Genomic DNA, 510,816 nt, shown 5'->3' on the forward strand with positions numbered 1-510,816 from the left:
TTCACACGCATGGGTGGAGCCTCTCCCGGCTGCTTCTGGGCACTGTTAAACCCTTCAATGTAGAAGAAGAAGAAGAAGAAGAAGAAGAAGAAGAAGAAGAAGAAGAAGAAGAAGAGTTTGGATTTGATATCCCGCCTTTCACTCCCTTTAAGGAGTCTCAAAGCGGCTAACATTCTCCTTTCCCTTCCTCCCCCACAACAAACACTCTGTGAGGTGAGTGGGGCTGAGAGACTTCAAAGAAGTGTGACTGGCCCAAGGTCACCCAGCAGCTGCAGGTGGAGGAGCGGAGATGCGAACCCAGTTCCCCAGATTAGGAGACTACTGCTCTTAACCACTACACCACACTGGCTCTATGTAGCAGAGGAAATAGAGAGAAATTTCTCTCTGTCCACCTCTCATACAATACTAAAACTTTACGTCACCCAGACTGAACCAACAGTGGATTCAGGACACAAACACATAATTAGCCAGTGGAACTCCCTGCCACAAGTTTAGGTGATGGCCGGAGGCTTCAGAAGGGGTGTGTATCAGCAGATGTCCCTGGGAAGAAGGGCTGATTGTTAAACCACTCTGGGAATTGTAGCACTGAGAGGGGACTGGGGGGGTGTCTCCTAACAAGCACCCTTAACGAACTACACTTCCCAGAATTCTTTGGGGGTAAGCTGCAACTGTTTAAAGCCGTATCGTAGTGGGAATGTGGCCTTTACGATCCAGAGTGACTGCGGTTTCCCAACCAAATACAGTGGTACCTCGGGTTACATACGCTTCAGGTTACAGACTCCGCTAACCCAGAAATAGTACCTCGGGTTAAGAATTTTGCTTCAGGATGAGAATAGAAATTGTGCTCCGGCTGCGCAGCAACAGCAGGAGGCCCCATTAGCTAAAGTGGTGCTTCAGGTTAAGAACAGTTTCAGGTTAAGAACGGACCTCCGAAACAAATTAAGTTCTTAACCCGAGGTACCACTGTAATGCAAACAAAAACACGTCTCTTCTAGGGGAGTTTGCAAGCAAATGACAAATTATACCACTTAATTCCACTCACCGCCCCCCCCGGAAAAAAATAGATTAAAGGAAAACAAAGCTATGTGTCACAAATAAAACAGAGCATTAAGAGTGAAACTAGTGTACAAAAATGTGCTACTGTGCACCTATGAAATTTATTGCAAAGAAAGGTAAATATGGAGAAATCTGCACTGAGGGCTTTAAAGAAACCCTTTCAAACTGATGCAGAAACATGTCAAATTTAAGATGGGTAAAAATGAGAAATGGAGAGAAACTGAAGTCAGTCAGTTTTTTCTATCTCCTGTCTCAATGGGTGTAGCGGGGGGGGGGGGGCGGGGGGAGCTGCTCCCTGCAAATCAGCACAAATCAATACAAATATTAGAGTCTGTGCCCCCCCCCCAAAAAAATTCCTGGCTACACCCATGCCTGTCTCCTCTTTGCTACTTTCTGCCCTTTCAAACACAGACTCTCTTGCAGCTTGGAAAGCAAACAGGGGTGGCTCCTCCTGAGGAAACCTTTGTGCAGCATGACAAGGATGGCCTAGTGCCAACCTCTCAGCCGCTGCCCTCCAAGGAAGGCTCCGCTCTGCTCAGGATCCTGTTTGCGGGGAGGGGGTGCCTCCGAGGATGTGCAAAGTGCTGCCTCTCGCCACTGTTCAACATCTACAACTGTCCTTCAGTGCAGACCACTGGACCCTCTGAGCATGTACCGAGTGTGACATTGAGCTGCTCCTGCGGGTGGAATCCAGGAAAAGCAAGTTGGAACTGCACCCCCCCTTTTTTAAAGTCTTAGCTATGACTAACTTCAGCCCTGTTTCAATTAGCATGGTGTGTGGCCTGATCCTGCTCATGTCAGCCCCACTGAGTTCAACAGAGCTGACTCCCCAAGAAGTCTTGATTGTCAGGTCTCTTGCTGGGTTGGGCTCATGGAAGTCTGGATATGTTGAGGTGAATTTTCTCCACAACACACTAGGAAGACAGAGTGGTGTAGTGGTTAGAGTGTCAGACTAAGGCCTGGGAGGCCTGGGTTCAAATCCCTTGAGGGCCAGTCACTGCCTCTTGGCCTAACCTACCTCACAGGGACGTTGTGGGGAATAAATGAGACAGGGAGAGAACTATTCACACTTCCCCACACCCCTTGAGCTTCTTGGAGGAAAGTTAGGATATAAATGTTGTAGTGTAGTAGTAACAACAATAATAACAAATAACATTTTCAACACACACACACACACACACACACACACAGGAGTGGACTCCTCTGACAGCAGATCAATCTTACCATTTCTCACTTCATCAGGAAACTATTTCCGCTGCAAGACCCACAAGATTTTTGAAGCGGAGCTCTTTATCCTCGTCTGTACTGGATTTGAAATTGTTTTTCTTTTCTTTTTTCTAAGTACAAAAGTGGATTTCCAATTGTTTTTAATAAATTGCCGTAATAGTTTTTAGTTGCGGGCGCTTCCACTGCGAAAATGCTTTTGAGATGCTTTAGGGGAGGCAATTAATCAATGGGAATCAAACTCAACTCTGTGCTTCCAGCTTTTCAGCGAAAGAGATCACCTCAAAAGTCAGCAGGGCTCACCCTCGTGGACACAATGATGCACGCTCATTTGGGCAAGCCGAGAAACTGAAGCCAAGTATTCAGATAAGTTGCTGCAGCCAGAAACTGGGAAGGCTCAGTGGCAAACCGGTATCCTTGCATGAAGAAGTTCCCAGGTGCAATCTCCCACTGGCACCTCCAGAAAAAGATAAATGTTTGACAATAGTTTATTAGGGTTCAAAAATGTACCTCATTAGCATCTGGGGTCTGTGAAATGGCAGGCGCCTTTAATGCAAGTGTGCTAGAGATGTGTCCATTTACCTTCTAGGGACTGTGGAAGCAAAGCTGGCTCTAGCATGAGCCCGAATGATGCAGGGCACTTCAGCAGCAGATTTGGGGAAGTGGGAGGGCGGCATTTCAAAGTCCTTTCTCACCTTCCTTCGTTCCTCCCTGACTGGCTACCCGGTGTAGGAGGCTCACTGTCAGGCAGAGCCCAGAAGGAAATGACTAGGCCTCTACTCCCTCCTCCTCGTCGCTGGGTCTGCTTAACAGGTTTCCGCCAGGGCAGCCTGCTTCAAAGACCTTAACGAACTTAGGGGGATCACAGGCGGATGCCAGTGCTGAGACTTGCAGCAGATTACATGTGCATGTGTGCGCAGACCTTTAAATTTGTGGGCTGTGCAGGTTTTCTTCAGGCTGCCCTGGTTGCAAGGATATTTAAGCTAGTAAGTCAGGTGTTTAATGTCTCTTGGCCATGGCGGTGCAATAGAGCAGGAATTCAAGGGATATTAAGGGAACTGAGACCAGGGACAATCAGAGCAAGAATCTCTTCTGGTTCTGCCTCTGCAGTGTTAATTTTCCCATCTAAAAACCAAACCTACATGTTGCACCTGTCATTGAGGTGCTACTGGAAAACATATCCCCAGGGCTGAGTTCTCTGGCTTCTCTGTCTCTTTGCTGCCAATTCTTATACACTGGATGGAGAGTTTCGTTTGGGAAGACGTTTGGGATCTTTGGAGAGCATGAAGTAGTATCTGACTGCCTCTGTTAAATTTATTGGCTGGCGTCATTTTAAAAATCTATTTCACTGGTTGTTTATTGATATTGTTTTGTTACACTTTCTATATATAAAATGTCTGTTTTCAAAACATAAGATATACAGTGGTACCTCGGGTTACAGATGCTTCAGGTTACATACGCTTCAGGTTACATACTCCGCTAACCCAGAAATAGTACCTTGGGTTAAGAACTTTGCTTCAGGATGAGAACAGAAATTGTGCTCCAGCTGCAGGGCGGCAGCAGGAGGCCCCATTAGCTAAAGTGGTGCTTCAGGTTAAGAACAGTTTCAGGTTAAGAACGGACCTCCGGAATGAATTAAATACTTAGCCCGAGGTACCACTGTAATTTCGCAGTTAGAGGCAAGCCACAAAGCGTAATATCATTGCACAGTTTAGCATACCACCGGCCAATTAATTTGAAACAGTTTTCATATTATGGGCCCTGCTTGGGTGAAACTGGAAAGGGGAAATAGCTTCAGTCAAAGGATGGAATGGGGTGGTCCTTCAGGCATCTTGGTGCCAGGTCTTGTAGGGCTTTGTGGGCATTCCCCAACCTGGTGCCCTCCAGGTGTTTTGGACTCCAACTCCCATCAGCCCCAGCCAGCACTCTGGAATGTTGGGCAGAACCACACCTCCCCGCTGCTTTTACACAGAAGCCTTTAAAAACAGGAGACTCCAGGGACTTGCAGCTGTGTTGTTAAAGATTGTGGAGACAAAAGGAAGGCTATAACATGCATGTTTTGCCTGCAGAAGGTCAAATCCAGGTATCTCATGTTCCAGGCAAGAGAATCTCAGGTGCCGGTGCTGACAAACAAAGGGGGAACGGCTGCCAACCAAGGCAAGCGATAGAGGACAGGTCAGAGCTCCAAGAGCTCATTGTTTATGTTACTTTCGATAGAGCAGCTTTTCCAAAAAAATGGTGCCTCAAGCTTGGATCTCAATAATTCAGACCCCGATGACTTCAAGACCAGAGTACTGCAAGGCACTCTGTGTGGGGCTTTCCCTTGCACTTGGCCCCAGAAACTGTAGCCAGTGCAGAACGCTGCAGCACAGTTGCTGACAGGAGTGGCTCTATGCTAGTGGGCAAATGGGTGGGTTCCCATCACGTCCCTTAACCATCTGGTAGTTAGAAAGACAAAAGACAGAGCTGAGGTGTGTGGGAGCTAGAAGCTAGAAGCAGCCTGCAGGCTGGGCAGCTGAGAGACAGAGCCATGCCTGATTTCTGCTGCAGCTAGGGGAAAAGCAAGACCCTCTGGGGGTGTGCATGCTGTGAGCGCCTCTGTCGTAGGCTCAGGTTGTATATACACAGTGGTACCTCTGGTTACGTACTTAATTCGTTCCGGAGGTCTGTTCTTAACCTGAAACTGTTCTTAACCTGAAGCACCACTTTAGCTAATGGGGCCGCTGCGCGATTTTTGTTCTCATCCTGAAGCAAAGTCCTTATCCCAAGGTACTATTTCTGGGTTAGCGGAGTCTGTAACCTGAAGCGTCTGTAACCCGAGGTACCACTGTACGTCTAAGTAAACCATACATCCTAGAGACACCACAGTCTCTGCTGTCCTTCATCCTGAGAAAACCGAACCTGGGAATCTCGCACAGCTCAGGAGATTGGGGTGGTGTGCAACATTATTCATGTAAGTATATATTATGTAGCATTAATAGCTCTCCAAGTAGCTTCTGAAAATGGCCAGTGAAATGGGAAATAGGGTTGCCAGGTCAGTAGCATCCTTGACCTTGAGATTTCAGGATCTAAACCTGAGACCTAGGGGTGGCCTTTGGTAATGTCACAGGGGAGGGCCCTGGAGATGGAGGTTAATTGGGAGAGGGAATGGGAGAAGGGAGGAGACCTCCCTAGAGATAATTTGCAGCCAGCTCCTACCATGTTGAAGCTTATAAGCAGCATGCAGTCTTAATATATTTTTTTCTTATTATTAAAGGCACTCTTGCCCACCCAGATATTCAAATCCTCTGTCCCCACCCCCGCCGACACCTGGAGGACGTCAGGCAAACTTGGAGACTTCAAGTCAGCCTTAGAGATCTCACAGCCCTAATGGGAAGCCAAGAACCATGTCCCACGAGGCCAGCTTGTGTAATTCTTACCTGCCTCTCTGAGGTCAAGTCCCCCCAGATCAGATTCCCACCTGGATTGCAGGACTCCTTGGCTGGCAGAGTTGTTCATCACATAATTAAACTGCAAAGTCCTTAAGGACGACTCGAAATCATCTCCAAATCAGCAGAAATCTTGTCCTGAGAAACCCCCCTTGAAAGGAGCAACCCTGGAAATCTAGTGGGAGGGGGAACACCCTCAAGGGCAGCCCTTGAGTAGAGTCCTTGAGTTCGCTTTCATTTCTCTTGCTTGTTTTCTGCTTCCAGAGCCATCCCAGAAGAGCGACCCGGCAGCGGCAGCAGCAACAGCAACAAACACCGGTGGTGGCTGAGGGGGTGAGGAATCCAGAAAAACGCTGCAGCAACAAAAGCTGCAGTGTTCACTCACAGAAAAGCCGACGGGGCCTTTTTCTGCCTACACCGCAGAATTCCCAGAGAACAAGGCCCCGGTGGCCAGAGGCTCTGAGGTTGGGCCAGCTTCCCTCTAAAAGCCTATGCCCATCCAAAATTTAGAATCGCTGCACTGAGAAAGCAGGTTTGAGCGCATCTGAAGCAGAAATTGGGATTACGGGCTGCAGAATTTGCCTTGATGAGTGTTTTTGCTTTAAAAGGAAACACAAGCAAATTTCTGGTCCTTATTGATTTCAATGTGGCAGTGTATAGCACGCCCTCTGACATTTCTCAGGTGAAAATAGGGCCACATTTGTAGCAGAGAGCCAAGATTGTAAAGCTCCCTGGGTGACCTCGGTGGCCAGTCACTGCCTCTCAGCCTAACCTACCTCACAGGGTTGTTGTAGGGATTAAATGAGGAGGGGAAGAAGAACCACATATGCCATTTTGAGCTACTTGTGGGTGGGAAATGGATGCAATCTACAACTTCAGCATAGGAGCCAACTGCTAGCCAACTCAAAATATTTGAGGGGACCAGCCCCCTCCCCCCGATGATGGGCATTGCCATTCAAATGGTGTGTGCGCACACCATGTCATGTGATTATGTGGGGTGGGGCTTACCTGCTCCCAATATTTTATTCAATTTGGCACCCCTGTACTGTACTGCAGTCCTCACTCAGAATATCACTGCCCAACCTCCCTTACACATTGATAAGGTGCTAGTCCTCCACGTTGATGGTGTCCTTTGTTACCCTGCAGTGAACTGCCTCCCACCTATTTCTGTGCTGCAGGAATGTTCATTTCAGTAAATGTGTGTGTGTGTGAGAAAAATATATAACTGGCCTGCGATCCATATTCAACAGTTCGGACCACGCTATTAACAGTCATAATAACCTCAGCTTGTGCATTTACACAACTCTCAGCAAAACGACAGCAAAAGCGTTTTGCCAACCTCAATAAATAAAAAGAAAACACTTTGACCATGCACAGTTTCACCTTTGAAAAAAGCTCAACTCATTGTTCTTTTTGCTCACCTTCTGCATTGGGGGCAGCCCCCAACTCCCAGCCTAACGCAACACACATAAGTCTTGTGAACATATTGAAGGGTGTGCAAAATGGCTGCAAAGGGGGACTGTGCTCTTTCAGAGCTCTTGACACTGCTTGGGTCTTATCTGCACCATCTAAAAATTGCCTCTTCCTTCATTTTTGGGTTATCAAACATTTTTGGGGTATGACATTTCCACTCTCCAGGAAATACATCTGTTTTCCAAGGAGCTAAAAATTCGCCTTTTTTGCCCAACTGCTGGAAAGCATGAAAATATTTTTCAAACCGATGAAAATGTGCTGTGCTGTGCAATGTGCACCTGCCCTTTTCGAGTATCTGGAGGGCTGCTCCATGGAAGAAAGAGCAAGCTTGTTTTCTGGATGGAAAAGAAGAGAATTGCGCCAGCAGTGAAATCTTGAGTGAATTGCTGCTCTGAGACCACAAGCCCACCACACTCTGCTTGCACCAGAAGCGGGCGGGCGTGCATGCGTTTGTGTGTGTGTGTGTGTGTGTGTGGCATCCCCAAGACTTCCTCACCCTCGCTGGAGTAACAGGAGAATGTTGAAGGATGTCTTCATCCTAATGTCTTGGCCTGTTGCACCCTCTTGTGCCTGTACAAAGTCTATGCAGTCCTCCAAATCTCCCCTTCCCCACCTTCACCAAACCCTTCCCCAGTCCTGCTGGAACAAAAGAACAAAACCTCGTCAGAAAGAGACCCCCGGGTTGTGACGGTGAAGAGGAGGGAATTGTGTGCGAAAGAAAACAAAAAACAGAACAACTGGGAAAGGGGCTCAAAAAAGGGGTGGCCCATCTGGGAGGCAGACTGTAGGTGGCGCCAGAGCTAAGACAGGTGCAGCCAATTAATTCTACTTTACCCCATCTTTGTGGTGTGTTATAAGAACAACACTGAAACTAAGGAGGAGCAGGCAGGCAATACCACACCCCACACCTCAAACTGGGCTGACACATGGTGGATGGAGCAAGCTTGTTTTCTCCTGCTCCAGAGGGAAAGACCCATGGATTCAAGTTACAAGAAAGGAGATTCCGACTAAGCATCAGGAAGAACTTTTGGATGGCAAGAACTGTTTGGCAGTAGAATAGACTCCTGAGAGGTGGTGGACTCTTCTCCCTTGGAGGTTTTTAAAGCAGAGGTTGGATGGCCATCTGTCATGTATGTTCTAGTTCAGCCTTTCTCAGCCTTCGGCCCTCCAGATATTTTGGCCTACAACTCCCATCATCCCTGACCACTGGTCCTGTGAGCTAGGGATCATGGGAGTTGTAGGCAAAAAAAAACCCAAACATCTGGGGACCCAAGGCTGAGAACCACTGAATTCTAGTTGAAAATCCTGCACTGCAGGGGGTTGGACTAGATGAGCTTCAGGGTCCCTTTCCAGCTCTACAAATCAATGTTTCCATGATTCTAAGGAGGTGGCTGAAGTTGGTGGGGCAGTGCCCTGTTTGCTCTAAAGGACCAGCCTCCACTCGACCGAAGACACACAACCAGTGGCGTAGCGTGGGTTGTCAGCACCTGGGGCAAGGCAAGTAATTTGCGCCCCCTAACCCATGGATTTGCCCTAGCCCCAGATGTTGCGCCCGGTGCGGCCGGCCCCCCCTGCACCCCCACGCTACGCCACCTCAAAAAGGTACAGTGCTACCTCAGGTTACATACGCTTCAGGTTACAGACTCCGCTAACCCAGAAATAGTACCTCGGGTTAAGAACTTTGCTTCAGGATGAGAACAGAAATCGTGCTCCGGCAGTGCAGCGGCAGAATGCCCCATTAGCTAAAGTGGTGCTTCAGGTTAAGAACAGTTTCAGGTTAAGAACGGACCTCCGGAACGAATTAAGTACGTAACCAGAGGTACCACTGTATATTGCAGATTCAGGAAAAAGAGACAACCAAAATGACCAAGGGCTCGGAGCAACCCTCTTAGGAGAAAGGGTTACAACATTTGGGACTCTTTGTTTAGCTTAGTTATTTTTAAAAACTCATTCATTGGTGCAGCAACCCATAGTGGACAAAAACACACCCAGCTCCCAGCTCCCTTCCAGCCCCTCATTGTGCAATCACACCCACCACAAAACCACATCCTCTTAATGAGGATGAAAAGAGATTTTTAAGGAAGGAGAAATACAAGACTGGAGCAAACTTGGTTTATTAAAAAAAAAAAAAAAGATATATATATAACACAAAAACAAATGCCACACAAATAGAATACTAATTGGAGACTTTTGAGCAAGAAATGTCAAAAAGGAGGGTGGGTCACTGCTACCTTGACAACCTACCTACCTTGATCCTGGGCGGTCAATCCTGCCCCTCCTGAGTCTTGATACTTTTCAGAACTAGCTTCCTTTAACATCCCTCATAAACCAGGCTATTCTCCCGTAAAGCAACATTTCTAAAGGGAATCCCTCCATCTTTTCCTCCTTTAAAATGCAGTAGAAAACTATTATCTCCCAAGGGTTAGGGAAAGAGCCATAAACTGAGCGGCAGAACACCTGCCCTGCATGCAGAAGGCCCCAGGTTCCATCCCTGAAGGCATCTCCTGGTGGGGCTGCGAGAGACTCCTGCCTGAAACCTTGGGAGAGCTGCTGCCGATCAGTGTAGACAATACTGAGCCAAAGGAACACAGGTCTGGCTCAATGTAAGGTAGCTCCTTCTGTTCTTATTTAAATCAATCCAATGAGGACTAGAATCTTGCATTTAGTTTTAGGAGGAAAGTTCTAGCTCACCCGGCAGAGCAAAAAGTCCCGGGTCCAATCCCTCACCTCTCCTGGCAGAGCTGGGAATGTCCCCTGTCTGAAACTCTGGAGACCCGTCTCTGCCAACCAGTGTGGACAATACTGAAATGGATGGACCAATGGCCTGACTCAGTATAAGGCAACTTCCTGTGCATAATCCTATTTTGTCATTTATGCCAAGAGCCAGCTACTCAACTGGGAAGGAAGCACCACCCAGTGGTCATGCACATGCACTGCAGGCAGAAGGGCTCTGGTTCAGCCCTTGGCATCGCCACTTAAGATATTGGTTTACTCGCAGGTAATGAGTAAAGCAGCTCCCTCTCTACCAGGAGAGCCAGTCAGTGGTCAGCGGTGGCTAGTTGGACCAAGAGGAAGCCCAGTTCCTAGGCTCCATCACTTTCCTCCCCCCACCTCCACACCAGGAGCATCTTATTGCATTGACCTCAACACTTCTAAGTCAGACATAGATGACCAAACAATGAGTCTAGTGGTTGAGCCTTGGCTTGAGTTAATCCTTGCCTAACTCAGCTACATCCAACACAGTTTTCTTCAACTATAGGACCCATCTCAAGATGATTGTCAACTGCCCCATTCACATCAGTTGGGTCACTGCTTGGGTCTGAGTTGACTGGCTCGGCTTTACCCAGCACAGATGTCAACTGGACCCAGAAGAAGGCCTGCCGGTTGTGATCTGAAGGCCACTCCAGGTAAGTCTTTGTGCTCAGCATCTTCCGTAACCTGCAGAATTTGTTGGGCAACGCCTGCAAGTCAATGGCTTCCTTCACCACCAGCACGACGTCCTCAAAGCTCAGGCCCACGGCCCGCTGGTGGGCAAAGTACAGCTCGTAATTGCACCAGTCGCTGTCAACAAAGCTGCGCGAGAGGACGAAGATGACCTTGCGGCTGTTCTCGATGTTGTCGATGATGTTGTCGATGATCCATCGCCCCGGCGTGAAGTCGCGCTCATGGATGCAGACGCGGTACGGCGGGCAGGAAGCCTCCAGCCTCTGCAGGAGCTCTCGCCTCACCCATTCGGCGTCAGAGCAGCTGTAGGAAATGAAGGCGTGGTAGGCAAACTGCCGCGACAGCTGGGAGCGTCCGGCTCGGTACTTGGAGCGGACGATCTGGAACGTGGCCTTGAGATACCACGGAACATCAAACCTCCAGCACAGAACCATGCAGGCGATCAGCACCGCAGCTGTGATGGAGACTGCAATGGCCACCACCACTGTGACGTCACACTCTGTCACCCTCGGGACGTAAGCCGCCACCGCAGTGTCCAACAAGAATTCAGGGTGGTAACAGGTCCATCCAGCCGGCCAGTCCTGCAGCCTGAGTTTCCCGTTCCTCAGTGTCTCTTGAACAAAGCCGTAGAGATCACAGATGCAGTGATAAGGGTTGTTGCCCGCCTTCAGTTGGGCAAGACGAGGCATGTTGACAAAGGAACCTTTGTTGATGACACCGAAAGAGTTGCCGTCCAACTCCAGGACCCTCAGGTTTGGGCATCTCCACTCTGTAGGGATGAATTTGATCTTGTTCCCACTCAGCAGCAGCTCCTGGAGGTCAACAGCGACCTCGAAGTAGCCCATATCTAGCCGTTCCAGCTGGGAATACGATAAGTCCAGAAAGCGCAAAGTAGTGGGGAGACACTGGAAGATTTCCGTGGTAACTGCGTTGTTAGGCAAGGCCAGCCAAACCAGACTGGGAGTCCACGTACAGGGGGACCGACCTGAGCCCCCAATGCGATTGTGGGTTAGATCTAGTTTGGCGAGTCGGGGCCAACTGAAGGTCAACTTGGCAAGAGTGCTCAGGTGGACTAGTAAGTTGTAGCTGAGGTCAAGCTGTTCCAGCTTGGGCAGAGTGCCCTGGTACTGGCAGGCCTCATTGTAGACGTAGCCATCTTGCAAGCGGTTGTTGGAGACGTTCAAAGCCACCACGTTTCTCATCTCCTTCCAGGCGTCACAAGGCACCATGTTGAAGTTGACGTTGATGATGGAGAGGTTCGTCACGCCCGCAAACCACGTAAAGGTCCAGTCGAAACGCAGAACGTCCGGGTTGCTGATGTCCGCCAGAACCAACCGGCGCAGGGTGAGGTTGGCCATGCCAACTTCCGGAGCCTTCCACTTGGACGACCGCGCAAAATCGATAGCTATGAAGGACAGGTCTTGCACGCGAGACCTCCGGACGTTCAGCAGGATCAGACGCAGCAAGTTCTCGTTGAATTTCCCCCGGCGGAAGACCAGCTCTGTGGCCTCCACCCCAGCCAAGTCGTGGAAGAGGTCCGTAGAGCCCGTGTAGTACGTGAACTCAAAGAGGTTGCGGAAATGGAGGTATCGCAGAGGCCTTCCCCTCAAGTCCTGCAGCAGCAGCGGCAAGACCTCTGTGTGTCCGTCCAGCGACATGTCGCACCACAAGTCGGTGGTGTTGAGTTTGGAAAAGGCCCCCTCTTGATACTCCTGCAAACTGGCTGCTGTTTTCAGAGCAAACTTTTTCAACGGAGTGTCTTTCAGAGGAAGGAAGTCCTGGCTTCCCACCGTGTGGACAGCAGGGCCCCCCATGGAAAGGGTTTCAAGGTTTTTCAAAGTGCTGAACACACCATCCAGCGTCGAACGCAGATAAAAGTTGTTCGACATTTCCAGCGCCTTCAGATTCCTCAGCGGTTTCAGCGCCTGAGACGGGATCTCCCTCAGCGAGTTGTTGAAGAGTCTGAGCTGCTCCAAGAGGACGTTGGAGGCAAAGGAATCGTCAGCGATAGACACGATGTTGTTGAAATCCAGATTCAGGCTTTTCAGCTGGGTCAAAGCGGAGAAATCCCTGCGGGTGACCTGCTGAATCTTGTTGTAAGATAGGTCCAATGACTCCAGAGTGCCTGGGAGATCCCCAGGGACTCGGAGCAGGTTCTGACCTCGGCAAGTGGCCGCCTTGTGGGAGATCTGGCAAAGAGATGTCTCGGGAGGTTTTGCAAGAGCCAGGATCGCCAAATGCAACGCCAGGACGGCGATGGACCGCAGTTCCATGCCACTTCACATCTTTACTGTCAACCTGAGTGGAGAAGGAAAACAAAAACCAAGAAAAATCAAAACTCTTCTCCTCTATATTACTAACACACTCTTTAATTCCCCCCCCCCCCCGAATTAAATTTAATTCCTGGAAGAACAGTCCCATGCTTTACTGGGTTTCAAACTGTGTCTTGGGAAAGCCAGAGAGCTCATCGGAAGCTGATCAGGAGTTCCTTGATGTTCAAATCAGACAAGGCCCTTCCTGTAAACTACCACCCTTCCATTTTGTGGAGAGCAGCTGGGGAGTCTAGTGATAAGATCGCCCATTAAATTAGTTGGTTTCTGTTCCCTCAAAGGAGAGGGGATTAAATGAACCAAATTTCCTTACTTTCCCCCCTTTTATCACCAATTTTAATATCCCCCCCTTTTAATATCACCAATTTTGCTGTGAAAGAAGGGGGACTCGTAAGTTTACCAGTAATGCCGTACACACAAAAGGAACTAAAACTAACTCCTTAGACATACAGAATAGAAGCCAAATTCCAGAAGCTTGAAATGTTAGACACTTACATTTGATTGCCTTTCTTGGAATGTCTAAAACTACAACTATCAGCCTCCATTTTTTGTTGTTTTCTGAACAGCTACTAAACTCTGTACAGTATTCCTTGTGTGGGTATGTTTTGTTACATGAAATTAAACATCAATTTTATTTTTATTTTTTTAAACTGAGTTCTTAAGGGCACTGCTTTCATCTTGTTTATTCTGTGAACTGACTCAGCCTCCAGGTAGAGACAAGAATGGGCCTTTGGTCTGCTCCAGCTAAGCAGTGTCCAATGGGATGGCACATGGTGGATAAAAGCAAATGCACCCTGGAGTGAAGGCTCCAAGCTGTGGTGCTAGCATGGAGCTTGCCAGGATCCTCAACTGCAAAGACAGAGGCACACAGACCAGCATATCTAACACCATTCCATGCATCAGTCTTGCTTTTTTAAACCCTTTTTTTAAAAGGCAGCATATACATTTATATTTATAATGATTTTATCAAAAACCCACCTTATTTTATTCCTTAAGCCCACAAAACATTTTAAAGAAGAATTGCAAAGTCTGCACCAAGAAGGTTGGGGGGGGGGGAGTGGTGTGTTTGTGACATCACAGTCACTGGCTAATCACCCCCTCTCCAAAGCTCCAACAGTTTGTTCTTGCAACAATTTCCTATGAAGGAGGACTGATTGTTAACTACTCTGGGAATTTTAGCTCTGGCTGGGGAATCGGTGGTGGTGGTGGGGAATTCCTAACTACTCTCATGACCATTAAGAAGCTACAGCTCCCAGGATCTTTTGGAGGAAGCCATGAGTTTTTAAAATGCTTTAAATATATGGTGTAAGTGTGGCTTTATTGAAAGCTAAGGCCATTTTAAAAAAGTCCTTCGCCTCAGGACAGATATGCCCTCCTTCTCTTTCTTGCTTTACTTTTGAGTCCTGTCACTCATTTTCTCTTTTGGAATACTTAAGGATCCTCTTTTCACTCAAGATGTGCATTCACTGTACAAGTTGACACCTGCTTGTATTGTAACTTGGCCGTCTGAATCAGCATCCAGACACACCGTCACTTTCATTTCATGTACTAAACCAACCTTTATTCCTTTTGCATGTGAACTTCTCGTGAGCATAAGAGTGAACACATATTCATTACAAAACGCACATTAACTCAAGCAAAAGGTCCTCTTTTACCTCCTGGATTTCTGCCCATTACACAGCCAGTAAAAGCAAGCACATCCAGGAGTCACTGCTGGTAAAAAGCAGTCATGGGTTAATGATATATCAGCCATTAGCCCGTGACTAGTTTGTGTAATGTGTGTGTAACGGGCAGAAATCCAGGGGAGCTCACTGCCTCAGAACCCCCTGCTGTTATTTATCAGATATACAGGGGCTAGTTTTAGATTAACTGGCTGGAGGCACCATTGTATCACACACAACTGAGCTTCGTAGAAGTTACTGAAACAGGGCCGTGCTCTCTTTGGCATATTTTTATTCCTGTTGCTCTCCCGTGTCTTCAGCATGACAGAAGACAGTACAGTGGTACCTCGGGTTACATACGCTTCAGGTTACAGACTCCGCTAACCCAGAAATAGTGCTTCAGGTTAAGAACTTTGCTTCAGGATGAGAACAGAAATTGTGCTCTGGCGGTGCGGCGGCAGTGGGAGGCCCCATTAGCTAAAGTGGTGCTTCAGGTTAAGAACAGTTTCAGGTTAAGAACAGACCTCCGGAACGAATTAAGTACTTAACCTGAGGTACCACAGTACATAGTTCCATTCAAGGAGCGACGGGGGGCTCTTGAACCCGGCACATCTCCACTCCAAAATATGTTGTTTGCAGATGACGCAGCCTTGACAGTGCACTCTGAGAAAGCTCTAGAGTCCCATCAACCATTTTGCCCAATCCTGCATGGAGTTCAGCCTCACTAGCTGCCTGACGAAGGCCAACATCCCCGGTCAGGACATCGCTGGCACTTCACACATCAGCCCTGGTGACCACACACTTGAGGTGGTAGACAATTTTGTCTACCTGGGCTCCTTTGTAACCAGCAACCTTTCCAACAACGCTGTGCTGGAAGTATATTGGGCATAGCAGCTACGGCAATGGCTCCCCTCTCCAAAAGGGTATGGGAGAAGGGGATGCTAATAATGGCCAATGCCAAGCTTACACACCGAGCATGCTGCTTTATGGAAGTGAGTTGTGGGCACCTGCCAGGAGCGACACACACCTCAGTGCCTTCCATATGCTCTGCATTGGGAAGAGTTTGGGCATCACACGGCAGGACAGATTCTCAAACAAAGCTGTCCTCTCCCAAGCACACATTCACCACATAACACCGGTTCTGAGAGATCTGCATTGGCTCCCAGTATGTTTCTGAGCACGATTCAAAGTGTTGGTGCTGATCTTTAAAGCCCTAAAAGGCCTCGGTCCAGTATATCTGAAGGAGCGTCTCCACCCCCATCGTTCAGCCTGGACACTGAGATCCAGTGCTGAGGGCCTTCTGCCGGTTCCCTCACTGCGATAAGCCAAGTTACAGGGAACCAGGCAGAGGACCTTCTCGGTAGTGGCGCCCGCCCTGTGGAACACCCTCCCATCAGATGTCAAAGAGAACAACAACTACCAGACTTTTAGAAGACATCTGAAGGCAGTCCTGTTCAGGGAAGTTTTTAATATGTAATGCTGTACTGCTTTTAACACTTGATTGGGAGCTGCCCAGAGTGGCTGGGGAAACTCAGCCAGATGGGTGGGGTATAAATAATAAATTATTATTATTATTATTATTATTATTATTATTATTATTCCCAGCATGTTTGCACTTCTGTCTCAGAGATGTCTATGCCGATCTTGGTCATGCACACAGAACAGAAGATGGCACGATCTCCAAGGAGGTGCTTTACAAGGAGCTGGGCTTCAGCTACCAGAACCGTTGCATTACAAAAGATGTCTGCAACTGCGACTGAAGGCTGGCAACATCAACCCAGCTGTGTAGGAATCCCTTGCAGACGGCAGCACCTGGAGACGGACATTCAGGTCTTGTAACCACAGCAGTGACTAGAGAAGGAACGACCGCTGGGAGGAGAGCAGAGAGAAGAAAATGCCATGGTGCATCTGCAGCAGCACAACCGGACGTCTTTATTTGCCCATTTGCAATAAAACATGCCTCATATCAGTCTCTGCAGTCACAGGAAGAGATGTAACTCTCCAACCATTTGACTTCACCCCAAAGCCATTATCTCCAGAGACAGAAGGGTGCCGGCAATAAATGAAATATCTCAATGCATAAAACTCTCCCCGTGAAAAGCAATGTCACTCTCCAGCATAGCTGTCAACGTTTTCCTTTTTTTAAGGGAAATTCCCTTATTCTGAATCGGATTCCTCACAAGAAAAGGGAAGTGTTGGCAGCTATGCTCTCCAGAGTGGCAGAGAGAAGTCCTGCCAGACATATTGCAATGCAAGCCAACCTAGACGGCATTTCAGTGGGTAAACTCCACAGCCTTGCAGTGTAGGCCAATAATCACAACTGCAGGTGGGAAAGGGCTAGGCAGGGGGAGAGAGAGAGGCTGGCTATTTGGAGAAGTGATTAGGAAAACTCTGCCTTGCACAGAGTCAGGCCACTGGTCCACCTTGCCAACTCGGACTGGCAGCAGCTTTGCAGGGCTTAAGGCAGAAGTCTCTCCTAGCCCTGCAGGGAGATGTCAGCAAGAATTGAACCCGAGGCCTTCTGCATGCAAGACAGGTGTTCTCCCCCCGAGCTGCAGCCCTTCACAGGATCGCTTAGCCCGAGACTTAGTCGCTCCCCCTCTCTGGAAGATGCCATAATAACATGGACTCCTGGAAAACCACAAATCCCAGCGCAAGGCAGCCTTCTAAAACCACGGATTAGCAATACATACAAAGCTTCCTTTTGAGTCAGGCGTTTGCGGGACGGACAAACACACAAACACTCACACCGCCACGCGGAAGAAGTGAGCAGATTCCTTTACCTCGACTGCCGCGTACGCAGATCCAAAGCACAAAACAGGCGGCAGCCTCCTAGTCCTCTGTGATCACCCCGCTCTGTCCGACCGCGCAGCCACATCGCGCGCTACAGCTGCGAAACGAGCACACGCCTTCCTTTAAACCCAGCAAAAAGGAGGGGCGTGGCTTCTTAAAGGAACAGCTCCCCATTGGCTTGTTATTCCGCCAGCCGGCGGTGGGAGGGGCTTTATCTGTTACCGCCCCCCAACCCGGCTCCTGCGAGGCATTTTGGGGGGGGGGGTGCAGGGTGCAGGGTGCTGATCTCTTCTTCAAAGACTGGCATGAACAAAATAAAAAAATTCCTTCCAGTAGCACCTTAAAGACCAACTAAGTCAGTTCTTGGTATGAGCTTTCGTGTGCATGCACACTTCTTCAGATACACTGAAACAGAAGTCACCAGACCCTTCTATACAGTGAGAAGGTGGGGAGGGGAATTACTCAGAAGGGTGGTGGGGTTGGGTGATTGGCAGATAGCTGTGATGAGCCTGTTGACGACTCTTAACGACTGCAATAGGTCTGCAATAAGACTGGCATATATATCAGCCAGGCAGGGGTGCCAACTTGACTAAAGTATTAGGGTGGGGGGGGGGGGTTGCAGATAAGCCCCGCCCCTCATAATTGATCACATGACGCGGTGCACAAACATTTTTTGAATGGGAATCCCCCTCAGCTGGGGGGGGGGCTTCTATGTATACAGTCCCCTCCCACTACTGTCACTCCTACATTTAAAGCAACCCCCCACCGCAAAAAAGAACACTGGGAACTGTAGTTTAAGTCTTCTGGGAATTGTAGCTCTGTGAGAGGTAGGTCTCAGTTTGCAGGATTCTTGCTGGAGGGAGGAATGTGTTTAAATGTGGGTCATGCAAATCGCTATTCTGAATTATGCCTTTTATAGGGTCGGGGGTCACTGGGGATGAGCTTATGGAACCAGACTCCAAACCTTGATTTTTTTTTTTCAAACGGGGCGTTGGGCCTTTTTCTGTCTGTTGCAAAACTTTGGTGAAGTCTGCCAAGGCTTAATCTAAGAGAGTTCTCCGTTCCCTACCTGCCAAGTAATAACAAAAAAATGAGGTGGTCTCTGTGGGCGTTATATTGCAACCAGAAGCAACCACAAGCCAGCTCCCTTTCCACTAACTGCCATCTTCTGCCTTGCTGCCTCCTGTTGCTGCACCTTTAACAACATCTTTAGTCTGTGGGTATTAGAAGATGGTTGTGTGTTTTTATTTGCATACCATAAAAAAGCTTCATTTCTGCGGATCAAGCTGCTGTTTCAAGGCAGGCCAGGCCGGTTTGGAGGGTTTGTTCGCTGTTTTCCTAGCCAGCTGGCACCCTCAGCTCCCGCATCTAGGAATGCAGAGAGGAGTGGCTGTTTCAGGTCTGGCGCGTCTCTTTTTAGATCTGAAGCCCTTAAGTTATACTCAAGGCAAAGGCTTGAAAGATCAAAAAACCCCATAAACACTGTTTAAGAATAAGGTTTCTCTTAGAAACAGGAGTCTCTTAGAACTTTCTCTGACAATAAATAGATCGTTTTTTGGTCTTTGAGACCATGCAAATATTTAAAACAGCGTTTGCATGTGCAGCAGTTGCAAGAATAGCACATTTCACGCCTGGGGTCATTAGGAAAGGAATGGAAAATACAACTGCCAAGTTGTTTAAACTAAAAATTTTTAAAAATTTTATTTTGAATTTTTTGTATGTGGGGTGGGGTGGGGTGGGGTGGATGTTTATTGGGCCTGGGAATTTGTTTGATTTTATGTTTTTGTAATTTTTATAATTTTTATTGTTTTTTGTTTGTATTGTTTTATTTGTGTTGTTGCTTTTTTGCTGTTGTTTTTTAAAGGGGTTATTTTGTTCTTAAGGGGAGGGGTCAGGGCTGCCGGGGAGTGGGCCCCAGCCCACAAAATGGCTGGGGCATGTTCCACAGGGGGGGATGCACTGGGACAACCGATCTCAGTGATCACGGGTAGGAGGAGGAGTTACGCTAAGACCAGACCATGTCATTACAGAGGAGGCAGGTTTAGTCGTTGTCTGAGGACTATCCCTGCCTCCGGGTCTGGTCCTGACCGGATGAATACTAGAATCAGCAAGGGATACCCACATGACCTGAAAGTGTTGCTGTGCAATGCCAGGTCAATGATTCATAAGACCACTGCCATCCATGACTTGATCATGGATGGAGGACTTGACCTGGCATGTGTGACAGAGACTTGGTTGGATGAAGCAGATGGGCCTGTCCTTGCCGCTGCTTGTCCACCAGGTTTCTCTTACGCACAGCAACCCAGGTCATGTGGGCGGGGAGGGGGGGTTGCAGTGATTTTTAGGAAGTCATTAGTTTGCACCAGGCGTCCTATTGGGAAGACCCAGTTTTCTGAGTGCATGTTCTGGAAGTTGGGCAATAGGGGCAGTACAGGATTCCTTTTGGTGTACCGACCTCCCCGCTGCACCAAGGATTCCCTGCCCGAGCTGCTTCAGGTCGTGGCGGATGTTCTCCTGGAGACACCTAGCTTGGTCGTCCTAGGGGATTTTAACATCCATGCCGACACGACCTTACAAGGGGCCGCTCGGGACTTCGTGGAAAGCATGGCCTCCATGGGGCTGTCCCTGAATAAGTCTGGCCCAACCCATAGCCGCGGACATGCCTTGGACCTGGTGTTTACCTCTACGGATGTTGGTGATCTGACACTAAGTAAAAGTGAAACGAAAGAAGTGCCATGGTCAGATCACTTCCTGGTGCAACTGGACTTCTCTGCGACCCATCCCCTCTGCAGGGAGGTGGGACCGATTCGGATGGTCCGCCCCCGCCACTTAATGGATCCAAATGGTTTCCAGAGAGTGGTAGGGGATGCTTTATCCCATGTTGATGGCCTTTCAGCCGATTCCCTGGTGGCCCGCTGGAATGCGGAGTTAACCAGGGCTATTGACTGTTTGGCTCCGAAGCGCCCTCTCCGATTGCATGGAGCCCGGAGAGCCCCGTGGTTTTCCACGGATCTGAGGGCAATGAAACAATCGTTGAGACGGCTAGAGCGCCGGTGGCGGATAACCCATTCTGAATCTGACCGGACACAGGTTAGAGCTCAACGTCGAGCCTACCAAGTGGCGATAGCGACGGCGAAGAAGACTTTCTTCACCGCCTCTATTGCATCTGCAGAAAACAGCAGCAGGAGACTCTTTCAGGTGGTTCACAATTTAGCGGAACCACCTGTAACATCGGGGCCCAGTACGGGCCACATGTTCTCCTGCAATGATTTTGCAAATTTTTTTGCAGATAAAATCGCTCAGATTCGGGAAGAAGTAGACTCCACCGTGGGAGCAGGGCTGGGGCGGGAGAGTGCTAGAGTCCTGTCTGGTCAAGTTGTGTGGGATCAATTCCAAGCTGTTACCTCCGAGGATGTGGACAGGCTGCTCGGACGAGTGAAGTCAACCACCTGTCTCCTGGATCCTTGCCCATCCTGGCTTATAAAAGCTAGCCGGGAAGGACTGGGCGATGGGCTTCGTGGGGTGGTGAATGCTTCCCTCCGTGAGGGAGCCTTCCCAGACCCGCTGAAAGAGGCGGTTATTAAACCGCTTCTTAAAAAACCATCTCTAGATGCGGCCACGATGGCCAATTATCGCCCAGTCTCAAACCTTCCATTCTTGGGCAAGGTGATTGAGCGAGTGGTTGCTGAACAACTCCAGGCACGCCTGGAAGAAGCGGACCATTTGGATCCCTTCCAGTCGGGATTCAGGCCTCATCATGGGACTGAAACTGCCTTGGTCGCACTGGTTGATGACCTCCGGCGGGCTAGGGACAAAGGTGAGAGCTGTTTCCTAGTTCTGCTGGATCTCTCAGCGGCGTTTGATACTATCGACCATGACATCCTTCTGGACCGTCTTGAGAGGCTGGGAGCTGGGGGCACTGTCATACAGTGGTTCCGCTCCTTCCTCCTGGGCCGTGTTCAGAAAGTGGTGGTGGGGGATGAGTGTTCAGACCCCTGGGCTCTCACTTGTGGGGTGCCTCAGGGTTCTGTCCTCTCCCCCATGCTTTTCAACATCTACATGCAGCCGCTGGGAGGGATCATCAGGAGGTTTGGGCTGGGTGTTCATCAGTATGCAGATGATACCCAGCTCTACCTCTCTTTCAAATCAGAACCAGTGAAGGCGGTGAAGGTCCTGTGTGAGTGCCTGGAGGCGGTTGGAGGATGGATGGCGGCTAACAGATTGAGGTTGAATCCTGATAAGACAGAAGTACTGTTTTTGGGGGACAGGAGGCGGGCAGGTGTGGAGGATTCCCTGGTCCTGAATGGGGTAACTGTGCCCCTGAAGGACCAGGTGCGCAGCCTGGGGGTCATTTTGGACTCACAGCTGTCCATGGAGGCACAGGTCAAATCTGTATCCAGGGCAGCTGTTTACCAGCTCCATCTGGTACGTAGGCTGAGACCCTATCTGCCTGCAGACTGTCTCGCCAGAGTGGTACATGCTCTGGTTATCTCCCGCTTGGACTACTGCAATGCGCTCTACGTGGGGCTACCTTTGAAGGTGACCCGGAAACTACAACTAATCCAGAATGCGGCAGCTAGACTGGTGACTGGGAGCGGCCGCCGAGACCATATAACACCGGTCTTGAAAGACCTACATTGGCTCCCAGTACGTTTCCGAGCACAATTCAAAGTGTTGGTGCTGACCTTTAAAGCCCTAAATGGCCTCGGTCCAGTATATCTGAAGGAGCGTCTCCTCCCCCATCGGTCTGCCCGGACACTGAGGTCCAGCTCCGAGGGCCTTCTGGCGGTTCCCTCATTGCGAGAAGCAAAGCTACAGGGAACCAGGCAGAGGGCCTTCTCGGTGGTGGCGCCCGCCCTGTGGAATGCCCTCCCATCGGATGTCAAGGCGATGGACAACTACCTGACATTCAGAAAACATCTGAAGGCAGCCCTGTTCAGGGAAGTTTTTAATATGTGATATTTTAGTGTATTTTTCATCTCTGTTGGAAGCCGCCCAGAGTGGCTGGGGAAACCCAGCCAGATGGGCGGGGTACAAATAATAAATTATTATTATTATTATTATTATTATTAAACAACATAAGTCGTGCAAGAGATCAGCTGCGAACCACCTAAGGGTGCTGTTATACACAATCAATGATGCAGCTGCATTTGGAACAATGTGGGCAGTTCTGGTTGCCTCACCTCAAAAAGGATATTGTAGAAATGGAAAGCGTTCCGAAAATGGGATTAAACGATGAAGGGGATGGAGCAATGCCTCTCCTATGAAGAAAGGGCGCAGCGCAGAAAAGGTGAGGGGGCAGGGTGGAAGTGTGCAAAATTATGCATGGGATCAAAACATGGTGTTATGTACTAAGCTTGGATCCTAGAATGCAACAACTGATTGGCAGGAAAAGACCAATCAGGCTCCAGGAGGAAGTTAATCAGCCAATCAGATGGGACTCACTGTGTAAATAATGTACAGTCATACCTCATGTTATGTCCGCTTCATGTTACGTTCTTTCAGGTTACGTCCCGTCGCGACCTGGAAGTACCGGAAAGGGTTACTTCCGGGTTTTGCTGCATGTGCAGATGTGCAAAATGACATCACACGCATGCGCAGAAGCAGCAGTTCTTTTCATGTTGCAAACGGACCTCCGGAACAGATCCTGTTCGCAACCAGAGGCACCACTGTATATAAAAGCCTGAGGTTTGGGGGCAATTCAATCACAGTTTTACAAGCTGCAATAAAGAGCATGAAATCACTACAGGACTCCGAGTATATTTCACATGGAGAGCAGGAAGAAGGTTCGCCGAAGAGCGTATGTTATATGCCAACTTTCACTCACGCCATAATCTACAGTGATAAACCATACAAAAAGTTCAGAGAAAAGTGTTCCCCCTCGCTCAGTGGAAAATTGTGGACGTCCAATGAAGCTGAATGTTGGCAGGTTCAGGACAAGGGGGAAAGGAAGAGCTTCTTCCTGCGGCACATGGTTAAACTGTGGAACTCACTTCTGCAGGAGGCAGTAATGGCCACAAACCTAGAGAGCTTTAAACATGGAATGGACACATTCATGGAGGAGATGGTGGCTATCAGTGGCTAATAGCCACCATGGCTGCCCTCTGCCTCTACTGTCGGAGGCAGCAATGCTTCTGAACACCAGTTGCTGGAAACCACAGGAAGGAAGAGGGTTCTTGTGCTCAACTCCTGATCATGGGTTTCCCATTGGGGTACCTGGTTGGCCACTGTGAGAACAGGATGCTGGACTCGATGGGCCACTGGCCTCATCCAGCAGGGCAATTGTTATGTTCTGATGGTGCCCTCCAGATGTTTTGAACTATAACTCCCAGTGGCTGCAGCTAGTCCCTTGAGGGAACCAGGCTGGCAGAGGCTGACTTAAAACACCACAGGAGATGGGGAGATATAAAACATCACGATGCTGAGGAATATTTTCCAACACAGACACCACTCATCTTCCATCCTCATTCCCAGGAGCCAAACCTGGGCTTCAAACCTGGCTTGGCTCCAGCAGGAACAGCGTTTTATTTTCATCACCCCAAGGTACTCAAAGAGCCAAGGAATCTACCTTGAGTGTCAGAACAAGGCCAAAATCCACATCTTTATTAGGCCCAGCCAAAATGTTGCATGAGAACAAGGAAGCTTTAGAATTCTTTTGCAAAGAGGCGGATGGAGACTTTTACCACGTGTGGTGGACTTGTGATAAAGTTAAGAACTTTTGGGAGTTACCCGTATTTTTCACTCTATAACACGCACCAGACCATAACACACACGTAGTTTTTAGAGGAGGAAAACAAGAAAAAAAAATTCTAAACGAAATAGTGGATATATGTTTTTTGTGGTTCATGCTGTGGCCACAGACATGTGATCTGACAGTGAGTTTGGAGTAGCCCAATGCAAAAATCCTGAGGATCCATGTGTATCCATGCTTTGTAACCACGGAGGAGGGAAGGAAGGGGAACCATGGATCCTCTGCTCACGACTGCAGCAGATCCCCCCTGCCACCCGCAGGCATTCGCTCCATAACACGCACAGACATTTCCCCTTACTTTCTAGGAGGAAACAAGTGAGTGTTATGGTGCAAAAAATAAGGTAATTTATAATGAACTCAAGAAAATATTTAAATATACCTTTCCCAAAACACCAGAAGCCTTTTTGTTGGGTTTGATGGGGAAGGAAATTAAGAAAGTGGACCAAAGACTCTTTATGTACGCCACAGCAGCGGCAAGAAACATGCTTGCCCAAACTGGAAATTGCAAGAAGTTCCTGCTATTGCGGAGTAGCAGACGAAAATGATGAGTTATGCGGAGTTAGCCAAACTGACGGAAGAATTCGGGATCAGGACAATCAGAGGTTTCAATAAAATTGGAATAAATTTATGGTGTATATAAAGGATAGCTGTAAAACTTTAAAAACACTGGCAAGGTTGAAATAGCTCTTACAATGTTATGACAGATATAAGGTTAAAAAATAGAATAAGCGATATAAGAAAAGAAGGGATACTCGCTGAAGGGACAGAGGGAAGTCGCAAGCTTGGCAGAGCTGAAAATATCTATGTGATGTATTGTATTGTAAAAGTATGTATAAGGAAAATAATAATAATAGAATTCTCCAGAACTCTTCACCAGGCCAGATGATGAGGGGAAAGGGCTCTTGTGCTCAGGTTCCCATTGCTTGCGTGTTTCCTTATGGGGGCATCAGGTTGCATGAGAACAGGTGGATGGAATATATGGGTCAAAGGCCTGATCCAGCAACCTCTTCTTATGCTGTTGTGAGTAGTATGTGACTGTTGAGGTGTGTTGACAGGCACCCAGTTTCTCCTGCCTAGGAAAAGACTCCTGCAAGAGTTCTGGTATTTGTTCCCTGGGATCTGAGGTTGTGTGAACAGGTCCAAGGGGCTCCTGTCTGCCAATCTTGAATTTAGTGGCTCTTGGTCAGCTGGCTAAGAACTAGAGATTTGGTCTGACTCCTAATCTGGTGACCCTGCAGCTTCTGACTGTGTGCCTTGATTGCTGCTGGAGTCTGGTGAGGGGTGTCATACCATCCCATAGGCACCCAACATCTCCTTGGGAACAAACCCCTGGTATGCACTGCTTTTTGTTCCTCACAAAGACTCTGCCTAGGCTGTTTCGTTTCCTGACAGAAGTCATTTGTGCCAAACGGGGCAGCTCGGATTGCCAAATTCTCAACTGGCTTCTCCAGCTGTGCCGCTAACAGCTGCACAATCTACAGGCATGAGCTAGCGGCATTGCTCATCTCAGTCCAGGGTGGTGCCCCACCCATTGATTTCTGCAGGTCAAAGTCCTATGAAAGGCAGAGGAGCAGGCGAAGCTGTTGCTTTGTGGGTCAGCTGGCGACCCTCCTGGAAGCCACTCCTTTGCTATCAGCATGCAACTGAGGCCCAAACATCTGTATGCTTGTAAATGAAGGAGTGACACTCGCTTGTATTGTGTGTCGAAGGGGTGGTACTCGGCGCAAAGTCCTGAGGCTAGGTTCTTGAGGAGTGGGTGACATTTAGGACAGCTCAGGAGACTAGTCCACATGGAGGAAATCTCTTCACTCGAGGCTAGCCTCCACACCAAGAGGAAAGAGTTGGCCTTTTCCTTCAAATTAACTTCACCAAAACTATTCCCTCAAATCTCTGCCCCCTCAAAAAATAATAATAATAATAAAATCAAATCCAAAGAAGAATTTAGCCCCCAGGGCAGGGAGGCGCTTTCCCAAAGCTTCTTAAGCAAGAGACACCTTCTGGCCTCAGGGTGCTTCCAATACCAGACATTTTTCTGGATCCTGAATTGCAGTCACTGATAAATGTACCGTGGGAGTGTACATTGATAAAGGTATTCAATGTGGAGCCAAGCTCCCTTGCAAGGCTGGCACAAGACATCTTTGCTACATGAGGAGAGAACAAACTGGCACCCTCCGTCCCTCATGCCATGCTCAGAAGCCTCCTGGACTGGCAGATGGGTCTAACTTCAACGCTGATGATGGGATAGCGTCCCCCACTCCCAAGTGCTAAGGGGCTCAGGACAGGCTGCCGCTCTGCACCCCACCGTTTTCCGCATCAACTGCCACCTGAGGTAGCCATTTCACCCTGGATAAAAGTAGAGCCAGTGTGGTGTAACTGTGTTGGACCAGGACCTAGAAGACCAGGGTTTGAATCCCGGTCAGCCATGAAGCTCACTGGGTGACTGGGGGGGGGCAGTCACTGTCCCTCAACCTAAACTACCTCACAGGATTGTTGTGGGGCGGTGGGGGCGTGGAGGAGAACTATGTATGTTACCTTGAGCTCCTTGGGGGAAACAGTGGTATACAAATGAAATAAGCAAGTAGTGCTGAGTTTAGTTTGGCTCCTGCGGATGGTTGAACCCCTGAAGACCCAAAGAAAGAATTGCTTTAATGACATTTTGGCTGGTCCCAATACAGTGGTACCTCAGGTTAAGAACTTAATTCGTTCTGGAGGTCCGTTCTTAACCTGGAACTGTTCTTAACCTGAGGTACCACTTTAGCTAATGGGGCCTCCTGCTGCTGCCGCGCCGCCGGAGCACGATTTCTGTTCTCATCCTGAAGCAAAGTTCTTAACTTGAGGTACTATTTCTGGGTTAGCGGCATCTGTAACCTGAAGCATCTGTAACCTGAAGCGTATGTAACCCGAGGTACCACTATTAATGTATTCCCATACATTTTGGGTGGTTATCCCTGTCATGCTTGTCTCTGTCTGTCTGTCTGTCTCTCTCTCTCTCTCTCTCACACACACACACACACACAGAGAGAGAGAGAGAGTTTGCTTATTGCTTGCTTGGATGGCGGATGGAGAGGGATAAATCTACTGAACAAAGTCATCTCTGTTGCCCCACCCACTTCCTGCCTTTGGCCACACCCACTCCTGACACACAGTCCCCACCCCGCCACTCCCCAGAAAGTTGTCCCTGAGGAAATGTGGTTCTGGGGCTGCAAAGAATTCCCCAACTCTGCTCTACTGTGCACCGACCACATGGGTTCATGTTATGGAATTTATTTATTTATTTGCAACCTCCCAAGGCTGTGAGGGCCACACATTCTTCCTTGGGTCAGCTGGCAACCCGACAATCAAGGTTTTTAATCAGCTCCTGAACAATGGAGGAAATCGATAAGAAAATTTCACAATGAGCAAGGAAGCAAGTGTGGGTTTCAGGAAGTCTAGGGAAACAAGCCAAGGGAAAACACCGAGAAGCCTGCCAACCACTGACTGCTGAAGCAGAAAAGCTCCAGAGGCAACCTGCTTTTGCAGCATTGCATTGTTATCTGGGAGGTTGAAATGATCCTACCAGAGGGAGACAAATCCTCATTTTTCCTCCCTGCCCCATTAGTGGTTAGAGTGCCACTCTCCTAGTACCTGGGAGAAGAGGGTTCATGACCCCACTTGGCCATCATGAAACTTTCAAACCAGGCAACCTTGAAAGCCAGTCCCTTGTCTCTCAGCATCACCTAACATGAGTCAACAGTGTGATGCACCCGCCACAGTGGGTGGCGCTGTGGTCTAAACCACTGAGCCTGTTGGGCTTGCTGATTGGAAGGTCGGTGGTTCGAATCCACAAAATGGGTTGAGCTCCTGTTTCTCTGTCTCAGCTCCTGCCAACCTAGCAGTTAAAAAGCATACCAGTGCAAATCAATAAATAGGTACCGCTGCGGCAGGAAGGTAAATGGTGTTTCCGTTCACTCTGGTTTCCGTCACGGTGTTTCCGTTGCGCCAGAAGCAGTTTAATCATGCTGGTCACATGACCCAGAAAGCTGTGGACAAATGCCGGCTCCCTCGGCCTGAAAGTGAGATGAGCACCACTCCCCATAGTTTCCTTTGACTGGACTTAATCATCCAGGGGTCCTTTACTTTTACTTTTTTTTTTTTAACCTTACAGCAGCAGCAAAAAAAAAAAGCTCATTCTAGGCTACATCAACAGAAGTATAGTGTCCAGGTCAAAAGAAGCAATAGTAATACTCTATTCTGCCTTGCTTAGACCACACCTGGAGTACTGTGTCCCCTTCTGGGCCCCTGAGTTTAAAAAGGATATTGACAAGCTGGAAGGTGGGCAGAGGAAGGTGGGCAAGATGATCAAGGGTCTGGAAACCAAGCCTTGTGAGGAACGGCCGAGGGAGCTGGATATGTTCAGCCTGGGAAATTGGAGATAACCAGTATCATCAAACCTCCTTGCAAATCTGATTCAAACAAATCAAGATGAACAAGATGAAAATCAAGATGATTGCCTGGAGGTGACTCTAGTCTTTATGGGATGTTTTTTTATTTTCTGGTCACAAGGTGGCAGCACCTCTCCTTAGTCTCTTCTCAGAACTTAGAAAGAAGGAAGTGCCTTATTGGGAAGGCAGAATATGGGCTTGTCCACACTGGGCTTGTCCAAATGTAGGTTTGCCATGGCCTCTTTCCCCATTAATGTAGGGGGGGGGTGTCACAGGGGAGCAAGGCAGTAGCTGCAGAGTGGTGCTACCTGGTCCAGCCAAGTCTGGAGGTGTATGTGAGACCTTAGAAAACTAATTAAAATCTGTGCAATGCTCTTTTGCTGTTCTAGCGGTATGATGATGAAAGCCAGATTTGTTCTGTTTAATCGTTCTGACATTTTCAAGTTTTCATAAATCCCCTTATGAACATTTCAAATAAAATAAAATCACAGTATCTTCTTTTCCAAATATGCAGAAGTATTCGTTAAACCACAATATTTATACATCAGTGCTGCATAGTAGCTCTCTTCCAGTATCCTCTCTCTCTCTCTCATTACTTGCTTATTTATCTTCTGGAAATTTGTTTCTTTTCCTTATCTTTAAAACTTCCATAAAAAATTATATGGAAATAACAATAACAACAAAAAACAACAGCACCATAAATATTGCAACTAAGTAAAAACAATCCATTTGGCTTCCTTGCGTTGCTTCTGCCCACTGCTGACGTCTTTTTAAAAATTCCTCTTTTGATGCCTTTTGCAATTTTCTCCCCAAAGCCCTGAATTGTTTCTTTCTCATAGACTGACATTTGTTCCACAGGGACTTGAAAGCTCATTCTCTGCTTGGTGTATACGTTAGGCCAGCCAAAGGCATTGTCAGCACCCAGGCATTCCTTCCAGGTGTTCTGCTCTCCCGCTGGGTGCTTATTGTAGGAAGGGTGCTGCTTATCCATACAAATTTTTTTCTTGCAGTCTCTGCACAATGGTCAGCGTGACGTACTGGTTAAGAGTGTCAGACTAGGAACTGGGAGACCAGTATTCAAATCCCTGCCTCACTCGACAGTGAAGCTCCCTGGGTGACCTTGGGCCAGTAGTTCACTCTCAGCCTAACCCGCCTCACAGGGTCGTTGTGCAGGTTAAATGATGGGGTGGGGGGGACCATGTACACCAGCCTGTGTTCCCCCCTCCATTTCAGCTAGAGTTTCTTTTTCCACGGACAATCTGCTTAAAAACAAAGACTCTGTCAAAAATAACCTGCGTGCAATATCTCAGTGACCTGTTTGCTATATTCAGGCTCCGCCGAACACAGAACGCACAGTGCAGAGCTGTTCCTGGCTGTCCCTGCCACTCAAGCAGCCGCCCCTCCTCTCCGCTATATAAAATGCCAGCAGGAGAGAAGGAGGGAGAGAGAAGCAGAGGCAGAGGAAGGAAAGCACTTTGCCAAGAGGCTCCTTTAGAACACCCTGCCAGCTGCGCCCTTTGTGCTCTCTGCTCGCCCTCTCCTCCAGGGGATTAAAACTCCAAATGTTGGTCAAGCTGAAGATGGCTTTCCAGCAGGCCGGGAAGATATCCGAAGGGAGCCTGCCCAAACTGGAAGCCAACATCCTCGTCATTGGAGCTGGGAAGGTGGGCAAGTCAGGTGAGTGACCCGCAAGTGCTGGCTTTGCATGCAAAGGGATTCCAGGTTCAATCCCTCTCCCATCTCCAAGCAGGGCTGGGAATGACCCCCCAGAGTCGCTGGGGGTTAGTCCCATCGGCTCTGATCACTGGGCCATGCTGGCTGGGGCTGATGGGAGTTGTAATCCAGAACATCTGGAGGGCATTGGAACGGAGGAAGGTGAGGAACCTTCAGCCCTCCAGATGTTGATGAGCTGCAATTCCCATCACCCCAGCAAGCATGGCCAGTGACCAGAGACATCTGGCAGGGGGCAGGCAAAGGCCCCCCACACAAGGTGAGGACAAGGCTGACCTAGCTAGAACAATGCTCTGGCTCCGTATAGGGCAGCTTCCACAGTTTTTCTTTCAGTTTTAAACAGGCCTCAAGCTAAGGAGTTGGCTTGGATCTGGTCGGCTAAATGGTCCACATGTTTGTAAGCACATTGGGGCAGGATTTTGGCTGCCTGATTGCTTATGCTGCAAAGTGCCATCTTTGCTGAGGATAAAGGAGCTGGTGTCGTGGAACTGTAGAGTTGGAAGAGACCCCAAGGGTCATCTAATCCAACCCCCTGCAGTGGAGGAATCACGGCTAAATAATCCCTGGCCGTCCAGCTTCTCTTTGAAGGAGAGTCCAGTACTTTCGGAGATACAGTGGTACCTTGGGTTAAGTACTTAATTCATTCTGGAGGTCCGTTCTTAACCTGAAACTGTTCTTAACCTGAAGCACCACTTTAGCTAATGGGGCCTCCCGCTGCCACTGCCCAATTTCTGTTCTTGTCCTGAAGCAAAGTTCTTAACCCGAGGTACTATTTCTGGGTTAGCGGAGTCTGTAACCTGAAGCGTCTGTAACCCAAGGTACCACTGTAGGGTGTTCCACCATCGAACAGCTCTTACCCTCAGAAAGCTTTTGCTAATGTTGAGTTGGGATGTCCTTCCTTGTCATTTGAATCCATTGGTTTGGGTCCCACCCTCTGGAGCAGCATAAAACCCCAAGCTTGCTCCATCTTCCATGGGGCAGCCCTTCAGGTATTGGAAGGTGCCTCTCTCATATTGCCTCTCACTCGTCTCTTAGTCATGTCACAACTATGCTGTGAGCTAGGATAGGAAACAGGGAATTGAATATCAAAGCAAGCCCCTTGGTTTCCAAGCAGGGGACAATAAGATCGACCTCCCTGCCAGGAGGAACAGCTTATTGAACACTGCAAGGGATGACTTTGTCACTGCTGTTTGTCAGCTTTTTCACCATCAATGTAAAGCCACTTTACAGGTACGATTTGAAAACATAGTCCCCGTTGCAATCTAAATGTAGTCTGCCGGGGAGAGAAGGGGGAAGGCGAGGGCTGTCTGCGGCTTTCGCACAGCTGTAGGGCTGACAGGTGTCCACAACCTCTGGAGAGCACTAGGTTGGTGAAGGCTTCTGTAGGAGTACTTTGGGCAGAGGCCAAGCCCTGTGGAAGGGACACCCTCAGAAAGTGGTGGGCTCTCCTTCAGTGGAGGTTTCTGAGCAGAGGTTGGTTGGCCAACTGCCAGAGGTTCTGCCGCTGTGACTCCTGCATGGCAGGGGGTTGGGCTAACTGGCCTTCGGGGGTCCCTTCCAACTTTACAATTTATAGGATTCTGCAACGTGGGTGAAATGCCTACATTCTGAGTCAAGTGGGGCGTGATCACTTCAGAAGCAGCTGGGTATCGTGTCAGGAGGACCGCAAGGACGGACCCATGGCTAAACCCACCTCTTAACTCACAACCTGTCTCCTGCGCCCATTCTCATTGCTTTCCCCCTTCACGGAGCTGCACAGTATTGGAAGTGGGGGGGGGAAGGTAATGTCAGAATGGGGCTCTGGGGAAATAGATGGCAAAGAAAGATCCCCCACATCTGTCTGTCTGTCTGTCTGCCTGTCTGCCTGCCTGCCTGCCTGCCTGCCTGTCTCTGTAATTGCGATGGATCTGGGATGAAGCCTCACCTGGGATGTGGTGATGTCACTTCTGTCACTTCTAGTCTGACCAAAATCAAATCATTCTTGTTATGAATTCCACTTCACCTTGGGCCAGTCCCTGCCTCTTAGCCTAACCTCCCTCACAGGGATGTTGTTGTGAGGGATTAAATGAGGAGGGGCAGAACCGTGTGAACCACCTCCAGCTCCTTGGAGGGAAAAGTGAACTATGAATGCAATAATGAAACCAACCAGTAAATAAAGACTTATTGTCTGTAGCAGCCGGATCAATGATGCCATCCTAATATTGCTGCTTCTCCCCACATTCCAGCTTTGACGGTTCGGTTTCTGACTCGGAGGTTTATTGGCGAATATGGAGATATTGGTAAGTGACCTTTGAGATCATCCTTCTCTGGTCCCATCCTGTCCCCCCCACCCCCCGATAATCAAATCTACGAATTATTTTTACGTTAAAATTATATACCACTTGGTTGTAATAAAAGCTCAAAGTGATCTGCAGAAATAATAAAGCTATTGATTCTTTTTGTAAAGCGCTCTGGGGTTGAATCGTTCCGGAGGTCGTTCATTGCGATCATCAAACAGTATATAAATCTTGAAAAATAAATAAATAGAATCCTTTTTGTCTTCCTTTTCCTCCCCTCCTGGTCACCCGCTCACTTACTTTCCTTCCTTCCTTCCTTCCTTCCTTCCTTCCTTCCTTCCTTCCTTCCTTCCTTCCTTCCCTCCCTCCCTCCCTCCCTCCCTTGACCTTGTGCTATTCACCATCTCCAACCTCACAGGGTTGTTGTGGGGATAAAATAGGAGTTGGGGGGGGGTCGAAAAACCCCTCTGAATGCTTCCTTGAACTTCTTGAAGGAAAAGTGTGATAGATGCATAATGATAAATAAATAACCCTTCCTCCACCCACCCACCCTATGCAAATATGGATTGTATGCAACTTTTCTAAGTAAAATTCCATTAAAATTAATGGACCTAAGTTAATTTTTAACGGGTCACCTCTGGATAGGGGAGGGGCTCCCGCACTGCAAGTCAGTGTGGTGTCGTAGTTAGAGTGTCAGGCTAGGACCTGAGAGAGACCAGGGGTCAAATCCCCACGTGGCCATGAACCTGACTCTCCACTTCACCTACCTCACAGGGTTGTTGTGAGTTTAAAATGGGGAGAAGCAGAACAATGCAAGCCAAATCATGTTCCTTGGAGCTATAAAACAAAGGACATAAATCTGCATCAATCTGGAGCAGCATTGTGGCAAGGGCTAAGGAATTAAACCACAGAGCCTAGGGCTTGCCGATCAGAAGGTCGGTGGTTCGAATCCCCGCGACGGGGTGAGCTCCCGTTGCTCTGTCCCAGCTCCTGCCCACCTAGCAGTTTGAAAGCACATCAAATTGCAAGTAGATAAATAGGTACCGCTCTGGCAGGAAGGTAAACGGCGTTTCCGTGCGCTGCTCTGGTTCACCAGAAGCGGTTTAGTCATGCTGGCCGCAACCCGTCATCCGCAACTGGACTTAACGGTCAGGGGTCCCTTTTACACGCCCTATACCAGGGGTCAGCAAACTTTTTCAGCAGGGGGCCGGTCCACTGTCCCTCAGACCTTGTGGGGGGCCGGACTATATTTTTTTGGGTAAATGAATGAATTCCTATGCCCCACAAATAACCCAGAGATGCATTTTACACAAAAGCACACATTCTACTCATGTAAAAACACGCAAAAGGTGATTGGGCCGGATCTGGCCCCTAGGCCTTAGTTTGCCTACCCATGCCCTATACAATCCATACAATCTGCCCTTGAAGGCATGGCTACAGAGTTAAGGCACACCCACCCTCAATTTATTATGGCCAACAGACCAGAAATAAGACCAGTTAATGTAGCCTGCGGCCTGCACTGTTATTAACACATTTTCTTCCCACCTCTCCTCCCTTCCAGAATCAATTTACACCCACAAAGTGATAATGGCTGGCCAGGAAGCCTGCTTCAGCATCTGGGACTCCGTCTGCCCCCAGGTAAGACATCACCACACACAATTCACCAAGGCAGTTTCCACAACAGGCAAATGCCTGGCTGAAGCTGGCCTGCCAGCGGTGATGCCGCGGTTAGGGTGCTGGACGAGGAGCTGGGAGACCAGGGTTCAAATCCCCCCCTCAGCCATGAAGCTCACGGGGTGTGACCTTGGGCCAATCACTTGCTGGCAGCCTGCCTCACAGGGTTGTTGTAGAGATAAAATGGGGAGGTGGAGAAGCATATTCGCTGCCTCGAGCTCCCTGGAGGAAAGCTGGGGTATATAAATGTAATAAATAAATAACAATATGTAAATTGATAGGTTCCGTAGGAGGATTATTACCGCTGAGAGATGGGCCTCTGAAATGATGTTGTGCCTTTAGTCAGAGATATACATGACGGGCAAGGAGGGAGAGAAAGCTCTTTTGTAGGCCTGAATAATTAATTTAATAATCGGATTTCTGAAAGTCGATTTCCTGAAGGAGCATTAGAGGCTGGTGCCAGGGTGGTGTAGCAGTTAAAGCATCAAACTAGGAACTGGGAGACCAGAGTTCAAATCCTCACTCAGTTATGAAGTTCACTAGGTGGCCTTGGCCCAACCAGCCTGAGGTACTTCACAGGGGAGAGGGGGAATGATGTATATCACCTTTGAATTCCTTGGAGGAATAATAATAATAATAATAATAATAATAATAATAATAATAATAGTTTATTATTTATACCCCGCCCATCTGGCTGGGTTTCCCCAGCCACTCTGGGTGGCTTCCAACTGAATATTAAAAACAATACAGCATCAGACATTAAAAACTTCCCTAAACAGGGCTGCCTTCAGATGTCTTTTAAAAGCAAGATAGTTGCTTATTGCCTTGACATTTGATGGGAGGCATTCCACAGGGCAGGTGCCACTACCAAGAAAACCCTGTAACCTTGCTTCTCACAGTGAGGGAGCTGCCAGAAGGCCCTTGGTGCTGGACCTCAGTTGAATGACAGGGGTGGAGACGCTCCTTCAGGTATACAGGACCGAGGCCATTTAGGGCTTTAACGGTCAGCATCAACACTTTGAATTGTGGTCAGAAATGTACTGGGAGCCAATGTAGGTCTTTTAGGACTGGTGTTATATGGTCTCGGCGGCCACTCCCAGTCCCCAGTCTAGCTGCCGCATTCTGGATTAATTGCATTTCCCAAGTCACCTTCAAAGCTAGCCCCACGTAGGAGTAAATAAAAGTGCCTCGCTAACTCCGGCCCTCGTTCAAATTTGTGCAGATGGCCAAGCTCCAGGGTTGCCTGAACGAGAAGCAGCTCCGCTGGGCCGACGGCTTCGTCATCGTCTACAGCATCAGCGACCGCGCCAGCTTCCATTTTGCCCGCCAGCAGCTCCAGAGGATCAAGCAGCTGAAGAAGAGAGGAGGCGCCGAAAAGGTCCCCGTTATCCTGGTGGGGAACAAGCGGGACTTGCAGCACCTGAGAACCGTCTCCAGCGAGGAAGGCCGCCTTCTGGCCCTCTCCACCGACGCAGGCTTCTTCGAGATCTCTGCCGCTGAGACCTACCATGGTGCCCTGGTGGTCTTCCACGAACTTCTGGACCTGGTACGGGACTCCAGGAGCGCCACCAAAAAGGCAGTGGGCATCCGGGGACTCGTACGCAGCATGTCAGCTGTCCTTGGGAGGAGAAGGACTGAATGAGCTTTGGTTGCAGGGAGCTGGGAGGAAAGAGAGGAACTAGGGAATTTTGGGAGAGGAGTCGCTCAGTTGGATGTGCATCCATCCCTAATGAACATCAGGCGAAATGACCACAGAAGGATGGTGCGGAAAGCTTGCACACCTTGGACCTAGAGTTATGGACAGCTATAAATGTTTACCACAGTCTCTGAGAGTAGCCGTCTCTCTGCAAGTACGAAACAAAGGTTCTTTAGATGTGGTTCCTGCTTTGCTAGGGGTTGGACTAGATAATCGCTTGGGGTCCCTTTGTGATTCTGTGATCTTGCGTCTTGGAAGCAGGAGCAATGCACCCCTCCCACACGGTGTTACCAGGGTCTGGTGCTGCAGATCAGGAACGGCGTTGTGAAAAAAAAGGATGAGGAAGGTGCTTTGGAGCATGTGCAGAGCACCATTTGCTTCATCGCTGAACAGCAGCAAAAGCAGACACCGTGTCTCCGGAGTTAGAGGGTGGGTCTTGCGAGTCAGAGGCTGTGGCTTTTGCTCAGGAGAGGCCGGCGTACATTAATCACTCTGCAGTGGCAGGGTTTGAAGGAGCAATTACGGCATTTGTGTGAAGGCAAACCTTTTTGGAGGCTCTGCAGGGGTTGGAGAAATGATTAGGCTGATTGGGTAGGAAATAGAGCTCAAATGGATCTCATGCCAGTTCAGTGCAAGAACTCTGCTGGATTGGACCGTGGGCGCTTGCCACCCACCCAAAGCACTTTCTCTTTGACTTAAGTGCTCAGAGGTAGCTGGAGGCTTTGCTATGTTGTTTTAAATGTTATCTGCAATGCATGCTGAAAGCCACTCAGAAGGCGCCTGTTCTCGGTTGCATGCTATATAATTCCCCTTTTAAAAAGAGGGATGGAGAAGAGCTAAATAGCAAGGAGGCAAATTTCCAGTACTCTGTAATGTGTGTGTGTGTGTGGGGATTTTCCCCCTTCTTTTTATCCCCGGAAAGAAGACTAAAATGTTTACCATTATGTCCTTGTTTATCGTATAAGTTTGGATAAACCACTGGCTTTAGGAAGAAGACATAAAAGTAGTCCTTACCACCAAATTTGCTATTATTATTATTATTATTATTATTATTATTATTATTATTATTAAAAATAGATGTTGAATATGAACCTCTTATGGTCACGATCCAAACAGCCACACTGCAAGTTCTTAGCCTTTACAGGATGCTTCTCAAACTACAGACACGCCATCCTGCAAACTACAGACACACCATCCTGCTTGGGCAAATGACTTTGGAACGGATGGACATTTCTAAAGCATGACGGTGAAACATCACAGGGATCTGCTGTTCAAAGCTGGCTGGGATTGGGAGGAGAGTCCAAAGTCCCATTGAGTGTACCTACCCAAAGTAGTTACAGTATTTGGATTCTGGTTGTGCTAAGTTGCAAGCCAGCCAATTATAAGGTTGCCAACCAGTGGCGTAGCGTGGGTTGTCAGCACCCGGGGCAAGGCAAGTAATTTGTGCCCCCTAACCCGTGGATTTGCGCCCCCTAACCCGTGGATTTGCGCCCCCTAACCCGTGGATTTGCGCCCCCTAACCCTAACCCCCAGATGTTGCACCCGGTGCGGCCGGGCCCCTTGCACCCACCACGCTACGCCACTGTTGCCAACCAGCCAATATTTTGCCAAGACAAATAACCTAACCAGATTCAATCCCTAACCAGCCCAGAAGACTGGTCTGTTTCAAATTCCGCCAAATGGCTCCTCCCATCAGTTGTTCCCCGACTGCGCCTCTGACTGGGCTCCACCTTCTCTTCTGACATAAACCTCCAGTCCCCACCCAATCACCCCACTTCTGGCCTCCTTGTGCTGAGGATGTGGCCTTGCCCAATGAGCCAGTATTTTTTAAGAGAGCGAGTATAGCTGCATTCTGCACATCAAGATTCTCCTGGGTAGCTAGCCTGATACAGCAAGCAAGGTTCTGATGTTCCATCTTGCCCTCCTTTCCTCATTGCTGTGCCCATCATTTATTTTTATTTTGAAACCACTGTGTGCACACCTGTACAGCTTAATGGAGAATATCAGCATGGCAGTGAAGTCTGGGGCTGATGAGAGTTGTAGTCTAGGACAGGGCAGGTTGGTGTAGGCCTGGGGTGCTTTTAGATGATTTGTTTATTGAGCATTCAACCTGATTTGTCTGCAGGGAGATTAGATGACCACTGCTATTTACTGGGCGGCCTATTTACTCTGATTTGTTTGTAGAGAGGTTAGATGACATTGCGTCAAAACTAGCATCATCCCAGACTTTCCAGTGCATTTCCTTATTCAGTCACCTTCCATTTTGCAAAAAATAATTCCCATCTTTTTGTGAAAGCAGGTTTGCTGCTCATGACCTCTCAGTGAACTACAACTGCCCAGTTTGCCATCATCCCACCCCAAAATAGCAGCAATCCAGAAGCAGGGTGGCTTACAGTGCCCTGGAAGAGGACTGAACAGGTGCTGTTTTGTTAGGCATTGAGGATACAGCACAACATTTTCTCGTGGTTTCCTTTTGTTTTCATTTATTCAAAATTTGTTTTGAGGGGATTCTTGTTTACATTCAAACCTATTTTGTTATTGAACTGTTCTGTTGGAATGAAACTCTTGCAGAAGAAACCTCTCACTCTGTCGTAATGTTTGGATGAGTAATAAAAAGTTTACTATTTATGATGACGGTGATGGACTGTGGTGAACTTTCTTAGTTTGTTCCCAAAAATCTCCAAGAAGCGAGAGACTCCACTCCAAAGGTTTCTGGTGCTTACTCAGGGCTCTGCTTGCTTGGAATGAAGGTCAGTCAAGATTGTGGTGTCTTTAGGATACATGGTTTTATTTACACATCTCTACAACCTGAGCATAGGACGGAGTGGCTCACAGTGTCAACACCCCAACATGTCTTGCTTCTCCTTCAGTCGCAGTTTTGGATCCAGCACGGAGCAAGCAGGTCTCTGTGTATCCAGCTTCCAGCCTGATTTTCTAGCTCACATTCACTGCACTGGCTGTGGTTCTCCTCCCTAGCAGCTAGGTGAGGGGGGTGGAGAAAAGGGCCACCCAGTAGCCTGGAGGGAATCATCACTTAGTTGCAGCTCTTGCAATCTCACTCATTCTATATCTATATCTATCTATCTATCTATCTATCTATCTATCTATCTATCTATCTATCATCTATCTATCTATCTATCTATCTATCTATCTATCTATCGTTTTCCATAAAAGTTAAATACAACAAACATAACATTTCCAAAAATTAAAAAAGTAGTTCTTTCAAACCTTCAGACCTTCCTTCCCTCCATGGGTTCCATTTCTATATTTTGTTCCTGCATCTTTTAATGTAATTTATCCATTATACAAAGGGACGCGTGTGGCACTGTGGGTTAAACCACAGAGCCTAGGACTTGCTGATCAGAAGGTCGGCGGTTCGAATCCCCACAACGGGGTGACCTCCTGTTGTTCGGTCCCAGCTCCTGCCAACCTACCAGTTCGAAAGCACGTCAAAGTGCAAGTAGATAAATAGGTACCGCTCTGGTGGAAAGGTAAATGGCGTTTCTGTGCGCTGCTCTGGTTCCCCAGAAGCAGCTTAGTCATGCTGGCCACATGACCCAGAAGCTGTACACCGGCTCCCTTGGCCAATAAAGCGAGATGAGCGTCTCAACCCCTGAGTTGGCTACGACTGGACCTAATGGTCCGGGGTCCCTTTACCTTTTTATCCATTATACAATCATGGTTTCCAAAGTTCATGTTACTTTACAAGTGTCCTTGTATCCCTGCCAAAGATTTCAGCTGTTTACAGTGGTCTCTCAAATATGTTAAAAAATTATTCCAGTCTTTTATACCTGGTCTTCCTGGTTTCTGACCTTACCCGTCAGTCTTGCCATTTCCTCATATTCCATCAGTTTGGTCTGTCACTCTTCTCTGGCCGATACTTTTTCTTCTTTCCATCTCTGGGCTAGGAGCATCCTTGCTGCTGTCGTTGCATACATAAATAGTCTTTTATTTTATTTTTTGGTAGTTCCACGCCTGTAATACCTAACAAAAAAGCCTCTGTGTTTTAAACAAAAGTTATATATCATTTCCCAAAAAGCTTTTACCTCCCCACATGTCCACCACATATGATAAAAGGTACCCTCTTTCCCTTTACATTTCCAGCAAACATTTGAGCTGGTCCTATACATTTTTGCAATTTTACTGGGTGCAATCTCACTCATTCTTTTGGGATGCTGATGAGAACATTTAAGCGACCAGCTAAGGTTGTCCTCTTACCTATTCCTTGTCTGACTTGTTCAGCAATCTTCTCTGTTAGATTCTAACCCTCCCTGGGTACAGGACTCCAAGAAATGGAAGGGGCTCAGGGCATCATCCAGACTGCCCCCTCCCCCCAAAAAACCCTACATCAATCCATACAGTCCTTGCCTGCAAGCTGCCTAAGTAATCAAGCACTGCACTGCAAATTAAAATTCCCTTTGAAACACATTTTCAGCACTATTATTCTCAAGCAGTTGGCAGAGGCAGGAAGCAAGGATGCTCTGTGAACTTTCCAAAGCACGCACACAAAGCTGCTAAGAGAGAACAGACGTCCAAGGGAGGGTGGTGCTGCTATTTGTGGATCTGAGTGGGCCTGGGTTCAAAAAACGCTGCCTGCTCTGGGGCAACGGCTCCTCCGGAGTCCACAAAGATCCAGAGAGCTTTCCCAGACACGCTTGGCAGAGGACCCAGTTTGCACAATCCGTTACTGGGGTAGCAGTAAGTCACAGGGGAGCTGGAACTCATTGAACTGGAGACTGGATCACCTTTTGTCAGATGTAGCTGGTGCCCTCTAGATGTTGCTGGACTACAAATCCCAGCAGCCCCAGGTGTACTTTTTAAAGAGCTGCTTTGGAACAGGTTTTTTACCAGGACAGCTTCTCTTGCCTCTGCACCACTGCAATGGAAAAAGCAGCAAGCTGTTAAAATCAAACAGGCCTTTGGAAACTAATGCTGATCACTGGGCTGGCTGCTGACATGGCAGGCTGCATTTTAATTGCTGGTTCGAAAAGTCTTTTGATGTACAGTATTTTAACTATTATTTTTAACTAGGGTTCTTTCTTTCTTCCTCTCTTTCTTTCTTTCTTTCTTTCTTTTGTAATGTTGTTTTCAAATGTTCAAAGCTGCCACAAATCCCTTCTTGGGGAAAAAGCAGGATATGAATAACCTATAATCCCCACCCCACCCCTGCAATTCTAAAAGATAGATAGCTAATTAATAATAATAATAATAATAATAATAATAATAATAATAATAATAATTTATTTATACCCCGCCCATCTGGCTGAGTTTCCCCAGCCACTCTGGGCGGCTCCCAATCGCGTGTTAAAAACAATACAGCATTAAATATTAAAAACTTCTCTAAACAGGGCTGCCTTCAGATGTCTTTAAAAAATAAGATAGCTGCTTATTTCCTTCACATCTGAAGGGAGGGCGTTCCACAGGGCAGGTGCTACTACCAAGAAGGCTCTCTGCCTGGTTCCCTGTAACCTCACTTCTCGCAATGAGGGAACCGCCAGAAGGCCCTCGGTGCTGGATCTCAGTGTCCAGGCTGAATGATGGGGCTGGAGACGCTCCCTCAGATATACTGGACCGAGGCCGTTTAGGGCTTTAAAGGTCAGCTTGTCACATTGCAGTGCTGTGGGAGAGAGAAAAGTTGCACTGGCTAGAATTCTTCCTCCTACACAATCCATAGTGTGTCCCTCCTTGGCTCCTGATCATCTCATGAGCAGGACTGTTATATACCAGTGGACAGAGTGATCAGGACCACAAGACATTCGAGCCCTGTTCGCACACACGTCAACGGCCTTGTTGGCTGCACATTTATTTATTGCATTTCATCCCCATGACATTTTCATCCCTCTTGCTGCAGAGGCAAGAGAGGTTGCCCCTGACAGAACTCTCTTTCATCAATAATCTCCTCCTCCATGAATTTGCCTAATCCTCTTTTAAAGCCATCCAAGTTGGTGGCTATCACTGCCTCCTGTCGTGTGGGAGGAAATGCCATAGTTTTAAATAAAAGTCCCAAAGGCTTTAACCATTCCTCCTAGGGGAATCACTCCCTCCTATTACTTTGGTTGCCCTTTTCTGAACCTTTTTCAACTCTACAATATCCTGTTTGAGGTGAGGAGACCAGAAATGTACACAGCAGCTTTCCAAATTTGCAGGGAAACCAAAATGCTTGTTTACAAAGCTATTGTACTACCAACCTTACTGTATGCTTGTGAAACATGGACCACTTATAAATGCCATCTCCAACTCCTCGAAAGATTCCATCAATGGTGTCTCTGAAAACTTTTACACAACGCTTGGGAAGACAGGCAAACTAATACCAGTGTACTGGAAGAAGCAAGGATCACCGGTGTTGAAGCAATGATTCTTCAACCTCAACTTTGTTGGACTGGTCATGTTGTGAGGATGCCTGATTATCGTCTTCCAAAGCAACTACTCTATTCCAAACTTAAAAATGGAAAGCATAATGCTGGTGGTCAACAAAAGAGGTTTAAAGACTGTCTCAAGGCAAATCTTTTAAAAATGTAGTATGTTGTTGTTTAGTCGTTTAGTCGTGTCCGACTCTTCGTGACCCCATGGACCAGAGCACACCAGGCACTCCTGTCTTCCACTGCCTCCCGCAGTTTGGTCAGACTCATGTTTGTAGCTTCAAGAACACTGTCCAACCATCTTGTCCTCTGTCGTCCCCTTCTCCTTGTGCCCTCCATCTTTCCCAACATCACGGTCTTTTCCAGGGAGTCTTCTCTTCTCATGAGGTGGCCAAAGTATTGGAGCCTCAGCTTCACGATCTGTCCTTCCAGTGAGCACTCAGGGCTGATTTCCTTAAGAATGGATATGTTTGATCTTCTTGCAGTCCATGGGACTCTCAAGAGTCTCCTCCAGCACCATAATTCAAAAGCATCAATTCTTCGGCGATCAGCCTTCTTGATGGTCCAGCTCTCACTTCCATACATCACTACTGGGAAAACCATGGCTTTAACTATACGGACCTTTGTTGGCAAGGTGATGTCCATGGACAAAGACAACAGGCATATAAAAATGTAGTATAAACACCAAAAATTGGGAAACACTTGCCTGCGAGCGCTCCAATTGGAGAACAGGCTTTTCCAAAGGTGTTGTGGGCTTTGAAGACACTCGAACTCAGGATGAAAGGGAGAAATGTGCTAAGAGGAAGGCCTGCTTGGCAAATCCACACCGTGATCAACTCCAGCCCAGAAACCAGTGTTCCCACTGTGGAAGGAGGTGTGGATCCAAAATTGGCCTCCACAGTCACTTACGGACTCATTGTTAAAACCGTGTTTATGGAAGACAATCTTACTTGGCTATGCGCGATCGCCAAAGAAGAAGAAGAAGCCGCACTGTAGATCTGTATAACGGCACTCTTAGTTGGTTTGCAGCTGATCTTTTGCACAGCTTATGTTGAAAACTCTCAGAGGAGCTGATTGCTGCATTTGGCACCAGGGAGTACTTTTTCTCCAGGTCACACGCTAGGAAGCTTGGGTGGGTTTCTGCAGTGTGAGTTGTTGCACAAGGATTTAAGAGCGGCTTGTTTTGCAGAAACCCGCTCTCTGCTTGTGGTCTACATTTCATAGAGAGCCAGGGTGGAGTAGCGGTTACCATTTGAGACTAGGACATGGGAGACCAGCGTTCAAATCCCCACTCAGCCATGAAGCCTACCTTGGGCCAGTCCCTTCCTCTCAGCTTAGATTACCTCCCAGGATTGTTGTGGGCATTCAATGACAAAGGGGAGAAATATGTGCACCAGTGGCGTGCGGTGAAATTTTTCGTAGGGGAACAGGACCAGAAGCACCAGCTTGTGAGAGCAATTGCGGGGGGACGATGACAATAACATCACCCCTCCCTCCCTAAGCTGGGCAGAAGCTTCCTGAGCTCTGGGGAGGAGGTACCGGGGGAACATTTAGGGGAGTAGCCTAGTCCCCCCCCTGTCCATTGACCGCATGCCACTGATGTGCACCGCCTCAAGGTCCCTGAGGATAAAAAGGTGAGATAAAAGTGCAACCCTAAGATCATAGGGGATGCAGGAGGCAGATGGATCATTGTACCTGCAGGGTATACATAAGGGGGGCTAGATTAAATGACATTTAAATCTCTTGCGATTATAAGTCACATCCTCGGCCACAGATGGTCTCCACAGACACAGTGTGAAGCTGCAAATTTGCTGGCAGCTGTCCCCAGTGACAAAATGAGTGTGATATGCTCCTGGCGGGTGATGGCGGAGGGGATGTGGAACAGCATGTGAAACTGCATGGCTGGAGTAAGGTTAAGGGGGGTGGGGGGAGCAACTGGAAGTGAGGAAATTTCCACCAGGGAAAGGAAAAGTACCCAGAAGATGGTGACACTAAAGGCCTGACAGCAGAAGACTCCCGTTATATTTTGGATGCTCACTGGAAATGCTGCTGTCATTGTCGTTGTTTTCAAAAGCTTTCCCCCTATTCACATCTGTGGCGATAGGATTAACAGCCCAAGAAATTTCATTATTATTATTTTATATGAAAAGAGTTCCATGTGCCATTTAGAATTGTAGAGTTGGAAGGGACCCCAAGGGTCATCCAGTCCAACCCTTCGATGAGCTAGCCCGCTGCAGCATGAATCTGACACCAAAAGGCTCTGACATAGGGCAGATTCATACCATACGTAGAAGCACATCCGACACATGCTTAACCCCCAAAGAACCTGGCAACTGTATTTTGTTAAAGGAGCCGACATCAGCCTCAGACTCTAGCGCCCCTGAAACTTATAACAATACCATTTTTGTATTATGTAACACAGGAAGTGAGCCAGAAGGGGAAAGGGTGGGCACTTCATACTTTCATAGGACCCTGTATGGCACTTACAGACCCTCCAAGTGTCCCCATTTTCCAGGGACAGTCCTGTAATTTACAGAAGCCGTCCTGGTTATAATGCATTACTAGAGTTAAAGCAGGGTGTTGTTTGTCCTTTACGTGCCACAACCATTCCCAAACGATCTCAAAACGTAGTAAAACCATCGATGTAGATGAGTCCCTGGTTTCTGATTTGATCCCAGAATGTCCCGCTTTTCCTTAGGACGTCCCTATTTTCATGGGAGAAATGTTGGAGGGTATGGAGTTATGCAACCCACCGAGCCAAGGAGATAAGTAACTTTACAACCTTTAGAAGACATCTGAAGGCAGATCTGCATAAGGAAGTTTTTAAAAAATGTTTAATCTTTTATTATGTTTTTATAAATGTTGGAAGCCACCCAGAGTAGCCGGTGCAACTCACTCAGATATGGGTAGGGTATAAGAAAGAAAGAAAGAAAGAAAGAAAGAAAGAAAGAAAGAAAGAAAGAAATTTGTTGTTGAACAGGACGTCCCTATTTTCATTGGAGAAACGTTGAAGCGTATCCGCTTAGCTTAGTTGGAGCTGAAACCATCTTGTGGATTCTAATTAGTTCTTTCCATAGATCCAAAAACTGTTGGTGGGTCAAATGTCAACTCCACCCTATTCAAAGTGGGGAATAGGGGGAGGGAATGGAGAAAGGGAAGTTCGGAGCTGGTGCTGCACAATGCACAAGGCCTCACAACCCTAAAAGAAGTAAAGGAAGAGTGTCCCTGTTATAGTGCAGAGTTCCTTGCCTTTAGCACTTAGCAACCTGTGCTGTCTCTTGTGCCTCCCATGGTTAGGCAACTGTGTTCTTTTCTAGGCACCTCTGGGCTGAGATTAGGGCATGCTTTGCCAAACTGGTTCGCTCCCATCAGCTTCAGCTGCCATGGCTGTTTTGGACTCTCATCACGCTCCAGGCAGCAGCTGTGTTGGACTCCAATTCCCATCAACCAGTCTGTTCCAGCTCTGACACCTTGCCCTTTTTTGAACCTTTTCCGTGATGGACAGGAATTATCTCACATCGTTGCAGACATCTCTCTCTCTCTCTCTCTTTTTCTCCTGCCCACACACAGGAGATTGCTGCCTGTTCCATGTGCACGGATGTCTAAGCAGAGCTTTCCCCCTCTTGCTTAAAGATACCCTCAAGAGGAAGGAAAAACAACCCTAATTGCCCTGTAATATAATATATAATATAATTGCCCTCTAATAACTGCAGATCAAAAGGAACCTCTTCGATGGCAGAACATGGAAAGGAAGTGTGCCTGCACACCACGCAAGGCCCTCGTTTAATTGCACGTGGATTTGCACGTGCGCATGCACGCGCTGGAGACAAGCAGGGCCAGGCCACGGTATTTTGTGGCCTGCCACAAAGGATGAGATAACACACATACACACTGGTTGTACAGAAGCTAAGGACTTTCCCCACACTTCTGCTAGTTCCGTGCCTAGAAAGTACAGTTCTGAGTACCATTCTCGCTGGGCAAGGATGGAGGCTTCGATCCGTCTCACCCACTCCCAACACTAACAATATTCTGTCCCTAAGAAAGGAACAGCCTTCTCAGACCCAAAGCTCCATGTGACGGGACACCTGGCAGGCGAGAGCGAGAGCTGTTCCGTTGCTCCTGCTTCCTTCTTATTGTGAGATTACTCAACGGCTAACTCAATACAAAGATCATGTTCCCTTCTTCCCTTCCAGCCCCGCCAGGCAAAAATGTTTCTTACCAGGCTTTGCGTGCCTTATTCTAACACAATTCTGTCACCTCGGGGGACCTCTCCGCAAAGGAAACTGTTCTCCCTGAGAGCAAGGGTGTCACTCTCCTGGGCGGTATGCGCCAGGCTAGCAGCAGCTCAGCGCAGCCGGGTGTTCTCTGGAGAGCATTGCTTGACTGCATAGCAGGGAAACAATTTCAACTTTTCCCTGAAGCAAGGCACTTGAGCCTGGAGTGCAATATTGATGCTTTACGAGCCTCATAGAATCATAGAACTGCAGAGCTGGAAGCAATGGCTGCGATTTGTGGAACTGGCACTGTACAAAATTGATATTTTAGCATACACTTTTTTATTTTTATTTTTATTTTTAGCCTACACTTTGGAACATGCCGACATTGATAGTTAGCTGATTTCTGATTTTAACTTTTTGAAATGGGTTTTCTCGTATTGCTTTGTGTGTAAATGTTATAAACCAGTCTTATATATATACATATATTTTGTGAACGGCTGTGTATCAATTTTTTTAAATAAATAAATAAAATAAAAGTGAATGCACAGGCATGAAAGGCAGGAACACAGAATGCTGGACCACGGTTTAGCACATGGGTCAGCAAACTATGGTCCACAGGCCGGATTAGGCTGAATTGCCTTCTGGATCCAGCCCAGAGATGGTCCGGGAATTGCCACGTGGATCGCCAGCACGTGGATCGCCAGCATGCATGTTCTTTTCCTCTCAGCGGCGCTGGCGGCGCCTCCTCCCTCCCTCCTCCTGTCTTCTCTCTGCCCTGTCTAGAGGAGGAAGGGGGCTGGGCTTTGTTGAGCTGCGGTTGGCTGAGCGCCCCTCTCAAGTGGCTGCCATTTAAAGCAACCCTTCTCTGGAGCAAGCCCTTTCACACACCTCTCATCGTCCTGCCGCCACCACCAGCCCCCGCCATTCGCAAGACGCAGGTGAGCCTGCCTGGTGCTCTTGCATCATCGTTATTATTTTTTCAAAATATAGTCCAGCCCCCCACAAGGTCTGAGGGACATTGGACCAGCCCCCTGCTGAAAAAAATTGCTGACCCCTAGTTTAACGTTACGTCAAACCCCAGTCCTTGGGCAACCTGGATCAGGTCTCTCTGTCTCGTGCTCTCTCAGCCTCTAAAGCCAGACTAAGGATGGGTGACCTGTTGCTGAGAATTGTTTGTGAGGAGTAGGGAACCACAAATGCACATTCCGGAGCACTGTATGCAAATGAAAGGGGAGGAAGGGATCAAGATGTGGTTGGCAGCAGCAGAAGGAGGAGATGTTCCTGGTTATTACAGATCCCCCAGGGAGCAAAGCAATGGGGCAGAAAGTTTCGCTTGGCTGGGTGCCTAGAAAAGAACAAAGGCCTTATCCTTGTCATCACCCAGTTTGCTCCAGGACGCTATGCTTGGGTCTGCGTGCCACTTGCATGACATACAAGAGAAGAGGAATTAAGGAAGGGGGCCAAACTCTCGCATTGCCCTTTGGTTTCAGTTGGCAGGAGGGTGCGATAGGTACAGAAGAACATGAGTGGAGCCTACAGGATGCTCCCTGGATCCCTTTTCGAAAACTGACATTACATTGGCTATTTTCCAGCTCTCATATATGGAGGCTGATCCGAGGGACACGTTACATAGTTTTGCTAGAAGATGGTCAATTTAGTATCTGAATTCTTGGAGGTCTGTCAAGTGGGTGCCATCCAGACTCAGCAATTGGTCAGCTTTTATTTTGCCTGTTATGCCTAGAACTTCACCTCTCTCCACCACTATCCGCCTTTGTTTCCCAGGCTCACATCCTGCAAAGACACAGGTATTTCTCCTATATCTTCCATCATGAAGACAGATACAAAAATTCATTCAGCTTCTCCATGATCTCTTTATTCTCCTTTACAACTTCTTCGACTCCCTTGGCATCCAAAAGCCCTAACGCCTCCCTAGACGGTTTCCTGCTAATATATATTAAAATAACTTCTTGTTGCTAGGATGATCTCTGTTTGAGACAACTGCAGTACAGACGGGATTTGAGAGCCTTGGCTATGCATGACCTCCCCTGTCGAAGGCAGTATGCCTCTGGTTAGCAGTTACTGGGAATCTCTTGTGCTCAGGTCCTGCTTGTGAGCTTCCCTTGGAGGCATCCGGCTGAACACCGGAGCATCTAGGATGTGGGTCTATGGCTTGATCCAGCAGCCAGGGGCTTCTTACATTCGCACTAAAGAGATGTGTGATTAAATATATTCGGGCCAGTTAAGACTTTGGCTTTCACCCAATCTGGTTTTGTAAGTTTGCACATTGCTACACATCAATAACGTTGGTTTTCCCCCAATGAGTATTCTGGACAATTCCCCCACCTGTAAAAATTAACAGCTCTATTTGGGGGGGGGGTTACTTGTGGTGTTACTATGCTATTACATTGCTATAATATTTATTTATAGCCTGCCCTTTTCCCAGATGGACTGAAGAGAAGTTTTCACTCTTGATCTAAAAAAGGGAGCCACTCCTCATGGAAGCCCAAGAGGTTTGCCATTTTCCTTCCTCTCCCCAAAACTGAGGGGCCGACTCTTGAATTTAAACATCATGGTACCTGGGCAGCGTCTATGGGTGGAGTCCAGAGTAGGCCCAAGGGGCTAGAATTCAGGAATGTTCACCTTAAAAAAATGATGTGGACAAGCTAGTGGGTGTTCAGAGGAAGTTGACCAAGATGATCAAGGGTCTGGAAAACAAGAATTATGAGAAATGGTTGAGGGAGTTGGGTGTGCTTAGCCTGGAGAAGAGGAGACTGAGAGCGGATATGACAGCCATCTTCAAATATCTGAAGGGCTGCCGCATGGAAGATGGAGCAAGATTGTTTTCTGCTTCTCTAGAGCATAGGACTTTGGATCGATGGATTCAAATGACAAGAAAGGAGATTCCAATAAAACATTAGGAAGACCTTTCTAACAGTAAGAGCTGTTCACCAGTGGAATGAATGGGCTGCCTCAGATGGTGGGGGACTCTCCTTCATTGAAGGAGTTTAAATAGAGGTTGGGCGGCCATCTGTCACAGATTTTTAAGGTGTATGATCCTTGAGGTGCCACCCAATTCTTAGAATTCTATGTAAACACACACACACACACACACACACAACCTTGTTCTTGCTTTTCTAGCAAATGATCTGAAACTTTACAAAACAAACACCCAGCCAGGCTAGTTTTCCCTTTCTTTGTCTTTTTTTAAATAGCCCCCCTGCCACGTTGTGTCATGGGTGACCACTGGAGCCAGCCCAAGGGAAAGGCAGGTCTGCATTCCCAGCAGCGGTGGTGGTGGTGGTGGAGAGTGGGTGGGCAAAGGCACCCAAGAGGTATGCTAAGCATTCCTTCTGATCTGGTCACGCAAGTGGGCACAGGTGGATTTGTAACAAGACAGTCCAGTCCTTCCGAATGCACATTCTCTGGGAGCCTGAGCTCCTGGCGGGTCTCAAGAAGCAACGTACTCCCAACATTGAAAAGAAAGTAAGGAAATTTCATCCCACTGGCTGAAACGTTTAGGTGGGTGTTTATTGTGGGATTGGGCACACGTGCAATATTTTTTGCTGCGCCCACATGATGTCATTGGCATCAATATGCCAGCTGCCCTGTTCCCTTTTAATCCAGATTTACCCGTTCTGGGGAAAATATGATAAGTACAAAAACACTTGTTTCCAACAACTCGTTTGCAATACCAGAACAACAGTTTTGCAGTACAGTCTTAAGCCCCAACAGCAACTCCTCCTTATGCCGTGCCCTGTTTTCTCGTTGCTATTGTTGGCGGCTGTTGCCATTGTGGCATGCTCTGTTTTGCCTCAGTGACAACACATCCGGGGCCAGCCCCTGCTCACAGAGCTGCGAGGATTAAATGTTTGGGCAAACGGGGCAGAGGACCATGTATACCACCTTGAGCTCCCTGAAGGAAAGGTTGGATGTTAATAAGAAGAAGAACTACTACTGCTGCTAAAATTATAATCCTACATGGTTCTTCCACTCTTCATTTTATCCTCACAACAACCCCGTGAGGTAGATTGGGGCTGAGAGGCAATGACTGAGCTATATGACTTGTGGGGATTTGAACCCGAGTCTCTCCCAGGTCTGGGACGCAGGTGGCGCTGTGGGTTAAAGCCTCAGCGCCTAGGGCTTGCCGATCGAAAGGTCGGCGGTTCGAATCCCTGCGGCGGGGTGCGCTCCCGCTGCTCGGTCCCAGCGCCTGCCAACCTAGCAGTTCGAAAGCACCTCCGGGTGCAAGTAGATAAATAGGGACCGCTTACCAGCGGGAAGGTAAACGGCGTTTCTGTGTGCGGCTCTGGCTCGCCAGAGCAGCGATGTCACGCTGGCCACGTGACCCGGAAGTGTCTCCGGACAGCGCTGGCCCCTGGCCTCTTAAGTGAGATGGGCGCACAACCCCAGAGTCTGTCAAGACTGGCCCGTACGGGCAGGGGTACCTTTACCTTTACCTTTACCTCTCCCAGGTCTAAATCCAGCCCTCTAACCACTACACCACACTGCTTCTGGTTATAGCCTTGCGTCTATGCACACCCTCTGCCTTCCCTATTATTTTTTGGTGAACTCCTAACCCTCAGCCAGGACCACAATGAGTGTTCTCTGCAAACTTCAAGGAGGCTCTGTTTACCCCCTGGGCTCCCATCTCCCCTGCTAGGGTTCCATTAAGTCACAAAGTCTACACCTGTCTGAGCAGATATTGTTAAAACCCTAATTAGAGGGGCAGGGGGAATGAAATGAAAAGTAAAGAACGCCAATTACAGATTTTCCTGTTAATCAGTCCCAAGACCTTCTGACCTTCCTGGTGGCAAGTGACACAGAGGAAAGAGCTTCCCTGCATTTCAAGGGTGGGACAGATAGTAATGGGATTAAGATCCTGCTGACACACTGCAGGGGGAAGAGACCAAAGTCGCAGCTATTTATGGTTGCAGGCAATCGAAGAGACATCAGGACCTCTAATTGGGGCTAATTGGGGCGGTGGGGGTGGGCGGGGGATGACCAGTGGTTATTCCATGGCCTGGATCTTGACTTTGAATGCTGCAAAGCTGCCCACACTTTCTGTGCTTCTGTTAGGATCTATTATTATTATATTATTATTATTGGTTTATTTATACCCCATTCTTTCCCCATACTGCAACTCAAGGCGGCTTACACAAATTCAAACAACAGAGACAAAATACAAAAAAACTAAACATATATAAAATATAGCTGTTATAAAGTCATTAAACTCTGATAGAATTTTTAAAATATATAAAAAACCAATAAGCTGAAAATACAGATAATAAAACCAGCCCTTTCCTGAAAAAACAGTCAATTCCCAAAGACCTGTTGGAAGAAACGTGTCTTTACCTGCAGGCAGAAGGGCAACAAGGAAGGAGCCAGTCTGGCTTCTCTAGGGCGGGAGTTCCAAAGTTTGGGAGCAGCCACTGAGAAGGCCCTATCCTGCATCCCCACCAAGCATACCTTTGAGGGTGGCGAGACAGAGAGATGGGCCTCCCATGAAGATCTTAGAGCCCGGGCAGTTTCATACAGGAGAAAACTGTCCTGAGCTGTATAAGCAGCACTTTGTGGACCGGTTGTCTGTAGAAGCAAATCCATGCTATACATGTAAAGCACATGACTTCCCCCAAAGAATCCTGGGGACTGTAGTTTGTTACGGGTGCTGGAAGTGGTAGTCCTTTGAGGGGCAAACCACAGCTCCCAGGATTCCTTGGGCAAAGTCCTGTGCTTTAAACACATTCATTGGCTAAGCTTTAACTGTATAGTGTGGATCTTCTAATGATAATCTAAAGCAACCTTCTGTGTCCCTGTGCCCACCTGGCTCAGTATTGCTCCCTCTGGCAAGGAGTCTCTCCTACCCTACCTGGAGGTGCCAGGGCGGGGTGTGTGGGACCTTCTGCATGCAAAGCAGGAGCCCTACCCCTGAGCTGCATCCCAACTCAGTATAAACGTCTTCCTATGCCTTGCATAAGTTAAACCACAGAGCCTAGGACTTGCCGATCAGAAGGTCGGCGGTTCGAATCCCCTGCTCCTGCCCACCTAGCAGTTTGAAAGCACGTCAAAGTGCAAGTAGATAAATGGGTACCACTCCGGCGGGAAGGTAAATGGCGTTTCCGTGCACTGCTCTGGTTCACCAGAAGCGGCTTAGTCATGCTGGACACATCACCCGGAAGCTGTACCCCGGCTCCCTCGGCCAGTAAAGCGAGATGAGTGCCACAACCCCAGAGTCGGTCACGACTGGACCTAATGGTCAGGGGTCCCTTTACCTTTACCTATGCCTTGCATGTCAAAGGTCTCAGGTTCAGTCTTCAGCATCTCTATGTAGGGCTGGAAGCTGTGAACAGGGTTAGCAACAGGGTTTTCTGTGAATGGATCCACACATAAGAAGACAAAATTTGCAGAAATGTTGTATACGCTTTATGTCACATGAAGATTTGTATCCTACTTTTGGAGGGGCAAGCCCCCAAAATAAATCTGTGTTGCTTCGAATGTGCTTTAGAAGTATAGCGTTCACAGCCTGTGTTGCTGTTATCAAATTCAGCAGAAGGAAGATGGGGGGCAAAACTATAGTTACGTAGTTTTTTAGGTGCCATTGGCTCAGGCACAGCCTATTGTTGGGCTCCATGCTTTTTGCCCCACTGATTTCAATGCTCTCCGGCCACCTCTGCCTGAAAGAGACCGTTGCCAGAAACCTGGGAGACCTGCTGCCAGTATAGCACAGGGGTCACCAATATGGCACCCGTGGGCATGCATATGCCAACAGAGCATAGCTGTCAACTTTCAGCTTTGAAAATAAGGGATCAGCAGCCTCAAAAATAAGGGATCAGCAGCCTCACCTGTCCTGGGGACAGCCTACGGGATATCTAACAATCCGGGATAGCAGCGGGAAGCAGTGGGAAACGGCACTGGAATAAGGGAATTTCCCGCAAAAAAAGGGAAGGTTGACAGCTGTGCAACAGAGGCATTCCATCTCTGCGCTGCCCCCATCATTTTAGCAGCAGCAGCAGCAAATAAAAGTTTGCAGCTTGCACTTGGTGTTGTTGGTTTTTTTTGGGGGGGGGGTGTGAATCTGTGGCAGTTTCTCCGCTTCACAAACATGCCCTGTGCCCTCAAATGGAGGGTCTAACTCAGTATGAGGCAGTTCCCCTATGTCCCTGGCTGCCTTTAAAAGGCAGAAATTTAGCAGGTGCACTTCCCTGCATCGCTGAAAACGTGCTTCCAGGTGACATTTCACCTGTCATGGAGCTATTAAGACATGAGGTTCCTGTCAGGAAAAAAGCCAGGCAAATCCTGAATAACTTGTGTTGTGGCAGCTGCTGCTGCTGCTTTTAAAGGTAAAGGTAAAGGTACCCCTGCCCGTACGGGCCAGTCTTGACAGACTCTGGGGTTGTGCGCCCATCTCACTCAAGAGGCCAGGGGCCAGCGCTGTCCAGAGACACTTCCGGGTCACGTGGCCAGCGTGGCATCGCTGCTCTGGCGAGCCAGAGCCGCACACGGAAACGCCGTTTACCTTCCCGCTGGTAAGCGGTCCCTATTTATCTACTTGCACCTGGAGGTGCTTTCGAACTGCTAGGTTGGCAGGCGCTGGGACCGAGCAGCGGGAGCGCACCCCGCCGCAGGGATTCGAACCGCCGACCTTTCGATCGGCAAGTCCTAGGCGCTGAGGCTTTAACCCACAGCGCCACCTGCGTCCCTTTGCTGCTGCTTTTACATGGGTCCTTTTTTATTATTCTACTTGGTCAGGGACAGGAAATAAGAGGAAAGTTTACACAACCACCAGAGGAAGACTTAGCAACCATAAGAAGGTGTTTGGTAGGCTGTGGGCCATGCTGGTATATGTATGTGCTGTGTTTCTCTGGATCCGGCCTAGCACAGCCTCATGACAACAAGGGCCACACTCTCCGTTGCCAAGCAACCACCACTTAAGGACAGCATCCCCACAAGCCCTTTGTGGCCTGGAGCCACTGTTGAAGATGAGACGAAGTATCTCACTGCTTGAAAGTTGTCCACCCTTCACCCTAAGGCCCCAGAGAGAGCTACAGCAATTTAAAACACAACATTAAAAATTGTTTAATTTTTTTTAAAGAATTTTAAAAAAATGCCTGAACCTATCCAAGTGCTCATTTGGGGCCTGTTTGCTGTGGCCTCTACCATCTGCCACTCTTCAGGTAGTAATCAAGGGGCGGGGGCTGGGTTTGTAGGGCCACAGACTTTGGCCCCTGGGCCCCAAAGCTGAGTCTCAGTTGCCCCACAAAGCCCCACTGAGCCTTGACATGGCAAGTCCTGCCTTAAGTGACAGGGATGCTGCTCAGGGAGTGCAGACACCCCTGGAGTCTCTCTCGCCACTTGGAGATTGGGGTGCACAAAACAGTATTACCTCTCATTCCTCTCCCTCCGTCTCCTTTAAAAACAAAATAAAATTCATTCTCAACGTTTGTGAGCCTTTGTGGGTATTATGCACCCCACCCTCTGCCTGAAATCCAGCATTAAACCTTGCAAGCTGCAAGATGAAGGGAAATTGCAGGGGTGCGTGTGTGCCGTGACTCAGGTGGACCCCAACTGGGGAAGAAAGAACAGCTCCTGCCTTCAGATGCAGGCCTAAACTGTGCACAATTCACCGGAGCAGAGTTTATGAAACTTAAAACGTTGCTGAATGACACAATCTGGGGGTGGGGCTCTGGAACACTTGACACGTTTGGGAACATTTGTTCTGACACTGCAGGTGTTCGGCAAAGCCTGTTTCAGAACAGAATATTGTTATTTAAAAATTGGAAGAGAAAGGCAATCAAAAGGGTTGTTTTTCCCTCTCTCCCCTCCCTTCCCACAAAAGCTCCTATGATTCCATTTAAGCGTTGGGGGTTGCGAAAGTACAACCAAGCACCGAAGGGTAGAAGAGGCGATTTGAAGGCAGAGCAAATTGAACAGAGGGAATTGTCTGGTTGGGAAGGGTCCAAAAGCAGAGGCCTCGTGGTCCTCAGCAGCTGTCCCCTCCCCTCCGGTCAATTTGTGCAGCCCTGAGTAAAAGCTTGAACCAAGTCTACAGATGTCACGTTGCGACACTGCATTCTGCTAGACCTCATGGAGGAGTTGCTCACACAATTCTCCTTCCACCAAGGGTTTGGTCTTCAGTCACATCCATTATTTTTAAGGGGACTTCTCAAGAGTAGGCATTACACTGGATACAATCTTAAATAAATAGTAACGGGTGGTATTCAACAAAGTAATGTACTGAAATGATCCATTGATTTTAATGGGTCTACTCTGTAAAATTAAGCAGAATAGCACCCCAAGAAACAAAATAAATGGTGGATTAAAGCATTGCTTTTCCTTTGCATTACAGAATGCAGTTAAAAGCTGCATCAAGTGGATTAGTAGTGCCACCTGGTGATCAGGCCAGTTTATGACAGGCTGACTTCTGCCATGAGCCAGAACTCCACAACTTCCCCTTCCTTTTACAAACACATTAGTTTTCCAACCTGCTTTCATGTGCAAAGTCACAGGTCAATTCTCCCAGCAGACAAGAATTGATGCTAACTTGTAAGGGTTTTTTTTAAGCTTCTATTTTTCTTTCTTTTGTAAAATCAAGCAAGATTCTAGTCCTCATGGTGCCAGAGAGCCATATGACAACAGGTAGCAGCTGGCAACAGCCCCCAGCGACAAGGAGTGGACCTTTGGGCTTTTACTCTTATCACAAACCGCCACTTCCCCTGCCATCCATGTGCAGCACCTTTGTCATCTCCAGAGCAGAGTTGGAAGAGAAGGGGAAATGAATCCATTTGGGCTGACATAGCAGCGCACCCCAAACTTCTGATTGCCGCAGCACCCTCTGCTACACCAGGCGATGTCTGAAGGGAAGGATGAGAGAAATCTGATTTGCTTTCTGTTTGAATGCAGGCATCCCCAAACTCAGCCCTCCAGGTGCTTTGAGACTACAACTCCCATCATCCCTAGCTAACAGGACCAGTGGTCAGGGGTGATGGGAACTGTAGTCCCAAAACATCTGGAGGGCTGAGTTTGGGGATGCCTGTTTTAATGCAAACCACTGGTTCAGAGTCCCATGAAAAACTCTTGGCAGGACTGGTCAGAGGATAAGGAGCAGAGAAAGCTTTGATACTATCAAAGTGGATACTATCAGACCTGGGGGTGGGGGGAGGTATTTAAGTGGGTGCTAAGAAACAAGGGTGGTGGTGGTGGGGTACTGGATCAACTTTACAGTTAGAACTACATAAATAGTTTTAACTGGATTTTGAATCAATGTGCAATTGATGGGTTACGGTCTTGCATCTTCCTTCATGGGTTGTGCAAACCACTATTGTGAATGTTTTCTAGGATGGGGGCACTAGGGATGAGTTTATGGAACCAAAGAAGCCATGGTTGGGGGGGGGGAATGGGAACCACTGCTGCAGAACAGGACACTGGACTACATGGGCCTTTGGCGTGATGCAGCAGTCAGGTGCTTTCTCATGCTTTTATAGAGACTCCCTTAAAAGAAAAAGGAGCATCCAGCTGCAGTGAGGGCCCAGAGGAATGGGCACCAGTGAAAGCAAAGGGAGCGATTCCCACGCCCCCAAAGGAACTGATTTGCAGGGGTGTTCCCTTGAGATCACTCGTTCAAGAAAAAGAACCCAGGCTACACAACAGATGCCAACCTTAATTTATTGGATCAAATGATCAACCCTGTTTATTTGATACACTAGTAAGAGGGAAAGGTAGAAGTGTAGTTGAGGACTGGGAGAAATGGTACATTTTTAATCCTGGGGTAGCCAATATGGTGCCCTTCTGATACTGCTGGAGGATCCCCCTCCCCAAACTCTGCTCTGGTGAAGGATGGAGGCTGCAAGCTCCGCAACATCTGGAGGGTATTGCACTGTATTAGCAGAGGAACAGGGTACACCACCTGCTCCAGGTTGGGAACACCTGTTTCAAAACCAGGAATGGGGTTATGAGCAGGGCAGATGGGTGGTGCTAAAGGTGGAGATTAAGAAGCAGTACTGAAAGGGGAAAGGAGACCTGGGCTGGAGATGGAAAAAGATGACAAAAAACAACGGATCAACACGGACCCCTTAGGATTCCCCAAAATGGCCTAAGCTCAGACCGAGTTGGCAATGCATTCTTTCAGACAGCAAAGAGGCATGTGTATGTATGTCATGTTCCTGACTACTTCCCCCATAAAAATAATTCTCTCCACTCAGAAATCAAGGGGGAAGAACCTTGCCTAGTGCCCACCCCAGACATGCTAACTTCTCTTGTATGTGGAAACATTTAGTCCACCCCCCAACACAGGGGAGCACCCACCCCACGACAGTCTGATGGGATGCCACCCAACCACAGGTTGGGCATCCCAATGAGAACGCAAAGCCCAAAGCTTTGTAGCTCTTAATAGATGGGTGGCAGGCAGAAATTCAATCTGTGCAGCTTCTCCCAGAAATGAGAGGCCACAGTGAAGAGAGAAGGGGAAGTAGCCCAGGTGGAATGTCTGTCTGTTGTGCAACTACTGAAGGCACAGAGCTCCTGTGAAGGGAAATGAGGTGGCAGCACAGGGTGTGAGGAGTAAGATGGCTATGTGCATACTCGGAGAAGATTCCTATGTTTTAAGAGCGGCAGAGAAGGAGATACCTAGCAGAGAAGTCTGCTGGGTAAGGCTTCCCCATCCCCCAAAGTTCTTTGACAGGAGTCTTCTCAGGGTCTGAATTGGCCAGCTCTCGCTGTAGAACAATGACGGCGAGAAACCTGACTTTATATAAAGTATCAGATCATAACCAGATCTGGAGCACATGCTATGCCCTGTGAGCTGCCTGGCAGAAAACCAGCATCCCTACTCAGAACCTAACCCTCCCCCAGGCAAACAGGAGCCATCCACCATTTAAAAATAGTAATACGAAAGAAAACTCTCTGTGGCTGACTACATTTAGCTTCAGGAGGTCACTCGATTTCAAAAGTTGTTTATGAGACAGAGGGGATGGGGGAGAGGCTTGCAAAATCAGGAAAAGGAATTAACAGCGCCAAATATCAAGGCATAGCATAGACCAGCCCATCCTAATTCTCATGCCGTGTGGATACTCCAACTTCCATCATGCTCAGTGTGGCCATGCTGGTTGCAGGCTGGTGGGAACTGGGGTCTTGGGCATCTGGAGGAGGACCAGGTTGAGGAAACGCAGACATTAAAACTCTGCTTGTTAATGGAGTGGTGGAGCCTAAAAAAATAGGAGCCACAGCTCGATAGGAATACCAGAAGCCCCTTTACTGGGCATGTGCTTACTCTTCAGTCCAAATATGGCCCCAGCTCCACAGCTGTTCTCCCTTGGCCTCCCCACAAAGAGGCAGAGAGGATGCAGAATGCCACAGGGCCTCGTTTCCCCAGACCTTCCTTCCTTGCCAAGGGGCACTGAGGCACCATGCCACGAGGCAGCCGGTCACTAGGTTTAAGCACAAGGACAGACCTTCACTTTTCACCACCTGCTCAAGAGTGGAAGAGGCTGGGTGTGGCGGGGCATAGAATAGCTCCAATCCCTTCCCCAGTGCTCCAATGTCAGAGCATTAAAGGATGCATTCCCACAGTTCACTGGGGGCTTAACTGTTGCAGAGCAGCCCAGGATGAATTAAAAAGAGCAGATGAGTGGGTGGGATTTGTGGGGAGAGTTATTGTGGAGTGGGAAGGGCAGAGGAGGGGCAAGCCAGCGGAAGGATAGATCTTGAGGACCATCTGCATAGGAAGGTTGTAGTACGGTGGCCCAGAGGAGTGAGGAAAGTTGGTCTCGAAGTTTCTGTCCCCCACTTAAAATTGAGTGCAAATTAGATGTCCCCCAAAGCGCCAACAGGCCCAAGTCCCCACGTACCAAGGAGCCCATGCTATGCAAATGGCCATCAGCTGCCTAAGGCTGTCAAAGTCGCAAACACCTTGTACTGGCCCCTGGAAGTGGAACACGTAGAAAGAGGAAGCCCTGTGACATGTGGCCTGCTCCACAGACACCAGCTAGCCGCCCTGCCCCCCTGCTCCCGCCCTTCAAGGCTTCAGCTTCAGCCACGGGAAGACAATGGTAAGGATGGAGATAACGGAAGACGTCAAGCCGCAGAGCCCCACGAACCCTGGGTTGGTCTTGTACAGGCCCAGCTTGTCCATGGGGATAAAAATATCGCAGGCATTTTTCGCCAGGTCCAGAAGCAGAGGGGGGTTGTCCCTCAGCACGTGACACAGGAGTCGGACCTGCAGCTTCAGCCTCAAGATCAGCTGCTGGAGCCGGTGGTCTTCCCCCACTCTGGGGCTGTCTCCACCACCACCACCTCGCTGGCACTTCCCGTTCGCCTCATGCTCCATCAGCAGCCGGATCTCATAGGCGTCCCTGCTCAGGTTCATGATCAGTGCAAAGAGGTAATACCTGCAAAAAAGGCAAAGGGGTGGGGAGCAAGAAAAGTCCTTAACTTCTATCAGCAGATATCAGCTGTGACAGCCGTCTTACACAGCTTTATTTGCAGTCAGCAGAATGCTGCAACATTTTATGCCCATCAATAGTGTAAATAAAAGCACACATTCATACAATTAAAAAAACCTCACCTGAAAGACCGCTGGCTCCATTTCTCCTGGTCCATGTGCGGGGCGAGACCTGATTTCCCTGCCCACAGGATATTGTCACAGGCGAAATACATGGCTCTGTTTAGATGGCTGACGGTGATGCAGAAGCGAAGGACCATGTCTGACAGGTGGATGGCCCGTTTGGCCGCCTCCAGGGCATCTGAAGAATTCCCCAGCCGGAACACTGGAAAGGAATTCCAAGTTAAAGTGCTTGTCCAACATTGGTCTCACTTCTGCAGCTCTTTAAAGGAGAAGCTCCAAACTGCAATCCGATTTGGTGTCAACTGGCTGTCTTAGACAGCATGCGTTTGCCTTAGGAGTGGCAGGAGATGGGGCCAGATAGACCAAGGGGATCTTCAAGAGGCCAGATTCTAGGACAGCTTTGCTAACTAGGATAACACAGCAGCTATGAGACAGGGGAGCTAGGAATCATTAGGTCCCTGGTTTGCATTTTACTGCTGATATGACCTCATTAGACTGGGTAGGCCATTCTCAGCACCAATAAACCCCTGTCATGTGGGGAGAGGATCCTTACAGCAACCTTGCAAGGTAGGCCCAATATAGGTCTACCTTATAGGACGGCTGTAAGGATCACAAGGTTGCATAATGCTGTACAAGTTACTATCCAACAAATAGGTTTTCCTATCCTACATGGCTGCACATAACCAACTGTGGCAAAAACCAAAATCACCATCTTCGTTTAGTTACCTGGGGGAAGGTTCCTACTTGCCAGAGTGGACCAGGCAACTGGCTACTTACAAGCCTGGACTAACAGAGCTCAAGCACAAACTTTCTGGGAAGCCTTGAGAAACCTGCTTTATCAGTCTTCGTTACCTATCTGTAAAATGGGAACAACCTTAAACAGTAAGGTGTGCTGAAAAGCAGTTCCTAAGGGAGCTGCTACATGGGGAGAAACTTGGGGCCTCTGAGGCTTACTGGAGGAAGTCTGGCTGAACTATGTGGGTGACTAGAGGCTGGGTGGGTGGCTCTTCAATATGATCTAGGAGGGCTGCTCTCCTGTATAGTGGTACCTCGGTTTTCAAGCGTCTCGGAAGTTGGATGTTTCGACTTTCGAACGCCAAAAACCCAGAAGAAACTGCTTTGGTTTTTGAACACTTTTTGGAAGCCAAACATGCCATGCAGCTTCCATATTGAGTTTTCCGGACGTAAATGCTTCCAGAAATGCATGCTTCGGTTTTTTAAAGTTTTGGAAATCAAACGGTCTTCCCGAATGGATGACGTGCGAAAACCGAGGTTCCACTGTACTTTGAAGCATTTTACAAATTCGTAAAAAGGGCGAAATGATGCAGAAACAATTTAGCATGAATAAATGAAGCCTGCCCTTTTTTAATACCCTATGTCAGTGGTGGCCAAACTTGGCCCTCCAGCTGTTTTTGGATGACAACTCCCATCATCCATAGCTAACAGGAACAGTGGCCAGGGATGATGGGAACTGTAGTCCCCAAACAGCTGGAGGGCCAAGTTTGGCCACCACTGCCCTAGGTCCACCAGATCCTGGAGTGGAACTGGCTGTGCTGAGAGCAGCTGACTGATTGCTGGAGGGGACACAGTTGTGGGAAGCCTGAGGAGGCAATGAGACCTTAGTGCCTGCATGTAAGCCCTAGAGTGAGGAACTGGGGCTAAGTCAGAAAGTCCTTCTTCACACAGAACATAGCTAAACTATGGAACTCACTCCCACAGGTGGCTACCAACTCAGATGGCTTTAAAAGAAGATCCAACAAAATCACTGAGAAGGCTGCCAGCTGTGATGGCTATGCTGCTCCTCTGCAGTTGGCAGCACCAAAGCTTCTGAATACCTGTTGCTAGAAGCCCCAGGAGGGGAGAAGGCTCTTGTGCTCGGATCCTGCTTGCAGGTTTCCCACAGGCAGCTGGTTGGCTGCTGTGAGAACAGGATGCTGGACTAGATGGGCCAATGACCTGATCCAGTAGGATCTTCTTAGGCTCTTAAGTCGGCAGGTTCAGGAGTACCCTCTTTTCTGTAAGGTTTTGGGGTGGTCTGTGGGTTTGCTTGGGTCCTGGGTGAGAGGCAGGAGGCTTGAATGGTGCTGAGTGTGGGGAGGTGTGTTAAAGGAGGGGCTAACATCAGTACTCAGTTACAGTACTAATATCCAAATACAGTGGTACCTCAGGTGACATGCGCTTCAGGTTACAGACTCTGCTAACCCAGAAATAGTACCTTGGGTTAAGAACTTTGCTTCAGGATGAGAACAGAAATCGTGCTCCGGCAGTGCGGCAGCAGCGGGAGGCCCCATTAGCTAAAATGGTGCTTCAGGTTAAGAACAGTTTCAGGTTAAGAACGGACCTCCAGAACAAATTAAGTTCTTAATCCGAGGTACCACTGTATATATTTGCATTGCATTTGCGTCGATGCTTTTACTGCATGTTTGTAAAATGTGTTTTTTTTCAAAAAATCTGCTCTGCACTGCATAGATGTATACTAAGTGCTACAGCAATTTCCTCAAATAAATAAAAATGAATCCCTCCCCAACCCTCTCAGGTCCCAGTCAACCCCTCTTGCACTCACACTTGCGCCCCAAGCTCATGTGAGCCTCCAGCTGCTTGATCCTAGCAATGAAATCGGGGCTGGCCCCATACTTCTGCAGTGAGTAGCCGAGCAGAGTGCAGGCATACTGGGCAGCCCTAGGAGGAAAGAAACAAACAGTGGAAAGAGGTTAGCCTGGTAGAGAAGATACTTGAGGCCCCAATGAAATAGCCCTACTGCAATCGCTGGCAAACGAGGCAAAAAGTATTTATTATTGCTTGTTAGCCACCCTGAGCCCGGCCTTGGCTGGGGAGGGTGGGGTATAAATAAATATTATTAATTATTATTATTATTATTATTATTATTATTAAAGCAAAAAGGAGGGGAGGTATATACTTGTGCTGCGTAAGTGGGTCCATGAATAATTAAATATATAGATATATACAGGAGGGTTTTCAAATTAGGATATGTCACATAAATATCAACATTCTCCAACTTGATGCCTTCCAGATGTTCTGAACTGCAGCTGCTCCCATTAGCCTCAGCCAGCGCAGTCTATGGTCAGGGATGAAGGAAGTTGTAACCCAAAATATCTGGAGGGCAGTGGATGGCAATGCAAGGCTTGCTTAAGACCCCCAATCACACACTGCCAGGCCAAACAGAGAGTGCAACCGACATATTCTCAAGCTCCGGCAAGCCTCCAGGAGGGAAGGGAAAAAGTCAACCACACCGAGTGCTTGTTATGTGCTTGAAGTTTGAACTTTGGAGGAGCTCTTGGCCAACCTAAGGGTATGCAGTAAGATGTGAGAGGAGTGAAGGAGTTATTGCATCACCATATATTCCTGCTGCTACTGAATCATGAACAGAAGCAAAAACACTCTGTGGACAGACCCTTTCTCTACAAGCAGAATCATTTTGCAAAGGGCATCTAAACAAATTAACTGTACAATCCTGAACTTTAAGAAAAGCCTCCTTTGCTCAGGAGTCTTCCCAGCTGGGAAAAAGCAAATGCACCCTGAGAAACATTAAGGTGCGTGACTTACAAATGAATTGTGGAACCACTAACCAAACAATTGCTATTGGCCAGTGAAAGAAAATTGAACAATCTGAGATTTTGAGTGCAGCTGTGATGGGGAGAGGGGATTGTGTCGGCCCAAAGCAAAAAGTAGCAGGAAAGAGAAGTACGTTTGTGGTTTTTTAATTTAAAGTTTATTTCCATCAAAAGAGGGTGTGCTTTCCCTGAGTTTGTAAACTTTTTAAACAAATAAAAAAATAGCTCTGCTAATGCCAATGAGATAAAGTTCATCATCTTTAGTCCAATAATGCAGAGGACAGGGTGTGGCCGAGAGTGTGTGGATTAAACCACCCCTGCAATGGAACCCATTTTGATGGGGGTGGTTAAGAGTAGCGTATTACACAACGCTGCAGTCCAGCATAGTTATCCTGGTTTTGGGCAGGGAGGGGTATGGAAATGCAGGGGGAAGCAACTGTAAAGCAGATTGCACTGCTGGTACAATTAATTATGGGCTGGGGGAGATGAAAGAACTGAGGGTGTCAGTGGTGAGTGGGAAGGAATTATTTGGCCACCACTGAGAAACAAGGGAGGAGCAAACCTGCAGTACAAGTCTTTCAGAGACAGACGTGCCAGGTCACATCACTGCTCAGTCAACAGATCTACTAAAAAGGCTACACGTGTTCTCCAATACCAATACCAATTATCTTTGTCGGGAGCATTTACTTTGCCCCCGCTCCTGGAAAAATCCCCCCTTATTTCTTTCTTTAAAAAAACAACACAATAAAAATCCATTTAAAAGGCATATAGTCAGAAAGTAGCCAGATGACAAATCAGGACCTACTGTCACACAATTTGGGAAGGATTTCTGACCTACAGCTGTTATAACAAGGAAAACAACAGAATGAACCACGTGCCCCAAACAATGCTAGTGAAATGAGGAAATTGCACAGGAAGGTGTGTGCGTGCAAAGGTAAACTGAAGCATATTAGTGTGTGGAAGGACTACTTGGAAGCAACAGCCTGGATTCTTCTAGCCCAGAGATGGAAAGGCGGCACAATTCCGGCCAAAGAAGAGCAGCAACTAAAATTGATGAACTATGCTGAAATGGCAAAACTTACAGGAAGAATTAGAAACTAGGAAGAGGCAGATTTTAATAAAGAATGGGAAAAGTTTATAACTTATTTGAAAAATTATTGTAAACAATTACATTCATTGGTAAGCTTGACAGAAAACATGTAGTAAAAATTTGAACTATGGATTGGCAAAGGATTTGTAAAATAGTGTTATGGAATAGATGCAGAGAGAAAATCATTATATGAGGATGCACAAAGGGGGAGGGGAGGGAAGTCAAAGGGGATTTTATGTTTTTATTGTGTTTATTTTTCTTTTGCTTATTGTATGTAAAATTGAAAATGCAATTGTATTTTCCTTTCATTTTTTAAAAAGGAAGTCTAATAATAATCAATAAGAAGGCAGCTTGCTGTAGTGGTTCGAGTATTGGATTAGGACCTGGGGGAGACCAGGGTTCAAATCCTCACTCAAATCCTCACTCTGGGTGATCTTGGGCCAGTCACTGCCTCTCAGCCAAACCTACTTTCCAGGCTTGCTGTGGGGATTAACTGAAGATTAACTGCGGAGGAGGAGAATCATGTTGCACCAACTTAAACTCCTTTGAGAAAAAAAAAGGTAGGATATAAATGTGACAAAGACATAAAAACAAAAAGTATTTTCTCTCTCTCTTTTACACCTGGTACCACAGGTTGGTGGCTCTACCAAGAAGTCTCAAACTCACCCCCCAAAAAATATGGCTTTTGACATTTGAGAGGTTATATAGTTTAAAGGCACACCTTATTGCTTTAAGATTGTGAGTTGTCTTAAATTGTTTTTAATATTGAGTTTTAGTTTGCTTACTCATATTTCTTATCCTATTGGCTACTGCATTCACATCCTTTTTCTCCAAGGAGTACTCAAGGGGGCACATAAAGTTCTCCTCCCGCTCCAAGCTACCCTCACAGCAACCTTGTGAGGCAGTTAGGCTGAGAGAGAAAGAAAGAGGGAGAGAAAGAGAGAGAGAGAGACTGGGCAAAAGTCGTGGCCGATGGGTGTGTGTGTGTGTGTGTGTGTGTGTTGAACTCTGATCTTTCCTGGGTCCTCGTCCGACACTTCTAATCACTACCCGACACCCTGGCCCACCTTGGGATGAAAGGAGGCTGGTTAAAGTACAAATAATGATAAATGATAAACCAAAAGAAACAACAAAATAACAATGACTAAAGAAATGTAAAATATTTAAGAATACAGTAACAATAACCTAGTGACAACACATTATTAATAATGTGGATCATAATAACGAACCACGATCATTACACGAATCCCCCGCTCCCCTTCCCCCAAACGAAAGGCGCCCCAAGAGATGGCACCGGGAGCGGGTTGGCTCTTGATACCCTTCGCGGTCCCCTGCCTCTCCCGCCTCGCCCTCCGCCGCACCTGAAGACCCGCTCCTTGGCTTGGCTCTGGGCGCTGAATCGCACCCAGGAATCCATCGCAGCAGCAGCAGCAGCAGCCTCTCCTCGGCGAAGGCAGGGCCCCCTCCTTCCCGGGCCTCCTCCACGCTCGCAGGCAGCCCTCGGCAGCTCTTTCCTCGGCCTGGCAGGGCCGCACCGCCCTCCGCCTCCCTCAGGGCCGACACCGCCCCCGCCCGCCCCCTCGGCCGCGGGCAAATGAAATCGCGGTCCCTTCCGGGGGCAGTACGGCAGCGCCCGAGGGACAAATTTAAACACGGATAATGGTCAAAGGCTTTGTTGTCGTTGCGGGGGTTTTTTTCTTTTAACTGGCTCGCTCTGAATCACTGCCGCTCCTCCGCCCGCCTGCCCCCCTCTTAAAGGCGATTGGGGGAAATCCCGACGCTTGCCATGGTTCGCACGGTTCTCATTGGCTGATCCTAAGAGGCTGGGTCGGCCTTCTCTTTAACCACCCAAGCTGGGCAGCCATTCGCCGGCCTCCCGGCTCCTCCCCCCCCCCGGGGTGTTCACGACGGCGATTGGAGGAAGCCCCTCCGAATACCCCCGCCTCCTAGCTTGGGGACTTTGCATTTCCATTGGCTGAGTCCTCAGCTCAGGCACCTCCCCCGCTCCGGCCGAGCTGTCATTCGTCAGCCCCTCCTGCTCCATCCTCCTCCTCCGCTCCTGAGGTGTTCGCGACGGCGGCGGAGCCGAAGCCCGCCTCCTGGCTCGTGGAGGGTGCTCCCATTGGCTGAGCCCTTAGCTCGGGCGCCTCCCCCGCTCGGGTGACGGACACTTTGGCATGAGGGGACGGGGGCCGAGCATTTCTTTCGCCCCTCAGTCGCTCGACGGGCCGCCGACGCCTTCGCGCTCGCCATGATGATGGAGTCGCTGCGCGTGCAGCGGCTGCAGCCGGGCGTTGGGGGCACGCTGCGCTCGCTGCGGCCTGGCGTGACGGCGGGAGCGTCCCTGGCGGTCGCCTCGGCTCCCCCGCCGCCGCTGCCGCCGCCCCCGCCGCCGCTCGGGCTGTCGCTCACCCTGGGGCCTCCCCCGCCGCCGCCGCCCCCGCTGCCGCCTCTCCCGCCGTCGCTCTTGCCGGGCGTGACAGCCGGATCCAGCCCCCCGGGAGCCGCGGCGACGGGTCCGCCCGCCGTGCTGAGGGAGGCCGTCGAGGCCGTCGTCAGGAGCTTCGCCAAGCACACGCAAGGCTACGGCCGCGGTGAGGATGAAGGGCTGCCTCGGCCACCGTTATCTGCTTTTCGCCTCTGGGCGTGTGCAGAGTGCCTGCCTCACCCATCCCGGCTCGCATAGCGGGACCAGTTGCCGTGTCATAAGCTTAGCCTAGCCTACCTGGCAGAGTTGTTTTGTTGTAAGGATAAAGGCGGCCGGGGAGGAGCCTTACAGAAGGCCCAGGGTTTCTAGGAGGAAAAGTGGGGTGGAACATGTAAGGAACGAGGTCGAATGTATCCCTGAGGGAAAATGGTCCCGTCTTCCCATTAGCCAGCTGTTTAAATAAGAGTGTAAGCATGTGGAGTGGTCCTGTCTCTTCTGATGGGCAGCTTTTTAGAAGCGAGGGCCGAAGCATGTGCAGAATTCAGTCGCCTTCTCTTAACCGCAGCCTCTCTTGCAGTGCTGTTGTCACATCAGTCAGAAAACTTCATTGCACTCATTTTGGTGCCTGCTATCTGACAACATCTGAAGGCAGCCCTTTAGGGAAGTTTTTAATGTATGAGGTTTTATTGTGTTTTTAATATTCTGTTGGGAGCTGCCCAGAGTGGCTGGGGAAACCCAGTCAGGCGAGGTATAAATAATAAACTATCATTATTATCATTAAAAATGATTTTGTTTATAGTCATTCTTTATTATTATTATAGATTAAATTTATATACTGCCCTTCATCCGTAGATCTTGGAGCGGTTCACAGCATAAAAAGTTTAGATAAGCCTATTTAGATATGTAGGAATGTTGATGTGTGTTTTAATCTGTTTTTAGCTTATTGTTTGTTATTTTTTAGCATTTTAAATAGCTGATAATTTGGTGTGTTTTTCTGTAAACTGCTTTGCAGGTTATTGCTTTCTTTTTAAACCAATCAAGCAGTGTATAAATTTTATGAAAGAAAAAATAAGTAAAGCAGAACAAGAGGAAAAGCGAGATAGAAATGTAAGAAATGAAGTCAAAATGCCTCTGAGCAAAAAATTGACTTGACTTTTTACTAGTCAGCTGTTTACATTTAAAAGGTGAGCTGAGTGTCTTTCTTTGGTGACAAGCAACTGACTACTGGAGGAAAAATGTCCTGTGGATTTCAGTAAGGGAGTGTTGTGGTCTGGTGAACTGGGGAGCCCCAGTGGTGTGGATTCTTGAGTTGGGGGATCTTGGAGAGGGAAGACAGTAGTTGGGGGGTGTTGGTACAGGTGTTGTGCACCTGCAGTTCTGGGCAGAGAGGCCCTCTTCTTCCCATCTCCAGCCCTTGATTGCTTGCTAAGATTGCTTGCTTCCCCGCTGAGAATTTTATTTGTTCATTGATTTAAGTACGGAAGTTAGCATTTTTGGCTTCTAACTATTTGAAGTAAAAATAAGCTATTTAGATCCTACACATCTGAAGCAACCATTGTTTCTTCTGTAGCCTGATGTGTTATGTGGCTTATGTTAAGTCCAATCATAGGGTAGATGTCTAGAATGTTTGTTTTCAGCTAATGTTAAATGAAGGGGTCTTTCCCCGCCCTGAGAAAGCTTCCCATCAATAATGTTCCCTCCCATCCTTTTTTTCAGTTTGGCTGTATTTTTTAGCAATGTTTTGTCTCTGTTTTTGGATGAAATGGGGCCCAGGTTCTTCTTGTCTGTTTTGGGAAATGTTTTCTAGCCTGCTACAATTTTTTTGTTCTAGGATAGTACAGAGGGCCCTAATTGTGAACATAATTCAGGGTAGCCTCAAAATGGGCCAACTTCAAGACCTGTTTGGTTGACTTATGAAATGCAGGAAAGAAGCAGTTAAAATGAGTTTTTGCAAACATCTATGTGGAAAAATGTTGTCCTCTGCTCCAAAAGGGGCGACTTCGTGGCCACTTGGGGTGTCAGATGTTGGCCTACAGCAGCAGCAGGCCCAGTAGACGCCGCCTTGCAGGTTCTAAGCAGCAAATGCTTGGCAGGCAATCTGTGACTTAAACACAACACTGCTTTCCTGGCTCTGAAAGGCTTTGAGGCCATGTGGAATCATTTACTCTTTCCTATTTAATATGCAAGTCAGATGTGCTGTCATACACAAGGTAGGGACTAGAGTATGTGATCCAAGGCCATAAACAGTGGATATAAATAACAGCCAGTGGTCTGACTGTAAACGTCTTCACTCTCAGGTAGGAAATGTAAATATGAACTGCTGCTTTTCCTACTTGTTGAGGTCTTTGAAATATAAGTTCTTTCAGTGAAATGCAATGAAAGGGGTTTTTGAACAATCACTCTGGGCAGCCCCAGTCAGCACAGTTGTAGTCCGAAAGTTCTGGAGGGCAAGGGTAATAGAGGGCTAGGTTTTTATGGATGTGCTGAGGTTTCCTGTTTAAGTACTATGTCCAGTTCTGGGCACCACAGTTCAAGAAGGACACTGAGAAACTGGAACGTGTCCAGAGGAGGGCAACCAAAATGGTCAAAGGCCTGGAAACGATGCCTTATGAGGAACGGCTAAGGAAGCTGGGCATGTTTAGCCTGGAGAAGAGGAGGTTAAGGGGTGATATGATAGCCATGTTCAAATATATAAAAGGATGTGACATAGAGGAGGGAGAAAGGTTGTTTTCTGCTGCTCCAGAGAAGAGGACACGGAGCAATGGATCCAAACTACAAGAAAGAAGATTCCACCTAAACATTAGGAAGAACTTCCTGACAGTAAGAGCTGTTCGACAGTGGAATTTGCTGCCAAGGAGTGTGGTGGAGTCTCCTTCTTTGGAGGTCTTTAAGCAGAGGCTTGACAACCATATGTCAGGAGTGCTCTGATGGTGTTTCCTGCTTGGCAGGGGGTTGGACTCGATGGCCCTTGTGGTCTCTTCCAACTCTATGATTCTAAGATTGGCATTGCTTTTGTTGCTGAACTGCAGTCCCCCACCTGTAAGATGTGGCATTTCTGTATTCTCAACAGGGCATCCAACGTACGTTAGGGTATGGCAAGTTCGTAAGATAACCCGAGCCCAAACCATTCAGGGCTTTAAAGGTTGTTAGGAGTTCAATGAACTAGACCTAGAAATACATTGCCATACAGAGCAAATGGTACAGCATTGGTGTTACAGCTTCCAACCAATGATTGCATTATGCACTGGTTGAATTTTCTGTTTTCTCTTCAAATGCATTTCCATGTAGAGTACTGGTGTCCCTAGTACAGTACATGGATAACTCAGTCTGCTCTTTCCAGAAAGCAAGAGCATTTGAAATACTGGAGGAAGTAAATTAGGTGTGTGTGTGTGAAAGAGGTCTCTATTTGTCCTCTCCTCTCCCTCTTCAGAGAGAATGTGAGAACGGATAGCAATCTGATTGGGCTTTATAAATGATATTAAGCCTAAAAGAGCATCTCTTTATGAGAGTAGTTTGGGAAGAAAATAGAGGGAGATGTGCAAATTCATAGTCACACTAGCTTTTTGTATTTATGGAGTGGGTTCTCATTTCAATTAACATAAACCCTGGTTTCTTTTTACTATGCAAATCTGTGTAGGCTTTGTGTTTTGTTTTGTTTTGACTTTCTTTTTTTCCCTTTTTTGCTGCTTAGTAAATTCCAGTCTTATTAAAAAACCAGCTAGTATTAATATGGTACATGGGTGCTGATTGAGAATAGCATTCTGTTAGACCCAAATATATGTGAACCCTGGCACTGAAATGTCTGATACTACTTCTGAACCAGCAGTTAAGGAGATTCGTGTAGCATACTTGCTTTGCTTAGCATATTGCCTCTACCTTTTCCTTTAGCTCACAAGCAATTGTTCTCTCTTCAGTCATTTCCCTATATTCTGAAGGACGACATACACAGTCTTCAGATTACCTGTGTAAACATAAGCATAGTCTTGTATAAATTAGCTTGTAGAAGTTGGGAAGACATCCTAGAGCAGCAGCTCATACTGTTTATATGTGCTCCAAGCCTGAGGTAGAACTGAAGTAACAGCTTTCTCCCGAGGACCAAAGACAAACTGTGTAAAACCAACTGTAAAAACTAGTGTGGACAGTGGCTCCTGTTGTAATCTTTAAGCACACTTCCATTCCAACATAAGTCAGCTTCATTTCCACAGTGCTTTGGACAGCATTGCTTTTCCATAGTCTTGTTGGAGCCAGTAAGCAGCCTCTGGAAAGCTGTTCTTCGTTAAGCTTTTTATCTCCTATGCGGTGTTTGCATACTTTGAGGAAAGGCTCAGCCAATTCTTCATGGAAACCTGGACATCTTAGACATCATTGCTTGCTTTTTCAAATGTTTCTAGCCAAAATAATTATTTTATTTTTCCTTGGGCTTTTCCATCTTCCTTTTAAAATCAGAACCTCTAGGCTGCATTTATTTAAAACACAAGTTAGTAGAGTGATCTAGAAGAAGTGCTACAGCCTACACACAGTTTTTGTCTTCTTTTAAGATGTCACATTAATGGGGTTCTTAAGAATGCTAGTGACCAAGAAAGCATTGACCCTTAGATATTGCAGAATGAATTCCATCTTCATAGTGGATTAATATATTTTGACAGATTGAAAAATATCTCTTCTGTAATTAATCTGTGTTGTGCAGTATTGCCACAAACTCTTTCGCTCTCTCAGTTAATATTCACTTTTAAACAATAAATATAAAACAATAGCACTGCTGTTTCTACATATTATATTAAAATGCAAAACAGGACTTTGTTTCTAAGCTCATGCATTTTTGCAATCTTAAATATGAAACTATTTTGTTGTATCTTTTCTAACCAAAATATTCATACTATTTGTGCTTAGGCTGCTAATGCTGGTTTCCATCTTCTAGGGAAGTACTAATTTTAGTCAAGGAGCGCGGCTGCTTAGCATAATTATCCACTGTCTGGCCTCATGCTTCTTTCACAAACATAACACTTTGCAGTACAAAGGGGACAGTGTGTAATGCGATCTTGTCTGGGCTGAGAATAGAACACCCATGCTCTGGCTACAAAATACCATTTTTGCTGCTTTCAAACATCGCAAACAGACACAAACTGGTTGGTTGCTTTTTTGACACATGATGAATTGATATTGTGTCATGAAGATTCTAGATAAATAATGTGGGGGTTTACTGGGATAAGAGGGCAAGCTAATGGCCAATTATGAGAGAACAAACACTTGCAGACAATTCTTAGAAGCATAGTGAGCAGTATTAGACTATTCACTCTGTTTCGCCATAGCCATTTCCACACTGAGCTAGAATGCTATTTGTTTCATTTGGTGTGTATTCAGCTAAGTCCTACTGGGTAGACCCATTGCAATTAATGAACCTAAGTTAGTCATATCTGTTGACTTCACTTGGTATACTCTGAGTAGGACTAGCACTGAATACCACCCATATACTCTAGAGGTATGCTTTTTCACTTAATTTCACACTGCATGCATGGGAGTGGGGGCATTACAGTGCAATATACATCCTTCTGTCCATGGGTGACTTATGCCATCTGTGGGCACCAGATTATCCAACTGTTGATTTCAAGCATCATAACATAAATCTAGAATGTTTATTTACCACAGAGGTATTTAGTTCAGCTGATGGGCTGCTTTTAACAGTTAAATTGACCCAGCCCTGAAATTTTCTCTCCCAGTTTTTGATGCATGAGTAAAGCTGCCCTTTGAAAATAACAGTTGGGCTTTGGTAAGTGACCTGGGTGTGTGTGCATATTTTATGTGTCACCCAGGGTAGAATCTGCTTTAGGGGAATTATTTCGATTGATTTTTTTTGAGCAAGCAAATAAAAGGCATACTAACGTAAAACTGCTAATATATTTGATTGTGCATTATGGGTTTGGTTGCTCTGTGATAGCTTGACAAACTACTACAGAAGAAGACTTTAGGTCTTCTTTGGAATGAAAGTGCATGTTTGACATTAGTAAAAATAAATTTTGCTTGCCCACATTTGAATTCCAGGCATTCAGTGGTTTCCCATACAGCATACTGCACAGATTGTCTATGGTTTCCCGTGAGTTCCTTTCATTAGTAACTGCTGTGTGTGTGTGTGTGTGTGTGTGTGTGTGTGTGCACATGTGTATAAAGGAAGCCCCAAATCTGAAAAATCTCCATTAATAGTCATTCCTCAGAATCTTGCTGAAACTATTTTAGCAGCCTATGTATCTATTATGACTCTTCTTCCTAGAGCTAATCAAGCTGTTGTTGCTGTTGTTGTTGTTTAGTCGTTTAGTCGTGACCCCATGGACTCTTCGTGACCCCATGGACCAAAGCATGCTAGGTACTTCTGTCTTCCACTGCCTCCCGCAGTTTGGTCAGACTCATGCTGGTAGCTTCAAGAACACTGTCCAACCATCTCATCCTCTGTCGTCCCCTTCTCCTTGTGCCCTCCATCTTTCCCAACATCAGGGTCTTTTCCAGGGAGTCTTCTCTTCTCATGAGGTGGCCAAAGTATTGGAGCCTCAGCTTCAGGATCTGTCCTTCCAGTGAGCACTCAGGGCTGATTTCCTTAAGAATGGAGAGGGGACTCTCAAGAGTCTCCTCCAGCACCATAATTCAAAAGCATCAATTCTTCGGCGATCAACCGTCTTTATGGTCCAGCTTTCACTTCCATACATCACTACTGGGAAAACCATAGCTTTTACTATACAGACCTTTGCTGGCAAGGTGATGTCTCTACCTTTTAAGATGCTGTCTAGGTTTGTCATTGCTTTTCTCCCAAGAAGCAGGCGTCTTTTAATTTCGTGGCTGCTGTCACCATCTGCAGTGATCATGGAGACCAAGAAAGTAAAATCTCTCACTGCCTCCATTTCTTCCCCTTCTATTTGCCAGGAGGTGATGGGACCAGTGGCCATGATCTTCGTTTTTTTGATGTTGAGTTTCAGACCATATTTTGCGCTCTCCTCTTTCACCCTCAATAAAAGGTTCTTTAATTCCTCCTCACTTTCTGCCATCAAGGTTGTGTCATCTGCATATCTGAGATTTTGATATTTCTTCCGGCAATCTTAATTCTGGCTAGGGATTCATCCAGTCTAGCCTTTCGCATGATGAATTCTGCATATAAGTTAAATAAGCAGGGAGGCAATATACAGCCATGTCATACTCCTTTCCCAATTTTGCTAATCAAGCTAATTCACATTAATACGAAAATTCTTTTTCTTTGCTGTAGATTTGCATGGAGAAGAGAGATGGTGGTGGTTCTGAAAAATCTAGATTTGATTCATCCCACTTAATCAATTTCTGTTGCTCCTTGCACTTCCACAAATCATGGTATCCATCTGGATTGCCTAGATAGGGTGGGCTGGAAGACACTGTTTTGCAATTGTTCCAGTCCTTCCTGGAGGGTAGAGCTTCAAAGATGCTATTAGAATTTGACTACTCAACTTCATCAGCATTGGCTAATGAGGTCTGCAGTGTTCTACCTCCATCCTCTGTTTTGCTTAGCATCTAAATGCAGCTACTGCACTTGGAGAAGTTGTCTGGAGATGTGGGATTGAGTGCCATCAATATGCTGATGACAAGCACCAGTTACATTAATTCTGGGGAGGCAATAGAAGTCCTGAATGAGCTTGATGAAAGACTGGATGTGGGTGAACAAACTGAGATTGAATTGAAATAAGGCAAAAGTATAATTATCTGAAAAGCTGATTTGGGGTTAGGCATCTAGCTTCTGTTAGAGCTGATAGCCCTCTGCTTGAAAAAACAGGTTTATGCGTGCTTGTGCTCTTGATCCTAGTATTGCTCCTTGGTACCCAGATGGTAGCTGTGGGCTTAAATGGTTTTGTATAGCTGAGTCCTGTGTACCAGCTGCATCTTTTGCTGAGCAAGGCAGATTTAGCTATTATAAAACATGTCCTAGTAACGTGAATCAACCTTAAATTCAAGAAAAGATAGGTCATAACATTTTATAAAAATATATAAAAATAAGTTGGATCATTGCAATGTGCTCTCCTTGGAGCTGCCCTTTGAAAAGAGTACATAAATTTTAACAGGTGCACAATGTGGCAGAGTTGTGACCAAAACATTTTTTAAGAAAGAGATCTAGAATATGGTTGTTGTACCAGATTCTTTGCCTTACAGTTTATTTCCAAGTGTAGTTCAAAGTGCTGCTCATTTCCTTTAAAGCCCTAAATGATTTAGGACTAGGGCACTTGAAGGTTGGATTCTGTCCACCTACATAGCTCTTCATTGGAGACCCAATTCAGTGTTCTGCCACCAAGTGAAACTTTTCTGTTGACAAGACCTTTATTTTTGTGGCTTTGTAACTCTCTGCCCAAAGAGGTGGGTGGTCCTAATAAAGGTATTTTCCTACTGTGGATTTCTGATATTTTTTCTATGGCCCAGTATGGCTTAATTCTTTTTTGTACATCTTAAAAATACTTGTATGATGTGCTATCCCCAAATCCTTAAATTTGCTGAGAAATACCACATATGAATCTTGAATCAGCTGCTTGCTTTCTCTTGTATGTCTGTTTCAAAATCTAGCACAGAAAAATATTATGAATTGTGCTAGGTGTGTCTTGGCAGGTCAGACTATTTAACCTGCCCACTCTCAAACTATTTTCAGTTGCATCAGAATAGCACACAAGGCATGATGCAGTAGTATCTTTGTTTTTAAATGTCAAGAGGGTGCCTATTTTTAGGGGGAAATGAGTTGCAATTTCATGCTCTAAACTTTTTTCCGCCTCAAAACAAGTCCTTTGAGGCATTTTTAATGTCAACCTGAGTATAGTATTGTATGCCTTAGAATAACTTTTACTCAGTAACTATCACCACAGGCTTTCCTTTCCCCCCTCTAGGTTTGGACATGTCCCAAGGATGCTGAACATCTAAGGCAACATTCTTCAGATTTGGCTGCTGACCCATGGTCATGGTTGAACCTGTCTTTGTATCTCTCTTGAGGGTGGGGGGATGATAAGCAGCAAATGAAGATTGTAGATTATATTCCTCTTGCTGCCTTCTGTGTAAATACTCTATTATGATATATGCCTCTTTCTCTATTTTCAGTCAACGTTGTGGAAGCTCTCCAGGAATTCTGGCAGATGAAGCAATCACGTGGTGCTGATCTGAAAAATGGTGCTCTGGTGGTTTATGAGATGGTCCCATCGAACAGTCCTCCTTATGTCTGTTATGTCACATTGCCTGGGGGGAGCTGTTTTGGCAGTTTTCAGGTTAGAATGTGTTAACTAGATGTTGTGATTACTTTTTGTTGTGGTGGTCTGGAACTCTGATCTGGTGGGGTCGATTAAAAGTTCCTTAGGCTGTGTACAGATGGCTTTAGTGGAACAAAGCCAGAAAATTTCCTTTCATACCACAACCATGGCACTAGCCCTGATCTAGTACAGGCAGCTAGAGAATTGTACAAATATATCCTGGCGATATGAGAGGTGCTCCGTGGTCTGTATGTGTGTATGATTCATCACGGGCACAATCTGGTAGGCGCAACAGTTAACGCAAAATGTGCATGTATCTCTTGCATTGGTGCTAATTATGTTTGGGAGGGCTTGATTGTCCCCAATAAAATGGTTCTGGATTTAATGGTGACTTACTGGGCAAAAATGGTGTCTCTTTTTAAGCTCACCTCACCTAGGAGGTTTTGCTTGATAGATGCCATCAATTCCTTTCATCAAAATGTGTGGCCTGTCTGTAAGGGAGTGTTTTCTCATACAATGGATAGCTCAAAACCAATTTTCCCATGTGCAGGCGTGTGTATGTAGAGGCATGTTTAAGTTTTTTGCCTCTAATTTCTAAACCAGTGTTACCTGTTCATACCAGCAGGCAGTCCTTGATGGGAGCATTGTTGTGGTGTGTGCATGTTTGATTTCTGTTCTGCAAATGTGACTTCAGCATGCAAAAATTGGAAATAGTGTTGTTTCACACACCACAATGATGAAAAATACTGCCAGTGCTCCTTCAGCAACAGCTGCTGGAAATAGGCATGCTGCATCCTTTCCTTTGGGCTCTTGGAAGCAAAATGGCTAGCTTGTTTTCGGGTGAGGTGCAAATGGAGGTAGGGGGTGTGGCTATAGATAGCATCCAGCAAAACAGCTCCATACACATAAAAACCCACACGGTTGGGTAACTTGTAATTTTATATTCCATTTACACTTAGCAGGCAGTTTGGGGAAATCCAAGTTTGGGGGAAAGTGTGGGCTGCCAGTTAGAAGAGCTGGTTGTTATATGAATGGATACTACAAGACTCACAAATTGAGACACAAGCAGCCACAAGCCTGCATTAAACATTTGTGTGGATTATCCCTTAAAGTCCATCCAATTGCTGTAGTAAATCATAAATCTCTTGATTGTCCACAACAAGTGTGTGAAGCATTATGGTGTAAGTGTCATTGTGCCATAAACTTCAATACATCTTCCTTCCTACCTCAATTTCGGTAGGTTACAGACTTAACACTTGGAAGTCCAGGGTGGCTGTTAACTTTTGGCTGAACCCGGGCTCTGTGTAGTGGGCTTAAAACAGGTATCCTAAACAAGCAATCCTGGTTTCTGAACTGCCTACCCACTTGGAGAACAGCAATGGGTGTTTAGAATAGGGTGTTCACAGCTTGGTTTGATCTAATTAATTTTGTTGACAGACCCAGCTGTGGTATTTCCTTCTCCAAATAATATGTGCTGACTTCAGCTGCTTGTGTAATTCTTGTATTGTAGATGACTGGAGTTTCTGGGTTTAAAGAGCCCGTTCCTAATGACTTCAGGATGTTGGAGAGCACCATGTCAGCATGCATAGCTGCAACCTAGTAATTTGGGGTAGAAATACTTACTTCATAGTATGTGAGATCTAACTGATCTTGGCTTTCATGATTCCTGTTCTTAAGCATGCCCTGTTCTTCTGTCTCCGCCCGCCCCCTAGTTTTGTCCTACCAAAGCTGAAGCCAGGAGGAGTGCAGCAAAAATTGCACTGATGAATTCAGTGTTCAATGAGCATCCGTCCCGGAGAATCACAGACGAGTTTATTGAGAAGAGTGTCTCGGAGGCTCTGGCATCTTTCAATGTGAGTGTTTTTCAAAGCCCTGCGACTATAATTGGTGGGGACAGAATTGCTGGGAAGCATCACGACTCCATGGGAAGGGAAATTCTTTGCATCTGGAAACCCTTATTGGCAAGGTTTCTAACAACTCTGGGAATGTCATCAAAATAAACTGTTAAACACCCACCGAGCCCATGCTCTCTTCTGTATTGAATGCAGAGCTTTCCCCGGTTGCATTTTTGTTAATTTGCCCTTGACACTTTCACTACAACCTGTGTGGAAGCTCTCTGGAGTACTAAACTGTTCTAATTCCAGAGCCATGCAAAAGCACACCAGAGTTTTCTGAGCTCTGATCAACATTCTTGTGAAATACTTTATAAAAAAAACGAAAACTGATAACTCTCTTCTTTGGTGGGGGTGGAATGTTTGATCTGGGTTCAAATCCTGACTCTGTCATGGGTTTATGGGACAGCCTTGAGCAAATTGCTCTCACCTCACCCTTTTCTCTATAGTGGGAATAAAGTTTTTCAGTGTTGAGGAAAAATAGAATAAAGATCCTAAAGCGCTATGCAGTTGTGAGATCATAGGTTTCATTACACTAGACATCTGTTTATCTGAAAATCAAGTTCATATATTTTTGTGTTTGATATCTTCTGCATTAATTACCTGCTTCCAGAAGGAGTGGCTTCAACTATCACCCAACCATTGCTTTTCTGCTGTAAATTACCAGCAGAATTGGAACTGCCTTTCTACACATTTGCTTTTTATATGTATACATTCTGCTATATATAGAAGTAGAGTGCCACAGAGTTCTGTCCCAGGCCTAGTGGTGTTTAACATCTTTATAAATAACCTGGGTAGAGGTTATGCTCATTAGATTTGCAGATGACACCAAACTGAGTGGTGCTGAAGGCATCTACACACCTGTAGAGATTGCACTACTCTACTGCTCTATGGGTTGTGGGGGGAGTCCTGACTTTCTGTAGTCTGAGAATAGAAAAACCACGGGGGGGGGGGGACAGGGTGACAATATTTGGATGATGCCCTGTAAAATGTATGGCAATTCCACTCTAAATGCCTAGTGTAACCACTCAATGCTTGATTAATAAGACAGCAAAATGTTTTAAATTTCATTGTATATCTACACTCTAAACTTTTTGTTGTGTACATATTTAGGTGCCAAATAATCTTAGGAACCATAATATGGTGAATAGTGGGGGTTTGGCTAAATTGCTAGCCATACTCTAGCTGAGCCACAGTTCTAGGGACTGGAAGTGTGAATGCCTATTAAACTAGATGAACTCTGGTTTAGTTATTTCTGTGTGTGTGTAACTGGAATGCCTGTTGTGTGGCATGAGGAAGCTTATTTGTGGACCATCAAATTGAGACGTAAGAGTCATTCTTAAATAGCTTGTGTATCTTTCTTCAGCTGTCCTGCAACCATAAGAAAATGGCTATGTTTATATGTTATGCTAAACCATGGGTTAGTGCTATGTGTGTGAGCTGGAATGAGCTTGAGCAAAGCCTTGAGCTTGTGAATTCACCCTTCCCTCTCTTTTTTGGGTATGGACAAGAGACAGAGTTTGCCAGTGTTTCAGTTTCTCTTAATCTCAGTATAGTCAGTTTGTTTATTTATATACCGCTTTCCCGACAAATACATTTTACTCAGAGCAGTCCACCAAGGCTGCCCTGTCTGAGAAAAATGGATGTCTATTAAACATCACACCCTTGCTTGTATCCAGATGCTGTGGAAATGCCTCTTTAGAGGTCTGTCTGCCCTAAGCTCCTTGAATGTTTGTCTTTCTTGCAGGGCAATAGAGAAGAAGCAGATAATCCAAGCACAGGCATTGGTGCTTTCCGCTTCATGTTGGAGTCAAACAAAGGAAAGTCCATGTTAGAGTTCCAGGTACTCTTTTTAATACGATTAATCATGCCTCCGGGGCTGGTCCTACCATTAGGCAAAGTGAGGAGGGAGGGAGCTGCAGCAAGTTGTTGGGGAAGAAGAAGAGTGTGTGCCATGTCAGCCGCCTTGTCCTAGCCTGTTGCCCTCTGGCGCTGTGGAAGACACATTCTCATTACCAGTATTAAAGTAAGATTTTTCTGCCAGCCTGATCAATCTATGTACATGGAATGAGAGGTGGCTCCGCCTTGTACTTTGCCACAGGCAGCAAAATGTGTGGGGCCAGCCCTTCATTCCAGCCTTGTGTGCTGTATGCATAATGGGACCAGTCAGGCTGCATTAAAAAAAAAAAGGCCTATTAAATGCAAAGTAGAAAGGGAACCCAAGTGGTTTAGTAATGCAGTATTTTTTTCCAGTTCAGACACACACTGCTGAGCAGCAGAGGGCTTAATTTGCTACAACTCAGGAAGATGAATATTTTAAAACTTAACACCTCTGCAGTTAGCTTTAAAATAGGTACTTAAGGGATTAAAGCATGTAATCGATTGGGGATTCACTTCACTTAGAATGAAGTGATAGCTTTTGAATTTCCTACCAACTCTAAATCCTCAATCTTGTGACAATTTAAGGAATTTATGCTTTGTATTTATTCTGCTTTTAGGAGGAGAGAAATTCGTCTAGTTCTTGTCACTCCCTCCCCCCCCCCCCCGGACCACTTCAAAATTGCTAAGAGTTGTGATGGAACACTTACCGTATTTTTCGCTCTATAACACACACCCAACCATAACACGCACATAGTTTTTAGAGGAGGAAAACAAGAAAAAAAAATTCTAAACGATACAGTGGATGTATGATTTTTGTGGTTCATGCTGTGGCCACAGACATGTGATCTGACGGTGAGTTTGGGGTAGCCCAATGCAAAAATCCTGAGGATCCATGTGGATCCATGCTTTGTAACCACGTTTTTGCACCACTGCAGCCCCAGGCAACAGTGGGTGCATGATTTTTTTGGTGCAAGCTGTAGCCATGGACATGCTATGTGATCTGATGGTGAATTTGGGGTGACCCAGCGCAAAAATCCTGAGGATCCATGTGGATCCGTGCTTTGTAACCACGTTTTAAGTGGGGAGGGAAGGAAAAGCACTCAAGGGACAAGGAACACGCATGGGGTGGGTGGAGAAGGATGCTGTTAATAATGCAGGAGAGGGGTGAGTATAAGAGGAGAAGGCGCCTCTCCTCTCCCGCTTTGGTCCTTTAAAGCAAGCAGGCTCTGCTTCTCTCCCTCCTCCCCAGCTCGCTGAAAAACTTTGCTGCGATTTAGCCAGCTGAGTGGGGAGAAGAGAGGGACAGAGAGCCTGCTTGCTTTAAAGGAGCCAACCGGACAGGAGCCACTTACACTCGTGTAAGCGGCTCCTCTCCTCTCCCGCTTTGCTCCTTTAAAGCAAGCAGACTCTCTGTCCCTCTCCTCCCCCCCACTCAGCGGCTCTTCTCCCACTTTGCTGTTTCAAAGCGAACCACGGAGGAGGGAAGGAAGGGGAACTATGGATCCTCTGCTCACGATTGCAGCAGATCCCCCGCCATCCGTAGGCATTCGCTCCATAACACACACAGACATTTCCCCTTACTTTCTAGGAGGAAAAAAAGTGAGTGTTATGGTGCAAAAAATACGGTAATTATTTTTCTGCCTGTTGTAGCAGTTGTAATGCACTGTGCTAGATGCTATATGATTTTTCATTTTCATTTTATTGCTTCTTTTATTTCTTATTGATGGTGTTTGAATTTTGTAGAATTCACATTGTAATACAATAAAACATAGTACAGTGGTGCCTCGCAAGACGAAATTAATCCGTTCCGTGAGGCTCTTCGTATAGCGGTTTTTTCGTCTTGCGAAGCAAGCCCATTGACAGTTTAGCGGATTAGCGCTATTAGCGGTTTAGTGGCTTTTAGCGATCAGCTGTTAAGCGGCTTATCAGAAGCAAGCCCATAGGGAAATTCGTTTTGCGAAGCACCTCCAAAACAGAAAACCCTTTCGTCTAGCGGGTTTTCCGTCTTGCGAGGCGTTCGTCTTGCGGGGCACCACTGTATAAGAAATAAAAGAAGCAATAAAATTAATAATTAATATGAATATTTAATGTGATGGATGTGCCGTCCCCCTTCTTCAACCAAAATCCACAGACATGCTGTGGACTACCTGAATCAAGCTCATTAGCCATTTGTGGCCCATGGACCACAGTTTGAGAACCCCACCTCTAGTTTATACTGTAGTGGGACTTGAAAGCTTAGTGTCTGTGAATGGCAGAGGTATCATGCAAGGTGCCTAAGCAATTAAACCTTAAAGTGCACTAATGGAATGTTAACGTTGCTTATTATGTGTCTAGGAAATTTCTGATGATCACACTGTGCTAGCAGCACACTGAATAGACAATAGAGAGACATTCTGTCAAGGGAAAATTGGGCCCCAGAGTTTCACTGCTAATGGGCTGGAAAGGAGCCAGATTTGTTTTTTCTTTTTCTTTTTGAAGGCAGGTGCCTCAGACTGTGACTGCAAATCAGCTTCCCTGGTGCTGATGTCTCCTCTAGTTATGATAACATTGCAGTAGGTTAGCAGAGCAAGGTTTATATTAGTGGCCCCGCTTATACAGAGTGACTCAGTTGGTTATGTATTACTCCTGCTCTTGCTGTATTTATGGACCTGCCTGCCTACGTGAGGGAGGTTTATGGGATAGTTTTTGGCCTGGGCTGCTGCTGGCCTTCATGCAGTGTTGTAGCTCTAGGATTCTTAGTGGTACATGCACACAGAAGACCCAAACCATGAGAATCTCTGCCGGACTTCACAGTCCTTCTGTGTAAGTGTCAGGGTATTTTCCCAAGGCAGCTGGAATGGTTCTTCTAGGCAACAGGCCTGCATTGTCTTGAACTCTATCATGCTGCATTTTTTGCTAGCCTCCTGGGACAGACAAAAGGCCTTTGTAAGAGCTGGGATTTTCACCCATGGCGCTGTGATCCCTCTGCCATATGACACTGTTTTGGAGAAAAACAGCTGGGCAACAGTTAAGCTGGCACTCAATCCCTCTCCCCACCCCAAAAACTTACAACAGATATGTGGAGGCTCTTGGCTTTTCTTTTATTAGGGGCAAATGCACTTGGTAGAATTCTGCCAATAATTTTGGGTGATACCAATTTTTTTAAAAAAGGTTTTTATTTATTTTCCATGGTACAGAAGATACATTCTGAGAAAACAATTGTTACAACAGTAAACAACAAACAACTTGTTCCGATATGATTATTACATAGCATGACAAAAGTCTGTAAAGTTTCTTTTTATTATTCTAAAAGATCATGCCACATTTCCCCATGAGCGTTGGGTGGATTCCTGCCACAGTCTGAAAAATTAATGTATTCAGTAACATTTGCCATATGTTATAAAAGGAATAGGGATTGTGTTTCCTGCTCTGACCTGACATGTTAGTTTCTTGCCCAACGCTATTGGCCATACGCTGGTGTACCAAGAATTGAAGTTAAGCCCAACATCTGGCTAAGTGGTCATAATTAGGGTAATCTTGGGCAGACAGGATAGTAAGCCCAAGTAGTGCTAGTGCATGATATATTTCAGTGGTTTTGTTATATATCAAGCTTACTTCTTTAAATATATTTTAATGATATCGCAAAGCCACCACATATGGAAATACGTATCTTTGACTGTGCACCCCCTCCAACAATTAGGGTTGACTTCCTAAGATATCTGGGATAGCCTCACAGGTGTATAGTGCCACTTATGCAGAAGTTTTAATGAGGATTCCGATTTTTGCATAAACCAATTTCAACGGTATCTTGGACTACAAAGCTGTCCACTTTTCATTTGCTATTTGTGCTTCTATGTCCATCTCCCACAGCGTTTTTGTGTACAAAAGATTGCTACATTTTAGATTTATTAAAGCGTTATAAATTGAGAAAGCTATACCCTTAGAGAATGGAGAGGGTTTTGGGGACACCAATTTTATGTATTTATACCCTACCCATCAAAATCTTTCCCAAGGTAGTTTACACAAAAGTCCTGTATAAAATAATTAAGGCATACAATAAAACACAATCCACAGTCTAAAAGCAGCATAAAGCTGATAAACATGGATTTATAATTCAGAGTTTCAAAGGCCTGGGAAAAGCAAAACATATTTCCCTGTTGACAAAACGACACCATAGCAGGCAGGCACCCTGTCAGCCTCCTCAGAGAGAACATTTCACAAATGGAGCACCACGACTCTGAAAGCCCTTTTCTCTAGTCACCACCCACCACATCTGTAATGATGGAAGCTTAAAGGAGGGCTTCCAAATATGATCTCATGCAGTTAAGTTCTTTTAGAGAGGGCAATCCTTCATTCTGACTCCTCCCTGTGAATGGACTGAAAGGAAAATCCCAACACTTTGGCTAGGGCCTGGAACGGACTGGGAACCTGCATGTATATGTCTCTTCTCACCAGCAAGAGACGTTTCCAGTGCCTGGTCACTGTTAGCAGCCTCACAGCTGTATTTTGAGTTTCCACACCGTTTTCAAAGGCAGCTGCATGTACAATGCTTTTTCAGTGGTCTAATGGACAAGGCTACCAGAACATGGTCAACTGAGGCTTGGCTATCTTGGTCTATAACAGGTAGCAGCTGGTGCACTAGAGCTCCATGCCACAGAAGCAGGCAACCAGCAACTCCAATAACAAGTGTGGTTCTATGAGCACTCCCAAATGGTGGTCCTGCTTTGTTAGACAGAGTGCTGCCTAAGTAGATTTAAGCACCACCTTCATAGATGGATGAGCTATCCACTGCCAACAACACCTCCATTTTGTCTGAATTGACCTTGTTTATTGGCCTTTATCCAGTACATTACAGACTCCATGCACTGGTCAGTGCTTCCAGAGTCTGATGAAAAAGAGAAACAGAGTTTGGTGTCATCCCCATGTTGACGATGCCTCACTCAACATTTTCATGTAGATGTTAAAGAGTGGGTGGGTGGGAGCAAGATGAAGCCTTGTGGGATGCCTTAGAGCTGAGCCATAGTAGGCGGTGGAGGTGTCTTTTTCTCTCTCAGAACATCTAGTTACACTTCCTCTGAGAAGCATTTCACCCATCAGTGGACATCTCTTTAATTTCCTTCTCTTTGCTTCATTAGTGTTGAAACAGTGCTTAAAATTGGGCTGCTTTCCTTTGGCAGGAGCTGATGACCGTCTTCCAGCTGCTGCATTGGAATGGCAGCCTCAAAGCCATGCGAGAGAGACAGTGCTCGCGACAGGTAAGCAGAGCCTGCAGATGGGATTCCACTGACAATCCTGTCTTCTGTGTGGGATTCAAGTGGCTGGCAGTGGATTCTCCCAATGCAGTATGGGAAGGTGAACCTAGGTGTTAACCCATGAATGTCTTTGTAGTAAGGGCTTTTATATGTCACCACTTGCCTTCAGCACAGGCTGGGTAAGCTTCCCTTTTCAACAGAGTTTATTTGAGTATACTCACCTGGGTCTTCATGGGGCTAGTGACTTTGGCTAGATCTACTTTCCAGGCAGGCACACCAGCAAGAGGTGATTGCCTAAGCTTTCTTGTTGCTCCAGCCCTCACTACTGCATCTTAGTCATGTCTATCTGTGCCAATCAATTTCTGTTTTCCCAGTTGTCTTTGAAGTCCCGCTTAAAGTATGCACCATCGTCTCAGTGGCAGATGGGCTGGCCGTAGTGGTTCCTCTGTGGTTGGTCCCTGCTCATTCCATTCCATTCCACTGCCCTGGTGTTTGGGAGACACTAGCTTAATCAGTCAAGTGCTCATCTGCTGATCTCTCTCTCTTTCCCTCCCGCTAGGAAGTGTTGGCTCACTACTCTCACCGTGCTCTCGATGACGATATAAGGAACCAGATGGCAATGGACTGGGTCAATCGGGAGCAAAATATCCCAGGGGCTCTTTCAAGGGAGCTGGCCTCAACAGAGCGGGAATTGGATGAAGCCCGGCTGGCTGGAAAAGAGCTGCGGTTCCACAAGGAGAAGAAAGACATTCTGATGTTGGCAGCTGGCCAGCTGGGGAACATGCACTCTTCCAACTGTTGAGAAACCCCAGAGAGCTGTTCTGTTTCCCCTTCCCTTCCCTACACTCTCACTTCACAACCAACTTCCTAATGGGGTGTGACCTAGAGCTTGTTACAAAATTGAAGGGGGCAAAATGTCCAACCAAATTCTTCTAATTGGCTTTCAAATTTTTCTTACGTTATCAGTCATGCAACATGCTGTTTGGATTTTGGATTTTTAAGTCTAATCTGGTTGTAGATTGTTGAGATTTGGCAAGTAAATAACCTATATCGCCAAGCAGATAGATACACCCACCCCCTTTTTTACTTACACACAAACACCATTTTTCAATATACTTCAGCCAGAGAGAAATATCTCAAAATCTGAAAGTTGAAACTTGGTCAGGTTGAGTTTGTTCATAATTGAGCTTCAGTTCTAACCTGAATCACATCACTTAAAGAGTGTGCACAGATGCCTCTTTTTGAAGAATAGGGGCCCATTTGCACATTTTTAAAACCTCTTTGCTAAAAAAAAAAAAATCTGTATAGATTTTATAATGTACTTGGATATTCTTAGTTATCTTTTTTCTCTTTGGGATAGAGAATTTTTTATTGATTCACTATAGAGCACATTTTTAAATGTAGCCTTTTTAGTGTTAAATATACTAATACTCATTTATTCCTCAATTCTATCCAGGTACTATACAGTATTAAGTGGGAATGTAGCATTGCCAAGAGGATACTAGTTTTGCCATGGATATAAGGCATAAACTGTATGTTAGGGAAATGTATTCCTGCAGTTTATGTAGTTTGATACACTCCTTTTCCCCTTGCCACCTGATAAGCACAGCACTTAAAACACTCCTCTTCACTGTTCTCAAACTACTATTAAGGTTTTTATTTAGTTGGTTAATGGCATCTTGTTCTAGCTGGTGTCTTGATTGCAAGGTTCCACAGAGTTTGAACAGTTCCCTATTGCTGCAAGGGACGGGGTGTAGCTCGTCATTGTGGCTGACTTTGTGCATCACTGTGTAAACTGTTGTTAATGGCTGGCTGTCATGTCACTCCACCCCTAGCACAAGTGGGAGCAACAAACCACAATCTCTGACATAGCGTTACATTCGAACCAGAGATACTGCGTTGCTTTTCTCTCTCATAAGTAAAATACAACCCATCTAGTTGCGCTTCACGAATGAATTGCGTCGCTTAAAGGAGCTTTCCAGGTTCTAGAGATTTGAGTTACTTTGGGACATTCCACACCAAATCTATGTGCTCTCACAACTCAGATTTTCTTCAAAAAAAAAATTATGTGTAGATACCTATGAGATAACCTCAAATTAATATTTTAAGATTTTTTGGTCCAAAATTGGGTGCAGGAGAATTTTTGACAATTTCGATTTTCGCATGATTTAGGCTAATGCACTTTCTGCGTCAGTTTAGAAAAATCTTCCTATTTTGAAAACAAAATAAAAAAATTCCTTCCAGTAGCACCTTAAAGACCAACTAAGTTAGTTCTTGGTATGAGCTTTCGTGTGCATGCACACTTCTTCAGATACCTGAAGAAGTATCTGAAGAAGTGTGCATGCACACGAAAGCTCATACCAAGAACTAACTTAGTTGGTCTTTAAGGTGCTACTGGAAGGAATTTTTTTATTTTGTTTTGACTATGGCAGACCAACACGGCTACCTATCTGTAACTTCCTATTTTGCTTATTTTTCAACTGATTTGGGTTATTTTGGTATCAAAATAAAGCTAATTGTGGCCTCTTTAAAAATAAGGTATAAAAATGGTATCAAGTGCCACAGAAAAGGGTCACCAACCATTCAAAGTGAATTTTTGTCATTTTATTTCTGGTAAGTTCAGTAAGCCATAGCGTGCAAACCACAACTAACATGTGTATCAATCTTGAGTCGTGAGAGCATGGTTGAGTATTAAAATCAAGTGATTTGGCGTGGAATGACCCCTTTATAATGAATCTTAATAAGGAGCTCCCAGCCTTTGGCATTTTAGTCTCTCTGTGCTTGCCTCTTGCAGGGAAGGAAGATAGATGAAGTGTTGTTTCTAAGGTGCTCAGCTGATTTAAAAGAAAAATCCCTGACTCATTTTCTTTCCCTACTAGCTTCAGCTTCTTGATGAATGCAGAATCATAGCTGCCAACGTTTTCCTTTTTTTAAGGGAAATTCCCTTATTCTGAATAGGATTCCTCACAAGAAAAGAGAAAAGTTGACAGCTACGTGCAGAATCCTTTGATTGGGTTGCAGATACCATAGGCTTATCTTGAGTCAAAGGGAGAAGCACTACTTTGTTGTTATGGTAGTGTTTGACCTTCATGTCAGAGCGCTGGATTCAGTTGGTGCCTCAGAAGGGTATACTTCCATGATTTGCTTCTGTGAACTGTGATGTGTGCAGTCCACAAATCATGCTATTTTGGTTCATTTCCAATCAAGCAGCCTCCTGCGTCTCGGGAAACTGCATCGGCAGAGTGCTCTGTGAGTTAGCCTGTCACACAATAGCTAGAGCTACTTGTTTGTAAGTGAAGAACTGTGATTGTGCAGCTGCAAGGAGAAATGCCTCTTTGTTCGAGCAACATTAGAAAGTTACAAAAATTTGTAGAATACAAACTTTATATATGTATGCACTTTTATATAAAAAAAGAGACTGAAACTAGGAGCAGGACTCTTAAATAGCAATACTGACTATGTATATAGAGAAAGTTGCTTGAAGCTTCAGAGACAGAAGTGCTCTGCAGATCACGTGTAATATGAGGGAAAGCTGATGTAGATGTAAGGGGGAATCATGTCAACCACCCAAAAGCCAAGATCACTCATCTGCACTGTGAGGAGAGCACTGCGTGTTCTGTGTCTGACTTTGTCACATCCGCCTGGTAAAGAACTGCCTTCCAAAGCACACCCTTAAGATTTGGGACTAAGACAGTATCATGAACTAGCAAAATGTGATGTTTAAGGATTAAAGGGGGGAAATAAAATAGGTTACAGAGAGGGACTAGGCCTCTCAAGAGTGCTGTGTTGTGAGACTTTTGAATAATCTTCCTGATTCACAGTGCAATCTGAGGAAGTCCTGTTGAGTTCAGTGGGGTTTGTTCCCCTTTAAGTGGGTACAGGATTGTAGTTCTAATTGAGCTTGCTTGAGATAATTTTGTTATCACCCAACACTTAAATATCTTATTAAGTTGATACAGTAACAGTACTACTTCCAAATTTCAGTGCATAATTTGAGGTGAAATTGGGGTTATAATCTACTTTATTAATTGTGAACACAGAACTAGGGGGTGACAGTTACTTCCAGGTTAATGCTAAATCCAGTGGAATCTTTTGTGTACATGGCATTGACTTTATTTTTAAAATTGCATGAGGAAAATAACAGTAGTGGTGATTCTGACTCAGAGCTTTATGTAGTTTACTTACGGGAGGTGGGGAGCTATCCAGAAGCACAACTGTAGGACTGTGTGATTGGGGAAGGGGAGTATTGAGCTAACATTAGTGCCGTTTTAAGTGTTTCCTACCCCAGATTTTCAGGGTCTGACTTGTCATCAGACCTGTTGCACCTTAACCCATGTGCAACAGCATTCCTGTAGCCTTGGGATTAATTGTCATGGTTACACTTTAAAAGCACTTCACTATTTACAGGGTAGAATAAGAGTTTAATCAGAACATCCTTGATGTTGCCTTTCTGGTCTTGACATGGGCATCGAAGATTGTTTGTAACTGGAGGGAAAGAGGAGAGGCAGAAGACAGCTAATGCAAGGCATTAGCTTACCCTTACGGTGAACAAAGATCTTGGATCCCATTGATTCTTTCTACTGAAAGGGAAAATAGCCTGGCTTCCTGTAATTCCATCCTGGAAGTCATTTTGTGTTATAATGTGTTTATAGTAATTCTTCTATCTCAGAAGATAAGCTTCCAGGGTATTGTCACCAGGAATGATGGAGCTAGATGACCTGTGCACTCGGACTATATTTTAACTAGAACATGCCCTTGAATTGATACTGCCTTGATCAATTTGCCTTGTTCAACACTCAAAGGGCAAAAGACAAAACAGTCTCAGTGCTGACAGCTGTATATAGCAACACATGGTTTGTGATAGTATTGTTGAGTCCTTTTATATGGTAATTAAAACTGACAGGCCCTTGCTTATAATTGTATCTTATAGGAGATTGGTACAAAGTGAAATTGCTGTCTGGGGCCCGAGAGCCACAAAATATTTGAACCAGCGTCAGCAGGTAAAACACCAGATTGCTCCCCCAAGGTTTTTTGTAACTTTCACATGCATACCATTCCTCACAACTGGTATTTGGGTCCTAAAATAATGGTAGTCCTGCAAAATGTGGGTGAGGAGAAAGGGGTGTGTCAGCTGTTAATGCACTTCTGTGTCCTTTGTGTGCTGCTTAGGAATGCAGTTGTATACAGGAATAAGAACTTGGTGCTTCAGGAAGTGTGGGTAGAACGCTCTGAATTGGGCACTAGAAGCTGAGGACAAGACACACACACAGAGGGATCCAAGTTAAGTCATGACTAACCTGGTTCTGTTGGTTTCAAGTAGACATACTAACTTAGTCTAGATACAACTCTTATGTGTACAGGATTATTTTCCACCTGGGAATCACCTTACTGAAGCTGAGGGCCTTTAGTCTCTTAGCCCAATGGTGTATAAGCAGGTGCATAGTCCTTCAGTGAGACTTTGCAGTCAGACCTCCAAACAGATACTTCATAACTGTGGGAGCTCAGACTACCACTCTGAGAAAGGGAGAATAGACAAAGGGCTGCAGAAGATCTGTGGAGATGGTAGTTGTTCCATAGGGAGCTCAAGAAGTGGCATTATTTTGGCCTCCACACTATGTCCATTTGTATACCTGAAATAATAAATCAGTCTTGTCCTTTATATATATATATTTTTATATACAGCTTTGTTTACACAATAGTATTAATGTTGAAATGCATTTATAAAGTTGGCTTATAAATAATCCTTTGACAGTTTGTATATGAATGTCTCACTTGCCTCACTTACTACTTTCTATTAGAAACAAACTATGTACAGGGTTTGAGTTTTTCCTTTCCAAACATGTGGCGCTTGAATTTTCCTTGCGGAGAGACCTGCCTACAGATGTTTGCCTCTGGGCAGGTCCCAGCTGTCATCTATAACCTGATTCCCCACATCCCCTCCTTTTGGTGCTGGTTTTCTGAATAAGCTGCCTTCCTCCTCATCCTCCTCTTTCTACTGTCCAGGTTTTCAATGCTGTTTTTTTCTAGTTCAGAGGTTACCGTACCTAAAATAGTTCTACATACTGTCTGCCTTTTCTTTTACTATAAGCGATAAAGTCCAGTACTTAATTTTGTAATGCCTAATTTTATACAATAAAATAGCATTTTTTTGAATCTCTGCTCCCCTTGGTTTTTCCCCAGTTAGAAATTCTGCCATTAGATGTGTCCCCAAAGCTTGTTCTGTCAACAGGTTAGAGCCTAATCTGTTAGTTCTCTCTTCCTTCCCCCACCTTCTTAATGATAAGCCTTTGCCATTTGGCTGCAAGAGCTTAAGAGCTCCAGACATCATCCTGTCTGCAAAATTAGTGCATGGATTCATAGTCTAGACTAGAGCATGGGTAGGCAAACTAAGGCCCGGGGGCTGGATCTGGCCCAATCACCTTCTAAATCCGGCCCGCAGACAGTCCGAAAATCAGTGTGTTTTTACATGAGTAGAATGTGTGCTTTTATTTAAAATGCATCTCGGGGTTATTTGTGGGGCATAGGAATTCATTCATTTTTTCCTCAAAATATAGTCCGGCCTCCCACAAGGTCTTGAGGGACAGTGGACCGGCCCCCTGCTGGAAAAGTTTGCTGCCCCCTGGTCTAGAGTGGCATTGACATTCAGGACTGGCTGCCCTTTGTCACTCTTCCTAAACGCATGGCCTTTTTTCTTGCAGCGAAAGAGGGAATGCTTTTGGGTGCCCTTCAGTTCTTTGAAACATGCTTCTCCTGGAGATGGAAAAGGGGGAAATTACCCCTTCCTCAGCACATTGCTCACTGCTTTTCCTTGAATTTTGAGCTGCATCAGAGGAGCACATGAAAGGTCTAGTTTTTTCACATTAGAAGTCTGTGCTTCCCCCCACCTCCAGGGGCTAAAAGTCATTTAACTCATCTTTCAATATCTTCCCCTTACAAATACTGGTAACATTTAAAGCTCATCTACCTCTCATCTTCCCTTGGTCAAGGTACTTTATAGCCAGCTGTGTAGTACTGTTAGGTCCTCATCCAAAAATGAAAAAGTGGCTTTCTACTCATGGCTGTGGGACTTGCTTATAAATCAAAAGATTGTCAAATTCCTTTGCATTATGTAAATTATTTGCTAGTTACGCTAATTTCTCTAACTCACCTGCACACTTCAGTGGAACATTATTATTTTATTGCGCTTATTTCCCAACTTACTTCTAAAGAGCTCTAGTTGGCATACACATAGTTCTTCCCATTTTATCCTCACAACAACCCTTTGGGGTAGGTTACTGGCCCAAGAGCACCCAGTGCACTTCGTCATCGGGTGTGGATTTGAACCCTGGACTCCCAGGATCTAGTCAGGCAATCTAACCACTGCACCACACTGTCTGGAGAGATAGCCACGGGTAGGGTCCTTCAGAGTCCCCTTCTCCGTGTTAGAAGATCCCGTTCAGTCTTAGTCACACCCCTCACTCTCATTTTACAAGCTGGAGCCCTCTGCCCGCCCTATTTATCTTTTGGCCCCTCTTCCCACGAGGCCTTGCAACTCTCCTTCCGCCGTCGCGCTCGTATAGCGCCGCAAAGACCTCCTCAAGATGGCGCCCGACGCATCCCCTTTCCCCCCCTTAGCCAACCCATGTGCGCCGGCGCCGAGCTCTCCCGGCGTGCACTGCGCTCCTTCCGTCGTCAGGAGGGCGGCGAGATTAGCTCCGTCGGCCGAGGAAGACGCTCGAGTGGCCAAGATGGCGGACGTACTGGACCTTCATGAGGCGGGCGGCGAGGACTTCGCCATGGACGAGGATGGCGACGGTAGGGAGAGGCGGGGGTGGGGTGGGGTGGGGTGGGGTGGCTGATGAACTCTGACTTTGCTCCTCCCCAGTATTATTAGTATTAACGGTTTATTTAATTCACTAGTCACAGCAGCCCTGTAAGGTAGGCCGGTGTGACCATTCCCTATATTAAGTAGAGGGTGGTGACGGTGGCGCTATCGTATAGATGAGAAAGATGGAACGATTTATATACCGCTTAATCAAAATAAACAGCACCTTAAGATGTTGAAGGCTTGAGGTACCCATTTTTAGGACCCCCCTGTATTTCCAATAACTTTTTTTAATACTGTGTTTTTGTTGCTGTAACCCGCTCTGGGACCTTGGGGTGAAGGGCGAGTGAATTAATAATAAAATACATGATTTGAGGTTCTAGAGACAGAGAGAAGAAAGAAAGCGCTTAGAACAGCCCCGCACTGTAGTCTACTATTATTACCCCTACTTTGCAAAAGGGTCTGTGGTGGACTGTTCCCCCGCCCCTCAAGGCTGCACTGTATTGTTAGGAGACCTTCTTCACAGCCCTGCATCCTTGTTTTGTAAAGGGGGAAAGCTGAGGACAAGGAATAAAAGTCTTACCTAAGGCCAGTTAGCGAGCTTTGTTTGCAGCAGTAGCCAATGTGCTGCCTTCAAGATGTTGTTGGACTGCAACTGCAACATCTGGAGGCCACACATGAACCTTTTAGGAAAGCTTTCCTTGCAGGGTGGCTTACAAGTAATAGACTAATTACAATATAGAAAACACAAGATTAAAAACTTGAGAACATACTTGCTACAATACAGTAGGTAACAGGTCCATGCTAAATATTAAAACAGTTATGCGATACTTTCCCAATACATTCCTCTACTTCCTTCCGTGGGTTGATTCTGGTGGTTTTTTCTTCCCCAACCCCATTTCATTAGTTGTTTCCCATCTCAGTGGTTTAAGGCAGCCTTTGCTGACCTGGTGCCCTTCAACTACAACTCTCAGCCAGGTGGGCGAAGGCTGCAGTAAGCTGCATCTCGCTCAAGGTTTCCTCCACTCCCAGGCAACATGTGTACATAATGCCTTGGATAGGGCTTGAGAGTGCATGCAGGTAGAGACATGCCACCCATTTAGATAGTCACTTTGACCCAGCCTGTTTGATCTCTCTGCAGAAAGCATCCACAAACTGAAGGAAAAAGCGAAGAAGAGGAAAGGCAGAGGGTTTGGGTCAGGTAAGGTGGCTGCCTCGTGTATGTTGCTTAGATGTGTGTGTTTATCTCAGAGGTTACGTTATTCGATTGTCTTCCCTTCCTTTGTCTGAAAAATATCAGTGGCAGTACAGTGGAACCTCATGTTACGTACCGTCCTCCTTACGAATGCTTCAGGTTACGAGCTCCGCTAACCCAGAAGTAGATGCTCCCGGCTGCGAATTTTGCCCCGGGATGCGAGCTGGAGTTGCGCGCTGGTGGCACGGCAGCAGTGGGAGTTGCCATTAGCGAAAGCGCGCCTCATGTTAAGAACGGTTTCAGGTTACAAACGGACCTCTGGAATGAATTAAGTTCGTAACCGGAGGTACCACTGTATTGCCAGTTGCTTTGATCTGCCGTTGGTTGCCACAGGGGGATCATTGGGCTGCCAGTTATAGCTGGTCTTGCTGGGTAGCCAGATTTTGTTCTTACCACTGCCCTTAGAGGAAAGGGCATGGTGTTGTTTCCAACCTCACACTGAGTTTTCTCCATAGCCCTGTAGAATTGCCCTCGAAGCAGAAAGGGTGTGCTCAACACTCATGCTTAGTTTCCAACTTGCCAGAGTGCAGGAATCACATTCATTGTTCCTGGACAGCTGCAACAGCCAGAAAAAGTGGACAGCCTTATGAGCAGGCTCTCAAGCTGTGGCTGTGAGGGGAGGTGGCTGCTTTCTGGGGGAGTTACTCTGTGGAGTGTTTGACCTCTGGGGGAAGCATTGGAAAGCACAGGGTTGTCATTTTGGGGGCACTCAGAGCCCCTTCCCTGAAGGAGCTTTATTGGGGAACATTGCAGGTGCTTCAGAGGGGATGTCTGTGCAGAGTTATACTTTCTAGTTATTGGGACTAAGGATGTGAGATCTGGGTTGTGGTATCCCTGAAGGTGAAGCCTGGGGAAAGCAGTCCCTGCTGCTGATGTGTAATTACATGCCATTAACCTAAAATAAGGGTGTGGCTGTGGGTGTGTTCCACAGCACCGTTAGTGCTTTCTAAATCATATTCTGGTTGCTTTGCTTTTTGTTTCTTTGTGTGTTGGTGCATACAATCAGAGGAGGGTTCCAGAGCCCGTGTCCGTGAGGATTACGACAGCGTGGAGCAAGATGGGGATGAGCCGGGTCCCCAGAGATGTGAGTACGTGTCCAGAGAGCATGTTCTCTCTCCCATGTCCCGCCCACCCTAATTGGCCAATGGTAACCTCTCTTTCCTTTGCATGGGGCAGCCCACGTTGAGATGTGTTCCTCCAAGCACAGCTCATGGCTCTTTTTTTGTCCTGCTCTTCGTTGTTACAGCGGTGGAAGGCTGGATTCTCTTTGTCACGGGTGTCCACGAGGAGGCCACTGAGGAGGACATTCATGACAAGTTTGCAGAGTTTGGGGAAATCAAGAACCTCCACCTGAATCTTGATCGGCGGACAGGTTACCTGAAGGTACAGGGGTGGCTGCTTTTGTGTTCTTTCTGGAGATAGTCAAGGAACACACCTTAGTAGTGCATTGCTATAACTACCAAAAGCCTCAGATCTGCTCCCTGTGGCAGCAGGCACAGATAGGTTCTAGAAGCTGGGGGAGTGGGGGCTATCTGCAGGTTTCACAAAAGAGCCATGGGACATGCACAAAAGGCATTGAAAGGAAAGCATAAGAAGAGGGCGTTGCTTTTGTCAATATGTTGTTGCATTTTGTCAGCCTTATTTCTTGCCAGTGTGCTTGTCAGTGTTGAATCCTGCTACAAATAAGGTGTCCTGGGATCAATCAGTTAGTCTGACCAGGGGAAGTTTGTTCAGACTGCAGCAGTGGAAGAGAAGGAAAGCAAGGACTCTCCATCAGTTCAACTGAGAGACCAGCAAATTTTGGCACCTAGTGCTCTTGAACTGTTTCCCATTCCATCCAGTTGTGAAAATAACTGTATGACTAAGAATGTGTGCCTGAGTTTGCCTTTTTCCTTCTCCTTCCTGCTCTCTTTTCCTTCTGTGTTATGTTCTTTAGATTTGGCTGAAGAACAGTCTAGAAACCCTTCCAATAAATGTTTGAGTGAATTATGTTTTTTCCCCTGAACGTCCTCGTATTTTACAGGGCTACACCCTGGTAGAATATGAAACGTACAAAGAAGCCCAGGCAGCCATGGAGGGACTGAATGGACAAGACCTTATGGGGCAGCCGATCAGCGTGGATTGGTGTTTTGTCAGGGGACCTCCGAAAGGGAAGCGAAGGTGAGAATTTCCCACTAAGAAGTGGGAGGAAATTGTACATTTTTTTTCTCACAGTAAGCTAAAAGGTGGTGCTTACAGCAAACTAATAATACTACAGCTCTTTTTCTGTTTTCTGTATATGTTAAAGCAGGAAAGCTAAGATGAATTTAATCAAAAGATCTGGCTGTTTTTGCAAAACAATTTGAGCATTATGGAAGACACACTTTACATACCCTTTTCTAATTGTCCATAGTTTTGTATGTGTTCTGTTTTTTGTCTTCACGATCGCTGAGACTCCCTGCCATTGTTCCCAATTTCAGAAAGGGAACTGAGTCTAGGCTGCACAGTGGACTGATTATGCACCACAAGCATGAACTGAACCCAGGGCTTAAGGCACTGACACTGATGGGGGGGGTGTTCTGTGTAATTGCATAAACAAGATTAAATTGCAAACATTTTTGGCTTTGGGGCTTGCCAGATTCTGGTCTTTTGCCAGCAGCAAGCTCTCTTCTTCAGCTACCACTTCCACACTGTGTTTAGAGTTGTCCTCCATTTGTGGCATGATAAATGGAGCGCAGTTCTCCAGCAGATACTTCATGAGCCTCATCCAGTCTTGTTAACTTTCTCAGCTTTTGCTTATGGAGAGAAACTCAGCATAATTTAATGGACCTCTTTGTCTCTTCTCTTTCCTCTCAGGGGTGGCCGTAGAAGGAGCAGGAGTCCTGACAGAAGGAGGCGCTAGAGGTGGGGAGGGAGGTTCTCCTTTTTGCAACGCTTGTGATGTTAAGTCCTGGCGAACCAGAAGGAAATGCCCCTCTGCACTAAGAGACCATATGCTTATGTCTTTTTCTCTCCCCTCCCCCCCCCCCGGTTAATTTCGTATTTACACAGTTTGACTATTTCTTAATTATTCTCAATCTGATGTCTCAGTTTACATGAGATTTCCTGTTATTGGTGTCCTTGGACATACATCCTCCTGTGTCTTGGTACAAGTCATTGTGCTTTTTTAGTCTTTGAGAAGGGACTGTCTGAAAGCAACGTTCAGAATAAAAAGATTATGGACTTTTTTATATAAAACAATCCTTGCGTTTAACCTTTTTTTCCTTTGCTTGGGGGATGTGTTCCAAGGTGGTGGGGCAGCTTCAGAGTGACTATAGTCTAGCACCTCCCCTTTGCTGGGCTGTTAGCCTCTTTTGTGGTTGGATTGTCAAGAGCATCCATAAAAATCCCCAAACTAGCCTTTTTTATCAGTCTGAAATGTTACTAGCCTGCTCACACTTGTCTACGTAAGTCCTTTGTGGCGCATCAAAGGCCCCAGGGGGGGAAAAAGCACTGGGGCTCCACATGTTTATGTCACGCAAGTTTGTGTAGATCTAGCAGGTTTTCATTTCTTTCCCGCTACTTTTCCGGTGCATTTTTTTAAAAAAGCTTTTGGTTACAGAGCCAGAGAGAATGGGCTGGAACCAAGGGGGTAAGACTTTAAGACCCCCATAATATTCTGCCTGCCCACCACACTTCATCCTGGCTGCCAGAAGTAGGACAATATTTGTTCAAAACAAGGCTGCGCACAATGTCCACAGCTGCCCTCATCTCATTTGTGCATTCATTTCTATTTTATTACATTTTTATCTAACCTTTCCTCTAAGGAGCACAAGGTGGCATGTTTATTTCTTCTGTTCCCCTTGTAGCCTCTCAACAACCTAGTAAGGTAGTTTAGGCTGATTGGCTGGGCCCAAGGCCACCTAGAGAACTTCATAATCGAGTGAGGATTTGAACCCTGGTCTCCCAGGGCCTAGTCTGATGCCCTAAGCACAACACCACAGTGGTCCTCTTGTCATCTCATTCAAGGCAGAAAATCTGTCAGGGAAAAGATTCATCAGCCTAATTTGTGGAGCATTTTCTTTTTCTTCTGGCAGTCTCTTGAGCCTGCTGGTCCACTGGGAGAAAACTCTGAAAGCAGCCATAAAGTAATGCCTTTTCATTGTTGTCAACCAAAAACTGAAGAAGTGAGTGATTTTCCACAGCCCTCAGATTTACCTTCAGGCTGGATACCAAGTGGGGAGAAGAAGCTATCGAAGAGAAGGACTAGGTATGAAGGGAAAACCCTTGATTCTAGAGTCGAAGAGTCATTGCTCCTGGGGCATAGATTTTCCAAGGGAGAATAGTCCTTGCTTCTCTTGCCTCTTACAGCCTTTGGTGCCGTGTAAGATCCCTGTCCGCCAATCATGGCTTTTAACAAAGACTTGAGCAACACCCCTTGTTTTTCATTTTTAGAACAACGGCACAATTCTTAGCTGGGGAGCGTTTTCATCACACGCATGCCTGCATCCTTTTCTCTCCCGTCACTCTGTGCCCCTGCCTTTTCTTTTGTGTTGAACTTGAAAGCTCATTCTCTTGTGATTTCAGTCCCTAACAAAGGTATTGGTCTCTTGTTACTGCTAGACTTAACAGTCAGCAGATGGTATTCAGGGGTGTATCCCCTCTGATACTGGAGGTGGTACACAGTCTTATCCCCCAAGAGCTGTGATTCCTGCATTGCAGAGGATTGAACTAGATGACTCTGGGATCCCTTTCTTATGGTTTTATGGATAAGCTGTTGATGAACAGCTGCTTCACTGAGGTGTCACAGGTAGCCTTTGGCCACTGGGTGGGGCTGTGGCTTTATTAGACCAAAACCATGTTCATTAGCAGGAAGGGATCTAGACATGTCTCCTGTTCCATGCTTGATTGAAGTGACAGCATCTCCTAAAAGACAGCTAGAATGAAGAAAGATCAGTCTGGTTCTAAATTGCTGGGAAGCAGATTTCAGGACACATGCAGCAGGTACTTCCAGATGGTGAGAGGTGTTCAACACGACCAATGAAGGAGAGCTTTCCACTTCCCAAGGCAGCTTGTGCCATTGTCAGTTGACCTGTTCCTGCAGCTGCCTGTGTCAGCAGGGCAAGAGCCAGCAGAGGACTTGGGTGAGTTGCAGGTGGCTGGAGCTAGGATCCTGAAGGAGGAAGGGATGCAATCCTTAGAGCAGATGGGGCTGCAGGGAGAGAGGTCAGGAAAGGCTAGGATGCTGCAGAGGATTCAAGAACCCATGGAGGTTCTGAGGCAGCACAGCAATGAGGAGGAGGAGGAGGAGAGTAAAGTTGAGAAGCAATAGTCTCAGCAAAGGGCAAAGCCTCCAGGCATTTTATTCCCAGGAGAAACTGGAGGCAGGGGTGGACTTCGGTAATATGGCAAAATTGCTGACAAAATTTGGTGCCTCCCCCTACATATTTCTTATTTTCATTCCCTCTGCCCTCTCACTTTCCATTCTGCAACCCCTCAGCTCACTATCCTAAATCTGACGTTTCTGGAGGTTAGCTATGCAGCTCAGTGTTAAGCTATGGGACTCCCACTGGTGTCAGGGATGGCCACCAACCTAGATGGCTCCGGAAGAGGTTTGGACAAATTCATGGAGGACAGGGCTACTTTAGCAGGGTAGGAGAGCTGGGAGGGGGGAATCACATCTGGCAACTATCTGGTTTCAGATAGTACATGGGCAAAAGCCCAAGAAACAAATTTTCATAGCCCTCTAGCGGTTGTGGTGGCTCATTTACCAGAAGTAATGCATTTTGTATTAACTCTGAAAGTGCATACTCGCTTCTGACCAAACTAAGCCTCCTACAGCACAGCATAAATCGGGAGGCAAGTTAAATGGGCATAAGATGTGATTGTACCATATTACTATTCCTGGGCAACTGCCTTTTTCCATAGCTGCAACACTAGAAGAGAAATAAAGGACAAGAGAGAGAATCCCTCATTGAGAAAATATTCTGTATTTGTTGGTCAGAGATTTGGAGTGTTGACTTGCCATGGAAGCTCCTCCTGAGCTCGAATCAGGCTGCAACCAGCCACCAAGACAATTTGCCACCTGTAGCAAAGGACAATATGTCGCCTACCTTCCTTGTGCAGAAGTTGACTGAGCTGGTTGGGACTGGCAGCTCCGTCCCCCAACACCTCTGCCTCTGAATAACTGGCACATGAGGCAGCTGCATCACTTTGTCGAACAGTAGTGCCGGCCTTCCACCCAACTCCCAGCAGTGAAAGCAAATCCCAGCAAGTGAGGTAATGGACCATGTTTTATCTATGTGTTCAAATGAAGCTCTCCGCCATCTTCTTCCTCTTCAACCCCAGCTTTTTGACCCTCGCCAGCGCCGATTCCGGCTTGTGCTTCTTGGGCTCCCTCAGCTGCCTGGCAGCTCCCCCACTGATGGTGGAAGCTCGGAAGGAGCCGGTGAGCACGGAAGCTCCCTCCATCTCCTTTTCCCTCCGAGGGCAGCAGCAGGCCTGCCCGCTCTCCGTCCGGAAGTGCATAGCGAAGAAGCCATAGATCAGGGGGTCAAGGCACGCGTTGAAGAGGCCAAAGAGGAAGAGAATGTGGCTGAGGGATGGGGGCACCTGCTCCCTGGTCAGCATCTCTGGGGAGAACCAGTACCACAGGCCGAGCAGGTAGTAAGGAGTCCAGCAGACGACGAAAGTCAGGACAATGACGGCAGACATCTTGAGGGTGCGCATGCGCACCCGAGGAATGTTGTTGTAGGAGCGGCGGAGGTGGAACTCCCTGGACTTTGGTGAAGCTGGAGGAGGAGTAAGACATTGGTGAGAGGCAAAAAGTAAAGGGTCTGGGAGAGGGGAGTTAGGGAGTTGGGGAACATCTTGGCTGTGAGTCCTGCAAGACCTGCTCCCTGCCTTGCTGGCCTCCTTCCACCTTGCTGGGAGAGCAGGTCCCTGCCTGCCTGACTCCAGCTACAAATGTTGAGGCTGCCAAAGAACCAGAAGCCATCTTAGATCAGGCATCCCCAACCTTCGGCCTTCCAGATGTTTTGGACTACAATTCCCATCATCCCTGACCACTGGTCCTGTTAGGGATCATGGGAGTTGTAGGCCGAAATATCTGGAGGGCCACAGGTTGGGGATGCCTGATCTTAGATGCCTCTGGGCTCTTGGGGTGGGGTATTGTTGAGGGTTTTTTTTTTTAAAAAAACACATTCATTTTGTTTTTCAAATTAAAATTTTACAGTCACATGTCCAACTTACAACATAAAAACAAGATTCCAAGGAATTTCTTGGACTTCCCTCCTCCCCTTTGTGGGTCCTATTGCTAGTCATTTCCTCCTGCATCTTTTATGATAATCCAAAATATATTACCTCTCCATTGTGTCCAAGATTCACCATTAAACTACAAGTGATATTCCAGTCCTACTAACAATTTTTAACTCTTTACAATGGTTTTTAAGGTAACTTACGAATTTCCCCCATTCCTTGTTAAAATTTTGCTCTTCCTGATTTCTGATTCTTCCAATCATTTTGGCCATTTTGGCATAATCCATCAATATGACCTGCCATTCTTCTCTGGTAGGGACTTTTTCTTCTCTCCATCTCTGGACCCAGAATTGTTGCGGGTTTTTGTTGGGGTCACAGTTGGAGATGCTTAATTGATACTAAAATTTGCACCTTTATTTTTAGAACTTATGGGGGGTGAGTTGTTTGATTTTCTTGTGTATGCTTTGATAGTTTTATTTCTTGCTTATGACTGCTTCTGTTCTATTTTTGTAACCGCCTTGAGCATTGTTTAAAGGCGGCATACAAATAAACAGGGAGGAGAGGGCTTATCAATGGCTACTCAGTCTGGCCCTTATGTTTCCCTCCCCTTATGGTTTTGATCTATGGGCTATTATTAAAATGAGGCTGCATTTTAACTTGTATTTTAACTTGTCGTCCCCCCATTATGTTTTAATTGTAATTTTACTGGTGTTAGCCACCCTGAGCCCGGCTCTGGCCGGGGAGGGCGGGGTATAAATAAAAATTAGTTATTATTATTATTAGCCTTGATGGCTGTGCTCTACCTCCACCAATTGCAGGAGGGGAGGGCGCTGTGGTGCTCGGGTCCTGCTTTCCAGTTCCCCCAGGTTTCTGGTTGGCCACTGTGGGAACAGGATGCTGGACTAGATGGGCAGCTGGCCTGACCCAGCACACTCTTCTTATGTTCTTATGAACATTTATTTATTTATTTATTGAATTTGTGTACCGCCCTATACCCAGAGGTCTCAGAACAAAATCAAAATAAACAAGCTACAAAATATATAATGAAAAGAAAAACAACCCAATAAAACCCCCACCAAAAAACCCCACATATTACAAGGGCACAGGATGTCAATCAAATCAACCAAAGGCCTAGTTAAAAAGGAACACTTTTGTCTGGTGCAGGCATGGCCAAACTTGGCCCTCCAGCTGTTTTGGGACTACAACTCCCATCATCCCTAGCTAACAGGACCAATGGTCAGGGATGATGGGAATTGTAGTCCCAAAACATCTGTAGGGCCAAGTTTGGCCATGCCTGGTGCTTAAAGGTGTATAATGAAGATGCCAGGCAAACTTCCCTGGGGAGAGCATTCCACAGATGGGGAGCCACTGCAGAGAAGGCCATCCTCCGGACCTCTCCGGAGCCACAGATCCTTAGACTTCAGCTCCCATCAACCCTGACCAAGGACAATGCTGAATGGGGCTGATGAGACAGCACCATCTTATTTATTAGACTTATTAGTCTTTTTTTTTAAAAAAAGCCAAAAGTAACGCTCCTTCACCCACCCCTTCTGGGGAGGTATATCAGGAGGATAATTGGCGCATTGCAGGTTAACCTCACCGCAAGCTTTCTTCATCTTTCTCGAGATCTCCACGAAGATGCGGGAGTAGCAAAGGACCATGATTAGCAGCGGCAGGAGAAAGAGGCAGGAGAAAGTGAACATATTGTAAAGGGTCTCCTGCCAGTGAGCCTGGAAGCTCCCTACGGTGGCGCATTGGATGAAGTAGGTGGGCTGAGACCGGCTGACAGTGTGGAAGACAAACACCTGGAGACGGGACCGTGGGGGAGAGAGAGAGAGAGATCCATCAGAGTGCTCAATCATCTAAAAAAATCCAGCAGGCATCTCAAGGTAGTGGCTGCATTCACACAGCAGTTAATTCCATTTCCCCAACTGTTAATTCCCAGATTATATTTGGCTTTCACACAACCGTAAAAGCCACATCTGGAAAATTAATGGGACATGTAGCAATGCTTAGCATCCATTTCCATTGGATTTGGTGGCAGGGGGAAAAATGCATTTACAGCCCCCCTTCATCCGGAAAATCGTGGGAGCAAGGTGACAGAATCTGGGGCAGGATACCAGCATGTGGATCTTTCATGCTGTTTTTGTGGGGGAAGAGAAGCAGGCATTGCGGAAAGCGTAGGAGACTAGCGACGTCCAGTGTCACACGTCTGAAGGCACCCTGAGTTTGGCTTTATGATAATTCTTTATTGTCCCATTATCTATGGGTTGTTTTTAGGTGCAAATAATTCATATATAATTCAATGTCAATTCCCTCTTGGAGAAAAGCTATATACTTCCTTTTTATTTTAAAATCCGGAGAAAATAGCACTGGACAACAACCAGCATTGCACCAGTGAGCATAAGATGAAACCTGCTGGATCAGGCCAAGGGCCCACCTAGTCCGCCATCTTGTCGTCACAGTGGCCAATGAGATCCCTGACCGCCAAGGTCTTCCTAACCTACCTCACAGGGTTGTTGTGGAGATTAAACGAGAAGCGGGAAGAACTGAATTTGCCACCTTGAGCTCCTTGGAGAAAAGGATGGGATATAAATGCATATAATGCATAAATATGTGCCAATAAAATAAATAGCACCTACCTGAGGTAATGCCAGAACCAAACTCAAGACCCAGGCTACAGACAACATGACCTTATTCTTCCTCTTGGCCTCACTGACACTGAGCGGGTGCAAGATGGCTGCCCTGCGGTCCAGGCTGATCACCACAGTAACGAAGGCCGAGGCGTACATGGCCACAAGTTTGAGGAACATGAGAAACCGGCATGCCAGGTCGCCGGCATACCACTGGACAGTGACGTTCCATGCTGCATCCAAAGGCATCACCACAAAGGTCACCAGGAGATCGGCAGCCGCCAAGTTCATGAGGAGAATCCGGAGGTGAGGCCTACGCTGGTACTTCTGGGTGACAGTCCAGAGCACAGCAATGTTGAAGCAGGCGGAAGAGAAGAAGAGGACCACCGTTATGGCAACGCGGACTTTGGCTGCAGTAGAGAAAGTGGGCAGTTGGAAGACCTCCTCTCCCAGAACACTGCCATTGGAGGTCCCCCCATTGGACAAGAGCTCCTCTAGACCGTTGGGTTTCCATTGACTTTGGTTGGATGTGGTGGGTAGCCCAGAACCCACCATCTTGCTGAGCTTCATCTGGGTGGTGGTGGTGTTCATTGGGCCAGTGTCAAGCTTTCCCGAGATGGAGATGGTGTAATGCCCCAAACAGATACACGGATCCTAGTTGAATGTGGGGTTCCCAATCGGGCTGGACCCCTACCAGTTCCCAGGGAAGCCCTTCTCTTCCAAGACTGGGGCAAATCTGGCAAGTATAGGGCATGGTTCCCTTGTTCAGACAGAGCTTGAGCTACCCAACTCTGCTCCAAATCGAATGGTGGCAAGGTGTCCTTTCTGTTGGGTCAGCTGACCAGCTACACCTTGCTGCCAGGTGAGACCTCTCTTTGGGAGGTCCAGAATCCCTTGTCTTTGATCTTTGTATTTCCAGTCCCAAATACTCTATTAAATAGAAGAGATTTGTCTACTTAATGTAGTTCTAATGTTGTGGCCACATCAGGAACACACATTTCAGTCAGTGGCCAAGATGGTGCCTTCTCAAGGATTTCTCTGTGGTTTATCTGGCCTCCAGGGGGACAGTTCACAGCCCACACATTTCTTTTCTCTTCAGGGCAGTTTTAGTGCCTCTTAAAGCACTGAAGAAGGAGAGCAAAGCCCAAGAACCTGCAGTGGGGACAGAATATAGATCGGCTTAGTATAATTGCCATTTCCACCACTACCACCCTGCTCCCTCCTTCCGGGGGTATTTTAACATGTTGCCTGAAAATCAGTATCTGGTGAATTTAACTTTTATGTTTGCTGGAATTTTGACTTAAAACTTTAGGTCCTAAGGGACACATTTTTATAATAATCATAATCATCTCTTGGGACAGTATCCAACAAATTGGGGATTTTTAAATTTTTATTTTTTTGTTTAGAGAAAAGGCAAGTAGGAGGTGGCATGCTGGAAGTGTATAAATTTATTTGTTTCATAAATTTCTTTACCAGCCTTCGCTGGAGGATCACAGGGAGGTGTGCAATAGCAAAACACAAAAATACATAACATAGTAACAAACAAAACCCTCCACTGTAGGGAATAAAAAATGATTCTCCTGGTGCCTAAAGTTATATAACAGGCGCCAGATGAGCCTCCCAGGGAAGAAGATTCCACAAGCAGGGAGCCACTGCAGAAAAGGCTCGTCTTTGTGTTACCACCGTCTGGACCTCATGTGGATGAGTCAAACGAAGAAGGGCCTCAGATGATGAATGCAGGGTCCGTGTTGGTTCATATGGGGAGAGGTGATCCCTGAGGTATTGCGCTCCTGAGCCATCTAAGGCTTTGTTAGGTTCCAAAGAGCACTTTGAATTGGGCCCGGAAACTAATTAGCAGCTAATGCAATGGGGCCAGGATCGGTGTAATATGCTCAAACGGCAGACATTAGGCTGCTCCTCTCCAGGTAAGGGTACAGCTGGGCCACCAGCCGAAGCTGATTGAAGGTGCTCCATACCACAGAGACCACCTGACCTCAAGCGACAACAAAGGATCTAGAAGTACCCTCAAGCTGTGAACCTGCTTGTAACCCCATCAAAAGCAGGCAACCTCTCATCCATCTGGTCTAGGGAACTGCCCAGTAACAGTGCCTCAGGCTTATCTGGACTGAGCTTCATCTTGTTGGCTCTCATCCAGTCCAGCACTTCCACTGCCTCACCTGCAGATGTAAAGGAAAAGCAGAGCTGTGTGCCATCACCATATTGCTGACAACATGCTTCAGAATTCCAAAAGACCCCACTCAGCAGTTTCAGGTAGATGTTAAACAGCACGGGGGATAAAATGGAACCCTAAGGAACCCCATATTGAAGGCTCCACTAGGCTGGAGAGCACTCGCCAAGCATTTCCCTCCGGAAATGGCCATCCAAGTAGGACCAGAATCACTGCAAAGCAGTGCCATGTTACCCCCAAATCAAACGCTTCAGGATACCATGCTCGACAGTATTGAAAGCTGCAGAGAGGTCGAGGAAAATTAACGGGGACATATTTCCCCATCTCTCTTCCGACAGAGGGCATCATACAAGGTGACCAAAGCAGTTCCTGTGCCAAAATGAGGCCTAATAAACCCTAACTGAAACAGATTTAGAAAATTGGTTTCCTCCCAGAGTGCCTGGACCTGCCATGGCATGGGATGGCAGAAGTGGACAGAGGAAAGTTTTGTGTCTCAGAACACTAGAACTTGTGGACATCCCATGAAGCTGAACGCTGGAAGATTTGTGACAGGCAACAGAACACACTTCTTCATATGCAATGTAATAGTTAAACTTTGGAACTTGCTGCTACAGGAAGCAGCGATTATTTTCTTATCAATTTTACTAATTTTTTTATTTATTAAATTTTACGTCCTGTCGGTCTGTCTAACTCAGCACTGCCTACTCTGACCGGCAGCATCTCACTTGGTTTTCAGTCGGGGAGATGGCATTGGGAATTGAACTCGGGACCCTGTGCATGCAAAGCCTGAGGGGGAAGAAAGCCTGATGCCCTGGAGATCTGTTGCAAGGTTTCCTGGAAGGGTGCTTCCTTCCTACATTCAATAATCAGATACCTCTTTGTGTCTTCCCCAGTTCCTAAACTACCCATCCTGTTGAAGGAAAAAATTAATAGACTCCCAATTAAAATGCAATGCCCATCCTTGAGGTTTTGTCGCAGACACTTCACGCTACCTGCCCACACTGGCGCTTATTTTTAGCTTAGCTGCTGTGGTTTCTAGCTAGCCAGCCGCTGATTTATTGAGTGCAGCCGGAGGAACAATGGAGAGAAGCCTGAGATAAGAGGAACAAGACAGGCCCTGAGCTATTTCCAGCAGCTCCCAGTGGGTATCCAAGCATGCAAAGGGGATACCTCTTTTCCTTCCCACCTGCCTCCTCCTTTGCCAGGGATGTTTCCTGATAAGAGTTCCAGTGGCTGCGAATCCTCATCAAATGCTGGGCTGAAATGAGCAGGTGTTACAGGAATTCTAAGGTCTTTTATATATATATAATGAATGTTCATAAATGTACAAGGCAAACACATAAGTATATAAACCACGTGTCTGAAATAGTACAGGAGAACAATCCTGAAGCCATTTTGACTCTTCCAAATTGACCTCAAATATTTATCTGCAAGGTGGGAGGAAATGGGAAAAGCTTTCCAATTGTCTTTGGACTGTAGGGGCTTACAACTCCCTGTAAATACAGTCTGGCAAGTATCTGCTAAACTGAGCACACTATGCGTAAGAGATTCAGGAACTAAGTATTTACCATCTGAAAGGAATGGCCATCAGATAAGGAATTATTTGGTATCCTGGCAGACAGGAGAGAAGCAACACACTCAAATTTCTGCTGGGGACCACCTTTTTCTGTGTCGTATGTATGATGTTTTGGGGGTTGGTCTTGAGCTACTGGATAGGCAATTTCAAAAGCCTATATAAGAGCTTGCACACCAATGTTTGGCGTTCCTCTCCTCCCTTCCTGCATGGGGAAGTTGGGGACCCTGTTGCAACAGTTTAATAAAGATCATGCTTATTAGCTGCTTTGCTTCTCAATATTCTCTGGCTGGCCTCTGTTATTTTCTCCTACTGATAGAAAACCTACATAAGGACTCTATACGGGCTCTTGGATATCCATAAGGGATAAAGGAGCAGTTTTTTCTTATAACAAAGGGAAGCGGGAAACCCTGCAAGAGGATAGACACACCCTCCCAAATGCAGACATAGCTATGTTGCTCTGCTCACTTCAACCTCAAAGGAAAAAAATATACTGAGAGATGGAACAGGTCCAGAAAAGGAAAACCAAAATTATCAAGGGGATAGAGAGAGACTCCTCAATGAAGAAAGATTGTGGTTGTCTGAGGCTTCTTAGTTTAGAGGAAAGGCAAGCAGCGATACATGGCATGGAGAAAGCGAAGAGAGATTTCCCCCCACTCTCATAACACTAGATGGTAAACATCCAATGCAGCCAAAAGGAAAGTCCTTCATGTGGGCACATCGTTAAACTACGGAACTCCCTCCCACAGGATCCAGTAGCGGTCACCAGCTTGGATGTCTTTAAAAGAGGATGGGGACAGATTCATGGAGGACAAGGCTATTGATGGCTACTAGCTATGATGGCTATGCTTTGCTGCCACGGTTGGAGGCAGTAACGCTTCTGAGGACTGGTTTCTGGAAACCACAGGGAGGGAGAGCTGTGCTCCAGTGCTCAGGTCCTGCTTGCAGCCTTGCCCCAGGGCTCTGGATGGCCCCTGCGAGAACAGGATGCTGGACTAGATGGGCCTCGTCCATCAGGGCTCTTGTGAATGCCTTGCAATCATTGTTTCTCATAAAGCTTGGTTTCCGGGCCCTTGATCATCCTGGTCACCCTCCAACTTGTCAATATCCTCCTTAAACTGTGGTGCCCACAGCTGGACTCAGGGTTCCAAGTGGGGTTTGACCAAGGCAGAACAGAGCGGCACTATGGCTTCCCTTGATCTGGATGCTGTTTTCTTGTTGATGCAGCCTAGAATGGCATTAGCTTGTTTTGCTGCTGCTGTTGTCGTATGTTAAGCTTGTGGTCTACTAAGACCTTTTAATATGTTCTGTCCAGCCAGGGGTCCCCCATCCTCTATTTGTGCATCTGGTTCTTCCTGCCTATGTGTAGAACCTTACGTTTGTCCCTTGCATCTCCAGGTAGGAAGGACCCCTGTCTGAGACTCTGGAAGCTGCTGCCAGTCAGTGTCAGGCATACTGAGGTGGATGGACCAAGAGTCTGACTCAGTCTAAGGCAGGTTTTATTGGAGGTGAAGTTTCCCTGGTGGCAGATGACAGAACCACAAGACTGATGTAAAATACTCAAACAAGAGTTTTATTATGGCTATACAAACACAAAGCATGTGGGTGTTCTCTTTCTGCAGGCAGTTGCAAACTGCAACTTATTCTCTCTTTATACACATCACCAGCTGTGCCTAATTAGCCTGGAAAACCTGGAAAAACTCATAGAAACCTGGAAAAACTCATAGAAAATGTCCTTAAAGTTATCTTCACCCTTTTCCTGTTTTGTGACAAATGATACCTAACAGGTTTCTATATTCCTGATAGCCCCAAAGGGGTGGTGCTGATATGAAAAGATAATAGCTTGAACTTTCCGACACAACTTTCAGGCTCTCATTGACTGCAGATTATCCATTCTCTGTACCCAAACCATCTGATTTTTTTTACTCCCCAACCTGCCCTTTTTTTGTTTAATAGCTAACCTGATGAGGAATGCAGCAGCAGCACTCAAACGCCTGAGCTTTACTTGGTCCCTTAGTTATATTTAGGGATGGTGGGGAATTGGGTTGGTTTCACGTTTTAGTGTGAGCCTACCTGATTTGCACTTTCCAGAACAATGTGCAAATCCAGAACTCAGCTACTTTTCAACGCTTCACATTTCCTGAATTCTGCAATGTGGGTTTTTCAGCCAAAAAATGTGGATATTATGGCAATGCATACTTATGGTGAAGAGCAGGTCATAAATATAATAGTGGTGGCAGTAATACTAGTGAAAATAGCATTATAATAATAGAAATTGCTTGCAAAAATGTTAAGAGAATTGTGCAACAAAAGCTGAGAGTAATTGAAATCCACAGATCTGGCCACCCTTAGTTCTGCTGTGCTCCTGCTCTTGATATGAATTGCAACAAGCATCCACCAATGTACATGGCACAGGGCTGTCTATTTTTTCACTCCCTCTAGGTAATGAAAAAGCTGAGTCAGCCCAAGCTCCCATGCCCACTAAAGGCCACCAGCCTTCAAAACTGTGGTGCCTCAGACCATCACCAAAGCATGTGCAAAGTGCAGAATGTATTTTCACCTAGAAACGGGACCTAAAGACGAAGTGCCTCTGAGCATGTGCAGAACACTTGTTCTCTATTCAGGGAACCAGCTTTGTGGAATCTTTTCATCACAACGTCAGGATTCATTGCGATCTGTGGAGCGGAAAATGGGCAGTTTTGAGCTGGGCAGGCAGTTGCACCCTCGATTCTCAGACCATAATCTGATATTTATGGGTGAAGAACTTGGAAGACCTTGGGCGTGGGGGACCCTTCAGTTAGGGATACTTTAACTGTGATTCCTGCATTACAGGGGGTTGGACTAGATGCTTCTTGGAGCCCCTTCCAGCTCTATGAGTCTCTGACCCAGGAATGCCAAAAAGCTGGCAGGCAAGGGGCATTCCTTTGTGACAACAACCAAAACTATGTGAGGGAACTCCTAGGTGGCCATAATAATCCCTTTCACCAGTGCATTGTACATCCGGTTGGAGCACTCACACTGAACTGGGAAAAAATGGGGGAGATGGGCCATGGGACCCCTAAACCCTCCCGGCAGTTGGGGTGCTCAAGAATTGCCCCAAGCCCCAGAAAAGCCATGCACACCATATGACCCATGCAGAGCCCTCCATGTGTGAGGTTTTTGAACCAAAAGCGATCCACACGTGACCCACCAACATCCCCCCTGCCCATCTTTGAGCCGTTTCCTTGGAAAGCCACCAGCGGGTCAGGTTATGCTCCCCCACCCCAATCTCTTTCCCTAGTGGGGTGCCCACAGCCACTGTCCCTGCCATCCCCATGGCTTTCCTCCAGATGGGACACTCGGCCTTACTCACCATCCTTTTGCTCTGCTCCTTCCGCAGTTCCATGGGCTGCTGTTGCTGCAGAGAAATGGGGAGGGGGGAGGAGAAGAGGGGGAGGGAACCCTTCCAAGAACAAGGCAGGGGGGCTGCTGAGTTCCTCTCTACCCCCTTAGTTCCTCTGATGCCAGAGGTTTGCTTTGGGGGCTGCGTCGTGCGCCCGATGCCATCGCGGGATAGCAAGTGGCCGTGGTGGATTTCCAATGTTACAGCCTTGGTGGAGGTCACTGCAGAAGCAGCGCTGCTTCCTTCAGTGTCCTCCTCTCTCTCCCTCTCCTCCCTCCTTCCCTCCCATCTCCACCTTTTCTATTTAAAGGTGCCACTTTCTTTTCTCTTCTCTGTCCCTCTCTAGCAATCCAGACACAGCGCAGATGGCCAGCAACCCAAGGGGTGGGGGCTTTTCTCCCAGCCTCCTCAGTCTGTTCCCACTGGGTACCAGATGCCAGCTGATCACTTTAGGACACAGTGCAGAGAAAACTCTCTGCTTTGCAAAGGGCCTCTTAGGCTTCTCCGGCACGTTGTTTAAAAGCAAGAATTTGTTGCAGACAATGGCCAGCTTCTAACTTTCTTCGGCATCCTGGGAACTGCTGAGCGACACCAGGGAAGCACAGCGGGCAAAGGTCGTGAGCTGTGGGTCAGGGCTGACGTGACAGCTCGCATCTCATGGCAAATTCATTAAAGGCCCGTCTTAGATGCTTAGATGCTGGAGCAGTTGGTTTATTTTCAACCCTGAACTTGCTGGTCTCACATGGCGCCCCCTTTGGGTAGCCATGAGTATTGCTTCCATTGTGAAGCACTCATTTCTATGTGCAATATGAAGGTGCCACAGCTGATCCTAAACCTTTCCTGCCTTGCGGGACATATTCAGGAGAAGGAAAGGCTAAGGAGTGAAGCCTACACAAATCCAGAGCAGAATCCCTAAGGATGGCGTCCTGTACTCCTCCTTCCGGCGACTCTTGGTGCCAAACGTATACAGTGGTACCTCAGGTTACATATGCTTCAGGTTACAGAAGCTTCAGGTTACAGACTCCGCTAACCCAGAAATAGTACCTCGGGTTAAGAACTTTGCTTCAGGATGAGAACAGGAATTGGGCAGCGGCAGCAGGAGGCCCCATTAGCTAAAGTGGTGCTTCAGGTTAAGAACAGTTTCAGGTTAAGAACGGACCTCCGGAATGAATTAAGTTCTTAACCGGAGGGACCACTGTATTGCTCTGCTTTCCTTTGGACCACATCAGCCAGGCTCAGACAGGGGTGGGGGTCTTGTCATCTGGGCAGGGGCGGCTTACCCATAGAGGCTAGTGGCGTGGGGTGCCAGGGCGCCAAGTTCTGGAGGGCGCCAGGGAAGAGGCGGAGGCTGGAAGTGGCACCTCCTGGCATCAGCCTGCCGCCCTCGCCTGCCTCCGCCATGCCGCGCCGAAGCAGCGCCATGCCTAGAGCCTCCGCCTGTCGTGGCCACCGTGGCACGAAGCGGCCAGCTGAGCCAGGGGGTGCCGCGTCCAGCCTCTGCCTCTTCCTCACTGGAGCCGCCCTCCAGCCGCTGCCCGCCTCCTCCAGCCCCGCCAGCAGCGCCGTCCTCCCTAAAAAAACTCTAGGAATGGGGGGGGGGGTTTGCTAGAGGGAGCTTTGCACCACAGCACTGGATATTCATAAGACGGCCCTGCATCTGGGTACCCCAAGACCTCCATGCACACTGCCTAGGCTTGTGCAGGGAGGTTAGGTAAAGGTAAAGGGACCCCTGACCATTAGGTCCAATTGTGGCTGATTCTGGGGTTGCGGCGCTCATCTCGCTTTACTGGCCGAGGGAGCCAGCGTACAGCTTCCGGGTCATGTGACCAGCATGACTAAGCCATTTCTGGCGAACCAGAGCAGCGCATGGAAATGCCGTTTACCTTCCCGTCACAGCGGTACCTACTTATCTACTCGCACTGGTGAGATTTCGAACTGCTAGGTTGGCAGGAGCTGGGACCGAGCAATGGGAGCTCACCCCATCACGGGGATTTGAACTGCCAACCTTCTGATCGGCAAGTCCTAAGCTCTGTGGTTTAACCCACAGTGCCACCCGTGTCCCGTGCAGGGAGGTTACTTTAGTGCTAACACACTGGCTTGACTTCACCCCAGAAGGCGCACTCCATTGTCTCTTGAGACCAACAGATGCCAGCAACAACAACAAGGATAGTTTGCCAGCTATGTGTGCATTTTATACGTCCTTAAATCACGGCACCATCAGGCCCTCGGGGATAAAAAACACACTTGCTTCTGTTGCCCTGGCACTTAGTCCACATTTGTTTGGCAATAACCAACCCCATTTTGTTGTAGAAAAGGTTAATAGGTATTTTGGAGAGTCGAAATGATGACATGAGCCTCTGTAACCATGCTATGCCTGGCTGGTTGCCCCTTGTTTATTTAATTGTTGTTAGTGTCACAGAGGGTCAGTCTAGATGGTTCCTAGGGGTCCCTTCCAAACCTGCAACCATAGGAGCCAACCCCTAGGGGCCAATGTCCCTTTGGGGGCCCCAATAAAATATTTGAAACCCCCCCTACAATCAGTTGATGAGCTTTGCCATTCCAATTGTGTGTGTACAGCATCTTATTATTGATTGTGTGGGGCAAAGCTAACCTGCCCCTGTCCCATATTTTATTAAAGTTGGCACCCTTGCCTGCAATCCTGTATCCAGTGAGGTTTGGGCGCTAGAAGAAGAGACAGACAAGTTCTTTTGTTAAGGCAATGGCCTTAAGTCAAGCAGTTAAGTATGTCCATTTGCAAGTCCAGCGAGGCTGCCATAGAGACGACTGGGTGAAACATTTGGATGCTTGGGCATCATAGGATGGAAAACAACAGAACAAGCGGAACTGAATTGAGTGTGTTTGGCTGATGTTAGAAGCAGTGGGGGGGCCCGAGGGCCAAATTTAGCCTCCCGGTGCTTTCTCTCTGGCCCCCAAGACTCTCTCCAGGCCACACGTGCCTAATCATTGAGCAACTGGTTGTTACAGAATACAAGAAACAGCAGCAGGAACATTTTGCCACCAGGGGGCACTGCTGTATTTCAGATACACCTGCACACACACACAGCTGGGCTGATCATTTCTCTCCCTGAGGACTAGTTTGTTTGTTTAATACAAATGCAGAACTTGATATGAGCTCTCTGAGCTGCTGATTTGGAATCTACTGTTCATGGCAAGACTGACTGTAACTAAGAATTGTTAGTAATAAGGTTATGGTAATAAGGTAATTGGCACTTGCTGAGAAGCTCACCGATAAACTTAGAACAGCACAAGTTATAAAACGAAAGGAATCCTTTGCAGCAGAGTGGCCTGTCTTCATTATAAAGTTGATTTATTATTTGAGTTATCCTTTCCAGACCTCTGGAATCTAGTTGTGCAAATCTACTATTCTGGTATGTGCCGGAGTCAGGAGGCCTCCTAGATTTTTCATCGAATACTGAATACTCTGTTGTTTTATTTTATATTAATATTCAAATTATCTACAGAGCAAATGCAGTTCCTTTCATACCTCCTTCCCTCCACTGAAAAAGAAAAACTCCACAGCACTCCAGGCAAAATTATGCTCTGAGATTCTTAATGTATCCGTGCGCCCAGCCCTGGGTACATGGGGCGTTGCTGGTGGAAAGCCACTGTACACACAGAGAAAGCAAGTTTGAAGTGATGGTACTAGGTGTCCATGGTTACAGCAAGATTCTTTTCCTGTGGCACTTTACTGATATGCCGAAAAACCATCTTGATATGGCCAAAGATACCATCCTATCAAGATTGCTGCAAGGGGAGGGGTTGACACTGTGTGCTGCTCCTCAGTGTAGACGTCTGCATTCAGTAATTCAGGAGATGCTGCAAATTCTTCTACTGCTTTCTTGATTGCATTTAAATCCCACCATTTTCTTCATGGAGCTCAGGTACATGGTACATGGTCCTCTCCCTCCTCATTCAACCCCTACAACCAGGGCCATCTTACCCATAGGAGCCAGGGGTGCAGAGCACCTGGGCGCTGGGCTCTCAGTGGTGCCAGACCAAGAATCCGGGCCCCGAGAGTTGAGTCCAGGGAAGAGCCCACCCATCGGTCGAAGCGCCGCAGTGGGCTCTTCTGCTGCGGGCAGCTCTGCACCACGAGCTCTGCCCTCCTGCGCGCCTGGGACTGAGCAACCTGGGGGGGGGGCGTGCCAGGAAGATCTTTGCACCCCAGCGCCGCATATGCTTAAGAAAACCCTGCCTACAACAACCCTGTGAGGCAGGTTAGGCTGAGAGGCAGTGACTAGCCTTCAAGGTCACCCAGCAAACTTATTGGCGGTGTGTGGATTTGAACCCTGGTCTCCCAGGTCCTAGTCCGACACCCTACCCACTACTCCACACTTGCTCTCCAGAAGAGAAATGAAAAGGGGGCAGCTACTAGCCGCAATGGCTGTGCTCTGCCTCCACAATACCAGCTTCTGGAAACCACAGGAGCAGAGGGTGCCCTTGTATTTGACTTGTGAGTGCCTCTGTGAGAAAAAGGTGCTATATTAGATGATCCATTGGCCTGACCCACCAGGCTCGTCTTATGGTCTAAAGCGGTACATTTCCCAATTCCAGAATTCATTCCAGAAATTCTTCTAGTTAGACCGGAATCCAGGAGGAGCAAAACACATCAAAGGAATGGAATGGGGAGGAGGAGAGAAATTCTATCACCCATATGCATTTTCGAAGCCTTATTTCCGAGATCTTTTTAAACTTAAGAAGTTGGAGTGGATGGAACCTGGGGTTTTCTGCATACCAACGGGGTGCTCCAACACTAATTAACCTACTCTAATTAAATGCACCAGCAGTGTTGATGCCTCCTTTATAATGCGCCTAAATCTCTTATCCTTATACCCTAAAACAGGAAAATGGGAAAGCTTAAAAAATAGATTCAGATATTTACTTTATGTACTTTCCTAAGTATATCACTTAAACAGAGGTATTTATTATGGACCTGCCCCATAACAAACTTGAATTTGACTTGCTGTAACAAAATGTTATTTTCCTTTTTATATAGTTTATACTATAATGTATCTTATTCTCTTCTATGTTAAAAAACAACAACAGCATTATTATTTTTTTAAATATGCTTGTAAGAAGCCAGAGGTTCAGTCTCCTGGCCCTGTGCTGGAAAACAGGAATCCACAGGAAATATTTGCCTTGCCTCAACCTTTTTTCAAAAGCCACTTCCCACCCAGAGACACTGTGTTTTAAAATATCACTTTTCAAATATATTCCTCCACATTGGGGGGGGGGGGAATCTCTGCCCATGCTCACAAGTCCTTTGCTCTTGAAACAAAACCTTTGCCTGTGCATCACTCTGCATGTGCTCAGAGGCAGGCATGCTCAGAAAAGTATCAAAGTGACTGTTTGGCAGGCTTAGGCGGAAAGCTGGTGCGCTTTCTCCTCATTTCCTCTGAGGCAGCAGAAGACAGGATCGTCCTTGCTCTCAACTTCCCTGCTTAGCAGTGCCAGCCTGTCTCTTGCTTAGCTCTCCACCCACGGCCATTTCTCCTTCTGTGCCGTCAGCTACCGACCAGCTTGGCTTCACAACACTCCTGTGCGCATTTCCCCTCCAAGGCGCCCTGCTTGTTCCGAACAGCTGTTTAAAATGTCACTGTCTGTCCTCCTGCCTTTATTGACACAGTCTACCTGAGCTTTGCAACCGTGATCTTCCGCTGCTCCCTGGCTTGCGGATCTGGACCAAGAGGAACCAGGTGGGGTTTTTTTTGCAGAATGGATCCAGATCAAGTGCGCAGTTTCACCCACTAAGAAAACTAGCCAGGGACATTAATACAGATTCATCCCCCTAGAGGCTTCTTAACTGGAGAAAAATGCCTTTGGGTCTTAATCCTAGAATGATCAGTGTCTCTCTGAGCATGTTCAGAGTGCTTTCTGCTCATTGGGTAAACTGCAACAATCCTGTGTGTGCTCTGGGAGGGGCTCTTGGGACAGAGGGATATTGCTGGCTGTTGACTTGAGAGTTCCAGCATCCATCATTTTATAACTAAGAAGTAGTGAAATTAATCTCCCAGGAATGCCAGAATGCAGAAACCAAGGAATCACAGCTAGGTGGGTAGGAGTCAGCCTCCCAATACTTTTGACCTGAAAAGGAGCTAAGAGGAAGGATGAAGCAACACTTTGTGTCTCTTCCATCTCTATTGACCCTTTGACCCTACATTGGAAGGATAATTAGGGTTTTACGTCTGTGACCTCACCCTTTAAGCGGGATGGCCAGGATATGTTCTTTGGAGGCGTGTATTTTGGACTTGCAGGTCTTGTTTTATTGCTCATTTAAAATGTTTCCTGTTACAGTGGTACCTCGGGTTACATACGCTTCAGGTTACATACGCTTCAGGTTACAGACTTCGCTAACCCAGAAATGTTGCTTCAGGTAAAGAAATTGTGCTCCGGCGGCACGGCAGCAGCGGGAGGCCCCATTAGCTAAAGTGGTGCTTCAGGTTAAGAACAGTTTCAGGTTAAGTACGGACCTCCAGAACGAATGAAGTACTTAACTCGAGGTACCACTGTACTTTTATTTTTCAAGACTGTTCAGTGGGAAAAAGTGACAAATAAATATGAATATAATATTGATATTAATATTAATATTAGAAAGAAAGAAATGATAAAAGTACAAGCTGGCTATCGAATATTTTTGACTATCCTAGCTCCTGAGTCGGTATTTTTACTCCTTGTTGTCTGAGATGCTAGAATGAGGGTGGCAGGAGGCGGTTTAAATATGTTATGAACTTGCAGAACTCTAGACAGCATATACCGAATTTGCTTGGGACTGACACTGAGGCTGCGCAAATCTAAAGCAAACATAAACCCTTAGACTCCAGCACTGTCTCTCCTCCAGGTGAAAACAGGCCCTATAAGAGAATATTGATTGACACGAAAAGCTCTGAGCTGCATTTAAGGCAAGAGGAGTGGAGCACATTGTTGGCTATTTACAAACACGGGCGCACAAATAAGCAAACAAACGCAGTAGTTCTTTTGTTCAGTATTATGTGTACATTATTTTATATCTATCTATCTCTATTGGTCCATACAGGACTTTATAGCACAGAAAAGCTTTAACGGTTGGCATTCACCACCCAACAAGTTGTGCGTTTGGCCACAGGGGGCAACATTGTGCTTGTACCACGATTGGAAGAGAAAGACGAGTGCAAAGGCAATTGAACGAAATTCAGGGGGGAAACCTGTGATTTGCTATTAAGGAAACAACGTCGGTTTAGAGCATGGAGGGCTGCCTATCAGACAGAGGGCATTATTGGGACTGGGAGAAGAAAGCATGTGGGCGACGGAGGGGAAGGGGTGGATTCACAGCAGGAAATATACCCTGGATACCGACGCCCTTCTCCAAAGCTCAGAATACTGAAATTCAAAAAAATTGGTGGCTGGGATTGACAGTAGGCAGGAAAGTGGGTGGTCCATCTTCCCTCACCAGCAGCACAGCTGTCGCTATTGGCTGAGCTTCTCTGCTGTCATGGAATGTTCATAAACATTCCAGCGCAGCAGGCCAGCCAGTGCTCTGCCCCAGTTACCAAGGTCGAAGTGGAAGAGGATTGTGGAAGCAGTGTTTGCAAAAAAAAACAAAACCCCAGTTTTTGCGAGGGAAGGTTAATGTGGGGCCCTGGCATGTCCTTCTCAAAGAGTCCCTCCAGCAAAATTAAGTGCTCACTGCTGTGAGAGAAGGAAGAGGTTATTCTGGCTGGCTGGTCTTGAGCTGGGACAGTCGTGGGAAGAAAGGAAGACAGGCAAGAAAAATGGGGAGGCTGGGATCCAATTGGAAGAGGAGTAGAGGGGGACGGACGGACATCCCCACCTGAACTGACTTTTACCGCTGGAAAAAAACACAGGGCGGTGGCACATGCCACCTGAACAACCAACAATTCAGCGACACAGGGTGTGCCGTACGACCGGGAGCAAAAGTGCAAGGAAGAGGGAACACTGCACAGGTGCTCCTTCAGGAGAGCTGAGAGTGTGCTTGGATTGGGCCTCAGGCCTTGAGGGGTGGGGGTCCCACCTTCCTGAAGCCCCCCTGTGCCTGCTGAGAGAGAGAGTGGGGGTGTCATTTCAGCACCCTCCCAGAACAGCGCTTAAGGATGGAAGGGGCTGAGTTCAAGTGTTACTCCGAAGTACTATTGCTTTGTCGACACTACTAAACCACAGGAAGGAACAAGAGAATACATTCGTTGTTGCCGGCAACCCTGGCGGCTTTGCCACGGCCTCCCTCCCTCGGTTATCAAAGTCGTTTTACAGACGTGGGTCGGTATCGGGAGCCCCATTTGGCAGGAAACTGAGGCACGTGGAAAGCTGGGAGAGGGGAGAGGCAGGAGAGCCTCTCACTCTCCTCGACTGCCCAAATGAGCGCAGCGTCAAGGCCTGCACTTGGTCTGCACCAGACATTTCAATCCATTTCAAACTGGACCGACAGCCATGGAATCAATGTTTCTTGCAGGGAGGTTGCTGGGCGCTCTCTTTTGGCCCAGAAGACATGCAAACTGAGTGCCAAGAGGCAAGAGGGTTGAACCACTGCACTGAAGGCTTGGGCCCTATACAGCTGGCCAGGCCTTGGGGAGCTTAGGTAACAGTACAGGGACCCCTGACCATTAGGTCCAGTTGCGACTGACTCTGGGGTTGTGGCGCTCATCTTGCTTTATTGGCCGAGGGAGCCGGCGTACAGCTTCCAGGTCATGTGGCCAGCATGACTAAGCCGCTTCTGACGAACCAGAGCAGCGCACAGAAACCTTCCCGCCAGAGTGGTACCTATTTATCTACTTGCACTTTGACATGCTTTCGAACTGCTAGGTTGGCAGGAGCAGGGACCGAGCAACGGGAGCTCACCCCATCATGGGGATTCGAACCGCCAACCTTCTGATCAGCAAGTCCTAGGTTCTGTGGTTTAACCCACAGCGCCACCCATGCTTAGATTGCATCAAAGATGTGTCTGGGTTCATGCAGGCTGATGCAGGCTGGGTTACAGCTGACAGGCTGCATGGGGGTGGGGGGGCAGCGGGAATCCCAGAATTACCCCTATTGGCCAGATAAATCCTGTTGCCATCCCTGAGCCCTGGCAAGGAATGGGAGAGGAAGAGGTGCCCAAAAAAGTGGTTAGCAACCAGGTACTCCCAACAGTAACATACCATTGTTCTGGGAGCTGATGGAGGAAATAGATACACCTCCTTGTAAGGAAGAACGAAGAGTGTCTCTGAGTTTAATTCAGGGGCAGGAGGAAGGAGATATCCTGTGTCTCAGGCATCAAATATTTTTGGGGAGTTTTGCCCTACTGCAGCCTTTGCCAACGTATTTTTTTTGGTCCCCATATGCTCTAGACTACAACTTCCAGGTTGAAACCAGATTGGCAAAGGCTGCCTTGGCATTTTTTGGGTGCTTCAGCATTCTGTGGGGCTGGGGGATGATGCCAGTTTAAAGGGGCTTGGGTTGGGTTTGGCATTTATCCCAGCTGAAGCAAACTAATTTGAACTTTTCAGGAAAGTCACGCCCCACCTCCAAAATAACCCAGGTGGGCTATGATCCATATGAAGAGAGCCTGGCAACCCATTGCTATAGCTCTCCCTTGCCCATGCCACCCACTCCAGGAGGTGACAAAGAGAACACGTGCCCTCTCGGTTTTCAGCTTTCCAGGTCTAAAAACCAGATGTGCGTAGATTCGCCTCCCTGAAATTGGGCATACAACTTCCCATAACCCACCCAACCAACATCAAGTGTCAACAAGAGAACTGAAATCTCCCCCCACCCAAAAGAAAAAGAAAAATATTCAAAAGAATATAGATGAAGGTGACCCAGGGAAGAGAATCTGGGGGCTTTAAGTCCTCTTTTCTACTGGGATGGGTCTCTGCTTGCTGAGGACGGGACCCTCAAAGCAGACATCGATCCACAAAACGTATGTTTTCCAAATGCGAATTCACCCTCTAGATTTCATTTCAGAGATGATGTTGGGGTTTTACCCCATGGAGTCACCATGTCAAGCATCAGACTCCACTGCTCTGCCTTTTTTGCAGTTCCCAGGTCTCGTCTGTAGGGCAGGAAGCGAAGGATGCCAGGAGTCTCCTGCAGGCCTGATGAAGATTTTGGTGGGTCAGTCAAGGAAGCCAACACCCGACTCAACCTTCCCACTCCAAAGAATTTCATCGCAAGCAGATGGGCAAAACTTCCTGGGTCACCTACTTGCCCTCAGCGACTTCACTCTAAAGGCCCCTCCCCTTTACTCTGGCCTCGCGGTGTCGGCTCCGACGTCATGCTTCATATGTCCAGTTTATAAAGATGGCGGGTACGACATGGAACACCAAAATGAGAGGAAGGAGGAAGACGCAGAAACCCAGCTACGAAGACAGGGTGGGCTCAGAGGCCGGCGAGGAAAGCAGGAAAACGGCATTGTGGAAGGCCCTCCGAGTCCCCATGAGGCAAAGACGAGAAGACTGTAGATTGCCCTGTTCCCATTCCGCCATGTCTTAACTGGCCACCGAGTCCCCTTGGGCGATCAGGCTCTGAAAACTGACCAGCTGCTTCATCTGCTCCGTCTGCATGGAGTGCCTCCGGAGTAGCCTCTTGCCTTTGGGAGAAGTGGGGGCCACCGGGATCAGGCCCTTGTGGGCCGGGGAGGAGGGCTTGCCATTGCCCCGGATGTCGCGGAGGGGAGGGTGGGGGTTGAGGTGGAGTGGGGGCAGGAAGCCCGGCCGGGTGTGGGCAATGTGGTCCAGCAGCAGCGTCCCAGAGCCCCTCCTCTCGAGGAGACCCGGGGCCCGGCGTCGTATCGTGATGGGGGAGACGGCGTTGGGGATGCTTTCCAAACTCTCACGGGACGAGCTGGCCGGCAGGGTCAACGGGGAGGCGTTGTACTTCCTCCTCTCCACAGAAACGCGGCCCGAATCTGGGGAGCCGGGGATGGACTCGGGGCAGAGGGAATCCAACTCGTAGTGGTCCAAGCAATTCAGCTTGGGGTGGACCAGAGCCCGGGAGCCAGGACTCGGGCCGCCGTCTTGGGTTTCAGGCGCTGTGTTGCGTCGGGCGAGAGTCTGGTGCAGGTGACTGAAATGGACTTTCTCTGCCCATGCGGCTTCCAGGCTGGGCAGCTCTTCCCCTGAGGCCTGGTGAGCGGTCATTTTGAGGCAGGACGACTCCTGGCCTTCCATGCTGTGTCTCCGGGATAATGGAGGCCTCTTGGAGAAGCTCAGGCCATTCATCTCAGCCGTCATCCTCTCTTCTGGGGTCCGGGCCTTTTCCTGGTGGGAGGCAGCTAGGACAGAGGGCGCCACCAGGCCCCACGGCTCCGAGTTCAACCTCTTCAGCTGCTTGGGCCGGCCTTTGGGCGGGAGGGCTGGGGCTTTCTCCTCAGCCTCCTTCCCCTTGCCATGCGGGAGAGGGGAGCAGCTGAGCCGGGTGGCCATGGTGAAGTTGAAAACGTCACGCTCCTCTTCCTTCTCACTGCCGCCAGGGGACTGGGAGGTCCTCACCTCGATGTCTGAGGGGGACATGCACAGAGCGGGCGAACGGCTGTCCTCCACGCCTGGCGACGGTGGCGAGTTCAGGTACTGCTTGGTTTTCTTGGTCCCTGAGGGGGACGTGTCTGTGGTGATGATGATGACCTCCTTCCCTTTGGCCTTGCAAGCATCCAGGAGCACCTGCAAGGTCCCCCGGTCCCCCTTGTTGATGGCGTACACCAAAGCCGACGCCCCAGAGTAATCCTTGGCGCTGGGCTCTGCCCCGTGTGCCAACAAAATGGAAGCCACCTCAGCCCCAGCCCCGTCGGCACAGGCGTGCATCAGGGCAGACTTCCCCATCTTGTCAGGGATGTTGGGGTCGGCCCCGTTCTCCAGGAGGTACCTCACCATGCGGGACTTGTTCTGAGGGTCCTCATAGGGGGCCACGCAGGCCGCAATGAGGGGGGTCTCCCCCTGGATGTTGCCCTCGTTGATGTAGGCCCCACCCTCTAGCAGAAGGCGGGTGAGGCGGAACTTGCCCTGCCAGACGGCCTTCAGCAGGGCACTCCCCTCGGGGTGGACCATGGCGGTGGCAGGCGGTTCCGCAGGCATTGGGCAGAGGCAAGGAGTTCACGAGATGGAGGAGGACATCTCAGGGCATGCCATGACCTGGAATGGGAGACAAAGCGAGGGAAACCAGAGCGTGAGGACTGCTCTATTGTGGAGCAATATTATGGGTTTCTGAAGGTCTGTCCAAAAGCATTCCCTCCAACATTTCTCTGATGAAATAAAGGGCTTCCTATTCAATAATAATAATACAGTGGTACCTCAGCTTTTGAGCATCTCGGAAACCGAACGTTTTGGTTTTCAAATGCCGATAACCCAGAAGTAAGTGTTTCCGAACGTGCCTCAGAATTCGAACGCCTTCCGCTGCGTGTTTTTCAATTTTCTCCACTGACTTTGCTGACTGCCCTTTGCGCCTCGGTTGTCAAATGTTTCGGAAGTCGAACGGTCTTCCGGAAGAGATTACGTTCAACAACTGAAGTACCACTGTAATAATATTTATACCCTGTCCATCTGACTGGGTTGCCCCAGCCACCAACATATATAAAAACATACTGAAACATTGCAAAATGTCCCTATACAGAGCTGCCTTCAGACATCTTCTAAAGGTTGCATCATTACTTATCTCCTTGGCTTGGGGTTCGCATGACTTCATACACTCCAACATTTCTCCGATGGAAATAGGAACGTCCTAAGGAAAAGCAGGTCATTCCGGGATCAAATCAGAAACCAGAACGGCTGCTGTAAATCCTGGACTGTCCCCTGAAAAATAGGGGCGCTTGGAGGGTCTGCAAAAGAAAGTAATCAGGGGAGGAGGAGGAGCAAAAATAGACCCAGGGAAAGGAAGAGGTGGGGCCTGGAAAAAAATACCAGCATTAGGGAAAAGTAGGGATAGGAAATGAGGAGTGGGGTTCAGGAACGGAAAGAGCGCAGGAGACAAGTTAGGCCTGAGCAGGGGGCCGTGTTCCTGACAATTAAGGACAGCTTTCCCAAGATGTGAATTTGCTGGATCAAAGCACAGCACTTTGCAAGCTCCTTCGACAACCTTGCTAGCATCCCCTCTGCTCCTTTTGCAAGCTTCTGTCAGTTGAAATTAAAAGAAGCTTTCTTGGGGTCTGAATTTGCTGGGTCAAACCTCAGCACTTTGCAAGCCTCTCTGCCCCTCTGACAACCTCACAAGAGACCACTCACTGCTCCTTTGCAAGTTTCTGTCAGGGGAACTCTGGCAATTCCATGCATGTTGAGGCATGTTAACCTTGCAAGGAGACAGCTTGAGGCCTTAAGGAGACAGCTTGAGGCTGGTTCAGCAGCCGATTCTTCTTTTGGATGCTTCCCAGCATCTCTGTGACTTTTCTAGAGGTGGCCAGCAGTAAGCCGAGTGGGGAAAGGACCTCCTGTCTCTTAGGCAGGCTGTGCCAATTTTGCTGCCCCCGCTGAGGCGCGGCCCCTGCCAGCGCTGGCAGGAGGAGCATTCACTCCACATGCTGTTAAAGACACAGACGGGCACAATTGGCCGGTCCTTCCGGGCGCAGCATCCAAAACAGCCTGCTGTGACTCAGAAACCCTTCCGCAGGAGCCAGAAGGGAAAAGGGTAATTAATTCTCATTCTTGAGATTTGCTGCCCATGCCTTTAAACGCTAGGAAACTCAGGGTGGCTTTAGCAAAGGTTAGTTGACTTTGCTGGAAGCGTCACTTGGGCAAGGTCTTTTTCCCCTTGCGCAAACCAGGTTATTTGTGTGAGCTGTATTAGGTTCTTCCTGAAGGCAACTTTTGCCCTCGTATCCATGCTTGACCCTCTAGTTTTCTGCCGGCTTTGTTGATTTATTGATTGAATAATGACTCTATACATCCCTCAATATGTCATGTTCTCTAAGCCAGCCTTTGTCAACATGGCCCCCTCCAGCTGTTTGGGACGAAACACAGCCATCACAGATAATATACCTTTCTGTGAATTTGTCCATCGCTCTTTCAGAGCCATCCCAGTTGGTGGCCATTGCTGCCTCCTGTGGGAGGGAGTTCCATAGTTTAACTCTGTGCCACATGAAGAACTTTATCCGTCCTGAACCTTCAACCTCTTCAGCTTCATGGAATGTCCACGAGTTCTGGTGTTACAAGAGGGGGAGAAAAACTTCTCACTAGCCACTTTCTCCCGGCCATGAATAATTTTAGAATCTCCTATCATGTCACCTTTTCTCTCAGCTAAACAAAGTCTCAAAAGCTGCAACTTTTCCACTTGGGGGAGTCACTTGGCAGAATTTTGGCTTTCCCCCCCATTTATCTTTTTAACCTGCAATTTCTTCTTGCACAGGGGAAACCAGGAGGAGGCCTCAGAAAGGCTGCAGTCCTCAGCAGCGTGGAACTGCCACCCCTCCACTTCCTGTGTCTCTTGGAAGGAGGGGAAAGTGGGGTAAGGCGGCCGGGTTGTTTGAGGCCAGCTCGCTAATTTAGAATCCTTTTGCGCTTGCTTTAAAAACAAAAGCCGCTTCAATGAGACTTTGCTTTGGAGCAAGTGGCTTCTGGATGGCTGAGCAAATCCACACTCTGGCTCATAAATCCCACTTCTGACTACCGGCCATGGCTAATTTAGTGTGGCAGGCAAATCGCCTCCTGCCCACAAATCATGGGAGGCCATGCACAGCGACACCAGTTAACCCCCAGAGTTAGTTAGGACTGATTGAATAGGAAGGCTTGAAATGAGCCCGGCCGATGAACTAGGAACTTAAGATACTGCATCGTTCAGTCTCAGGAGAACACCAGCCCTACCTGGGACGTGGGTGGCACTGTGGTCTAAACCACAGAGCCTAGGGCTTGCTGATCAGAAGGTCGGCAGTTCAAATCCCCGCAACGGGGTGAGCTCCCATTGTTCAGTCCCAGCTCCTGTCCACCTAGCAGTTCGAAAGCACGTCAAGTGCAAGTAGATAAATAGGTACTGCTCTGGTGGGAAGGTAAAATGGCGTTTCCGTGCGCTGCTCTGGTTTGCCAGAAACGGCTTAGTCATGCTGGCCACATCACCTGGAAGCTGTCTGCGGACAAACGCCGGCTCCCTCTGCCTTTAGAGCAAGATGAGCGTGCAACCCCAGAGTCGTCCGCAACTGGACCTAACAGTCAGGAAGGGGTCCCTTTACCTGGAGATGCCAGGGATCAAACATGAGACTTTTGGAATGCAAAGCAGGGGCTCCAGAGCTGAGCGATGGCCCTTTCCCTAAAAAATTAAAACAAAACAAAACACTCTCCTACGAGGAAAGGTTGCAGCGTTTGGGACTTTTTAGAAAAGGTGAGCGGGATGGTAGAAGTATATCCAGTTTTGCAAGGCATGGATAAAGTAGATAGGGCAAAGTTTTCCTCCCTCTCCCTTGTAGCACTAGGACTCCTGGCTATCCAGTGGAGCTGAACATGGGAAGATTCAGGACAGAGAAAATTCAGTGCAGAGTCAAACCACGGAACTCACTCCCGTGATGGAACTCGCTCACCTCCCCAGATGGCTTTAAAAGGGGGTCAGACAAATTCATGGAGACTATCCGTGGCTGTACTCTGTTTCCACAGAATCCAGAAGCCAGCTTGGCAATTGGCAGTGGGCTCAAACCACCAACCTTCTGGTTAACAGCTAGACGCACTGACCCCTTGTGCTACTGGAGGCCGCTATAATTAAATAGGAACATAAGAAGAGCCGGATGGATCAGGCCAAAGGGGGACCGTCTAGTCCTGTTTGCACAGCAGCTAACTAGAGGCCCCGAAGGGAAACCCCCAAATGGGAACCGAGCATAGGAGTCCCCCACAGATCCCCACATTGGTCACAACTGGACCTGTGCCAGTCGCAAAACGCGCCTGGCCAATTTCTTAATACTATTTGCAACTCCCTCCTTAGAGAGGCCAGACTGGCCGCTGGCTGGTGAAGACTATTTTATTCTGACAAGCCTTTGGAAACTGTCTGTACTCTTCTTCTTTTTTAAGGAAAGAACTTATAGCAGTGCTGTGCTGTTTTTACTATTTGCATTTTAATAGATTTGTTTTTATGTCATTTTCATCCTACCATATCTTAATTGCTTTTCAACTATTATACTTCATATGCTTTTAGATTTCTGGGTTTTTCCGGTGTTTGTGAGTCCTGGTTCTGGTGGAAAGGCAGGATATAAATAAAATAATTATAATTATCCCGCAGAGTGGGGATTAGTACCTCCACAGAGAGTTGCCAACTGTTCAAATGACCAGTGTTTCTCTGCACTTAACCGCAAGTACAGTGGTACCTCGGGTTAAGAACTTAATTTGTTCTGGAGGTCCATTCTTAACCTGAAACTGTTCTTAACCTGAGGTACCATTTTAACTAATGGGGCCTCCTGCTGCCGCCACGGCGTGATTTCTGTTCTCATCCTGAAGCAAAGTTCTTAACCCAAGGTACTATTTCTGGGTTAGCAGAGTCTGTAACCTGAAGCGTCTGTAACCTGAGGTGCCACTGTATATTCTGCAGTGATGAGTACGTGAGGACATTTGACACAAGCCGCAGTAGCAAGCTGGGTGGGTGGGGGGCTAAAAAGTTGGCAATAGCACATCCTGCAGGTTGAGGTCAGGGGACACACAAAATTCCTTTGTTCTCAGACACCCCAACCTTTTGCTTTCTTCTTTTAAGGTGTGACCCAGCAGCCCCACCCAGCCCTTGCCTCACTGCCTAGGAAGACCTTTGCTCACGAGATTGTTCACTAACTCCAGGTCACAGAATAATTTTAGGGAGCCACAAGGAGGGCACCTGGGCTTATTGGTGGGGAACTAACTGCTTGCTGACCCTGTAGCAGGACCTGGTTCAGGACAGTATTTTAAATAGAGAGGGAGGCCCAGCCGGTGCCCCAGAGTTGTGGTTCATGTGGTTCATTTCCTCTTTGCAGCCAGCAATGTGAGGGTTTCTGGAAAGCATTTGAATGTCATACACAAATGCAGCTAATTTACACTGGGAAATTTTTCTGTCACCCTGGAGGGTGATCTAATTTCGACCTGTTTGTTTTGCTTGCATTTAGCAATCAAATCTAAAAATGTCAACACGGCCAAGCTTGCCTGATAGCGTATCTGAGGCTAGCATACATTTGCTCACAGAAACATATAATCATAGAATTGGAAGGTCCCCGAAAGGGGTCATCTAGTCCAACCCCCTTGCGACGGCGTTGACAATGAACTTACGAAATGGAAAAGCTGTCTGCAGAAAAGAAAAGCAATCCTCGCTGTTTGCAGGACATACAACCCTTGGGCACCTTAAATAAGAATTTAATGATTATTTTGTTATTTCTATGCTGCTCACCTGACGGGGTTGCCCCAGCCACTCTGGGCGGCTTCCAGCAAAATATGAAAACACAATGAAACATCAAACATTAAAAACTTCCCTATATACAAGCCCCAAAGCTCAGCTCTTGGATTGCAACACAAAGCTCAGGTCAAGCTATTTAAGGTGACCGGGGACCACCTGCATTTCCCAGGAACTGACAGAATGACGAATGACTACCCTTGTCCTTGCAGATTCCCAGCTCTCTCTCCCCCTCCCCACACTCACCGCTCTCTATATCATTTCTCCAGTCCCTCTAGGGGCACTCGAATGAAATCTACAAGAGCCATATATCAAATATTAGCAAAATCCTTATGTCATGCTGGGGGTGTAATAAGGCATAGAGTTCCATCTTGGGTTTCCCAGCAAGATGCATAATTTATCCTCAACAAGCCTGGCTCCAAATTAATGACAAATCTGATACTAAAGCCCTTCGCCTTGTCTTCCTCCACCCAGATTCCCCTCCTGCCCGGAGACCTGGACATATTTATCAAAGCTGGGAGAAGCTCTCAAGAGAGCTCTCGGCTTGAATCGCAGACCCACTCAAAACAGCAAACATTTGATCCCCATTGCTGGGCAAACTGACTTTATTGAGAGAGAGATATTTCATTAATGCCAAGTGGGTGGGCGGGAGGCAGACTCATCTTTTGAAATTATTATTATTATTTTTAAAAGATTAAAAACTGAAATAACTAAAGAAATAATCTCTCTCTCTCTCTCTCTCTCTCACACACACACACACACACACACTTTATTTTTAGCATTGCATCCTTGATTCTTAGGAGGGGGTTAAATATAAAGAGCAAGGAGGTGGCATTTATTTTGCAGACTGATAATATCTACCACTTTGCCCAGGGTCCCTCAGCAAGACAGACCCTTCTGTGCAGAGACAGATGGAGAGGGGGTCCTGTTTCTGTTTAAAATTTCAGGCCTGGATGTTTGGGGATTTGAAGACAAAAGAGATTGCTCAAAATTAGTGTGAGTTGTGGGGGGGTTGCTTCCACTTTGGTTACATAACAGTCAGTAGGGGAGTGAGCCCAAAGCCAGCCTTAATGAGCGAATGGATTCGTTGTGGTTTTCAGAAGCAAGGCAGAAAGGGTGCCTTTGCATAGCCAAGATATCAGTAATATTTCCCCCACCCCAGTCTTCCTGAACAGGTGTTGTGGGGGTGATGTGAAACGAAAGGAGGCGGAAGGCATGACTGGATTGGAATACTTTTAATTTATTTTTTAAAACCCGCTAGAAATAGCCCCACTTCTGAACTGGGAAATCAGGAAAGGATGGAGGTAGCTCTGAAGCTTGCCCAGTCCACATGCAAAGTGAGGGTGCATTTTGCTCCAGGGTGTCACTGGCAAATTTAGAGTCTGTTAAACCTGCAGGGAAGAAGGTGGGAGAATCTGGCACTACTGGGGTCCCTCTTTTTCTTTCTGTGTCTTCGAGACCCCCACACTTTTAGTATTTGGAGATCGGGGGTGGGTGGGGGAAAGGAGGGAATCACCCCCCTGATTTTGGTAGGGATTTTCTTCAAGAAAACCAGGGACCTGGTTCCTTCAAATATCCAGCAGCCTGCTGGGTCTGAGGTCCCCCCCATCCTAAATTAAAGGAAGCCCCCCCCCCAAGATATTCTGATATTGTCACACTTTCGACCCCCATGGAAAAGCAACACGCTTTTGTCACACTTTCAACCCGGATGCAAAAATTACATGATTTTCTCACACTTTCAGCCCTGGCGCAAAATAACACAGGGCAGTTCCCCCCACCCCACCCTGACTCTCTTAATGCTCAGGAGCCCCCAAACTCCATGCCCACGCTCCTCCCCAACAGATCCCCACCTGGTTGAAGAAAGGTATTTAAAATTAAAATCCTATTTTATTTGGTAAAAAAACAAAAAACCGAGGATCAAAGTTTGCATCCCACAGCCCAGGGGAAACGCAGGCACCGCTGCACCCCTGCATGGAACCCAAACAGCTCTGCTGGAAAAGGTACCTGGCTGCATCCTCCGGTGGTCTTCTATGTGGTCCACCACCACCCTGGCGGGGGCTGGCGAGGCGAGGCTCCTCACCCGGGCTGCATGCTTCTGCTGCGCTCTCGGGAGGAGGAGGAAGAGAGAGGGGGAGCCACGGAGGAGGGGGGCTCTGGCGATCTCTCCCGTCTCCTCTGCACGCCGAACACGTGTCCTGCTGCTGCTGCTGCTGCTCTCTGGCGCTGTGTTATTTTGGTGCCTGGGAATGATGCTAACCCCCCTCTGCTGCTTCGGGGATGGAGCGAAAGGGCCAATCGTTAGCAAGCCATCTCCAAAGATCATCCAGTTCCTTTAAGATTTGGGGGGGGGGGCGCGGCGGAGGCGTCTATCTCTCCATCCATCTATCCTACCAGCCAACCATTCTGGGGTTCTTAAGGCTGGATGGCGGATTCTGCTATTTTTAGCCCCCTTACCTATCAAAAGCAAGGGAGAGGACCACCACCCCCCAATTAAAATATACACTGCACCACATTTTTGGGGTGGGGGGGGGGAGATCGTCTCTTAAAGGCTCGCTGCTAGCCAACACTTACAAATTTGGTTCTGTCTGCCAGGGTTAGTGTCCCCCCCACCCCACCCCTTACAGTAATTTTGGGGCGTTTTCTCCCCAAGATCTTTTTTGCACGTTGTTGGTGAGTCGCAGTACAGGTTTAGGCCAGGTGGCATTAATTCTGCAATAAAAGAGCAGGTCATTTCTTTCTTTGTAGTCTTGACTGTCGGGTCTTTCATGTTGGCACTGGGAAATTAATTATAATAATCACAGAGGCAGTGTGGTGTAGTGGTTAGAGTGTTGGACTGCTAGGGTCTGGGAGAGACCGGGGTTCGAATTGCCAGTCAGCCATGAAGCTTACTGGATGTGGGAGGGGGGGGGATGTCAGTTGCTGCCTCTCAGCCAAGCCTGCCTTTCAGGGTTGTTGTTATGAGGGTTAAATGAGGAGAAGGAGAACCACCCTGAGGTGGGATATAAATGCAAGAACATTTCAAAATGCAAAATAGAAAAATAAGGTCTCTTTTCCCACAAATCTGAAAGTACACTATATATTTTTTTAATGACTGCAACATGCCATGTATTTATTTCCTTCTGTCTCCCCCCCAAAACCTCTCTTTATTGACTTAGGGAAGATCTTTTTGTATTCTGAACAGAGGGTAAAGTTTATTCTGAATTTGTTAAGTAAGATACCTGATGGCAACAATCAAGTGAAAATCCCACGTAGGTTGTCTGATTCTGACAAATTCGTGACAGGCAAAGTTGTGAGATTTGCAGTGGCTGCCTGAAAGCCAAGAGGAAATTTTACTGGGGTCAATATGGTGAATGGCAAAAAATAATAATTAATTGGATGATTTTAATGCATTGGTTCTTTTAACCTTTTTAATTGTTTTTAAGTGTGTGTGTGTGCTTGTGATGTTTTAATGTAAATATATTTTTGGGTAAATGCCGTTCTTTAATATTGTATTGGATGGTTGAAATAACAATAAAACTGCACAGACTTGAGGCAAAGCCATACCCTACATTTAAAGTGCATCCAATGCACATTTAAAGCACACAATACCCCCCCCGAATCCTGGGAAATGTAGTTTCACCCTCACAGAGCTGGAGTTCCCAGCACCCTGAACGAACTACAGTTCCCGGTATTCTTTGGAGAAACTCATGAACTTTAAATGTGCATTGGACATGCTTTAAATGCATTGGTGTGGATCTGCCCTTGGATTGTAAGTCCATGGGGGTGGGGACAAACACAGAAGAACAAACTGTAAAACTACTGTAAGCTGTTTTGAATCCAAGGGATAAAACAAGATATAACCTATTTCATAAAGTAAAACTTAACTGGATTTGCTTAGATTCATCCTTCCTGTCCCCTCTGCTGCCTCCCAAAGTATCACACTTTACATTTATTATTGATTGGAAACATTTATAACCTTGCAAAAGCTCCTAGAGCACCTTACAATGAAAACAACACAGACTCTGTCCTAACCTCTAAAAAGCCACAACATAAAAGGAAAGTGGGGAGCGGAGGGAAAAGGAAAGCAAGCCAACCAACCCAGAAAGCCAAATGGTTGATGTTACAAGGCTGCAATTTCTTCAGGTCATGTATCTGTTCAAGGTCTAGGTATGAATAATTTTTGTTTTTACCTCTCTGGTGCTGTATTGTTTTCTTAAAAAAGAGAGAGTGAGAGAGAGAGCGATAGATATAGTCGTCTCTTTCCTTTTCACAACAACCCTGTGAGGACAGCACAGCTGAGAAAGAGTGGTCAGCCTACGGGCTTTTATGGCTGAGATTTGGGCCTGGACCCCTTCTCAGGCTGCCACCCGCTAAACCATTGTGCCTTTGCCAGAACCCTTGGGCAAAACATTCCCTTCCGCCTTCCTTAAGAATTAAAACACACAATATCCGAAGCACAATATTATATAATACTAAAAGCAAATAAAAATTGCAGCAATAAGGCGAGTCTTTATAAGTGCTACATTCCCCCGCATACCCAGCAGATATAATTTCCCTCCCACTGGCAAAGTCTGCTCTGATTATTGGGGGGGGGGGAGGAATCTTTCCCCTCTTTTCTTAAAACTTCTGAGCAGAGCAGGTGTGGCAGAGTCCCATCCTCCAGAGGAATGCAAACCCACAGCACCAAGCTCTGCTCAGATGCCAGCCTTTCTGTACCATACCCCTGTTTCTGCAGCATCAGAATGTCTATGCGTTGAGAGGGTCGATGACCCCTGAGGTCCCTTCCAACTTCCCAATGCTAGTGGCTCCCATCAGATGTCAAGGAAATAAACAAGTACAGTATCTGACTTTCAGAAGACATCTGAAGGCAGCCCTGTTCAGGGAAGTTTTTAATGTTTGAAGTTTTATTCTGTTTTTAGTGTTCTGTTGGTAGCTGTTGGTAGCTGCCCAGAGTGGCTGGGGAAACCTCTGCCAAATGGGTGGGGTATAAATTATTATTATTATTATTATTATTATTATTATTATTATTATTATTATTACTAGTACTACTACTACTGTTGTTGTTTAGTCGTTTAGTCGTGTCCAACTCTTCGTGACTCAATGGACCAGAGCACGCCAGGCACTCCTGTCTTCCACTGCCTCCCGCAGTTTGGTCAAACTCATGCTGGTAGCTTCGAGAACACTGTCCAGCCACCTCGTCCTCTGTCGTCCCCTTCTCCTTGTGCCCTCCATCTTTCCCAACACCAGGGTCTTTTCCAGGGAGTCTTCTCTTCTCATGAGGTGGCCAAAGTATTGGAGCCTCAGCTTCAGGATCTGGCCTTCCAGTGAGCACTCAGGGCTGATTTCCTTAAGAATGGACATGTTTGATCTTCTTGCAGTCCATGGGACTCTCAAGAGTCTACTACTACCACTATACAAATTCATGGAAGAGAGGGCTACTGATGGCTACTAGCCAGGATGGCTATGCTCTGCCTCCACCATCAGAAGCATCAATGCTTTTGAATACCAGTTTCTTGAAAACCCAGGAGGGGAGAGTTGCTCTTGTGTTTGAATCCTGCTTGCAGGTTTCCCATTGGGGCATCTGGTTGGCCACTGTGAGCACAGGATCCCGGACTATATGGGCTCCCTTTGGCCTGATTCAGCAGGCTCTCCTTATGTTTTAACGCTCTTATGACATACGCTAGGCAGGGGAAATGAGGACTTCTGGGTTTGCAGGTGGTGGAGGGGCGAGTCTGTTGACCTCTGAGCGAATAATCTGAACAGGAGGGCTCAGCCCCAGAATATAATGTCAATGTTAGCCCGGAAACCTGTGAAGTAGCGAAAATCATAACAGCACTTGCCATATTTTTGCAGTGTCAAATGATATTTCAGACACATTATCTCTGCAACACCTAAGTGGCTCTCCACTCTGGGATGAAATTACTCTCCCTCTATTACTGATGCAGAGCCAAGGGACAATTATCTAGCTGGTGAAACTGTAACTCATTGAAATCCATAGGGTCTACTCACAAGGTAGTAACTCTCTGCTTGCCATGAAGTTCATAAGAGGAAATGTGCAGCCCTCCCCACCGCAAATTCACTGCTTTATTGTCAGGATAAAAGCAGGCAAGCATACTTGGGTGCTTTTCAGCTAAGTCATGCTCAGAGTAAACACATGGAAATCAATGGCCCTAAGTTAGTCCTCACTGATATTTTCAGTGGGTCTGCTCTGAGCAGGACTAACAATGAAGGCAACCCTTACTGCCTATCTGTCTTTCTGGGGATTTCCTGGCTACTAAGCTGTAGAAGCTCTATGCAGGAAAAACACACCAAGAGTGCATCAGAGCATGTGCAAAGTGCATCACCCGGCACCACACACATGCTAGAATGAAGGGTCAGCACGGCCAGCAGTCAGGGACGATGGGAGAATCCAGCTACATCCGGAGGGCCACATGTCCCCCACCTCTGGTCCAGAAAAGACACCTGTGTACATTAGAAATGGATGCCGAAAAGAGATTGCACAAACTGACTCATAATTAAATGCATATTTTTAAAATGTAGATTGCTATTCCCTGCCCCCTTTTTTCTCTCCGTGTCCACTTCTGCTTCTTTCTCCCCCTCCATCTTCTCCTGCATCTCCCCCCACCCCACGCTCTGTTGCTATGGCAGCCACCGGCTGGGCAACACACAGGCAACCCAGGGTGATGGGCTGCTGAGATGCCTTAGCGGATGGAGAAAAGAAGAAGAAGGAGAGAATCTAATAGCAATATGTCTCTAGCTCCTGCTCTCTCCCCCCCCCCCATGGCATCAGCCCACGTGCTAGTGTGGCTCTGCTATTAATATGATGCGCAGATCAAGAAAATGGTTTATTTTTATGTCTGTGCAATTTTAAGGCCGCTCTCTGAGCAGGGGAGGGAGGAGGGGGATGAATCACCTTAGCAGCTCCAGGGAGAGATTTCAGGGTGGGGAGGGTGGGGAAAAAACTCAGGAAATCAGGAGGGGCTTGGGATCAGAAACGGGCGCTTGATCACGGGGATTGTGGCTAATCCTAAAATAGCTCCATGCCTCCCTTCACCTTAGCAGATCTGTGTGTGGCTATTTATTGAGGTAGGCATTTATTTTCTTACATATACAGCCCACAATTTGTCCATCAGAGAACCCAATTCACGGGGTCCCGGGTGGGCCACCCATCCAGGCACTGACCAGGCCCAGATCAGCTTAAGGCCTTACCTACCTTGAAACCATTATCTCTGGAACCAAAAACCAGTAGAGAGGGAAACGCACCTTTGCGCATGCTCAGAGGAACTTTACTTGATGGTGACGATGAGTTGGCATGTACAATGCACAGGCTTAAAGGTTCAAACCCTCACTCAGCAATGAAACAGACTGGATGGTTTTGAGCCAACCTACCTTACAGAGTTCTCATGAAGATGGAATCATAGACTTGTAGAGTTGGAAGGGACAAGGGTCATCTCGTCCAAACCCCTGCAATGCAGGAATCTTTTGCCCAACGTGGGGCTCGAACCCACAATCCTGAGATTAAAAGTATCGTGCTCCAACCGGCTGAACTATTCCAGAGGTGATGTTTAAAACCCTGAATGACACAGGCCCCAAATACCTGAAAGATGACCGCCTTCCAGACAGACACTCCCGGGTGCTGAGATCTGCAGAGGGGGCCCTCTTGGTTGTTCTTCCGCCCTCAGAAGTTTGGGGTGGCGGTGACCTGGGACAGGGCCCCATAATTGTCTAACTCCTTGCCCCATGTTGGTGCATTGAGCCCCTTAGCTACACAGCTTTTGGCTGAAGACACATCTCTTCACCTTGGCTTTTGACTCTTGAGGTGTATATTTTCAGAACATGCCTTATTTCATAATTTTAAGTTGTCTAAAACTGTTTTAAATATTGTGTAAAAGTGAACTTTAAAATTGTTGTTGTTTTTAATTGTTGTAACCTGCCCTAGGACCTCAGGATGAGGGGGGTGGTAATGAAGTGTGTGGTAACAACAACAACAACAACAACAACAACAACAACAACAACTGTATAGAATTGCACTGTTAAATATCTAAATGAATTTCAACAACAACAACAACTGTATAGAATTGCACTGTTAAATATATAAATGAATTTCAATTTTAATATATTTAAATGATATTTATATGTATGCACTTCGTTTAATAAATCATGTCCTATATCTGAATGAAAATGTGAAAGTGGGGGGAAATAATATGTAAAGGGTTTAATGGTGTGTAGGAGAGAAGCACTTTGGAATGCGGAGACAAATCACTTGATAAATGCCAAGAAACATTTTCCTTAAAAAGAAAAAAAAAATCTGCACCCACTCTTATCCCTGGTGTGTGCAACGAGAGGAACGGCTGACAAAACAGAGGTATCAGCCGATAAATTAACTGCTTGCTGTTGACAGGTCTACTCGGGAGTAAATCCCAATCGCTGGTTTCAAGGTAAATGCACGATGCAAGGCTTCAGTTCGGTTGACCATTTCGGGGGGGGGGGAGAGAGAAAATTGGTGCGGCCCGATCCCCTGCGCGTTTACTCGGAAGTAAGCGCCCCTGTGCTCAGTGGAGTACCCTAAGTTACATAGGCACGGGTTGCGGCCGGCACCTTTTTGAAGGACTTGTTCTGCGTAAGCCTGCAACCCTAGATCCGCTTACCTGGGAGTAAGCCCCCTATGTCTCTTACTCCTGAGTAAGGTTACAGAAGGTAGCTTCTTCACTTACTTCCAGCCAAAACACATGCTGCGTGATTTGATTGCATCTATACAGGGAGACCAGCCTCCACCCACTCCCCGATTGCAGGGGGTTAGACTAAATGACCATTTGGGTTCCTTCCGATTCTAAAAAAAAAAAAAAAAAATGATTCCAAGGGAACAAAAACCAGCTTGACACCCTCCCCATTCACAAGTTCTTAAGCCACGCCTCTTCCTCCTCCCTACCCTCCTCCCTATTGGCCGCGCGCCGAGGAGCTCCGCCCCTTTCGAACGTTGCGTATCCGGCTTCGAAGGACCCGGCAGCAGCTCTAGCCGCTGCCTCCCCCCACCCCGCCCCCACGTGGGCCTTGCAAAGGGGAAACTGAGGTAAAGGCGGGGAGGGGGGAGGTCTTGGATTGATGGACTAGCTGGTCCGGTCCATTCTTCAATGAGAGGCCTGGGAAGGAGCCCCGCCCATCTCCTGGTGGAGGAGAGGGACTAATGGGGTAATAAGGGAGAAAAGGGGAGCCCCCCAGGGGGCTGCTTCGCACCGAGTCAGACCACCCCCGGCCCTTCTAGCTCAATATTGTCCACACTGACTGGCAGTTGTAGCTCTCCGGGATCTCAGACACTTCCTGCCCTCCCACCGAGGAATCGAACTTGGGAAGTTCTGCATGCAAAGCAGCTTCGCCGCCGCTGAGCTACGGCTCATTTTTCCTTTTTGCAGTTGCAGCTATGGCTTGCTTCTGAAGGACAGCCTGCCATCCCGAAGGGCAAGTCGCCCAGCGTGGCGTGGGTGACATTGTGTGCATGTGTCCCACGGTGGGCTGGCTCGATCCAAATGCCACAGGTCCAGAGTGTAAACATCTAATGTGGAACTGGTTCGATTTTCGGATGCATCTTAAAGTCAGCTTAAATAGGAAAAGCTCCCTGCAAGGAGAAAAGTAGCAAGGAAGCCAAGCAAACCCCTTTGCCCCATCTGCTAGCTTTCCACTTGCAGGGTTTGCTTGTTTCCCACAGAGATCCAACACAAGTTGAAAGGTGGCACAGCAGAGAGAGATCTCCCACCTTTGTTGGTACGGTCAGCTTTACCACCTCAGGTTGAGAGGCCAGAGAAGCAAAAGTGAGGACTCCTGCACCCTTAAAGGTAAAGGGACCCCTGACCATTAGGTCCAGTCGTGACCGACTCTGGGCTTGTGGTGCTCATCTCGCTTTATTGGCCGAGGGAGCCAGCATACAGCTTCCGGTGAACCGCTTCTGGTGAACCAGAGCAGTGCACGGAAACGCCGTTTACCTTCCCACCTGAGTGGTACCTATTTATCTACTTGCACTTTGATGTGCTTTCGAACTGCTAGGTTGGCAGGAGCAGGGATCGAGCAACGGGACCTCACCCCGTTGTGGGGATTCGAACCGCGACCTTCTGATCAGCAAGTCCTAGGCTCTGTGGTTTAACCCACAGCGCCCCCCGCGTCCCCCTGCACCCTTACACAATTATTAAAGGTGCAAGTCACCTTTGCCCCATGACTCTGCTCCCTCCTTCGGCTGTGTGTATCTGGCCACATGCTGTCGTGCTACGTTACACGGCAATGCTGTAACCACAACTGCGCTTCATAACTGCCGTGCAGGCCAAACATCTGTCTAATCCAGCATAAATTAAATTCTCATATATCTCATAATAATGAGATAAATTTAGGACCATTTCTGCAACAAGTGCTCATTTCCCAAAAATTACGGTATGTCCTGTGCTTTCCCCCTCCTCTGGGGCCTGCTCCCTGGTATTTTATCTGTGTTGTCTTAACTGAGACTCGGTCTGGCAAAAAAGCAAGATATAAAAAGTAATTTATATCTCTCACCTTATATTGTGTGACAGATTTTGCCTCCTGACAATACCTCTCCTAAGACCATCAGTACCTTTTTCTGCCCAGAGGACCAATCATGGCTGGAAGAGGCGGCAGAGGGAGGGGCCGCGGTGGTCACATGACCTTCAACGTTGAAGCTGTGGGCATCGGAAAGGGGGAGGCTCTGCCCCCACCCACCCTCCAACCATCCCCACTGTTTCCTGTGAGTCTGGATTGCTTTTTCTTAATTTCTCTCCCCCCTTTATTATATTTATTTACATTCCATATCAAACGTGTATTACCAAAGCAATGTTGATTTAAAACATACGGTAAATAAAATAGGCTATATAAAACAATGAATGCTCTAAAGGAAACTGTAGTATTGAATATTATAGAAGATCAAATATTATGTTAAATAGAATATTTATAATCCTACCAGTAGAATATATTGTGCTTTAAATAAACGTAACCTGAATCCTGAAATACTGTTCATAGGGTAGCTGTGTGGTGTTATATCTATTTATACTGTAATCCATTTTACAATTTTTCTTAATTTGATCTTGCCAGGGGGTGGGGTGGGCAGAGTTGTCTAGAAAAATCAGACATATTAATTTATCCAATAAAATTTTCCATATTTATTTATTGCATTTATAAGGAGCTCAAGGTGGCATACATGGTTCTCTCCCCTTCCCATTTCATCTCCGCAACAACCCTGTGAGGCAGGTTACCTTATCATGTCTCTTTGCCTCTCCCTGTACAGCCCTTAGAATATAAACCTGTTCCACTGCAAACGGGAGAGGAGGTTGAATACATGTTGGCCCTGAAACAAGAACTGAGGGGTGCTATGAAGAACCTGCCGTACTTCATCAAGCCTTCTGCACCAAAGAAAGGTAAAAACAACAACACAACAACAACCGTAAAAACCCACCAGCCAAGAAGAATGCAGAATTCCTCCTCTGCTAGGAGGACAGTAAAACAGCTGACCCACCTCTTAAATATCAACGGGCAAAAATAGTTTGCCATCTTTTAATCGCTACCCGCACCCCATAGATTGGCTGACCTGTTTCAGAGTCACAGAACGTTCACCGATGGGAATTTTGGGTTTGTTTTTTTGAAGGAGGGGGAAGGGTCAGTCATGAATGTTGGAAGTCATAAGAACATAAATAGAGCGTGCTGGATCAGGCCAATGCCCCATCTAGTCCAGCATCCCAGTGGCCAACCAGATGCTCTAATGGGAAACCCAAACAGAAGAGCCCTCTCCCCTCCACTGGTTTCCACCAGCTGGCATTGGTCCTGGAGGCAGAACATTGTCATCATGGCTAATATTGGTAGCCTTCTCCTCCGTGAATTTGCCTAATCCTTCTTTTAAGGCCACCCAAGTTGTTGGTCTATTCCCAGAGCGGTTTTCACAATCGATGCCTCTTTCCCAGGGAACTCTGGGTATCCCATCTCTTGTCACCCTTAACAAACTACAGTTCCCATGATTCTTTGGGGAAAAGTCATGGCTGCTTCAAGTGGTACCATCATGCTTTGAATGTAAGGTGCTGATGTGACCTATATCATCTGGCCGCATCATTCCCAGACCTTGCTGTGAGGACTGGGCAGTGGCAGGCAAACAGGAGCAGATTCACTCCCATTTTTCAATCCCTCCTTTCAGTGTGGTGTTAAGAGCGGTAGTCTCGTAATCTGGGGAACCGGGTTCGCTTCCCTGCTCCTCCACATGCAGCTGCTGGGTGACCTTGGGCTAGTCACACTTCTTTGAAATCTCTCAGTCCCACTCACCTCACAGAGTGTTTGTTGTGGGGGAGGAAGGGAAAGGAGAATGTTAGCCGCTTTGAGACTCTTTAGGGTAGTGATAAAGCGGGATATCAAATCCAAACTCTTCTTCTTCTTCTTCTTCCTCTTCCTCTTCTTCTCCTCCTCCTCCTCCACCTCCCTGTTGCTTAGCTGTATCCCCTCTCAGTCTCCTCTTTTCCAGGCTGAGCATACCCTGATCCCTCGACTATTCCTCATAAGGCTTGGTCTCCAGACCTTTCGTCACCTTCATCACCCTCCTCTGCACATGTTACTATAGGCAGGTGCATCCCGGAGATATTGCAAAATCCCCCCAAGTCGAGTTTCTCTGGGTTGTAAAATCCTTTTCATCTGTGGTGTCATATACACCTTGTTAACCTGAGGCCACTTGGTGTCTTCAGTGTGTGCAAACCCAGTGACTCTAAACCCCAAATCTCTCTAAATTTCAGGATTCCTAGATCCCTATCGAGTGGCTGGTTTTCACTGGCCTAAAGCCAGCTTCAGGTTATGTTGACAAGAGGTCATTGGCCAAGCTGATATTAAATAGAGACCTGTGTTCAGCGGAGCACAGCAGAGATCTTCTGCTGTGATCCACCAGCCTGGGCGACCTTCCTGGTCGGAGGAGCAAAAGCCCAGAGGAGAGGATCATAAGATGCGATGGGCAGCTTTCAGGAACTGTTCATTCATTCTTTGACAAACATATTTTTTAATTCCAGGCTCTGGTTTCACTCGTAGAATCAAGGCTCTTTGAGCTCCACAGTGACCACTTGAGGAATTGGATACTGGGCACACACAAAATAAGGATCAAGAACTTTCTTCTTCTTTTGAAAGCACACTTCTGGGGTCTCTAAACAGCCCTGAGAATATGTGGGTAGCACCTGGTGGGAAATCTCAGTGGCTAGATTGGGAACAGTGTTTTCTGGAAACTGCACAAGCATTGCTGCTGTTCTTCCCAGGAGTGTTTGGTTGACCACAGTGAGAGCAGGAGGCTGGACTAGATGGGCCATTGGCCTGATCCAGTGGGCTCTTTTATGTTCTTTTGTTGTTCTGAGGATGCTGGAGACCATTAGAGCAGGCTTCCTAAACCTCGGCCCTCCAGATGTTTTGAGTCTACAATTCCCATCATCCCTGACCACTGGTCCTGCTAGCTAGGGATCATGGGAGTTGTAGGCCAAAAACATCTGGAGGGCCGAGGTTGAGGAAGCCTTCATTAGAACAAAACCTGTCTTGACTCATAAGAGTAAGGGGAGGAATAAGGTAGGGCCTGTTGCATATGGGGGCAGGTAGGAGGATGTTTTGGTGTGTAAAGAGGGCCTGCCCATGAAGAGAACCACAAGTTAGCCACACCGGGTTTAGTCAAGTCCCTACATCTGTGTGTGGGTTGGTAGAGACTGGCTTGTTTCTTGAAACCTGTCTGCATCCTGCATTTTCCAGATGTGGAACGCTATTCCGACAAGTATCAGATGTCCACTCCTGTTGACAATGCCATTGAGTGGAGTCCTGGTAAGTCGGGGAATATTTTATTTATTTGTATTCATTTGGATATTTGCACATCCCACACCAGCCTCAAGGACTCCTTTCCCTCCTTGCCTATCATGATATCATAAATATATTGGAAGATATTTATATATCATTTTCCATTTCAAGAAAACCCCAAAAACAAATGCAAGTACAAATTGATGAAAACATACCATGAAACAGTAAAAGCGACACAGAAACAGATGAGACGTAAGTTGCATGCAGGGTGGAACCGTTGAAATTAATCAACCTAAGTTAGTCATTATTTGTGAGGTGGTTTGGAGGGTACAATTGCATTCCATATGCATCATCCAATTGCAGCCCTTACAACAAACCTGCGATTTAGGCTGATGTTATTACCCCCATATTAACAGTGCACACTGAAGGGCCTAGGTAGGATCCTGTCTCCCCACCCCCACATTATTCCCCCAGCTCACCTTGCCAACAGGGATGAATGAGACCTGTGTAGAGTATAGGCAGATAGAGTTCCCTGCTTAGAGCACAAGGCAAAATTCCTACTTGGTTTTTTTTGGGGGGTGGATTTTTTTTTGGGGGGGGGAATAAATGGTGTTATTAGGAATTTTGAATGGCTCTGAAGTACAGAAGTGATAGATTTTATAAGAAAATCCAGCCTTCCACGTGTGCTCAAGTAGTTAAATTTTGCTTGGCTATTTATCTTTGCAGATTGGAAACAGCTACCCCAAGAATTAAAGATCCGGGTGCGGAAGATTAAAAAGCAGAGTAAGTACTTTTCCGCGTTCAAGCTAAAGTCAGAACAGCAGCAACAGAAACCCCCCTTTCCTGACTTTTACGCTTTCCCCCCCCACAATCGCCCAGGTGCAGGCCAGGTGCAGAGCAGGGATTTGACCCTTCATCTCTGTGCCTCAAATAGCAGCACTCTGCTCATCCAGCTCTTAAGTATCTGCATCCAGTAGGCCCCCACCACTGGTTTAGGAAGCAATGTACGCACACTATCAGCCACAATCCATATCTATCCTGTTGAGAAAAGCTGCCTTTTCATTTCCCGCAAGCAGGCCAGCTTTGATCTGATTTGAAGGTGTAAGCCTTATTTATTTCTTGCATTTATATATTCCTTTTTTTAAAAAAAGTTTTTATGTATACTTTTCAGGTTTATACATTTCATTAGTTTTACAATCAATTTAACATTTCAAAGTTTGACTTCCTTCCCCCTCTTTCTGCGGTTCCTAAAATTTATTTTTAAATATTTTTTGCATATCCAAATTCGTTTAATTTGCTCATTTTTATTATCTACTTTAAATATATACTCTTATGAAATTGCAGGTTGTTACAATAATCCTGTCAATGTTTTTATCTGTTTACAATTTATCTGTAAATAAATAAATCAAGATAAGAGTTTGTTATCTTGATTTCTTATTCTTCCGGTAAGTTTTGCCATTTCTGTATATTCTATAAGTTTTTGTATCCATTCTTCCTTTGCTGGGACTTCTGCTTCTTTCCACCTTTGGGCAAGTAGTATTCTTGCTGCTGTAGTTGCATACATAAATAAATTTCTATAGAATTTAGGTAGTTCTGTCCCTATAATTCCCCAAAGAAAAGCTTCTGGGCTTTTTTTAAACAAATGTTATTTTAAACATCCTTTTCAATTAATTGTATATCATTTCCCATTTATATATTCCACCTTTTTCTCCAAGGAGCTCAAGCTGGCATACATAGTTCTCATTCCCCCTGCCCCATTTTATCCTGACAACAACCCTGTGAGGTAGGTTAGGTTGAGAGTGAGTGACTGGCCTCTAACCACTGCACCACACAGCCTCTGTGAAAACAGCCATGCCCCCCACCCCACCCGCTGGTGTGTGGACAGACAGCGACTTGGCAACTTGGAAGCGCACACCCAACTGTGTACAGTGTGCAAATGCGATTTGAAACAGAGGGGGTGGAAACAGCCCCACCGCGTTTTAAGCCGGTAATGTGTGCACAGCCTAAAGCTCTGCCCACTGTACCATGCTGCCTCTGCCAGTTTACAAGGGTTCTTTCCTGTAACAACCCATTTAGCTTTTCCTGAATTGCCCAAGTCCCCATTTACGCAGCTTACTGTTCAGTTTTATGGGGAATTTAGTGACAGATTTCCGCTCAGAATTCCCACACCCTTTCACGATTTAACCTCAGCCAGGGAGATGAGTTCAGACAGGCAGAGTTTGTCACTCTTTCGAAGAGAGCTGAGGCCTCTGTAAATCCAAAGTGGGAAAGAATCTTGTAACTGGCAAGTTGGCCTGAGAGAACCTTCTGCTCTTGATGCTCAAACCTGGTGCAGAAATGATCACATTAAGAGGATGTCCTTCGTTGGTGGGTCTTCAAAATGGAGGGTGAGGGAGAAGATGGTGGTCTCTTGGGTACGATGGACCTAACCGTACTAGGATTTTATAAATCGCTGCTTTTCAAAGTTTTCTGCCCCTGCCACATTAACGTGCCAAAGAACCCCTGTGTGTTGCAGAGGATTCTGGGACATGCCATGGCTTTCGGTTAAGCAGATGAACCCAGAACCCTCATTCTTGCCCCTTGTGAGCTGAGAGGCCACATTCGCACCATATATTTTAAGCACTATGATACCACTTTAGATAGTTGTGGCTTCCCGCTGAGAATTCTGGGAGCTGTGGTTTGTTTAAAGGTGCTGAGGAGGCCACAAATTCCCCACAGAGCTACGATGCCCAGACTTCCCTGAGAAGAGGGGTTGATTGTTAAACCACTCTGGGAATTGTAACTTCTGGAGGGGAACAGCGAAAATGTTGAGATGTTTCCCATGGTTGATTGTGGGAGCCTTATTATTTAAAATATAAACTGAGGTGATATGTGTGTGTGTGTGTGTGTGTGTGTGTGTGTGTGTGTGTGTATTTATATATTTCTGGCTGTTTATATTATCTGTATGTGTGTATTGAGCTGTTGTATGTTTTGGAGGCCTTGACTCTTCGTTGCTCTTTGTGGCTCCTTGTTGTGAACCACTCTGGTATGTTTTATATTTAGGAACTGTTGACCACACAAGTAGTTAAGATAGCCATCTCCTTGAATTATGCCTGGGGAAAAATGGGCAGCCTTCAGGAGATGTCGGTGTGCTGATGTAAATGTATGCAAGGGCTGTAGGGCATCTTTTGTGTGCAGAAGGTAATGGGTTCAATCCCCAGTGGCATCTCCCAGTAAGACTGGGAATGTCCCAGGTGGACTAATGGTCTCGCTTTGGTACAGAAGCAGCTTCCAGCATTTATCCTGCTGTCCTCTCTCTGCAGTGTTAACTTGATGGTCTCTTTTTGGTACAGGAGCCACCGTCCTTACCCCCAGGCGCAAAACTCAGTTGCCAGTAGACAAAGAAGAAGCCATCAAGAAGCTGGAGGTAAGAACATAAGATGAGCCTGCTGGATGAGGCCTATGGCCCTCTGGTCCAGTATCCTGTTCTCACAGGGGCCTTCCAAATGCCTCTGAGAAGCCCGCAATCAGAACTCAAAGACAAGAGCACTTTTTGCCCTCCTGTAGTTTAAAGCAACTGGCTTTCAGAAACATTAAGGCCAGGGTGAAGAGGTGTGTCTTCCGCATCCTCCGAAAGCTGTACAGTGAAGGTGCCAGACAGACCTCCGCAGAGAGGGAGTTCCGCAGTTTAGGGGCCACCACAGAGAAGACCTCTGGGTTGTAACCACCATCCCTGAGCATCTGAGAGCAGAGGAGCTACCAAGAGGGCTGGTCTGTAGGGAAGAAGGCAGTCTTTCTGATATCTGGGGCCTGCATTGTTCAGGGCTTTAAAGACTACTGTGAGCACCTTGGATTAGACCCAGATATGAACTGGCAACCAGTGCAGCTGTTTTAGAACAGGGGGTAAATCAGAATTGTAGGGTGGGGAGGTCCTCCAGGGGTCATCTAGTCCAACCCCATACAATGCAGGAATCACAGCTGAAGAATCCCCAACAGGTGGCCATCCGACCTCTTGTTTATAAATCACCAATGAAGGAGAGCCCAACACTTTCCTACGTCATCTGTTCAACTGTCAAACAGCTGTAACTGTCAGGATTATATGTGAGATCTAAATGGAACCCCAGCCACTAATCTGACTGCTGTATTTTGGACCAAATGAAGTTTCATCTTGAATCAACCAGAGATGGTGAGATCCATTGCAAGTCAGGAGTGAGTTGTATATAATAGGATGGAGAACAGGAGGCTGAATCAAGACCTCCCCCCCTTCACCCATTTCATGTGATGGTTCCTTTGGGTCTCAGATCCTGTTCTCAGCGCTAGGAGTCTTCCCTTGAAATTGTGATATAACAAGCTTGTGTCTTAATACTTAACATTGTTTCCTTAATACTTAAATTGTTTCCTAGACTTTGGAAAAGAAAGAGGAGGAGGTGACATCTGAAGAAGAGGAGGAGAAAGAAGAGGGAGAAGAAGGGAAGGAAGAGGAGGAGGAGGAATACGACGAGGAAGAATTTGAGGAGGTATGGAGGACAAAAATCAGCGGAGCAAAAATCAGAAACACAGACCCGTCTTTGGCAAGAGGTGCAACCTGCCGTTTCTCCGAGTTGACGGGTTCAGGCTTCCTTCCCTGCACAACCCCCGCTTGCCAACGCCACCACTAGACCTCTTAGCTAAAAAAGTGTGTGTGGTGCCATCCCAGAAAGGTTTCTCTGCTCCCTAAAATTCAGAGAGGCATCCAACTGGGATCTATTTGGCAGGAGGATTTTGGATATCTGCACTTTTTAAAGCTGAGAAATCAGCGTTGACCAGCAAATTCAAGGCACGAGATACAGTGGTACCTCAGGTTAAGTACTTACCGTATTTTTCGCCCCATAGGACGCACTTTTTCCCCTCCAAAAATGAAGGGGAAATGTGTGTGCGTCCTATGGGGCGAATGCAGGCTTTCGCTGAAGCCTGGAGAGTGAGAGGCATCGGTGCGCACCGACACCTCTCGCTCTCCAGGCTTCAGGAAGCTATTCACAAGCCTTGCAAGCCGGCGGGAGTTCCCGCGGGCTCACAAGGCTTGCGGGCAGCAGCCTGCAGCCCCGGCGAGTGTCCGCAAGCCTTGCGCGCCCGGTGGGAGGTCCCACCGAGCGCGCGAGGCTTGGGGCAGCAGCCTGTCGCCTGAAGCACGGGGAGCGCTCCAGAGGGTGCCCTGTGCTTCGGGCAGGTGTGCACAAGGCTTGGGGCGGCAGCCGCGGCTGGGGGAGGAAATATTTTTTTAAAATTCATCCCCCCCCCCCCCCGAAAAATGAGGTGCGTCCTATGGGCCGGTGCGCCCTATAGGACGAAAAATACGGTAATTCGTTCCGGAGGTCCGTACTTAACCTGAAACTGTTCTTAAATTGAAGCACCACTTTAGCTAATGGGGCCTCTTTGCTGCTGCTGCGCCGCCAGAGTGTGATTTCTGTTCTCATCCTGAAGCAAAGTTCTTAACCTGAAGCACTATTTCTGGGTTAGCAGAGTCTTTAACCTGAAAGGTATGTAACCTGAAGCGTATGTAACCTGAGGTACCACTGTATTCACATTTTGTTTCCTTTAAAAAAAAAAAAGGATTGTGCTTCTACTCCTTAAGGATAAGCTAGAAAGTGTGTGGGCCATATCTGATGAAATCTCGGAAAGCCAGGTTGTCCAAAACATCTGGAGGGGCACCAGGTTCATAGAATCATAGAACTGTAGAGTTGGAAGGGGTCCACAAGGGACATCTAGTCCAACCCCCTGCAAGGCAGGAATCACAGCTAAAAATTCCTGTCAGGTGGCCATCCAACCTCTGTTTAAAAGTCTCCAATGAAGGAGAGTCCACCACCTTCCGAGGTGGTCCATTCCACGGACAAACAGCTCTTACCCTCAAAAAGGTTTTCCTAATGTTGAGAGGAAATCCCCTTTCTTGTCATTTGAACCTGTTGGTTTTAGCGAAAGCTTGTTCTAAACTCTCATCTCTGCTGCCCCCCTTTATTCTTCTTCAACAGGAGACGGATTACATCATGTCCTACTTCGACAACGGTGAAGATTTCGGGGGCGACAGCGACGACAACATAGATGAAGCCATATACTGAACGGGGCGGCCCACCCAGTTTGCAAACAGGGAGGTGCGTCTCACAAGCGCCCCAAACATCTCTCGCCCACTGAGGAGCCTTTTCTGCTGCCCCTTTGGGGTCCTTGGATGGACAAGCTGTGTCTCGCTTAGGATGGGCTCCTGCTTGGTTCCTGTGGGGCCCCTTCACAAGCGGAACCTGCCGGAACCTCTGCTCATTCGGCCTCTAGGTGGCATCGCTGATCCATTCTTCCCTGGGTGCTCTGTGTGTCTCTGTGTGGGCACTTGTTGACAAAACCAGCACAGGAACGTTGGATCTTTGGCTTCCTCCATTTTCCTCTGGGAAATGTGGGTTCCTTTGGGTTTAGTAGGAGAGCGTGTGAACTCCTGACACACCTGGCTTTCTTTCCTGAGCCTAGGAAGGAAATGGAATCCTTCCAGAAGACACTGAAAGGGACTTTTATCTGCGGTGTTAATTTACAGCAAAAACTATTCCTCTCGTTTGATCTTCTCTTTTGTAATGATGCCTTGTGTTTGTTTTTCCTCTTGTGTGGAAGGCAGTGCCAAATGGATGCCAAAGATACTGATTTTTTTCTTTGGGAAGTATTTTAACGAGACGGTTTTAAATTCCACTTTTCTACTTTTGACTTTGTGAAGCCCTGTTGAAGATGAAGGGGATGGATAGGAGGCAAAGGAGATAGCCAGCCTCTTCGAAGAGTTGCTCATGGAATGCATAGAAATTCCCATTTTGAGATGTACAAAACCCAATTTTTAACTTGTATTTTAATCAGCAACAAGGTTTCGGTGCTGTACTTTTGGCTGAGATCTGCCAGCTGCATCCACAACTTTCCCATCTCAGGCATAACTGTTGAAGATGGTGGGGCTATTCCCCCCCCCCCTGTGATATTTAACCCTTATCAGGATTTTTGCAAGCACAGCTGGGCTAAATACTTACCCCACTTTCCTGGAGCCATTTATCAGCTGCTAAAGAAGAAGGACTTTTTAAAGGTCTTATAGTTTTCAAGGGTGTCATCCTGTCTTTAAAATGCAATGTGGACAAAGGTTCCCCTCCCTCTTCCTTTTACAAGAGGCCCCCAAATTGAAGCCCCAACCACTGCAAGCAGGCCATGCACATTTCTGGGACAGACTGCCCTGCCACTTGGCCTCAACGTTGCTCTGTCTTCTGCTTCCTCCTAATAATTCTCCTGGGAACAGTGTTTGTGACCAATGGGAATCCTGACACACTGACAAGCAGAGCATCCCACCTGTTCCCTTTAGGAATCCTTCAGCTGGTTCAGAAGGTTCTTTCTTTGAACCAGCTACCTGATTTGCAGCAGTATTCTCAAGCAATCCCTAAAAGTCTCAGTGAAGCAGATGAGTGGATAAAGAGAAGACTTTGAGGTTAGGGACTTTCCTCTAAAATAGGATTACTGCAAGACAGAGCCCTTCCCTTTATTTTTGCCTGTTGGCAAGTTTTTAAAACGCCGCTCCTTTTTACAGTGTGCGTGGGTATATATATATATGTGTCTGCATAGAAATTATTTTATTGCAATAAAAGTTTCCACATTTCCCCCCGTGGCTCGTTCAGTTTCCTGAGGCTTCCCACTCACAACAAAGCCAAAAGGTTTGCCCATGTTTAGGCTGCATTTGCACAGCAGTGTATTCTGTATCCCCGATACTTTCCTTAATTCTTCATTTCTGCATTATGTTTGAGTTTTCACATGACATAAAAGCTGCTTTCAGAAACGTAGCGCCTGTTTAGTGCTTGTTTCCGTGTTGTTTACAAATGGATTTTTCCTGGAAGCAAAAAAATTAAAATTGAGCACCAGAGTTGAGCTATAGTCTGTTATATTTCTGGAACTGGCTTTTTTACTCTGTGTGAAAGCTCGGATATAATGTTAGGAAAACATCAAGGAAATTGAACAAATTGCTACATGAATTCATAGAAGAGAGGGCTATTGATGGCTACTAGCCACAATGGCTATGCGCTGCCTCCACAACTTGAGGCAGTGATGCTTCTGAATACCAGTTGCTGCAAACTGCAGGAGGGGAGATTTGCTCCTGGGCTCAAGTCCTGCTTGTGGGTTTCCCACGGGCACCTGGTTGGCCACTGTGAGAACAGGTTTTTTTAAAAAAGGCAAAGGACCCCTGGACAGTTAAGCCCAGTCAAAGGCGACTATGGGGTTGTGGTGCTCATCTCGCTTTCAGGCCGAGGGAGCCGGCGTTTGTCCACAGACAGCTTTCCAGTTCATGTGGCCAGCAGGACTAAACCGCTGCAGCAGTACCTATTTATCTACTTGCCCTGGTGTGCTTTCGAACTTCTAGGTTGGCAGGAGCTGGGACGGAGCAACGGGAGCTCACCCCGTTGCAGGGATTCGAACCGCCGACCTTCTGATTGGCAAGCCCAAGAGGCTCAGTGGTTTAGACCACAGCGCCACCTGCGTCCTTGTGAGACCAGGATGTTGGACTAGATGCGGTCATTGTCCTGATCCAGCAGGCTTGTCATAGGTTCTTAGGTTCATAATGCAGCCTTCGCTGCTCCGAATGAAACGGCCAGAAGCAAAATGTTGGTAGTGGTTTCTGGGAAGAGCAGATGAAAGGGCAAATTTGGCTGGGGGGGAAACATCACAGAAGACCAGGGGAGCAGCCGGGACTTTTAGCACTGACTAGTTGCAATCTAAAAATGCCTCCTTTTGATTTTTGTAAGTTGGAAAGAGGAAGTAGTATTTATTTTTATTATTATCATTAATTAATTAATTAATTAATTAATTAAATTTCTATACCGTTCTTCCAAGGATCACAGGGCGGTTTCCAATTTAAAAACATCAAAATACATGCCATTGTAACAAACAAAAACAACACCCCCCCGGAATATAGTGGAAGGAACAGGCAGTGGATTGTGCAAAAGAGGCGAGGAAGAAGAACAGGAAGAATGGGGCGAAAGGGCTGTGCACTCTGATTACATGGAAATCCAGAACAGCAAAATCCAGAAGATCTTCCAATCCCCTGCTCCATTAAACCAACCCCCAAATTTCTAGTGAAAGTGCGTTTGAAAGAGCAAAGGTTAGTGAAAGGGCAATGGGTGATGAAAGGATGGTTGCTGACCATGCTCAGAGATGGGGAGCTTCAGTCCTACTCAGACCTTTGGCTGCCTGACTCAAAGCAACTAAAGTTGTACCTCAGAAGTCAAGCGGAATCTGTTCCGGAAGTTCAACCTCCAAAGCATTTGGAAGCCAAGCTGCTGCAGCCAATCAGAAGCCGTGGAAGCTGCGTCGGACGTTCGGGTTCCAAAGAACGTTCACAGACAGGATCACTCACTTCCAGGTTTGCGTCATTCGGGAGCCAAAACGTTCAACTCGCAAGGCGTTCGGCTTCCAAGGTACGACTGTATTTGAAGCTTGGTGAATTCTGCAGAAAAAAGAAAAAATTACGGAGTATGGGTTGCAAAAGTATGAGAAATTGGCCAGAGTCCCTCAGTTTGTTTGATTATTGCAGACTGCAGGACAGCAATACCTCAAGGACCGCCTCTTCCCATATGAACTTACCTGGATACTGAGATCATCCTTTGAGGCCCATCTTTGTGTGCCTCCTCCATGAGATGTCCAGAGGGTATCAACACAGGAACAAGCCTTTTCTTCAATGGCTCCCCATTTTTGGAATGCTCTCCCCAGGGAGGTTTGGCTGGTGCCTTCATTATACACCTTTAGGCGCCAAGCGAAAACATTCCTCTTTAACCAGGCCTTTGGCTGATTGACATCTAATGCTCTTTTAAATGTGTTGTGGAAAGGGGGGGTTATTGGTTTGTTTCTGTTCTTATTTTTATTTTGTATTATATACTTTGTGTTTTTATATCATAATTTTATGCTGTGAACTGCCCTAAAATCTACGGGTAGGGGGCGGTATAGAAATTTTAATAATAATAATAATAATAATAATAATAATAATAATAATATATTGCATTTATATCCTACCTTTCCCCTCCAAGGAGCTCATTTAACCCCCACAACAACCCTCTGAGGTAGGTTAGGCAGAGGAAACAGTGACCGGCCCAAGGTCAACCAGTGAGCTTCATGGCAAAGTCAGGATCTGAACCCTGGTCTCCTAGGTCCCGGTCCAGCACTCTAACCACTACACCACACTGCTGAATTCTTGCTTTATTTTTCCCCCTGTAGAATTGCAGAGTACGGGATGCGAAAAATGTGAGAAATTGTGCAGAGTCCCTTGGTTGCCGAATTTGGCCCCAGCCCCACCACTCAATGCAAAATTTGGATTGCTTGGTGTAAAAGATGCCCCATGTTGTCTTTTGTGTTTTAAAGTGAAATTCACAATCTTTAAAGTGACAAGAAGTTGGGGACTGATCCAGGATTGACTGTCAATTTTGATCCAGCAGGGCTCTTCGTGTGCCCTGGACTTTATTCCGGCAGCTGGGAATGCACCAGACGCATGACGGACGAGGGGACAGAGTGATGGGGAAGGTCTAGGGTGAAAAGAAGGAGTTTGTAACTCTGTACAGTCAACAACTGCCATCCTTGGCATCTGGGCTCTGCTTCTGACAAAGGCCTCCGGACAACGCCAGCCCTACTTGGCTGACCCCTCTGCTGACGCACTTTGAGGATTTCATGTTCCTGTGCTCTAGGGGAGGTGGCCAGGGTAAATTTCTGACTGCACGCACTTAGGGGGCTGCTTCTTCCTGCTATTGTGTGTCAATAGCAAAGCAATACGCGCCACCATCGGTTTGAGTGAAAGGGCCAAACTTACAATGAAGTCAAACCGTTGCTCAGTGTGTTTCCTGCACTGACTGGCAGCATCTCTCCAGGGTTTCAACATTCCTACCTGGAGATGCAAAGCTCAACTGCTGATATACAACCCTTCCCCTAACAGGCAGATTTGTGTGTGTGCCCCAGTTCTGAAGGGGCCCAGAATGTGGCATTGGGGCAGAAACAAAATTTTAAAAAATCCTTCCAGTAGCACCTTAGAGACCAACTAAGTTAGTTATTGGCATGAGCTTTCGTGTGCATGCACACTTCTTCAGATACAATGGTTAGAGCGTGAGCCTAGGAATGAAAGAAACCCACGTCTAAACCCCTATTCACTGAGTGACCTTTCATGTGCATGCACACAAAAGCTCATACCAATAACTTAGTTGGTCTCTAAGGTGCTACTGGAAGGATTTTTTAAAATTTTGTTTCGACTACGGCAGACCAGCACGGCTACCTACCTGTAACCTAGAGCATTGGGGCAGGAAATTCTCATGACAATCTTCCATGTTTGATAGAAATCCAAGTTCCTAGCCCTTATGGTGGGCAACGCCTGCTGAAATCTCCAGAGTCGGAGAGATGGTTGAATGAAAATATTCTGCAGTTGAGGCACCTGCGCCTCATGCTGCTGTTCCCTCTCTCCAAAATTAGCAGCAAAGGAAAATAAATAAATTGTGCATTTGTTCATCAGAACAACCCTGTGAGGTGGGCCAGGCTGTGTGTGTGTGTGTGTGTGTGTGTGTGAGAGAGAGAGAGAGAGAGAGAGAGAGAGAGAGAGAGAGAGAGAGAGTCATCCAAGGTCACTCAGTGAACAGGGATTTAGACCTGGGTTTCTTTCATTCCTAGGCTCACGCTCTAACCATTGTACCACACTGTGTTTAGTTTTGCCTCCCCCTGCCTCCCACGATTTCTTCTCCCCAATGCTGCTGTTTGGTATTTCATGGAAACTGGAAAGGACATATTGCTGTTGGGGGCTCTGGGTGTCAGGCTGTGGCCAGATTCCTCTTTGGGGACATCACACAGCAGGAGGGATGTGAGCAGGATCGAGGTAGTTGTGTCACAATAAACTTGGTACATGAAATCATGGAACTGTAGAGTTGGAAGGGACCACGAGAGTCATCTAGTCCAACCCTCGGCAATGCAGGAATCTTTTGTGCAACGTGGGGCTTGAACCCACAACCCTGAGATTACGTGTCTCCTGCTCTGCCAACCTATTATAATTTATGGTGGGAATGTAAGTTGGTGCAAGATTTTGATGATTTAATTTTGGCAGAAATAGGTCTAAAGGAACTATTGTTTGCTGTCCAAAATTAAGGTTGCTGAATATTTTTTGATGGCACCAGTGTAGATGCATTGTCAAAAGAGCTGGTCATATATCTGACCGTGGCGACTCAAATAGTAATTGTGGCTCAGTGGAAAACAGCCCAGCATCTTACACTGAATGCTTGGTAACTCCGGAATATAGCTACAATGGAGAAAATTACACAAAATTTGAGATTTCGACTAGAACCTCCAGGCACTTTTGGTACGATTTGTCGTTCCTTTATTACATATGCAATGGAACCATCCTTTTCAAGGCAACTCTCATCACAAGTCTGGCAAATCTACAACTACAGTTGAAAATCAGATAATGCTGATATTTTTCGCTTGGACTTTTGTTATTTTAACCCATGTGCAACTGCACTCATTCTATTTGTCTATGTTATACTTTTGCTTTTCCTCTGTTAATTTTCATCTGTTGTTTTAACGGTCCTCTCTGGTTTATATACATTATAAAAGGAGGAGGGGAAAAAGAACCTTTACCAAAAAAGCGAGAAAAGCTTTCCTGCTGGGGTCAGATTCCTCCTTGGGGACATCGTAGGGCAGGGGGTTTGAGGGAAGGTCAAGGTGGGTGTGTCGAGGGCTGGGGAGCGACGTCACTGTTTCCAGTGGAATGGAATTTTCCTTTGGTGGCAGCTGAAGAAGAGCAAACACTTTCCAAGAATACCTGGAGGCCGGGCATTCCTGTCCACAGACCACTTACGCAGGGAGAGACGAGTTTATGCTCATGGTCAAATGCAAGCAGGACTTGATTTGGACAGAAGCTGCTACTTAATTCCTGTGCCAAGACTTGGCCGTGCCTCAAGGATGCAGTGATGACACAGAGTACCTCTGGGCATGCAAAGATTGCCTTTGCTGCGTATCACATCCCATCACCATTTTATTTCTGTAGCATGCAGAGTCATGTGTAAACTTGACCCTCAGCCTCCAAATCTTTCTCTCTCTCTGAATTTCAGACCCACGACAAAGAGTTTCAGGGACAGGCTTCATATATAGACCAGATTCAGGTCCAAAGTACAGTGGTACCTCAGGTTAATTTGTTCTGGAGCTGCATTCTTAACCTGAAACTGTTCTTAACCTGAGGTACCACTTTAGCTAATGGGGGCCTCCTGCTGCCGCCACACCGCTGCTGCGCAATTTTTGTTCTCATCCTGAAGCAAAGTTCCTAACCCGAGGTACTATTTCTGGGTTAACGGAGTCTGTAACCTGAAGCGTCTGTAACCTGAGGTACCATTGTAACGTACACACCATGAATTGTTTCTAAAATCAGGAGTGTGGGAACTCAGCCTTGCAGGCTGGGAACAATAAAGCAGCTCTGAAGAGCACTGCTGAATGAGCAAATTGCAGAATAGATGCAAATCCACCACTCCAAATAATGCAATAGCTTAGTTGACTGCGGCAGAAATCTGCTTTCATTTGGTGCAGTTTGACGGATTGGGAGCAGGGTTTTGCATGGAATCTGTTTTTTCTTTGCCACCATCACTTTCGCCTGCCTCTTGTCCCTGGAAGGGGGAGCAGCGTCTGGCAAACGGCCGTTGACAAACCAGAGAAGGGTTTGGATGAAACGCACCTGCTGCACGAAGGCTGGTTACGGATCCCGTCCCCACCCGCGTGATTCCCTCGCCCTTGTTTTCCTCTTCAGCCAAGCCTACGTGCAGAAAGTCCTGGCCAGCCCTGGGACACACCCCTGATAGGAACGAGGGGAGGGATCGAGAGCAGGAACACGATCCCAAGGCCCTTATCTGCACACCACACAAGGCCTGGCAGAGGCTCCAACTTGATCACAGATGTGCTTATCTCCCCACACCCAGCAGTTTCAAGTGCTGCGAAGGATTCCCTTCACAGCTCTGCGTCTCCTGTCTCCCCCAAACTGAGCTGAGCCTATTTTTCACAAGCAGTCCAGAGTTAAGCTTTGCAGACAATACTTAATCTGACACAAAACTGGTTTTCTTGTCCCCATTGTAGCCACCGCCCCCCCTTAAAGTATTTTAATCGAAGCATAGAATTGTTGTAATGGAAGTTACCCCAAAGATCACCTAAATTGCTACTAAATAATCCCTCAGAGATGACCACCCAACCTATGCTTAGAAACCCCCAGTGAAGGAGAGCCCACCATTTTCTAAGGCGGTCTGTTCCCCTGTCAAACAGCTCTTACCTTCAGAAAGTTCTTCCTAAGGTCTAGTTGGAATCTAGTTTTTTATCCTTTGAATCCATCCGTTTGGGTCCTACTCTGGAGCAGCAGAAAACAAGCTGGTTCCATCTTCCATTTGATGGTTCTTCAGCTACAGGTAACACTTTTACGTGCATTCAATATGTGTGTGGCCGTGTGCATTGCCACATCCCGCAAGTGGCCAGAAAATGGGGCAGGCAGAATGGGCTTGCAATGCTCCACCAATGCATGTTTTGCTCCACGCAAAACATTTGTCACCTGTATTCAAAGTTGGCTGTCGTATCCCCTCTCAGTCTTCTCTTCTCCAGGCTAAACACCCGCATTGCCCTCAACTGTTCCTCACAAGGCTTGGTTTCCAGACCCTTGATCATTTTGTCACCCTTCTCTGCACACCTTCCATCTTGTCAAGAACCTTCCTAAACTGTGGCGCCCAGAACTGGATACAGGACCCCTGGTGGCGTCTGACCAAGGCAGAACAGAGTGGTATTATGGTTTCCCTTGATCTGGATAATGTACTTCTGTTGATGCAGCCTAGAACTGCCTTAGCTATTCTGCTATCAATATCATTATTGATATACAGTCGTACCTTGGTTGTCGAACGCCTTGGTACTTGTACATTTCAGCTCCCAAACGATCGAAACCCAGAAGTGAGTGTTCCGGTTTTCGAACATTTTTTTGGAAGCCGAACATGTGACAGGACTTCCATGGCTTCTGATTGGCTGCAAGAGCTCACTGCAGCCAATCAGAAGCCTCTCTTTGGTTTCTGAACGTTTTGGAAGTTGAATGGACTTCCGGAATGGATTCTGTTCAGTTTCCAAGGTACTGTACAGCTGTATTAACAAAAGCACAGCGAGAAGAAAGAAAGCGGAAAAATCAAAGATAAAGTGTCACAGCCTGGAAGGACGAAAGTACAAAGATACAGCTTGGCTCCAAAGTGATAATCAGGCATTACCCTCCAACATTTCTCTGATGAAAATAGGGACATCCTAAGGAAAAGCAATGGGACGCAGGTGGCGCTGTGGGTTAAAGCCTCAGCGCCTAGGACTTGCCGATCGAAAGGTCGGCGGTTCGAATCCCTGCGGCGGGGTGCGCTCCCGCTGCTCGGTCCCAGCGCCTGCCAACCTAGCAGTTCGAAAGCACCTCCGGGTGCAAGTAGATAAATAGGGACCGCTTACCAGCGGGAAGGTAAACGGCGTTTCTGTGTGCGGCTCTGGCTCGCCAGAGCAGCGATGTCACGCTGGCCACGTGACCTGGAAGTGTCTCCGGACAGCGCTGGCCCCTGGCTTCTTAAGTGAGATGGGCGCACAACCCCAGAGTCTGTCAAGACTGGCCCTTAGGGGCAGGGGTACCTTTACCTTTAAGGAAAAGCAGGACATTCTGGAATAAAATCAGAAACCAGGACCGCTTCTGTAAATCCGGGACTGAACCCTGGAAAATAGGGACACTTGGATGGTCTGATAAAGTACTAACTCATACAAATATTCCCTTTACAAATAGTAAAGATTTAGGGGGGGGGGGAGTATTATCCACCTGTGAATGCCATCATTACTGATAATAGGTGTTCTATATAGTCTTAAATAAGCCTGTGTCCTGTAATGTTATATCTGCCTTTTCCAAGTGTGCTCAGAGGCTTAAGCCCTCAAATAGAATGTGTAAACTGTCTGGGAGTAAAACCATCCCCACTCTGCAGCATTTCCTGTTTTCGACTCAAATCCAAAATGGCAGGAAGTTTATCTAATGGACAGAGAGGGAAAGGGCCAGGGGGGAGTCACAAGCTAAGGCCTCGGCAAGATGCAGGAAACTTCAGATACCAAAATTTTCCCCTTAAATGGATGCTTCTAAAATTGTAACCATTCCAAATCTTTCAGCAGCATTGACTCATCCACACAGGCAATTATAGGGTTTTTGTTTGTTTGTTTCAGAGAGAGAGAGAGAGAGAGAGAATTGTTTAATACGTTTTAGAATAGAATAGAAACTTTATTCGCCTCAGCCAATGGCCATAGCAGCAAGAGAACATTACAATATACACAGAAGAAAGTGAAAATTAAATATAAATTAATACGTTTATATGCTACCTAACTATGATCATGGGACATGGGTGGTGCTGTGGGTTAAACCACAGAGCCTAGGACTTGCCGATCAGAAAGTCAGTGGTTCAAATCCCCGCGATGGGGTGAGCTCCCGTTGCTCGGTCCCAGCTCCTGCCAACCTAGCAGTTTGAAAGCACGCCGGTGCGAGTAGATAAATAGGTACCACTCTGGCGGGAAGGTAAACAGCATTTGCATGCGCTGCTCTGGTTCGCCAGTAGCGGCTTAGTCATGCTGGCCACATGACCTGGAAGCTGTACGCCAGCTCCCTCGGCCAATAAAGCGAGATGAGCGCCACAACCCCAGAGTCGGCCATGACTGGACCTAATGGTCAGGGGTACCTTTACCTTTACCTTACCTGTGACTAACAGTTGTTGGGAGGTGGCCTGCTTGTGGGCTTCCCACAGCAAGGAGAATAGCCTCCCAAGACCCAGGCATTGCTTTCACCTGGATGGTTTAGCTGGGATGGGGCAGGTGTGAAGATCATCCTTTTGTGGCTTCCTCACATCCTCTGTGCCATTCCAGGGATGCTGTCTGCCTTGTCAATTCCAGTGTGCATCGCCCTAATTCTAATTGCTGCCTCTGCCTTCTGTGCCCAGGAGTGACCCACGTGTGCCCAAGAGAATGTGAAGTTTGCTTGCCCAGGAGCAAATTCCTCAGGTTATCCTCTGATTCCAACAGGTAAAATTGTTGTGGTTCTCCCTCAGCAGGCTGTTGGCAGGATGTGGCCATTTCCACATGTCCTGCTGCCCTCTGGCATGTGTCAGATGCTGCCCTGAAGCATGGTGGGAAGGAAGTGTTCAGAAACTGACATGCTCATCTTTTACACATGGTGCAAGTCATGGTCTGGCAGGATCAGGCCCCAGAGGCTGGTTGTGAAAAGCACATCTGAAAAACCTGCTTTGAATGTTAGGGAGGCAACCCAGTCTTGGACATGTGTGAAGGAACAAGGACAGAGTTCAGGTGAGCTTACACCAGGGGTGCCCAAATTTTTTTCAAAGAGGGCCAGATTTGATGAAGTTGAACATGTGTGAGTTACTGAGCTTTTTTTTTAGGATTTTACCTCAGGACATATTAAATTGACCTGCGAGGGCCGGATTAGGCCCCTAAAACAGACTTTGGATATTCCTAGCTTACACAGAGTGCTTTTCTCTCAGCAACCTAACTCACCAACACACAGGGTTTTTGTGAGAATAAACTGAGGTGAGAGACTTTGATATGGAAATGATCTTAATAATTAAAGGAGGAGGGGGGCTCTGCTAGGGCAGCAGCTATCTTGATAAGAGAACACCATACACAGTATTGGGAATGGAAATTTCCTAAGTAACTTTTCTTAGGAAGGCTGAGTGGGAGAATATTAGGAACTGCCTTAGTGGTAGAGATGGGTGAAAGATTATTTCAGTTTCTCTGCCTGTCAAATCTTTCCACTCTTAACTCTGGTAACTTCCAAACTGGATTATTGCAACACACTCTATGTGGGGCTGCCCTTGAAGACGACTCAGAAACTTCAATCGGCTCAGAGCATCAGCCAGATTACTGGTAAGCGTTCTGTTTAGATCTCATATAACCCCTGTTTTTATGCCGACACATAAAGAGTAGCTCGACTGAAAGCTTGGAGTCAGAGGCAGCGGCGTTTGAAAAGATGATTTGTGTATGATGAATACAAGGAAGAATGGAGAGAAAGCAAGAAGCAAAGGGAAGAAGGGGTGAAATCGTAACAAAATTTCTATTAGGTCAGCACAGAAGCGTGCAAGCCGCTGAGCGTCACCAAACCCTTTGGTCCAGCATTGATTTCTGTGAGACCTGAAAGCTTACACTCTTCCCAAGTCAAAGCTAAACCAGCCCCATGAAAGCGGTTGTTCGACCTCTTGTGCATCTCTCCTCTGTAGAGCTACCTCTGCCACACTTTTTTTGGTCTGGGGCCTGTTCTGCTGCCACCCCAAATTCTGCAGAATAGTTTCCGGAGGCAGGAAGCGCAAAAAGGAACAGCTTGTTCCGGATGGAGCAGAGAACCTTGATTTAGCTCTCTCTAGAGGAAGTTGCGGTGTGGGGGGAGCCAAATGGGCTGACTTAAAGCATCAGCAGACTTGTGAAAACGCCAATGAACCCGCCCCTCCCCCCGCCCACCTCCAAAACCAAAGGCAGTGGACAGGGACGTCAGAAACCTCCGGTTTTAGCAGCCCAGTCAGAGCTGCAAAACCAGCTGTCAAGCGCCCAGGCAGGTGATGTGTTCTTGCCTCTTGAGCCTTGACTAGGTGTGCTTTGCAAACTGAGCCACCTCCTGTGATGCTCGCCCACATTTGAACTAAAGAAGAGCCTGCTGGATCAGACCAATGGCCCATCTATTCCAGCATCCTCTTTCCAGATGTCCCAGTGGGAAACTCATGAGCAGGAGTCGAACACAAGACTGGAAACCCTCCTGCGGTTTCCAGCAACTGGTGTTCAGAAGCATTACTGCCTCCAGCTGCAGAGGTAGAGCACAGCCATTGTGGCAAGTAGCCTTATCCTCACACAACAACCCTGTAAGTTAGGTTAGGCTAAGGATAGAGTTTTGAACCCTGGTCTCCCACGCCCTAGTCTGACACTCTAACCGCTACACCACTGCTGGCACCCGATGCGTTTCAGTTGCCACCATTTCGCTGTATGTTCTAGGAGGTCTACAGCAGATCTGTCCATGCTAGAGCTGGCATGGACTAGGTTTGGGAAGCTCTGGGTTCGAATCCCTGCTCAGCCATGCAGCTCACTGGCTGGTGTTGGACTCGTCACCCCTCGCTCAGCCTAGCCTACCTCGAAAGATTGTTGTGAGAATAAAATGAGGGGAGAGATGGGATATAAAATGTAATTCAGAATAATGAAGAAAGAAAACCTCTTCTAGTAACCATTAAGCTTGTTTTCAAAGGAAACTGTAGTGGTCAGTTTACTACGGATCAGTTTCTTTATCCAGACTAACCACACAAGGCTAACCTCATCTACTCAGAAGCCAGGCCCAATGAATTAAGTGGGGCTTACTCCCATGTAGGTGGAGTTATGATTGCAACCTAAGTAAATTGGGAAACAGAGCCATTAATTTTGATGGGAACCGGGGTTGGGATCCTGTCCACCATTACATGGCAACAAGACCCACTGAACCAAGCAGAAAACTCTGTAGGCTTGCTCTATAAGCTCACCGAATGGAAGTCTGGATCCAGCTCATTTGTGTTTTCCACACACTGGCCAAAGGCCTTTTATTACTTTCCCAGACTACATAGATCTAATCTTCCAGATCCCTTCATCCTGCATTCCTGATCATCCTGGGGCCTTCTAGTTTATGACACAGTGTTTGAGTTATATTCTTTTTGATAACTTTCCAGCTTTGATAACTTTGTCACTGCCCTGGAGCGTGACAAAGGGCATTATAAAATAATACACCTGTTCTAACTAATACTGCATCTGCTTTGGAGCTAGGCTCAGCCACAGAATCGTGGAATTGTAGAATTGGAAGGGACCCCAAGGATCATCTAGTCCAACCCCCTGCAAGGCAGGAATCTTTTTGCCCATCGTGGGGCTCAAACCCGCAACCCTGAGATTAAGCGTCTCCTGCTCTACCAACTGAGCTATCCTGCAGGCTCTAAGCTATCCTGCAGGTTGGCAGCCATCACTGCCCCTTAATGGTCCATTTAAAAGGGACCCCTTTCCTATCCCACCCCTCCCACCCCAGAGCTACACCACTGACTCCTGCAGCTATAAACAGGAGATATTTTCAGCCTACAATAGACACCCAGCGCCTTGAGTTCTTTGGAAAAGCTGGCCAGTGCAAATCTATGCAACTCTCTGTTTCCTTCCCATTTCATCTTCTGGGACCATTTATTTAGGTGTGTTTTTCCAGCAGCTATTGGCCCAGGTCCCCTTCGTTTGCCTGCTTGAAGCCAAAAGCCACAGGGATGTATGTTCCACATGCTCCAGAAGCTTCTTGAAAGGCACTGGAGCAAAGAGGCCAACGTTTTGCAAGCACATAGCCCAGATGCTATATGGTGCTGGGACGGTCATACGTGTTACCCAGACAGTAAGCAATTCAGATAGAGCAAAACAGCAACAACACAAAGCAATCCTGTTATAAGAATTCTAAGGTCTCAGATGTAGAATACTGTATTTTTTGCTCTATAAGACTCACTTTTTCCCTCCTAAAAAGTAAGGGGAAATGTGTGTGCGTCTTATGGAGCGAGTGCAGGCTGTGCTGCTATCCCAGAAGCCAGAACAGCAAGAGGGATCGCTGCTTTCACTGCGCAGCGATCCCTCTTGTTGTTCTGGCTTCTGAAATTCCGAATATTTTTTTTCTTGTTTTCCTCCTCCAAAAACTAGGTGCGTCTTATGGTCTGGTGCGTCTTATAGAGCGAAAAATATGGTAAATGTTCATAAATCTACAAGGCAAACACATACATAAGTATAGAAACCACGTGTCTGAAATAGTACAGGAAGAGCAACCCTAAAGCCATTTTGACTCTCCCAAATTGACCTCAAATATTTCTCTGCAAGGAGGAAGGAAATGGGAAAAGCTTTCCATTTGTCTTTGATTGTAGCAGCTTACACCTCCCTGCAAGTACAGTCTGGCAAGTTATCTGCTAAGCAAACTATCAATATGTGTAAGAGATTCAGGAACTGAAGTATTTATCATCTCAAAGGAATGGCCAGGCTACCCAGAAAATGCAGTCAAGTAAGGCATTATCAGGGACCCTGGCAGACAGGAAGGAAGCAACACTCTCAAATTTCTGCTGGAGACTGCCTCCTCCTGTGATGTTTTGGGAGGTGGTCTTGGGGTACAGGGTGGGCAATTTTAAAAGTATTTGCAGAGGCTTGCTGCACCATTGTTCGGGGCCTCTCCTACCTCCTTGCAAGGAGGGGAGGCAATTCTGCTGCAACAGGAAAAAATAAATAAAGATCTGCCTTGCTTTCCATGGATCTTGCCTCCATCCATTCATCTCTGACCTATCATGGACTTAGGGGACTCAGTCCGTAAGGGAGTTGGGCAGCAAAAGCCAAACCCCCTATATTTTCTATGACAATCCCAACCATGCTCAGATTGCAGCGTGCATTCTAGAAAGAGCATGCACGCACGGACCTGCCCTTCGAGGTGGGGCACAGAGGCAGCAATGTTTCCTGCACATCGTATTCCAGGAGCAGTTTATTCCTCTGAGGCTGCATTGTTTCCATAAGGTTACATAACTGTACCGTGCTCCCAGTACTTCTCAGAACTGCCCGGCTGTTTGCTTTCACTAGGCAAAATGCCAGGCTCTTCGTCCCATTGATGCACAATTACAGAGGGAGAGAGGGAGCATTTGCTATCCTGGGCCTAAAGACAGGCAGCCATCTGTAGGCTGTTCCCTACAAACCCTTTTATCAAGCTTCGCTCTGTACAGTTTTGCATTAAGTTAATACAGAGGATGAACATTCGTTCTGAGAGATAGATGATAGATAGATGATAGATAGATAGATAGATAGATAGATAGATAGATAGATAGATAGATATAGATGATAGATAGATAGATATAGATGATAGATAGATGATAGATCAGAATGAATGCTCGATCAACATGTTACACAACATGTTGCGCACGCGCACACGCGCGCACACTGTTCATAAAAGGTTAGCTCCCTTAACCCACTGTAACTAATGCTAAGAAAAATAATTGCAGATTCCAAGCCACCCACCACCACTTCTGGTCTGCCCCCACCCCCCAATCTGTTTCCCCTTCTTTTTATCTCCAGTTTTTATAATCTCCTTTGGGCATTCCCTTGTCCTCTTGCAACACGTTAACCGCCATGCGCAGCTGATGGTGCCAAACAGACAAAGAAGCTATAAAATATCAGGGTGAGCAATAGATTAAGCATGCAGCTTGATCAGGCCTGTCTGAGATAACAGAGCAAAATCCTGCATCAAGGTCACCCAAATTCTATGGCACGTAAAAGCAGCAGCCTGCGGCCTGTGTTTATATACCACTATTCATTTTAAAAAAGGAAGAAATAAATAACCACAGTGGTTGTTATGTAGTGAAGTTTCACCCTGGGCCAGCAGGGGGATACTGTATATAGTTTTCACTCAGGTCTGTAGATAGTTTTCACTCAGGTCCACGTCAGTTATTTTAGGTGGGAAACGCTGGGCTGTTGTTGCTACAATGTTGACAGCCGGCTGCCTATAAAAGCAGGCCGGCTGAGCTGTTTGCAGTCAGTTCTATTCCAGCTTACAAAATAAAGAGCTACTTGGAGAAATCGCTGTGTCGTCTGCTATGTCAACCCACAACGTAACAGTGGTATACAACAATCCTGTGTAAAACCATGCGATAAAAAGCATATAAAAATGCTGAAATCGGCTAACTTATTGTGGAAAGGTATATTGTTAATTGCCTGCAGAAGCCTGACAGAATAGGAAAGCTTGCAGGAGATGTCTAAAAGATGGCACAGAAGTAGGGTTGCCATATTAAAAAAAAAAATTCAGAAAGCACCCCCAGACATCAATTCTTCCTTTGAAATCCCAGTAATGTCCAGGAAAATCTGGACATATGGTAGCCCTACACAGAAGGTACCTGCTGAATCTCTACTGGCAGAATATTCTACAGGACTGGGCACATGACACTAAAGGATTATTATTATTATTATTATTATTATTATTCAAGTAATTTCAATTAAAACAAATAAAGTGATACAGAAAAAAAGAAGGAAAAGTGAGGGGGAGGGGAAAAAGAACAACAAACTAATATATAAGAGAAAATATGTTTACAAAAATACAAGATACTCCCATACATCCTTATATAAACTGATGTTGTGTCATTATCCTAATGTTTAAAGGGACCCCTGACCATTAGGTCCAGTCGTGACTAATTCTGGGGTTGCGGCACTCATCTCGCTTTATTGGTCCAGGGTAGGTGGGTGGGAAGGAAATAGGTTTGGTGAGCAAGGGCTCCAAACCCATTTTAATTGCGCAAGCTGAATCTGCTGCTATACAATTTAATGATACCCACAACATAATGACAGTTTGGAAGTGGCCTGAATCTCTCTCCTCAATTCCCCAATGAGTAGAAAGCCAGACCAGCTTTTAGAAAAGTCAAATCTCCTCTGGAGGAGACAGAAGCAGGCTTCATGGTTGGGGGCGGGGGGGGGGGGGGGCGTGCGGCCATCCAGGCGTCAGGAATCCCTGTATGATCTAGGCCCTCGCCTGATAAGAGTAAGAGGTGACATGATGGAAGTTTATAAAATTATGCATGGCATAGAGAAGGTGGATATAGCAAAGTTTTCCTCCCTCTCTCATAGTGCTAGAACTCGTGGGCATCCAGTGAAGCCAATAGTTGGAAGGATTCAAGATAGAAAAAAGAAAGTCTTTCACACAATACATAAACTACAGAACTCCCTCCCACAGGAGGCAGTGATAACTACCAACCTGGATGGCTTTAAAAGAGGATTGGATAAATTCATGGTAAGGTAAAATGTTAAGGACCCCTGGATGGTTAAGTCCAGTCAAAAGCGACTATGGGGTTGCGATGCTTGTTTTGCTTTCAGGCTGAGGGAGCCAACATTTGTCCACAGACAGCTTTCTGGGTCATGTGGCCAGCAGGACTAAACTGCTTCTGGCACAACTGGACACCATGACAAAAACCAGAGCACGTGGAAATGCCGTTTGCCTTCCCGCCACAGCAGTACCTATTTATCTACTTGCACTAGTGTGCTTTCGAGCTGCTAGGTTGGCAGGAGCTGGGACGGAGCAACAGGAGCTCACCCCGTCATGGGTATTCGAACCGCCGACCTTCCGACCAGCAAGCCCAAGAGGCTCAGCAATTTAGACCACAGCTATTGGTGGCTACTAGTCACGACGGCTATGCTCTGCCTCCACAGTCAGAGGCAGCAATGCTTATGAATGCTAGTTGCTGGAAGCTGCAGGAGGAGAAGGTTCTCTTCTATGCGAATCCTGCTTGCTGGTTTCTGTTGGCCTGACCCAGCAGGCTCTTCTGATGTTCTTAGAAGGCATAGGTGGTGTTGGGGGGGGTGCAGGGGGGACAAAAAACAAGGAGCTGGCCCCTCTACTTGCCCCCTCCCGATCACTGCACTCCTGTCACCATATACTGCTTTCTTTCCGATAGCTCACTATGTGACATGCAACTCGCCCACTTTGAAATAGACTTTGCCCCTTCTGTGCCCCACTCCACGAATTTCTGCCACCACCACTGAGTGCAGAAGAGCAAAACTGGACAGCATTGCCTCATGGTTGGAGGTGATAGTCCTCCCCCACACCAATCCCTCCTAGTCTTTTTCTCTTCTTATGGCAGCTGTTGGCCAGCTGAATACGGTGGCACCTCGGGTTACAGACGCTTCAGGTTACAGGCTCTGCTAACCCAGAAATAGTACCTCGGGTTAAAAACTTTACTTCAGGATGAGAACAGAAACTGTGGCGCGGCAGCAGCGGGAGGCTCCATTAGCTAAAGTGGTACCTCAGGTTAAGAACAGTTTCAGGTTAAGTACGGACCTCCAGAACGAATTAAGCTCTTAACCCGAGGTACCACTGTATGAAGATTAGCTATGCAGCATTTCCAAGAAAGGGGAAGCGATCCCAAACACTGCTAGCTCCTGTGTTTGGCTTTCTTCAGAAACCGAGCAAGTATTTTGTTCTCTCCTGATTACAAAACCTCTTGCGGTTTGAGACAGGGAACACCACAAACATGTGACTGAGCAACCAGTCGGTCGGTTCACGGTGAGAACAAACTCGAGAGACCAAAACGAGAAGGGAGGGAGAACAGCTTGTGGTGTGCTGAGAAAACAAGAACATCTTATTTTGATGCAGACAGCGCAACAGGCACCGACAAGCCTTTCGTGTCAGAGGTTGCTTGTGGGGGCAGACTCCAGAGGCTAAGGCATCTGTCATGGATGCTTCAGCTGAGATTCCTGCATTGCAGAGGGTTCGACTAGAGAACTGCCAGGGGTCCCTTCCAGTCCACAATTCTATGATTCTATGGTCCCAGTTTACAAAGGGCCATCTCTGTTTTCTGGCCACCTGTCCCTGACCTTATCTTCACCTATTATATAAGTCTTGTGAAAAAGTTTGCAGGAGTTGCTGTGACTCGACTTCTGTTTTTGGAGAGTATTGCTCCCTTCCCAGGAATTTCTGGGTGGCAGGCGGAGATATCTCAGTCTCTATTGCACATGCATGAAAGTGTTCACATGGGCATTAAGGGGACAGGGAGGCCACTGTGATTTTACATGCTTTTGGGGAGAACTTCTCCAAGTTCTATTTTAAAAAAAAAGTTTTTAAAGAAAACAATAAAGTATGGTTTAATTTAATCACATGTGTATATATTAAAGATAAAGAAACAAACTTTCCATCCCAATACGCTGTGATGTGAAATGCTTAAGATACTTTATCAATTTGTGGCTATTTACACTGATGCATTTTATAATATCTCCCCAACATTTTGATATTGATATTTTTGATACTTTTTGATAATTCTGTTTTCAAGATAATTTTAATGAATTTTGATGTTTTAAATGTTTTTAAATACTTTTCCATTGGACCAGGATTAAGGGGGGTGGAGACATCTTTGCCAATGGCCATCTAATCTAGCCTCCTGCCCTCGCAGTGCTAACCAGATGCCTTTTTAATAAGAAACCTACAAACTGGGCCTGAGCACAAGAGCCCTCTTCCCTCCTGTGGTTTCCACAGACTGGTATTCGGAAGCATTTCTCCCTCTGACTGTGGAGGGCAGAGCATGGCCATCCTGGCTAGTAGCCATCGATAGCCTCCCCAAATTTGTCCAATCCTCTTTAAGTTACAGGGAACCAGGCAGAGGGCCTTCTCAGTAGTGGCGCCCTTCCTGTGGAACACCCTCCCACCAGATGTCAAAGAGAACAACAACTACCAGACTTTTAGAAGACATCTGAAGGCAGCCCTGTTTAGGGAAGCTTTTAATGTTTGATGTATTACAGTATTTTAATATTTTTTGGAAGCTGCCCAGAGTGGCTGGGGAAGCCCAGCCAGATGGGCGGGGTATAAATAAATTATTATTTTTATTATTATTATTATTATTATTATTATTATTATTATTATTATTATAGCCATCTGAGTTGGCGACCATCGCCGCCTCCTGCAGCAGTGAGTTCCATTTTGTATGCAGTTTTCATAGCGTGTGCATTTACATGCAGACGTTCCTCCGGCGCATGTATTTTTGTATCCAATACATGGCTAAAGAACCACATTGCAAAGTTAATAGAGGTGCAAATTCGGAAAGATGATTGTGTTTCAGTTTTGCATATTGTTCCAGAAAGTGCAAAAGAGGTAAGTTCACCTGTATTGGAACTTAATCAGATGTCTCCCACATCCCTACCCTCCAGGTCCTAGAATCATAGAAGGGTAGAGTTGGGACCCCAGCGGGTCATCTAGTCCAACCTGCTGCAATGCTGAAATCACAGCTAAAGAATCCCTGACAGTTTGCCATCCAACCTCTGCTTAAAAAGCTCCAGTGAAGGAGAGTCTGCCATCCTGATGGACCATAACTTCTTTCATCCCTTGCCCTTGGCGATCTCAGCAGGTTTCCCAGCCCTGCATTAAGGAAAGGAAATAGTTTTCTTTTTATCATATGGCTTGTAGTGAGGTTAAAGCTTACTGGGAAATGATCTGTAATGAATTGAAAAGGGTGTTAAAAATAATGTTTGTAAAAAATAATAATACAAGAAGCTTTTCTTTTGGGAATTATAGGGACAGAACTACCTAAATTCTATAGAAATATATTTATGTATGCAACTACAGCGGCAAGAATGCTACTCGCCCCAGAATGGAAAGAAGCAGAAGTCCCAGCAAAGGAAGAATGGATACAAAAACTTATGGAATATGCAGAAATGGCAAAACTTACCAGAAGAATAAGAAATCAAGATAACAAACTCCTTTTTAAAAATAAAATAATGGAAATGGTTTATTGAATATTTACAGATAAATTGTAAACAGATAAGAACATTGGCAGGATTATTGTAATAACCTGCAGTTTCATAAGAGTATATATTTAAAGTCGATGAATAAATGAGAAAATTAAGTTAATTTGGATATGCAGAAGGCATTAAAAATAAATTCAAGGAGCCGCAGAAAGAGGGGGGAAGGAAGTCAAGTTTTGAAATGTTAAAATGACTGTAAAATTAGTGAAATGTATAAATCTGAAAAGCATAAATATTTATTTTTATTTTTTAAAGGAGAGGAAATAGTTCAGGCTGAAATCAGAAAAAAAGTAAAAAAAAGTCATCTGTTTACTGTTGCTCACGCGCTGCTCCATCTTTGACCTCTTGCCTGTGTTTTTGATGGGGCATGTAGGTTAATCGCTGTACTAATAATATGTGTGTTTCAAACAGTATTGACTCACTTCACAGCACATATGACAGGCTGCCAACTTTGCAATCCACCCTTTGCAGCTGGATGCTGAACAGTTCCTTGATGTGCAGACGCGTAAACAGGTGATCATGTTTCTCTCCATGCTGAGCAAAGCGCTTCAAGATGCTCAGATCCGTTAAGGCAGGCTCTGGGTTTTTCTTTTTTGGCAGCGGCGGGTGGGCGGAGTGCCACCTTTGTCAAACCCACAGGTTTCCATCCGCTCAGCCTACCTACTGGAATTTGCAAGGATGTTTCATGGGAATGAGATGCATTCCATTGCTACAGAACATCCCTGTGGCAATGGTTTTGCTATAACCTCAGGACGCAAGTCACAGGACTTATAGCTCACTTATAGGAGCACCGACAGGTTAATTTCATGCCTGAGGCAGTAGAATAAAAATAAAAATAATGAGGCAGTGAGTTCCAAGGGTGAAGGATAAGCCAGATTCTGCGCCCAGATATGTAGGCACAGATCATCCTCTAGAATAAAATAGCTGACTAGGGAAATGCTGAAATTGCCCTTTGGGGCGCCTCAGGGTCAATTTTTTATGGTAGCCCAAATCTCAGTTGTACGGGTGTATGTATATATCTCAATTTTAACTCATGAGCTATTGCTGCAATCTGCTCCGATTGTATATTTTATCTTTATGAACACTGTTTTTATTGTGTTATGTTATGTGAGCTGGTCTTTGACCATAATAAATTATCTATCTATAAGCCTGTAGATTATGCATACAGAAGAAGCCATATCTATTCCTTACTTTCCTCATTTCATAAGAAATTTACATGTCCAAACAGGTTGCGATAGAGACAAATGGGTGGGCCTTTTCCCATCTTACCTGGCTGAATGTCATGGCAAGGAGGGCTGTGTGGGGGGGAATTGTGTGCTATAATATTTTTTTTTTCGTGGTGCTGGAAGCTGGAGACACAGAGACATGTCTGCTCTGTGCTGGATTTTGGGCTCCTCTGGAAACCTAACAGAGAAGCAAGGATCTGTTGGGGTGCTAATGCTGTGAGCCCTCCCTTGCTATGCTCCGGTTGCAGATATGTGTAAATAAGTGACATATCCTAAAGATACCACAGACTCCATTGTCCTTCATTCCAAGGAAACAGAACCCCGGATAAGTACAGGTATCCCTGCAGTCTCTCATCACTCGCAGATTGGGATCAAGAGTAACAATGTATCTCCTGAGGTTTTAAAAAATGTAGTATTGTAATTGATTACATATAATTGACTTAACACTTTCTAACTGATCATATTTCATTTTGATCTGGGTATTGTATAATGTTTTTCTCAAGCGCTATGGCTGCCCTGCTGAATAAAACATACCTTTTATTCACCCAAAATCTGTTTGCCTTTCTTGCAATTTAGTTCTCCTTTATTTGCAAACAAAATAAAAAGGCCGACCTTGATGATCTCACCGGATGTTTATCTACATAGAGGCTGCAAGGCTAACAGGCACGTTATTTTAAAATTGCAGCTTAGCTATCGCTTTGGGTGGTGGTGCAAGGTGAGTCATGGCAGGATTCAGCCCAAAGAGGCATTCCAGTCACATCTGGAAGTGACAACTCAGCTGCACTGCAGCAGCAGGTTTTGAGCTGAAGGAGCATCCCCAACCTGGAGCCTTTCAGATGTTTTGGACCTCCACTCTCATGATCTCCCATTAGCACAACCTTGCTGGCCCAGCCAGTAGTGGCTGGGGCTGATGGGAGTTGGAATCCAAAAGGACTGCTTTGGCTAAGGCTGATGGGAGTTGTGGTCCACAACACCTGTGCTGGATGAGGCTGATGGAAGCTGTAGTCCAAAATGGCCGTGTTGGCCAGGGCTGATGGGAGTTGGAGTCCAAAACATCTGAAGACATAAAGTTGGATATAGCTGCAATAGTTTCCCCCACCATTGCTCCATAGCAATCGGTAGCATAGTGACTCCAACCCTGGAGCTTCCCCCATGATTGTTGCACCAAAGATGGAGGGGCTCAGCCATACACTGTTTCCTTAAGCACAACTCATTGTCCATCTTCTCCCTCTATCAATATTTATTTATTTATTTATAAATATTTATACCCCACTTTTCACCATCTGGGCATAGCTGTGAACTTTTCCCTTTTCTTGTGAGGAATCCTATTCGGAATACAGTGGTGCCCCGCAAGACGGAAAACTCGCTAGACGAAAGAGTTTTCCGTTTTGGAGGTGCTTCGCAAAACAAATTTCCTATGGGCTTGCTTCGCAAGACAAAAATGTCTTGCGAGTTCCTGCGGGGTTTTTTCCCTCCCCCCCCCTTTTTCTAAGCCGCTAAGCCGCTTATCCGCTAAGCCAATAAGCCGCTAAAAGCCACTAAAAGCTGCTAAACCGCTAATAGCGCTAATCCGTCAATGGGCTTGCTTCGCAAGACGAAAAAATCGCTAGACGAAGAGACTTGCGGAACAGATTCTTTTCGTCTTGAGAGGCACCACTGTAAGGGAATTTCCCTTTAAAAAAGGGAAACATTGACAGCTATGCATCTGGTTCTCAAATTTACTTTACAACAATAAAAATATAAAACATTCGAGACGTAAAACCTCGGAAACGGAGCAAATTCATGATGCAAAGGCCTCGGGAAATAAAATGGTTTTAAACCGGCTGTTTAAACTCCACAGCAATGAGTCCTGATTGATTTCTAGTAAAACCTCAGAGCTGGGCCCACCGCACTGAAGACTCCTTGTTGACACGAGTCATGCATTTAATGGTCCATGGGGAACCACTAACAGTGCTCCCATTTCAGCCCCCAGATGGCTGGATCAACTTGGGACATACAGGGTACAGGGGGGTCCTGAAAGTATGCCAGACCTAAATTATTTAGGAATTTCTACTCTCACACAAGATCCATGAACCTGGCCTGGTAGCAGTTGGGAAGCCAGTGCAGGTCCTATGTTGGTGAAGGTCTGTTCCCATCGCCAGTGTAGCCGCAGCATCCTGCACCAGTTGAAGCTTCTGAACTTCCCTCAAGGGAAGTATGTTGCAGTAGTCCAGCCTTGAGGTTAACCAATGCATATGTCACAGGGGCCAGTTTTTTCCTATCCTTGGAATGCCTTCCAATAAACCTTGCTGCAGGCCCATCCTGAGAGCCTCACCTGGAATCTGTGTGCAAACCCTGTTTAAGAAACTTGTTACACGATGAGCACTTAAGAGCAGAGAAAATAAAGCATGGCTCCAGTTTGAATCAGGTTATAAATTCGGACAGAGAACCATTTCAAGGCAGTAGTGCAGGGTCCCTTCATGACAGTCACTGCCCCGCCCCTGGTAGCCATGCTCCCTTCTAAGATTATACAACCTTCTAAGATTATACAATAATAATAATAATAAGGATGCGCTGATTATAATAATTAGACATGCCCTGATCATTATCAATGCAAATCTCCATGTGTTGCCTTTCAGCTAGATCTACTGTTTTCTTGCAAGCAAATGATTTGGAGTGCTCCAATTATCTTCCTTTGGAGTGACTTAAGTTATGTTTTCCTTCCAGTCTGTGGCAGAACTTGCACACCCTTCTCTTGAAACTGAAGTGCTTTGCATTTTCAGTGCTCTCTGTGTGGAACCCTCTAGGGCTGAATTATGCCCCTGTTCAACTACTGTTTCCTTATGTAGAAACTAGTTGTTTCTGGCTGTGCCTTTTTCCTAGCCAGTTTGTAGGGGCGATAGGGGTTCCCAAGAAGGAAATTCTGCATTCTGGTCAACTGTGGCTTCCTCTGCATGGCCACCCCATAGCTTTTTTTTTGCTGTTGTTGTTGCCCTGGGCAACATAACATTCTTCTCCCTCCTAGTTGCAGCTTAAATGAGTGCTGCTTCTATGAGTCTATGCCCTGGACAGCCCTTAGATCCTATTATCATCATCATTCCTAGCATACCACTTTAACTGTGGGTGTGTACACACGGCCAGTTCAAAATGTGTTAGATCTGAATTCGGATTGAAGTTGGTTTTGGGGAAACCTATCAAAATGCAGTATATCCTAACAGGATAAATTCGGAATATGCGTGGACTGTGACTAATGTAATGTGTACACCCTACTTCCCAAACCACTGCTGCAAGTGCATACACAGCCCTAATTTCCACCTCCGCTAATACAAATGTGGCCCTCCAGGCATCCCTATCTGGCCCCCAAACTCTCCCACTCCCCCCAGCTTTTCTTCACTACCCCACTTAAATTTTTGGACACACTCAAGTGTTACTCCCCCAGCCCAGCCCACCCAAACCTGTGCTATGCTACCTGTTTAAAATGCCTGCAAGTCCAGGAGGGCTGAAGGACACTTGGAATTTGGCTGGCAAAGTCCCCTACTCTTGAATAGCCTGCCATGAGGCACCCCTTGGCCTGGATGGTGGAGAAGAGGCAGTTGCTTGCGAGTTACCTCACAGGGTTGGTGCTGGAGATACAAGGCTGGAGATGCAAAGTCACTAGGCACAGTTGTCAAGCGACGTGAGTCAGGTTGGCAGCCCCTAGTAGGGTCATAACAGCGAGGTATCTCTGGGGATTCTATTAACAATAAAACCCAGATATTCTGTCTATTGGGAAGAAAGTGGAAACTTTACAGCAGTGGGGCTTAGACTGGGGGTTCCCTCCCAACACCTCGAAGCTTCAGGGAGTGCAACAATTTGGATTCGTTATCCCGCTGTTCTGTAGTCTTTGTACTCCTCACCTTTATCAACGGGAAAGTTTATGCCACAGCACATTGCAACGGGAGACAAGAGAGAGAAAGGCAGAGGGCGAGAGGGATTTTCTCTGCTTTCCCTATATCAGGTTCCCAAGGCAACAGCTCGGGGCTCTAAGTATAGCTGGATTTTAATTGGATTTGGTGCCCGCCCTCTTGGCTCCACGGCGCTTGCCATCGAGCCAACGACTGTTCCTGCTTGGCTGTGCCAACCAGCCGTTTGTGTGAGTAAATAATGATTATCTCTGAGCTATAAAAAAAAAGCTCCACCTGCATGACAAAGGCAAAGCAACAGAGGCTAAGGGGGAAAGTTGGCAGCCCAACTGTCAGGCAAGCCAGACCTGAGGATAAAATAGATCTGAATTAATTCAGCTGCTGGATGGGACCAGCGACCTGTGTAGTCAGACATCATGTTCTCACAGTGGCCAACCAGATGCCCCAATGGGAAACTCTCAAGTAGACGCCTGAGCGTGACAGCAGCTCTGCCCCCTTGTGATTCCCAGCAATTGAAAATACTTCTTTGTGCAATGCATAGTTAACCTGTGGAACTCTCTCCCACAGCGATAGCCACCACCTTGGGCACCTTTAAAGGAGGATTAGACAAATGCATGGAGGTGGTTATCAATGGCTACTAGCCACAATGGCTGTGTGAGCTATTCGTCAGAATACCAGTTGCTGGAAACCAAAGGAGGTGAGACTTGCTCTTGGGCTCAGATCCTGCTTGTGAGGTTCCCCCAGAGTCATCTGCTATGCCACTGGCCTGATCCAGGATCTGGACACAATTCAGATCTATTCTATCCTCAGCTCTGGTTTGATCCAGCAGGCTCTTCATATATAAGGTAAAGGGTAAAAGGACCCCTGACCATTAGGTCCAATCGTGACCGACTCTGGGGTTGCGGCGCTCATCTCGCTTTAGCATACAGCTTCCGGGTCATGTGGCCAGCATGACTAAGCCGCTTCTGGCGAACCAGAGCAGCGCACGGAAACGCCGTTTACCTTCCCACCAGAGTGGTACCTATTTATCTACTTGCACTTTGACGTGCTTTCAAACTGCTAGGTGGGCAGGAGCAGGGACCGGGCAACGAGAGCTCACCCCGTCACAGGGATTCGAACCACCAACCTTCTGATTGGCAAGTCCTAGGCTCTGTGGTTTAACCCACAGAGCCACCTGCATCCCTCTTCATATATATACTGTACTAATATTCTCCCTGAGCAGAGCATTCATGGGGCAGAGGCGAGTGCAAATTGCACTTCGCAGGTGTTAGCATCTCCTCTGCCCACCTGTGAAATATTGGACAGCGTGTCACATTTTGATGAGCTCGGTGGTGCTCATTTTAAGCCTTTTCTCTGGGGAATGATGACTGTCAGCGACAGCTGCTCCTATCTTTCCTCTTTTCTTTTATAATTAGACAGCCTCTCCGTTGCCCATCTCTTTAGGCTGGATCTTTTTAGATTTGCATTTTATTTTTTTTAATTGCTTCTTCGTTTCCAGTTTCTGCCTTTGATGGGGAGGGGGTTTCCTTTCAAAGCCAGAGTAGTGCAAGGGTGGAAAGGCGCCCAGCCCGACCAAAGCCCAGGAAGCCACACGCCTGTCGGCAGCCCAGAGGTATCACGCACCCTGCGAGTGGCTGATCATGTGAAGTGGCCCTACCAGCCAATCAGGGGCGCCCGGGGGTGCTCTCCGGCCAATGGCAGGCCTGGGACAGAACGTGACTATTTGGGAGGCAGGTGGGTGGAAGGAAGGAAGTCGCCGGCAGCTGGACGGGAGCCATTGGTTTCCAAGAATGAAAAAGTGTTTAGGGTTCTTGGCGCGTCGCAGCTGCAGACCGGAGCGCACCAAACAACACCGCTTTTGCTCTGTACGCATCGAAAAAACATCGAGGCCCACGTTAATTATCAGTATTAAAATCGATGCATGTTATTTATGTTTGTTTCGTGAAATTTGTGCATCGCTCGATTGTTTCAAAAAACAAACAACATTTTTATGGAGGAGAAACTAACCCCGAAATTGAGAGTTTTACGTGGCACTTCGAAGACAGACGCATTTACTTCAGCTTGGAGCTCTGTTATTAGTAATGCTGATAAGGAAGACAATTCACAGCATCCTCCCTCGTGCTATGTAATAATTTGGGACGCTGAACACCTGAATTTTATGTTTTAGTACTGTAGTCCCATCTTGTTCCTTGCGCTTACTGGCCATGATCTTTCCCTTTTATACTTTGTCATGTAAACAGTTTCCTTGGCCTTATTTATCTTCTTTGTCTCCCACTTGTAATCCAGTTTTGCTGAAGTGTTATTTTGGAGGGTGCACTGTGTGGGGACTGCTAACCAAAAATAATAATTTTATTTGGGTTGGGGGTCTCCCCGGGGGATATGATTATAATGGTACCTCGGGTTAAGAACTTAATTTGTTCTGGAGGTCCGTTCTTAACCTGAAACTGTACTTAACCTGAGGTACCACTTTAGCTAATGGGGCCTCCTGCTGCCGCCTTGCCACCGCCACGCAATTTCTGTTCTCATCTTGAAGCAAAGTTCTTAACCCAATGTACTATTTCTAGGTTAGCGGAGTCTGTAACCTGAAGCGTCTGTAACCCGAGGTACCACTGTATTTATTCTATATTTAACTTGATGTATTGCGTTCATCAACGTTTGCAATGCCTGTTACTGATTCAAAGATGACACATAACTACTGTTGAAGACATTTTTATTATTCTATACCTAGATATTATTGAATATGCGCACGCGCACACACACACACACACCCCTTCAAAGGGTTTACAAAAAGAATAAAACTATAAAATTATGAATAAGGAGAACTAGCAATATTTTAATATTTTCCAAAAGTTAAAATAATAATAGACTAAAAGCAGCTGCTAATAGTTACACCTTGAACTTGTCCTGGGAGCAAATCAGCAACCAGTGCAGATCTCTGAGCAGGGCTGTGAAATAATAACTATTATTATTATTATTATTATTATTATTATTATTATTTATACCTCGCCCATCTGGCTGGGTTTCCCCAGCTACTCTGGGCGGCTCCCAACAGAATATTTAAAAACTGATAAAACATCAAACATTAAAAACTTCCCTAAACAGGGTTGCCTTCAGATATGCTCTCAAGGCTTCCCTCCTGTCAGCAACCTAGCTGCAGCATTCTGCACTAAATGCAGCTTTCGGCTCAAGCGCAAAGAGTGCCTTGCCTGTAGCAGTGTTGATTTCCCTCTATTCTCACTTTGCATTTTTTTTTAAAAAAAGGAGAACCACCTTTCTGCTTCTTTCTGAACTCATTGCCTTCTGCAACAGACTAACGTAGCTGCCCCTCTGGGATTGCCACACATCCCATATTGTTATATAGCTCAGCGGAAGAGCGGTTGCCTTGCATGCAAAAGGTCTTCAGGTTCATTCCTCAGCACTTCCAGGTAGGACATTTGAAAGCCCGGAGAGCTGCTGCCGGTCAGTGTTGACACTACTGAACTAGATGGACTAATGGTCCGACTCCATATATGGCAGCTTTTGAAGGGCTGTGGCTCAGGGACAGAGCATCTCCTTTGCATGTAGAAGGTCCCGCCTCCATTCCCAAACATCTGCACCTGGGCCCAGGATGCTCCTGGCCTGGGATGCTCCTGACCTGGCAACTCTGAGACACGGAATTCACCATTGTGTGGCCCTCTCTCGCCTCTGAATCTTATCAAGCGCCTTATCTCATACCTGTAATCTTATCTCACGGCACTCCTGGACTCCTGTGACCTGGTAAACAAGACTTTCTTCAGAAGCGAAGTTTCTAGAGCACACAGTGATTCAGATAAAGGGTGAGAGTGTGATGGGATTACATGGGATAGATACCCCTGGCTGGGGCCAGCCTGCCCATGAAGCATAGTGAGGTGGTTGCCTCAGGGTGGCAACCTCCTGAGATTGCCTCTGACAGGGGAGGCAGACCAGAGCCATTGTGGCTAGTAGCCATTGATAGACCTCTCCTCCATGAATTTGTCCAGTCCTTTTTATTTTTTATTTCAAGTCTTATTTATTGATTTTTCACATTAAAAAACTTTTTTTACAATTTTTTACATAGACCATAAGTTATTTTATCCATTAACTTCCCGTCCTCCCCTTCCACGGTTTCCATATTTGCCCTTAAATGCTGCATACTTGACATATACTATTCAATACAGTGGTACCTCGGGTTACATATGCTTCAGGTTACAAACACTTCAGGTTACAGACTCCGCTAACCCAGAAATAGTACCTCGGGTTAAGAACTTTGCTTCAGGATGAGAACAGAAATCAGGCTCCGGCAGCGTGGCGGCAGTGGGAGGCCCCGTTAGCTAAAGTGGTGCTTCACGTTAAGAACAGTTTCAGGTTAAGAACGGACCTCCAGAACGAATTAAGTTCTTAACCCGAGGTACCACTGTGCATCCATTTAAACCTATTTGTCTTAATAAATCACGCTGTTTCAAGTCCTGCTCGCATTTTCATTTTGCTATAGCAGTTCCTTCAATCCCCAATAAAAAAGTCTCCAGTCCTCAATGGATTCTTTTATTTGTCATTTTGGTCTGTAATCTTTGCTGTTAATCGATTCTTGACAGTTACGCGTCCTCCATCATTTTCTAAAGCCAATGTTCCTTTGTTGCAACCTCTCCTTCTTTCGTGTCCTGTCATTTTTTTTAAGAGCCGTCCATTTTCCCTTTGCAAAATAAGAATCTATCTGCCGAGGTGCGTGGCTCTTACGTAATAAGGCTTACTCAAAGAGGTACTGATTCTCGCCCAGAAGAGGAAGCAAGAATGAAACCAACTCTTTGATCCTAGTGGGAGGATTGCTCACCCTTTGCTATCGGAAGAAGGAATGGCTTGGGAGTGACTGAGAATGAGCTGGCCCCTTAAACAAAGGTCTAGTTCTCACCAATGCAATACACCTGCCACCTGTGCAGTGAAAGCACTCCTATAGCTCACAGGATCGAATGCCCCTCCACAAACAGCTACCCTAGCTGTATTCCCTGCAGCTAGAATGCTAGCACACAAGTAAGACAAAACTGCCCCAGACCTCTCCTTTTTTTTTTTTTAATATAATTTTTTATTAATTTCCACAAAAAAAATATATAACACATCACAATTTCAACTTTAACAGATTTTCCAATTTTGGACTTCCCTCAGCCTCTCTGACAATCATCCAAATTTGATTTTTAAATACACAGTTCTTAAATTCGCTATTGCCTTTCGAAAACCATTTGAGACCTGTTTTTCTTTTTTGCAATATTTCTTTGACTTTTACAGAGCTTCTTTAAATGCCACTAACGTTATTTCTCTGTCACTTATACCTTCCCAATAGTCCACCCACTTTCTCCAGTCCTCGATAAACTTTTGATCTCGTAAATATCTAATCTTCCCTGTCAATTTGTCCAGTTCTGCATAGTCCATCAACTTTGTTCTCCACTCCTCTATTGTTGGTACTTGTTCTTGTTTCCAGTTCTGGGCCAGCCCCAGACCTCTCCTTGACATGCTAGATTTCTACCTGCAGTAGCTTTTTTTGCACAGAGGAGCATTCAGCTTGATAACCTTCAGCTACAATCAGATGCCTGACAGCATGGATGCAGCTTATTGCCTCGGAGAAAACTGCCGTATTTTTCGCTCTATATGACACACTTTTTCCCCTTCAAAAATTAAGGGGAAATGTGTGTGTGTCTTATGGAGCGAATGCAGGCGCCTTGCCTTCAGTGATAGCAACGCGAAGCCTCCTAAGCGCAGAGGGAGAGCTCCCCCCACGCTCCGGAGGTTTCGCGTTGCTTTCGTTGAAGCCGCCTGAAGCCCCCGGAGCGCAGCACGAACTCCCGCTGCACTCCGAAGGCTTGTGGATAGCCGCCTAAAGCCTGGAGAGCAAGAGGGGTCGGTGCACACCAATCCCTCTTGCTCTCCAGGCTTCGCTTTGCTGGAGAGGCGCTGCACAGTTTTCCCTCTCTGTGCAGTGCCCCTTCAGCGAAGTGGGAGGAGAAATGGAAGGGGCTCCGTTTCTCCTGCCACTTCGCTGAAGGGGCGCTGCACAGAGAGGGGGATAATTTTTTTCCCTTGTTCTCCCCCTCCTATGGTCCGGTGCATCCTATAGAGCGAAAAATACGGTAGATGCCTTGCATTCCTGCCCTTCCGACTCTAGAATTCTATGCTTCTATGGCTCTCTGGCCTTTATGATCACCTCAGTGAAGCCAGAGATCCTTTGAGGTGCTTCTTCCTGCTGCTCTGTAACCTGTTGCAGCAGACTGGGGCCGATGGGAGTTGTAATCCAAAACAGCTGGAGGGTACCACGTTTGGGAAGACTGAACTAAAAGGCTTTTTACCTCTACAAAACGCACAGTTGGCTGAGTCACCGGAGAATTTGAATACGGTTCCAGGTAGTGAAAGGGAATGAGATGGGCGATATTGCAGAGCCATGCCAGTTGCTCAGACATGTCAACATATCCGGTGCATTTGACGTATTCCCTAACCTCTGCCTCCTCCTCCTCTCCCAGGACTTCTTGAGCCTTTGGCTATTTGAGAAAGACAGATACCTTATACTATGGCTCACTGACGTCAGCAGAGCCAGCTGAAATTCAAAAGAACTGGGCAGCCTGGTTTTCTGTGTCCAAGAGGGTTGGGAGGCCCCTATTCCCTGTCCCGCAATATGACCTAGCAGAATACTCTTGGAACTGGATGAATTGTAATTATACAACCATGTTTCAGGACTAGAAGTTGGGTTTATCTTCTTCTTCTTCTTCTTCTTCTTCTTCTTCTTCTTCTTCTTCTTCTTCTTTTCGTTTTTCTCCAAGAAGCTCAAGGCATTGCACGTGGTTCTCTGCCTCCTCATGCTATCCCCACAACAACCCTGTGAGGTGGGTTAGGCTGAGAGGCAGTGACTGGCCCAAGGTTGCACACCCAGTGAGCTTCATGGCTGAGTTCTGGATTTGAACACAGGTCCTAGTCTCACACTTTAGGCCAGGGGTCAGCAAGGCTTACCGGGCATGGGCCAGATAACTCCTGCAGAGATCCTCCGTGGGCTGGACCGGCGCAGCGCGACGTCGGAAATCGCATCTGCACATGTCCGTGGTGCTGGAAATTGCTTCTGTGCATGTCCAGACGCCGAAAATCGTGCCTGCAGAGAAGTGATTTTCAGCATCTGGGCATGTGAGGAAGTGATTTCCGGCGCCGCAAACATGCGCAGACACGATTTCCGGAGCCATGGAAGAGAGTACCCGTGCCGCACTGCACCGGTTTGCTGAGCGGGCGGCTCGGTTCGAGGGTGTCTCATGGGCCGCTTCTGGCCCATGGGCCTTAGGTTGCTGACCTCTGCTTTAGGCACTATGCCACAGAGGCTGGCTGCCACCAGTTAGGTAGCCTCATGTCTCATTTTGCAGAGGACTGTCCTCTGTTTGGAGGTGTCCTCTATCTGATGTCTGGCATAAAGAGAAAGAACCATCAGAATGGAAAGCACATGTGTCAAAGTTGCCCCTCAGCAGGGTCATAGTCTTTCCCTGTATGGCGAGAAGTATTGTATTTCTACATAGACTGTAGTCCAAAACATATGAAGGGCGGCGGCTATACTCTATTTTATTAATATTTGATATGGTTACATAACTTTGACTTTGGACTCTCTGAGGTCCAGCTGGATTCCTCGCACCCTCATGCCTCCCTGAACTAATAAGATTTCTGCCTACGGGCCTGGCTCTAGGTTTATTTTTTATTTTTGAAGCTGAGGCACAGTGCCCAAAGGGTGGAAGATTAAAATAAAAATAAACAATAAGACTGCATACACCCTGCGTACCTTTATGTTCAAAGTGTATTAATTTCCCCCCTCAAAGAATTCCGAGCACTGTCATTTGATAAGGGTTGCTGGGAACTGTTAATTCTGTGAGGGGCAAACTACAGTTCCTAGAATTCGGAGTGTGTGTGTGTTGAAATGTGCTTTAAAAGTATAGTGTGTACAGAGTCTTAAAATCAAGTGTGTGGCTTTTGGGTGGTTTGAATTGCGGTGGGATGTTGATTTTGAGAACAGTTGGAAATGTATTGGTTGCCCTGTTCCAAGAACCATGTCTGTGCCGCTAGGATTTGTAGGGAAAGCAATAAGCTCCGATCTCTTTTTCAGAACAGTTTGAGGTTGATTATCCTGAGAATGTGGCATTTCTCATGGGGAAGACAAAAGGAGCACAGGGCGAGACTCAGCCTTTTCCCACAGGCAGGCTGGATTTCCTGGCCTCAGCGCTTTGCTAACACTGAAGCCAGCTCAACAGAGGATGCTGGGGAGCGGCAAGGGGGCTGATTGGCTGGCTGCAGGGATCACGCAGCACCTGATTGGCCAGAGGCCTTTTGCACACAGCAGCCACGCTCCCTGCGCCTGATCCCTCCTGCCTGTGCCTCCCACTTACTCAAGATGTTTCATGAGCGAGCCCCGGTCCCTAGAACACACAGTGCCTTGCCTCATCTGAGTCATAACCAGATGAATTATTGCTCTCTTACTGCTAGCTCCAGAAGAAAAACTTTGGGAAACTCCAGGGCAGCTAGAAGAACCAGTTTTAGACCTGACTGAAGTTTAGCAAATGCGGTGAGCAAGCTCCCCTCCACCCCAGTTCGTCTCACATTTAAAGTCAGCTTTTGAGTCACACAGGGCTCTTCTTCAGGCCTTGATGTTTAAAGTGTATTTATACTTACTTTATCAACAGTTAACAGAGCTTTTGCTGAATTCTGCTGGCTTCTTTTCGCACTCAACTCTCTGTTTTCAGAATATGACACACCACAGGAGTGTAGAAGGTGGCCCACTTTCTTTATCCAGGCAAGGCACGCCTTGGGAAATGGGTTTTGAGGCATGACTAAATAAGGCAGTTGCAAAATTTACTTGCTTTTCAAAGAAACTACACAGTCCCCAACAAACAACCTTATTGTTTTCATTCAGATAAATTAGGCAAATGATTTGCATCTGAAGGAACCTTCCTTAACATTAATTTTTCTGATGGGCAAATGCTGGAATTTCATATTCATGAATATTTTCTGAGTAGCTGAGGGTTGCCTGAATCTCAGGGTCTGATCTGAAGTTTCAGGATTTTATCCTCTTTCTCAGGGTTTTTTTTTGGGGGGGGGGTTGGGGGGAGAATAATAAAATCACAGTTAGCCGAAGTTAAGGGAGCAGGTTATTTTTCTACTTGGCTATGTATTCAGTTATGTTTTTATTACATTTATATTGTGCCTTTTTCTCCAAGGAGCACAAGGTGGTGTACATGGCTCTCCCCTCTCCTCATTTAATCACAACAACCCTGTGAGGTAGGTTAGGCTCAGACTGACTGACTGACAGACCCATGGTCACCCAGCAACCTTCATGCTGAGTGTGGATTTGGTCTCCCATGTCTGAGTCTGACACTCTAACCACTACACCACACTGCACCTCAACTTTACAAATACCTTGCTTTCAATGGTCATGTAGCTTTAGGAACAAGAAAAGTCTTACAATCTAAGACTTTGCACAAGGAAGGCAATTGGTGTGTGGCAGGGGTTAGATGACAGTGTGTGTTAACTGAGAGAAGATGCATTAAAGACACACAGTGCACACATATGAAGCACATTACTTCTCCCAAATAATCCTGGGAGCCATAGTTTGTTAACTGGGTGCTCGGGTTGTACCTCTGCGAGTGGAAAACTACAGGTCCCAGAAATCTTTGTGGGAGTCATGTGCTTTAAATGTGTGTTGGATGTGCTTTAAACACTGTGAAATTATAGAGGTGTCACTGTGAAATTATAGAGGTGTACACACACACACACACACACACACACACACACACACAGTAGACAGATGATAGATCAGGCATAGGCAAACTCAGCCCTCCAGATGTTTTGGGACTACAATTCCCATCATCCCTGACCACTGCTCCTGCTAGCTAGGGATGATGGGAGTTGTAGTCCCAAAAACATCTGGAGGGCCGAGTTTGCTTATGCCTGAGATAGATAGATAGATAGATAGATAGATAGATAGATAGATAGATAGATAGATGATAGATGATAGATAGACAGATCGTATTTTCTGCCCCAGAAGAGTAGCAACGCCACGCACTAGAACACCTCCCTTTTGCTGGTTAGAGGGGGGCATTCCGGTGGCAGCGGAAGTGGTGGGGAAGGTGGGGTCCTGCCTCTCATGGGCCGGCTCTGTTTCACACATTTATGGAGGAGAATAAGTCTGTCAAGGGCTATGAGCCTTGATAGCTCAATAGAACCTTCAGGCTCAGTGGCAGTCTACCTTCAAATACCAACCTGGGAGAGTTGTCACTTTCCTGCCCTGCTTGTGAGTTTCCCAGGAGTAACCGGATGAGGGCAGAAATGATGTACCAGAAGGATCTCGTGGTCTGGGCAGTGCTTAACCATAGCTTCTTCCCAGCCAGTGATGTCCCTATCTTCATCGGAGAAATGTTGGTGGGTATGCAGCTCTGATGTGGACTAACAGCTGAAGAGGGTCTCTGAACATGCACCAAGTGCCTTGGGGGGGGGGTCTCTGCTGAATACCCACAGCTCGACTTCTCCTTGTGGGATCCATGATTGAGCTTCAAATAAGGGAGTTGCTGACTCTGGGACTGAGACTGTTAGTCACCGTCCTATTCAGAATTTTAAAAATAGATTTTTTTCCCTGGAGGGGCAGTTCCCTTCCCCCGTAGGAAGCGTGGGGGTGGAGGTGCTGATGCTGATGAAAAAAGGGGCCAAAGGATACCCTCAAGCAATGCTGGATTTCCTCCTCACCCTCCTTAGTCAGAGGAGCATGCTGCTGGCGCATGGATGTGCACATGAAAACGAGCCTCCTCCAATCACCTGCCGGCTGTTATCTCTTCCAGCCAATCAGGGTGACTTCCCTTTACTGTTGAGAGCGTGTGTGAAATTGCGCTTCATCATAGCCTCATGTTCGGAGCAATAAGCAGGAGTGTCAGTTTTCAAGGAAAAGAAAACGGCCGGCTGTTTTGCTACCCTGCCTTCCTCTTGCAACTGAACCCTCGCCCCCACAGTCTCTAGTTCCTTATTTGCAATCCCACCTCAGCATCTCTGCACACCCCACCCGCCAGATCTGGTGCAGGGCTGCCAGCCAGTCTCAGCTCCAGAACCTCTCTGCTTTTGGGGAAGCTGTTGACTTGGATCCATTTCGATCTAGCTCTTCAGGCCTGCTTGAGGTACTGAAGCTGCCTTGGTCATGGATTCACAGAAGGGACCCTGGTTGGTGACATTTATCGGGGGACAGATGTGGGGAGGGTGACCCTGCCCATTCTCCAGCACCCCCTGATCTCTGGGCACTGCGTTCTGTGCTCTAATAACTACCAGACTGTATTATTGCATTCTGTTCCTTGTGGGGCTGCCCTTGAAGACAACTCGGAAACTTCAATGGGTCTTAAATTCAACAGCCAATTAACTGGCCAGGGTTCCATTTAGATCTCATATAAGCACTGTTTTGAAACATCTGAACTGTTTGCCAGTTTGCTTCTGGGCCCAGTTCAAGGTATACACATTGGTGTTTAAAGCCCCAAACAACTCAGGCCCCAAATACCAGACCCTCCAAGTGTCCCTATTTTCCAGGGACAGTCCTGGATTTACAGAAAACATCCCAGTTTCTGATTTGATCCTGGAATGTCCTGCTTTTTCTTAGGACATCCCTATTTCCATCGGAGAAATGTTGGAGTGTATGGAATTATCCGATTCCCGAGCCACCTGAAGGCAGCACTGTATAGGGAAGTTTTTTTTTTAATGTTAAATGTTTTATTTTGTTTTTATATATGTTGGGAGCCACCCAGAGTGGCTGGGGCAACCCAGTCAGATGGGTGGGAAATGAATAGTGAATTTATTATTATGGAATAGGACGTCCCTATTTTCATCATAGAAATGTTGGAGGGTATTTTATGCCTGAAAGACGCCCTCCTTCCCTACAGCCTCTCCTGGGTGCCCAAATCGGCAGAGGGAGCCCTCTTGGTAGTCCTCCCGCCCTCAGAGGTTCAGGAGGTGGAGGGCCTTCTCTGTAAAGGCCCCTAAGATGAGGAACTCCCCCCCCCAATGGGGTGCATCTGGCTTAACCCTTTTTTTCTTACCCACTGTGTTCTCCACAAAAATGTCCACCTCCAAAGCTATTAGCTACCACGTATACCCTGGAAGAGGAGGGACGCAGGTGGCGCTGTGGGTTAAAGCCTCAGCGCCTAGGGCTTGCCGATCGAAAGGTCGGCGGTTCGAATCCCTGCGGTGGGGTGCGCTCCCGCTGCTCGGTCCCAGCGCCTGCCAACCTAGCAGTTCGAAAGCACCTCCGGGTGCAAGTAGATAAATAGGGACCGCTTACTGGCGGGAAGGTAAACGGCGTTTCCGTGTGCGGCTCTGGCTCGCCAGAGCAGCGATGTCACGCTGGCCACGTGACCCGGAAGTGTCTCCGGACAGCGCTGGCCCCTGGCCTCTTGAGTGAGATGGGTGCACGACCCCAGAGTCTGTCAAGACTGGCCCGTACGGGCAGGGGTACCTTTACCTTTACCTTTTATACCCTGGAAGGGAATCTGGAATATTAGGGATGTTCCTCTCGCCAGCACTAATAGGATCTCTGTGTGTGTTTGTGTGTGTTCCTTTCCATAGTTGGGAAGGAAAGAGTTAAACCTCCCCACCCCATGTGCTGTGGTCCTGACAAAAATCATGTCCCTGGTGTCAATCCCACCACCAATAACGGATCTGGTTGCAAACAATGCATTTGTGGCACCCTCCCCTTTCTTCTTCTTTAGCGATCCCTCATAGCCAAATAAGATTGTCTTCCATGAACACAGTCTTAACAGTGAGTCCGTAAGTGACTGTGGAGGCCAATTCTGGATCCACATGCCCTTCCACAGTGGGGACATAGGTTTCTGGGTGGGAGTTGATCACGGTGAGGGTTTGCCAAATATGCCTTCCTCTTAGAATATTTCTCCCTTTCCTCCTGAGTTCAAGCATCTTCAAAGTCCATGACACCTTTGGTAAAGGCTGTTCTCCAACTGGAGCACTCGCAGGCCAGTGTTTCCCAATTGTGGGTGCTTATACTACATTTTTTTTTATTTGCCTCGAGAGAGTCTTTAAACCTCTTTTGTTGAACACCAGCATTTCAGATCTGGCAAAGAGATAGAAACTGTGCCACTAAGAAAAGAACCTATGCCAACACTAAGGCTGATTTTTCAAAGAAGAAGCAGAGAACTAAAGAACATGTGGTGGATTAAAAAAAGCTCAACAGATCCAGCACTTAGCCAACACTCATGACACACAGTTTCTTTAAAGCCACAAAGACCATCTATGGGCCAATGGATCATGGCCTATGCCCCCTGTGCTCAACAAATGGTGCCACACTTCTAAAAGAAAAGAAGCTATTGCACTGCGCTGGAAAGAACATTACCAGCATCTTCTTAACCACAACTCCCTGTACCTGCTGAGGTCCTCTCAGAAATTCTGCAAAAACAAGTTAGAGATGAGCTTGCAGTATCTCCAAATCTGGGAGAGTTGTGTACGGCTATTAACCAAATGAAAAACAACAAAGCCAACAGACCTGATGGGATACCTGCCGAAGTCTTCAGAGTGGGCAGAATTGAACTTACACAACAGCTTCACAGGCTCATTGAAAAAATCTAGGAGAGAGAGGAGATCCCAGCAGACCAAAATTATCAGTCTCTTTAAAAAATGGTGATAGAATGGATTGTGGAAACTATCAAGGCATCTCTTTATTAGCAGCGGTTGGCAAAATTCTTGTAAGGATCTTAGCAAATCGTCTCCTGACAATATCTGAGGCTATCCTTCCTGAATTCCAAAATGGTTTTCGACCTTCTCTAGGGAAACAGTGGCAGTGGCATAGGAAGGGGGCGGAGGGGGTGGTCTGCCCCAGGTGCCACTCTGGGAGGGGTGACAATCTGGCCCCTGCCTATTAGCTACCGTGTATACCCTGGAAGGGAATCTGGAATATTAAGGATGTCCCTCTCCCCAGCACTAATAGGATCCGTGTGTGTGTGTGTGTGTGTGTGTGTGTGTGTGTGTGTGTGTTCCTTTCCATAGTTGGGAAGGAAAGAGTTAAACCTTCCCACCCCATGAGCTGCTGTAGAGCTGTAGAGCTGCCCCCAGCTGTAGAGCAGCCGAGGGCGCCCACAGTCCGTATGGGCACCACTTGTGCGCCGTCTGTACGGGCATCCGTACGGACTGCCACTCTTGCGCACCATGCATATGGACTGCCTCTCGCATAGTGACCGTATGGGCTTGTACAGCCACCGCGCATGAGCGGCAGCCATACAGACTGCGCATGTGCGGCATCCCGTACAGGCTGCGCAGCCCCGGGTGCCGGAGAGGGTTTGTCCGCCACTGGACAGTGGATATGATTTTCACTACTCGACAGCTTCAAGAAAAATGCAGAGAGCAAAACCAACCTCTGTATATGGCGTTTATTGACCTGACTAAGGCCTTTGACACTGTAAATTGTAATGCCCTGTGGACCGTCCTTCCGAAAATTGGCTGCCCAGATAAATTTGTGAACATCTTTCAGCTCATCCATGATAATATGACAGCAACAATCGCAGATAACAATGGCTCTCAAAGTGAACCATTCACAGTGGGATCAGGTGCTAAACAGGTTGTGTTATTGCCCCAACTCTATTCATTATTTTCATTGCCATGATCCTACACTTTGTCGAAGGGAAACTCACCACCGGAGTAGAAATCATATATCAAACAGATGGAAAGCTCTTTAATCTGAGTATGCTGAAAGCAAAGAGTAAGGTCACCATAACTTCCATCATAGAGCTTCAATATGTTGATGACAACGTAGTGTGTGTACACACAGAGGATGACCTCCAAATCATCCCAAATGTCTTTGCAGAAGCTTACGAAAAGCTTGGCCTGTCGCTGAACATCCAAAAAACCAAAGTGCTGCACCAACAAGCACAAAACAACCCTTCTGCAGCACCACAAATGCAACTCAATTGTGTAACACTGGAAACCCAGCCAGATGAGTGGGGTAATAATAATAATAATAATAATAATAATAATAATAATAATAATAATAATAGCATCAATCACTTCTCCTACCTGGGCAGTTATCTTTCTACAAGGGTTATCTTTCTACAAGCATTGCCTGAGCTCTGTGTGTGCAGCTTTCTCCCAATTGAAGTGCAGAGTTTTTGAGGTTCGGGACATTTGCAGGGAAACCAAAACGCTTGTTTTCAAAGCTATTGTACTACCAACCTTACAGTATGCTTGTGAAACATGAACCACTTGTAAACACCATCTCCAACTCCTCGAAAGATTCCATCAATGGTGTTTCCTAAAACCTTTACACATCACTTGGGAAGACAGGTGAACTAATGCCAGTGTACTGGAAGAAGCAAAGATCACCAGTGTCAAAGCAATGATTCTTCAACATCAACTTCATTGGACTGGTCCTGTTGTTTGGATGCCTGATTATCGTCTTCCAAAGCAATTACTCTATTCTGACACCTTCCCCAACCAAGGGCCCGCCAGATATTTTGAAAACTACAGCTGCCACTGACAGCAGATGGAGCACCAAACAGCCATGCTCACTGGGGCTGATGGGAGTTCTGGTCTAACATGGCCGAGCTGAAGCTATGGAATCTGTAACCAAATATTTGGAGGGCACCGGGTTGGGGAAGCTTCGCATTCAGAAAAGTAATTACTGGCTACGTTAGGGTGGGAACTAGGCTGGCACCACTAGAAAACTCACACAGACATAATTTTAAGAGTAGTTTACCAGGGACAGGAGGCATAGGCGGGCGGCTGTCACTTGGTTCCCTGGTCAGTTGGGACAGCTGGACATCACAGGGGTCTTTTAATTATGGGAATAATATGAGATGAAAGATGGAGCAGCAACTTCTAGAAAAAACTTTTGCACACGAAAGCTTCCCCCCCCCCCGAGGGAATTTGTTATGAATCGTGCCATGAGACAGGGAAGGGGAAAGGACCTTCGCCTTTCAACAAGGGCTCTGAGGACTGAGGAAGGGCATGGTCACACAGTTGGAAAGTCTTCAGTGATTGAGTGCTCATGAGGAAAGACAATGTGCAACCTTTATCCTAGTTGGCCTGGTGACAGGAAAAAAGGCTGCAGGAAAACAACTAATATTAACTCTGACTCTGCGCCACGACACATGTGCTCTCCAATTTTCTTTATAGCTATCACCTGCCTACTTTATTCTGCATTTTATTTTATTGCCACCTCACTCTGGTGCACCCTGTGCAGCCTCTTATGAAGCAAAATGGTAAAAGTGGCACCCCCAGACAACCTTGTCCTTGTGAGCATTCATCCCAATTTATTTACTTATTTGTTGCATTTTTATCCCACCTTTTTTTTTCTCTCCAGAGGGCGCGTGTGGGTCTCCTCCATCTCACTTGATTCCCGTAACAACCCTGTGAAGTAGGTTAGGCTGAGAGGAATAGTGACTGGCCCAAGGTCACCCAGGGAGCTTCATGGCCTCTCCCAGGCCCTAGTCCAACATGCTAACCATTGCACCACCACTGACTCTTGTTTGCATCCTGATTCATGAGTTTTAAAAAAACCTATGCCATTAAAACAATTTTTAAAAACAACAACTCTAGGAATGCATTAGCTGTTTACAGACTTTATTCCCCAGCTTACTGCTTTGATGCTCTGTGAGCAGGAACAGTGACAGGGCCGTCTTTACCAGGGAGGGCAAGGGGTGCAGGGCACCCGGGCGCCGAATTCTGGGGGGCACCAGGCGGCCGCCACTGAAGCTGCCTAAGTGTATTATATTGAGCTGCTATCCAGCAACGGGTTCAGAGGACCTCTCTGGAAAGTTTCGCTCACCGAAGCCGGGAGGAGGGGGAGTGACAGGAAAGAGGGAGAGACAGACAGAAAGAGAATGCGCCTATCTAATGACGGGAGCATGCATAGGCTCCAGAACCTTCCCAAGAAGAACTCGTATATGCGCTCTCACAAGAGCCCTCCCAGCTGCTCTAGAAATAAGGTTGCTCCCACAATGAACGGCTGCCCAAGATAGCTCTGCCACGCATGCTCACAATGCCCACCCATCTCATCTTTCTGACACCTCCCTACGACCATAAGCACATGTGTGGAGTCATTACACCGACTCCCAATGTGTTCTTTGTCTTCTTTAGAAAAGCTGGTTTTAAACAAAAACACACACACACAAATCCTTTTGGAGCCACACAGGTGTGAGCTCTAGTTATCAAATGATAATAGTGACATAAGCATCATAAAAGTTAATTTGGGGGCGCTGGGCGGATCTTTGCACCCTGGCGGCACATATGCTAAAAACAGTCCTGAACAGTGAGAAGACCTTGATTTTGGAGACCCGTCATCATGTGGGGAAAACACTTTCCTTCTTTTGCATGTGGGGTTTGGTCTGAGTGTTGCAACAAACTGTGTAGTGTATCCAGTGTTTTTTTTTTCCCTTAAAAATGTTTAGGAGTACTCTCATTTTGACTCAAGAAAATCATCATTTTATAATTCAAATCAGGGAAAATAAATACAGTAAATGCACAAAAGTACAAAGATTCACAAACTGTTTAGAGGTATGCGTCCCCCAACAAAAACACTGTGTATCAAAAAAAGAGAAGATGGGACCAGAGGCTAGGTTCTCTTAACATGAAAAGGCAACCTTCAGGATTTTGTCTACTTCATTGATATAATCTTTGCCTTAGACAGTCCTGTACGTGCAAAAGATGTACAGTTTGGTAAGCAGAAAGAGTTTGTTGATGCCTTTAGGTTTTCCTCATGAATCTCACCAAAGTCTGCAGGTGCCGGAAATCATGCAGTTCCACAATTTAGTCAAAATGGACCATCCTAGTGAATGGGGAAACTTGCAGAACAAAAAGTTGCTGGAATCTACCATATATTTGAGAAAGTGGTTTGTCTGTCTGTATGTCTGTTTGTTCTCCATAGGTTTGGATGCCTCTTGAGATATCACCGCCAAATCCGGCACAAGGCTACCTGAGATGGAGGCAGCAGCAATTTTCATCAACATCTTCACTCCAAGCACCATCTTGAATCAAGATGGTGGACTGAAACGTGACTTTAGTGTGACTTTACATGATTTTTGGTGTAAGGGGTCAAAATTGCACAGATTTCAAAATTGGCAAGAGGGTTCCTGAGGTGGGGTGTTTTTTATGTCAAAGTTCAACCATCAGCTGCCATTTTGAATCAACATGATGGACCAAATTAGCCCTAATTAAACAATAGCTCCTCCCAAAAAAACATGATTCAAGGCCAAGTGAGGTACTCTCTGGGTCAGGTCAGAGCCTAGGGTTGGTGTTGCTGTGTGTGTGTGTGTGTGCATAACTTAAATAAGTTATGCACTATGTTGTCATTATGTTATTCCACAGCATTCATTTCAGTGCAAAGGAAACACAATGCAATGGGGGCAGGGGGGGGTGGATACATAAACATGTTTTGTTTTCAGTCAGAAAGCAGCAACAGCAGTCAATATTCGCTGGAATGATTTCTGTTCTGGGCATCTGGACAAATAAACAAACACTAGCTATTTTTTCCATACCCATTTCCGTCAGAGTTATCTGAGTCAGGTACAGTAAGTCTGAAGGATTTGCTTACAAGAAATAAAAGTGGAATTTATGTATGGACCTTTAGCGGCGGTTCCTCTTTCGAATTGCAATCAGCTACTTTGGGGGTGGGGGGAACATGCAGGGTAGGTTAGGTTGAAAAGCATCACCCAATGATGTAGAGAGCCGTGTATGCCCACCTTGAGCTCCTTGGAAGAAAATGTGGCATATGGATGAAATAAATGACGAGAGAGAGAGAGAGAGAGAGAGAGAGAGAGAGAGAGAGAGAGAGATGATAGCACTGGGGGCAGAGCAAAAAGTAAAAGCTGATCAATAGCTTCCTCCACAGTGGCACTGTGGGTTAAACCACAGAGCCTAGGGCTTGCTGATCAGAAGGTTGGCAGTTCGAATCCCCGCGACGAGGTGAGCTCCTGTTGCTCAGTCCCTGCTCCTGCCAACCTAGCAGTTCGAAAGCACGTCAAAGTGCAAGTAGATAAATAGGTACCACTCCGGTGGGAAGGTAAACGGCATTTCTGTGCGCTGCTCTGGTTCGCCAGAAGTGGCTTAGTCATGCTGGCCACATGACCCGGAAGCTGTACGCCGGCTCCCTCAGCCAGTAAAGCGAGATGAGCACCACAAGCCCAGAGTCATCTGCGACTGGACCTAATGGTCAGGGGTCCCTTTACCTTTTACCTGATTTTTTACTCTTCACCTGTGCCAAATTACCAAATAGGCAGAGTAGGTACCAGCCTATGGGCCCCACAGTTCCTGCCCGGAAACCTATGTCCCCACTACTGAAGGATGTGTGGGTCCAGAATTGGCCTCCATAGTCACTTATGGACACACCATTAAGACCATATTCACGGAAGACAATCTTACTCTGCTATGAGTGATTGCCAAAGAAGGAGCCCCACAACAAGGGATCAAAATAATATTGATTTGATCTTGGAAGAATATTGCAAAAACACATTAGGCGTTAATTTGCAAGGGCCCCACCCCCTGATTTTGACTGCCTAGGAGCCTCCACAGGATTTAATCCGGCACCGCCCTGAGATTTTAGCCTTTCCCTGGAGACAACCCTGCGCATGTTTACTCAGAAGTAAATCCCTCTCTGTCCAATGAGGCTTCCTTCAATCCTTGGCTGCCATTGTTGCTGACTCTTCTGGGCTTAAGTAGGGCACTGTTTAATGTCAATAACCAAGGGCGTCATTTGCCCTACATTTCCTGAAAAACAAAACAAGCAGGAAAGTTATATGCCTTTTGAGTCATTTGTTTTTAAAGAAAAGTCCAAAATAAAGCAAGTGGGAATTTCTGGGCTGATAAGTTTAGTATACAGTGGCCAGTGCTTTGATTTCCAGAAGAGATAAAGATGACAACATCTCTTTTTAAGGTTGGACCAGCTGTTATGATATAGCAATGGGAAAGCTTTCGAGTGCCCTTGCTCTGTCTTGATAAAGAGCTCTGTGATAGCCCCAAAGCTTGCATACAGTGGTACCTCGGGTTAAGTACTTAATTCGTTCTGGAGGTCCGTACTTAACCTGAAACTGTTCTTAACCTGAAGCACCACTTTAGCTAATGGGGCCTCCCGCTGCCACTGCGCCACCAGATCACGATTTTTGTTCTCATCCTGAAGCAAAGTTCTTAACTTGAAGCACTATTTCTGGGTTAGCAGAGTCTGTAACCTGAAGCGTATGTAACCCGAGGTACCACTGTACTCGGTACTGCCAGGATTTCTTTCTAGTGTCCAAATTTTTACTGATGGGTGGACAATTAAGCATTGCCTTGATCCATCAGCTAATTACTAGGTGATCTTTCATAAGCTCCCAGATTGGTAGCCAATAGTCGTATTAGCCTGTGACCGCAAAAACAAGCAAGGCAGCAGATGAGCGTCTCTCCACACCCACCCAATTACCTTGTGGGTGGGCAAATACCAAGATCACAATCACCACGTCCTTCATTCACCTGGTGCATGTCCAGGGAGAGAAAGACATGGGCGAACTAATAAAGGGGAGCGTTATCAACTGCCTATCGAGTAACCACACCCACTGCAGGCTCTCAACTCAATCTAGGGCGAACGCAGCTGGTTGAATCATAGAACTGTCGAGTTGGCAGGGCTCCCAGAGGCCATCTAGTCCAACCCCCTGCAGTGCAGGAATCGCAGCTAAAGAATCCCTGACAGGCGACCATCCAACATCCATTTTAAAACCTCTAATGAAGGAGGATGGTTGAGGACAGGCATGAACTGTTCTAGATTGAGGGAAACTGTATTTTTTGTGCTACAAATAGGTTAGTGTTTTTAGGCAGCTAGGGACAAAAAAAATGTAATAGATCACGCGCTCTGAGACCCCACAGCTAATTCTTCCCTGGCCTCCTCGCTGGCCCAAGTAGGACCAATTCAGCCAGCTAGCCCTGGGGATTATCCAATGCTTATTTCCCCTAAATTGATTTTTGAATTTTATTGTTATTCATGTTTTCATACTGTATTTTATGCTGCTTTTATAATTAAGTGTTTTAAATTTGTTGTTAGCCACCCTGAGCCCAGTTTTTGAACCGGGAAGGGCGGGGTATAAATAAAAAATTATTATTGTTATATTTATTACATTGTGTGCAGACTCTATAGAAGAAAACAAGTGTTCAGTCTCCATTTATTCTAAAATAAAATGTCTCTGTGTGTACACAACAGAAGTGTCTTGTGGCGTTTTGAAGACAAACAGATTTGTTATAGCATAAACTTTTTGGACTAGAGTTCACCTGATGAGGTAAGCTTCTACCCTGAGCAAACTTTCGTTGCAGTAATTCTGTCTATCTTCAGCGTGCTTATAAGCTTATATAAGAAAATGTTGGTCTATAAGGTGGGGGCAGGGACTTCAGGTCCTCAATTGAGCAAAACCTTGATTAAGACCAATCTGGCGAGCTCCTGAGTTCTCCAAAACTTCATCTGGAGAGTCAGTGTGGTGTTGTGGTTGGAGTGTCGGACCAAGACCTCAGAGACCAGGGTTCAAATCCCCACTTGGCCATGAAGTTCACTGGGTGACCTCGGAGGCCAGTCACTGCCTCTCAGCCTAACCTACCTCACAGGGGCGTTGTGAGGATTAAATGAGGGTGGGGGAAGCATTGTGCCACCTTGAGCTCCTTGGACAAAAGGGTGGGATATAAATGAAATCAATCAATAAAAAGATGTTAAACAAAATAGGGGCATGTTGAATAATAATAATAAACAAAGTTAGGGGGGGAAATAAGATGGCATTATAGCCACCTGGGGCTGCTCGTTTTTTTAAAGAGGGAGTTTCATGAGATTTGTTTTTCCAAAAGATAGAGAGAAGGCTTATTCAGTATCAAGGTACAAGTTTTTATTGGGGCAATATAAAAAAAATTAAATTTACTTAAGAATAAAATAATTTTTAAAATAAAATTTAAATTTAGCCTTCATGTTATTCCTTGCTAAATTTTGCCCATAAACACATTCTTCTTTATTTTAAAAGTAAAATTTTGCCTGTTTGCTGTTAATATTTCTCATGGGACAGAAAATCAGTGAAATGTTTTTTGTAGAACACTCCCATCTGGTTTCACTGGCACAGCAGGTGTGGAGACTGTGGTCCTCCAGTTGTTGCTGGACTACAACCCCCAAGATCTCTCCGGATTGGCCATCCTGCTTGGGGCTGATGGGAGTGGTAGTCCTAAACATCTGAAGAGGTTTGTGAATGCTGCTGCCAACTGTTTATTTATGAACAAGGGGTGCCTGGTACTGCCTGGCAAATTTTTAGAAACCAAAAAATTGTGCTTTTAAGTGGATAGTGTAATTTGTGAGTTGGGACCCATCACACCAATAGCCAGGTGAAGTCATGCCAAAGTCATGTTTCAGTCTGCCATCTTGTTTCAAAGTGGCGCCCAACACCACTGCCCCCACCTTGGGAATCTTTGTGCTGAATTTGGTGATATTATCTTGAGAAGTGTTCAAAAGTATAGAGAACAAACGGACAGACACACACAGAGACAAACCACTTTCCAAAATATAGAGCAGATGTTATTAATTTATTTTATTTATTACACTTTTCCTTCAAGGAGCTCAAGGTGGCATATATAAATCTCCCCTCTTTTTAAAATCCCCACAACCACCTTGTGAGGTAGGTTAGGCTGAGAGATAGTGACTGGCTCCCCAGGTGACCTAGTGAGATCCATGGCCAAGTGGAGATTTGACACTCTAACCATTGCACCACCACTGTCTCTCTCTGGCTGTTCTCTGCTTCCTTTTGAACACAACATTTTCCTCTGCAATTGCTTGTCTTGAACTGACATCAGATAGTATCTGGAAGACTTCCATCAAATTTATGCCTCTTGCCACTCTTTTTGTTCCTGGGTATGTAATTCTTTCTGGAATTTTACGCAAGCCAGCTCCGGTCTTGAGTAAACCCCACTGGACTCTGTGGAAGTTTTTCTCCTCAAAATAGGAACATTGTTCTGCTAGTAATGACAGGAGCCAGAAAATACAGATTGGGCCTAGTAGATAAGAGACATTTTGAAGGCATGAAGTAGCTCTTATCCCATCAGTGATGAGGAATCTTCCAGGCATCTCCTTGGCCCTTAATCATTAAACCAACTGCCATGAAGTAAAACCATCTGGTGTAGTGGTTAGAGCAGTGTTTCCCAACCTTTTTTTGGCCATGCCCCACCTAAGCATCTCTAAAATCCTGATGCCCCCCCCATGACATATAATTCTTATTATTCAAAAAGTGAACTCCTATTCACATGGAGGAAGCTTAAAAGGCCATTCACTGTTAATAACTCATTCTCGCCCCCCCCTTAAAAATCAAATAGCCCTCCTGTGGGGCATGTGCCCCATGTTGGGAACCAAGGGGTTAGAAGGTTCAAAGTAGGACCTGGGAGAAACCGGGGTTCAAATCCCCACTTCGCTTGGAAAATCTGGAATTATACTTGATGATTAGATAAGGCTAATATTCTTTATTTGGTTATTCTAACACATGTGCAACTGCACTTATTCTATGTGCCTATTCTATAGTTTGGTTTTCATTTTTCATTTTCACCTATTTTTATAACTGTCCTCTCTGTTTTATATGCATTATAAAATAGAATAAGAAATATTTACCAAACAACAAAACCAAAACAAAGCCCTACTTGACCATGTCGCTCACTGGGAGGCCTTGAGCCAATTACTGACTCACACAGCCTAGCCTACCTCACAGGGTCATTGTGGGGAGTCATTGAGGAAGAGGGGATACGCAAAAAATGGAGGGATATAAATGCAAAAAGCAAATAAGAAACAAATAATTTTATAAATAAAATTTCCATAATAAATAATAATTTTACACTCTCCACTCTTAGTTTTGCCTCCTTTGGGCTCGGATACATACTCTTTGCTATGACTGCTGAGGTGGAATCTGCCTTGACAAGCCCAAAGTCAAGCCAAGCCCTTCACTGCCCTTCCATTGCTACAGCAACAAGCCAGGATCTTGCCATGCCCCTTCACCACCAAGGCTATTTCTTCCTCACTTTCAGTCCCCAGTTAGGCAGGGAGCTCTCAACTCCATCTCCTTGTAGGGCGGTGGGTTCGTGTCCTCCCCAGATCTCCCTGATGCCTCCAGGGTGGTAAACAACTTCCAGGAAAGATATCTGGATACATATCCGTGCCTGTGTATAAATTAAAATCCCCCTTCCCAGACAGCTGGTATGTGTAAACAGCCGCCACTGGATTGTGAGAGGCTTCTGTGTGCTGAGTGATCAAGCTTCAAAAATATCCACTCTGTGTCTTGCTGGGGAGGGGAGAACCAACATACTCCTCCTGGCTTGCCTTGTGAACCTTTTTTGGGAGGGAGGTATGAAATCACCAAGGGACACGGGTGGCGCTGTGGGTTAAACCACAGAGCCTAGGGTTAAACCACAGAGCCTAGGACTTGCTGATCAGAAGGTGGGCGGTTCGAATCCCCGCGACGGGGTGAGCTCCCATTGCTCAGTCCCTGCTCCTGCCAACCTAGCAGTTCGAAAGCACATCAAAGTGCAAGTAGATAAATAGGTACTGCTCCGGCGGGAAGGTAAATGGCGTTTCCGTGCGCTGCTCTGGTTCGCCAGAAGTGGCTTAGTCATGCTGGCCACATGACCCAGAAGCCAGCCAGTAAAGTGAGATGAGCGCCGCAATCCCAGAGTCGGTCACGACTGGACCTAATGGTCAGGGGTCCCTTTACCTTTACCTATGAAATGACCATGTAAGCTCTTAAAAAAAGAGGGGGCCCCACTGAGTTCACCTGGCAACTGGACCCGTGGTCTATTCTCAGCTGAGTTATAAGGCAGTTGGCTTTTCCTGAAACTATACAGATGATGTGATTCTGCAAGAGAGCTAGAATATTATGGTGTTGGGCATAGAAAACAGCTTCCTGATAATCTAGTACACTCACAGAGACACACACACACACACATCCTAGGGGCTTTGACCCTCTCCACTCTACTTGCCAACCCCTGCATTAACCCCCTTGAAGCTTCCCCTTCCCACCCCATATAACTCCTAAACTGGCTTTTTTCCGTCCCATCCCCATTGCTGATTCTACTTCTCTGTTCTCGTCTGCGGCACTCCTGCTTTTACCCTCCATGTCGATGCTTCCTCCCCACTTCTGTGTCTTCCCTTCCTCTTTACTCAGAGATCCGCTGCTGTTTAAAACTAACGTTTTCCTCTGTGTCCTTCCACCCCAGCTTTATTAAAATATCTGCTGTTGTTTAAAATCACCGTTTCCCTCTGTGTCACTCTATTGTCTGCCTTCTCTCCTGCCTTCTTCTCCCACATTCCCTACAAATCCAGGATTATGATGAGGCAGTACAAGGTCTCCAAGTTTCTAGTCCTCATGCCTCATGGCTCAGAAAATATGTTTGGGAGTATATGGGCTTTGAAGCCAGAGCAGCAGTTGATTTACATTCCCGGTATCCCAGAGCAGGACTGTTGTGCCCTGTTCTTCTCCTTGTAGGAAAGACACTCTGCACATGCACAAAGGAGCCCTCGCTTGCAATAATGCTTTTGCCTTGGTGTGAGAAGCAGACTGGAGAGGGCAGGAAGGAGGAGGAGGTTACCATTAATGAATGCATTTTGAGAACGATCTTTTACTAGGAAATTCTGTTAATTTCTCAACCATCCTTTGTTTGCAATACTTTTATTTCGGTCATCAAGGGTAAGAGAGAGTCACATGAAAGTCGTAACCGTTCTCCTGGACCATAAATGCCTCAGGGTATCTGACCTTGAGATTTCCTGAACTTGAAATTTTCACAGGTGCTGATCACTGGCTGCAGGAAAAGGAGGCCAGCTGTTAAACTTTGCTCTATGGCATATAAATGCAAAGAAAAATAAGGATTTCCAGAGGCTGTGATTTGCAGGTAGCTCCAGTGCGAGACAGTGAGTAGCCAATTCAATGACAATCTGTTATGCGCATTCCCTCTCTGCAAGCATTTCAGAGAAAACAGTGAGATATAAACAATGTTTTTTTTTTTCTAGAAAAAGAGGTGCTCACCATGAACACCTCCCTTGTTCTCTTATAATGGTGGTCACCTGAGAGGTGCCGTGACTGAGTTCCGGAGAGTTCTGGCTGAACAAAAGCCCTGGATATAAATGTAAGAAATGATTTTCTTACAACAACACCAACACTGTGCTGGCTGGGGCTGCTTTTAAGCCTACTATCAGAGTACAGAGTTTTGTAAATGAAAACGGGGGGAAAGAACAGGTCCCATTGTGAGAAACTTAACAAAATACCGGTATATTTCCGTAGTAAGTATGTGCAATTCATCTTTAACTAACTTTCAACTGCCCAAAACGAAACAATCCCAGCAATTTTAAAATTAAGATTTGGGGTTCTTAAAGAAAAAAGACATTCTGAAATCCTCAGCAAAGCGAATTCTGTGCATTCATCACATGTGCAAGGACACTACTTAATATCTGCAGCTAGTACTTTAGAGCAGCCCTACTCCCCAACCTGGTTCCCTCCAGATGTTTCGGGCTACAACTCCCATCATCCTCAGTGAGTGCTGACTGGAGCTGATGAGAGTTGTGGTCCAAAACATCTGGAGGGCGGCACAGGTTGGGGCACACTGCTCTAGAGATACTGGCCACAGACATGGATCTTATGTAATTTTATCAGGGCTGCTTATTTAAGACTTACTTAGTGTTGGCAGAGAACCCTGCTATTTAGACTGATATACAATATGGCTAGCTCTGGTTGCTGGTCATGGAGTTCAGAGGAATTGCCTTGCATGGTCTGGTGGGCAAAGCAATCTGGGAGTTTTGACATAGGTTGTATCACTTCTAACAGATGCCAGTACCTGTAGGCTCCTTTACATAACACGTCCCATGCTCTTCTGTTGTCTCCATGTGATAGGGATGGGGAACCTGTGGCCTTCAAAATGGACTTCACCAGCAAGGCCAGAGGTCAGGGGGGAGATGGAGTCCAAGAACATCTGTTTTATCCCTGATTTTAGCTTTCCTCCTAGGAAAGGTGCTCTCACCCCCCACCCCCACCGCGACCATCCTGATCCTCTTTTCCACACGTTTTCCAGCTCTCCAATTACAGATTATTATCAGTGGTTCCCAATTTTTCTGGCCAGCGTCCCCTTGGTTCCATGAACTCATCCTCAGTGCCCCTTGCCCTATGAAAAGCATCATTCAGAACAGCAGTTTGCACAACCCAATAAGGAACATGAAAGCACAATGAAATTCAAAACAGTAACAATTAGTTGCACGTTTATTCAAAATGCAATGAAAACGATGTACTTTAATTCAACATAGCTGAGAGGAACTCGCTTTTCAAAGCCAGAGAGTCATCAATGTCTCCAGTGTCCCTCTGCCACCCCCTTGCCTCTTAAAGCGCCCCCCCCCGGGGTAATCCCCCCCAGGAGGGCAATACCACCCACTTTGGGAACAACTGAATTACAGTGGTACCTCAGGTTAAATACGCTTCAGGTTACAGACTCCGCTAACCCAGAAATAGTACCTCAGGTTAAGAACTTTACCTCAGGATGAGAACAGAAATCGTGCAGCGGCGGTGCAGCGGCAGCGGGAGGCCCCATTAGCTAAAGTGGTGCTTCAGGTTAAGAACAGTTTCAGGTTAAGAACGGACCTCCAGAACGAATTAAGTACGTAACCAAAGGTACCACTGTATATCCTTCTGATCTCTTAACAATTACCATCATTTGTCTGCAGACTCTTCACCCATGAACACAAAAATCTGGAATCGGGGTGCTCCCAAGAATGGCTACTAAGCAGACTTGAGCCCCCAAACCTATTTGGTTTTTTAAAAAAAACACTTCTGAGGAGCGTATCAGGATTTGCTGCTAAGTCTGTAACTTCATCCAGCCCTGCTGGACTCAGATTGCTCTGCCCAAGCAATCTTTGCAGAGGCAACCACTGATTGGCAGCTGTCTGCATGGCAAGTTGAGGGTGACCCTTAGATCAACCTTATATTCTCCCTCCCTCCCCAGCCTACCTCCCACCTCCTCACTCCCTCTCAACTTTACCCTGGTTGGCCTGTTGGCCCTTTCCCACCTGTCCCGCTAGGCTGAAGGGGGATCAACAGTGTTGGCTTATTTCAGCAGTGGTGTCGGATAAGCCCGTTGGCAGAGTCCTCTCTCCAAAGCATGTTGTACAAAGGTTACCATCTTCTCTTGGCCCAAAGTCTCTTCTCCTGCTCTTTGAGATGCTGGCGAGAGCACCCACCAGCTGCGCTTTCGCAAGCTGGTTGCAGTTTTGGGTTTGTTTGCTTTTCATATAATTTTTACTGAAGTTTTAAAATTATAAAGACCAGGACAAAATTACAGGAGGGAAATAAGAAAAAGAGAGAGAAGGTATTGAAAGAAAAGCATTGCACAGCATCCTCAGAGCAGACATGGAACATGAGCACAGCAGAATATTGTTGAGGATTAGCAAATATTTTTACATATTTGAAAAAGGAAATATCACGGAAATATGTTGAAAGCAAGATGGAGCAGGCAAGGTGGATCAGGCTCCCTCTCCACAGTGCAAGGTGAAACCTGGCTTTCCTAAAAAAATCATTTGTCTCTTCCGCATATACTTTCCTGTTTTTGTTGTTGTTTCTGTTATTTTTGCTGTGTCTATTTGTTTGCTTCACTTCAATAAAATTTCCCCCCTAAAAAGAAGATTATTGCACACCTAAATCTCAATTCTTTTTATGAAGCATCAAGATGAGGTGGAAGGAGGTTAGATCAATGAGTTCTCTGGGTGGTCTTTTCAGATACCTGGCCAGGACCTTTCATGTCAGGGGCAGAGGAGTGGGAGAAGGCAGAAGTGGAGCCGGCGATTCACAGAGCAGCTCTGTAACTGCACAGCAGTTGTTACCCCATCCTGCTGGGGTTTGGGGTCATGGGAGAAGCAGGAGCAATAACTGGTGCCTCTTCCATGCAGATTAGAGCAATGCAGGTGAGGTCAGGACCCTGGGCAGCTCAGCAGATCCTGCAGCCTGAGCTATGAAAGATGCCTCAAGCAGTGAGGGAAAGGAGCCTTTGCACAAACTCAGAGGCACTTTCTCCCCTAGCAACGTGAGACGGGTTTTGCTTGGGATCAAATTTTTTGCAAGTGGGCTGGGATTCCTCACTCCATCTTTGCTTGCCTACTGATCAGTGTTTGTGTTTTGATTGTCTAACTTAGAGCTTTCCAAACTGTGTGGTGTTGTGACACATTAGTGTGTCGGCTGCAGTGTCTGCAAAGGAGCGCTTCTGTCCTGTTGTAATGTGCTGAGCGACAAAGGAGCCCATTTCGTGGAATTTTCAGAGTCTGGACTGTTTGGAAGCAGAGGGCTTTATGAAACCTCAGCTGCTCCGCTGCTCCGTGCACAGACGGGGCAATGAGAGACAGATAAGACTCTACATGACGTGCAGTCATCTTTATCTCACGTATACATGCTGCAGTCTCCTCCTACCCAGCGCCATCTCTCACGAGCCATTAGAACAAACAACTGCCAGACCTCTCTTAGGGCAATTTAATTGCAGGCCACTGCCCTCTGATCTGATTGCAAGATTTCATCTACCTTATCTGGGGCACCTTTGCGATTATGCTTGTTTGTGTTTCCCTTACCACCATGGCTGGCGGCTTGCCCATTTAACACGGTTGCCATGCTGAGCCAAGCAGAGATAAGTTTCTTCTCTGTTTTTATGTACCCTTTTAACTTTATTGACTCCTCTGAGTGAAGCTGTTAATGGCAGTTGCTGACATTGCTTCCAAAGGAGAAGAGATAAAATATATTAATTGAAGAAACAGCTTCTTTCGCAGGGCTGGTTAGGGTTCGCATTGAAGGACGTGCGTTTTCAGCTTTCACAGAACTCTTCAAAAACTCCTTGCATGAAGATGAGTTCTGTTAAACTTGAAAATGTCCTTGCTAGGTTCCAAAATGGCTAAATCTGTGTGATTGTTTGCTGTTCATGGAAATAGTGTATGTCTGCCTGTGCATATAGTACACATTCAAACCAATCCATTTTTTAATGGATTAGGGGGCGGGGAATATGGTCAATTATGATAAATATCAAATTAACATACCATAAGAGATTTCAAGTTAAGTATTTGTGGATAAATTAGCCTTTTTTCAATTCTGAAACGGTAAGTAGAATGATGGGGTACAGGCATGTGTTGATTTTAATTTATTGTAGTTCTCATCTATTTGATCTGCATGCATTCCTGCATTCCTGTGTAAACATGCTAACGGTATAAATAAGTATGTATAAATGGGGGCGTAGGTAAAAGTATAAAAATGGAATGAACACAGAGACGTTATTAGACAAAAAGGAGCATGTCTGCCAACATTGGTGGGTTTCCAGGGGGAAAGGGCTGTAGCTCAGTGGCAAAACAGTTGCTAAGCTCACAAAAGGTCCCAGTTACAGGTAGAAGTAACTGAAGAAGTGTGCATGCACACGAAAGCTCATACCTAGAACTAACTTAGTTGGTCTTTAAGGTGCTACTGGAAGGAATTTTTTTTCTTTTATTTTGTTTTGAAAAGGTCCCAGGTTCCTTTCCTAGTATTCCTGGTATCTCCAAGCAAAGCTAGGAAAGTCTCCTGCCTGAGATCTTGGGGGAAACCACTGTCATACATTGTGCTGACCAGCCTTAAGAACATAAGAAGAGCCTGCTGATTCAGGCCAATGCCCCATCTAATTCAACATCCTGTTCCCACTGTGGAAATAAAAATAAATTTAAAAAGGTTGTTGTTGTTGTTACTTACTGCCAATATATGTATATATATATATATCTTTAAGTAACTCACACACAAAAAATTAGGAGCTAAATGATCCAGAAAAAGACCCAGAAAAAACATTAGCAGTAGGAAACATTTTCTTTGGTTAATAGCAGAACATTCATGAGAACTAGTCACATGCTGTCCTGGGAGAAGATAAAAGGGTTTTACCTGGAGTCACAAGGATGTTCAGTGCTGGCGCCAGGTAGCCTTTCCGGGATGTTCATTAAAATGTCTCTAGGCAACACATGTAATTAAAACAAACCCGACACCAAGTTTAGCAATTCAAACAATACCCCGTCCCTAAAATGCACAACATAGAAACAGCAATAAGAAAGATCGTCACAGTCATTCAAAAGCCTGGGGGAAGAGGTACATCTAAACCTGGCACCAAAAGAGTGTTAATGTTGGCACCTGGCAGGCCTGGCTTGGGAGAGCATTCTGTGGAGAGGCCACCACTGAAAAGGCCCTGTCCCTCGTTGAAAACCCTCTGAAACTCTCTCTGAGAGGCAACCCAAGATCTGAGTATGTGTGGGAGCTGGGGGGGGGCATAGCTGAATGTGCAGTTTTGAAAAAGGTACCCAGGCAGATGCTAGGACTTGCCGATCAGAAGGTCGGCGATTTGAATCCCTGCGACAGGGTGAGCTCCTGTTGCTTGGTCCCAGCTCCTGCCAACCTAGCAGTTCGAAAGCATGTCAAAGTGCAAGTAGATAAATAGGTACCGCTCCGGCGGGGAAGTAAACGGCGTTTCCGTGCGCTGCTCTGGTTCGCCAGAAGCGGCTTAGTCATGCTGACCACATGACCCGGAAGCTGTACACCGGCTCCCTCGGCCAATAAAGCAAGATGAGCGCTACAACCCGAGAGTCGGCTATAACTGGATCTAATGGTCAGGGGTCCCTTTACCTTTACCTTACCCAGGCAGAAAGCTCACTAATGCAAAGTCAGAAGAGGCAGAGCTGGGTTAAGTGGATCAGTGGTCTTGACAACTTCCATCGCTCAGCTCAACAGCAGGTTTTATCAAAGTTGTGGCGATTTCTGTTCTGCTTCCCAAAGGATCCCCCACAAAGCAAGAGTGCATTGGCCATTGGCTTTCACATCTCTGCCAGTGTCCTAACCACATCTATGCCAATCACCTCCTCTAGGGTATCAGTAAGACCTCAGGTGCTCCCAGCAATGATTAAGTTAGCAGCGTTAGGGTTCAAGTTCTCTCAGAGTTCCTCTCAACCCCATTACTAGCTGCTATACTGATTGGCCAAAGGGAAACATAGTGCCAATTTGCAACCTACACACCCGAGAAGCAAGAGGCACAAATGGAACTGGCTACATTTTTGCAAGTATTTGAGAATTAATGCAGCTAATAGGTAGGTAGGCATTGCCCAAACAAGAGTCTCCAAATTAGCTGCTCGATATTAGGAAAGTTCAGTGGGTCTCACACAAAAATATCCAGCTGGAAGACGAGAATTACAAGCTCCAGTGAGTGAAGTGCCTTTCCCGTAATTTGGATTTAACAGGGCTGAGAGTCCAGTATTTTATATTATTGTTTGGTACTTTTGTTACATTAGTCTACCACTAATGTCCAGGGAGCTGAGGGCAGAACATATGAATACCTCTTTTATTGCCACAAGCACCTTTAGGCAAGTTAAACCAATTATCCCAACATCACCACCCCTTGAGCATCATGGCAAGGTGGGAATTTGAATCTGTGCGACACTGGCTCCCATTAGCATTAGAAACACCATTTCTTTATATGCCATCAGCTGCGATTCCTGCTGATGGGGTTGGACTAGATGATGCTTTCGTGTCCCTTTCAGTTCTATGAAGATGGGTTTTGGTAGTTTTCATTCACATGAATTTAGAGATTTCCCTTCTTATGATCCTGTTATATCCAGTTCACCATATGTATTGTGCAAATTAAAGGTAAAGGTACCCCTGCCCGTACGGGCCAGTCGTGGCCGACTCTGGGGTTGTGTGCTCATCTCGCTTAAGAGGCCGGGAGCCAGCGCTGTCCGAAGACACTTCCGGGTCACGTGGCCAGCGTGACGAAGCTGCTCTGGCGAGCCAGCACCAGCACAGCGCACGGAAATGCCGTTTACCTTCCCGCTATAAAGCGGTACCTATTTATCTACTTGCACTTGGGGGTGCTTTCGAACTGCTAGGTGAGCAGGAGCTGGGACCGAACGACAGGAGCTCACCCCGCTGCGGGGATTCGAATCACCGACCATATGATCGGCAAGTCCTAGACACTGAGGTTTTACCCACAGCGCCACCCGCGTCCCATTGTGCAAATTAAGTTAATGCAAACCCACTTACAATTGCATGGTCACGAGCAAAATTTGAGGATGTGGTGAGAAACTGACCACTACCACCCCGCCACCTACCCTCCCTCCAGGAATGCCTAAGCAGACAAAGACACTGGCATTTCAATTTTTGAACATTTATTAGAAACATGACCCCAAAAGGGGGATTCTGCAGAACTGCAGTAGTACAAAATATAATTAAATTTTCAAACCAGTACAAAATAAAGCAAAACGGAGCAACAAAATACACAATAGGAAAACAAATCAGTACACCCAAATTTATGTCCACCTGTCACTTATATAGTATCTTGTGACAAGATATTTGGAGTGACAAAATCTGGGATCAATTAACACTTTAGATATGCAGTGCTGTTTTTTCAAAAACTGTTTAAAGAAAGTGCATTTTTCCATCAGTGGGGAATAAACCAAGTTATCTGCTGAAAAATATAGGAGCGGGGGGGTAAGAAGAGCAGCCCAGAAATAGATATGCTTCCTTATTTGATTTCACACAAGCCTAAAGCCATGCCCGATTTTATTCTGCTTGTGTCAGCTTTGTGGGAAAGTACAAAGCTGTTTGGCACCATTCAACAAAATATATAGAGATTGGTCTTTAGATATTGCTGGGCTTTTGATAACCAAGGAAGCAAGGGAATGCATGAGAAACCTCTCAAGAAGATGGTGGGGGAAAGTGCTGCCCCCCCCCGAGCCTCAGATCCTGCCCTTGCATCATTCAAGGCTGCCAACAACTTGCCCCATACCCCAAATTATCAACATTGGTTTATAGTCACACAACACTAAAGATTCAAGATAAGAAAAAAATAGGCATATAGTGATTTTTCTCCCTTATACAATGTTTGCTTGTTTACATACTAAGGAGAACGCAGAATTAGACAAAAACAGAACAAAAACCACAGAAATTAAGTGCCACAAAAGTCCATTACAACAACACTTGAGACTGTTTTAGAAAGCTAGACTTCTAAACAGTGTTTGATTTGCTCGATAGGCAAACACAAAAGAACACAAAATTATTGCTTCTTAAGAAGTTGGGAGTTCTTCTCCCTGGGGCTTTTTTTTGCCCCTTTGGATGGAGTGTTTATTACAACCTAACACTTAACACCACCTGCTATACTTTTCTATTCTCACCTCATTCCTTCACTTAATGCTATTGAGAGAAAACCCCAATCCCATCCAGCATCTGCAGCAACACCTACCAACCTACCACTGTCCATCTAGCAACTCTCCCCACACTTTTTTCCAAGTGTCCCAAAGATCAGGGTGTTAGGTTTTAAAACCTGAGAAAAGCACCTTTACTCCAAAAAACTGCAAGAAACAAACTACCAAAAGCTTGCTTGTCCTATTGAAAAATCTTCAGACATACAAACTCATGTATCTAAATCACCACATTCAAAACAATTTTGAACAGATACAAATGGTTTTTGGTTGTCATTCAGTAGTATTTCTTCCAAACTGTTGGTCTGTTGTTGGCCTTTCACCTCCCCTCATTCAGAAATGCCTGCCCTACCCTACAGTCCCATCTTGAAAGTTTCACTTCAGCACCTGGCTATAGGGGAGAGCCGAGGCCTGGGTCCACCACCGACCCACATAGCTTCTCTTGGCCTGTGGCAAGTACACAAAGGCATAAAGATAGCCATTCAATTCAGCTCCTTGCGGACAAGTCTTCCACGAGATGTGCTGACACCATGAGGTCTTCCTTCCCTTTTCATCAGGGAATTTCTGCCTGGTGCATAATCTCTGTGAGTGCAATTGTTAAAAGTCCAGAAAAAGCTGGATAAAAGACAACTGCATAAATGTCCTTTGATTGGTGCTCACTGGACATTGTTGTTGATAGTGCAAGGATCCACCTGGAAAAGAGGGAAGAACAGAGGGTGTGTGTAAGATGAAGGTCTATCAGCTCCAGAACTCAGCTTTCAAATATTCTGTACTATTTATTTGCATTACTATTTTTAATTGCAAGACCACCTTGGGGGACTTGGCAGAATAATCCCATATAAATGAAATAAATTTTAAGGCTTTGCAACTGGATCCATTCCCCTTCAGGTAGAGTGCAAAAGCTGAAGTTTGGAATAGAACCTACTTAAGCCACAATAATATTCGCAAAGCTTGCTTTGCATGGCTGCTCTTCAGTGAACCCCACACCCCCATCTCTTCGCCCTGATTTTATTCCTACCACTTGCAAGCCGTGTTTATTGGTCTGTGCTGCAGTCACATTTTATTGTGTGACAAGAGTCAAGATGTCTCACCTCTGTGTAGGTAGGCGGTGGCATGAACTTGAACTCTGGAGCATACATGAAGATGGGGCTGTCAAAGGAGTTGTCAAGCTCATCTAAGAGAGGGGTGGTGGGACTCTCCAGGCGGTGGTCTTCAGGGACAATGTCCAGGTAGCATGGAGGTGCTATATTGGAAAAGAAACAGATACACGTCAGTCCACTCTTTCCTAAATCTATCAAATACTTCTGGTGTAATGTGTTTGGAGCAACAGATACTTGATGGAATTTAGAAATCCTAGCTCTTCCCAAAACTGAGTGACAAGGCTGCTTCTTACCACCCGCTTTCTAAAGACCTCCAACCCCTGCAATTGTGTCCTTGTAGAGGCCCACCTTAAGTCCTAACTAGAAGGCTACATTTTCAACAACAAAAAGACATCCAGGAAGCTCAGCTCACCTTCTGGGGCATCTGGGATGTTGAGGTCCACCCAGCTCATCTCGGAACTGGTCTGGCTGGCCATGCTAGAGCTGCGGCTGCCAATGCCAGAAGACTTGCTGCCAATGACGAGTGGCAACTCCAGGATGATCTTCTTGGAGCCTGGGACACTGACATAGATCTGCAAAAAACAACAACAGGAAAATATGTGGTGAGATGTAATGTGGTGCCTTCTTGAGAGAGATAATATAGTCTGTGGGGGATGTGGGGAAAGGAGGGCTACTCCATGCCTACAGGGATGTGTTTCAGGGCTTGAAAGCAGCTGTCATTAAATGCAAGATCTCTCAGACAGAATATTTCAGAAGTATGGTGTTTTCTGTCTTGGCTTGCTGGGAATTAAGAGGTCAGCCACCTTGCAGTGAAGCTCTTTAATCCAGATCAAATGTCCTGTCCTTAAAGTTGTCAGGGCTTAAGTCTACTGGGATGTATCTCCCTTGGAAGTCTTAAGCCCAGAGGTATCTTAGCCAGTTTTGATAATGATGTAGGAAATGCCTTTTTAAAACATTTCAGGTGACAGCCTAGAATTCAAAATAGATTCTGGGGCTATGCAGTTCCCAGAATTCACCCCTGAATATGACCTCAGTGCTTGAATTCAGTAGGGATTCTGTAAGCCCTCAACAGAAGCAAAGAACAAGGAAGATTTGGGGTGGGGGTAGGGGAGGGCTGCCTTTCTAAGCCCCTCACCTGCAAGAAGTACTCCACACGCAGGATGTTGCAGCCTAGAATGGACGGTTTGATCTTCTTGACCCGGAGGGTCTTGCCACGCCATGATTCAGACATGCCAGAGACAATGTGGTTGCCTCGGACGCATGAGAGCTTCTGGGAGAAGACCTTGGTCTGCCCATTGGCCAGGTAGGTGTGCTTGGCAACAATGGCTGCCTTGGGCATCACAATCCGGGAACAGGTGTTCTCAAAGTCGGCATTGATACATATGTCATCACCTGGTAAGAACAACAAGGAGAAGTTTAGTTGTGGAAGACCTACAGAATTTGCCCACTGGAGCAGATCTTCATTGAGATCAGTTAGGTGCCACATTTTTCAATGATGACTTTCCCTGCTTGCATCCAAGCTCCTTATTAAATCTCCAAACCACACCTATATCTCCAACCCTTGAACTATGCTTGGCTTGCCAGGAACAGCTAGCAGTTACAGGTCTGACTACTAGCCATTTACATCATTTATTCCAATTTTCCACCCTTCCTCATCAACTCCCGTTTCCTGAAGAGGAAAGGAGCCAGGCCTCACCTTCACAGAATCCTTTGCGGTCAATCCTGGCACTAACAGACACATGCCCATCAGGGATAAACATACAGGACACTTTCTTTTCCTTCTTGGCAGCTACAGGTGACTGAAAAGAAATGCACAAGAAGATATTGTTACATACATACATACATACATACATACCTACATACATACAACATTGACTAATTTCCAAAGTGTTGCTCCTGTTCATATGTACTATCTGTAGTCTCAGGAGTTCAGCCTTTGGTACCTTGTCAGACCTTCAATCACCCCTTGAATTATAACTAATTATTCACAAGTATCTTGCTTCAACAGATAGTAAATGAGACAATTGGACACAGACTATTAATTTCAAGCTAAAGATGAACAGAGATGCATGTCTCTGTGAAGACTTTGAACCAACTGAACAGCAATTGGGAGAGAGAATTCCAAATTCTGAAGCAAAGTTCACTAAAAAATGCTGAAAGATGGCCTGTTTCAGATTAGCTGTGGCACTAAATCTACCTAAGCTGATGACTGACAAATGACCAAAGCTATCAAAGGACAACCTCAAGTCGTAATTACCATCAGGTCTGGAGTGTTGACGTCAATTTGATCCATGACCTCAAAGCGCTTCTTTATATCTTGAGTCGGGAAGGATGGACGATCCAAGAAAGCCTTCACCCAATAGTCAACGCAGCCATATTTGCCCTTGAAAGTAGTACCAAGCGGCCTGAAAGAATACACATGTCCCATTAGACACAGGAAAGGCAGGCAAGCGGTGATAAATCCTGTATTTTAATACTAACATATCAGTGGCCATGTCTGGCCAATACCTACCCCTGAGGTAGCTCAAATCCAAACTTGTACTCGTAGGTGTTTCCTGGTCTCAGAATCACAGAACCATCTGCATCTGGGAAGACACCACAGAAAGAGGAAAAGATGTTAGGCTTATAGAGAAAAGATTTTAAGTATTTTAAGATGACTAATAATGCAAGGTGTTTTTATCAATGTCAGTGCACTTTCAAAAAATTAAGCAGGTAAGAGATTTAAGCTTGAGTGGTGCCTAAGGAACCCCCATGTTCTATTTTACCAACAAGTCAGCATTTCAAGAATTGCTGCTTTTCTCATCCTTAATACTAGCTGCTCACACATGCAATTAAGGTCTCAACTGTTTAAAAAAATTCAGTCTCCTTTCCTATCTGTGCGTCTGTCCAATTACAAACCAAAACGTCCAAGTTACAGAAGCCAACAGTCTAAAGAATTTCACATCTTCCTAGCTCTCCTCACTTGCTCTGATCTTCAGCCAAGGTGACGACTATACCCCTCTCCCAGGATGAGGGACTCCCCGTACTGCTAGGCAATCACTACCTATTAATACATCCACTGCCAGAAGTCCCAGCTGGCCAGTTCCCTGCTGCGCCAACTGTTACTGGGACATACCGTACTCTCGGAAGTTTGCTTAGCAAGGGAACTACAATGATTTGAAGTTGCCGCTGGCCCTTTATTCAGAGGTGACCCATCACCCTGGACCCTTTGTTCAACTTCCTAGTAGTTCTCTGCTTTAGGTTATTCCCAAGCCTGAAAATTATCTCTCTCTTCTCTGCTGGCGCCTATTTGATGCTAATCTTTTGCTTGCATCTCAGACCTGCAAGGCTGCAATCTTAGAAGGGCTTACTTGGTAATCAAGCCCCATCAAGCTCATGGGGACTTAATTCCAAGTAAACACACATAGGACTGGGATGCAAGTTTTGAAAGCCAGTCTTTAAATGGGGTAGAGTTCCATTCCCACCCCATTCTGAGCCTGCGCTAGGTTTCAAACCTAGACAGAGAACCCAGAAAACATAGGAAGATACTGTACCCAGTACAAAAAAAAAAAAAACTGTACAAAAAAAAAAAACTGCCCCCAAAATTCAGTTTAAACAAGAAAAAGCAGAACTGGACCAAGTATTTAGAGCCAAGTATATATACGCCACTGAAGAGGACACCATTCCAACCAACTCATTAGCTTTGCAAACAGAAGTGTCCCAAGTTCAAGCCCCATCAGCATCTCAAAGAAAGGCTGGAAGAGACCCCTGCCTGAGAACTTGGAAAGCCACCGCTGCCCGCCCATGCAGACAAACTGAGCTAGAGGAATCATTGGTATGACTCTATACAGTATAAGACGGCCTCCGATGTTCCTATGTAAAGCCAAAGGTGCCATCCTAAGTCTCCTTAGGCTACGGCGAAGTCCCCATGCATAGGACCAGACTGCAAAAGCTACCCACTCGTTGGGCTTCTCAAAATTCCAGGAAGGGCTTTCAATTCTTTTGCAAAAGCGGAGACGCAAAACACACAGAGACGCCCCCCCACTCCACCCCCACGACCATGATGCTCACCAGTTGGATGGTCGTCCAGGGTGAGGACATCTTCATAGCGAAGGTATTCCATCTCCTGCTTGCACTGCTGGGGCCCTTTGATCCACAGGACCTTGGCCACCCCGCAAGCCAGAACTCTGACCCGGGTGACCCGGGTGACTTCGGCCACCTCCACCACGACACGGCCAGCCACCTTGTCCCCGCTGCTGTAGACTTTGTCAGGCTCGCTGAAGGCCACTTCGAAGGTCTTGATCTTCTTGAACATCACCATGGTGACCCAACGGTTATTAGTATTCTCAGGCAAAAGGGTCAAAGTGGGCTGAGTTCCGAAAAGCTTAGCTTTTGTGCTCAGAAATATTTTAAGGGGACAAAATTGAAATGGCAATTATTTTTTTTAACGCAAATTTCCCCCCTTTGTCTTCTCGAAATAAAAGGAGTACGGTAATAGCCAAATGGAGTGCTAAGGAACTCCTGCCTCCTCTCTGTCCCAAGCCTGCCTCGGCTATTGGCACCGTCATCCGGATGCGGCCGTTTTATATGCGGCCCACACCCACCTTCCCCCTCCTTTACGCTGTTGATCTCAGGCAGCTCCATGCGGCCGGCTCGTGTACCCTCGTGCTGTCCTCGTGCACAGCGCTCCGATTGGCCGGTTCGCCGTGTTTACAGTCCCGGCAACCAATCGGAGGCCGGCCCGCGGCGCGTGGACAGTGTGTGTAGAAGAGATGCCGGCTGTAAGAAAAAATGAGAAACAGGCGGTTGGGAGGGGTGGGGTGGGGTGGGGAAATGGGAGAGCGGAGTGGCAGGAGGGTAGCCAATCGAGAGGCGAGAATGGTGGAGAAAAAAAGCGCCGCTAGCCAACGAGGCGCGGAGGGCGGGATTTAGCGGAGTTGTAGTAGCTGTGAGAAATTTCGCATAAGCGGGGTGTGTGAGGGGAATTTTGCTTAAGTTATTCAGGGATATATTGCACATCTCTCTCTATATATTTATTACCTTCTCTGCCAAGTTGTGCAAGGGGAACTCCAAACCTGCACCCCTCAGACCTCAATATGCCCCATTACTTTGGATAAAGGGAGGAAGGAACTAATCGCTTCATAAAATTTTAATTAGCTTGAGGAGAAAATATTTATGTTTCCTTTCAATATTTACATGTTTCGTTTTTTAAACCTTTTTCTTTAAAAGATGCTTGTGAACAATTTTTTTTTAAATTCTTGAAAGAGCATGAGGGTGACAATTGAACATTCTGCCAAAAAGTGTTTCCTTAAAGTTTTAGTTTACAAAGCTTGTGGCTCAAGCATGTCACTAATCCAGCCCCCCCCCCCCGCAATAATAAGAGGTTAAATTGGCAAAGGAAAAATTGAAGGGGCAGTTCTAAAAAGGAGAAGCCCAAATTGGATCTGACCTCTCAAGATGGTCTTGGAAATCCAGAAACATTTCTCGGAATATGAAAGAGAAATAGAAAGAATATAATCAAATGCTAACAAAGGTTAAAAGGAACACGACCAGTTAAAATCAGATTTAAACGGCAAATCGAATGCCCCAGGCATCAAAAAAAAGCTGAAGTTCTTAAAAAAGTTACAGGCTAGTAAAACTGATTTTTATTACACAAAAGTGTAGCAGATCCAATTAATCTTTAATTCCTAAAATGTAGCATTTAGTCATGCTTAGAAGTTCTGATTTCCTTTGAAGCATACATTTATGTATAGACTCAGTGTTTGCAAATAAACAGAAATACCAATTTGTGTGGCACACATGTACTTTAATTCACTACATTCACACTCAATTACAACTGCTTTACTTTGGGAATAGCCCTTTTCCTAAGAGAAATGCTGCTCAATGACATCCTTTACATTGAAAATACTTCCAACCTTGTCCACGAATAATATAATAATAATAATAATTTATTATTTATACCCCTCCCATCTGGCTGGGCCTCCCCAGCCACTCTGGGCGGTTTCCAAAAGAATATATTATGATACATCAAACATTAAAAGCTTCCCTAAACATGATGCTTTGAAATGAAATATGATGCTTTGTCTTATTTTTCCAACTGCGTGCACACCATACATTTAAAGCACCCCCCCCAAAAAAAATGGGAACTGTTGTTTGTTAAGATTGCTATGAATTGCAGCTCTGAGGTATAAACTACAGTTCCCAGGATTTGGGGGTGTGTGGAGGGGAGAGTGTGCTTAAAATCTTTGGTGCATACGCAGAAGAGTCAACCTTAGCTGGTCTCAGCTGGGTCAGTCTGCATCTCAATTGCTGCTTTGTTAGTTTTCTCTCGGGCGTCAAATGCATTCTGCAAATGTCAGAGAAGCTTTTGCTCTGCTACAGGCTTACGGCCAGTGGTGCTTGCGATCCAAGGCACGTTCCAGAAATAGTATCCTTCTCAAGTACTCTCTTCTCTGCCAGACTGCTTTTAACCTTTGGCTCCCTGACCTCAATTCGGCCATAAGCATAGCACAGTGTTCCTGAAGGTACGCTGAAGGAAATAACAATAAGGTTTGCGTGTTTTGAGCCACACACACCCAAGATCACATCTTCGAATTCTGTGTTAATTATTGTAGATCTGCCATCACCCAACTGGGGCCCTCCAGATGTTTTGGACTATAACTTCCATCAGCCTCAGCCAGCATGTAGTCCAAAATGTCAGGATGGCATCGGGTTGCTGAAGCCTGATCTAGGACACTGTTTTCTTTAAACTATATTGTGGGAAAGTCCTGGGTTCCTTAGAAACATATCAGGGGCTACTGAATGTGAAGATTGATCATGGCTGACAAGCTTCCCTGAAATACGCTGCTTGGTCATCCCACTACCATACTTCTGTTGCAAGGCATCATCACACAGGACTGTTGAGCATGTGCTAAATTCAGCTGCACTCTCAGTTCACAATGGTGAGGCCTCTAGGCTTGTGCAGGGTGGGGGCAGCTGGGTACACTTGCTCCAGGCCTCGGAGGGCTCAGCTAGCTGTGTGGTAGGGGCCTGCCAGGGGCCAGTTGCTTTTGTGTTTGCGTTTATAACTTAATTCTAAACAAGACTCCTGCCCCAGGCCCTAGAAGCCCTCAGTTCCATTTGAATTGACTTATCATATATGCTTCCATCTTCTGCAGAGCAAAGCTGTCCCACAACAACTAGCAGGCAAGTCACTGCGGTAAGGGTTCCCTTGAGATATAATTTAAAAGCAAACATCCAAGTGGTTAGGAATTGTTGGATTTATAGGGAGTTGGACTGGATGATCTCTTGGGGACTTTCCAACTCTGTGGTTATGCGCTTCTATTGCATTGCCAGCTCTGCAGTTCTCACCTCTGTGTTTCCATTGTCTTGCTTAGAAACAAACTCAGTGCCTCCTTATGCAGCAGAATCATTGACTGAAATGTAAGCAACCATACCCAAAACAGGTTTCAGGTCAGATTGGAAAAGGAACTTCATTTTTATTCCATAACAAATAGGAAGAAATTGATAATACAGGCTTGGGTTTCAACTGACTGGTCTTTTATTTATATTTATTGATGTCTTGGATTTATAGCCTACCGTTCCTTCCAAATGAGTCCAAGACAGCAAACGACAAGTGAGAAAAAAGTAAGAGCAATTTGAATACCGCTGCAGACGGGGACATTTCTCAACTTTCTTGTTGAAAGTGGGAAATTTTCAGTAGGTACCAAGCAGACAACAGAAGACAGCACCTGTCTATTATCCAGGGAGAGTAAATTCCACAGGGTGGGTGCCACAACACTAAAGCCCCACTTTCTACATTGTATGGAATCCAGACCTCCTGATAAGACAATATTTGCAGAGGAGTGCAGTGATCAACTGGGTATTTAAGGGATGAGATGATCTCTAAAGTATCCTGGTCCCAAGCTGCATAGGGCTTTATTCGCCAAAACCAGCACCTTGAACTTAGCCTTCAACTGCAGGGTAACATGTTGGCGATATTCTGCCTCAATTAATCATCAAGCTGCCACATTTTGCACCAGCTGCAGGTTCCACACCAACCTCAAGGGCAACCCCACAGAGTACATTGCAGTAATCCAGTTATTATTAAATGCAGTTATGAAAAAATTACATGTGGCTGTAGGAAGACAGCTGTTATTTGCCGTTCGTACTTGACAGATGCACAGGGCTGGAAAGGCAAATTTTATACTTGTCACAATGCAGAAGGTGAATATTCACTCGTTTCTAGAGCTTCTGGTACTTTCTGTTATTTCCCCCCTTCCACCCAATCTGGAATACCAGAGAGAGAGAGATCCCAGCTGCTGAAGTGCATTCTTCTGGCAACTGTTTTTCCTTGTTCTTTTCCTCTGTTAACAAATACCCTTCTGGTTTGTTTACACAAAATATAAATATATAGCCATATAAGGTTTCCTTCACACAATAAACTGCTCCTACTAAAGCCTGCTAAAGGGATCTGCTCTGCTTGAAGTCAAATTGTTCTCAAAAATCTTCCACTCATTGTGGATAGGAGGGGTAGGCAATTCAAAGGACTGAGAATATGGTTTTTCTGTTTCAGGACCGGGTGCAATGAGGGAAAGTTCATTTTTAATGGATTTGCAAACAAAAAGGTCAAACTGGACATAATATTATATACATCTTTCCATGTACTCTGCATGCTTTTTCAGAATCCAAATAGCAGCTGCAGGGGAGAAGGCAGGTAATTATTGAGATTGCAGCAGGCAGGGAAATGTAGCTTTCACCCCCTGCAATGGTTTGGATGAAAATACTGGAATGTGCCAAACTGACCTGAATAAAGAACTGAAAGCAGGGGTTTCTCCGTGTTAGATTGTGGACACTCATAATATGCAATGCCTATTCAACATCTTCCTTAAAGTTGTCTACACAAGTAATTAGATTTATATGCAAGATGGAACGTTTTGGTCCAGTTCCTAATACAGTATAAAAGATGTTCAGAGACTTATTTCCCACTCCACCCTTCCTTCTTACTATCTAACTTTTCTTCACACACTCTCACCTATCTGAAGACAACAGGATCTTTGCCTATGGCACTGGCTGGATAACTGTGGAATTTATTACAGAATGCCAGGGAACTTAGATGGTAAGATACGTTACTCCAGCGGTTTGGGGTTGCTTTGGGCATGACAGCCATAGTTGGCGTCTCTAGCCTGGAAGAGGTGGGGACATGCAAACTGAAAATTTGCTAAGGCCACATCGCATCTTGGATATTCTCTGTTAGGTACAGTAGCACTGTTAAATGGTAGCACTGTTAGGGTGGAGAGCCCTCTGCTGGTCTCATCCAGCATTCCCATTCCCCTGGAGCCAGTTTTGGGAGTTCATGATATGTATTTGTATCCCTCTTTTCCAGTAGCATGCTGGAGGAAGATAACAAAATACTATTGCTCAAAATCTTTGAAACAATTCAGTACAAATTAATAGCAAACATAAGGAATGCCATGGTGACTTCAGGATTAGATTACTGCAACACACTCTGTGTGGAGCTTCCCTTTCACCTGCGGTTAGTCCAGAATGCTGCAGCATGATTGCTAACAGGAGTGAGACTCTGTCAACATATAACACCTCTGCTCAGAGATCTGCACTGGTTGCTCATTTGCTTCTCAAGGCCAAAGTCAAGGTGTTACTATCAGTATATAAAGACCTGAACAATTTGGGACCAGTTTACTTCCAGGATCGCCGTACATGCCCAAATGACTGCTTCAGCCTGCAGAGCTAGCACTGTTAGAGGTGCCACATAATACTTGTTCTGCACTTGTAAGAAATCAGTCTTTTAGTATGGAAGCACCTACACTTTATAGTTCCCTGCCCATTAACATCAGGCTTCCATTGTACTCTTTGTGATGCTTGCTAAAGACATTTTTGTTCAGGCAAACCTATCCAGACACACAAAATCTGAGATTAAACACATGACTTTTTAGCCTATTCTTGATTTTAATTATATTTTGAATGTTTTAAAATATCTGCCTTTTACCGTTTTTATCAGTAATTCTGTTATATTTTTATTGCGATCAAGCAGCATGTAATTTTTGTTAAATAAATAAATGCAGCATCGCATCCAGAACTATCATAGGCATTGGAGAGGCAGGAGGGTAATTCTATCAAGCTCCTTTCTATCAGAATCAAACCAGCTATCTTTCAGAAGAACCATGTGTCATTTCTGACCCCTCTAGCCCAATGTTATGTACTCTCCTGCAGTGGTGTAGCATGGTTTGCCCAGGGCAGGGCAAGTGTTGCGCCCCCTCCCCAGTGGACTGAGCAGCTGGAGTGGAGGCATGCTTGCACTCTGCTAAAATAGCAGGACTCCACCAAATCCTACTGGTAGGTCTCAAGTACAGGATTACACCTTCAGTGATGCAGCCAGTAATTACGTTTAGCATAATTACGTTTAGCATTATGTGCAGTGTTCAGAGTATGAGTGCTTCACAGGCTGGGCATATGAAAAATAAATTCAAAACGCATCTAAATGTTTCTTTTTCTCGATTCGGATCAAATATGGTATGAGGAAACTTCCTCAAAATGCAGTATTTCATAAGAAAGGGCATGATAGATACAGATATATATGGATTGCAGCTGGTGTGTACACTGCTTCCCAAACCTGTGGCGGGAGTGCACTGCATGCAGAGTCAATGGGAACATGTACACAGGCACGTAATTATCTTGAAATCTTTACAACAACCCTTTAAGTTAGGTCACTCTTTATTATCTCCATGTTGCAGAAGGGAGGAAGGGCTGTAGTGGAGATTGCAGTTTGCCTAGGGCTACGTAATGAGTTCATGACAGAAGTAAATGTTGAACCCCAAGGTCTTCTTGAGTAGAAGCTCCAGCAGCTAAATTCCATAAATTTGGCATTAACTTGTATTGCTTACCATCCATTTCTGCCTGCATTTCAAGACTTTATTTGCTATTACAAACACTAGAAACTTAGGCTTTTTTTTAAAAAAAAAAAAAGAAAGAAACTTGAGATTCACAGAAAAATGCAAATACCCTCATGGGTAGCCTACCACTTGCTACTCAATTGTTTTCACAAGGAAACAAGCAAACCCTCAGATATCCATTTGGTTGATTTGTCTGGTGATTTTTCTTTCTTTTATCCCAGATCTTAGGAGTAAAGAATGTACTTGATGTGCATCTTCTTTCCCCCCCGGAAATAATTCTACGATTTAAACTTTCAACTCTGTATCCCAAACAAAAGGTGGTAAATTTATCATGTGCAGCCTAATATGTTTTTATGTCCCAAAATTACAATACCCCAGATAGACTTCTGTGAGATAGAGGCCTCAGAAGACTTGTTCTTTTGAGCATTCATTCTCATTTGTTTGCAAAGAGGTTGTAGCAATGTTGCTGTGAGGCATTCGCGAGCTTTTTTGTGGAGAAAGTCCTGTTGCTCCGCCGTGACCTCCCTGCCAATTTAGATACAGTGACTGAACTGGAGGCCCCTTGACTGACTTCAGGTCCAGTGTTGGACCATTTCGATCGAATACTCCCTGCTGATGTGGATAGATTCCTCCAAGTTAGTAGGCCCACCACCTGCCTCCTTGATCCGTGCCCGTCTTGGCTGATTAGGGAGTGTCCAGATGTTGCGCGGACCCCCCTGGTTGAAGTTATCAATTTGTCCCTTGACACGGGGACATTCCCAGGGGAACTGAAGGAAGCAGTGGTATGTCCACTCTTAAAGAAAACTTCATTAGATCCCTTAGACCTATCCAATTACCGCCCAGTTTCAAATCTTCCATATCTGGGTAAGGTAATTGAGAGAGAGGTTGCTGAACAGCTCGGTAGGTTTCTGGAGGAAACATCGGCTTTAGATCCATTTCAGTCCGGTTTCCGTCCTGGTTTTGGGACCGAGACGACTCTGGTTGCCCTAACAGACGATCTCCGTAGACAGCTGGATCGAGGCGGGTCAGGACTGGTGATCCTTTTAGATTTGTCAGCAGCCTTTGACATGGTTGATCATGATCCTCTGGACCACCGCCTCGCAGATGTGGGGATACAGGGCATAGCCCTTAACTGGCTGTGCTCTTTTATCTCTGGTCGGGGACAGAGGGTGGCACTAGGGAGGGAAATGTCGTCGCGCCACTCCTTGGTGTGTGGAGTGCCGCAGGGCGCAATCCTCTCCCCAATGCTTTTTAACATCTTTATGCGCCCCCTTGCCCAGATTATCCGGAGCTTTGGGCTGGGCTGTCACCAATATGCTGATGACATTCAGCTCTATCTGCTGATGGATGGCCACACCGACTCGGCCCCGAACACACTGACCAGATGCTTGGAAGCTGTGGCTGGATGGTTTTGTGGGAGCCGATTGAAACTAAATCCTTCGAAGACAGAGGTCCTATGGCTGGGTCAGGATGGCATGGGGATGAGGGACCAACTCCCTTCTCTTGCGGGGGCCCAATTAGTGCCATTGCCTTCCGTTAAGAGTTTGGGTGTAATCCTTGACGCCTCCCTTTCCATGGAGGCACAAGTTACAGCAACAGCCAAGGCGACATTTTTCCACCTTCGCCACATCAAGCAGTTGGTCCCTTACCTTTCCCGCCCCGACCTGGCCACAGTGATCCATGTGACGGTCATCTCCAGGCTTGACTACTGTAATTCGCTCTACGCGGGGCTGCCCTTGAAGGTGTCCCAGAAACTCCAGCGGGTGCAGCGAGACTCTTCACGGGGTCTCTGCCATGGGAGCATATTCACCCAGTGCTTTTCAAGCTGCACTGGCTCCCGGTGGAGTACAGGATCAGATTTAAGGTGCTGCTTTTGACCTTTAAAGCCCTTCACGGCCTAGGACCCTCGTACCTATGGGACCGCCTCTCCCGGTATGCCTCCCGGAGAGCCTCAAGGTCCATAAATAGCAACACTCTTGTGGTCCCGGGCCCTAAGGAAGTTAGATTGGCTTCAACCAGAGCCAGGGCCTTTTCAACTCTGGCTCCGGCCTGGTGGAACGCTCTGCCTCACGAGACCAGGGCCCTGCAGGATCTGATTTCTTTCCACAGGGTCTGTAAGACAGAGTTGTTCCGCCTGGCCTTTGGCTTGGAGCCAATTTGATTCCCTCACTCTCTTTCTTTTTTCTTTTCCTTCTCCTGCGATGAGGCTACATTTTAATATTTTAATGTTTCAATATTTTAATTTAATTGTATTTTTTAATTTTGTTTTTAAGTTGTAATCATTTAACTTGTTTTTATTATTGCTTGTAAGCCGCTCTGAGCCCGGCCTTGGCTGGGGAGGGCGGGGTATAAATAAATTATTATTATTATTATTATTATTATTATTATTATTATTATTATTATTAAAGCAAACTTTATCCCACACTTCCCAATGCATTTTTCCATCACTTATTGCAAAATAACAACAAAAAATATCTTCATGAAGATGGTTTGTTGTGCAATACCTCAAAATTGTTGGTATTCTGCTTGTATTTTGGTTAAAAGGAAGATCGCTCCATAACTGGTAGGGTTCACATGGTGGAAGTGTGAGAAAACAAAGAGTTTGGTAAGTGAGGAGCAGTGAGCTAGCTAAGCCTGGCAGGACATCATATTCTATGGTCTTAACCGCTTCATACTTTAAATAAAGCATGTTGGTTATGGGAGGCTGGATATCCCACAAAAAATTGGCAAAAGCCTGAGAAATATTGCTTTTATTGATGGATCCTGCCCTCTAGAGGTCACTGGTTTGCTTGCAGGGTGTTTACACACCTTCCCATTAATCATTTGTTCACCCTATACTTTCCCCATGCATATTGCCATCACTTCCAAACAGCAAAAAGTCCCTTTTCTTTTTTTTTAAGGATTTGTTGTGCTGGGCGGCAGAGTGCATTCATCTACTTTATATGCACAAATATAAAATTTTGGTATGCACTTTAATTCCTTCCACAGAATATTGAATGACTGGAAGTTCCCTTAAGGACCTTTCTCTTTACCCAGGCATTTCCTGTTGATATGAACGGGGTGGGTGTTGTTCTGCCTGCTGTAGCCATTGAAATTACATGGCTGTCCGAATGCTTTAAACTGTTATGCCTTTTTGTGTACATTGTGAACTAGTTCAAGATTCATGAATGAAAAAGGGTGTTAATAATACAAATGTAAAGAGTGCTCTTGAGCATGTGCTGAGTGCCTTTCCCTCCCCAATGAATAATCAAATCACAACCAGTGTTAAACAAGGGCACAGGCTTTCACAGGGCAGAGTGTAATATCCAAGGTCTTTCATGTCTGGAATCAACCACTGTGGCTTAATTGCTTATATGTAAGGACAGTGGCTGAGGACAGCAGCCAAACTCTCCCCCTCTTAATGCATTGATAGGGCACAGGCACTGATTCCTACCCATCTCCTTCGTATTTCCCATCTGTTTTCTTTTTGCATTACAGAACATCTTCCTCCTACTCAGCGTGGAGGAGAAGGGCTTATTTGTCTTTCAAGTACTTAGTCATGTTTTGTCACAACCTAAATGCTAATTTGCTGATTCGATGCTTCATATAATAGTTGGTGTTTGTAACTGCCATGGAGCTGCGAACAGAGGAAACATGGCTGGGCACTCTTGGATCTGTGATTCTGAGGGTAAACATGATCTCAGAGCCATATCTGCCATGAGAGCCAGTGTGGCGTAATGTTGAGCCATGAGCTGAGAGACCAGGGTTCAAATCCCCACTCAGGTGCTGCACCCAGTGAGCTTCATGGCTGAGTGCAACATCAACTCTCCCCACTTGTGATTCCCAGGAACTGGTATAGTATTCAGAAACATTACTGCCTCCGACAGCGGAGGCAGAACATAGCCATTGTGGTTAGCAGTCATGGATAGTACATATAATGAAATAATAAGACTTATAAATGACTCTTTATCTTATCCAACTAACTTCCAATCAAACCAAATGCTGAAACTGCTTGAGAGCGGTTAAAACATTCATCCCAAATTTTAGGAGGAGTAACAGATTATCCCACTGGGAATAACTTTGACCTCTGTGAATGAGGTCAAAATCAATATTCTTTCAAACACATTATGAGCTTCTAGAGCCTTCCTCACCTAACAGCCTTCCTCACCTTTTTTTTCTTATAAAAATAGTTCTTTTAATTAAATTTTGAACATACAGAAAATAAAACAGAAAAAACAGGTGATCATTTGGATCACCTGATATGCATCATACAACTAATTAGGGGAGAAAACAGGCAAGTTAAGATTCACTCATTTTTTAATATTATTGTCACATCAAAAAATATAATTCCATTCTTTTTTATTTATTACAGGGTTCAGATAGTGCCCATCAAAAAATAAAGGGTTGTGAAAGCCAAACTATGTGAACCAGGGGGTAGTGGGACTTCTCTATTACATGCCTTGTTACTTGAAAAAAAAATAATCATGCCAAATTGCATACAGACTGTCATGTTTACTTTGATCTCCTTCCTCGCCTTAGTGATAGAAAAGGAGCATGGCAGATTCCAGTAACTCTTTGGAGACACTAAAGCCACTGTGTGCGCCATAGCCATTCCAATCAAAGGCAGTATAGTCGCCACACTGCCTCGAAGCTCCTTCAGGAAAATACCCTCCGCCACCAACGCAGGTCTGGAAGAAAAGAAAGAAGCATAAGCCAGAATTTTGATTGCACAATCTAAAAAAATCGAGGGGCCGGCCCGGCCTAATACATTTTGCTGCCTGGCTTATTGGAATTGCTGCCCTCCGCCCAGCCACCCCAGCCTGCTGCTTGAGGTGGCTGCCTCAGCAGGGCTAATGGTTGGGCCGGCCTGAGCGTTGCGACCAGGATATGCAATGCTGGCAATTGAAGAAGCCACTCACGTGTTCTGTATCACATCCTGTGACTTTAACCCCAGCACACAGAGCCATGGCAGCTTTCTCGTTATTAAACACCCGGAACTGAATGAAGCCAGGTTCAATCTTTGCTGGAAAAACAAAATCAGAGTCGGGGGGGGAGAGGGATATTATGGAGTATGCAGCATATAGACTGTCCTCTATCCCAAGAGCTTGGCAGCTGCTAGCTGTTAATTTGAACACAGTACTCACGGCTCAGCTGAGGCTGCATACCAAGGTGCAGAGCAGCTGCTTGGGGTGCAAAAGGCCCCAGGTTCAGTGCTTGGCATCTCCAGTTTTTAAAAAAGAGTATCAGCCTATACAGATACCTTCTGGAGTGGGAGCCGCGTCTTACTTTAGCACTCGCAACAGTGGACCTGAGGGCAGCTAACTTTCAGGCAGTTGTGGAGGGTGAAGAAGACACAATGGTCTGTCCCCAACATAGGGGAAGCAACAGGGCACTCAGGAGGGAAGCTCAGGGGGATACCACCACACCTGCCACTGAGGCAGTTGCCTTATTTTGGCTAATGAATCAAGAAACATCTCCCGAAAGTGGTGAAAATAATTGGGAGAGTCCCATCATTTTATATGCTGAACAGCTAAAATTCAAGTTCAGAATGAGGATGGATGGGTTCACTCATTCTTTCTTTTATTCAGAACAGGGTTGCCAGACCTCCTGGGCTGGCCTGAAGTCTCCAGGTTTGTCTGGCTGCCTCCAGGTGGGGCAGGGGGTATTGAAGCTCCAGGTGGGCATGAATGCCAATAAATAATCATCATCATCATCATCATCATCATCATCATCATCATCATCCAGTGGTACCTCAGGTTAAGTACTTAATTCGTTCCAGAGGTCCGTTCTTAACCTGAAACTGTTCTTAACCTGAAGCACCACTTTAGCTAATGCGGCCTCCCGCTGCCGCCGCACGATTTCTGTTCTCATCCTGAAGCAAAGTTCTTAACCTAAGGTACTATTTCTGGGTTAGCGGAGTCTGTAACCTGAAGCGTATGTAACCTGAAGCGTATGTAACCCAAGGTATCACTGTAATAATAATAAAGAATGCAGCTTGCAAGCTTCAGCCTGGCAGGAGCCAGATGCAAATTATTGCATAGACTCTCAGTGGAGTGGGAATCTGCCCTCCTCTGCTCCCTCCTCCTCTCTCCCAATTAACCTCCATCTCCAGGACTCAGTGTTGGGAGGGAGCACAGAGAAAGAATCTCTAAAGTTCACCCCATGACATCACCAGAGCCTATTCCTAATTCTCGGGATTGGGCCCTGAAATCTCAGGGTCTGGGATGCTCCTGACCTTGCAACCCTACTTCAGAATCAAGTTTCAGGTCTTGGTCTAACTCCATGAGAGTTTTTTTGCGCTGACACTGAGCACTAGCTTCACGGAACTAAAACTTACGTCGAGCATTTGGGGAGTAGAAGAAAGATGTCTGCTGCACATTGCCAGTATCATAGATGACAGGAACTGCTGGGCCGTTGTTATCTGGGCAGGTGCCAATCCCAAATGTCACTGGGTATTTCTGGAAGGAGAAGAAATGCCAAAAGAGCTGAGAAAGGCCTGTCTGAGAATATATATGCTGGCCTCTAAAAAAGTGATGCTGGACCAGTTGCTGCCTCTCAGCCTTACCTACCTCACAGGGTTGTTTGGGGGAATAAATTAGATGGGGAAGAACCATGAACACCTTGGAGAAAAAGGTGGGATATAAATGCAATAAATTAATAATAACAAATGTGAGAAGATAAAAACAAAAGGATCACACTTGTCTTATGCTGGCCTTTAACTTGGTCCAAAACAGATATAACATGTGATTAGATATCCCAATTAAAAACAAAATGTCAATTCAATTGCAGGGAGTCATCCAAAATGACCATGCTGCTTGGGGGCTGAGCTGATAGGCGTTGGGAGCCCAAAACATTGAGAGGGCACCAGGTACTCCAAACTAGTCACAGCTATCAATGCCCAAATACTGAGTCACTAGGCAACCATGCTTACGTACCTGGTAGAGCCTGAGAAGGTTGCCTCCTTCTTCAGCTAAGAATCCATTTTCAGTGTGGTACCTCAAGATGGCAGCATCCATCCATTCCTTCATGGGGGTGTTGTTTGGGACATGCCAGATTGCCAAATCCCGAGCTTCAAGATCATAGTAGCCAGGGTTCTGAAAAGCAAAAAAGTATGAGAGTAAAATCTTGTATGCTGGGGGTAAGAACCTTTGGGCCCAGGAGCCAAATGTGGCCCTCCAGATAGCTTTATCTGGTCCTCAGTCCCACTCTTCATGGGACTTGCTTTGCAGCATCCTTGACAACTTTTGCTTTCATTTTTGTATTACTTTCCCCATAATGACCGTTCCCCACCTCAAATGGGGAGCGCCTTTTGCGGGTTGCACGCAGCCCCCCCCCCCATCCTACACGACCCGGCAGTTCAGCCTGGCTTCGCCTCCCCAAGCTGGATACCTGGAGGTTCCCACCTAACCTCGGACAGTTAGCCAATCCCAGCTGGGGAGGTGTTGCCAGGGGAGTTGACCAGGTAGGGTTAGGACCACCCTGCACACACAATAGAGGGTGGAACTTACCTGGGCTTCCTCAGTCGGCTGCAGAGCTTCTGGATAGCGGACATCGCTGGACCGCATCCTTGCCGGAGGTAAGACCAGGGACCCTATACCTTCCACCACCCCATCCTTATTCTCCACTCAAGGCCTCACTTCTCCAGCAGCGTGTTGGAGCCTTGGCTTCTTTGCTGAAGTTACAGTGGGCGCTATTTTCCCACAGGCAGGTTGCATGATCTCGGGCCCTCCTCCTTTTCCTGTGCCCGTTTTTTCGGCATGGGGAGGGTGGCGGCTGCGGAGAGAGACTCTTCTGGTTTCCCCCTTTCTAACAGGGCAGTTTTGCAGCCCCGGGGGGCAGGGTAGCTGCGGCGGCGTGCTTGCGCCCCTGGAGGGGTGGCGGGCTCAGAGGCCATTCCCGCTTTCACTGGCGCTCCGCTCAACTCTCTTCCCCCCGTGCTCGCCTTTAGGCCATCTTTGAGGGGCTGCTTCCTGTGGCCTTCCCCTTCCAGCTCGCGGCCATTGCAGGGGGGCGATCTTGCGCCGCTTCCCGTGCTCGTGGGGGACAGGGGCTGCGCCGCTTCCTGCAGCCTTCTCCTTTCTCCCGGGGGGGCTTTCTGCCGATTCCCGCATTAGCGCAGCCCTTGCTCGTTCCCCGCGCTTACTCGGCGGCCCCCACGGCAGGTTTCCGCGGTACACATGGCAGCGGCCATGTTAGGGGCGGTCACATGGCGGTGGCCATCTTGAGAGTGGCAGCAGCCATTTTTAGGGTGCTAATAAAAATAAATATTAAAATATAGTAAATAAATGAATGAATGATGCATGCCCTTAATTATTACTATTACTATTATCGTTATCACTGCTGAGATTTGCAGCCAGTGTTGGGCCTGGTGCCTGGTTATCCACCAGCTACAGGATATAACCCGTTGACTTTGGGCAATATTATGCAGCGAACCTTAACTGTTTTTCCTGGTTTATCTTACAGCTTACTCTAGCGATACCTGCTGTGGCTCAGCTCTTGTCTCACCCTTTCACCCTTAGCTTTCCCGCAATATCAAGCGTCAGCATTTCAGTATATTAGTTCTGAATCACTAACATCTTCAGTCCTCATTCAGTCTATAGATTTCTACCTTTACATACTACCCTGTTAGCTTTCCACCATGCCACCTAAGCGTCAATTAGTTTCTCCTCCCTGCATAAGAAGGGGCACTATAAGGGGTGCGGCCAGTAAGTCAGCACAGGTATAGGTAGTGGGCCGGAGGAGGGTGCGCCAATCTGGGGACGAGCATCCCACACCTGGGCGAGCCGCGCCCAGGAAGAGGGCAGCTGCAGTGAGAGGGTTATCAAGGTCCAAAGGCCCGCTAGCCTCCACAAGCCATGCAGACAGGAGGTCAGCTGCAAAGTGCAAACGTCAGGTGAGTTCTTCCCCAGCCCGCTCATCCGATAGTGATAGTTCTTTGCGCTCGGAGCATGGGGACAGGAGGGACAAGACCATTGCTCGGCTGAAGCGACGCCTGGAGAGGCTGGAATCACGCGGAAGGAGCCCTGAGTCACCTCACCGCCGCAATAGAGGGCGCAGTGACAGTTCTCCAGACCACTGTACCCTAGAACACAGGTCCTGCTCATCAACCGCATCCTCAGGGCACAGAGGTAGATCCCCCCACTCCAGCTCCTCCGATAGGCACAAGAGCCCTGAGGCTCGCAGCTCGCGTCATCATGGAAGGAAGCATCACAGATGCAGGAAAAGGGGGCACAAGTACAGAAGGGAGTCTTCCACGTCTTCAAGCTCGACAGGTAGGTCTAGTTCCTCTGACAGTGAGCGGGAAGGAAACATCAAGGGGTATTGGGTCACGGGCCCGCATGCCCCAGGGCTGCCACATTGGGTATGGCGTCGCCGCAATAGGAAGCATAGGCGCACCAATGGCGCTACTGTGCCATGTGGAGAGGAGGGCATTGACTCCAGAGGCCGCATAAGGAAATCAAACTTTAAGTGGGTCGACCAGCCGCCAGGCATTCGCCTGTGTAAAAAGATAAGGGAACGCATCCTTAATGGTAAGTTTGTGGACCTATTCTCCTTGTTATCCCCTGCCTCATCAATTAGCCTAAAGGCCAAACCTGCTAAGCAGCAGAAAAAAGACAAGGAAGTGTTGGTTGAGCGCAACTTCCACAACTGGCTTACTGCATTTTCCACCTACATGGGGATAGTAAGTGCAGCCTACCCAGACAGAGGTTGGCACCTTGCCAAATACCAGCTTATTATCCTAAAAGCCAAGGCTATAGCTGGGGAGGCAGCGGCACTCGAGTATGACGAGGCCTTTAGAGAGAAGGCAACCGTGTACCACACAGCCAGGTGGGAAGTACAGGATAATGATTTGTGGTCAGAATTGGTTGTCCCATATATTGAGAAAAGGCCTGACAACACAAAGCAGTCGAAACCCCAACCCGAGGTCCCCAGAAAATTGTGCTGGGAATATAATGACGGTGCCTGTTATAGAGAGAAATGTCGATTTGCTCATGAGTGTGAACGCTGCAGCGGATCGCACCCCACCACCAAATGTTTTCGAGGGAAGAAGCCTTTTCGAGGCTCTCGCTGCTCAGGTACAGGTATGCCCCAGGAAAAAAGAGAAGCCGGAGCACCCTCAGGCAATTCTGGATCATAGCCAAATAGAAGCAATACCCTCAGGTGGCCCTCTTCTTTCCCTAGCCCCCTCACCCATCTCTCTTTCAGCCATCCTACTGTTTCTTCACAAGTACCCCAACAGGGAGGCAGCAAAATACATTGAGGAGGGCTTCAGGGAAGGCTTCGTATCCCAGTGGTAGGCAACCCATCATGCACTAACCCCCCCCCCAAAAAAAAAAGTTTGTATGGGAGATGCCACACGTTGCTGAGAAGAAAATTGCCAAAGAGCACCTGCAGGTGATGGGTCCATTCCCAGAGCCTCCTTTTCCTAACCTCATAATACCACCCCTAGGTATCGTCCCAAAAAAGGTGCCAGGTGAGTTCCGTATGATCAGCCACCTGATCCTACATGACCACCGGCATTTCAGCCTGGCTTCGCCTCCCCAAGCTGGATACCTGGAGCTTCCCACCTAACCTCGGACAGTTAGCCAATCCCAGCTGGGGAGGTGTTGCCAGGGGAGTTGACCAGGTAGGGTTAGGACCACCCTGCACACACAATAGAGGGTGGAACTTACCTGGGAGTCCTCAGTCGGCTCCAGAGCTTCTCCCACCCTGCCCTCCCTCAGTTTGCACCTTCTGTTTGCAGGTTAACCTCTTCTTTACAGGTATGCGGGCGCTGCTGCGGTCATTGATGGTTGCTGTTGAAGGACCGGGAAGGAATTTCCCTGCATTGGCAGGTTTTGCCTTCCCCGTAGCAAAAACGTCACAACTTTGGCAGTTTCAGGCCTTGGGCGGAATCCTTTAGTCTCTCTTCCCTAAATGGGCAGGGGGCGTGAAGCAGTGACCCAATGGCCCCAACCCCCACGGCAGCCATCCCAGGGTTCCCTGTTAAAGGGGTTGTGTGGAAGGGAGTCACTGGCCATACACCATTTCATTGTCAGTGCTCTCCCTTGCATTGCGGCAAATTGGGAGGCGGCCTCTCTGCTTGAACAAACGTTCTCCAGAGCCAGCCCAATCCCCACACAGTTTGGATAACCCTGATGTTCCCCAGATCCCCGGACGGGGAGGGATAAACGCCCAATGCCTAAGCCAAGGTCTCCCTACATCTGAAAGTTTAATAAAGTTGTGGCCAATTTTAATCCCATAACACATTGTCATGAGTCATTATTCCTCTCGGGGGGGGGGTCCTCCACCTGGCCACGCAAAATACATAGTGTCTGCATTTTTGTTAAAGGTAAAGGTAAAGGTAAAGGTACCCCTGCCCGTACGGGCCAGTCTTGACAGACTCTGGGGTTGTGCGCCCATCTCACTTAAGAGGCCAGGGGCCAGCGCTGTCCGGAGACACTTCCGGGTCACGTGGCCAGCATGACATCGCTGCTCTGGCCAGAGCCAGAGCCAGAGCCAGAGCCGCACACGGAAACGCCGTTTACCTTCCCGCTGGTAAGCGGTCCCTATTTATCTACTTGCACCCGGAGGTGCTTTCGAACTGCTAGGTTGGCAGGCGCTGGGACCGAGCAGCGGGAGCGCACCCCGCCGCAGGGATTCGAACCACCAACCTTTCGATCGGCAAGCCCTAGGCGCTGAGGCTTTAACCCACAGCGCCACCTGCGTCCCGCATTTTTGTTAGCTGTCTTCTAATCCACATGTAAGTCCAGGCCCAGCTGATGAGGTCAGTTCACTTCAGAATGCAGACCCATATTTCTACTCCGTTCCCAGTTTAAACTAACCGCAGTTTGACCCACCTTGGGGGGTGGGCGAAAGGACAAACTGGTTAGCTGAAAAATGAAAGCAAATGGTTCCAGCCGCATTGTGGAAAAGGCGAAATCAAGGAAGAGTGCAAAAGCCCAAGACTTACACTCGTTAGGTACTAAACCCTGGTTTAGGATTTATATTCAAACACAACCTATGTTGCCTATGCTTCCTAATCAAGAAAACCCACCATGTGCAGTACGGAAAGCAAAGCTGACCTTGTAGTCATCGCTTGTGCAGCCCTTTGCTGACCCGAAGGTGGCGTTGTTGGACCAGTTGCCTTCTCCATTAGGCCATTTGGCGTCATTGCCCTGCTGGCTAGACCAGCGGTCTCCCTGGGTGCATTTCCCATGAATGTTGTTCTCGTGGATACTGGCCACCAGTGTCCAACCGCCTCCATTCGTGGTCATGTCGCAGAAGGTTTGGTAAACCTCGCCATCTTCTGTGGCCAAGTCATACAACCCATCTGCAAGAGGAAACCAGGATATCAGGAGAGCCCTGCCTGATCAGGCCCATCCAGTCCAGCACCCTGTTCTCAACAGCGGCCAAACAGATGCCTGTAGGAAGCCAGCAAGCAGGATCCAAGCGCAAGAGCCCTGTCCCATAGCTGTCAATTTTTCCCTTTTCTTGCAAGGAATCCTATTCGGAATAAGGGAATTCCCCTTAAAAAACGGGAAACATTGACAGCTATGCCCTCTCCTCTCCTGTAGTCTCGGCAACTGTGGAGACAGGAACACAGCCATCATGGCTGATAGCCATCAATAGCCCTCTCAGTCACAAATAAGATATACAATATAATAGGCAGCAGTGGTTAGAGATGGATATTTCTTACACAATAACCCCCCATTTTGCACACATTTGACTTGCGCAATTTCAGCCGCTAAAGAGGAGGGGTGCCTGTATTTGCTGGTCTCAGTTTCACCATATGTGGGGCACAAACCTCTTAGTTTGCATTTCTTAGTGCATTAAGTATTGATCTGATGTGTAGAGATCTTTCCTATTCTAATATATTCAAGAGGGTTCTGGAAGCTTCTTTGTGTGAAAGAAACAAGTACAGTGGTACCTCAGGTTAAGTACTTTAGCTGATGGGGCCTCCTGTTGCCGCCGTGCCATGATTTTTGTTCTCATCCTGAAGCAAAGTTCTTAATCCGAGGTAATATTTCTGGGTTAGCGGAGTCTGTAACCTGAAGCATATGTAACTCAAGGTACCACTGTAGAAGGGTCATGTTTGGGTGATTCCTTCAGAGAAGCTGAGTACAGCTGGTTTAAACTAGTTCTCTTATATCTTCTGTCAAGGTCGTGCTGACTATAATAGTAAGGGCAGAAGGAGCCTGGATTTCTCTTTGTACCTCTCTTCCTTCTGGTGTGGTGTTCTGCACATAGTATGCTTAGTGTTAATGTTTAGACTTATTGTAAGTTTAAGTTAAGTCTGCTGCAACTGGATTTCTTTTGTCTTCAGCAAAACTCTGATGGATAAAATATTAATTGCCTCTGGTCTATTTTTGGGAAATCCTGCAACGTGTTTTTACTCTGCTACTATGCATTGGAATCTACTCTGGATCAATACTGAGTAGAATTTCACTGACAAGAACTATCCCCGCATAGTTTGGAATCACTTTGATTCCTGTCCACAACAGCCAGCTCAAGGCCCCGCCATAATGGTCACATGGGCAACTGAAAGTTCTGGACCGAACATGCCCCTTTCCTGACTCACCCACCTGTGGCTCCTTCCAGTGCTGTTTTGATTTCCATGCAGCTTCGGGGCAGAGACTGAAGGAGATTCGGGGGCAGACCTTGATGGTTCTGGAGACAGGTCGCATCTTCCCACTTGACCATCAGCTTGAGGATGTCTCGCTTCAAGGAAGTGACACAGCCATTGCTCTCTGCACAGAATAGATTCGTCAGGGCCCTGGTCTTCAACTAGTGGGTCGGAAACCCGCAAGCGAGGGAGGCCAGTGGTGGTTTAGCGGTTAGAGCTTTGGACTGCTAGGACCTGGGAGAGACCAGGGTTCAAATCTCCACTTGGCCATCATAATGCTTGCTGGGCGTGACTGCCTCTCTGCCTCGCAAGGTGGTGTGGGGATTAAATGAGGGAGGGGAGAACCATGCTTGCCTCCTTAAAACTCATTGGAGAAGAAGTTGGGGTGCAGAGGCAATAAAATAAGAAGGGTCACACGAAGTGGAACCAGAACACTTGCTTTTTAAACAAAGCAGAAAGGGTGGGGGGAGAAAGAGAGAGGGAGAGTATGGTTACATCTACACTTTTATGCAGATTCTACACAGTTCTCCTTTCTGGAGAAGAAGGATCCTGACACAGTTCTCTGCACTAGGATATTCCGGGCTAGACTGCTGTAATGCATTTAGCATGGGGCTGCCTTTGAAGATTGTTCAGAAACTTAAACTGGGGCAAAAAATGTGATTTACCAGCTGCCAGTTGGAGCCAGGTCATCAGAACACATGATTTTATTTAATTACTAAATGCCTATCCTGCTTTTGCTCCCAAAGGGTGGCAAACACCAAAGTGGTTTTTTTAAAACAACAACAACACAAACACAGAAATTAAAAGCAAAACATTTTGAAACTATTCAAAAGAACACACGGCAGGGTAATGCCAAATCAGTATGCAACAAGCTTTCCATTTTCAGAATAAAACCATTTTCTCAATAAGTGCATTTCGGCAGCAAAAAAATAAGCAAAAAATAAGGTCTAGATGCTGTGTGGATTATGTTGAAAAAGCAAGTACTCAGGTCTCCACTGAGCATAGGATGAAAGGTCTTGCATACGCAGCCAGAACCTGTGAATTTTGGTTCTTTCCAAAGGTCTCCTCCAACTGCCACACAAGCCTCCTGGTTAAAGCAGCCATATTTATTTTAAGACCATTATATATTATATATTATAATCTACCCAAAGGTCCTTTGGTTCGGGCTGAAGAAAGCTTATGAAGCTCCCGAATGATCAACCAGAAGGGAGGGAACATGCCAGTTGGGCATGTGTCTCTGCCAGGGTCCTACACGAGTGTAGGCCGAACTCATGACACTTTCATGGGACTTGAGCACTGCCTCTCTGGTTGTCAGGATTCAATTTCCATTTATTTTATTGCATTTTAATTATTAATTTCATCAAATGTATACATATTTATACAGTGCTTTTTTCTGGTGGTACGCATACCCCTAAACATTTTGTGAATCTTTGTACTTTTGTCCATTCACTGTATTTATCTTTCCCGATTTGAATTATAAAATGGTGATTTTATTGAGTCAAAATAAGAGTACTCCTAAACATATTTTTTTAGAAAAAAGCACTGCATTTATACATTGCTTGGTGGTAAAAAAAAACAACCCCTGGGTCGTTTACAAACCCCCCCCCCCCAGTAAAATTATCAATAAGAAAAATTAACAGTTCAAGACTTTCAAAAAGTTAAAATAACAATAGGCCAAAAACAGATTAAAACTCCCATCAACTTTCTAAACATCTGGGTAGCCTTCTCTAAACAAAAATGTTTTTAGCAGGTACCAAAAGGAATGCAGTGGTACCTCGGGTTACATACGCTTCAGGTTACATACGCTTCAGGTTACAGACTCTGCTAACCCAGAAATAGTGCTTCAGGTTAGGAACTTTGCTTCAGGATAAGAACAGAAATTGGGCTTCGGCAGCGCGGCAGCAGCAGGAGGCCCCTTTAGCTAAAGTGGTGCTTCAGGTTAAGAACAGTTTCAGGTTAAGAATGGACCTCCGGAACGAATTAAGTACTTAACCCGAGGTACCACTGTATAGTGAAGCTGCATGCCTGATGTCAATAGGCAGGAAGTTCCGAAGTGTAGGGGGCTGCCACACTAATAGAAACAATTTGAACTTGGCCTGATTTTTTGAAGCTCATTCCTCTATTACTGGCTATTATTTCACCAAGGGACCCACACGCTTACCGCACCGTTGGCCTTCTGGAAACACAAATGCGCACAGCAGAATAATCACAAGCTGCTTCATCTTCCTAAAGTGAAAGACCAAAGGTTCATTAGTTCAGAATCACTCCGCTCCAGAACTCATCATGCACTCAAACAGAGAGAGAGATAGAGATAGAGAGAGAGAGAGAGAGAGAGAGATTTGGAAGGAAGCAGAGCTAAATTGCAACTGAGTGAAGGCTGGATCTTTGGCAAATCGGAGGGAAACCAGCGGGTGGAAATGCAGACCATTGAGGAGGGTCAAGGGAAGCCGCCCTCAGGCTGTTTGCACTGAACCAGACCCACAAGTACCTGGGGTTGCCCACATGGATTGGCAGGGGGCTGCAAGGCTAAATAAAGATGCTCTCTCTCTCTCTCTCTCTCTCTCTCTCTCTCTCACACACACACACACACACACACACACACTCAGTGTGGCTAGTAGTCTGTGGTTGTTTCGTCTGGCCCTCCATGAAGAATTGAGCGACCCCTCACACTCTAGGCGCCTCTTTCTCTGCTTGAAAGGTGGGCATCCATTTTGGGACGTGAAGCCAAAAAAACTTCTGCCATATTTTACAAGGCATAAATGGTTGGGGAGGGGGACTTTTCAGCTCACCTGACTTCAAGATTACAGCTTCCTCCGATTGTTATCATAGGACACTGCAGAAGCAGCAGCTCAGACAGGAAAAAAGGCCCGGCCCTCTGACCTGATGGGTTCAGTCCTCTTCTCGTCTTCATTAACAATGAAATGGACCTCGGTGATCAAACCAGGGCAAACAGCTCACAGTGGCCAGTGGTCAGAGGTTTGTTGACATAAGGACACACAGTGACCAGGAGGGCACTGAAAAGATTGCAGAGAGATTAATTTACTTACAGGGCAAGGCTATGCATGTCCACTGAGCTCAATTGAATTTATTCCCAGGCAAGGAAGTATAGGATCGCACCTTTATTCTTCAAGGGACACACACACTTCCAATCTAGATAAAAAGTCTCAATTTACACAATAGTTTGTACTGGGAGGGCTGCATTCGTTCAGTTCACAAGTACCGGCTAAGCACAGAGTTCAGTTTAGCCATCGCACCAAGCCACCATTGCACTAACCATCATTTAAAATCACAAACCATTGGGTGAGTTGCTGAATGCTCAACAGGCAAATCAGGGTTTAAAATGGCATATCTTCGTTTTCTGTCCTTGTAAGTTTGTTTTGGTTTAAACCAAAGAAAAACGTATGTACATGATTCCACCTTACGTCAACAAAGGCTGCACTTAAAAGTTTGGAGTAATTGCGCCCCTAAACTGGCTCCAGGGTTATCCCCTCTAACTTCAGTTATAACTAGTGGATTTATGGGAAATTAAAAAATAATGGGAGGCTTGACAGCCTGTCAAGATGGACATGTAGAAGAACTTTAGCTCTCTGACCAGTAGGCCTATGACAGCTATGGAATTGATATCTAAAGAAATAGAAACGTGAAAGTACCGTACTTTTCCGTGTATGTTTTTTTACTCTAAAATAATGTTCAAAATCTGGGCTCTTCTTATACACAGATAGTGCAGAGTGTAAGGTAAAGGTAAAGGTAAAGGTACCCCTGCCCGTACGGGCCAGTCTTGACAGACTCTGGGGTTGTGCGCCCATCTCACTTAAGAGGCCGGGGGCCAGCGCTGTCCGGAGACACTTCCGGGTCACGTGGCCAGCGTGACATCGCTGCTCTGGCGAGCCAGAGTCGCACACGGAAACGCCGTTTACCTTCCCGCTGGTAAGCGGTCCCTATTTATCTACTTGCACCCGGAGGTGCTTTCGAACTGCTAGGTTGGCAGAGTGAGGAGTCCCCAAATTGGAGTCCCCAAAAATAGGGGGCATCTTATACATGGGGGCGTCTTATAGACGGAAAAATACGGTAAGTAGAGCATCTCAGGGAATGAAGCAAGGAGCTGCTCTCTCCTCACTGGGACAGGAGATGGCAATGGCACCAACCCCAAACTGTAAATGTTCTGAGACTTTGAACAGAGGCTGCGCTGACGTCTGGTCTCATCAGCACCCTCTAATACAGGATTTATCTATTTCCTCTAGTGGAGTCAAATCCTATTTCTCTGTCTACTTTGTTCTCATGACCAAATATCAGTGATTCTGCTATGGGTAACATTACGGTCTCTTACTAGGCTCCTGCCATAACCACGGTGAGAGTCCTTGGTTTTATCCTTCTAGGATGTGGCAACTTAATCCACACCTCCTACTTGGCCCTGATATTGAACAGTGGCTAGCTAAACATTGGTTAGATTATTTTCAGCTCAATGACACCCCCAAGGCTTGAGCCGCCAGAGCTACTCAACACTGGGTTCAGTAATTAAATGAAGGATTTGAGAGGTGTGATTCAATTTCAACTGAATTTCCTCTCTATTAATTTAATAGAGATTAGCTCAAAATGGCTCCCAAACCATTTTTGGACCACCACCCTCTTGGTTCCACAAACTCACTCCTGGCACCCCCAAACCACCCTACAGTATAAAAAACCATTATTCAAAATAGTGGTTTGCGGTACCCGCAAGATAATAACACAACAGAGTTCAAAACTAACAATTTATTGCACATTTATTCCAAAGGCTATTTAATTCAACAAAATGGACGAACTTGAAGCAGTGATGCCAACTTTTCAAAGTCTGAGAGTCAATTGCACCTCCACTGCCCCCTGGCCACCCCCACCCCTTGCCTCTTAGCACCTCCCCCACCCACCCAGTAATCTCACAGCTTATGAGGCATCTAATCATAGCCTGCATTTTTATTGAGGCTTGATCAGGGCCTGTATTTTAAAATGAGCTTAAAGATTTTCAAATGTTCATGCCAGGCAGAAGACCAGCTGCCTAAGAACCTTGGCAAGATGTTTATTCTCCTAGACAAGGGGGCCCCCTGATTTATAGCAGAAAACAATTCTCAAAGTAAAAAGGGAATTACAGGCTGACAGCCAAGGTTACACTGACCCTACATATTACAGAAGATAAAAAAAGAGATAAACATAATTAAGAGTGGGTAAATAGTAAAATAAAACCATGTGCCTCCCATTAAACTTGAGCCATATTTTCCTAAGGTTCAAAGGTCAAGAGCAATGGAAAAACATCTAGCTGGCAGAAAGGAAGAGAGTATTTTGGGAAGTCTTTTTCTAAAGTTGTTTCTTTCTTAAACTGAGATCCTTTTAAGATTTCTTTTCCTTTTAAAAAGGTTATTTATGTTATGTATTAAATATATTGGCTTAAATGTAATTATGCAAAGGAATTAGAAGCTAAGAAATGTTAAATCCTTATGCTAGATTCTTATTTCATATAATTGGAAGAGATCACAGGGGCCATCAGCCACCAGCCCAGCCCCCCTTGCCAAGCAGGAAACATCATTAGAGCATTTGTCAAGCTTTTGTTTAGAGACCTTCAAAGGAAGGAGATCTTTCAATGATGATGTGAACACAAGATCCTTGTTTAAGATAAAAATTTAAGATTAACCATCTGTTTTGGAGGGCAATAGGGCGAGGTGAGCTGGTAATTAAGGTTCCTTGTTGAGACACATGTAAGATATATTACTACTTATTTGTCATTTATAGATAGAAGAATATATAGCTTTTTGTTTCCCATAAAAGGACAAGAGGAAATGGGTGTATCTTTTGTGATTGGTTCTAGCAAACAGCCAATAGGAATTTCAACCAGGCTGATTGGACAGAGGCAGCCACAGGAGGAGCAAGGGGGCTGGATTAAGGAAATATAAGTGCTGGCCAGAATGGCAGGAGGCCAGGCCAGAGCTTGGTAACCATATACCACTGTGTCTCATATTTATTTGTCTGACAAATAAATTATTATTTTAATTTCTCTATTGCTGCGTTGAATATTTCATTCCAGCTAAGCGTTAACCACAAGCAGGGTGCTACACTTCCCTGGGGGTAGTCCTACCCATTTTGGGAACCACTGAACTAGCTTGTCCCCCATTTATGAAGTGTTGAAATCTACCCACCTTGTGTAATTGAGGATGACTGCAGATCAGGGTCATAGGAGAGATCAGGGGGTGCTTATTGTTCTGACCAGTTTTTCCCATACCCGGAGATCATTAGCTAAAAAGGAGTTAAAACATCTGGAGTGATTAAGCCCCGCTCGCCCGCCCTGCCTTCAGATTCTATAGATAACCAAGAAAAGTGTGGGCTATGAATTATTCTATATGATTTTTTAAGAGCCGTGGCACCAGGGATACCAGTTTCAGTGCAGTCCACCTTAGGGCCGGATTTAGGTTTGATGAGGCCCTAAGCTACTGAAGGTAATGGGGCCCTTTATACGTCCAGCTGTCCTTTGTCAACAATAAATTGTCACTGTTTTTTGTGTTGAATATATGCTGTATGGTAATTTATGGACCTAATAGGTATCTAAAGCAGTTTGCACATGTTGCCATGCAACAGTCCATGAAGAATGTAAGGAAATCTATATACAGAAATGAGCAAACCAGTGATATTTTAGGGAGCAGGCTAGCAGGCGGGGTTTTTTATCTTATATTTTATTATATCTTATATTTTATCTTATATTTTATATCTTATCTTATATTTATATATTATACCTTATATTATATTAGTTTTTTATCTTATATTTTGGAAATGTACATTCAGGGTTTTTTTTCTTTAACTTTTTTGGGGGGCCCTAAGAGAGTGAGGAATAAGGACACTGGAGTATCTAAAGTATGAGGTACACAGTTTGAGGCCTGACATTCACTGTATGTTTTAGAAGCGGTGGGAAAGTTAACCATCACTGAGGGTTAACTTCAAATACCGAGGTTATACAAATACAGTACTGTCAACCTCTTTCTTGAAGTCAGTCAAGGAGGAGGGCTGGTCATTTGCTCAATGCTGTCCTCTAAAAGGTTTTTAAAATTCATGAGATGTATTCTACTCCTTGTAAATTTAATTATATTTATATCTTTTCTCCTCTGCTTTCTAATTTTTGGGGTTCTTAATTCTATTTCTTCCTTGCTATCTGCCAATTTCCAGTGTTTACCACTTCCAACACTTCTCTGGTTTCTAGCAACCCCTTTGCTCTGAATTGGAAAATTAATAATAGTGAAGGCTGTGTACTTCATCATCTTAAGAGGAAAATAGACACCAAAACAGAGGCTGATGAGTAAAAAGGGATCAGTATAGGTAATTTGAACAGAACACCCAATTTCTGAAAACAAGCACTGCAATTTCCTGGGTGGCACCTTTTTAAAAGGTGCTGGAGGAGCATGGGTGCTAATTCACACTTCCATTTTGTGCCTCCATTTCTAGGCACAGGTTTGTGATGTGTGGGCACGGGATCAAGCCAGGAGTGGGGTATTTCTTTTGTCCCACCACTTTCCACAGGAAAACCCACTTGTTACCTCTGAATCAAAACAAACACGAGTCTGTGGAACTAGGGGCCTCCTAAAAACCCCAGAACCCTGACCAAGCTACAGCTCCCAGAATTCTTTAGGGGAAGCCATGATGGTTTAAAGTGGTATCAGCGTACTCTAAATGTCTGGCGTGAATGTGGCCCTGGTTGCCCTATTCATTTCGGGCTGAGACGTAATAACATATTGCTGTCTGTTTCTGAGAGGGAGGGAGTCGCTCCTGCTTTAACTGTCTCAAGCAAGAGCAGGAACCTTCTGGGAGAGGAACCTTCTGCAAGAAGACGCCACAGAAACAGGGAATACTTGAATGTTTGGGCCATGAGCTTTCTTTCTCTGCTCTAGACATTATGTTTCTGTGTCCGTGGGTGAGAAGATCCCTCTGCTGCCTCCAGGGCTCACAACATGTTGGTCTGACTCACTTCTAGGCCTGTGGCTCATAAACACTTTGAGCAGCACCCGGTGGGCATCTGCCGCCGCCTCGTCCACAAAAATCTTCAGCATATTGTACACCACGGTGAACGATGGGCCCACCTCAGCCACTGGCACCAGGTCTTTGGGCAGCTTCAGCGCTTTGCTGGCTGCCTCCATCAGCAGCTCCACCACCTGCTCCTCGGTGATGGCCACAGCCAGAGGTGACTTGACCATGGCTTTGAGCTGTTCCAAAGGCTGCCCCGTGTGCTCAGCTGCTTTCCTTAAGGAGGAATCATCCAAGCCAAAGCTGATGCAATAGCCCTGCAGGGTCTTGGCTAGGAGGTCCACGTTGCATGCGATCGAAAGTGCCGGGATGGGCACAGCCTGTTGGCCACAGGCTACTGCCGAGACCAGCCACATGTGCTCAACCATGGCGGCCTTCTTCTTCTCCAGGATGCGGTGGGAGATGTTGGGAGTAGCTAAGATGAAGGAGTGGCTCTTCCGTACACCCTGGGGCTCACTGAGGCTCTCCCCAAGGAGGGGGAAGTCGTACTTGCTGGCCACAACACTAGAGATCAGGAATACCTTGGGGGCTTTCACTCGCTCGGCCTGGAGGTCTTGCACACAGGCCTCTCGGATCTTCTGCAGGGCCACCGCTTCACTGAAGCCAGACGGTTGGCTCTGGCGGGCAGCTTCCAGCTCCGCATCCACCTTGGAGAGGACAAAGTAAACGTCCTTGCCAGCTTTCTTGATGTGACGAGACAGTTTGGCATGGGCAGAGGTGAAGCGCTGAGAGGCAAGGATGATGAAGCAGTCATAGCGGGAGACTTTGATCTCCTCCAGGTAAGTTCTCACGCTGAAACCAGGAGCACTGATGCTTGGCAGCTCCCACAGAACCACGTTGGTATACTTGGGGTGTGAATAAGCCACAGGGTCCTTACTGGCGCCCGCCCCACCGGTAGGAGCAGCACCCTCATCCTCCTCGTGCAGATCCCGGAAGGTGTTGATGAAGGTGGACTTGCCTGCTCCAGGTTCACCAGCGACACCCACATCCAGGCAGATGTTCTCCAGGAAGTGAAGAGCGTCTTGGAGCCTTTCAGATAGGTCAGAAAAACTCCCTTTCTCAAAGGCCCTTTTGAGGTCCTCGATCTGCTCCTTGGACAGTATGGTTTTGTCGTTGTTGTTGTCGTTGTCGTTGTCATCGTCGTCCTCCTCCTCTGCCCTTGAGGCAACTGTTGCCCAAGAAGACCGTGGTCGGCCTAGAGGGAAAAGACCAGGTGAGCAACACTGAATTAATGGGAGCCTTGTAATAAAACATTGATCGGTATAGCACAGACTCAACTTTATTATGGCAAAGTTACTAAAGACTGTTTGTTCAGCAGAGCAGGCCTGTCAGCTTTGCCACTGAGAGAACCATGGTAGAAGTTGCCCATGCAAAGAGTACCACCGATTCCATGCATCAGTCTCCCACAGAGACCTCTGTGCAATTCATGCCCATTTTGCCACAACTACAGAGAGCAGCGTTATACAGGGATGCTGGCATGAAGCACACAACTTCACATGACTTGAGGTATTCAGCTGGACCACACAGGGAAACTCTCCGTCTCCTCTATGGACACACAACACAATATAGTTCACCCACACACCCCAATTCCTTCCTCATTACAGTCAGCTGGAGGAATGAAATTCACTTAAGGAGTTTCATATCTCTTTTGCAATAGAGTGCCAGCCCTATATAGTTCTTTCAGCTCATTTTGTTTGATCAGGTCAATCTGAGTATTTCACACACAGGATCAAAGTGTTTCTGTGCAGCTTAGTGGCTAAGAGACTAACTTAGCAACCGTGGATTCAGCAGGGCTCAGTAGCAGCTGGTGGCCATTGAGATTGATAAGGCAAAAGACAGAGATGCCAATGACAAATGGAGCCAGAGCCAATGACAGGTCACACTGGCAATAGGCTTGCAGGTACACTACTATGCCACCAGAGGGCAGCAGATGGGTAGCGAGAGACTGCAGCTACACAATTATGCCACCAGATGGCAGCAATGGGGAGAAAGAGGCTGCAGCCACACAATTACGCCACCAGATGGCAGCAGTGGATGGAAAGATATGCCATCATAAGTAGAAATAAATAAATAATAATTTCATTCATTCCCCATACATCTGACTGGGTTGCCCCAGCCAATCTGGGTGGCTTCCTAGAAATAATAGCCTAGAAATAACTGAAAGCCCAAATCTAGCACCTAATCATAAACCCCAAACCCTAATCTTTTGACCCTTAAGCCCGACTCTCTAACTCTAACCCTCTAACCCTAAAGACAACTGTGAGGGAGTCAACTTTGTGAAAATGTCATATGTTCTTTAGCAGCCTGCCTTGTAGGGGTTGGACTAGATGTCTCTTGGGGGGTCCCTTCCAACTGTACAGTTTCAAGTCTACGCCAGGCCTTAATCACTCCAGCCTGTCCCCATCCATAATCATGGAAGCTCCCTTCCCAGAACCTCCCCACTAGGGCTGCTGTCTCTCACCTCCCATCACCTCAGAAATGTGGAGGCCTTGCCACGATGCCCTTCCATGTTTCCACGTTTTGATGGTGTCCTAGTTCCCTGTACTCTAGGGCCACTGTTTGGGGCAGCAGCCGCTGCAGATGGCAAGCATTCTCCCGAAGGGCTTGGGGAGCTCACATTTGTTTTCCAAGCAGTCTGGCCTGGCCTGGATGGTGCTATAGAAACCAGCCTTGGCCCAGAGCCTCCTCCCAATTGGCCAAGTTGGCTTCCCCAATGTGATGTCAGAGGCAGGTCTGGGATTATCTAGTTTGATGTGCCGAAAGGAAGGAGTCCTGTGAAGGGATGGAGATGTTTGCATGCTGGGAGGCACCGAAACCTAAGAACATAAAAGGCAGGTCAGTGGCTCACCTAGTCCAGCATCCTGTTCTCACAGTGGCAAAACAAATGCTCCAAAGGCATGGGTAGGCAAACTAAGGCCCGGGAGCCAGATTCAGCCCAATCACCTTCTAAATCCGGCCTGCGGACGGTCCGGGAATCAGCGTGTTTTTACATGAATAGAATGTGTGCTTTTATTTAAAATGCAACTCTGGGTTGTTTGTGGGGCATAGGAATTCATTCATTTTTTTTCTTCAAAATGTAGTCCGGCCCCCCACAAGGTCTGAGGGACAGCGGACCGGTCCCTGCTGACCCCTGTCCACAGGGAAATCCTCAAGCAGGACCTGAGCACAAGAGCCCATTGCTGCCTCCTGGGGCACAGCATAGCCATAGCCCAAAGCCTTCTCCTTTTATGAATTTGTCCAATCCTCTTTTAAAGCCAGTCTAGTTAGTGGCCTTCACTACCTCCTGTAGGAGCCAGTTCCTTCTTTTAACTATGCTCTGCATGGAGGAGGACAACTGCCTTTTATCTACCCAGAATCCTCTGACATTCAGGAGGGTCTTTTACCAGCTTGGTAAGACAGCTTCGGCCACCTGGAGCAGGATAGCTTAATCATGTGTTTGTAACCTCATGGCTGGACTACTGCAATGCACTCTACGTGGGGCTACCCTAGGGGTCGCTGCTCTGGAGGCTGCAGGTGGTGGAGGCTTGGTGCCATAGAGACTTAACTTGCTAGAAGGCCTGCACATGACACCATCTCAGGACCAGCTTGCCTGAGAGACTGCTTTATCCCTTATACATCCAGCAAATTGCTGTGGTCTACGGGAGAGTCTCTCCTGGAAGTCCAAAGATCTCCGAAGCCCACTCCACAGTAACTCGGATCAGGGTTTTTAGTGTGGCTACTCCTGTCCTGTAGAATAGCATCCCTATCAAAATACAACAAGACGCCCATGCTCTGCACTTTCCAGAAATAATTGAAGATATATTTATTCCAACAGACTTTCCTAGATAGATAAATGGGTCTTTGTCACAAGTGTCCATTTGTTAGGGCCTTAATCTCATTTTAAATGTATTTGCTATTTTTGTGTTTTTAACTTTGTAATTGTCTTATGTGTAAATTGCTTAAGATGGTGGCTTAGAAGGTGTTTCATATATTGCAATAATAATATATACTAGTAATAAATTATTATTATTAATAATAAGACTGCAGTCACCCAGGAAAGTGATGGGAGTCTTTAGTTTTATAGCTAGGCCAGCAGAGGGCAGTGTGTCTTTTTTCAGTGCTCATTTGTGAGCCAGTGACAGACACACGCACACACAATTCCCTATTACAATTCCCAGCGTACTTGTTTAATTAAAGGAACATTTGAGGAACAATAGAGAAATTGCGAAAAGGAGGTAAGTTCACAAATCTCTTAATGGGAAGGTGTGGGTGCTATTATTTGCATATCAACCAGATATATTGCAATTTAAGTGCAACAAACAAACAGAAAGGGCAGCTCTCTGCCCCAAGGTGATTACAGTTTAAACTTTGACCCAGAGGTATCCAGCATGATATCCACTGCTATATTAGTTCCAAAAACAAAGCAGGCCTGTCTGTGGTTGCTGCAGAGTTCCCATTTTCCTGCTTGGTAATGTTAAATCTATACATGCTTATCCATCAGCTTCAAAAGGGATTTGGTAAATCAGCAGAGGACTGCAGGCTTGAAGTGACTTGTGGGCTTCATCGTGGCATCGTATCTAACGTGTTGCCATTTTATTGCAGTTTGTTCCTTTTTATTCTTATGAGCTGCCCAGATGCCTTCAATTATGGGGTTGCCTTCTGTGAACAAAAAGCATAAATCTAGAACAACCTAAACTGCAAGCTTTCATTCAGGGATAGGGGACAATATCGCTATTAGCCAGGTTCAAGAAAAGGGAATCTGTGGAGTAAGTTGAAAACAGAAGCAAAGCTTTCCAACCTCTGCCACATCAAGAGAGGAGCCAAGAAGCCCAAAGTTTTACATTACGCTGAACCAGACATGAGATACTTGGCGCCCCAATAACTGCCATTATTCCCACCTTGCACAGGCCTGTTTGGGATATAAGCAAACGGGAACCCATTAACTGGACTGGTTGAGATGTATGTTTGTGGCAGTGTGTTTTCCCCCCTCCACTTTCCTTCATTGGGCAAATTTCGAGGCTATTCAGAGGTAGCACCAAACCATGTTTCAAGATTCCCACCCTCTCCCCTTCCTACGTGCACAAGGATTACAGATTTCCAATCATGGCCTTGTGGGAACGCATTCGTTTGGCCAAACAATGGGTTGTGCAAACCAGGCTTACAAGCCGCCTTGAAGCCCCCAGCAACACACAAAATCAAACCACCACTTTCCAGCCTCAGCCCAAGGCTCACACCCGATAACAGTTGCAACAGCACTGGTTTGGAGTTATATCTGCATAGCCTTGTGCCCCTGAGACATCCGCTGCCCGCTTGAGACATCCGCTGCCCGCTTGTGACTCGAAGCGCAAAACATATTTAAACACAGAAGACAGGGTTCAAACGGAAGGGCAATGTTTATTTTCAATTCTGTTCCCAGCATACAAAATGATACAAGAACGTTGTAGCAGTATTTATAAAAGGCACATACAATAGCACTCTCAAGTTTGAAGGCCAACTCTCTAACACAGCATAAAAGCCACCACTAACACTGGGCCCAATCCACCCCACAGCTACGCATGCAGGGACTCTCAGATTAATGGGCCACAGCTGCAATCCTGTACCTGGGAGTAACTGTGACTTAATGCAATAAGACTGACTTCCAAGCAGATGTGGTTAGGACTGGGCTGTAAGACCCTATTCTAATTCTGGGCTGGATCGCAACTACAAGACAATACAATTTAGCACTGTGTGGCGGAAGATTTATCGATATTCTCTGGCCCCTCGTTGACTCTTTCAGGAAGCATCCAGGCACGATTATTAATTCTGCTCTCAAAACCAATTCTCTTCTTTTTGGAGGCCAATCTGAGGTAGAAGGGGTTCAAGGCCAGGAAGGGATTTCATAGATACAATTTTGACTTAAGCCATCTCAGATTGTGGGATGCCACTGACATCCCAAAAGGCAATGTCCTACAGGTCAAACCTGGGCAGCTTGCAAGGGTCAAAAGGTAAGCCTAGGAGCCCCAAACTAAGTTTTTCAGGCTGCAGTCCTAACCTCACTGAATTCAATAGGACTTGGTCGGTGGTATTCAATGAAGTTTTACAAGACAGCAATAGTCCCTTCACAGTTAATTCCACCCAAACGAGAGGCACTGCGGTGGCTGTTTGCATTTGCTATGACTGCAGCTACTGAAATTTGGTCTCTTTAATTTCAATGGGTCTCCTCTGTGTAAAAACTTCATTGCATATGACCCTCGGAGTAGGCACGGTTAGGATTGCACTCAATGGCCAGGCCCCTAATGAGACTGCCTTAAATTGATGCTCTTCAGCTGAGTAGTGATCAAGGGTTTAAAGCATTAAACACAAAATTCATAACGGCACACTTCATCTTTTCTTAAAAACAGTTTTTTTAAAAAAATCACGCTTAATTACAAAGATTCATAAGGAACATTTACAACAGCCTCAAGAGGAGGGAGAGGTTAGACTTTAATACATGGTGGAAGGCAACATGAGAGTGGAGATCAGACCAAGAAGGAAGACGTCTGTTTAAATTCACCCTGGAAAATGAGAGAGAGGGAGAGAGAAGAAACCTCTAAGTTACACAGCATGAGAAAGCCAGCAGGGCAGCCTGCCCCCAGCAGGGGCTTTGGACTACAAGTCTCATCAGTCCTCAGCAAGCTTGGGGGAGGCTGCTGTAGAGAGCCAGACCACATAAATTCAGAACCCCACAGTTTCAAGGTGAATAAACCTCACAGCTCTTAGCTGTACGCCTGCGTCTCCTCCAGTCTTTGAGAGTGATCTTGCACCACCAGCATGCCACGACTGCTAACAATGGCCACGTGGCCACAAAAGGATGGCAGAGTGTTTAATAATAAACACTTTGCCCTGATATTGCACTTTCCATGCGTTCAAAACTTGTCACACACATTGGCTTCTTCTAATCCTGTTAAGGTGGGCTTGCTGTCGCAGGTGTGTGCGACTGTGTGTTGAAGCTGGGGCACTGAACTACTATTATGTTTTTAGATATGCTGCAAGCCACCCAGAGTCGCTGAGGAAACGCTGCCAGATGGGCAGGGTATAAATAAATTATTATTATTATTATTAACCTTTGGATTTTTTTTGTAACAGGCCAAGAACAGCCACCCAACATCCAAACTTGTAGCTTGGACAGCCAATACTTTCTCTCCAGACCAGTGTTTCCCAAAGTGGGCAGGATGACTCCTTGAGAGGGGATTACATGGGGGTGTCTAACAGGCAAGGGGGCGTTGCAGGTGAGCCCCTCCAAGCACACAGATCACTTATTTAACAAATGACCAGGCTAGAGCCTAGAGCAAAACACCTCCCTTGCTTCATATTTAAAGTTTTACCGCTCTTACCACTTTCAAAGCTATTTACTTTGGTCACGTTTGTTTGTAGCTATGATGCTGAGTTGTCACAGTAATAGCTATTTATTTTCTTATAAATTAGTTATTGTACATCTGTGGTAGGAGAGGGTTTGTGCATGTTTGGTAGTTATAAATAAATATTCTATGCTATAAACTTCATTCACACCTTATGTTTTTGTTAGTAAGACTGTGTCAAAATATTTTTCATGCAATATTCTTTGCTGCGATTGATCGATCTATCTATCTATCTATCTATCTATCTATCTATCTATCTACAAGGCTAGATCAGATCATATATTTATTTTGGCTTGTATTCATTTTTCATGTAAGCACGCAATCAGTTTGTTACCATTTTGAACTTCAGTTCTGAAGAATTCATTTTACTGGGTTGGGTAGGGGGCACTGGGGATGGGTTTATGGCACCAAGGAGGCAGTGGCCCCCTAAAAGTTTGGAAACCACTGGTCTAGGAAATCACTCGAGTTGGTGTGTGCTGTAGGAGAGAACCTCCATAGGTACCCTTTAAACCAGGGGTTGTCAACCAGGGTTCTAGGTGGGCGGCAGGGGGTTCTACGGCACAAGCTGAACCCTCCTTCCATCGAGCACTGGTGGGCGGTAAGGAAATTTTACCACCAAGAAAGATGCATTAGTGGGCGGTAGGTATAAAAAGATTGACTACCCCTGCTTTAAACAAAATCATGTCCCACCTTTTGCTCTTCCAAATAAAGAAATAAATTCATGAGCATGTTTGCAAACCCACCAGAGACTTGAGTGCCCCCATCATTCCTCCCAGTCGGAGGCTGCTAAAAACACCACTCATTACATCATTGCCACGCCTAACAAAACCAGCTTTTCTGGGGAAAGAACAGAGCAAGTTCCTGTTCTACTTACATCACTTCGGGTAGAAGGTTGGCTGTAAATGACCTTCTTATTGCTGGTGGTGCTAAAACAGGTGGAGAAATGAGAAATTAGAGGCAGGGACCTGGCAATAGAGGAAGAAATCCCAGAAGCGTAGGCAGAAGGCGGAATGCTGAGGGTACCATTCGGCTAAATCCCAGGCCATATTCACACCATACAATTCACAGGTTGCAGAGTTGGAAGGGGCCACCATGGGTCATCTAGTCCCACCCTCTGCAATGCAGGTACCACAGCTCAAGAATCCCTGGCAACCTCTGCTTAAAAACCTCCAGTGAAGGAGAGTCCACCTTCTCAGGTAGTCTGTTCCATTGTCAAAAGGCTGTACCTTTGCAAAGTTCTTCCTAATGTTTGGTTGGAATTTCCTTGTCATTTTAATCCATCAATTTGGGCCCCACCCTCTGAATCAACAGAAAACAAGCTTGCTCCATCTTCCATGTGACAGCCCTTAAAATATTTGAAGATGGCTATCCTATCACCTCTCTAATCATCCCAAACTCCCTCAACCATTCCTCATAAGGCTTGGTCTCCAGGCCTCTGACCATCCTGGTCGCCCTCCTCTGCACACCTTCCGGCTTGTCACCTTTCTTAAAATGTGCCGCCCAAAACTGGACACAAGAATCCAGGTGGGGGTCTAACCAAGGCAGAACAGAGTGCCACTTTGGCTTTCCTTGAGGTGGACACTCTACTTTTATTGATACAGCCTGGAATCGCATTTGCTTTTTTTGCTGCTGCATCACACTGTTGGCTCTTAAGAGGAGTCAACAGAGTTCCCTGTGAAGCGAGATTGAGTGCTAAACCACTCTGTAAACTGTAGCTCTGTGAAGGGAATACAGGTGTCCTACCAACTCTCAGCACTCTTAACAAACTACAGTTCCCAGGATTCTTTGGTTGAAGAAGCCATAACTGTTTAAAGTGGCACCACAGTGCTTTAAATGAATGGCATGAATGTGGCCCTATTTAGAGCAGACCCACCTTAGCCATGTTAATTTCAGCGGGTCTACTCTAAGTAGGGCTAACACCAGACGCAACCCCTTTTGGCATATAAGCAATGTATACAAATTCATTAATAAATAACTCTGGGCACCTGACACCCAGAGGCTTCCACCAGGAGGCTGGCGCACCGTGGCTCCTTCTGCAAGCGCCACCCACTCCCACCACCCTCTTCGGTGGCTAGGAATGGGGCCAAGGGGAACCCAGTGGCCCCCAAGCCTCAGCCAACATATAAGAGTTTTGGGGGCAGGAGGAATATGTGGGGAGGGGATGAGAGAGGCAGGGCAATGTGGGTGGGAAGAAGGGTTCTGGTGGAGGAGACACCGATGCCGCCAACCCAACTGGCCAAGCTTCTACTCACTCTCTTCTTTCTGAAAAAGAGGGGGGAAACAAAACTTTAGCCAACAAGGCAAACTTCAGTTTCCTCAAATCATTTGAGCAAATCTTCTTCTTCTGACAATTACATTTACACCATACATTCAAAGCACAGTAACACCCCATTAAACAGTCATGCCTCCTTCCCCAAAAGAGTTCTGGGAGCTGTAGTTTACTAACATGCTGAAGAGTTCTGAAGAAACACCCATATTTCCCACTCCCAGAGCTACAATTTCCAGAGTGGTTTTACAGTCAACCCCTCTTCTCAGGGAAGTCTGGGAATTGTAGCTCTGGGAGGAGAATGGGGGAGGGGTCTCCTCACAACTTTCAGCACCCTTAGCAAACTACATTCACACTCTACATTTAAAGCAGGATTGTATCATTTGAACAGTCATGGCTTCCCTCAGAGAATCCTGGGAATCGTACAATTTGCAGAGCTCCCAGTGTGGAGACAAAATTGGGTTAGGATCTACTTGGACTTCTTTTGGGGGCACTTGACTAATCCCAGTAAACTCTGTTCCTATCCTATTTCTTGAAATGGGTCAGACACAGGAGAGAGAGAGAAGATGTGATGTTTCGAGCTTTTCAGAAAAGGAGAAGGAAGGAATGCAGTGGTATCTTCTGAAAGTACCTCAGATGCTGTACTGTCTAGACTGCAAAAAGTCACATTCAGCTGATTTGCTGATCAACTTCCCTTTCGTATTGTTCCAAGTCTAAACTGACTGCTTGCGGTCATATTTGTGACACTTGCTTTGATGCTTTGTAACATGTCTCTAAAAAGCTATCCTCTCTGCTTGTATGCAGAGTTTCCTGTGAGGGGCTAGGCCGAGATCTTGTCCTCTGTGCAGCTCTCAAAGCTACCACTTTTTAATAAAGAAGATTCTCAACAGTTCTTAATCCTAAAACTTCTGTCTGGAGACTATTTCTTAGACTCCACATTTGGGAAGATGAAATAACTATTAATCCACTCTGGAAATCGTAGCCCTCTGAGGGGAACAGGGCACCCTTAAGAAACTTCCTTTCCCAGGATCCTTTGGGGGAAGCCATGACAGTATAAAGTGATAGGATACTGCTATAAATGTATGGTGTGAATGTGGCCTGGCTATTTTTGTTAAGGGTGCAGGGTTGCTAGGAGACCCACAATTCCCCTCAAAGAGCTACAACTGCGAAAATGGAATAACAATTTTAATGGGAACTGTAGCACTGGGAGAGGGACAGAGGCCTCCTAACAACTCTTAGCACTCTTAATAAACTATAGCTCCCAAAATTCTTTGGGGGAAGCCATGACAGTTTCAAGTTCATCACAGTGCGTTAAATGTTTAGTCTGTAGCCTAGGTCAGCCTTTTGCCAGCTTGGTTCTTTCCAGAGGTTATTGGCTACAGCTCCCCTGAGCCACCAGCTGGCACAGCTTCCTCACAGGATTGTTTAAGAGCCTTACAAGCACCTCACCTATGTCATTAATGGCCACGATTTGACAACCATGTAAGGGAGCCCAATGTCATCCCCATATTGCAGGCTCCCACCTATTTGGGGAAGTGCATGGGATATTAAACCAAACGCCAAGCCCAGAAAACCTTGCCAGGCCGCCTCAGTGGAGGAAGCCGCATATATAATCAAACTAAACATTGCATGACATGATCGGTTCAAGTGCATAGCCTGCTACTTACTGCTGAAGAAGCCCCGGGTGTAGGCAAACCAGACCCCAAAGATCACCAGGCCTAGGACGATGAGAAGCACCACCACAGCAGCAACAATGCCGCCCACGTTGACTTCACCTGCACAGAAAAGGAAGATGGTATTCAGCTCTTCTGAAAAGGAGCCTGTCACACAGCAAGACCCTACACAGTCTGGCAAAACAGCATGGAATCATAGAATTGTCAAGTTGGAAGGGACCCTGAGGGTCATTCTAGTGCGATGCAGGAGTCGTAGGTAAAGAATCCCTGGCAGGCGGCCATCCAAACTTCTGCTTCAAAACCTTCAATGAAGGAGAGTCCGTCTGGTGACACCTGTACACCTGTATACCTTGGACCGACTCTAATTCACTGGAGGTTTTCTCCTTCAACTTTGGCTGAAGTGGGGCAGCAAACCTAACATGCAGGGAGATTTTGTTTCTTACTCATTTCTCTCTTTACAGCAGGGGTGTCTAATGATGGTTTTTTCCCGCCTGAGGCCTGTTGTCACCTTTGGCCAACTGCCTTGGGGGTGCCACCCCACACTTGTAATAACTTTCCTCTTTATCTGGCAATTCCCCATTCCTACTGGGCTTCTGCGGCCTTATCCTGTTTTTTCCAAAGACAAATACTAGAATGTATTGGGAACGCCAATTAATGGATTAGTTTCAGGTATCTTTTCATCATTCCTGCCCTGTCACCAAGATCCTTTTGTTTGTGATCTTACTTCCACTTCTCCAATCCCATACTTCAGCCAACTCATCTTGGGAAATTCCTGACCTTTTTTCCCCAATAGTGGAAAGCACCTTCTAAATCACCGTATCCTAGTATCGATCAAGGCTGTAGACAATGAGGGAGGGATGTTAAGCTCCCTCTGAGAGCACCAAAATTTCATATTCGGAAATTCATTATTCATAAAAAGAATACTAGAACATAATGAAGTAATAACTGGCTATACCTTACCCATGGACCCTCTAATTTTACCATCTGAATATGTTGAAGAAACTGCACCAAGGGGACAGGGAATTAATGCAAACATCTCTTAACTTGCTGCCAGAATGGTTACAGCATTTGTCAAAATTGGGGGCGGGGCAGAAATGAGAATACCATCCTCAAGAGAATGCATAACTAAAATCTGGGACACAGTATATGCATGGTTAAGCTTACAGAGATGGTTAAGAAACAGAGGGGAGACAAGAAGATGCCTTTACAGTATTGAGAAATGGGAGTCTTTTTATAATGTACTGGAGGAATAAGGTACAGGATAATGTACACATTTGCAAGCTTGTGATATTAATTTATTTTGTTTGATTTTGGAAATGTGTTCCTATTATGTTTATTTCTAGATATCCCCTTCTATTTTTATTTTAATTGTCATCTGTTACTAGTGCCATGTTGTTGTTGTTTGTGTGTGTACACACACACACACACACACACACACACACACACACTGAACAAATACAATGTAAGTGAAAAGTGGGCAACTGCAACAGGTAATACACCAGTCAAGTCTAAAATTGCAATTAACTCTTTCACATCATTCCAGGTATACACATATATTTAGGCACAAAAGAGAGAGCTAACGTTATTAAGTAAACTGTTTCCAGTGCCTTCATCCTCCAAAACCCCTAAAACCTAAATAATATATAAGGGAAGCTCTGGAATATTATGTATTTATGCATTTTTCATAAATATCTGTAAAGGCATTTGGGTTCAGGTTGCAAAGATCTGCTCTCAGGTGTTCGTTCCCTCCATAGCCAAATAGTAGAGCCGGCCATTAAGGCAACCCACCACCAGTCGGGCCTACTTACTGGTCTCCATGCGCACTGTGTCGGACTTCTGGGGGGCCCCGACTTTGTTGTCTGCCTGGCAGTAGTAGTCCCCAGCGTCATAGGCCATCGCGGGCTCAAAAGACTGAAAGAGAGGGAGAAAAAGAGGGGTCTCAGCAGCACGCAATTCCCAGGGGTCAGAAGACCTCTCTTGTCTACTCGAAAGCCAGAAGTAATGGGGAAGGAGGTGCAAAGAATCGGCAATTTCAGCCCATGCCGGCCTACTGTGTGTTCACCTTCAAACCATAGTTTGATTTAAAACACGCAAGCAGAACGATACAGTTACTTCTTGCCTTTTTTGTACTTAGTATGGGGCACTATCTTCAACCCCACTTTCATGTTCTCCCAAAGAAACCTAGGCCCCTTTAAAACGTCTTGGCTTCCCCCTCCCAAGAAGGATCCCCGGAACTGTAGTTTGTTAAGGGTGCTGAGATTTGTTAGGAGATCCCCTATTCCCCTCGCCAAGCTACAATTCCCAGCGTGCTTCAACAGCCGACCGCTCTTCCTAGGCAACTCTGGAAACTTGGTAGTTCGGTGATGGAAATAGGAGGGCCTCCAAAAAACTCTCAGCACCCTTGAAAATAACATTCTTTGGGGGAAGCCATGACTATCTACAGTGGTATCATGGCGCCTTAAGTAAGGCAGTGAGGCGTAGTGGTTAGTGTCCGACTAGGACCTGGGAGACCAGGGTTCAAATCCTCACTCGGCCATGAAGCTCCCTGGGTGATCTTGAGGGCCAGTCAGTGCCTCTCAGCCTAACCTACCTCAAAGTGTTGTTGTGGGGAGTTAAATGAGGTGTGTTGGGTGGGTGGGTGGGAGAACCACAAAAGCCACCTTGGGAGAAGAAGGTGGGGCATAAAGGCAAAATAAAATAAAGACTAGTGTGCGTGTGGCATTAAGATAGCATAACTGAGAGTAGAAGACTTACTATTCCTCACTGTTGGCCTCCCCTCTCAACAAACCTCATGCCCAAGGACTCCTTATTTTTCAACACACAAGGCCGCCAAACTTTCCAATAGTTCCCACTTGTCGACTCTCAGCCAAAGGCCTTCAAAAGCTTGCCAGAGCAGAGTTACACTGTGTAACCATCTCAGTATGAATAATGCAGTAAGCGCTTTGAGGTGTTTTCTACAGTCAAGCAGTGTATGTTACGGAATGAATAAAAATAAAAAATGAGTTGCAGAACACAACGGGTTCCCCCCCTCTTCTTCTTCTCTCCCCACCCCCAATTCGAAAGTCAGAGTAGCACCACCACCACCACCCCCAAAAATATGGCAGAATTCACAAAGCTTAGAGCCTGTTTTCAAGACCCTACCAGAAGCCCCGTCTTGGGGTCCATCGTGTAGGATGAATTCCTGAACAGGGAGTTGGTTTTGGGGTCTTGGGGCATCGGGATGTTGTCTTTGAACCAGGTGAAGGTGGGAGGCGGGGAGCCGTCTGTCTCCACGCAGGTGAGAACCGCTTTGGTGCCAATGGTGACCACAGAGGGCACTTGGGCCTTGGGCTTCGAGGGCGGGACTGCAAGGCCAAGAGAAGTCCGTTAGAGAAACAAAGGTGGTGGTGTTGTTGCAGGAACACTCAGTTAGTTTGTGAAAGGCGAGCAGCTGTGCAGGACAACTTGAAAAACATGCACTCCACCGGTCCTAAATTCCTTTGCTCTAAACCAGAGGTTCCCAGACTACTTGAAAATTGCTGAGGGTCTTTGTGGCTCACTTAAATGATTTTTAATGGGAAATGATATATAATTAATTGAATAAAATGTTTAAAATAACACTTACAAAAAGAAAACAAGAAGCTTTTCTATTAGGAATTCTAGGCGCCGAAATTCCAAAGGAACAGAAAAGACTGTTTATGTATGCAACGACAGCTGCGCGGAGGCTGCTAGCCCAGAGATAGAAAGAAGACAAAGTCCCTACTAGAGAAGAATGGCAGATCAAGTTGCTGGACTATGCCAAAATGGCAAAAATGACCAGAAAAATCAGAAATCAGGAAGACCAACATTTCAATAAGGAATGGGGTAGATTTATAATTTACCTTGGGGACCACTGCAAACAATTAAAATCGTTAGTGGGATTGCAATAACACTTGTAATATAATGAGAACTATGGATACAATGGAGATATAAAATTTTTGGATTATCATATAAGATGCAGTTTAACAATGGGACCCACAGAGGGGGAGGAAGAAAGTCTAGAGATTCGTGGGAATCTTGTACTTATGGAAGGTGTTGTGGTATGACTGTAAATTGTAATATGGAAAATCAAATAAACAAATCGGGGAGGGGGGATTCTGCTTGTTGCTGCAATTGCATTGCCTGGCGCTGGACCCTGGATCATTTTTTTCATTGTATTTTTACAGACACACCACAGACCAGGGGAAGGACCACAGCTCAGTGGTAGAGCATCAGCTTTACCCCCAAGAAGCTCCTAAGTTCAATCCCCAGCACCTCTGGGTACGGCTGGGAGAGACTCCTGCCTGAAACCCCAGAGAGTCGCTGCCAGTCAGTGTAGACAATACTGAGTTGGATGGCAGCTTCCTATGTGCCACCTGAACAAAGCTTGCGCACCACTGTATGGGAAGCCTGACTCTGAAGGGGAAAACACCCCACTATTCCCTTTGAGGAAACATCCCATCATAATCTTGTTAGGGCAAAAGCTAGCCTTCTTATTATTCTCCGTGTTCTCTAGTTAGATCTGGGTGAGGAATATACACAGAGAAACCTCCTCAATATTGCACTAATAATATTGTCATCATTGTTGCCATCTTCTAACTAAGGTCCGTTTTGCACCATAAATTAAAAACAGTTATACCACTATGGACAGTCATGGCTTCCCCCAAAGAATTCTGGGAGGTGTAGTTTCTTAAGGGTGCCGAGAGTTGCTAGGAGGCCCCACTATTCCACTTACAGAGCTCCAATTTCCCAGAGTTCCCAGGGAAGAGGAATTGATTGGCGTATCTTGGCAGGAATGTTCTTCCACAGAACAGGGGCAGCCCTGCTCCGTGGAGTGGGATTCTGAGATCTTAGGAACTTGCAAGAGAGACTCTCCTTCAGACCACAGCGATCTGGTTTCTCAAGTAAGCTGGTCGTGAGCTGCATGTGGCCTTTTACTGTATGTTAGTACATATAGCTTGGCTTGGTAGCAAATGGGCAGCCTGTGCAAATCCTGCAAGCAAGCTGTTCTATGCTGAAGGTTGTTTCTCCCCCAACAAGCAACTAAGCTGCCACATTCTGTGCCTGCTGCAGCCTCTGAATCAACCCCAAGGGCAGCTCCGCACTGAAAGTATTGCAGTAATCCAGCTGTGAGGCTACCAACTGCTGTGGTCGAGGTATTAAAATAATTAATTCCTCATTAATGGGCTGCTTGACACAAGAGCGCTGAGAGACCTTTGGACCAAGCTTGTTGGGCTGTTGAGCTTCTGGAGGCCAGTGGTCAGGGTCATGAAGGATTCTGGACATAAAATGACATTTCGTACCTTGAACAATGAGCCGCACAGAGGAATGCCGATAGACCTCTGAAGTGTCAACCACCTCGCAGATGTACAGGCCCGTGTCTTTCCGAGTCACCGATTTGAAAAAGAGTTCATTGGGATGGAACACAACGCGATCCTTGTAGGGGTCTGTGGGGGGGGGGGGGGGGGGAGAAGGCCCTCAGAGCATGAGAAAACACCAAGAAATAAGTTCTTTCAGGGAATACTTGAGCACAAGTGGTGATAATTTTACCTCAGCACTGGTGGAATCATCAAACTGCAGGGCCTAATTCTGCCCAGTAGGAGCCCTAAACAAGGCTGTTTTCTCCAAACCGGGCCCCATACACCTGACAACACGGGAGGACTCCCAGAAGTGAACTTAGTCCATATTGATTTTTTAAAATGGGCCTAGGAGACCCAATCTCATCATTCTATGATGCATCACGCGTGTATATAACATTTCCATAATTTTTATCCCCCATAACTCAATAATAATATTAATAACAATATCCCGCCCATCTGGCTGGGTTTCCCCAGCCACTTGGGGGGGCTTATAGTACATATAAACTGGATTAGTTCTGATGGGAAGGCATTCCACAGGAAGGAAGAGGAATTTTTTATTCACTTCATTGATTTTGACATGTGAGATAATCCAGTACAGCAATTTTAATCAAAATCTGAGATGTGGTAGTTAATTTTTTTAAAAAAATTTTGTAGGTGATCTGTTGTGGAACGACCCCATTGAAGTAGGTAGCAGCTGTTACCCAGACCTTATTGCTGGTTACAAAGGGCCCCCCATAACAGATCAAGCTTCAGGGCCACAAAATGTAGGCCCCCCACTGCCCACACCCAATGCTAGGTGTGGGGCAGATAAAGACTGCTGCGAAGGATCCACTGGGAGGCTTAAAATTGGCTTCTGATTGTTCCTTGGCAAGAGGGGTGCCTATCTGATGACATTTAAGTCATTAAGGCCCCTTTCCATGTGCTACCAGCACAGGGAAGGTGGCAGCACAAGAACGTGCCTTTTCCGTAGTGGCTCCCTGCTTGTGGAATGGCTTGCCTGCCTTTTATTTGTGCATGGATGAGTTTTGATTTTACTGATTGCCTTTACTGTAACTGGCTAGTATTTTTATTGTGCCTAAGTCACTGTGAGTCATTTCCATGAGTAAAGCTAGCTAGCTAGCTAAATAATAATAATAATAATAATAATAATAATAATAATACAGTGGTGCCTAACAAGACGAAATTAATCCGTTCCGTGAGGCTCTTCGTATAGCGGTTTTTTCATCTTGCGAAGCAAGCCCATTGACAGCTTAGCGGATTAGCGCTATTAGCGGTTTAGCGGCTTTTAGCGGATCAGCTGATAAGCGGCTTAGCGGCTTAGGAAAAGGGAAAAAAGGGGGGGAACCCGCAGGAACTCACAAGACATTTCGTCTTGCGAAGCAAGCCCATAGGGAAATTCGTTTTGCGAAGCGCCTCCAAAACGGAAAACCCTTTCGTCTAGCGGGTTTTCCGTCTTGCGAGGCGATCGTCTTGCGGGGCACCACTGTAATATCTGGCATCAAATACAAGCCCTGCTGAAATCTGAGCAGTGTAGGAAGATCTTGAAAGGTCCTAGGAAAGCTAGCCAAGAAGGCCAAATCCAGCTCCGGAAGGGAGACTGTAGGCAGCTGGTACTCCAACAGCATCCCTACTCTGCCTTAGAGGCTCAGTTTCAGGTGCTACAAACACTGGAAACGAGGAGACAGCAGGACAAACAACCTAGCAAGGCAGATGGATGTTCAACAGGGAAGAGGGGCAACCTCCTCCCTGCCTTGAATCAAGGAACTTGGATGTACACTTCTCCTGACCCAATTGGTTTCTCCCTATGGCCTAAGACTCATCCAGGTAGGACCCATATGGCAGAGAATAAGAATAAAGGGTTCCAGCTTCAGCAGAAGTTATCTTCTAGGACCTCAAAAGCCCCCTTTTAGAATTAACTCATCCTCCAAAACACGAACGCACACACAGTTCAACTACCTACCTGTGAAGTGACCGTCAAAATAGAAGAGTGTTGTGGAGCCATCCCCCTGGAATTTCCACTCCACACGCCTTGGGGAGCCCTGGTATGCCTTGCAAGGCAGTCGTGCTTCTAAAGAAATGTTAAAGGGGAAGAAGAATACGGGTAAGCTGAAAATAGACATCAATTAGCCATTGTGGAAAGATAGCGGTTGGCATGGAATTGGCCTGGTAGGCAGCGCTAATGTTGATTGGCTCCCCTAATTAGGCACATACCTAATGAGCATCAGTCATTTTATTATCTTTACCTTAAGGATATGTTATCCTTTTCTACACCACACCTCCCAACACATATATACCATCCTGTCAAAATATCAGTATCTCTTTCAATAATAATAATAATAATAATAATAATAATAATAATAATAAACACACATATCAGGGGGAAGTCAAACTGCTTTTGCCTGTTTTTTGCTGCAACACTTCAGGATTTTAGAAGCAGCTTGTAAAGCCTGGAATGGTGAAGGGGAGGGGGAGGGGGACAATGAATGAAGATAAGTGTTAATTAAACGCTTCGAGAATAAATGAGCACACATGGTTTTCCAAAGGGGTGGGGGGTGCTATTAAGTCCAGGCTCTAAAATTATCCAGCTGACAAAATGAATTGGAGAAGGTGTGGGAGAGAGAGATGGAAAAGAGGAATACAACATTTTTAAGCATTAGGAATTGGGAAGAAGGGGCCGGAGCTCAGAGGCAGAACATCTGCCTTGCATGCAGAAGGGCCTGGGGTTCAATCCCCATGCAAGGCTGTGAATGTCCCATTGCCCCAAACCAGTGGGGAGCCACTGCTGCCCCTGAGCTAGATGGACCAAGGGTCTGACTCACTACAAGGAAGGATGGGCTGGGGGCTTCCCCTGCCTGACTCAGTATAAAGCAGTTTCCTGTGGGGAGTGGGAAAAGGATTGTGGGCAAGGAAATAGTGGGGTCATTCCAGAGGAATGGAAGCAAAAGGGTGTGTTGTTGTGGAAGCGGTGAGCTGAGTTGTGAAGATGCTCCTTACTATATTTGAATGTTGGGGGCACAGGGGGAGGAGAGGGGGGCACCTTGCCCCACCCTGGCCTTGCAACACAGCCGACTGAAGCCACCTCCTTCTACCAGGATGACTGAAAAGCTCTTGCAGAGGGGGAGAAGGGCTGAAGGCAGGAACCGGGGCCTGAGCAATTCAGCAGAACTTTTGCAAGTGAGGCAGGACCAGGGCAGCATCTGGTCTCCGCTTCAGGCAGCAAAATGTCTTGGGCTGGCACCTGACACAGGACAGCCTTCCCAAGCCTAGCAACCATCAAATGTTTTGGATTCCAACCCCTTGGCCTACATTTTGTACCAAACTCCCATCAGTCCCAGCTGGTAGCCATAAGCCCAGCTGGCGGGGCTGATGGGAGTTGTAGTCCAACACATCTGGAGGGGGAAAGCTGCTGCGAGGTCCGACGAAAAGAAACCCTTCGCTGCAAGAGAAGACAGCCATCGTTTTCGGGACTTACCACTGTTCTCGGGAACTTGAACGAGCGTCTCCTGGCTTGACTGGCCTGATATCAAGGACCCTGTAGCAAAGAGGAAATTTCAAAGTTATCAAGGCCCCGTCTGCACTATCCATTTAAAGTGGTATCGTGCCACTTTAAAGCTTCATGGCTTCCACCAACTATTCCCCAGAGCTGTAGTTTGTTAAGGGCGCTGGGAGGTGTTCAGATACCCCTCTTCCCTTCTCAGAGCTACGGCTCCCAGAGTTGCCTGCAAAGGGGGACTGACTGTTAAATCACTCTGCGAACTGTAGCTCTGTGAGGGCAACAGGGGGTCTCCTAACAACTCTCAGCACCCTGAACAAACTACAGCTCCCAGGACTGTTTGGTGGGGAGCCATGGCTGTTCAAAGTGGCATGATATTGCTCTCAATGCACTAAGAGAGGTTTTCCCTTAAGCATTTGAAGACAGCAGCAAGCGGCTTAAAGACTAAGTCAGCCTTCCCCCAACTTGGCGCCTTCCATATGCTTTCGAACTACAACTCCCACCATCGCTGACCAGTGGTCATGCTGGCAGGGGCTGATGGGAGCTGGAGTTCATCATCATGATGTGGAAAGCCCTTTGATGGGGAATGCTGGATTGAACCTCCTCGGTCTGATCTACCCAGGTTCTCGTGGTCAGCTAAATTGCACAAACTTCCCTCCAAAGCATGCAGACATTTCCTAAACAAAATAGGTTGGGAGGAGGGAAGAGGGGTGGCTTAGGAAGACATTAGGAAGAACTTTTGGAGGGTAAGAGCTGTCTGTTAGTGGAACAGACAAGCTTCTAAGGTGGTGGACTCTCCTTCGCTGGAGGTTTTCCAGCAGAGGTTGGGTGGCCATCTGTCATGGATGCTTTAGCTGAGATTCCTGCCTTGCAGGGAGCAGGACTAGATGACCCTGGGGGGTGGGGAGAGGTCCCTTCCAACTCTACGATTTTACAACTTCCTTGCATACACACAAGACAGTCACCAGCCTTACTTGGGCAGAGAAAAATTACTTTTGCCTACAGGAAGAATGGAGCAGTAAATACTATGACTCAGGGTTTAGTAACGCAACATGAGCTTGGCACAGGTGGGCGGAATCTGAAGTGGGAAGGAAAGGAGAGAGAAAAGGCGAAACCTGATGCAAACGCGTGTTTGATGAAGGAGTGTTCAGTGAAAACAGAAACAGCCCCTGTATGACCAGGTCTCTCGATCCTGTGTGATGCTGGGAAGAGGGCACACCCCTCCCCCTGCCCTGCTACAGGTACATTTATTTGTATTAGGGCAGCTTTCACCAAGCTGGCGCTCTCGGGACATTCTGGACCACAACCCCCCTTCACACAGTGCATCATTAAACTATGGAACTCCCTGCCACAGGAGGCGGTGATGGCCACCAATCTGGGTGGGTTTAAAAGAGGACTGGGCAAATTCACAGAGGAGAAGGCTACTAGCTATGATGGCTATGCTTTGCCTTCACAGTTGGGAGCATTAAATGTTTCTGAATGCCTGTCACTGGAAGCCACAGGGCGGGAGAGGGCTCTTGTGCTTGGATCCTGCTCGGGGGTTTTCCCACAATGGGCATCTGGTTGGCCACTGTGAGAACAGGATGCTGGAGGAGATGGACCACTGGCCTCTGCTTAGGTTCTTAAAGGTAAAGGGACCCCTGACCATTAGGTCCAGTCGTGACCGACTCTGGGGTTGCGGCGCTCATCTCGCTTTATTGGCTGAGGGAGCCGGCGTTTGTCCGCAGACAGCTTCCGGGTCATGCGGCCAGCATAACTAAGCCGCTTCTGGCGAACCAGAGCAGCGCACGGAAACGCCGTTTACCTTCCCACCGGAGCAGTACCTATTTATCTACTTGCACTTTGACGTGCTTTTGAACTGCTAGGTTGGCAGGAGCAGGGACTGAGCAACAGGAGCTCACCCCATCACGGGGATTTGAACCGCCGACCTTCTGATCGGCAAGTCCTAGGCTCTGTGGTTAAACCACAGCACCACCCGTGTCCCTGCTTGGGTTCTTAGATAGTGCCTAAAAGCCACATATTGTAGATATCAAAGGCCAATGGTCATCTAGATTCAACCTCCAAACACTCTTTAATTGACACGGTGCTCCAGCAAACCAGTTCTCTCACTCTGCACCTTCTGTTCAAAAGCATTGCAGAGCCTTTGCACTGGTTCATGTAAGGTAAAAAGGTAAAGGACCCCTGGACGATCAAGTCCAGCCAAAGGCGACTATGGGGTTGTGCCACTCATCTCGCTTTCAGGCAGAGGGAGCCGGGTGTTTGTCCACAGACAGCTTTTCGGGTCACGTGGCCAGCATGACTAAACTGCTTCTGGCGCAACGGGACACTGTGACGGAAACCAGAGCACACGGAAACGCCGTTTACCTTCCCGCTACAGCGGTACCTATTTATCTACTTGCCCTGGCATGCTTTCGAACTGCTAGGTTGGCAGGAGCAGGGACTGAGCAATGGGAGCTCACCCCGTTGCAAGGATTCGAACCACCGACCTTTGGATCAGCAAGCCCAAGAGGCTCAGTGGTTTAGACCTTCTCACAAGCATGAATATGCCAGCCACTGCTCACTTCCAGAAAGTGGGGGGGACGGGACTTTAAAAACAGCAATAACTTGCCAATGGGAAGGAGAGGCTCCCACACAAAGGGCCATGGATGGAGCAGAAAGAGGAGTCAGGAGGAGGTTAACTGGTCTTCAACCCACCTGGTGGAATTTCTGGCTTTGCTAGTTTCAGCTTCACCCCCCCCCCCTGCCCCTGGGCACCCACGCACTCACTCCACTTCCTGTCAGAAGAAACTGACTCAAACCACTGGCTCTGCAGAATGACCTCATTTCCATCCTCAGCTGCTTTTCTCAGGTAATTTAGCGGGCGGGCAGCAATTCCCAAGCCAAATGCACCCATGCCCCACCCCCGGCCCATGAAAGTGCTCAGTTCTAGGTAAACATTGTTGTTTTAACAGTTTTCCGGGTAGGGGGAGGAATGCAACAGAGTTTGCATTTTTCAAATAAATAAAAGAGATTAAGATAGCACAGGAAAAAAATAAAAGCAGCAAAACACATAATGAAAGCCAAATTTTGTGATTTGGTGCGGAAAGTGTTTTACAGGATTTACAGAAGCAGTCTTGGTTTCTGATTTGATCCCAGAATGTCCTCCTTTTCCTTACGACAGCCCTATCTTCACCCGAGAAATGTTGGGGGGGTATGGAGTTATGCGACTCCTGAGCCAAGGGAGAGACGTAACTATATCTTTAGAAGACATCTGAAGGCAGCCCTGTATAGGGAAGTTTTTCAGTGTTTAATGTTTTATTATGTTTGAGAGAGAGAGAAAGCTGCCCAGAGTGGCTGAGGCAACCCAGTCAGTGATGAATAAAAAATTAAATTATTACTATTATTATGGGATAGGACATCCTTATTTTCATCAGAGGAATGTTGCAGGGTTTCTTATGCACCTAATAAATTAAATCCCACTAAACGGCATTAGAAACGTTCTTGATCTTCCTTACCCTAAGAAACACACAACGCTCTTGGTTTTTAAAATATTTTGCTCTGTTGCATTGGACCCAAGCATCCTGCTCGGGATTTCTGTTGGTTTTTGTTTTTTTGCAGGTGTATGTGTGTGTAAATTTAAAAATGTAACAAGAATTGGCTGGCAGAACTGACTTGCATTTGTTTTATAGGGATGGGCTGTAGATCTTTTAGAAACAGATGCATTGCTCATTCAGGAAACATGAGCAAAAGGTCCTTTGGTTCTAAGGCAAGCAAATGGCACACAATGGAGACCCTGTTCTCCAAAACCAAACGTTCTTAACAGAATAAAGAAGTCAGTGGACAACCAGTGAATCTCTGTTGCCATTTGAAGGGCACACACATTCACAGCCTTGTAACTCTGCCTGGTGCTTTAGTTCTAAAAGCAGGATGGGGGGTGGCTTCTGGCAAAACAAGGTCCAAAAAAAAAGCAATCTATTCCTTAGATAAAATTATCTCTGTACTGCCACAAATGCAAACATGCATTTCCAGGGGAGAATCTGCAGGCAGAAGGCTGTAACCCCTTCGCTCATTGAGGGGTCCCAAACAAAGTGGAGAGAAGCTAGACTGCATCATTTTAAGGAAACCACAGGCTGGTCACTGGGGATTCCAGCAAAGAATGCACTTTATCATAACTCAGCACCCCACAAACAGCCACACCTGAACAGCCCAGGGATTCAGAGGGTGCCAATTTCAGTTTTGAAACTGGTGGTCCCACCACGATTCCAGAAACAAGAAGCTGGGCCATGTTGCTCTAAATCGACCCATCCCTATCAGAAATGGTTTCCCTTGCTTCAAAAGTCACTGCGGCGTTGCAGTTGGCCTGGGATCTGGGAGGCCAGGGTAGCCATGAAGCTCACTGGGTGACCTTTCAGCAGTCGCTATCTCTCAGCCAAACCTGCCAGGAAAAAATGGTTTGTGGGAGGACCCTTATGGTCCTTGGAGGAAAGGTGGAATGCCGATGTGATAGGAAGTAAGTTTAAAATCATGCGGATGCATGTCAAGTCAGTTGCAGCACATAAACAACTCTGCGTCCATCTGAGCTGCAAAACTCAGACAACTTTTGCAAGTGATCTGTGGCACTAGTTCTGGACCTTAAGCCCTAGAAGGGGATTTTATGATACAGAAGCCATTTCCCCGCAGCTGGTTAACTTTGGACCTGGCCACAGTGGAGGAAGAGGCAGAAAAGAACTACCTATTAACTCACAAGATTGTGAAACAGGAGCCTCTGGAAGCCAGGGCTGTCACTCAGTAAATCACAATCCACATCTAGTTTGCTGCTGCTTTTCTGCAAGGGGAGGGCACCCACAAAGGCCTGTTGCAAACTTGCAAATTCACTGGGGCAGGTGTAAAAAAGCCCAGCTTGGAGAACCAACAACAGATATTAGCACAGAGATTAAATTGAGAGACAACCACAAGGATTATACCACCTAAGTTGAAATCCTACAGTCAAATATTTGAATATGGCTTCCAGCTTGCTCCTTTCATCTATTTAGGGTTAAGGGGAAGGGAGGAATTTGGGGCGAGGCAAAAGTTCAGTAGTAAGAGAACTTGCTTTGTTCCAGATACTGTCAGCAGCATCTCCAGCTAAAAAGGTCTCTGGTAAAAAGTCTGGCAAAGCAACCTTGGAAGAGCTGCCATGTTATTAGAGACAGTGACCTGGTTCACAGGTAATACCAAGCCAAATTATGGCTTTACATGAACAAGCAAGCGTGGGGGATCCCAGAAAAAAGTTTGCAGCTGCTTTGCTCCTCATCTCATAGTAGGAGAGTAGCCCATGAATTGACAACATTTGAGGCCGGGCTACTCTATTTTAGAGCCTTTGGATCTGCTTAAAATGGGGCAACCGAGTCACTGTACCTCCAGAGCCAATGCCTGTACTCATCCTGAGGAAAAAAACGAACTACGGAACTCCCTGTCACAAAGAAATAGCTGTGGTGAAAGAACTGAGAAGTTTCCAAAGAGGGATGAGACATAGAAAACTATGTCAGTAACTGGCTTTAAGGTGATTACATCAACTCATGGGATGGGAGTACATTTTTGGCCTACAGGTCCTCTGATGGCTGGGGCTGATGGGAGCTGCAGTTTAAAGCATATGAAGGGAGCATTCGAAATTCACCAGGCGCATTTTGCACCTGGTTAACGGCCACTTGTGATGTAGGGAAGATGCCCAGGCAACTACAGGATGGTGACTAACCTCTCCACCATCTGGAGGTGGATCATTGGATCTTGTCTGTTTTCACATACTAACACAACACATCCTGTAGAATTCCATCCATGATATTTTATCTGCACAACCATAACGAATTTCAGGAACCAGAAAGCCCTATTGAAAAATACGACTTTCGAGCCGTTTGGTCCCAAAATGGCAACTAGACATTCCGTTTTGGAGACTATAACCCTGGTTTAAGGAGCCATTTGGCACCTAGCTTATACAGTATATCTGAGTTTCTAACATTGCTGAAGGGTGTCAGGTGGATAAAGGTTGACCTAAGGCCTTGTCAGCCATCTTGAAGCAGCATTTCCCCCAAAGAGGCAAAGTATAACTATTTTAGAATGGGGAAAAAATGTCGTTGAAACAAAAAAGGTGATCTCTTTGTACTTGGCTAATAGGAAATATAGATCACTTCATTTAGCGTACATTTGTAGCTGTCAGCAGGTGGTCCCCTGGAAACTGGATGGTAATCCATATGGTAGGGATTTACCTCAGGGATGAGGACCTGCATGGTCAGGAATGATAGGAGCTGGAAGACCCCCAGCAAGACCCCCATAAGTTCCCCATTAACCATCTTTGCTGCCCTACAAACCCTTCCTTTACAGAGCTGAATATTTTTAAATTAGCCACGACCAAAACAGTGAAAAAATGAGGCAATCCTGGTGCCCTGACAGGACTTCTTGGAGCACTCATTTAAGTCTTCAAAACCAGTTTCCCCAGAGTTTAAAACTCGTTCCGACAGCGACTTTATAGAGTCGCACCCTCATGCTTTCATGGCATTAGAAGCACTGAGAGTCACTGAGGTTTGGAAAAGGGTTTATTCTGCCTTTCATAGTCAATTAAAGGACTTTTGATTTTGGGTCGTAGCATGAAACTCCCAGCCTGGGTTTTAAAGCTGAGTCACAGTAAGCTTCACTGCTTTGCTCGATGCCCTGGGCAATGAAAGGCAAGGGGAATGTATACAGCTCTGGGGTAGGGCAGATCTGCTTTGGATGCAGATGGTTCTGGGTTCAATTATCATTATATACATTTTTGTGCCTATGCGGCACCCCCAGAATGTAATCGCGCGCCCCCAGATGCGATCATACGGTACTCAACAACCATTAAAAGCACCAGGAAACTGCACAAACAACTCTGAATCCAAATGGGAAGGAAGGATCCCTAAAGGGAGGGGAGGAACATAAACAATGTTAACTCAGCTGGAAGGTCCCTTGGCTACTAAGGACAGATCCAATGGAAGATCAGTCAGCTAGCTAGCCCTTAAACAAATTTGAAGCGGAGGGGGGTGGGGATACACCTGAGGCTATTTAGTTAGGGGGGAAATGGAGACAATAGAAGACCTTTTGTAGAGGGATATTTTTATTCCTTAAGTGACATCCACACCATACATTTAAAGCACATAGCCCCTGCCCCCCCCCAGCAAGAATTCCTGGGAACTGTAGTTTTTAAAAGACGCTTCAAATAGCAGCTCTGTGAGAGGTAAGCTATAGCTCTTAGGATTATTAAGAAGCCATGTGCTTTAAACATATGGTGTGGATTTGCCCGCACAATTCACAGAGTGGGTTAACAATCAATCCCTCCTCCAAGGAAACACTGGGAACTGTAGCGCTGGGAGGGGAACAACCCTCAGCAAACTTAACAAACTACATTTCTTAGGGTTCTTTGTGTTTAAAGTGACATGATACTGTTCTAGAAATGTATAGTGCAGGATGCTGTATTGCAACGATGTCCACGGTCAACCGCAATCGACAGGTAGATCTCCTGTATGTCCCTGATAGATTGCGCGTTATCATGGTTGATCGTGGGCAAGTAATGTCCCCGCCTCCTGCGAAGTATTAGGAAAATAGTGATCGTTGCTGTTTGTGGTGAGCGTATTTTCTCATTCTCCCCCCCTCCCCAGCTCAACAACTCTGGGCGATCCTCCCTAAGAAACACATGCTCCTCCTCCCTCCAATGACAATGGGTAGATCACTGCCAGTTATTTTATACTGGGAGTAGATCGCAATCTCTTGGGAGTTGGATGTGCCTGCTGTACTGGATAGGTGGGGTGGGCTTTCTAAGATGATGGTCCAACCAACCCTGGCAAGACCAGCTCAAATATTTGATCAGTGATACAGCCCACAATGAGAGAGGTGATACAGCCCACAATGAGAGAGAGAGAGAGAGAGAGAGAGAGAGAGAGAGAGATCCTTCTCTGTGTAAAAAACAACCAAACAACCCTCCCCAGACTCAATCGCAACAGCGGAGATTGGTAGATAATTAATCCACAGCGTTAAACAGTCCAACCCAGGCTATTTATTTATTTAAAATATATCCAACCTCTTAGACCAGCAAGGAAGAAGAGAAGTAAGCCTGAGGAGAGTCACAACCCGGGAAATGCAACTCCTTTATGAGAAAACGCTGCTGTATTTGGGACTTTTTAGTTCAGAGAAAAGGCGAGTTAGAAGTGAAGTTTATAAAATTATCACAGCATTGAGAAATTGAAGGAAAGTGTTTTTCTCTCTGTGAACATCCAACGAAGCTGAATGTTGGAAGATTCAGGACGGAATAACGTAATTCTATGAAACTCACTTCCACAGGAGGCAGTGATGGCCGCCAACCTGGATGGATCTAGAAAGGATTGCACAAATTCATGGAGAGGAGAGGAGAGGAGAGGGCTATCAATGGCTACTAGACACAATGGCCAGGCTCTGCCTCCATGGTTGGAGCCAAGCGATACTTCTGAGTCCCAGTTGCTGGAAACGGCATGACAGGATATTTGCTCTTGTGCTTGGGCCCTGTTTGTGAGACAAACAGGTCCCACTGAGATATCTGGTTGACCACTGTGGCCTCATCCAGCAGCCTCTTCTTATATTCTGTTCTAAATGCAACTCCACACTCTGTCCCCAAACAGGGCCACAAACATAATCTTGGGCACCAATTCTTCTCCATTCTCCAAGATGCAGAAAACCACTAGATATGGCAGAAATTCAACTATAAGCATAGCAAATGGTGCCCTCCAGATGCTTTATTAGACTACATCACCCACCAAACCCAGCCAGCAACAACTGCATTGGAATACCTCCTAAAGGGAGGGGAGGGCTGATGGGAATTGTAGTCCAAAAGGGCCAAGCTGGCTGGAGGCAGCAGCCCAAAAGATCTGGGGGCACCAGGCTAGTGCAGGTTGAGCCCCTGTAGTTTTGCATTCATCCTACATAACCCCAGAAAACTGCCGTGCTGCCTGACTAAAGAATGAGTGAGCCATACTGCGGAAACACCTAAAACACAGAAAAAGACTCACTTCCTCTGTAAAGGACAGAAGGAATCTATCCCAACATGAGCCTCTGGAAATAATAGCCTAGTCTCCCAAACAGGTTTTCACTCCTTCTGAAAAATCCTTTGCCCATCACCAGCGGAGAGGGCCACACCTTCAAGGACCGGAAGGGATATTGAGAAGGCAGCAGCAGGAGGAATTGTGACTGAAAAGTGGGGCGGGGTGGCCTTTGTGAACTGGCTGACCTCATAGGGTTGCCGCAAGGCTTGCTGAGGTCATGTATACCTGGCCATTTTTACCTACCACAGGTATATTGTGCTTCTCTTTCAATGCATGAATCATCAGACTGCTTTGTTTTATATTTTAACATTCATTGAGGGGGGCTGGACTAGGTGACTCTCAAACTCTACAATTCTGCGATTATTTCCTTGTTTATTTCTGTCCCAAAGGAGCTCAAGGTGGTGGCATACACAGCTTTTTTCCTCCTCTCCATTTTACCGTCACAACAACCCTGTGAGGTAGGGTTTGGCTGAGCAGCAGGGAATAGGCCCAAGTCACTCTGTGAGCTTCATGCTTGAGTGGGGATTAGAACTCTGGTCTCCCAGATCCTGGTCCAAACACTAAACACTACACCACACTGGCCCTCCCAGATTAACATTACACCTAATAAAGGTAAAGGTAAAGGTACCCCTGCCCGTACGGGCCAGTCGTGGCCGACTCTGGGGTTGTGTGCTCATCTCGCTTAAGAGGCCGGGAGCCAGCGCTGTCCGAAGACACTTCCGGGTCACGTGGCCAGCGTGACGAAGCTGCTCTGGCGAGCCAGCACCAGCACAGCGCACGGAAATGCCGTTTACCTTCCCGCTATAAAGCGGTACCTATTTATCTACTTGCACTGAGGGGTGCTTTCGAACTGCTAGGTGGGCAGGAGCTGGGACCGAAAGACAGGAGCTCACCCTGCTGCGGGGATTCGAACCGCCGACCATGCGATCGGCAAGTCCTAGGCACTGAGGTTTTACCCACAGCGCCACCCGCATCCCTATTACACCTAATAGTCAGGTGCAAAACAAAAGATGCTTCCTTGCCATTGTTTGAGCTTCCTGGAAGTAAGGGGTGCCAAAGCCTGCTCTAGAGTTTGGGGTCAGGCTGTGGGAGGAGGCTGAGAATGGCATCAGGCTCTAGTGACCCATCCCCACTGCCAGGCAGAGTATGGTACCCTGAAGTCTTTAGAAAACCTCCTGTAAAAATAATATGAATTACGTGTTTCTCTCTCTGGAAGGCACTTCATGAAAGGCTTTCTTTAAGGTCTACTCAGAATCACCAGCAAGCCCAGAATGCAGCTGTTGACACAGACTGGTGGAAAAGACACATTCTGCCAGTCTAAAACAACTCCACTGGCTTCTAGTTCCGGGCAAGTGTTGAAGTTGTTTCCTGGAGTCCTCACTCCACATTTTCCTGGCCTTCAAAGCTCAAGAGGTTGGTCATCTGAGAACAGACCTTTTCGCTTCTGGCAATCACCCTGTTGATGGAATGATATCCTCCAGCCTGTGGCCTACTCTGGAGGCCAGCATAGTTTCCCAACACAATGGTGCCTCGCAAGACGAAAAGAATCCGTTCCACGATTCTCTTCGTCTAGCGGTTTTTTCGTCTTGCGAAGCAAGCCCATTGACGGCTTAGCGGATTAGCGCTATTAGCGCCTTAGCGGATAAGCAGATAAGCGGCTTAGAAAAAGGGGGGGGGGGAACCCGCAGGAACTCGCAAGACATTTTCGTCTTGCGAAGCAAGCCCATAGGAAATTCGTTTTGCGAAGCACCTCCAAAACGGAAAACTCCTTCGTCTAGCAAGTTTTCCGTCTTGCGAGGCATTCGTCTTGCGGGGCACCATTGTACCTTAAACTTTATCACAAGCAACTGATGGTTGCAGAACCATTTTATTGCTGTTATATTTTTACCTTCCCTATGATGCCGCTTGTGTGTTCTTTTTTAATCAAAGATCATTGTAGGATTTCTGTTTATCTTAAACTACCCCAAAACTTTTAAACTGATTCCCTGCCTGCAAACCCAGATTGAGGATTATATGTTTATTTTACTTATTTATTTATTTTTACTTCACAGAATTTGTATACTGCCTGATTGTTTTTTAAAAAAATAAATAAGTCCCAAAGCAGGTTACAAAAAGAATCAATCAATAAAACTATTTGTAAAATCAAATAAAACACTCAAAAGGTTAAAATCAGCGATGAACTAAAAACACATTAGCATTCTATGTATCTGGGTAGGCATGTGTAAACAAAGATGTTTGCAGCAGGCGCAAGAAGGCCCCTGCCTATGTTAATAGGCAGGGAGTTCGAAAGTGTGGATGGTGTTGCAGTAAAAGATCGATTTCTTACAAATGCGGTATTATGTAGCACCTGTAAGAGCGCCAGTTCTGCAGACTGTAGGAATTGTATTAACATATATGGGGCAAGGCGATCTCACAGCTAAATCAGTCCCAAGCTGTTAAGGACTTTGTCTACCAATAGCAACACCTTGCAACCAGATCCAAAAAGCAGCATTCAAGAAATAATTCTCAATTTCCACATCTCATCTCTTCCAAATTTAAGAGAGCCCTCTGGAGTCGCCTTTCCAGCATCTCCCCAACCAGAATATACAGAAACTTTACAAGCACCCCCTGGTTGCTTCTAAAACTGATCTTTGCTTTTGCTCTCTCTCTTTGGTCAGTAACTATGCCACACATACACACACCTGCTGCAAAAGCACTCAGCAGGAGTCTCTGAGCCAACAGATAACAGGCATCAGGTCCTCAGAACAGATCACGCCTTTATTAAAAGCTTTTAAAGCCCAGTGCAAGATGGACCTGTTTGGGTAGCTTGAAATGAACAGATCAGGGCATGGGGCACCCTGCCAGTTCACCGCTCATTAAATCCCGGGGTGTGGTTTAAAAGAACACAAAAACATGATCCTGCCTGCCTTTACACCTCCTCCTGACAATCATTTTGTCAAGAAGGAACAGAGTATAAAATTCAGGGCTGTACATACTAAGCAACAGCCAAGACAGACCTGTTGTGTCTGCAATTCCAGCTTGCGAAGGAAATTAGCAATAGACAGCTTGGGAAGAAAACGGTACATTTTGGTGCCAACACCACACACCAGGAGTCCTAGGCCTAAAGAAGTAGGAATAGCAAAGCAATCTATTCCTCCAAACCTCTCCCAAGGCCAAGAATTAAATATATTTGTACACATACCAGCACAGGGAAGAACGAAAGGAACAGCAGGTCTAACTTTCAAACAAGGAAATAAATTCTCTCTTATTGGAAGCACGGCAGGGCAACCACCATTTTAAGGCTTCAGCAACCAAAAGAGAAAAACCGAAACACCTTTGGAAGTTTACAATTGAAGTTCTACGAACTCACATGGCACCACTATCTAAACACGAACTCAGCTCTATGTAAACTATCCATCCATTTATCTGAAGCCAGAAAAGAAATGGACGATTGTGTGAGTAATTTAGCTGAATTAATATTAAAAAGGTACAGTTTCTATAGACTCAAAAAACAAATAACTTTCAGAACAAAAGATAAAGGACCACAGAAAGGCAGAAATCCAGGAAGATATACAACAAAGAGTCTAGTGCTTTTTTAAAAAATTGGCCGTTTTATTACAGTGTAGAGGTTTTTGTGGACTTGGGAGCACTTTATCAGATGCCTAGAGCGTGACCCTCTGCTATTAGGACATAGGTTGAAGGAAAAAAGCAGTCAAAGGTTCACCTTATGTTTACTCAGGATTGCTAACATGATGTTGGGATGATCAGCTACTGCTGCCCTAAAGGGTCCTTCTGCCTGCATTTAAGCGCTCATTGAATTGTCACAAACTGTATTTTTATATTCCACTGCTATTTAAATCCAACATTTATTTTTCTCCTCTTTACATCCATACATCTGAGGATCACACACCATGCACTGAGGTGAACCATGGTCCGCAAAAGCTATGCACCATAATAAAAGGTGTGACTCTTTAAGGTGCCACAAATCTCTTGGGGCAGACCCACAACATCATACATTTAAAGCACATGGTATCTCCCAAACAATTCTGGGATCTGTAGTTTCCATCTCCTGGAACCACAGTCTCCAGCACCCTGAACAAACTGCAGTTCCCAGGATCCTTTGCTTGCACTGCTACAAACGCACACACCTATCCCTCTGGAGAAGATAACGGAAAGAAATGTCACAGGCTTCTTTCCAACCTACAAAAGGGGATTAACACAGATGCTTTAAAAACAATTTCCCTGTCTCTGGCTGAAAACTGAGGTGTGCATACTTTGTTGAGAGAGCATCCCTCCCCCACTCCTGTTTTAACTCTATGGCTCTTACTCCTGAGTAAACAATCAGAGAAGATGGCTGGCTGGCACAACCTGCAACGAACCATGGTGGGGGAAAATAAGCACTTCTGGGAAATGTGGGGTGTTGGCTTGAGCCAAAGAGAGCCTGGCAAGAACTCTGCTTGCTTTCCCTTTCCAAGGTCTGCTCGATCTGTTACACAACCCACAGGCATGGTTTCTTTTGCCAGGGGAAGGAAGGGGAGAGAAATAATTAATATTTAAGAAATTTCATCCATACAACCAAAGAGGTCACCAGCAAGGAAATGGCTAGGAGTGGAGAAAGAGGAAAATGGTCAGTGTAAGGACTAGAAAAACTATTTTTTAAAAAATAAGTTTTGCCAGTTTCCCGGGTCCGATCTCCGCAGCGTCCCGAGAGCCGCTGCCAGTCAGTGTCGACAATATGGAGCGAGATGGACCCCAAGCAAGTATAAGGCCGCTTCCTTTGGTCCTGAGCCCCACCTGGGAGGCTGCCCCAAATCTCCTTGCAGCCCCACTCACCTAGGAAGTTCCTTCCAGCCCCCCAGCCCCTCCTGCACCCACTTCCTTTGCCTACTCACACAGCCCGGCGCAGAAGCAGCCCCACCAAAGCCAGCCCATCGCCGCCACCGCCATTGCCTCCTCTGCCGCGCAACCGACTGAGCAAGGCCGGAGCGCAGCGGCGCCCAGGTGAGCAGGAGCCCCTCCCGGATTGGCTGAGCGGGACGCCCCGCCCCGCCCGCACAGGTGAAGCGCTCCGCAAGGAAAGGCGCGCGGAGGGGGGCGTGGAAAAGACTCGCCCCGCCCTCCTGGCCTCCTCCTTGGAGTTTGGAGGAGGGGGAGAGAGACATCCTTTCCACGCCCACCCAGCATCGTCAACTTGGGCTTTCCCGCCCTGCAAGGTAGCAAAGGAAATGCAGAATTCAACCCCCACCAGCTTTGGGGCAGGTCCACACCACGCCTGCAAAGTGCATCCAACGCGCATTTGGAGCGCATGACTTCCTTCAAGCAATCCTGCGAGCTGTAGTTTGTCATGGGTGCTGGGAATTGTAGCTTAGCGAAGGGGAAGCTACAGTTCCCAGGATTATTTGGGAAACCTCGGGGGGGGGGCGGATTAAATGTGCAAAGGTGAGACAACTCTTTTTTTTTGTTTCCTTATTAAGCTGATGTGGAGCAGGGTTTCAAAAATCTAGTCGCCCCGATTCTTCCCCAACCAAGAGCAAAAAATAAATTATGAAAATCTTTTCACCTAGCCGCAGAGTTTAGGATATTGCTCCAAGTGTGCGTGTGCACTCATATTCAAGTACAGTATATTCCAAAAGTTTGCTTTCATAGGTGTAGCCAGGATTTGGGGGGAGGGGAAGCAGGACACCCACCTGTCACCATGTCTGGCTCTGTCTAGCTGATTTCGAACGACTTATATCAACAACAAGGTAGATTTGTATTTTAATCAGTTTTCTGTTCAGTGGTGATTTTAATTTTTTGAAAGTTTGAAATGGTTGTTTATAGCTGTTTCTACCAATAATTTTTATTGCTTTGTTCTTTTTGTAAAGCAGTTTGATGTTTTGTTTGTTACAATCAAACAATGTATGTATAAGTTTTATGAAATAAAATGAGTAACCACCAAACCAAAGGGAGGTGTTGTTTTTTTAAATACTGGTCTACAGAAATCCATGATTTATATGCTGACTTTTCTAAAAGGTCTCTTTCCCAAATCTTTGAGATTGTAAGTATTTTAGGTTACCAGTAATAGCAAATTCAGCCAGGAGAACTATTCAGGTTTGGAGCCTCACAGGTGTGGGAATCTTAAACCCTTCACCCCTATTGCTGCCCGACTCTGGATTGGGGTTGAGGTGCCTGCTATTTGCATCAGAAAGACCACTCCAAAACTTTTAGGAATTATAGGAAATGAAATAAATAGAAAGGATTGTAAACTTTTTCAATATGCAGTATTGAATTCAATATGCAGTATTTCAATATGCAGCGGCGAGAATATTACTGGCCCAGAATTGGAAACAAAAACAAGTACCAACATTAGAGGAGTGGAGAATGAAGCTCATGGACTATGCAGAACTGGACAAATTGACAGGAAAGATTAGATATTTATGAGACCAAAAGTTTATCGAGGACTGGGGAAAGTTGGTGGACTATTGGGAAGGCATAAGTGATAGAGAAATAACGTTAGTGGCATTTAAAGAAGCTCTGTAAAAGTCAAAGAAATATTGCAAAAAAGAAAAACAGGTTTCAAAGGCCATATTGAAAGGCAATAGTGAATTTAAGAAATGTGTATTTAAAAATTAAATTTGGATGATTATCAGAGAGGCTGAAGGAAGTACAAAAGTGAAAAAATTGTTAAAGTTGAAATGTGATGTGTTATGTATTTTTTATTTGGAAATTAATAAATATATATAAAAGAAAGACCACTCCAAAGGGACTCAATTCCCCCACCATGGTATTCATGTTTTACTTAAAATCCAATTTGGTGAAGAATTCTTAATTTGCTCTTGGAATCTATCAATCGGGATTTGCTGCCCTCTGGTGGCTACTGTCAGTCACAGGCCACTGTGAAAAATGAAACCGTGTGCCAAATCCGCAGCCCTCGGAGGTGGCGTGCTTTCTTTTCTTTTTTAACATTTGCTTATCGAGGTTTTCAAAGTAGTGACAATAAAATACTCCAGGGGTGCCTGTGCTCAACAGATCTTGCTTCCCCACTAGGATTTCCAGGGAAGCAGACACGGCTCTGTATCTGCAGCTTCCAGTATCAATCCCCCAAACTCTCACACACAGTTCTTCCATACACAACCCCACCTAGGATGATGTGCCATCCTTGTCTCTATGGTAATCCCTTGCACATCTTATATTTGTTGGAAGTCACCCAGAGTGGCCAGCGCAACCCAGTCAGATAATAAAATTGTTGCTGTTATTATTATTTTCATACTTAACTGGTCAGCTAAGGCCATTACCTTCACAAAGGGACTGGCTGGGCTGGTTTAGCAGCCTATTCTGCTAGATTCTACTATGCCCTGAAGATCAGCTAGATTAGAAGAAGCTGGAGACCTCTTGCTTTAAACAAAACAAAGCATAGGAACGTAAGATATGGCCCAATACCAGGTCAGATCACTGGTACATCTAGCCCAATGTTCCCTACACTGACTGGTAGAAGCTTTTAATGGTTTCAGACAGGTATCATCTCCACCTCAAGATGCCAGGGACTGAACATGGGACCTTTTGCATGCAAAACAGATGCTCTATCCCTGAGCAATAGCCCTTCCAGGGGAGCTGGGTTAATCTATGACACCATGCCCACAAATTCTAAGGATTTGTGGGCATGGTGGCCGGGGCTCAGAAAGGCAGGTTTATGCCATGATAAATATGCTTTCAGGTGACACAAAATCTACCCCCTCCCGTTTTTTGCAGTTGCTGCAGACTAGCACCAACTATCCCTCCAGAACTGTTATCCTTTTCCAGCAGCATGACTGCAGAACCTAATATTCTGCATTTGTATGAAATTAGGGTTGCCATATTTCAAGAAGTAAAAACCAAGACCACAAAAATGTTGAGCTTTTTCCTCCTGCCTTTGAAATCCTGGTAATGTCTGGAAGGAACTGGACATATGCCAGCCCTATAAAAAATCAAGTAAGAAAGTGAATTTTTAGCATGACAGCACTCAAACTTTGGAATCCCCTGTCTGCTGACATCAGAAGAGTGCTGTCAAAATACTATTTTCGGCCCCCTGATTAAAGCACTTTTGTTAAGGCAAATGTGCCCAGATACATAGACGGTTGACATGCACTTTAACCTGTTTTTAGTTTGCCGCTGGTTTTAATTGCTTTTTTATTTAATGTTTCACATAGCTGTTTCTACTGATAATTTCGTTTTTTTATTTCCGTAAACTGTATTAGAGAGCTGTTGGGGTTGTTGTTTTATTCAATCAAGTGGTATATAAAAGTTTTGAAATAACAAAATATAATCCTTTGGTCCTTTTTTTTTTTAAAAAAAGCACCATGCCAGAAGTATACACCTAAGTTACACCAAGGAGCCTACATTTTAAATTCCTGTCAGATGCCATTGGAGGGATAGCCCAGGCAGACTAAGCAGGTTTTGAGACTCCAGCCAAAGAGGGATAGGCAAATAGAGAAAAGGGGGGGGGGGAGAGAGAGAGAGAGAAAAGGGATGAGCTGTGGGGGGAGGAGGGTGTTTCAAGGGTTTCAGGCTGGCAGAAGGCACCAAATGAGCTGCGCTGGTGGACTGAGCTGACCGCTGCAGAGCAATGAGCCCTGGAAAGAAGGGCAGAGGCCAGCCCTGGCCCAGAGCTCTACCTGTCTGGTGGATTCTCCTTGGCTGCGTAACAGGTACCAGGCAACAGGGATGGTGCAAAACAAGGGAGGTGTGTTTTTTCTTTCCAGGGGTTCAGGGGGAAGAGAAACAGCCTCACTGGGAGAACAAACCAAACTGGGCAGGCAGACCAAGCGGTGAATATTTTTGGGGTCCCCGTCCATTCTGCTTGGGTCAAGTACAAACTAAGAACTATAGGTCTGAAAGGTCAGCAGCCCCTTAACATACTCTGGTTCCCAGGAATCTTAGGGGGAAGCCATGACTGTTAATAGCATGTTGTACTATTTCTCCTCCCCCCACCCCCGGGTCTGTATTTTAATAGATTTTTTTTTTTTTACACTGTTGGAATCATAGTTCCATTACTTTTCAGCTATAAGCTTTTATGTTTTTAGCTATGGGGGTTTTATCTGTGTGGGTTCCCCACCCCCCATGAGTTGCCTTGAGTCCTGGTGAAAAGGCAGGGCGTAATTAAATGAATAAATAAATGCTTAAATGCAATATTGTGGAATAAGAGTGCTTAAAATAAATGGTCTGGTGGGTACCACCTCAGTCTGCCTGTCTTGCTTGCAGATTTTACAGTGTTTGGGCTGGGGGCTGGCTTACAGCCAAGGTAGTCCTGATAGCATTTTTTAAAAAAATAAAGGGTGGCAGATTTGGATCAGGGCCACAGTACTGAGAAAATTCAGGGTTAAGCCTTTACCCTATGGAAATCTTGCTTCTTCATCCATACCAATTAGCAGCTTTCCCTATTGGGATAACAGTAAAACAATAATGGTTTGTTAAAAAGGCCCATCCCTGCCACTGTGGCCCCAACCCAACCTACACCCCTTATTTTTACCAACAGCATGGTCATAGAGAAACAACTGGTTGTTGTGACTGGTGGGGTTTTTCCTCACACACACTCAGAATCCATTTGTTGAAAGCTGTGAAGGTGCCACACACAGCGTAGGGGCCACCACAGAGAAGGCTCTCTCTGCTTGAGCCACCCCCACCCCCTGAGCATATGAGGGTGGTAGAACTACCAAGAGGGCCCCCTCTGCTGATTTCAGCACCCAGGAGGGTCTGTGGGGTTAGGGTGATAGGAAGTTGCACACGAGGAACTGGTATCAACTGTTATCTTTGCAAACAGGTTGCTCAGAGATGGGGGAGGGGGGGAATGGAAGCTGCCTCAGCACCCAAAGGCTCTCACCGCTGTCTCTCAGGCACGTCCCATGACATCACCGGGTCCTTCTCAATTATCACCAATTACCTTGAGGAGATGTCACTGTTTCAGGCAGCTCCAATTAATTATCTAGCCTGAGAATTCAACCCGGGGACAGTTCCCATTCACTGCAATGCCTTTGCACTTCGCCTGGGGGAAGGAGAGGCAAAAAGAGAGAGGTCCCTTGGGAGTGGGACACACAGGCCCATTGTTCAGGAAAAAGATACCGCCCCCACCTCCCATCCAGCCGCTCAGTGCTCAGGCCTTTGGAGAAAGGAAGTGAAAAGGTCAGGAACAGAGCCTCCCATGGCTCATTCCAACCCAGACTCCCCTTGGCACCATCTCTAGAGTGGGTCTTCAAGAGAAAGGAATGAGCTGTATCTGCCCTCTCCCCAAAAAAGCATTCTATTGCCCCCAAGGAGCTCCCCACTGTCATTTTTTAAAAATCTACTTTCATTTTCCCCCCATTGGCTTCGCCTGTGGGTCTTCCACTGTGATGCTACGGTCCCAAAAGTTTTGGGGGGGGGGTTGTGCCCAGTATGTCCAACAACATCTGGAAGACCAGAGGTGCCCCACTGCTGTCCCTTTATAACATCCAGTTATAGGCCTTGTCCCTAATAAGTCTCTTTTCTTGCAGGAACTAATGACTACTAAATTGAGCCACGAGAAAAAAGGAGGGGAAAAGGCGGGGGAATAATAATCTTTAAATGTACAAAGTTGAGAGTGGTGTGAATTCCAGATCTTTAAACACAATATTTGCCAGCCAGATGTTCTTCCGATGTTGTTAGAACCGATGTTGTTAGAACCAGAATGACCATTAGCCCCGACCGGCATGCCCCAAACCCAAAGGGCACCAGGTTGGCGAAGGCTGCTTAATAGCTTTAAAAGAGCCTTGCTGAATCGTAAGAACGTAAGATGAAGGTGCTGGATCCAACCAGCCGCCCTTCCAGGCCAGCATCCTGTTCTTGCAGTGGGAAACTTTCAAGGAGGACCCGAGCATAGTCTCTTCATCATGGCTAGTAGCTATCGATGGCCTTCTCTGTCAGTTTGTCCCATCCTCTTTTAAAGCCATCCGAGTCAGTGACCATTGCTGCCTTCTTGTTCCAGGGAGTTCCACAGTTTAACAATGTGCTGCGTGTAGAAGGACTTTCTTTTGTCCGTGCGGAATCTTCCAATATTCAGCTTCATTGGATGTCCATGAGTTCTATTGTTACGAGAGAGGGATATATGTCAGATCAAGCCTTGTGTGGTCTAGCCTTCTATCCAAGACATTCAAAAAGCCAGCAAGGCCCAGGGGCAGTGGAAAGGTCATTTCTGAGCATCCCTGACCCTCCTTCTCTCCCTCTCTCAGTCTCAGGGGCTGTGAAGGTCTCTGTGGTGGCTGATAGCATCCAGGTTGTACAGGGAGGGAGTGCCCTCTTGCCGTGCTCTTTCCGCACCACAGCACCCTTGAACCACCTCAATATCATATGGACCATCATTCCATCTGCAGACCCCAACCGCCCTCAGCAGGTGAGATCAAGCTGGGGGGGGGGTCTTTCCCCAACTCACCCCTTTTGGAATTTGCAGTGCTTCTGCTCTGAGGTTTCAGGTGCCTGTGATATTTTTCTAACATACATCTTTGAGGGCAAAGACTTGAATCTCGCCATGATGGCCTGAGGCTGATGGTGGCCCTTGGAATATTAGAACTATATTTCTCATTGTGCCAAAAGGAGAGGCAGCGTCATCTAGTGGTTACAGCAGCACGTGCCAACCTTAAGCTCTCCAGATGCTTGGGACCACAAGTTATTCCTAGCCAGTATTTTGCAGTATTTATGCATTCCTCCAAAGTAGGAGATATTCTGTCTCACATACACATCTCATCTCCAGATAGCAGGATCAGTATCTCCAAGATGCTCTTCCAGCCTCTGGATTTCTTTCCCTGTTTCTGTCCCAAAACTGCCTCTTCCAACCTGAGACATTCAAATCACTCTCCAGAGAAAATGCCAACTGTTTCCTAACCATTAGGTCCCCTTTGATGAAAGATCTGCCAATCAGCCTTAGTAGGGTTGCCAGACCTGACCTGAAATCTCCAGGTTTGCCTAGCCCCCTTCAGGTGGGACGGCTTGAATCTCCAGGTGGGCAACAGTGCCTTAAAAAAAAACACTTTTTAAATTATTCGGAAGACTATGCATGCAGCTTGCAAGCTTCAGCTTGGTAGGAGCCAGCTGAAAATTTCTGCACGGGCTCTCCAGGGTCTTCCCTCCTTGCCTCTCCCAATTAACCTCCGTCTCCAGGGTTCAGTGGTGGGAGGGAGTGCAGAATCACCAGGTGCCACCCTAGCTCTCAGGTTTGGGCCATAAAATCTCAGGGTCTGGGATGCTCCTGACCTGGCTATCGATTGACAAGCAACATCCTGAACAAAAGGTAGTTCAAGTCCTCTAACAGATGCCCAAGAAAGCCAAGGCCCAGCATAACCAAACGGAGAATCTAGACTTTCACTCACCTGCCCACCTTGAAACTGCCTCAATGTACTGTCCTCTTAACTTTACTCTCTTCTCTCGCTCTGAGCATCCTTGGCCTGTCATCTCACTTGACCTCCCTCTGCTCTGCAGGTCCTTGCCTACGAGCAAGGCGAGGTGGTGGAGAGCATCTCCCACTACACAGGCCGGGTGGGCTTTGCTTTCTCACCCACCAAGAGCGCCACCATCATCCTGAACGACACACGGAGCTCGGACAGCGGCAGGTACCAGTGCAGTGTAATGAACCCGCCAGATGCTGCCACGCCCAACATCGGAGTCATCCAGCTCACTGTGTTTGGTATGGCTGCTCCCACATCCTTACTCTCAGCTCCTTCACAAGCATGAGGCTAGGCTTGTCTCTTTCCATAAACAACAACAACAACAACAACTGTATTATTTATACCCCGCCCATCTGGCTGGGTTTCCCCAGCCACTCTGGGCGCCTTACAGCGCATAAAAAATGGTAAAACATCAGACATTAAAGTTTCCCCAATACAGGCCTGCCTTCAGGTATCTTCTAAAAGTCCGATAGTTGTTTATTTCCTTGTCATCAGATAGGAAGGTGTTCCACGGGGGGGGGGGGGCACTACTGAGAAGGCCCTCTGCCTGGTTCCCTGTAACTTCGCTTCTCGCAGTGAGGGAACCGCCAGAAGGCCCTCAGATCTGGACCTCAGTGTCCAATGATGGGGGTGGAGATTCTCCTTCAGGTATACTGGGCCAAGGCCCTTTAGGGCTTTCAAGGTCAGCACCAGCACTTTAAATTGTGCTCAGAAACGTACTGGGAGCTAAGCGTCTCAGATGTGGGGAGCAACCGTGCTATGTCGGTTCTGCCATGGATGTCAGTTAATCTAAATCTAATGATGAATCACCTGACCCTGTTCAAGAAAACCTTTTGGTGAAATTTATACCTGGGTAGCTAATCGTGATGCTAGAATACCTCCCTCTAAAAAGAAATGGGAATATGTTATAAATTAACTGGTCCCTGAAGATGCTTGGACTTGGCTGTTTAAGAATGTACCCAAGGGACAAATTCAGTTGGTCCATTAGGGCAATGCACCAAGCTTTGGTCCTCCAAACCCACCTGCCCTCTTTCTCATAGCCAGCCCAGTGGGTGCCTCTGGGCATTTGCTTCTTCCTCTGTTGTTTCAGTGTTGCCCTTGTAGATAAAACTCAAATTAGACCACGTGCTTTCCCCCAAAGAATCCTGAGAAGAATAGTTTGTTAAAGGTGCTAAGAGTTGTGGTTTAACAATCAACCCCTCCTCACAGGGAACTCTGGGAACTGTAGCTCTGTGAGGGGAATAGGGATCTGCTCGCAACTGTCAGCACTCTCAACAAACTATAGCTCCCAAGATTCACTGGGGGAAGATATGACTGTTTAAAGTGGTATCACAGTGCTTTAAATGTATGGCATGAATGCGGCCTCAGTTGGCTCCATCTACCATTGGTCTCCTTGCTTTCTGGCCTTGCTCCCACCGCCCTGCAGTGCCAATGTGCACCAGGCAGCACCGCACTAATATGTAGGCATTTGCAAGACAATATATCTTCATAATATATTTCCGTGGTGTCTTAGCCCTTGCAGATTTCACAAGATCTATCACAGGCTTCCTCGGCCCTCCAGATGTTTTGAGACTACAACTCCCATCATGCCTGACCACTGGTCATGCTAGATAGGGATCATGGGAGTGGTAGGCCAAAAACATCTGGAGGGCCGAGGCTGAGGAAGCCTGATTTATCCCAATGCCAGTAGTAAATGCCAGAGATGTACAGTAATTCTACTCATGCAGATGTTAATTTATATACTTTAGACAAAATTAAAGAAGTAACAGGATAAATTTTTTCCCAACCAACCAAATTCAAAGAAAATTCTTATGGGACACCTGAGCTGTAAACCGTTAATACCAATTTATTATTTAATTTACTTGCCATTGCTAGAATTTGCTCAACTCCTCACTCCCAAATCACAGGTTGGTTAAGAAAAATAGTCAGATACTACAGCTCCTGATCAAGCCAGCATCTTCCTACAAGTTATCAAAATGAACAAATCAATTGAAAAATGGTAATGGCTGGTTAATGTTTAGATAACGAATTTCAAAACAAAAGCAAGCGATATGTGTGCCATCTGTAATATTACTTTGGGTTTTTATTCTGGTTAGCATATCAAACATTTGGTTTTCATTACCTTTTATTTCTAAATATTGCTAGGCCTCTACATCATCTTCATTTGAAAAAACTTCATTATTGTCATCTTAAAAATATCTGTGTATTTAAAAAGTGTGCAGAAATATCTTCTCAAGAAATGTGGCTTGTGGGTCTGAACTGGACTTCCTCTTCTTCTGTGTCCCTCCCCCAGTGCCTCCCTCTCGTCCCAGGTGCTCCAGCGAGGGCGACGGCGAGGAGGGCGGAAGCCTCCAGTTCTCGTGCACCGTGGATGAAGGGATGCCCACCCCCACGTTCACCTGGGAGAAGATCCCACCTCATGCGCAACCTCTGATGATGAGCTATGAAGGTAACAAGAAGCCGAGAGAGGCAGCGTTCAGCCTGAGACAGCTGCTGGTCCCAGTGCCAGTAGGGCAAGCAGCAAAATGATGGGAGGCCTTTTATTTGATTGAAGGTTTGTGAAGGGATGTCATATATTGTTGCATGCACCCTAACGGCCAGGCTGCAAGACTCTCCAGGGGGGTTCCTGTGTGTACCCAGGGTTCAGTTTCCTTGGAAAGAAGAGAGATGGTGGTATCTTTAAGCTGCATGGTTTTCTTCACACATATCTGCAAACCCCATCGTAGGAGGGAGGGACTCGCAGCATCAACACCCCAACAAATCTTGCTTCCCCATTAGGTTTCCAGGGGAGCCCCCAAGTACAGCACAGAGCACAAACCTCTGAGTCTCCAGCTTCCGTCATCAGCCCCAAACTCTTGCACACAGCTCTCTCAAACTCAGACCCTTTTTCTTGGTTTATTGTTCCCCATTCTTTTCTCTCTCTCTTTTTTGTTGTTGTTGTTTTTCAGATTAAAATTTTACAATCACATATCCAACATAAAAACAAGATTCCAAAGAATCTCCTGGACTTCCCTCCTCCCCTTTGTGGGTTCTGTTGTTAATAATTTCCTCCTGCATCTTTTATAATAATCCAAATCTTTTACCTCTCCATTGTGTTCAAAATTCACCATTAAACTACAATATTTTAGCTGTTTGCAATGGTTTATAAGATAAAATATATCTTTCCCCCATTCTTTATTAAAATTTTGGTCTCCCCAATTTCTGATTCTTCTGGTCATTTTAGCCATTTCGGCATAATCCATCAAGTTAATTTGTCATTCTTCTCTGGTTGGGACTTCTTTCCATCTCTGGGCCAATATTAATCAGGAAGACCAAAATTTTAATAAGGAATGGGGAAGATACTGTTCTCCATTCTAGGATGATGTGGTATCCAGCCAGGTGAGTTGGGAAAAGACCCCCCCCCCCCCATTTGTCTCTTTGATATGGTAAATGGCAGCATTTAACTGGCTAGCCTAGGCAAATATCCTTAAAAAAACGGAATCTGGTATTGGTTAGTCAGCAGCTATTAGCTTCCAAGCATTACTGGATCTCGGATCACAGGCTTAGAAGGGACCAAGGGAGTCATCCAAACAGACCACATCCCCCACCCCAAACCTATAACGATATTTTTGTTGTTGTAATGACTATTAGTTGTCTAACTCTATTAAAAATCAATTTAGAGCAGTACCACACAGGGATTTTGTATGGCAGCTCCCATACACCCCCACCACTGACCATGCCAGCTGGGGTTGATGGGAATTTTAATCTATAAAGCATCAGGAGGGCAGCAAGCTAAGGAAGCCTGATTTGGAAGACGAAATATCCAAAAGTCCTGAATCCAAGGAAGGACGTCTAGGCTACAGATCCTCCCTTGCTCTTAATACATACATACACACAAATTTCCAACTGCCTCATTATTCTGGGAACAAGAATGCATCTGTTGCCATTTTTAGACATCCATCCATCTCAGCCAAGCTTTGAAGAATTCTCCTAAGGGGATGCAGTGGCAGGTCAGCTCCTGTTCACATTCATGTAATACAGATGAGGGTCCTATGCTGATTGTGATTGGGAGTTGGAGAGGGGAGGAGTTACTTCCCATTGCTAATTTCCCCTTTCTCCTCCGGCTCCGGCCCTCTCGTTGGGCAGATGGCAAACGTGCCCTCCTGACCTTGCAAAACCTGACGACGCAGGCCTCGGGCCTTTACCGCTGCACAGCCTCCAACATGCTGGGCTCCACCTCCTGCGTCCTGGAGCTGCGTGTTCACGTCAGTGAGTATCGCCATTGTCTGGAAAGGGTCTAAGCTGGTGTCCTCAGCTGCAGATCCAGAAGATTCACATGGCATGGCTTCATTGTACCAGGGCGTCCATCTTTGAATATGCCTAGGCCTTCTCGCCTGATGTACTTTCCTATATTATTATTAACTATTGCTGGTGTTGTTATTACAATTTATTACCTGTGCTTCAACCTGGGATAAAGGTAAAGGTAAAGGGACCGCTGACCATTAGGTCCAGTCGTGACCGACTCGGGGGTTGCGGCGCTCATCTCACTTTATTGGCCGAGGGAGCCGGCGTACAGCTTCCGGGTCACGTGGCCAGCATGACTAAGCCGCTTCTGGCGAACCAGAGCAGCGCACGGAAACGCCGTTTACCTTCCCGCCGGAGCGGTACCTATTTATCTACTTGCACTTTGACATGCTTTCGAACTGCTAGGTTGGCAGGAGCTGGGACCGAACAACGGGAGCTCACCCCGTTGCGGGGATTCAAACCGCCAACCTTCTGATCGGCAAGTCCTAGGCTCTGTGGTTTAACCCACGGCGCCACCCGCGTCCTTCTCAACCTGGGGTGGGTGACGACAATTTAAACACAATTCTTAAAAGCCATTTGGAATAGGTCCTAAAAATATGCATCCCAGGTGTTAGCTCTGCACAGGTAAGTGGAGTTAAGATTGCAGACAGAGCTATGGATCAGACAGGCTCTCAGTTCAAGCTCTGCTGCCGCTATCCAAAGGCCCCCATCTTTTTCCTGCAATAAGGTGGGTAAGTTCCATTCTCCCAGAGTTTAGGACCATTCCCATTTACCTCTTCTGTACAACTGTTAACTCTGTCCTCCTCGAGATCTAGAAACCCTACTAGGCTTGGTGGTTGCTAGGGGTAAGACAGACGTCTTCAGCCAGCCTTCCCCAACATGGTGCCCTTTAAATGTTCTTGACTACAATTCCCATCAGCCAGCAGGGATAACGGGACTGATGGGCATTGTGAGTGGCCATTCTCTCATCCCGTTTCCTTTGCTGTATTCCAGCCTCACATGGCACCACCTCCCTTGCAGTGGGGATCAGCCTCATGCTCACCATGGGCCTGGTGCTGATGACGCTCTTTGCACTGGTGTTGTGGCTGCACCATCAGAGCGTGGAGAAGCAGAGAGAGCTGGAACAGGACAATGCACGGAAAAAGCACAGGTAAATCGATGCAAGGGCCAGTGTGGGCTAGCATGCTCCTTGCAGCAGGATTACTGCAGATCTCCGAATTGCAGCCAGGAAATACCTACCACTTGGGGTGTTATACACAAGGCGCATTCGTACCATACATTTAGAGCACTACAAAACCACTTTAAACCATCAAGGCTCCACCCCCCCCAAAAAAAAAAATTCTGCGAGCTATAGTTTGAGTGCTGAGCAGTTAGGAGACCCTCCCCCATTCCCCTCACAGAACTGCAATTCTCAGAATTCCTCTCTGGGAATTGTAGCTTTTCAAACCCCCTCCACACCTTTCAAGTGCCTCTCCCCCAGAACTTCAGGCCTGCACCACTCACCTCCAAGCTGATAATCCTCTCCACTCCTTTTGAAGTGCCTCTTCCTGCATCTCACCCTGCTCATCTTCTAAGCGGTCCACTAGGTTCCAAGAACTATGGAACAGCAACTGCTCTTGCCATTCTTCAGACCACCTGAATAAAGCTTGTGAAACAGTTTTGGGGGAACCCCCTAGACTGAGCCCTAGTGTTTCAAATGTGGCTAACCTTGGCTGTTGCTCCACAGAACAGACAGCTTCACGTTGGGGCGCCTGATAGTTGTCAAGAGTCCTTCTGGAGGCAACCCTGCGGCCAGCCCCATCACCAAGCCCCTCTGGATCTTCACCAGCTCCACTCCCAACACCACCTATGCCCATCGAGAATGGAGGCCCGAGCAGGGGAACCTCAGCCAAGCCACACTGCCAGGTGGCCCACGACAGCCCTGGGGGAGATGGAGAAGCAACAGCCTCTCTGAGGAGCAGAGGTCTTCGTCCGGAAGCGAGGAAGGGAAACAGCCAGGTCCTTTCCCAAAACCCAGAGGATTCCTGGTCTAGGAACACCCACAACGGATGACCCTCCGTATGGATAAACTCCACCTGAGCAAGGGGGCAGAACTTTAGGGGCGGGGATTGGAAATTGCCCTGGGGGGATCCCTACCCCAGATAATCTGACAAGTTTGGGGCTATGTGTGGATTCTGTGCTTTAATAACAATCATCATCCCCCAGACCTTGCAATTTGAGTTGTTTTGACTATTTGGCTCACTGAAACGGCATCAGCTGGGTTGGTGCATCTGCAGAAGCGCTAAGTAATGGTTCTCCCATTTTAGGCAAGCCAAATTATGCTGGGTGAGAATATAATTAGCGTAAGACACAAACACACACACACACAAGTACTTCTTGTGCTCTGATCTCCAACAATTTGGTGCAAGGGTTGTGTGAAATTTCCACGTCCTTAGCTAGTGTCCTGGAGTAGAGAACGGATGTGTGGAAGGACACATGCTGTGCATGTAGAAGAAACCAGAATCAATGTCTGGCCTCTCCAGCTAGGGCTGGGAAATGTATTTGTTTACTGCATTTATATCACACCTTTTCCTAAGGAGCTTAAAGGTGGTATACATGGCTCCCCCCTCTCATTTGATCCCCACAAGAACCCTGTGAAGTAGGTTCGGTGAGGCTTAAGGTGGCCCAGAAAGTTTCATGGGCAAGTGGAAATTTGAACCCTGGCCTCCCAAGGTTCTAGGCCAACACTCTAACCACTATACCACACTGGTGTATGGTGTTATAACAACAACAACAACAACAACAACAACACTGTTGCAACCACTTTGGTTCAGACCATGACCTAGTAGTGGATCATACAACCAAGGGTTGTCTAGTCCAACCCCTTGCAATGCAGGAACCGCAGTTAAAGACAGATTGCCATCCAACCACTGTTAAAAAACTTTGGGGGTAGGAGAGTCCACCACCTTTTGAAGGACTTTGTTCCACTGTCAAACGGCTCTTTTAGTCAGAAAGTTCCTCCTGATAATTTAGTCGGAATCATCTTTATTGTCATTTGAATCAGTTGGTTTGGTCCTGTCCTCAGTGGCAGCAGAACACAAACTTCCTCCATATTCCAACTGGTAGCCCTTCGGATGTTTGAAGATGGCTATCACATCACTTCTCAGTCTCATCTTCTGGCAGAACATCCCCAAACTCCCTTGACCATTCTTCACAAGGCTTGGTTACCTTGATCAGTTTGGTCACCCTCTTCCGCAAATGCGCCAACTTGTCAATATCCTTCTCCAATATCCCAACCCACCAGTTCAAGGCCAGGTCTCTAGGCAGGAGATCTCTCCAGCTGCGTCACCAGTACTGCCCCATATTTTGGCAGGACCAAACTCAATGTCCTCTCCACTGCTGCAAGAGGAGACGTGACACTCATCCGCTAGCCAGAACACAGAACATCCCCCTGCTTTTCCATTACTTTATTTTTTTTAATCCAGAGACTTATTTTTTTAAAAAAAAAACCAGGGGAAAAACAAAAAAAGAGAGAGAAGCATCACCCCAACCAGTTGTCCAATCACCTGAGATGGGAGGACAGCTACTGCTGCTCTTGGCCCACACTCACCTCCTTGGCAAACGGCTTCCATGGCAAGAGAGCAAAGTTAAATCACCTTCCAGGGTGCGGAGCAAAGAAAGGGGGAGGCTGTGGCAGGCTTGTCTTCACTGCAAGCCCAGACTCTCGGGAGGGTTTTGAGGGCCACATCAGACCTGCAGCTGTTTGAGTGGAAGCCCAGAGGCAGAACTAGGTGGCCAGCCTTGAAGGGGAGGCACGTGTGAGGCTGTCACTGCGGTGTAAAGGGTTCCTCCTACTGGCTGGTTTGGGCCGGAGAGCCATAAAGTAGGGTTGGGGGAAAGGAAGACTCTCAGCTCTCCACGCTCACAAAGAGTAAGGTGCCCGGAGATGGGCAGTGCTGTGGAGGCAGGGCCTATAGGCGGCACGAGGGAGAAAGGGGGGACGTGCAACATGTCTACATAATATCGCATGCACGGACACAGCGGGAGGTGTGTCGAGCGCACAGGTGAGAGGTGCTGTTCAAAGGGAGGAGAGAAAGAAAGAGAGAAAAGGTCACGACCCTGGAACTGATTAGGGTCAGATCAAGACAGAGGACTGTGTCGAGAGGCAGCGTCTAAGCTCAAGGGGGCAAGCCAGGTCCCGGGCCATGAGGAAGAGCGCTGGGCAGAGGCAAGTGTCCTGAGCTGAGCCCAGCCCAGCTCCCTGGCCCGGGAGCAACAGCGCTGCTCACTGGGTCTGTACAACAAGGACGGGGGCCTGGCGTGGAAGCACCGGCGAGGCACAGGACCCCCGTTGGCTGCTGTGCCGGAGGAGGAGGAGGAGGGCGAGGAGGGCCCTTGGTCAGTGGTGGCTTATCAGTGGCTGTCCTTGATGATGACCTCCACGCCGTGCTGCCGCAGCTGCGCTCGCAGGATCAGGTTCTTGTTTTTCAGGTCTTCAACCTGCAGAGGGAGAAAGGAAGCAGGGAAGGGCCTCAGCTCCATGGCAGAGTGCCTGCCTTGCATGCAGAAGGTCCCAGGTTCAATTAGAAATCATTTTTTAAAAAAGCATTTTTATTCGGTTTTACATGTACAAAGTTATAAAAATCCAAATATATATCCATATACAGAGATTCCTCCAAGTTTCGGGACTTCCCCCCACCCTCTCCACGGGGTCCCATTTTGAAAATTTAAAACTGCATATTCTTCTATACTCTATTATATCAATCCATATTATCCATGGTAATTGTTACGCTAGAAGGGAAATCAAAATCCTGCCAATGTTTCCATCTGCTTACAGTGGTCTCCTAAATAGCTTATAAATTTTCCCCATTCTCTTATAGAGTTCTTGTCCTCTTAGTTTCTGAGTTTTCCCGTCAGTTTTGCCATTACGGCATAGTCCATCAGCTTGGTTTGCCACTCCTCTCTAGGTTCAATTTGCAGACAGGGCTGGGAATATCCTCTGGCTCAAAAGCCTGAGAGCTGCTGTTGCCATCCAGTGTAGGCAATACTGAGCTAGATGGACCAATGATTTGCCTCAGTATATAGCAGCTTCCTATGTCCCTAGATGTTATGGGAAGGGCTGCAGCTCAGTGGAGAGTAGCTGCTCTGCATTGAGAAGGACCCAAGTTCAATGCCCAGAAGCATCTCTAGGGAGAGACACCTGCCAGAAATCGCTGCCAGTCAGTGTAGACAATACTGAGCTAGAAAGACCAGTGGTTTCTCTCTGCACAAGGCAACTTCCTATATTCCTACACATACATAAAGGTAAAGGGACCCCTGACAATTAAGTCCAGTCGTGGCTGATTCTGGGGTTGCGGTGCTCATCTCGCTTTATTGGCCGAGGGAGCCAGCGTACAGCTTCCGGGTCATGTGGCCAGCATGACTAAGCTGCTTCTGGCGAACCAGAGCAGCGCACGGAAACGCCGTTTACCTTCCCGCCGGAGCGGTACCTATTTATCTACTTGCACTTTGACATGCTTTCGAACTGCTAGGTTGGCAGGAGCTGGGACCGAACAACGGGAGCTCACCCCGTTGTGGGGATTCAAACCGCCAACCTTCTGATCGGCAAGTCCTAGGCTCTGTGGTTTAACCCACAGCACCACCCGCGTCCCTACATACATACATACCGCTGCAAGCAATAGGCAGACTCTGCTGGAAGAGCCCCCGCCATGCCAGTTCCATCCCCTAAAAGAGCTCCCCCACTACTGCTCCCCTTCTGGCCAGCCTTACCTGCTGCCGCAAGACCTCATTGTCCATCTGTAACTGGTCCAAGCCCTGCAGCTCCTCGGAGAGACGAATGTTGCTCTGCCGCAGCTCCTGGATGTAGTCACAAGCTTTGGAGAGGATCCCTCCTTTGCTCTGCAGTGAAAGCAAGTGATTGAGCTGGGGGCCCAGGGGGGAGACCCCAGGGTAGTACCAGCCCCTGACACTTCAGGTGGGAACACTCGGCAGTTCATGGCTGCCTTCTCTCTTCAAACCCCTCCCCCATCCACCCATTCCAGTGTGCTGTTTCCCTGAAGACTGGAAAACTGCCTCCTCCTGCTTAGAGATGTTAAAACCAGCACAACTTTTGTTGCCAGGTGCTGCCACAAGTTAAGGCAGGTGTGGGAGAGGAAAGACACCCTTGGCAGTTTCCAGGGAACCAAACAATTCCTAGACCAGGTGAAGATGGAAGCAGGGGACTCCTCCTGATGGGGGTGACAAGACAGATCCTGGGATCATTTTTTAAAGATTCTATTCAAAAGCTCTTATAAACCACTTAATGTTTTTAAAAGCTTTCAGTTGTGAACAACAGAAAAACAAGAGAATTAACAGAAAAAATGCAACCCAAAACAAACAAAGCAGCAGCAGCAGCAAAGCTTGTAAAAAGGAATTTTAAAAGGCATTAAAGGGATTGAAAAACACAAAACAGGGTCCAATTTTCTGGGGTCAGGGAAAGTCTGGGCAAACAGGTCTGCTTTTACAAGGCATCCAAAGCAACTGATGGCTGCTGCTTCACCCAACAGCTCCTGTTTTGCACCTATATGTTTTTTTAATACATGCACATGCAAACAGACTGCTTGATATGGACACCACCATGGGTTACTAAATGCCAAAATAAACGATTTCCTTGATGTGCAGAGCAGAGTTCTGGATACAAGATTTTGAAGTTTGGTAGGTAGAATGTTTGAGAAGGTGCTGAGCTCAGGTCAGCTCCCTCAGGCAGAGCCCCTTCTGGCCTTTTTGATGCCTCAGTGATGTGCCCACCATTTTAAGATTACCCAGAAAGCCCTGGTGCAGTCAACATGGCATCATGCCAGGGCACTGTGGAAATTAGAATGGCAAGCAGCTTCACAGATGCAGCACCTGACACTGAGTGGGGCTGAAGTCAAGGGCTGGCACCCTGCTGGGGCCTTTCTGAAACTGGGCCCAGACTGTCTCTGCTCCAACAGAAGGCCAGTTCAAGCCCCCTTACCTGCCCAGACTTGGTGTTCTCCATGGAACAGTCAGGGATAATCTTAGACAGCTGCACAATCCAGTTGTTGATCTTGTCCCTGCGCCTGCGCTCCACTGGAAGAGATGGAAATATAAACATCATAAACAGAGCCTGCCGGATGAGGCCAAGGGTCCACCTAAGAATTCAAACAAAACAATAATTGAGCATGAGGTGGAAGAATGACTGGCATACTAGAATGGTGGGATGTGGACCAATCTCCTTCAAGATGCTGAACAGATTGCAGTGCTGCAGTACGCCCTGCAATAAGATCCTCCTACAGAGGGTTGCAAGGCAGTCAGCACTCCAAGCAACCTCTCCTCATGGAACAGTGTGGCTAAATTCAAGGATCACATTCGTTAGCAAAACAGTTCCCACTCACCTTCATTGTGCTGCGCCCGACGTTTCTCATCTCGGGTCGTTCGTGGAGCTTCAGACTTCCTGAGGGAGTCAAAAACACAATTTGGCACTGGGTTTCCCATTCAGATTTCCAGAGACAGGAGGAGGCCCTCAGCAGCCCCCCTTCCAGGCTGGGAAGCCATTGGACACTCAAGGAAACTGTGCCCCACCCCCAAATAAAAGAGGAACTTTAGAGACTGGCATGCGACGGAAGGAGAGCACTCACGGTGAGTAAGGGTGTGTCCTGGGTGCGATGGACCTCTGTGTCCCACTTTGCAGAACCTCCTGTGGCGACATCATGACAAAAAACTGCCCTGTGCAATTCAAAACAAGACAGAGTTGTAGAGAAGAGCAGCACAGCTCTGAAGGAACTGCCATGAAACCAAACAGGTGGCCAAGCTGCCCTAGTTCTAAAGGGGGGGAGAAGCAGTGGTGGTGAGGATATGAAAATGACTGGGTTGCACCTTCACATCTGAAACTGGGTTTCCCCGATCTGTAGGAATGGGAGCTTGTTTCCTGAAATCTGTGTCCAACCTGTGTAACCTAGACTCCTAACTTCACCACTCGTGCTCTGCGACAACCGTTTTAGATGCGCGACATTGTTCCAATTCATTTGAACAACCTGAGATGGCCAAAACGGCTCCATCTTGACATGGAAAATCTGTAGCGAGCCCAGAGGTGGGAGCAACTCTATTTCCCAGGGGAAGGAGCTAAGTAAGTTGAACTTGCCAGAAGGCTCCTGGGGAGGGGAGGGGAGGCTCTAGTTGTCTCGCAGGTAGCCCAACCCAACTGACCTGTGCCAGTTGGCGTCGCTTGCCCAAGAAGGGCATCTGAGTTCTGAGTCGTCACCACGGCTGTGGCTGTGGTCCCTGCCCCGGCAGACGTGCTGGTGTCAGCCACTGCAGTGGCAGGGTAGTACGTGTAGTGCGTCTCCGTAGTCGCAGCTTCTGTCTCGACGGCATCTTCGCTGGTGAATGCGCCCTGGATGACAGCCTGGGGGGAGGAGAAGAGAGGAGCCTCCTTCAGATACATCTACCTCAACAAATACTTGGGCAGGTATCCATCTCAGGCAGAGACAGACAATGGTGTTATTCTCTCAGGATGCTCCTCCCTTGAGATGCTCTTCCTACATTGCTTTTGTATTGAAGCCCAAGGCACAAGTGCAAAATCGGCGCAGGAGGGTTCAGAACCTTCAGTCTAGCACAGTGGTTCCCAAATCTTCTCAGGCAACCACCCCCTTGGTTTCATAAACTCATCCCTAGTCTCACTCTATCCTACTCTATAAAAGAATTATTCAAAACAGAAGTTTGGACAACCCACTGGCGAAGATAACACACACAAAATTCAAAACAGTAGCGATTAATTGTACATTTGTTTTCCAAAATCCAATTAAAACTTATTTAGTTGAATTAATTCAACAAAACTGAGGAACGTGATCCAGTGATACCCTTCACAAACACCCCAACAGCATCACAACTGCCTGGATTGAGCTGCTTATACCTTCAAAGGTACCTTAGATGCAAGAAGTGAGGGGCAGAGGCAGTTATTTGATATTCAGCAGCCTGGTTTTATGAAACAAGCTTCTAGTCCTTATGAGCTATGGAAAAGCCAATGGGAAGGGGAGGAGCTAAGAAGGATTCCTTGTCACTCTTTGGGTGCTTCCAGGAGGGCTCTTTCTGTTTGTCTGGGGGTGCCACATGCCTGCAAGATTTTGAGAGTCCACACAATATAAACAGCGAAAATATGCCAGCCTGTATCCCCACCCCCTATTTTAGTTCAGATATACTATTTCCAGGGAAAACCCAGTAAGAAGAAAAACTTCTCTTGCCAATGACCTGTTTGCAAGATCTCAACAACCCATTTATGAATTAAGCCCCACTTGGAATCACCCTTTGGCCCTACGTATTGACTAGCAGATGCTGAATGCTGCAAATGCACTAACTACATGCAGCCGTACCTAAGTTAATCAAGCTGCAGAATTGGGGTGAATGTGCCTGCAGAATATCCACCTCCTGCCCATAAGCCTCAAGGAGCCTGTTTCACCAGCCACAAACCACCTGGGGCCAGAGGAGCAGAGCTAACAGCTCAGCCAGAAAGGATGACTGCATAGAGCAGACTGGCAATGTCACCATTTCCTCCGCTGACTCAGCAGAACCCACCTGTGTCATGGACTGCGTTGCAGGATAACCGCTGATGGCCCCAGTCCCCTCGGTCTGCCCATCCAGCTGCCCCTCGGCTACCTGAATCACTCTGTACATCAGCTGGTGAAAAGAGCAAAGGGGGGACATTGTTAACAGAGCAAGTGCCTAGTGGTGAGAACAGCCTTTGCCAATCTGCCCCCCTCCAAACCCACATCAGCTCCAGCCAGAAAACACAGGTTCAGAGTCCTGCTGAACCATGAGGTTGACTGACACATGCTTTTACCTGGCCTAGCCTAGCTACTTTCTTGCAAGGCGGGGGGGGGGGGGGGGGCTAGAAAGTTGCCTTACACTGAGTCATGACATTTGGTCCATGTAACTCAGTACAGTCGTACCTTGGTTCTCGAACAGAATCCATTCCGGGAGTCCGTTCGACCTCCGGAACTGTTCAAAAAGCAGGGCGTGGCTTCTGATTGGCTGCAGGAGCATCCTGCAGCCAATCAGAAGCCTCGGAAGCCGCGCCGGATGTTCAGCTTCTGAAAATCTTTCGGAAACCGGAACAATCACTTCCAGTTTTTGATCATTCGGGAGCCGAAACATATGAGTTCCAAGGCGTTCAGCAACCAAGATACGGCTGTACTGCCTAAACTGACTAGCAGCAGCTCTTCAGAGTTTCAGGCAAGGGTCCTTCCCAACCTTGCCTGCAGATGCAGCCAGGGATTGAACCTGGGACCTTCTGCATGCAAAGCACATGCTCTACCACTGAGCTATGGCCCTTCCCAATTGTGCAGGGAAGCAGAAACATCCTCACCATGCTAAGCATTCTGAAGGAGGGGCTGGGATCTTACAAATGTACTGTATTTTTCCGTGTACAACACAACCCCTATTTTGGGGGACTCAAATTTATGAAAATGGGGGAAGATGACCCCCATGTATAAGACGACCCCCATTTTTTAACAATGTCTGTGGACACACTGGATGAGGCAGCAGAGGCACCCCATCCCCATTTTTATGAACGCCTACTGTTTTAGTCTATTTTTCAGAAATGCTGGGAAACGAGATGGTGTGTGTGTGCTGAGTTAGGGGTGACGTAGAGAGAATAGACAGAGGGAAGAACATGAGAATAACAGTACTGGATGAGGCCAATGGCCCATCTAGTCCAACATCCTGTTCTTACAGTGGCCAACCAGATGCTTGCGAAGAAACCTGTAAGCAGGAGACAAGCACAAGGTATTCTCCCTTCTTGTGGCTTCTGTGGGGGTACTGCTGCCTCTGACCGTCAAGGAATAACAGAGCCACTATATTGCACACCCACCAACTCACCCCAAAGGAAACAAAACCAGCGGCACGAGGGGAATCCGATAAGTGTCTTACCTGAGTGCCCCCATTTTCTGTCCGGAAGACGTATTTGATGTTGGGATCAGGGAAGGTGGCAGCTGATTGAATGCTAGCAATGGCCACACTGGTGGGATCTTCGCCTGTCGCCACTGCCCCTTAAGGAAAGAAGGGAAGGGGATGCCGCCCAGGGAAGAGAGATGGACACATTTGATCATTAAGCGTTGCCCAGGCAGGAACATTCTCCATCCACCCGCACAACCACCAGAGTACTGTTCCAGAAGATTAGAATGGAGTGGAGGCGAATCTCCACTAGCAGATCACCGTTTAGCTTTTTGGGAGTGGGAGGCAATGGGGCGGGGTGGGGGTGGGGAGGCCGGAAGCAAGAGCAGCAGGTGTGGCTGGGTGCTCACCTTCCTGGATTTGCACAGTGCCCTCTTCCGTCTCTACCGCTTTCTGCTGTCTGCCAAGAAAGAGAAAAATGGAAGGCACATGAGGAGAGCCCTGAAATAGTATTTGGGCTGTGTGCACCCGCGTTTCCGCTTCTTTCTTGAGGGTGGGCGGCTACAGAAGGAGGGAGGGGTTCCCTTATTTAGAAGAGACCTTCAGCAGACACCCTGCTCTACATGCACCAGACCTTGGAGGCTAATGCTATTTAATGTGTTTATATCTCCCCTTGCTCCCAAGTTGGGATTGAAGGGGGCTTACAGCATTTAAAAACAGTATCAGAAAGTGCAACGTAATTTATTTTATGTATTTGTTACATTTATATCCCACTTCTCCTCAAAGGAGCTCAAGGTGGAGAACGTAGTTCTCCCCCCACCCCACTTTATCCCTCCAACAACCCTGTGAGGGAGGTTAGGCAAGCAGGACTTGAACTCAAGAGCACTCCTCCTTCCTATGGCTCTGACCATGGAGGCAGAGCATAGCCTTCCTGGCTAGAAGCCATTTATAGCCTTATGCTCCATGAATCTGTCCAATCCTTCAAGGAGAGAGGCAATATGCCTTTTGGCTGAGGATGAATGAGGGGAGGCCTGCTTGTGGGCTCGCCAGAATCTTTTGTTTGGCCCCAGGATGCTGGACTCCCTGGCAGGGCAACTATCCTGGGAGCAGGAGGAAAAGAGAACTATCAGCCACTAGGCCTAACAGCCCTGCTATTGTTTACAAACAGAATTTATCTCAGAAACTTGTGGAGACATTCACTCACTCTCATAAGAAGAGCCCTGTGGCTAGCACCCTAAAGCAAAGAAGATACCCCCAGGAAGCCCCCAAGCAGGCCTGAGACTAAGAGCCACCCCCACACTGCTCCCCCCCAAAGCAAAATATATTCAGAGGCGTCCTCTCTCTCACCCCTTCATTTCTTCACTCTACTATGCATCAGAAGACTGGAGCCTGGGTTTTTAGTCTTCCACTGCTTCACAGCTGCTTCATCCAGACCCTGGGAAGGAAAACACAGATTCATGAAGATGATGCCTATCGTTCTGCTGCCTCATTTCCTCACACACTAATAATAATGCTATTACCAAAGCTAAGCAATTTTGCCCTAATTTCAATGCCCCAGAGTGCTTTCATATTTTAGCTTTTGGTTAAAAAAGCTCTCTGTAATATTCATTTATTTCCACTATTATGGAATTGCCTGGGCGGCTCAGAATTCTAAGAACAGAAGCACCAAACAAATCTGGCCATCCTTAATGCAAAAAGCTTTAAGTGGAAAGATGGATCTTCCAATGTCCAGCCTGGGCACCACTGATGAAGATGCTCTATCCCAGGTCCTTAGTTTCCACATGCCTCACAGGGATGCAGAAACCACCCCGCAAGCTGGTTCACAGGGTAGAGATGCATTTAAAGGTAAAAACCAGTGCCTTGTACTGAGCCAGGCAACAAACTGGGAGGCATTGCAACTGATGTATCATGCAGCCAAGTTTCCAGCAGCACTCTTAATTTTCTGGCACCAATTGCAAATTTCAGACCTTTCTCAAGGGTAGCCCCATGTAGAGCACCTTACAGCAGCCTAACCTGGAAATAACTGCCACATGTGTATCTGTGGCACAAATTTTTCCAATCCTCTTTTAAAGCTACTCAAGTTGGTAGCCATCACTGTGTCCTATGGGAGGGAGTTACTCAAGTTGGTAGCCATCACTGTGTCCTATGGGAGGGAGTTACTCAAGTTGGTAGCCATCACTGTGTCCTATGGGAGGGAGTTCCACAGTTTAACTATGTGCTTTGTAAAGAAGAACTTGCTTTTACTCATCCTGCTCTACACCCACTGTGGCAGAATTTAGACAGGTCTTTCCCAGCCCTACGAGGGCTGTGCTCTACCACTTAGCTATGGGCATCCCATGTACTGTATAAATAAATCAGTAATAGAGATTACTGACATCCCACAAGTGCAGACTGTGAGAAGGTACATTAAATTATAGGGATCAATTTGCATCACAAACTTCCTCCCCGGGGCACCAGAGGGGAGGGAAAAGAGAAACCAATGGAGACAATGTCTTATTGCTCTAACCACTCATATGAACACTTACTAGTTGGCAATGTCCTTCAGGTGGGGACCCGTCCAGTCCTTGGGTTTTTAAATATTATGTGCATTTCCATGAAGTGTCATTTACAGTGATGGCACCATGGTTCAGACCTGCATTCAACACAACCCCACAACTCGGAAGCACATCTCTTGCACCCCATCATCACTTTTAAGTTTTAGATTGTAAGCATATCAGGGTAGCAACCTTTCCCATTTATGCTCCCCTACAGAGGGCATATAAACACTCACACAGATATTTAAGGAAGGCAGGGTGGTGTAGGGATCAGTCTCCATACATATCACACCAGGGTTCGAAATTAGTAAGGCACCAGGAGTATTTTGCACCTAAAGATTCTCCATTTGTGAGCTCCTCAAAACGTCTGGGTGACGGTTTTTGCGCCTGGCGGATACTCAAGGATTACTGAAATGTAAGTGCTTTGAAGCCTCAAAGTATATGTTAAGGATATTAACAATAAAGAATGTTTTGAAAACTGAAGTATGGTACCAATATTTTTTATTGTAAACACTAAATTAAACATGCATTAACAACCCAGGTCCCAGAAGCCATTTGGCTCCAAGCTTTTCTATCCCAGTTTCTTACACTGCATCACACAGGTGGGGGTTAGACGTACAGCTTTTCCAAGGAAAGCAACAACCAACAAAGTCACACCACTCCTTTGATCCTCTGAGCTAATGGCAACCAAGCTTGAATGATGCATACCTTCCTGTGTTCATACAAGAAGGAAGCTGCCTTTTATCAAGGATGTTGTTTTACTACAGCATGCATCATTTCTGACCAATGGCTAATGACCATTGGTATCATGGGTCGTAGTCCAACCAAATCTAGGGGCCTAAGATTGAAGAACACTGTGCTAGCCCACTACTCTCTTCAGCAGCAAGGATAGGTAGAGAGAAGTCCGCTATCCAATCCTTCTTTTAACTGACCAGGAAGTGAACCAGGGACCTTTTGTGTGGAAAAACAGGTGCCCTGTCCCCCAAGCTATGCCCCCCTGGCTCCTATCCCTTTCTTACTCCTGCTCCACTCTAATTTGTAAGCTCCTTGAGGGAAGGGGCCTACTCATTTTTGCCAATGAAACTCTAAGATACTGTACACAGTACACAGGTGTTGTTGTAATGTTATAAATATCATATAGCACCACATGCGTTGTTACTCACTGTTGTTATTAGTATAGCAACACTAATATTTTGTATGTTTTTAAAACCTGATTGTGGGTAACTTAGGGGCTGTGTTGTGCAGCTAACAAAATAAACAATATTTATATTTATTAACTCTTTACTCACCAAAGTGAGTTACAACGCAGTATAAACATTAAAACCTCTTACAACAAACCAAATAATAATAATAAAAAAACACATCCATACAAAACAAAGGGCAGGCCTTACGGATCTTGTGCCACTAAGAGAAGCCACAAGTATTTAGAACCCCTCAAATTAAGGGCCAAAAGCCTAGGTAAAAAAAGTTACATTTCTGTCTGGTGCCCTGGGGAGAGCATTCCACAAGCAGGGAGCCACCACTGAAAAGCCCTATTCCACCCTCTGGACATCCCATGAGGGAGAAGCACTTGAAGGAGGGTCTGAGATAAGGACAACAGAGTCCGCAGTGCTGCATTCACCACCACCACCACCAGTTTGCACCCAACGTTAGTCACATTCAGAATAGACCCAATCAAACTGTTGATGGGAATAGCAGCAATAGTAATAGTAATACTCGGCTGCACTCAACCATAGCCACCCTCAAGAACAGACCAATGCAAATAATAACAACGAGAGAGAGAGAAAGCATGCAGCGAGCGTTAGTCACCCTTCGGATTGGAGCCGACGAAACTCACAACAACATGACGGTAGTGATCATAAGAGCCGTCGTGATAATAGCTTGCTTACTTAAACGTTAGTCACACCCAGAGCAGCCCCAACGAAACAAACTGACTTGGCTCACTTGACAACCCCAAGTGCAACCGAGCTGGCCACGAGCCCATAATAATAAAAGCGGCCTGGCACGTGTGAAGTCCCAAAAAACAAGAGATATCGGGAGAGGCCTGGAGATGGGGAGGAGCTGCTGTGGGAGAAGCCCCGCCCAGTCTCGTCTGAAGAGCCGCCTCGCCTTGAGAAACTGAGGCCAGAAAGACACCCACCCGTCCACCCCATCCCCGGGCCCAATCCTGCGCCCCTCCTCATTGCTGTCCCCCGCAGCCTCCCGCACCACGAAGCCTCCAACCGTCCAACCCTATCCTGTCCCCCGCACGCCCCCCAAATTATCCCCTCCTCCTCCTGCTTCTTTGCCAGAGGTGGGGTTGGGGGGCGGGCGACTGTTTACCTGGCCTCCCCTCCGTCTCTCTCGCCCCCTTGTCTCTCCATGGAGATCGGCGCATGCGCACCGCGGAGCCTTTCTCTTCCGTCCTCTCTGCCTCTCTTCTCCGTCGCCGCCGCCGCCGCCGCCCATACAGCTCGACGGGGAGGCAACCACGGCAGGCGACGCAAGCCCCGCCTTGCCGAGCTTGGTTCCTGGACCCGGGGCGTCGCGGCTGGAAACGATGTGAGGGGAAAGGCCGCCGCTTCCGGCCGCCGCCATCTTAGGGAGGGATCCGGCCATTTTTTTTCTTACAGGCACCATCTTAGGAAGGGACTCGGGCCTTCGTTTCTCGCCGGCGCCATTTTGGGGAGGGAAGACGGGGGGAAGATGGCGGCTCGGGTCTTTCTCTTCTCGCCAGCGCCGTCCTGGAACAGCTCCTGGTCACCTGCACTTACGTCTAGTGCAGGTAGGCTATGCGAGAACTGTTTTTAAATTCACTTATGCTATGCAATGCCATGAGTGCGGTGTGAGGGAGAGCGGAATGTCTCTTTAACTTCCGGTGGCCGCCATCTTAGTGAAGGGCGCTACCTTCAGCTCTCAATTTCTAACCCCAACGGGGGTTGGCTCATTTTTTTCTAGCCAATAAGGAAGGACCATTGCCTAGGGTTGCCATCTTTGTTGTGGGCAACAAGTTTCCTCTGGTTACTCTGAGCCTTGACAGATCCGTAATGTATATTTAAGGCACACCCAACTCATATTTAACGCTCAAGACTTTACTCAGCAGAGCTACAGTTCCCAGCACCCTTAACAACTACTGTTCCCAGGATGCTTGGGAGAAAGTCATGTGCTTTAAATGGGTGCGGTGTCTGTTTTAAATGGATGGTGTTGATTTAACCTATGTTAAATCCTTTTTTATTGATAAAGGACTCCAGTGTCTTATGATCTCCTTATGTTCACATAACCAGTGCAAATTATGATGGCATTTGCTGTGTTTCGTTTTGAAGGAAGCAGCTCCATATAGGTCATATTGGTTGTTGGCAACTTGCAAAAAAACAATTTCTTTTTGGGTCAGGTTAATTTTCTTCTCTGAAAATGGCATTAGGTTGGAATAGGAAAAGGTACAGCTAGAATTACAAGAATTATTCCGGTTTGGACTTTTATCCTGTGATTGCCCTCCACCCCAGTACTTCCTTCAGGACACTTGTATTGACAAGTGTGTAGCACTTGTGAATGTTCAAAGCACTTTACAAATCTTATTTTATTTGTTTTAAAGGTTTATACCCAGCCTTTTCTTCAAAGTGGCTCATGACAGATGAAAGCATTACAAAAATAGAACCCAAAGTTGCTGCTCTTCTGTTGGTGACAAAGAGAGCCACTGGGGTCAGGATGTGATGTTAATGCTTCTCCCTAGTGATAGCAGATGGTACTCTATCTCACCTTCCACCAAGCAGCATGAGATGATTCAAAATGTAACCCTTACAAGCACCCTGCAGAGTAGATCAATATCATTACCTGCCTGTTGTAGATGAGAGGGCTGAGGCTGAATGGCTCACCTACAACAAACGAGTACGGTAAATGGCAGAAGCAAGATCTGAACCAAGAATTTCCTGTTCTGTAGCTCAGGTCTTAGCTGCTACACTGCACCAGCTCTACAAAAGTTTAGGCATAGGGAGGGTGACTTGTGGCAACTTGACTTGAGTCCACTCACTAAACTGCATGACTGGGCAGATTTAAAAGCCCAAATGCAACACCCCCACTTGAGGCCAGCCTCATCCCAGAGTTGTGCCCCAGAAGCAGGTAAGAAATATCAAGACACCTGTTAAAAACACCAGCACAGCAAATTTAAAAATGCATTAGGCTAACCCAAACCTCCACAGGTAGGTAGCCGTGTTGGTCTGCCGTAGTCAAAACAAAATTTAAAAAATCCTAGTAGCACCTTAGAGACCAACTAGGTTTGTTATTGGTATGAGCTTTCGTGTGCATGCACACTTCTTCAGATACACTGAAACAGAAGTCACCAGATCCTTATATATAGTGAGAGGGTGGGGAGGGGTATTACTTAGAAATAGACTGGAAAGAGAAGTTGCTGAATTGCAACTTATTACCAAACTTAAAACCATGGAGAGACCTGGTCTGAACAGAGACATTGGATTCTTATCTCATTATACATGATACAGCTATTTTTAGCCATCTCACCCCTTGCTTTTTCTTGTAAGACCAATTGCAGTCATTAACAGTCGTCAGCAGGTTAACCACACCTATCAGCCAATCACCCATTCCCACCACCCTTCTGAGTAATACCCTTCCCCACCCTCTCACTATATATAAGGGTCTGGTGACTTCTGTTTCAGTGTATCTGAAGAAGTGCATGCACACAAAAGCTCATACCAATAACAAACTTAGTTGGTCTATAAGGTGCTACTGGAAGAATTTTTTAAAATATTTTGTTCCAAACGTCCACACTAGATCAAACTGTCTCAAATGCTGAGGTATGGCTTAGGCATCACAAGATCCTGAAGATTTATTGCAAGCTTTTTTCATTGGCGTTCATGCAGCTATTTTTAACAATTTCATAAGTGTCAAAAAATATCAGTGGCTACTGAAGAATAGCTGAAGAAGCCACAAAGAAAAGCGTTGCTTAACACATCTGGGATGGCATTTTAATGACTGAAATCTTTTGGACTCTACCACTAAACCTGCACGGGCAGCACCAAGGTCACACCCACATCATACTATTAATGCACATTTAAAGCATATGGCTTCTCCCAAAGAATCCTGGGAAGTGTAGTTTGTTAAAGAGTGCTGAGAATTGTAGCTCTGTGAGGGGTAAACTACAATCCCCAGGAGTTTCTGGGGTGAAAGCCATGTGTGTTAATTGTGCTTTAAATGTATGGTGTGGATATGACCACGTCTACGCTAACCTGCTATGAGGAAGTGTCACCAGTTAGTTGTAGACAACCCCCCACACTTTACAGCATTTGAAAATGGGAAGAACTCAGTCCTTGTAACACCCCCATTCTCACACCAGTGACCAATCTGCCCCCTTTTCCACTCTCCATATACAAATCACGACAGGTTTTTCTCTCCTGGCATGCTAATCTTGGTACTATTTGGCTAGCCACATACATTTCCTGCTATCTTTTTTACACTTCAGTCACCCAATAGGCTGCTTAAGCCATTCCTAAGCAGGGTCAACAAACAGTTTCACAGACACAATAAGTGTTTTTCAAATGCTCTGCTTTCTGAATTTAATACACACAAACCGAGTATAGCCTGCACTTGACATCTGAATATAAAAATGCATTGAGTTAAAGACTGTTGCTTTTTTCCTGTGAAAAAGAGAGAATCATGAGGCAAGACATCTGGACTTTTGAGATAAAACGTTACTGATATTGGGCCAGTGAATAAAGTTCATGTAACAGTATTCCTTTGGGCTCTCTACTGGAAAGAGGGACTAACACAGGTATTGCCAATCTGGAGCTCTCCAGATATTTCTGAACTACAGTTCCTATCAGCTCCAGCCACCATGTGTCCAAGTGCTGGCTGGGGCTGATGGGAGCTGTAGTCCAAACATCTGGAGGGCCTCAGGCTGGCAAAGGCTGGACTAACAAGCCACCCCAAGTACCAGGATCCAGGATATTGTGTCATCCACATGTGGGCGATCTTGTGTCCCCATATTATGTTCTGCAAATTCTTGAGTGCAGCATCATGGTAGCCACATACAAATATTCATTACTACCAAACAAACAACATGGACATTTATTTTCCAGTTCATAGTGGAGAAACACTGTTTTGTCTGGTAACTGTCATTCATTGCTTCTGGGACGTTTGAGAGCCTCTAGGTACATACATGATCCCATGCGCATGTCTACATGCAAAATCCTATGCATGTTTATACTTAGAAGTAAGTCTTGCATTACTGAGCGGGACTTCCTTCCAAATAAGTATGCAAAATATTATGACAGCCTCAACCTTCAAGGCAGTGATCTCGCTCAGTATCCTTCCATGTTTAAAGAGAGAGCTAAACAGAAATTTGTCTCTTGCATCTATAAGTACATTCAGGCCTTCAGGGTAAAAGCCGAGTGGGATGTAGGCTATATAACAGTTCTACTTCGGCCTCATTCACACCATACATTTAAAGCACCATGATACAGTTTTCAACAGAACATGGCTGTAGTCGTAAAGGGTGCTGTTAGGAGAATCCCCTATTCCCACCCAAGGGCTAGAGTTCTTACAGTGCTTTTACTGGCATTCCCTCCTCATAGGGTACTCTGGGAATTGTACTGCTGTGAGGGGAATAGAGGCCTCCTAACAACTTTCAGCACCCGTAACAAACTACGCTTCCCAGAATTCTTTGGGAGAAGCTGATTAAAGTGGAGCTTTATATGCAACCATCCAATATATGTTAATAGTTAAGGGGATGCCTGCCTGCACAGAAGATACACATATTTCAGAATGGTAAACTTTCAATATTTTTTTCCTTTCTCTTAGTTATTTCCGTTGCATCGATTTAAGCCTACTCACTCACAATAGCATTTATCCTACATCGCTATCTACCACCCTACCTACCGCACAGGACTCAAATCTGAGCAGCTACCCCAATTTGCAGCAGCCACGTGACATGCCCTTGGTTGTATCACCCGTGGGTGCGGCTCCTGCCGCTCTTGCTTTCTCAGGCCCTGCTTGTGGACTTCTGGCTGATCTCTGCTTGAAGCAGATGATTCTTAGCTAAGGTTGGTTTGTTCCAGCAAGACTCTTCTTCAGTCCTTTGTGTCCTGATTGGGTGGGTGGGGAGGTGCCACATCAGTGCAGAAGTCCAAGGTCACAGCAGCACCAGGCAGCACAGTTGAAGGCCAGATTTGGGAACCAGCTGCCAAAGCGAATCACCTCCGCTCCTGCTGTGCTGCTAAAAGCACCTCTTCCGAGTTGGACGCACGTCGCCCTGCCTTTGTCAAGCTCAGTTTTCTCCTTGGCGGAAGATCCTGAGGAAGGGACAGAGCTTCCAGGCTTGGAGAGAGTTGGCCTTCTGGGATGATGTCAGGCAACGCTGGAGCAAGAAGCGGCTTCCCCGGGACAAAGGCATCTGCGGCTGTGCCTGCGCAGGACAGGGGTCTCAGGGGCCGCTGCCCCAGAGGCTTCAGGGCGGGCTTCGGGTTCGGGGGTGGCTTCTCTGTTCTGGGAGGGCCATACAGCCCCTCCACATCACCAAAACAGTAGGTCTGCATCCTCCTCATTGGGGCCTGGCCCACGTGTCTCTCCTTGGCAAGAGCGACGGCCTCGTCAAAAGACATGCTGTTCCCATTGCGCCAGCTGGCCCATCTCTGCTTCTGGGGGACAGCCCCACCAGCCTCACCAAGCAATAGAGGCACTGGAAGTTGCTTTTGGGAGGGCTCACCCTTCCCTTCTTCACCCCTGGCAATGGTAGTGCTGCTGCTGTGTTTATCCAAACTTTCTAGCAGAGAGCACTTTGTATTAGGGAGCTCATCACTGCTCTTGGGCCAAAGGCTGCATTTGTCCAGTGGGGAGTGCAGTAGCTTTGGGACCACGTCTACTCCTCTGCTCTCGTAATCTCTGTCATATTTCTCTAAACTCAAAGGCATGGAATTCCGCTGCTTCCGGAGGGCCCCTGAATCGCCAAGACAGTAACCTGGAGAGGTGGGCAGCTTGGAAGAAGCCAGGGGAGTTTTTACATTTTCAATGCTATCTGGGGTGCTGCAATGTACGTCCAGGCTGGCTGGGCGAAGGGGCCTGCGCAGAGAGCCTTCGCTGGGCCCCTCTTTTATCCCATTTCTACAGTTCTTTTCTGGGACAGGTGGGCTGCACCACATGAGGGAGGCTTCCTTGGTTGGAGATATTGGCATTAAGGCCGGAGGGATCTTGGCAAACTGGGGTTTCGGAGGCACGACCGGGAAAGATTTCGCCTGCTGCACTCTGATGGCATGCGAGGTCAACCTCATGGAGACGCTTCCATCAGAGAGGTCATGCTTGAGGGCATCGGAGGCTTTCGCCGGCATTGAATGTGGTGGTGTCTGTGGAGGACTTTCTGGGCAGCCCTGCAGAGAAGGGGCCCCGAGCGACGAGGCTTCAGACCCATTGGAATTGTCAGGCGAGGAGCCACCAGGAGGGGCTCTCTCAGGTGGAGCATCTGGCTCAAGACTCGGTGCAAGCATTGGAGACGTCTCAGAAGAAGCATTTTCAGAGCAATTGTCCAGCAAAGAGGAAAGTGGAGCGCTGTGCAAAGTGGAGCCATCCAGGGGTGAAAGAACTTCTGCTGCCTGAGGATGAAGAGCAGTCTCTCCCCTCTGTGGCTGCTCTGCCTCTTGAAATGGGAACTCATAGTCTGGGTGCCAGTCATACAATCCATCTACCTCCAAGGTAGATCCATCAGCCTCTATGCTGGGGATGCAAGGAGATCTTGCAACCTGCTCAATGCCTAATGCATTGTGTCGTTCCCACTCATTTTCAAGGCTCAGTTGGGCTGCATGGTTTTGATTCTCTTGATCCAAAGATCTTTGCACAGGGTTTTCTGGAATTCCATTGGGGCATTTGGCGTGCATCAAGCACCCTGTTCCTAGAAGCAGGTCATCTTCACCTCTGGCGTTTATGCCTTCCATCTGCAATGCTGCCAAGTCAGGATCTACCTGGGTGGTCTCAGCTTCAGCCTTCATGAGTGTTTCCAACTGACTGAAATCACTACCAGAATCCAGGAAGGCCTGCAACTCTTCTTCAGATGGATTGGCGGAAGCTGGATCCAGCTGGGAATTGTCTAACCTGAAGTCATGAACTGGAGGACCACCCAGGAGAGGCTCCCTGCCAACTTCAAAGAGATGGGAGCTGTCTGGGTCTTCAGGTAAGGGCTGTCCGGCCAGACTGAAGGGCTGATCGTCCAACGTGCTCCTCGGAAGACAGGTGTCATCAAGAGCCTGGTCTTCATCTGGCTGCTGGAAATGCTGTAATTTGCCAGCTAAGGGGCTGAGGTCATCAAAAGCACTCAAGTAGACCTCTTCACTGTCAACCTCCTTAGAAACCTCTTCACCATCTGAACATCCCACAGCCAGATAATATTGGCCATCTTCCTCTTCCGAGTGCTCGTTCATACACTCCTCAATGGACAGGTAATCTAGTGGTGAAACAGCTGAAAACATCTCCAGCTGGAGGTAGAGAAAGAAAAGAGTTTTAAATAAGGCTCCTCTTTGGTTCAAACACGCATGTCTTTCTTTCTTTCTTTTCCTCAGTTACCCTTTTAAAAATAATGAATATAGCAAACACACAGAACAACCTCCCTTTCTCCATATGTTTAGGCACCAGACAGCAAGGCACTTTGAACTACAACTCCCATCAGCCCCAGGCCTGTTTTGCCTGGGGCTGAAGGGAGCATAAGAAACTGCCTGTTTCTTTATTCATTACATTTCTCTCCTGCCCTCCCTTCCAAAAAAAGCCCAGGGCTAGCAAAACCCCAAACCAATACAATTAAAAAGTAAAACAAAAACTTACTTAAAACACGCCTTGTGCACAAATCCAACTACTGTACTGGGTTTTAAGGGGATTTATGGGTGGAATTTGTATGAGTTTTAATGTGTTTTAGTTTACAGTGGCTTTAATTTTCTGTATGTTTTAAATTACAGTTGTAAAATTTTAGTTGTAATTTCATTGTTTTATCTAGTTTGTAAACTGCTTTGAGATTTTTTTCCTACTATCAATATATACATTTTATGAAATAAATAAATAATGAATGAATGAATGAGTGTTTGGCGGTTCCAATCTGTTTAAGAAGAGCTCTGCTAAATCATGCTAATAGTGGTCCACTTAGCCCATCACCCTGTTCTCACAGTGGCCAACTTGGATGTCTTACTGTGAAGCCCCTGAGCAGGACCCAGGCATAAGAACCCTTTCCCCTCCTGTGGCCTCCAGCAACTGGTATTCAGAAGCTTTGCTGCCTCTGACCCTGGAGGCGAAGCATAGCCATGAATTTTGTCCAATCCTCTTTCCAAGCCATCCAAGTTGGTGGCCATCACTACCTCCTGTGGGAGGGAGTTCCATAGTTTATGCACTGCCTGAAGAAGTCCTTTGTTTTATCTGTCCTGGACTTTGCTCACTTTGGATCACCTCTGCTATTGAGCACTCACTTACGTCTTTTAAAAACAGCCCCATCCATTATATGCAAGATTATATGCCAAAAACACACTTAATATGTATAAAAGGGTCAACCCCTATGCTGCACTTTATTTCTGCAGCATAATTTAATATTAATGGATCCCCGCCCCCACAGAGCTCTATGGATTGTTGTGTGTATCTGCTTATGGAGATTGTAGGAGTTGTCTAGCTCCAAAGGACTCCTTTCTAAATGATCATGTAGGAGCTGATGTGCAGCTCCTGCTAGGACAGAGACTCAAGGATGGGATAGAAGAGCACCTGCCTTTTTAACTAGGTAAAGATTTTGGGTGACATAGTCATGGACCTCACCTGCATCCCGCCTCCTATCATCTCATTCATGAACCCACTGCTCATGTCGTCCTCCGTGAGTGGGGAACTGTCCACACCACTGCCTGCAAAATCAGGCGCTATGCTGGTGCTCTTCCGGGGCTGGTCTCCATCCATGCTTTCACCCAGCCAGGCATCTTGGCTGTCCAGGAAAGAGAAGGAGTCCTGGACCTCCAAAGACATCTGGTTCTCTTCCGAATCAGACAGGCCTCCTGCCTTTGCATCTGTTTCAATAAGGGGAAGCAAAAGAAGAAGAAGAAGAAGAAGAAGAAGAAGAAGAAGAAGAAGAAGAAGAAGAAGAAGCAAAGAGCAAGTCAGCTCTTTGCAACAGGGAATAGCTCCTTGGTGAGCCCCAAATTCTTTGTAATGCAAGTATTTAGGAAAACAGCAGATGGTGAGCACAATCTTAGGAAGAAGAAAAAACAACACCTACCTCCCCTATGAGAGAAAGGGGGGGGTACTTGTTTTGACCCTAGTCTGGATCACTTAAAAATAAAGTAAGTTAGTAAGTTAGAATTATTGGGTTGCATCCCGTGTTAGCCATACTCGAAGTAGCAATTAATGGACATGGTTAACATTTGCCCATTAATTTTATTATGTGTAGAGCTTAGTTGAATACAATCCATTCTATTTATTATATACACATTTTTGCAGATTTATTTGATGAATCAATGAAGATTCATATAGGTAATCAGCTAAGATTCCTCTAGCTGATTAAATATGGCACATTTCGGGTGTTCATCTGTATTATTTTGGGAATACCTAACAACTGTAAGTAGGGCCAGTTCCCAGGTCAAGAAGGGTGCCACTACTGAAAAGTCCCTTTCACCTGCTGCCATCTGCTTAACTTCTGAAACTGGGGGCATCTGGGGCAGAGCCTCAAAAAGGTGATGTTAAGGAATGGGCAGGTTTCATGCAAGAAAAGATGGTTCTTCGTGCATCTGTGTAATGCACCAGTGGGCACAAACTGGGGAATCTGGCAGCAAGGCCCAAGAGTAGAGAACCTCTAGCCTGCAGGCCCATCTTGGCTCAAACCACACTCACCTGCCTATCAGCTGACACCACTCGTGACAGCTGATCTTCAGCTGATGGGCACAGGTTCAATCCTGCAGGATTCCATGCATCCTTTTTCCTGATTCAGGAAGGGGGCTTGCATAGACCCTGCCTGGTAAAATGAAGGCTGGGGGAGGGCAGGGAGAACTCTGTCAAATTTGGCTCAGGAGCCAATTCTGATAAGGATCTGTCCCATGGAGCCAAAAATGGTTCCACACCCCTGGTCTATACCACCAAGGCAGCTTGTAGATGGAAGAAATGGTGGGGAGATACTTACCTCCAGCGTCTTCCTTGTTTGTGAGGTCAGGTACCAGCTTCTCCTCAGTTTCTTTCTGCTTAGAAGGCTCGTCCTCTTTGGCCTCAGAGGTCTCAGAAGGGTCTTTCTCCAGGGCACAGTGGCTCAGGGCAGGGCACTCGAGCCCCCGGGTTAGCCGGGACAAAGTGAGGTTGGAAGTGATGTGGAACGGGACCGTAACAGAGAAAGGCCCAGAGATGTGGACGCCGGCGCACTTCTCTGCGCGGTTCTGCCCAGTTTTGGAGGATCGCCCTTGAGGGGCCACCCCGACAAGGCTGGACCTGCTGGCTTTCGGGGTGGTGGGCTCCGACTTGGCAGTGGCTTCGCCCTCCGACTCGCCTTGTGCTTCTTCGGCCTTGGACCTCTCCGTATACTCCTCGGACTCCGACAGCAGGAAACTGTTATCGAGAGAAGCCGGGCCATCAAAACTCTCACGGCACAGAGTGAGCTGCTTCTGGGAGATTTTCCTCCCCAGTTGAATGTCATCTGCACACAAAGGAAGAGAGCTGAATCAAAGAGGGACCCAAAAGACAGGGCCTCATGCCTGGGCCCCAAACCTTTTCCAAGGTTGCCTTCCAGTAGCCTTAATACTGTGATGAATTTGCTATGAGATTACTGTGAATAGGTTCGCTGCTGGGTTTTTAAAAATTATTATTATTATTGATTTGTCAACCAAAAAAAGTGCAAACATAACATAAAGAAAGAAAGCAAAGGATCTGAAACTAATTTGTAAAGGGTCACAGCCTGGAAGGACAAAAGTACAAAGATACGGCACAGCTCCAAATGGATAATTAAGTATTAACTCATAAAAAAGATTTCCTTTACAAATAGTAAGGATATATGAAAATAAAGGTATTATCCATCTGTGAATTCCATCATTATGGAGGATAAAGGTTCTATATAGTATTAAATGAGCTGGACGTTTGAATATGCCAATGTGTCTCAATATTTGTATAAGAAATCACGTCATATGTCCAGAAAAAATGAGTTCTGCCCTTTAAATACTTTTAGTTTAAGGAGATACCTTTTCAAGAAGGGCAATGTGCCAACCCCTTGAATACCAGCAATCCAAATTATTAGGATTAAAGTCCTTCCAAGATTTGGTGAAACACCCAAGTCTTTCTGTCTCCTCCATCTCTATGCTCCAGGAGGAATAGAAGTGGGGCAAAAGCCAGCCAGCCCCTCAGCAGCGAATGTAAAGAACCCCAGAGATTTCTGCACCTACCATCGCTGGCACATGGCATGGAGCTGAGGGAATCCATGCTTTTGGCCGGCCGCAGACGCATCTTTCCCATTTTGTCATCTGGAACAGAAAGGCAGGATTGAGCCAACCAAATCCAGGCCTCAAAAAAACCCCTTTTTTTCAGTTGAATTTTAATAGTATATATACTATTAAAATCAATTATACTATATATATATATATACTATTAAAATCAAATATATACTATTAAAATCAATATTTAATAGTATATATACTATTATATAATAGTATATATACTAGTAACATCAACATAACAAACCAAAAGAACCACAGGATGCATACAGAAAGTGGGTATTTATTTTTCATAGAATTGTCATTGTATCCCTACCAATGATTTCAACTGTTTACAGTGGTCTTTTAAATATATTACAAAGTTATTCCAATCTTTTAAGAATACTTGATCTTCCTGGTTTCTGATCTTTCCCATTAATCCAAATTTATATTTTTGATGTCGACAAAGAGTCTTGCATGCTGGCAGATGAAATGTAAGATATAAAGTCCCACCACATTGCAAATAAAGGTTCAGGAGATGTTTTTTATACTGTACCATAGTGCTAAGCTTAAATCTTTTAGTGTCTTCCATTGTTGTGTTAACAGAGATTCTAGCAGTCAACATCCAGATAATTAATCCTTTAGAGAAAAAGTTGTCTCATATATCATGGTCCCATATATTTATTAAAGTTCTGTAATAAAGCTCTGGTGGAATCTACAACCAAAGTGGTTCCCAAAGTGGGTGGTTCTGCCCCCTGGAGGCAAAGGGGTGGCAGGGGGCACTAGAGGTGTAAACGACTATCAGACTCTGAAAAGCTGCTATCACTATATCGAGTTCATCCATTTTGTTGAATTAATTAAACAAAATAGTTTTTTATTGCATTTTGAATTAAATGTGCAATTAATTGTCACTGTTTTGAATTTAATTGTGTTATTATAGTCCTTCTATTCTGAACCATGGTTTTATAGGGCAGGGGGCCAAAATTTTGTGGGAACCATTGATCTGCACTATAATGCAGCACTTGGCGCTTTTGTTGGGAAAAATAATCAACGAAATAGTGACAGAAAGACACACTTTCAGGCTGTATATGTGGCACACTTAACTCTTAGTCCGCTTGAACAGTTACAGTGAGCTTTAGCATTAAGCCTTTTACCTTTGTCCTCTGGCTTGTTCAACTTGCGTTTGGCATCATGGCTGGATCGGCCGAGGTTGAAAATTGACTTCCATTTCTTTGCCTTAAGGGATCCTTTTCTTCTGTGAAGAATTTGGAATGGAGGTTATAAATTTTGCATGAGGGCAGTCATCATGTGCCTGGAGCCTCTTTCAGTGGGATCCTTAGGACTCTCTAAGTCCTCAGAAGTGAGGGCAGAGGACAAGTGGTTTCCTGACTGGCTGCAGCTAAAATAAGCATCAACAAATCTCTGTGCACGGATTTACTATTCTCATTCATGCGAGAAAAACAACACCAGATAAAATAATCAGGGCCGGGGGCAATTGTGCAGTTTGCTGGGGGATGAAGGGGTCTGGAATATCTGTGACCAATGCTGCACAGTCTGGGGGCAAGCCCACCACATAGGTAGGGATGTGCCTTTTTCTCTGCAGCCCGGCCAGCAAAATGGGCTTCATGCCCTCAGGTTGTAGTCACTTTGCAAAATGGGCATCCGATGCCATCCTTTGTAACTAGACTCTGGAAATTCTCAGCAGGCAAATACAGAAGTGAACATGGGAAGGGGAAAGAGAGGAAAGGGAGGTGTGTACTTGTTGTCGGTGAGCTCGATGATGGTGTGGTAGGGTCGCATCTGCGGTGGGCCATCCCCCTGGTTCAGCGCAGCTGGGATATTGCAGGAAAAGGCGTATTTGTCGTCGCCAAAGGTCACCGGTGAGCTCACAAGGAGAAGGGACTTTCTGAGAGATTCACGGCTCCCGGCTATAGCAGTAGTGAAGGAAAAACAGCATCATCAGAAAATTAAGTAAGTGCAGGAATGAAGCCAAAGAGCTAGTTTAGTGCAGGAGAGACAGTGTGGTACAGTGGTTAAAGAGTATTGGACTAGTACAGTTGTACCTTGGATCCCGAACGCCCTGCAAGTCAAAGATTTTGGCTCCCAAACACCGCAAACTCGGAAATGAGTTGTTCCGGTTTACGAACATTCTTTGGAACCCAAATGTCCAATGCCGCTTCCAGTTGGATGCAGGAGCTTCCTGCAGCCAATCAGAAGCCGTGCCTTGGTTTCTGAATGTTTTGGAAGTTGATCGGACTTCCAGAACAGATTCTGTTCGACTTTCTGTTCGACCACTGTACTTGGGAGATCAGAGTTTAAATCTCCCCATTCAGCCATGAAGCTCACTGGGTGACTGTGGACCAGTCACTGACTCTCAGCCTAACCTTCCTCACAGGGTTGTTGTGGGAATTAAATGAGGGAGAGGAGAACTTTGTACAACACCTTGAGCTCCTTGGGAAGAAAGTTGGGGTATAAATGCAATAAATTAATTAATTAAATAAACAAACAAACCATATGCTGTCACCACAACCTTTCTCGGGAGGTCCTCAGATTTTTCAAGCTCTTTGGGAAGTTCCTTAGGGCTGCTGAAGTGCCCCCCACCTCCCCTCGAGGCCCGTGTACTGAATGTGTATGGAGGCGTGTTGCAATGGAGGGCACTGCAAGAAGTTCCAGCTCTACGTTTCTATAATTCTATGGTATTCGTCTGTCACACATAAAGACCTACCACAGAGAGGGACATTATTGAAAATCTGATCCACGTGGGTGAGAATAAACTCCACCACAATGGATTGGACGCGGACCTCCATGAAGGCTGCTGTGCCGTTGAAGCCAGATGACTCAATGTCCTTGGACCTGAGAAGAGAGGGAGAGGGGGGTGAAGCCTAATGAAGCAGAGGTGCACAGGTTGGGAGTGGGTGTGGTGGGTCTTGCTGACACTTGTTCGTTGAGCAAGAATCTCCTGATTGTCAGGCCAGTCTTCTCCCTCCTTGTTCAGAAATCTAGTTTTCCAAATTTGCCTTTGTTTCAGTCCAATTCCCCTTCGCCAGGCCTTAAACAAAGTTGCTGTCAATGATGGTTCACCAAGAACTGAACTTGTTTGATAAAAGCTGCTGTGTCTCACTGTTATGTACTGAGTTGAATAGGATCCAAAATGCAGCAGTCTGATTGGTCCTAGAACAATGCAGCAGTATGATTGGTCTGCAGGAGCCACCCAATCCAGCTCCAGATGGAAGTGAGTCCACAACCTGATTGGCTTACAGGAGAATTCCGAAATTTGCCAATCACGTGCAGCCCATTGTGTAAATAATGTATATAAAGCAGATACTTTGAGGGGACATTCATTCCTCCTCACCACTATGAGTTGAATAAAGAGCATGAAATCCACTCTCGACTCTGAGTATATTTCACTCACCTGAGCAGGTTGGGAGCCCAGACGATGGCCAGGTTCCGTACGTGCATGTTGGTCTCGGAGCTGAAAGAGGCCATGTGAACTAGATGCTTCATCAGAAACTCCAAGGTCCTTGTGGTGGACAAAAAGCCAAAACAAAGATTGGGAGGGGGGGACAGACAGAGTGAGGGTCAACTGAACGAGAAATCACAACCACCAGCATCCATCAATAGGAACTGGACTGTGAAATCTCCTTACCAGCCATACTAGCATTCAGCAATCTACAGGGGGACAAAAATCAGGCCACTCCTTTTTATGTCCCGAGCTCTCACACATGTGCGAGACCAAAATACGCTACGAGGATTGAGCCAGAAAAAGGGCTTTTTGGCCCTTGCAGGTACCTGTAGTGGGGCGCTGGGAGTTCCTTCAGCACATCCTTGATCTTTTCCAGCCGACCCTCCTCCATCTGGATGGCCACAGCATCCTGGGTGAAGTGGGAAAGAGGAAAGAGGTCCTCACTTCACCATTTTGTTTGCTCAGTTCCACAGCATGCCTCCCACCCTGCCATGCAATGCCAAACATTGAAAGCAAATAGTTTTGGATATCGGGTACAGTCATCTGCCAGACCTGAGCCACAGCTGCCATTGCATTGCAGGAGGTTGGACTAGATGAGCCTTTGGGTCCCTTCCAACTCTACAATTTGATGATTCAATGAGTAGCATGCAAATCTATACACAATTAGGGCAGATCCACACCGTATATTTAAAGCACATCCAATGCACATTGAAAGCATTGGATGAACCTTGGAACCTTGGAAACTGCTGTATTGGTGAGCACAACAAAGCAACACTTTATATGTATTAGGGCAGGGAACAGGGAACCTCACACCCCGGGGGCCGAATGCGGCCCTTCAAGACTCTCTGTCTGGCCCTCTGGAATCTCCCTAGGCCACACCTCCTCTCCCAAGCCACATCCCTCACTGGCCCTGCTTTGCCTCCTTCTGCCTGGCTGGAATCTATCCTTGACCTGTGATAATGACTTACGGGGGGGGGGGGGCTTAGGACTAGATGGCTCTTGGAGTCCCTTCCAACACTGTAATTCCATGACTCTTGCTTGAGGCAGAGGTGGGTGGGTGTAGAAACTAGCCTACTGTTCAAAGCTGAAATTTAAATCTGTTGCCCTGCCCACACCTGCCCTTGGCCCCACCCACTATTGGCATATGGCTCTTGGAAGGTTCCTCAGAAGAGAATGCGGCCTTTGGTCTGCCCTAGAGTGAAGGCCCTTAGTGTGAAATATGCCCTGGGTCAGCCATACTCACGGCAAACTTATCATAGAGCTGATAGGTGAGGAGCGGGTTGGGCAGCTCCCTGAAGTAGGCTTTGCAGAGCGAGCTCACGCAGTGGATGTCCTGGAGGTACAAGTCTTTGTTGAGGTCAGGGGAGCCCCGGTCGTTGTCAAATTCCAACCTGCAAAGGGCCAAGAAAGGGGAGGAAGGAAAAAGGCAATGGAATATATAGTAACACCAGAAGATCTGGACTATCTGAAGGGCTGTCACATGGGAGATGGAGCAAGCTTGCTTCCTGCTGCTCCAGAGGGTAGGACCCAAACCAATGGATTCAAATGACCAGAAAGATGATCCTGGCTAAATATTAGGAAGAGCTTTCTGATGGCAAGAGCTGTAAGACAATGGATCGGACTCCCCCAGAAGGTGTTAGATTATCCATTGTTGGAGGTTGGGTGGCCATGTGTCAGGGATTCTTAAGCTGTTATTCCAGGTAGGCTGCTTTTGGGCAGGGAGGTTCCATTTATGGATCACAACTTACAGCCATCACTTGATACCCCCTGCTCTTCTTCCTCCATAAATTTCCAAAAAATCCTTTTTTGAAAGCCATCTAAGATGGCAACTTCAGTACCACATCTTCCGGCAGTGGGTTCCACGCATGAATAATGAAAGCTGGCTTTTACCTCAGCTTCTGGATGTTCGAGGAGACTCCTGACAGCCGGTAGATCCCGTCCACAATTCCGTGCTGCTCCACAAACTCCGTGCAGCTCTTCAGAACCTGAGGAACTGGGAAAGGGTTGAGAGTCAGCCTGGGGAATGGTGCTGCCTCTTGACAGATGGCCAAGATCACCCTGAAAGGCAGCCTGCTGTGGTCCCAGGAGGGCTGGCATCATCACCACCCAGCAGTGCTGACCGTGGGGCCCACCACCAATGGGACCTCCATTCTGGACAGCCACAGGGCAGCTCTACACCATACATTTGAAGCACATCCAAAACACATGAATTTCCCCCCAAAGAATTCTGGGTGCTGTTAACGACACTGAATTGTAAGTCTCTGAGGGGCAACTACAGTTCCCAGAATTCTTTGGGGGAAGTCCATTGCAGGGATAAGTAGCAACAACAAAACCCACACCCCCATCTAAATATTCACCAGTTGATTTAGCTTTACCAACCGAAAATAAGATTGAACAAATCCCTGACAGAAAGGGCAATATAGCCAGTGTGGCGCAGTGGTTAGAGAGTCAGACTAGGACCTGGGAGACCAAGGTTCAAATCCCCATTTGGCCATGAAGCTCACTGGGTGGCCTTTAGCTTATTCACAGTCTCTCAGCCTAACCTACCTCACAGTTTTCTGTGAGGATATAAATAGGAAAGAGGCGAACTATGTGTGAGGTGAGAAGCCTGCCTTTTACCGTTTTCTGTTGGGACTTCTTTATTTTTGCGGCAGGGGGATTTGCAGGCAGGTTGATTTAGTACAGGGGTCTGCAACCTTTAAGACAAACAGAGCCACTTGGACCGAAGGAAAAAAAGCTGGAAGCTGCAAAACCATTGCAACATTTAAAACAGTGGGGAGTGTCGGGGCACACAATGCGCCTCCTCCCCTCGCTAGTATCCGCCCTGGAGCCACGGCAAAGGTGTAAAAGAGCCACATGCGGCTCCAGAGCCGTGGGTTGCTGACCCCTAATTTAGTAGATTCAGGGCTGTTTTAAAACATGTTTGCAGTTTTGTTTCATGATTTTGTTATCACGCTGATTTTATATCATATGGTTTTAAACAACATAGCTCCGTTGAGCAGCTGGAGGAAGTGGCCTATGCGTATCTGAAATAGCTCCTTCATGAAGTAGGGAAGGTACCAGTATACAAACCAACTGAAAAACTGAAAACTTGCTTGTGTTTGCTTTTTTATGGGGATCTCAAATGAATCAGAAGTCCATTCTAGTGTCAGAGATGGGCAGGCTTGGAGATGCTTGGAACCCAGTTAACATTGTCCGCTGGGCCTCTAATGTCAAGTTCTACACTTAATAGGGAAATAAAATAGATTTGATGTGCAATGGGCAAGTGTGGACACACACACACACACACACACACACACACATTCTCATCAAGGGTAGATGTCTGGGTGGAGTCGCTGGGTGATTTCATTTCCGAAGCACAGACAGGAAGCAAAATGCACACAGAAGGAGAACTGAAGCTCTCAGCTAAGTTACGGTATAGCAGTTTTTAAGAATGCGCTTCCAAGAAATGACATATTCTAGATGTAAAGGTCGCAGCCCTTCCCCACTTTTTGCTCCCCTTCTTCCACCTCTGCGTCCAGAGGTGCAGAGAGAATCTGTAGCGGCCTTTGGAGAGAGTGCAGAGGTGGTCAGAGAGTCTTTTTTTATGGTTTTTAAAAGGGTTGCTTTGCACACTGTCCCCAGAACACAACCCTTGTGTAAGTTGCGAGGCAACTGTACTTGCAAGTGAAGATCATTACTTCATGGATCTGTTTCAATGGACTTTATCTCAGGAAAGCTCTTGGAATAATACCTTGATATATCTATAAGGTACCACAACAAGGTTCTCTGCTGTTTATCCCTCAGGGATGTCCAGAGGCTATGCTCCACTGCAGATAGGGCCTTCCCCACTATTTCTCCCCAGCAACATGTGCTTAGAAGTGCCCTGCCTCATTCATGAATAAACACAGGCCATGTTCACACCACTCTTTAATACTTTAAACTGCCTCTCTCACTTACCCTCCTCCTTTCCACCCGGGCCAAAGCCATACCATACATTGAAAGCACTCTGACACCATTATAAACATATCATGGCTCCCCCCCCAAAGAATCCTGGGAGCGGTAGTTTGTTAAAGGCTCTGACAGTAGTTAGAAGGCCTCTATTCACCTCACAGAGCTACCGCATTCAAAGCACCTTCCTCACAATAAACTCTGGAAAAGCCTGGACCTGTGTCTAGATAGAAACACGGCACAAAAGGATGTATGGATGAGCTGCTCAACTCATCCCTAATTTCATGCAGCTAGAGGGCATCTGCCTCTAAATCTGTGTGTTTTTTGGACCGTTGATAACATGCACCGATAACCAAAAGAGCCATCCCAATGCATCTTTAACCAAAAGAACAATTATTCTACTGGCTATTAGATCAATGGACGTCAACGGTATTATAGAGTCAATGGATACAGCAGACAGGAGGAACAAAAGAACATAAGAAGAGCTTGCAGGATCAGACCCAGGGTCCATCTAGTCCAGCATCCTGTTTTCACAGTGGCCAACCAGATGCCACTAGCAGGACCAGAGCCCAAGCACACTCTCCTCTCCTGCCATTTCCGGCTACTGATTTTCAGAAGCATTACCACTTTCAGTTGTGGAGGCAGAACATCGCCTTCATGTCTAGTAGCAATCAGCAGTTTCCTCCTCCACGAGTTTGTCCAATCCTCTTTTAAAGCCATACGTGGCCATCACTATATCTTTCGGGAACAAATTCCACAGTTTAAGCACTGTGTGAAAGACTTCCTTTTCTCTGTCCTGAATCTTCCAGCATTCCGCTTCCTTGGATGTCCACGAGTTCCAGTGTTATGAGAGAGGGAGGAAAGCTTTCCTCATGCCGTGCAGAATTTTATAAACTTCTAACAAGTCACCTCTGTTATGTATTGAAGTGACATTCAGTGATTGGATAGTTTTTATGCAAATGAAGGATCGAAAGTGATGTTCAGGGATTGGATAGCTTTAGAAAGTTGCTACAGTAACTGTTGTACTGGAGCTCTATATAAGCAGGCTGACTGAGCCCTTCAGTTCAGTTCTGTTCTGGCATCTGAATAAAGAAGAGCTGTTTGAAGAATCGCTGTGTTGTCTGATATGTTCACCCACAACTTAACAACCTCTTACTCACCCTTTCTCCAAACTCAAAAGCCCCCAAACGCTGCAACCTTTCCTCATAGGAGAGTTGCTGCATTCCAAAACTTCAGTTTTAGAGATTCTGGTAATGCCACAGAAGGTATGGAGGTTTCAAGCAGGCCCTTATTTTCATCTATGAGATTGCTGCAGGGTTTGAGCTTCCTAGGAAGCTACCAGCTCCATCCTGGCAGCTCCACCCTCTTAATGTAACCGGCAAGGTCCATCTCAGGTATGCGTGCCTAGAAAAGTGACACCTTGTCTTTGGGAGATCTGCTCCTGCTGATTGTCCCCCGATTGCGAAGCAGCAGCCCAGGTGTGCCAAAAGCAGCCCTGTCATTAACAGATACCATCTAATTGTGCTCATTACACACCTCCTATCGCTCTTCCTTGAACGCTTTCCCGAAAAGCCGAGCGGTTGTATAAACCCTGACAGTGGCCCACATGCAGCGCCCAGAGGACTGGATTAGAGCATGTCATGACATAAAGGGAGCTTGCTCAAGAGCGCACCACCCCCAGTGTAAACCCTATCCCGTCCTTCCACTAGAGAGGGCCTGCAGGAGCCTGGGAGAACAAGAGCAGGGGTCTGCTTCTCCCGCACGGGAAAGAGCTGCTCCCCAAAAGCTTTTGTGCAAACATGCTTTGCTTTGCAGAGGTGATAAAAATGTTGGGTGCTGGGTGGGAGAGATGAGCTGTATTCAGCTGCGGTTGCCACCTGTTTTAATGTGCTCTGCTCCTCTGCCTTTAACAGCAGTGCAGTGACTTAGCAAGTGAAGCTTTTCTTGGTATGGAGATCAAATGATGGAAAGGCCTCACCTGAATTTGGGCATGCCCGGAGGCAGTAAAATTATGGCGTACAATTGTTGTACACCGGTTATTATGCTGCTCACTGCCTTGGGAGGGCGGTATGTTAATGAAGATCATAACAATACTAATACTAGTAGGCAATGGGAAGACACACAAAGGGAAGGGCCACAGGTCAACGGTTGAACACCTGCTTTTAAGTACAGCTCTCTGGCATGTCCAAGCAAGGCTGGGAAAAGGCTCCCTGTCTGAAACTCTGGAGAGCCGCTGCCAGTCCGTGTAGACAGTACTGAGTTGCATGGACCAATGGTCTGACTCAGAATCCCACACCCCACAACACTCCTCAGATGAAAACAGGGACATGTTCTGCATCAGTGTCTCTCCCATCACCTCCTCCTCAGAGGATGGGTCAGGGATGCAGGCGCAGCAGCCATAACAGCTGCTCTTCAGCGCCCACTAATGCCTCCAGCCCTGCCCACCACAAACATGAGGCCCCTGGGACTTTCCATACAAGGGTTGAAAGTTCCCTACAAATTTTTCTTGGGCTGAAAAACGCACTCATACCTTCTGCATTGGGGACTGAAGCTCATTGCAGAGAAGTAACTCCAGGACTTTGGTGGTTTAGGGGACCATTTGACCTGGCTGAGCACGTAGCTAATGACTTACTGATATTTAACTGAATGTTTTACTGATAGCTTCTCCATTTTTACTTGTGTATATCTTTGTATTTTTTGTTTCAAACGTTGCATGTGCATTTTTCTTTTTCTTGTTCTACCGGTAATTATCTTACTGCATTTTATGCTTAAGAATCTAGCATATTAAATGGACACATAAATATTAGGCAAGGATTGCCTAACTTTTCTCTTTGGAAAGGTTACAGCATTTTTGTACGTGTGTTCAACAGATAACCTTTGCCTTCACCTGTCCTTTTGAGGCACTTGCTGTCTAGTTTTTCTATAGTTTACAGTTTCAACTAAAGCCGTTTTGTTCACCTTAACCGTTTCCAAGTTTCCTTCCACCTAAGCCCTGGGAATGTATGCAGGCATTTAGGGCAGAGGGTTATACTAGGACCTGGGAGAGACCAGGGTGGAAATGCCCACAGCTTTGAAGCTCAGTGGGTGACCTTGGGCCAGTCACTGCCTCTCAGCTTGACCTACCTCACAGGGTTGTCGTGGGGATGAAATGAGGAGGGGGAAGAACAATATAAAAGCCGTAAGGATATAAGAAGAGCCTACTGGATCAGGCCAAAGGGGCCCCATCTAGGCCAGCATCCTGTTCCCACAGTGGCCAGCAGGATGACTGAGAAAAATCTGCAAGCAGGACCCAAGCACAAAGAGCCTTTCCCCTCCTGTGGTTTCCAGTAACTGGTATTCAGAAGCATTGCTGCCTCCAGCTGTGGAGGCAGAGCAGAGCCATTGTGGCTAATAGCCACCGATAGCCCTCTCCTCCATTAATCTTCCTGATCCTCTTTTAAACCATCTAAGTTGGTGGCCATCAATGTATGAGCTCTTTGGGGAAAAGGTGGAATAGAAATGCAATAAATAAATAAATAAACAAATAATGATAATGCTAGTACAGTGGTACCTCAGGTTACATACGTTTCAGGTTACATACGCTTCAGGTTACAGACTCTGCTAACCCAAAAATAGTGCTTTAGGTTAAGAACTTTGTTTCAGAATGAGAACAGAATTCGGGCTCCGGTGGCACAGCGGCAGCAGGAGGCCCCATTAGCTAAAGTGGTGCTTCAGGCTAAGAACAGTTTCAGGTTAAGTACGGACCTCCGGAACGAATTAAGTACTTAACCCGAGGTACCACTGTACTACTAATAGTATTTAGTAAGCAGCCTCCGGCATGCTCTGCCACTGTTGCTTGTTGTGTCTTCTCTCACTTGCTCAAGCACCTAATTGATGCAATCGCCAAATTGGACCAGCAAAACAAGGAAGTTGCACGAGCCACCTCCCTTCCCTTCCTCTCCCCTTGCAAATTCAAACAAGAACACCAGATCACTGCTTGCTCCCCACAGCTCACTTCCTGTGTTTCTCATACCCTACCAGCCCCTGATCTGACAGCTCACAGGTCTCAGAGGCATGAGAGAGAGAGATAGAGAGAGAGAGACTCAAGTGGAGTTTTCCACTGGGGGTTTGCTTCTTTGCTGCTTCTTGCTTCTAAAACCTCATCCCAGGTGATGCAATAGAGATCCCAGTGCTGCTGAGGGTGGTTTTTTTACTTGCCAGGTGAATGATGCCTGCCCTGTTTTAGATGAGATTGTCTGAAGGAACAGGTGTCTATACCCATTTATCCATTTTACACACTGGAGGTACAGATTTTCTCTTTGGTATGGAGTCCCTTTTGCCATAGCTCAGTGGGTAGCGCATCTGTTTTGCACGCAGAAGGCCCCAGGTTCAATCCCCGACACCTTCAAATAGGGCTGGGAATGTCCTCTGCCTGGAGAGCTGCTGCCAGCCCATGCAAGCAACACCGATCTAGATGGACCAATCGCTTAGAGAAAAGACAAGCAGGAGGTGACAAGACAGCGGTTTATAAAATGACACCTGGCGTGGAGAAAGTGGATACAGAAAAGATTTTCTCATGACACTAGGGCCTGTGGACATCCAAGGAAGCAGAATGTCGGAAGAATCAGAGAAAATAAAGTACCGTATTTTTCCGTGTATAAGACTACATTTCCCCCCTATTTTTTCAAGTTTAAAATTGGGGGTCGTCTTATACACGGATAGTGCATACGGGGGGATTTCGTTATTTGGAGTCCCCAAAAAGAGGGGTTGTGTTATACACAGAAAAATATGGTACTTCCTCACACTTGCTCCCACAGGAGGCAGTGATGACCACCAATTCAGGTGGATTTAAGAGAGGATTAGAAAAACACATGGAGAACGGCCATTGATGGCTACTAGTTCAGGTGTCTGTGCTGTGCCTCCACGGTCAATGGGAGTAATGCTTCTGAAGACCAGTCGCTGGAAACTACAGGAGGATAGAGGGCACATGTGCTCAGATCCTACTTACTGGTTTCTCACAGGCATCTGGTTGGCCAGTGTGAGAACCAAATGCTGAGACTAGATGGGCCATTGGCCTGATCCAACAGGTTCATATGCTCTGAATCAGTTAGTATAAGGGCTTATCCATACTTAACTTTTGCTCTGTACTTTCCAGGCACAGGCCTGTGTTTAAAAGTTCCATGTCTGATTGTTCCCAGCCCACCCCACGCCCGCCAAACTTTCCCTGTGAAAACCTGCTCTTTAGCTCTCAATCGGAGCAAACATTCATTTGGGTTTTCTATGGCTTGCCATTTCCTCTGATTGAGCTTTAAAGAGCAAGTTTGCGTAGGGAAAGCTCCGGGGCAAAATAGAAAATGCTTGGCCCTAAGCCTAAATCATGCCTGAAAAAGAGTGGAAGAACATTTTAATGTTTAAAATAATTTATTCTTTAAAAAACCCTGAAGCCTTTCTTTTAGGAATTCTAGGTGCTGAAATCCCAATGGAGCAGAAAAGATTTATGTATGCGACCACATTTGTGCGGATGTTATTGGCCCAGAGATGGAAAAAAAGTCCAAACCAGAGAAGAATGGCAGATTAAATTGCTGGATTATGCCGAAATGGCAAAAATGACCAGAAGAATCAGAAATCAAGAAGACCAGAATTTTAATAAGGAATGGGGGAATTTATAATTTATCTGAAGAATCATTGTAAACAGTTAAAAATGTTAGTAGGATTGGAATGGCACTTGTAGTTTCATGGTGAATTTTGAATATAATGGAGATGTAAAATATTTGGATTATCATAAAAGATGCAGGAGGAAATGACCAACAATAGGAAGGGAAGGAGGGAAGTCTAGGAGATTCTATGGAATCTTGATTTTATGATGTATGTTGGATACGTGAGTGTAAAAAGTTAATTTGAAAAACAAAATAAATAAATTTTTATATAGAAAAGAAAAGAGTGGAGGAAAGGTAAGTGTGGATAAACCCCAAGACTGTTTCCTATATCCCTACATTGCCCAGCTTAGGCTGGTATGCCAGCTACAACCCTAACATGGGCAGAGGTAGCCTGCCCACCAGGCTCCAGGCTCTGGTAACTTCCAGATTAGAATACTGTGAGGAATTACAGACTGTTCAGATACTAACTTCAGTTCAGAATATAGCTTCTAGGTTGCTAACCAGGCCTGGATATTATGATCCTATCATGCTAGTGAATATCTTCCAGCATTTCTCTGATGAAAATAGTTGAGGTCCTATTCCATAATAATAATAATTTTATTTTGCACCATACTTTTCTGTGTATAAGACTATGTTTTTTTACTCTAAAATAATGTTCAAAATCTGGGCTCGTCTTATACACGGATAGTATCTCCCCCCCATTTTCTTAAACCGGAGTCCCCAAAAATAGGGGGCCTCTTATACATGGGGGCGTCTTATAGACAGAAAAATACCTTATATTTCACCCATCTGACTAGGTTGCACTCTGGGCAGCTTCCAACATAAATAAAAACATAATAAAACGTTAAATATTTTTAAAAAAACTTCTCTATACAGGGCTGCCTTCAGATGTCTTCTAAAGGTTGTATCTTCTAGATTTGGGGTTCACATAACTCCATACTCTCCAATGAAAATGGGGACGTCCTACCATACCCTCCAACATTTCTCTGATGAAAATAGGGACATCCTTAGGAAAAGTGGGAATGTTCTGGGATCACATAAAAAACGGGGAAAGTTATGTAAATCCGAGACTGTCCCTGGAAAATAGGGATAGTTGGGGGGGGGGTCTGCTAGTAGTGCTGGGCCAGCTGCTCTGGTTCCTGGTCCGCTTCTGGGATCAATTGGAAATGCTGGCTCTGAGCTTTAAAAGTCCTTCACACCCTGGGACCAGGATACCTAAAGGACTGTCCATCTCTGCACGTGCCTGTCTATGCACTGAGACAGAAGTGGGCAATTTCTACACCATGAGCAATTCTTGGCTTACCAGACCATTCTAGGGAAGACATTCTAGGAAGATATATTTGCCTTGTGTGAAACCTTCTATCTTTAGGCACCTGGTTAAAACAACAACATTTGTATCTGCTTTTAGTGAACAAGGATGTTGAGATTAGCATGGCCGTTCATTCTTACTATCTGAAAATGCTTCAGACACCCTTTGTTTTATACTATTTAGTTTTACATTTATGCTGATCCTTAAAAAAATAAAAATATTCTGATGTTTTATTATAGTAACATTTTAGAAGCTGATCTGTGATTTCTTTTCTGAAGGAGAGGGGTTGAATTAAAAGGCCAGGGCACATAGGTGCTAACTCCCTGAGGCCCTGAGTGCCCGAGCACCCACAAAATTCCCCTTGAAGGCACCAGACACTCACAACTTTCAGTGCCAGGGCCATGCACACTGCATGGCACCCACAGCCCCGAGCACCCACAGTCATGAGGCCAAGCTGGCACTCCTGCCAGGGCATAAATATTCTAGATAAATAATACATATATATTTTTTAAAAAATGAAAACTGGGCACAAAATCATGCCGGGTGGTACTCCCCCCCCCCTTGGTACTGCTTGTGGGGTGGGTGGGTGGGTGTTGCTGATGGACCAGGAGACAGATACCCATGGCAGAGTCTCCTGTGTGGGTTCCAACAAATCCATGATACCCCACCCCCAAGTTTGGAATACCCTCCCCAAGGAGGTGCTGACATTGCAATCTTTTTGGTGCCAGATTAAGACGTTTTTAATTTGACCAGGTGTTTTAAATTGATTAGGTACATAGTGAGCCAAGCTCTCAGTTCATCTACTTCAGTATTGTCTACACTGACTGGCAGTGTCTCTCCAGGGTTTCAGAAGGGAGACACACCCAATCCTGCCTGGAAATGCCGGGAATTGAACCAGAGTCCTTTGGCGTGCAAAGCGGATGCTGTATCTCTGAGTTATGCTTTCCCCCAGGTTTAATGGTTTCTGTTATTAATGGTTTTGTAGCCTCTCAGGTGCTTGTATTAATATAATATAATATAATTAATATAATATAATATAATATAATATAATATAATATAATATAATCACCCTGGACTCCTTTGGAGGAAAAATAAATTTACAATATATAATATATTATATTATAATAATATGCCATCGTACATTGTCCTGGAATCTATTGGATGAAGGGTTTTGAAAATGTTTCAAATAAAAAACAATCAAGTTTTTGTTTTGTTTTGGGGGTGTCAATGTCACAGTCAATGTCACCCATTTGCAATTTCAATAACTTACAAAAAGGTTTTACAAAGCACTTTGTTAAAGTTCTTGATGCCTTTGTGGAGCTTGGAGCCGGCCAGGAAGGAGATGGAAGGACCCCTCTAGACACCCAGCCCAAGAAGACCACTGCTGAAGCTGAATAAGGTGTTCTGAGCAATCCTCGAGGGGCAGGACCCCTTTTCTCAAACCATTTCCTGCTGGGGGCAATGGATGCTGGAGGCTACCAGGCAAAGACATTTCCGGCCTTCGAAAAGACAAATCACTTACCATCCCGGCCAGATAACTGCAGATGCTCTATTAGGTCACACCCAAAGACCCGATCCTTGGCCTGTCCCTTCCGCTTCACCTTCTGCCGGGCTTTCATGGCGAGTGACATGTGTGTCGAGGCGTGTGAGCGCTCAGCCTTCAGTGGCTCTCGTCTCCTTCTTCCCCCAAGGCCACTGGGGGCTCATTGGGCCCCCTGTCCTCTCTCTGCAGAAGCTGTTTAAAGGCCCTCCGACGCCGTGGAGACCTTCTGCTTCCTTAGACCCATGGCTGCTCCCCGTGCCATCAGCTCTCCGTGACGAAATGGCTCTAGGCTATCCAGAGGCCGATGCGCTCCAATATTTTTTCCAGGTTCTGCGCGGAGAGGCACCCCTTGGCCAGCACTGCTGCAACGAAACGTGTGATCTGGGTGCGGGGGGGAAACTGCTGAGGCCCAGGACCCAAAGTAAAGTGTGGGGGGACGAGAATTGCTACGCTTCTGTTCTCACCCAGAGCCCAACAGGAAGTGAGTTCAGCTTTGCCTCTAAACCCCAACTTCCCGTTCAGAACATCTTTGAAACCACAAAGAGCAAGCTAACTCTTGCGCATGAAACTCGTTCAATCTCAAACACACACACACACACACACACAAACTCTTGCCGATAGACCCATGGATGCAGGGTTGGAGGACTAGGCCACATGGCCACATGTCTCCTTTATCGGTCCACCTTGATTACTCATCCTTTTGACTCTCTAATCCAGACCCATCACAAATCTTGTCGAAGCCTCTGAAAAGGACAAATCCAGATTTTTGGCCCATGGCCAGAAATGTTGTGAGGGTCCTAAGCAGGTGTGTGTGTGTGTGTGTGTGAGAGAGAGAGAGAGAGAGAGAGAGAGAGAGAAAGAGGAAGAGAGAGAGGTTACTTGAAGAGTAGTCAGGCACTGCATCAGACTTTAATAGATGAGGTGTTAGCAGCTTTTCACTTCTCGATCTTTTGCACCCTTCCAAAAAGTTGGTAATTAGAACCGCTCTTCAGACAAACTTGTAACAAAGAACTTGTACTGTACTTGACTTTGCCTATTTTCCCTCCCTAGTCAAGTTTCCCTTTTGTGTCTTGTTTGCAGTGACCCGCAAGCCACTCTGAGGGCCTCGTTTGGATGGAGGGTGGGATAAAAATGCTTAAAATATAATGGAATATAAAATAAATAAAATCCAGAGGCTATAATGCCAAACCAGCAGCAATGACATTCTTAACCTGCTCCATGGCACTAAAGTCAGGGCTGACCCCCTGTGAGGCAAGGTGAGGTGTCCGCCTGAGGCAGCAAGTTCCCCAGGGGCAGCAGATCCGGCCTCCAAAAAATGTGTTGCCCACTGTTGCTGTTACACTCCCCACTTGTTCCCAATGTAGATCTTTATTTTCTTCATTCCTGATGTCGGTCTTCACTCACTCCTTCTTCCCTGGCAGATTGGGAGGGTGCCATTTTGTGCCGAAATGTCTTGGGCCAGCCTTGCCTAACACTTATCTTCAATGGGACCTTAAGGTTCAGTTAGGCTTCACTGGGGTTGGTACAATTGCAGTCTGCATCTCCTACAAGGAATAGCGTGCATGGGAAACAGCTTAGCATGTGGGAGAGGGTGCATTTCAGGAACTGCCTTCATTCTGCTGCATTGTATTTCACACATTTGGCCTGATCCAGCAGCCAGGCTTTCCTTACACCCTTATAAATACTTAAGGTATCCATAAGAATAGCCACTTCTTTTGATAAGGAACCAATAGTGGTATTTACACCATATTTTAGCACAGGGGATCCATTCAGTCATGGGCGTAGCCGGGCCCTTGATCAAGTAAAACAATAGGAATATTTAATTAACTGACCTAACAAAAGTCCTGCTCCCCCAATCACATTTTGCTCCCTCCCCCAACAAAAACCCTGGCTATGCCCATGCATTCAGCCACCAGAGGCATAGCCTCAAGGCCTGACCTGAAATCTCCAAGTGTGCCTGGCCCCTTCCAGGTAGAAGGTGGAGAGCGAGCAGGAGTGCCTTTAGTGTTTTAAAAATAAAAATAAAATAAGAATAAAATAAGCTTGCAACTTTCAGCCCAGCAGAAGCTGAATGCAAATTATTGCATAGGTTGGGGATGGGGCTGCCCTCCTCCACTCCACTCTCCCAATTAATCTCTGTCTTCAAGACCCAGCCTCTGACATCACCCCTAGGTTTCCATTATGGGCCCTGAAATCTGAGGGTCTGGGATGTTCCTGACCTGGTAACCCTACACACTGGCAAAGCTTCCCTGTAAATCTGGCCAGTCATTTTTTAATGCAGTTTATGCCAGTGGACATCATTACATCTTGTGGTGGTGAATCCCATAATTATGAGTTGATGCACATTCTTTGGCCTGAACTTGTACTTCTGATCCATTTCCTTGGGTGGTTTACAAATTTTCTAGGATTGGATTATGAGAGAGGAATAGGAAAACTCTCCCTGACCACTTTTGCCAAACCAGGCAAAAATCTGCAAAGATTTACAAATCCATCCAACAACACACAAGTCCTGGGGTGCCAAAGGTGCAGTTTATTTACAACAGCAGAAGTGCATGTAAGAGCGCCCCAAAGTCCCTTCCTATACACAGAAAGACACTTGCATAATATTTCTCTATATATATCTATACACACACACACACACATTCACAGGCATCCATTGCTAGGGATTTTATATACACATTTACAGATTATACAAGGACCTCAAGGGTCCTAGAAGCAGATGACACAGCTTTTTCCTAAAATTCTTTCTTTAAAAAAAAATACAATCAAGAAATCATAATAATACATGTAAAAGGACGTAAAAGAGAGTCATATAAATTCACTTTGGAAGCGCCTTATCCTTATGGGTGCAGAATAAATGCATCCTCTTCGGGACTGAGGCAGTGGGCACGAAATTTGGGCACAGCCCCTGCTGGTGGAGAACAATTAAAAGAGGGGTTGGGCCACCTGAATTCCCTGTATTGCTCTGAGGTAGATCAAGATGTCTAGCAACTTGACTGTTTGGAGTTTGACCGCCCATGGTTCACTCAAAACTCTATTCAACTTCAAAGCTCACTGAGCTTGGCGTCCCTGGATATATTGTAGTTTATCAGTTTTGGCCTACCTTGCTGGGGTCCTGTTACAGTTGGTCAGCTGGTTAAATAAATGGTAGTTCATTTGGACCGCAGTCCTAAACGCACATTACAAAGGAGTAAGCACAGTTAAAACAAAATGCTGTGTTGGTTGAGGCTGGTGGGAGCTGGAGTCGCAAAAGATCTGGAAGTTATCAGGTTGTGGGGAAGGCTGAACTATAGACTTAAACTAGCTTAATAGTCAATTTCCCCCCAGGAAGCTATAATTCTCTGGTGGTGCAGACACACAACTCTAATATTCCTAGCGTTCAGTCATGAGTGATATTGCTTATGTACCCTAAAGGACTGGGATCCCAAAAACAGTCCAGTGAGGACTGAGTGTGACCATGGAGAGTTGTTTTTTTCTTGAGGGGGCATGCAGAAAACATGGAGGGGAAATAGAATGGAGTAAGGTACAGCTTGGCTGGCTGGCATAGTGAACAGGAGCGCTCACACAGAAACATTTTGGGTTGAATTCAGCGCAAGTCATGCTAAGAGTATACCCACTGAAATTAATGGACATGACTAACATGGGTCCATTAATTTAAATGGACCTACTTTGAGTAGAACTTAGCTGAATACAACCCTTTATTTCCAGTCCCACTTGTAGATCTTCTAAACAGGAAATTCTGAAGGCCCACATCAACCCACAGTTCCTTGGGTTCTCTGCAGGCAGGCATGACGGCTAAAGTGGTATTAAACCTAAGTTTGTGGTGCAGACTTGGTTGCCATTTTAAGTGGCCCAGGCCAGGCCACAAGCAGCTTTTGGAGAAAAACTGGACGGATGGATAGATAGGGAATAGATAAATCAGACAGACATATAGATATATACATACATACATATGAGAGATGCACATACGGTATAAGGGATCTGGATGTAAATATATCAAGAGATCCCTATTCTATCTTTGTTCTAAAACTTTTGGTAAAGTGTATTTATAGTTATTTGTGCAAGAAAAGCTCCATTTTGGAGTGTGCGAGGAATTCCATACCAAAATTAGCTTCTGCCCCTTTCCTGGGTTTATGACCTTCCTGTCAAAAAGGATGTTGGATAAACCAAAGCATAATAAAGACTTGTGTCCAGAGACTTCAGGACCAGATGGGTGACAAACCTTTGAGAACCAACATAAATCTCTTGTAAACAAATGCTCTGTTCATCATTTTGTAAAGGAACGGCTTCAGTTAGAGGTCTCTTTGACCACTAGATTAGAGAAAAGTTGCGTAGCCTGGCAGATTTGCAGGCATGTCTTAATTGTGGTGATAATTGCCCTGCGTTATGAAATTCTCCAGTCAGTTTGTGACTGGATCTTTTAGGGTAGGTTTGTGGCCTCATGGGGAAAAACACCACCACTCTTCTCAGTTTGTATAGTTGCAGTGTCTCAAGAGTTTGACGTTTCTGAAACTGCAGGGTTCTTGCCTTAAGAGCCTCCAGGAGATGGAGTAGACTATCAGAAGCGGCTGAATCACATGGGAAGGCAATTCATGGCTTGGGTATAAAACGTTTGCCTTTAGCTGCACTCTCCTGTCCAGGAGGCTCCACTCTGACTCATCACGCCCAGGTAGCTTCCTTCCCAGAACCTACAGGTGCTCTGTTAGATTTCATCCTCTCAAAAACCAGACTCCACCCCTAACCTGCTGTTGAGCTTCTAAACCCCTTCCTCTGCGTCTTGAGGTCTGAGCCTCAGGAGAGCGGTGGCAACCATCCCAGCTTGCTTTCTCATTCCAAGTTAAGAGCTGCCTTTTGGGATATCAAGAATAGCTGCAATAAGACATTACAACACCATACTGACAAAATATTACACTAACACCAGGGGGGTGGGCTTGGCCAAAGAGCCTGCGCCAGACCCCTTAAACTGCATTTTATGGCAAATGTAACTACCATTATTGCTATAAAATGCAGCTGAAGCACTAAAGTGTGGCATGGCTAGGCACTACGGAGGCTTTTGAAGGCAACCGTGCTTGTCATCCAAAGTGTGCTCTTAGTAGATTTGGCCCACTTTATTGCTTCTTGTTCAGCGCAGCTAACACCTTATTTCATTCATATATCCATATTATCCTTCCAACAAACTCGTTAGGTTAGGGCTAAGGGTGACTGGCCCAAGGTCATCTTTTGAGCTTCACAGCTGACTGTTCTGAACTTGGATCTCCCTGGTCCTAGTCCAACACTCTAATCACTATTATTTATTAATTTCATAAAATTTATATGTCACTTGATTGTTTTTTAAAAAACCTCAAAGTGGTTTGCTGCATCACTGACTATATCACTGCATTACTTATTAATTATTATTAATCTTTTCTTTCTTTTGTAGTGAAATAATCCCCAAGACATGCAGAACAGGAAGCAATAAAATACAAAGAGGAAGCTTTTAATGAATGCTGTAGGGGCTCCTTGCCATCCCAGAAGGATCTCAGTGTACTGCATCAGAGGCACATTCCCACCATTTAGTGCTATGATACCACTTTAAACACTCCTGGATTCCCTCCCAAAGGAATTCTGGGAACTGTAGTTTGTGAAGGTCGCTGAGATTTGTTAGGATGTCACTATTGCCCTCTCAGGACTACAGTTCCCAAAGTTCCCTGTGAGGAGGGATTGATTGTTCAAACCAGGGTTTTTTTTCCAGCTGGAACTTACTGGAGCCCAGTTCCTCTCAGGTGGGTGCCATTGCTATTACAAGAGAACAAGGTGAGTTCTGGCACCTCTTTTCCTAGAAAAACAGTGCTGGTTAAAACATTCTGGAAATCATGGCTTTGGGGGAGGAATAGGGGTCTCCTAAAAACTCTCAGCAACTACAGCTCCCAGAATTCTTTAGGGAAGCTATGTGTATTTGAAGTGGTACCATAGAGCTTTAAATGTATGGTGCGAATGTGGCCTAGGTGTTGTGTTGGAACCTTCATTTTAGTTCGACCTCCCACTAACTGCAAAAAAGCAACATTTCAGCTCACCCAGGGTAAGCCAGAAGCTCCTATGCTAAGACTATGTTTTATGTGATCATTTTTCTTAATGTATGTTTACTCCTGGCACGGGATACAGGGCACCTTCGTGGAACAAAACTTTAGGTATGCAAACTACCCTTAGCTGCCATCTGCTTCCACAGAACTTTTCACAGAGGCGTCACCCAAGACATGGGCATAGCCAAGTGGGGGCAGGGAGTGGAAGCTGCCTAAATCAATAATAATCAATAAAAATACATAGCAAACTGAGGTTCTCCCCACCCCACAAAAATCCTGGCTATGCCCATAACCCAAAGTACCTTGAAATGGTGTTTGCTAACATAAAGCGGCTGGATTCCGACCCAGTATGACCTCCTTGCAGTCTGCAGCGCATGGATGTTGTTCAAAAGCACCAGCAACGTATCTCCCCATTTACTAGTGAGTACACAGTCTGGGGGATTTGAGGCTGTCCCCGTTGGGCAAAAACAAAAACCAGAAACCAGAAACCAGAACGAGGTATGCTTTTGCACAGACTGGGAAGAGCTGCGACTGCTGCATTGCATGGGGTTGGACTAGATGATCCTTCAGTTCTATGGTTCTACATGTTGGAACTGCTTGAGTCAGAAAGGCCAAGGGTTGGTTCCTACAGCCTCACCGCCTAATTAAACTTAGCATGTGTATGACACTCAGAAAAACCTCTCACACATTATTTGTTATCACACCAATCTGGTAAGGTAGAACAGTATTACTATCCCCACGCTGTAAACAAATGAGTCCAGGGGCTGGTATAGTGATTCAGCATCTGCCTAATGCTCTCTGGTGGCAGCGCTCACAATTTGCATGTGTGAATGGGGCCATCTCAGATCTAGATCTAACTTCTTGTCCTGGCAAGCACAACCCTTTTCCTGAGGAGACACTTCAAACATTTGGCTTGAGTCCTTGTGGGATAATCAGACGCCCAGTGGGGGAACACGGAGAAGCACATGTGCTTTCATGCGTGTGCAGACATGCACCCCTTGGGGCCAGCTCAGCCATCTGTGACACCTTGTTTGATGGCTTCAGCAGTGGATGATTTTTTTTGGGGGGGGGGGATGAACCAGACATAAATCTCCACCATGGAAATTTTGTGACACCCCTCGCTCCCCCTGCCCCAAACAAACACACAATAGCTCCAATGCAAAAAAAAAAAAGGTTTTCAAAGGCACCAGTTGACTTGTTCAGCTGTGACCCCTTGAGAGATGAATAGCCCAGGGGTTATATGCACATGTGAAACGGACTTAAGAGAGGGGATGAGAGAGAGAGAGAATATGATACACTGCACAAAACTTCCAACCTTCTATGACTGCGGATATACAAAGGGCAACGAGACCCACAATCCCCCTTTCCCCCTTCACCACCCAGGATGCAAGAATAAATCCCAAAAAATGTCCTGGCATTTCACTGTTCCCTGTTCCATGGTGCTGGCAAGTCCTGCTGTCTTCCTGCTTCAGAAACAGTTTTGGTCTGCGTAGCTTGCACGAGTGGCAAGGGGTTTGCCCTAGCGAAAACCGATCTTCAGGTGGTCGCACTGGAAGTGGTGGCACAACCCACCCCAGCGGGACAGGGCTGGCCAGATGTTTCATCTGCCAAACTGGAGCTGTAGCTGCTGGAATCCTTTGCATTCATGTACAAGTTGCGTTTTGGATGGGGCTGGGTGAAAAAGTATGTATCTCATATCCCTACAGGAATCATATCAAGGACTGGGGAGGGTGGAATCCTGCCCACGGGCATCTCCCGAGCAGGGAATCTCCCTCGCAGGGCTCCCCTGAGGCCCGCCGGGATTCCTTGTCTCTGTGCCTACATTCAGTCTTTGGGAAGCTAGCCTTTCCCTTTCAAGGTAATAATAATAATTATATAAAATAAAAACAATGATTTTATTGCTTGCCTCGGCAAGGCTTTGGGGAGCTTCTGTCCGTAACCACAGGGGGCCACAAACGTTCAACTAATAATAATAATATTAATATTAACAACAATAATTAGAGGGGGAGGCACAATAGTTTCACGGTTCTGTCCCTGAGCCAAGATAAATGCGCTGCTGCCTGGTGGCATCCTCAGAATCGCTTGCCCTGTATGTGTAGCCTCAAAACATTTTAAAAAAACACGACACAAAAACGCAGGCCAGGCAATGTCACCGTCCCGCCAAAGTCAGAAAAGAAAAGGGGTGGGGGAAGCTTTCCCAACTTCCGAACCGGCTGTTGATCCACCCCACTGGGAATGAGTTGGTTCCCTCCTCAAGTGGACGGAGCAAGAGAAGACCATGGCCAGGATTCCCGGGGAAGAAGAACGGGGTGGTGAGGCCTGCGGAGATCTCCAAGGGCAGCTGCATGGCGGCCAGGTGGCTCAGAAGGAGGTGACAGCCTTGGCTCCCTCACCCAAGGGAGGCTCCGGCAGGCCATTGGGAAGTGGGTTCAGTGCTCTGTCGGGTCCTGGGGCTCCGTGGTAGGGGGCAAAGGTCACACCAGGTGTCCCCGGCCATTGATGTAGATGCCGTTGGAGGTGGGCTTCGCCCGGAGAGTGCCGTTCTCTTGGACAAAGTGGGTCATGGCTTGCTTGATGTTTTTCTCGCTGTCCCGCTGCTCCTCTTCCTCCTGCTCCTTCTCCTCTTTCTCCTTCTCCATCTGGTCCTCCTGGACAGGGGTGGGGGGTGGCGGGGGGAGCTCTGTCTGCGTCTCGATCTCCCGCACTGTCGATAAGGTGGAGTAGCTACGTCCTTCGGCCTCCTCGCTCTGAGCAGGAGAGAGAAGCAGGGTGTCAAATATTTCTCTCTCTCTCTCTCTCTCTCACACACACACACACTGCTTTTTTTCTGGGGGGACGGAGGGGTATGCATACCCCTAAACATTTTGTTAATCTTTGTACTTTTGTCCATTTACTGTATTTCCCCCCCTATAAAATGGTGATTTTCTTGAGTCAAAATGAGAGTACCCAAACATATATATTTTTTAGAAAAAATATATCTATATATTTAGAAAAAATCTATCTATCTATCTATCTATCTATCTATCTATCTATCGCAACAAAGTGGTTCACAACAAAAATACATGACACCAGACAATGAAAACCATATTTAAAAAGTTAAGATTTTTTATCTTTTAATTCGCTTTAAGTCTATTGCTGTTTTAACTTTTCAGAAGTCTTAAATAGTTGTTGGCTATTTTTCTTGCTAATAATTTTTTTATTTCTGAATTTATTTCTATTTGTTTTCAATCCAATAAAAGCCTCATTGTAACAATGCCAAATTATAATAACATTAAAAAATGCCACTCATTCAAAAGACAAATTATACAATATAGGTGCCGCCCCCCATGTGCTGCAATTGATGGTTTGATGATCTACTATACTTCAGCGTTCCAAAATCTTATAAATTTCCATTACACTCCAGTCAGAATACCAAAGCCTTAGACCGCAGCTGTAATCATTTTATTGTCGCTGTTGATTTTCCTTAGAGATAACTTTCTTGTTTTGATCTTTTTTTGCAAACCACTTTGAGGATTTTTGCAGTCAAGTGGTGGATAGATTATTTGCAATAAATAATATATAGATCGACCACTGTGGCAAGATGTGCTCTTAACTGCCTGCATAGGCCTGGCAGAATAGAATTGTTTCCAGCAGGCGTATCATGCTTCAGATTGCCAGGGACTGGCTGGGCAAAGAGCAGCGGTGGGAGGCACCAACCAGGGAAGCCCCAGAGGAGGAAGGCTCAGAGCCCGGGGATTGGTGGTGGGACACGGAGGAGAGGTCAAAGCAGGAAGACTGGGAGGAGGTGCTGGATACTGAAAGGACAACAGGGTTTGGTGCTCACCATGACAGAGCAGAGGCTGGTTTCACGCAGGCTGTCTGCCCGGAAGCTGCCCTGCCGGCTGTCCCGGCAGAGGCTGTCGGCTCGCAGGCTCTCCCGGCAAAGGCTGTCCCCACGGAAGCTGCCCTGCCGGCTCTCTGACCTCAAGGGAAGGTTTTCTTCCATCTGAAAACAAACGAGGGCACGGGGAAGGGAAGGGATGGTGAAGAGTTGGTTACAGGGAAGTGAAACTTGCAGCACTTGTTAAAAGTTGCCCACTCCACAATTAAGCCACCCATCCATTCTCTCTCTCTCTAACCTATCACACAGGGTTGTTGCGAGGTGGAAATGTGTGGAGGGGGGGAATGAAGCCACATCTGCCGCCTCGAGCCCCTTGCAGGCATATAAGGCAGGGTGTAAGAGTCATAAATAAATATTACTGAGCTCTGATTTGGTTCTCAAATCAAGAGCGTTTACCATGGCCCGTTTCCATTCTATACCCACGGCCTTCCTGCAGGGGATTTATTCCAAGACCCCTATTACTCAGCGTCTATGTCCATGCACAATGAATGAAGTAGAGGACTTCATACATTTCTTTTTCTACTGCCCTATTTATGAGCTAATAAGAACTAAGCTCCTCCGCTTGATCCCGTCCACCATTACATCTAAGGAAGACTGTTTGAAATCGCTTCTTGTGGACGCAAATTCCCAAGTTTCACGTGGGGTGGCAATCTTTATAGTGCAGGCCTTGAAACTCAGGACTACTCTGACTGGGTAGTGTGTCCTAGACCTGGACCTGCTTTAATTCCTTTATTACCTTTTTAACCTAATGTGCCAAGCCTATTTTGGGGCCATTATATGCTCTATATACATCCACATTCTAGATTCCCGGCCCCGGCAACTAAATCTATACATTATTGTCTTAGGGTAATTTAAATGTCATAACCCCAGTAATATCGTTTTGAATTTTGTTTGGTTGCTTGTCTATAGCATTTTTGTTTTATCCTGCTATGGCTGTATGCTAATGCAATAAAGGTTTGATTGATTGATTGGTTCTCAAATCATGCCACCTGTGCTCCGGAGAACCTGGGGACTGACTGTGTGCAAAGCCTGCTGGAGGAAGCCAATGGTTCATCTAGTTCAATATGCTGCACTCGCAGTGGTCAAGCAGACTCCATCCACCATGGGGAACCCGCAAGCAGGATCCGAGCCCAAGCACTCTCCCCTCCTGTGGTTTTCAGCAACTGGTATTCAGAAGCACTACTGTCTCTAGAGACACAGCATAGCCACCATGGCCTGTAGCCACTGATAGGCTTCTCCTCTATGAATCTGCCTCCCTTACGGCCATCCAAAGGGATTCTTTAGCTGCGATTCCTGCATTGCAGGGAGTTGGACTAGATGACTCTTCTCTATGACTCTAAGCTGGTGGCCATCGCTGCCTCCTATGGAAGCGAGTTCCATAGTTTAACTAAGCGCTGCGTGAAGAAGTCATTTTTTTAAAAAAATGTGTCCTGAATCTTCAGTTTCACTGGATGCCCATGAGTTCTGGTGTTATGATGAAAGAGGGAGAAAATCTTTTCTCTCGCCACTTCCTCCATGCCGTGCATGATTTCATAAACTTTTATCATGTCGCCTCTTCCCCCCGCCCCACCTGTAAGCCCCAAATGCTGGAAGCTTTCTTTGTAGGGGAGCAACAGCTCCATCCCCTGGATCATTTTTGTTGCCCTTTTTCTGAACCTTTCTTGCAACTCTGCAATATCCCTTTTGAGGTGAGGCAACCTCAAGCATTTCCCAGGTCAGAGAAGGTGGCTTCAAGTGAGATCTGAGCTCAGCCATTCTCATATTTAGAAAGGTGGCTTGTGTGCGTGTTTACATTATTCCACTTGCTCCCTCTAGAGGGTGCTGAAGGACTTCAATGGGCTCAGCTCTGCAGCAAAGGAAGAGGGGGGGAAAGAGGCTTCAAAGTTCTATCGGCTGCAGGCTTTTCATCACTTACCTTTCCTCTGTTCTTTCCAGGCAACGTCTGTGCTTTAAAGCTCTGTGTCTGAGTGCCTTTTTTTTTTTTTTGCACTGGAGCAAAAACCCTCCCTTTAAAGCTGAATCGGAGCAAACGGAAAACCCAGACTGATGTATGCCCCAACTGAGCAAAACACTCAGACATGGAGCTCTAAAGTTCAGAGCAGTGTGGGGAAGCCCTGTCATGAGCCATGGATAAATGGGTGCCTCCAAGTTCAGAGGCAGTCTATCTGTGCAGACCAGGATGGTGTCTGAGCCTCCCAGAGCCAGAGATGCCCAGATCAAGCAAAGCACTGCTTATTTCCTTCTGCAGTGGAGGTTTTTAAACAAAGGTTGGATAGCTTGTCAGGGATTGCTTATCTGGGATTCCTGCATTCATTGCAAGGGGTTGGGCTAGTTGACCCTTATGTTCCCTTCCAACCCTACAGTTCTATGAAAGGAGAAGGGGCTCTCTATCCCCACCCACTTCCTCTCCATGGAAAAACCCAGCCTGTGCCTTCTTATCCCTCCCCAGCCAATCCACAGGGGCCCCCACACTCTCTTTACCCTCACCTGATTCCGGGTGTCAGTGCTGTGGCTGGAGTGGAGGCGCCGGATGGAGTTCTCCCGGGTCAGGGTCAGCTCTTCTTCGCTGCCGGACACAAGGAGGGGGAAAAGCCAGGTGAGATAGCTATTTCCCCCATTGCCCTCTGCCTAACAGGAATATCTCACTGTGCGCCAAGGCACCAGACGTGGCACCAGGGGGCGTGGTTGCCAGGTCTCTTAGTCTGGTCAGAAGGTTCACTGTTCAAATTAATTTAATGAAGCCCATAACAACTTAGCTCCAGGGTGCCTCAGGGACAGCCTGAACCCAGAGAGCCCAGCTCAGCCCCTGAGATTATCTGCAGAAGAGCTGCTGGTCATACCCTGAGTTGGCGGGGCTCATTTGACAATGACAAGAATCCAAGCCTTTGGTATAGTTGGCCTGGTCCTATGGGACACTCCGCCACTAGATATTCAGCATGGTGTGATTCCCAGAATGCAACCCCTGAGAAGGTTGTATGACCTCAGGGGTGGGGCAGGCAAGCATGTGGCTGGACCAAAGGGCACTGACAAGCCCCGATGATCAACTGATTGCCAGGGCTTGCACGCCTCTGTACGAGGTCCTTTGCAAACCCTAACCATCAGCTGATTGTCCATACAGGCATCATCGTCATCATGATGCCAAGTGATTGGCAGGTGGGTGTTCCCACTCACCTGTGAAACTTAGCCCACAGTGGGGGAGGGGGGAGGTAAGGATCCAGCCCACTAGCCAAATCCAGTTCCTTAGTCCAGCTCAAAACGTAACGGGGGGACCAAGGTGATTACGGTTGGCATCAGAGAAGAGGGCTAATAACACCAAAACGATGTCATATGAGGTGCTAGATGACACTTTGGGTCCCTTCCAATTCTATGGTTCTATCCCCATTTGCTTACTATTTCTCAGTGATGCGTTTGGTCTTTCTCTTGTGGTAGCAAGTCATGAGTATGACCACCAGGACCAGCAAGCCAAGCAGCACTACAGAGATGAGTCCTGCCCCAATCATGGAGATGGAGACCACGTCCACCTGCTTGGCCCGGTTGCCTGTTGGGAAAGACAAGAAAAGAGAGGTGAGTAGGCCATGGCAGTGATGCATGAAGTCCACTTTGAGCTTCTCTGCATGGGACTGGAAGAAACCCACAAATCACCCCCTTGCCCAAAGTCCTACAGCACCAGTTCCCCTGAAGGACAGATCTTTAGAGAGTTACAGAAGAAGTGGCTTCCTTACAAAGAGAGGCAAAATTTTCCTATGGCTGCCAAGTGAGAGAGGAGGGAAGGCAAGCCCTTTTATTTCCCCACCACACATGGGGGGGGGGGAAGGACCTAGTCCCCTATCTTCTCCCCTATATCAAATTCTGAGGAAACAAAAAATGTGTGTGTACAGCTAGTGGTGGGCACAGCACTGATTGGCTAGAAATGGGCACGTCACCAACCCTCAACACTGGAGCAGGTTTCTTTTAAGTTTTTTTTTTTTTAATTACTTTTAAAAGAAACATTGAGTGTTTACAGAGGTATGATTCCCAGAGTGGTTTAACAGTCAATCCCTCTTCCCAGGGAATTCTGAGAACTGTAGGTTTTGTTAGGGGAATAGAGGCCTCCTAATTACTCTCAGTACCCTTCATGAACGACAGCTCCCAAAACTGTTTTGGGGAAGCCATGGCGGTTTAAAGCAGTGTGGCCCATGTGGCCTGGGCTGTTGTCTAGCATAGACAAGCCAAATCAGCTCTGCTGCCCGTTTCTGAGCTATCCCAGAATGGTACCTTTTATGCTGATGGTCGTCTCAGCCTCCTTGGTTGCAAAGCCATTGGCCACTTGGCAAACATAGACGCCTCCATCTTCAGAGTTAAGGGGTCTCTGGAAGAGCAGGGTGTCTCCTTTGATTTTGACTCCGCTGGGGAGGGGGTCATTGAGCCTGGGCAGAGAGAGGAGACCAAGTCAGGAAGCGGTGGGGAAAACATCTTTATCTCTGTGGACCCAGATTCTTGCTGGGTCTTCTTTTGACACCTAGAGTTTTGCCAGTGCCTTGAACTCAACTGCTCAAGATGTGCAGCACCTGCTAAGTCACAGAGAGGTGCCTATTCATCTCCTCCCAAACAGGCAGTTTCTCTCTCTCTCTCTCTCTCTCTCTCACACACACACACACACACACACACACACACTGCTGCATCATATGATGAAAGATGACCTGGTCCTGTGTTATCTAGCAGCCAGTATTCAGAAGCATTGCTGCCTCTCTGACTGTGGAGGCAGAGTTGAGCCACTGTGGCTAGGAGCCATTGCTAGCCTGTTCCATGAACTTGTCCAAACTTCTTTCAATTCGTCCAATTTGTCCAAACTTCTTTTAATCCATCCAAGTTGGTGGGCCATTACTGTCTCCCGCGCGAGCCAGTTCCGTGGTTTACTAGGTGTTGCATGAAGGACTTTCTGTGATCTGTCCTGAACCATTCATGGGATGTCCTAAATTTTCTTTCATTCATTCATTCAATTGCATTTATATCCCAGCCTTTTCTCTAAGCAGCTCGAGGTGGCATACATGGCTCTCCCCCTCCCCATTTATTCCCCACAACAACCCCATGAGGTTAAGTTAGGCAGAGAGGCCACGACTGGCCCAAGGTCACCCAGTGGACTTCACAGCCAAGTAAAGATTTGAACCCTGGTCTCCCACGTTCTAGTCCAACACTCCAACCACCACACCACGTACTCTCTGTACTGTATGTACATTTTCTACTCCAGATTTATTTATCTATTGCATTTCTATACACCCTTCTTCTCCAAGGACCTCAAGGTGATATACATGGCTTTCCCCCTCTCATTTAATCCCCACAACAACCCTGTGAGGTGGGTTAGGCTGAGAGGCAGCAGCTGGCCCAAGATCACACCCAGTGAGCTTCATGGCTGAGTGGGGATTTGAAGCAGTTTTATGCTGAAAGGCGAAGGGAAAACGTCTCTTTCTCCACTCCAGGTGTAATTCCCTACACTTCCACCGTGTTGTCTCTTCCTCACCTTTTCTCTTAAAAACATTGCAAGTATGTCCCTATTTTCGGCTGCGGGGTGTCAGAGGGCCTTCGCCAGAGGGAGAGGCACCGCCCCAAAGACGCCACGCAAGAGGAAAAGAGGAATGGCAAGGGCCAGGAACTCCTGAACCAGATGCTCTCGCCCTTTCTGCCGCTTCCCCGCCTCAGCAACATGTCCAGGCTCGTGAGGGAAGGTGTGGGGCACAAGGGGAGGGGGGGCAGGGAAGAGGAGGGCGGGGTCAGCCATGACATCATGAACAATAGGTGCTGAAATCAAAGGGATCCCTTCCCTTTTCCCACGGGTCTCTTGCATAGCTGAGCTGGGTGCCGGAGCGTGTCCAGACAGCACCCCAAACTCTGCGCAGAGATTCGGCAAAGCGTCTGAGCCGGCGAGCGGAGCCCGGCCAAGGCAACAGCGCCGTGCCCTTCCCAACCCGCACGCACACGCAACAGACACATATGCACATGTGGAGGAAGACACCTGCATGTGGGGAAAGAGTGAGGACATATGTGAACTGCGCATGGGTGCATCAACAGGAGCCTCTTGTCCACACACAAACATGCGTTTAACAGTGTTTGCAAAGGGCAAAACTTTTCTCCCTTCCTTTAGCTCCTCCCTCCCCCGCCTTTTAAATTTATTGATTTGTTCACATGCAAACATGACAAAAGGAAAGAAAACAAAGAATCAATAGTTTAACCCAGATGTTTTCAACCTTTCTGAGTCCATATGGTTCCCTTGACCAACTGCATTCTTTCTGCGGCACCCCTGTGAGGCTCAGGAGCCCAGTTATGGACAGCTTCACACCGCATTTTGAACACCCTCCCTTGTGAAGTATTCCCTCAGTCTCCTCTCTTCTCTCTTCTCCTTGGGAGTCTTCTGGGCAGCTGCTGCCGCCGCCCCTGGTCTCTCAAACCACCCCCTGACCAGCACCAGAGGCACCATTTGCCTGGGGAGTGGTAGCCAGGGCTGCTGCAACAAACAGCTGTACAAGCCTTTGGGAGGCAGAAATGTGAGAAGGCATCAGAGGGACAGAGGCCAGTGTTGCTCGTGGCACCCCTATCATTCAAGGCACCCCAGGGTACCATGGTACATGGGCTGAAAACCCCTGGTTTAACCCATAAAGCTTTGCAGTACAAAGACACAGCCCAGCCCCAAAGGCATAATAAAGTATTGATTTGATATTCCCTTTACAAATAATAAAGATTTAAAAAAATAAAAAAGTATTTTCCACCTGTGAGTTCCATCAGTTTTATTGAGAATAAAGGTCCTAGATAGTTTTAAATGCGCCAGACATTTGCATATACTGATGGCGCCTCAGTGTTTGCGTAAGAAATAAAATCATGCCATATTTAAAAAACAAATGGTCACCAAGGTCTGCCCTTTAGATACTTTTACTTTTAATTTTAAAAGGCAATTTTGTCCAGGATACTCCAAATGTGTCCTGGGGGCATGTGCAGATCTCATCTCAGGGCCGCCAGGGCAAGGGACCCACCTTCCAGCTTTCTCCGCCCCACCCCAGTTTACAGCTCATTTCCAGCATTTGTTCCAGGATAACTATCCACACTGCCTTCTCAGTCTTTCTGCAGAAAAGGACAATAGTCGTACCTTGGATCCCAAACACCTTGCAAGTCGAATGTTTTGGGTCCCAAACGCCGCAAACCCGGAAGTGAGTGTTCTGGTTTACAGACATTCTTTGGAACCCGAATGTCCGACCCGGCTTCCGATTGGCTGCAGAAGCTTCCTGCAGCCAGTTGGAAGCCACGCCTTGGTTCCGAACATTTTGGAAGTCGAATGTACTTCCAAGGTATGACTGTACTGACACTGAGTCCTCTGCCTTTGCAGGCATGCCAGCAGGATGAAATCCTGGCCACTTCCTGGCCGATAAGCAGCCGTGCAGCTCTCTACAGAGGCCATGTTTCCTGCCGAACTACTGCACCTCTAAAAAAGGCAGGCAGACCTCAAAAGAATCTCATTCCTGCCCCCCCACCCCGACAACCTGGCCTGTGCAAAGCCTCATCCATCCACCACGCCCACCCCCCACCCCTGTGCTGACTTGGCTGGTTTTTTACCGTCTCTCTCTCCCCCCCCCCCCCCCGCCACCTTCGCTCACCACAAAAGGCTACAAGGTGCATCTTGGCCCGGGGCTGCTTCCCCGAAACCCACAGCAAGTCTCAGCCAGTCCCTCGGAGCGCAAAAAAAAAAAAAGAGAGCTCGAGAGGCAGGCCGGGATGGCTGAGTGATGAATAAGTGTTTATGGAGGATCAGCCTTCCCTTTGAATGGGATCCGTGGGAGCTCTCTGCGGCAGCCAGCCCAGATCAGGTGCACCACTGGCTGGCTGGGAATGGAATGGCCAGGTGGGCAAGTGGCTGCTACCCAGATGCACTGATGCAGCTGCCTTTTGGGGGGCAGGAGGGAAGCATCCCCATCTTGGGCACCTGGGGCAAGAGGGGCTGCCAGAAGCAAGCCTCGCCAGCTCTCTGTGGGACGTCAGGAAATGCACCTTGTAGCTGGCACCCAGACGGTGTCAGGCGGGCCAGGCAGGCGTCCAAGGCTGGCGCTGGGAGATGCCAAGCTGCCCCAGACTCCTCTGGTGGTGCAATCCTGGATTTGCATCCCGGGAAAGTGTCACGCGGGTTAGGGATTGCCCCAGGGGCGGGGGCTTGAGGGGTGGGGGCTGGCTCGGCTGCTGCTCTCCCCAACGGGCACAGGCTGCCTCCAGAGGCTCCCAGCGCTAGGGCAGGATTCATTCCCCCTGGCTTCAAGCTGAGCCAGGCTGCCTGCAGAGAGGGCACTCTGCCACGGAACTCTTCCCAGCCTGCCATGCCCACTTTGTCCTAGTAGGCCAGGGGTTCTTAAACTCTGTTTTTCTAGGGCATCTGTGAGGAGCTCCTTGGAAGCCTACTGGGGACTGCTTACTGGGAGAAGCTTACTGGTGCAGCTGGGTCATTTTAGAACCTGGCCTTAATGGTCTTGCAAGGCGCCCCCTTTGGGTAGCCAGTTGTAAAGCACCCACTTCCCATTTCTGTACTCTCTCTCCTCTAATTCCTGCTTCTACATTCTTGGTATCTCACAGCAACAAACCAAAACGGTTTGCCAACTCTGGATTTATTTATTTTTCTTTTAATGCTCTGAGCACGTTGCATGCCTGCCTTGAATTCACAGCACCATCATGACCACAGGAACAAAACGGCATTTGCTTCTGCTGCCCTGGTTTTAACCCGGGAATAACAAGCACCATTTTGTTGTAGAAAGGGATAATCAAATGAGAATCTATTACCATGTGCATTCATGGCTGCCTTAAAAAAATACAGAAAGGATTCTATAGCAACCAACATCTGCCCCAGTGGGCCCTGCCTTGCTTCTAGCAGCCCAGGTGCCAATGCCAGGCTTGTTGGCTGTGGCTCCCATAACCTGCCACTCTCTGGGTGATCACCTGGGGACCTTCTGGCTCCAAGACCCAGCTGCACTACTGACCGGGCTCTTTGTTCACGTCAGACAATGCTGAGGCCCCATGAGGCCTAGTAAGGAACAGTGGGAGCCAAAGCTGTCAACTTTCTGATTTGAAAATAAGGGATCAGCAGCCTCAAAAATAAGGGATCAGCAGCCTCACCTGTCCCAAGGTCAGTCTACAGGATATCTAACAATCCGGGATAGCAGCAGGAAGCGGCGCTGGAATAAGGGAATTTCCCGCAAAAAAAGGAAGGTTGACAGCTATGGTGGGAGCAGAATGGACTTGTGAAAAACACACCCAAGAATCATCTGCAATGCACAGGGCTTCTGTAACACGTGGAGGGTAGGATATAAGAACATTTGAAGAGCCCTGCTGGGTTAGGGCCATGCCCTATCTTGTCCAGCATCCTGTTCTCAGAGTGGCCAACCAGGTGCCCCAAAGGGATGCCCACAAGCAGGACCCAGGAACAAGAGGCCTCTGCTCTCCTGCAACTGGTATTCAGAAGCATTACCACCTCCGAATGTGGAGGCAGAGTACAGTCTCCATCGTGGTTATAACCTTCTTCTCCATAAATCTGTACGATCTTCTTTTAAAGCCAAGCAAAAACATATATCCAAAAGGCACTTCGGTCTCCATTGGCACTTCATTCCAAAGAAACTGAACCCTGGGTAAGTGCAGGCACCCCTGGAGTCTCTTGCTGTTTGGAGACTGGGGCTGACTGCAACACTCTTCTGAAAGTCAAGGCAGCGTCTGTCCTGCAAACTGTTACCAACACCTCAAAACGCTTTTGCCCATTTCCATGAGCGAAACGGCAGGCTGACCACAGCATGCCACCTTAAAATTTGTGCGTGTACATTGTTGCATGAGTGGGCAAGAGATAAAGACGCAGCCACACATTATTCAGAGATAGGGCATCTGCAGAATTCAAATCGATTTTAACAAAGCATCTTCCAAAGAAAAAAACCTGGGACAAGATCAAGACTTGTGATTTATCAACTGGCAATACAATCATAAAGGAAATGTGAAATAAATTTAAAATTATGAGGATTGTGGAGGGAGCGGGGGGAAGTCCAAAAGAATTTGGTATTATAGTGGATATGAATGTGTCATTTAAATCTGTAAAAGAAAATTTTTCTAAAAAATTAATAATAATAAGACTTGTGATTTATCTGGGACGCAGACTAGACAAACTGGCTCCTACGGCAAGCACGGTTTTCAAAATGTTTCAGCTGGAGAGATGGGCTGTTGATGTTCTTATACAATTGCATTTATGGATTTTTAATTGCATTTCTTATTCCGAATGCCTAGAGGCTCCAGGGCAGGCGGCATACAAATTTAATAAATGACTACTGCGTAAATTCCTTGAATTAAAAAGTCAGGTATACATTCTTTGATTTTAAAAAACTCCGGACGATTCACATTCCTATCCTACCTTTCCCTCAAGGAGCTGGAGGCATATGCAGCCCATGCGTCCTATTCCTCCCCCCCCCCCACCATTTTATCCTCACAACAACCCTGCAAGACATGTTAGGGTGAGAGAGTCTGATCGGTCCAAGCTAAACCAGAGAGCCCCGTGACAGATATGAATCTGGCTCTTCAGTGTCCTTGTCTGAAATTCTAATCTCATCACCACGAAAGAGGTGGGGCTGGGGCTGTAGCCCCAGGAGCCCAATGTGGCCCTTGGGACCTCCCTATCTTACCCTCGGAGTTCTCTTTGGGCCATGCCCCTCTTTCCAGTTTACACTTGCTCAGGGTTCCTGCTCTATGCTCTCTCGAGTGCTTTTGCTGGAATGTATGCTCAAGATGTGAAAAATGCCTTTTGCTTAGGCGTGTGTAGGAATGCCTTACTTTTCTAAGGCTGGAATGTAGCCTACTGTGAAAAGGTAAAAGTCATAGCCATTAATCCGCCTGCTTTTGCCTCTGGCCACACCCACTACCTACCTATAGTCACCCCCACTGGCCACACCCACCCTTGGCCTCTGGTCACACCTACTTTCCTGCCTCTGGCAACTGCCCCATGCTGAATAAAGAAACAAAACTCCAGGCCTCTTCCCTGTTTAGAAAGAGGGAGCCATCTCTTGCACCACAGAAAAGCGACTGACCGTGTCCAGTTGTAAGTTGGAGGCGGGTTCCCATCTCCGAGGCACTTCAGGAATGCCCCTTCCTTTCCTGCGACCCAATCTTCCCCCTCTTCGTGGCCCAGGACTGAGGCATCCGACAGATCTGCATGGAGGCAATGTGAAGAGAGGTCAAAGTGGCAGAGAGGAGAGAGCAGCTCATGCCCCCTGCACTGTGCATTTTAAAGCAGAATCTCACCACTTTAAACTGCCACGGCTTCCCCCAGAGGATCCTGGAAAGTGTGGCTTATTCAGGGTGCCAAGAGTTCTCAGCAGAGCTCCCCTCAAGGAGGTGCATGCTCAAAGGTGTCAAAGACATCCCACGTGTGTGTGCGGAAGTTGGAATTACTCCCAAATAAAGATGCTAAAGAATCAGTAAAATGATTCGACAAAATTCGCAAATTGCTGGATCGAATTCATGAATTGTGCCAAATCACTGTTTGGCCTTAGCTTTGGGCTGGATATCTTGGTTTGACAGTGGTGAGGCACGACAGGCCCAGGTCAAAAGGTGGCTCCTTTGGGCTTTCCTATCTGGCCCTCAGGCCAGATGTTCTCATGCCATGTCCACCTCCCTAGACCCCACCCCTGGCTGGGTTGCACAGCACCCTCCTTGGGTCCTTTTACTTGGTGGGAATGTGCCTTTCAACTGTGATCATGCCTCTTGCTTGCTCAGATGGGAGAATGGAGGGTGGGTGGGTGTGTGCGTACACACAGAGAAAACTGGCTTTCTATGTACAACAGGCCACACACCATACATTTAAATCACACCCACTGCACATAACCTCCCCCAAAGAACTCTGGGAACTGTAGTTTTCCACAGACTCTGGGGAAATATCGCTCAGTTGTAGAAACTACAGTTCCCCACAGCCGTTTGCTTTAAATGCGCCTTAAATGTACGGCCTAAACTTAAGAGCTAACCTTGTGGCTCTGGCTAGTTTTGCCTACGGCCACAACCGCCAGAAGCACATCGTCCTTGAAAGGTAGGTCCCTGAGGGGATGTGAGTGACCCTTGTGCCCAGAAAGTCCCCATACCACCCCTTCTGTGCGGCGATGGTTCGACCCACCCCAGAGGGCCGGCAGATACCCACATGCCACATTGAGGGTGTGCGTGATCCTCTTCTTGTGCTGCAGCCCCGGGTGGGAGACGATGCAGGTGAGGGCCTTGCCATGCATGCTCCGCCCGGGCACTACGTAGAACTCGCTGGTGACGGAGGCTGAGCGGGGGTGCGAGGACACGCGGCTGCTGTCCGTGCCGCGCACTTCCGTCTCCCAGGTCACCGTGGGCACGGGGTTCCCTTCCGCAGTGCAGGAGGCAGCCAGAGTCCGGCCCTGCCCTTCCTCCAGCGGGGGGCCAAGGTTCAAGGTGGGCAACGGGGGAACTGCAGCCAAAGGAAGAGGAAAATGCGGCTAAATATCTGGAAGAACTTTCCGAGGGCAAAGAGCAGTTAAGACAGTGGAATGGCTCCGAGACCAGAGAGAGGAAGATTGGAATAAGTTTAAGGAATATTTGAAAAAAGATGTTAATATTTAAATCTTAGAATAGCTTTGGAAGTAGATTTAGGCTGTAGGGTTAGAAGTAGAAGATAGTGTATTTTAAAATAGCATTATTTGCAAGTGAGAAAATGTGAAGATTTTTATGGTTAAAGTAAGTGTGATAAAAAAAATGGTTAGAAATTATATATGTAAACTGCTAAAGATGAGGTAAAATGAAAATCAGATAGGGGGGATTTGGGGAAGCCCACCTAACAATGTTTAGAAAAAATAAGGATAAGACAAGAATCTATTTGTATTGTTTGTTTTCCTGTTTGTGTTGTTTATTTGTGTTATAAAATGAATAAAAACTTTTTTTTTTTGGTGGTGGGGAGATAGTGGAATGGCCTCCCTGGGAGGGTGGAGGGCTCTCCTTTGCTGGAGGCCTCTTGCCAGTGATTCTTTAGTTGTGATTCCTGCAAAGCGGGGGAGTGTGTGTGTGTGGTGAATTGCACTAGATGACCCCTTGGGGATCCCTTCCAACTCTACGAATCTATGATTTTATGAAAAAAGACCCCCACAGTGGTTTAACAGCCATGGTGGTTAACAGATTTAGTGTGAACATTCCCAGAAACTCGGCAAAGGAACTGGTTCCCAACTGTCAGATTACACCAGGATGAAGTGTGTGCTGGTGTGTGTATGTGTGTGGTTGTGTACACTTTGAGTCTCAGACTTCAGGCTGCAAGCAGAGGTTGGGGTATATGAATACTTCTCCATGCAAAGACATACAGTGGAACCTCGGTTGTCAAACGTCATCCGTTCCGGAAGACCATTCGACTTACGAAACATTCAACAACCAAGGATCAAAGGGCTGCCAGTAAGTTCAATGGAGAAAAAAGGAAAAAAACTCCCCGGAAGCCGTTCGACTCCCGAAAAATGTTCAAAAACGGAAGCATTCACTTTTGGGTTGTTGGCATTCGGGTTCCGAATTGTTCGGTTTCCGAAGCATTTGACAACCGAGGTTCCACTGTATATGCATTTTGTGTCATTTCGCTTTTAATTTGTATCCCCCCTTTCTGCACTGCTATACCCAAGGCAGTTTGCTCGCTGGTAGAAAGCACAAAATATGCAACAAGGGTTGCACATCTCATAAACAACCCAATTCAAGGCAAATAAGTCACGATAAAAATATGACTTTAAAATAAGCAAATTCTATCAGATAAAATAATATCCAATAATCCAATATATGCATTTAAAAAAATAATAATCCCTGAAGATAAAAAACAACACTAGCATGTCAGGAAGATTAATTTAAGAGCATTTTCCCTGATATGCTAGCTTTGTATGTGCAGGGATTGGTTTTAACTGCACAGCATTCAGTTCTGCGGACCCTCACCTGAAGCCAGCCCAGACAGAGATCTACCACCCAAATCAGACCCAGGGCTCAGTTTGAGGGTTCATTAGGAGGTCCTTACCTAGGATCTTGAGGGTCAGGCTGGACTCAAAACTGCCCCCAGGGAAGGTAATGAGGTGGCACTCGTATGCCCCCTCGTCGGCCTGCACCGCATTCTTCAGCAGGATGGAGCCGTCTTCTAGGGATCCTTCGGACTGTCGCAGCACTCGCCCTGAATAGGGATCCTGCACGTAGGTCCCGTGTTGCCAGTTCAGCACCGCCAACTCCTGGGCTGTCCCGTCCTCCCGCCGCTTCATCCACGTGATCTGAACCACCCTCTCGCCCTCTGAGGCCTGGTAGGAACAGGGGAGGACCACATCTTTGCCAAGCACTGCAGTGATGCTGTTCTGGGATGCCAGGATTTTTGCCAGCACACCTGAGGAGACAGGGAAGGGTTAAGTGACAAGCTCATCTGTGTGTAGGTGGGATGGAAATAATAATAATAATAATAATAATAATAATAATAATAATAATAATTCCACTTTTTCACTGGACCGGGACTCAAGGCAGCTTATGCTAACAACAACAAACAACAACAACAATTTGTATACCGCCCTATACTCACAGGTATAGGAATAAAAAACAAAAAGCTAAACTCATATGAAACATAATCATTAGAAAAAATATTTACACCATAATAGAATTCAAACAATACCCAAAAAAAGTCTATTAAGGGCTCATCCTCACTTGAATCTGCTTGTCCCATTTTTTCTACGCACGATTCCGAGAGGTTTCCCACTTCCTCCAGGTAAACCAGCTGTTTACCACTGAATCCTAAGGAACGTCAGTCAGGTTCCCTGCAGATTGACACTTGTCCCAATTCAGCAATAAACAATGGGTCTTTCTCAGGGAAAGCGGAGAGGGCAAAAGAAAAACTGCTCAGACCAGTGCGTAGAAAGCACGGTGAAAACGGAATAAAATGTCAACCAAACAGAAGAGCCCTGAAATAGAGATGATAAAATCATCGCTAATCTGGGCAACGTCAGTGCTACCCAAGGTCCAAGAACTCCAGGACAATTCAGCAGAATGTTGAGCAAAACAGCAGCAGAGCGGAGAAAATCCTGGGCGTGATGCTGAAGCCTCAAAGTGTGCAGGCTTTAAAAGTACAGTGGTACCTTGGTTGTTGAATGGCTTCGCTCCCGAACAAATTGGTTCCCGAACGCCACAAACACAGATTGTTTTCTGGAAGCTGAATGTCCCACGTGGCTTCTGATTGAGTGCAGGAAGCTCCTGCAGCCAATCAGAAGCCGCATCTTGGTTTTCAAACGGTTTTGGGAGTCAAAACGGGCTCCCGGAACGGATTAAGTTCAACAACCAAGGTTAACCTCGGGTTAAGAACTTAATTCGTTCTGGAGGTCTGTTCTTAACCCAAAACTGTTCTTAACCTGAAGCACCACTTTAGCTAATGGGGCCTCCTGCTGCTGCTGTGCCGCCGGAGCCTGATTTCTGTTCTCATCCTGAAGCAAAGTTCTTAACCCAGGGTACTATTTCTGGGTTAGCGGGCTGTAACCTGAAGCGTCTGTAACCTGAAGTGTCTGTAACCTGAGGTACCACTGTATCTAGCCCTCACTCTCTCTTTTCCTCTCTCCCCAACTTGCCCGCTGCATCCTCTTAACAGCCATCCTGAAGAAGAGCTCTGGAGGACACAAAAGCTCGGCTTGCTTGTCACTTTGCATGAGGTTTTGGTTGTTGTTGTTGCTGCTGTTGCTGCTGTTGTTGCTGTTGTTGTTGCTGTTGTTGTTGTTGTTGTTGTTGTTGTTGTTGTTGTTGTTGTTACAGTGGTACCTTGGTTTACGAACTTAATCCGTTCCGGAAGTCCATTCTTAAACCAAAGGCGTGCTTTCCCATAGCAGTGGGGGAGTCAATTTACAAATGGAACACACTCAATCGGAAGCAAAACATGTTCTTATTCCAAGGCAAAGTTCACAAACCAAAACACTCGGGTTTGCAGCATTCTTAATCCAAGTTGTTCATAAACTAAGCTGTTCTTAAACCAAGGTACCACTGTATGATTATTTGCCTTTATATTCCACTTTTTTCTTTGTTGAGCTTACATGGTTCTCCCCCCACCCATGCTCAATCCCCACCACAACAATCCTGTGAGGTAGGTGAGAGCGAGAGGCAGGGACTGGCCCCTGAGGTCACCTCATGGCAGTCGGGTGAGGACGGTCCTTCAGTGTGGCTTGTGGGTGGGCTTACATTTATTTCTTTGCCATTAACTTATTTCTTTGTCGCTAACTGGTGACCTTTTAACATGGCATTTTAACAAAACACACAAAAAGCAGGAACCAGAAAGGACCCTCGCTGCATTTGAAGGAGACCTTGTGCATCTGGCTGCATTTTTATGGCATGTTAGAAAAAGGGCCTCTCTGCCCCCCACCCTCTCTCCACACACACCCCAGCTCCCACCCCACCTCAAGCCCTTCTGCCCCTGCAGCAGAGGTGTCCTCCTTGCCTGGCCTCCCGTGGATCCTTTCCAGAGCCGGAACCACCGGCTGCAGAAGGCTCCTCCTGCCTCCAGGGAAGCGGACAGGCCAGAGAGTCCAGGTAAACCTGCCTGCACAGATACCTGGGCTCTGCCACAGCTTGTGGGATCTCCTCCCTCCGCCTGCAAACTGCTGAGACTTCCCCAGGCAAGGAGGGGCAGTGCGTGCAGAGCTCCCTGTACAGGAAAAGGGATTCACCAGCTAGTGTAGATATATTTTTTTTTATTTTAGGGCCCCCTTGGTTTATTGTATTTTTAAACACAGCTTATAATTGCTGCATTTTTTAAAAAAAAATGCAGCTTATCATTGCTGTAAACTCTCTGATGTTACTTATTTATTGCATTTATATCCCACCTTTTCCCTCCAAGGAGCTCAAAGTGGTTCGCATGACTTTCCTCCCTATCTCATTTAATCTCTTCTACAACAACAACAACCCTGTAAGGTAGGTTAGGCTGAGAGGTAGTGACTGAGCTCAAGGTCACCCATGTCTCCTCAATGGCCTTTTAATTAAGTAATCAACATGGTGTACAGTGCAACCCTACACATGTTTACTCCAGGGAAAGTCTGACTGAGTGCTGGGGTTTACTTCCCAGAACGTGTGCACAGATCTGCACCCAGAAAGGCACTTTGCTGCCTATGTTTCCTCAGTAACCTTACAACAGCCCTGCAAAGTAGGGTACCATTATTACTGCTTCACTGCTGAAGCTGGGGGAAAGGAAGGTAGCAGTTTGCTGAAGTCCCCGTACCCCGCCAGTCACAAGCTTTTGCCCTGCTTTTCAGCCAAAACAGCTTTCAAATGTCAGTGGTAAGTCAGTTCCTGCCCTCAGGATTAAAGACACAACACAAAAGGAAAAGGGGCTGGAACAGAGGAGGAAAAAAACAATTTGTCTCAGGTACTATTTCTCTGTAACAGTTCTTGCAATGACCAGATGGAATGGAAATATTTCATGGAGAAGTAAAAAGGTGATGATCTTTTGGCAGAACCAGCGGCGTAGCGTGGGTTGTCAGCACCCGGGGCAAGGCAAGTAATTTGCGCCCCCTAACCCGGGGCAAGGCAAGTAATTTGCGCCCCTAACCCCTAACCTGCTGCCGCTGCCAGCTTCTTCTTGCTGCTGCCTGGGCTGGGGTATTTACGGTAAGGTGGCCACGGCGGCGGCGGCGGGTCCGTGTCAGGTGATCTGAGGCGAGTTGCCGCTGGCGCTGCCGCCCAAACGACGCCGTTTGCCCGGAGGAGGAGGAGGGCAGAGAGGCGAGGAAAATGCAACATGGCCCAGCAGCTGCAGCAGCGGCGGCGGCGGTGGGGCTGTGAGGAGGGGCTGTCTGGCGCGCCCTCCGCGGCCCTGACGCGCGGGGACCGCAGCGAGTGCTGAGAGCCGCTGCCTGCCGGACGCCTTCAGCCCGGACGCACGCACAGCTCGTCGGTTCCATGAGACATGGGGCTCTGCTACAGCCTGCGCCCAAGGCTCTTCGGCGACTCCGGAGGCGGCGAGCGCGCCCTCCCCCCAGATGTTGTGCCCGGTGCGGCCGGCCCCCCTGCACCCCCCACGCTACGCCACTGGGCAGAACGGCCAGAGAGCCCTACAGGCCTGTCCTTCTCCTGCTCTTATAGCCCGATAGAACGGCTGCTGTAGATTATACCTTCATTGGGGTCTCTCCCTCCACACCACTTTCTTCCGGAGGAAGGGTGGGAAGGTAGGATGGACAGTTAGTCTGGAACAACACGCCAGACATAAAGAGTGGGTTAAACTGTAAACTGCAGGGAGGCTAAAGCTGGAGGGTGGGCCTGGTAGCTTCTCACCCTGAGGAAAGTCTTGTCTCAGAGACCCTGAGGTGAGATCTGCACATGCCCCAGAATGTGGTGGGAATTAGGCTGTGTGAACTTCTGAGGTGATATAATGGATTACAGTACTTCAGATGCCAGGTGGAGGATTTCCCTTTGGGATGTCCCCTTGCATGAAAGAACTCCCTGCAAGGAGAAAACTAGCAGATCTAGAGCACAGGCTAAGGTGCTATTTTTCTAGAAACATTCAAACTGGCATTCCCTGACTGTGGCTTGAAACATCTCAGTCAGTTTCACTTCACCTCAGAATCCAACCCCCTCATTCTCCCACCTGCATAGAGCTTCAAAAGAAACCAGAACCCTGAAATGTCAAGTCAGGCCAGGGGGCATGGTGATCCTGGATCAAAATAAATCTTCCAAGTTTAGTCCCATCCTGTTCTGTTTCAAAGAGGAAACCGAGGCACAGGAGGAAGGACTTTGTGGCAAAAAGCTGGCCTTTCCTTTAAGATGGCGTGCACTGATGGGGTGCCCTCCAGATGTTTTGTACTACAACTCCCAAAAGCCCCCGCTAGCACTGGTTGGAGTTGATGGGAGCTGTAGTGCAAAACCTCTGCAGGGCACCACAGCTACCTGACACCTAAACATCCCCTTGCCCAGAGGAACCAGGCACAAGAAACCTGATATGTGTTTTTTAGGTGGTGTCAGTAAATGGTGTTTGCTTAGGACTCTGCGTTCAGTCAGCAAAGAAAACATAACCATGAAAGAGAAAAGCCTCTTTTGCCACACGGCTGCATCCGAGAGAGAGAGAACTCAGCTTCCTTCCTCATCCCTTCTCATGCCACCTGACTGAATCAGCCCTCTCACACCCAGGGAACGGGCGCCTGGCCAAAAGATACCTGGAAGGTAAACAGCAGCATGCAACACCATTTCAAAGGCGGCAGAGGCGGCAGGGATCTCAATGGTTAGGGCCGTCTGGAGGCGGGGAACCCAATTCCATCGTGCTTGTGCTTTTGCCAAAGCTGACTCAGGAGACAGAGCCTTGGCTCAGCTCGCAGAACTGTTTTGACAAGGAACCGGGGATGAATGCTTCTGCTGAGTCAGGCCAAGGGTCCAGATAACTGGTGTGGTGTAGTGCTTAAAGCACTCAATTGAGGCTTGGGGGACACCAGGGTTCAGAGACCAGAGAAGAATAAGCTAGAGTCTTTCTCTATGACATAATCGTTTTCAATGGCATAATGGTTTTCAATGAGCAGAGGGGTTCAAGTGGCACAGGCAAGAGACATGGGCTCACCAACTCTGTGGCGGCCTTAGAACAGGAACCCAGGTGCTCTGTTTTGTTCTTGAACCACCAACTTTCTGGTTAACAGCCAGATGCACTGACCCATTGTGCCACAGGGGGGAAGCAGTTCTTTGGGACACAAACCGTTTTGTTGTCATACAATACTGTAATTATATCATCTTAAAGCAACCTTTACTAGCCTGCTGCCCTCCAGATATTTTGGACTACAGAAATAATAACAATTGTTTCATTCTTCATCTCATAATACAAGTGTATGGTTTTACAGCCAGCATTCTTTCCCAGTAAGCTCTAAATGCAGAATCCTTTATTCTACCCTGCCTAAATTCAGTGCCCCAATCACACAGGTGGAGTATGACATATATTCCAGGGGCTTGGAATAATCACTAGCACATCAAAAGGTAGCACTCAATATTGTTGTCTGTCGAATTGAGGGGGGGCTGGGGGGGCCTTTTTCATAAATCAAGGAACTTTTCAATTATTCCACAAAGTGTGTGTGACAACTTTGGCTGATGAGTTTTTTTAAATTCCCAAACAGATACTTTTCTGGCACCCTGCTATAGAGTTGCTAGATTTCCAGGACTGATCTGTAGTCTCCAAGTTTGCTTGGTTCCCTCCTGGTGGCAAGTGGAGGGCTTGAATCTCCAGGTGGGCAAGAGTACCTTAAAAAAAATTGTTAGGACAACTATGTGTGCAGCTTGCAAGCTTCAGTCTGGCAGGAGCCAGCTGCAAATTATGGCATAGTCTGCCCTCCTCTGCACACTCCTCCCCTCTCCCAATTAACTTCCGTCTCCAGGGCCCAGTGGTGGGAGGTAGCACAGAGGAAGAATCACCAGGGGCCAACTCTGTGACATCACCAGAGACAGCACGCAGGTCTCAAGTTTGAACTCTCAAATCTCAGGGTCTGGGATGCTCCTGCCCTGGCAACCTTACTCAGAAATGGCTTATTTCCACTTTTTCATCACATACCTGTAATGAGTGAATTAGGGATCTTAAACCTTGTTGGCACTTGTGTGTACAAAACCAGGCACTGTAGTTACTTCAGATCAGCCTTCACCAAATGTGAGGCCCTACAGATGTTCTGAACCACAATTCCATCAGCCATAGCCTGCACAGCTGGAATAGAATTCCAAAGCAACTGGAGGGCCTCAGGTTGGCGAAGCCTCCTTAGGATGAATTAACGCGGCGTACGAGGATATAGTCAGGTACATTGGATGTTGTAACGAACAAACATTTCTGAAGAAGCCAGTCATGCTCTTGTTTGACTTACACATTTAGAATGAGGAAGAAAATGCGACATCCTCACTGTTTGAGTCCTAACATGTTGGTACATCAGATAAAGACGTGAGTACCTGTCCGGTGAGTAAGTGACCTTCCTTCGCTGGACCAGGAGGGTGTGAGCTGTGTCCTGCATGCGCCACACTGCTTGGCCAAGGGAGATTTGCTGATGTCATGCCATAACACACATCCCAAAGTCTCATCATAACGTCAGCTTGACTAAGACTGACATAGTCAGCGGCCCAGGGTCAACATCTCGACCAAACCCAAACCCTAACCATGGAGTGGTTCAGCGCAGAAAATACTGAGGAGTCAAATGGCTCCCTAACAGAGTTAGTCAACAGTAAATGGATCTTGGAAGCAGCGTAGGAATGTTGAATAAAATCACAGGTACATAGAGTTGGAAGGTACACCAAGAGTCATTTAGTCCAACCCCCTGCAGTGTAGGAATCACAGCTAGAGATGACAGATGATCATCCAACCTCTGCTTTAAAAACTCCAGTGAGGGAGTCTGTTCCACTGCCAGACAGCTCTTAGCATCAGAAAATTATTCCTAACGTTTCATTGGAATCTCCTTTCTTATCATTTGAATCTATTGCTCAGCACCTCCCCTGCGGTGCAGCAGAAAACAAGCTTGCTCCATCTTCCATGTGACAACCCTTTAGATATTTGAAGATGGCTATCATATCACCTCCCAGTCTTCTCTTCTCCAGGCTAAACATACCCAGCTCCCTTAACCATTCCTTATAAGGCTTGGTTTCCAGACCTTTTATCATCCTGGTTGTCCTCCTCTGCACACATTCAAGCTTGCAAATATCCTTCTTAAACTGTGGTGGACACAAGACTCCGTGGGAGCTGACCAAGGCAGAACAGAATGCAACTATGACTTCCTTTGATTTGTATACTTCTGCTTATGTAGCCGCACTTGGGAAGGTTCCCACGTCAGGCCACTGGTTCAAGAGTCATCAGCATGGTGCCCTCCAGATGTTCTGGACAACTGCCATAATCCATGATGGCTGGGCATGCTAGCTGGGGCTTATGGGAATTGTAGTACACAACATCTGGAGGGCACCATGTTGGCTACCCGTGACCTAGACCACAATTTTATCTTCAGACTGGCAGAAGCCCTGCAAGGTGTCTCATTTGGGCCCCAGAAGAGCAGTGATGGAGAAGAAGCTATTTTTGAAGAGCAAAAAAATTACACCAGAAATGGTCGGATCCAGACTGAGACTTGGGAAGTCAGTATTCCTCAAACATTTGATTAGGAATTAGAGGAATTATGTTAAGTCCACAATGGAACCAAATCATTTTCAGTCATTTTACATTTGACAACAATGGGTACACTGTACAGTATATATATCACCAGTGTATAACGTTGAGTACATTTCCCCAAATTCTTACTGAAACTTATTTAACAGGGGCTTTTACCCAATGACCTTTGATAATTATAATTAATACCAAAGTGGTTCTTGGTTCCATGTGCCTGGAAAAAAGGTAGCTGAATGGTTAGAAGTCATGAGAAGAAGATGGAAGCATCCTCAGGTGTACAAATGACACACCCATCAGTGCTAGTAATTGGTGACTATGCTGAACAGGATATGATGTCTCAAGACAAGGCCCACGTCTTCTCCTGCACAAAAGGCAACACTGTTGTGCAATGTCAGAGCACATAGCTATACTGTTCCTCACCATTGTACAGAGGAGGAACATTTAAATTACATATTTGCCAGCATAACCAGGAAGGCCAACATACAAAGCACTAGAAGCCAGACTACTGAATGGAAAAGGTTAGGGGGTAGACCCCAAATCAGGGGTAGTCAACCTTTTTATATCTACCGCTCACTAATGCATCTTTCTTGATGGTAAAATTTCCTTACCGCCCACCAGTGCTCGATGGAAGCAGGATTCAGCTTGTGCCGCAGAATGCCCTACTGCCCACCTAGAATCCTGAAACGCCCACTAGTGGGTGCTAGGGACCAGGTTGACAACCCCTGCCCCAAATGCATCTACTATATTTTTCTGTGCATAAGACTAGGTCCCCCCCCCTCTAAAAAATAATGTCAAAAATAAGGGGGTGTCTTATACACGGATACATCTTCCCCCATTTTCTTAAATCTGTGTCCCCCAAAATAGGGGGTGTCTTATACATGGGGGCGTCTTACAGACGGAAAAATACAGTATTTGTAACCTGTATAGAGCCCCTGCTCCCTTTGGCTATTTTTTCAGGGGTTCCAGAGAATAAGTATTCATTCACTCAGAATTTCGTCTCATGACCATCTCCATCACGAGTGCAGAATGAGGGCAAGAAGCATTGCCCTTTCTCTGAACTGATTTGACTGCCTGATGATATCAGACAGACAGCTGAGAGTGTGTGTGAGAACCAATGTCTTCATTATGTTTTGACTTCATAATGATACCGGGTAGCCAGTCAGATTTGTCTATAATAGGGCTGTCATATTTCAAAAAGTAAAAACCCAAAAGTTGTTGAGCTTTTTTAGATACAAATCAAAAAAGCCTTCTTGGCTCCAGAAAATTGCACCTTGTTTTGGGGTAAGATACATTTTGAAATCATGCATTTTTAAAAACTGTAGACTGATGTGTAAACGAACATAAAACAGGCTTCTGTATGAACACATGTGAAAACATCACTAGAAGTAGACTGATCTGTTCACCCCTGCCCTAAACAGATGGCAAACAAAATGAATGAGAAAACCGCGAGGAAGGGGAGGTTTTCCTGAAATCTTTCACACGCATCCCAGATCTTTCTCACTAACCAATAAAGTTCATTTGACTCAGCCCTAAAACAATGTTAACTCCAAGGTTCAGTAGCCATTTAAAACAGGGCTCAGCAACTTATTCCTGGCCTCAGACCATATTCATTACAGCACTCCTTGAATCTGAATTTGAAATTGGTATTCATGAATTTGAATACAGTGGCCATCATTGCAAGTTTCAGAAGGCACCCAACCCATTTATACGACATGTCCAAGGCACTTTATGTACACATCTTCCTAGGAATCTTGCCAACAACCTTGGATGGTAGTCCAGCATCACAATCCCCAGAAACAGAAAGGTGAGGGGCCTTGTTTAAGTCATGGCAGAGGTGAGATTCAAAGTGAGAACTTCCTGATTCAGGATTCAGCAGCCTTTGCCAACCAGGCGACCTCCAGGTGTGCTGGTTGGTGCCAAAGGGAGAACAAAACATCTGGAAGGCACCAGGTTGCTGAGGGACAGGGTTGTTCCAACATTTTTTCCTCCATACTTTTATTCTACATCACTTTCTGCCCTGGTCAGCACTTTCTTAAAAAACAGAAAAGGAGTCTCAAAAGACATAATCAAATAAGGTTTTAAGCAGGTTACCTGTCAAGGACTGAAAGCGCTTTGAGTTTTTTCTATAATCAACTGCTGTATAAATTTAATGAAACAAACAGTTATGACATTCAGAGAAGTGCAAAATCTGTGTTCCCATCCACACATTCATCTGCAAAACGTGGATCAGGCCATTTCGGAAAGGGGTTCATGAAGGCTGAATCTCTCAAGATAGATTCAAGGTAGGTCCTACCATAAAGGCTTTCAATGTTCAAAGCAGCCAACCTCAACCTGGGTCCCTCTACAGATACCTGGACTACAGCTTCCATCAGTCCTAGCTAGCAGTGCATCTTGGCCATGCTGTTTGAAACGGCGGCCTAGATAGCTCAGTTGGTTAGAGCATGGTGCTGATAATGCCAAGGTTGCAGGTTTGATCCGCAAATGGGAAAGCTGCATATTCCTGCATTGCAAGGGGTTGGACTAGATGATTCTCAGCGTCCCTTCCAACTCTACAATTCCATGATCTATGATGGAAGCTGTAGTCAGAAAGATCTGAAGGCAACACGGGGCAAGGCTGTTCAAAATTCAGTATCAGAATCCTGAGACTTAAGAAAGAAAACCAAACCACATCCTTACAAGCTTCCAGAAAAGGAAAAAAGGAGAGGGAGGAACCACCGGGATGAATTAATTAGCCAATATGACTTGGAGGAAGGATTTAATCCCAGTCTGAAAACACACTAATGAAATTTGGCTTTGGACATTCATGAATCTGAATTTTTGGTGAGTGTTAAACGTTATATAAAAAAAAGCCCATTCCATAAATCAAAACACGATGTTCAAATGCATTCCGATGAACGATACACTTAATTAAAGGCATGCAAGAAGCCCTATAACATGAAATTTGAAAATTAGGTCAAGCCGCAGCAAATTAGAATGAATATCTAGTTGGCAATCTGAAGTGCTTTCAATATGCAAATTCTCAATAAAAATTTCTTCTCTCGTAAAATGCAATATAGCACCATCTCATAGAAGCGAATTGCTTGAGGAGGGAGATGGGAGCACTGGAACATCAACTTCCAATTAAGACTGATGGCGATGTTCCTGAGGGAGAGGGACACTTTAGGCGCTGTGTACTGCAATGGTGTCTTTGCCCTTGCAGGAGTCCTCTTGGCGTCAACTTTTGCACACATAGCAGCCAATTCAAAGTGTCTGCTGTGGCTTTAAAGTCCAAGCAGGTTTGGATAATTAAAACAAACAAACATCCCTGCAGGACAAGTCCAGACAGTTGCCTAGTCCAGGCCGGATAGCTCAGTTGGTAGAGCATGAGACTCTTAATGGCTTCAACTAGAGCCAGGGCCTTTTCAACTCTGGCTCCGGCCTGGTGGAACGCTCTGCCTCATGAGACCAGGGCCTGCAGAATCTGATATCTTTCCGCAGGGCCTGTAAGACAGAGTTGTTCGCCTGGCCTTTGGCTTGGAGCCAATTTGATTCCCTCCCCCTCTTTCTTTTTTCTTTTCCTTTCTCCTCCTGCGATGAGGCTACATTTTAATATTTTACTGTTTCAATATTTTAATGTTGTATTTTAATTTTGTTTTTAAGTTGTATTCATTCAACTTATTTTTATTATTGCTTGTTAGCCGCCCTGAGCCTGGCCTTGCCTGGGGAGGGCGGGGTATAAATAAAAATTATTATTATTAATCCCAGAGTTGTGGGTTTGAGCCCCACATTGGGCGAAAGGTTCCTAGATGACCCCCGTAGTCTCTTTCAACTCTACAATTCCATTACTCTATGATCCCAGTCAGGGCCAATTATTTGCCTCCAGTAAAAAAAACCCTCTGTGGGGCATTAAGGCACAACAGTCCTTTTAAACTGTGGAACTCTACCCCCGCTGGAAGCAGTGATGGCTACCAGCTTGGATGCCTTTAAAAGAGGATAAGGCAAATTCATGGGAGGTGCTACTAGCCAGGGTGGGTACACTCTGCCTCTGTGGTCTGAGGCAGCAATGCTTCTGAATACCAGTTGCTGGAAACTGCAGGAAGGGAGAGAGTTCTTGCACTCAGGTTGCCCTCACGGCTGTGGGTAGGCCCGACGGGCCGCGGAATATTAGGGGGCATCAAGTTAGGGAAGGCTGCAATACCTGCGAGATCACCTAACCCAAATGTGCCCTCGCAACCGCTTTGCTCTGTATAACTGGGACTGTTACAGGTGGTGTCATCTGGGGGGTGGGGACCGAGAGGCCCAGCTCCCCCCCCAAAGAAAATTCAAGCAGGGGGCCAGGACCCCTCAGTATTCCATGACCTGTTGGGCTTACCAGCAGCCGCCATGGCCATGTTGAGCCTCTTCCCGCCTCTTCCCATTTGTGAGAAAAGGCTTTTTTTCATGTGGCAGAACCCATACTTTGGAACCCCCTGACTACCGATATCAGGTAGGCACCTTCACAGTACACTTTTCGGCATGTGCTAAAAACACTTTTGTTTAGGCATGCCTGCCCAGATGTATGGAACATTGGTCTGTGTCTTAATCTGTTTTTAGTTTATCACTGATTTTAACTTTTACTTGAACGTTATTGATTAGTTGTTTTTAACTGTTTTGGCAATGATTTTTGTTGTTTTTCTCTTTGTCCACAGCTTTGAGGCTTGTTGCAATCAAGCAGTGTGTGCATTTTATGGGGGTGGGGGAAGGACACAGGGATTTATCTTTCACTCTCCCCCTGGAGCGAACCTCAAATGGGAGATTCTGATCAGGAAAAAATGATGTGAGGGGGATGGGTCCCCCTGTCATTATGATTGATTGATTGTCACATTTATATCCCGCCGTTCCTCCAAGGAGCTCAAGGGAGCGTACATGGTTCTCCTCCATTTTTATCCTCCTACCAACCCTGTGAGGTAGATTAGGTTGAGAGTGACAGCGAGCTTCATGGCCAAGTGGGGGATCTGAACCCTGGTTTCCCATGTCATAGTCTGGTACTCCAACCTCTACACCACACTGTCGTTCCCGATCCAATCCACTGCCCCACTGCTTTTAATCAAAGAATACGCCACCACAAGACAAGGCAATGACAGACTTTTCATGCCGTGTCTAATTTAGCCCTCACATCCTTAATTGTCCGTGATTATGTACATGTCACTGCGTGCCCTGACAACCCTTGCCTCCCTCCTCTCGCCTCTCCCTTCCCTCCTGTGACTGTCTAGCCACACTGTCAAAATTTTGCACTGTATGGTCCCCAGGGCAGAGACCTGTTTCGTTTCCTGTGGCTGCAAAGCACCAGGCCACATGTGTGGATGACACAAAAAAAGAAGCCACATTAGCTGTCAAAGGCAACCACAGCTCTTTGCTCCCCTGGTCAACACCTGCTCAGGAGGGATCATGGCATTCAAACTTGGGTCTCACCGAGGATGTTTTTCTTTCTTTCTTTCTTTCTTTCTTTCTTTCTTTCTTTCTTTTAAAAAAACCTCCATCAAAGCATCTGGATTCCAGCACTTTTCAGCTTCTGGGAGAGGAGCCCTCCCTTGTGCGTGACTGCAGGTGTTACAAAAAATAATAACCTTTCCAGCCGGTTCCCTTCTTACCTGCCGCCGTCCCATCGCCCAGAGGTGTCTCTCCACCAAACCCAAGTGATATATGTACATATATATATATATATATATATATAGCCTCCAAATGAGAAAAAAGGTGCTCCTGAAACTCACCTCTGAGTGGGAGTTACGTGAGAAAGGAAGACACCCAACCAGCCGAACCAGATTTCTCCGGGGTCATTTCTCTTGAACCCTTAATCCCACCCACCCCCCCGCCAGCTGGGCTCCCTCCCTCCCTGCTCAACAACAGTCTTGCCAAACCTGCTCTCCGTGGGGAGACACAGCGAAGGAGAGCGGAGCATGCGCAGAGAAGGCGGGGAAGGCCAAGACGTATCCTGTCGCGCATGACTCACAATGTGCTCATGCATTTCTGGGGCCTGCTGGAAAGGTCAGTAGGGATGCTTTTTGTAATAGTAATAGTAATAGTAGTAGTAGTAGTAGTAGTTGTTGTTATTATTATTATTATTATTATTATTATTATTATTATTATTATCATCATCATCAGCTGCAGTTCCAAGAGGCTGGCCAATTCCATTCACAGAAGCCACATGAGTCACTCCCTACCCCCAGTTACATTCTTACTCTGTAATTTCTCCAAGATCAATTTATATAAAGGCAGGTTTCCTTGGATTCCTTCTGCTGTCCTGGGACAGGAAGGGTGTATGTGAAGCAACGTTAGGATCCACTTGCTGATCTCTGGCTGATTTTAAGCAAACTAGCCAGGCTTTCCAACTCCTAACTAGTGAACAGCAGCAGCAATACCAAAAGGGCTGTGGATCCACAGACAGGTTACATATCCAGACCCGTGTTGTCTTCTCTGACGGGTGTGTGTGTGTGTCAGGCCACAAAAAGGGCTTTTCTCACTACCTGAGGCCACCTGGAGGTGCCAGGGATTGGACCAGGCCTTGTGTCACTAATTCTGGATGAAAAACCAGGGGGAGGGGGTCCCAAAGTGTGACCCAGAGCCAATGGTGTTGTGGTGGTTACTGTGTAGGACTACTAAGACTTCGGAGAGACCAGGGTTCAAATCCTCACTCATCCGCGAAACTCACCAGGTAACCTTGGGAGTGCCACTTGCCTCTCAAATGTTCTACCACTAAGCTTCTGCCCTTACAAATCTATCACAGCAAACCCATCGCAGCTCGGCACACATTTATCATAACCATTGCGTTGGGTGTCATTTCATGACCCCATTAAGTTTTTATTAATTAATCTTTCAATTAGTGCTAAAACATTTTCAGAACAACGTATTGCTATGCGTTTGTTGGTGCCAGAGTTTCTGGGTGTCAGACACCTATAATTCCTGAATTTAGTAAGTGTTGGGAGTGTAATCAATGCTTGAAGTATTAAGATGGGCTGTCACGACACTGGATTTAGCAGTGCCAAAACACAGGCCAAACAAGTTTTTCCATGCTCAGGAAATCGCTTGAGAGATGGGCCATCATCAGCAGAGAACAAAGACAGGGAGGTGGGCCACTGGCAGAAAAGAGACTCTATGGCAGCCAGCAAAGGAGGAGAGCCCCTCCCTGAGCTCTGAGATCGTTAGTCAGAAGACAATGCCAGAGTTTTCATTAGGAGGAAGTTTTTAGGATTTTAGTTGGCTGTGGGGTGTTCGAGGTGAAAAGGTGTCAGTCTGTAAAATACAGCAAGCTACAGAGTCAGAGCCATGGGTGGAGCCTGTTTGGATCCAAAGGTACAGCTATGGCAGAAGCAAGTCTTGCTTGGCGTGTAATGCTCTGAACCCCTCCGTTGCTGACTCTGTTGTGTTGTTGTTGTTGTTTAGTCGTTTAGTCGTGTCCGACTCTTTGTGACCCCATGGACCAGAGCACGCCAGGCACTCCTGTCTTCCACTGCCTCTCGAAGTTTGGTCAGACTCATGTTTGTAGCTTCGAGAACAGTGTCCAACCATCTCGTCTTCTGTCGTCCCCTTCTCCTTGTGCCCTCCATCTTTCCCAACATCAGGGTCTTTTCCAGGGAGTCTTCTCTTCTCAAGAGGTGGCCAAAGTATTGGAGCCTCAGCTTCAGGATCTGTCCTTCCAGTGAGTACTCAGGGCTGATTTCCTTCAGAATGGATATGTTTGATCTTCTTGCAGTCCAATAACTCTGTTGTATGTATGTGTAAATAAACCATATATCATAAAGACACCACAGTCTCTGCTGTGCCTCATTACCAAAAGAAACACGAACCAGTGGGTAAGGGCTTGGACCTCTGGAATATCGCACTGCTTGAAGATTGGAGTGGCATGTAACAATATTTTTTAATGAAAGAGAGATATAGCACCATAAACAACATAATGCTATAATATTATCATTAACAAAAAACAAAAAACTTTCTGATCATTGCCATTTACCATGCTGCTAAAACAGCAGTGAGTTAAACAGCTTTTAAAAATCACTTGTAAAAAATAGTGACACAATTATGGTATCTCAGCACTATACCTCGCTTTCATTTTCTCTCTCTTAATTACAGCCAGAGATGTGTTTCAGACCTAAATAAAAGACTGATTATTTTAAATAAAAAGTCATAAAATGGTACCCACTGCAAGGGTTATAGCAGCTGTGCCTTAAATTTCAAAAGCCCCGCCCACTGCAGTTCTGCCCCACCCACTATAGTGGTCCCCACAGAGCAGGGTCCAAACATCATATGTGTTTGCAATTCTGCTTGCAGCTTAGAACAGAAGAGCAATAGGATCCGCCCAGCTGGAAGCAGGCCACAATCTCTCCCAGGAACACTCAATATCAGCGCAACAATTCTGACCTAGCTTACGGGGTTGTCACAGGGACTGCAATATAATGCAGGGAAAGCTGAGTGCTTTGATGCACTCTCTAAATGCTCGGAATTCTTGGGCTAGGTGCAGTTTCACTTGCATTGCAAGTCTTCCCCCTTCCTCTCCCCTCCCTGCAGTGTCTCACAAGAAGCCCCCCAAATTTGCTTGGGGGGAGGGGGTTCCCAACATTCTGAGAGGGCAGGGGGCAGGAGGAGGAGAGGGAAGACCTGCTACATGAGCAGAAATCTGTTCCAGCCTGGAAAAGGCAGCGCTGGATACGACTCACCCATTTTGCTGACGCTGCAGCTTTTTATGATCCTGCCTCCAGCACAGTTACCCTGCCCAGAAGTTTGCATAGTTATCACATGGTGACGGACTGGGATTTGTAGCTGTGGCGGCAGGTCAGTGGAAGTCACTTCCAAAAAGAGAATGAAAGGAAGATCACTCTGCAAACATTTCTATTGAGCCAGATGTGGCCCTTTTCAGAGGTGCCCCTTTGGCACACAACAGTAGCACCCTGAGGTGTGTCCTAGCAGCCCTTTAGGAGGGCGACTCTCACGAGCCCTTTGACAGTCACAGAGGTGTGCAGGGAGCAAGAAGATTTCGGGATGCGGCTCAGACTCCTGCTGTCTGCTCAGCAGTTTTGTGTCGACAGAGTCTGAGATTGCACCAGCTTAGTCAGAGCAAAAGACTGGCCCACTGGTTGCATGGCTGGGAACCGATATCAAACACACACACACACACCTCTGTTGCATTTGGCGTCAGGCAGACCTACCCTCTCTGCCCTGCAGGAGAGGAGTCATTCACAGTGCCCCCCCCTCAACACTGTACAAAGATTCAAGACAAATCAAAGAAAGGACTTCTTCAAGCAGCACGTAGTTAAATTATGGAACTACCTCCTGCAGGAGGCAGCAATGGCCACCAACCTGGATGACTTTAAAAGAGGATGGGACCAATTCATGGCAGAGAGGGCTATCAATGGTTACTAGCCAGGATGGCTCTGATCTGCCCCCACAGTCAGAAGCAGCAATGCTTCTGAATACCAGTTGCCACAGGATGCCATAGGGCTAGAGAGCTCTTTTGCTTGTGACCAGAGGCGTCTGGTCAGCCACTGTGAGAACAGGATGTTGGACTGGATGGGTCATGTTCTTATGCTGTGACACTACTTCTCCATATGCAGAAAAATCCATGCATATTAACAACAATAGCAGACATGCCAGGGAGTTGGGTTCTAAGCCCTAACCTGGTGTGTGCACATTTCTCCAGGAGGGCACAATGAGGACCCAAAAGGGTCGAGAGAAGCCGCCGCCATCACCACAAGCCCCTCACTTCACTCCCTCTAGTGAGTCACGAAAACCGGCTTTCTCTCTGCTCCGTTTTCTCCTGCTCCAGGAGGCCGCCGCTACCACCAAGGTTTTACCGGCTGGGGAAGCTGCACCCGGAGCCAAGGGTGTGCCCAGCCTTGCAGTGAGAAGCCACAGCGGCTTTGGGGTTTCGTACATTGCTTATTTCCTTGCTGTTGCAAACCCAGCCTCTCACTGGGGCTGTGTCCCTTGCTCCGAGGGCTGTTGCTGCAGTGACAATGGCCGTAAACAGAACAACAGGCCCGGTTCCCTGCTGTCAGCCTGTCACTGTGACAAGGAGCGAAACAGGAAAGCCTGGGCAAACAGGGAGGCCAGGATGCTGCTGTCCCAAACCCTGGAGCTACCCACAGCCGCAGAAGTCAGGGGAGCAGCAGGCAACATTATCTGTTTAACAAGCTCAAACTGTCCTTGTTTCCCAGGCATAGCTTGTGTTTTGGGTTTCGTGTCCCTGATAAATCGCCCTCCCTAACTGCATTCACATGGCAGTTTATTCTACGGTGGTACTTTGGTTCTCAAACTTAATCTGTTCCGGAAGTCCGTTCCAAAACCAAAGTGTTCCAAAACCAAGGTGCACTTTCTCATAGAAAGTCATGCAAAATGGATTAATCTGTTCCAGACTTTTAAAAACAACCCCTAAAACAGCAATCTAACATGAATTTTACTATCTAATGAGACCATTGATCCATAAAATGAAAGCAATAAACAATGTACTGCAGTCACACAATCAATCAATCAGTAACTGAAGTGGGTTTCACACAGTCACAAAAACAAAACAAAAAGTGCCACAAAAACAAAAACGCAAAATAAATAGCAAAAACAGACAGACCTCAGCGTAACACTCAAATTGTCAGCGTAACACTCAAAATGGAAGTGTAACACGCAAAATGGAGCACATTCAGCTTCCGAAAAAAGTTTTGCAAACCAGGACACTTACTTCCGGGTTTGCAGTGTTTGGGTTCCAAGTTGTTTGAGTACCAAGGCATTTGAGAACCAAGGTACCACTGTATTTCCCTAACTGTTAATTTCTATGTTATATTTGAGGTTTCACACAATGCAAAAGCCATTTCCAGAAAACGAATGGAAAACAGTGCATGTTTAGCGTTCATTTCTGTGTTCTTTGATTCCAGGGGGGGAATCCATTTGCAGTCCCCTGAACCCAGAAAACTGCAGGAGTAAACTAACGAAATTTGGAGTGGTCATGCTAGCATGCAGTTCTTTCCTGCCATTTTCATGGGGGAACAGAAGCAGGCATGGGCAAAAAAGTCTAGTGACGTTGTTAAGTGACGTTTGTCATTGTGTCACTTTGTGTTCACACTGTGTGAATTAAATTTATCACGGCGTACTGCTATATCCATAAAAAAGCCATAATCCCATAAAGCAACAGGTGGCGTTGTGTGAAAAGAACACTAGAAAACGGGGTGGAAGCACTAGCATTATAATCAGGAAAAACAAATGCAATATTCTCCACTTCTAAATGCACCCCATGCTTTGTCCCCGGGGATCCATTTGGCAGGATGTCTTAGCACTCTTTAGTGGGAGTTGCTAGCAGGGTCCTTCAGGGTTCAGAGTATCTAGAAGGAAAATCTCTAAGCAGCAGAAGGGTTTTGCACACACATGCTTCAATGCACTTCAATGTGCACACATAAGAACGTAAGACTAGCCTTGCTAGATCAGGCCAATGGTCCATCTAATCCAGCATCCTGTTCTCATACTGGCCAGCCAGGTGCCTCTTACCTGCAAGGAGGATTTGTGTAATGCTCTTTTAAAGGCATCTAAGTTGGTGGTCATCACTGCCTTCTGCAGGAGTGAATTCTACAGTTTTAACTATGTTCTGAACTGTTGTTGTTGTTTATTGTAAATCTGTATACCACCCTTTATCCTCAAATCTCAGGGCAGCTCCCAGCTGTTGACAACCTATTATATTTGTAAAACTAACCTTTAACAGAAAGAACCAAGACCCTCTTGGCTTTAACCAGCAAAACCTGTTTATTTACAAATGTAGAGGTTGAGCTGGTGGGAAGCAAGTCAACAGCCAAGCAGTTATGAGCCCCAAGGCAGCTTCAGTCTAGCATCCTTGTATCCTAAAAGTTACTTCTGGAATGCAAAAAGCTCTTTATGACAGCAACCAGCCCATGTTCAAGACTGCAAAATTCTAGTGGCCTTGATGAAGCAACCACCAGGGATCAATAACCATGAGCCAGAATGAATCAGCTGTCTACTCTCAAGGGCCAGGCTATCGAAAGACTAAGCCGGGGTGAAAGGGGCTGCAATTTCCCCAAAATAAGAGCATATTTCTCGTCATGTTCAAGGGTAGAATGTGCCAATCCTACACAACACTGAAAAAGGAATTTAGCCCACTTCCTATGTTCTGCTCTTTACAAAGTTTTTAAAAAGTCACTCTCTCACACACACTCCCGATTGGGACATCTGGTTGGTCACTGTGACAACAGGATACTGCACTAGATGGGCCTCTGGCCTGATCCAGCGGCGACTCTTATGTTCTTATGCTTGTTGCAGGCGTTCTCCAAAAGAATTTGATGATACATGATTTCAGTGTTGGATACATGACATCTGATTCCTCCACCCACAATTGAATATTCTGCATGCAGTGGTATTTAGCACTTTACAGAGACTTGCAAGGGTGCACATAATTTCATAGCATAGACAGTGGCTACATAATAATAGGGGGTTTTGGGAATGCTTTCCACTTGCCAGAGAACTGCTACATGTTGCAAAGGATTCTGGGGAATGTCCTATGATGAGTACTCCGCTCACATCAGACAGACAGAAAAACAGTAGAGTCATACACCCCCACCGTTATTGTTGACACCTCCAGACTAAAACTGAACCTAAGTTTTTCACTATAGTGATCCCCAGGGAAAGAGCTACCCAACTCTGCATCCATATAAAATCACTGGTCTTTGTATTTCAGGGTGTGTGTTTTTTTACTGGAAAAACCAAACTGCCTAACGCTCTACTCTGAAACACTATGGTTCACATGGGCCAGTGCTGGGTCTCACCATCACGGAGAGTGGAATAGACACAATATGCCATGTTGCACATTTTAGATAAATATAACCAGTGATGATCAAGCACACTTTCAACTGATTTTCTTGTTAACAAAGCCCTGCTTAGCTTTCAATTGATTCCCTAAAGTCTGCAGTGTATTAAAGTTGACAGGATCTAAAGGACCCCTGGATAGTTAAGTGCAGTCAAAGGTGACTATGGGGTTGTGGCACTCATCTCACTTTCAGGTCGAGGGAGCCGGTGTTTGTTCACAGTCAGCTTTCCGGGTCATTTGGCCAGCATGACTAAACCACTTCTGGCACAACGGGACACCATGATGGAAGCCAGAGCACACAGAAACACCGTTTACCTTCCTGCTGCAGCGGTACCTTTTGATCTACTTGCACTGGTGGGCTTTTGAACTGCTAGGTTGGCAGGAGCTGGGACAGAGCAACGGGAGCTCGCCCCATCGCAGGGATTCGAACCAACAACCTTCCAATCGGCAAGCCCAAGAGGCTCAGTGGTTTAGACCACAGCGCCCCCCATGTCCCAAATGACAGGCTCTATCGTCAGTATATGCCACATAATTAGATAGCATTTGATCATAAACAGAGAAGTTAATAGCATTTGATAAATAACACAAATCAGTCATTAAGCTCTAATGGTTAAAAGCCTATGAGATTTTCATACTGGAAGATTGCCAAAATAAAATAAAACAAATCAAGGCGAGACCAAGAATTCTAAAAACTGCATACTGAAAAGGTATTCAAAAATCTGCACAGCAGAACTGAGAAACCTATCATATCTCCAAATATTTGTTTTGGCATTGGCTTAGGCTCTGCAACTCCATCAGGAGCCTGCTGTTTAAATTGGAATTTACATACCTCTTCTGAATGAGGTTTGATAAGAGTACTCTAACCTAGCAGCTGCTAACAGGTGTGAGAGTTTCCCTGGAAGATGCTTATCCACACCAGATGCAAGAATCAGCTCCTTTGGTCACAGTGAAGCGAGTATGCAGTTCCACAGGTGCAGCCAGGATAGTGTTCAACCAGGACCTGGGAGACAAGGGTTGGAATCCCCACTCAGTTTTGAAGCTCACTGGGTGACCTTGGGCCAGTCATGGTCTCTCAGCCAAACCTACATCACAGGATTGTTGTGAGCATAAAATGCAGAGAAGGAGAAGTCTGGAGGAAAAGGTAGGATATAATTCTAAGAAAAGATTAACTTGAAAAGATTAGAGAAGCACTTGGAACTCCAGGGGGCAAATGGCAGTTTCATCAGTGCCTAAGCTGGGTCTGGAAAGGAAGAAGGAAGTTCATGGGCTCTGCATTCCAAAGCCACCAACTTACAAATCGCCAGATCTCGTTGTTTCTGAAAAGTTATGCCATGAACACATCGATGCATCACTTGCGGCAAATTATGACTCAACAAAGTTCCAAAAATAAACAAAACAATTTGATATGCAATTTTAATGAAGAAACAAAAGACACAAATAGTGACACTGAATGAGTACCTTGTTAATTTGAAGATGACTACAGGTTGTTTGCTCAGATGGCATTATATAGCTCTTCCTGTAATTTAACCACTTAATTGCTTACAAGATTTTGGTGGGGCATGGCATGAGCACACTTATGCTTGTATAAGAACATAAGAAGAGCTTGCTGGCTGAGGCCAACGGCCCATCTAGTCCAGCATCCTGTTCTCACCGGACACCTGTAGGGAATTTGAAAGCAGTCTCCGAGCACAAGAACACTCTCCCTGCTTGCTGTTTCCAGCAACTGGTATTCAGAAGCATTGTTGCCTCCAGCTGTGAAGACAGAGTGTAGCCATCATGGCTAGAAACCATCAACAGTCCTCTCTTCCATGAATTTGTCTAACCCTGCCTCTGATCATGGAGACACAGCACAGGCATCCTGGCTAGTAGCCACTGATAACCTTAACCTCTCTGAATTTGTCTAATCCATGTGTGTTTAGGTAAGTCATGTCCTGAACACCTGAATAGGGTTTACATTCCATTAAATTCAGCAGGCTTGATTCCTGAGTAAGCTTAAGATTGCATTGTTTGTGTGTGTGTGTGTGTGTAATTGTTAAGGGGAGTCAACACCTATGACACGATTTGCATAAAATCTCATGATTTAAGCCTCTCTCAAATGTTGGGAGCTGGCACCTCCAATTAACATCCTTTGCCCTTCGCTTGAGAGCATGTACAAAGGCTGCAATCCAGCACTGCTAAGCTCACTTAAATCTCGCTTGTCGCACTAGGACTTAAGTGTACTTTGTATTGATCTGGATAGCAGCCAGCCTCTCTCCTATGTAGTGGCCAAAGGATGGCCCATCCAATTCCACTGTTTTTCTTGTTGGCCTGGGGCATCTTTGGGGTTCTTGCAGTGGAAAGTGTTGTCCAAATAATTTGCTCACTGGTAACAGAAGCCACTATGGCAGCTGACTCTGCTGCATGTTCCCATTGTCTCATTTTTCTCCGTCTCCCCTTCTCTCGCCCTCTCTGGCTCTCCAGAATGTCACTGTCCTGAAAGTTATTTTCCCTGTCCTTTCCCTCCTTCATCCTCAGATCCTAAGGACAGCCCTGCAGCTGGATCAGGCCCATCTAGTGAAGCATCCCTTTACCACAGCAGCCAACCAGACACCTCTTTTAGGAAACCCACAAGCAGGACCCGAGCACAAGAGCCCTCTCCACTCCCATGGTTTCCTGCAACTGATATTCAGAAGCATTTCTGTCTCCAACTGCAGAGGCAGAGCATAGCCATTGTGGATAGCAGCCTCCTCTGTGAACCCTTGCGTAATCTGGCACAGATCTCCAGCCTTAATTCAGATGCTCTAAAATACCTGGAGCTGGGAGGGGGACTCCATACTCTACACACTGACCACTCCTCACAACCTGCATTTTATAGTTACCTAACCCTAAGTATGGGGATGCAGGTGGCGCTGTGGGTTAAACTACAAAGCCTAGGGCTTGCCGATCAGAAGGTCGGCGGTTCAAATCCTCGCGACAGGGTGAGCTCCTGTTGCTCGGTCCCAGCTCCTGCCAACCTAGCAGTTTGAAAGCACGTCAAAGTGCAAGTAGATAAATAGGTACCGGTCTGGCGGGAAGGTAAATGGTGTTTCCGTGCGCTGCTCTGGTTCACCAGAAGCGGCTTAGTCATGCTGGCCACATGTACGCCGGCTCCCTCGGCCAATAAAGCGAGATGAGCACCGCAACCCCAGAGTCTGTCACGACTGGACCTAATGGCCAGGGGTCCTTTTACCTTTTTAACCCTAAGTAACTTGTACAGAGGGGTAGGCCCAGGGGAGTCAGGGGCAAAGATGGCCACAATGACCCTAACTGCCCTATGGCCAGAATGTCCGGATGAGCTTTTTTCTCTTAACCTTGCTCTAAAGCTGTCTATTGTTATTACTAATTTAAAGGTATCTTTTCTGTATCATGATGATAGTTGAAGGGAGAAAAGAAAAGAAAAAAACACAGAAACATTTCCCTATCACACCCACTTGAAATGATACAAGGATGACTGTGTTAGCAAAAAAACAACCATAGTCGCTCCTGTGTCCATTCCGCACAGTAGTATTATCTATTGAAAGAGTGATGGAAGGCTGCCATATTTCTATGAAGTAGTCAGCATTTTGGGTGGAGTTTAGAACTTTTAGCTGCTCAGTGGGTTTCTCCATTAATACATACTTTTTGTCTCCAAAGGGAGTCCTATTATTACTACCTACCCTTCACCAGCAGGACCGAGGCCATTCTCACTTTTTATTTCTTCTTGTGCTTTTACTGGGTTTTTAAAAACCATTTATCGCAAGCTGGTTACCCCCAAATAATGGCCCATCTAGTTCAACATCCTTTTATCATGGCGGCCAGCCAGACACCTCTATTAGGAAACCTGCAAGCAGAGCACTCTTCCCCTCCTGCAGTTTCCAGCAACTGGTATTCAGAAACATTGCTGCTTCCAACTGTGGAGGCAGAGCATAAGCCATCCTGGCTAGGAGCCACTGAGCGACTTATCCTCCTCCGCGAATTTGTCGAATCCTCTTTCAAAGCCAACTAGGTTGGTGGCTATGACTGCCTCCAGTGGGAGTGAGTTCCACAGTTTAACTGGGCACAGCTTCAATAGATGTCCGCGAGTCCTTGTGTTACAAGAAAGGAAGAAACCCATTTTTTCCCTCTATCCACTTTCTCCGTGCCATGCATACTTGTGCGAACTTCTATCATGTCACATCAATCGGACAACCTCCCCTTTCGACTCCTGTCCTTTGGTGGTGTGTGATAAAAATCAAAAGCACAGTGTATAGTGAATACTTATCTACTTTTAAAATTTTCATTCTTGATCTTATTTCTTCCTTTTCTTTATCTTCTTCTTGTTCTTTTCTTTTATATTTTACCTTTCATTTCTTTATTGTGAATATTGTTTCGTAGAGGTGTAAATAATTGTAAATATGAGAAGAGGTAAAATGTTTTCTAATTTTCTCTTGGTTACATGTATTTTCCTTTTTTGTATATTTGTATTTTTTTCTAATTTGTACTCAATAAAATTAATATATATATAAAAATCAAAAGCACAGCCTCGTTGTCAATGTCTCTGTCTCTCACACACACACACACACGTGGGCATCCCCTGCACCCGTCTCACATACCTCCGCGGCCCCGATCGTGCATACGCACACACAGACAAAAAAGCACCGGCTGTCTCCGTCTCGCACACACGCCCAGTATCAGCCACTCGGCAGTTTTGGAGCTTTCTGACAGATTCATAACAAATTGCCCAAGAACAGGCAGCACCAGCCAAACCGGCTGGCTGTCCCCGCAGGGAAGGGGCGAGGGCTTGGAGAATGCACGAGGCAGTGGCGGCGGCAGCAGCAGCAGCAGGGCAGGGAGCCCAGCTGGATTGGGATGGTGCTGCGTCTCCAAGGATGGAGCTCAGTTGCTGTTGCTGCTGCTACCCCTGCAGGAGATCAGCCAGGGGTGGGGTGGGGTGGGGAGTTCCTTCCCATTCAGTGTCACGCAAAGCAGAACATTAACCTGTGGAACTCATGTCCACCGTACCTCAGAGGTTTGAGGTGGGGTTTTATATTAGTTGTCCTTGTTTTTTTAAGGAAGGATTGGAAGCAGGCAGATTCCAGGCTTGCAGGGTCTCCTGCTAGGAGCCTATAAGGCCCAACAACCTGAGCCAGATATAAAATGTAGGTGTGGATGGGGCCTGGTGCATTTTGCCTGGTGCAAAATGATAGAGCCAGTTACCTGCTGAAGCCCATGAGCCACAACTGCCTGGGGTGTTTTGTTTTATTTTCAATATCTATATACAGGTAACTCGCAACCTACGTGTCTTTAGCTTGTGCAATTTCAATTTTATGCAGTTGAAGGCCAGCCGGTTGAAAACACACAAATTAAATGCACCGAAAGGCGGAGACCTTAAAAGCTTTTTCTGAGCAGGGTTTTCCTGGCATGAAAGAGCTTTTAAGCTCTCAGACTCATTTACAGGGCTCCGTGAGGCTATGGCGACATCTCGGACAGCCCCGTGAAATCTCCAGTGAGCCTCCCAGAGGCTGGTAAGCAAAGCAAAGAGCTTGAAAGCTCTTTGCTTTGTTTGGCTGGGAGTTAAGACGCATTTACCTCTGAAAGGTAAGATTGCTTGTGTGGGGCCAGTTCCAATGGAGTGATTCAAGTATGTGCATTTTTGCATCTATGCGCTATTCCCAGAATGTAACCTCCAGGCAAGATGCGAGCTACCTGTACTGCCCAATAATGAAAAGATTCTCTGGTTGGTTTTAAGTATACAAGTACAGTGGTACAGTGGTGCCTCGCAAGACGAAAATAATCCGTTCCGCGAGTCTCTTCGTCTAGCAGTTTTTTCGTCTTGCGAAGCATCCCTATTAGCGGCTTAGTGGCTATTAGCGGCTAAGCAGCTATTAGCGGCTTAGAAAAAGGGGGGGAAAGGGAAAAAACTTGCAAGACTCGCAAGACGTTTTCGTCTTGCGAAGCAAGCCCATAGGGAAATTCGTCTTGCAAAGCGCCTCGAAAAATGGAAAACCCTTTCGTCTAGCGGGCTTTTCGTCTTGCGAGGCATTCGTCTTGCGGGGCACCACTGTACTTGGTTCTTGGACTTAATCCGTTCCGGGAGTCCGTTCGACTCCCGAAACTGTTCGAAAATCAAGGCACGGCTTCTGATTGGCTGCAGGAGCTTCCTGCACTCCAGCGGAAGCTGCATCTGATGTCCAGGTTTGTAGCGTTCTGGAGCCGATTTGTTCAACAACTAAGCCATTCGGGAACCAAGGTACCACTGTATGCTAAAACAAGTACAAAATCTAAAACAACAAAACCAACAGCAGAATAAACCCAGGACAACTTGCGCGCGCGTGCGCGCACACACACACACACATTCCTGCATTGCAGAAGGTTGGACCAGACGACTCTTGGGAGTCCCTTCCAGCTGTATAGTTCTATGAAATCGATCTCTGAGATGCTACAGATTCCAATAAAAAAATATTTAACAATGGGAAGCAGAACTTCACAAAGACCTGGACAGAGGCAACCAATTCATAGTCATATTTTACCTGCGAAGAAGATTAAGGCTGAGAGATATACGATCAGCACAAGGCCAGACATGGCAGAATTTGTTTTTGCTTGCAACATTAAGGAGCAGCAAATTGTGTCAACAGCAGCACATTTTAAGATCCCAATTTACAGCTGGGGAAGACTGAGGCCCATAGCTAGATAACTATAGATATACAGATATAGATATATATCCTGCCTGTGGATCAGGTGAGTTAAGTATGCAGAGGCTCCTGTTGTCCAACGGTAAAGGCGTCAGAGACTTGCTGGTCTACTCTGAGTAACCCAGAGATCAGCAAGAGGATCCTAATCCTGTCTTACCACCACCACATTCACTGGAGTGAGGCCTAACTTTTAGCCTGATCCCTGCGGCGGGGTGCGCTCCCGCTGCTTGGTCCCAGCGCCTGCCAACCTAGCAGTTCGAAAGCACCTCCGGGTGCAAGTAGATAAATAGGGACCGCTTACCAGCGGGAAGGTAAACGGCGTTTCCGTGTGCGGCTCTGGCTCGCCAGAGCAGCGATGTCACGCTGGCCACGTGACCCGGAAGTGTCTCCGGACAGCGCTGGCCCCATGCCTCTTAAGTGAGATGGGCGCACAACCCCAGAGTCTGTCAAGACTGGCCCGTACGGGCAGGGGTACCTTTACCCTTTACCTTTTATTTCACCTTGGGCAGCAAAGCAGAGTTGAGATAGACACGCCACTGCCAAGGAATGCAGGGAACACACAGACCAGGAAAATTGGCGTTTTATGCCAGCCTACCTAATTTGTACGTTCCAAAACAATACATGAACCGAAACTGGGTTACCATCCGAAATCCGCACTTCTCTGAATGTTGCAATGCAGTTCTCCAACCACGTAAACGTATATGTTACAGGAAATTGTGCATAAAAATACATATATCAGTTGAAATATATATTAGCTAAAAAATGCAAGTAACTTAGAAAAGTACATTATATGTGGGGAAATGGCTTGCAAAAATGTGTGTACAAAGCAAGATGGCATGCAAGGATGTGTTAAATAGAAAAAAGATGACCTGAAATGCAGGCAAATTTTCAAGAGGACTTCTTTAAAAAATGCATGAGGAAATGTGACCCAACTTAAAAATGTTTTTTTTTAAAAGAGAGAGAGAGAGAGAGAGAGAACACAAGACTGGCAGATTAATCCATGGGCTATGCCAAGGGGGCAAGGAGCAGGCAAGAGCCCCTCCAAGCAAGGAGCATACCTGCCCAATTTCCCCCGCCATTGCTATTTGTCAATCATTAACATATCCTGTTATTTTTCTTTCAAGGATATTAATAATAAACATAATAATATATTAAATAATATATTAACAAACATAATAATTTATTAAATTTGTTGTTGCTGTTTTCCTGGGGTAGCTCAAAGTGGCTCGTATAAACAAGCACATACATTCACACCGAAGTAAAAAAGGAAACTGCATTGCTGGATTGGACCAAAGTCCTAGTGTTCAGTTCCCAAATGTGGCCGGTTAGACGACGATGATGGCGTTGATGATAATTTATTACTCACCCTTTACCCCAAGGTCCCAGGGTGAGGCACTGGGGGCAGGTTACAATTAAAACACAATATTAAAAACAGTCCAGAACAACTTACAATCACAGAAATAAGGTGGTTCCTACAAATACAGAATCACAGAGTTGCAAGGGACCATGAGCGTTGTCTAGTCCAGCCCCCTGAAATGCAGCAATCTTTTGGCTAACCTGGGGCTCGAACTCATGACCATGGGATTAAGAGTCTCATGCTCTACTGCACGGGTAGGCAAACTAAGGCCCGGGGGCCAGATCCAGCCCAATCGCCTTCTAAATCTGGCCCGAGGACGGTCTGGGAATCAGCGTGTTTTTCCATGAGTAGAATGTGCCCTTTTATTTAAAATGCATCTCTGGGTTATTTGTGGGGCCTGCCTGGTGTTTTTACATGAGTAGAATGTGTGCTTTTATTTAAAATGCATCTCTGGGTTACAGTGGTGCCTTGCAAGACGAAAATAATCCGTTCCACGAGTCTCTTCGTCTAGCGGTTTTTTCGTCTTGCGAAGCATCCCTATTAGCGGCTTAGCGGATTAGCACTATTAGCGGCTTAGCGGCTTAGAAAAAGGGGGGGGGAAGGGGAAAAAACTCGCAAGACTCGCAAGACGTTTTCGTCTTGCGAAGCAAGCCCATAGGGAAATTCGACTTGCGAAGCGCCTCGAAAAATGGAAAACCCTTTCGTCTAGCGGGTTTTTCGTCTTGCGAGGCATTCGTCTTGCGGGGCACCACTGTATTTGTGGGGCATAGGAATTCATTCATTTATTTATTTTTTCAAAATATAGTCTGGCCCCCAACAAGGTCTGAGGGACAGTGGACCGGCCCCCTGCTGAAAAAGTTTGCTGACCCCTGCTCTACTGACTAAGCTACCCATAAGACACCTCACGTATCAAAAGTCAGGGTAAGGAGGTGCATCTTCAGCATTCACCATAAGCTGTATAGTGAAGGTGACTGACACAGCCCTGTGGAGAGGGAGTTCCCGAGCTTATGCTGCCACAGAGAAGGCCCTCCCCAAGTCACCACCACTCTAAACTTCTGAGGGTGGTGGGACAACCAAGAGGCCCCCCTCTGTCAAGCTCAGCACCCAAGAGGGTCTCTAGGGAAGGAGGCCGTCTTTCATGTATTTGGGGTCTGAGCCATTTAGGGCTGCGCTGTACAAACTAAAGTGAGCACCTTGAGTTGGGCCCAAAAACAAACCAGCAACTCGTGCAGCTGTTTTAAAACTGGGCTTATATGAGATCTAAATGCAACCCCAACCAGTAATCTGACCTTTGCATTTTGGCCAATTGAAGTTTCCAAGTCATCTTCAAAGGCAGCCCCACATAGAGCGTGTTGCAGTAGTCCAGTCTGGCAGTTACCAGAGCACAGAGTACAGTGGCCAAGTCTGGGAAGCTCACAGGAAGCCACACACCCCTCTGTTTGTTCCCCGTTTCTGGAATTTATTCAAAGGTATAAAATTGGAAGAGGTGCCCTTTATCTCTCACAGCTAATAGTCATTAACACAGACCTGTCCTCCATGGATTTTCACTACGCCATTGAAAAAGACCTCAAAGCTATAAGGCACATCGCTGCATCTTGTGGCAGTGCAACACATGAGTTCATTGTGAACAAGCAACTTTCTTTCGCCCAGTCCTGAACCCATTGCCAAACAATCTGTTTCATTTGCTTACCCTGAGTTCCAGCACTATATGTGAGGCAGAAAAGTTCCCTGCCTCTCCACCCTGTTAACAATATCACAAATGTCTACTTTCATTCCTAATTTGAGTTTTTTGTACACAGCCAGCACAATTTCAAAGTAATCTCAGCAATCATGAGGACAAGCGGCGTGGGTTTGTTTTTAATGAAAGCTGTGGTTTTCAGAATGACAAATGCCATGCCAGTTGCTGAACTTGCCTAGCAAGCCACAGGCATAAGGAATGTGATGTAACCATGACCATTTTATATCCTTTGGAAGGTTCTCCCTTGCTAGGCTTCTGCACAATAATGAAATGTGCAAGGCTAAGGCAGGCTCTCTCCAGAGTCAATGGGTCTCCACTCCAGTCCCCCAGCAGTCGCTGTTGCGGCTACCATATTAGTTTTCCATTTTTATTTTTGCAATGCCCTATATTTTTGTGAGAGCCACAATTAGGGTTGCCAGACTTCCAGGTCTGACCTGAAGTCTCCAGGGCTGGATCTAGACACATTTAAAAAAACGTTTCTGGAAAACGCGTTGTAACCCTCATAATGGGGAATCACACTGCTGAAAGATGGAACTCCACAGTGCCATCTGGTGTCACGGTGCTATAACACATTTAAAATGTTTTTAAAACCCCAAAAACTAATGTAGCTGAGGCCCAGGTTTGCTGAGATTGAATCTCCAGGCAGGCAAGGATGTGTGTGTGTGTGTGTGTGTGTTCATGTGCACAAATTATGGCAAAAATGCTCGGGGGGGGGGTCTGCCCTCCTCTTCTCCCCTCTCCAAAATTATCACCATCTCCAGGGTTTGGGAAACCTCAATGTCTGGGATGCTCCTGACCTGGCGACCCCAGCCTTGACGACTTTTTTTAAATGCACAATGCAATATCATCATGGAACTTCTGGGACACTGCATTTTGGCACAGCCAAGACTAGCCAGCTGCCACCAGAACTCCTGACTCCTCAGCCCTGGTGCTGGCACCATAAACAAGAACAGAGAGGAAGAACTGGAGGGAGAAAGGACGAGACAATTTTGCAACCCAGTGTCTCAAACACACAGCAATAAGATTCCTTTACATTTTTACCTCAGTCTTTTGGTGGTACCTTAAAGGAGGCTAAGGGCTATTAGCCACAATGGCTATGCTCTTCCTCCACTTTGGGAGGTAGTCGCTGAGCCACAACGCCCCTCACATAGGTCAGGCACCTCAGTGAGAACTGGGCCTTGTCCCTTGTACCACCCCACAACCTTCAAGCCCCACGCCAGGCCTCAATCTGCTTAGGTGGGCTTCATTCCCTTCCAAGAGAGCCCTCTCCAACTCCTCACCCCTCTCTGCACCCTCTGAGGCCTGCCACAGCCCGGGGGGAATACCCGCCGGGGGGTACAGCTGGCAAGATGGAGGCAAGAGTTGAGCACGGCACCTGCCATTACCTGCACAACCCAAATCCCCGGTCTTATCTGAGGCTTCCCAGCCCTGCCGGGACTAAGCCCGCCGTTTTAAGGGTTTAGCTGATCCCAGACGCCACATTTGGGATCCAGGAACCGCAATGGAGTGGGAGAGGCACTGTTGCCTTGACACGATAACAAAGTCCTCAGGGAGGAAGAGTCACAGGAGGGACACCTCTTGGGGAGCAGCTGCAGGCTTCTCCAAGAGCCTCAAAATTCTACTAAATTCCCTAAATGCTACACCACACACACAAACTTTAATGTTCTCCAACATTTCTCTGACCACAGTACCATTTTGTGGGTATCGTACACCCGCACCACAGACCACATCCTGTTCCTCAAACCATACACTATCATGCATCAGCCCCATTCATGTGACCGCCAGTGTAAAGTTGATACACAAGACCAGGTGAGGTGGAAAACAGCAGGCCACACCACCCCTGGGTGTCCACTGTGCACATTGGTTTCCCCACACAAGTAGGGACTGTTCACATGAGCACTACCATAAGGACATGAGAGCATCCTTGCTGGATCAGACCAGAGGTCCGTCTATCCCAGCAATTCCTTCCCACCCAAAAGCCCTGAGGAAGCCTATAAGCAGACCATCAATATGGCCTTCCCAATTGCTGGTGTTCAGGGATACATAGCTATTGAACATGGAAGCTCAGTGACAGCTCACAAGGCACTAGAAAGCCTGTCCTCCATGGATTTGTCTAATTCCATCTTAAAGTCAACTTCCTCCCCACATCCTGTAGCATCAGGCTGGGTGCTGCCTGCCAGTCAGAGGTGGATCCAGTGCCTTCCATGCCTATCTTTCAGCATGGTTTGGAGACAGCATCTCTTTGCCCAAGGTTCTTGAGGGCTCTGAGATTCAGCAGCCTGCTGTGAAAATACAGTTTTGAACTGGAACACACAGTTTTAATTGCTATTTTTTTGATGGTGTGTTTTTTGTATTGTAACCAGACCTATATGATGGTGTGGGACAGAAACTGACTGACTGAATAATAATTTCCTCCCTGTCATGAACATTAATTGTTCACTTGTAGACATGGGAACAGGGTTATTCTTGAAGACTCTGTTCTGTGTTCTTCTGTTTCCTCCACTGCCTGAAAAGCTAGGCGATGGACATGAAATGGCTGTGGTGGTTGATGGGAGTTGTGGTCCAAAATGGTCACGCTGGCTGGGGGCTGATGGGAGTTGGAGTCCAAAACATCTGGAGAGCACCAAGTTGGGAAAGGCTGCTATGGAAATAATTGCCCTACAGTAAGTTATGACTCTTTCAAAGCCTCCCACAGCAGTTGAACGGGTGTGCATTGCCTGGCGCCTTTAGCACTCATGCATTTCAAAACACGGATGCACATTAGAGAGACATAATGAATCCACCTATCTACAAGGATGAACCGAATGACCACACTAGCAACTAATCAACATTTCAAATAAAGCAATCCCCAAAGGCAGAAATTAGGACAATACAAGATGTAATAATTTCCCTGGGGAAGGTAGAAGAAAACAGGAATTGTAAACTGGGACAGTTGGAGCCTATGAAAACCTGGGTTTTGCATATGCAACTGAGGCATGTCTTCATAATTGGGCTTCTGCGTGGTGTTTTTGCTAGTGGTGGGGTGGGGGGAGTCGAGCGAAAAGGGGCACTGAAGTCTGCAGCACCATTCTGGCTTCCACCTAGCATTACTGGCCTACACTACAGGGCTGTTGTAATGGGGGCGCATATTCAAAGCTTGGGACACTACATCAAAGGGTCAAGACGAATAATAAGTATAATTGTTAACTGGCAGTTCTTGCAACAGAGTGGAGACTGGGGCTTTTCAATTTACGCATATATGATTTGGAGTGAGGGGTGAGCAATAAGGTGACTAAATTTGCTGGTGACATCCAGTTATTCAGGATGATAATTACAAAACAAGTTTATAAAGAACATCAAAATCTTCAATGGCATTAAATGGCACATGTGGTTCAGTGCAAATAAGTGTTAAATGACGCACATTGGGGCAAAATCCTAATGTCACATTTGCATTGATGAGGTCAGAACTGATCAGGAGGTTGCCAATAGTGTTGCTGCTGCTTACTTGGATGTGTTGTACTGGTAGTTTGTTCAAGGGTGCTGAGAGATGTTAGGAGACCCCCCCCCCCAAATTCCCCAACCAGAGCTACAATTCTTAGAATTTCCTGGGAAGAGAGATTGGCTGTTAAACCACTCTAGAAATTGTAGCTCTGCAAGGGGAATAGGGGCCTCCAGCAACTCTCAGCACCCTACAGCTCCCAGAATTCTTTGCAGGAAGCCATGACTGCTTAAAGTGGGATCATAGTGCTTTAAATATATGGTACAAATGTGGCATTTAAGGTCTCAGTGTTGCCCTCCTAGAACTCAGCAGGCAATTGGAGGAGGATGGGGACAAAAACCAGGACTAGCTGGCTCTGCCTTCCACGTTACCCATCCTAATGGGCACCAGTCCTCACTGCCCCAGTAGGAAACAGGATGCTAGACTAGTTAAGCCTTTGGTCTGATCCAGCAGGTCTGATCTTCTTCTGTTCTTATATTTGCTGTAATGACTCTCACAGCTCCATGCTTCTCCTACAGCTGGTGACGTGCCATCCTCTGCACAAAAACACACACAGAAATATGATCCTGGGCTCTCCAGCCCCGATCTTCCAATAAGTGCCCCATATGCTCCAACCTGGACCAAAGATAGTCCCTGGGGTGTGTTTTTTTTTTGGGGGGGGGTATCTTTAAGCCAAGTAAATCCATTCTCCCCATTTCCCCCCAAACTGTAGGATGCCTTGTTGCCCTTCTTTACAGAGTTGCCAGCATGCTCATTCTTCAGGGTCCAGACCAGGGTCTTTAAGTGGCAGGTGGACGCAGGTTGTCAGCATGAACCCACTGCCTGCTGTACAAAGGGACAATTCCCAATGTTCCCTGGGAAGAAGGACTGTTAAACCTCTTAAGAGAATTTGAGCTCTTGGAGGGTAACAGGGGCCTCAGCACCCTTAAACAAAGGACAGCTCCCAGAATTCATAGAACTGTAGAGCTGGAAGGGACACCAAGAGTCATCTAGTCCAACCCCCCTGCAATGTAGGAATCACAGCTAAATAATCCCTGGCAGATGGGCATCCAACCTCTGCTTAAAAACCTCCAAAGAAGAAGAGTCTGTCACCTTCCCAGGGAGTCGGTTCCATTGTTGAACAGCTCTTACCATCATGAAGTTCTTCCTAATATTAAGTGGAAATCTTTCTTGTCATTTGAATCCTTTGGTTTGGGTTCTACCCTCTGGAGCAGCAGAAAACAAGCTTGCTCCATCCTTCATGTGACAGCCCTTCAGGTCTTCAGGTCAGCCTCCTCCTCACCAGGATGAACATACCCAGTTCCCTCAACGGTTCCTCATAAGGCTTGATTTCCAGAAGCTTCATTATCTTGGTCCAGCAGCGTAGCAGGCAGCAAACATGGCCACCTTATTTGCTCACCCCTTGCTCCAGATCATATATGCATAAATTCAAAGGCCCAAGTCGCCACTCCTTATCCCCTCTGTTGTGAGAACTGCCAATTTATTATTATACTTATTATTCATCTTGAGCCTTTGAGGCAGTGTCCCAAGCTTTGGACACTGTTGACTCATGTTAAGCCTGCGGCCTACAAAGACCCCTGGATGCTTCTCACATCAACTGCTGTCAAGCCAGGGGCCCTCTGTCCCCATCTGATCATTCATATGTAAGTGTTGGGCCTTACATTTGTCTCTATTCTTTGGGGGAAGTACATGTTGCCCCAGCAGGCACAGAGAGTCTGAAAAGCTGTATCTGATATCAGTTTTATCGCAACAGCCCCGAGCGCCAGCTGGAAATAAGTGAGGTGGGGAGAAGGGAGCAAGGCCTCTTGGGAAGGACCAGAAAACAATAGAGTGAAGCTTAGAAAACCCCCAGGAGAGGGGGGCACGGTGACTGCCAACCGTTTGAGGCAAAGTTTACATTAATTATGAGACTTAAGCCCTCTAAATCCCCAATTCCATTGACTCATCGTCAGAGGGCACACAATGCAGGCATTGGCGCGGTGGGTGGGTAGGCGGTTTGGAGGAGAGGATGAACTCACCGGTTTGTCTCAAGTGAGCCCCCCTCCCCATCCTGCCACCCCTCTGCTCCCAAATCCTGAAAAACACACAGTAGGGGGGCGGCAAAGAGAGAGTGCAGAAATCTTGGCTGTCTTGCTGGAGGGTTTTATGCTGGAGGTGGGGGGGGGGAGGGAACCATTTTCATGTGGTTTGGTGATGCTCCATCGTTTACTTAATTAAAAAAAAAAAAAAACAGGGTCCCTGCGAGCACAAGATAATCACAGCACAGAAGACTTATCTCTGCAGTACAACCTAAGAGCATAGGAACTAGGAGGAGTCTGCTGAATGAGGCCAGCGGCTCATCTAGGTCAGTATCCTGTTATCACAGTGGCCAAACAGATGCCCCAATGGGCAGGACCTGAACACAAGCCTCCAGCACCTGGTATTCAGATGCATTTCCGCCTCTTACTGATCTAATCCTCTTTCCAAGCCATCCAAATTGGTGGCTCCTGCGAGAGCAATTTCCATAGTTTAACTGTGCCCTGTGTGAAGAAGTCCTTCTTTTTATTTGTCCTGAATCTTCCAACGATCAGCTTCATTGGATGTCCACGAATTATAGTGTTATGAGAGAGTGAGGGGAACTTCTTTTTATACACTTTTTCTGTTGTACCTTGGTGAGTTTGTATTTGGCTCAATCAGATTCCACAAATACTTCTCTTTCTGAAATACACACACACACACACACACACACAGAGCTTCAGTGGGTTTTTAAAAATGTATGGATAGAACAATAGGAGCTGGGGCCCTGAAAACAATACCGCCCCCCCCCCTTAATGAACGTCAAGCCTGGTCTTAAGGAGAATTAATGCTACTGACGTAATGCCTCTCATGCACACTCCACCACACCTATTCAGCATTGATGTCCCTGCCCTTTTAATTTACAAAGTGCCTCACAACCCTGTCACTTGTGTGTGCCCTTCCTAGTCCATGGTTTGGCAGTGGGGACTGGAAGGGTGGGGCAGTTGCTGGGAAGCACTTCTGGGACCCCCGGAGATTTGGGAGAAAATCTGGGCAGCTGGGTGTTTGCTCAGATTTTATTTAGTGATGTATTTTATTTAGATTTTATTTAGGGCTGTGCATTTACCTGAGACAGTTAAGGGCCCACGGAGCACTGTAAAACTCTCCCCGCCAATCAGTAATTAATTGTTTTGAAATGAAAGCAATTTTGGGGATACCTTTCAACTGTAAGATTCTAAACCAAGTACACACGACATTAGCCACAATCCACAGGTATCCTGTAGCTGCTGGAGAAATATTGCTGTTTGATATGGACTGAGAGACTCTTGGTCTGAAACGCTGGGCAGCTGGGGCCAATCAGTGTAGACAATGCTGAGCTACATGGACCAATGATGGCCTGACTCGGTATAAGGTAGCTTCCAATGCCCCTGTGTTCCTGCCCTTCAGGGAATTCCAGGTTCTCTGGGTCTCTAGAAGTCAAATCTCTGAGTAGCCAACTGGACAGCCATCTCTTGTCTTGAGCACGTAAACACATGCGCATGAACACTACTAAGACTATATGCAGCCTGCCACTCCAAACACACATCAACTGCTGATGGATATTCTGAACTGTTGATAACATCCGGTTGGTAGGATAATTGTGTATTCCAAACACATCTTCAATCTAAAGGGCAGGCTTTTGGCTTTCCAATCAATGAGAGGCTATTGCGTGTCAATGTTCAGAGCAGTTTACACACCAAACAACGAAGTCAACTGCTGCAAGCTACACAAACACCTCAGAGTCAATCCACTGCACCAAATACAGTCAAACAGAGCCAAGAACCAGTGAGAGACAGTGCGGTGTAATGGTAAGACCAGGACTTGGGAGACTAGGGTTCAAATCCCTACGCAGCCACCACGAAGCTCACTGGTCAACCTTAGGCCAGCCGCTGCCTCTCAGTGTAACTTACCTTGCAGGGTTGTTGTAGGGACTGAATGAGGAAAGGGGAGAAGCACGTGTGCCACTCATTGGAGGAGATGGTGGGGTATATGGTAAATGCAACAAATAAGTCACTGCAGACTCGGGCTCTGGAGCAGAACACGTACCAAAGGCATAATAAAATAAAATTATTTGTGCCTGGTGCTTCAACAATGACAGGGACCAAAGTAACGTCTCTGTGGAAGGATTGCACCTATTTTTTATTTTATCTTTATTTGGAATACTTATAAGCCACTAAAACGTTACAAAACACCACAGCAGTATACAGCAATAAAAATACAAGTTAAAAACCATATAAAGTAGTTCTCAGTAAACAAAAGCAGCTAACTGCCCACTCATCCTCCTAGGGAAGCCTGTAAAAATAAAAATAAAAATAAAAATTTCTCAGCTTCTAGATAAAACTCTAAATTTAAGAAAATGCAGCCCCAGCACAGAAAAGACCCTGTTCTCCAACAGTCTAGGTTCTGAAGGTAAAGGGATCTGAAGCAGGGCCTCCAGGATGATCCAATTGGTGTACAGGTTCATAAGGACATCAGAAGAGGCTGCTGGATCAGGCCAATGGCCCATCTAGTGCAGCATCCTGTTCTCACAGTGGCCAATCAGATGCCCCAGTGGGAAACCCCACAAGCAGGACTGGAGGACAAGATCATCTGAGTTCTCAAGCAACTGGCATTCAGGAGCATTTCTGCCTGTGACCGTGGGGGCAGAACATCATGGCTAGTAGCCATGGATAGCCTTCTCCTCCATGAATTTGTCCAATCTTCTTTTAAAGCCATCCAGGTTGGTGGCTGTCATCACTGCCTCCTGTGGAAGTCAGTTCCGCAGTTTAATAATGCACTGTGTGAAGAAGTCCTTTCTTTTTATCTTTCCTGAACCTTACAACACTCAGTGTCATTGAGTGGATGCTCACAAATTCTACTGTCATGAGAGAGGGAGGAAAAACTTTTCAAGCTGGAAAAGGCAGGTGTTCAGAACTCAGACACACGTGCATTAGAATCATAGGATTCTACAGTTGGAAGGGACCCTGAGTGTCATCTAGACCAACCCCTTGCAATGCAGGAACCACAGCTAATGAGAAGGCAAGCTGAAGGCAAAGGATCAATGGTGGGGTCCTTAGCCGTCTCTGGCCCCCAGCAAATGCCCCACCCTGCCTGTTGATGGTGCCTGGTTGTGGTGACTCCCAGCAAGCGGAGTGCACCTGATATTTTCTGCAAAGAAGGCTCAGGGTTCTGAAATACTAGCTAGGCAAGGAAGTGTAACTGTGGCCAGGCAGCAAACAAGGAAGCTGTTAACAACATCAGAAAGGAAACCAAAAGGAATAAAGAGAGGCGGTGCGGCAGGGGTGGGGGGAGCAGAAGGAGAGGAGCCAAACAAGTTCAGCTGGCTCCCCAAAGCAGTCTTTTGTATGTCAGCAAAATGTGCACCTCCTGCCCTGATATCTTTGCGTGTTTATAGGAGAAGTGCCCATGGGGGGGAATGTAATAAAGTTAAATCATCACAACCGCCAGCTCAGGGTAGAGGCAGCCTGTGACGCTGCGCCTTGTGCTGAGTCAGGCCTGGGTCCACCAACCCCGCCATCCTCTGCTCCAACTTGGGAGAAGAGAGGAATCGCTTTGGGTGGAATAAGCCACATCTGAATGCTCCAAACGAACATGAGAGCCTGAGCAAAAGCCACATTCACACCATGCATTTAAAGAGCTGCGATACCACTTTAAACAGTGATGGCTTCTTTCCCCCAAAGAATCTTGGGAACTGTAGTTTCTTAAGAGGGCTGAGAATTGTTAGGAGGCTGCATCAACAGAAGTACATACCCTCCAACATTTCTCTGATGAAAATAGGGACATTCTCGTCCATCATAATGATGATGATGATATGATAGTAATTTTATTATTTATATCCTGACCATCTGACTGGGTTGCCCCAGCTACTCTGGGCGGCTTCCAACATGTATAAAAACATAATGAAACATTAAACATCAAAACAACTTCCCTATACAGGGCTGCCTTCAGATGCCTTCTAAAGGTTGTGTAGTTACTTGTCTCCTTGGTTCAGGGGTTGCATAACTCCATACCCTCCAACATTTCTCCAATGAAAATAGAAACATCCTAAGGAAAAGTGGGACATTCTGGGATCAAATCAGAAACCGGGATGGCTTCTGTAAATCCAGGGCTGTCCCTGGAAAATAGGGACACTTGGAGGGTCTGGAAGTATAGTGTCCTGATCAGGGGAAGTCATAGTCCGGCTCTATCCCGCCTTGCTCAGGCCACACCTGGAGTACTGTGGACTTCTGGGCACCACAACTTAAGGAGGATATTGACAAGCTGGAACATATGCAGAGTAAGGCGACCAAGATGTTCAAGGGTCTGGAAACCAAGCCTTGTGAGGAACGGTTGAGGGAGCTGGGTATGTTTAGCCTGGTGAGGAGAAGGCTGAGAGGAGATATAATAGCCATATTCAGATATCTGAAGGGTTGTCAAATGGAAGATGGAGCAACCTTGTTTTCTCCTGCTCTGGAGTCTAGGACTCAAACCAATGGATTCAAGTTACAAGAAAAGAGATTCCAACTAAACACCAGGAAGAACTTTCTTGACAGTAAGAGCTGTTCGACAGCGGAACACACTTCTACCATAGGTGGTGGACTCTCCTTCCTTGGAGGTTTTTAAGCAGAGGTTGGATGGCCATCTGTCATGTACGATCTAGTTGAGATTCCTGAAATGCAGGGGGTTGGACTAGATGACCCACGGGGTCCCTTCGAACTGTACAATTCTATAATCTACGATTCTACTTTCTATTTGGCAATATTCTCCCCATTTTTCTCTTTGACAACCACTTTCTGGTTTTGTTGACAACCCAGCGGCGTATAAATTTTATGAAGTAAATAAACAAGAGGCCAAAAGGAAAGTGAGGAAGGCGGAAATCTCCCGACGCTGGAGTCAGGCCCAGCCAACCCTGGGAGATGCTATCGCAAAAAAGCATGACAAGCACGCAAGAGCAGCTCTCCTGGGCACGCAACTCTGAGGTTGGTTGCCTCATGGGAACATTCCAGCCAGGGCAGGGAGACGCTTCCCTTGGGAGGGAGAGAGCGTGTCTCAGCAGAATAACTTAAGAAGAAGGAGAAAACAAGGAGGCTGGAGAGAAAGAGGGAGGGTGGGCAGTGATCCTGCCGACCTGACTCCCCCACCCCCCAGCCCACAACTCCCATGCAAACTCCAGAAAACCTGCAATGAAAACCTCTGCAGGGAAGGTGATATGGAGCCTTTGCAGAGAATATCCTTCTCCCTCCCTGGCCCAAGGGCTCTGGGTGCGTTAAGAGCTGCTCTTATCTCTCGCGCTATCCCTGCGAGGGAGGTCAGGCCAAGTGACGTGTCCCAGGCCACCCAAGGAGGCTTCATAGCATCAGAGAGCTGGAAGGGGCCTTACACTACCTAATTTGTCGGCCATATGGCGGGTAAGAAATAGGAAGAGTGGGAAGGAGAATGAGGGTATGGCCACATCCACAACAAACATTTAAAGAGCTATGTCGATACCGCTTTAAACAGCCATTGCTTCCCACAAAGAATTCTGGGAGCTGTAGTTTGTTTAGGGTGCTGAGAATTGTTATGAGGGCCCTGTTTCCCTTCGCAGAGCTACAGTCCTCAGAGTGGTTTAACAAGTCACTGCTTCCACATGGGGAACTCTGGGAACTGTAGCTCTCTGAGGGAAACAGGGTCCTTTTCACAACTCTCAGTACCCTTAATAAACTACAGCTCCCAGAATACTTTGGGGGGAAGCCATGGCCTCCTAAAGTGGCATCACTTTGCGTGTATGGTGCGAAAGTGTCCTATATCTACGCTTCTAGTTTTTGATTTGTTCTATACTGTACCAGGATAATTGTCACATTCACCACCACCGCCCCAAAAATATGCAAATGGTTTGGAGCATGTGCTAAAAAAATCATCTGTTAAAAAGAACTACTAACACACACACACCTCCCTGCAAAACTTTACATCTCAGCCAGGACTCAGTTGTGAGAAGGAGTGACTGCCAAACCAGTCTCGCTGCCATAGCAAAGGAAGAGATGTCCCAAGACAGAGAGAGAGGAGGAGGAGAAAGAAGTACAATGTCTGCTAGAAGGAAGGAAACCAGACTCCTAATAATATGTAGACAGGGACTGAAGGTCTTTCAGCCTAGAATGTAGGCAGTGAGTTTTGTGCTTCTAATCTACATACAGCACTTAGTACGTTTTAGGTGATTTGTAAATTTGCCACGGGCATTCCTTCTTTTTCAAGGGGTATTGGTGGTAACCTAGTAATATCCCTGTCCCTGAGTTTGCCTTCAGGGGTGGGGTGGGTCTCCATGTTAAAATTGGGTGAAATTTAGTCAGTGGCCTTGTCTGGCCTTCCAGCTTGTTTTGAAATTCCTCCCCCCATCCGTTCCAGTCAGCACTGCCATTTTTCAACCATGCTGGCTGGGACTGAATGGCAGCATAAGGAAAGTAAAAGAGCCTGCTAGATTGGGTCAATGGCCCATTGAGTCCAGCATCCTGTTTGCAGTGGGCTAAGCAGAGATGCCCATTATGGGAAGCCCCCAAGCAGGATTCGAGCACGAGAGCAACTCTCCCCTCCTGTGGATTCCCTTTCTGGCGTTCAGAAGCATTACAAGCATAGCTATTGTGGCTAGTAGTCACTGTTAACCTTTCACTGCATGAATTTATCCAGTTCTCTCTTGAAGTCATCCAACTTGGTGGCCATCACCCGCCTCCTGTGGCAGTGAGTTCCATAGATTGCGCAGTGCAAAGATGCCCTTTCGTTTATCCATCCAGCATCTTCCAACGTTCACCTTCATGAGATGTCCATGACATCTAGTGTTATGAGACGGGGAGAAAAAAGTTTCTCCAGCCACTTTCTCCATGCTGCACATCATTTCGCCTTTTTTCTAAACTTAAAAATTCCTATAGGCAGAAACAACCAAAATGCACAAGGATGGGTAAATATTTTGCTCCCTCCGCAGGTTTTCCTGAATGCCAGTCTCAGTATGGGGAACAGATGCTGGTCTCTTCTCTAATGCCCATGCCCTTCAATGAGAGCATATGAACATCAAGGCTCCATGTGCAGCCCAGCAGCCCCGGATCAACAGCCTCTTCATTCAAAGCTGGTGGCAGCCTTGGAGCAAGAGCCAGGTTACCAGCGGGCCTCTGAGCATATGCAGAGCGACGCTTCCATGCACCCCTTTCCCTTACTGTGGAATAAAACACCCAGTTCTCGGGAATGCTAAAGGGATGACTTTCCAGGAAAAACTGAGAACTGGAGCCTCTCCTTTCAGAAACAAAGTGGGACAACGTGCATAGCCCCTGCCCCCAATCTGACTCTGCGCCTTCACCAGAGCTGGAGGGGATGGCAAAGGGCGACATGTCCCCCTTTGACATTTCATGCCTTGCACAGATGCAACAGGTGACACCGGCATGCTGGAACCTGAAAAGCGCCATTCAGCAGGGCTAAGGCTCCCCTGCAAACACCCCCCACAAAAATACTAGATCCAGCCAGCTGTCCTGCCTTCCCGTTCCTTTTTCTCTTGCCCCTCTAGCCAACTTTAACCTGTTGGGGCAGGAAGCTGCTCTGATTGCAGTCTAAGGGCACCCACATGCCTTGCTGTGTTATTTATTTATTTACTTACTGGTTTGTTTGCTTTTTACTTAGGCCACATCCACACTAACCATTTACAGTGGTACCTCTGGTTACGTACTTAACTCGTTCCGGAGGTCCGTTCTTAACCTGAAACTGTTCTCAACCTGAAGCACCACTTTAGCTAATGGGGCCTCCCGCCGCCACCGCACGATTTCTGTTCTCATCCTGAAGCAAAGTTCTTAACCGGAGGTACTATTTGTGGATTAGCAGAGTCTGTAACCTGAAGCGTATGTAACCTGAAGCGTATGTAACCCGAGGTACCACTGTACTTGAAACAGTCATGGCTTAGCCTCAACGAATCATGGGAACTGTAGTTTGTAAAGGGTGCTGAAAGTCCTTAGGAGACGACCCCCCCCCCCCAGCTACAATTCCTAGAGTTCCCTGTGGGGAGGGACTGGTTATAAAACCACTCTGGCAACTGTAGCTCTCTGAAGGGAATAAGTCTAGAATGATTTTGAAGACACAGAAAAAAGAATTTAAATGCCCCATTTCAGCCTCCCCACAACTTGAACTTGTGGGATGGTCAAATAGCAGCTTGACCAAACAGCAGCTGATCTAAGGAACATCTGACACAGATGCTAGCTACAGCGAGAGCTTTTCTTGGCCTGGAAACAGAAGATGCTACAGGACTTAAACCTCTTGTAGTGCTGCAAGAAAATGTGGACTTCGGCTAGTGCAGAGAAAATAACTCACTTCTCAGCCTAACCTACCTCACAGGGTTGTTGTTGTTGTGGAAAATAAAAGAGGGGGGGGCAAAGAACCACGTAAGCTACCTTGAGTTCAATGCCAGAAAAGATGGGATATAAATGCAGTAAATAAATAAACATGTGGCAGCCTTCAATTCCCCAACTACTTTTCCTCGATGGGACAAAACCCCTTCATCACTGGCCTCACACTTGAAATCCTATAATATGATTAACCATCACAAATGCATAAGGTTTTTTATACCAGCACTTCCCCAACTCCCCACCCCGCTTGGGTCTTGGCAGACCACTTGATAATTTTTCTGCCTGCTGTAGCAATATTAATGTGTTGTGCTAGACGCTGCGTGGTTTGTAATCGTATTTTTACTACTTTCTTCTTTACTTCTTTGATTTATTATATATTGCATTGCAATTTGAATTCAAATTGTAATGTGATTAAAAATCAACAGGAATGTTTGATGCAATCTCTGCTCTTCAACCACAAATCCACAGACACGTCATGGACCATCTGAATGAGGTCCACAGACAACAGTTTGGGACCTGCTTTTTACAAAGTAAGGGTTCATCCACACTAACCCGGTGCCCTGCGCTTTTCTAAGCACAGGTCCGCACTTTAAAGCTCTGTGTCCGATCTCCCCCCGCCTTTTTTTTTTTTTTTACTCTGCCACTTTCCCCAGGAAAACCCGCTCTTTTAACAGTGAAACAGTAAAAACAGCAATTTGGGTTTTCTGCAGACTGCCATTTACTCCAATTCAGTGGTAAAGAATGAGTTTTGATAGAGAAAGCACCAGGGCGGGCGGGCGGGTGGGGAGTGCTCGGACACAGAGCACTATTTTAGACTACAGTGGTGCTTCTGGTTACAAACTTAATTCGTAACCTGTCCGTTCTTAACCTGAAACAGTTCTTAACCTGAGGTACCACTTTAGCTAATGGGGCCTCCCACTGCCGCCACGCAATTTCTGTTCTCATCCTGAGGTAAAGTTCTTAACCCGAGGTACTACTTCGGGGTTAGCAGAGTCTGTAACCCGAAGTACCGTATTTGTAACCCAAGGTGTTTGTAACCCAAGGTATCAATGTATGCCTCACATGATACCTGTCCCTTGGTCACACTGGTTGGAACTGACTGAGAGCTAAGTAGATCCTCCAGAGCCAGAAGCAGTCTACCTCCGAGTACCAGCCATGGAACTGAAATACCACTCCGGCCTGTGCTTCCTAGGCATGGGGCAGGCAGAAGTGTGGACAAGCCCTGAAAGATCAATCTCTCACAAATGCAGAGTAGTCCCTGTAACAGTGCCAGTTCCGCAGATCAGAGCAGCCCAGTAGACATAAGCAAGGCCAAGGCCATCTCATAGATAAACTGGTCCAGAGTTGTTCAGGGCTTTATATACACTGGAGATGGCCTGGTAGAAAACTGGCAACCCATGCAGATGTCCACTGCATAGGCACATATCCACTGTGAATGGGCACATATCCCCACAGGGCCTTCTGGAAGTATGCCAGGGCCTCATCAAAGGGGGCTGGAGCCCCTGGCCTCAAAATGCAAACACCCCCTCCCTGCCCACAATGAAATGGAGTCCTTCTTCATGAAGCACATAATTTAGGGCTGCCATACGTTAGGATTTTCCTGGACATACACAGAATACTGCAGTTGGAAGCAGTGTCCTGGTGGAAATCAGGAATCCATATTGGCACTGTCATTTTTGCTTGACAACTTTTCACTTTTTGAAATATGGCAGCCCCAACATAATTAAACTATGGAACTTGTTCCCACAGGAAGCAGTGATGGCCACCAACTCGGACATCTTTAAAAGAGGATTGGACAAATTCATGGAGCAGATGGCTATCGATGGCTACTAGTAATGACGGAAGCTGTGCTCTGCTTCACAGTCAGAGGAAGCAATGTTTCTGAACACCAGTTGCTGGAAACCACCGTGCTTGGGTCCTGCTCGAGGGTTTCCAGCAGGCACTCGGTTGGCCGGTGTGAGACAGGATGCTGGACTAGTTGGGCCACTGGCCTGGTATGTTCCTACAGATCCCCTGGGAGCATGTGCCACCGACTCCTAGGCAAGCCTTGCCACCGCCAGCCGGGCCTCAGGCGTCCAACCTGAAGGAGGAGGGAAGGAGGCATCGGGAGCCACCACCGCCTGTTCCGGCTTCTCCTGCTAGCAGATATTGTGTGTGGTTACAGAGAGAGAGGGGGGGGATGTGCCTGGACACATACAATAGGCAGCCAGGGGGAGAGAGAGAGAGAGAGAGAGAGAGAGAGAGAGAGAGAGAGAGAGAGCGTGAAGGGAAAAGGGTGGGGACAGAGGAGAAACAAAAGGAGATACAAAGGTGCCTCCACTCCCCTCTCCCTCCTGGAGAGTCCTGGGCGAAGAAGAGCAGAGGCAGAGAACAGGGCTTGGCTCAGGCGGAGGAGAGGCAGCCGACAGCCAGCCAGCCAGCCAGCGCTGCTGTTTGCATCAGAAGCGCAGAGCTAGTGCTTTCCCCTGGCAGGCATTTTGGGCGAGGGCGAGAATTAGATTAAGGGAGACACGCCAGCAGCTCTGCATCCCAAAGGCTGTTTCCAAAGGACACCTCTGCCACTGCTTCCTGACGCTGCCCCTGGCCAAGTCCCACATCCCAAACTATGTCATGGTGAACTTTCTGAAACCACCGTCTTGGGGTCCTTTTGATGCAATTTACTAGTATTTGCCTTCTGCTTTCCAAGCAACGGATGGACAAACACTGCAATGAGTGCGTCCCCTCCCAACGTTTCTCCGATGAAAATAGGGATGGTCCTATTCCATACTCTCCCAACATTTCTCCAATGAAAATACAGCCGTACCTTGGAAGTCGAACGGAATCCGTTCCGGAAGCCCATTCGACTTCCAAAACGTCCAGAAACCAAAGCGCAGCTTCTGATTGGCTGCAGGAAGATCCTGCAGCCAATCGGAAGCTGTGGAAGCCCCGCTGGACATTCAAGTTCCAAAGAACGTTCGCAAACCGGAACACTCACTTCTGGGTTTGCAGCGTTCAGGAGCCAAAACGTCCGAGTACCAAGGCTTTGGGATCCAAGGTACGACCATAGAGACATCCTAAGGAAAAGCAGGGTATTCTGGGATCAAATCAGAAACTGGAATGGCTTCTGTAAATCCAGGACTGTCCCTGGAAAACAGGGACACTTGGGGGGCGGGTCCTGTCACTGTAATATCAAATACAGGCAACCCCTGATTTGTGCAGGGGGTGCATTCCAGGTCATCAGACACATTGGCAGAGTGCACATAAGCCCAGCCTGCTCAGTTCCGCCCCTGCCCCATTCTGCCCTCTTCCGGGTCCAAAAAAGGCATGCACATTGCACAAGCTTTGAACACATGCAAAATGGCTATTCCCTGCACAGTAGCATATAAATAAAGCAAGCAATAACAACAAATCCATCAAAACAATGAATACAACTCAATGAAGTCATGGCAATTCAAAATATAGGAAAGAGTTGCTAAGCACCAGCCCTTCACGACTGTTTTGGGCTCATGGTGTTATCGGGGCAATTATAAACAAACCCACTTTCAATAAGAAGAAGCTAAGAAGAGCTTGCTGGATCAGGCTAACGGCCCGTTTATTGTCCAGAGTCCTGTTCTCACAGTGTCCGACCAGATGCCTGTGGGAAGTCCAAGCAGGATTCATGCACAAGAGTAAATCTCCCCTCCAGAGATTGTCAGCAACTGGTATTTAGAAGTACTGTACTGCTGCCTTCAGCTATTGAAACAGAGCATAGCCATCGTGGCTGGTTCACACCCCTCTCCTCTAAGAATTTGTCTAATCCTCTTTTAAAGCCATCCAAGATGGCGGCTATCTCTATCTCTATCTCTTCCAAAGTTTAGCTATGCATTGCTTGAAGAAATACATACATTTATCTGTCTTGAATATTCCAACATTCGCTGGATGTCCACAGGTTCTACTGTGACGAGAGAGGGAGGAAAGCTTTTCTCTATCCACTTTTTTCAAGCCCATGTGTAATTTTATAAACTTCTATCACGTTGCCTCTCATGTGCCTTTCCTTTAAACTAAAAAGTCCCCAGTGCTGCAACCTTTCCTAATAGGGGAGCTGCTCCATCCCATCTATCATTTCGGTTGCCCTTTTCCAAACCTTCTCCAAATTTACAATGTCCTTTTTGAGGGGAGGAAACCAGAACTCAGGGTTCCAAATACTGTTTGCATCTGCAAGTTTCAAGGTGAATACACTGCTTTGTTTCCAATCCGACTGAAATCTTGCAGCTTTTCATACCACAAATGGTTGGGGGTTTGTTACGCTTTTGTTGTACTCCTGCAGATGACAATAATGCAGTAACACTGGGGAAACATCACAGAACAATATAGTGGAATGATGTGCGGACAATCCAGTATAAATCCACCACTAATGTATTATTGTGTCAATTACATGTTGCAGAAGATGCCCCCGTCAGTCTGGAGGGGCTCTTACTGCCTTCCCTCCAATCACACTAATTTTTAAAATAAGATTTACCATATTTTTCGCTCTATAGGACGCACTTTTTCCCTCCTAAAAAGCAAGGGAAAATGTGTGTGCATCCTATGGAGCGAATGCAGGGGGAGGCAGGTGGGAAAAGCCCCCAAGAGCTGCACACAAGCTCGGTGTGGCTCTTGCGGGCTTTTCCACAGGAGGGAGAAGGGACTGACTGGCTGCATCAGTCCCTTCTTCCCCCTCCTAGAAAAGCCCGCAGGAGGCGCACAGCCTTTAAAGAGTGTGCCGCTCTTAGGGGCTTTTCCCCAAGGAGGGAGAAGGGACTGAGTGGCCTGCAGCCTGTCCGCTGCTCCCAGAGCTGGGGATGGGGAAATCTTATTTTTTTCCTTGATTTACCCCTCTGAAAACTAGGTGCGCCCTATGGTCAGGTGCGCCCTATAGAGCGAAAAATACGGTAATTGAACATGGAGGTTTTTGGGGTTTTTTTAGCTATTTCAGTCAGCCCCCTTAGCCCAGTGCAAGAAGGAACAAGCTACGCAAATATTGAATTGTGCACAATTTCTGCAGCAGAAAATGCAATTTAAGGGGAATCTGCAGCCAGGACCTCCTAGATGCAAATCAGTAACTGGACGTGGGAATCACTTGAATAAAAATGATTGACAGTGGGACTAAAACTGACAGAAGAAAGGACTTCTCTGCGTGAGTCAAAGCTTTGGAATTCACTGCTACAGAACATGGCAATGCTGAGCCTTCATTAGACTAGGGTTTAGGAACCTTTTTCAGCCTGAGGACCATATTCTCTAGTAGAAACCTGGGGGGGGGGGCAGCATGTGCCAATGGTGACTGGGGCAACATAGGTGACTCTTTGCATTGTGGACCACAGTTAAGGACACAGTCTGGCCAGGCGGAATAATTGGAGATGGGCGTGGAAGAGGATGGGTGAGGAAGAGGAGCATGGCCTGGCTCAGGGGCCAGACAGACAGAGAGACTTGAAGGGCTACATTTGACTCCCAGACCTGAGGTCCACCACCACTGCCTTTAGACAAATTAACGGTGGGGAGGTTTCTTGTGAAGCTCAATAAAAGAATAAAGTGTTATTTTAGAAGCTATCAAAGCGCTGCATGGACATTGCCTTGGAATCCTCACAACAACCCTGTAAGACAAGCCATTGTCATTAGCCCCCTCACTTCAACCTTGCAAACAGGAAAGGCTGAAGCGGAACAGTTGGCCTGAGGCCACCAAGTATATCCGTTGAGAAAGCAGGATCTGAGCACCAATACAGCGCCCGAGCTGGACTGACTCAGCCTCTGCTCCCTTCACGTGCCCAGAAGCCAGGTCATTACTAAAGAAAAGATGATGAGGTAAATAGCACGCAAGCACTTGACCTTTGTGGCTGAGGTGCCTGGCTATGCTCTTGATTTCTATCCTCTGCCGGCTTCAAGGTGGTTGCAGGGTTTGCTTAAAGCACCCCCACCCCACCGCCCCCAGTGCCTGGATCATTAAGCTCTTCTCCCAAGAACCATCCGAACTATCTGAGCCTCACCAAACTCATCTTCTCATCCTAACACTCCCAGAGAACTGTCTGCCAGTATGCTTCTTACTATGTTTCTGCTATGTTTTTATAATTGTTGTTTTATAATGTGTTTCTAATGTTGTACACTGCACTGAGATCTTTTGATAAAGTGTGGTGTATAAATGGAAATTATTTTACTTATATTATTATTATTATTATTATTATTTATTATTTTTTATTATTATTATTACTGGGTCGAGCCTACAACAGAGCTGCCTTTTCCAAGAGCAGCCAGATGCTTCTGTGAAGACTACAAAACAAGGCCCTACCCACCCACCCTCTCCTATTTAGCTAGCCTGAGCAATGCTTACAACTCTTATAGCCCACCTTCTTTCCCCCGAGGAGCTAAAAGTAGTGTACCTAGGTTTGCTCTCCATTTTGTCCCCCCACAACACTCCTGTGAGGTGGCTCCGGCTGAGAGTGACAGTGACTAGCCCAAGGTCAACCACCAGTAAGCTTCGTGGCCAAGTGGGGATTCGAACCCTGGTCTCCCAGGCCCTAGTCTGACACTCTCCCCGCTACACCACGCTAGCTGCTCATACCCCTGTCCAGCAGGAATTTCTCACCTCATCTAAGGGTTGGGGGCTTACCAAGCCTCTCTACCTGGCCCTCAGGACTTGACACCTTTCCCAGTCACACCTGCTCCTGGCACACCCTCCTTGAATGCTGGAATGTGCCCCTGAATCCTGATAACCCCTTTTCCTCATTCAGATGGAGGAAAGAGAGGTGTGAGTATTTATCTACAGAGACAAGCCTACTGTACAAAGATACATTTGCATCCTTTGCTCCGCCCGTTGTCTCTGGCCATACCCACCAATGGCATGTGGCCCTCAGGAGGCTGCCTAGAAGGGAATGCGGTCCTGCAAAACATTCCCCACCCGCTGTCTTAACCCTGTCTAAACATCCTGCTTTCAACAGTGTCCAGACAGATGTTGTATAGAAGCCCCAAGCCGGGTCACAAAACGAGGAACCTTCCGCTACTGTTTTTCCTTCGGCAACTGATATTCACAGATAGACTGCCTCTGGACATGAAGGTTCTTTTTCGGGCATAAACTGCTTCGGCCTCACCTATCTTTTGTGATCTAGTCACGGCTCGCTTGCAGGTTTTCTGAGTACAGCCAACTTTTGTTGGCTTTGGGCCTTACATTTACTGCTGGGGGGCTTGGAAAGGTGTGGAGGAGCAGGGGAAATCAAATTCCACGCTGTCCAAAAGGAGTTGAAGGCAGGAAACCCACACAGGCGAGAAAGAGGCATGCTGTGCTTTGCTGTTTTTTTCCTGCCAGCTGGTTCCAGAAGGCTCATGGGGAATCTTTAAACCAGCCTTTGCCAACCTGGTGCCCATCTTGATGTTTTGAACTACAACTCCCATCATGCTGCCTGGGCCTGATGGATGTTGCACTCTAAAATAGGTGCACTGTCTGCAGCTGATGGGAGTCGCGGTGCAAAACATCTGCAGGGCACCCAGATTGGCGGAGCCTGATTTAATTTGAAATGGACAGCATTTTTACATCCCTAATTAATTTATTTACTACCATCAACATCCGTAATTATGCTCCGAATGGATTTAGCAGCACTTAAGTATTGATTACAAGTTAACGTAGGGAAGCAGCAATTATAACCAAGCTTCCAGAATTAAGCACTCCAGCATCACAGTGGAACAGGGGGCCCATGCCTGGGATTTAGAATCCAACACCCACCACCATCAGAAGGGGTGGCGATTTCTCCCCCAACCACCTAACCCCAATGCATTTTTTTATTTTTTATTTTTTGAGGACAGGGTGGCGGTTTGGGGAACTGGGACTGCAAAGCTCTTCCTGGGCACCGTGCCCAGTGCTGAGGAATCACAGGGTTGCCACCCTCTTTAATGAGAACCTGGTCCCCGAGGAACAAGCCCAGAGAACCGGCTGGGCAGGGGAGAGTCACCACCAGCTAGCAGGGCTGGGATGGCGAGCGGGCGGAAATTGCACTCCTGGCTTGCAAAACAACTTTCACTTCACCCAGGGAGCAGCAGGAGGCCCAAGGCACGAAGCCACGGCAGGATGAGCCTGGTGCACGCAAACCCTTTAAACCATCCCCATTTACCCAGGACCCTGTCCCTGACAAATTACTGCTTTTCTTTTCTTTTTTCTTTTGCTCCTTCTGGGGATGCCTAGTGAAACATCTTGCAAGCTTTTGCTCCCATATGAAATTAGGCCGATGGCTACTGCCCTTTGGCCTCAGGTTGCCCACTCATTTTTACAGCGCTACATGCTAATCCAAACTTCATTTTGTACTGCATTTCTGGGCACAGATCCAGGCTTTCCTGTTCTGTATCTAAGGGCTTTTTCCCTCTCTCATCCTGACGCTTTCCCCCGCAAAATCCACATTTTACCAATGAACTGGAGCAAACAGCAATTGGGTTTTCCATGGATAATCCACACTTACCCTTCTGCTACTCTTTCCAGGGACGGCCAGCGATTTAAAACTCCATGTCTGAGCATATTTGTTGCCCTGAGTTTTCCCTGTGAAAACCTGATCATTGAAGCTCAATCGGAGCAAACATCAATCTTTGGAAAACCCAAATAGCTGTTTGCTCCGATCATCTTTAAAGAGCGGGTTTTTGCTGGGAAAACCTGGGGCAAAGCAAAACCACACTTGGATGCTGAGCATTAAAGTGCAGAGCTCTGCCTGGAAAGAGCAGGACAAAAGGTAAGTGTGGATAAGTTGGTACAATGTGGGTTTTCCTAAGAAAATGCCATGACAAGAAAATATCCACTTGGACCTGGACCTGGAAAGCATGGAGCAGTGTGGAAGAGCCCTAAGGTTGCATTCACAAAGCAGCCCCCCCCCCCCCAATTTCCCTAGCATTTCCCTGCTAATTTCCGCACTGCATCTGAACTTCCACATGACGTAAAATCCAAAAAACTAAATGGAATATGGTGCATGTTTAGTGCTCATTCCTGCATTATTTCATTCTGGGGGTGGGGGAATCATTTGCAGCCCCCTTGACCCAGGAGTAAATCACAGGAGTAAAGTGACAAAATTTGGGCAGGTATACTAGCATCCTGTTTTCATGGAGGAACAGAAGCAGGTTGTGCAGAAAGAATGGGTGTGTACTGATGTTGCCCAGTGTTTGCTGTTGGTCTGAGCTCAACATGCCAGTATATGGGTGAAAAAGCCAGAGTTCCATAACACAATTAAGTACTGCAGTGTTGAAAGGAACATTAGAAAACGGGACAGAAGTAACGGCATTATAATTATAGGAAAACTAATGCAATATTCCCCATGACTGAAAGCACCCTTGAGGCTGCAATCCTATACACACTTGCCTGGGAGTTAGGCCTAGTGAACCCAAGACTTAATGGAAGGGCTCTGTGGCTCAGTGGTACAGAACCTGCCTTGCATGCAGAAAGCCCCAGGTTCAATCTCCACCAATGGACCTGCCTGTAACTCTGGAGAGAACCACTGCTGCCCATTGGTGCAGACCAGTGTTTCCCAAACTTGGGGGTCTCCAGCTGTTTTTGGACTACAACTCCCATCATCCCTAGCTAGCAGGACCAGTGGTCAGGGATGATGGGAACTGTAGTCCAAAAAACCAGCTCGAGACCCAAGTTGGGGAAACACTGACATAGACAATACTGAGCTAGATGAACCGATGTTCTGATTTGTTATAAGGCAGCTTCCTAGGAATCCTATGAAATAGCCACCTATGTGCAGACACACACAAGTATGCAATGCCTGGTCCTCATGCTCGGGGTCTCTGCTTAAGCCCCTCGCTCTTCCCATGGGCACACGGCAAATGGATCTTCTCCACCTGCTCTACTCTGCATTTGCTCGCTCTTCTCCAGCAGCTTCAAAAGCAGGAGCAGGACACCCGCGGGCGGCACAACATAACACGTCTCAAACATGGGTGGTTCAGTCCTATGCCTCGCCTTACATCCAAAGTAAGCCCCACACTGTATTTGACGGGGTTCACTCCCACATCAAGCATGCACCGAATTGCACTGCTTTCTGTGGATCTGGTTTCCACAGAAGCGTAGAATGGCAGAGTCCAACCCCTGGCAGCACATGAATCGCAGTGGGGGAAAATCCCTGACAGACAAGACATCCAACCTCTCTTTAAAAACCTCCAATGAAGGAGAGTCCACCAGCAGCGTCCTGTTCTCACAGTAGCCATCGAAGCCCTCGCCTTCATCGATTTGTCCATGGAAAGGGCGGTTTGGTGCTGATCGCTAAACGCGTGAATCACATTTCCACTGAGCTCAAAGTTATTAATCCTGCCAAGATCGGTCTCAGCCAGCATCAGATATCTAACTTCTGTCTAGGCACCTACAGGAAGGCACCAGGAGAACCATATCACACATACAGTGGTACCTCAGGTTAAGTACTTAATTCGTTCCGGAGGTCCATTCTTTTCTTTCTTTTTTAAAAAAAAATTTTTTTAAGTTTCCAACATACATTTATAGTATCCAATCTAAATTTATCACATATTTTCTCTTTTAGACTTCCTTCAACCTCTCTGACAATCATCCATTATTCAAATTTTTTAAATACACATTTCCTAATTTTATATTGCATTTTATAAACCTTCACACACTTAGTTTCCATGAATACAATAGTCCTCTATCATTTACAGAACTTCTTGAAATCCCACTAGCGTTATTTGCTCATCACATACACATTTCAGATAGTCTGAAAATTTTCCCCAGTCTTCAATGAACTTTTGATCTCGTATATATCTGATCTTTCCTGTTAGTTTGTCCAGTTCAGCATACTCCATCAGTTTCATTCTCCATTCTTCGAGTGTCGGCAGTTGTTCCTGTTTCCATCTTTGGGCCAATAATATTCTCGCTGCTGTTACTGCATATTGGAAAAGTTTACAGTCCATTCTATTTATTTCATTTCCTACTATTCCTAAAAGAAACGCCTCTGGTTTCTTAACAAACGTATATTTCAACATCTTTTTCATCTCATTATATATCATTTCCCAGAAGCCCTTCACCTTCTTACAATCCCACCACATATGATAAAATGTTCCTTCTTTTTCTTTACATTTCCAACACTTATTACATGTTTTATACATTTTTGCCAGTTTCACAGGTGTGATGTACCATCTATAAATCATTTTCATAACATTTTCCTTTAATGCAGTACATGCCGTAAATTTTATACTTTCATTCCACAGTTTTATCCAATCATTAAACTCTATATTATAACCCAAATCTCTGGCCCAGTGTATCATAACCGATTTAACTTCCTCATCTTTTGTATACCATTCTAGCAAGATTTTATACATCTTGGACAAAATTTTATTTTCATTGTTTATTATTTCTATTTGAAATTTCGATTCTTTTTCCTGATAACCTCTTTCTTTTAAGTCCTTTTTAAACATTTCGCTAATCTGATAATAATGCAACCAATCATACACATACTCTTTCACTTCTTCATAGGATTTCATTTTCCATTTTCCTCCTTCCTTTATAATCAGTTCTTTATATGTAATCCAGTTCCCCCTCATATTGACTTTCTTAAGACTCATAACTTCTAATGGAGATAGCCAGTGGGGAATTCTTGATTCTAATAAACTTCTATATCTCTCCCATATTTCTATGAGAGATCTTCTAAAGATGTGGTTTTCGAAACCTTTATGAATCTTTCTTTTCTCACACCATAGATATGCGTGCCAGCCAAATCTGTTATCAAAACCTTCTAAGTCCAATAACTCAGTATTTTTTAACTTTATCCATTCTTTCAACCAGCAGAGACATGAAGCTTCATAATATAATTTCAAGTCTGGCAGGGCGAAGCCGCCTCTTTCTTTCGCATCACACATACAGTGCTACCTCAGGTTAAGTACTTAATTCGTTCCGGAGGTCCATTCTTAACCTGAAACTGTTCTTAACCTGAAGCACCCCTTTAGCTAATGGGGCCTCCTGTTGCTGCCGTGCTGCTGGAGCACGATTTCTGTTCTTATCCTGAAGCAAAGTTCTTAACCCGAGGTAATATTTCTGGGTTAGCAGAGTCTGTAACCTGAAACTGTTCTTAACCTGAAGCGTATGTAACCCAAGGTACCACTGTATTCCCACAGCAGAGGAGAGGAACGTCAGGCTAAACGTGGCCCTTCAAGCTGCTCTACCTGGCCCTCTGCAGGCCACACACCCCTACCAGCCCTGCTTCACACCTTCCTTGAGTGATCTTGCCTGACTGGGATTTGTCCTTGAGCTCTGATCAGGCCTCTTGCTTGCCTGAATGGAGGGAAGAGAGGGAGGGAAGGGTGTGTGGGTTTGGTTGTGTGGGTGTAAAAAAGCCAGCTTGCTGGACAAAGGTGAAATCTGCATACGTTGGTCCACCCACTTTTGCACCTGTCCTGTCATATGGCCCCTGGGAGCTTGCCCAGAAAAATGTGGCTCTTAGGCTGCAAAAAAAGCCCCCACAAGGCAAAAAGCTGGCCAGCGACCGACTGGAAAATAGGGATCGTTTGAGCCTCTGCTTCTTGGATCCTGGTGCAAAGAACCAGCTGGCCCCACCCACCTATTCCAAAGTCAGAGCAGCTCTTTAAAAAGAAAAAAATCTGGTTGCCCGACAGGTTCCTGCTGCCACCATGGCTGCTCTTGCACAATCGGTCCATCTGGGACGTTTGTGGGATCGCTTGCTAACTTTGTTTTGCAAAAGCTGGACAGCTACCAGGGAAGTGTCCATTAGCCCCCTTTTACAGCTGCAGGAGCAGCTGCAGAGAAAGGGAAGAGGCAGTTTACGGCTGCTTTAGGCATAATGCGCACCAGAGATGTTTCAAAGGAAAGCACAGGTGCAAAAAATGTGTGTCTCTCAAGGATGCCGGGCAGGATCTGGGCTGGCTTCTGATCCCTGGTGAGCATGGGCCCAGGGAGGGAGCTGGGTCTGTTTAGCCTGGAGAGGAGAAAACCGAGAGGTGCTATGAGAGCTCTCTTCAAACATCTGAAGGGCTGCGCTGCCATGTGGAAGATGGAACAAGCTTGTTTTCTGCTGGTGCTCTGGAGGGGAGGAAGAACTTTCTGACAGCAAGAAACATTCAACAGTGGAATGGACCCTCTCAAAAGGTGGTGGGCTCTCCTTCATTTGAGGTTTTTAAGTAGAGGTTGGATGGCAACCTGTCAAGGATTCTTGAGTTGTGATTCCTGTGTTGCAGAGGACTGACTAAAAGACCCTTGGAGATCCCTCCCAGCCCCATAATTCTATTATTCTATGCACCTTGTTGCAGTGTCATGGGACAAACTGCAGTTTAAATGTGTCTCATCCAAGCGCAGTTTCACCACCACCACCTGGAGCCTTAGAAAGTGATTCTTGCTACAATCTCTGTACAATGCATGATTGAGAAATGATACATAGGCTAGAATACTCATTCACATTACTAATGCCCTCCCTTCCGGTTTCTGTTCCACACCAAAAATAGACATTCATTCACATAAATAGCAGGAGGGCTCAAAGACAACGCAACTTCATGCACAATGTTTTGAGCCCAGTTAGCGTACAGTCATTCTCCTGTTTGATGGACTGGTGATTGATTGAGGTTTCATCAATAGGAGGCAATGGCTAGCAGAAGGACTCCTGATAGCTGGGCATCTCTCTGTGTTTCCTGCATGAGATACCCACCAAGGCTTGGAAGAGGTGAAATTAATCCAACTGAGGACAGGGTGGAAGTGTGTTGTGTGTATGCAGGAGAGAGGAGCAAAACAGCAGATGCTTTTAAGAATCGAAAGGCAGAGTTTCTAGATGGAACTAGACAAAAACTGACCACCTCACTGAACAACCACGTACTCGCCCCTGGATGCACAGGAATCTCTCTCTTGCTCCAAGGTTATGAAGACCAGGGTTCAAATCCCCACTTTGTCATGAAGCTCACTGGGTAACCCTGGACCTGTTACTGCCTTAGCTGAATGATGGAAGATTTGGGACATGTAAAAGGAAGTGGCTCTTTATGCAGCACATAGTTAAAACTACGGAACTCACTCCCAAAAGAGGAAGTGGCGGCCACCAGCCTAGACGGCTTTAAAAGAGTTTTAGGGAAATTAGCCCCCTTTTCCAGGGAAAGGGCTAAAATCTCAGAGTGAGACTTTCTGCTTGGCCCAAGGGGGTTCTCTCCTAGCTCTGCCCCCCTTTTGCCCACCAGGCCCCCAAGAGTCTCAAAAAGGGGGTGCCACATTCCCATCTTGCAAGCCCCATCCCTAGCTTATCCCTAGACACCACTCCATATCTTATGAGGAACAATTGAAGGAGTTGGATCTGGAGAAGGTAAGGCTGGGAGGTGGTACGAGAGCCATCTTCAAATATCGGAAAGGCCATCCCATGGAAGATGGAGCAAGCATGTTCCCTGCTGCTGTAGAGGGTGGGACCCAAACTGATGGATTCAAATCACCAGCAAGGAGGTGCTGACTAAAAAAACAGGAAGAACTTCCTGACAGTAAGAGCTGTTTGACAGTGGAAAGGACTCTGGCAGAAGGTGCCACCCCGTTGGAGCTTTTTAAGCAGAGGTTCGATAAAAATCAGGGATTTTTTAGCTGTGACTCCTGCATTGCAGGGGGTTGGACTAAATGACCCTTGGGGTGCCTTCCAGCTTGACAATCCTATGATTCTCCCTCCCACAGCCAACCCGCCCCAGTCCCAGGCTCCAGAGCCTGCCTGGCAGCCCCATGGACTCCGTGGACTCGCTCAACCCTGCAGCCTTTCCCAAACTGGTCTCTGTGACTCACAGAGCTGCTTTTGCGGCCTGCGTGTGGTTGTATAAGGCACAAACCCCGAGTCAGCATCTCTTGCAGGGCTGGAGCTCCTTCCGGAGAGAGTAATGAAAAACCAGTTGAGTCACTTCAAAGCTGCTGGAGGAAGGGAATTTGGGGGGGGGGGGAGAGAGACAGGCAAAGAGGCAAGTGGAAAAGGCAAAGCTACCACCCCCTCCTCTAAATGGCATCCCATGATGCCGAATCTTATCAAATTAGTGAAGCAGAATGGTGCCCAACGGGGTCTCTCAGATTAGGGAGGTTCGCTGTGGTCACTCTGTGGTGAGAGGAGAGCAGCCTGTTCCCTCAGTTTATTTGCCCCTGTGCTCTGGGCAGGCAGAAATCCAACTGGTGAAGCTTTCCTCGGCATAGCAAGAAAACAGCCTGTTGATTTCCCGCTCTTCAGGCTGCACCAAGAGCAACGCGGCAACATCAGGGCTAGCCAATGTTGCGGCACCCTCCAGGTGATGGTGGAGACCCCCAGCTCCCATCAGCCCCAAGCAGCAAGGTGAACGGTAATTGATGGTTGGGGTTGAAGTCTGACAACACCTGGGAGTCACTGCATTGGCGACACCCCTGCCGTACACAGTCAGAGAACTACAATTCCCAGAGTGGTTTAATAACCAATCCTGCTTCATGGGGAGCCCAGGGAATTGCAGTTCTATGAGGGGAATAGGGGTCTCCTAACAACTCTCAGTACCCTTAACAAACCACAACAATTCTCTGTGTGAAGTCATGACTGTTTAAAGTGGCATCATTGTGCTTAAAATGCGAATGAGGTCCATTAGTACCTCACACCTCCAGATCCTGAACAAAATATATTCGAGCACCTAGGCATCCCACATATAAATAAATCACTGGGGTGAGTTGTTTTCATGGGTAAGTTACTGATGGCTTCCCTGCTTCTTAAGTACATAGTAACTTCCCCTTGGCTTCTTTCAGGGAACTCCGGACTCAGCTAGATTGGTAAAGAAAAAGCGATTCATATGCATTGTATATGCGATATAGCATTGTGCCACCAGATGTCGCTGTGGAGTCAGGTTTTTCTGTACCTGTTTTCCCTGTTTAAATTTACAGCGCATTTAACTGAAATGCTTCTTTGATGTGTCTAGATCCAGCCTCCCTCTCCTATTGCCACTCCTATTGTAGTCTTCTATTGCCACTCCACCAAACGCAGCAACTTCTCAGCCTCCGCAACACCCAAGCAAGGCAGGAAACAACGTTATTTCAACAATTTACAGAGCAAGCAGCCCACAGAGAGAAAGACAGGCAGACGGGGGCTTTTGGCACAAAATAGCCTACCTTCCCATGTGGGAGGCAAGCCAAGTTCAGTTATTGTGAAAGACACGACACAGGAGGAGGTGGCATTTTCCCACCAGAAAGTGGTTTTCTTTGCAACAAAAAAGTTAAGCTTCCTGCATCCTCAGCCAAATGGACCTCCTCTTCTTTTTTTGGCAACAGGTTTGCTTTTTCTAACTTTCAAATGTCATTAAGAAAATGAAGAAACCAGGAAATCCAGGAAATCTGTTTTTGGTCTTGCCCTTACGGTTGTCATTTCAAGGGAAGAGCTTGTGAGTGTGTTGACAGCTGCAAGAAATAGGGTGGCCCATCCCTCTCCACTCCACCGAAAGGACCAACAGCAGCCTGATATTGCGGGGGGGGGGGGGTGCAGCAGCTTCAGCTTTCGACACCCAATTGGTTTCCATTCCAGGAAAGGGGAAAACATCACTTGCTGAATTTCCTTGGGTTACTTTACCGCAAGGGCACCAAACAGGGTATCTCCAGACTGCAAGCCCTCTTTTCATTTCCCCCTCCAGCAAGAGGAAGGAAAAAAGAGAGGGATCCCATCCCAGCTTGCCTTTGCAGATGGGATCAAGAACCTGGGATGCCGAAGCACCTCACTTCCCAGGAGATCAGGGTTGGAAGGCACCCAAAGGGTCATCCAGTCCAACCCCCCACAATGCAGATGTGTAGAACTATCACAGGCCAGTTCGTTCTGCAAAAGGTACTGACAACCGTCCATCTTTCCTCCAAAATCCTGATACATACATCCCCAGGCATCTCATTTTCCAGCTCATCTCCCCTTAAGAATCTGCCTTTTGCAAAACAGGCTACATCAAGCAGAGGCTCTTTAATCCACAGCAAGTCAACAACAGGGGATCAAGCAATGTCTAGGATCCCTAAAACACACAAACACACCCTCTGCCTTTCCCATCAGGTACATAAAGGAAGGCTTAGGAAGGTGGGTGGGTGGGCCTGGAACGAAACCGAAGCAGGACTTTCCCCCATCCGAAAGCATCCCCCCCAAAGCCCAGCAGAGATTAGGCAAAGCTATCATTACCCAATTACTCACTAAGTCGGTCTGTGGGAAATAAAGGAACTACAAAAAAACCACCCCATCTCTCTTTCAGACAGCTCAACAGTCAACGAAAAGTCTGTGTGTTGTAGAGAAAGTCGAGGAGGGGGTAAAACGGAAAGGAAAAAGAGCCCAGAGGGCAAGGACTTACCAGGGATAGCCAGCAACAGAAGGAAAACTTTCCGGATCATGGCGCAAGGTGGAACCAGCTGATTCAGCTGCTGCTGCTGCTGTCAAAGTGCTTTCCGCAGGCTTTAGAACCAAAGTGGCCAGCTGGGTAGTGGTGAAGAACCTCTCCTTGCCTTCTCAATGACAACAGTGCCGAGTTAAGGGGCGGTGGGGAGACAGCTACTCAGCTTTTAAAAATAAAAAGAGCAGGGCGAGAGGGATCATGCCAGCTGAAAGGGGGACAAGGGGGCTGCCATCCTTAGGCTTGATGCTTCCGTGACTCCTGGGAAATGGATCTTTCTCATGGGGTGTCCGGGAGAGGGTGGTCAGGTCCCCCTTTCTTCGGCGGCGTTGGTGCGGTGGCTTGCTCCTTGATGGTGCTGAGCAATTGCTGCTCTGTTTTGAAACTCCACAACCTGTTCTCCACGAACTGCCAGAGGGAGGGGAATGGAGAGAGAGAGAGAATATTAACCTGTTTGGCAAGTTTAAACAGGTGTTTCTCAAGGGGGGGAGGCGGGTTTCGTTTATAAAAGCGAAGGGAGTTCACAGCCCAGTGCCAGAACAGCTCACCAGCGGTGTCAAGGCATCACCTTCCTGGGTAAAAGCTTCCCAGCTCCGATCCCAAAGGCCAGAGCTTGCCTTCCCCTGCCCCACTGACCCATTCCTCAAGGGCCAAAGGGAAGGCCGGACACCAGGAAGTCAGGAGATATGTGGGTCACTCAATTCTCACTGGAAAAGTTCAGCCTGGTCAAATTTTGCTTCCCACCACCACTACACACATGAATTTTTTTTTACAAGAAAAATCAGATTGGTCCTCTAAACCTAGACATCTTTCCCCTGAAGGAGCACTTTTCTTGGAACAATAAGACAACCTTTGCCAACCTGGTGTTTTCTATGGGAGTTGCCGTCCAAAACATCTGGAGGGCACCAGGTTGGCAAATGCTACTGTTTCCCAGGTGTTGATACTGCATTTTCTCATTGTTTGGAAACGGCAGTCTTCCATCCTTTGGGAAGTGCATCCATTTACAACGGCAAGCATCAGGTAGTAGATGTTGTTCTCTCCACCTGCCACCCCGTGGTGTTGTTGTTGTTGTTTTGTTGGTTCAGCATCTAGTTTGCTGTTTGACTGCCGTTAAAAACACCAGGAGAGCTGTGCTGGATCCGGCAATTTAGTCTTGCATTTTGTTTAAACACTGGCATGGAAATGCCTATGGGAAGTCCAGAAGTGGAACACGAAAACTGCAGCACTCTCAACTGGTCTTCTGGGACATCCCGTCACTGATACTGAAGACAGTCATGAGAACATAAGGAGACCCGGCAGGGTCAGGCCACTGGCCCATCTAGTCCAGCATCCTCTTCTCACAGTGGTCGGACAGACAGAATCATAGAACTGGAGAGTTGGAAGGCACCCCAAGGCTCATCTAGTCCAACCTCCTGCAACACAAGAATCTCAACTAGATCAAACATGGCAGATGATCATCCAACCTCTGCTTAAAAACTTCCAAGGAAGTAGAGTCCACCACCTCCCAAGGGAGTCCGTTCCACTGTCAAACAGCTCTTTCTGTCAGAAGTTCTTTCTGATGTTTAGTTGGAATCTCCTTTCTTGCAACTGGAATCCATTAGTTTGGGTCCTGTGCGCAAGCTTGGAACACAAGAGGCCTCTCCCCTTTGTGGTTTCCAGCAACTGGTATTCAGAAGCATTAGTTCCTCTGACCACAGAGGCAGAGCAAACAGCCATCATGGATACCAACCACGGACAGCCTTATCCTCGGTGGATCTGCTGTAAAAAAAGTTCACCTGCACTGATTAGTTTTAAAGCCTCCTTGAGGAGCAGTTTGTTTAAAAGAAATTAATAAAGATCAATTCTCTATTGTATGTTCAATCTATTTTAATGATTTTATTGAGAACTGCCTTGAGCGGTTCATTAAAGGCAGTATATTTTAAACAAACAAAATACTGGAGAAGGCTTGGGCTATTAGCCACAGGGCCTTTCTCAGGCTGTTGCCATTTTGCGGGAGGGGTTCAAAAGGCATACCAGGAAATGTAGATTGGCAAAAATTAAAGTGAATCAAAGCTATGTCTCCATAGTGCAACAAATGAACTTTAAGAAATAAGAAACTGGACTCTTCTTTTGCAGTTAGGATAGTGAACTGGGAAATGCACTGAAAAGTGCGGAATGAGTGAAAGGATAGCAGGAAGACGTGTAAACACCCTGCAAGGAAATCAGGACAAATGCTCGTTGTCCTGTTATCACCCTGCAAACAAATCAGAATGAAAGCTCAATAAAGACTGGATATGATCTTGCTTACTTCCATGTAAGCAAATCAGAAGGCATGGGTTCCATAAACAGGCATGGGTTCCATAAACAGACCTCTTCCACACAGGGCCTCCACCCCACCCCACCCATGACCACATTTTATCATCATTCATTAAATGAGGTTCCTGTACAGGAGGTTAATCAACCTCGTTGGAAAATTCAAGACAGATAAAAGGAGGGCAGTGACGCTACCAACTTGGATGGCTTTAAAAGAGGATTAGACCAATTCATGGAGGAGGTAAACTATTGATGGCCACTAGCCGTGATGGCTATGCACAATTGCTCCACAGTTGGAGCCAGTATAATGCTTCCGGTTGCTGGATACCACAGGAAAGTGCTGTTGTGTTTGACTCCTACTTGCAGATTTCCCAGCAGAGGCGTCTGGTTGGCCACTGTGAAAACAGGATGCCGGATTAGTTGGGCCACTGGCCTGATCCTGCTGGCTCTTCTCACATTGCTGCGTGGGGAGAGACATGTTCCTTTCCCCACAGATCTTTTCCATTGTTGGTTAGTCTTTACTTTCTTGGTGTAATTCTACAAACACAACCGTTCTAGGAGTTGCTTATGGGGAACTCCAGTGCCCAAGGTGCCCACACACAGGCACAGAGGCATCCTGAGATGTGAGGGCAACATAATCTGCTAGGTCCTATGGCTACTCACTGCCAGCTCTGCCCTTACTCCACCTGCAGGCGTAGGTTGATGATGTCATCGGCCCGCGCCAGCAGCTGGAGTGCTGGAAATGCAAAGTTTCTGAAGGCCAGTAGCTTCAAGGCAGTGACCCAACCCATCAGAAAACACACTTTTCAAGTGCATCGAGAGATCTCTGGCACCTCCAAGCAGAAATGCCTCCTAAATGATGCTCCCAAGTGTACGGGGAAGGGTTCCAGCTCAGCAGTAGAGCATCTGCTTTGAATACAGGTGGTCTTGGGTTCAATCCCAGGCATTTCCAGGGCTAAGCACAGCACCTGACTGAAAGAGCTGCTGCAAGTCAGTGTAGGTTAAGTATAGCCAATGGGGTGCCCTTGAGGCATCTAATCATAAGCCTGCATTTTTATCAAAGCTTATATTTTTGATTAAGGCCTGTATTTTAAAATGAGCTTAAAGATTTTCAAATGTTTATGCCAGGCAGAAGACCAGCTGCCTAAGAACCTTGGCAAGATGTTTATTCTCCTGGACAAGGGGACCCCCTGATTTATAGCAGAAAACAGTTCTCAAAGTCGTAAAAAGGGAATTACAGGCTGACAGCCAAGGTTACACTGACCCTACATATTACAGAAGATAAAAAAAAGAGATAAACATAATTAAGAGTTGATAAATAGTAAAATAAAACCATGTGCCTCCCATTAAACTTGAGCCATATTTTCCTAAGGTTGAAAGGTCAAGAGCAGTGAAAAAGGCAACTGGCTTGGCTGGAGAAGATAGGTTTCTTCCTATCTTATTTTGAGGCTGGAAACTGTTCCTTCCTTTTTTACTTTGAAAAGGTTTATTCTTCTAAAAAGCTATCTATGTTATGAATTAAATATATTGGCTTAAATGTAATTATGCAAAGGAATTAGAAGCTAAGAAATGTTAAATCCTTATGCTAGATTCTTATTTCATATAGTTGGAAGAGATCACAGGGGCCATCAGCCATCAGCCCAGCCCCCCTGCCAAGCAGGAAACATCATTAGAGCACACATATGGTTGTCAGGCCTTTGTTTAAAGACCTCCAAGAGAAGGAGATCTTTCAATGATGATGTGAACTCAAGATCCTTGACATCTGTTTAAGATAAAAATTTAAGATTAACCATTTGTTTTGGAGGGCAATAGGGCAAGGAGGGCAAGAGGTGAGCTGGTAATATATTACTACTTATTTGTCATTTATAGATAGAAGAATATATAGCTTTTTGTTTCCCATAAAAGGGCAAAAGGAAATGGGTGTATCTTTTGTGATTGGTTCTAGCAAACAGCCAATAGGAATTTCAACCAGGCTGATTGGACAGAGGCAGCCACAGGAGGAGCAAGGGGGCTGGATTAAGGAAATATAAGTGCTGGCCAGAATGGCAGGAGGGCAGGCCAGAGCTTGGTAACCATATACCACTGTGCCTCTCATTTATTTGTCTGACAAATAAATTATTATTTTAATTTCTCTATTGCTGCGTTGAATATTTCATTCCAGCTAAGCGTTAACCACAAGCAGGGTGCTACACCCTCAATAGCTACTAGCCACAATGTCTGCATTTCACCTCCATTGTCGGATACAGTACGCCTCAGAATACAGTACCCACTGCTGAAAATTGCAGAAGGGGAGAGTGATCTTGTGCTCAGGTCCTGTTTGTTTCCCAAAAGACTACATGATCCAGCAGGCTCTTCTTATGGCAACTGCCCCCGCCCCCCCCCCCATCCAGAGACAGTCTATCTAGAGTCATAGGTCCTTATGGGAATTTGGCCACCATGAGAACTTAGTTTGGGAACGAAGCCTATCCGTGGTGTCCTCCAGATATCTGATGGACTACGACTCCCATCATCCCTGACCATTGGAGATGCTGGCCAGGGGTATGGGCATGGCCATTGTGGGGCCGAGGTTAGAGTGTTGGACTACTAGGATCTGGGAGAGACCAGGGTTCAAATCCCCACTCAGCCACAAAACTCATTGGGCAACCTTAGGCACCGCTCAGCCCAACTCACTTCACAGAGTTGTTTTGGGGATTGAGGAGGGGGAGAACCATGTTACAGCTCCTTGGAGGGAAAGGTGGGATAGAAATGCAATAAATAAATGGAGGTAGCCTTCCTCAGTCTAGTGACCGCCAGGTGTTTTAAACTATCAATTCCGATTTATTGATTTATTTTAAATGGGAGTTGTAGTCCAAAACACCTGGAGGTCACCAGACTCAGGTGAAGGCGAGTGCCTATGCAGCAGTGGGGGCTTGTATAAGCGACCATTATAAGGTGGAAGGGACGGCCGACCTCTCTTTTGGCATTCAGAAGCACAAGCCGGGGAAAGGCGCCCAGTGGTTCTCCGGAAAGCTGGAGAAAAACAGTCCCTCTGCTGGGAAAAGCGGCTCATCTCCTTCGCTGGCTTCGAGCCCAGAAAGTTTTACCTGTCGCAGGTTGCTGCATTGGAAGGAAGGCAGGCGGGTGGGCAGGCAGGGTGGCAGGCAACTGCAAAGGGGCTCGCGCGTGTCCCTTCCGCGCCTCGCCGCCGCTGCAGGAAGTCCCAGGCCCGCCGACGCTTTGGCTCCGCAGTCAAAAAGGGGAAGCATAAAAAATAGCCCCCACCTGCTCCTTTCTTCTTGCCAGGCGTCCGCTCCACTGCGCATGCGCCCCGACCCCCTCGCCCGCAACCTTTGCTCCAGGGTTAGGTGGCCAAATTTTTGGACCAGCCCGGCTCCCCTGCCTCTTTAACAACAGCTTCCAGCACGTGTTCGCCCTTAGTGCTTTATTACCCAATAGGCAGGCTTAGCTGGTGTTCAGGGCACCAGCAATGCAGGGGCATATAAAGAAACGGATTGTCATTATTATTTTTAATTGGCATTTGATTATTTCAAAAGAGGCATCAAAGTAGCCACCATGGGAGAGAGCAGAACTTTGCGAGACTTCCTTATGCTCCGCTACAAACTCCCAATTTTCTGTGCTCATTTTTTTCCTGATCCTCACCTAAACCAGGGCGGCACACTACTAACATAGATTGAAATAATGTGAGGAAATCCAACTTTGTCACGTGTTGCATGTGATGTACATGCATGTACATATCAGCATACATGCAATTTCTGTGTCCGTTTGAAAAATAAATGTTGTTTTATAATTGAATATTGTTTTATTTTTTAATTACATGGGGGGCACCATAATCTTTTCAATGCTTAAGGCCTCTAAAGGATTTAATCTGGCTCTCCATGCCACCACCTTATTTCTGTCCCCCAATTTCCTGTGCAAAGGAGCAGGCCAAGCTGCCTGGCAACCCTAGTCCAATCCACAGATGCCCCCCTCTTTCCCACCCCTGATGCTAGCAAATTAATGCATTCAAAACAGCAAAAACATGGCAGCAGATTGGTGAAGGCTGAAGTACGCTGGCAGGATTCCTGTTCTAAAATAGCACCTTCTTGCTCTCTTCCACTTCTGTCAAAACAGTTTCTTTCAGAGAGATTCTTTTCATGGCACATTGTGAACACCGTGCAGGGAACCGAAAGGCCTTTGATTTCCTGGAGGAAAAGGTCCCAGGAGAAAACTATGGTAATAAAAGCTGCACTTTGAACTGTGTGTAAAATCCTGAGCACTGCGGCGCTTTGCTTTCTTGAAACAGTGTGTGCGAAAAAGAAAGTGACACCCACCCACCAGAGTTGCCAGCTCCTGTTTCCCATGCCTTTAACAAGAACAGCTCCACTCCACAACATGAAAAGTCTCAACCTTCTATTTCTGCACCTGCCAGGTGCTGCGAAAGGCTCAGGAGCGAGCAGGGCCGCCTCCCCCCCCCCGATCAGTTGGCCACTGCCCACCTGACCTACAGCAACTCACCCAAGAGTGACTGGAAGTTGCTATTTTTGAATCCCAGTCCAGTGTGATTTGGTCCAAAGGAATATTTTGTTAGGTACTTCTACATGCCACATGTGGTCAGTCATGGGATGATTCCCACAGTCGCCTACTCCATCCGTGGCCTGATTTGCAGGCAAAACATGAATGGCCCACAAGTGCTCCCCGGTGACTAAGGAGGTGTGTGCCTTGTGAATGGGCCCTGTGAATCACAGCTCAAGCAAACACTGGAGAGAAAATGGGTGTTTATTTTTCCTGTTCAATGCAAGGACTTGGGAAAACAACGTGGCCCTCTGCAAAGGCCCTTAGTGAGGCAGCCCAGGTTTTGTCCAAAATTGACAGGAGAGACTGGCTAGGTTTGCCTTGTCTCCACACCAGCATCCAAAAGCCTTTTTCCTCGGGCTGAACACCTTGGGAGCATCAGCAAGCACACTGACATAGATTGAGCACACATCAGACATTTAAAGGACATGGCTTTCCCCAAAGAATGCTGGGAACTGTAGTTTACTCCTCAGAAAGCTACAATGCCCAGCACCCTTAACAAACAATTATGGGGGGGGGGAGGTCATGTGCTTTAAATGTTTGGTGTGCAGACCACCACATGCACTTGATTACACCAGAGGTTTGCTGCTTGCACATTGCTGAATCCTCCACTGGCTTGGTAGCTGCTGCCCTCTAGTGAATTTATGTCACAAATGTCATGAACCTGGACTAGAGACCTGAGGCAGGACAAAGGCCTGGGGAGAGAAATGACAGTGTTTCTGCACCAATAACAAGAATGCCGTCGTGGCTGAACCACAATTATTTACTCACTATTCTCCTAGCATCATGGTTTTTACCTAGCCTTCCTCCCAGTTGTTTTGCCCAGTGCAAAAGAGGTAAAACAGGGAGTCTTAAATTATAGCTTTACCTGGGGGAGAAGCAGAGGAAGCCTATTCATGTTTACTCACAAGTAAGTCCCATTGAATTCAGTGACGCTTAGTGCCAGATAAACTGGTATGGGATTGAAGCCTTATTGGCCTGGGGATGAATGCGCTCAATGCGAATGCAGTAGTAAGTGTATGGATCAGCCTTCCTCAACTGAGTGCCCTTCCAGATGTTTTGGACTGCAATTTCCATCATGCTGGCTGAGCCTGATGGACAGTGTAGTCCAAAATAGCTGTGCTGGCTGGGGCTGATGGGAGTTGTAGTACAGATAATCTGGAGGGCACGGGGTTGGCAAGGGCTGTTGCAGGGATTGGCTCATGGAGGACTCAGCTGGAGTCCCTTGCCAAGGCCATTGAAAAGCCAGCTCCTTCCTAAAAATAAAAATAAAAATGGCAGTGCAATTCAATCACACTTCAACCACTCCTTGAGAGTGTGGCAATGTCACAGGGAGAACCATTTCTATAGGGTTTCCCCCAGCATCTCAACAGCAACCTTCTTGATTTTTTGTGTAATTGTTGTGCAGATCCAGAAAGACAATCTGGGGAGGGCTTATGAGGGAAGAGGCAGCGACAAAGTCAGGAGTCCCAAGTGGGAATAATCTCAGACATCTGGACAGGATGGAATTGGGCCAGTGTCCCAGAGGGTCAGCCGCTTGCCACGTCAGAGCCGTCAGAAGATGAGTTCCTGGGGACAGCGCAAATGTGGAACACACCTGAGGAGAGAACGGAGAAGCCAGTGAATCACGGGAATTACCATATAGTTATTGTTATTATTTATAATTTATCACCTGCCCTTCACCCTAAGGTCACAGGGCAGGTTACAATAATTTAAGCCCAATATTAAAAACAGTTTAAGACAACTTAAAAAGCTCAGAAATAAGGTGGGTCCTAAAATATACACCCCATGTGTCAAAGGCCAGGGTGTGTCTTCAGCATTTGTTGGAAGCTGTGTAACAAAGGTGCCAGGTATATTTTTGTGGGCAGCTTAGGGGCTGCCACAGAGAAGGCCCTCTCCTGGCCTGCCACACCCAAGCTTTCAAAGGTAGTAGAAGTAGCAAGCGGGCTCCCTATCCTAACCTTAGCATAAGTAAATAACATAGGAAAAGAAATACAAATAAATTCCTTTGGAAAGACCATAATGCCCCTTGGATCCAGTAGACAGCTGAAGTTAGTGAGGAGACCCATGTTTGGGGTGGAGAAACTGAGGGGCACTCCTGGTACCTGCTGAGATGGTGAGGATGACAGCGATCCATCCCAGAATGTAGGACCAGGAGAACCTCCATTCGGCGTAACGCTTTCCGTAGAAACTCACTGTCACTCCCGTATACACCGAGATACCCAGCAAAGCAAAGAGTCCTGGAGGAAGGAAGAATAGACAGGGAAGGAGCCCAGAGTGAGGTTGTGGGGGGACCATTCCATTCCACACATCCCATTTTCTCAGCAAGGACCTTTGGCCAACTGCTGGGATTCTTAGGGTTCTTGCAAGTAGAGGTTTGGGGGTTATTGGAGCAGAAATGCCACACAAAAATTCTGAAGGGCACCAGGTAAGCGAAGGCTGGCAAGTGGATCTGGGAGTGGGGAGGAGAGGCCGGGGGCTGACAGCTGCCCTATGCATAGCACCAAACAAATGAAATAACGTGAAAATCCATGAAACGAGAAGTAATCGACTAGAAGAATCAAAAAGTTTAAGGAAAAAATTAGAAAAACCTAAAATTGAACAAAGCCTTAACGGGATGCAAGCTAAAAACCTCGTTTCACTGAACTATTCAGTTTCCTTAGAAGGAAATAGAAAAACCATAAACCTTAAATGGCCAAAAATTTTAAAAGGGGGGGGGGTAGAACTCCCAAAAATTCTGAAGTATTATAATCCTAGCTAGACCTAGGTGAAGCAAAGCGCAGTAATAAAGGATTGAGGACTCAAAGATAGTTTCTAATACTGAATTTACAAAAAAGGTTTGAAAAACTAAATGGCAAGTTTTAGACAAAGCACAACTTAAAGGAAGCAAAGCACTGTTATAAAGAGTTGAGGACTCAGCTGTATAGCATAGCAGGCTAGTGTTTCTGCTCTGGGTTGTTCAATAATCTGGATTCCTCCAGCCTGCTGCCCATGTTATGTATTCAGCGGTCTGTGTTTGCCTGAGCTTGAGTTTTGGACTAAGGATTCTGAACCCCTGTGTTCTGATTCGATACATGATATCCAATCACAGAACATTTCAGGATTTGGGCCTCTGCCATTGGCCCTTAAACTCTGAGTTATGATTCGCAGCCTGGAAGTTTGGACAGCCAATCATGTTGGGAGTGGGAGTGGCCCAGGCCTTCAGAAATGTATATAAGCAGTTGCTTTGCCCCTGTTGTCCAGTTCTGTTTGTTCAGTAAAGGTTCTGTGAACTTGCCTCATGGGAACCCACCTGCACTTCAGCACGTACCTGCGATCAAGAGTGTGATTCCTGCAGAGCGAGTGCGTGTGGATCGGGCACTACTGGAGTAGATGGTCAGCCCCAATATGATCCCGGCGAAGGAGGAGAGGATGGAGAGGAGCATGAAGGCTCTGGTGGCATCCCAGAATGCTGTGCAGGGAGGAAGGCACAGTGAGAAGCAGCAATCCGGAGATGCAGGCAGGGCAAGGGCAGGGGGGCGGCAGGGGCATAGGAAGGAGGGTGCGGTGGTGTGGCCTGCCCCACCCCGGGTGTCATCCCTGAGGGGGTGACAAAATGGCACACCGTGGGGAGCGGCACTTACCGTGGGGCCTGGCCTGCAGCGTGCCCAAGCCATGCGTCTCTCCTGGGAGTGACACAGTGGCTCAGGGCCCCGCGCTGCCCAAAACTGCAGCATGGGGTTTGCGTCCACCAAGTGGACTGCATGGGCAGCTCGTCGCGCCTTGCCTCACCACCCCCCTGGGCAAATCACCCTGCCCCTGCCACTTTGGGTGCCAGAGCAGCTAGCTACACCCCTGTGGGGTGGACTTGCAGGGGCTGTTGTTGCCAGCCCAGCCCAGCCCTGCCTCCAGACTCAAGCTAGAGGTTTAGGGGTTTCTCCTCTGCCTCCTCAAGATGGGGCTCAGCGACAGAGCACATCCTTTGTGTGCAACTCCCTGTTCAATTCCCAGCAGCTGTCGGTAGGTGTGAGAGGCCAGCCAGAGACTTAGCTTAACCTCAAGTGGGGTTAGGAACACAGGGATCTGTCCACCAACCAGCGGCAGGTAGATCTTTACCTGGAGATGCTGGGGATTGCATGCAAAGCAGATACTCTACAGCCACAACCACAAAACCCTATCAAGGGGGTCACAATATGCAGGCACACAAATTCTAGCATGTAAAATGAGATTATATCAACAACCATGTCGGATGGCAGAGGGCCTTCTCGGTAGTGGCGCCCGCCCTGTGGAACGCCCTTCCAGCAGATGTCAAAGCGATAAACAACTACCTGACATTCAGAAGACATCTTAAGGCAGCCCTGTTCAGGGAAGTTTTTAACGTGTGATTTTACTGTATTTTTGGTTTCTATGGAAGCCGCCCAGAGTGGCTGGGGAGGCCCAGCCAGATGGGCGGGGTATAAATAATAAATTATTATTATTATTATTATTATTATTATTATTATTATTATTATTATTATTATTATTATTATTTTATTTTTATTATTATTATTTTATTTTATTTTTTATTATTATTATTATTATTATTATTATTATTATTATTATTATTTTAGAGTTGGAATGAGCCATTCAGCTTGAAACACATAATTTGTCCGAGTTCCCCAGTTGTGAGGAAAGTACTGGAGATGTAAATCAGGATCATATATCCCTGTAAAAATTACAGTATAGAAGGACATGCACTAACATTTGAACTGGGCCACTTTTGCAAAGACAGATTCTCAGGTTGTCAAGGCAGCCTGCTAGCTACACTTGGCTTCCATAACTGCTTTTGCCAATGGATTGATCCACCTAGCCATGAAAAAAACATCTAGGAACATTAGCGTTGCTAAATAGGTTGATAATTATTACTAGGCTATAGACCAGTGGTGAGCAAACGCCTTTTGCCATGAATTTGCTAATGAATTTTGCAAATTGGGATCTAGAAGTCCCTCTGTAAGATAGCTGGGTGCTTTTTCTTACCCAAGTGGCAGGACATAGGGTAGTAGTGAATAGCCAAAGATATTAACTTAAATTTTAAAAAAATTAGCCAAGAGTAAGGATAATTATCAAGCAAAGCTAAGTAAAGGTAAATGTACCCCTGACCATCAGGTCCAGTCGTGACCGACTCTGGGGTTGCGTGCTCATCTCGCTCAAGAGGCCAGGAGCCGGCGCTTGTCCGCAGACAGCTTCCGGGTCATGTGGCCAGCGTGACTAAGCCGCTTCTGGCTAAGGATAGGTTAGCCCAAATCTGTTGAGGATACATTTAGGCAAAGCTGGTCACTGATTGCAAAAGGTGGTCTGGAGAGTTGAATCTACAAACTGACCTCATGGCTACATTGTCAGCCCAATTTTTGTATTATTATTTTTTTGGAAATTCTCCTCCCCCTCACTCTGTGTTGTGTGTAACCTCTTGCATGGCTGGTCCCAATAACTATTCCACAACTGTGATTTTGGACCAAAATAGCTACCTTGGCTCTTTATGTACCCACAAAGACAGTGACTGGCCCAAGGTCACCCTGTGAGTTTCATGGCCAAGTGGGGATTTGAATCCTGGTCTCTCCCAACTCTTGGTCCAATACTCTAACCACTACACCACCGCTGGTTCTCTCACACACTGGCTTCCTGCTCAGAAGCGGGTTGCCTGCATGCTAATCATGTGTTCTCATGGGCATCACGAACCATTTTTCATATGAGGGATCCAAATGCAGTAAATAGCCTTTTTCTTAAAAGTTGTCTCTTGTGCAGCGCCCCATTACCGAGTGTGATGGTGTGGGGGTGGCACTTGTTCCCCACACAGAACCGCCAGAGGCCTTGGTTGCTGAGGTTGCCTGAGTAGCGGTACTGCATCCAGAAGTCTGTCGCCGTGGCAACGATGAGGAGGACCAGGCCAGAGGCTGCACACAACAGCCCACCTCCCATCAAGTTGAACATCACGGACCACTCGCTGGTCTGGGGCTCGGGAGGAGGGCCTTCCTCCTGCAGAAGGACCAGAGGGGAAGGGTCTGCCTGGGGAGGGGGCCCCCAAAGGCCAGGGTGTTGTGGGTAAGGAGAGAAGAGTTATCACCACCAGGTATTAAATTCTTCAGAAAGAGAAAACTGAATTCGGAGAACTGTGTCATTTAAGCAAAGCAAAGCATTTATTTTTTTTCAGCCCCCCCCTTTATTTGTTGTTTTTGCAACATTGCAGGGCGCTCAAAGACCGTCTATCACCCCACAAAATCATATTCACCCAAATACAATTCCTGATTCATACAAGAAGACTCTTCGCTCCTGTGGTTCCCAGAAAGTGGGTATTCAAAAGCATTGCGGCTTCTGATTGTGGAAGCAGAGTGTAGCCATTGTGGCGAGTAATCATTGATAGCCTCTTTTGCAGCCACCCAAGTTTGTGGCCATCACAGCTCCCTGTGGGAGCAAGTTCCATGATTTAACTATGCACTGCATGAAAAAATACTTTCTTTTCTCTGCCCTGAGTCTTCCAACATTCTGCTTCGTTGCATGCCTTAGGACTCAGCAAGATTGGAAAAGAAAAAGCGTTTTATATGCGTTGTATATGTGATATAACACTGTGACACCAGATGGCGCTGTGGAGTCCTGCCTTTCCCTACCAAAGAGTTTGCAATGCCTTAAAAAGAATTGCTTCTTTGAAGTTTTCTAGGTCCAGCCCTGGTGTTATCAGAGAGGATGGGGAACATTTTTCTATCCACTTTCTCCATGGCATGCATAACTTCTATCATGTAACCTCTTCCTTGCCTTTAAACGGAGAAGTCCCAAACGTTGCAACTTTTCCTCACAGAGGAATTTCTCTACCCATTTGATCATTTGGTTTCCCTTTCCTGTAATAATCCTTTTTGAGGTGTTGAGACCATAACTATACACAGCATTCCACATCCACCATAGATTTATATAATGGCATTATATCGGCAGTTTTATTTTCAGTCCCTTTCCTAATGATCTCCTAGCATGGAATTTGCCCCTTTCGCAGCTGCCATGCACAGGGTCGACATCTTCATTGAGCTGCCCAATATGGCCCCAAGTTCTTGTTTCTGGTCAGTCACCCCAGTGTGTGTGTGTGTGTGTGTGTAATTAAATGTTCTGTTTTACAGTTTAAAATACTCATTTAAACATCGTCAAAATATAAATGACTACCCTTCTTATCTTTCCATGGTTCATTTTGAATAATACCAATCCCTGCATATTTTACAAAAACTAAACCATTCAGTATTCCATTATTGCATCCATCAAAACTTATTTACACTGTTGAATTTATCTTCATGCTGCCAACGTTTTCAGGTGTACACAATGTTCAATAAACATTTTCCAATCTTCTCTAAACGTATGTTCTTCTTGTTCTCTAATTCTATATATTAAGTCTGCAAGCTGCGCTTATTTTGTCAGCTTAAGTTGCCATTCTTCTTTAGCTGGGACCTCACTTGTTTTCCATTTTTGGGCTAACACAACATGAGCTGCAGTAGTAGCATACATAAATAACCTTTTTTATATACTTGGGAAATTCAGTCTGAATCATCTCCAACAAAAAGGACTCTGTTTTTTGGGGGGGAAAGTACTTTTAAACATTTTTTTTCCAATTCATTATGTATTATTAATTGATTAACAGTCACCCCAGTTTAAACCCCAGAAGCTTATATGTGAAATTAAGATTTTGAATAGAACACTCCACAATCCCTGGTCCCAATCAAGCCTTATGTTTCAGCTTACCTTCAGTGCTCAATCCTCAGAATGACCATTATCCAAGAAATTCAGAGATAAATAAACAGAGAAACCCAGCTAACAAGTCTAAAAGTTTTCTGCTATCACCATTACCTATTCTCTCTCTCTCTCTCTCTCTCTCTCTCTCTGACTTTTCTTTCCCCCTCTGAAAACAAACAGAGAGCAAAAATGCTGTAAAGATGGGACTTTTATAGAGTTGCCTCCTCTGTCGCTTTGTCTGATGGATGACCAGGCTGACAATAGCCAGGAAGCATCTCGCACTTTCCCTCTCTGCAGGCTTTTGCTGATGCAGGATGTGTGGAAGACCAGGTGCTGGATTGGGGGGTGGGGGGGAGAGAGCCCATTCTCTTGTGGTGGGAATAAGCAAGGCAGGCAGATCCTGTGACCCTCTAAACCCCCCTTTTCCATGACCCACAGGGATCAGTTGTTGCATTGTTTAGAAGATGCTTCCCAATTGTTATTTGGCTGAGCCACACTCGTTTTGTGTGTCCTTCCCGCTCCCCAATTAAAATGGGAAGCATGCCGTTGAAATGAAATGTAGGGTGTATACAAGCCACCCACGGTCAGTGGAATCCTCCAGTTGAGCCTCTGCTCAAGTCCCCGTTCGGACGGAAAAGAGAAATGCACAGGACACAGCAGGCAGCCTCTGCCATGGACAGATCATTTTGCTGTAGGAGGAGACAGCCAGAGCAGTAAATCATGCAGAGATGCAGCCAGTGAGCAGCCACATCTGTGAGAAGTGAATGAATGAATGAATGAATGAATGAATGAATGAATGAATGAAGAGAGTGGTGTGGTGGTTGGTCGTCAGACTAGGACCAAGGAGAGACCAGAGTTCAAATCCCTGCTCAGCCATGAAACTCACTGGTGACCTTGGTCACTGCCTTCACAGCTTAACCTATCTTGCAGGGTTGTTGTGTGGCTAAAATGGGGAGGAAGAGAATCATATATGCCACCTTGCACTCCTTGGAGATAACATTGGGATACAAATATGATCAATCAATACGTAAAATAAACAGATATGGGTATCCCTGGTTTCACATATGGTTAGTTTTTGTTCTTAACTATGGAGTGTAAGTGTGTATGGAAATGAGAGCTGGACCATAAAGAAGGCTGATCGCCGAAGAATTGATGCTTTTGAACTATGGTGCTGGAGGAGACTCTTGAGAGTCCCATGGACTGCAAGAAGATCAAACCTCTCCATTCTGAAGGAAATCAGCCCTGAGTGCTCACTGGAAGGACAGATCCTGAAGCTGAGGCTCCAATACTTTGGCCACCTCATGAGAAGAGAAGACTCCCTGGAAAAGGCCCTGATGTTGGGAAAGATGGAGGGCACAAGGAGAAGGGGACGGCAGAGGACGAGATGGTTGGACAGTGTTCTTGAAGCTACTAACATGAGTTTGACCAAACTGCGGGAGGCAGTGGAAGACAGGAGTGCCTGGCGTGCTCTGGTCTATGGGGTCACAAAGAGTCAGGCACAACTAAACGACTAAACAACAACATGGAGTGTAAGAGAGGTGAGAAAGGGTTAGCAGGGAAAAGAAAATACTTGGCCTAAGCCAGAACCAGCTGCCCCCCTCTTTACCCCTAAGCGTGAAGGGAGTGTGGGAGCAAAGATAAGAAGAAGGGAAAGGGGCCCAAATGGCAAGAAACAAGGGGACCAGCTGCTAGATTTCTAAGCCATCCACTTGTGGCACATTTACTTTCATGCAGGGTGCACTACAAAATGCTGGTGGCAGGTATTGTTATGGGGAGAGACATTGGGGCCGGGTGGGGGGAAAGCTATTCCAAATGTCTTGCCCCACCCATCCCTCCCTGGGAATTGTAAAAGGACAAGCTGCTGTTTAAGTACTTATTCTTGCTCTCTCTTCTGATAGCTCACCTGATTTTTGTCATTTTGGGAGTGCTAACATTCCTTGTTCTCAATTAAGCATTCCTCAATAGGATTCAGGGTCTGCAAAGCTCTGACAGTAGGATTGATTTAGGAATTGAGCAGAGCACACAGTTTAACCAGTCATATCCCACCTCATCTGACCACGCCATCGATAAGGTTTTTTTTGTTAACGTTTTCATATAATGAGTTACGCAGAAGTATAGATGGATAAACCACATCCTCAAATTTATTCAAGCTATGCAAATTAAAAACTTACAAACAAATCCAAAGGTTTGCACCTGACTCCTTTGCTTCCAATATTACAACTGCTACCAAACAGCCACACATGGCTGGTTACAAACTGTGATGGTGTCAGCCCCCAGCCCCCTATTTGACATGAAAATATGAGCTCTTAGCCAAGAGTTCTTAATTGGAGCTGTTACATCGCCACCACCCTGAAATGTGAAAAGTCCTGCTGCAAATCACTCAAAATTTTGAGTACTCCAAGTCCTCCTTTTTAGTCTTCCAAGTTGCGGAAGGCATTCTGCATTTCCTCGCTAAGCTGGGCGTAATAAGCTTTGATATTTGCCTCTCCGTCCTTCCCTGGATCCTGGATAAAGAGACAAATCATGATTTATGAATGGCAGGCTGAAGACACATTGAAGGAGAAGAGAAGAGAAGAGAAGAGAAGAGAAGAGAAGAGAAGAGAAGAGAAGAGAAGAGAAGAGAAGAGAAAAGAAAAGAGCTACTAGGACCAGTGGCAGACTTTGGGTTCTCAAATTTCTTTTTCTTTTTTTAAAGAAATTATTTTTATTTGATTTTACAAATACAAAGTTGTAAAGATCCAAATATATATCCATATACAGAGATTACTCTGACTCTTGTGACTTCTCCCCACCCACTCCATGGGCTCCTGTTTTAAACATTTACAACTGCATATTCTTCCATACTCTAAATATTATATAAATCCATATTGTCCATGGTACAAATTGAATCAAAATCCTGTCAAAGTTTCCATCTGCTTACAGTGGTCTCCTAAATAACTTATAATTCCCCCCTGTTCTTTTATAAAGTTTTTGTTCTCTAGGTTCCTGAGTCTTCCAGTCAGCTCTACCATTTCGGCACAGTCCAACAGCTTGGTTTGCCATTCCTCTCTGGTAGGGACTTTTTCTTATTTCCATCTCTGGGTGGGCTCTCAAATTTCAACAGTGTCCTATGTGACACTAAAATCTCTCCTCCCCCCCACCTCTCACACCCCGTTCTAAAGCCCTGTTTTGGTGCCCCCTGCAGCACAGCACCCAGTATGACTGCACAGGTTGCACCACCCTAAAACTGCCTCTGCTAGGATGGAGGCAGGTAGAAATAAAAGGGAAGCTGCAATCAGCTAGTTAAACTGAAGGTAGATGGCCCAGCCTCACCTTGAACTTCATGGAGCTCAGCTTGTACATGATCTCCCCAAGGTTCTCGCGGATGACAGCCCAGGTGATTTTGTGCTCGGACTGAGCAGTGGACTCTACTGCATGGCGGGCCAACTCATAGAAGCCAATCATGTTCTGGAGCATTCCTACTGTCTTGTAGAAAGGGCAGAACCTGGAATTGAGAGACACTTTGAAGTACTTTAATACACGCTCAGTGGTGAGCGAATAAATCTGAGTGCAGGTGCTGTGGAACGTCTTGAATTTTTTTTTACTGGAGTGCTGTTTGTGGAAGGCACCCTCCTTAGTTATTTGTTTCATAAAATTTGTACATCGCTTGACTGTGAAAAACAACAACTCTCAAAGTGGTTTACAAAAAAGATAGAAGGACAAAGTTATCAATATGCAAAATTGGCAATAATTTAAGACTTTTGAAAAATTAAAACAATAGACTAAAACTCACATCAACTTCAACTTTCTGGATAGGCTTGTCTAAACAAAAATGTTTTAGCAGATGTCAAAAAGCACCTGCCTGATGTCAATATTTAGGGAGTTCCTCCCCAGACCTATCACCTGCATACCATTATGCCTGTCAAATAAGAAAAGGTACATTTGTTTTGCTACAGAAAAGTGGAAAGGATGAATAATCAAGGAAATAGTATGGGTAGGGCCCACAGACAGGAAACTTGTAATTAACATTGGAAATGCTTTGTGCTGATCAGACTCCCTTCCGTGTCGATACATCACTGAAGAATCTTGGAAAGGAGTTGCTGTGCAAAAGGGCTAGGGAACCTTTTGCCCTTTGGGTGTTGTGGGGTAGCAACTCTGATCACCCCTTACCTTTAGGGGCATGATGGCTGCGGCTGATGGGAGTCCAACAACATCTTAGTGTGGAGAACACCTCAAGGACTGCCTCTTTCCATATGAACCTACCTGGACTCTGAGATCACCTTCTGAGGCCCTCCTTTGTGTGCCTCCTCCTTGAGAGGTCTGGAGGGTGGCAACACGAGAAAGGGCCTTCTCTGCAGTGGCTCCCCATCCGTGGAACGCTCTCCCCAGGGAAGTTTGCCTAGTACCTTCATTATACACCTTTAGGCACCTGGCAAAAACGTTCCTTTTTAAACCAGGCCTTTGGTTGATCTGATTGACATCCTCTGCCCTTTTAATATGTGGGGTTTTTTGGGGGGTGGGGCTATTGGATTATTGTTCTTATTTTGATTTTATATATTGTGATCTTTTCTGTGAACTGCTCTGAGACCTCCGGGTATAGGGCGGTATATAAATAAAATAAAATAAATAAATAAAATAAAATAAAATAAAATAAAATAAAATAAAATAAAATAAAATAAAATAAAATAAAATAAAGAAAATTGAGAGGCAATATGATAAAGGTAAAGGTAAAGGTACCCCTGCCCGTATGGGCCAGTCTTGACAGACTCTGGGGTTGTGCGCCCATCTCACTTAAGAGGCCAGGGGCCAGCGCTGTCCGGAGACACTTCCGGGTCACGTGGCCAGCGTGACATCGCTGCTCTGGCAAGCCAGAGCCGCACACGGAAACGCCGTTTACCTTCCCGCTGGTAAGCGGTCCCTATTTATCTACTTGCACCCGGAGGTGCTTTCGAACTGCTAGGTTGGCAGGCGCTGGGACCGAGCAGCGGGAGCGCACCCCGCCGCAGGGATTCGAACCGCCGACCTTTCGATCGGCAAGTCCTAGGCACTGAGGCTTTAACCCACAGCGCCACCTGCGTCCCAAGCGGCAATATGATAGCCATCTTCAAATATCTGAAGGGCTGTCACATGGAAGATGAAGCAAGCTTGTTTTCTCCTGCTCTGGAGACCCAAAACAATGGATTCAAATGATGAGAAAGGAAATTACGACTAAACATTAGGAAGAACCTCCTGATCGTAAGAGCTGTTTGACAGTGGAACGGACTCCCTTGGAAAGTGATGCTCTCCTTTCCTGAATGGCCCTCTGTCGGGGATTCTTTAGCTGTGATTCCTGCATTGCAGGATGTTGGACTAGATGACCCTTGGAAATCCCTTCCAGCTCTACAGTTCTATGATCTGGAGGGCCACAGGCTCCTCATCCCTGCTGAACAATATAGTGCTGCATTGAAGTGTTGTGCTGGAACTCCACTTTAATAATTCTGTTTTCAGCTAATTACAGAAAAGCAACACCTTGGCAGAGCTAAACGAGGAGAGTAGAACTTGGGCAAAAGTGCTGTGTGAAAGAGAGAGGTCCAAATATTGAGTCAACTGGTGTGGGGTTACCTGTCATAGGAAGAGTAGCCGTTTTGCTGCAGGAAGTCATCCTTGATCAGTTTGGCCACCTCCAGGGTGATCTTGTCCGCTTCAGCAAGAGATGCCTGGACAAAAGCAATAGTTATAAATGGGGAGCAGCAGCAGGAAAAGAGCAAGGTTGGGGAAAGAGAAGAATCAGGATGTAGGCACCTTCAATAGCCCTGCCTGCCATCTCTCTCAAGCAAAACACTCGGTGCTTAAAAGAAGAGGTGCTGAGGTTCAAACCTGCCTGGAAATTACACCTTTTCTTCCAGGCATTCTTTGCATAATCCCAGATTCCCCACCCAGCTTCATTTCTCCCCAACAGGGAAGTGCGGCAATGCAAGGCACACTGTGCACAGTCAGTGATCTAGGCTTAAGCCCTGCTGCGATTGGAAACAGATTCCAGGGCTTTGTAGCCATTTTGGGGTGTTTTGACCACTTCACATATTTTATATCAGGAATACTTACAACAACCCTGTAAGATGTCTATTTTAGCAGTCTGGGTGACTTGAATATGGCCAATTGCAGAGTTCCAATGCCCCAGGATTTGAGTTACCGTAACAATAGATTTTGAGTTACAGATAGGTAGCCGTGTTGGTCTGCCATAGTCAAAGCAAAATAAAAAAATTCCTTCCAGTAGCACCTTAAAGACCAACTAAGTTAGTACTTGGTATGAGCTTTCGTGTGCATGCACACTTCTTCAGGTATCTGAAGGTATCTTCTTCAGGTACCTTCACTTCTTCAGGTATCTTCAGGTATTCTTCAGGTATTCTTCAAGTATCTGAAGAAGTGTGCATGCACACGAAAGCTCATACCAAGTACTAACTTAGTTGGTCTTTAAGGTGCTACTGGAAGGAATTTTTTAAATAGATTTTGAAATACCGCTTGCACTCGCATCACTGTGACTTTTCAAAATGAACTGCAAAATCAGGTTCCTCTAATCCTTTCAAGGCACAGAGCTACAGTGCCAGAGTTACAGGCAATGCAAGGCCCCTGGTCTCAACAAACTGGAATGGTGAAAAATTTGTGATGGCACAAATACCATCCCACTGAAGCGATAATGAGGCAAATGAAGATTTTTAAAGGAACAGAAACGAATTGATGAGTAATGATTTTTCTCTCCTCCCTCTGCAGACACCCTTCTGTTCTCCTCCTCACCTTTCCAACCAGCTGGACAATCTCTGCCAGATCTTCCTCCTCTTGCAGGATCTCCTTGGCCTTAGTACGCAGGGAGACGAACTCCGGGTAGTGCCTCTCATAGTGTTCATCTAATGCCCGCATGTATTTGCTGTAACTGATCAGCCAGTTCACTGATGGGAAGTGCTTTCGCTGAGCTAGTTTCTTGTCCAGCCCCCAGAAGACCTGGAATTATTAGGACCAGAAGGGAGGTGAGGAGTTAGCAGGACCATGCCAGGTAGCATCAAGTAGCTGGCAACACTCTAGGAGGGAGACTCACCTGGACAATCCCCAGCGTTGCTGAGGTAACTGGGTCAGAGAAGTCACCGCCAGGAGGGGAGACCCTAGGAGTCAATGGGAAAGGTGAGATGAAACTCCCAGCAAGAACTCAGTTGAGGATCTGATCCCACTGGAAGCTGGCAAGCTGTGGCCAAGCACACGCCAGGTGTGAAACCAACAGATACCTACGTAATAAAAATGAAGGCCTCTTGCAAGTCTGAAAAAGGAGACGTGTGTAAAATTCGGTCTGAGTCCACAGAGAGGTCTTTTTAAAACAAGAAAGCAGGACTGGACACTGAACCTGGGATCTTAGGAACACTGAGCATCTGCTCTAATACTGCCCCTAGGGCTGATGGGAGTTGTGGTCCAATATGGCCATGCTAGCTTAGAGCTGATGGGAGGTGGAGTGCAAAATGGCTGTGTTGGCTGGGGCTGATGGGTGTTGGAGTCCAAAAGGGCCATGTTGGCTGAGGGCTAGTGGGAGATGTAGTCCCAAACTTCTGAAGGGCACTAGGGTGGAGAAAGCCATCAAAATGAATGGATTTGACGATTGGGGCTGATGGACACTTTAGCCCAAAATATCAGAGGCCACCAGGCTGACACGGGGCTGTGCTAAACTCACAAAATAAAATTTACTGCAAACAGTGAAGAACGTTGATATTATTTTTAATATAACACCATCCACACACCTAGAGCTTTATAAAGACCAGAAATTACGTGACGCAAAATTCAGTGCAAGGAAGGAAGATGGCTTATCTCTTTTCCTTGTTTTGGATTTTAGATAATGGGTGCTATCTTTAAAAAACAACCACCCAGAGTTCTCTTACTCAATAGAAACTTGTCTGTCACCGACGTCAAGCACCTTTAGAGAGGTGTTGAAATAAGTAAATGATATCAATTAATTGCTTGAAAGGCAATCAGTTTATCCACTCACAGATCTTTAACCGGGTTTAGGAGTCCCCTGCTTCACTTCTCTCCAACCACACCCTTGGTAAGGCACCGAGGTGGTGAAACTTACGCTCCAACAATGCTGACGCTCCCTTCCCGCTCTGGACTCCCCAAGCACTTCACACGCCCAGCCCGTTCATAGAAGGAAGCCAGGCGGGCACCCAAGTAGGCCGGGTACCCGCTGTCTGGAATTTAAGAATGTAAACGTAAGAAGAGTCCTACAAGGTCAGCAGCCCATCACCAGTTCTCACAGTGCCTCCCATGGGATGCCTACGAGCAGGAGCTGAGCACAACAGCACTCTTTTGCTCTTGTTCCACAGCAGCCTGGATTCAGATAGCACAGAGCCAGGATCGCCAGTAACCATGGTTATCCTCCGTGGATTTTGCCTAATTCCCTTTCAAAGCTGTCCAAAGTGGTGGCCATCTCATTTTGTATTTTTATGTTGTGAACCACCCTGTGATCTCCAGATGACAGACAGTATACTACTACTACCACTACTACTACTACTAATAATAATAATAATAATGGTGTCCAGGTTTACAATCTAAGAAAAAAATGGCGCACAAAGGATAAGGGACAGGGAGGAGCTGAAAAGATTACGTTGAAGGTGACTGCCTGATGTCAGGGTGCAAAGGAGGCAGATCAAGATGATCAAGGGCCTGGAAACCAAGCCTTATGGGCAATGGTTGAAGGAGTTGGGGTGTTTAGCCTGGGAGGTGATAGGCTAAAAGGTAAAGGTAAAGGTACCCCTGACTGCTAGGTCCAGTCGCGAATGATTCTGGGGTTGCAGTGCTCATCTCGCTTTACTGGCCGAAGGAGCCGGCGTACAGCTTCTGGGTCATGTGGCCAGCATGACTAAGCCGCTTCTGGCGAACCAGAGCAGTGCACGGAAACGCCATTTACCTTCCCGCTGGAGCAATACCTATTTATCTACTTGCACTTTGACGTGCTTTCGAGCTGCTAGGTTGGCAGGAGCTGGGACCGAACAACGGGAGCTCACCCCGTCACAGGGATTTGAACCGCCGACCTTTTGATCGGCAAGCCCCTAGGCTCTGTGGCCCTTTCAAGTGATAGACTAGCCATCTTCAAATACCTGTAGGGCTTTTTCAAGGAAGACAGAGCAAGCTTTTTTTCTGCTGCTCCAGAGGGTAGGACCCAAATCAGTGGAATCAATTTACAATAAAGGAGATTCCAACTAAACATTAGGAAGAACTTTCTGACAGCAAGAGCTGTTGGACAGTGGAATGGACTCCCTCAGAAAGTGATGCTCTCCTTCACTGGAGGTTTTTAAACAGAGGCTAGATGGCTGTTAGGAATTCTGTAGTAGTAGTAAAATGTATATACCACCCTTCATCCAAAGGTCTCAGGACAGTTCACAAGATAAAGATACCAGATAAAATCACAAAATAAATAGCTAAAACGAAACAATAACCCCCACAGCCACAAACACATTTAAGAATGCCGTAGAATATTAATCAGCCCAAGGCCTGGTTGAAGAGGAACATTTTCACCTGGCGACTAAAGACATATAATGCGGTTGTGATTCCTGCTTTGCAGGGGGTTGGACTAGATGGCCTTTGGGGTCCCTTCCAATTCCAGAATTCTATACTGAACTGGCACTGTTCCAGCTACCACTTAATACTTGTTCTGCATTTGTGTGTGTGTGTGTGTGTATGGAAGCACTTACACACTTTGGAACTCCCTGCCCACGGACATCAGGCAGGAAGGCACCCTTCATTGTAATGTTTTTGGTGTCTCCCTGTCCCTTGTGTGTCATGTTTTTATTAAGACTGCAAGCCTGTGGGCAGGGACAGTCTTTAAACTGACTGTCTATAAGCTGATCGTGGAGACTTTTTGGCTGAAGAGTGAGGTACATAAATTCTACATAAATTCAAATAAATAAACAAGAGTCAGGGGGGGCAGGATCGCTTGTCCCATGCTCACCCTATATAAATCCCCTAGACTTGGGAAATGAGGGAAGTCTCGAAAAACAAAAAGAGGGTTACCTGCAGGCATTTCAGCCAAACGCCCAGAGATCTCACGGAGTGCCTCTGCCCAGCGGGAAGTGGAGTCGGCCATCATGCTTACATGGTAGCCCATGTCACGGAAGTACTCTGAGAGTGTGATCCCTGGATGGGGTGGGGTAAACAGAAAAGAGAAAGAAAGAGAGAGAGAGGCATTGTGGGTGGGAGGAGATCCCTCTGAGGAGCAAGTGTCTCAAGCAGAAGAGCCGGGAAGACAATAAATCTTCCAAAAATATAGCGTGAGAGAACATCTCTTCCCTACCCCAAATGCAGGGAAGAGGTTGAGATCACAAGATGATCTCGGCCCAGGGCCTGCCTGCCTGTGAGGTGAGGTGAAGAAAATGCCACAGGTGATAGGCCCCCCCGCAGTGGCAGATCCGGGCTCTGAGGAGTGGGCCGCACACCTCTGTGCACTGCCTGCCCACCACATGGCAGCGGTGGGAGGCAGCAGCATGCATCCCATTCCTTAGAGTGTGGATCTTGCCGCTGTGGAGAAGGAGGAGGAGGTGGGGATGGCATTTTCAGTTTTGCCTAAGCTGTTGTAGGGTACCAAAGATTCACCCAGCCCAGCATCCTGTCTCCAACAGAGAGTGGCCGGGCTGATGCCACTCCTTGCAGCTGGGGAGCATTCATGGAGAAGGCTGACGTATGGAATTAACTGTGGGATTATTCAGATGCCAGAGAGCCATTTTTATACATTTGCCTAAAACAGGGCGAGAGAAGGGCAGCCTCACCTGTGTAAATGGAGGCCTCTCGTGCGGCCACAGGCATGTTGGACGTGTTGGCGACGAGCGAGGTGCGCTTCATGATCGTCTCTGTCTTGCCGTCCACTTCCATCGTCAGCTGAGAGAGGAAGCAAAGTGATTACAGGGCAGAGGAAGGGCAGGTGGTGGTGGTTTAGGGAAGAGTTTGTGGGGTGGGGTGGGGAGAGCTAGAGATTGGGGCAGTGCACAATAATGCTATGTTTACCTTAAGGAATAAGGAATTGGGAGCAAAGGACCAGGATGGCTCCGCCCACAGCACAAAGCCCCGCCCATTCCACTGATCTCACCTCGGGAAAGTCCCTCAGCACTTCAGACATCTCATTGCCCCGCTCGCCGCAGCCCACGTAAATGATGACATCGCTGTTGGAATACTTGGACAGCGACTGGGAGATGACTGTCTTGCCACAGCCAAAGGCACCTGGGATGGCTGTGGTGCCACCTTGGACACACCTATGGGAAGAAGTGGGGGGAGAGGATAATGGGGGGGAAGGGAAAGGTTCTGCAGCCCAGCCCACCCAGCCTCCAAAATTGTTTGACATCTGGTGGAAGATCTAATTGCAGTGAGAATCAGGATCCTCTTTCCCTCTGGCCCTGCCCATTACTGGCATGTGGCCCCTCAGGCTGAAAGAGGTTTTCTCCACCCCTGGCTTACGGGAAGAGGGCGTCCAGGACCCTCTGGCCAGTCAGCAGCGGATGATTGGCCGGGAGCTTCTCCGACACGGGACGGATCTGCCGGACGGGCCACACCTGCACCATCGTGAGTTTCTCCTTCACTCCCTCAAAGTCGAGTTCCAACACCACATCCTTCAGGGGGAAAGGCACAGGGGTGAGAGTGGCCACGGTGCAATTGCCAGAGGCTAGCTGTTCAAAATCTCCCATTTCAGCCCAAATTCACTATTTCCACCTCCCATTCTACAACGTGGGAATAATAAGAATGACAACGGCCTACCACCTTACAGAGCTGTTCGAATGATTCCTGAGCATTGGATGCTCTAAAAGGCTACATAAATGCTTTATACTGTTGCTGCTGCTATTATCATCACTATGGGACACTGGTGGCGCTGTGGCCTAAACCACTGAGCCTCTTGGGCTTGCCACTTGGAAGGATTGTGGTTCAAATCCTTGCAACAGAGTGAGCTCTCGTTGCTCCTTCCCAGCTCCTACCAACTTAGCTGTTCGAAAGCACACCAGTGCAAGTAGATAAATAGGCACCACTGCGGCAGGAAGGTAAACAGCGTTTCCGTGCACTCTGGTTTCCGTCATGGTGTTCCATTGGGCCAGAAGCGGTTTAGTCATGCTGGCCACATGACCTGGAAAGCTGTCTATGGACAAACACCAGCTCCCTTGGCCTGAAAGCGAGATGAGTGCCCCAACCTCATAGTTGCCTTTGACTGGACTTAACTGTCCAGGAGTCCTTTACCTTTACATCATCACTATTAAAAGGGAAGGCTAGAAAAATGTCAACGTCTGCATTGTATGGCTAAAAAGTAACAGTGTCAACCCATTACAGAACTCCCAGTCAATTTAATGCACAAGTTTTAGCCAATTAGTCGAATAAATCTGCATAGAAGAAGCACACATACAACACTACCTACCGAAGTATCATACTGCCCAGCTGGGGCAACGTGGGTGACTGTGCCCCGGCACCTGGGGGGCACCATGATCATATGCTTGATGAGGGAGTTTTCACGCACTGTTCCGTAAATATCGCCGCCAGTTACATGGCTCCCAACCTAAAAATGTAGAAGGGAGAGCAGCAGAAATGGGTAAGAAGCACAACAGGATCTCAACATAAAAGCAGACCCAAGACAGGGGCTGGATGTGTTCTGTGAGAGTTCACACAAGCACAGAGAAGTCACATAAGGGGGAAATGGCTGTACAGTTCAGCATCCTGGGAGTCTTAGCTTTCATTTGTCTTTGTATTTAAAGCAAACCTAGTCCTCATGAGTGTGAAAACTGGCTTTGAAATGTGTGAGAAACACCTGCTGAAATCAACAACCATGTTGCCGTAGGAATGCCTATGGGGAACTGTCCCACTAAGGATTTGAAGCCACTTTTCTGGATGTCTGATTCTTCATCTTCTTTTTAAAGTGGGTTTCTAGCCTTTTATTTGAGAAGATATAAAGGAGAACACACAGGCAGTGTCCACTGCCCAAAGCCTTCATAAGGAGTTAACTTTCCAGCATTCTGGCCAATGAATGCAATGCCCCTATCTAAAATGTTATAAAAAGATTTACACGTTATAAAATTTACATTCCATTGCATGGACATATAACACAATACAATCACAACGTGATTCCTGTATTGCAGGGGGCTGGATTAGTTGACACTTTGGGTCCATTCCAACTCTACAGTTCTATGATTCTGCAGTAAATGTTAGTCTACTATTATGAAGATTGCAGCAAATCTTAATTGATTCACACACACACACTTCTTCTTTGGCGATCACTCGTAGCTGAGTAAGATTGTCTTCCATAAAATCATGTCCACTATCCCCCTAGAAGGCTGAAAACCATTTTGGGATTCAGGAAGGGTCACCTCGGATATTGTTACGAGACGGTTTGCTAAGATTCTTGCAAGAATTTTGCCGGCCGCAGCTATGCCTCGATAGTTTCCACAATCAGTTCTGTCACCTTTTTTTAAAGAGACTGATAATTTTGGCACCCCTAAAGTCTGCTGGGATTTCTTCTCTTTCCCAGATTTTTTCAATGAGCTTGTGAAGTTGTTGTGTAAGTTCAATTCCGCCCACTTTGAAGATTTCGGCAGGTATCCCATCAGGTCCACTGGCTTTGTTGTTTTTCATTTGGTTAATAGCTGTACACAACTCTCCCAGATTTGGAGATACTGCAAGCTCATCTCTAACTTGTTTTTGCGGAATTTGTGAGAGGACCTCAGCAGCTACGGGGGAGTTGTGGTTAAGGAGATGTTGGTAATGTTCTTTCCAGCGCAGTGAAATAACTTTTTTATCTTTTAGAAGTGTGATACTGTCTGCTGAGCATAGGGGGCATATGCCATGATTTATTGGCCCATAGATGGTCTTTGTGGCTTTAAAGAAACTCTGTGCATCATGAGTGTCAGCTAAGTGCTGGATCTCTTGAGCTTTTTTTATCCACCAGGTGTTTTTTAGTTCTCTGGTTCTTCTTTGAACCTCAGCCTTGGTGTTGGCATAGGTTTTTTCCTTAGTGACACACACACACACAAACACACACACACACACACACACAATCTTGCACTTTTCATTATTAAATTTCTGGCCATCAGCCTGTAAAACAAACATTTACAAAAGCACCTGGGTTCAGTTCCCAGCATTTCCACATTAGGGCTGGGAGAGTCCCACCCCCCATGTCTGAAAGCCTGGAGAGCTACTGCCAGGAAATACAGACTGAGCTAGATGAACCAATGGTCTGACTCAATTTAAGACAGCTTCCTATGTTCCTATTGCAAGCCAGCAGAATGGAGTAGACAGAAAGTTGGATTAGGGTAGAAGAGATCCAGCTTCCAATATTCACTCAGCCAAGAAGCTCACCTTAAGGCCCAGTGGTTCCCCAAATTTTGGGGGGCCACTGCCCCCTTGGTTTCATAACTCATCCCTACGACCCAGGGCCTTGTTGCTTCCCAAAACCAATAGCGTGTCTCTTACCCGGATGTTTGGACTGGGACTGAACTCCCATTTCAGGTCCTTGGACAAAGCCGAGATGTTGATGCCCCGGGGGATGTAGATGCTCTTGGTGAGCTCTGTGATGTCTTTCAGGGGCCGCTGGATCCCGTCAAAGATGGACCCCATGATGCCTGGGCCAAGCTCCACCGAGAGCGGCTTCCCAGTCCTCAGCACGGGATCCCCCACGCAAACACCCGCTGTAGCAGTTACTCAGGAAAAAGACTTGGATAACAGAGAGCAAGGAAAGGGCAGAAGGGGGGGGGGAGCAATGGGGTTCCTTCCCAGCCAGGCTGACCTGAAATAGATACTCCAATGTTGTCGTCTACCTTTGCACAGGTACTGCTACGAACTTTGCCTTTTGGAAAGGTAAGAGGCGACATGATGCAAATTTGTAAAATTCTGAATGGCGTGGAGAAAGCAAGCAGAGAATAAAATTTATTTCTCTCTTATAATACTAGAACCTGTGTGTTCCAGGCCTGCTTGCTGGTTTCCCATTGGGGCCTCTGGTTGGCCACTGTGAGAGCAGGATGTTGTACCAGATAGGCCATTGGCCTGATCCAGCAGGCCTTTCTCGTGCTCTTAATACTTCCAAGGACAGTCTTCACTTGTGCCTTGTGACCGCCCCACAATGGAGTCATTACTTTTTTGAAATGTAATCAGAGTCCCCACAACACTGTTAGAGCAATGGCTGGCTGTTTATGTGTGCTAAACATTATTCGGTTATATCTCCTCTTTCAAATTTCTGCACCTCCCATACTTCATATATATATATAGTGATTTCAATACATACACGTGATTGTGTCTGGGGGGCAGGGATTAACAACAAGAAGAAACAATGGTTGGATCCAGAAACATAAAAAAAATTGTTTCAGGAAAACACAGTGTAAAAGTCATAATGAGAAATCACATTGCAGAAGGACTGGACTCTACAGCGCCATCTGGTGTCATAGTGTTATAATGCATTTGAAACACTTAAAAAAAACAACACTAATGTAGCTGAGTCCAATGATTGGTGCAATGGGCCCTTCTGTACCTTGGCTGAAGGTGGTTTGTGAACCCCACATGCCTCCTTTGATTCTCCCTCAACCATGTGGTGTTCCCCTCCATCTACTGCTATCCTACATTTTCTTCCTCCTAAATTGATGTAGCATTCCTGTTTGGATTCTCCAAGCACAGGGAACCTCCAGATTTAAGGGAGGAAAAGGTGGGGCAGCATAGGGACGGGCCCAGTCATAGTTTAAAAGGCAGCATGGAGAACAACCCCGACAGAATTTGTAAATCCGTAGAACTACGAAAAGCCTTGCAGAAGTAAAAGGTCAGAGGTGTTCCTTGCAACCAGGAATACAGGACAGGTGCGTCTTAGGAAGGCGAGGCCCAAAGGTTGAGAGATGGAAACGCAAGTCCCAAAAGGGACTGTGGAGGGAGGAAGGGAGGTAGGTAAAGGGAGCAGGTAGACTCAGGGCAGAGGATGGGAGACAAAGGAGACGAACCTAAAAAGCTGGAGGAGGCATCATCTTCACCCTTTCCAGAAAGATACAGGTCTCCTCATAGACTTGGATGGTAGCCAAATCACCCTCCAGACGGATTATTTCGCCCACCAGCTCAAAGTGTCCGACGCGCACCAGCTCATACATGGCAGCTCCAGCCATCTTGCAGGCAATCACCACTGGCAGTGGGGAGAAGGAAAGAGAAAGTCACCCCAACTTTGATCACAAGTTGCTTCCTTGCTTCTCCAGCTAGTGCCGGCCCTCAGTATCTGCCTTAATTTAAACCACAGCTACACATGTACAGATAACTGGGCTTGCAAACCATGATACAAACAAATCTCAGCGTTTCAGTTCTCCATGTAAGCCCTGTGCAGTAAACCAGTCTGGAAGCTAACAGAGCGTGGAGAACAGTGACCAAGTCATTATTCTCCAAAAGGAGCTGGAAAGAGGCATAACAACAACAACAACAACAACAACAACAACAACAACAACAACGTATTTATTCCCTGCCCATCTGGCTGTGCTTCTCCAGCCACTCTGGGCGGCTTCCAACAAAATATTAAAATACAGTAATGCATCAAACATTAAAAGCTTCCCTAAACACTCCTAACCATTCCTAACCACTGAGGTCACCTGAGCCTCCAATGGCAATGTTGGATCCAGGAGCACTCCATTTCCCCCAGCAAACCTATGGTCCTGCTCCGTTCCCAGGGGGAAAGCAACCTTGTGCAGAACAGGCCATCTTGACTCTAGCAGTGCAGACAGAAGCAGACTTTCCCTTCTAATCCCAGCCCCACCCATAGCTGTCAACCTTCCCTTTTTTTGCGGGAAATTTCCTTATTCCAGCGCCGTTTCCCACTGCTTCCTGCTGCTGTCCCGGATTGTTAGATATCCCATAGATTGTCCTTAGGATAGGTGAGGCTGCTGATCCCTTATTTTTGAGGCTGCTGATCCCTTATTTTCAAAGCTGAAAGTTGACAGCTATGGCCCCACCTCTTTCAAAGCCACCAGTTATTTAAACCACAAAAGTTGCAGAAAGTGTTAGCATTTTGAGAAGCCAAGAGAGAGGGATACTGAGAATGGTAGTCCAATAAAAAAATCTTAGAGGACCACAGGTTCCCTATCCTTTTTTGTAGTTAGCACAATCCAGAGGTTTCAAATGTTGATTAACAGACTGTTCAAACTTTAAAAAAAGGAGAAGGAAGTGTTATGTTCAGTTTGGTTTACTAACATGCCTTGCTACACAAAGGGCAGAATTGGGTTATTCATTGCAGAGTAAACTCATTTGCTCCTATTTTCCGCTTTGGTTGCTGGAGGGTATTATTAAGCTTCTCCAAGTGCCAGAGAACCTACCTGGTCCAGAGACACCATGCACAAATCCCATCTCACTCTCCTTCTCTGCATCCCCAATCTTCGGAAGTTTGGAGAACTCCATGATTCTGGAAGGTGAGATGAGGCCACAGGGTAGGACTTTCAACGGCAACAATACCTGCATCAAAAATGGGGTGGGAGGATGAATCAAAGCTGGGGGTGGGGTGGGACCCATGCCCTGGGTCTTTTGCACTGAGCTTCAGATTTCCTGCTGCTTTCAGAAACTTTTGTATATAAAATATGCTCACACAGGGCAGTTTAGTGCAATGCCGGTAAGACCACAGTCACCCAACATCTTAATTTGCCCAGACAGAAAGCACATACAGTGGTACCTTGGGTTACATACGCTTCAGGTTACAGACTCCGCTAACCCAGAAATATTACCTCAAGTTAAGAACTTTGCTTCAGGATGAGAACAGAAATCGTGCTCCGGCGGCGCGGCAGAAGCAGGCAGCACCATTAGCTAAAGTGGTGCTTCAGGTTAAGAACAGTTTGAGGTTAAGAACGGACCTCTGGAACAAATTAAGTACTTAACCCGAGGTACCACTGTATAAAATTAGCAAGTGTGGTGTTGTGCCATGGGCTTGCACCCGAGTCTTTCAGCACCCAGCAACCCCTCTGCAGCCCATCCCTGTCCCCACACATCTTCAAATGGTGGGTCACAGCTGGGGAAGAGCTTCGCCTAAGCTGGAGTGTACATTTTGCTATGGTTGCCAACTTTCTTTTTCTAGTGGGGCTTCTGTGCCTTTACGACAACAACACTGCAGGGCAGGCAGAATGTTTCTGTGGAGATAAAGCGGCTGAAAAAATATTCATCAGCTTGTCATGCACCCGTTAATGGCACAGGAGCCCCGTCAGAAATACATGGGAAACATACCATTGGCAATTGCGGTCCAAAGCTGTGAACAGCACCCATTCCCACCCACACTGAATTCCTGAAGGCCAAGCCTTACCTTTTGGAAGAGATGTGCCAAACTATTTGGAGACGAGGAGTGAGAAAGTCCTTCCTCGCATGTGGATGCTCAGATCAGCCTGACCTCTCTTTCTGCTCTCAAGGTTTAGTCAGGCTTGGCGGGGCAGTGTTCCTACTTTTGGGAGGGGGGGGATGTTATTATTATACAGGGAAAGTGGTCAGGCAAACAGGTATGGCACGACCGCTTTCTGCTCTGAAACCAGTTCTGACCTGAGCAGGCCACAGAGAGCTGGGGAGAGGCTGGAGGTCACTGGGACAGGAGGAACGGAGCAAAACCTTACAAAGCGACTGCAAACAATCATTCTGTGTACTGTCAACAGTCCACTGGATTCTCCTTCCTGGTGCTTCAGGGTGGGGAGCTGCTCTGTTCTGATCCCCTTCCATAGGAAACAGAAACTCTACAGTTTTCTCCATATAACCACATCTCTATGTGGGGTGGGGGTGGGGGGGAATATACCTGTTGAATTTCTGCCTGCCATGTATCTGTTGAAGGCAGAGAAAAAGAGTGGCTCTGGATTGCATGGGAATAGCAACCCTCTTTGATAACAAATAAATAAATTTCAGGGAGAATTTTGTCAAGGACCCATTTAAAACACAGGGTCCGAATCCCGCGACGGGGTGAGCTCCCGTTGCTCGGTCCCTGCTCCTGCCAACCTAGCAGTTCGAAAGCACGTCAAAGTAGATAAATAGATACCGCTCCGGCGGGAAGGTAAACGGCGTTTCCGTGTGCTGCTCTGGTTCGCCAGAAGCGGCTTAGTCATGCTGGCCACATGACCCGGAAGCTGTATGCTGGCTCCCTCGGCCAATAAAGTGAGATGAGCGCCGCAACCCCAGAGTCACGACTGGACCTAATGGTCAGGGGTCCCTTTACCTTTATAGGATCAGTGCTGGATTGTCCAATAGGCAGACTAAGCATGTATTTAGGGCACCAGCAAAGCAGGGACACACACACAGACACACACACAGAGAAATGAGATATTTTTTTGAAAGAATTTGACATAGATTTTTTTAAAGCATCAAAACAGTCATTATGGGGAGAAACACAGCTTTGTTAGTTTTCCTTACACTCCACCCCACACTATTCCCCCATTTTTCTGTTCTCTTATTACTTATCCCCACCTAAACCATAGGGGCATCCTACAAATGTTGATCAAAATAATATGAGGGAATCAGATCCCATGTATGTACATTTCAGCAGACATGTAAGTTTTGAAAAATAAAATTATATTTTACAGGTTAGTATCGTTTTTATTTATGGGAAAGATGGAGGGCACAAGGAGAAGGGGGCGACAGAGGACGAGATGGTTGGATAGTGTTTTCGAGGTTACCAGCATGAGTCTGACCAAGCTGCGGGGGGCAGTGGAGGACAGGAGTGCCTGGCGTTCTCTGGTCCATGGGGTCACGAAGAGTCGGACACGACTAAACGACTAAACAACAACAACATCGTTTTTATTTTAAATTACATATGGTGGAGGAGGGACCATAAACTTTTCAGTGCTTAGGTCCTCTAAAGGGCTTATTCCAGCTCTGTACAGGATACATGCGCATTTTAGACAGCATTGTGTGAACATGGGTTAAAAATCTCACACTAGGAATGCAGTGAGTGTGTACAGAAAACAGGAATGTAAACTTGAAGGTTGCCAGGTCAGGAGCATCCCAGATCTGGTTGCCAGGTCAGGAGCAAACCTGGAGCAAACCTGAGATCTAGGGATGGCCCCTGGTGAGTCTTCTTCTGTGCTCCCTACCACCTCCCTGGAGATGGAGGTGAATTGGGAGAGGGGAGGTGGGTGCAGAGAAGGGCAAACCCTCAACCTCTCAGAGTCTATGCAATAATTTTCAGAGGTGGAGGTTAATTGGGAGAGGGGAAAGTGGTGCAGAGAAGGGCAGACCCCACCCCCAAGACTCTATGCAATAATTTGCAGGCTGAAGAATACTTACAGTATTCTTAATTTTGCTTTTGTGTTTTGTTTTTTTAAGGCACTCTCGTCCACCTGGAGATTCAAGCCCTACCCCTGCCACCTGGAGGGGGTCAGGCAAATCTGGATACTTCATGTCAATCCCAGAGGTCTGGCAGGTCTAGTGGGCACAACTACAGCTCGTGGTTCCAACTTTTTTGAAAACAAATGAAGAAAGCTCTATGATACCACTACCTCCAATTCCCCCCTGTCACCCCCAGCTCATCATTTTTGCCATCGATGGTTATTGTTCCTCGGCAAATCCCAATTCTTTCCAGATTCCTCGTGACGCCCCTATGCTGGCCGTAAAACAAACACACACACCCGGATTATTAATGCTCCTGCTAACTTTACCACACTCAGCAAATGCTTTCTGGCAGGGCCTGCCTTTTCCTGTAAGCCACAGAATCGGTTGCCAAGACACATGATGAGGTTGCTAGGGGCTGCCCATTGCTAGGCAACCAGGCTTTCTTCTCTGCAGAGGCTTCTTCTTTTAAGGTAGGCCCAAATGACTGTTTCTGAGATTGATGACACAGCCATTCCTGCATGCACACACAAATCTGGTTTGAGAGGTTTTTTGGGGGGAATGGGGAGGGACATTTATCCAGCACAACTGGAAAACACACCCTGGCAGTGTGCTCAGGGTGTTTGTGAGCATGTGCACAATAAGCTTTTTCTTTTTGCCGGCCGGGGGGGGGGGTGGTGTCGGGGAGGGGACAAGCCTTGGAGTTTGTGATCTGACAACTACCATATGAAGAGGAGGAACGTTATTTTGGAGTAGGCTAGGATACGTTTTTTGTTGTTGTTGTTGTTTTTTTGAAAAAAGCAACAAAACAAAATTAATTGCACCAAACTCCTTGCACAAATGCTTCCACCCTTCCTATTTACCAGAGGAAGGGCACCCTTTCTTAACCTGTTCCTGGTATAACATGCTTGTTCCTGCTCTTGCCTTTGGGCATGCCTTGGTAAAATGACCGGAGCTTGGTGGGGGCAGCCAGGGAAAGGGACATTGATTTTCAGTTTAGGCTCAGTGGTGCAGGGGCTTTTTAAACCCAAGTAAAAAAAAAAGTTTATTCTTATTTTAGTTTTTGGAGGGGTAGAAAGAGAGTGTCAGGAGTGAGGATGCATATGCTTGTTTGTGTATTGTAAGGGTAGATTTTCAGTTCAGTTCATTGTTTAAGTGAAGTGATCTGGTGTATTGTAGCACATTCCTGGAGTCAGTTCGGCCATGCATTTAAAACACTATGATACTTCTTTAAACAGTCATAGCATACACTGAAGGATTCTGGGACCTGTAGTTTGTTAAGGGTGCTGAGAGCTGTTAGGAAGCCCCTCTTCCCCCTCTTAGAGCTACAGAGTGGTTTTAACAATCAATCCCCCTTCCCAGGGAAGTTGGGAGACTTGGGAAGTTGAGGGAGTTGGGTAAGTTTAGCCTGGCACAGAGGGGACAGAGGTGATATGAGAGCCAGTTTATGAAGGAGTATTGTTTCATTGGGCATCTAACAATAAGACCTGTCTCTATTTTTTATTGTTGGTAATCTCCACATCTCTCCTCTTTCCTGCAAGAAAAAATTGTTTACTTGTATTATTTTAGGTTTGTTCCAACATGGCTATTTGCATTTCATTAAGATGAATAAATACCGGTAAATTCCTTCGGGCAGAAGATATAGGACAATGAAAACACGAACCACACGCCTTCTGAATAGTTTCTATCCAAGAGCTCTGATTGCACTAAACAATGATCTCAGGGCCAGTTGTAAGAAATAGCAAGCAGTGAGTAGTAAGGAATGAGATAGGTTTTAGGTTATGCTATGCTTCTAATAGGTTGTGTTATATTCTGGATTATGTATGTTTTAATAGATTATGTCTGAATAGGATGAGAGTGTTGGAGATACATGCAAATGTGTATGTGAATCCGGTCTTGGGTGTTTGATTTTCGTTGTTGTGTATACTGTGTATATACGGACAATGACAATAAATTTATCTAATCTAATCTAATCTAATCTAAATCCCTCTTTGGATTGTCCACCACCTTGTCCCTTGACCCTTCTTGCTTTGCCCCCTGCAGGTCAAATGTGGTATGGCAGCCACCGGCCGCAGCTGGGAGTGGAAGCCAGTGGTGTGCAGTGACCTCCTCGGCCGTGCATTCCACTCGTGCAATGTGGTGCAGGGCAGACTCCTCATCTTCGGGGGCCTGAAGTCACAGGAGACCCAGGAGCCGCCCCTTGGGGATGTGGTAGCCTTCGACCCCACACTCCAGACGGTCAAAAGGATGGCTCCCGAATGCGAGCACCGCCGGAGCCACCACGAAGCAGTGGTCCTGTCTGACCGCTTCCTGTGCGTGGTGGGAGGCTGGGACGGCTCCCGCCGGGTCTCTGACGTGTGCTGCTTTGATGCCGAACGGGGGCAGTGGGAACGGTGGGCTGCGGGGCCCTCCAACCAGGCCCCCGTGGGGCTCAGCAGCCACACTTGCACTAAGGTCACGGACCATGAGGCACGGGTGGTGGGCCGCGAGGGCGGGCTACGAACTCAGCGGCGCTATGCCAGCATCTTCACGTTGCATCTCAACCCTGCCAGCAAGACCTACTGGTAAGACCTTGCCCAGAATACCGAGCTGCTTGCAAGGACTTCAGTCCTACAAAGGTTTTTCACCTTCTCTCATAACACTGGAACACATGGGCATCTAGAGAAGCTGAATGTTGGAAGGGTCAGAGCAGATGAAGGAAAGTACTTCTTCGCACAGCGCATAGTTAAAACTGCCGAACACAGAATGGCTTTAAAAGAAGGTTGGACAAATGGAGAAGGCTAGCAATGGCTACTAGCTGTGTTGGCTCCTAAGTCAGAGGCACCAATGCTTCTGGATTCCAGAGGGAAGAGGGTTCTTGTGCTCAGATCCTGCTTGCAGGTTTCCTACAGGCATTTGGTTGGCCACTGTGAGATCAGGATGCTGGACTAGATGGGTCACTGGCCTGATTCAGCAAGCTCTTCTTATTTTATGTGGCTGCACCTACAAGCTTAGATGGTATAGGCCAGACTTAAGTAAACATCTGTTAGATCTAGCAAGCAAAGGGGATCCTCCAGATGTTCTTGGACTCCAGCTCCCACCATCTTTGACCATTGGCCACAATGGCTGCTGGGAGTTGCGAGTCCAACCACTGGTATAGGAAAGCCAATGTTGCATAGTGGTTAGTCTTGGTCCTGGGAGACCAAAGTTCAGGTCCCCACTCAGCCATGAAGCTCACTAGGTGACATTGAGCTCACCCACTGCCTGTAAGCCTAACATACAGGCTTGTTGTGGGGTTTAAATGAGAGAACCATGTACACACCTTGAGTTCTTGATAGAGGGCATTCTAATTTCCTTTTGTTCATTCTTTCTTTCTTTCTTTTTGTTTTTCTCTATTTTGCTTTTCTAGATTAGTTTGATTTTCATTGTATTTTATGTAGAAAACTTTTAATAACTTTTTTAAAAATTATTTTTAAAAGAGCATCCTTTGCCTCTCTCCTCCTATTGCCAGGTACAAAGAAGAGGAATCGCGCACGGCCTCCCGGGCCGGCCATTCTGCCATGCTGCTGCGCGAAACCACCCCAAGCGGGAAGAGCAGTGGCTACAATCTGGTGGTCTTTGGAGGACGGGACTCTGCTGACTTCGACATAGCTGGACACTGGGGGAAAAGCAAAATCCATGTGAGTGTGAGTGGGGTGGGTGCACGATGTGGCCTTGCAGAAATAGGAAAGCCAAGATCCCCTCACGTGTGTATGTGGAGGTGGGCGGTAACTCAGTGGTAGAGCACCTACTTTACTTGAAGAAGGTTCCACATTCATCGCCAGGCAAGGCTGGGATAAAACTCCTGTAGAGCCTCTGCCAGTCAGTGTTGACAATGGTGAACAAGATGAATTGTCTCAGTATAAGCAAACTTCTGGTGTTCACCCTTGCAAATCCCCAAACCAGTGCAATTTTATTTCATTATTTGCATCCCTCCCTTCCTCCTGAAGGTGGCCAGGGCGAGTGGTACCTTGGTTCTCGAACGTAATCCATTCCGGAAGTCCGTTTGACTTCTGAAACATTCGAAAACCAAGGCATGGCTTCCGATTGGCTGCAGTAGCTTCCTGCACTCAAGCGGAAGCCGTGTCGGATGTTCAGCTTCCGAAAAATGGTCGCAAACTGGAACATTTACTTTCGGGTTTTCGGCATTCCTGAGCCAATTTGTTCGTCAACTGAGCCGTTCGAGAACCAAGGTTCCACTGTATTAAAACAAACAATCCTAAAAGCAGTTGCAGTTAAAAACATACTTCCACCCAGTGATCTCAGGGATTGCCAGGCACCACCACCAAGGTATCCCCTGCCAATCGTAGGGTCCAAATGGCTAGTACTGTGGAAACTGCTCTTTTGGGTTCAGATCAGGATGTGAAATTGAGCCTCTTGGAGTGCCACCTTCCTCCCCTTTGCATCAGACCCTCTTCTCCCCATGCTTTACCCTTGAGCTCCTACTGCTCTTGGCATTCTCAGCCTGTCCTGTTGTCCTCAACATCGTCCATTCAACTGTCCTGCCCCACTGGAATCCAGTCCCTCCACTTAACAATCCATATTCTCTCAATAAAATTAAGCATTTTTAATCCACAACATTCTAATAAAAGAATTTAGCTGCACTTAAACCTATACAGCCTCCACCTCTCTGTACTTTTCAAAGTCTGCCACACCCTTTCCCTCCCTCAGGTTGATTCCGTCCATGCACCTGGGCTGACAGAGAATCTCTCTCGCTTGGTCAGCACTGAAAAGGGATCCCGGCAGGGTCCCAAAGGCCTGAGGCACCAATCTTGCACCGTGGTGGGGCCTTTTGCTGTCATCTTTGGTGGGGAGACTTTATCGACCGGCAGGGATACCATTTGCAATGATCTTTACATCCATGATACAAGTAAGTGACATCTTTGTGCTAAGAATCTCTCTGGCCAGAAGCTGGGACAAATCTTAGGGGCGCTTATTAGAACCATGCATGTAAATTCTCCAGCTATGTAGCATCTCCCACCCCCCACGGCAATTCTTCACTTGCCCAAGGGTTGTTGAATAGAGAATTGTATGCCTAGCAAGCTACAATGAGGAACAAGTACTCCTCAGATAAAATGTAGGGGCAACTGATGCAACTGTTAACCAAAACAACTTGGCCTATCCCATCTCTCTACACACAGAAGGTTCAGGTATGAGCCTCTTTTGCACCCAACCAGCAGCTAGAGTTGATGGGATAGGAAGCCTCTCCCAAGAACCTCACAGAGCTTGTCTCTTCTCTCAGGGTCTTCGCCAGCCAACTGGTTTCACTTCTCTTGCTCCAACCGGGGCCAGAAGAGAGTTGGCCACTGCACCTGCCTCTGCAATGACAAGCTTTACCTCATCGGAGGGTTTGGGGCTGATGGAAAGACGCCCTGCCCAGAGATCTGCAGCTTGGAGTTCGCTCTGTGAAGTCTGAAGCCTCTTGCTACTGGCTCTCATCAACACCCTCAAGTGGACAGCACTCTCAATTCTGCTCCACTCCCCTCTTGCCTGCAGGGGAAAGTGAGCCCCTGGGCCATGTGAAATAAAGAACCCCTCTGGCATGTCAGAGAGACTTCGAAGCTCTTTCTGCAGGTAAACGTACAAGAGGGAGAAGTGATCAGACTGAAGGACACTAGGAAGAAAGCGCCTCATCGGGCAGGGGTGTAAGATTCCAAAATTATGAATAAAGGTTTTCCGTGTAAACATCTTACTGATTTCTGAGGGCCTTCAGTATTGAAATCTGATCCATGTTTATCTGCACTCTACACTATTTAACACACCTTTTGCAATGGCAAACAAAAGCTGAATTCTTCACCCTGTCTATGCGCATTTGCAAGATTTTGCTTATTTGGGGGAGTCTGGTTTTAGCAGATTAACATGAATTTTAATCAACCAAGTCTACATACATGAACAGTCTTTCGTGGCGCGGCAGGGGTGGGAGTGAAGCATACTTTGTTTCACATGATGCAGACCCCATCTTGAAAACAGCATTGTTCCTGCAAGAGATGGGGAAATGCCTTTTAAAGTCACCCCTGTATTGACATTTTTTTTTAAAGGAGTGTTCCCCAACTATTTGGGCTTTTGACTGAGTAACAGATTTAAGCATAGTAGCCACTTACTTTGGATGATTCCATTTTTTGATTTATGATGATTGCAGCACATAACTTTATTCTGCTGTGCTACTTATTGGAAGGGTGTGGGGCAAGGAGGTAAATTCCTACACACTGACATTCCTCATCTGGTTTCTCAGATTTTAAGTATATATTTGTGCTCAATATGGGCTAGAAACTCACTCTGAAAGCAGAGATATTGAAGAAGCCAACAGCTCATATTTTGCATTCAATGAATCTTGGCATTCAAACACCAGCCCTATAAGCTACCTAGCCCAACTTCACCAAATGTTTTGGACAACTCCCATGTGGCTGGGGCTAATGGGAGTTGTGGTTCAAAACATATGGGGAGCATTGGGTTGGCTTTGGGCTAGCCAGGTGGGAGCCATTAACTGGAGATGCTGGAGGCCAAACCTGCACACCAAAACGCGTGTGCTGCCACAGGCCTTTGTGCCTTCCCTAGCCTTGTGAAGTCTTGCACAGAGACCTCTCTCGAGATATCATTCCCAGCCCTGCTGTATAACCTCCTTTAACTAGGGATGCCAGTGACTGAAGCTAAGGCTGCCTCCATTGGAAATGAGGGAACCTGTGGCCCTCCAGATGTTGTTGGACTCCATCTCCCATCAGCCCCAGCCAGCAAGACCAATGATCAAGGATGGTGGGAGCTGGGTGTCCAACAACACAAGAAAGTCAGCAAGTTCCCCATCCTTGGCTTCCATGCAAAGCACATGCTCTAGCCTTGGGTGATGGGCATCATCTTGTAAAGGGATGGGTGGTGATTCAGCACAGCTGCCAACGTTCGCACTGGTCCCAAAAGTATGTGACACACCAAAACGTTTTATTTAACAAAAAAATATTGTCAGAGTTGACACCAAAATAATAATAAAGTTAAGCCTTTTGAGGTCAAGAGCCACAACTGTAGAGCGAGAGGCGGTAAAAAAGTCCTTTGGGAGACAGCTGCTGCGCCCACTAGGAAACAAGGACCCCTGTGGAGCTGGCCTTGCCGCCTGACCCCTCAGCGCTGTCCTTAGAGGGAGCCTTCTGGTCGTCCTCGCCCATCAGGCGGATGTTGTGTTTTTCCCGGAACTCGTTCAGCTCCCGCCCTTTTGTCTGCAGCTGCTGGGTCAAGGTCTCTATGATCTTGTTGATCTGCAAACAGGGAAGGAGAGTCAGGACGGGAAAAATGGAACATTTTATCTGGGGAGCGGCAAATGAGAGGTCTGAGCTCCTCGACATCCTCCCAAGATCAGTCTGCATTTATTTATCCATTTTAAAGGCATTTATAAACCGTCTTGACATTTCAAAAATCTCTTTTAAGAATTCTGTTGTGGGCAACCTTCCAGGAGCCACCTGCCAGGAGTAGGTGAAGCCAGAGTGAAAAGTGGGCAGCACAATGGATATGACTCTTCTCTTTATACAGTAGGCTGAAAACACAAGAGACTTTTGACACCCACTCCATACACATCTCTCTTCATCCTCCCTCCAGGCAGAAAAGAGGCATTAACAAGGACACATTCCAGCCAGGCAAGAGCACTGGAGGAGGGCATGGAGCAGGGGTGTGTGTAGCCCAGGAAGAGGCAGCAGGGCCTGGTGTGAAAATACACATCTTAAGTGTCAAAGGCTAAGGTAACTAGGAGCCAGTCGTTTCCCCACTTTCCCCCCCATGGACCACTTGAAAATTGCTTGAGGATCTTGGTGGATTACTTAAATGATTTTTTCCGCCTGTTGTAGCAATTATAATTTACTGTGCTAGATGCTGTATGGTTTTCATTTGTATTTTTACAGGTGCACCGTGGGCCATCTGAATGAAGTTTTGGGGCCACTGGTGGGCCACAGACCACAGTCTGGGAACCTTCTGCTGTTTTCCAGCACCATCATTTAACACATCACTATCTAGAACAGCTCTTCCATATGTAGTTCTACAACTCCCATAAGCCCCAGCCAGCATTGTGTTAAGATGCAGGGGTTGATGGGAGCTGTACTACAAAATATCTGGAGGGCAGCAGGGTGGCAACGTTGATGGAACTGAGAGAAGGGGCTCACCCAAGGATCTTAGGGAGAAATGATCTTTCAGGTAGCCTGGGCCCAAGTCATGACTGAGTTGTTTTCATATTCTCTGAGAATTTGGGTAGCAGTGGGTGCGGGAAAGAAATATAAACAAGTTGCATAATGAAGAATCTCTACACACACAAAAACACCTGGACGTTTGATTACTTTTCACTTATTCTTCAGCAGTGGCCAAGAATGACAAATGGTGGCAAAAGAATTGAAAACAGCATATATATTTTTAAAAAACAAGTCATAAAATCATAGAATTGTAGAGTGGGAAGTAACCACAAGGGTCATCTAGTCCAACCCCCTGCAAGGCAGGAATATTTTGCCCAACGTGGGGTTTGAACTCATGACCCTGAGATTAAGAGCCTCAAGCTCTATTGTGACCTAGTGCTGATAGACCAGTATGTTTTATGTGAAGTTCATTAACTTCCACTCACACGATGGCCTTTGGTGAGTAAAAATCTGCAGCAGGCAAGCAGCTAGAGAAGTTCTTGTAAACTGCAAAACGCTGGGTCTTACTTTTCTTTCCAGCCATCAGATGCCAGAACTGACTGTCAGTTATATATTATTAGCTTTCCTTATATATATATATGTGCACCTTTTTATCAGTTAATTCAGTTGGCATACTTAGCTCCCTCCTTTTGCCTCACAACAACCCTGTGAGGTAGATTAGGCTTAGAGAAGGTGACCGACCCAAGGTGACTTGTCCCCACTGAGTTTCATGGCTGAACAGGAATTCAAACCTAGGTCTCCCTAGTTTTAGCCATGATAACTAAAGGCAAGCATTGCTGAGGCTAATGGCATTCCCTGTTCCAAGGAGAAGCAGGGAGTCTACCCACTGTCTGCAGAGGCATTACCTGCTCTTTGTTATTTTCCAAGGCTGGGAGAACTTCTTTCACAGTGCGTTCTACCAACACACCTCCCACCATCCGGTAACATTTCCTAGTAGGGTCCACTTCTCGGAGTGTTTCAATTACCAGCCTGCAGAGTGGAAGAAAGGCAGAATATCCGAGCATTGTACACCAGCTTATGATAAGGCCAGTATCAAAGGATCTAGAAATCCACATGGCCAGGAAGTATACTTGTGACCAGGAGCCTCAAGACGGCAGGGAAAGACATGACACATTGCTGTGCTGCTATTTTATTATTTCCAAATCTAGCAGTCAAAACTCCAAATTGGGAGCACTTTTGTTCAATGATGGAACAAGGCAAAGTTCACTGGGTGGTTCTGGGGAAGTTGTGAAGGGTATCAACGGCTACTAGCAATGATGGCTATGTTTGCCATTAGAGGCAGTTTGCCTCTGAGTAACACTTGCTGAGGTGCACAAGTAGGAAAACGACTGTTGCATCTTGTTCCTGCTTACAAGCTTCCCAGAGACATCTGGTTGGTCATTGTGAGAACAGAATGCTGGACTAGACCCCTCCCCCCCCTTAGCCTGATCCACCAGCCAGACCAGGTCAGCAAACTTTTTCAGCAGGGGGCTGGTCCACTGTCTCTCAGACTTTGTGGGGGGCCGGGCTATATTTTGAAGAGAGAGAAAAAATGAACAAATTCCTATGCCCCACAAATAATCCAGAGATGCATTTTAAATAAAAGCATACATTCCACTCATGTAAAAACACGCTGATTCCTGGACTGTGCGCAGGCCAGATTTAGAAGGCGACTGGGCTGGATCCAGCCCTGGGGCCTTAGTTTGCCTACCCATGAGCCAGACTCATCTGATGTTCTTTCTCAATTCCATTTGCAAGGCTGCTTGCAAGAACAGAGAAAACTGCAAAACCACCAAGCAGCAATATCCAAAATTAGCAGGGGGAACTATGTTCAAATCTACTGCTTACTTGTGCTCATTCAGCTCCATCTCCAGCTCAGCTGCCTTTGAGGCTAGACCTCGCTGCTCCTGACGCAGACGGTTAAATCCAGCTACCACCTAGAAGGGGAGAAAGGTCAGTCACAGCAGGCAAGGACTTGCACCAGCCACAACCAAGTTAGCATGGACACAGGGACTATTCACATTGCTCCTTACTGCTTTTACTTTCCCCACTCTCATACTTTAGATTATAAGGTTCATTGGGCTTAGAAATCTGCCATGTTTTACTTGAATTGCCAACTGAGGCTGCGGTATACATCACAACCATTCCTACCTAAACCCTCCTGAATCACTGCTAAGGTGGAGTATTTTGCTCATGGATCTCTGGACTTTCAAATCATTCCATCCCACAGCCCTAGGGTTAGACCAACTGAGAAAAGAAAATGTGTATGCCATACCTAAGGGTGGGTTTGTTTGTTTTGCAACATAGTTTTTATTAATTTTCATCTTTAAACTGTTTAACATGGTTGCATTGAGATATACATTTATATTAGAGAATATGGCATGCAATAATTACATAAAATTAAAAATAAAGATAAAACAATAAACAGATAAACATTTCTGAATATAGTAACAAAATTGTGTCAAAATATATATACCAAAATTATATTGGTACTGTTCTGCCATATGCCCCAGTATTTGTGTATACTGCATACAAATTGTCATGCTTCTTTTGGCTTCTTGCTAATTTTAATTTTTGTGTCACTTTTTCAAAAAATGTCGTTTGACAAATTGCATAATACCACTGGTCCATAGTTAATAACTGTAATGATTTCCATGCCCTAGCAATGGCTGTTCTTGCAGTGGCTAATAGATGTATTATGAGATCTTTTTTTCTAATTTGCAACATATTGTGATTATACAAGTCCTGGGGCCTTGTGACAAAAGATATTTCTGTAAATAATTTTCCCAGAACTTTTCAATTTTTGGACACCTTCACCACATGTGTTGATATGTCCCTCTAACGGCACATCCTCTCTAACACGCGGGAGAAATGTTTGATTTCTATGGCCTTTTAAACTGGAAAGGGAAGATTGTGGAGGGTATTGTTTTTGTTTGTTTCTATGTTATGCATTTCTTATGCTTTTATATTGTAAACCAGCCTGTGATCCTCGGATGAAGGGCAATATAATACATACATACATACATACATACATAGTTAAAAAGGACATAGTTGAACATTTTCCACCTGAATTTGCATCTCATTAATGGTAAGCAGTTGTCCATATTTGTAAAAATTATTTCAAACAATACAATTGGTGTTTTTTTCTAGATATCTAACTGTATTATAGGCTCTATATTTATTTTTGAAAACCGGGTGGAACTGTAATGGAATAATGGGTGAGAGGCCTAGGACCTTGAAAGTTGTGAATGTGAATGGGTTTGCAAACAAATGTAAAGAGCAGATTTCTAAAAAAAATTATTATTTTTATAGGGACACCATTTACTTCCAAGTTCTTTAACCTGCTCCACTGAATTCCCTTATTGCCAAATATTATGTCTGTCATGTGCTAAGTTGACATGCGTTTTATTAGCAGTTTAGATTTGGGAATCCCCATCCTCCAACAGTTTGGTGAACAAACAGCAAATATTTTTTAATGCATGGTCGGTCTGATTGAAATATGACTATGTTGTTTTCTTTGCCATTTGGAGTTATGGGCTGGTGGAATAAGTATAATTTTTGTTGTGGCCAGTCAGTCCGTAATAGAAAATTTCATTTTCTTCCAGCGTCATATAGCCATTTACTGTATTGATTTCCAGACTTTGCTATAATGTGTTTAAATTACAGGTAACCTGAATGCCTAAGTAGCTGAAGCTTTTCCTTCCTATTGTGAGCCATACCTAAGTTGTTTTAACCTGTCTTTTAATATTGTGCTTTAATATTAATATTCTTTTAACTGCTGTAATCCATCCTAGGGCCTTGGGGTGAAAGGTGGGTAATAAATTGCAACAGTGATGATGGTGGTGATTATTATTATTATTAGGACTGCCCGGAGGAAAAGTTAAAAAGATTCCGAGTGTCTTTTATCGACTACTACAACGTCAACAGGAGCGGCGCCACCCCTAATAACGGCACCCTTCGCTCTGCACATGCCCAGAAACCCTCCCACGAAACACGCGGAGGCCAAAGCGGGCTACGAGTTCGGGCTGTTGGTCGTCGTGACTTGACGCATCTCCCCCCGGGAAGGGGAACTCTGCACATGCCCAAAGGCACTCCCTTTCCTCGCCCCTCCCCGATACCTGCTCCGCCGTCATGGCCTTGCCGGCGCCCCCAGCCGAAGCAGCAGCGCCGACGCCGCTGGGAGGAGCCGCCGGGCCACTTTTCGTCTTGCCGCTCTCCGCCATCTTCCTTCACTTGGCCAGGCCCTCGAGAGACATAAGGCCAGCCTAACAACGCCACAACTTCCGGGGCGAGAGAGGTCACTGCCTTCCCTCGTGACCGGAAGATTCCGCGTTTCTGCTTCCGTCGACACACTTTGGAGCTTCCATCTCTTGCCGCCATATTTGTTAAGGGCATAGGTGAAACCCAGTAGAAGTGAGGAGCCCGAAGCTTGAGAGGACGACGCGGAATAAAGACACAGATAAAGAAATGGTCATTCATTAAATTACCGAAAACATATGAACTTTATAGGTAGTGGTGGCAGTGGAGTCCTTTCTTATGTAATCCCAAAAGCGCCATTTTGCTTGAGGGCGCGGCTTTATCAAATCAGCACCATCTTTGTTCTGGGCTACAAGTTCCTCGCGCCGCCCTTTTTAAAGCCATGATTTTTATTCGTTGGAGTCAGGAAGAGATAAAAAAGTGTAGAAATGTACATGGACTTCTCAGGCTGCAACATTTCCGGGTTTTCTTTGGAAATTTCTAGCGGGGTCAGAATTGCCAGTCGTTGATAGAAATCAATGGAGAAATTCAGGATTTTAAATATAACTGCGCTAGTTTCAGCAAACGCGTTCAACAAACCGTAAGCAGAAGGCAATAAGCCAACAGTGAGGCGCTCAAGCATTTTCTGACTTTGCATCTTATTTAGTGTGTGTGTGTGGGGGGGTAGTAATAAAAATACTGTATATATTTTAAAGCGTTTTTCTGGGTGGGGGAGAGATCCCTGCCGATGGCAGAACACATATGTAAATTAGCCCCATATTTGGGAGATGGACTGCGGTTTTTAATTTATCATTGCTTTTTTAAATGTTTTACATAGTTGTTTTTAATTGTTTTTACCAATATTTTAAAATTGTTTTACAGTATTCTTTTTCTAAACTGCTTTGAGGTATATAAATTTTATTTAAAACAAAATACTTAAATTGAGTCTCACTCTCATATCCTCTCCCAGCCCAAATTCAGAGTTCAGTTGCATGCAGAACCTCACATGCAGACACTTCACACTTTTAAATTTCTAAAAACTTTAAAGGTTTTCTAATCAGAATAAGAACTGAGGTAGAAGGAGGATGAGCTCCTGCCTTCCTTGTTGCTTTTTAGACTTATTATTTTCAAAAAGTTTAGCTGATGTGCTCCCCAATCACTGCTATGTTAAAAATCCTGGATTTCTCCACTGATCTCTGTGATGAACCTTCACTTAAAAAAATAATAATGGTACAGACACCTGGAACTGGCCTCACTTGTCAATCTATATTAAGTCCAAGTAGAGATTTTTTTTGCCCACCATTTTTAGTATGGGCTCCACTAGGCACAAGCGCCATATTTGTTTGGTCTACTTCCGGTCTGGACTTTCCCCCCTGACTTTTAGGCAGCTGCTGTCATTTTTCCCTTTTGCTCCATGTAATCACTGCGGGTGAATCTTTTGGAGGGGGAGTTTGTTAATGACTGTAATGGGGAAAAGAGAAAGTTGTCTGTTACTTTTTGAGCTTCAAAATATTAGCTGGGAATTGGAAGAGTGAGATAAGGGGAGGGAAATTTAAAGGCAGCACTGAGCAAAACGATGCAAGAGGCATGATAATATAGTATAATAAAAATAATATCAAGTAAACCTGATTTATGGAGGGAGGTGGGAAGAAGAAAGAAAGTCCAGAGAGAATATACGGTAATTGGTTTTGCCCTGTGGAACTCCTGGCCCATGTATGGTGAAGGGTAATGATAGGGTTTGAAATCTTATCCTTTTTATTTTTATTTTAGATTTACTTTTTATCTTTAATTTCCAGTTTTTTTTATCAGGCCCTTCTCTTACCCTTTAACTGCACCCATCCGCCAGGGATTCTTTAGTTGTGATTCCTGCATTTCAGGGGGTTTCCAACTGGATATGATTCCGTGATCCTGACACATAGATATGGAACACTGGAAAGCTTTTCTCGGGGTTCCTCTGCATGGCATGACAAATTTTAGCTGCAATGTCTATGCGTTGGCTTACTTTGAAAAAAACAGAGCCTGCTGGCTTTGGGTTAACTTTCCCCTGAGCAGAACCACCCTGAGACATTTTCTGAACCCACCTCGTATCAATATGTGATCTGAAAGGTGTGCTACAGGACCTTCAGCATCTCCCCTGATGTGAGGGATACAAGGGTGCAGCTATCTGACTGTGCACCGTTTCCTTGGCAACTGGACCAATGGGGTCTTTCTCATCTCTTAAACTGATGGGGACCGAGCCCGCTTCTTAAATACTTCTGGTGCAAGGAATAGATGTCACTCAGAGCTCTGAGTCGCTTTCTTCTCTGTTTTTGCCCTTAGCCAGAAGTAGCCTCTGCAGACTCTCTATCTGCATAGGAGAAAAGCAGGCAAGGGGAGGCCCTCCCTCTGTTCATTTTTCAGCTCCAAATCACCCTCTTCTCTACTGCTTTCCTGCCTGTGAAAGAATGGATCAGGGAGACTCAGTATCTTTCCCCCTGAATCTGTGTATGACTGAAGGAACAAAGGAAAAGGGTTAGGCTGTCATGTCCAGCTGGACTCATTTACTCTTAATTTACTCCTAAATTGCTCTTTAATACTTTTGTTTCATTTTTTAAAAATAAAATAATCAGAGGCAAGAAACACATATATCTAGGTGAATACTGCAGTGTTTTGCTTTGTGGCTGGTGCCTGGTGGGAGTTGTAGTTCAAAATAGCCAGAGGGCACCAGGTCAGGGAAGGCTGCTCTAGGTCCCCTTTGCGCTGGAGGCCTGCATTTCCCAGATGCTTTGAAAGAAGATGTGTTCTTTCCCCCATTGCCTCGTCTAGGTTGAGAGCGGTGGTCCAGAAGCCATTGCAAACACTTTGCCTCGCTGGTGGGAAGCCATTTGCAAGGATCCAAAGCCGAGCCCCTGGCCACAGGTAACTGGCCTCTGAGAAGATGTAAGAACTGACAATGACATTTGTACATTTTAAGAGCTCAGGGTCTCTCCACCACTACTGAGAGGTAGTTTGGGCTGATACAGTACAGCCCCAGGAGATCAAGTAGCCTGCATGCTTGAGCAGGGATTTAAATATCAGAGCGTATTTGCAGGAAACAAACCATACTTAGTCAAACCAGCCTGTGCATGAGCTCAAACAGCCTTTACATAGCTCTTCATTTTCTTGAGCAGGGAGACAAACCACGGAATGGCTGGCTTAATGTGGTGCTTGTGTGGGTTTTCACAGTCCGTTCTGTTCTCTCCCCTGCCACTCCAGATTCAAAGCCATGTCTACGGGGGGCGCAGCACCCCTGAAGCCCCTTATCGCCGTCTGCCAGATGACCTCCACTCCCGACAAAGCCCACAACTGGGCCTCCTGCTCACAGCTCGTCCGGGAGGCTGCCCAGAGGGGGGCCTGCGTCGTCTTCCTCCCGGAAGCCTTTGACTTCATTGGCAGCAGTGTGGAGGAGGCCCTGAGCCTAGCTGAGCCCCTGGAGGGAGACCACCTGCAGCGTTACGTCGGGCTGGCCAGGTAGGACTTGCTGGGGCTGCCCTGTGTGGATGTGGCAGGGCTTTGTCTGTGAGAGCGTGGCAGAGGCAATGGTCAGGCACTTGCAGGTAACCCCCCCAACCCCATTTCTCCTCTTTTGACAGGGAATGTGGTGTCTGGTTGTCCCTTGGAGGCTTCCATGAAAAAGGCAGTGATTGGGAGAGCACAGGAAGGATCTACAACTGCCACCTCCTCTTGGATCCCAAAGGTGACGAAATTGTCTTAGTATAGGATGCCTTCTCTCCCCAAACTTCCCAAAATCTCCCTAAACCACTCCTTCCTTCCCTCCCTCTTTCTCGCAATCAGTTCTTCACTAACCAAATGGCACGTTCATTTTCAATTTCATTCATTCCGTTTATATCCCACCTTTTCCTCCAAGGTGGCGTACATTGTTCTCCCTGCAGTTTTATCCTAACAACAGCTCTGTGAGGTAGCTTAGGCTGAGGGACGGTGACTGGCCCAAGGTCACCCAGTGAGTTTCATCACTGAGTGGGGATTTGAATCCCAGGTCTAAGGGACATGGGTGGCATTGTGGGTTAAACCACAGAGCCTAGGACTTGCCGATCAGAAGGTCGGCAGTTCGAATCCCCACGACGGGGTGAGCTCCCGTTGCTCGGTCCCTGCTCCTGCCAACCTAGCAGTTCAAAAGCACGCCAAAAAAGTGCAAGTAGATAAGTAGGTACTGCTCCGACGGGGAGGTAAAAGGCATTTCCATGCGCTGCTCTGCTGGCCACATGACCCAGAAGCTGTACGCCGACTCCCTCGGCCAGTAAAGCGAGATGAGCGCCACAACCCCAGAATCGGGCACGACTGGACCTAATGGTCAGGTGTCCTTTTACCTTTACCTTCTCCCAGGTCTTAGTCTGACACTCTTATCTGCTACAGCATACTGGCTGTCTCATGCAACACTGGTGTCAGAAGAGCTCCCTCCTGAAACCAGCCAGCAGGGAAGGGATAGAAACACGGTGGCCTGCCTCTTCCTTTCAGCTTCCCTGCAGCTCCCATGGCTAGCCTCACTATGTTGATGCCTTAGCAGCCATGAAACCATAAGGACCACCGGCCCCTGCCTTCCAAATCTACTAATCTTATCCTTCTCTCCTCGGGGAGGCTGGCCTCAGGAACCCAGGTGTCTGCCTATCGGAAGACTCATCTTTTTGACGTAGAGATGGAGGGGCGAGTGTCCCTGAAGGAAAGCGCCTTCACCAACCCAGGCTCCAAGATAGTGGCTCCTGTGGAGACCCCGGCCGGAAAGGTACGTGTAAAATATTCCAGAGACAGGTGTTGGTTACGTCCTTTGAGACCAATAAGCTGAGCAAAGTGTGGCGGTGGTGTTTTTAATAAAAAAAATACGTTTGTAATTAATCTGGAGTTGGGGATGAGCAGCGAGGTGGCCATGTTTGCTGATGATCCCAGATGGTTCAGGGTGGTTAAAATAACGAGGGGTGGTCAGGAGCTTCAAAAAAGATCTCTCCAAACTGGACAAAGGAGCATTAAAATGGCAAACGTAGTTCTGCAAATCAGGGCAAAAAATAATTCCTAAAATTCATATACACAGGTGCAGGCAGGACAGACAAGAGAAGGCACAGTACTTCATGATGCAGCACAGAGTTAAACTATGGAACTCCCTTCCACAGGAGGCAGTGCTGGGCATCAACCTGGATAGCTTCAAAAGAGGACTAGAACAAATCATGGAGGAGAAGGCTATCAACAGCTATGGGCCACAGTGGCTATACAGTCATACCTCATGTTATGTTTGCTTCAGGTTGAGCGCTTTCAGGTTGCGTCCTGCGGCGACCCGGAAGTACAGGAAAGGGTTACTTCCAGGTTTTGCCGCTCGCGCATGCGCGCAAAATGACGTCATGCGCAGAAGCGGAGAATCGCGACCCATGCACGTGCAGACGCGGGTTGCGTTCTGCTCATGTTGCAAACGGATCCTGTTCACAACCAGAGGTACCACTGTATTTTACCTTCACTGTCAGAGGCAGTTTGTCTCTGAATGCCAGTTGCAGAGACTCACAGGTGGGGAGAAGTCTGTGCTCAGGCTCCCTTGCTCTGGGGCTTCCCACTGGGGCATCTGGTTGGGCATTGTGAGAGCAAGATGCTGAACTAGATGGCCCATAGGTCTGACCCTGCACCCAGGCACTTCTTATGTTCAGACTTATGTAGGCTGCCAAAGGCTCTTCCCCAACATAAAAAATTGGAATGATTCATTATTGTGGTCTACAGACCAAGATCAGGAAAATCAGAAATATAGATACAGTTACTATATAAATAAGGAGAATATAAGTGGGATGAAACTGGTGCTTTCTGCCACTGGCAGGTACAGGGCTGTCATAAGCATAAGAGGCAAAGATCCAGTGCTTACTAGCCTCCCCCTCTGTCCTCCCTCTCTCAGGTTGGTCTGGCCATCTGCTACGATCTCCGCTTCCCAGAAATATCTATCGCTCTGGCCCGGGAAGGGGCAGAGATTCTCACCTACCCATCAGCCTTCACTGTGACAACAGGCTCTGCCCACTGGGAGGTAAGTGGATCCAACATTACAGCGGTTGGGTGGGGTTCTTTCCAGGAATCCTTTCAATTAGAGCAGGCATAGGCAAACTCGGCCCTCCAGATGTTTTGGGACAACAATTCCCACCATCCCTGACCACTGGTCCTGTTAGCTAGGGATCATGGGAGTTGTAGTCCCAAAACATCTGGAGGGCCAAGTTTGCCTACGCCTGAATTAGAGGTTATGGGGGTTGAACCTGGAGCAAAGTGTGCCCTGTACCGAGCTATGAATGTACCAACACACTTTTTAGAAATAGTAGCTCGTTGCCGTCACATAGGGCAGCTTACCCATGCTCAGACAACCTTATCCTAAGAAGAAACGCCTTTGTTCTCTTGCATTAGTGCAGCAAAAACGACAGTACAGTCATACCTCGGGTTGAAGTAGCTTCGGGATGAGTATTTTCGGGTAGCGCGCTGCGGCGACCCGGAAGTAACGGAGTACATTACTTCCAGGTTTCACTGCTTGCGCATGTGCAGACGGTCAAAATGACGTCATGCGCAGAAGCAGCAAATTGCGGCACGCGGGTTGCGTTCACTTCTGGATACGAACGGGGCTCTGGAACAGATCCCGTTCGCATCCAGAGGTACCACTGTAGTAGGAAGGAGGAGAAAGCGTAACCCAACAAATAACACTGAACTTCTGCGTTTGAAATTCCTCAATGAAGGACCCAAGTGCTCAAAAAAGTATTGGGCATCAAACTGTATCTTCTACCCCTTTTCTTCCTATTTCCCCTCCCTGCTCCTCCTGTTCTCCCACATCAGTGGTTCCCAAGCAGTTTTTGGCAGCTACCCCCTTGGTTCCATAAACCCATCCCCAGTGCCTCTTTTTGCCCTATAAAAAGCATTATTCAGGATAGTGGTTTGCACAGCCCACTAAGGAAGGTAATAACACAATAAGAGTCAAAAGATGAATAATTCATTGCACATTTATTCAAAATCCAGTTGAAACTATTTAGTTTAACAAACTTGATCCAGCAGCGAGACCTGCTTTTCAAAGTCTGATAGCCATTTACACCCCCAGCGCAGCCCTGGACCCTTCCTGCCTCCTGACCTAGTGCCCCTCTGGTAGGTAATCCCACTGCCTTCCTGGGGCCAGTACCGCCCACTTTGAGAACCACTGTCCTGAATCAACCTGTTAACCCTCCAAATGTTTTGAACTACAACTCTCAAAGTGTATTTTATTTTTTGGGTGGGGCAGCTGCTCTACAAGAGCAGGGACCCTCTGAACCAGCTCAGAGGCACTCAAAGCCCTAGATTTCCGATAATGTAAGTTTCCAAGCTAGGGATAGTTAGAAAAAGGATTTGAAAACAAAACCATCACTACCATAATGCTGTTATACAAATCTGTGATGTGACCGCATGGTAGCATTCCGGTTGCCACGTCTGATAAAGAGCAGTGCAGAGTTGGGAAGAACGTTCAGAAAAGGGCAGCCCAAATTATCAAGGGGGATGGAGCGACTCTGTTGGGGACTTTTTGGTTTGGAGAAAAGCTAAGAGGTGACAGGAATGAAAATTACACATTTGCATGGAGAAAGTAGACAGATTCCCTGCCACCCAATAACACTAGAACTTGTGAACATCCAGTGAAGCTGAACACAGGAGGGTTAAGGACCAAGTCCTTATTCACACAGCACATGGGTCAAACTATTGAACTCTCTCCTACGGGAGGCAGCAATGGTCACCAACATAGATGGCTATAAAGGGGGTTGCACAAATTCATGGAGCAGAGGGCTATTAATGGCTGCTTGCTAAGATTACTATGTTCGTCTCTAGACCTAGAGGCAGCAATGCTTCCAAATACCAGTTGCTGGAAACTGCATGAGGGCAGAGGGCTCAGGCCACTGTGAGACTAGGAGGCTGGACTAGATGGTCCAGTGACCTGGATCCAGCAGGCTCTTAGCTTATAATCAGAGTTGGAAAGAACCCAAATGTCTTAAGATTAAGACAAAAGATCAAAGATTATTAATGTATGCCACAGCTGCTGCAAGGACTTTGTTGGCCCCAAACTGGAAATCACAAGAAGTTCCTACCATTGCGGAGTGGCAGGCGAAAATGACGGACTATGCGGAGTTAGCCAAACTGACCGGCAGGATGATCAAAGATTCCAGGAAAATTGGAGTAAATTTATGGTATATTTAAAGGATAATTGTAAAAACTTAAAGACTCTAGCAGGATTGAAGTAACTCCTACAATGTAGATAGGATGATTAAGATGTACAGTGGTACCTTGGGTTAAGTACTTAATTCATTCCGGAGGTCCGTTCTTAACCTGAAACTGTGCTTAACCTGAAGCACCACTTTAGCTAATGGGGCCTCCTGCTGCCGCCACGGCGTGATTTCTGTTCTCATCCTGAAGCAAAGTTCTTAACCTGAAGCACTATTTCTGGGTTAGCGGAGTCTGTAACCTGAAGCGTATGTAACCTGAGGTACCACTGTAAAAAGATAAAATACGTGATAGGATGTGATAAGGGATACCAACTGAAGGGAGGGAGGGAAGTCGCAAGCTCGGCAGAACAAAAGGTTTATATGTTGACTAATGTATTGCAAGAATGAATGTGTAAAGAAAATAATAAAAATTTATTGGGAAAAAAGGGAAAGAACCCAAATGTCTGGCCCAACCCCCAATGCAGGAGTCACAGCTCAAGAATCCCTGACAGATGGCCGTCCAACCTCTGTTCAAAAACCTCCAATGAAGGAGAAACCACCATGCTCTGAAGTCATCTGTTCCACTGTTCAGAGGTGTTATGTTCTCATGTTAAAATTTGCAGTGGGTGGAGACACTGCAGGCTCCACCCCTGATGCTTTTATGCTCCTCCCTCCTCTGCAGGTGCTGCTGCGAGCTCGTGCTGTGGAGACCCAGTGCTATGTGGTCGCAGCTGCTCAGACAGGAAAGCACCATGCAAGCCGCACCTCCTACGGCCACGCCATGGTCGTGGATCCATGGGGCAGCGTCGTCGCCCAGTGCCAGGAGGGACCAGGTGTGTGCTACGCAGAGATCGACCTTGCCTACCTGCACCGCATCCGGCAGGAGATGCCAGTCTTCTCCCATCGCCGGGCCGACCTGTATGGCCAGGTGGCTGCTCAGAAGGGACCCCCATCCCCATGATTTGCTCGGGTGCTGCTGGACCAGCCTCCGGAACCTCTTATCCTTCTAATGACCTACCTGGGTGTATGTTTGCTCCCTCAACCAATTTGGCACTCCAGCAATTCTGCTAAAGAGTGGATGATAAGTAGAACGACTAAGAGAAATGTACTCGCTCTCCCAAGTGGATCCAGGACACCTCACCCCATAGCCTGGTCTTTTATTCCACCTGGGAGGGTGCATTTGCTCAGATGAGCTCCAGTGAATCCTTTGCCCCTAAATTAGGGGTGGGGAATCTGCAAGCCCCCAGATCCTGCTGGACCTAAATTCCCATCAGTTCCAACCAGCGTGGAAAGATGAGAGATGCAGTCCAGGAACATTCAGAGATCAAAGTTTCCCCACCTCTGACTGAAATAAATCTGCCCCTGCTGGATTCCCACACTTCTTCCCGTCACCCAACAATCCATTTTTAAACGGGTACAGTATTGGGCTCAGAACCCAGCTGGCTTCCAATAGGGGTCTGCCCCTTACCGTGCTTTGCATTTAAGTTTCCATCTCTCTGCTGCTAAGAGTCAAGTATCACAACTCGCACACACGATGCAAACTTTTCGGATCACTTTATTTCGTGCTGAACATCATCCTTCCACTTGATCGCAACTTAGAGATGAGGAATAAGTTTTTAGCAAATAAATTTGTCTCTTGCATGCATGATGCAAATCTGGAATATCTCTTTTTATTTTGCATTTTCTGTACTACGGATAGTCACAGGGAGAGGCAAGGGCACTGGCACCTCGACCCTGACTGCTGGGATCTTGTTCAGCAACTCCTCCGAGGCAGCTTTACTCGTATTATTTTTCAAGAGCTAGAAACTTGGTGTTGAAAACAAACACAAGATCGAGGTGCCCAGACACCTGCATCCTGGGGCTAATTCATAGCTTTTGGCAGAGGGCTTTCCTTTTTTTGCATGTGCAAAAACCAATTTAAAGTTAATGATTTTAACTGTTTGTATTTTATCTTGTTAAGTTGCTAGGAGAATGGGGTTTGTTTTTGGGATAAGGTAGCTAACAAATGTAATAAATAATGTAATGGCTGTTTACGTGCAGTACTGCCACATGCACAGCTAAGCATAAAGTAGACACTTCGAAGCCTTAAATTTTTTTTTTTTAAAGGTTATTTCATACAGCACATATTTAAACTATGGAACTCACTCCCACAAGAGGCAGTAGTTCTCACCGACTGGGATAGCTTTTAAAGATTGGACAAATTCATGGAGGGCTGCTAGCCGTGATGGCTTTACTCTGTCTCCACAGTCAGAGGAAGGAAATGCTTCTGAACACCAGTTGCTCAAAATCACAGGGAGGGAGAAGGCTCTTGTGCTCAGCTGCTGCTTGTTGGGTTTCCCACAGGCGTCTAGTTGGCCACTGTGAGAACAGGATGCTGGACTAGATGGGCCACTGGCCTGATCCAGCAGGCTTGGCTTAGTTTCTAATTAAATGCAACCCCTGCAAAAGGTGTTGCTGAATGGGAGCCAGCCATCAAGGTCCCCTAGCTTCAGAGATTGCTGGTCACCAACAGCCACTTTTCCAAACTTCTCAATGCTAAATATCTCCATGAATTTGTCTAATCCACTTTCAAAGCCATGGAGGTTGGTGGGCATCACTGCCTCCTAAGGCTGGAAGATCTACAGCTTAACTACGCACTGTGTGAAGAAGTCAGTTCTTTCATCTGCCATGAATCTTCCAACATTCAGCATCATTGGGTGTCCAAAAGTTCTAGCGATATGCAAGAGAGGGAGAAAAAACTTTGTTTCGCCTTTCTCCCTGCCGTGCATAATTTTATAAACTATAGTTGAATGACTGAGGCTGAAGAGTTACATTTCAAAAGATCTGGAGGGCACCCAGGTTGGCAAGAGCTAAATTCTAGCCAGTTGTAAATGGGCGTTTTAGTGCCCGGATTTGTATAATTTCCCCCCTGAAGTATTACCAGCGGGAAACCTCATTTAAATGAGCCTTGTTTCCTTGCCAATTCAAACAAAGGATGGAGAATTTGTGGCCCTCGTGTTGTTGGGACTCCGGCTCCCATCAGCCGCTACTACTGCCACTGGCCAGGAATGATGGGAGCCCAGAGGTTAGCTTCCCGTGATTTAAAATAACCCAGGCTAGAGAACAGAATCAGGGCTTCATCCTTGCCCTCCCCACTCTTTATTTTCTGTCCCCCAAAGCCACTGCCAGAAGTTTTTTAACCGGCTAGAATAATCTACACATACAAAGGAAAATGGTGTCTTCAGGAAAACAGAGGTATTGGGGTACCAGGGGAAGAAAAGCTGATGTAATCTGGGCATGAGCCACTAAAGGTTCATCCAACGCATGAAGTTTTTGCCTCAACTGGAAGTTACCATTTTCTCTTGCACACACAGGTGAGCAAAGCACAGACCCCTGACAGTAGCAGCAACAAAAGGCAGAAGATTTTTTTATTATTATTCTGAGGAAAAACAAAGCTACACTGGGATTATGACCAGTTACACTGGAAGTTCCTTTAAAAAAACAAAACCAGAAGTCACAGATTTTACACAAATTTGTGCCAGATGTGTTCTGAAATGGGGAGTGTGTGCGCGTGTGAGTGAGGGGGGGGGTACACAAAGAATAGCGGCTGGGGCCCTTGCACACTTTGCCAAGATACCTTGTACAGTTGACCTTTGGCTAGCTTGTGCCCTCTGGATGTTGCAGGATTAACATTCCCATCGGGGCTAATGAGAGCTGTACTCCCACAACATCTGAAAGATGCCAGCTTGGCGAAGGCGGTTGCAGAGCATAAGAGACATTAGATACTTGCACATCACGTGGAATATTTCCCAACCAATGCAGGATTAGATTTTGGCTCAAAACCTGATTACGCAATCGATCGACTCGAGTGGCATAGCTTACCCTGGACTGTACCAACTTCAGGCTGAAACAAGGGTTGCTATGCAAGAGTGGCATGTCAAGGAGAAGACTAGGGCAAATATCCTCTGCTTTCTTCCTATCATTATTAGTCTTTTCTTTTTAAAGGCTTTTTTGTCCTTTCTAGCCCTTTTCTCTGTTTTTTTAAGCAATTTACAGAATGCAAGGTAAGAGTTCTAGTTTCTTCTCCCCCCAATAAAACAAGTATAAAGACCATGTCTTAAAGCTAAATCAACATGCCCTTTGTTTTTCTGTACATTAAAAAAAAAAAAAACCAGTTGAAATGGTACAGCCCAAGGGTAAAGAGCAACGCCACTTGATTTTGCCGGCCAGTCCGATAAACTGCCCCACCATTGGAACGCTCCTGTTCATACATTTCTTAGATGGAGCCTTCTTGTTTGACTACTAAGCCAGAAAGAGAAACTTGAAGAGCAGTGGGGGGAAGTGAGTGAATACTACCATCTGTGCCATCTGATTATATTGCCTGAGTTGGGGGGGAAACGATGCTGTTCAGAAGTTACAAGCTTTCTGGGATAGGCATCCAAAACCCAAGGGAAACACCACCATGGCTTGCGAAGGCGATTTCACAATACGTACTTAGTGTAATCCAATGGAATCCCAAAAGCAGCATGTGTAACTCACCCAACGGAAACACAAAAATCCAGGAGCAAAACTTTTTTAAAAATTAAAGAAAAAAGAATAGATAATCCCTTTTAAAGATTGACTTGGGATACTTGAGCAGGCTTCTTCCTACCAATACGTATGCATTTATAATAAAAAATAATTGATTTCCCCCACTAACAGAGCCTAAGGAAGTCCCAATCCATCTCCTGGGGCAAGGAGTCACTGCATCTCAAGTTGCAGTCTTACCAAAACCTAACAGTGCATTTTAAGCCCACCTGCCCCACCCAACAATAAACCACCAGGGTCCTCTCTGCCCCCTGCACTGGGAATGTTCACCCCTCAGCTTCTCCCAGCAGCTCAAAAAAAGGGGGTGGGGAGCTTATTTAATATAGGACAAGACACGGGAGGCAACTGCTGTGGTGCCCAGCACCACCTGAACAGAAGGCAAGAGCGGAAGGAGCTCTTGCCACACATCCCTTTTGCAGCCTTCCCAGGGGAGTAAGCCAAGAGCCAAGCCCAGATCGAGAAACTGGAGGATCATGTTCCTGGAAAAAAAACCAAAATGGCAAAGGAGGTGGAAGGCTGGACTGCCTTGTCCTCCTGGCTCTGATCTGACACAGCCATTCCCAGCTGGAACAATCCCTTCCACCTCCTCCTTGCACTTTGCACCCATGCAAGGCCGGCTGTGGTGCTTGTGTGGTTTCAGAGAGGTGAGAAAAGGCCTCAGACGGGTGGCCCTTTCTCTGTTGTCTTTGGAGGCAGATGATCCCTCCACCAAAGGTTGAGGGAAAGGCACACACAGTGGATCGGGGGGGGGGCTGGAAATACTCTCCGCTCAGGACACACATCAGGGGAAAGGGTTAGGTGGGAGGGACAACAAACACTCAAATTTAATTCAGCTGAGCTAGCTGGGCTGGGACAAAGCACGCTCTTCCCACACGCACAGAAGAAAACAGTCTTCCAGAGCAGCTAAGGTCCCAAAGACCATTTCATCCCTTCTGTCTGGACCCCCACCCTTGCCGCAACTTCCTTCTAGGCGAGGGTCCTTCCCATCCACACTCCCCACCCGCCAACAAAGTCAATTGCATAACCATTCCTAAATCCAACTGGCAGGCCTTGAGTGTCACTTTTAAGAACATTGCTGCACAGAGGGGCAGGTGGTGCGTCTGGTTAAGATGCAAGCGCTCTCTTCCCCAACTCCACTCCAAGACGCCCTGTTCCTCCCCCATCCTGTCCCACCACCCATGGAACTCACAGCTTGAAAGAAAAAACACCGGTGTTAAGATGTTCCTGGCACAAGAAGAGCCACGTTCAGGTTTGCTTCTTATTTTTAATATAAAGAGTGGAAGTCTCGCCTTCTGGACCTCGCCACACCTGCTTAGACCTTTCTGGGCAATGGCACACCACAGGACAGTCTAATGTTTTAGAGAGACAGTACCAAAAAGAAAACAAAAACAAAAAAACCCAGGAGAGAAGTAGACAGCACAAGAGAGAATGTGGTTAAGAAAAGACGAGAGACCAGAGGAGCATCAGTCAATGAGCGAAGATGCCCAGCTGACCTGCAGGGAAAGGGCCCCTGCATCTCCCTTGCAGGCAGGGAGGAGCCCAGGAATTTCCATCTCCTGTTTTGGTTCCCAACTGGGGGAAAAAGAAAAAACCAACCACAGCGCTCATCCTCGTGTCAAAACAGACCGTACAGTTACTCAGTACATGGCAGGGAGCTTGAGGTTTCATTCCTTTTAAGATGTTTTTTTTCCTTTTCTTGAGAGAGAGAGAAAAAAAAAATCTGGAAAAAAAAATCATCCAAAGGAAAGGCAGAGGACAGGGTGGGGGGAATAACAGCAACCGAGGTTCAAGGTGCCGTCTGGAGCATCAAGTTCCTCAGGAGTTTCTGACGGCCCACCTCGTAATCCTCTTCGTCCACGTTGACCAGGAGCTTGATGGCCTCGTGGCCCACCGCTTGCTTGAGCGAGTCTGTGATGAAGACCCCCTTGAGGGCCTCCAGTAGCGAGCCGTTGATGTAGTCGCGCCAGAAAGCGTCGAGGTAAGTGAGCTCCGAAAACTTTATGTCACAGATGATGGAGCCCAGGTCCCGGGATTTCAAGATGGTGTTGGCCTGGCTAAAGCGCTCAAACTGGCGCTCCAGGGGGTCCTGCTTGTTGGAGAAGACGTTCCCCTCCAAGGCCGTTTCGTGCTGGCAGTACTCCGCTCGGACTCGCAGGCGGATGTCTGGAAGGGAAGCGCCAGGAGACAGGAGATACGTTAATGCTCTCTCTGCTTGAAACATCCAAATGTCCCGGATGTGAGATCTCAGGAACCGGGTGCTCTTTGCTAAATGGTAGGAGCAGCTAATGTGGTGCCCTCCAGATGTGGCTGGATTACAACTCCCATGGTCAGTGACCAGTGGGCCATGCTAGCTGGGACTGATGGGAGTTGCAGTCCAACTGTATTGGCTGCCTCTTCAACTGGTGGGTCAGGACCCGTTAGTGGGTTGCAGCCTGATTCAAGGTGGGTCACGGCAGGAGTGCTAGCACCATGCAAATATATTGTGACAGATTTAAGAAATGGGTTCCCAAATGCACACAGTCATACCTCGGCTCCCGAACACCTGGGGAGTCGAACGTTTCAGCTCCCGAACGATCGAAAACTGGAAGTGATTGTTCCAGATTTCTAATGTTCTTTCGGAAGCCGAACGTCTGACAGGGCTTCCAATTGGCCACAGGAGCCGTGCTTTGGAAGTTGAATGGACTTCTGGAACAGATTCTGTTTGACTCCTGAGGTACAACTGTATTTGGGTTAAAAGTAGATCCAGGGTCTGAAAAGGCGGAAGATACCTGATTCAGAAGCCATTAACAATAACAACAGCAACTCAGTGGAGGGGGAGGGCAGGATATAAATTCTATCAATAAATCAATCAAGAGCGGTCCTGCTGCACCTCTAGCTCCAATATGTCCTGCTGCAAAACCCTATGCCGAAAATATGTTCCTCATTTCATACCCTCTCTTTGCCTTTGGCAATACTGGGAGGGGACAAACTTGTACCAGAGGCCTCAATGCTGATCCCCAATGCTGTGGAAGGGTCAACAGGGTGATGTTTCTGTCTCTCTGTCACCCCCCCCACACACACATCTGTCTCAGCACAGAAGATTGTTGGGCTATGAGATAGTCCTGGGTCTTAGCAAGACCTGCATTCAGAGCATCCATCTTGGGAGGGGACCCAAACATGGCTGCCATGCCGCTGCTACTGTCAGGATCCTTACCGCACGTCTGTTTGTCTTTCGGGTCTGGCGTCACCGACTTCCTCCTTTTCCGCTGGCTCCCAAGGAGGGCTCGTCCCCGGCCAGGTCTCTTGGTGCAGATCTGGGGGCCTGAAGAGGAGCAGCAGACCAGCGGGTGGTGGGGAGGCACTGGGAGGAGGCACAAAGGTGAGGGCTCAGACAGCTCAGTGCAGGACTAGAGGCTGGGAGTTGTTGTTGTTGTTGTTGTTATTATTAGGTGGGGTGGGGGAACGCACACATCCCACTTCACAACCCCAAGAGGCTCTCAAGGCAGCTGACCAAAAAAAGCCTCACGACAATAACACTCACAGCCACATGAAAGAACAGAAACAGAAAGAGGCAAGGTTTTTATCTTTTCCTCGGGGATAACCCCTGGCCTTGCTCATTTGGCAGCATCACACAAGAACATAAGAGCCGGCTGGATCAGGGCAATGGCCCATCTAGTCCAACAGCCTTTTCTCACTGTGGCCAACCAGATATCCATTATGGGAAACCCGCAAGCAGGACCTGAGCACAAGAGCACACTCCTCTCCTGTGGTCTCCTGTAGTTTGTATTCAGAAGCATTACCTGCCTCCAACAATGGAAACAGAGTATAGTTATCATGGCTAGCAGCCTTCAGCAGCCCTCTCCATGAATTTGTTGTCCTCTTTTAAAGCCATCTAGATTGGCGGCCATCACTGCCTCCTGTGGGAGCAAGTTCCATAGTTTAACTATGCGCTGCATGAAGGAGGATTTTCTTTTGTCTGTCCTGAATACTGAGGACTAGTGAGGCAGGGGCCCTCAGTAAGACAGAACTTGCTCCACCCTTAATGGAAGCAAGCCTAGTAGGCTGAAGCATCATCAGAATACAATTAAATACTGTGTAATCTGCATCCTGCCTATCCCGCTTGGAGCCTAGGCTAGTTTGGTGGTGGTGTGGGGAGGGGTTCCCCATCTTAGCCCGGCCAGCTTCTTCCACCCACACAGACACCACTTCAAACCTGCAAATCAAATCTAGAGAGAGTCTTCAAGATCTTAAGATGTTCCATAAAAATGCTTAATGTAGGGGGGAAGGAGGCTTATTCAGAGACCTGGTAACAAAGCAATCTCAAGATCTTAACGGTGACAAAATTAAACACAACCTCCAACTGTCTGGAAATTAATGTTGCTTTATAAATACTATGTCTGGACTGCTAAATTAAATGAGCAGAACTGACAATATTTATTTCACCAGGATTACAAGACCAGGACTGGCTCCTACTTTTGTCATTCAATACAGACTTGCCTAGCACTTGGAAACAACACCTTCAGAAACCTTTCACTGGGGCAAAGAACAAAATTCCTGGTTTCAAATTGGTGCTGCCTCTCCTCATCACTTTTTGGCTTTTGCCTCACTTGAAACAGGGGTGGGGAACCTCAGGCCTGAGAGCCAAATGCGGCCCTCTGCCCCTTCCTTTCTATCTGGCTAAATTTGCACTAACAGCTAAGAAGTAAGAGCTGTTCGACAGTGGAATTTGCTGCCAAGGAGTGTGGTGGAGTCTCCTTCTTTGGAGGTCTTTAAGCAGAGGCTTGACAACCATATGTCAGGAGTGCTCTGATGGTGTTTCCTGCTTGGCAGGGGGTTGGACTCGATGGCCCTTGTGGTCTCTTCCAACTCTATGATTCTATGATTCTAAGTTGTGTTCTAACCATATCGAGAATTATAATACATTATAAATTTTAATCCAATATTGTTACCCTTAGATGGTATACACAGCAATTAATGGCTGCCCAGTGACTTTCCATAACACATTTCCCTTTTAATTCATGTACTGCTTTGGAAATATAATATTTTATATATTGTAAAGTATGTACAATATACTTCACTGACTGCCTGCCCTCAAAACCACAGACAAGTTGCGATTTTTTTTTAAGGTGGGGAAGAGCCAGCCACACCAGCTTGAGCTTATCAGATAAAAGTTTGGGATAAAAAGTACTTAAAAGTAAATATTCTGCCCACCAGCATCCCAGGCCTTTTATGTTGATAGCTAAGATGAACAAGACTCTGGATAAATGATGAGGAACCTGGGACTCTCACTGGGGACAGCAACCCCATCTCCATTCCATCCTCCGCATCTCAACAGACAAGGCTTTTGCCCTTAAAAATGATTCCTGAATTCATGACTAGACACGCTCACCTTTTATGTAAACAGTTTACAGATTTATTTATTTTTACATCAAGTGCTCTAAATAAAAGAAGTTGCCAGAAACACACAGATACAGGACGCAACTCAAGGTTACTATTGCCGGAGTTAAAAAATCACTCCACCCTCATGTACTCTGGTCTCCAAAAAGCAACCAGTGTAACAACCTGCCACTGTTGAGGCCTGGGCTTTCATCAAGGAGCAAATCAACCCTCAAGGGATCAAGAGGCAAGGAGCTCTGTGGTGCATAGAATCCAATGCCCTTCTACTGGGGCAAAGGGCTACAACAAAGCTGTGATTCCTATTTTGCAGGGAGTTTGACTAGACACTCCTTTGGGTCCCTTCCAACCCTACAATTCTAAAAGAGCACCTGCTGTGCATGCTCAAGTTCAATCCCCACAGCATTTCCAATTAAGGAAGATCTCTGGTAGCAGGACTGGGAAAGATCCTCCTTTGCCAGAGACCACTACCAGTCAGGGGCAGATGGACTAGGTGGAACAACTGGTCCAACTCTGTCTAAGGCAGCTTCCGGTGCTCATCCAACTCTCTGGATTTGGCTGGGAAACAGACATTCAGGAATAGAGCCACCAAGCAGATGTGGCTAGTGAGGCCTCCCTATAGGGAAGAAGACACAGAAGCTGTCCAAAAAGCCGGGTCTGGATTTCTCTTGAGGTCCCAAACCACTGCATTAAATGCTGAGGGCAGGAATGCCCGGAACACAAATGGAGGGCACTGAAGGAGACTAGCTGGACAAAGGCTCCTGACATCTATCTGGCCGCAAAGTCTCACCAGATTTGTGTTGGTGGGAAGGAACGTGCTCTGCACTGCTGTGGGCTCGCGGCGTCACATAGCGAATAGAAGTCTCTTCTAGGTACTTGTCTACAAGATCTGGGCACACTGCGGAAGAAAGGAGGGGCATGTTAATCAGTGGGGTGGTCAACAAGAGGAAGTTTACCTATGAGATCACCTTTCGCTATATATGTGCACCCACTCAGCTGCTTCAATCTACAGAATTGGAACTGTTACAGGTGCCACATAATGCCTGTTCTGCATCTGTAAGAAACTGATCTACTGTGGCAGAACCCACACTTTGGAACTCCCTGCCTATTGGCATCAGGTGAGCGCTGTCACTGTACTCTATTCAGAGTATGTTTTTTGTTTAGACAAGCCTAACCAGATACTGTGGAATGCTGACATGTGTTTTAATCTGTTTTTAGTTTATTGTTCTTCTTTATTATTTTTTAAAATAGTTGTTTTTAACTGCTTTGACTGATAATTTGGCACCTGAGTCTTGCCCACCACTCTTCATTCTTCTCGGGAGGCTAATAGTTTTAAAATCCTTGACACTGTTTTTCTACCAAAGGGTTTTATAATTATAAAAACTATTATTACTACAAGCAGCGACCGTTTTAGGCACATCCAAATGACGGGCGATTGCCAATGCGCAGGTCCTTTTGTACCTGGAAGAAGCAAGAACGGGAATGGAATGGGGGCCGGAATGGGGCCCGCTTATGCATTCTCTGCCACCGTGTGCAGGGGCTGGGAACCCCCATGCAAAATGGTCTTTGCCTGCACTACTATTGCTACTCGAGGCATATAATTAAATACTGTGGTTAAAAGGGACAAAAAATACAAATAAAAAGATATGATGGAAGTTCAAATAGGCAATAAAAACCTAACTGGTATTTAAAAAAGGAAGAAGTACCCTCAGTCTGGATAAATACATCACTACAGTTATGTAAGGTGACAAGGTGAGAGATTCCAGGGAGGGGAGGAGAAAAGTAGGCCAAAGTTTCAGACGGGCTTTGGTGGTGGAAAGAGGCAGGCGTGGCAAGGGTTCTGAGAGATAAGCTCATGAGATCTACTACGGTGTCATTTCACACCCTCTCCTTTTCACTCACACCCCCTATTTCAGCGCTACTTCTAAAAAAGACCAAGGCTTGTAGAAACTGCTGCAGAGCCATAACATGGCCAGTTATTTCAAACACTTGGCTGTTTCTGACAATGCCTGACACTCCCTGACTGAATCTTTTTAGATTGGCTGAAGACCCAGCTGTAGGCTTGCACCTGGTTTACCGTTGGGATAAAGGGTATGCATGTGGGTCAGCAGATGGGCTACACGCAGCCTGCTGTAGAAGACCCCCGAACCAGAGAGGACCTACCGGCCTTCCTCCTCTTTAAAGTGACATAGGGCAACAGGTCGTGGCGGGTGATGATCCGCAGAAGCTGAAGCACCTGGCGGAAGTTGGTTTCGTCGCAGCGGCCCTGCCTCTCCAGCGCCAGGAGGAAGTCCCGCCCACTGCGGATCATCCCCCTTTCGTAGTCGTCAATGACGTCCACAAAGAGGAAGGACAAGACCCGGACGTCGCGGTGGGTCAGGTGGGTGCCCACGATGTCAAACATGCGGTGCAAGCTATAGAGCCCGTGCTCCCGGTCGCCCTCCTCTTCTGGCCAGGCCTGCCGGCGGCTCCGTTTGAAGGAGGCCATCTCGAGCGACTGCAGGGCCTGCTTGGGGCCGCCCAGTTTCCACGGGGTTCGAGGGGGGTGAGGTGGCTCCTAAAAGTGGGACACTGGAAAAAAAGAGAGAAAGACAAGATCTCTTCAGAGCTCTGCTCACTGAAAGGTAGGGAGGGTGTATGTCTTCACACAGCACTATTTTTTGCTGCAAACCCATCTGAGATACCGCTCCCACGCTCTTCATGCAGGTACAGGAGTGGAGAGAATGAGAGAGATTTCTTCCCCCCAGGAGATTAAAATTCCTGACACACTGACAGTATTACTTTTCAGAATAACATTAAGAAGAGCTTGCTGGATCAGGCCAATGGCCCAGCTAGTTCAGCATCCTGTTCTCATGGTGGCCAACCGGATGCCTTGGTGGGAATCCCCCAAGCAGGATCTGAGCACAACAGCACTCTCTCTCCTGTGGCTTCCAGCAACTGGTATCCAGAAGAATTGCTGCCTCTAATTGTGGAGGCAGAGCAGAGCCATCATGGCTAGTAACCACTTATCCCCCAAGCTGGCATTGTGATTGCACTTTTGTGCACCCAGTAAAACAGGGCCGGGGAACTTTTGGCTCTCCAGATGTTGCTTGAACTGCAATTTCTACCAGCCCTACCTAGCAAGCATGGCCAATGGTCAGGGATGGCTGGAGCTGTAGTTCAGCAGTATTTGGAGGACCAGAGGTTCCCCACACCTGCATTAAATGCACATTAGTTTTATTAGATGTGACTATTTTAGTTCTGGGAAGCTACTGCAACATGGAATGCCAAATAAAACATTGTAGATGGGCAGTCTTTCCTGTTAACAGTGTGCTAAGCTTTCATTTGTGAACCAATTGCATCAAAACTGAGTACATGTTTACCCCCCAAATCCCACACTGTTGATCCCATACTATTACCCCGCAAAAGGTCTCCGTGAGGTTGGCTAGGCAAGAGACAGAGGCTTCTTGTGGCCAGCCCAGTGAGTTGCATAGGGCTTATTTACAATAAATCCTTTGGTTGCTTTTTTAAAAAAATGAAATTCTCCAAGCCCCATTTACATGGGTGTCATAAGAAGTGCCTGACCATGACAGTTTTTATACTTGCATAGATGGCATACATTATCACAAGGGGATGTTTCTATATGATAGAAACTCCTGAGAGAGAAAAGACAAAAGCTCTGCATGCCCAGTTTCAGGTCATATGCAATTCTGTCTTCATCCCATAATGCAAACTGAAAATAAGGGACCTATAACTTTCTTATCTCTTTTTCATGGAGTGGCAGTCATCACCATTTAGAACAGCAACTAAATGCTATATATATTAGAATCATACAATTGAAGATTTGGAAGGGAACACAATGGTCTTCTAGTCCAACCCCCGGCAATGCAGGAATCTTTTGCTCAACGTGGGACTCGAAGCCATAACCCTGAGATTAAGAGCCTCACGCACTACCAACTGAGCTATCTCATATATATAATATGTATATATATATTTAAATTGTGCTGTCCAGATCAGCAACCTGATGCTTCACTAGTAAACTAGCAGGCTTCCTAGAGCTCTACAGTCAATGCTGACATCTGAAGAAAGCAAGCAGCAGCACACACTTCTCCCAGGCTGTGCGAAAGGATCTTGTTGGTTCTTACCTTATTCATTTCCCTGTGCAACTGAGAGGGGACTTTGCTTCTCTCCTAGGCCCTCTGCAAGTCTGTTGCCCAGGGGAGGGGAAATGAGTTGGTAGCAAACCACAAAGAACAGCTGGCTAGAGTAAGCTAAACTGACATGCATGCACACTAGATCTCGTCCTCTGATCTGAGAGATTCCATCTCTCAAAGCCCTTTAACACAATCACTGGCATGAACTAGAACCCGTACTCTACCCACAAGCTTCTATTAAAATGCCATGGCATGAAATGTGTGAAAGTGCACTTTGATTTCCTACCTACCTCAACTCCAAGGGGAGCCAGCAGTTGGTTCAAAAGTTAAGCAGGCTGTCTCCCATAAGGGATCTGCTGCATGAACCCTGCAACTATAGACCGACGCCCATTCTCTGCTCCCATTTCAGACCCTGTTCTACTTCACTTTCAGCACAACTTCCTGATTCAGTCCCTGATCCCAGATTATCTCCATTTACTGCCACACGCCATGCCTCTGACCCTTCAAGACAGCTGACCTAGTTCATGGCTTTTCCATGGCTCGATCATGACCTCTGGTGTAACACTGGAGCCAGAGATTCCCAAAGGCTCCTGTTTCAAACCCCAGTACTAATACAACCCAAGAAAACCCCAGGTTGCTTGTGTGCGTCTTTTGGAAAAGCAGTCACTCAAAACAATGAAAGAGGATCCCTCAAAACTCACAGAAAGGACGCTCCGTTAATTTGGCTGCTATACAGCAGAAGCGGGCTGTTAAGAGATAAAGTTTGCTTGTTTCTCTAAATCTGATCCAAAAATGAGGTCCTTGTATTTTGTCCTGGCACTGCCACTGTAATGTCATCCGATTAGAAAAGTATAGTTTCACAATGCATGATTATGCTTAATAAGCTGGGCAATAGTATTTCTTTTCAAAGCTATCACTGACAGCCTGAAATTCATGAACTCTGGCAAGCGGGAACCCCAGGACACAAAGACGCCTTCCTGATTTTGTTATTTTAAAAAAATCACCCCCAGAATTGCTCCACACATTATAACAACAAACCAGGGGCTCTTCCACATGTACACTCCACTATTATGCCCCAACCTCCCCACCTACAATATTTTTTTCTTTTCTGGGGGGGGGGTCACATTGGCCTGCCTTACAGTACCTATTTCAATGATTACTGAGAGAATGCACTTGAACCTTCAATTCACACTCCCACAGGCAATGCACCAGCAGCCTCAGTGTAGCATGCACTCCACCCAAAGCTGTCTTGTACAAAAGCCAGGCTGCTGGTCAAACTGGATGACCTCCTCTCACAGGCAGCAGGTCCCAAGGTGTGGGGCAGAGGCGACCTTCCCAGCCCCACTGTTAAAGAGTATTTCAGCTAACTGTGAACCTGGGGCCTTCTGCATACAATTGAGGTCTACAATTCTTCCTGCTGACGTTCACTGTACTCCTGGCGAGGGCACCAATTCAAAACATACATAATGAGTGCTGAAGGAGAGGGGTATGGGATGAAAAGAGAGAGTTGCCAACAGGCCACAGCTGAGTCCATAACTGAGCTCTTAACTACAAACTCTTTTTTTCTGAAAAATCACATACACCATAAGGACATTCTAATTGACTGCTCTAGGATTATCTCAAAAGTCACAGAAAACAAAACAAAGAAGAGGAGCCACACATTGTGCCCTGATCCAATATGCCCCTAAATCCTTGTTTGAATTTGTCCAAGAAGCAAACAACAGCTATGTTTCATTTGCACCAACCAGCATGCACCAACCAGCATCCCCCATTCTAGTTGAGAGCTCATTTACAGTGCTGTCAAGAGTCACTCTGTGGAAGGAGGTTCCTTCCTCCCAGCCACTAATTCCTGGACAGCTCCAGAAACTCGGTCAAGCTCCACAGGGCAGGTCAATCAACAGGAAGGCAGTTAGCCAACCACTGCCTTGCTCTACTTATGTTAATAAGCACCATGAAGAGCAACGGAAGGGAATGAATCACCACCATGCATGTCACTGCAGAGTTTGACACAAGTTATCACCCAACAACATACCATACCTTATGTCTTCTTGTTTTCTGAAGGTTCCCTCTTTGCCGCGTTTAGATCCAGTCCTGCACAGCTGGCGGGGCACAGAGGCCAAATGTGAACATACGAAGTCTCTAGTCCACTTTGCTTTACTTTTTTAAAATTAAAAAAGACAGACCAAAACGAAACAAAAAACTTGGCAAATGGATTTCATATATGGCTCATGGGAGGACAGGACAACTTTTTTCTCCTAAAGTTAAAATTCTCACTACATGATTCTAGAGCCCCCAGTTTCCAAACCCTCTCCATCTCTCTTGGGCTTTAAAAAGAAATTCCACATAGGAAAAGTCCCAAAACCATCCAGTAAGGTCTGGGGGCATTGATTTATTTTCTTTTGTTCTATCTTAACTTCTAGCAAGAAGACCTTTCCTAGCACTCAAATACATATACAGAGTCACCAGATTCACCACATTAGCGAGGCTAATAAAAAATAAAAATAAAACACAAACTTATTGTATGTTTAACTTTCAGCTGTGGTACACTATAAAAATATTTCATGGCTAATATTTAGTACTTCTCTCTCACACACATACAATTCTATTTCATCCAGCAGATTAGAGTCCTTGCTTTCCCCCAAAGCAGAAAAGTTATTGATCAGTTCTTAACTTTTCATATATTAAAAACCTAATTCAAAAGAAATAAACCTCTCCTGAATAAGAGCAAAGCACATAGCTAGCTCAAAATAGGATTCATCAGAAACCCCTAGCATATTAATGCTCAATATTTAAAGTACAATACCTACTATTGGTTTCTCTCTTATTTTCATCAAGCAATTAAGAACTAAATTCATTCTTTGATCTACAGTACATTAATATGTATCCCTTTTGTTCAAAAGCAAGGAAATCTAGGCTTCTTTATTTGAAACACAGAGGTGAATATTTTTAATCTCACACAGAGCGCCTTGCTTTTAAGTAAAAAAAACCGGCCCACATCCACCTCCTCTTTTCCTGTTACCTTATTATTCCTTCCTCTGCTGCCCCTTCTGCTTAATGATGATTGGGGGGGAAATTAAAACAAAAATAAGGACTGACAAGGTAAAATATCACAAGCGTCTTAAGAACCACCAACGCGTGAGCTGGGTTTTCTGGGGCCAGGTCCACTACCTCCTACAACTGCCCTCTCCCCTGTCAACCCATCAATCTCTCAGAACCCTGTGCCCCCCAAAATGTTTCCCACTATCCCCCCAAAAAAGTCCAGGGGAAACTGAGTTGGTGGGGCAAATGCTTTAAAGGGCCTCCCCTGCCCCTTCAACCTTTGCCAAACTCCCCAGCTCCCCTCAAATAAGACAAGAGAGGTTAAACTTCAAGGGGGCAACGAAATAAAAGGGGTGGGTTTCCACTCCCCCCTTACCTATTAATAAATTCCTCATCAACTGCCCCTGCTCACCCCTAAACCACCACCTTACTCAGCCCTGCCTAACGGGCAACTGGGGAGGGGGAGGGAATACTTTAAGAGGGTAGTTTTAAATCAAAGGGAGGCGGGGGGGCTTGTATTTCTCCCCACCCCACCCCACTTTCCTCCCTCTGGCTGATGGGGGTGGGCCCTTCCGCAGCTGGGGTGGGGGGTGGGAGTGGCCCTTCCCTTCTCCCCACCAGTGAAGGGTTCCCTCTTCCCCAGCCTGTGACCAAACGGGGTGGTGGTGGTGTCTCCTCCTCCCCCTCCCCAAAATAGGCCTCAGGGTCCTGCCCCCCCCTTCCCTGCTCAGGGCCTGGGCCGGCTGTCTAGGCCTCTCACTCTCTCCTCAGGGCCATCAGGGCAGCCATATTGGATCCATCCGCTCCTCTCCAATCTCTCTTCCTCCTCCTCCTCCTCCTCCCCCCGCCCGGCCGGTTCTGACCCGAGCCTCGGCCGCGGCTGGAACGAGAGGAACATCCGGGCAACCGGCGCCTCCCTCCTGCCGAAGCAGGGCTGCCCACATCCGGGCATCACCCGACCTAGCGACCTACTTCCTCCCGGTTGGGGTGGGAGGCAGCGAAGCCGCCGCCGCCATCTTTCGTGATGGATAATAACCTAACGGCAGCCATGTTTGTTACGGGCGAAAGGGGAAGGAGTGAAGCCGCCCGCACCATCTTTTGTGATGGATAGTAAGGCTTTCAAATACTAATGGTAAAAAGAGCGTGGGGCGGCCATGTCTGTTAAGGGCGACTAGGATGGCTTCACTGCTAATAGAAATAATGGGCGTTCGAAGCAAACTCGGGTGTGGAAACGGGCGGAGAGGAAAAAGAAGAACGATTAAATCCAAGAGGGGTGGAAAAGTGGATGTTTAAATGGAGGACGGTTTAAAGACAAAGTGGAAAATAAAAAAAAATGTGTCCGGGGTGTGGGTGGGGAGGGAAGGAGAAGAATTCAGCCCCAGCCCCGATTTCCTTTTGGTCCTAGGATAAAGAATGGTGAACAGAGTGCCTCTGAGCAGGTACAGATTGCAAATAAATGCACCACAGGATGCTCGAGAGTCGGTTTGTTTAAAAAAGAAGTGAGCCCTCAGGGAAAACTTAACACTCCCAACATTTCACAGATGAAAACAGATGGTGCTTGTAGCACTATGTTTCGTTACTATTACAGTATTATTTATTACCCGCCTTTCACACTAAGGTCCCTGGACAGGTTATAATAATTAAAACGTAATATTAAAAACAGTCCAAAACAACTTAAAACGGTTGTTTTTCTTGTATTTTCAGGATATTATGTTAACAAGTGACTAAAGTGCCTCTCATCCATAGAGCAGAAAAATAAAGCATAACCAGTAAAACGCCTGGAAGACACAAGTCTTTACCTGGTGTCTGAAAGCTGTTAACGATGGTGCCTGGCACTGAGGCAAGCATTCCAGGGATAGGAAGCACCAGCTTAAAAATACTTATCAATTTGTTAGTTCCATCTCCTCTACTATTACACATTGGTGGAGAGTCTTTTCTGCCTGCTGTATCAATTTATTCCGCAGCAACTTACAGAGCTAAGAAGGTTTGTTGCTTAATGTTAAAGATATACTAGCAATTTATCCTTTAAATTTTGACAAGGCAATGCCAAGGGGCAAAAAATGATAAATCCCAGAAAATGTGACAGCAGGCATGTATTGGGGAGGCAACTCTATATCAATTTGACACTTGGAAATGTCCTAGAGCTGTATGTGTGGCCACTGGTAAGAAGAGCACACAGACAATTGCTATTAATACCTGTGTCCAAATTTTCCTTTGGCAGTGACAAGCTGTAGTGAAGTTTCTTTACATAAATTTGACATTCTAAGCAGAAGTCCAAAACCATCTGTGAGGTTACAGGGAAATGCTGATTATTATTATTTTTAAAAGGATTAACTTTATCAGCCTTGTCATTGCAAACCAAACATATGGTTGAATTTTCTAAAGAGCACAAGGAACTTAGAAAAAGACAGGCAGCTAAGTTGAAAGGGCAACACTGCTGGAGATTGTGTTCTTTAATTATATCATATTCACTAGAAACAACAGCTGTAAAGGAAAAAATAGATAATATGGTATTGGTTGTACTTAAAAGTGACCTACCATCTTAAACATGAAAATGGCTTAGCAACATGAGAAACTGCCTCGTATGGAGTCAGACTTAGCTCAGTATTCACTGACTGGCAGCAGCACTCCAGGGTTTCAGAGATTCCCTACAGATGCAGACCCTCCAAGTGTCCCTATTTTTAGAGAAGCTGTCCTGGTTTCTGATTTGATCCTGGAATGTCCCTTTTTCTCAGGATGTCCCATTTTCACTGGAGAAATGTAAGAGGATATGGTGTTGTCTGACCCCAAGCTATCTGAAGGCAATCTTGTATTGGGAAGTTTTTGTTAATGTCTAATGTTTTATTATGTTTTTATATATGTTGGAAGCTGCCAAGAGTGCCTGGGGCAACCAGATGTGTCGGGTATAAATAGTAAAATTACCTTTATGGAATGGGACATCCCTGTTTTCATTGGAGAAATGTTGGAGGGTATGCAGATGTCAGGGATTGAATTTGGAGCATCTGCTTTGCATACAAAAGGTCCCAACTATGAGCAACAGCCCTTACATTTGAAATGCTTATGTTCTGAACTTCCATCAAAATATGCTGGTATCGGGGTGGATCCCAACCCCATTATTGCATTTTAAGCCTCTAAAATAAGGAATCAAGCACTATTCACCCTCTAAAAATGATAAAAGAAAGGGGAGTGATAATCTGAAACAGAAATTTTGCTTTCCCAAGTAAAGAAAGGCTGACACAAGAGACAAGACACTATTCTGGTAATTATTGATAGATTAACTGCATTTATCTGTATTCTTAGCTGAAGCCACTTACAGAATAGCTGTTAAGTATGTTAACTCACAAATATAGCCTACAATATCTCAGTAAAGCGTGCACAGGAGTGCATCTGGGAAAGGCAATCCTAAACATATTTACTCAGAAGTAAGTCCTGCCAATTCCATTAGCAGTCATGCTCAGGTACACAGTGTGTAGGACAGTTTAGGACTGATTTTTGTTGAGCAGCTCAGATTTTTTTAAAAAACCAACGAAGAAACAAATGTGGTCAAAATGCCAAAAGCTTAAGGGGGTGGGGAGAAGTAGTAGTTAAAAGAATTACAGCCTCCCATTTTAAATGTGGAGAAAAGATTATGGAGGATATTGTGTTAAACAGGCAAACAAGTAGCAGTTATACAAATTATGCTAGGATCCCCCTTCTCCTTGTTAAGGCAGACAGAAAGATTTTAAAAGCCCCTTGCAGTTTGATTTAAAACAGTTGCCTTTTCTGGAATTTTCAGGCCACATATCAACAAAAAATTAAGATGGAGATAGTAGACAGGTTTCTGCAACACGCAATGAAGATTCGTGAATCCTGTGTTACACTAACTGAAGTGTTAGATGCAGGATATTTTTTTTTTGTATTGAACCCAATAAAGGTTTGAGAATAGGGATATCAACAAATAATGATTTTTAAAACGCTGCTGTTAACAGCAAATGAATCCACACGTTCGCACCCGACTAAACAAGCCTTCTTGACCCATTTCCGGAACTCTCTGCTCTCGCCCAAAGCCAGCGCCGGATGCCTATTCACGGCGGCCCGGAAACACCGCGTTTAACCCGGAAGTGGAGCGCCGGTAACCAGGAAGTGCCACTCACCTGAGCCACTGGCTCGCAGAGACGCCATTTTCTCAGCGTCTAGCCGCGACCATGGGTTCGTCGAAGCGGCACCGGGAGCGGGGCGAGACCTCCGAAGAACCTCCGCCTCCTGCCTCCGGCACCGGTGGCACCGGGACCTCGTCGTCGTCGTCGTCCCGCCATCGCGAGCACAAGAAGCACAAGCATCGGAGCAGCGGCGGCAGCAACAACGGGAGCGAGCGGCGGAGCAAGCGGAGCCGGAGCCGGGGCGAGCGGAGCAGCCGGCGGAGCGGCGGGGATGAGGCCGCCACCGCTACCGCCTCCTCCTCCTCTTCCCGGGGAAGCCGTGCTGCCGCTAGCGGGAGCCAGGAAGGCGAGGTGGGGAGGCGGATCAAGCGGGAGAAGCGCGACGAAGGATATGAAGCCGCCCAAAGCTCAGGTGGGGGAATGTGGGCAAAGGGAAGGCGGGGGTGGGGTTCCGGCCCACCCCGATACTCAACGGCAACGGGTTTCTATTATTGTCATTAGTTGTTAAATGTGTTGGTCGCTTCTTCCCTGTCCCGCACTAAGGTAACTGAAAGTGACTTGAAATACATGAAGGATCATATACATTTAAAAAAAAACCAGCCCAAACAAACAAAATATAAAAGAGGCATCTTGTTTTTAAAAAGGCAGGATGGAAACATCTTACCTGCCTACTCAAAGCCACTGTAGATAATTGAAAGCCAAATGCCTGGGTTAAAATGCATTGTATTCACCTGGTGCCCAAAGATATGTAGTGATGTCACCAGACGAGCCCCCCCCCCAGCATTTCACAAATGGGGAGCCACCACTGGAAAGGCCCTGTTCTCATGCTGCCACCCACCACACTTCCCAACAAGTAGATTAATGAAAAGGGGCCTCAGGTGATGGTTGAAGGGTCCATTTGGGGACTTTATATGCCACTCCTGGAGTTCCTGGGGTGGAGGGATATATATCTGAGCAGCCAAATAATGAGATTCAAATGAACCAGTTTCCTTTACACAAGGGGTGCCCTAATAATATTATTCTTATTCTTATTATAATTTATTAGTTATACCCCGCCCATCTGGCCAGGTCTCCCCAGCCACTCTGGGCAGCTCCCAACAGACTATTAAAAATACGATAAAACATCAAACTTAAAAAACTTTCCTAAACAGGGCTGCCTTCAGCTGTCTTCTAAAAGTCCGAAAGTTGTTTATTTCCTTGACATCTGACGGGAGGGTGTTCCACAGGGCGGGCGCCACTATCAAGAAGGCCATCTGCCTGGTTCCCTGTAACCTCACTTCTCTCAGTGAGGGAACTGCCAGAAGTCCCTTGCACCTGGACCTTGGTGTCTGGGCTGAATGATGGGGGTGGAGACGCTCCTTCAGGTATACTGGGCCGAAGTTCAAAGTGGTGTACACCAAATGACGTCGAATTCCTGCTCACATCAACCCCTGCCAATGGTCACGAACTGTGTGAACTGTAGCCTAATAACATCTGGATACCACCATGAGGGCTATCACTGCTTTACACCCTGGGAAAGGGTGGGTCAGGGGAGGAAGAGTAAGGCTGGAATCCTACTCATCTTTATCTGGGAGTAAATGCTACCAAATTCAGTGAGAAAAGACTTTAGCTCTGTGGTAGAGCAGATGTGGCCCTCCAGATGTTTGGGTCTCCAACTCCCATTGGCCTGGTGGTATTGTAGTCCAATTCAACCAGGTTGGTGAAGGCTGCAATACAGTTTTCTGTATTCCTTTGTTCCAGCAGAGCCCACACCTTACAGATTCCAACACTTCACTGGTAGAAAATAGGAATGTGCTTGGATCACCAAGCATCACTTCCCTAGCTTCTTCCCTTCCCTAGTTACACACAATTAAAGGCTCTTCACTCCCTGTCAATACCTACCAAGTGAAGTGATTCTAATCCACAAAAACTAATAAGGGTAATGTGCTTGTTAACCTCTTAATGTGTCACAAAACCCTTGTGTTTGTTGCAGCAGACTTGATATGGCTTCTTCCTTGGAAGTCTGTACGCAATACAGTATTTACTTTGCAATAACCCAGTCCTCAACTGATTTAAAAGCCAGGGGGGTGGGGGTTTAGGCCTTAGAAAAACATGGCACATTATCAGTTATTGGAGATGTACCTTGAGTATTAATTGGGTCTCCAAGTCTGAATCCCTGGAAAGCCGCTGCTGTTCAGTACAAGATGGACCGGTAGCCTGACCTGGCAAAAGGCAGCCTCCTGTGTTGTGGGCTAAAACTGATGTCATCTTTGATTATGGCTGCCTGGGGCTTATGGGAGTTGTAGTCCAAAATGTCTGGAGGACACCAGGTTGGGGAGGTCTATTTTATATCAATTCTGTGTTCTTGTAGATATATATCATGAGAATTCTTGTGCTTTGGGTAATGCTTAATGATCAGGAAAGAGAATGACATGTTAGGTGTCCCTGTGTGCATTTGCATGGCTGTAAGAGGTTTCCCCTGACATTGAATTCAGGCAGACTATGAGCCTGGATAGGGTCAGAGTGCCCTATTGCAGCCCTGCATGTGCTGGCTTGGAAAGAGGGTCATTTGAAGTGAATTCTGGGGGACAGGAGTCAAGCAGGGAATGCATGGCTACAATCCTAAGCTTGCTTTTCAGGGGTGTCTGTCCCACAGGGTACATTACAATATTTAATAATACTTTGAATAAAGAAGAGCAGCAGGAACATGTGAGGACCATAGAGATGACATTTTATTCAAAGCCCCCGCTCCAGTTGTTAGTCACTAGTCCTGCTTCATTTTCTTAAATATGTTAAATGTTGTTTTATTGTCAGCTGCATTGAAGCAGAGATCGAGAACCTGTGAGGCCATTTAAAAAATACACACACACTTGTCAGTCAGCTGACATCACTGGAATGGAAGGGGACATCAGCTGATGGGGGTGCGGTTTGATTCTATGTTGGTTGTGAGCACAAGGCATGTACAGTGAAAGCCTTTTTGCAAACCGCTCCATGCTTGGGAGGTTCAAAGGGTAATGTAGTGTTGCTTGCAAAATGGCTTTCAAACAGCCCCACACTGTTCTTTGAAGTCCTGACCACCTGGGCTTCAAAGCACTGTGTCACTATGTTGTTGTTGTTGTTTCACCTTGGTGCTGCTAGTGCAGTGGTTTGGCTTCACCCCCAAAGGTGCACTTCATTATCTCTCGAGGCAAATGGATGCCAACAACAAAATTAGTTATATTTATAAATCACCCTTCATCCAAGGATCACAAGGCGATTTAAAATATAGAAACACAAAAAGACATAATGTAATAGCAAACTAAATAACTCCCCACCCACCACCCCATGTAAATCCCATCTTGACTGCCTTTGAAGAAGGTTGGAATCTTTAAACATGGTGGGAGAAATGCAAGAACGCTCATAGCTTGGACTAAATATTTTTTTCCTCTTTAACTAACCAAACTTCTCTCTGTCTTTATTCCCAAACAGTTGTCGGTCCAAAGTCTAGCTCGGGAGATGCTTCCCTCAGCATTGAGGAGACAAAGTGAGTGTGACAGAGTCTGATGTCTTTCTGTATCCCTGTAGTTTTGAAAATGCCTCCTACTGCGATCTTTTGACAGCTGGCTCTTGTGCGGGGCTGACTAATTAAAATTGGTGCATTTGAGAGCTGCTAACTCGGATTAAAATATGCGACTGGATTTGATAAGGGATACCAGCTGAAGGGAAGGAGGGAAGTCACAAGCTCGGCAGAGCAAAAAGGTTTATATGTTGATTAATGTACTGTAAGAATGATTGTGTAAAGAAAATAATAAAAAAATATTGAAGAAAAAAAGAGAGAGAGCTGCTAACTTGGAGCTGGGCAGAAAACTCCCCAGAGTGATCTCTGAGAAGCAGGAAGTTGCTGCTTAGGCAATGGAGCCATTGTGACTTGTAGTGATTTGCTGAGCAGGGTTTGATATTTCTGCCTTTCTCTCAACAGCAAGCTTCGGGCTAAACTTGGGCTGAAGCCTTTGGAGATCAATTCTGTCAAAAAGGGTGAGTGATTCAGGCTTCTGTGCCACTTGGCTTCAATGCCTCTGACTCCATTCAGAGAATAGCCCTTGGTGTTCTTCTGCTGCTGCACCTGCCAGGATTCTTGCCTCCCCCCTGCTGGCTGCTGAAGCAAGAGGAAGCATGGCCTGCTGGTTAAAGGGGAACAATAGCCCACGCGCTGTGGCTCTGTTGGTTGCCCAGGCTTCTCACAGGTCCTGGTGTAGGGCAGTGGTTAGTGTGTCAGAGTAGGACCTGGGAGGCCAGAGTTCAAATCCCCGCCCAGCCATGAAGCTCACTGGGTGACCTTGGGCCAGTCACCGTCTCTCAGCCTCACCTCCCTCGCAAGGTGGTTGTGAGGATAAGATGAGGAGGGGGAGAACCATGAACACATCATTGAACTTTTTTGAAGAAAAAGGTGGGATAGAAATGCAATAAATAAATAGCTGAGCAAATAGGGTGGGGTGGGGAGGCTGTGGGGAGTGCTGAAGGTTCTCTCTGTCCCCCTGCCTTCATAGCCATCCTCCTAGCCTGCCTTTCTCAGAAATAAAACAAGGTGAAAGTAAAAGATGGTTGATCAGTGCTTGTGGGGCTGGTGCTTGGGGGATTTTCTCTGCCTCCTTAGTTGCTGTCTAGGGCCTAGATCCAGCGGTGGGGTGGGGGATCTGTACCTGGAACCAGACAAAGGGAGTCTTTCCCTGTTTGTCCTGCCAGTGCTTTTGATACCATGGTCTCCTTAAGGGATGTGACTTGGAGGCTCCATTTTAAGGTGGTTCTCGGCTTCCTTGAAGAGCCAGTACATTCTGAAGTGGTGCAATTTACCATCTCAGGGTCAAGTAAGCCTTAGCTACTGGGGGCTCAGAACTTGGGTACTGCTGCGAACCCAGTGGACTCTTGTAAGAAGAGGTTTCCTCCATCCTAGTCCAGTTACCTATTTTTAAAAAGAGATGACTGAGAAGCTCTACTGTTTCTAAGGCAGCCACCTTCTCATCCTCCATGGCTCTTTGATAACCTCAGTTTTTTTCCCTGCCCTGCAGAAACTGGCAGCAAGGAGGACCCTGTGGCAGCTGAGGTCATCAACCCAATAGTGTTGAAGCAGCGAGAGGAGATCCGGGAGAAGCTCGCTGCTGCCAAGGAAAAGAGGCTCCTGAACCAGAAACTAGGGTACCATTTCCATTTTCAGCTGCTCCATCTAAATCAAAGATGTAACAGTGTGTGTGTGTGTATGACTTCAAGTCCCATCATCCTAATCACTCGCCATATTGGCCAGGGCTGCTGGGAGCTGGAGTCCCACAGCCTTTGGAGGGCACCATTTTGGCCTACCTGGTTATTCTGCCCTCAGTTTTTTCTGGTGAGGGACATCTCTGCTTTTGTTTGGAAAGGGACATCTCCTTTGAGGCACTGACCTGAATCTCCTACTCTGATCCACTTGCAGGTCAGGTTTCCAGCTTGGCTGACTCCTTACTCCAGTGGTTGGCAATTTCATCATTTAAGCTGCTTTTCTGAGTTATTTAGTTATTTAATATATTTGTATCCTGCTTTAACTGGAAATTACTTGATGGCAACTTATTAACTAACAACTTTTAAAACTAATGCAAAAATAATTAACAGTTAGCCAACTCTGTGCAGGTGGATGCAGCTGTAGTAAAGTGAGCAGAAAGCACAGTAAATAAAGACTTTAGAAGAATTGTATCTATATAATGCTAATACATAAAATCAATAGTACTAGCATTTTACAAACACACAAAATCCCAAATGAATACGATGAACCACCTGTTTTTTTAAAAAAGTTTCACTGAGGAGTCTTTCTGAGATCCAGCAGCAGATTGATAGCTTCTAGTTCCTCAGGAAAAGTTCTTCATCAGATTCCAGCTTGAATCAGTAAGTCCTTCTGTGGTGTTGTTTGATGGCTGCAGTTCTCCAAACTTGCCATGTCATTTAAAAAAAAATAATAATCAATGGCTTCTTATTACTAACTGTGGTTCTTGTTACTGAATTGAAGTCATTTTGGGGGCTTATGAAATGAAGACTGTTTTTCGGGCAGATTATATTTTATACAGAAATGCAGTTGGTAACAATAAAGAAGGTCTCTGCCTAGCACTTAAAGGAAAGTTGGCTGGGTTTTCACTCTGTTCTAGGTATGTGAAGTCCCCTAGCTGACTTAGCTCATTGTTAAGCTTTAATCTTTTCTTAACACCACATTCCTCCAAGTCCTCCTCTTGCACTCCTGTTCCACCCTGTCTTGGGTGAAAACTTAGGGTCTCATTCAAATCTTTGGGGTGACTGGGGAATCCTTGGGGTGATCATCTTTGAGCAGGGTGTTCTTCTGGTTTCCTGCCCTCAGGAAGATCAAGTCGCTTGGCGAAGATGACCCCTGGCTTGATGACACCGCTGCCTGGATTGAAAGAAGTCGGAAGCTGCAGCTGGAGAAGGATATGGCTGAGAAGAGGGTTGGTATTGCCCCTTTGAGACCCTGGAGAGCTGACTGTACTTTGACAGGAGGAGGGGGCGGAGAGCCTGTTATACCATTCAATGCCTGTGCCATACTTAAGGAAATTTGGCAGACAGTATTCTGTTCTGCACTCTTGGCATGGTGGAGAGAGGGAGCCAGTTCACCCGTCCTGAATGCTAACTGCTTTCCTCCATGCATTTGCTTTGCCCAAACCACTGGACATGTACTTCCCCTACCTCTACACCTTCCTTTCCTCTCAGTGTCTCCTATCTAGAGCTGTACTCCATTTTTTGTATTCTTTCCTGCCTTGCAACAGGCCAAGCTCTTGGAAGAGATGGATCAGGAGTTTGGCGTCAGCAGCCTCGTGGAGGAGGAATTTGGGCAGAATAAGAAGGTGAGGAGAGCAATCCCACAAGCTCACAGACATGAGTTGGGTTTATGTCCCAACAGAGCATGCTATCAAAGGGATAGAATCTTCAGTTATAATAATAGAATTGTAGGAAACATGATGATTGCCTTAGCTGTTCTGATGCCTGCTTTTAATACTCTTTCCTGCAGGTGAGCTACAGCTCACGGGATTTGAAGGGTCTGACAGTAGAGCACACCATTGATTCCTTCCAGGAAGGGAAGACGGTCATCCTGACGCTCAAGGACAAAGGTGGGGGGACAGAGCTTGCAACACTCTTGGCATGTCCTTTTGGCTTTTCCACCCAGTGACCAAGTTGCAGGCTGCAACTCTTGCTCCCACACTTGTACACATGCAGTCACATACGTATGCGTGCTATCTGTGACTCTGTCTCTCCCCCCCCCCCCATGCAAGGACACAAACACTCTCAGCATTTCCATCTCTCCCTACCCAACCTCTGGGGTGCATGGAAACTGGGGGGAATTCAACATCCACACCCTGTTCTGGGGGGTTCTCCTGACCTTCCCCCAAGCCAATTTCAGGAGGGGGAAGCCCTGTTTTGCTAGCAGAAGTCCATTTGAGATTTATTCTACATATTCACTCTGTTCAAAGTAAAAGGCGTTTCCACCCTTCTGCGCTTTCCCCTTGCCCAGCCTGCCAGAGATGGACCTTTGGGGTCTTTCCAATGGGAGGAGATCTCTGAACGGGCATCAGTAAAGAGCATGGCGAGCAAGTCCTTATGTACAAGGGGAGGGTCTAGGTCAGCATCCAGTGAGACAGGGTTCGGGTTCAACAATTGGTCAGTAGCATTAGAAAGAGTTGTGTTGTGAAGCGGCTGACTTCACGCTGACTGCCAGCTTCCTTTTAGGAGTCTTGGAGGAGGAGGGCGGCGATGTGCTGGTGAACGTCAACATAGTGGACAACGAGAAAGCCAAGAAGAACGTGGAGCTGCGCAAGAAGAAGCCAGAATACAAGCCCTATGAGGAAGAGGAGAGCGTGGACGACATGGTGCTCGTAAGGGAGCTTCCTTGCTTTATTGTTTATGGGAGGGAACCAGGCAGAATATACATAATACAGCATTGGGATAGAAAAATCGGCATGGCATGGCAACAGTGGATAGAGCTGTCCCATAGCTGCTTTGGGCTGCAGCAGCCCCAGACAGCACAACTGTATGGGACCTGGAAGCCCAAAGCATACAGAGGGCACCAGGTTTGGGTACAGATATATATTTCCCTCCCTCTCTAGTAGCTCAGGTTGCCCAAGGAGAGGAATGGATGGTTTATAGGGCAGCCTTTTCCTTCCTCCTGAGCATCTACAGCCACAGCCGTATATCAGGATGAAGGGGTCAGGCTCGAGTGTTGGGAGGAAGTGACTTGCTGGCAGACGTGGGAGATTTCAAGTGTTGCTGCTCTTAAGCCTCCTGGCAAGTCCCTCGGCTTTGCCCACCAGCCCCTTCTTGTTCCAGGCCCCTGGAGCTCCTCTCCCATTGGTGATTCCCCCTCCTCTCCTCTGATCCCTTCTTTTTTCTCTCTCCCCAGTACAAGCACAAGAGTGTCCTGTCCAAGTACGATGAAGAGATCGAAGGGGAGAAGAAGAAGTCCTTCAAGCTGGACTCGGTGGGGATGGCGGACGGGTCTTGGGAGCGGGAGCTGCAACAGATCCGGGACAGCCTACACAACCGGGCTCAGACCCTGGATGTGCCGGGCCTCCGCCTGGCTTCAGAGTACTTCTCGCCAGAGGAGATGGTAAGGCAGGGATCCTCTATCCTCATGTGGTTCTTGGGCGTTTCTTGAGGGTTTTTGTCCACAGCTCTTAGTCCCAGGAACTTAGGCTGGAGGAAAGAGCAGGTGTCCTGGACCCTGGAAGATTAGAGGCAAGGGGGAAAGTTCCTGTTGTGAGAAAAGTCAAGAGGGGGAAAGGGAGGTCTCGACAGACTGTCAGCAGCAGGGCACAAGAATGGAGGAACACCAGGAAGCCTTTGGAGTGGGGAGGTCTCCTCTCCAGAGTCTCCTTCCCTTAGCTCTGACCTTTGCAGTGGGAGGCGATGAATGAATAGTTTGTTGCAGTCAGAAAGTGCAAATGTATCCTCCATTTCTGGACACCAGCCCATAGAATTGTAGAGTTGGAAGAGACCCAAAGTTTCACCACTGCAGTGCAGGAATCACAGCTAAAGAATCCCTGACAGATGGCCATCCAACCTCTGCTTAAAAGCCTTTGGAGGTAATCTGTTCCTATTGTCAAACATCTCTTACCATCAGAAAGTTCTTCCTAATGTTTAGTCAGTATCCCCTTCAAATCTGTTGGTTTGGGTCCTTCCCTCCAGAGACACAGAAAGCAAGCTTGTTTCATGCGAAAGGCCTTCAGATATTTGAAAATGGCTATTCTATCTCCTCTCATTCTCCTCTGCTCCAGGCTAAACATCCCCAGCTCCCTCAACCATTCCTCATAAGGCGTTGTTTCCAGGCCCTTGATCATCTTGGTCACCCCACCTCTGCACACGTTCCAAGCTTTGCATTCAACTGCATCAAATATTCACTTCCATATAAAAGGCCTGTCTTCCTCCACACCATGTGGCAAACTCCTTTCCTAAGGAAACTGAGCTCTTTCCACTTGGGGGCTTAGCCCAGAATTCAAGATGGGAATGCCAGAAGCATGTTGGGCCCAAGGACTTCGCTTTATAGCCTTGAGTAGCAGAAGGCCTTTGGGGTGGGAGAGTCTTGTATGAGAGCAGGAGGGTAGGCCTGCAGTTCTCCCAGAGGCCTGGGCTTGCTTTTTGATGCTTCCGCTCCTTGCCACAGAACGTCACTTTCAAGAAGACAAAGCGACGGGTGAAGAAGATCCGCAAGAAGGAGAAGCCAGTGAAGGCCGACGATCTCCTGCCGCTGAGCAGCATGGACAGTGAGAGGGACTTTGGCTCCAGGTAACAGGGGCAGAATGGGGCTGGCTGAGCAGGGGAGGGGCTGCAGAAGTCTTCTGTGGCTCTTGAATGCTGCTTCCCACCTCGCGTGTTACCTCAGTTGGTGAGCAGGCAGGGGGTTTATCCCTCCTAGACCCCTCTGCCCAAAAAGTGTCTCCGTGCTAGGTCCGGGGTGCCACAGCTTGTGATCGCATCACCTCTCGGGCAGATAACTGCTTCCTGTGCTCAGTGTCTCCCCTGCAATGGCTCTCTAGGGCTCGTGGCCGGGGGAGGAGGAGGAAGACTGCCATGGTGGAGGAAGAAGAGGAGGAGGAGGATGGTGAGGGCTACACGGAATATGCCAGGAATGGAGCTTCAGAGCAGTTGCCCCAGTCAGACGACATTCGGGTAGAGAGAATGGAGATCAGCAGTGAAGATGGTGAGTCTGCTTGGGGATCATTGGGTGGCCGAAAGAGAGGGGGGTTAGAGGCATTCTCAAAGGAAAGTGCATAAGATTGGCTGAAGGTGTCTTGTGTTTTATTTTCTTCATTTTAGACCTGTGGTGTTTTTTTACACAATTGAAAAAACCTCTGTACAGTCATACCTTGGTTTTCGAACAGCTTAGTTCTCAAACGTTTTGGCTCCCGAATGCCACAAACCTGGAAGTGAAGCCGAACCTCCAACGGAGCTTCTGCGACTTCTGATTGGCTGCATGAGCTTCCTGCAGCCAATCAGAAGCTGCGCTTTGGTTTTCGAACATTGTGGAAGTCGAATGAACTTCCAGAATGGATTCTGTTTGACTTCCAATGATGTCTGGGTTGATTTACAACAGGGATGGAGAACCTGTTTCAGGTAGAGGGCCACATTCCCTTGGCCTTATCTGCCCCATAAACTGGCTCTGGCATAGCCTGCCTTAATCTTGCTCCCTTCAGAGGTTTTGGACTACCAGCTACAGTTAGCCCCGGCCAACACAGTTTTGCTGATGGGAGTAATTTTATAAGCTATCTTGTTATATATTATTTTATGTATTGTTACTTTTCTGTTATTTTTATTTATTATAGTCTAATAATGATTTGTTGCAATTGTTGAGAGTGAATTTTGGTTTAATTATAATTTTCGGATACTGTACCTTGAAAGTCCATCTTATTATGCAGGCTACTCCCCATTTACGTGGGGGCTGCATCTGTGGCACCGCACAGCCTGCCCCATTCTGCCCCTGCTCCATTCCTCCCCGCCCCAGCCCTGCCCCCTTGCAGTGGCCAAAATGGCACAGACATTAGTGGTTCACGCGCAAATGGGGAGTTGCCTGTATTCTAAATGGATTATTGAATGCTACGTTATTTGATAGGTTATTGTAGAATCATTCCCCCCCCCCCATTATGACTTATTTGCATTGGGTTGGGTTGTTCTAGGATGTGTGGTCTTTTTACATTTTGTTTCAACAGGCTTGTAAGCTGTGTTGTGTATAACAGCAGTGTAGAAAGGTGGCATACAAATTGAAAGTGAAATGAAAATGAAAGGGGGAGTTAGTAGTACAAAATATTTGGAGGGTGCGAGGTTGGGGGAAGGCTGAACCTAGAAACTTGGGGGTGAGGGTTAAAGGCATGGTCCATTGGGAGGCAGATCTTTCTGAGTGCAAGGGTGGGGAATCCAGGGTCAAACACTGTGGAAATAAGACCTTTTCACCTCCTTTTCTCCCCCTCTTTCTGACAGAAGACGCTCTCGCAGGCCCTGACTCTCCTGCTGCCCTGGAGGAGGATGAGGCGGAACTGGAGCTGCAGAAGCAGCTGGAAAAGGGGCGGAAGCTGCGGCAGATCCAGCAGCTGAAGGACAGTGGGGAAAAGGTGAGGAAGCGGAGGGGATCCAGCTGCCACAGAGGGGCTGACCTTGTAAAGCGGCAAGAGTTTCTCCTTGGCACCTCAAGGGCAAGGAGAAGTGCGGATGCCATGGGGCCTGGGTAGCCACCCAATATACCTCTGCATCAGCTTCTGAGACCATCTCCTGAAGCTCGTTGTTTTGTGTTGTTGTTTTTTTTAAAACAAAACATAATTTCAGAACAAACACAAAAAATAGATAGAAAAAAACCAGAATGTATTTGGAACTCAGAAACCTCAGTCCTGTTGCTGCCCCCTTTGCTAGAGAGCTTAATGCTGCTAGAACATCCAAAGCATACTAATTTTACTTTACTGGGGAGCTTTTAATGTTTGATGTATTGTGTATTCTCTTACATTCTGCTGGAAGCCGCCAAGTGGCTGGGGCAACCCAGTCTGATGGGCGGGGTACAAGTAATAAGTTGTTGTTGTTAGGATTCAATGCATGTATATAACTATCAGGCCAAACAGATTTGTGCTTGATTGGAAGCAGTGTATTGTTTATTTTGTTTATTTGTGGCTTTTACGTGCTACCTTTTTCTCCAAGGAGCTTATTGTGGTGTATGTGTTTTTCCCCTTCCTCTTGTAATCCCCACAACAACCCTACAAGGTAGGGTAGGCCATGAGGCAGTGATTGAGCTCAAGGTCAACCAGTGACCTTTATTGCCAAGTGTGGATCCCTGGTCACCCAGGTCCTGGTCCGACACTAACCACTGCACCATAGTCACATAATTCCGTAAAGGTGTTCAGTGTCCCCACAAATGGATCTCACTTTCTTTGACCCCTAAGTACTCCCCCATTTTCCAGGCAGCCTCCTGGAGGCCTTTGGACCCTAGCTAGCTCTTCAGTGTTACTAACCCTCCCCTGCCTATCAACTTTTCAGGTCATAGAAATAGTGAAGAAGCTGGAGACCAGCCGAAGCCAAGAGGATGACGATGAGCTGGAGCGGAAGGGGGCCATAGTCTTCAACGCCACCTCCGAGTTCTGCCGCACACTTGGCGAGATCCCTACCTACGGGCTGGCCGGCAACCGCGAGGACCAGGAAGAGCTCATGGTAATAAGCCCCTAAGGGATGCTGGCCTGATTGTTCAGCACAGATGAGACCCAAGTGGAATTGCTAACCAGCACCCCCCTCCCAGTATTGTGTTCCAAGAAGCAGCTGTCTGATGTAGCCATGGCTCTTCACACACTGCAGTGTTAATTTCTGGAACTCACTGCTGCGGGATAGTTTTCATTTATTCCATAAAATGTACGCACTGCTTGATTGTAAAAAAGGGGGGCAGGGGAATCCTCAAAGGAGTTTACAAGTATGTAGAATGCGGAAATGTGGTCTAACGTGGTTTTAGTTCATTGCTGGTTTTCATTATTATTTCAGTGTTTTAAATATCTCTGTTTAACTGTTTTTACAGGTATTGTTATGTTCTCTTTGTAACTGCTTTGAGGGTTTTTTTTTAACAATCAAATGGTATATACATTTTATGAAATTAAATAAATTGAAGTGTGAGGGAAGACCATAACATGGGAAGTTGCCTTAGAGTGAGTCCATCTAGTCCTGTCCACACTGATTGCCAGCAGCTCTTCAGGATTTCTCCTGGGGGAGGGGTCTCTCCTCCAGCTCTACCTAGAGATGCCATTGGGGTTTTGTCCTTTCTGCATGCCGAGCAGTTGCTCTTCCCCTGGCTTGTAACACAGTCTCCTCCTCCTCCTCCTCCTCCCTTTATCCCCTCTCAGGATTTTGAGCGAGATGACGAGAGGTCAGCAAACGGGGGCTCAGACTCAGACGGGGAGGAGAACATTGGCTGGAGCACTGTCAACCTGGACGAGGAGAAACAGCAGCAGGATGTGAGTTTGCCTTTTGTGTGTGTGTGGGGGGGGGTGTTCCAGGCTGGTGCTCTAAGATTCCTTGGCAGCCACTTTAGGACTGGCACCCCTTCCCCTTCTTGCCAGCAGCAGCAGTAGTGAGCCCAGAGGCCTTGACAAGATATAGAATATAAAATCTCCAACCCAGTTCATGAATTTAAAGAAAAGCTAGATATGAAACCATAGAACCACTGGCAGTAACCGTGTACACCATCCTGCAGGGGTAACAAAACACTGGGGTTTAGATATATAATACATTATAATTCCTGATACAGCCAGAACGTTTCTAAGCTTCCAGTGCAGATGTAGCTACCAAGTGTGTAATGTGCAGTTGTCCATCAGCTTAGAAGTTCAGCGACTATTTCCTGAAGTTATTGATCTGTATACAACTGAGGATCAGGCGAGAGGAATTTCCCTGTGGGCTCCAAATCAAAGGAGAGAACAGCAAACAATGCATGGTGTCTTCAGTCAGAATCCACTAAGATATACATTTCCTTTCTGTAACTGGGATTCCAAGGGATCTCCCACCCAAATGTGCTCAAGGCATCTGCTGGAGTCTAAATTCCAGTGGATCAGTACAGGTAGGGTGAACTGAGCATGATCCCCCCTCCCTTTTTTTTGTTATGCAGTTCTCAGCATCCTCCACCACCATCTTGGACGAGGAGCCCATTGTGAACCGGGGCCTGGCGGCTGCTCTTATGCTCTGCCAAAACAAAGGTAAGGCTGGTGTGTGTGTGTGTGTGTGTGTGTGTGTGTGTAGGGTGAGGGGTTGGCCAGAGCCTTCCTGCCACCTGCAGGCCTGTGTGTAGGTCAGCCTTCCTTTGGTCTAGAGAAGGGGGCTCCATCTGCATTTCGTGTCCGCTGACACTCTTCCTCCAAGAGGGCTGCATGAGTAGGATATTGCAAGTCCATTTTCTTTCTCTCTCCTCCTCCTCACTAGGCTTGCTGGAGACTACCGTACAGAAGGTGGCAAGAGTGAAGGCACCCAATAAGTCACTGCCATCGGCTGTCTACTGCATTGAGGACAAAATGTGAGTGGCTTAGTGGGTGGGGGAAGGAGCTCCTGGCTCTCCAGTGCCAAATCAGGTAGACAGGGATGCTTCAAAGGGTGGAGGTGGGACATCCCTGGAACCAGATAGCCTGGGGTAGGAAATTTCTAGACGTGGCTAAACCAGCAGAGCTGAAGACTCTGTATTTGCCAGGCTGGACCAGTGTGCTTAAGGCTGCTCTGTTCCCTCCTCCTCCTTACAGGGCCATTGATGACAAATACAGCCGGCGTGAAGAATACCGGGGCTTCACTCAGGACTTCAAGGAGAAAGACGGTTACAAGCCAGATGTGAAAATAGAATATGTAGATGAGACTGGGCGCAAACTCACACCCAAAGAGGTACTACTACTAGGCAGGGCTATCAGCCCTCTTCTGGTATGATAGGTGGCTTATATTATGGTATACTATGCATATGGTATAATAATACCAAGCAAGGCAGTTTTAACAGAGCAGCTTCCTCACTTCCAGGAGGGAGTAACTGGTTCTCAATAGGGCAGCTGCCTGATAAAAGAATTTTTTGTGTGTTGGCTGGTTAGTGAAAGCTGCTGTCCAAAACATTGGGGGGGGGGGGCCTGGTTGGGCAAGGCTGGCTCAGTCTCAACTAATAGGCATCTGTGGTCCTAGTTCTCAGCCTTGGTCTGCTTGAGGTGCAGCAGCCAACCCAGCTGAAGCTGTTTAACCCTCCGGTCTTCTTCTTGCTCCAGGCGTTCCGACAGCTCTCTCACCGCTTCCACGGGAAGGGTTCTGGGAAGATGAAGACTGAGCGGCGCATGAAGAAACTAGACGAGGAGGCGGTGAGTGAAGGGAGAGGGAGGCACTGGCCAGTTCCAGTAGCATGGAGGATCTGAGACCATCCCGCTTGCCTGTTCCCCCAAATGATTGGTCTCTTCAGGGCCTGCTGAAGTGTGGCACCCATTTCCCCTTTTAGGAGGGGTAGCTTTTGACCAGCCATTGAAATGTGCCTCTTTACATTAGTGTGCGAGACATCGACTAGGGTGAGGAATTGTGCAGAGGGCAGGAGTACAGGGATGGTGAGGGAAGTGGTCCTGATTGGATCTGTCTCCTCTTCCTCCAGCTCTTGAAAAAGATGAGCTCCAGCGACACCCCTCTGGGCACGGTGGCTTTGCTGCAGGAGAAGCAGAAGGCCCAGAAGACTCCTTACATCGTGCTCAGTGGCAGCGGGAAGAGCATGAATGCGTAAGGAATTGCAGGGGGAGGGGAGGGGATGTCTTGGGGCTGGTGTGAGAGAGACAGGGCTGCTAAGGAGAAGGGAGGCAGCCTTCTCTGTGGGCGACTCTGCAGCTGACTGTTTGGCTCGCCTGTCTGCCTTGATAAAGTCCTGAAAATATCTCCACAAGTCACTCTCAAGCAGCCAGTCCTCACAAAAGTTTGCCGATCACATCTGCAGAGAGTGGGGCAGTACTAAATGCTCATGGTGTGCTGTGCACCCTAAGCCATCTGTACAAGGAAGCGTGTGGCTGAGGCTTGAAGCAGATGGATTCTGGCTTCGTAGCTGCTGTTTCCACCCCTTTCATTTTCCCTACTAGGGGAGAGGAGCTAAGAGCTTCTCCATTCTCTGGAGGACTGGGCAGGTGGCATCTCTCTTGCTTGCTGCATCCAGGCCTTTTGCTAACTTATTATTCTCTCTCTTCCCCCTCCACAGAAACACCATCACCAAATAAAGGTCTTTGCTTTCTGCATCAGAGAGAAATGTTTGCTCAGGATTCTGCGGAGCAGTACTGTGGTCGGGGTGCCCGCAGAGGGCCTAGGTCCATTGCTTCCTGAAGGAAACGTGTTCATCATGTCCCTTCCCCACTTTGAAATATGGGGAGGGGTGTATATAGTTGTGGAGCTGAGTTTTTAGCACCATTTTTTTGTATCTATATATGTGAAACCAAATAGCTTAAGTAAAAGTAACTGCTTCCTCACTCATTGTTGAGCCTCTTCCTTCTACTGAACAAGAGTTTAAAGTGCTGTGTTTGGTGGCTGATGAAAGGGGGAGCACACACTGGGCTACATATAATCTTCCCCTCTATCACTTCAGATTGCAGCTAAGAGGCTTATGGGACTGACGGCTCCTTGCGCATTCCCTACATATAGAAAATTGGCTTAGTCAGGGAATGTCCAGTAAGCCTCCACTTGAAATGGTACAAACTTCAGCAACTTTGGTTCCATCTAAAGCTGCTTGGCAGCAGAGGGTAGGAGAACAAGGGGGCCTGTTTGCATGCAGAAAACCTTCAGGTTCTCTCCCAAGCAGGACTGAGAAAGAGCTGCCATTTAGTGTAGAGCAGCCTTTGTCCACCTGCTGCTCTGCAACTCTTGGACTGCAATTCCCATCATGCTATGCTGCGTGGGGCTGACAGGAATAATAGTCCCATCAGTATCTGAATGCACCAGGTTCGTGAAGGCTGGTGTACACTCTAAGGAGGCCTTGTGTTCCTCTGTAATGTTGGTAGACTCAAGTTCCCATCATCCAAAGCTACATAATCCCCATCCCCAAGTGTGGTCATACATGGAATGTATAGGGGCATTATGATAGTGGCAGTTTCTTTCATTTCCTACTGATCTCCAACACACAGTTCACACTTTTCACAGCCACTGCTTGATTAACAAGTTCATCAAGTTAT

The 510,816-nt window shown here is 46.7% G+C and overlaps 22 protein-coding genes and 2 long non-coding RNA genes across 60 annotated transcripts; 9 read left to right on the forward strand and 15 right to left on the reverse strand.

Moving 5' to 3' along the window:
- Window positions 1-9,279: 9,279 nt before the first annotated feature.
- Window positions 9,280-17,519, reverse strand: LOC307205276 (toll-like receptor 2). Of its 2 annotated transcripts, none has more exons than XM_079957463.1 (2): window positions 17,400-17,519; window positions 9,280-12,923 (listed from the first exon to the last, which is right to left on the reverse strand). In XM_079957463.1, the coding sequence occupies exon 2, from the start codon at window positions 12,896-12,898 to the stop codon at window positions 10,406-10,408; it is 2,493 nt and encodes an 830-aa protein (XP_079813589.1). In that variant the 5' UTR covers window positions 12,899-12,923; window positions 17,400-17,519; the 3' UTR covers window positions 9,280-10,405. The 2 variants fall into 2 exon arrangements, with proteins under 2 accessions (XP_079813589.1, XP_079813590.1); XM_079957464.1 differs by having other exon boundaries at window positions 17,367-17,504.
- Window positions 17,520-30,003: 12,484 nt separating this feature from the next.
- Window positions 30,004-256,162, forward strand: LOC307204982 (ras-related and estrogen-regulated growth inhibitor-like protein). 2 transcript variants are annotated; one of them, XR_013833792.1, is made up of 5 exons: window positions 30,004-30,258; window positions 32,538-32,591; window positions 34,150-34,226; window positions 35,485-36,074; window positions 256,150-256,162. XR_013833792.1 is itself a non-coding variant. In XM_079957234.1 (4 exons), the coding sequence occupies exons 1-4, from the start codon at window positions 30,144-30,146 to the stop codon at window positions 35,902-35,904; spliced, it is 666 nt and encodes a 221-aa protein (XP_079813360.1). In that variant the 5' UTR covers window positions 30,004-30,143; the 3' UTR covers window positions 35,905-37,456. The 2 variants fall into 2 exon arrangements, 1 of the variants encoding a protein (XP_079813360.1); XM_079957234.1 differs by lacking the exon at window positions 256,150-256,162 and having other exon boundaries at window positions 35,485-37,456.
- PEX11B (peroxisomal biogenesis factor 11 beta) lies at window positions 57,179-66,456 on the reverse strand. The gene is made up of 4 exons (XM_079957197.1): window positions 66,113-66,456; window positions 62,653-62,768; window positions 60,090-60,291; window positions 57,179-59,913 (listed from the first exon to the last, which is right to left on the reverse strand). The coding sequence occupies exons 1-4, from the start codon at window positions 66,166-66,168 to the stop codon at window positions 59,541-59,543; spliced, it is 747 nt and encodes a 248-aa protein (XP_079813323.1). The 5' UTR covers window positions 66,169-66,456; the 3' UTR covers window positions 57,179-59,540.
- Window positions 66,926-86,349, forward strand: LIX1L (limb and CNS expressed 1 like). Its single transcript, XM_079957038.1, has 6 exons — window positions 66,926-67,345; window positions 76,264-76,427; window positions 78,122-78,262; window positions 80,049-80,144; window positions 85,339-85,416; window positions 85,973-86,349. The coding sequence occupies exons 1-6, from the start codon at window positions 67,003-67,005 to the stop codon at window positions 86,213-86,215; spliced, it is 1,065 nt and encodes a 354-aa protein (XP_079813164.1). The 5' UTR covers window positions 66,926-67,002; the 3' UTR covers window positions 86,216-86,349.
- On the forward strand, window positions 93,050-97,691 carry RBM8A (RNA binding motif protein 8A). The gene is made up of 6 exons (XM_079957288.1): window positions 93,050-93,207; window positions 94,359-94,418; window positions 95,479-95,556; window positions 95,719-95,855; window positions 96,496-96,632; window positions 97,308-97,691. The coding sequence occupies exons 1-6, from the start codon at window positions 93,141-93,143 to the stop codon at window positions 97,351-97,353; spliced, it is 525 nt and encodes a 174-aa protein (XP_079813414.1). The 5' UTR covers window positions 93,050-93,140; the 3' UTR covers window positions 97,354-97,691.
- On the reverse strand, window positions 99,137-112,308 carry LOC307204848 (gonadotropin-releasing hormone II receptor-like). Of its 3 annotated transcripts, XM_079956899.1 has the most exons (5): window positions 111,434-112,308; window positions 110,655-110,756; window positions 104,330-105,472; window positions 103,288-103,492; window positions 99,137-101,221 (listed from the first exon to the last, which is right to left on the reverse strand). In XM_079956899.1, exons 3-5 carry the CDS (start codon window positions 104,909-104,911, stop codon window positions 100,737-100,739), a joined length of 1,272 nt encoding a protein of 423 aa, XP_079813025.1. In that variant the 5' UTR covers window positions 104,912-105,472; window positions 110,655-110,756; window positions 111,434-112,308; the 3' UTR covers window positions 99,137-100,736. The 3 variants fall into 3 exon arrangements, with proteins under 3 accessions (XP_079813025.1, XP_079813023.1, XP_079813024.1); XM_079956897.1 differs by lacking the exon at window positions 110,655-110,756; XM_079956898.1 differs by lacking the exons at window positions 110,655-110,756; window positions 111,434-112,308 and adding an exon at window positions 107,695-108,040.
- ANKRD34A (ankyrin repeat domain 34A) lies at window positions 117,980-131,359 on the reverse strand. Its single transcript, XM_079956829.1, has 2 exons — window positions 130,766-131,359; window positions 117,980-123,579 (listed from the first exon to the last, which is right to left on the reverse strand). The coding sequence occupies exon 2, from the start codon at window positions 123,520-123,522 to the stop codon at window positions 121,942-121,944; it is 1,581 nt and encodes a 526-aa protein (XP_079812955.1). The 5' UTR covers window positions 123,523-123,579; window positions 130,766-131,359; the 3' UTR covers window positions 117,980-121,941.
- POLR3GL (RNA polymerase III subunit GL) lies at window positions 136,970-150,155 on the forward strand. 2 transcript variants are annotated; one of them, XM_079957237.1, is made up of 8 exons: window positions 136,970-137,178; window positions 139,294-139,484; window positions 140,022-140,151; window positions 142,490-142,558; window positions 143,258-143,314; window positions 145,864-145,937; window positions 146,914-147,027; window positions 148,516-150,155. In XM_079957237.1, exons 2-8 carry the CDS (start codon window positions 139,359-139,361, stop codon window positions 148,600-148,602), a joined length of 657 nt encoding a protein of 218 aa, XP_079813363.1. In that variant the 5' UTR covers window positions 136,970-137,178; window positions 139,294-139,358; the 3' UTR covers window positions 148,603-150,155. The 2 variants fall into 2 exon arrangements, with proteins under 2 accessions (XP_079813363.1, XP_079813362.1); XM_079957236.1 differs by lacking the exon at window positions 136,970-137,178 and adding an exon at window positions 137,699-137,810.
- On the reverse strand, window positions 200,608-202,917 carry LOC307205103. Its single transcript, XR_013833869.1, has 3 exons — window positions 202,470-202,917; window positions 201,016-201,065; window positions 200,608-200,906 (listed from the first exon to the last, which is right to left on the reverse strand). It is a non-coding gene; the product is annotated as an uncharacterized lncRNA (long non-coding RNA).
- On the forward strand, window positions 202,966-206,159 carry LOC307205275. The gene is made up of 3 exons (XR_013833968.1): window positions 202,966-203,479; window positions 204,121-205,333; window positions 205,463-206,159. It is a non-coding gene; the product is annotated as an uncharacterized lncRNA (long non-coding RNA).
- On the reverse strand, window positions 208,115-214,810 carry TXNIP (thioredoxin interacting protein). The gene is made up of 8 exons (XM_079956233.1): window positions 214,314-214,810; window positions 212,776-212,848; window positions 212,521-212,668; window positions 211,960-212,062; window positions 211,399-211,655; window positions 210,676-210,835; window positions 210,255-210,406; window positions 208,115-209,855 (listed from the first exon to the last, which is right to left on the reverse strand). The coding sequence occupies exons 1-8, from the start codon at window positions 214,561-214,563 to the stop codon at window positions 209,820-209,822; spliced, it is 1,179 nt and encodes a 392-aa protein (XP_079812359.1). The 5' UTR covers window positions 214,564-214,810; the 3' UTR covers window positions 208,115-209,819.
- Window positions 225,410-237,024, reverse strand: LOC307204908 (intelectin-like protein). Its single transcript, XM_079957051.1, has 7 exons — window positions 236,878-237,024; window positions 234,676-234,840; window positions 233,176-233,423; window positions 228,046-228,204; window positions 227,448-227,568; window positions 226,030-226,133; window positions 225,410-225,798 (listed from the first exon to the last, which is right to left on the reverse strand). The coding sequence occupies exons 1-7, from the start codon at window positions 236,936-236,938 to the stop codon at window positions 225,646-225,648; spliced, it is 1,011 nt and encodes a 336-aa protein (XP_079813177.1). The 5' UTR covers window positions 236,939-237,024; the 3' UTR covers window positions 225,410-225,645.
- LOC307204609 (interferon-inducible GTPase 5-like) lies at window positions 242,576-245,412 on the reverse strand. Its single transcript, XM_079956210.1, has 2 exons — window positions 245,209-245,412; window positions 242,576-243,942 (listed from the first exon to the last, which is right to left on the reverse strand). The coding sequence occupies exons 1-2, from the start codon at window positions 245,213-245,215 to the stop codon at window positions 242,618-242,620; spliced, it is 1,332 nt and encodes a 443-aa protein (XP_079812336.1). The 5' UTR covers window positions 245,216-245,412; the 3' UTR covers window positions 242,576-242,617.
- F11R (F11 receptor) lies at window positions 248,101-276,989 on the reverse strand. 2 transcript variants are annotated; one of them, XM_079956953.1, is made up of 9 exons: window positions 276,807-276,989; window positions 262,871-262,930; window positions 261,359-261,466; window positions 259,342-259,485; window positions 257,183-257,385; window positions 255,850-255,952; window positions 254,032-254,143; window positions 250,977-251,028; window positions 248,101-249,259 (listed from the first exon to the last, which is right to left on the reverse strand). In XM_079956953.1, exons 1-9 carry the CDS (start codon window positions 276,859-276,861, stop codon window positions 249,224-249,226), a joined length of 873 nt encoding a protein of 290 aa, XP_079813079.1. In that variant the 5' UTR covers window positions 276,862-276,989; the 3' UTR covers window positions 248,101-249,223. The 2 variants fall into 2 exon arrangements, with proteins under 2 accessions (XP_079813079.1, XP_079813078.1); XM_079956952.1 differs by lacking the exon at window positions 248,101-249,259 and having other exon boundaries at window positions 250,994-252,364; window positions 254,036-254,143; window positions 276,807-276,987.
- Window positions 276,990-280,443: 3,454 nt separating this feature from the next.
- LOC307205467 (immunoglobulin superfamily member 11-like) lies at window positions 280,444-291,198 on the forward strand. Its single transcript, XM_079957855.1, has 7 exons — window positions 280,444-280,577; window positions 283,113-283,273; window positions 284,356-284,560; window positions 286,615-286,770; window positions 288,447-288,569; window positions 289,599-289,755; window positions 290,332-291,198. The coding sequence occupies exons 1-7, from the start codon at window positions 280,496-280,498 to the stop codon at window positions 290,636-290,638; spliced, it is 1,191 nt and encodes a 396-aa protein (XP_079813981.1). The 5' UTR covers window positions 280,444-280,495; the 3' UTR covers window positions 290,639-291,198.
- Window positions 291,199-292,036: 838 nt separating this feature from the next.
- On the reverse strand, window positions 292,037-304,546 carry USF1 (upstream transcription factor 1). Of its 3 annotated transcripts, none has more exons than XM_079956236.1 (11): window positions 304,328-304,546; window positions 300,819-300,906; window positions 299,882-299,931; window positions 299,508-299,620; window positions 298,155-298,256; window positions 296,790-296,988; window positions 296,222-296,309; window positions 295,979-296,037; window positions 295,579-295,673; window positions 294,354-294,482; window positions 292,037-293,084 (listed from the first exon to the last, which is right to left on the reverse strand). In XM_079956236.1, the coding sequence occupies exons 2-11, from the start codon at window positions 300,824-300,826 to the stop codon at window positions 292,998-293,000; spliced, it is 930 nt and encodes a 309-aa protein (XP_079812362.1). In that variant the 5' UTR covers window positions 300,827-300,906; window positions 304,328-304,546; the 3' UTR covers window positions 292,037-292,997. The 3 variants fall into 3 exon arrangements, with proteins under 3 accessions (XP_079812362.1, XP_079812360.1, XP_079812361.1); XM_079956234.1 differs by having other exon boundaries at window positions 299,508-299,626; XM_079956235.1 differs by lacking the exon at window positions 304,328-304,546 and adding an exon at window positions 301,997-302,020 and having other exon boundaries at window positions 299,508-299,626.
- A 2,977-nt stretch (window positions 304,547-307,523) lies between these two features.
- Window positions 307,524-332,099, reverse strand: ARHGAP30 (Rho GTPase activating protein 30). 2 transcript variants are annotated; one of them, XM_079956403.1, is made up of 13 exons: window positions 331,985-332,099; window positions 331,245-331,948; window positions 320,738-320,840; window positions 320,091-320,238; window positions 319,174-319,256; window positions 318,797-318,904; window positions 318,110-318,237; window positions 317,144-317,312; window positions 316,539-316,636; window positions 315,358-315,435; window positions 314,115-314,618; window positions 312,767-313,008; window positions 307,524-311,454 (listed from the first exon to the last, which is right to left on the reverse strand). In XM_079956403.1, the coding sequence occupies exons 2-13, from the start codon at window positions 331,351-331,353 to the stop codon at window positions 309,187-309,189; spliced, it is 4,038 nt and encodes a 1,345-aa protein (XP_079812529.1). In that variant the 5' UTR covers window positions 331,354-331,948; window positions 331,985-332,099; the 3' UTR covers window positions 307,524-309,186. The 2 variants fall into 2 exon arrangements, with proteins under 2 accessions (XP_079812529.1, XP_079812528.1); XM_079956402.1 differs by having other exon boundaries at window positions 316,539-316,639.
- A 1,676-nt stretch (window positions 332,100-333,775) lies between these two features.
- Window positions 333,776-422,517, reverse strand: NECTIN4 (nectin cell adhesion molecule 4). 2 transcript variants are annotated; one of them, XM_079956826.1, is made up of 10 exons: window positions 422,387-422,517; window positions 416,973-417,419; window positions 355,228-355,581; window positions 353,371-353,661; window positions 352,268-352,388; window positions 345,459-345,610; window positions 344,595-344,742; window positions 343,692-343,770; window positions 341,148-341,309; window positions 333,776-340,071 (listed from the first exon to the last, which is right to left on the reverse strand). In XM_079956826.1, the coding sequence occupies exons 2-10, from the start codon at window positions 417,010-417,012 to the stop codon at window positions 339,799-339,801; spliced, it is 1,620 nt and encodes a 539-aa protein (XP_079812952.1). In that variant the 5' UTR covers window positions 417,013-417,419; window positions 422,387-422,517; the 3' UTR covers window positions 333,776-339,798. The 2 variants fall into 2 exon arrangements, with proteins under 2 accessions (XP_079812952.1, XP_079812953.1); XM_079956827.1 differs by lacking the exons at window positions 416,973-417,419; window positions 422,387-422,517 and adding an exon at window positions 380,713-380,749.
- A 1,523-nt stretch (window positions 422,518-424,040) lies between these two features.
- On the reverse strand, window positions 424,041-431,749 carry LOC307205021 (lens fiber membrane intrinsic protein-like). The gene is made up of 5 exons (XM_079957290.1): window positions 431,586-431,749; window positions 429,626-429,875; window positions 427,165-427,305; window positions 425,960-426,094; window positions 424,041-425,451 (listed from the first exon to the last, which is right to left on the reverse strand). The coding sequence occupies exons 2-5, from the start codon at window positions 429,798-429,800 to the stop codon at window positions 425,384-425,386; spliced, it is 519 nt and encodes a 172-aa protein (XP_079813416.1). The 5' UTR covers window positions 429,801-429,875; window positions 431,586-431,749; the 3' UTR covers window positions 424,041-425,383.
- Window positions 431,750-433,701: 1,952 nt separating this feature from the next.
- On the reverse strand, window positions 433,702-452,261 carry LOC307204771 (V-type proton ATPase catalytic subunit A-like). Of its 8 annotated transcripts, XM_079956711.1 has the most exons (17): window positions 452,159-452,196; window positions 450,721-450,757; window positions 449,830-449,964; window positions 448,859-448,994; window positions 447,556-447,684; window positions 446,001-446,215; window positions 443,956-444,093; window positions 443,013-443,164; window positions 442,648-442,810; window positions 442,331-442,439; window positions 441,579-441,701; window positions 439,642-439,756; window positions 438,625-438,688; window positions 438,327-438,530; window positions 437,157-437,251; window positions 434,889-435,060; window positions 433,702-434,080 (listed from the first exon to the last, which is right to left on the reverse strand). In XM_079956711.1, exons 4-17 carry the CDS (start codon window positions 448,938-448,940, stop codon window positions 433,988-433,990), a joined length of 1,854 nt encoding a protein of 617 aa, XP_079812837.1. In that variant the 5' UTR covers window positions 448,941-448,994; window positions 449,830-449,964; window positions 450,721-450,757; window positions 452,159-452,196; the 3' UTR covers window positions 433,702-433,987. The 8 variants fall into 8 exon arrangements, with proteins under 8 accessions (XP_079812837.1, XP_079812836.1, XP_079812839.1 ...); XM_079956710.1 differs by lacking the exon at window positions 450,721-450,757 and having other exon boundaries at window positions 452,159-452,261; XM_079956713.1 differs by lacking the exon at window positions 450,721-450,757 and having other exon boundaries at window positions 449,830-449,961; window positions 452,159-452,251.
- On the forward strand, window positions 446,258-457,539 carry KLHDC9 (kelch domain containing 9). Of its 6 annotated transcripts, none has more exons than XM_079956998.1 (5): window positions 446,258-446,384; window positions 453,873-454,393; window positions 455,320-455,488; window positions 456,519-456,717; window positions 457,090-457,539. In XM_079956998.1, exons 1-5 carry the CDS (start codon window positions 446,331-446,333, stop codon window positions 457,254-457,256), a joined length of 1,110 nt encoding a protein of 369 aa, XP_079813124.1. In that variant the 5' UTR covers window positions 446,258-446,330; the 3' UTR covers window positions 457,257-457,539. The 6 variants fall into 6 exon arrangements, with proteins under 6 accessions (XP_079813124.1, XP_079813128.1, XP_079813127.1 ...); XM_079957002.1 differs by lacking the exon at window positions 446,258-446,384 and adding an exon at window positions 452,228-452,302; XM_079957001.1 differs by lacking the exon at window positions 446,258-446,384 and adding an exon at window positions 452,317-452,581.
- Window positions 457,540-458,756: 1,217 nt separating this feature from the next.
- Window positions 458,757-490,451, reverse strand: LOC307204922 (death effector domain-containing protein). Of its 9 annotated transcripts, XM_079957091.1 has the most exons (9): window positions 489,511-490,280; window positions 488,529-488,648; window positions 484,522-484,929; window positions 483,149-483,256; window positions 480,179-480,325; window positions 478,823-479,148; window positions 461,834-461,922; window positions 460,852-460,975; window positions 458,757-459,088 (listed from the first exon to the last, which is right to left on the reverse strand). In XM_079957091.1, exons 3-9 carry the CDS (start codon window positions 484,844-484,846, stop codon window positions 458,909-458,911), a joined length of 1,299 nt encoding a protein of 432 aa, XP_079813217.1. In that variant the 5' UTR covers window positions 484,847-484,929; window positions 488,529-488,648; window positions 489,511-490,280; the 3' UTR covers window positions 458,757-458,908. The 9 variants fall into 9 exon arrangements, with proteins under 9 accessions (XP_079813217.1, XP_079813216.1, XP_079813209.1 ...); XM_079957083.1 differs by lacking the exons at window positions 458,757-459,088; window positions 460,852-460,975; window positions 461,834-461,922 and adding an exon at window positions 490,291-490,451 and having other exon boundaries at window positions 478,230-479,148; window positions 488,529-488,590; window positions 489,511-489,538; XM_079957088.1 differs by lacking the exons at window positions 458,757-459,088; window positions 460,852-460,975; window positions 461,834-461,922 and adding an exon at window positions 490,291-490,451 and having other exon boundaries at window positions 478,230-479,148; window positions 488,529-488,643; window positions 489,511-489,538.
- NIT1 (nitrilase 1) lies at window positions 464,678-476,972 on the forward strand. Of its 7 annotated transcripts, XR_013833784.1 has the most exons (8): window positions 465,517-465,650; window positions 467,027-467,119; window positions 467,456-467,710; window positions 467,833-467,936; window positions 468,847-468,980; window positions 470,124-470,249; window positions 473,102-474,487; window positions 474,526-476,972. XR_013833784.1 is itself a non-coding variant. In XM_079957007.1 (7 exons), the coding sequence occupies exons 1-7, from the start codon at window positions 464,761-464,763 to the stop codon at window positions 473,378-473,380; spliced, it is 1,053 nt and encodes a 350-aa protein (XP_079813133.1). In that variant the 5' UTR covers window positions 464,678-464,760; the 3' UTR covers window positions 473,381-476,972. The 7 variants fall into 7 exon arrangements, 6 of the variants coding, with proteins under 6 accessions (XP_079813133.1, XP_079813137.1, XP_079813135.1 ...); XM_079957007.1 differs by lacking the exon at window positions 465,517-465,650 and adding an exon at window positions 464,678-464,822 and having other exon boundaries at window positions 473,102-476,972; XM_079957011.1 differs by lacking the exon at window positions 465,517-465,650 and adding an exon at window positions 464,735-464,847 and having other exon boundaries at window positions 473,102-476,972.
- A 3,212-nt stretch (window positions 490,452-493,663) lies between the features above and the next one.
- SART1 (spliceosome associated factor 1, recruiter of U4/U6.U5 tri-snRNP) lies at window positions 493,664-510,117 on the forward strand. Its single transcript, XM_079956586.1, has 20 exons — window positions 493,664-494,081; window positions 497,117-497,171; window positions 497,607-497,662; window positions 498,694-498,820; window positions 500,001-500,106; window positions 500,425-500,502; window positions 500,667-500,766; window positions 501,383-501,528; window positions 502,053-502,259; window positions 503,313-503,434; window positions 503,686-503,849; window positions 505,124-505,254; window positions 506,165-506,335; window positions 507,013-507,123; window positions 507,771-507,858; window positions 508,082-508,172; window positions 508,393-508,528; window positions 508,894-508,983; window positions 509,265-509,386; window positions 509,853-510,117. The coding sequence occupies exons 1-20, from the start codon at window positions 493,715-493,717 to the stop codon at window positions 509,869-509,871; spliced, it is 2,487 nt and encodes an 828-aa protein (XP_079812712.1). The 5' UTR covers window positions 493,664-493,714; the 3' UTR covers window positions 509,872-510,117.
- The last annotated feature ends 699 nt before the right edge of the window (window positions 510,118-510,816 follow it).

Source organism: Podarcis cretensis (genome assembly GCF_951804945.1).
Source record: "Podarcis cretensis genome assembly, chromosome: 16".
Classification (NCBI taxonomy): Eukaryota; Metazoa; Chordata; class Lepidosauria; order Squamata; family Lacertidae; genus Podarcis; species Podarcis cretensis.

Coding starts and splice junctions, on each gene's coding strand:
- ARHGAP30 (XM_079956402.1), bottom strand. CDS start 331,353: ATGTCACTCGCCATGAAAGCCCGGCAGAAGGTGAAGCGGAAGGGACAG. Junction 314,619..315,357: donor CATGCCATGTGCCAGCGATG/GTAGGTGCAGAA, acceptor CTTTGTGTGCAG/ATGACATTCAACTGGGGAGG. Junction 311,455..312,766: donor TGATAGGAGGCGGGATGCAG/GTGAGGTCCATG, acceptor CTCTACCTCCAG/CTGGAGATGTTTTCAGCTGT.
- SART1 (XM_079956586.1), top strand. CDS start 493,715: ATGGGTTCGTCGAAGCGGCACCGGGAGCGGGGCGAGACCTCCGAAGAA. Junction 497,663..498,693: donor GATCAATTCTGTCAAAAAGG/GTGAGTGATTCA, acceptor CCTGCCCTGCAG/AAACTGGCAGCAAGGAGGAC. Junction 507,859..508,081: donor TATGCTCTGCCAAAACAAAG/GTAAGGCTGGTG, acceptor CCTCCTCACTAG/GCTTGCTGGAGACTACCGTA.
- LIX1L (XM_079957038.1), top strand. CDS start 67,003: ATGATGATGGAGTCGCTGCGCGTGCAGCGGCTGCAGCCGGGCGTTGGG. Junction 67,346..76,263: donor CACGCAAGGCTACGGCCGCG/GTGAGGATGAAG, acceptor CTCTATTTTCAG/TCAACGTTGTGGAAGCTCTC. Junction 85,417..85,972: donor AGAGACAGTGCTCGCGACAG/GTAAGCAGAGCC, acceptor CCCTCCCGCTAG/GAAGTGTTGGCTCACTACTC.
- NECTIN4 (XM_079956826.1), bottom strand. CDS start 417,012: ATGATCCGGAAAGTTTTCCTTCTGTTGCTGGCTATCCCTG. Junction 352,389..353,370: donor GCACACCCTCAATGTGGCAT/GTGGGTATCTGC, acceptor GCCTCCATGCAG/ATCTGTCGGATGCCTCAGTC. Junction 340,072..341,147: donor CCAGCCTCTGCTCTGTCATG/GTGAGCACCAAA, acceptor TCTCCTGCTCAG/AGCGAGGAGGCCGAAGGACG.
- LOC307204848 (XM_079956897.1), bottom strand. CDS start 104,911: ATGAACACCACCACCACCCAGATGAAGCTCAGCAAGATGGTGGGTTCT. Junction 103,493..104,329: donor TGGTTCTGGCATTACCTCAG/GTAGGTGCTATT, acceptor TCCCGTCTCCAG/GTGTTTGTCTTCCACACTGT. Junction 101,222..103,287: donor AAAGATGAAGAAAGCTTGCG/GTGAGGTTAACC, acceptor CTCCTCCTCCAG/CTTCACCAAAGTCCAGGGAG.
- POLR3GL (XM_079957237.1), top strand. CDS start 139,359: ATGGCTGGAAGAGGCGGCAGAGGGAGGGGCCGCGGTGGTCACATGACC. Junction 139,485..140,021: donor AACCATCCCCACTGTTTCCT/GTGAGTCTGGAT, acceptor CTCCCTGTACAG/CCCTTAGAATATAAACCTGT. Junction 145,938..146,913: donor AAGCCATCAAGAAGCTGGAG/GTAAGAACATAA, acceptor ATTGTTTCCTAG/ACTTTGGAAAAGAAAGAGGA.
- RBM8A (XM_079957288.1), top strand. CDS start 93,141: ATGGCGGACGTACTGGACCTTCATGAGGCGGGCGGCGAGGACTTCGCC. Junction 95,856..96,495: donor GGCGGACAGGTTACCTGAAG/GTACAGGGGTGG, acceptor CGTATTTTACAG/GGCTACACCCTGGTAGAATA. Junction 96,633..97,307: donor CCTCCGAAAGGGAAGCGAAG/GTGAGAATTTCC, acceptor CTTTCCTCTCAG/GGGTGGCCGTAGAAGGAGCA.
- F11R (XM_079956953.1), bottom strand. CDS start 276,861: ATGGCGGTGGCGGCGATGGGCTGGCTTTGGTGGGGCTGCTTCTGCGCC. Junction 259,486..261,358: donor TTTTGACGGTCACTTCACAG/GTAGGTAGTTGA, acceptor CCCCCCCCACAG/ACCCCTACAAGGATCGCGTT. Junction 254,144..255,849: donor CACAGTGCGCATGGAGACCA/GTAAGTAGGCCC, acceptor TTTTCTGTGCAG/GTGAAGTCAACGTGGGCGGC.
- LOC307204922 (XM_079957091.1), bottom strand. CDS start 484,846: ATGGCCTCCTTCAAACGGAGCCGCCGGCAGGCCTGGCCAGAAGAGGAG. Junction 480,326..483,148: donor TTCCCACCAACACAAATCTG/GTGAGACTTTGC, acceptor GCCTCCTCCCAG/TGCCTCCCCACCACCCGCTG. Junction 459,089..460,851: donor TGGAAAATAACAAAGAGCAG/GTAATGCCTCTG, acceptor CCCTGTTTGCAG/ATCAACAAGATCATAGAGAC.
- TXNIP (XM_079956233.1), bottom strand. CDS start 214,563: ATGGTGATGTTCAAGAAGATCAAGACCTTCGAAGTGGCCTTCAGCGAG. Junction 212,849..214,313: donor CCTGGACGACCATCCAACTG/GTGAGCATCATG, acceptor GTGTCTTCCCAG/ATGCAGATGGTTCTGTGATT. Junction 210,836..211,398: donor GTGTGGAGTACTTCTTGCAG/GTGAGGGGCTTA, acceptor TGTTTTTTGCAG/ATCTATGTCAGTGTCCCAGG.
- ANKRD34A (XM_079956829.1), bottom strand. CDS start 123,522: ATGCCTGCGGAACCGCCTGCCACCGCCATGGTCCACCCCGAGGGGAGT.
- LOC307205467 (XM_079957855.1), top strand. CDS start 280,496: ATGAGCCCTGGAAAGAAGGGCAGAGGCCAGCCCTGGCCCAGAGCTCTA. Junction 283,274..284,355: donor ACCCCAACCGCCCTCAGCAG/GTGAGATCAAGC, acceptor TCTGCTCTGCAG/GTCCTTGCCTACGAGCAAGG. Junction 288,570..289,598: donor GGAGCTGCGTGTTCACGTCA/GTGAGTATCGCC, acceptor GCTGTATTCCAG/CCTCACATGGCACCACCTCC.
- LOC307204771 (XM_079956707.1), bottom strand. CDS start 452,230: ATGTGTCTTGGCAACCGATTCTGTGGCTTACAGGAAAAGGCAGGCCCT. Junction 442,811..443,012: donor GTCCTGGACGCCCTCTTCCC/GTAAGCCAGGGG, acceptor TTCTTCCCATAG/GTGTGTCCAAGGTGGCACCA. Junction 441,702..442,330: donor AGAGGCCTCCATTTACACAG/GTGAGGCTGCCC, acceptor CACCCCATCCAG/GGATCACACTCTCAGAGTAC.
- LOC307204908 (XM_079957051.1), bottom strand. CDS start 236,938: ATGAAGCAGCTTGTGATTATTCTGCTGTGCGCATTTGTGTTTCCAGAA. Junction 228,205..233,175: donor GCACAAGCGATGACTACAAG/GTCAGCTTTGCT, acceptor TTTGCTTTTCAG/AACCCTGGCTACTATGATCT. Junction 226,134..227,447: donor CTACTCCCCAAATGCTCGAC/GTAAGTTTTAGT, acceptor TTGTTTTTCCAG/CAAAGATTGAACCTGGCTTC.
- LOC307204982 (XM_079957234.1), top strand. CDS start 30,144: ATGTTGGTCAAGCTGAAGATGGCTTTCCAGCAGGCCGGGAAGATATCC. Junction 30,259..32,537: donor TGGGAAGGTGGGCAAGTCAG/GTGAGTGACCCG, acceptor CCCACATTCCAG/CTTTGACGGTTCGGTTTCTG. Junction 34,227..35,484: donor GGGACTCCGTCTGCCCCCAG/GTAAGACATCAC, acceptor AAATTTGTGCAG/ATGGCCAAGCTCCAGGGTTG.
- KLHDC9 (XM_079956997.1), top strand. CDS start 452,670: ATGCTTCCACCCTTCCTATTTACCAGAGGAAGGGCACCCTTTCTTAAC. Junction 454,394..455,319: donor CCTGCCAGCAAGACCTACTG/GTAAGACCTTGC, acceptor TCCTATTGCCAG/GTACAAAGAAGAGGAATCGC. Junction 455,489..456,518: donor GGGGGAAAAGCAAAATCCAT/GTGAGTGTGAGT, acceptor TCCCTCCCTCAG/GTTGATTCCGTCCATGCACC.
- NIT1 (XM_079957006.1), top strand. CDS start 465,532: ATGGGCTCCACTAGGCACAAGCGCCATATTTGTTTGGTCTACTTCCGG. Junction 465,651..467,026: donor GCTCCATGTAATCACTGCGG/GTGAATCTTTTG, acceptor TGCCTCGTCTAG/GTTGAGAGCGGTGGTCCAGA. Junction 467,120..467,455: donor AGCCGAGCCCCTGGCCACAG/GTAACTGGCCTC, acceptor CTGCCACTCCAG/ATTCAAAGCCATGTCTACGG.
- LOC307205021 (XM_079957290.1), bottom strand. CDS start 429,800: ATGTTCAACTTGATGGGAGGTGGGCTGTTGTGTGCAGCCTCTGGCCTG. Junction 427,306..429,625: donor CCCCCACACCATCACACTCG/GTAATGGGGCGC, acceptor CTCCCTGCACAG/CATTCTGGGATGCCACCAGA. Junction 426,095..427,164: donor AATCACACTCTTGATCGCAG/GTACGTGCTGAA, acceptor TCCTTCCTCCAG/GACTCTTTGCTTTGCTGGGT.
- PEX11B (XM_079957197.1), bottom strand. CDS start 66,168: ATGGATTCCTGGGTGCGATTCAGCGCCCAGAGCCAAGCCAAGGAGCGG. Junction 62,769..66,112: donor GCCAAGGAGCGGGTCTTCAG/GTGCGGCGGAGG, acceptor CTTTCCTCCTAG/GGCTGCCCAGTATGCCTGCA. Junction 59,914..60,089: donor TGGAGCCAGCGGTCTTTCAG/GTGAGGTTTTTT, acceptor CCTTTTTTGCAG/GTATTACCTCTTTGCACTGA.
- USF1 (XM_079956234.1), bottom strand. Junction 294,483..295,578: donor AGAACACCAAGTCTGGGCAG/GTAAGGGGGCTT, acceptor CTTTCACTGCAG/AGCAAAGGAGGGATCCTCTC. Junction 293,085..294,353: donor ATGAGGTCTTGCGGCAGCAG/GTAAGGCTGGCC, acceptor CTCCCTCTGCAG/GTTGAAGACCTGAAAAACAA.
- LOC307205276 (XM_079957463.1), bottom strand. CDS start 12,898: ATGGAACTGCGGTCCATCGCCGTCCTGGCGTTGCATTTGGCGATCCTG.